Raw genomic sequence first — 530,813 nt, forward strand, 5'->3', positions numbered from 1 at the left:
TGGAATACTCTATTTCTGATTTGAAATCTAATAATTCGTCAAGAGCTTTTCAAAACACTATAATAAAATTATTTTTCATTAAGTACTTTCCAAGCCATGAGGATTAAAAATTATAGGACCGATGAATTACTCAAAATATATTGCATGAAGGTTACCCGATCGGATTTCTATATAATGCATGCGTATGTGATATGTATATGTACGTACATTGACGCACTTCAGCAAAGCACCTCTTTTTTATGTGCACTCTCCATCTATATTCCTTCCAACTCTCAACGATTTCCACCTGAATTTACTGCATGAAACTCCCCGCGTGTGTTGCGAATATTATAACATGATTTATCACTAATTTTAATATGATTTATTTTAAGTTTTCAAAGAACGACATTATAACAAATGCTCATGTGTTTCCCATAATCTGACAATATGCTCACGATTATGAAGACCTAAAACTGCGTCTTTACAAAATTCATTATTTTTCCTTTAAAATATCACAATGAAGCTTGTTAATTAAAATTTGATATGATTAAACTTATAATACTGAAACCATATAAATATAATAAATGTAACTGTCCATAGAAATAGTATTGTTAAATGATAATAGAATATTATTATTAATTTTGTATTACTATAATGAATATAGTTTACTATTAACAGGTATGATATCTTTCGTTCTCTTAATTATGTTTGTTGTTAAAATATTTTATAATTAAATTTATTATATGCAAAATTTGGTTCAAGTATAAGATATAATAACCATACCATATAGTTGCATGAATGTATATTATAGTTGTAATAATAATAATGCATTGTTGAAATGGTTATAATTTGTATGGTTAAAACAATTATAAATTTATAGTTATTACCAAAAATAATTTATTGTTAAATTATGGTTGTTGTAATTATTTTCTTCTGTCAGTATACGAATTGCGAAATGTTTATAAAGTATACAATTTTCTTTAAGTATTGTGTGACACTAATGAAAATATGGTAATGTTGTTTGTTACTACATTTAAATATTTTAAATTATTATTATAAACAACTTTTTTAATTTTAAAAATCAGTATTTATTAATATTAAAAAAATATTTGCAAATAACAAGTCTAGTAATAAATAACAATGTCAGTTTTATTATTTTTTCTTAATTTGAAACTGGTATTATTATGTTGAAAATGGTAATGCCGAAAACTCGTTACGCAACTCTTCTCTACTTTATTTTAAGATAGAGAATCATTTTAAATATAAACAGCTTGTAAGTTTTTATAGATGCGTTTGTTTCAAAGCTTTGGATATTCTGCTAACTTACTTTTTACTACAACAATTTATTTTACTTATCTGTGTCATTTTCGTTGAAATAAAAAATGTTGTCATTGAAATTCTATTCAATATGCGACGCTTCGCTATCATTTTTTTTTTTAACTTATAATTGCGTGAGTCCGGATCATCGCAATCGATCGTATCAACTACCCCGCATCGTCCTTTGAGGTGGAAAAATCAGTGTTAGCGGGAAGGTTTGAAAGTGGCGGTTACGCTTACATCAAAGAGTACGGCTTGCTCCTCGCTTCATGGAAACTAACGCCGGGGGAATTCATTTCCATTCGATAGCCAGCCACGACCGAATGCGAAAGCAGCTGCCGGCCATGTGGTGTGCAAACGAGGTGGATTAATCGCTTTCCCCCTCCCCCTTGCCCCGTTCTCCGCCAACGTTGCGATATATCGCGACGCCTCATTCGCAGGAAAAGAGTGGCAGTTACCTCTCGCGAAATTTCATTTTAGCAAGACTTTTTGCGTCCCTTTTTTTTTTTTTTTTTTTTTGTTTACCTTTCGAGGTCGCGCCGGCCACCGCATATATTACAAATGCATTTTTTCCAGTGATAAAACGAAATGCGACGCGCTGAGAACAGAAACGTTGAAAATCTCGATATTGGTCGCTCTGTCCTTTCTATTAATTTGCCGGTGTGTCGACATAACATTGGCAATAAGTAACACCCCATTTTTCCTTTTCCGCTTGTCGAGCACAACACCGAACGTCATTTTTATCATTCAGCCGACTTTGACTTCCGCCCCGTGATTGGGGAAAAGCGGAGCGAGAGGGGACGAGAAATGTAATTTGCTTCGTTCTCTCAGCGGGGCGTAACGATGCGACGATCGTTAAACCGTTATCATCAGTCGAGGGCTTCACCGGCGACGGGGCTAGCTGTATTGCGTTTCGCGATCCGGTATCGCGAGCCGGTTACCGCTTAAGGTTACGTCGTCCGCACCGTTGAACCGCGTCTCCGCCGCGTGTCCCGCGCGCGCGGATTTCCGCCGACATGATTTATGGTGGAAAAGGCGCCTCTCTCATCCCCGCTCGCGTCAGCCTCGCGCTGCTACGCGCTCGGCTCGGCCTCCCCGGAGACGGCGGATTCTGCGGGCACGACCTGTTTTCGTTAGCCAGGGGGTTTAATTATTAACTACGTCGTAAACTCCCGCGCGACGTGCGCTTTTCCGCTCGGATGAACGTCCATTTAATCCATTTTTATTGAAGATTCATAGATTGTTTCACGCGCCTCTCACCGTTTCAATTTAATTTGCGTACCAAATACGTGAGAAATTATTGTTTAACTCTCTAAAGACCGGATCGTCTTACTGTCATTACGAAAAAAATTTAATGATTTTACTAATAAAATACCTTAGACGGAGATGTTATAGCTACTGCGAACAACACGGTCACTCCTATTTTCATCGTTATTGCGTGACGAATTCTAATAATTATTAATGGAATTATGTGTTTAGAAACACGCCGTTTTTTAGTGGCACTAATATGCCAATATACAATAGATGACAATTGTTATAATATATTTTTATTTTTGAGCACTTCGAAATTTTTTTAAGGCACACTTTAGCATTTAATTTAGAGTTGTAACGAATATTTGGCGAGTTGCACCGAATATTTAGCAATTATTCGATATTTTTTATCTTTTTTTTTTTTTGATAATCCGTTTTTTTCGACATTCTTTTTTATTATTCGATATTTTTTTATATTTACATGCTTTTATCCGTGTATAGAAAATTTGCTGAATATTCTGCTGAATGTTACTATTTCCTGCATCTCAATCTCCTAGTTTTACTTTTAAAATTATTATTATTTTTATTATTATTATTATTATTGTTGTTATTTTGTTTCTTTTTTAAAACATTGCCGAATAGGAGGATATCGAACAGTTGCCGAATAATCGTTGCAACTCTAATTTAATTACATATACGCATCTCATTGTTGTTAAACTTGAGCATATTTTTAAATGTGTTTTCATATATGTACACTATTTTTTGTTATTTAACTTTGTATTCACAACCAGTGGTTCCAAATCAGCCTGGAAAAACCGTTTTTACATTTTCCATTATAGTTCAACACAAGTGAGAGATACATCAAAATGGTTTGAAGCAAAAATGAAGAGAATTAAATTATCTTTCCAACAGTACCTTCAATTTTACGATCAGATTATATTATTTGCGCCTTATAGAGATCAAAACTGCGAATAGGTGCAATTTATTCCATCTTCCTCTATATAAAATTCAATAAAAATAATAAAAATAACTGTAACGAATTAATAATAATTGAATACCTTAAGTACGAATATCTGACTAAAACTTCTTATCTGAATGACAACTTATCATTAACTGCATATAATTTGTTGTTACATCTTTACAGGATTCTAAACAGTACTTTATAAACGTAAAACGTTACCGTTACTGTTACTTTTTGTAAAAAGTAACTCATTACCATTACTGATTTTTCAAAATAACGCATTACTCTTAAAAAGTAATGATTAATACTTTTTCATAAAATTTTTATGTTCCTTTTAAATTGATATTTAGTTATCTATGTCACCATTTAATCAATGTAAATACGAAAACTCTAATGGTTCTAATTAATCACAACGTTTTAGTTAATTCAACATCCCACTGATAAAAGAATCCTGTTACATTAATTAGAAATCTTTTAAATTCAATCACTACATGTTTGTTAAATAAATAGACGAATCAGAAATCTTGTAGGAATTATCGGATTATAATAAAGTGTATCAAATGTTTTAAAATTATAAAGTCTCGAGTCCTACGATAACCAGAAATTCTGTTTGGTTTTATCAAAGTGCATTCAATCATCTATGTCTTATTGTACAATAAAATTATTTTTCTCACAAAAGTTAGGCGCAACCCAAAAATTCAGAAAGTTTGGAAAGTTCTGGTTTTTGGGATAAGAATATAAATTTTTCAATGCTTAAGTGTTATATAACGCAGTTTATATACAACAAAGTTTTGCAGAAATAAAAAAAGAGTTGCACCATTTGGCAGTTATTTCGCAAAAAACCTACATTTTTTTCAAAGAGCGGTTTTACCTCTTCAAACTGTAATTTGGCACAAATGAAAAATAGTTTTGCGTTATGGATGAACTATTTTACTTGCACCCAATGTTTCAATTTTTGAATTTATTGGTTATCTAATCCTAGTGTAAGTATGTATTATATATTATATTTATTATATTATATATCATAGTAACAATATACTTTGTTACAGTTAGTGTGAAAGTATAACGTCCTAACTATTACTATTACAGACAGAAAAAATAATGATTGTTACCAAAAATGTAACGATAATGATAATGACGTTACAAGTAACGTGTTACCTTTCAACCTTGCATTCTCACGCGTGAAAAGTCAATGTTGCAAATAGATATGCAATACTGTCTCCTGGGGGATTAAATGTCATTTGAATCATCCCAGAGATGCACTATCGTACATACGCTATCAGAGATATAATCCAAAGTAAATTTCTCACCAACACATACACGCAAGTGGACGATATTGAAGATACATTCAACTTAAATTAATTAGTTGGCGCTCTAAATGAAAAGATGAATGTTACAGATTAATTCCTTCTCGAGCATATTAATATTCATGAGTCTGACGTTAATCTTTGATAATTTTTTTTCCATCTCTTATAGTTTCTAAGATCTTTGAATGGGTCACGTTCTACGTGAAATATCCTATGTTCTCTAGACTTTATCCGCAGTAATCAAATTTTCCTAAAACGTTAAGCGAGGCACTACGAAGGCCGGCATTAAGATAATTAATCTGCAACGGACACATTCAAGCGTATTAGAGCACATTAAGGTAATAGATATTTCTCCGTAAGCTAAATGTTGCGCTCTGCAGACTGCTGACCACCCTTCCTCTCGTCATCTTTCGCTCGTATTAATTTGCAAATCCTTACATGAACTCTCCTCCTCTTGCAAGAGTGCTCTTCAGAATTATTCCTCAGCAATTTTCTCTTCAAACAGAGAACTCGGAATTTTCCCTAAACAATTTTTTAATTGTTTATTAATGTCAGAAACATTTTCGAAATTCTTTCCGAGCGAATCGCCCTAAGATTTCGGATTATACACAAAAAAGTATCAATTCTACTACTAAGTAAAACGATTATTTAATTTACTCTTTTAAGTAACGGATATTTTCAAGAGAAAAAGAGAGACAAAATATATTTTCTTGATGATAGTTTTAAGATATTGTAGACATTACAAGTTTTAGGAAAATTTCATTACTATATGTATATTTAAAGAAAGGAATTTATAGTCCTACAAAAAATATAAAATTTTATTGAAAAGAAGTAAAAATAATAAGCAGATCAAATTTTTGTTTTAACTTAATATTCTTAGTTGAAGTATTAAATTATTTATAAGATTTGAAAAATGTTTTGAATAAATTTGATGAACTTCTGACAGATGTACGAGTATATAATTGAATAAAATATTAAAAATGAGTAGTATTTACTTATATATATGTAATTTAAGTAATTTACAATATGTATTCTTTTGTGTAGAATTATGCAAGAAGCATCGTATGTAGAAAAAAAAAAGTTCGGAAGAATTTGCTCGTGGACAGAGCAGGCGATCCTTAATTTCTCCGATAGCGATTTGGTCCTTTATCCCAGCCTGCTGAGCTTACACCGTTATAGTTAAACCAAAGTTGCGGGATTCATTGTGCAACTTCGCTCGGAAGCGTTACAATGACGGCGGCGGGGGGCGATCGATTGTCATCGCGGACCGTCGGGTCCTTGCAAGCTCTCCGGGCGTGCTTATTAAAGTCAGCGATTAACGGCATGTCGGACACGACGCTCTACACGAAAGCCGGGGGCTTTGTCCGTTTTCACGTTAATCGGGCATAACATTGTGACGGTGGTAGTAGTACCGCTGCCGCGTCCGTACGATAACACGCGGACGAGTACAGCCCGTTACGCTTAGGCAGGAGGCTGTGATGTCAGGCCGGAAACGTCGCTGCGCAATACGTAGACGTACGCACATCTGCAATATTCCCTTGCTCGAAATACGGTATTAACTGGAGATATTGTCCAGTTCGGGATTTCAGTGCGTGCAAATAAATGATTTAGTAATATCAGTTGAATATCAGTAGCTAAAATTCTTCTGTCGTTGCTACAAATTGGTAATTAAAGATAGAATGCATTTGCTGCACGAAATAAATTTATATAAATAGCTAAGAAAGTGGTATCTATTCCTCAATATCTTAAGCCCAAATCACACCTAGCGATTGACGATTGCGATTGGCGATTACTTTTCAAGCAATCAGAGCGAAGCAGCCACCGACTGCTTTGCTCTGATTGGTTTAAAAAATAATCGCGAATCGTCAATTGCAATCGTCAATCGCTAGTGTGATTTGGGCTTTACACATATAGAACCAAGCATTCGATTCGCAATAATACGCAGTAACACCAACAAGTGGAGGCGATAAAAAATTCCTGTATTCTTGCAGGTAAAGAATCATACAAAAGAGAATAAAAAACGCTCACTTTTGTCTTATTGCAAGAGAGGAATTTTATAATTTTTTATAAGATTTCTCAATATTATTTTTAAACAAGAAAATTCCATTTTATGAAAGAATCTCTCAAAGTTGAGTCACCAAAATTGTACTCCAAAGCAGAGAAAATCAATTTTTTTAATAAATAATAATGAATAACGATTAAAGTTTTATGTATGAATAACGAATAATTTTTTATTCAAATAAAAATGTATTTGTTTATCTTGAATAAAAATATTTTTAAATAGAATTTTATTTATGGATAACAAATAAGTTTTTATTCAAATAAAAATTTATTCGTCTATCTGAAATAAAAATATTTTTGAATAAACTTTTATTTATGATTAGAAGATAATTTTTTTATTCGAATAAAAATTTATTTGTCTATCTCGAATAAAATATTTTCGAATAAAATTTTTAGTCAAATAAAAATGTATTTATTATTTATAAATAAAATCCTATTTATTGTTTATTTACATAATACAAATGAAAGTTATAAATAAAATTTTATAAACAAAATTTTATTTGAATTAGCAATTCAAATTATTGTTTTCCATTTATCTTATTACTTATTTTATTTACTATTTAATTTTATTACTTAACTTATTTTTTATTTATTTTATTATTTTATTTATTTACTTTTAATATTTAATTTTATTTTCAATAATTATTTTATAATGTTTTAATAACTATAACTATTAAATGTATCTCTAAATTAAAAATGAAAATAAACGAGACTTTTGTGGCGTTTCTATAAATTTAATCGCACTCTTCAAATTGGCCGTATAAAGTCGGTAAAAACAAGATAAAAATATGGAGCTATTATCAAAGTTTTATTTTTTTAGTCTTTTATTAGATATAACAATAAGAAAAGAAATTATTATGTAGATAATGATAAAAGAAAGAATAATGCGAATAAAGAAAATAATGTAAATAGATATAAAGCAAATAAAAAATAATGCAAATAATGAATAAGACAAATAGTAAATAATAGTCAATAATATGAATAATGAATAATGAAAATAATAAATAATAATGCGAATAATGAATAATGCAAATAACAAATAAAGTTTAATTTAATAATCATCTAAATAAAAAATTATTTGAAAAATAATAAATAATGCACAACCCTACTCCAAGGTGAAAGTAAATAATACGTATTTTTACAACACAATTGCGTTTATTTCTGCTAAAGATTAATTTGGAAATTCAGTACTTTCCTTAAGAAAGATTCAAAGCATTAGCATCGAAACGTATATAATCGCAATAGCTAAGATTCTAAGGTTAATATTCGTAATTAGCTCATGTTTAAGATTATTTTAACCCTCAGTTGATACACTGAATGTCGTACACTCGGGCTGTTTATAAAAATGTTTAGCATTCATAAATCGTTCCCTCCTTCTCTTCTGAATATTTTGAATATGTTCAACTTCTTGATTTTCACACCTATAGTCTTTATAGTCCATTTAGTCTTTTTCTTGACCTTCTAGCGTATCGATTAAAAAAATTGTTTAAATTCTATGCATTACGTACCGAGATATACGCAATTGAAAATGGTCGGGTGATGTACACCCGTGCGTGACAAAATATCGAATCCAATATAATTAGTTGAAGGTAATTATAGTCAACTGAAGTATAGTTTTATCATTAACCAATTACAGAGCTATATTAACATGTCAAGCTGTTACTTAAAATGGTTTTGAAACAAGACGAGATTATGTATACGATCTTAATCTCATTACAATTATTAGTTTCTATTGCGGAAAGTATATAGCATAATTTAGCTAAATATTATTTGGTTTTAGCAGTGAATACTTTTTTGTACAGTATTTTATTATAACATCTAATAAAATGAGCTTTAGTAGCAAAATTATTAACTATTCCTAGTTTAAAGACACATTTTAGCTGTCACGATTATACTTCAATTTTGTTAGCTAATTTTTTTCTGCCGATGTTGTGATTTGTTTTATTAACTCATATTTAATACCATATAAAATAACATTTTTAATATTAATCTTTTGGATTATGCCTTTTTATTTTGTAAACTACGCTTATGATTTTTATAAAACTTAATCTATGGGCTAATTTGATGTGTTGTTTGAATCTGATGTCAAAAATAAAAAAGTTCAAAATGATGAATCCTTTTGGCAAATAGAATTTTAAAAATATAATCAATATTCACAAATCTTAATTTTAGGAAACTTTTAATATTCCTAAGTAACACTTAGTTTCCCGTTTTTTCGTTTTATTTGAAACTCGTGCTAACCAAATAGGGTGAACGTCTATAAGTACATCAAACTCTGATCATGAACCCTAAGATATTAATTTCTCTCTTATTGAAGGTTACTATCTTTTCAAATTTTAATATTTTCAGGTTATATTAAAATTTGGCGATCCAATAAATTTTCAAAATTGTGTTTTATGATAATTATTTATTTTTTCTGAAACTATCATTTAATATACAATCGATTGTCTAAAAATCTGTGTGAATATGAAAGATATTCATAGATATTTCAAAAGGATGCTGGACCGGTCTCTAAACACGAATATTTTTGCATATACAGATCTTTTTATTGAAAACACAGATTTAAAAATTCTTCTCTAGAATTAAAGTATAAACAATAACGGAGAGCGGAAGCAACAATTTATGTAAAAACCGAAAAAGATTATAATTATTGGTTTCTGCAGGTAACAACATTTGCTGCACATTGAGTAAATGTTTCGATTAGGGGACCAATCCTCCAACGAACTTGACCTTGATATATGTTGCTATTCATTATTTGTTAAAAAGTTATTAACCAAAAAAGTTGATAATGTAAATATGTATTTCTTAACAAAGTAACGGTTCTCACCTTGTTACTGGTCTAAGTCTAAAATGACGAACTGGTTAATAAAAACAGGAATTTTCTGCTATACAAATAAATTTTTATTAGTTATACCTTTCGGATTTTGCCCTCTCATAAGAAAGTCAAGGAACCACCAGAGCCTTACTTGACTAAAAAATACATCTTTACATTATCAATGTTTTTTGCTAGTGTAGTCAATATCAATGTAAGCATTTATAAATTAGATTGGGCTGGATTATAATAATTATACTTGAATTGAAGTATGACACACACACACACACACACACGCGCGCGCGCGCGCGCACGCACGCACGCACGCACGCACACACGCACGCACGCACACACACAGTTACTGCTATCGGAAGATCAAAAACATCCTATTGTGTTGCCAGCTAAACATTATACCATTCAATTAATCATACGAGAGTAACACCATATGCAACATTATCCGCTGCAGGGCAGCTTTTACACGTTATCAGATAAAGGTTTTGACCTGTCAACAGTCGCAGAAAAGCACAAAACTTTGTGAAAAAGTGCCTCAAATCCTTTCGGTTTAATCCAGTTATTTCGGATATGTTAATGGAAGATCTACTGAAAAAAAAAACAATTAAGATATTTGCCCGTTTAAAGTAAATTACGCCGGCCTTTTACAGATCCAAAAAAGTTGACGACGAGGAAAAATCCCGTATCAAAGGGATATGTTGCCGTATTCACTTGTTTTAGTTTTAAAACAGTACATTTGGAACTTGTTTCAAATTTTACTACCGGGGCCTTTTTGCCTCGCTGAGGCGCTTTACCGCAAATCGAGGGATTTGTTATAAGATTTTTTTAAACGTGGCAGTTGTGTTAGCATTTCAAGAAACTTGTAAGAAATTTAGGAATTTCTGAAGAAAACAACGTCAAAACTCGCCTCTTTCTTGTCTAAGCAGCAAACCGTTTGGCAATTTATTCCTCCTCGATCACGACATACACGAGACTTCTGGAAAGCCTCGGTAAAAATTATGAAACCGCACTTGTACTCAGAAATTCAAAGCAAAATGTTCTTATACAAAGAGTACCACACATTGTTGTGCAATATCGATTTTCAATTCCCGTCTTTTAACTCTATTAACAAATAATTCTTCTGCTCTCAAAGTTTTAGCTCCTGCTCATTTCCTAGTAGCGATTCTCTAATACAACCCTCCAAACACTCCTATCATCTCACTCCTGATGATCGTTTGTCAAAAGTAACATCTGCAAAGGATCGCGATTCGTCAACAACTCTGGCTACGATGACAGCGAGCATATCTTCAAGAATTAAAAGAAAAGAACAATTGGAACACTTGTTGGCAAACGTACTAACAATAAGCTAAATACGCTTGTATTATTTATGGAGGACAATGTTTTACTGTTAAGATGGCCTTTGGGAAGAATTGCTCAAGTTTATTCCGGATCAGATAGAGAGATCAAAGTTGTAATGATTAAGATACTATACAGTCTAGCATATACAAGCAATCTTTTGGACTGATTCCAAAAGATGTGTCCATTACCGATGAGTACCTTTGACGAAACTTGATAGTACGGGGATAACAATTTACATCCTTTGCGTACTCTTGTTCTTTTCTTTATTATTATACTCAATCATGTTACAATGTTATTTCTGTTTGTCTTAATTCCGTATTGAGCCTCTGTCCTCAAGCCCATTTTTATTTTTAGCTTTATTTAATATTTGAAAGGAGATCTTTCAAGAGGCTTAAAATATGTTGACTAACAATAAGTAGTAAGATAGCACCATGACAGAGATTTCGCGTTCGACACCATGTGTTAAAATTGAAGAAGATTGTTCCTGAGAACATTCTTATTTTTAAAATGCGTAGTTCTCCATGTATGTACATACTTGTTCATAATTATATACCTACAATTTTACACGATTAAACGAAATTATATACAATCATGTATTACATATAACCATGCTTGAACAGATGCGATCATACTGAGATAAATTCAATGCATAATCGGTTCATACATGATTATATACAATAATGTATGAAATTATTCTCGTGAAGAGAACGTATATTGTTGTAAAAAGGGAAATAAACCGTTTAAGCATATGCAATTGTAATCATTCACATTATTAACAGACAGCCTTGAAACAAGATACGACTATGAATGTCGGTCTATGTGCACTTGTCACGATCGTTGCGATTAGGGATGAATAATAAAATAAAAATAATCGATATTTTTACTATACCGTTATTCTCTACAAAATGTGAAAACAGCGTCGTCAAATTAGGTTGGCGATAGAAATAGCGATATTTCTTATTGCCTATTCCTAGTCACGAGTGTCAGTCTCGAAACATAAAAGATAGCAGGCTAAAAAAATCGCAAAAAAGCGCAAGATAAATCAGCTTTAGAAGAACGTCTAACTCAGAACTGTCTAGGATTTGTACTTTCGGGCTTGAAATTGAAATGTGTAGATCTTCATTCTTCTGTCTATTGCCGTTCCTATTCCTTATAGATGTTCATATCTATTGCCGTTCCTATTTCTCACTTTGATGCTGTTTTGTCATAGCGCACGACTATATTATAGGATACTATGCATAAGATATTATACATATTTTATTTAACTTTAGAAAATATTGTTTATGAATTATATATTTGTAACAAAACGGAATACATAATTAATATTATTATCTTTCTCAGTAGTTTTCCGCGTCGCAGGTATATTTAATTCATGAATACATGCTACCTCAGAGGTGACGTGGAAAACTTTGTACTTGTATAATACACATATATATAATTCATGGATGCTACTTTTTAAAGTTAAATATATTATGAATAGTCGCTTATGAACAATATTAGTTGGAATATGTTTTTGAGACACATTTTATAATAAATTCTAATTATTCAATTATACATTCGATAGATATCGATTAACATGTAATACAAATCGATGTTTGTTTATCCCTCTGTTGTTATCTTCTTTCTTGCTGTATTCTTTGAAACAAAATACAATTAATAATTTCAAATTTCTGCGTTTATTTCGACATGTAAAGCGCGAATAATTATTAGCTAACAGTATCTTATAATATAATCGCTACGACAAAACAGCAACGAAATAAGGAATAGGAACGGCAATAAATATGAACTGCATCTACACATTTCAATTTCAAGTCCAAAACTAAATCTTGCCAGCCTTGTTCTAGCTAGAAAACGCGTTTCTGTATTTTATACTTACAAGTAAATTTCATATTAAATTTCAAATTTAAGAATTCCAAAACCAGAATCAAATTCAACGACATCAAAAATCCTTAAAACAAAGTTTTCCAGTTACTTGGTTAAAAAGCTTCCGTTTTCAAAGGATTAATGGTAATCATGTGCTTAATTAATTATTGAAAAAGTAGGAGAGAGAAAGAAAACGAGAGAAAGGCAACAATTAAGATGTATTAATAAGAAGTAAACAATAAATAATTTAAACAAACATAATTATAAAGTTTCAGAAGAAAACAACAATTCTCACAATATTGTCTGTCGTTTTCTCCGAGAAGGATTGTTATTAAAGGTTACTTCTGGTAATTGAAGAAACCGGCGAATAGCGCCGTTTACGACCATGTCACATTTAACGTGAATGTCAACAGAAACTATTGAAGCAGCAGCAGTAGCGGCTTCTTACAGCGGGACTCGGCGCGTCGTTTAAAACTGACTTGCGAGATGCAGCGACGACAAGAACGCTGTCGTTAAGTCGCTAGTGAATTCCGTCTTGTCACGGCTCATCGACATTCACGTCGCATTCCACCGGGAAGTGCAAGCGAGTTCAACTGCGGGAACGAGAGAGTGAGAGAGCGAGGAAGGGGGAGAAAGGAAGAAAGAGCTAGAAAAAAAAAGTAAAAAACGGAGCAGAAAAAAGAAAGGACTAGAAGTCGTGCATTTGGTGATGGATCGACACGGTTAACGGCGTCGTAGTGGTGACGATTTGCGCTCTTTATTTCCGTTTTCGCCAAGTTAGAGCTCGCCGCGATCTCTCTATGACAGCCTTGCCAATAGCATTTCCGTGACGTGAAATAAAACGCCGTCCCGACGTGAAAAACTTGCGCGAGATGCATCCCTGCGAGAGTGTGTGTCGGTTATTACGTAAAGAACCATTTACGGAAAACTTAAGGCTGTGGGAGAGCCGAAGACTAATGGTTTCTGTCGCCGTAAATTAATTTTTATCAGCTTCTTCTTGGATTTCCCCACTTATTGTTAGTCGTATACTATAGTATAGTTTATCGTACATAGGCCTTCTCCTTTTTTTTGTAACGTATTTACGTAACGTATATGTTACATATATTATTAAATTCATGCAGTTATAAGGAGAGCTCGGAATGTCACGTATAATGCGTTCTAATGCGCCCCGAAGTCTATTTCGTTCTCCCTCTCTTGTTTGCTCCTACGTTCCCTGGCGTATTTACAAGTAATGAAGCCGCCGCAGTCGGAGGCATGCGAATTTTCCATCATCCGCTGCCGCACTTCCGTTCTGCGGTAGCGATGAGTAAATCAGGCAAGCTCGTTGCGGCGAGCTCGGGGCCGGTAGTGAGGCGAAGTGCCATTTGACCTTCCACCTGCGTATACCTCCGAGTACCGATCTTGTAATCTCGGGTGACATGACCCTGCGGAATATTTCATCGGGCTGCACGAATGCACCTGCTGCCCCTTCGGAATACGCTGGCTTCGCTCGCTTGTAAACTCGCCAGCCTGTATCCCGCTTACCTGCGGCAAGCTCCCGTTGTTGCCGTCCTTTCGACATCATCGCCGTTGCCGCTTTCGCGTCTGCGACGGTTCGCTGTTTGTCTTTCGCTTTGACGGATGGTGGTTAATGGGCCGATTTATTTCAGCCGCGATTAGCGGCCCATGACGAAGAGGGTCGTTGCGGAAAATTTGCTCGCCTCTCCATTCTCTCTCTCTCTCTCTCTCTTTCTCTGCGTCTCTCTATCCTTTTCTACCTTTTTTTTATTTATTTATCTTCTACATTCCCGAGTTGTTATAACACTTCATCCCTCTCACCCGCCTCCCTCGAAAGACACCTTTTAATTATTTGATTGAGCGATCCCATTGGGCTTTTCGACGCGGCGAGAGAACTGCGTGTCCGGCACCGAATAGGACTCGCACACAGGAATGTCGCTATTATTATTTATAAGCCAACTGTATCGCGTCGGTGATCGATCACGGGTAAGTAATTCGAAGTTTCCAGTCGCCGCGCGGCATGACGTCAATCACTCACGGGAACTTCTTACTGTTTCATACCGCGGCAATAATACACCCGTCGCCTTATCGCTTCGCCGCATCGATCATCCACCTTCGCCGAGCCACTCCGCCCGCCGGTGCACATCGAATTTCAGAATTGTTCGGTACACATCGTTACAATAACGACCCGGCATCGCTTCCACCCCGTTTCCCCCGGCTGTCGTTTCTCGTTTCCGTCGCGCCGAACTGCACACCGGTGTGCCATCACCTTTATTACGTTGCGTTGCAGTTCGCGCAGCAGTTACGATATGGATAGAGATAGATATTTACCGAGTAACAAGCGCGCTTTTCTCCTAATTGTATAATTTCGTCAATCTGCATCGTGCACGTGCTTTAAATTTTAGGCATTATTGCTTGTAAGCAACGTTATTTATATTAAATTGCAGTGGTTGCAAAATATACCCTTTGTAACGTAACTAAGCAGCAATTGTAGATAAACCTTTTACAACATAAGTAGAGCAGCAAAAAATTGTTGTAATTGAAAAAACTTAATTAAACAATTTCATTAACTCTGACCTTTTATTCAAATTGATCTAATTCATATTTGATTTGATTCGAAAGTTTAAATGTTTTTGGATACCTATTAGTAAAAACGTTCGAATTTATTAGCGAAAAAGTAGTCATTTTTGAGAAAGCTTGTAGACGTTTGAATGGATCAACATTTTAAATAATGGATAAAATTCTAAAATAGTTTGCTGCACTGCATTATTTAATTCTTAGAAACACGATATCACTCCTTTTAAAAATTAAAACAGAATTATTTCTTCAACTCTGATTTCTTTGTAACTTCATACCAAGTATAATTTTGAATCGCCAAGTTTAAATTTAAAGTCAAAATTTTAAAATTTACAACAGTTTATTTATATTATAACTCAAAGTCCCGACATTTTGGTTCTGTATAAAATGTACTGTAATAAAAATTTTTTTTAAACATGATATATTAAATAAAACTTAATAATCAAAACCTTTGAGAGCCGCCAATTTCGAATTTAAAATCAAAATTTTAAAAAATTTTTAAATTATAAGGTAGCGCGCGGTGCGGATCAAAATCATAAAAATAAAACAAAATTATTAATCTTTGATTTTTATGTTTTATTCTTGCGACGTTGTATGTATTTGCTGGTTTCTTACAATGTCGTAAGAAAGAAAAATAAATCTTTTTGCAAAAAAACAATAATTGCTGATCAAGATAAAAATTTTTTATTACAGACCTTCAGAAAGACACAACTAAAAAATTCCTCGACCGTACAATTCTATTGCACAACGTTAGAAAAGAAGTTCCATTCAATATCAAAAGATGAATTATGAATTGTTTCTTGATACAATATGTGCGCAACAAATCCATATCTAATGTAGGACAGTCAGAAATAAGTATGTAAGTACCTTTAAATAACAAAAAATTAACAGAGAGAGCAAAAGTGAACATTATTGGTCTTGGGCAGCTAAGCAAAGCTTGGGTAGAAAAACAATAGAGGATTGTTGCTTTCATTTTACACAAATCAAATTTTTTACATTTTGAGTTAGCACATATTGGGCCGGTCATTTTAAATTTTGAAAATTTTTAAAATATGTGCAATTGCATATATGTAATTAATGATCTTAAAGACTCCTGTTTTTTGCATTTTCAGTGCGCCATGTCAAATCCACCATTTTAAATTAAAATTTTTTTTTTTAATGACTCCATATAAGTAATCAACGATGAAAACCCCTACGTATCAGTTTCAAGAAATTTGTATATAAGGAAAAATGTATGCTTCAAGGAGATGTTAAAAAAGAAATGAAAAAAGAACGGCTTTTGACAATAATAAAACTTCACGAAGTGTCCAATTCTAATATTTCTCTGTGCGTGCGTGCGTATGTATGTGTGTGTGTGTGTGTGTGTGCGCGTGTGTGCGTGCGTGAGTGCGTGCGTGCGTGCGTGCGTGCGTGTGTGTGTGTGTGTGTGTAATAAGTAGCTCAATTATTATATTGCAGTATGCCAAATATTGAAAATTTGATTTAATAAATGCTTTTTTATGTATATAAATTATATTGTTATATTTAATTTTACTCGAACTTTTTACGAAGTCTCCTTATTGTTATATTTTATTAAAAATAAAACTCCAGTTTTACAATTAAAAGAAGTATTTAAAGTCGGATTCCTACAATTTCCAGGAACACTATCAATAATTGGGTCATTCACCCTACTTAAATAGATAAATTTAGAAAACGTCAATTGTGACCAATAAACGGTTGTAAGGAGTAAATCACTCCTTATATGTAAAAGTTACCATTTTCAGCTTTTTTGGTTGAATCCCAAAAATATGAATAAGTTATACAGAAGCTTTATAATAAAATTACTTTTATTTATGTCAAAAACATTTTTAAAAATATTTTTAAGAAAAAATTTGAAATTTTTTCGAAAGAATTATTTTTTATATAAAAATGAATGAATACAATTTCAATTTTATTATAAAATGTTTGTATAAAACATTTTCTGATATACTAAATGCACTCTAAAAGGAAGCATTTAATTTTAAAATATTAAAATGTTTTATTTTTGTTTCTACTTTTAATACTTAAAAATGTTTTAATTTTTAACGGTATTTAGGTATAAAACGCTGAAACATTTAAAATTGTTAAAGGTTTCAATTTCAAACATTTTAGTATTTTCAATCTAAATACCATTTAAAATTCAAACATTTTTAAATATTATAAAAATGAAGACAGAAGTAAAACATTTTAACATTTAAAAATTAAATGTTTTTTTAGTATAGCCTTTGGGATGTAACAAAAGGAAACTGAAAATTATTTTATATTATGTGACGGACGATAATATGAGAATAAGAATTATTTTTTAAAGACAGCCTTATATTCAGGTAATTAATTGAAAGTTGTTGCAACACATGCTATAAAGAATAATGAACCTTGTGCGATAATGACTTTCTTACATATTACTTTTATTCCTCCTGGAGATATCATAATATTGTTCTTATAAGCGCAAAGTAAATTATTTATTGTGTATATTCCAAGCACTTTAAATAATGATGTAAATAATATTATGTTGCTTAGAATTTTTAATTTTTTTATTGATACGGGAGGATTTTGTTTGCTATATCAAGACGTGCACCTAACATAAAATATTTTGAGGGTAGTAAATATGGAATAAATATAATATTCGTATACAATAATATTTCTTATTTTTTATAATAGTATAATTGTGTTCACAAATTGTCCATATTTTATATTTATTTCTTATGTGCAATGATTTTTATTTTATATAATAACAGTTTTATATAATAATTTAATAATCTTTGAATATTATTTTATTTTTTATACGTCATCGTAAATATACAGTTAATATAGAAATTATATTTAGTTATATTTTGGTTAATTTACATAATCAATTTCCATATAAGTTTATATAAGTAAATAAACTTGCACTTTATCTTTGCGTTATTTATTACTATCCTTGAAATTTGATTCCATATCATATTCTATTTTTAGAGACTTTTGTTTTTTTACTTTTACTTTTTTATTAATTCTAAAATTACATTTAAATTTTAAAGATTTTTATTAATTGGTTAACTAACATGTTTCTCAAGAGAGTCTAAACCAGAAGTCTTATTGTCAATATTGTATTTATACCGGAGTAATGTGTTTAATGGGTTTTTTATATTATAATACCTGCTTTTATTTTATAAAGGGTGATTTCATCCCTTAAAACTGTTTATTGGCCGCAACTAATGTTTTCTTTTATCCGTTATGTACCAAGTTTTATTAACATTAGAGTTTGACACTTCGCGAGGCTTACTAGACACGGACAGGTGTGTCTGAATCCAGTTAAGCACAAACTTAAATTCCTTCTTCTAAAATTGTTATATAATTTGTCAATTGCATACCTTCTCAAGCAGTCTGCACAAAAAATAATTCTTCTATGAATAAAAATAATTTTGAAACGAAAATATTAGCAAACGTTGTCGCAACTGATCCAGCAGTATTTTCTTTAGCGAATCATCCTTACGCGTTTGCCTTTCTCTCACTTTTGTACGTAGAACGGATGAGAACGGGTCGTTCCTAGGGGACTCGTACAGCATAATAAATGTCCGTCTATCTGGCCATCTCTTATTGCGTTCCAGCGATATGGTGTAAAGAAATAAAGTGAGGAAGGGACCAAAGCGAGGGATGGCGCGCAAAAAGGAACAAGATGCGCGCGAGATAAGACGGTGGAAGGACGCACGAAGACAAGCGCTTATATGCAGCGCGTGACGTAGATTGCGAGGATAAAGGGAAGAAAAGGTCATTGAAAAAAGCGACGGCGGGGAAACCTATTTTACGTCAAAGTCGTGTGTGTTCATCTTCTTGGAAAAGAAATTCTTGGCGCCGTCGCACGAAAGATCGTGACGCGCGTGATTTTTGTCGCGCGATCAGCTTAACCCTGAATTCTCGTGTTACATAAAACGTACACGAGCCGTCATTTTTTAAGCGACATTTCTCGAGACCGCTACGACAGCGCGCTGCAGTATGGCGCAGTAAATCGAATAAGACAATGATCAACGAAGGCGCATCGAACCAGAGGTTGGCTGAAGAAAATTGTTAAAAAGTGAACGACTGGTACATGTCGAGGAACGGAATAAACGTACTCCGTAAAGCATGTAGTTGTAAACGAATAAATCGGTACACACACTCTAAGTAGAGACCGAAGTAACTTGACGGCACACTCTTTGTTCGCAAGTAGTTGTAAAAGCGAACGATGCTTACGGCGCGCCGGAGGAAAAGGTCGGCAGTATCAATAAGGCGCAAGATGGCACGAGGGCACAGAAGGAGAGATAAAAGCGCCGTACTTATTGCTAAATCATGAACGAGCGGAGAGGTAAGGCGACAGGGCAGTCTTTTTACGGCGACGCAAAAAGGCGTAGAAAATGGTCACGTAGGTCCGGGAGGGACACGGGTAAATATAAAGAGAGAATGAAAGGCGGCGAGAGAGATAAAAGCGGAAAAATAACGAGGGTGATCCGGCGCTCGTTAAATGTCCGCGCTTGCGAACGAATTAGCAAAGGCGCGCAAAGTTAATGAAAATATAGTTACTAGTAGAAAATAAAAAGTGGAGAGGAAAAGAGGAAAAGAGAGAAGGAAGGGAGAGAAATTTCCCATGGGCTAGGATGAATATTATTATAACCGAAAATAATATACGACAGAGAAAGTATAATTAGATAGAAGTAGCAATAAAGATTGGTTACACGTGTGCTACATGAAAAAGGAAAAAGATAGGTTGAGTACAATAAAAAGAGTGCAGGGAGCGCGATGTATCGTTTTACACTTTTTGTTAGCACAGTTGGGAAAGTTATGTTAAATTAACCGTAAATTTTACGACCGCTCAAAATTTGTATTAATTTAATATAAAATAGATATTTTAAAAATTAATACAAATATTAACGTAAAAAATTAATGCAATGGTTATTAACGTAACATTGACACAATTTCGAAACAAATTGTGAAGGTATATTTCTTTAGTAAAATTAATATTTATGATACGATAAGTCTGGCACTCTTATGCCGCACAATGATTTAGTTACGTCTCAGAAGTCGAAAAAATAGGAGAAAAAGTAATTTGCTTTCATATAATCTGTTATAAGCTTTATGTTACATAGTATTGTGTTGTGATTTCAGTTTTTTACTATCAAGAGACACGACAGTGTCTCAAATTAATAAATGCACAGCAGCGTGAAACTGTCCCATCTATTCCGCGAGCTAATTTGAGAGCACCCGAGAGTGTCGAATAGCGGCTGAACCAATCAAGCTCTAAGTAAACTCAATCGATAGCCTGGGTATGAATTATATTACATATGATAATAAAAGTGTTCTTATTTTTCTTTTATGTCCTTTCTGAACGGAGACATCACGATGCAAAGTCCGAAATGTAAATCGTCATCGCTTTCAAACAATGTGTGTTACATACGTTTCGACGCCAGATGACACTGCCTATCTATAATTTTGCTAGCACTGTACCGATAATGAAAATAAGTGATTCGCAGGATAATAATATTAATATTAACAAAATTGTATTTCGTGAGTTGAATGTTGTAAGTACAAGATAACAAGTTATTAATAAATAGTGCAGCAATGTATTACAGTCTACGTAAAAAATGATTACTCTGTAAGGTGTATAAAAGATTTATATACCTTAGTACAGTTAATCCAATTAGTATAGTTAGTACTTAGTTTCTGAGTTCTTTATTCAGCTTGATTGTCCCGCTCATCTATCTTACTCCTTTTAATATAAACGGTAAAAATGTAAGTCTTTCTAAAAGTTTTATTTTTATAAATATAAGAAAATAAATATTCTATTTAAAAAAATTTTTTTATAATAGTAAACAGTGCAAAGTTTTTATTGGTATAGCCTATTTATTTCAAACAAAATAAATAATTTGATGAATTAAGTTTTTGATAGCGTATATACCACAGTTGCCTTATTAAAACAAAATATATTTTATTAATTTGTTTTAAAATTTAAGTTTCAAAACTACATTATTGCACTGAAAGAAAAAATTATAGTGATGACAACTATAAGAGGACAACTATTACAAATGCAAATTTTGTTAATAAAATTATAATATATAGTAGCAAGCTATATTATAATTATTGCAACTGAGTTGATAGTTAAGAGAACTAATAAAAATAGTTATAATTACAATATTATATAATATATTATTGCTATATTATATAATTATTATATTATATAGTATATTACAACTATTTTTGTTAGTTCTCTTAACCATTAATTTAGTTGCAATAACTATAATATAGTTTACTTAACTATATATTATAATTTTATTAACAAAATTTGTATGGTTGTCCCCTTATAGTTACCATTACTACAATTTCTTTTTCAATGTGTATGTTATTGCTAATCTATTCACAACGAGGGTTATTTTAACACTAAAAAATGTCGAAAATGAATTTAATATAAAATATTCAAATAACACACTCGCATTATATTAAATTAACGTTATATCAAAAATTTAACGCAAAAGTTTTAACAGGAATTGGTTTTAACACAAATATTTGCTACTGTGAAGTATAATACTCAAGATATCTTGAAAATAGTTACTGATTCAGCCTCGACAATTTTAACGGGTAACGAGATTCAGAAATATCATGGAAAAACAGCAGCGAGGCGGAGAATAAACGCGAGAAAATGCAAGGATCTCAGTAATGTTACAAGGTACATCGGTAAAGCCGGCATTCGAATGTCGTTAACTGCAGCAAAGGATCGCGCAGACGTGCATTCGTGCATACGGGGGTTGGGCATGAAAGAGAGAGGCCAAGGAATGGAAAATCACGTAAACGGATTCAGACAAATCGCAGGGAATGCGAGGAAAATACGGAGTGAATCGGAACAGCGAACTAAGGGGATGATGATAATACTTGTAAGCTTGTATAAAATGGTGCGCGTGGTAGTCGGATTGCTGAGCGAAGGGCCACTTTTATTGCAGTTAAAAATCGATGGTGTTCGTACGTAGCGGATAAGAGAGAAGCGAAAGATAAACGCGGCCAACGAGTGGAGGCGTACTAAAAGTAAAAGACAGTGTAAGTTAAAGGGAAAGGAGATAGATAAAGGAACAAAAGCTTGACTTGAAAACCCCGCAATGGCTGTCATATTTTGTTTTGTTAGCATTGTTATTGCGGTTCAAGCGGAACTGCGGTAAAATTGTATGCAAATGTAGATTTTGACCGATTGCTGAGTTATCTTCAAGTTGGAGTATTTCGGAATGTTTTATATATGAAATACAAATTAAAAGTTATCAAAATTTTAAAACTGTAAGTTTCTTAGGTTTATACATATATTTTTCGTACTCAATTATAAAAAATTTTGATAGCAGATCTTCGAATTTTAATCTTGAAATCAGTTGCGAAGAATAGAGGAGAAGAGGGTAATATGGCACTCATTTTTATTTTATTGAATAACTTTGTTTATAATTAATATTTTCTATTAAAACTTGAACAATTACATTCGTCAAAATGTTGTTTGACAGATTCTAGACTCAAAGAAATCAAATATTTATTATTTAGGACGTGATTTATAAAAATCTAATGCACTGCATAATCGGTGAAAGAAAAAAAGTAGTTGTAATATGGCTGTCCATAAAAATAATTTTAAAAAATTAGTTTAGTTTAAAAAACACAGTACCTTGTTACAAAATTATATATTTTTAATTTTCCATTGTTTAAAATTTTCCTAATTAAAAATTTTCCTGCGTTCAAAAGCTTTAGAAATATTATTAAAAACATTAAAAATATCATTAGAAACATTAAAAATATCCCTATTTAACATTAAACAACAAGCATAAAATGATGTCTCTAATATTTTTAAACATCGCTCTTTAGAAAGACAATTGATTTATCAAAGAAATATTTCGATAAAAAAATTTTGCTTAAAAAACCATATTAACAAAATTCCATGTTATTGTTTTAATTTTGTATAACTTGAAATGTATACAAATAAAAAGTTAAATAACAAAAAAACACTCGAGTGTATGTACCTTCGTATGATAATACACTCAAGTTTAAGAATAATGAGGAAGTGTATGTAATTAAAGATTAAAAGTGTACCTTGAAAAAGTTTAGAAGTGCTCGAAAGTAAAAATGTCTTATAACAATTGTCAGTCATTATGTATTGGCATATTAGTATCACTAAAAAACGACGGATTACTAAACGAATAACTTCATAAACAATTGTTAGAATACATCACCTAATAACGGAAATAATAGGGGCAGCCATATTGTCGATAGTAGCCATAATACCTTTTCTTCTAATATAATAAATAATTTGACTTATGTCATATAAATGATCGTATCTTCCTGCAGTTTTAGACAAATAACTTTTAAACGAATAAATAAATCCAAGTAAACTATTGCACAAATATTTAAGAGTATTCTACTGTATTGTGCTGTCTTTTGTCGATCTTTAGGAACTTTTTTTTAGAAAACGAGTAAATACTTCTAAAAATTTCTTTTTGCCTTTTATTTTTTGAATTTTGTAGATAACACTTATTATTTTTTAAACAAAAAAATGTTAATAATAATGAAGTAATAATATGTCAAATTTACTTTTGCATCTGCACGTTTCGAAGTCCATTATTCTAAATCTCCCAGTAGACTAAAGTCAAAAAATCAAACCTCATTTTAATTAGTACACTTGCGGCTACCATCGATACTGAGATTATTAATTTTTTTGAATAAATAAATAAATGGCACTTAGTGAGAGAACAAGTTCAATTTTTCCCGATTTTTGTTTACGTTTTGAGCCTATAAGAAATATACAAAAATAAAGTTATGAACATTATTTTAATGATCATTAATGAAGTTATCAACATAATTTCAGCGGTCATTAATGTCTTCCCCGTGCATATCCATATGTGCGTTTGTGCATAGGATACGTTACATGCATTTTATGTAAAGGTAAGGGAAAAGAACTGCATGGAGACAGCATTAACGATCGCTAATGTACAGACAATAAAAGGATGTTTATCTAATAAGTCCGTAAAATTGAAAGAAAATTGATTCAGTGATTTTTTTCTTAATCGTGGATATTAGTTCCAAAAAACGCCTTTAAAAAAAATCACGCATTTAATGTTTACATGAAGTTTTTACATAGAAAATGTGCAGCGTTCGGTTCTTGCTGCTGTATCTCCGTAAATATTTGAGATTTTTATAAAATACTTTACAGGGATATTCTGCAGACTATAAAGATTAAAAATGCAAAAAAATTTTTTTTTAGATTTTGATCCGACACAGAATACCCCCTTACGGGGTTGAATATTCTCTCACTATACTAAAATCGTGAGTTTACCAACTGAATAACAACTTACATATACATATGTACGGTTTACGAAACCGTATCAATATGTCACTGTGTACTGCTGCGTCAATATCGTACGCATACATACAAATAAATTTTCGTATATATTTTTGTATCGAATGAGGTGTCTAATCTAATTCTAAAAATTCCAATGTCATTTCTTCGTGTAATCTACATATCTGGAGACGATTTCGTAAGTAGAGACTGCAGAGATTATATATCAAACAAATATTGTCAGTTTGATTTGATAACTCTAGATAGCTCATATTGGTCTAAGAAATGATAGAAAAGATGTAAATTAAAAAACTCTTTTTTAATTTTTTGCATAAAATCTATACTGCAAACGTGTATTAATGCGTATACTTTGTTTCTGAAATAGAATTTCCAAATCTGTAAAAGTAATATATGTACCTATACAAAAAGTTTTCACAAAGTTATTACATTTAATCGGTAAAATAAGACGACTTTAAAATTCTCTTGTTAGTATATTTTTATTAGCATATGCAAAAAGTTTAATTCGTAACGCTTCCTCATATTTATAAATAAATACAAAACAAGTTTTTACACAAGAATTAAGAGCAAATAAAGAATTAAGTAACTTTTAAATCAGAAAACTGCACTCCAATTTTATAACGTAATTACGTTATTTCATACGTAATAATAGAACTGTAAAATTTTTATATTTTTAGTAACTTTGAGACAATTACATCCATATAACAAATTGACGAAAAAAAAAGATTGGGTATAGAAATAATAAGCAGAGGTATTAGTCATTCAGACAAATTAGCATGAGAAAAACGCAATGAAAAGTATGTATATGTGCGATGATGGAAAAAAATAGTACCATGACAAAATAATAAAAATCGATGGGGTTTTTTGTATAAGAATAAAAAATAAAAATAACGTTGTAATCGTTAACGTTGATGTGAAACATGAGATGGCAGTCGATATTGTTAAAGTATTAAAAAGGGGACAGAGATAAAGGATGATATACAAGATATAAAGGATCTCCTTCGAGACTGAAAGAAGAGCCCTAAGGTAAGAAGTTGAGATAAAATAATGCGAAGAAAAAAGGTACGGCGTGAAAACTGAAGTAAGAGAAGAAAATAAACGGAAACGCGATGAGACGCTTTGATTTTCTAAGAAACGGCTCATATACAGGGTGTTCGTTAATGATTGTCCCCACGTTTTACCATAGGAGCACGCATTTGTAATTTCTAATATAATATGTTAGAAATACATATCCGTCGGTAAATCATACTCCTATGGTAAAACGTGGGGACAACCATTAACGAGCACCTTGTATAAATACTTTTAATTTCGAATAGCTAATTGAATGCATAAACATATATTTTATGTCTTATCGACAAATCGATAATATATAAAATGTATGTGTTTTCATCAGTTCTTTTATTGGTGAGTTTCTTTCATTTGCTGCGTCTTTTTTTTTCCTAGCGGCAAAAAATCAAAGATGTTAAGAATAATCTCCAGCAATGTCGAACAGAGATAATCTTGGAACAAAAGATAATTATGATACACCCGTGAGAGTGTAACGTGAATACTTTGTAGAAGAATGTCCTGAAATTAATTCCTCCACAATTCAAATGCGAAAAGTTAATCTGTTGCCTCGCGGAGCGCATCTAAAACAATAAGCGGGAGAATGTAGAGAAAGTTGAAAAGCGAATAAAGGTAGGGTAGAGAGAATATATAAAGTCGCGAAAGGGGGAGGGGGAGGAACAACCGCAAAGATGAATAAGTTGGCGAAAAATAAAATGGCCGAGGCAGCGCATCGTCCGCCGCAAGCAGGGCGAGTCATCCTCTCGGAGAAGGAAAGACGGTGTTCCGCTTTAAAGATAACGAAGCGAGTTCTTCGCGGAACAAAGCTTAGTAACCGCCGCCTCAGCAACCGTCGCAACGGTCGCAGAGTGTTTGCCGAGACTGTCTCCAGCAGTGCGACAGGAGCGACAGGTGGCTCCGTGTGCCTGCTTTTTCATCCCTTTTCACCTAGCCCCTCTCTCTCTCTCTCTCTCTCTCTCTCTCTCTCTCTCTCTATCTCTCTTTCTCTTTGCCATTTCTCCATCCGTCATCCCCTCATGATTCCGCCCCCGGGCTCGCTCGCACCGTTGGCACTCGCTCGGGGGTGTGATTTAAAGTGTAAACTTAAATATTCCAGTTGGTACCTTCGTGCAAATAGATTCGATATTAATGGAGCTTCAGCACCTCGACGGGAAAGAGAAAGAGAGGGATATCCAAATCTACCGCAGGAAATCCTAATGGCGAATCTAGCTACTTCATACGCCTAATGCATTTCGTATATTTGACAAAAGAAAAAATTAATAAGAAAGAACGTTACTAAACCATCACAACATTTTTTTTTATTAAATTTATCAAAAGTTTAAAAAGTAATACTTTGAACAAATAAATTGAAACTAAAAAATATCTTCTGTCAGATGATACAGACAATTTTTATAATACTATTTCGTATTTATTGCAATAATTAATGTTTTCGTAAAAGAACTAGCGTTTGAAAAATTGAGTCGCAAAGCTGACCTACTTGGCAAAATTCAAACGTATTCCCATACAGTAAAAGTAAATTATGAAGTAAATTGATAAATAATAAGATATATTTTTATATTAGACATGACAAATTTTGTAAAATTAAAAAAGAGTTGAACATTTTGAAAATAAAAGCACTTGATAGGCTAGAAAATAAAACTAAATATTTATTTAAAAAATTGACAATTGACTAGAAATGGAATCACTTGCCAAATGTGCAAAACTTTTATAGTAGATCCAATAGAGAAATGTACTGGTTTATACCTCACGGCAATTTGGAAATAAAATCTTATGATAAAAGAATAAAAAACAGAAAGATATAAACAATTTTAAGGAGCTACAAACATATAAAATGCTGTAATATTAATATGTTGTACTCATTATTATTCAAATTATGATTAGAAACGTTACATTATGAAAGTAACGCATTACTGTTGCTGTACGTCATTTAGAAAGTAATGATTCGTAACTCTTTTCTTTATATTTTTTTTGTGAAATTTTGATGAACTTTCTTTTAGAATGGTATATCCTTAGAAAAAAACTTTAAAGTGATGACAACTATAAAAGTAATATTTACACAAGTTTTCTAGAATTAATGTACTATTAATGTAGTTTGTTTTAGTTGCAGTAACTATAAAATAGTTTACATTATCATGGCAACAATATTTGTTTATTAGCTTATTAATGGAATAACACCTTAATTATAATTACATAGTTATATAGACTTTACTGTGACTAAAGTTTCAGATGCAATAACTATAAAATAGTTTACATCATCATGACAGCAATATTTATTTATTAGCTTATTAGTGAAATAGCATCTCAATTATAATTATATAGTTATATAAGACTTTAGTACATATAAACTATGGCAATTACATACTTCTAATTTACATACGTACAGCCGATTAAGTACGGCCGTTCGTAAATTAGGCCAGAATAACTATAGTAGCAATGGAGCAGTGATACAGGGCCTAAGTGTTAGGCGTGAGAACGAGAAATCCTGAGTTTGAATTTAAGTTGGTCAATTTTTCTATCACTTACATTTGCGTCAGAAAAAAATTGCCTGACGCCTTATTTTGTTTTTGGCTAATATTTTTTATACAAAAGCTAAAAATTAAACTTTAAAAACATAAATACTTTCTACAAACTAGAAAGAATTTTGTACCAGATGGTATAAGCATTTTTGTACTACTATTTCGTATTTTGTAATAATTAACTTTTTGCAATTTAATCCAAAAAGAGCGTTCGATAAATTGAGCTCAAAACTAATACTCTAAGGCAGTATAGTAATAGTAAACCGTAAAAGAGTTGACAATAAAATAAATTTATAAACTAAATATTGAAATATATATTTATTAAACAACAATGTTTATAAAATTAAGATGTTGGAATTAAATATTCCTACTTTATATGTATTTTTTGCACATTATAAGTAAATCTGTTGCGCCCAATGCTTTTTCCTATCTTAAGATATTAAAGAAAACATGAAAAAATTCATAAAACATCTGTCAATATTGCGGTTGAAGTTTTCATAGTAATTGTCTATTCTCACGAAGAGCTAATTCGCTTTGCGTTGCTCAGCAATTGTATGTTTCAAACCACATTGCGAGGGAAATATGAAAGATAAACAAAACAGTTTTAGGAAGTTACAAACATGTAAAATGGTCTAACATTATCAATAATGTACTCACTATTGTTTCAACTATTCAATTTGCAAGAGAAATTCATGCCAATTTTATTTTTGTATTTGTAAATTTGAAAAAGTATATAAAATCGCACGATAAATTTCAGCACTAAGATCTCGCTATGATCGTTAAGAGGATGCTATAGTGACGGGAATTATCGACACATTACAGTGTTCATTAATTTTTGAATTGGCTCTACAGATCACAAAATCCTTTACAGAATAAAAGTACGCACCAAAACAAAGTGTGGGCTGGTAAATTTTACGAGAAAATCGAACAAAAAGTTAAAAATTTATTTATTTTTGGCTCGTGGATCTGTCAACCGAGGTTAACTTTTGTCATTTACTAACGTTCTGTAGCTCGTATGTATGAAATGAGACCAGGCCGCACTTTAGAAAACTCTAATGAACAACACTGACTGTGTGTCATTTCAGTCAAAAGCCTAACAAAAAAGTTTAACATGTAAACAGCTGTACGTGTACAAATTTTGCTTAGCGCACGTAAACAATGGCAAGCAGAGTAGTGACTGTAGTTGTAGTTGATAGGTCTTTTCGGAGATGGCGAAATAATCGAAAAACAAAGACAGATCTATGCGTTGGACAAAGAGCGATAGCCTGGTCTCCCTCGAAAAATAATCTGCAATGCCGACGTCGAGGAAGTTCTTCGGTCACTATAGCATCCTCTTAAGGCACTTCGTTTATATTGTATTTTCACTTTATCAATAGAATAATTTTTCAATTTTATTTTTGTTTTTCAAGAATTCGTTTTCAACAGATTTTACATAGAAAAAGCCGCGAGTGTATGAACTATGGGTTTTTATTTCTTTAATTATCTAGCAGATTATGTTTTTATCAGAATTAATACAGTGCAATGTTTAATTTCCGAGAAATGCGGGGGAGCCGCTTTAGAAGGGGTGAGCGACTTTTCTTTACTTTTTTTATAGTTAATGCAATAATTTTACTATGAATTACTGTATTTTCTTAGTTCACATTACTCATAGTTAATATTTTTATTTCAATTTTTAATTGAGGTGCTATTTGTTCATAAATTTATAGTTACTGATACTTTTTTTCTCCAAGTGTACACAATTATATATGTTGATATTTAACCAATAAAGTATTTAGTGATTTTTCAATTAATCGCAACATGATTCTTGCATAAGTATTTGTATGTTTATAAAGTATATTAATAAAGTAAACGACAAAAATAATGATAAGATTCATTATCGTTACATTTTTACTATTTCTGTAAAAATGTAATGACGTTATTATTCTATGCAATACCTCAGGCGAAAGAAAGTAACGTTGTTACCAAAGAAAAGTGGTGACATCATAAGTAACGTGTTACTTCCTAACTCTGATTTAAACTTTACAATTTACAAAAGAATATCATATCAACATTTGATTCTAATATTTGACAAATTTGTTTTTCGTTGTTGTTATATAAAAACAAATCATGGATTTTGCTTCTTTAATTATCTAAACAAGTCATACTTTTATAAATATTAATATAGTGTAATGTTTATTTTTTGAGATTACTTTATGAAATCTATATCTATATCGACGATCTAATAATAATAAAAAATAAAATAATAATAATAAACTCTGTAATAATAAAAAAATTTGTTAACTAAAATTCAAAGATTACAAGCATAACAACAAATGGATTATTTCGAAATAACCAGCAAGAATATCCAGCGTTAAAATACAGTGTGAAAATGACATTTAAAACGAAATAGTTCTTTTCGCTGCAGAATTCCTGCAGTTATCTCATCCAGAGCTCCATCAAAGAAATCGCAAGTAATCCCCTTGAACGACGCGCAAAACGTTTCGATCTGACTTTTTCGTCTTCTTTTTCCATTTTGAGACGATTGATTTATAGATGAGAAAGTGACGGCACAGCGGAGCTGAGAGTCTCGACTCAAATAATTATCGATCTACTCTTATCAAATCTACGTTGAACTTACCTGCTTTGTGTATACATAAGAGAAGAAAGATATCTTGCGTTAAGACAAATTTGAAGAAATCCATTAACAAGAATCAGTGCATAGCTCAATCTTCATTTAATTCACCATAATCCACTTTTCATTCTTCGATCGAAGGATAAAGGATTCAATATTTTAGGATTCAATATTTCTTATACCTATAATACATTGGGATTTCTGTGTATTTGAAAAAAATATTTTAAATATCTCTTCTGTATCGGCGAAATCTGTGTAAGGAGTAATTTGATAATCGGTTTATTCGCTTTACTCATCTGTAGAAGGGAAGAGGATTCGCATCAATAAAATATACTCTCGTGTATTAGAGAAAAATAAAGGAAGCTTTATTCTTTACATACCATAGCAGGCGATACGAGTCGGCCGCGCGTCATTGACGCGAACGACAAACGCGCGCGTCACCGACGACGCAGAGATATAAACGAATATCGGTAGGAAGATCGGGCCGATAGGGGGTCTCGGGATACACGGTAAGATCGGTAAGATGGGATCCTCCTCGCCGCGCGGGGTCGTATGATACACAACGTCGTCTCTCTCATCACGTCTCACTTTCTCATCGTCTCTCCGTCCTCGCTTTCTTTCACCGTCATCGCCGTCACCTTCGGCTTCTTCAGGTCACGCCAAGATCGCCGCCAGTTTGTGCAGATTTGTTATGGTCGTCGCGTCGCCTGGCTGCAACCTGAGAGCCTCCTTGTAAGCCGCGGCTGCTTGCTTGTACTTGCCGTTCAGGTGTAGGATCGCGCCGAGGTTCGTGTGGCTGCGGGCCTCGTGCGGCCTCAGGCTGGCCGCGTGTCGGTACCAGACTTCGGCCTCATCGCGACGATCGGCCTGCCTCAGCGCCGAGGCCGCCGCGACCGACAGCTCGTAATCGGACCGCGACAGTTCGGCTGCTCGCAGCTGCTCCTCGGCAGCCTCCACCAACCGGCCCTGCGACGTCAGGAACAGCCCTGGAAATTTTGCAAACAGACATCATTGTGCGTGTCGCGAGGCCGCCTTCGATCAATTTACACATCGTGAGTGCGTGTTGCTAAAGTTAGTCACGTCGCTCGTTCGATAAATCGCCTTCATCGATGTACCAATTATTTATTCAATATACAAAGCTACAAATTTAGTACTATTGCAAATTTATTTTGTAATTCCTTATTTTGCAGTCGAACAGATCGATTTCGTTTAGGGTAAGGTAGTACAGTTTTGAACATGTTGCAATTCTGTACGAAATCAATTTTTCGAGATTCATGTTTGATAATTCTGATCTCATTGTGTCAATCATTTCCCTTTTAGTCTCACTGTGCGAGAGTTATATGGAAAGCTCTTTTTTTATATTGCATGGAAAGGGTAAATAAATCTCTGAACATAGTTTAATTTCGAATATTAATTTATGATGTTATTCCTTTTTTGTCAATTTCTCTTTCGTCATCACGAAATATAGATGCTAAAAAGCAGTTTATTTACGGGAAATAAGAGGGATGTAATTGTATCAAACTACATTCAGAATATATATATTCTATTTATTGCGGTAAATTTTTGAATATTTTTCATGAATAATATCAATGGCCTAGATCACATCAACAATATTATTTTTATATTCATGTATTAATCTAGCCGTGTTTAAAATTGGGACGTTAGATATCTCAAAAATGACTTAATATTATTATTAAGATGTCTGTGAGTCATCTTATATTTTGGACGTACGCGTGCTATCTGACAACTAATTCAGATTACGAACTTTCTAATTACATAAGAATTAATAAATGATGATTTGATTGTATTCTGCATTCGAAATATAAAAATATATGTTAAGAGTTTGAGATTGTACCATCTTACCCTATATATATGACTGATAGATAAAAAAAATGCTTTTTTTTTTAAATGTGACATCAAAAAATGTAAAAACAATGAAAGAATATCTTTGCATAACAGATTTTAATTTGAAAGAAATTCAGAAAAAATTTAACACGTATATACTTAATGAGTCTTTGCACTCAAAGAAGAAATTAATTTTAAGATATTAAAATGTTTTATCTTTATCTCCGTTTACTAAATATTTAGATACGTTTTAATTTTAAATGTTGTTCAGATGTTGTTTAAAACGTTTAAAACTGAAATTTTTAACAGCTTTGAATGTTTTAGCGTTTTAAATTTAAACATGATTTAAAAATAAAACTAATTAAAACATTTCTAGCTACCAAAATAAAGAAAATAATCAAACGTTTAGAATCTCAAAATTAATAATTTCTTTATTGAATGTGACTTACAATTAGACGCTTATTTTTAACTAATTAAGAACGCCATCTAAGCTTATAATTATGTGAATGATTTGTATGTATTAATAATGAATGTCCTATGGAGTGAATGGAAAAAGGATGTGCGACAAATTGCACGTGGCAAAAGGTCGTTTCCGAATCTCGACGCAATTTAACCCTCCATTGCTCTCGTTCGACAAATGAACATTAGTGCTCTCGTATGAACACCGCTGCTACATGCGTATTAGTACAATGTTGCCACATAGTTTTCTCAAATCACATGGAGATGATTGTTGAGAAAAAAAAAAGAAATTGGTGATAGAAATTAAAATAGTAAACATGAACACAATCTTACAAAAAGGATGAGACATTGATTCGATTTATCACAGTAAATCAGCAAGGTTTGACAATAGCTCGAGTTGTATCAAATGTATTTGCTTTTGTCACGAGTGCCGCGTTTATGTACCACACATTAACATTTTCAAAATCTTCATCTTCAATCAAAAACAAAAATTATACGAAACGAACCTGAGAAAATAACCGTACGAATATAATATCTGGAGGGTTGTAAGAGTGAAGAGTCAGAAAGTTTAAGAGTCAACTTTTATGCCAGATCTATGCAATTAAAAAAATATCAATATGAACTGAGCGTTCGCCTTGCTTGAGAGCAATGGAGGGATAACGCAGCTGACGTTTTGAAGCTTCGCTGCGTTTCCTCGGAATTTTAATAGCTACAGATCCCCCTCCCCCCCCCTTCGACATCTCGACTCGTCCTTGTACCCTCTGGTGTCTGTCCTTCTTTTCGATTAGCTCGTCCACCCTCCTCGTCAGATCGACTATCATCCCGCAGGAATATTACGGTATTTATAGCGGCTCGACGAATCGGCAATCCTCTTATCTCCCCCTCCTATTAAGCGACTCTTCGAATCTTGGTTCTCTGATTCTTTCCCGTCGCGATTCCCCCCTTCGCAATCGATGAGAACTTCGAGGACTCCTTTTCAGAACGGATTCGGGGATCGGGAATCAATTATACCATTGTTACAATGGAATCTCAGCTGCGGCGACCGACGGCGATGGCGGAGGGGTGGGAAAGGGAAAATTCTCTCGGGGGCACGTGGGTGCAAAAGCGAGATGCTTAAAAGAGCGTATTTCATTGCTTTAATAATGAACGAGGATTTTCCCTTATCACCGTCGAAGACGACTACAAATACGGGAATTAGACATTTAAATTGCGATGCGGTTCAGAGGAAGGCAAAGCTCGGCCATAAGGAACAGGAGGACGATGGAAGAAGGAGACGGAAACGGTAACTGGAGACGCCTACTGACGAATTCCGGGGGCAACGTCGATGAGGCACGACGACGACGACGACGACGACGACGGACGACGACGACGATGATGATGCTTTCCTGCGGTCGCAATTAAAGGAGCTCTCGGTCGCGCCTTACCGTAATGATGGTGCACGCTGGGGTCGTCCGGCGCCAACCTGCGGGCCCTCAGGAACCATCTCTCCGCTTCCAGGACGCGGCTCGACTAAAGAGAGAGAAAGCAGAGGCGACTCGTGAGCCACCGCGAACTCGATAGCCCTGTCTGTCCCCCCTCCCCCTGGCGGTTGCTACCGGTTCAGGAGCTTGTTCTATTGTGTTAGACAAGATTTTTGAATATATTATATCCGTTAAATTATAGATATATACTTATATATCCATATGTCAATCAAGCTGAATATAAATTTATTTCCAAAGATGAGAGAGTGGTCTTCAAGTACTTGAAAAAATTTTAATAAGGTGATTCTTTACATTGTAGTTTAGGACAGGAACTTTATGTGTGTGAAACTCTTTAATTTCAAAGGTATAGGCCATCAAAGTGAAAGAAAAAAATCTTTCTTTTAAATAGCTTATTTTGTTGATAATAATAAAGAAACTTTCAGTGCTGATTTATCTCATTTATCATGAAAAATTTCAAACTTGTGAAAAAAATCAATAGCATATCAGTTTTTTCCTTTTTCGTAGAAAAGGGTTCGTCGCTTAACTTTGAATCTCACACTGATCGTATAAAAAATAATGTATGGTAAAAAATGAGTCGTGAAAATACAAAGTTTCATCAAGGTAATCTGGTTTTTAATTTATGGAAAAAAAAATTTTTAACTCTCACACCCTACATCTTTGAAACTGATCGTTTCGAACATGTACTATGATTACACGAAGGTTTCTTCTTGAATTAATGTGAGTAATAACTCTTTAAGGTATTTCAGAATATTTTAGGATCACCTTGTATAATGAGAAAACGTATAGACATTGAAGAAAATTGAAATTTTCAAAGTTACAGTAAACAATGACTTCGAATTTTTTCTTTCGCCACGCAATTTTCGTTGACAACTTCAATACAATACGCAGCGTCCACTCGCAAAATTGAGTGTCGCAGAAAAAAACAATGTCTAACGTGAGAAATAGAAAAATAGATTTACATTCAGCGCTGAAATCCCCCAAAAAAGAGGTCCTTTGGTTTCCTTAAAAAAAAAAAATTTGTTGTAAAAATTTTGTCATCCATTGTTATTCCTTAACATCATTGGATTATAGTGACGTAAAATAAATCCACTTTCAGAGACGTAAGAACCGGGAGGAGCGGGGACTTCGTATTGACCCAAATATGTTTATATCGCGCATTATATTGCGTATCTCGCGGCAGAGAAGTTTCTCAAGTGGTAACGGTCGATATAGCCAGACTTGGAAAGTAGATCGCGATAAGGTGAAATAGAGCGGCAATGGCAGGCGATGGCGATCTAAAAGCAAAACGACGATGGCTACTTACGTTCCGTGCCAAAAGTTTCCCGTAAGTGATGTGGGCCGGCACGTGGTCAGGCTGGCTGGCCAAACTCGCCTGAAACCACCTCTCTGCTTCCGCGTACTGTTGCAGCCTCGACAGCGTCTCGCCTAGCAGATTGTACACGCTCTGAGGAAGAAGAAAAAGAAAATAAAATAGACGCTCCCTTTGGTGTCATCTAATTTCTTTTCTCCGTTACGTTGTAGAAACTTGAGAATTTTTACGCCGTACATTTTATGGAAGCAGTTATTTTGCTTCACCTCTCATTTAAATTGTTTCGTCAATTCGAAGTTGATAATGTCGATATTTCTTTTGATAAAAATTTAACTTATTATACTACGTATTTTCGTATTCGCAACTCTTTAGCGTACGAGATTAGATGTCGTTTTAATTAAGACCACAATTAGATCTCTTCGCAAATAATGACTATTTATACTTTAATGTATAAAATTGGATTTTACTATTCGTGTACGCTGACAAAGCTTAATTCGGCAAAATCCGCCGAAAAAGATTTCTAGGCAATTTATATTAGTAGAATTTAGGTTATCTCAGGTTTTTTTTGCAGCTTTTTGCAGAGAACCGCATATTTGAGACTTAATCTCCATTTTATTTCATGCCACTTAAATATGCAAACATCGGTTAAAGAAATCCGGCAGGTGCGAAAACAACGTGTTTGAAAAACATGAGCGCGAGGCGCAACTAAAGGCTATGTTTACGAGAAAATCACGTGTGAATCGAAACGAGAGAAGGTTCGTTAGCGTGCTGGAGGAAAATTATGCTAATAAATTCAACAACTAATAAATTTGCTGGCAACTAATTCACAAAGCGTAACAAATTGCTACGATATACGCGAACGCATGTACGCGTTTTAATACGCGTTACAATATAATAATAAGCTCTTAATTACCTTCAATCTAGAAAATGCGATTGCGAATGACTGAACGCTGAAGCGTCACTTCTGCATTAATTAATTACGCTTCAATATGAGGGATCATACCCAAAATTTTCATCGACGAATAAACTTGTGCGATGTGGCTTTTCGACGCGTACGATAAATAAAGGAGGCAAAGAGAGAATAATTTGACTTTAAAAGCAACTTTGCTTTGAAAAGTTTCCTGATTTTCGGAACTGACGGTTGCTACTGATAGTTTTTCTGAAAAGGTAAATATTCGTGTGTGTAAGCAAGCTTGTTGGGGAAAGAATTTCAAGTTGGCGAGCATATACGTATATGATGAAGAGAACAGTATAAAAAGCGGCTACATGAATTGTATTATTCCTTAAAAAGTTTAGATTCAGTTTTTTGCCAATAAAAACTGTGGCTGATTATTGTTTAACCATTATTTATCACAAATTAATATTCTATTAAGATACAATTTAGTTTGTAAATTGAGCCATAGACAATGTTTGAAGATGATTAAAATCCCATTATAGAATCGATTTATAAGGTGTCTGTTTTTCAATACGTGAATGATGATTATTGTGTATTTTTAGTTAATAAAAAAGAATGTAAAGTTAAAAAAATTCTACAACCAACAAATTTTGAGAAATTGAGGACTTATTTTTAAAAAAACTTTTATAAATTTAAACAATTTAAAACTTCTTTCTTTTAGTTTACGAAGGATACAGTCTTAACTGATGAACAAAGTTTCAGCTGATCGTTATATTTTTGATTTTTTCCTTCATAAAAACTTTCTACAAAATTTTGATACTAATTTTTTTACGTTAAACATTCGTAATAAAAGACAACGGGTAAAATGGGTAATTTTTATTCAGAATAATAAATAAAAACAGTACTTACGTTACTTTTGTTCTTTTTTTTTTTAATTTTTGAAACTCTGGATTTGTGATTCTGACTTTCAAAAAATGTCAATTTATCGCAAAAGTGTTATATTAAAATCAGTTATGAAACGCGCACGATAATAAACATATAAGAAGCTATCATGAAAATGGTATGTTAATGAAAGTATAAAACTGTAGTAACACACATAAACAATATTAAATAAAAGTTTACTGATGTGTTATACAAATAAATAAGTCAAAAAGATCTTATTCCTTCAAAGCAGATCTAAATGCTGAAAATATTTGTTGCGCAAATATCTTACAATTTCCACAGTAGTAAAATACTACAATAGAATATAAAATATTCTAGAAGAGTCTTTGAAAGACGTAAGGGAAAATAATGCTCTCAAGTATTATAGTTAAGTTTAAAATAGTTTCCATCGATAATGTCTTTAGATATTAATAACTTTGATCTTTTTTAACAAGCGGAACCTCTTATTAGCATAAAAAATGAAATTACATTCGTACACATTTGTAATATGTTAATTAAATTTAACACGTATCGCGTGTCAGAAACAGTCCACTAAAATTTGTGAGTTAATTTAACACAAAATAAATATGCTATAAAGCAACAAAAATATTATATAATAAAGTAACATTAAACGTATAACACTTTAACGCAATTTGGAAACAGTCTGTGGAAACACATTTCTTCAGCAAAATTAACATTTACAATATGACACGTTTATTTAACTTAGAATTTATATTTTATAATTTTATTTCATATTTTATTATTTTTATGTTATTTGTATGTTATTCATTTATTCACTCATATATTGTGTTATTTAACTAAGGAACGTTAAATATCAATTTAACACAAAAGATTGAAATAACATAATCGTATTATGTAAAATTAACACTTGAAAATGTTAAAAACTCAAAAAAATTTTTTATGACCAGTTTTAACCTAAATATAAAATGTTTAATGTGTAAATTAACAGTAATAATTTTTAGTAGATGTATTTAATGTTATAATAGTGTCGTATGCTAATTTTACATTTCCTAATAAATTGAATTTTTTTGAAAATCAGAATCATATTTAACAACTAAAAAAACAACTAAAAAACTTATCATTTTTATTAGTCATTCCGAATCCCATTTTATTCATCGACCTTTGCTATTTCAATACAATATATTTTTTTAAAAGACTTTATACCGTCACATTTACTGTAAAAAAATATTTTAATTTCTTATAACTATATATTATAACATTATGAATGTGTATTATTGCGTTAATAATTTAAAGCAGAATTTTTAAAAATTGAATAGTAATGGAATTTTTGAAATGTGTATCTATCCTTTTCCAATAGTTAACAGTTTTACAAGGAACTCATTATTTGTTGAAAAACAGAAAGTTAATCATAATTTGTTATTCAATGTTATATTATTATAATGGAAAAAATTAATTTTAAATTTTGCCAGAAACAAAATTATGACATTATTTTATAAATTCTTTTTTAGACAGAATCCTTCTTTAATAAAGAGTATCTATGTACATTCTAGGAAAGTAGTAACAAAGCGATCGAATGCGCCACGAGGCGGCTATAACGTAAAAAACCTTCAGGCACACACGAGAGACCATATTTCGTATCTCGAAGTTGCAGTAGGCAAAACTTTTATGATTTTGTTCGAAACGAGTCCGTGAGTCGTCTCGGGATCGGCGGCGCAGCGTTGGGACGAAGTCTTTCACGGGCTGGGAAGACAAATGGCGGGGCGCGAACGAGAGACAGGAGAAGAACGACCTCAAATATCCCCGACTCAGTCGTCAGACTCGATTGCATCGTGATTCAATGGATCCCGCAGTTTTCTCAACGCCGCCGCCGTAGAGATGTCTCGTGGGGAAATTGCCGTCATACGATTTCAATTGCCGAACGTGACAATCGCTAGATTGTCTTATAAGAGAGGAATGTTAATTGATGTCCCTATTTAAAGCGCATCTGCGAGCTATCGAAATTATTGAGAATTTAGCATTCGTAAAATAAATAGCCTCATTACTGACAATGTTCTAAGTGTTGGAAATCCGTTCTGAAATTCTTTTCTTTTTAATTCAGAGATATTTTAATGAAATGTTGTGTAATAATAAGAATTCTTTAGAATTCAAATAAAATTAATTCTCTCTCAGAGAGTGGATAAGATACTTTTGTTTGTGGATAAGATCTTTTGTATGAGAATGGGTATACTTTGGTATGTATCACGATCATCAAAATGACATTAAAGTGAATTGTGATTGATCAAACAGTGACTTTTACATTTTATCATTTTTTTATGTCATTTTGATGTGATGACAGCTTGGGACAGATGTGTAGTGTCGACAGTAGGAAAATTATGTGTGAATATAAGCATTTTCAAATATTTCTTTTTTTATTATTAAAAGTTTGTTTTGTAAAACACTGTCCTTTTGGCAGTTTGTCTGTGTTCGAGCTTATAAAAGTCAACATATTTACCTACCTTAAAACTTTGCAGTTTTATTGTAGGTCTTCCTAACGATTTATTTTAACAAAATATATAATTTTGTAACAAAATACTATGTGTTTCTCACACAAAACTAATTTTTTAAATTTATTATGGTGATGGCTAGTATTATCATCCCCGTTCCATCCATTATGCAGTGTCATCACATTTTTATAAATTATGTCCTAAGTAAATATTTCATAATTTTAAGTCTAGAATCTGTTAAACAACACTTTGACAAATATAATTATTTGAACTTTAATATAAAATATTAATTGTTAACAAACTTATTGAGTAAAATGTCAATGAGTGCCCATAATACTCTCTCCTACCCTAAAAATGCTTTAAACATATTATCACTCATTGTCAGTATATTTCGCCGTGGTATTATAATTTGTCCATCAGTGCTAAATAATCGTTTAATTGGTACTAATAAATATAAAATTATGTAAAGTTTTAAAAGTAGAATTTTATACAAGGAAAATATACAAGAAAAATAAGATGCAGTATCTTTTTACTTATGTGATAAAAAGGAATCTCTATATTGATAGCACTGTCAAATGTTATTTCTACGTGACCTAAATTTTTTCAAATTTTAAGAATTGATCATCTTCTATGGAGATCGCAAAGAGACATCAGAAAATATTTTGGTTTTATCTTTCAAATTCGTTTTATTTACTGTATTTGCGACAATCTATGTCGCGACACTAACGATAGTAATAGACAAATCAAAAATATTCGTCAAAAATAAACATGCTTTTTTTCATCAAATACAAAAATTACATGAAAATACATGTGAAAATATATCTGAAAATGTATTTGAAAAGCATTTCATTGTTTTACATCCAAATACAGATACTTCAATTCAAATGCAACTTGAACAGGTTTAGATACACAAAATGTATTTCCTTACTTATATCTAGATATTAGATGGATGCAAAAATAATGTCGGTTTTTATTTTAAACTTTTGCGCTTTATTTTAAGTACAATAAGGTTCAATTGTGTTAATGTTGCATCATTTTCAAGTCCAGATTCCACTTTGTTAATTGTGTTAGTAATTTTGTTCTCGGTTAATTTTGATATCAATTATTGTTATTATTAAAAATAAAAAGGAGCAATTTTGAGCAATTTTTTCTATCAGTCCAAACTAGGCTTTAAAGCAGCGAAAACGAGATTCGAAAAATTAATAAAACAATGGACCAGGGAATTACAAACGAACGGATAATGGAACAACAATGGTTTTAAAAATTTCATAACGAAGAGTCTTGAAAATGAAAAAAAATCGGGATCGGCCTGCAGTCGTTGACAACGATCAATTAAATGCAAAAATCCATTAAAAATCACTCGAGAAGTTGTACAGGAACTAAATGTCGATCAATCAACAATTGTTCGTCATTTGATTCAAATCAGTTGAAGTTTAAGACTAAAAACCGACATTATTTTTTAACCTAATATTATCCAACACTACAACAACAATATCCTGTTTTACACTGTTTACTTGAATTATTGTTAAAAAAAGTGATATGTACCAAAGAGTTTTCGGATTAAAAAATCTAAACAATTTTAGTATACTCTTTTAATACCTAGAAATATAATTGTACAACTGTATGATTCGTAATATTTTTTTGTATTTTTTTTTTTTTTTTATATATGTATTTGTGTTTTGTATGTGTTTTTGTAAATTTCAGGCAAAATCGGCAAAATGGAAAAAATCATCTGGCTCAATATAACCCAGGTTAATAATTTACATTTGCGAAAAGTATTTAAGATCAAATTTCCAATATTTAAAACACTGTCAGCAATTGGACCATTTATCCTCGATGAAAAAAACGTCACTGAAATGCAAGAGAGAACCTTGCTCACTGGATTAATTTAGCAAAATGATGTATCATAATCATACGCATTGCCTTATCACGAAAAACGTTGTCACGCTGTCATGAATCGCGAGATGGAATAACAATTACATTAGCTGCTGCAGTTAATAACGGTGTGCGTAATGAGTAAACATGAGTCAAAATAAAAACTTGAGATATATATATATATATCAGTTTTTGCGTAATTATTTCAACATAACAGAATTTTATTTTCCTGCCTGAGCGTGTTATTCGGAGTTGCTCTATTTCCAGACCTGAGCGCAACGTTTGCGTATACTTTTTGCGTACGACGCGCACCTCACGTACTTCGATGATTACGCTCGCGACGAATATTACCGCTTTGTGATCACAATCGTTATTTTCTCGCTTGTGCGATAAAAATATCGTGTCGACTTCTGAATAGGAAACGTGACAAGTCGCGCAAAGTGCTACTGCATCGCGTCAAAGAATGCACCACGGCAAAATCGTGAGCACAAGGTAGCGCTAACCCCCCCCCCCCCTATATATCCACATTGTTCCGAGTCATTATTCACTTGGTCTACTTTTCAAGGATGCTGCGCGCACTTGCTTAGATGCAATAATGCTCACTCGAGCTCGCGGTTCACAAAGCGTCGCCTCTACCGATAGCCACGACTTTTATGCACCCGAGAAGGTTCTCACACGCTTCTGCACTGAGCTGAAAAATAATGATCTCAGATAGCATCCTATACAACACAATACATGTGACAAACATGCGTTATAACGTACGCAGTAACAACGAGTGTTTCGAACAAGAATACAAAGTATAGGATTATATGAAAAATGTGTTGAATATTAGACTATGTGTCTACAGAGAAAAAGAAACATTCTTATTTTAAGAATGTCTATATTTTGGAAACACGTTAAATATTGAAACCACATATCGTTACCATAACTTGTTTACATAAAGAAATTTTGTATGGTTTTATCACGAAAAATATTGTACATTCTCATTGTTCAATAATAATTTTTACGAATTAAGAGGAAAAAACATCAGATAGAAAAAACAATATTTTTAAAAAATAAGAGTTTTTCAATATTATTATTATCAAAACAATCACATTGTTCTGTTAAATGTTTAATATTATTATATATTGAAATAAAATTGTAATACCTTGTTGTTATTTACACTACCAAATTCTTTAAAGATGATTAAATTTTATGTGAGCAAGATTAGCATTGTTTCATACATCAGCAATATAATTTCTTTCTTAAGGATGTATGAGTCATATGTCAAAATATAAGATATAAAACCAAAAATATGAAAATTTTATAGAATATTCTAGTATTATATTTGAATATCTGTGTCATATTTAAGCACAATTCTTATTAGTTTAAAAGTTATTTAATTTGTTGTTTACTCTTCATTCTTATGTAAAATCGCATTTCGAAGTATTTAGTTACAAATTTAGGAAAGTAGCATTACCAATTAAATCAAAATTTTTACATACTCTAATAAAACTCTAATAAATATTTGTGCAAAATTCATTTAGATCCACTTATTCGTTTGAAAGTTATTTAAAACTGCAACAAAAGTAGGAATTTCGCTGCAAAACTATTATAAATCAAATTTTTCATTGTTTTCTTCTTTGCAGCTAAATTCTTTGTATGCTAAAACATCCTTAAGTATAAATCAATAAGTTTGTTCGTGTCGCATGATCAAATATTCTCTTATTCACCCCAACGCGCTTCAATATATTTGAATAGCAGTATGTTGAAGTATACGACGCGAACAAATCTGAAAGAGAAAGGGAAAAAGAAAGAAATTATTAAATAGAATATATATTAGTATTTTCATTTTATATTAATGTTTGATACTATTTTTCCTAGGAATCTTATATGGATTCTCTTATGAATTTTAAATCGATCTTTATCCATGGATATGTCAAGATAATTTTCGAGAAAATTTTCAATATTAAATTTCTTGCCAAATGCAATTCAGTAAATATATTTTTATTTGATTATTATGATAATCATTTAAAACTATTACTTTGATAATTAAAAATTTCTAATTCTAGGAAAATATTGTTATTTTCTATACAATATTATAGCCGTAAAAATCGACAAAGAACCAAAATTTTTGCAACAAGATAAAAAACGCATCAATTATGCAGAACGTCAACTCTTCTTTAAGGCACGAAAGGCTAGATCAGCAAGTTGCAGAAAACGATTGATCTTTGAAAAACTTTTGAGGAGAAGAAAAAATATTTTATGCAGTTCTGCAGGGATAGCAGATTAATCGTAAGTTTAAAGAATTTGTTGCTATCTATATGGAAAGTACACATAAAACTTGAAACGTAATTTTCTCGGAACTACATTTTCTTAACTTGTCGACATGATTATGCAAAAACTACTGAACCAAATGAAATTTTGACACAAAATATACAGTAGAGATGTAGTTTTCACCTTTATCTCAAATAAATTTATTTATCTATTTTTATTAATTTTTATTAATTTTTTAAGTATTATTAAGTTTGTTTTATTGATTTTTTAACATCATTAAAAATCGAATAAAGTTTAATTTTTGATACTTTTCTATATCATTTTTTTCAAAAACTAAATATATATTTTAAAAAGTTTTTTATTTTTTATTTCAGAGCAATGGGAGACCTAAAATTGACAGCGGACATAAATAGTGCGAAACTTGAGAAGATGACTGCTCTTTCTTTAATAATTATAAATTAAATTTGCCAAATTTGACAAAAAATTTGTACTTTTTAAATAGTTAAACAAACCATGTAAATTTTAAATCAATTTGTCTTGCTTTTTCTTTGAAAAAAATTGTTAAAAACGACTTTCAATAAACAATTCCTTCTCCTTGAATAATGAAAATAAATTTTTCTTAATGAAATTATACAAACTGTATATAAATAAATTATAATCGTCCTTTAACGTAATATAATCTAATTTCAAGTAAGTTACTCTGACTCGTGCATACGTAACAGGTAAAGAAAGATACAAGTTAATATTTTTCAATGATCGAGGAACGCATAATGATAACGAGTAGATTGTCAAAAGTGATTATTCCAACCTTGGCCTTACCGTGAGTATGGAAAGCTCTAATATTATATCAAATTAGAAAAAAGTATTAAAATGTAATGAGTAACGAGCGGCGTTACTCTTTACATTATTGTAACTCGTTACTTTCCATCCCTGATGTATAAGTATTTGTAAATATTTTTCAAATTCTTTGATTGTAAGTTTTCTTAAAACAACTGTCTAAAATAATAATGTCTTATGGGAAGTAAAATTTGAAGTGATTTGAAAGCAAAAAATATAAAATAATTTTGATAAACTGTATCTACAAGAAAGAATGAGGTTTAAAGATCATTTCAGAATTAAAAATTAAATTTTATTATATAATTTTCGTGTAAAAGTATAAAATATTTATGAATTATACAATTCATCGTTAAATATGACATCACCCTAGAGTGAAAATGTGGTTTATAATCATTATTATAAACAATTTTTATTTTCAATATTTTCTATATCAATATTCATCAGTATTATAAAAAAACATTTTCAAACAACAAATTATACTTTTCATTGATTAAATTTTATTATTTATTTATTATCCTGAAGATGGAAATACCGAAAGCTCAAGTATTAAAAAATATACAAATGCAAAAATTAAGTAATAGGCCGTCTACTTTTTTAAGCTGGAGATCTTCCTCAATTGCAATCATTGCAAGTTAGGACTTTTTAAATTCAGAGCTCAAATTTGCATACATGCGATTTTCTAATTATGTGTCTCATCAATCGATAAACCTCCATATTTCCCACAATTACAAAGTATCCAGTTACTATGCGTTCATCGCGTAATTACTCTGGCGCTCTCCCCCAACATCCATGTTTACATTTATGTCGCACAGTCGAGTATTCGACAATTTTCAGCGATTGGTCGGAATGTCTGCTTTATGGCGCGGTTTGATGAATGTTTAATCAAGCCTTGTATAGCGGCGCGGCTGGGCCAACGGTATGTCGAACGTTTTGACTTTTCAAAAAATAATAAAGTACTTTTTTTCCATCGTAACGGCCGGTTTCGTCCGCTGTGTACATTTCCCCCCGGTCACGTGAATTAATATTGCCGGATGGATGAATAGTTAAGTGGGTGTCCGACATTGTCCCGACTGATATTAAACCGATCGGAAATGCGGCGCGCATTAGCGGGACACATTTAAAATCACGTTACTATTAATTCCGTTCTAAATAATTACGCATGCATATCGTTATGTATCCCATCTCTATGCAATCAAACGTGCGACGTTGATTATCGACGTCAGTTTTTGGATACCACGCGGAAATGGGCAACTGCGTAGGATAAATTGGTGAACGTAATATCATGGCATCTGTTCTAACATTTTACGTTCGACCGAGAAGATATTTTTCGAAATTTGCAACAATTGTAAGCAAATTAACATTTTGCACATTTTTTCTTAAATTAATTTAAATATTTAAAGAAGTTCTGCAGTTTAAAAAAGATGAAAGACTTTTGAGAAACACATGACTTTTCATTGATGCGTATATACAATGTTTTCACAAAGGAGCTTTTAGCACTGCAATTTTCAAAATAATAAATAATGATAGAAATTTAAGCAATAGAAACGATACATCGTTATTTAAAAATATCTTATTTATTTTGACAAATATTGATGTATAAAGAAGAGGAAAAGAATTGTTTATACTTTCAAAAAGTTTGTGTAATGGAATCTATTGACAACTTAGATACAAGTTATATATACATACAGTTATTATAAATTGTTCAATAAACTGTTTTATAGTTACCGCAATTAAAGTTTTAGTTGCAATAATTGTAAAATAGTTTGTATCACCACAACAACAGTATTTATGTATCAAAAGCATTCACAGAAAGTCTAATAAAAGTCAAGGCTCAGTACACAGTTAGAGATGCGCAAATACTAGTTGAATGTATTTTACTTTATTATATCAATCCAACGTCATATGTTTGAATTCTCTTTGGAGTCATCTTCAGCGAAAAAGTTAAAAAAATTCCATTAAATGTATTTCAGTTTTATAAGATAAAATCACATTGATAGAATCATTTGTGCAACTATTAGTTTGTAATAAAACAGCGCCTCAATCATGAAAAAATACATAATCATATAGATTTTACTACAAATAAGATATGACAATTATTTCCAGTTTACGTATGGTCGATTAAGCTCACGACCGAAATAATTATCACAACAATGGATAGCAGTAGTGTAAGACCCCAAGTGCTAGAAATGAGAACGAGAGAGAAATCTCGAGTTCGAATCTCAGTCAGTTTAATTTTTCTGTCATTTACATTTGCATTACTATTTCTCTACAGTTTATCCAAAAATTTTACTACAAATGGTTAATACTGTATTGTTTTAGTCTAACTTATTATTGTTTTATTATAACTTTGCAATACATAATTAGAAATACTATTTGTTCACAAAAATTACTTATACGATTTTTTATCTGTAAATAAAAATGCTTTAAGAGGATGCTATAATGACGGGAATTACCGACACATTACAGTGTTCATTAATTTTTGAATTGGCTCTACAAATCACAAAATCCTTTTACAGAATAAAAGTACGCACCAAAACAAAGTGCGGGCTGGTAAATTTTACGAGAAAATCGAACAAAAAGTTAAAAATTTATTTATTTTTGGCTCGTGGATCTGTCAACCGAGGTTAACTTTTGTCATTTACTAACGTTCTGTAGCTCGTATGTATGAAATGAGACCAGGCCGCACTTTAGAAAACTCTAATGAACAACACTGACTGTGTGTCATTCCAGTCAAAAGCCTAACAAAAAAGTTTAACATATAAACAGCTGTACGTGTACAAATTTTGCTTAGCGCACGTAAACAATGGCAAGCAGAGTAGTGACTGTAGTTGATAGGTCTTTTCGGAGATGGCGAAATAATCGAAAAACAAAGACAGATCTATGCGTTGGACAAAGAGCGATAGCCTGGTCTCCCTCGAAAAATAATCTGCAATGCCGACGTCGAGGAAGTTCTTCGGTCACTATAGCATCCTCTTAAGTATAAGTAATAGCATGTTATTGCATTTTCATTAATGCGATGTTCCAAGAAAATGATATAATTCATGAACATTTCATACTTTTTCACAAAATTGATACAGTAAAACTTTGTTCTTTTAATTTCAAAATGTTCGTAAACGTTGTTCTTTTATATGAATACAAGTTTTCCAAAATGCTTAATTTTTTGTTTACGATTAAATTACTTAAAACTCTCCTTCCTACGAGACTCAATGTTATTTTATAAAGCCACATTTTAATTTTAAAGAAATTTATATGAAAAAAAAATTTAACGAATCAAAAATGCTTACATTAATCATAAATTTCAAAATTTCGTCAAGGTGAAAGATTGAATAATCTTCTTAAGCAGTTCTCCGCAGTTTATAAAATAAAAAAATGTTGTGCGTTGAGTGTATTATACTTCACATCTGGTGCACAATTTTTAATTGTTTATAAAAAATTCCATTGTTTCAAAAATATAAATCAAAATACGTATATAAAAAAAATCAATACGAGAGATTGCTCTGCGAACATGTACGCATTTGCAAAACTCAACAATAAACTTGCAAAATTGCGAAAATGAGAAATTATTCATCAATATCGCACACAAAATAAAATTCTCGCGTTAGGTGGAATAATTACAGAGTTCTCACAGATTTGATAGAATTAATAGGAAAATGATTGGTACGAAGAATTTCCACGACGCAGTACGTTTAATCGTTTCGATAATTACGTCGAATGGTATGCCGACGCAAAGTCATCTCTGCTGCTAATGCAGCACATTCAAGATTCAGCCGACTGTTTGTGTAGATAAAGAGGGGCAGGGGAACAGAGGAAGAAAGAGAATATACATAGGATGCAGATCGCCGAAGATGTCGCAATGCCGCTTGACGTCCGTCGTCGTCGTCGTCGTCGTCGTCGTCGTTGCCGTCAACGTTGCCGTCAACATCTGCATACCGTCTCTCGCGACGGAACAAACAATTAGGACGGCACAAACCGAACGGGGCAATTAGACGGACTGACTACGTTCGAAAGCCGGGTAAAAGGAAGGATATACGTGCGATAGACAAGAGAATTAATCGCCGGGAATAATCGGATTAAAGCGACGTATTGCACGCTCTCGGCGCTTTCGAACGGTTTCCATCTGCGAAATGCAGAGAGAGACCTCTCCTCCTCCTCCTCCTGCTCCTCCTCCTCACGCTACCTCGCTCTAGCCGCAAATCGGAAGTAAGTTCGCGGCACGATCACGTATGGCGTTGGAAAATTGGAGATAGATTGCGCGGATATATATATATATATATATATATATATATATATATATATATATATATTGTGAGGCATTGAGTTTTCAGTCGCATGGAGTGGAATAGAGCTGCGATATGGTAAAAAGAGAAAATTTGATAGATTCTACCCCTCGTGCGAAATTATTATATAACATACGCTAAATTATCGATTCACAAAAGAGTAAAGTGGATAAAGTGGAGCTGAATTTCGTATCAAGCAGTCTCTTTAGTTTTCGTTTGTGAGGACGTCGTCCTGCACACGCGAAAAACGCTCATGCGCGCGAGCGTATGCAGTTCTGTATACAACACACGTGTGTTGGATTCGGAACACGCGCGTGAGTATAAGATCTCATAAATTAATCTCATCTAAAGCGAATTCCCCGTCATAGTCGGGAAACAGAAAAGTTCTACGCGATATCAAACTTTCACAAATCCCGCGTCTCTGTTCGGTAATTCAATAACAAACGCGTGTTTGATGCTAGAGAACTGTTCCCTGGAATAGGGATTATTCGTCCCGGGGAGAAGATTTGCCAAAGTCTTTGAATGGGAACAATCAGACGGCTGATTACGCACATCGAGCAAACGGATTAATTCTTCGTCGTAATCTCATTGTCATTGCGGGACAACTTTGAAGTCGCGCAGTAGAAACCAGTACAATCGAACGAGGCTAAAGGTATATTTGGAATAAGGAATTCTCATTGCATTCGCAAATATCAGTCCACTTTCATCTCTTGTAGTTATCATTTGTTATTAAAAACTATAAATGAAGCAATTGAAAACCTAATTTTAATATTGACTCAATCTTGATGGGAACACTGATTGTGAGTTGGATGGATTTTCATATACTAATTCCAGTTTAGAAAAATTTTTGTTATTAAAATTTTAAGGGGATATTTTAATTTGAAAGACGATTGAAAGCTATTTTACAAATTTTTATAAACTTTTTGTTCTGAACTGAAAACATCTAGGGTATTGAAGTTTAAGTTACGTATTTATCACTTGGTTAACTTTATAAAAATTTAATTTTTAGTCCTTATTATTAATATAAAACAGAAAAATTAAATATAATAAGAGTTGAAAAAAAAATTGATGAACTTGTTTCAATAAATTGATTATATTTTGTCAGTTAACTGATAAGATATCATCAGTTACTGATCAGTAATTAGTTTATTGAAACAAGTTTATCAACTTTTTTTTAAGGGCGGGATTTAAAAAATACCAGTAATATTAATATACGAAAAAATACTTAAATGGATTTAAGCAACCAAATACGCAATATGGTATCTTTGTTACTGTCCAGAATGTTCTCTATTGAAAGAGAGACGCTTCGAAACGGCCTTTTATACTGAATGTGCAAGGATCAGCAACGTGATGTGATGGTCCAGTAATTTGATCGATTGCAACTGGTGGGTTTTACCTAACCGATGTTGGGCGGATTATGGTTTGATGTCATTTCAAGCTTTCACTCAATGTGGAAGCCTATCTCATTATACTATTAATGATTTTCCGGTGATTTCGCAAGGGATAATGATATTCGTCGTATTTATACTATTGAGCCACAGGTTTGATATCGAGACTCTTGAGTGAACACACTGGAATAGTTTTAGTCCTTTCGATCATTAAATTCGTGATTGGTAACGTTTCGTAGGTACTTTGATTTTAATATAAAAGAACGCTCAGATTTCGACATAAGGACTCGATATTAAAACACCTCATCAAGTTGACAATTTTTATTACTTGTATTTTTGTATTTTTATTATTTGTATTATTGAATCTGTGTAACTCTCGTGAAAAAAAAATCAGTAAAGAGAATAATTGCAAGTAATATAAAGAAAAATTCTTAAAAAAGTTCTGGAACTTAGAAAAGAATGTCACGTAATTTTTCATTCACATTTGTCTTTTAATACAATAATTTCGGCCATCTCCAAAATAATAAATAATGAACGAAATTTAAGTTACACAAACGATAATCCATTATTTAAAACTATTTGTAACATTGATAAATATTAATTTCTACAAAAGTGAAAAAATATCGTTTATATAACAAAAGTAAACAAATAATGATTTAAATATAATAATAAACAACGTTATTACATTTTTATTGATGTGACATCATATTTAAAGGAAATTGTAAATAATTTATAAATATTTCATACATAACTCTTATACGAAAATGATACGATGAAACTTTATCTCTTAATTCTAAATGTTCTTTAAACATTCATTCTCATTCTTTCTCATAAATATAGATTTTCAACATTCTTATATTTTAATAGTGATTTAATTATAATACTTAAGACTCTTTCTTTTTCTCATAAAACTCAACTTACTTTGGAAAGTTATTTAAAGAAAACTATACGGTCAAAGAATTTGAAAAGAATTCATGAATATTAATCATAAATTTATTCTCAAATATTGAATATCAAGTTCTTATATAACATGAAAAGACTGGAGAATCTTCTTAAAGATGTTTTGCTCTGCAATACCAGCTAAAAGTTATTAAAATTTAAAAACTGAAGGCTTCTTAATTAGGTTTACTTTTCCTAATCAAGAACAAAAAAATTTTAATTGGAAATATTCGAATTTTGGCCTAAAACCAGCTGCAAAAAAGAAAACAACAAAAAATTTGTCAGCAAAAACGACTAATTTATTTTGCAAAGTTTTAGTAGCTTTTAAAGAAGTAAGTAAATCCAAATAAATTTTTGTACAAATATATTATTAAAATTTTATTACTAATATATTTTATACGAATACAAAATTTGATTTAACTCGTTGCTATTCCCCCATCAAATTTACAAATAAATACTACAAAATGCGGTTTTAAATAAGTACCAAAAATAAATGAAAAAATTAAATAACTGTTAAATCGATTAAAGAATTGTGTTCAAATTTTTCCCAGGCACCCAAAAATGTAATTATTGATCAATCTATGAAAAATTTAAATTATTGATAATACTTTGTGAAATGTGACACAAACATCCATAAATGACCGGAACAACGCATTATATCTTCTTCTTTCTTAAATGTTGTCATTATATAATCGTGTTTACCCGTTTATCATTCCATCACGCAGATATCGCCAAATTCATGGAAACAAAAGCCAAGAAGCTAATCCGCATTGTGCTCTCTGGGTGAAAGATTCTCGTTAAAAGAAGATAGGAAATAAAGGAATCTTGATGCCGATTTCTGCGGCGAATTTTCGGAGGATTACGATTAGGAGATCCTCGTTCCTTCTCGAGGCGAGATTCACGGGGGGGCGCCGCCGCCGCCGCCGCGCCGTTCGTAGAGTTTCATCCAACTTTCTACGGGACAACGTCGCCAGCCGTGCAGCAGTCGAGAAGGGAAGAGGAAGAGGTGGCGGATGGCGAGAGGAGAACCGAGGGCCATCGTGATAAAACATCGGGAACTGGCGAAACTCCGGTGTAATCTTGCTAGCGATGTTTTACCGTGCGGGCTGGCACGTAGGGGGCCTCGGGCTGCACCTATCCACATACACCACGTCCACACAAACGTCATACATGTACGTCACACATGCACGCAATCGTGAGTGTGTGTGTGTGTGTGTGTGCAAGGCCGCGCGGCATCGTAAAGTCCTGAGAGATATCGCGTCGGCGATTAGACCCTCGTTTTGGGAACTAAATTTCTGTGGGTCCCGACTCCGTTCCCCTTCCCCGTCTCCTTTGTCGACCCTAAAGCTTGGACCAGTACGAGCCAAGGATCGAGCCCTTTTGACGCGAGATCTCCGACGCTTCTTCTCGCCGCTTCTTGCCGCGATCCCCTGCATCTCCTTGGTGACTATTACTGGCCAATCGCGAGCGCGAGTGATTTATGAATCTGTCATTTACCCGCCGCTGAAACACCACGGTGACTCGGGCAATCTTGCCTCGTTGAAAAGAGCCAGATACGTCGCAGTCCTGCCTATTCGGTTTATAGAGCTCCGCCCGATTCAGCTTCATCGACGGAAACATAATGCACTCCGTTAGCTTTCATCATCTTCATTTTCGCGTAGCTTTCGTCGTATACAGTGTATACTTATGGTATAGTATGAGATTATTTCTCTAGAGCAGTGCAGAGAGTTAAATTTATAAAAACAGCGTGTATAATTTAATTTATTGATTATACGGAGAAGTTTTTAAGTATTCCAACAAGTTTTAAAGAATAATATGATCATATAATGCCTCATATTAATTCAAGACGAAAATTGCATATGCCCATTGCACGTACTATGGAACTGTTCGAAACCAATTGGAATTGAAAGTTATTTCAATTTCCCTAGAAAGCACAATAGAAATTTAGAGATTAATCGAATAATTCCGAATTCACTCCGAACAATTTACTAATACCACATGTCAAAATTGCCTTTTACAAAATATTCCTTTTACAAAAAAATTTCTAAAACTACTCGGATTATCAAATATTTTCATGCTGATTTATGTCAAATTTCCAAGTTCAAAAATTACAAAATTGCAAAAATCAATGGCCACCAATTTTTGCGTAAAAAGAAGATATCCGGTTTATCTTTTGGTCCACCTATGTATGATTCAATAAAAAAAATAAGGCCCCAAAAAGTGAGTCCTCATGTCCTTGAAACATACATAAAGTTTCACCAAATAGTTTGAATGGTTTTGGAAATTTTTAGAAAAGATGATAATTTTGAAAAATGTTTTATTCGACCTTGACACACTGTATTTTTAAAACTTGAAAGCCGTTTCGGGCATACAGTCATAAGAAGTTTTCATCTTGAATTAATGTGAGGAATGTTTACGTGAGAAATCACTCTTTAAAATCCCTTAGAAAACTTAAGGATCACACTGAATAGGAATTAATCGCGCCACTGTTTTTCTTAGTCGAACACGTCTTTTCATTCGAGCATATTCTTCGAAAAGAATGTCGCCGTAATCGACTGAATCGTAAGTCATATACGAATTTATTTTCGCAAATCCGTCCTCTAGCGAGAGTACGAAATACGGGTGCACGAGCATTGGAACACGATGGAACCCCACAAGATGGTGCAGCCACCATCCTGGTCCCGGTGTTCTCGCTTTACTTCTTTCGACTTTCTTGTTTGTTCGACTACGTACTACTATCCGGACCCCCGGATCCCTTCGATAGCACATGGCGCAAACTTTCGCTGACTTTCCGTTGTAGATAGGCAAGAATGGAGTTTCCAGCCCTGGGATGGCTGATGGGTGTGAGTAAGTAAGTTTCTCGTCGTCTACCGGAGAACGGCTGTCGGATGGATTTGCGACACCAGTCGGCGGACCGTCTTAATCAGCCCGACTCTGATCGATAAGTCACCTAGACGCTCCGTTGTGTAATGCCCGAATTTAATTTCGCAACTTGAGCAGCTTGTGATCTACTTCGGATGCAAATAGACGGACGGATTAATACGATCCTCGATCGTAAAGAAATTGCACTCTGAATTAATGAAACATTTTTTATACCTAAAAGTAAGATAGTATAATTTTATATAAACTCTTAATTATATATATTTTTTATATTTATTTTTGAAATAGGGGAGAGTGGGGTAAAAATCGGACCCTGTCCCAAACAGGATCTCTTTAATTTAAATAAATACAGTTATAATAAATTAGGTGGATTTGCGTGTCAATTTATAATGTGTAGTTCTTATCAAACATCAAATATGTGACAGTAGTTTGACAGTTTATTGTCATGACATTCATAAAATAGAATAGATTCAAATGTATATTGTCAGTCATCGTGCAAAAACTTTTTAAAAATGAAAAATGCTTCTAAATCGTTATTTAAAAAGTGTTGAAATTTTGAAAGATAATTGATTTAAGATAATTAAAGATTGTAGAATTCAAAAAATGTTTTATGATCAGTTTTGCGATTTATTGTAAAATTTGTTCCAAAGTTTGAAGATACCCGTGGGATAAATCTACATTGGAATTGCGATCGCAGCACTGGTGATCGGCAGACCAGATTTGGTCCTAGAAATTTTAAATCAGTAAAATATCATGAGTCACCGGACTCGGAATAATTAAATTTTATTGATTTCAATTCTAATTATATAAACTGTCGCCAATTTCTTTTCCTAAAAAAATTTTTATTTTTGACTGTCAAATTATTCTTATTCCTATATAAATATATATAGTTTTTACTCAATACTAAAAAAAAATACATTAAAATCTTTTAAAATTCTATCTTAAAAAATGACAAAAATAAAGGAATTCAATTTGAGAATAGTTCGATTTGGCAGTGGTTCCAAATCAGACTGAAAAAAGCGTTTTTATATTTTTCATTATAGTTCAATACAGGTGACAGATGCGTCAAAATAGTCTGAAGCAAAAATAAAGAGAATTAAATTATTTTTCCAACGGCATTTTCGGTTTTACGATTAGACTTTATTTCCACTTTACAGAAAGCAAAAACTATAAATAGGTCGAATTTACCCCACTCTATTTTGCAATATATAATTAAATATTTACACTCTCTTATAATTTAGAAAGTTGATAATTTGAATTAGTTAATACATAAATATGAAAAAGAAATTAAGTGATCAAAGTGGTTTATTTTATTTCAAAGAATCGTTTGAAAATGTATCGCAATAAGTACAATTCTAAACATAGCTTGGTACAATTTGTATCACTAACATTTCCCACAAACCATTTCTGTAAGCACCTATATTTTGATGTGATACCAAACAGAAAGGAAAATAATCTCATAACTAAATGCTATATTTAAAATTAATAGGGTTGTACTTGTGTTCAAATGCCTGCATTGTTTAATATTGTACCTTCAAACAAAAGAAGAAGTTTCCACACAACTTTTACGCAGTGAGACTAACAAGCAAATAATTATTAACATACTAGTAAACGTACATAACGTATACGGAGAGAAAAATTTTATTCTAGCATCTGAAAATTCAGCTAGATATAGATCAAAAAATAATTTCATGTTGGATAATCAAAATAATTGTGCATGTAAAACGCTTAAGCGTAATAATGTTTCTGCAAACAGTTTTTACGATCTACCAAGTTAAACATCCGAAAGAATTTTTTTCATATTTCAGCATAATTATTTTCAGATCTTTATTTCAGCAAAATTGTTCTTTCCGTGTAACATCAATGTTTTAATTTCACGTTCAACAATATACATGTAATATAATAGATGTTGTATGTAACAGTTATATTGAGTACAAAATAAACACCAGTTTATTGGGAATACACTATGCACTAAGAAAAGAGTTTTAAAAAACGAAGCCTAAATAACAATTACTAACAATAAGATTAAGTAAAATAATTTCAATTAAATATTAGATTAATGTGATTAAATATTTAGGACATTTAGTAACCGTTTGATTACTATTATTATATATGCAATAATATTGCTATTAATATATTAAAGTTGATGACTGTTCGATGAAATTATTTCGTCAAAGTTTCATTATTACAAAACTTTTTTCAGTGAGGTCAGAATTACTAAACATGAATCTCAAGAACTTTATTCAGAATTGCACCTTGTTAGAAATTGCATTATCTTAAATATGACAAAAAAATACAATACTTTTCTGTTATTTATTACCTTGAAGGAGTTAACCTGAACTAAAAGTATGTTTAAATATTCGTAGACACTGTCGCGTTCTTAGCTGTCGTGACGAAATGAAATCGCGACTCATCTCTAAATCTTTTCGATTCAAAAGTCCCCGTCGCGAGTCCGTAATATCGTTTACGAATGGCCGCAGGTTTCAAGAGAAAAAAAAGATAAAAAGAAGAAGAATGACAGCATGTCGCAACATCAATGACGATATCGGGAACAAAGGGTGACGGCGAGGTGCTTAATTCGCGCGAGTGGCACGAGGTGGTGTACGCTCGCGGAATTCCTTCCGCCTCTTCCCTTTTTTCTCTTCTGCTTTCTTTTTATTGCGAAGGTGCTCTCGAAAGACCGGCGAGGAAAGAGAGCAAGGAGGTGTGATCGGGTGGGAGCGGATGGAGGAAGAACGATGCGCACAATGGGCGTTCTTCTGGAAGATTAAAGTGCAGCGGCGGCACCGCGTTGCGGAGCTGTGTCGGGCAGCGGCTCTCTCGCGTTAAAATTAAAATTGCTCGCAAAAACGTACGGAGAGCAAAGTGCGGACGGTGGACGGTGGGTGGAGAAGAATAGTCCGGGGGGAAGAGAGAGGGAAGGTCGGGAGTGTTGGCTTGTAATTTAAAAGCTTCTCGCTGTTTTTCGCATGGCCCTAAGGAAGCCATTAGGATCCCCGTGGGCGACCAGTAAGTAGAATAACCCGCAAAGTACATTGCCGGGGGCACGTCTCGCGATCGAGGAAGTCCCTCTGGTGACTTTGGAAATATTTTCGTTACTTCTTACGTTTACGGTGACGTTCTCGATTGTGGATCGATTTGCCACTTTGCCGGGATGTAAAGGCGCCAGGGAATTGGAATCGTATTGAAAAAAGTCGCGGTTATTTTTTGTTCCATTTCTGAGTCTAGCTTTACGTTTTGAGGGAACAAGTGGCTGAAGCTAATAAGCTGTATAACAAAACGTTTATCATACTTTAAAATGATTTTAAGAAGTAGATTTGTTGTATGTACATAAGTGTGAGTGTGTTTATTAATGTATTATTATTATATATTTGAAATTAAAGCTACATCTTTTTCTTCAAGATTAATTATGACTTCTCTTTATTTTCTACAAAAAAAGAACTGGACTGCTCGAACTTATCCTTAAACAGTATTCTACACGTTATTGTAATTAGGGGAGAATATGTATAGAAGTTTTTTTCATGATACTAAATACGAATCCGATATCAACATTGACAAATTCAAATGATGTTGAAATGAATGTTAATGAAAGTTGGTTGGTAAATTGTTAATGATCGAATTCGCAGTTTTCCAAAATTTACTCCATGTTTAACCATGAATATCTTATTAACCTTAGCCAACACCATAAATTTCTTTTGAGGGTTGAAAGTCCCAACTATAAAATTAATTTTGATTGCAATTAAACTTCTCGAGCATATCACATTTTGTAGTTGTAATATGACAAAATACGTAAAAATAGCTCTTTGTTGCTACTTTAATTACTTTCTCAAAATTGTGACAATAGAGCAATTTGAACATCAAATTCATATTCAGCAGTCAAAAAACTGTTGGTTTCGTTCCGGGGTTCAAAAAAGAATCATTTCATGTGCCATAGTGTATAATAACAAATCTCAGATTATCTAGATTAATAAAATGTTATATTATTTATTGAAAACAACTTAGACATCGTTCGAGCAAAGACAACGTAACTAGATCGCAATGAGAGTATAGAAATAACGGATATATTCCATGATACTGCTATTTACATAAAGATCAGTAAGATCTAATTAGCAAAATCAAGTAAATTGCGTCTTCAGCTCATAAAGTGGAAAATTTTGGAATACATATCTCCTTCTACTTATAAGAAGGTATATTGCAGTAATCTTATACTGTAACGATGAAGTTCTCGCTGTTGAAAATGTGGGCTTTCAAAAAGTTTATAAACTTAGCTATCTATTCAAATTGAAAATTTCTTCCATTAATAATCCTCTTTATTTACTAACTTCCTTTTTTGCATGAATTGATTTCCGTCAAATGTCTCAAATACAACCATCTTGACAATAACTTTCAATTTATATTGAAGGATATTCAATAAGAAAGATATTTGAATTGACGAAACCCACGTTTTCGCTCATCTCGTTTCATGTTATTTCTCTTTTCATAAATATCTCTTGATTAAGCCATTGACAGCATATTAAGACAGTGGAATTTCATTTTTGATAGTCATAACATGCAAAAAATATTTATTAAAGCCTTACAAATGGTTTTAATTCAACTTTTTTTTTTTAAACATTATCATCTCTTTCTACCCAAAAGTTGAACTCCACAATTTACTTTAGAATTCGACGGAGTTAAATTTAAATTTTTCGACGTGACGGTTCTTAAAAAAGGCAACGTATTCCCAAACCCACCTTTTCTGGAAGATATTTAATTTTTGTCTCAACACTTCCAAAACAGAGAAATAATTATATACATGATAGATAGAACTGCTACATACTCAAAATTCTATCGAGAGAATTTAATTTTTGTAATTAACATCTTTTTTATGATTACGCTTTACTTTCATTTTTAATACTGTTAACTCACAGTTTGATTATCTATTTTACATAAATTTATTTAAAAGTAAAAATACTTTTAATGATACAACGAATAATACTCGCTGCTTTACGATTCCATATATCTAATCGATTTCACAAAAATTCAAAAATATTCCTAAAGATTTCGACACTATAAATTATCTTACTTTAGTTTCAACGAAATGAGATCCATTATTTAGGTATACAAAGACAATCTTTCAAATTTGTCGCAAAAGACCACAATTATAAGATTTTATGCAAGGGATGCAGCGCATCTTATGTAGGATAAACTTGCAAATAACGTTGTGACGCGATAGCCAACTTTGGGCAACAAATTCGTATTCAGTTGCTGAAAATACGTTAGAAATAACTGTTCACGCTCTTGCAACAAACTTTTGTAGGCTTGTGTTTTTGAAAAATTTAAATCACTTGACTGAGAGGAATAAGCTATTTGACAAAAAGATTTATTGAACATGATTTGTTGAAAATTTCTTCCTCTACAAGTGATTAGATATTTTAAAAGTCGAACAGACTTAAATATTAAGCTTCTTCACTCAATTTTTATCTTAATTCAACATCGAGGTCGCAAACACTTATTAATATGAACTCTCTAAAAATATTACGCTGTTATCCCTAAGGTAATTAAGTACTACAATTGATAAAGATATTTTTGTCAAGTTTATCAACAGATACGTTTGGAACGATATATGTACAAAAAAGTGATTTTTTTTCCAATTTTCGAAGCATTTCTTTAACACCTGTACAGAAGTACACATTCTGTAACACCGGCACAGAAGCGTTAATTTTTAGTGGCAAAATATAAATTTGTAATAAAGGCATCAAATTATATAACTGTACTGAATATCAAAACTTTCTCGAGATTTTCCAAATAAATCTCTTTCTAGTCTATCATGTGAAATCCTCGCTCTTTGTTTCGGACGGTAAGTAAACTTATTCTATATTAACGTACTTCACAATTATATACTGATAAAAAAAAATTATTTGATTTAAATAAATATGTTATTAATACTATTCAAATAACTTATTTACAGTACACAAGTAAATATTACTTGTTTGTAATAAATATTACTTCTTTGAAATAAATATGACTGTTTTAAAATAAAATAGTTATTTGAACAATATTGATAACAAATTTATTTAAATCAAGTAATTTTTTCTCTCAATGAACAAACTGACTTTTTGTCGTCATTTTTCAGTCCATTAATTATTCGGCCTGCTATCCGATTGTGCCTGACACACTTTGGATTGTTGCTTCCATAATATGCAGAGAGCGTGAACGGTCCATTAAGGTTTGCAATTTATTGAAGATGGCTCGAATTTGAGCCGAAACATTCATCATATTATCTTTTGTTTTAGAATAAAATTAATTGTTATTATAATTAATTGTTATATACAAAGGCTATTTTTTTAATTAACCTCCGACAACATTATAAAAAATTCTTAATTGCAATACAGAACCTGTTCTTGCGCAGTTAAATTGGTAGCACTGTTACCTGTTTTCCCATCATTGGTCGGAATTCCATCGTTAGTGAAAATAAAGCAGCGAGCGTGTAAACATGTCGACGATCGAGTCTCTCGCCAAGTGCGTTCTGTTATTCTCTTTTTGCAGGCCGAAACAAATAATGCAGCTGATATTCATTGGAGTATGTATTATGTGTACGGTAACAAATTCATGAGTGACGGCGTGGTGCGTGATTGGTGTAGGCAATTTCGAGAAGGACGTACCGACATTCACGACGAAACCGGCAGGGAAAGAAAATCTGTAGCGACTGAAGCAATCGTTCACACGACACATTCTTTGATAAATTTTAGCTGCATTATTTCCTTCGGTCTGTAAAAAGCGAATAACAAAACGCACTTTGCACTTGGCGGGAGACTCGGTCGACATGTTTACACGCTCGTTGCTTCACTCTCACTAACAATGGAATTCCGACCAATGGTGGGAAAACAGGTAACAGTGCTACCAACTTAACTGCGCAAGAACAGGTTCTATATTGCAACTAGGAATTTTGTACAATGTTATCGGAGGTTAATTAAAAAATAGTTTTCGTATTGGTATGCACTGTAAACCGCTTTGACTCTCATTGGTCTTTTTAGTCATCAATTCATTGATAAGTCTTATTACATTATTTAGAAAGCTGATAAATTCAATCAGTATATTTATTCAATAACGGGCGAATCGGAAATCTTGTAGGAATTATTCGATTATATTAAAGTCTATCAAACATTCTTATAAAATCTTTTATAATAACCAGAAATTTTATTTGGTTTTACCTCAAAACGCACTCAATCATACATGTTTTATTGGTGTAATAAAATTATTTTGCTAAATGTTATTGTTATTATTATCAGTTATATAAATATAAACTAACTCTCTTTCTTTTTCTCTCTGTGGAAAGTATAAAAGGTTTAGTGATTAATTTGCGATACATATAATAAGCGTAGAGATATAGCAAAGGGCTTAGTATATCAAAATACAAGTGCTCTTGTATTCCTTTTTCAGCTTGATTGTCATACTCATACATCTCATCTTTTTCGATGTAAGGCAGAAATGCAAGAGTTTCTAAGTTTAAAATATATTCTCCTAAAAACTTTTTTTAAATATAAGAAATGAATATTTCTTTAAATTATATCGTATTTCTTTAATATTTTTATAATAATAAATATAATATAATAATATAATAATAAATATAATATAATAATATAATAATAAATATAATAATAAATAGTATAAAATTATTAATGCTATAGTTAATGATAAATAATAATAAATTAAGTTTTTGATAGGTGCAACACATATAGTGAAGTTACCCTATACAATAAAAAAATTATTACTAAAATAATAAATTAAAAATATAGAATTTTTTTATTGTTAGTACAGTAGCGCGCACTACGTTCCTAAATAAATTTACTTTCAGTTCGAGATCGTAAGTCAAGCCGTAAATTTGCTCGCGATAGCCTTTTAGCCGTTTCAAACTGTTACTCGCAAATAATTGTCGAGACGGCTCTTTTATAGGTCTTTTAATTCTCGTTTCTGATAAGGTTAAAAGTTTTTCTTTACCTTTGACTTCCCGCTATATCGATCTCGCCGTCGATCGATGGTACGCGAGAGCGTTAAAGTGAAGGAATAGCTTCGCCGCTTCGTCGAAATTATGAAGTATTATGTGAAAAAAGTAGAAAAAAAGTAGAATAAAAAGAAAATAGAAATTCATTACTCGTGTAAGACTGTAACTATTGAAATGCTGCGTGAAGGAGATTGACGAGTGTACAACTGTATAATATATTTGCGGGAGTGTAATGGAATAGGAGGAAAAAAGGAGTAGGGACACTTTAAACGGCTACCAAGGAGCGAGAGTGAAAAGACGAAAGAGAGGGTGGAAGCATAGAAAAGGTTGCGAAGTTACCTCGAGCAGCATTGTGCGCCTGCTGGAGGGCTGCAAGCATCTAATTAGCCACTCAAACACTGCCGCATAAAGCGACCCTCTGTTATTAAAACGATGTGTAAAACGAGAATGTCTCCGTAGCGCTCCGTTTTATTCACACGGCTAGGCTTACCGATGCAACACAAACCTCTAAATATAGCACAGACATTTTTTTCGGAAAATTCATCGCTGTGCACAGCTTTTTATTGAACCTGTCATATCGTTATCATGACACTATTATCTCGGACGCAAAATTATTATATGTCACGGAACAATGGTAGCCAAATCTAAATGATGTCCGTTACACTCAGATAAGTTACAATTTAGTGCGTCCTATATATTTCATTTATATTTAGGAACAAATTAAATCGCTCATGATAATGACAATACTTATAGAAGAGGAAGGTCGCCAATATCGACATGCTGCTTTATTTTTTAATTGTATTTCTTAAACAAAAATTAAAAATGAAACTTTGAAAACATAAAAGCAAACTAGAAAGTGTCTTCTATCAGATGATATTGCAGTTTTTATAATACCGTTTCGTATTTGGCAATAATTATGTTTTTTATGACAGAAGCAAAAATGAGTACCAAACTGGCATAAAAGCAGTTCTTTTATTCTTTTCCTCCAACATGAGTTATCTGTACAAAATATAAGTTAACAGTATATGAGGATTCCTAAAAGTTTTTTATCTTATTGTAAACGTTTTTCGCCATACAAAAACTTTATTCGCAAAACGCAACATGGCAATATATATATATGAATTAGATTAAGTTACTAGCTTAATAGATCTATTTTCTAATGCTGTATCTTCATTCTATCCTATATGCAGATAGAATAATTTTATTCTGTCTTTTTTTACAATCTTATGATTTGTCATATCGACAGGTATGTCAATTTACACTGTATGGTATTTCAACTTTATATTTAAAACTTATATACATATTATGAGAATAAAAAGGAGAAAAATATGAAACAGTAAGAAGCTACAAATATGTAAAATGATCTAATACATATCACAATTTCATTATTGTTTAACGCAATTTGCAAAAAAATTCGTAAGTATATTATTTTCGCATTTGAAATATTTTTTTAGATGACTTCGTATAAACACAAGTCAAAAATATATAATTTATAAATTTTTAATTAACTTTTTTAATTATTTAAACAGGTCGCGTTTTTTTATGAGTACTATTAAAGTGCAACGTTTAATTTCCGAGAAATAAGGGGATGCTACTTTAAAAGATCTACGTTAGCGACTTTCCTCTAACATCAATATTAATATTTTTTAATAATTTAAGTAAAACTTTATTAAAGTTTTCTATGAGGTCTCATAATAAATTTATTACAAAAGTGTTAATATTTATTATTGTAACTGCAATTTCAATAGATAAGGAGAGAGGACCTGAATATCTGAAAGAGCAACATACAAAAAACGATAAAACAAATAAAGTTTCAATAAAATAAGAGACTGTCCAATAAATCTCCAATATACTTAATTTAAAAGAAAATTTAGAAAGAGTAATTTAGAGTTCTGTAATAAAGAAAGAAGTAGTTGTGAGATTATAAAATGGAACATAGAAATCGTAACAGACATCTTCGTAAAATATTTACGTATAATTCACAGTTGTCACTTCTTTGTGAACTAAGCGTACCAAACCTATCTACTGCATCTGATAAAAATCGCGTAATAATGTACTGAAAAACAAGACATTGAAACGTTCGCTTTAAAATAATGACAATGTTGCTAAATTATAAAAAGTATTTATACAATTAATCATTTGGCTAATTTAACGGCTTAATTGCCAATCGATTGACAGGTTGGACTGATTGATCGCGCGATTTTAATGCAAAGCGTGTACGTTGCACGACAACGTTGCCAAGAGCGATTAGGTACTGTGTCTTCTTTTCAATAAGGAATCGAGCATATTGACTATTTAATGCAGTAAAGCCATAAATTTCTAAAGTTGCCAATCAACATTAAATATTTAATCCCAAGAGTTTTTTAATAGAATCAGCTTGTTATAGAATTTCTATAATTAGATTTGCTTATATACATATATAATTTGTATGCATAAAGCTAATTAACTTTGATAATGTCTCTGTAAAATTTAATTTATTTATGTTAGGATTTCTTACAGGAAATAAGAAGAACGTAAGTAGTATAGTTTATATAATTTGTTTTTATTTAACATAAATGGTTTTTTACCTACATTCATCACAAGCGCTAAAAATTTTGCCGGTGTCTTTTATGAGGTACAAATTGACGTTAAATACTCACATATTCTCTCTCTCTCTCTCTCCTTCTCTTTCGACATGCGGTCATATCGACAGGACTAAATGGTGCGGTAAGGGGAAAAGTTTCTGGTTATTAATTTTTCGTTACGCGCCACGACAGTCCAACCAACCAGCCGGCACCGGCGATTTTCCTCCGAAACTTTCTTCGTCCCACTACTTATCCCATAGGGATGAACGCGAAGTCGCAAAGTTTGTCGGTCATAATTGATGTCTCGTAAGAGGGGCTGAGATGGGTAGCACAGGGAGATTCAAGGGAGGAGGAAGGGGTGGGAGGTCGACTAAAACCGCTGTGGAAAAGTTTCGACAGGATTCCGCGCCCGCATCGACGAAATCAATTGCGGCTAGATCGCTGAGCGACGTACGAACGGATGGAAATCCCGTGTTAGGAAATAAATAAATGACACGTATCGCGCATTTTATTCCCATTGGGAAGTATTTTTAGTATCGAGGTATCTGGAACGTCTGGAAGAAACAGTAGAGACGTGCTAAAAATTTAACAGCGGCAAGTTAAGCCGTGCGATTTGAATATTAACTGCGTTCTTTTTTTCTGCCGAACGACAGATATTAATTCTGTGAAATATTTATGAACATGTTCTAATTTATTCTCATTTATTTCCATCAATGTTGTTAATCTTCAATGATACGTGCACTATTTTTTAAATAATAATTCAGCACCACCGAATGCAATAAAATTCAAGGTATGTACAAATGATAATTCTGAATAGCATAAATGTGCAAATTATTGGAAGATATTTTGCGGGAGGTATTTCGCGATTTAAAGTATTAGTTTCGTTTTTCCGGATTGTACGTGATATTTAGCGTGTAATTTAAAATTGAATTTATTCACATTGCAGATCAAATTGTTGGGAGATACTTTTGTTCGTTATGCACGGGCAATAAGTATGTACAATCTATTGATGTGATATTTCACGTGAAAAAGAAATATATATATAGTGTACAACATTCTTTCGCTTAGCCTGAAAATGATTATATATAATACAAAAATGATGAATTACGTAAACTATAAAGCAACGCATTACGAACTAATTGCTGAGTAATTAATGCGGTTTTAAGCAAAGATATAGTAATAAATTATGCTACGTGAAGACTATTTGCAATGAGAACAAAAGGGAGCGGTACAGACCGTTCGCGTTTTTATCATCATCGTCCGGGATGAAATTTGCGTTTATTTCCCGCGCGATCAAAAAGTAAAGCGCTTTGAGAATAATAATTATTCGTTAATCGTTAACACATTGTGAGAATAATGAATCCTGCTTATACATGTATATTATATAAACGTGATAAAATCACTCCTCCTTGCATATGAAATTCATTATTTGTAAGTATATTACATTTTACAGCTTGTTTTATCTTAAAACCTATTAAATATGTAATGAGCATTTCCACACGTTAATATATTAAAAGGAGAAATTACCGTAGTGTGTTTATTAAGTGTAAAATTTATCTTCTATGTTTTTTAATCTGCAAAGAGAAGAAATTTTTTAACTTTGAGAAACGATAGTAATTGGACACAATGACTCCTACATTAAATAAACATTCCATCGGCTTGTCCAACGGACGCTTCGAAAATTTTGCTATCTAATTCCCGAAGGCACTTCTCGGGTAAGGGCTTCGCGGAAGGAAGCTCTGCCACGGTCTTATCTCTGGTTAGAAGACGTTGGAAGTTCATCGGAAATACCGAACGGGGATATTATAACTCGATGTGCGAGCGAGAGAGCACGCGCGAGCGGGATGTCGGCGAACTTTCCGAAAATCGCGGAGAGGCAATAACTCGGGATGGAAAAACGACGGGATCGTTTCGTTTCGGATAGAAGTCCTTCTCCCAGTCGATGCCGCTCCACGTGAGCCATCCGATATCACTCGGACGGCCAATTTAAAGTTACGATTCGCCGGCCATTTTCGTGTCCCCGAGGGACGACAACGGCACTGGCGGTACCCGGATTTCGGCTACCAGAAATGCGGTTTGACGGCTATTACCGTATCGACTGGCTATTTCTATCGATGGAAGACCTGACTTGCGAATTTTTTAAGACACGCCCTCTCTCGCTGTCGGATCTTGAGAAGTGTTCTAAATATGGAATGCCGTATTGGGCGAATCTGTTTCTGAAAGAAAGGAATTCTAAATTTGAAACGGATTTCCTTCTATCCGTTAAGTCAGCCAAGTCCCGAGCATGTTATAAAAAAAAGGTCAATCAATTATTTCTCTTAAAATCGTTCCCACGAATTAACTGTGAAAATAATGACGCGATATTTTAAGCTTTATTTGTCTCGAAGATATACTAAAAGTAAAATAAAAGGAAATGTTTTAGTATTTCAGCAAAGAACTTGATAACGAGTATCTTTAAGCGAGAATATTGCAAACGTAATTATTTTTACTTCTTGTAACTGATTAAGAAAAGTACAATCGTTTGAAAGAATCGTTGAAGTATAATACAGTGTGATTACAATCGCTTGAGCAAGTTTTCAGATAAGAGGGGGAAAAGAAAGAGATACAAGAAAATAAATTCTTCAAAAAAATTATTGTTAATAATTGTACCCAGTAGAAAAACATTTGTATTTATGTTAAAAACAATCGCGTTGAAATTTTTCTCTTTAATTTTTAACTTGTTTGAGTGTTAATTTAACATAGGGTTATTCAAATATTTTCTGTTGAATTGGTATTCAACATTTCTTAGTGTCAAAGTAATACAATTTACAGGTAAATGAATAAATAAAAATAAATATAGAAATAATGGAATATTTTAGATATACATAATTCTAAAATAAATGAATAAAACCTACTTGTCAAAATATAAATGTTAACTTTACTAAAGAAATTTTATTGAAGAAATTGCTTTTACAATTTCCAAATTGTACCAAAATGTTACATTTGTGTAAAATCTGTACAAATATTAATATGTATTATTGTCTAACATTTTGTGTTAAATTGACAAGAAAATTTGAGTAAACAGTTTGGGATGAAATAATATGTCAAATTTAATATAAATTTTCGAACTGCGTGCATATTTAAAAACTTTGAAAATATTAATGTTACTGATACACTAAATTGTATCTTGGGAAGGGAGGTTAGAGGGAGGAGGGTGGTTGAGGAGTTTAAAATCGCTCCCCAAAATTTTCATTCATTTTATCATTTTTAATTATAAAATTTAACTTTATTTTCAAACACATGTTCCAATAAATACTGTCTTTCCAATTTCTCCTTTATTTTTTATTTAAGTTAATTACATTTTTAATAATACTTAATTTGTAAACAATGTAATTTTGTATATAAGAGGCCTTCCTGTTTTCTCTAAATATTTGTTTAAATTTCTTTTCCTAGGAAAAAATAATCATGTTTTGGATGTATTAATTTGTATGTAATACTTATATAACAATAAAAATATTAAAATCTATATATTTCGTTTTTAATTACTGTATCTTGCCTAAACTTTCTTTTTTTTTCAGGAAAAAATGAAAGTTATAATTTGCAAAACCTAATAATTTTCTAATTTAAAATTAGAAACAAAGAAATATTTTCAGTTCCAAATTTTCTAAAAATATCGAAAAAGCTGTTTATTCATCTAAACAATCTTGTAGCAGCTTGTATGTTAACAGAATGATAAACCTACCTCCTCCGCTCCACCCGAAAAAATCCTGAATACATACTAGATTATACAATTTTTAATACACCGACATTCATTATTCACATGCCTGAAATAAAATTTCCTCATTTTGAATAGAGCTGGATTATTGATTCTTGAAACTTTCGGGCATCTGCGACTTCAGAATCACGGGGCAGCGCTTATGAACCATCTCGTTATTCACATATACGCGAGAGACGGTGAGAATGTGCTCGAAACTTTCGCGGGATAAACGACTTGCGGTGTATTTTTATAGCGATTTCCTTTTTAGCCTTCTGTCGCTTCAACTTCGATTCCGGAAATAGTCATTCCGGAAGCGAGAGAGCCCATCTGGGTGGAGGAAAGGTCCTTGCGACTTACGTCCGACAATCGAATGAAATCGTGCCGTCGCCGACGACGAGCACGAGGACGGAATGTAAAAAGTTTCAAAGAGAGGAATTTCAATTTGTGTAATATCAGATATTTCGAATTCTCTGCTGTCCAGCGTGAAAGAGAAAAGAAGAGTGGGAGAAACGGTGTGAAGGAGAAAGAGATAAACGAGGGGGGACAGGATTTAATCAATTAGATGAACGCGGGGCGCGACGGCGCGAATAACTGCACGGCGGGGAAAAGTTTGGCGTGGAAACGTGCCAATGCCGGGCGATCTTTCTCGTTCCCATTTTATAGCGATTGCCAATCATGAGGCTCGAATGGGAAATTATGTCGGGCGAATAAAGCGAAATATTAAGATGAACGATCCTAATTTTGCGCGCGCGCGGATGGAACTATTTCTCTAACAGAGGAGCACGGTGCCGTTTCTCGTTTCGCGGCCACTCTATAAGGCGCATTATTCAACGACGTCGCGACGAAGAAAACGTTTCCTTCAAGTTAAATACGCGTTTTAATCGCGCGGCTACTTCCTCTTCTCGTTCCTTCTGCATTTTCGCGGTCGTGTACGTACGCGCGCGCGACTCGTTCAAGCGCCCGGCGATTATAGGTGCGTTTTGCATTTGACACGTGCATAGAATACACACTTGGACATTGCGACTGTTACGTCACTCACGGTCGACAAACGCCGCTTTCACGTCAAATCGGTTAGTAACGGGAGTGTCGAGGCCGGTTATTATTTCGCGCCCTTATTTTAATAGCGGTACAACAATCGTTTCATGCAGTGTATACACTTCAATGGATTCAATCTCAAAAATGCTAGAAAATACAAGAATAAAAATTCTGACATGATATTCAGTAACGTTAAATTAAAATTAACTCACGAGGGAGAAACTTAAAAAACGCACTTTTAGTGTGTTTTTTTTTTTTTTTTTTTAATAAGCAATTTTTCCTCCTATGTTCCAAGAATTTTTAACTTTTACTCTTGAGTTTTTTTCAAAAATTAATAATAAAGATGAAATTTTTGAAGTCATCAAATCAATTTCAAGCATTTGGCAACATCTCAAAAAAAAAAGAAAAAAAGTTATGTATTATATTTTACAATCTTTTACAATCGATTTTTTTATACATGTACAACTCTCATAATACAATATCAAAACAATACAAAGGGATTATAGGATCCTAGCGAATTAAAAAGTACGATATTTTTCAACGCCATTTTTATTTAAAGTGATAGAGAAATAATGTTTCTGCTTTGAAAATATTTATTTTTATTAAAAAATTAAATATTTTTTTATTTAGAAAGGTAAAATGCAAAATTAAAATAAATATGAAAATAAATCGATAATAATAGACTACTTGCATGGTAGCCATGATTTGATCTTAATAAATTATTGGAAATTAAAAAATAAGCATTTTTTTTATTTACACTTGTCACTTTCGGATTACGCGGAAAATTTTTTTTTATTTTATTTTTCACAAAATTGCACAATACAAATTTAAAAATTGCGTTTTTCAAAAAATTTCTTGCTTCCTTTTATCATATAGACTTTGACTTAGGAACAAAAGTAAATATCGAAGAAAGCGTTCGTAATGCGATGCCGAATATAATTAAAAATATTGCTTTACAATTTTTTATTGATTGGAATAAACTATGTTTAAGTTATCGATCGCGGTTAATGCTTTGAAACATGACATTTTGAAAAAAATGCGTTTAATATTTAACAACTTGGTATATATAATCATCTCATTCTTTAATAAATACAAATATTATCAAAACGGAAATACATTACAAATCTATCCTTTAAAACAAAAGTTTTACATGACGAGAAAAAATACCTTATTTTTCGATTCGACAAGTTTCTAAAATCCCTTAATACCTAGAAACAAAAATACTACAAAGTTTGTATGGAATATATTTCTCGGTATTGCGTCAAAGATTATATTTGTTAATACAATAACTTGAAACTCGTTCCTACGTCTGAGAGTTCTGAAAACGGATTTTACGTTTATGACATCTCCATCGTTGAAATCTGCCGGACGCGTTATTCGTATTAGTTAATGCTGAACATAAAGTTTTGCGTTTACGGCTCTTGGGCGAGGGGGAGAAAGAGAGAGAGAAAGAAAGAGAAAAAAAAAGAGAAAGAGGCAGACGAAGACTTAGACAATTTTATCTCGACACGTAACGAGGTTCATGGCGCGCGGATAGTCAGCGTATATTCGCGGAAATATCGTGAATTCTCGTACGTCCAAGGTCTCACGGTTTCTTGGCGCATCCGCTGCACATGCTCCCGCATATGTACGTGCACACGCACACACGTGCACGCGCTCATGTGTACCCGCCGCGGCGCGAATTCTACGAAAAGGCGAAAAATACTTTTCGAATAAATTGTCGCGCAGGAATTCCACGGCGATGCGCCGAACAAAACGCTGCCTCGATGTGCAGCACGTATAAGCAAAGGGAGAACGGAAGAGGAAGGTCGGTTGGTGGGTTGGCTCGCCGGTCGGTCGGTCGGTCTGTAGGAACGTCAGAGGGTAAGGAGCGTCTCGTAAAAATGCAAACTTCTCGCTTCGCGCGTCGATGCCGGGCGCGAGAGGAGTCGGAGTCCGGTCGTTGCGCGATCCGATGTTGTCGCTTCGTCTGCGCCACGTCCAAAAAGTTGGACGTGGATTGTGAAAACGAAAAAGAAGGAAAAAGACGGCAACCGGGCGCGAGAGCGAGCATGCGAGGGATGGAGGAAGGAAGGGAAAGAGAGGCGAGAGGGAGAAGTCGGACGACGGCGGTAAAGCCACCCTATAAGAGAAACTCGCGGGAAGTTCGCAATGTACGTCGCAACGCGGGTAGTCGGGGGTTCCTTCGGAAATGGAGGAGAGAAAAAAAAGAGAAAGTGAGAGAACAAGAGAGAGAGAGAGAGAGAGAGGGAGGAAAAGAGCGAGTAAGTGGTTCGCGAAGGGCGTTTTCCTGATTTTTCAAGGAGGGATGAGGAACCGGAAAAGCAGCTCTAGTTACTGAGGACAGTTACCGAAAATGCAATATCGCTCACGTACTAGGTGGTTTGGAAATATCGATACTTCTTTTGTCTCAATCCTTCTATCTTATCGTCTCTTTCTTCCTTTGTTGTTTATTTTTTAAATAACAGAGGAAAATCATCGATATCTACGTAGGTTTCCTTACGCGACATCCCCTTATTTCTTGAAAAATAAATATTGCATTTTATTAATGTAAATAAAAACGTGATATGCTTTAGATAATTGAAAAAGTAAAAATCTATAATTTACATATTCACAACTCTTTTTATACAAAATCTGGTAAAAACAAATTCTTCAAAAACGGGAATAAATTTTATATAATTTTCTTTATAAGATTGCAATTCAAACAATAATGAGTATATTATTAATAACACTAAATAATTTTACATATTCGCAATTCTAAAACTGTATAATTTGTTTTTTTTCCATTTTTCTTATAATGCGGTTTTAAACATAAAATCCAAGTAAAAACTGATAAAATAGTAAAAATCATACAGGAAATAGAATATAAGACACAACATTGTAAGATATACCTCTAAATTAGTAACTTAATCTAATCTTGATATATTATTACGACTACATGTTGCGTTTTGCGGAACAGCATAATGAATCGACAGAAAATGTTTTACATAGCACTGAAAGGCTTTCAGGACTTCTCATTAACTTGTAAGTATTTTTACAGATGATTCATGTTAAAGAAAAAGAAAAATGTAACATTACACGTCCCACTATGTCGGTTTTGGGGTTTATTTTGTCAAACGTTTGTTTTTACTTGTCTTACGAAAAACTCAATTATCGTATCGACATACTACTTTGTTTGTAAATTATGTCCTCAATAAAATTAAAAATAACATTTTTTTAAACATAAATTCAAACTAGGAAATGTCTTTTATCAAATGATATAGAAATTTTTATAATGTCAACAATAAGTTTAAAATTCGGATCAATGTAACGAAAATATCAAACATAAAGATGAGAAGGTCTATGTCGAGCGTAGATATCTTAGTAATAAATAATAATTTTTATAATTTTCAGCCTATACAAATTGAACTTTGCATGTTAGTAGGATTTGAAACACAGTCATTGTATGAAGTCGGATCACGTAATATCACATATAAAATTGACGAGCAATCTAATAATATTAATGCTAAGAAGCATTTGTAAGATTTCCCCCTTCTTGTTAAAAAAAAATCATCAAATATTTATTGCAAAAAAATAACATTTTAGTTTAGGTTTGAACCTTTACGTATAGATATCCTATCAATTCGATGAAATGTGATAATATTCTTCGCAATAACTAATTTATGCTAGATGAACGTTTTTTTTTTTCAGGCGACGTAGCATCAATAATAAATAAAATTCGGATCGACAAAAATGTTATATCTTAATTTTCGCGATAATTAAAAATGAACATCTGAGTTAATAAGCCTCAAAATCCTTCATAGTAGAGAATAATGTTACAATCGTCTTAAGTATTGTCATAGAAACGTATTAGTATCTTGTAGAGACCCTACTGATAACATTACTGATCGTGGTTAATATATCGAATTGACATAGATTGACATAGAATACTGACGGTCCAGATTTTTTTATTCTTGAGCATCAATTGCTGTGTGTTGGTACATAAATATAAATACAGGATTATACATAAGTCTGAAGAATTCTTGAAACAAAGGATAACTATCTAAATAGAAAATGAGACAGGTAAAAGAATTTTAGAAAAATGAAAATATATAAGTGTCTAATATTTTTCGTTTTCTGAAATTGCTAAATTGCTAGTGACTTTAGTTTCAATTAATGTATGCGTGTAAAAATTAAATATAGGATTGGCTCTTTTAATTAATTCTCTAGCATCTTTTAATTAATTTGTGTACAACATAAAAATACATTTTCCGTTGTATTGTCTTCTGATCATTATACGGGACAAAAGGACGAACGAGCCAAAGGGGATGCGTATCGTCCTGCGTGGAATGAACGATGATTGAATGGAGGATGCCAAATTGCCTTGGGCGGACTGAAGGTATCAATAATCTTGGAAAGCAATTAGCAGTCGAAGGGGTCGCCGAAAACAGTCAGAAATCTGTTTCGAGTTGATTACTTTCTTACGGATCGTTCCCGGTGTATCATTTGGTGTGGTTTACCGCGTTCTCGGTTCGTTAATCGACTGATTGCAATCAGTCGATGAAAAGCAGAACGATCCACGGTAATCGTTTTTATAGTTAACTGCCTTGTCCGCAAGAGAACAATTCGCATAACGGATATTTCTTATCGAAGGACGAGATGAATTTGTACTTTGAAATCCCATCCTTCAATTAGTTTCGGTCAAATGAAGTAATTGTTATTTAAGTTCAATTCCATTTGCTAATATCCTCGAAAAGTGTCTCTGGCACAAAGTTATCCGCGTAAAACAAACATTAGCGGTACGCAAGTAGCATCGATACAGGTGTGATCGATAACCGCGCGTGCAAAATGAATTTCATTGTTCGTAATTTCCAAAGAGATAGATAACAGAATGAAGAAAGGACAAATTCTATTGAAAAGAGAAGGAAATGCATAAATCGCTCGAAGCCAAACGGAGACGCGCCCTCGAAGGCACTTACTCTTAACGCCCTCCAAGTATTCATAGTTCCCTCGCGCGCGCATCAAGTTATAACGCCTTTAGTAGTGTAATGAAGAGGAAGCGGCGCGTACTACTAACCTGAGGTGGATAGTGATCCGGTAGGGCACGCAGGGCTTCCCTATACGCCGACAGGGCTCTTTGTAATCTACCCTGATCGGCGTACAGCGCGCCTAATTGAAGGAGGGCCTGCACTCTGGCTGCCTCGTGAGCCCTTTTGTCCTTCAGACCGGAACCGTCCAAGGATGCACCGGCGCGCAAAACCGCAGCTGCTTCGGTGCCCCGTCCGACCGAAATCAACGCGGCTCCCAGATTCACGTAAGCCTCTGCAAAGACAAATGATAAGGATTGTGAGCATGCGGTAGATTTAGAGAAAGATCGTCGATATGCCGAGAATTTAGTCGGATTTAGTCTACGGATATATAGACTAAATCCCACAAGAGGCATCATGTTTACTCGCTCTCTATATATTCTTGTATATTCTCTCTCGTTACATATCCTGTAATGCACATAATTTATATTTACATGTAACAAGGGAAAGTCTCCAACTCGAAATTCAATTATGAAACTTTGGTAATACACAGAGAATATTCTAATATGTAATAAACTATTTCTTTTGTTATCCGAATTCATCCTGACGGGGTAGAATCAATCAAATTATAGGTTGGTTTATTTTTGTTTATATACATTGTACAATTTTTTAAACAATTTATACGTTTTAGTAGATAAATCCGATTTAGTAGATAAATCCGATTTATTGATTAATGAAAACGAAAAATAGATCGGTTTTCAGGGGTTGATTGTACCCCTTCAAAGTGAATTCGGACAGTAAAATAAAAAATATTTTATTACATATCGAGATATACAATATATTGCTAAAATTTCATAATCTTTAAATTTTCAAGTTGGCGCATTTCTTTTGTAAGTAAACGTTTATTCTTTATATATGTTGTATTTTAGAGAAAAAATGTAATTACAAACGAAGAGCGTTCAAGCATTTCACACATATGAACTCTTTTAACTCCAAAACAATTAAACCGTTTTAAACCAAGCTCTGATATATCGCTGTGCGATTTACGGTAATATATGCAAAAAAATTTTGAAATCTACAAAAGCGTCTAATGAAAAGTCGTATCACTGGCGCTTAGCTGGATTGGACAATGATTTCATGAGCCCAAAAAGATTACGGGCCAAGTCTTACTCTGGCGAAAACTTTAGATGTGCATTTCGTTTCCTCGCGACACTTTTATTTCTAACTTTAATTAAAAAAGTCCTTTCAAGGGGACTAACTTTTCTAGGCCTTGGGATTGGTATAAGCGCTTTGTCGCTCAAGCAAAATTGCCATAAGCTCTCGCGAGTCGCAAGGATGATAAGGGAGATTATGTACTGGGGAAACTTTCAGTCTAAAACAATGAACGGCCAAGTTTTTTTTACAGATTTCACCTCTAAATTCACACAATTATCTTTTAGTTTTCTTAAAACGCTAAGTGATAAAAATTTTATAAAATCGGAAAAATTAAAAACGTTATATTAAAAATGAAACTATCCAAAAGAATTTTATAATGAGAATGTACTCGTCGAAAGTCTGCAAATTTATATCATAGATTTCTAACGAAAAGGAAAACAGTGACAAATACGAAGTGCAGGATAAAATGAAGGAACGCGTGTAATTTAACGGGAATAAGAAAGGAAACAATAATCCACGTCGCATTGTACTTCGAGACTTCGAGGCGAACGAGAGGAAAAGCGGCAATGAAAAATAGTGAGCCGTAAAAGCCGGACCGTACCTATAGGTTCGCATTTAGTCTATGTGAAAACTTATTACACTCGGTACGCTCGGATACCACCTGTTACCATTTATCTCCCGAACACGCTCGCGCGTTCTTACTTCTTCTTCGCTGATGAATTTCGATCTCCCCGCGAACGCGGTCTCTCATCGATTTTAACGGCTATAATTATCACACCGTTCGGCGTCTTTACGTATTTGATCGATAAAAACTGTGCCGATCGTGGTTGAAAATCGGGAAGACCGTGCTTCGGAATGGCGATCTCCCGGAGAGACTCACGTTTCGTGAACGTTATACCTGTGCCTCGTATTATTTTGAATAAGGAACGAGGCGGCTGCGGACCGGCGCGGCGGTGTCGGGTAATCTATTTTCCTCGCCACGCCGCTCCCCGGGGATACTCTATGGAATTAGAGTGCCGACCGAGCTTCCTGTATCCCCGGATCAGGATGAATGTGTACGCGACGAAGCTCGCAACGAGCACACACGCGCGCGCGCATACTCTCGAGCACGTCGCTGTTGCGCTGTTACCCTCGCGTTACTACACAGAATATACTTTTGACAACACATTTTTATCTGTGGATTATTACTAGACACCACGTATCTTATTTTTTTCAAAACAAAACTATAACATTACAACAATTTTTTAGTCAAACCTACACTGTTAAAATCAAATTTGACTCAAGTTGAGTTATTTTTCACCGTATTTAGAAGTCGCCACTGCTCCTACTAAATATGTAGTTAATTTAACTAAAAATGTGTGTTAAATTTGATTAAAATTAAGTTTATTTTTGACTTGTGGCACTGGGTTGAAAATTGAAATAACCATAGGTGTGGTTGTTATTTTAAACACATGTTTTGTTAATGGTTACACTGAGAGAAGAGAATGCAAATTATAACTACCTGAATAATAATATTCTATCTTTTACAGTTACTATGGTTTCAATACTAAAAATTTAAAAAGGATAATTTAATTATAGTAAATTGTTAAAATACATTTTCCACTTGAATTTATTTTCGAAGGAATTCATCGGAAAAATTATTAATGTAATAGAACATCATTAAAAAATCTCATACTGCTCCGCCTTTTATACTATTTTATGTGTTTCCTTTCTTACGAGAAATAGAACGCCATCGCAGCCATCTAGTGACGATTTTATGTACTACTATATACAGAGAAAAAGGTACGTGACTATAATTCAATCATAGATAGGGTTGAAAGAAATAACCATAGATGTGGTTGTTTTTTTAAACACATGTTTTGTGTTAAAATTTCTATAATAAAGTCAATTTTGACACATATGTAGTTAAAAATAACTAAATACTATTTGACTCAAGAAATTGGTTCAAATTTAATCCATTAACATTTAACAGTGTATTGTCAAACCTATTCACAATTAATAGAAAAAATAGTCGTACGTGAAAAGTTATACATATTATAAGACAGACAATGAAAGAAGAATGGTTGCAATTACCATAATTTAATTGTAATTTATACTCATTTCCATTCGTACTCATGTAGTACTATATATTTATAACTGTTTTATCTATGCAAATTATAGCTTTAGTTATTATTACTATGTAAATAGTAAGTGAATGTTGAAAAAAATTACTTGTATCCACTGTAATTGCGATTGCATTTACTTAGAAATGTTTATTTTATTTCTACCATTCATATCTTCATATTTTATTATATCAATATTTGAAATTATCATCATTTAAAATAAAACTTTTTTAATTGATAGAACTATAAACAAAATTATTATTATTATTGACATTAGTTAAAATAATGACAATAATAATTACATAGATATAAAAAGGTAGGACCTTCTAACTATAATTATTTCTTTTTTACAAAACATAAATGCAAATGCTAAATCTTTTCCTCTGCGTATCGAAAAGAGAAAAATATTGACTAAAAGAATTAAATTAACCCACTAATTTTTTCTTTTTCTTTTTAAAACCTTAAAAAAGTATTAGAAAATATTAAGTACACATGAAGAAAAAAATTGGGAAAACGTCCTATAAATAACACAGTGGAAAAGAATGGGTTACGATAATTGGAGTGCGATTTCTTCTTACCATTAAAAGTCGAGAAAATATTCTGAGATTACGGTTATCACAACTTATTTTTTATATCTAATATTTCTCTTTCTTTCTCTGTCTTATCGCTGCATGCGTCAATAAAATTATCAAATTCTCGATTAGTCTGGGTCATCAAGATGATAAAACTATGAACTCCAATTCGGCTCTAGCATTCCGAAAATATCCAGCGTTTAAGGGGCAGCGGCGATCGACACGTGCGAGATAATTACATCGTAAAAAGTTCAAAGATCGTGCACCTTGCGAAACGGCGGCTATAAAACGTTCTTACTCTCAATCTTTCGCATCGGATTTATTCTCTCTTTCTCTCTATCACGAAAGGATATTGCGGCGCGTCGTAAAAAGAACGGAAGACAGGAAAAGAAGGCGAAATAACGCGTGGTTGCGATGTCCTGCATTTGGCAGTGAATTATACTGTCCGCCTTTTGCGGCCCGCTCTTTCCACATAATCGTACCAAATCGAAGAAGAGAGTCAGGTGGCCCCCGTCGACACACCGGAAAATGTGATGGCGGATTTGGGGAGGACTATGTGCAGAGAAGGGGGGAAGGGGGAAGGAGGACAGGAAAGGTATAGGTATGGTAGAGAACGTAGGGCGAAGGAGGTAAGAGGGATTGTAGACTCCCGTGGGGGTCTACGGCGCAGGCGGAAGAAGGATGGGCGGACGGAAACTGCTGTTTCATCTCCGACTCCGCCAACTTGGCAAGACCGCCGCTCTGTTTGCTTCCTAATTACGAAAGAGAGAGAATAAGACGCGACCCGAGAGAAAGAGAGAGAGGAAGGGAAATGACGTGGCGCAGGGAGAGGGGTGGGAGGTGGGTTTCGAAGTGAATTCAACTCCACTGCTCTCGCGGAATTAAGATTCCATTGTGCAGCCGAGTTTTGTGTGTGCCTTGCAATTTTCTGGTTAACCTGGCCGACTCCTGGCACGCCCGCCTTCCTCGCGCTGCATCACGCGCTGCATGGGCGCTGCGCCGCGTCGCGCCACGCCGCGCCATGCCGCGCCGCGCGTCGTTCTGACGAAGATCGATGGCGCACGACCGACGCCCCCTTCGATTTATCGTTTGCGACACGCGCTGGTTTTCCGCGATAATTCGTTGCGGGATGTTCGGCCGCGCGGATAGCGTCGTTGATCTTGCGAGACAAAAGCGCAGGGGAAAGGGAAGGGGGGACGCATCGGCAGCCCCTGTTATTCATAGAAGTCGCGGCTCGATTTATGCGCCGCCGCTCGGCGAGAAAAATTAATTGCGCCGACGAATGTGAAAGCGAAGCGTTTCAATTCGATAGCTACACCGTCGCGCGCGATGATCGATTGGACGATAGATTTTAACCGCTTTTCATAAGCTGTTGCTGAAAGTGATAATTTAAGTAACAGTGACAACATAATAATGATAGAGGAGGAGACCCACCCCCCTCCCGCCGCCGTTTATATTTTGTATAATAATTTTGTATAATAATTTTGTTAACCGCTGGTTAACCATTGGACCTCAAATTGTTTTATGTCAAAACTTGTGAGAACGAGTTACCAATGGCACCTCTTTCACTCATACGTATATGTGAGTCATTATTGGTGAAATGATCAATGAGCGATATTTTAAATTTAACAGTTATATTCGACAATATGTTGTTCAATTGAGTTTAGATTTAAAGTTATGAAATCCTATTACTTAGGATAATTATTTATAAAAAGTGTAACGATGGCCTTTTATAGTTTTTAAACAAAATCAATTTTTTAAATCTAATTTTGTTACAAAACGTTATGTATTTATTCAAAATAAAGAGAAAATATTAAAACTAAATATATAAAATTATATGTACACATTGAAAAAAATATTGTCAACATGATTAAATTTTTCAATTTGATTAAATTTCTTCAGCTCAACTATTTACGTATTTAACTTAACTATTGAACTGGAAAAATTTAATCAAGTCGAAAATTTTAGTCAAGTTAATAATTTTTTTCTTTACGAAAAATGCTTATAGCCTTTCCATTATATATATATATATATAGATATACTTATAGCCTTTCCATTATATATATATATAGACTGCACTATGAAAACCTGTAATATATGTAAATTATAAATTAGTAAAAAAATAAAGTTACCAATTAATTATTTTGATATAAAAACTTTGAAAAAAAAGCCTGTTGAGTTTGTTGAGGTGTCAGTATGTTTAATGACTACGTTAACAAAATTCATATTCTATTGTTTAACTTTATATAACTCAAAATGTATACAGTTGAAGAAAATGTTAAATAACAAAAAGAATGTACATACATATACTCGTTTGATAATGAATTAAAAAGAATAAAAAAGTCTATGTAATTAAATACTAAAATAAAAGGATTGAAATAAGAGGGGAATGTTAAAATATCAAAATGTCTTGTAATAAATATTTATTATACTATTGTATATTGGCATATTAACGTCACTACATAACGAAGAGCTATTAAACAAATAATTCCATAAATAATGATAAAATTTGTCACCTAGTAATATCTAGATACTACGATACGGCCATCATATTTACAAGGACCAAAATACTGCCTTCTCCTCTACTTTATTGCTTTATTAAGACTCATAAAATCTTGTTTCAGAGACACGTGACGTACTCGTATACAGGCGTATAAGGCGTATTATGAAATTTACCAGCGACAAGAAGTAATGAATTACGAGTAACTCTGTAACCGTCACTGATACTTTCTTTATAATAACGATTTCCGTAATGCATTCACAGAAAATATTCTGGATTCAATGCTATTATCCTTCTACATATCACAAAGCAAGATAAATATATATAGGAACAATCATAATCACTATTCGGGAAACAATCTTTTATTCTTCGAAATGAGAAGATTCTTAAATCTAGAATAAAATGATCTTAGTGCTGTCTTTTTCATTGATTTTCTCAGACAAATTTAGACAATGGAAATTTGTGATGAATATCATAATAATCTTGATTTAACAACAAATTAATCTGAAGAAAATTGAGAAAAACTTTTCTTTTTAATAAATTATCTTAAAAGGCCACAAGAAACTTACACAGAAAAAAATTTAGTATCAAATATCATTAGTATATCATTATTTAGTATCATTGTTTCATATATAAGCAACAATATAAAATCTTCTTGGAAAAATTTATAATGCTAAACAGACATAATTTGCTTACATGAAGAGAAAAATTTTCTTCATGTAAGTATATTATGTCTGTTGAAGATTATAAATCCTTCCAAGAAGATTTTATATTCTTGCTTATATATGAAACAATAAATTGTTGATTTGACATTAATTTTTTTCTGTGTAGCTTCATAAGTATCAAACCTACCTCATTCCACAGCTAAAAAATCTTATAATGATTCACAATACGCGTAAGCAAAACTGATGCGTTTTCCGCGGATGCATTGATTATAATGAATTTTTTTGACAAAAGAATGCTTGTTTGCATGGTTCCCTATTTTAAACTGTGTAACGATTAATCATCGTGCGTTAAATATCAAGTAAATTTTTATTCTAAATGTAAGAATACATAAACTGAAATTTATATATATAACTTTTGTCTCAAGATAATAGGCCAATCGTATTTAATTTGATGAAGGAGAATTATAGGAATTATCACTTTTAATATTACTTTAATTTTATATCGCATAAATGTTTAAGTACAATAAGTTTAAGCACGTCAAGAATATATTTAGTCTTTTTATTAGAAATCTTTTCTAAGAGAGTGATATAATGATTTTCTATAACAGTAATGGTAAGACCAAAGTTAGAATAGTTACTTCCGTCCCCAATTAATTCATTACCGTTACGCGGTACTGATTAAAAAAAGTAATTTTTAATTCCCATTAGTAACTTTTACTAGTTGTGTAATGGATGAACTAACTAGTTACGTTTCTGAAATAAGTAACGAAATACTTTTTAAAAACGACTGTTCCAACCCTCGGATTATTACTACTATTATAAAAAATTTTATCATTTCTAAATCGTTATTATAAAAAAAAATGAAGGATAGCGATAACTCGTTGTAACGCGTTACTTCACATCCCTGAATTTTATATATGTAAAAATAAAATATTTTATTGTAATGTGCTTACAATTAGTTTAATACTTGAGCTTTTTAATTACTTATTTTAAAAAATCCAAATATGTTAAAAATTATAATCCTAAAACGTTATACTATCATATATATTCCTGACAATGCACAGATTCGTCTTGCACGAATCTCGGCGCTAACAACGGCGACAAAGCGTAGAGGCAAACTTTCGCGGAATGACTCGGCCGAGTCCCGTTAGTTATTAAACACAGCCGTTAAGTGCTAGCTGGCGGTGCAAGCTGTTGACCGTTGAAACGTTAGTTTCAAGATTATGGGACAATTTAGCGCGCGCGGCATGGCGATGTAATTTCGCACGCATCCGACTGTGACTCATTGCCGGAAGTGCTCATTGCAGTTGCATGGAGAGAGAGAGACAGAAAAAGAGGTAAGAGAGTATGTATGTGTGAGGGAGAGAGAGAGAGAGAGAGAGAGAGAGAGAAAAGAAAAGAAATAGGAGAGAGTAGTATAAGAAGAAAGTAAGGTCATTGCACCAGTCGCTGAAGAATCAGCAGTAAACAACTTTTTAAGAAATATTGTACATTAAAACAATAAAGTTTCAAAATAACAAATCGTAACTGGTTGATATATAATCTTTTAATAATATTTTAATAAAAATTAGTTCCAAAAATGTTATGTAATTAGTTTAAGTTGCTTTATTTATTCATAATTTCATAAATTTAACCTTTTATTTATTCATTAATTGAAGTGATCCTATATCTCTCAGTGTACGTAATATTAGACCGTTTTTTTTTTCGGCGTGTGTATATACCGTTTAACGACCGTTTTTCCGGACGAAAACTTTCTGAACAAGTTAAACATTAGCAAACAATTAAATTACGACGAGCCAATGGCTGCTATCTGAACTCTTCGTCCCATCTAAAACCTCGCTTCGTTTCGGTCTGACCACCAATAGTGGCTTATCTACTTAACCGTCTACACATACCGTGCTTTATCTACTAGAAATGTGAAGTAATCTCGCAAGAGTAGATTCGTTTTTTTTAACGGAGTCTCCAAGCTTTTAGTCCCTAAAATAATTACTCAAATTGTAAATGGTCTTTTATATGTAACTTTTTGTGTATATAACTTTTTAGAAGTATTTATATAATTTTTTTTATTTACAAAAACTCTTAATTATTATAAAGTCCAAGTATTTAAAGAAGTTTTTATTTAAATTATATTAAACAGAAAACATTGACCGAAATATGTAAAAACACAATATTAAACGAAAAATCCTTAGAAATTATAATTAGATCTTAGTGCTGATATTTATTGTGTGATTTTATTTATCTTTTCAAGTTCACAAAACTGCGCGTCGAAAGAATTCTAAGGGACATGTCACGGGTGTTCGGCATCGATTTGATTTTTCTTGAAATATGTCGTTAAACACGAAAATCTAAGACGAAAATCGCCCGTATTTTTTATATGTGCGGAATCTCATCTTTAAAGGGTAAAACACCCCTTTGAAAAAAAACGGTATTTTCCTTTCGGAGCGAATATCGTCGAAAATATAAAAGATAGAAGACAATTTTTTTAACAAAAATTGTACGGTTTAAAGAGTACTTTAAAGTTGTAAAAGAAACACTTTTTTTATTTTTTTGTTTAACAAAATACCCCCACCATTAAAGTTTTTTATGAATTTCTTAAATTTTATTATACATATTGAATTTGGAAAAAAATAATCTTTAATTTGACAGAAAAAAATTATTAAAAATTTTAAAAATTAGATCATGGCCGTATTTTGTTAAACAAAAAAAATTAAAAAATTTTTTTTCTTTACAACTTTTGTTAAAAAAATTTTATTTTATCTATACAAATTGAACAAAAATGCCTTCAACGGTCGCAGCTAGATTTTCGTGCTTATATTATTTGTGTGATTTCATATACTTTCCTCAAATTCAATGAACTGCGTTTTCTGGCAAAGTAAGTAACAATAAACATCTGACAATACAAACCTCAGAACTGACATAGTAATAATGCTACATTTTTCTATCTTTTGCTTTAACATAAATCTATACAGAATACAAGATGTGACGTACATGAAGATTCCTAAAAGCGTTTTACTTCAATGTGGGCGTGCGCGCGCGCGCGCGCGTGTGTGTGTGTGTAAGACGATTTTTATTCTATATTTATTCTATACAAATATGCTTTAGTTTCTAGATGGAGTAGAAGTAGTGAATCAACTGTATGTTGTTACGCGGTTCGTACAAATCTCGCAATTTATTCTCTTGTTGCAAGGAAAGACGCGTTCACTGCCGTTGCTCTATGTCGAGTCATCGTTTTCAAAATTGTCTCTGAGAAGTCACCTCCCTTTCTCCATTAGAGCAAATTCTTTCCGAAACATCGCTTAACATTTAATTTTCAATTGTTCGGCGTATTATTTCTATCGTGTACGTAAATATTCATACGGCTTACCGATCAATTAATTTGTACGCTGCATGATCCTTCGTGTTTCATCGGTTTTAATATTGTTAGCTTGCGCAGCCGTTTTTATCAAAAAGAAAGCTGAATATGTAACAATCGTTTTAAAGCTGAAACAAGATACTACCGCTTTGTTTCCAGGCATTGCTCTGGCCTCAAGCACCGCCGTTGTGTATACTGCATGCTCTCTAAATTGGAATGAGTGTATTATTCACTGAAAGACAGTGAACAGTCTGTTTTCAGTGATATACTTATAATTATTTCATTCAGTGACATATATGCACTGTTTTTCAGTGACAACACACTGATTCGCTCAATGAGAGTACCTCCTTCTTAATCAGAATTACTGAAAAATAGTCACTGATGACACAGTTATAAATATAGCACTGCAAATCGGTAAAATTCCACTGATTCAGATTTAGAGAGTGTTTTTTCTACTCGACCTAACTACACGCGTGCTTTAACATATTTAATAATTCTTGCCTCCTCACCAAAGCCGAATATTTAATACCACAAATTCTTCTTTTATTTCTCTATGCAATTTTTACGCTTGCTGCAAGAAAACAGTTATGGCGATGCAATTGTTACAATACTATTTCGTAAGGCGCATGAGTGAAAATATATGAAGATTACAAATTAAATAAATTCATCTCCAATGCAGTATCTTTCTATTCAATCATACATGATTTTTATCGGGGTTGTGCCGTAAATTTAGAGATTACGACTACATGGATTATTTACGTATTGCTTACGTTATATTCATACGAATCTTTTTATGTAAACAATACGTGCAATGTAGTAAATTACTATAAATTGGATAACACAATAGAAAGAGGAAATTATAAGTTGTTAATATAATATATTGTAACGTTAAGATTGTTAATATATTTGATTTTAGTTATTGATCAAATAAATAATAATGTAACGAAATAGAACAACGGACAGACATGTACTAGATTTTGAACTTATTAATCGCGTTTTCTTTTGCGGGTTTTTGTATATGGATTCGGTTATCATGCAGATATATATATATATATATATATATATATATATATATATATATGTATATATATGTATGTATGTATGTATGTATGTATGTATGTATGTATGTATGTATGTATATATATATATATATATAGTTTTATAGGTAGAATTGTGTGTGTGTGTGTGTGTGTGTGTGTGCGCACGCACGGTCGCACGCATGCACGCACACACACGCGCGCGCACACACACACACACACACACACACACACACACACACACACAGAGTTCTAGAACTAGAATTATTAGATTTAAAGCCTTTTTTATTTTCTGTTCTCAGTCAGTTCAGGTGAATCACATTTAGACAATTTGTCTATTTAATATCTGATATACATTTATAATAGGAATATTTCATCTCCTCTGATTTCACATTACATTTGAAAGATGCTATTTCAGATGTGGTAACCGTTATTGGATTGAGCACAAATTAATGTTTACATGAAATTCAAAATTATTGTTATGATGGGGACGACTCCAAGGTGACTCGAAACATTCGTATTTAAATTAATTATTTTTTATGTATAATAAATCTGAAAAGAGAGTTTATAATTGGAATTGCGCATTAATTAACCGCTTGTCTCTCATTAACTCTGCTTGACTTTTATATTTAATAAAATAAAAATATATATAATGTTAAAAATAAAAAATGGAGCTGGAAATTTTCACTATTTTCAATAAAATCTGTATTTTCTATGATTCATGGATTATTCTTTACATAAATGACAGGTGAAATGTAGTTTACATTGTACATACGGACGTAATGTAGATTATTTATAGTTTATGCATAAATGCTCAACCCTGGTTTTTACTATTTTATATCTTATTGACAAATATGTCAGTTTATCCCGATTTTATGCTTAAAATCACAATGTGAAAAAAATAAGAAAGAGAAATACATAAATAAAATGATTGTTAGGACGTTGCAAACGTGTAAAATAATTTATTATCAAAAATGCAATGTTGTTTAAACTATTACAATTTGCAAAAGAGAAAAGTATAAATTTTACTTTTTATTGTAAAGAAGTTTTTAGCAGACTTTATGTAAATAAATTTCATAAATGTTTGAACTGTACATTTTTATTTCTTTAATTACCTAAGCAAAAGATAAGACATAAAATCATGTTTTTATCACTATTAATAAAATGCAATGATTAATTTCCTAAAAATAAGGGAATATTACTTCAGGACCTATATCGGCATTGGCAATTTTTCTCCGTCAATTTTATTCAGTTTAAAACTATTTTGAAACCAAAAATTTATTCGAAGTTGGATAACCTTGGAAATGAATATAAAATCACACAAAAAATATTAAGCACTTAATATCCAGCTTTGGCCAAATGAGATTTATCTTTCATTAGTTGCGTATTCATTTATCGTTTAATGCTTTATTATTGTTTAAATTTCAAAAATGACCAACTCACAGAATTGATACAGTCAGCTTCATCCTTTGCTTTTTTTTAATATTAAAACTTTCATACACATACACATCAGCTATAACACATTCGTATATTCGCAGTCGAAATCACACGCGTGACCACTATGCTGAAACATGAATGGACGATTAGACGAATGGACCATTCGGCGGTGATCCGTGCCGGATTGCGAGAGGAGACCGTACATCCGCAAATCCCAGCTTTCTTTCTGCCTCGGGCAGTCCCGTAAATCGGTCGTAACCGTCCAGCTTTTAAAACACGTCCGGTCCGAGTAATTAGTGGCTCGATCGGTCACCAATTTGTGGATAGAGCTGCCACAGGCTGCACTCGCACCTTGCAATACGTATCTCCAGTCTGACGTGCATCTGCCTGTGTGTGCACGTGCACGAGCGGAACGCAGATGTAATGCGTGCACATGTGCGAGTGAGAAAGCGACCTTTATCGATCGGCGACAGTGAAGAGATTGCGAATGTGTATGTCGATGAGCGCATACACGAGTAGAGATAGTCGATTCGCGGATGTGCATACGCTCGTGAAACCGCACCGATTTTCTGAGGCGTAGACGCTGGACCTGATCTAAGAAGACCATGGTTGCTTCCATCGCGACTGTCACCGATAGTTCCTCGATTACATAATTGAAAATTAAAGGAGCCAGGAATTATAACGTTGATCAAAAGAATTAAACCTATATCTTTTTATTTATCTGGAATTCTATTACGTGTATCATTTCCTATTGTTAAATATTAAAAAAGAAAATTTAAACAAATTTCTTAAGCTAAATAACAATTTGTTTTCAATTTCTACGCGCGTGTCGAAATTTATTATTTTAACATAAAGTATGTAGTTAAAAGAACAATCTCATTTAATCATTTGTATGATTAAATTGCTTTGTTAGTTTCAAAGTAAATAATGTCCGTATTAATGTATACCTAATAAACAATAAATTAAATTTGAATCAAATTTAATATTTTTATAGTTAATTTATTTAACTTTATTGTTTTAGTTTGAATTGACAACGCAATAAGTACGAGTAATGGTGACCTACAAAAATGATTAAAAATAACTCAAATCACGAGTAGAATCCGATACTATCAAAATTAGCTATGCGATATATTAATGGTATTACATATATGTTTAAAGGAAACAAAGAATGATTATCTACACTAAGCAAAATTGTTTTAAGTTTAATAAATACATTGATTAAATTTAAATTTATTTAACTTCAATAAATAATGTTTAAAGTATAAAGTTTCTTCTCTTAATTATAATAAACAAAAACATTAAAAACAAAAAGTGATATTTTGTTAAAAAATTCATTTGAATCAAATTCGGATTTATTATATTATAATATAATACTTGTTGAATTCTAAATGAATTTTCAAATTATTGTGAATCTAAATTTTTTAATTTTAAAAACAATATTTTGTAAATATTTATTTAAATTCTTGTTTCCAAATAAAGTAATAAGCCATTTATAAAAGATATATAAATATTTTTTAAAACAATTTATTATATTTGAAAAACCGTATATTCAAATAGAGATATATTTGACAGAAACAAAAAAGTCCTCTATTTGTAGTAACAGATCGCTGTTTATATCACATAAATAAATAAATAAATAAATATATATATATATATATATATATATATATATATATACATACATGTATACGTATATACATATATACATATATGTAACATATCTCTCACAGTTGCGGAAATGTGTGGTGTAACACACATTTGCAGGAAACTCATGATCCAGAGATCTCAAGTTCGAATACTATTAAGGTAAGCGTGTTATTCCGAGACGATATACATGTATGTATATATAACATTAAATCAATTAAATTATCTAATTTGAAGTAAGATCTTCGTACGCTAACGCCTTGTATTGTGATGCAAAGTTTATAATCTTTAACACATAATAATTCTAAGACTTTTAGTAGATATCTTTTTTCTAATTTTATGTTCAAATTCATTATTTATTAAAAATTATTATGTAATATATATATATATATATATATATATATATATATTTATTTATTTATTTATTTATTTATTTATAGTCATTTAATCAACGAGAAACGGCAAACTGGTTGAAAGAAATTCTTAGTGCTCAGCATTTTTTTCTGTGAATTTACAAACATTTATATGATGCCTCAAACTGCGCATCAAATTACTTTTCCGGAGTTAAAATACAAATTTGAAGAACCTCTAATGTAATATCACAAAATTAAATTGCTAATCAATTTAATTATTTTTTTATTCTTTTACACATCTCTACTATCCCTCCTAATCTCAAAAAACTGTAAAGAAATTATTGCAAAAAATATTTTTTAATTATATATTATCTAACTACTAGTTATATATTATATATTATCTATCATCTCTTACTACTAATTATATATTATCTATTATCTAATTATATATTATCTATAGTTACATCTAAATATATCTATAGATATTTAAATAGAAAGTAATAATTAATTTAAATCTTAAATTATACAAAAAATATCGTCGCTCTTTCTGGTAAATATAAAAATTGCTTGACAACAATCATTTCAAAAGAATTATCTAACGTCTTGTTCGCAGGGCGAACTAGAAAACCTTTGATTTTTACTTCGCGTGACAATCGTTTTTGCCTCGATGACATTGTAAAGCATTGCTTTACGCAATCTGTGAATTTAAAACCGCTTCAACCGCTACATGATATTAATTAAGTAAATGATTAAATTCGGATGAAACAATTAATTTGCGTATTTAATACAGATTATCGCGACACACGGTATGTCTAAATGAAAAGCGCCGGCCGTCGCCCATCCGGCTTTCCTGAAAATGCAATTACAATTCGCCGATTAGCGAGACGGAAAAATATGTAATTCCTGACAATTGCCATACAGCATCGGCACACGCCGGTATCAAATATGAAAATTAATTAATACGCTCGAATTCAATAGTTTATTCGATTCGCGTTACGTACTGATGAAACCCCGCGCCAATCTCCGCCCGCCATGCCATGCCACTTGCGCTAAAAGCAATTACAAAACCAATAACAATACATACGTCCGCGGAAAATATTCAAACATATGAGTTCACCGTTCTGACTGTATTTGTCCGTAATAACCATAAGTTTGATTGATCAAAATGTTAGATGAGTTTAAACATTAGTTAAAAGCACTTTTGACAGTCATCCGCATGAGTGTTATTAACTTTTAATTATCGGAAAATATGATTCAGTTTATCGTTCTTCTAATATCCTCATAATTGTCTGCATTATTATCTTTTTCTGTGTGTTATTACAAATATACTGACGATAAAAGTAATAATGTGTTTCTTTTAATATGAATTATATCGCCGTTTACTTTTTAAGATCAAATTAACCTTATCATAATTAAGTTATCTGAATTTAATTACAGCAAAAAGAGAGAGAGAAAAAAAGAAAGAAAAAGTTATTATATAAAATAAAAAATAAGTTAAAATCTATCATATACGATGCTTATATCAGCTAAATATGATCAATCTCTCTATCTATCTATCTATCTATCTATCTCTCAGAATAATAATTAGATTTAGTAAGAAATAATTAAACTTTTGTTTGCAATACGTATACTAGAATAAATATAAAATGATCGTAAAACGGTTTTGATGCTTTAGGTTCTAATACGACATCCAATTAGCACGGCCCGATTGAACGTAAAGCCGATTCAAATTATCATCTTGTTATGATTTCGAGAACGTTTCGAATAGAACAGACAACAAACGGATACATATATATATGTATACCATGTATATACGCGAACACGTGCAAATGCATACCTATGTATACACTCTCCCGCGTATAAACTCTCTTCGTATACTGTCTTCGAGTGATCGCACCAGGGATGGAAGGGATGAGAGGGCGCGGCTACGAAAGGGGTAAGGCCGCCTTTACAGAAATTGCCGTATTCAAGGGAATCAATCGTGTTAAGTGCTCATACAACCGATCCAGCTAATTTCTCGCGATTTCGAGTTCTGAGACGACACTTAACCGCGCGTGATACGGAAATCCTGTAGCGGTAGCCTTAGTAATCTTGGTCTTCTTGCCCCCTCCCCCCCCACTCCTCTCCCATGATACTAACAAGATCGCGTTTCTATCGTGAACGATTGCATGCAATTATAGTTCTGGTAAAGACATATTTCATCCTAGATTTAGTGGAATACGCCACTCCAAAGCCTGGATATTTCAGGACGCAAGCGCGTCTCTACGTTTCTATAAAATATTAAAATTCATACGTCGTAGAAGTACATAAAACTGTTTACATAAGTATAATATCACATATATAATAAGTCTCGCATCAGGTGGTATAAGCGGGAGGTAATTCTACATGGACAGAAATAAATTAAAAGTTTAGAATTAAACTTTCTTATACAAACGGGGAGTGACTGTAAATTACTTGAAATAAGTATATATTGTTTTTCTCACAAATATTTTATTAGTTTATATCGCAAATCTATTATGAGATGTCACAAACGTCAAATTTATTCCAGACAGTCTCTAATTCCTATAATAAGAGATAATAACTTACTACTTCAATTAAGAATATTAAAGGTTTGTTCTACAGTCCAGGACTTGCACGATTCACCTTTCTCCTTTTCTTTTTGCAGAAAAAAAAGAAAGAAAAAGTAAATCGTAAAGTTCTTAGGTTGAAAAAAGGACAAATCTTAATTTGAAACAAAAATTCAGTTTGCTCAGTCTGACCTTTTTCTCTTAGAATTTTATAATATTATTTGGAAAACAAATTCTTTTCTTGTGTTCATGATAATGAGTTTTTCAAACAGCGAGTTTAATTGAACGCATTAATGCGTATTGATGGGCATAAAAACCGTACACAAAGATTTAAAGATGTGTATTTAATATAAATATATAAATGGATTAAATTGCAAAATCCTCAATATACTTTATTGTGCTATTTGATAAAATATATATTTCATTCGAGATATTTGCATTTCACTTTTATATTTATAGCGCTTTTGATTAATGACGTCACATTTTGCTCACTTTGTCCATCGATCTCAATGCTGCATTAACTTGTTTTGTACCCACGGGCTGAAATATATTGAATGCTTTTTCATGAGATGTGATGTCATCTAGGTAAATTTTCTCGGGAGTATATTAAAATATTAGATTATCAAAAATTGCTAAAATTAGTATTACAACCTCCACAATCTCTTTAAAAGTATATAGTCCCGTAAAATAATTAAACGCGTATTTCGTGATTTTTTACAATTTTCAAAATATAGGGGAGATCGGGGCTATTTGGAACACTTTTTTCTTCTTTTACATCTCCTGAGTTCTATATTTATATAAAAAATTGTATTGGACGATTTGAAAGGTTGGACCTTATCCTTCATAATGCCGTTACAGATAGAACACGGAATTGTACTTATTTTTAACTACATATAAAAATGTCAATCAATGTTAAGTGTTTCGAATAGCCCGGGGAAATTCTAAACTAGTCTGAGATTATTTGAGAAAATTTGTGTTTTATGATCAAAAAATAAAAAAAAAACTGTTTTTAATGCTTTGTTTTATTAAGAAAAAGATGCATAGTATTATTAAGAAATTTACATATAATAAAGAAAAACACACATAGACACTAAAGAATTTTATTGCTTCAACGTTTTCGGAAGTCAGGAACTATTTGTGTTTTGTGTAATTACATCTGCTGAGTATTAAAAATTGTATATTTTGGTACACAGGCCGAGAATATGAAAAAAAAATCATCTGAACGACGATTTGACGTTCGGTGTTTCGAGTAGCCCCGGCGTCAATCCTGCGTATGGTCTACAATAATAGACATCACTTAGCTAAAAGTAGATACAAATTGTTTCAAATATATCCAATGTTTTCAAAAAGAATTTTTTTGCTTAAATTTCGAAAAAATACTGACTATCAAAAATTATTTTGACTGTTGCAAAACACATTTTTCACTGCCACGATTTCAATACAAGGTGCGTTCCAATATAAACGGAACTTTTTAAGAGGATGCTATAGTGACCGAAGAACTTCCTCGACGTCGGCATTGCAGATTATTTTTCGAGGGAGACCAGGCTATCGCTCTTTGTCCAACGCATAGATCTGTCTTTGTTTTTCGATTATTTCGCCATCTCCGAAAAGACCTATCAACTACAGTCACTACTCTGCTTGCCATTGTTTACGTGCGCTAAGCAAAATTTGTATACGTACAGCTGTTTACATGTTAAACTTTTTTGTTAGGCTTTTGACTGGAATGACACACAGTCAGTGTTGTTCATTAGAGTTTTCTAAAGTGCGGCCTGGTCTCATTTCATACATACAAGCTGCAGAACGTTAGTAAATGACAAAAGTTAACCTCCGTTGACAGATCCACGAGCCAAAAATAAATAAATTTTTAACTTTTTGTTCGATTTTCTTGTAAAATTTACCAGCCCGCACTTTGTTTTGGTGCGTACTTTTATTCTGTAAAAGGATTTTGTGATCTGTAGAGCCAATTCGAAAATTAATGAACACTGTAATGTGTCGATAATTCCCATCACTATAGCATCCTCTTAAATAGCTAATTTTCTGGTGGCGACACCTATTAGTGAGTAGATGCGTTAGAAAGGTACATTCTTCCCGAGTATTCTCGTCCAACCTTCATGACATTTGGTACATTGGAAAGTGACAGTAGGCATAAAGTGAGTGTACGTTTGTATGATCGATCGCAATATGAGCTTCGAACAAAGAGCCAATATTAAGTTTTGTCTTAAACTTGGTAAAACTTTTACCGAAACGTTTCCATTGCTGCAACAAGCTTATGGTGATGATTGTTTATCTCGTACCAGAATTTATGAGTGGTATACGCGATTCAAAAACGGTCGTTTTGACATAAATGATGACCATCGTATTGATCTGCCAAAAACCGTGATCATCGAAGAATTCATTCAAATTGTACGTGAATTCATCAAAAATCATCCAAAATCATCATTGAAATTCATGGAAAATGAATTGGAAATCTCCAAAACATCAAATTATCACATTTTGACCGAACATTTGACCGAACATACGTTTTCCATGAATGTTGTTTTATCTTAATTATCAGAGTCAGTTTTACTCTCTGATTGATGAAACTTCTGTCTCTGAATAATAAAAATGCACTACTGATATGAATGAAAATTATGTTTCTGAAAATGAGTCACATAGTAAACAAAAATTAATAATAATCAATACGCAAAGATTCAGGCTTGTGTATTACAAATTAAAATTTTACAAAAAAGTCAAAATAAACGAGCGAATAAAAGATGACATGTATATTAAATTATTATGCAAAAACTAAAGCTTCTAGTTCTTAATAACCATTTAATTATTGTCAGCGTAATGTATTAAAATATCAAATTTAAACGAGTTGTTACTTGTTTAAATTTGACACGATTGAGGAAGGCTAAAGTATAACCGAAACGTTCCGTAAAATAATGTAAGACTTCATTTTTGTATAATAATTTAATATACATGTCATTTTTTTGCTCATTTATTTTGATCTTTTTGTGAAATTTTAAAAATTAATAATTCTTAATATTTTAAAATTTAACTATTTGTTTTATTACTTAAAATTATTCTGTATTTTTCCTGCGGTAAAAAAGTGTAATCACAGAAAATTTATTCTGTTTTCTTTATAAAATTATAAATTTAAGTGTTATTTTTTGTTCATTATATTAAAATTTTAATTACATATTACAGTTGAAATGTTAAGGTAATAAATGAAGATACGTTAAGCCTCTAAAATGATAGTACAAAAAAAATGAAAGTTAAGATTGCATTTATCACATCTTCTGTTTTAAAAATCCTAATAAAAAATTTTATTTAAAGTTTTACAGTATACTACTTAATTACCATATATCTAGTTTTTTAATTATTTTATGTTACATGTAGCATACAAATATACGATATTAAAATATTTTATAAAAAAATATGAGTTAAAATATGTGTATAAATAAAACGTTTTATTTATATGTATATTAAAATCTAGATGATTTGTTTAAACTTTATATTAAATTTTTTTTCTAAGTTACCATTTGATCAGCTTTTTAAAATTATAGAGTAATTTACCATAATTTACCGAATAAATTACCGTCAGATTGAATTATTTTCATTTCTAGTTATAATAATCAAACTAAAAAATGAAACAAGCATATAATATTATTATTCTTTAAATCTCAAGTAAAAAATTACTCGAAAAATTGTAAAAGCTCAATTTTCACTCTGTAAGAGTAAATTTTCACTCTACAAAAATGTATCTTTATTCTTATTAGACAGATAAATAACTCAAAAAGTTGCGCAGGCTCCATTCTCCCTTTTCTAAAATGACGTTTCACTGTATGAGATTTACGAAATACAAAACTGTAACTTTTTTAATAGTTCAACATTTTTCACCATACGATTTGATTTTCGTTAAAGTCAGATATCGTGACGCGATAAAGCCGCTTTTACGTCGGTAGCAAGAATCTTGCAGCTAATGGAAATCCAGAGATGTAGTTTTCGCAGTGAGTAATCGCGCCGCGAACACTAACCTCGCTATACATGTATCTGTTGAAATTACCCCGAGATTTATAGACAAAGGCGCGCGTCCCGGAGGCTTTTCTAATAATACACCAACTAAAATTGCAGCCGTCCGGTTAACCTACTTGCCGAGTATTTCCGATGCGCCCGCTCGGCTCATATACTTCGCCTGTAATGAATCGTTACGTTAGCTTTCGGTTGCCGGTTGCCGTCGATTCGGGGACGCGAATAGCGGCCTAGTCGATGAGACCTGCCCCACATAACCCGATGTGCCTATTTGCGAGCCCACCCGATAGATTACGCGGACAGCCATTGCAGCAACTTCTGATAATAACGCGCGATTTATGGGCAATTCCGCTTACGAAATACGAGTGCTCCAACACGACATTTGTCGTTTATCGCCGGTATCGAAAGACGTTCCCCCCTTTCGACGATCGATGATCACAAATGAAGCTGATATATTTGTGATCATCGGCGAACATATATTTATAGATTTAACGCAAAATGTAAATGAGTCTCTGAATTCCTACCGCCTGAACTGAAATTTTTCGTCTAATTTCTAGTTGATCTTTAGCTAACAAAAATTCAATTGCTACTTTATAAAATTGAGTAACAGCTATTGAAATTACACAAACGCTCTGATTTTACATAAACGAATTTGATCGATGTACACACTGCGTATAATCGTCGAGTTGGAAAAATAAGCCGTTTCTGTAGTACATACTATACAAAGAGCAATTATTAATTTGTTATTTGATTTGACAAAGTTTGAAACGCTGCGTATCATTGTTGTGCTGTAAAATCATTATTATTATCTCTCGCATAAACATAATTAGGAAACGTAATGCAAAGCGTAATAACGTTGCAGAAGCCAATGACTAATATTAATTGGAGCGATTATTATTTCGCGGTTTGTACGACTTCATAACCTGATGAGATTGTGTCGGATTTATTTTACTGTAAAATCGTTAACCTGATTAACCAAAGTTAATCAATTATTTAAGATCCGATAGTGTAAAATTAATTTTACTAAAACTGATCAGCGCGCGGGCGCGTTGATTAACTGATGATTCGGTTAATAGACATTCGCCGCTATCGAATTAAAATGATTAAAAGTGATTAGCGATGAAAAGCTAATAATTTGTTATGAAAGTTCATCATGCGGCGTTGTTAAATTAAAATCAGCAGCCGCGCAAGTTAAACCTATTCCGCGAATCTCCGAGAGCCCGGGCGGATGTATCATTTAACGTTGCGGGGAAGTGCTTTGCGCGTCCGAGAGTTAATTGTGAAAGTAAAGCACAGGATGTCTAACTACACCTCTCCGCCTTCTGTCTACGCAGTTCTTGCATTGTGATTCTCTCTCTCTCTCTCTCTCTCTTTCTCTCTCGGCGGAGAACTTGGCCGCTTTAATTGAGTCGCCCGCATTTCGCGAGCGAGCGTTCCGCACACGTGCTGTAGACAAGGGGACATTTCCGGAAGTTCACCTTCGCGAAAAGTCTTTCACACGTGACGCACTCGCTCGTGATAAACCGGATTAACAGGAGTAATATGTTTCTCTCTCTCTCTCTCTCTCTCTTTCTCTCTTTGGTTTTCTCTACTTTCCTCTTTTCTTCCTCCTCTTTTTATCTCAATAATTTCGCCCTTCTCCGGCCAAACCAACTATAAGTGAGCGAAGATACTTCCGCGAGATTTACGAGCGCGGCCGCGCATTTGTTTTTGTGTGTGGATTATAGATAGACTATATTCTGAACTTGTGCCGCCGCACGTTGCGCACAAGCCATATAAGTCGCGGTTGCTCGTAAAATCTCGGCGAAAAGAGGCACGCGTCATTCGTTACTTGAAAACAGCCGTAAAAGTTGCGCGTCGCGTAACCATCTGTTGTGTGCCCCTCTGTAAATGCAATCTGTAAAATAGCAACCCTCCATCTTTCTATGCTGCTCCCTTTTCTCTCTCTCTCTCTCTCTCTCTCTCTCTCTCTCTCTCTCTCTCTCTCTCTCTCTCTCTCTCTCGCTTTCTTGTTATATTCGTCGGTGTACGAGAGATTGCGAAAAAAGCATGATCGATAATTCTCTATTGTAGATTAAAAAAGAATTAAATTAGCTGCCGCCGCGCCGTTAATTAGTCAACATTAAATAGAGCGGCGGCTATTAAGTAAATTCTATTCATTCTTGAGCGACGAAGTCCCCGAAGTATTTTGCATGACGCCGCCATCGTGGACGAATGTTAAAAGGGAAGGACTTCTTAAACATTCCTTGTGCTCTTTCGCTTCCGGCTCGCGCCGTCGTCGGGATCGAGTTTAACTTCGCTAATATACTTTTGCGCCCCGCTGCATAGAAGCGAGATGTATCCGCGTTCCAGTAATCGGCTGAACTTCCACGACAAGCGAGTGAACTTCGAATGAATAAAGTTTGCGGACCGAGGGAAAAAGTAGACCGCGCGCCGCGCTTCTTTCTCTTTGTTTTCGCGGAGCCGTTGATTAATCGATGATAATACGTCGACTTTAGCGTCGACTAACTTTAAGAAATAGCCCTTAAGTGGCGGCGTGGCGGCGGTGTGCTAGCGGCATGAAACTTATCTTTCGGAAAATGTCGAATTAATTGGCATTTTGCTTGTAGCAGCTTATATGAGAATAATAAGATGCTGACACATAAGATTTATACAGGTTTGTTAAAATTACCGAATGTTATTTTAAGAGAGGATTCTTTGAAATATTCTAAGACAAAGATACGAAAATGTCGAGGCTATAATGGTTTATAAATTATTAGCGAAATTTACGAATCAAGAGGCAGCTGATATTTCGAACACTCAGGCAAGATGTTATGACACGTAAAAGTGCTACCATGGGCTCCTTTAACATTTAAAAAATAGTTGCAGTTATCATAACCATTTAACTACAATTCATAGTTTTTGTCACTTTTGATATCAACTATGTACTTATAATTATTTTAACCACATGCAAAATTATAGCTATTAATAATTATCACTGTGTAAATAATAAATGAATGTTTAAAAAATAGTTATATTTATTATAACTGTGATTGCATTTACTATATGTTTATTTTACTTTTATTATCCGTATCGTGATATTTTACAATGTCACCAGTTGAAATTATCACAGCTAAAATGTTTTCATAGTTACAACTGTAAACATAAGATTATTATTAGCAACATTATAGCAAGAGTAACTATTAAAATAGAGCTCCTAATTAGTTCAGGATGCAATTATAGTCACAAATACCAATTACTTTCCTCTTTGTATATAAATGTGCAAATAATATTTTTATTAAGAAATTATTGCTGCTATATGGAACCTATTTGTACATCACATAATTGATATCGAAGCATATTACAAAATACCAATTCATAATCGAAACATTATGATATGTATAAACTGTCAAAATAAATTCATAATCATATTCATTTGCCTCGTACATGACAAATGTGTTTAGGATAATATTGATAAATAAACTATTCTTTATGCGAAAAGAATTTAATTTATATCGTCTTCAATAGGTCACACACAGCTGAATAAGCATAATACACATAACAAAATAAATCATAATTTATCCAAGAATAAGTTTTTATTAACTTATTAATTAAAATCTAATAAATTAATAAATTAAGATTTCTCTTAATTTCTAATTTTAATTCTTAATTTTTAGTTTCAATTCTTGTTTCTTTCTTCACAAAATGTTACAAAATACTATATAAATTAATAAATATTAAATTAATGAATACATAATAAAAAGTTTTCAAATATAAAATAACATTGCCATTTTTAATACAATAATCTCTAATATATAATTTATGCTTCAGACAAGCAGATTACGATCAAAATTTATACCAATACCGGAATTCATTAAAGTTTCAAAATTTGTTTTTATATGAAACAAATAAAGATGATTATAATATTTATTTTGATAGCTCACATATAATAATCGTAATATTTTGCTACTAAATTAATATTTTATTATATTGTTTTTGAAAAAAGGAAGGGACTGACATATATTTGTTTACAATCTTTTACGAATAATTTCACCAGACATATAATTTAATTTAGGATTTTTTGTTATATCAGTTTTTATCCAAATTTTCACCACTTTTCTTGGTCTGATATGGATCAAATCCCTTTTTGTTCTAATTATTTTGAAATTACTTTGGATTTTACTCGTAATTGATTCGATATGAGACCTCAAGTCTGCAATAAAATTTTACAAGATCAATTGTATCGCTGATGATTTGAAACGAAAGTATTCGATGTGACTATAAAAATAATAAAAGTTTTTTTTTATAAGTCATGTGCGCCTTGTTACTTTCAGTAGCCTGTATTATCGTTTGATATTATTATGTGATATTTATTTTACGTTTGTAAAATGTACAAATAGATTCCGATATAAAATCTAAAATAATTTTTTAATAAAAATATTATTGCATATTTATATATAAAATCTCAACATTGTTAAAAAAGCCCGATTTATCATATCAGTTTTAATGTGATAACATTTGTCATATCACATGACTAAGCGCGCGAATGTGCCAGCTGTACGAATTGTGAACTTTAAATTATTTATTCGAGTAATTTGAAAACTATTATAATCTTTTCTCGTATTAGATTTTTCGTTTTAGAATATTCCAAAAAATCCATTATAAGGATATCCGGTCAATATTGGAATATCCTGTATGAATAATTATTTGCTTGTTTAAATAATTTATTTTATTAAATTAACTCGAATAACACGTATGTCCAAAATCGGGATATAAAACGTAGAGAAAATGTCTTGAAAATATTTTTAAGAGATTTTATGTCTAAATATTAGACGTAGTGCTATCTGGATAATGTGTATATAGAAGAAACCGGGATAAATCGTTAGACGGGGTAATTCGATAATTAGAAATATCTTTTTATGGGTACATATTAAAAATTTACTTTAAACACTGTAAACATGTCCTAATGTAACGATGTTGCTAACAAAGTTTTGTTGGCAACAGCGTCATATTGAAGTCGTAGTAGTGAAAAATGTGTTTTGCGACAGTCGAAGTAATTTCTGATAGTCAGCATTTCTTTGAAATTTAAGTAAGATAATAAGGTTTTTTTGAAAACTTTGAATGTATCGTGTCCAGTTGAATGTATTTGAAACATTTCATGTTTACTTTTTGCTGTGATGTCTATTTTTGTCGATCATACGCAATAATGCGCACAGTTGATTTTGGGGCTATTCGTAATATCGAGCACCGGGGCGATTTGTTAATACTGATTACAGTGCCTAGGGGTAACTCTAACCTTACGTTGATTGCGTTACAAACGTCTACGCAGAGTTAAGTATTGAGGTAAACTGAAGTTCTTCATTGATTTAGTTCAAACTTGATAATATTGTGTATTTTAGTAGAACATGAATATGAATATAAAATCGTTGCTTTTAAGCAGGTAAAAGGTTATAAAGCGATAAAGTGACACTTGTGAGGTTAGGAAATCTGTCACATCGATGGCATAAAAAGACATGCAAACGTGTATGCTTGTATTTGTTTTTTTTATACCTATATCCTTTTTTAAATAAAAGAAAGTCTTAACGACAGTTTTTTTATAGTCTTTCAACTTAAAACACAAATTTTGGGATATTCCCGCACTAGTTACGAATTACCCCAGGCTTGAGGTTATTCGTAATTCTTGGCATTGGTCGACATTTTTATATGTATTTCAAAGCAAGTACACTTTCATGTTTTATCTATACCGGCAATTTATTGAAGGGAAAGATTCAACCTTTCAAACCGTCCTATGTTTTCTTTTTTTTAATGAATATAGAACTCAGGAGACACAAAAGAAAAACAGGTCTAACGAATAGCCCCGGTCTCCCCTAATTAATAAATACATATATTATATCATGTCAATGTCTGATATATCGTCAAATTAAAATTTATTAAAAGTAAATAACTTTTTCTATTAATGTATCATTTTGAGAATTACTTTTCGTAGATATTGATATTATTATCTGTTTCACAACGTATGAAAATCTGTGCTTATCTTCTTTGATGAAACAATTAATGAACACTAATAATAAAAAGTTTTAGGAATATCAAATAATATTATCATTGCAAAACACCATTTAATATTACGTAAGACGTAAGCTGTTCTGCGATTAAGATAATTATACTTCTAATTTATTTAACGAGATTTTGCTAGCTTTTTATTCCCAACGGCAAAATTAGCCAGCGGCCTTATAAAATTAAACATTCTAATGCATGTAGATGCAATTGCGGTCGTTTCCCTGGAGGAGCTTTACATGTGAGCAAGCTTTTTAGTTTTCTCGTGCAATAATCGTCAAAAATTTCTAGTACAATGACCTTTCCATTTTCATTCTCGCACACCAGGTTGCATAACCACACACGGGATTCATTTTTCATGATAAATTTAAGCCGCGTGTTTATTTAATTGCTTCTTGCGGTTTAATTAAATTTCAGCGCTCAATAAAAAATCTTAGATAATCCCTACGCAAAAAGAGGTAGATTTCCATCCATATTTTTCAGCCGTTCTTATCTTTATTCATGAAAAAAGAAAATGATGGCTCGTGTAATTAGAGTAATCGGATTTCGTAACATTTTTTAATGATAAAATTAATAATCTTCACTTCTTAATGACACTACTAAATATTTAAAAGTCAGTAATCTGATTAGTTCCATAAATTATGCGCGAGTTTCGATACAACCCTAAAACGAATCTTAAAAATATTGTTTATTTGATTACGCGACCGCTTTTTACGCAAGCATAATCTTCAAAGCCAAATAATTCCGGATATTTTACTGTATCGAGACCAAAGACTACATCATCAAATTTTGTTCTAAATATTCATCCTGAAGAAATAAAAGTTCTTTAAAAAATTTATAAAGACATTTACACAATATGTCTGTTTTAAGTTCCCAATAAGAAGATCCAAGCTTTTTACAAATAACAAGTATGTATACGAATAAGCTTCGATTTTTAGATTATTTCAGAATATTTCTCTAATTGTAGTAAAAAAAGTCTATTTTAATATTTTTTAGAATATTAATTGATTTTGAATTTCTTATAATCTTATGTAAATTGTTTTGTTACTAAGAACTTTAATTTAGTATATAATACAGCCATTGACAAAATTATTAGGCACCCTATTTATTTTACAATTTTTTTAAATAATGGAAATAAAAAACATTGTTATTTTTATAAATTTTTATAAATCTTTATAAATGTTATCAAAAAGCAAGGGTGCCTAATAATTTTGTCAATAGCTGTACTTTTTAAAGTAAAAGATTTTTTACAATTACGTGAAGATCTTTCCAAATGCTTATTTCTCAACTGAGTGATCGTCTGCGTGCTTTCGCGAGCTCGCATGTACTTTGTAATAAATTCCGATCTTGCGGTATAAGTGCTGCGTTTTGAGTCGACGATATAGTCGGATCGATGCGTTAGTAAACTTCTCCGGCAACTTTTAAGCTTGTTTAAAGTACCAACTTTTATCGGCCATTACTCACATCGAGTGGGCGGATTTTAACCGATTAGTTCGCTATCAGAATCGATAGACTATAGATATCAGCAGTGTATAACGTGAAATGAAAGTACGGGACCTGATAAGTAAAATCTTCTACAGCGCAAGCAGCACTATTAGCAGGTAGAAATTTGTATTTAATAGCTTTGAGTGCACAGTAAGACTAGCGTTTGCGTAAAGTTTCAATTATTTTTGTTGATCAGCAGTGTTATTTGGTATAAATTTTTCTTCTTTATTGCGTACCAAGCAATGATCAGTAATAGAATATTTTAAATGCGCTAGAAAATTGTGCATTTAAAAAAATTTATGGGCATTTAAAGATCTACATAGAGAGAGTAAAGACAAAAAGAAGCACTCTTTTGCATCATAACAATGCAGGATCATATTGTACATGAAAATAATAAAGTTAATGACGATCTTCAAATACATGATTTACATGATTGTTTCCCTTATCACCTGGCTTTTTTGTATATTTTAAAACTTGGTATTGCTGATAATGGCTCAGTGCATCCAAAATGTTCCAATTTAATGTGTGAAATTTAATTTTATAGTAATAAATGTTTTTCGAAGATTTCTTTAAACTAACAAATTTCTAAATAAATGTTTTTTCAAACGCAAGATCTTATTTAAGCTCGTTACTTAGCCTTAACTACTTATTATTTTTGTTGCGTATTACCATTATGAGTTTAATATTTTATTAATATTCATGATTGTGTGTGTGTGTGTGTGTGTGTGTGTGTGTGTGTGTGTTTTCACCCTTTATATAATCCGGATTTGGTAAAGTTTTGTTTCACCAAAGAGATGAGAAAGATATTGACAAGTTAACATCTTTCGTCAAACATCAAAGTTCAAGTTGTTGTACGCAATTAAATCAAAAATAAATCAGACCAGTTTCTGTGTGGAAAGTTTTTGAATGAAAGATGAATAAAGCATTTGAAAAATGTATTATATACTGTATGACAATATAGAATAATAAAAATGTAAGTTTGAAGAAAAACAAATTTACTTTATTCTAAAGTCGGTTTAACTGTTTTTTTTATTTTTTTGTCTTAAACGTTTTATAAAAATAGATACCTTGCTTATTAATTCACTTTTGTAATGTCGCGTTTATTTTCTATATGTATTGTATACATAAGTTTATACATCGAACAAAAACATGATTGAGACAATATTTATTTGACACTAATGTCGCGTTCAAAGATGTTGAAGAAAAATACAAACGGAAGGAAAAGGACGGAAAATTAATTAAATTCGAATTAATTTTACAAAGGAGGATAAGGAAAATAGAAGGAGAGATGAAGAAAGATAAAGATAGATATCTTTAATTTCTAGAACGTTCTAAGGTATCCTCTCAAACGCTATAACAGTGTGCATATAAAATAAACAAAAAAAAAATAGTTACAAGATTGAAACTAAATAAACTGACATATTAAAGAATAATACAAATATAAAAGAATAGATACAAATATGAAAAACCAGAAAAAAGAATAATAAAATACAAAATAAAAGAAAATACAAATACATACAGCAATTTATATTACAAACAAATGTAGATTGAAAAGAATTGAATTTACAAGAAAGGAAAAGAAAGAAACAATAATGAATCCTACACGAAAAATAGTCAAGCGCAAGCGTAAATACATGCGCAAATACACGCGAGAAAAGGCAAAAAAGCAAGACTACATTCATTCAAATTTGACTCAAAAGGTGTTCATAAAATTCTGCTTTAAAGTCTGTAAGAGATTTGGCTTGACGGAAAGAGAGAGAAAGAAGTAGGGAGAAGAGAGAGAGAGAAAGAGAGAAAGAGTCAATATTGTCAACCAGTAATTTAGTCAACATTTGTTTATTGTTTGCATTGGTTATTTTTGTTCAGTCAACATAGAAACCGCAAATGCAAGCGATGTATAGGAAACTTTGCAAACACTGTTGCAACTTTCATTTTCATATGCAAGAACACATCGAGCGTGACAAACAATTTAGGAAAACTTGTTAATATTTAGCTAGGATGTTGACATGAGAAATCGGCAACGTACTAAATACAACTTGTACATAGAGTATATTTATTTGTCTATTCTAATATTTGCTTCTGTCAATTTCTGTTTTAAAAATTGTACATGTCACAAACATATTAAATCAAAGTAAAAATATTTTAATGTACTGTCGAATAAATACATGGAAGGAACTTTTGAATTATCTAAAAATTGAACTAGATACATGTCTGAAAATAATTTTGTTGGACCATTCAAATTACGTACTACGAAGAATTAGAGCATGATGAGCAATGTTGCAAAAAATATTTAGTTTTTATGAACTAGCTTGAAGATCCCTTTATAATAGTCCAATAAAGTTTTTAGATTTGTATCTAACTAAATTTTTAGATAATTTAGCAAAATTTTTTTCTGTGTAAATATCAGAAATTAATTGAAAAAAATCTATAAAGTTCTCTCACAGAAAATATGAATAATCCAAGTTTGATTTATATTTTCACTTAAATGTTATTTAAATATTATGAAAAAGCTTCTTTTCAAAAGGTACAGTTTTTGCTTTTTGAAATAACGTAGCGCATATCCTCACATAAAAGATACTACAAATTTTATGGAGGCAATTAGTTATTTATAAAGAGAGACGACCGTCTCTCGCAAGATACCTTTCGTTTTAAAAATGAAACATGTTAATATAGAGGAACGACATCCGAAATTGCGCACATTTCACGTTTGCTTCCGTTTTCTTTTCCGGTTACGAAGTATAAGCTTCGCGAATTCGATCGCGCTCATATACAGACCGTTTCACGTCGTTCCGGATAGGAAACGCTTTCAGGTCAGGAAACAGGTACATGCGTCGTATAGAAGCAATATAATCGATATTGTACGTTACGGAAAGGCGTCCCTTTCGTAACGAACCGCGTCGTTTAAAGTAAATTGTCGTACGCGGATCGTGTGCACGGTATCGCGTAATACGAACTCACCACCGTTTCGCGCTCGCATATCCCCGCGATAAATATTCGTTTTCCCGGCATTTGCCGAAACTCATTGCGCATGCAAACCGTCCGCGTATAAATTTATACAAAATTATATCTCTCTTTGAACGTGTCGTTTGGATTTCCGCAGCGTGTGTGTGTGTGTGTGTGTGTGTGTGTGTTTGCGCGTTATTCTTTGTTTGCAACGCCAATACTTTTCTCGATGTGCATCTGATAAATCCGACGTGACATTAATCTGTCGCACGGTTCGTACGCCGTATGTTAAAATTTTACTGGGCAAGATTTTTCAGATATTTTTATGAATTCAAAATTGCCTTTTTTATTGAAAAAATACAAGCGCCAACGTATTTCATTATTAATAAGCTCGTTCGGAATACAATTAAATAAAGCTTTATTATCCGCTCAAATTTCAGTAAATATTATTAAAAATTTGCAAATAAAGAGAGAGAGAGAGAGAGAGAGAGAGAGAGAGAAAAGTCACTCCACCAACGCAGGTTTTCTAAAACAATACCTTATTTTGCAAAAATTAAACATTGCACTTTATTAATACTGATAAAAACATGATCTGCTTAGAATTAAAGTGCAACCTTGCCAATGACTTGTTTCTATATAAAATCTGCTAAAAATGAATTCCATAAAATAAAAAAAATATATATATAATTTTTATGCAAAATGCATAGTTTAAACAAGAATGATTATATTATTGATAATATTAGATCATTTTACATGTTTTTAGACTCTTAAAACAATTATATTTCTTAAAATTGGGGTGCAGCGTAAACTGGCACATATGTCGATAAAATAAGCTAGTTAATACCGTATAAAATGGTATAAAAGGCACAATACTATAAGATTTATTTATTGAGTTAGAAATCTAATCATCTATATTGTCGCGTTACATGTTGCCTCTTGCTGAACAGCATATAAGATATTATATTTGTACACAAATTGATAGAAAATTGTTTATATCAAAGAGAAGACTCCCAAGAATCTTCATATACATTAATTTCTAATTACATTTACAAATAACTCAAACAAAAAAGCAAAAAAAAATGTAAAATTACCTATATCGATTATATCGGGACTCATTTTATCAAGTGCTCTCTTTTGTTTATCTTACGGAAAATTTAATTATTGCAAAATTTGAAAGATATTGTAAAAATTGCAATATTATCTGACAGAAGACAATTTCCAATTTGTATTTGTTTTCAAAGCAAATTTTTTACTTTTAGTTTTTGTTTACGAAATATATTTCAAGCAAAGTAATACTTATATCGATATCGTGGCCTTCCTCTTTTTAAAATAAGCTGAAAAGCATTTAGCGTACTAAGAGAAAAGTGTTTGGTATTTGTAACTACAATTGCATGACAAAATAATTATAAATAAAATAATTCCTAAACAAAATAATTATTAATAAAATAATTATATAAAAGCTTTATTTTTATAATTATTACTGCTATAATGTTAGTAATAATAACCTTGTACTTAATTCATAGTCCTATGATTTATAAAACATTTTATAATATTTTATAAATTACAATAACTTCAAATATTAATTAGAGTTTGGAAACATTACTTTTTCATTATCTTTTTGCTGTAGTAAGTCATTAAATTTTGAAGCTACATTATTTCATAATCAATGTTAAATGTAATAATAAATATTAAAACTTGAAACTCTTTAATCTTATACGTACAGCGAGTTTTTCTTTATATTAAACTTATCTAATAATTTTGTTTTTTTATTATTAACTCATTTTCACAAGACTTCAGATTAAACATCTTTTTTTTCAAATATCAATGTCATTATTAATGCGTTACGATAATTACTGCCAGTACTGAAAGTAAAAATCTATAGTATATTTATACATATGTATATGTATAATGTATAAAACATAAGTTATTCAATATTGACAGTGGCTATTGGAATGCAGCCCAGAATACAAAGTACTATATCAGAATATTATCTAATAGATCGGGTGATTAGCGCGCGATCTATTAGATGGATATAACAATAATAAAAACTAACGATAAAAGTAACGATTAAATTCGTTACTGTAAAAGTATAATGACTGTTACCATGATAGACAACAAAAAGTAGCGAAAATAATAACGGCGTTACAAGTAATGTGTTACATGTCATATAATAAATAATAAAATATCAAGATATATAGATAATAAAAATGAAATAAACATTTTTATACATTATAGAAAATGCAATCGCCATTACACTGAATATAATTATTTTTTAACATTTGCTTAATATTCACGTAGTAATAATAATAAAAAACTATGATTTGCTTGATTAAAACAAGTATAAACATTGGGTGGGACAATTGGATAAAACAAAAATGCGTAGTGTTTGTTAGTAGACTTGCAGTCATCGACGACGACCAAATCGTTTAATTGAAAATAGTCCACGTCACACGATATGGAACATTGCAAAGACACTCCACATATTTCCACAATATGTACATTTGCACATAAATCTAAATGCAAATATCTAAACATTGTCTTCGAATTTTACTTTAAAAAGACTTCCAACTTTTGTTCGAATCCGATATACAATAACTAGCGTCAAAAATAACTATAAATGATGCAATAGTTGCAATCATTTTTTCTGTCAATGCACGTTTAGTACCGAAACGTTGAGTCCAAAATTTCCCTCACGAAAAAAGATATAGATTTCAAACACGTTCAAGTCTCCGCCATTAAAATTAATGTTCCCGAGACACCCCTCGTGCGCGCAAGCTAGGCGTCGAAATCTAATCTGCATTCTGTGCTCCACTTCACGCTGCAGATGTGCCCGCAGAGTACCAATTGCGTTTTCGGGTTAGCGGCGATATCGGCCTTTACGGAGGAAAAACATCTGGGGACGCGGAAATCCCGAAATGGCACGTGAAGGAGCCATAAAATCGATATTGTAACGCGACGAACTATCTCGCACGGTAACGAACCGCTCCCACATCGGTTGGAGTAAATCGGGGATCGTACATACTGTATCGGGGATATACGTGTAACAAACGAGCCGCTCATCTTTCTTTTTCCCCGCTTTCTCCTTTTTTCCGCCTCCTGCGGGTCCTCTTCGACGCGCGCCCTTAAGTCTAAGGCCATAAAGACTGGAGTCTCATGGGTAAAAGGCGGCTCGTTAAGGACCGCGAGCCGATCTCTCAGCTTCCAGCGGTAAGCACGGTTGTATACATGGACCCCAGGGGGGCTTACTACACAAGAAGAGTAAAGCAAGCCGGAGAAATAGTGGCGGGATAATATGTGTGTCTATAGTACCTCCAAGGATTATTATATTGATCATAGAGAGAGATATGGCGAAAATACGCGACGATGAAGCGAGAAGAGTTCGAGGAAACGAGCGTCTTATTGGCTAAAAATAGAACGTTAAGAGATCGATAAATATATCGGATAAAATGGATGAGTTCGCGACGGTTTGTCTTCATTTCCCACAAAGACGCTACCGAGGCGCGTGAAGGGGCAGTAGTGTATTTTTTCGTGATCTTTGAAGGATTCTTCAATGACCAATCAAACGACAGTAACGCGAATCCATCAAATAAATGTTAATGGCGCTCAAATATATTAAGTTGTCCGGATGACCATAGACTCGAGAGCTTGGTTAACGAAGCCGACGACGTTGCGCGCGGTCTCTAAAGTCGGAAAAGGAGATGTAATTAAAGGACTTACGGACTAACGAAGGTCGGAAATGAATGGCCCGTTGATAACTCAAAATCGCCTCGTCGTAATTCTTTCTACCCTGCTGCAAGATGCCCCTGTAACAGAGAAACAAAGTTTCTTGTGAATGCACATTCTAACGTTCTCAATTATAGGATAAGGTAGTGCAATTTTAAACTCTTAACGTATATTTTTATTTTTTTTGAAACAAAATACCAACTAACATTTTAACTTTAGCGAAAGTTTGCTGTCTCAACTAGTTAAAATATGAATATACGTGGAAAGATCAATTTTGCTGAAGTATTTAAAAATTTTGCTAGATACAGATGTAAAGATAATTTTGTTGAACCATCAAAATAATTATGAAAGACGTTCAAGTATGATAATCTATCTCAGAAAAGTGTTTGAAAATATTTCAATAAATATTTCAATTTTGAATATGACACACAAATTGTGTATTTTCTCATAAATAAACCGTTTTTTAGCGGCTACACTCAGAGACAAAAAACAATAACAACTATAAATTTGTGAACAAATAGCACTTCAACTATGTATTACAAAATTGTAATAAACGCAATAATAAATTATATGAACTAAGAAAGTACAGCAATATGAACCATTTGTATTAAAACTGTTGGATATTGTTGAAAGATACTAATGCAAATTTAAGTGGCGGAAAAATTGAATCGAATTAGATTTAAACTCGGGAACCATCGATCGTACTTATTCCTGGCAGTTAGGGCCCTGCATCACTGCTATCACAGTTATTCCGATCGCACACTTAATCGATCGTATTGAAAGCAAATAATTGTTATTTGAATTATTTGTAATAAAGTCTATATAACTATTATGTAATTATAGTAAAGATAATATTTCACTGTAAACCAATAATTAATAGACAAATATTGCCATATATCGCAATAATTATATGAATAGTTTATTGAACTGTGTATCGTACATTGATTCTGCGTATAAAATTTGTCACCACTATACATTTTTCTTTGAGTGTACACGTTTTGTAGTGATAGAAGAGAAATTAACACAAAGAGAAATGTTATTACTAAACATTACTGTATTGCGTTTAGATCTACAGGGTGATTATTAATAGTTGGAACAACTATTTACCATAAGAGATGACTTACCGACTGCACCGCATGTAATTTATATGGAGTGAAGTTAGTAAGTCATCTCTTATGGTAAATAGTTGTTCCAACCATTAATAATCACCCTGTATATGTATACATATGTAATATCACATCCACAATTATATTCACCATCAAAAAAAGCTTATTAATTAAAGAAAAGAGCTTTCCACGACTTTTACGCAGTGAAACTAGCAAGTAAATGATTTTAGTAAGAATAGGTATCAAGTTTGTACGGATAAAATGCAATCAACATAATAAGCAAACAGGCCGAAAAACAAGCATCCAAATAAAATGTTGATTTTTAAAATCACGTTTATTTTAACATTCATTAGCTTAAAAACACGCAAAAATACTTTAATCACTAAATTGAACAAATTGAACTCTCGGACGTTTCGACACACAGCCTTCATCGGCGAAGTAAAAATTATTATTAAAAATGCAACGATAATGTTAGTTGATAGAACTTCCACATCAATTAAGTCGAAAAATATACATATGTCAATAAATCAGAGTCCACATTCAAGTGAAACGACACGTCAAAATTAAAAATATCGGATAAACAAAAATAAATAGATTAAAAGCAGTATAAACAATGCGAATTACGGCCAATAAAGTTAACGCGAATAAAAATAATATAACGAGGTACAGTGCGTTGCATTGATGCCTGGGGTACCGATTTTAAGGATCACGTTTCTTTCTTGATTAATTTTATGTTCATGACTGAATGCTGCGGTGATCGTTGACAGCAGCATTTGGTCATGAACGTAAAAATAACTAAGAAAGAAACGTGGTCCTTAAAATTGGTACCCCAGGCATCAATGCAACGCACTGTACGTGTACAATCATCATAATATTATACATAAGAGCAAAATACTGTGATAAGTTTCGATTTCCGAGGTGTCATTTTCTGAAATCAGATCCTCGATGATAGACAAGGATGTTTTAACATCACAACTTTCCTTAAGTAATTGCATAAAGTTAATAGTTTTAAACAGTCAAATAGGAAGTAGTCCATAAGTAAAATCCAACCAATCGTGAGTACACAAATGTATCAAAACCGCTGAATTTTATAAACAAATAATATGCTAGTCTTCTTAAACCAGGTGTAAAGATCCAAGACGATGTGTCGTATTTAAAGTAAGTCTCTAAACAGATAATTGTTAACAAAACGAGATCAGTATTACCAAACTTGAACCTCGAAAATCTCATTTCATTCGGAACTGTGCCATATTCGAAATTGCACTATTTTATCCTGACATTTTACATTATTGTAATTTTCATTTCAACAAGGAAAAAGCAGTTAGTCAAAGGATCGATAAATGTGTCGAATTAAGTAAGCAATGTCATACTATCTGACATTGAGAAGAGCAAGCATTAACAAAGCAAATTAATTGTACAGTACAGTTTGCTTTTATTACGGTATATTTCAAGCTTCGAAAGAGCAAAGGGGGAGGGTGTATCTCTCCGATATAATATCAAAATGTCAAACGTCATGTGAAGAAAGGAAAAGTTTTCCGTCTCTTAGACAGTGAGCGATTAATCTTCTCTCGAAGGACGTCACTTTCAGAAACGATATAAAAATATTACTTGTCAAGGCGATGACTTATCGCACGTGTGGTCGCCCACGTTCTACGCGGTGGGATTAAATTGCGAGCGCAATAAGCGCGATTCGTAATACCCGTACACCCCCGGGCGGGAAAGGGAGAGGGCGGGGAAACTCTTTCGCGAAGCTACATATTTTAGAAAGGACCCACCCGGCTTCGGGGCGTCGCGGCGATTAATCTTCCGGCGTAAGTTGTCACTCGAAAAACGATGAAAATATCACTTGTCGACAGGTGAAGTATAGTCCGAGCGGCCGGTAGTCGACTTGCGCAAGCACTGTCGCTGATATATATTTTTCTCGTCGCGCGTTATCGAAATCGAACCGGACAGTATAGCGCGCAGTTATTTTTCTTACCTCGCGTGTGTTGCATTATTTTTCTTATCCCTCCCCCGCCGCTTTCCTCCCCTACACAGATCAAAGTCGAGCGGAATATTACACGGGAATCCATATCGGAGATTTGAAAAATATTTGCGCTGCGCGTATCGTGTCTCCTCGCATTTTTCAAATTGCCACTCGAAAAATGGAATTACAATCTACATATGTTATTTAGGTAGTGTTTTCAGATGAGGAAAAAAAAAGAGAGAAGATAAACGCGCCCGTGCACACACGCGTCCATGATGATTTATTATGGAGATTGTTCATAAAGATTCGCGCGCCTCAAAATCTCGACCACGCGAACTTTTCTAACGAAGCGCGTTACGTTTACAATTTGAATTGGCTCGTAAATTACTGAGCGAACAAAGTTTGCTGTGCATTCCGCTCCGGTGCGTTTCTGCGCCTCACGCGAGAGACTGTATGCCGCTGCCTTTTTCGCCAGCCTCGTTAATGTCGAGATATAAATTAACGTCGGCAAATTCTCCGACGGAGTTGCCTTTTACGGGTTAGTAATCACTGAAAATCTTCGTCTATTCCAAGACATTTGTGAGACTCCCACCTCTCTTTCCTCGGAAACAACTAATTTGTTATCAAAATTATGGATGCATTTTGCGCGCAACCAAACCTTCGCGTCGGCGACGTAGCGTCGAAAAAATTATACTAATGAGGCGCTTTGTGAGCCTCTGCGACGAGCGATGAACTTGTGAAAAAAAAAAAGTGAAAATGACGAAGGAATAGGAGCCGAGGACGGGATATTTCCTTTCCTGGCGCGCTAACCCGGCAGGATGAAGAGAATCCCTGTTCGTTAACGAGCCGCTACTCTGCGTTCGTTAACTTTCAACAAGACGAAGACTCTCGCATATACATATATACATCCGTCACTCTGCCGGCACCTTCTCTTGTAACAATCTCCAATTTGCTCCAATTTGCAATTATACCCATATTCTGCTTAATTTGTTATTCAGTTCTCAGTCTACCGACCGTTTACCGACCGCGCACTGCAGCGATTTAATAAACCTTTCTCAAGTGATACAGACCTGTAAATCATATCGTAAACGTGCAGCGGTGAATCGCGAGAGACTGCAAGGTTGAAAGATTTACGTTAACACATTTCACGTATTCCAGACAATCCTAAATTTTTGTATTAATTTAATGCAAGATAAATGTGTTACTAAAAGAAATATTATGTAAAAAATTACCGCAAAGAAGCAACTTGTAAGCACATTGTGAAAGCATTTTTCTTCAATAATATTTACATTTATAATACTATTTTATATTTCGATTGTATTTCTTAAACAAAACTGAAACTAAAACTTGAAAATATAAATACAGACTAGTCGTGTATCAGATGACATAGGATTCTAAATATTTACGAATTTTACAGTACTTGAATTTTTCGCAAAATAAGCAAAATGAGCATTAGTAATAATCATATAAAGCGAGTCCCAAAACCGACATTGAGAGAGCTACAGTTTTCTTTTCTTGTCCTTTAACATGAATCATCTGTATAATTACAAATTAATATACGTATATATGAGAATGTGTATTCCTAGAAGTATTTTATTTCGATGTAAAACGTTTTACGTCGATTTATACAAATACAGCATAATTTTGTATTTATGTTAAAACCAGTCCTTGTTAAAACTGTTTGTGTTGAATACTTAACATATCTCGAAATGTTAATTTAAATTAAAGTGATTGTATTATTTGAATATTTTGTGTTGATATTCAACTTTCTTACATTGAAATAACAACTTAAAAACGAAAAAAATAACAAAAATTATGTAGTTGTAAAACATAAAGTCTAAGATAATTTAAATAATAACATAATCTAACTAACATAAATGAAAAAATGTATGTGTGAAGAATAGTTGAATATATTATAAATGTTAATGTGCTAAAGAAATATTTTCACACTATTTTTAAATTGTGTCGAAGAGTTGCATTTTTTGTGTTAAGTTTTACACAATATTTAAGTTTCTTTCTAACATATTCATCTTAAATTAACATAAAAATTTGAATGGTGCAGACGTTTGGGACATGCGGTATATATTAAATTTAATACAAATTTCTCAATTGTGTACTGTTTCTCAAAAGACGCAACATCTAATTATATAAAATTCTTATCTCTAATAGAATGGCTTTTATCTTATTTTTAAAACCGTATTAAGAGAAAAAAGGAAGAGAAAAATATAAATAAAATGATTTTAAGACACAACAAACGTGATTTAATATTACCAATAATATCACTATTGTTTAAACTCTGCAATTTTCAAATAGTGTTAGTAAAACAAGTGTAATGTATAAAAATTAATATAAGAATGTAACACTGACACAACTTGAAGCAAAATGTAAAAATATATTTCTTCAAAGTAAAATTAACATTTATAATATATGTATAAAATTAGCGCATACATTTTATTCAGTTATTTTAGAATTTACACTTTAAAATACATTACTTTTACGTTATTCATTCACTTACTCATAAATTGTGTATACTTTAACATTAAGAAATGTTGAATATTATATAATAAAATATTCAAATAATACAGTTACATTATGTTAACGCTTGGATATGTTAAAAACTCAACACAAAAATTTTAAGAAAGATTTGTTTTAACAAATACAAAATGCTTTTTATTGCGTATGAGTAAAAGTGACAGTTTGGATAATTATACAAGAGAATAATTTTCGATAGAACGAATTATATATTGACAAATAACATACAAAACTTTTTAATACTTTTAAAACTGGTCTGTATGAAAAATAACTTTTCTCTTTTATCTTTTAACGTTCCTTGAGCAATAATTTAGTTTTGTTTCCCACCAATCCAGTGAAAATATTTCACGATCACGCAGAAAGATATAACATTTTCTGTCTAATTCCTGTCACTATTGTTCGATCGAGAATTACTAGCTGGATGTGAAATTGAAGAACAGACGGTTGTGCCGGGGAACGAAAGACAAATCGCGCGCGTAATTCCCCGCTGTCGTTCGTTTAAAACGCGAAACTTAATAAAGCGACGTGGCGTGTCAAATGCTGTTACTGTCAAACTCGGCGCACACGGCAGCTTCGTGGCAGTTCAAACAGGTACACGTGTGCGGTTCATCGACAAAATAAACCGCAATCGTTTGTTGGAATCACACGAATATAATTATTCGAATTACCCTGGTTTCTAACAAGCAATCACTTTTACGAGAGTCTCCTGTAACGCGACAGTTATGCTTTGTGTTAGCCAATTTTGATAGCAAAGCAAGGAAAATTTCCTCGTCGGAAAATTTCATTTACATTTTCCATGACGAAACGAGAGAAATAAAAGACGGAAGAAAGCAAGGCGGCACGGATAACGCCAAATATGCAGGAACAGCTGCCGAATATATCTGACCGTTTACGCGGCGGACCAATAAAACAGAAACGTCGGTAAAACGTTTGGCATAACGCGAACATGACAATAAAAGCTCGGCAAGGAACATCGAAACCATTGCTTCGGTTACCGCGATTCACGACGCGCGTATCTAACGCGTATCTCACGAGACTGAAAATGCAAGCGCAATAGCGTTCCCTTTCTTGAGGCTAGTATTTTGAAACAAATAAAGGAAAGAAAAATAAAATGATGAAGTGAAAATAACGAATTACTAATTTTTTTAAGCTAATAATACATAACGAGCTGATGCTCAACTCGTTAGAAAATTCAACTAATAATAAATAATCTCTTATAATTTAATTTCACTCTGTCCACGAAAGTAGATAAAATAATAAGAAATATGCTCCGGATGCACTCATCTTAATTTATAAAAAAATAACAATTTTTTTCATTTTCTTTATAAATTTTTTTTATAATCACCCTGTAATAAATAATATAACTAAAAACATACAATGACGTACTATTTTATTTCAATATTTTTTTGTTTTTCGCATCGTGTAACATATTTATTAAATAAATAAATAAATAAATACAATGACTTTGGGTAAAAGATGACGAATGTCGCGCTTGAAAAAGATAATCCATTTGTGTATGCCGGTTATATATTGTTCGTTATTATGCATTTTAAACGTAACTGTATTAAATAATTATTAAATTTTTTAACGAAAAAAATAGGACTATTGCATACAGTAAGATTTATTTATATAGATTACCCTTATAAATAAATATCACTATATGCAACATTTCTATTTTTTATTTTTTAAATAAAAAAATAATCATGTTATTTTATAAAATATAAGAAATATATATCAGATTATTAGATCAACCAAAGACTAAAATTCTCTAAATATTGTATATCAAAATTTTTCATTACGTATAATATGTTTAACTTTATTTCTGACTTTGTAACACTTAATTGTGTTTAAAATGTATGTAAATAGTTAATAATTATTTTCGTGTTATCTTTAATTTTTTATTTTCAATTATATACTATAAGTAATTTCAAATTGTACCAGGTGTCCGGAAAGATCCGGATCAAGTTTATATTGTACAACGTATCAATAAAGTCAAGTAAAGTGAAAAAAGTTTATTTGATTTGTTAACGCTGAAACACACCGATCCTGTAAAATATGGAAACACATTTTCGGGTCTGGGAGACATTTTCAACTTTGAGAAGCTATAGCTTTGATTACAATCAATATTTTTCAACAATTTTTTTTCAATGAAAATTCAGAATCTCAGAAATGTGACCTCACAGATCCTAACAAAACTTTGCTGCCGTGCCGTTCAAATTCTAGTTGATCAAAAAAGTTAATCAACCATATCAATCAAGAGAGAAGATTTTAAACTTTTTTTACGTCCTGGTCCGAAGCTCCTATCTCATGCCGTCTTCACACAGCAAGCGTTCGAAACTTTATATAGGGTCTCTCACATCCATATGTGTGTTTAAATTTATATTTGAAGGCGTTTTATTGGCAAGTTATAAACATTCCAAAATTTTTATTAATTGATAAAACAATTATAATAAATGGTCGAGGTATATTCGAAAGAGTTTGGCAGTTCACTAAGTCGGTGAATAGAAGCCTCCATTCTTGCAGACAAAAAAATTTCCGAATATTCATTATAAGATATACTCGTATTTATTATATGATATAAAATACTCGTTTTTAAATTAATACATTACTCCAATATAAATATTTATTAAGACTTCCAATTTATGCATAAAGATGTTAGCTATAACGTCCAATTAATGAAAGTCTCTAAAATTTAAATCTAATTTCAATAAAAACAAAAAAATGTGTAAAAATATGGGTATCTAAAAAACGAGATAAAATACTGATCAAATTTCAGAAATAGTAAACAATACAAAATAAAGTGTAAACTAGCTTATTTATTTTCAAAATTATAATATTTATGTTTAAAACAAACTAATTAAAATATAGTTAAACATAATCACATCCTTATTGTCAACAATGCTACATAAAAAATTAAATACCATTATTGCACATGGGTAATAAGAAGCATAAAATTATATCAAATTATTAGATTATTATAAAATACAAACATTATCATCTAAATAAATATTATTCGTAACAAGAATAAAGAAACGTTTATATTTTTGTACTTGAGTAATTTAAAATTAAATAATCTAAATATTTTAAGAAAATAAAACGGTATTTCACCACCCCCTTCTCTCTTTTATTTACATCAAAGAAATTCGTTGTCGCACAAAGTAATCTGTTTGTTGCGCATATTTTGCAACATCTGCAACAATTTCCAAAGATTGCCACTTGAATGCCACTTCCTTTTAGAAAAATAAACCCTTATTCTATATTAGTAGCCTATTTCATATGACTTGTCTTTACCTTAGTTATTATTAGAATTAATAAATTTATATAAACTTTTTTCATAAATTTTACCTTATTAAAACATTGTGTAACTTTAATCTTAGGATCCTATATTAATAAAATTTTTTTAAATTATATTTTCCTTTATTGCGTTAAAACATTTTAATACCAAAATATAGTCAGAAGTTTATTACAAAACAAAAAATCTTTTTGTTTATAAAAAATTACATTTTTAACATAACTTAACTCCCCGTCTCATTTTATTTATTACAGATCAATTTTGATATCTTATCCGTATATAAAGATAAAAACGACAAAATTAACAAGTTCTTATGAACAAAACTTAAATTTTCTTTTTAATTTTAATTTATTCTTAGTGAAGTTAAATGAAAAAAGTAGATCAATAACGTCCTCGTAGAAATCAGTAAAAATTAGGCAAAAATATCGGCATTTTACCCCTTTTCTTCTACACAGACGTTGATGACGAACATCGATTGCTAATATCACCGACGATGACGTAAGCCTGCATGAAGTATAAAAATAAAATGATTAATATAACACCGAAGGCTATATCGGTCGAAAACAGATTTTCGTACTGAATAATTTTCTAGGTAAATTTACAAACATTTACAAGGTTCTCCAAACCTCATGCCGCATACTTGTCGAACTTAAAACACCGCTTTTTAGGAAGAACCAAGAAACGAAAATTAAATTAAGATTCAATTTAATTTTGTGATATTACATTTCTTGGTTTTAATTTAGATGTTCTACATAATAAATTATGTAAAAATAATCTGAATAAGTCGCTATTGTTGCTGTTTATATAAACATTTTCTGTCTGTGACACAGTTTGACTAAATTGAGTAATTTAATTAAGTTGTTACTAATAGTGTGAGATATAACAATTTGACATTTACGCTTCTCTCTCTCTCTCTCTCTCTCTCTCTCTGCTTTCACATCTTAAGGTCTTAAGTGATCCATATTTACCCGTCTAAAAGTCATTTTTCTAGATGTAACCTAAATTGATGTCTGTTTATATCAGAGAAAGGAAGTCGCTTTATAAAATCTATTCTTATACGATGTCTCTGTCATCCTCTGATTTATTATTAGAAGCATGTTAATGCTCCCTGAATGTTTCCATCAAGTGATATTGGAGAATCTTTGAACCCGCCCTTTGAACCCGCGGCGTTCCAGTTGTTTATTTAAAACTTTACCTTCAGTTCTATACAATTATATGAAATGCAATTTTCTGCAATTTATTATACTAGAAAATAGCGGTGTTCTGAAAGATGATAATTATTATAAATTAAGCAAGTTGCATAGCGTTGCGTAGAAACAAATATCCATTATTAAAATAACGGACTGAGTAATGCGAAATAAATCAAAGGATAAGCAAATAGACGAGTGAGCGAGTTCGTAATTTCATTAAAGTATTTAGATGTTTACACACTACTGGACGTTTCATCGATCGGACTATGTATGTCCCAGCTAACTAAATTTAACCAAACTTAACTCATACAACTTTATCTCAATGATAGCGATCGCGCTTGTTCCCCGTAGACCGCTTAATAATGGCATACGAAAAATTCGCAAACCTGGCCTGATTTAAGTCCGGCATAAAAATCCAGGCTCGTATAAAACGTATACGTAATTACACGTAAATGTGTGGATTAATGGGGAGAAAAAGAAAGAAAGAAATTCTCATTAGTATTAAATTGTGTTTCAGATTGTCCTTGCGTAATTAAACGTATAATTACAAGTAAAAATCGATGGAGAGGCGAAAGCTTTTATCATAATAACGAAGAATGCGTTACGATAACGATACGTACGGCATCATTATAATTACGCGCGGCGAGAAAAAGCGGAACCATAATCTCTTCCCCGGTATAATGTAAATATCGAAGTGACGAGTGAAAAAAATTGCTGAAAATAAAAAAATATACGTCGCCTCTGGTTTCCATATTTCGGCATATACGCACGCACATTCGAAAAATGTCCGATATTAAATTTTCAACGGGATGTCTCGTTGACTGCTGTCGATATTTAAAAAAATCATTGGTATTTGCGCACAGCAGTTACGCACTTTAATGTCCCGCTGATTTCTTGCGTGCGTTTCGCGGCAGCGCAAAACTGCGGTAACATAAATCACGCCGCTTCATCTCGCGCGTTTCCGCGTTTAATTATGCATCTCGTCGCAATGTGATAACGTGTATGATGCACGTACGCCTAAAAAGTTGATTGCACGCGTAAGCGCATGAAAAACATGGCGCGTAACATATAAAAACTTAATAATCTCATAAATAAATTGTCCGCGTCATTTTTATGCATAATGATGATTTATACTTAAAACGTTATATTAACGGCTACGCCATAGTAATAATTACGTCAGGCAATAGAGTTTGGTCTCTTTGTCACAAATACCTAGTCATTTCCGATTGTATTTTTACCTTTTATTGAATACCAATCACGCGTTTAAATGGAGCTAGCAATTTTGAGAAAAGTGGCATTAAAAAGGCTAAAAAAATAACAAGTTTTGAAGGTTTTTTCATAACGTTATAACACTTTTTTCCGACAGCAATTTTTTTCTGTATCCCGTTAATACCGCGCGAAATTATCAACTTTTAGCTATAAAATGGATTTTTTTTCGTTTCGATATGATTTATCGTATTCGAGGCATAGCGATTTAAAAATAACTTTTTTAAATATGCATATTTTTTTTATTGAAATGAATTTTTAAACTGAACTTTTGAACTAAAGTTAAGTAATATTTTTCATAATTATATGCGGTCTATTTGCTATGTAAATAGGAAATAAATGGAAAAATTTAAAAGTAAAGCAGGATACAAATTTTTATGTCAAAATTATTGTCAGAGCATTTATTGATAGTGTATCGTAACTACATGTGTTCTCTTATTTACCCTCAAAATCACAGCAATCATGGGACTCGAAAACATGGACACGTGGCAGATGGACAACGTGAACAATAGGCATTTCAAAGAATTTCACTGTAAATTTCCTGAAACTTAATAAAACTATTTTATTGCAGTGTTGTTAAATTTTACTAAAATCGTATTAAAAGTAAATAGTAAAATTCTTTGAAGCCCATATGGTTCCATGACTACGATGATTTTGAAAATAAGCTCTAAAAAAAGTTCTCCCCGTGTAGAGCAAGATTCGATTTTTGTTGACAATTTGTTAGCACCACATAATTTGGAATGGACCGTTTGGTACAGGATACATTTTCATTGTTGGCCAGAGTTATTCGTCACAATTTTTCAGAGTTTAACGTTCTCCCTATATAATAGTGTATCGTTCTCTAAATTCAGCGTTCGCGACGTTTTTTTATTTTTTTTTTATCCAGGCGCCATTTGTCGTGCCGCGTTGTGGAAATGTCGAAAATTTCACTTAAAGCACCATCGGCGCTTTAATGCCGTCCGTTTCGAGAGACAGATTGCGGAAATAGATCATAAGTCATACCATCTCGTGATTGTCAATCTAATCTGAAAGTCCACCTTGAAACATCATCAACGTCGCGTACCGCGCACTTTCGCCCTCGTCACCCAACTTCAATTTCCGCGTAAAAACTTTCGCGACGAAACGGTCATCTGGCGAAAGCGGCGAAAGGGCGAAAAAAAGGGAGGGAAAAAGGAACACAAAACATCTGCAACACGACTTATCGGGCGCGATGCCGGAACGAGGGCGGATGTCGTCGCGGCGTCGATAGCGCCGGGGTGTTAATCGCCGATCGCAAAACGCCGGGCCGAGCGAGGGTGGTACTAGGCGGCCGGGAGAAAGAGAGAGAGAGAGTGAGAGAGGGGTGGAGAGAAGGTGCGATAAACCGCGCGGTCGGCTTATGGATTTCGCGAATGGCGACGATCGATAATGCCTGAATTGCACACAGTCGGAATAAAAACGGCAATAAAGGCACGAACGCGCGGCGGCGGGCGGTGTGCGGCTGTCGCGATGGTGACGATCTGCGATCGACGCAGCCGGCCGAAAGTGCAGCTGATATCGATCGCGTGTTATCGTGTTACGCCGCATTATCCTTACGATTATTAAATTTAGCTGTAATCCCGCACGCTATCGGATGTACAGCGGTCGTTTGTCGCGTCATTGCGTCAATGCGGTAGTGGGTTTCATTGCCGATGGTATTCATTGTCTCGTCCCGTTATCTCACGCACGCATACTCGCACCTATGCGTTTACATTGAGGAAAACGGTCGTCTTTGCCGTCCGTTGGAATTTCCGCTCCCGCGCAAATTTCGCGTATCAAATTATTGCGGGAAACGCGCGTGCTACGCGCCGGTACGCTCGGACATACCGGGCCCGAGCGAGGTATACGCGCCCGCCGAATTACATCGCCGAATTTACATCGCACCCTCCCGGAATTCCGGTGACAATAGGGAATCTCGGTTTCGGCGTCGATATCGCGCCATGTATCGCCCGAAAAGTCGCCCGGGAAATCATGCGGCTGCCAGTGTAGAAATTTTTGTAAGCCTCTAATAAGCGCCCGATGATTTACATCAGGACAATGTGAAGCGAAATGATAAGGCTCTCGTATATATAACAAGGTGTTCAGAAGGACCTTGTAAAGAAAATTTTTCGCGTCCATGGAAAAAATATAGTAGATTGGGTAATATTTAGCAAAGCATAGCTTGCTGCATGCATTCAACATCTGTAACTGAGGAGATTTAATAGTTCGACGAAAAAATTATGGAAAGCAGTTATCATTGAATAAATTTTTTGCAACAATAAAAATGGCTAATAGCGAGTTTTTTTCGTTACAGCAGCAAAGATACACAATAAGAAACATTTTAATTTATGCTGAAATCGGTTTTTGTTAAAATTGTGATTGTGTTATTTAAATATTTTGTATTAACAATTCAATATTATTTTAATATTAAAGCAATATAATTTATAAGTGAACAATTAACATAAAAATAACATAGTTTTAAAACGTAACTTGTAAGATAAACGATTAAATGTACATGTTTAACATATTATAAATGTTAATTTTACTGCAGAAGCATGTTTTTACAACTTTTTTCCAAACTATGTCAGAGTGACATATTTGTGTGTTAATTTTTTATATGATATTTGGGTTACTTTCTAATATATTCGTCTTGTGTTAAAAAGTAACATAAAAATTTGAGTGGACGTTTGGGTCAACCAATGTTAAATTAAGCACAAAATTTCTAATTGTATATGCGCGCTAGTATGTTCAGTTAAAAATTTTAATTCACATATTCGACTAATTTTTGCAGAAAATTATTTTGTTGTATTAACAAATATTACTATACTATTATTACAAATATAATTAGTTATACTCGTTAATTTTATTCAACTATAAAACTACTTTTTTAATAGAACGTAGAAAACTAATGTATTATGGCTATGGATCTGCCGAATCAATATAGAGTTCTTGTTTATTTTAACAAATCCTTTTCTTCATGTCCTGATTAAAATCTTGAAACTTAATATTCATCTTTATATATTATCCTGCGCATTTTTTTTCTTTTAAATATTTTGTCAGTTATAATTAGCTATAACATTTATGTATTTTTTGAAAAATGGCAAATATACAAATACTTTCTAAAGCTATGTAGTGACTTAATAATTTTTTATACTTGTGAAAAGGTGTTGAGTATTAACAATGAGTACGAAAATTAACCTATAACCTATGATGTTTAATAAAAGTTCAGAAAGAAAGATGTGTATTAAGTATTAAGATCTTTTAGAGGAAATTTTATTAAATGCATATTAAAATTTTAATGAATATGACTAAAATTATGATTAACTAATATTAAAATATTTATGTTCTGAAAATGTTATTTAAAAGTTTATATAATTACTACAAAATTATTAAGGTTACACAAAAGTAAAACTAAATATTACGTTACGTATCATAAATTATATAAATAAAAATAAAATATGCTATAATTGTGAGTAACACGTAAATGTATAAAAAAATAATGGATTGTTAAAGTGTTCTGAACATTAAACAGCTCAACATTGAAAATGAGATAGCAATGACAGCACGACACTGCTTTTGATGAGCATAATTACTTTGTATATTTAGTTACGTCAGTTCAACGAAAGATTGGCATTTATTCAATCGTTATAGCTTCTCTTCAAGTCATCATCAGTAATTAAACCATGATTAAAAATGTTTGCACTGTTTATTAACATAAGATCAATTGAGTAATATCTGGCAAAAGAAACGTGTATATTCGTATCAGTGTGGCTGATAAATTTCATGCATTTAGAAGAGCAATCAAAATTGAACGTCAATGAAAAAAACATTTGTCAAATGATTAAATAAAATAAACCAAACCGTCATTATACTACAGTAAACTAATCAAACGGGATGATAAAGTTAAAATAAACAGATACAATCATGTTGAATTGAGGTAACCTCAAATAAACACATTTCATTGTCCTTCGGCTCATTTTTATTATTATTTAAAAAAGGTTTGTAAGTTATTTAAAAGAAACTTTATTATTTCAAATGCTTCTAACATTTGTCAAAGACATCAGACGCGTCTTACATTTGTACTATCTGGAAATGGTATGAGATAAATTCAAGATTTATAAATAAAAAGATTTCATAAAATTATACAAAATAGACCTTATTAAATCCATATTTGTTTTATATAATATGCTTTATATAATATCCTTTACATATTCTTTCTTTATCCTTATAAACAAACCCTAATAAATATTTATAAAACTAAAACAATCTTATCTAATTCTGATGAAAGCTCCATCAGAGAAAGGGAGATACTGAAAAGAAATTTTCTTATGACATTCGTAATAAATATATAATGAAGGGGATCTTAAGTTAGGCCATCTATAAAAAATTTCTACACGGGTGCTTATTCGCGCGATCGCCGTCCGCTTTTCGTCAGTCGTGTTTCCTAGCCTGGCATCAATGCCGCCACTATTCGCCACTGATCGTCCGCTAGAACGCATTTATCGCGAATGGCGCCGCAACGACGATGAAGACGACGACGCGACGACCGTCACCGCCATTGTCACCATCGTCACTGTCATCATCGACGTTGCCCGTACCGAATTGCTCGATCGACTGCCACCATTGTCACGCAAAGAGCCGTGTGTGTATATATGTGTGTGTGTGTGTGCGTGTGTGTGCGTGTGTGTGCGTGTGTGTGCGTGTGTGTGCGTGCACGCTGCATATTCGTATCCGTCCGATGGCCGTCCGTGGTTATCTCCGGTGGTCATACGCGCACGGACTTTTCCAAGTCGAAATCAGAGCCACGGATTTTCAGCCGTGCACGGCGACCCTAAAATCCGCAAGTGCAAATACGAGAGAAATCGCCGTAAAACAAACATTGCGAAGCATCGATAGCGACCGAACGTGCGTTTTATCCCTCGCTTTCCCGTGGAAAATCCTAACGGAAAAAAAAATGAATACGGAAAGTGTAAATATATGTATTCTATATGTCGAAAAGAAGGGAATATGATTGCAAAAAAATGTTCGGAAATCCATCGGAATACGTCTGCGACTATGTACGGAATAAAGTTTCGTTGTATTAAAAAGGGAACTAAGTTTCTGAGCGAACAAATAAATTCTTTTAAGTAAGTTTTCCTGTCTTTTTACATAGTATAATAGCTTGATAAAATGTTGAAAGTTTATGATTAATATACAGACATTCGGAATTTTTTTAAACATTGTGTTGAAAATCGTATAATATACTTTTAATAATTTTCTAAAATAATGTTGAGTTTACAGAAAAAAAAGTTTTAATTAATTTAACCACAAACAAAGTATAAGATTATAGAACAATATTGACTGTCTCATTTTTATGTTTGATATTATCGTTGGTCCTAATCAAACTTGTTATTGTTGATAAATACTGTAAATACACCGTCTAAAAAATGACGCTGCCCTAATATGTATTGGTTATTGCGATAAATATTAGCACACGCCTCGAATATAGTTGAATCACATAGTGAAATTGATAAAATGTAAGAAGATCCGTACAAAATGTAAGAAGATCCTATTTCAAATTTCTATATAGCTGAGGTATTATTTTTTGCAATAAATTCTTTACAGTGTTTAAGATGCTCATGAGAATCGGTATTTATAAGTCAATTTTATTTGTAATATTTTATTATGTCTTTCTACTTCGGACTGTATTTAGACCGTCAAATATGGGACGCGCAGTTTTGTAAGCTGGAAAGAGAATGTAATAAAAAGTTCACATAAAAATTATTATTATTATAATCGCCGAGATTCTTTATAGACTAATATTGGCTCTCATGTTTATGTTTGATATTTTCATTTTAATCTTACTTATTAGTGTTTAAAGTATAAGAATTTTGAAAAATTGTATTCACAATGAGAAATGGAGTTTAAAGAAACATTATAAAATTAAAAAAAAATAAAGTTTTGTCATAAGTAAAAGTAGTGTACCTTCGATTAATTTTGACATTTTTCGTTGTGTTATGTTTTACTTTAATATCTAAAAAAAGACAGAATTCTAAAATATTTTTGCAAGTATTTTTTGTATATTTAAATTGTTATTTTCAATGTATTTGATCAACATTAGAAAAAAATTAAATTCTCAAAGTAACAACACTTATGACGTATCTCTAATTAATATACTCAAAAGATATATATGAAAAGAAGTTAAGACATTTTCATATTTTTCTATTTATATTTTTAACATTTATTTATATATTTTATATTTTATAAAGTTATACATATCATATACAAAAATTAACTTGAACAAACTAATATAAGGACAATGGAACAATTCGATATTACAAACTCAATCTTATAAGAAATAAAATTTTTCTATACCTTTTTGAAATCTTTATCTTTTGATCTTCACTTTACTTTTATCTTTATTTTCCTTTTTTCAAAGTACAATATCTATTACTGATTAGAAGTGCAACATTTGCTCAATTTTTATTTATTGTTATTTTTTTAAACAATAGGTTAATATTATCATATAATGATGATTTATAAACAACTTTTTAGATAACAATTTAAAAAATCTATTTAAATATTACTATTTGTTTAGATGTAAACATTATACACATGTCTTTATAAGATTAAGAAAACTTTGAAAACTTATTTTGTGCATACTTTAATTTTTTAGTTAAATAGTTCTCTTTATTGTAAGAATCAAACCGCCAATACTAACCTCAGAATTTTATCTCTGATCAGTATAAAGTTTCCTCTCCCACGCTCCTTGTTCAACTTGCTACACGTCTATTTCCTAAGCTCCAATCTTGAATCTATTCTGGGACATTCATAATATCTTCCCTTATATTATTATTAAAGTCAAACTATAATTTATCAAACGATACGATAACATTCGCGACGTAAATATACAAAAAAATTTATAAAATAAGTAAAAAAATATTGTTAAGTGAATCATTAAATACTTTGTAATTGCGTCACTGGCATTGCCAAGACGCTACTGAGTAAAGCATTTTTTGATCAAATTGTATATTGTTACAAATATTCAATAGAAAGTTTTGCAAGATAACATAGTCAAAGATATAACGGGTTAAAAGAACATTAACTCTTCCTCATACATATTGTTCATGAATCGCACTATTCTGTTTAAATATGATATACCAGTAAAAATAAAACGTCGTTTGTTACTATATTTAAGTCATCATAAAAATTGTTTTTCCACATCAATATATTTATCAATATTATGAAGAAGATATTTTCAAATAACAAAGTATCGTTTTAGATATTTATTGTTTATTTTATTTTATTTATTATTTTAAAGATGGCACAATACCAAAAACTGGATTTTTTCTCTTCAGATTCTAGCTTTACCCGTTTTCATAAATCATTACATCAGTTACCAAATATTCTTCTCAATTCTGTCAATACACAATTTCTCCTTACAATTTCAACTTGTGATATTTGAGAATTATATATTTTTGAGGAATAATTTTCTCACTCTGCCGTTTGTCATTATGACAAAACGAGGAATATTCGTTATCGGCAAAATGAGCAATTGTGTTGTCTATTGGACGTAACAATGGCAGTATCACGATATTTATATTCTGGTCGCAGAATCTTGAACGCGAGTACGTTTTCGTGATCGCGGCCACCTGCCGTTTCGTGTGGTAACTATTTAGTATGGCTGCGGAATCTTACGTGCGAGTGACTACTTGCGCACGGGCGTTCGTGGCCACGTTTACCGCCGGGCGCGATAACTCGCTCTCGCGCTTGCCGGGATACTGCTCGCGAGACGCGTTAACATTTGACGGGCAACCGTTTGAGGGGCGTGTGTGAACCGCCACATTAAACAAAGTTTTATTTTTAATAAAAAAAAAGTTTTGGTCAATTGTGATGTGTAAAGTGTGTGATTAAAAAAAAAATTTATTGCTATTTTACAGAATCCTGAAAATAATACTAGAACTGTAAGTCTTACAAATCAAAGAGAGAAAAACAACGATACGACGAGAAACAGAGAGTTTAGTCCAAATATTAGAGAGAACGAAAAAGAAAAGAACACTACTTGAGACGCTCAACAAGAGCAATAAGGTTGAACAAGCACGATAAGAAAAGAAAACCGATAGTACAGAAATTTTAATTAATATAGGTGTTAAACTTAATTTCTGCCGCTTGCTACTAGAGGGTGCTGGTTCCAAAGCTGGCAAGTTTCGACGATGAAGTCATGTCTTTTGTAGTTTAGACATCGCTGAAAGTGATTCAATCCTCATAAATTAGATTTTTCGACGCCAAAGACATTTTCTAATTGACTGAAAATAAATCGCAATAAGCTGTTTTTCCGACATGTGTTTCTTCACTACTTCGACCTCAAGAAAACCGCAGCTGAAACGCATCGCTTATTATCCGAAGTGTATGGTGATGAAACTCCATCGGAAAGAACATGTAGAGTTTGGTTTGAATGCTTCCAGAACGGTGATTTTGATGTGAGAGACAAAGAACGTCCAGGACAGCCCAAAAAAATTTGAAGATGTCGAGCTGCAAAAATTGCTCGATGAGAATCCAGCCCAAATACTTTTAGAGTTGTTAAATGTTACTCCAATGGCCGCCTCAAAACGCTTGCATACCATAGAAAAGATTCATAAGGAAGGGAAATGGCTACCACATGAGTTGTCAAAAAATGCCATTTTGAATCGTTTGACTATTGTGACTTCTTTGCTTGCCAGACAAAGAAAAAAGAATTTTTTGTGGCACATCGTAACTAGCAATAAAAAATGGATTTATTTTGATAATCCCAAGCGGAAAAAATTATAGGTGGGCCCCGGCCAACCATCCGCTTCCACGCTGAAGAGGAATTTTTTACAGGCATAAGACCTTGCTGTGCGTTTGGTGGAACCAGAAAGGTATGCTGTATTACGAACTCTTGGGTCCAAATAAAACCGTTACAGCTGATCGCTATCAACAGCAATTATACCGATTGAGTGACGTATTGATGCAAAATAGATCATCCATAGTTAACAATCGATGCAAAGTCATTTTGTTTCATGATAACGCTCGACCGCATGTCGTGAAAGGCGTAAAGCAGGTACTTCGCGAGCTTGAATGGGAAGTTCTGCCGCACCCAGCGTACTCTTCAGACTTAGCACCATCTAATTACCATCTCTTTCGATCGATGCAACACGCACTTACGGACACACACTTCTCCAGTTACAACAAAAATGAATAGATGATTGGTTCGCCTCGAAAAACACCGCGTTCTACCGTCGCGGGATCGCCCTGTTGCCGGAGAGATGGAAAAAAGTAGTAGAAAATGAAGGAAATTACTTTGATTAAGGTATTCATTCATCTTCCCTTCGAAACAAATCGATTTTATAGACGAAAAAACGGCAGAAATTAAGTTTAACACCTAATAATGCTTCTTACGAAAATAATACTTTTAAGGAAATTTTTTAGGCGTAAAATGTCATTTCAAATATTCTTACAATATTTTTAAAAATTTAAGAAAAATATCGAAAAAGAGATTCGCGAAGTAAGTTACATTATTTAACTTTTGGTTTTTTGCTATAAAAAATGCTATAAATATTACGAAGAACAAAATGCTTAATAATCGTGTGATCGCGAGTGTACAGCGTTGACGCGAGAGCCTTTTTTAGGTGCGAAAACATGAGGGAAAAGTATGTACATGCTTATCTTTTCACTCGCCGCGCGCTGCTCACCGTCGCCTACTGCCGACGCGGTGGCGAGTGATCGCTTGTCTCTCCGCGCGTTTTTATTCGTCTGATTTTAATATTTTATAACTAAAAAATTATTGCGAATATCGCAAAGTGGTATAAGACTTTTTGGTTTATCTTGATCCCTTTTACCTCCTCGTGGCAAGGTTTTCCTTTTGTTCTGAGACACCCTGTGTATGAATAAAATGTCACGAGACTTCTCTTCACTTCGTTAAAATTTCCTGGAAAATTTCCTTCATAATAATTTTCCACAGTTACAGTTTTCTTTTCGTAGAAACTCTACCCCTTTGCAATTTCTACATATATTTGCGTATTTCTTAAAGATTTATATCTTTATAGAAAGCCGCTATAAAGCAATCGTTGATGTGATGATCGAAGGCTTAGAAAATTGGGCCACTTCGCGTTCTTCCGACCTTTATACATCTCGGACGCATTTACTCTTATTACTCCGTGGGAGATTGGCTGTAGCGTGAAACGAGAGGACGGCCTGTTGCGACCGCATCACCGGTAATTGAAGCCTTCCTACTCTTCTCTCGTCGAAGTACCGCACACGATTCCGTAACGATCGACGATTTACGACACTCTCACCGTATTTTAACGATCGTCTTTTAAGGGCTGGAAATAGAGAAAGAAAGGGAGACCGTACCAGAGGCGAGCCCTAGCTCTCGAGCAAGGCGTCGCGTCGCGCGCAAACAGAGGACGACGCCTGGCATCGAGATATAAATCGCAAGGGACTCGGCGCAATTTTATGTACTCTGCCTCGTAAAAAAGAATTTATAACGATTTTATGCGGCGCAAGCGAGCGAACTGGCATGCGCCGGTGCTGTCCTATTGGCGATTTCAAGAGAATTTATGTTTATTAATTGTTTATCGGATCGCGGAGCCGAGAAAACGGCCGGCCTCTATGTACAGAATGTCACGGGGGAAAATACGGTTGCTTCGCTAGTGCCGATATTGCCGTTATAACAGGATGATTTATGTTACAATTTGCTCGAAGATCGAGAGTCTTAATATGATTTAAATATATTTAGTGCGATGGATAGCGTTTGATTATTAAAGTCAGCTCTTCGTTATCTGCTAAATGAAATATTCAGAGGCAGACAGACTTACCTAATGTGCTTTTTTATCAAATTTAAAAGATATTGAAAGATTTATTACGTATAATTATATTTTCCTCCGCCATACGCTGTACGTGTTATGCCCGGAAAACACTGCGGTAAAACGTTAAGTTAATTTTTATGACCATCCGTTCTTGGATAAAGTGTTACTTCAGGAGCTTCCGAAAGCCAGGAATAACTTGCCAATGGTGCGACGCGCTCGTTACAGTCTTTGAGCAAGAATACGGTCGAATGGAAGTTCGTATCGAACGCTTCTCCTTATGCGAGTTACAAAGTTGTCCGATACCGATCGGGAATTTTCTGCGGAAGTTCTAAGTGCAGTCGTACTTTTTGTTTTACGCCATTGAAAGAGTAATTATCACCGTGTAATAGCGATAAGTAACCTAACATAATCAGGAAAAGTAAATAATTAATTGCTGTTCAATAAATGTATTATAAATGTACATACTATAAACAATAATATTATTGTTACTATAGTATGTAAAAGCGTAAAATGCAATTTTAAACTGTTTAAGAAACCACTCGAGTTTCTTGGAAAAAAAAAAAGAAAAAATAATTAAAAAATGAACATGAAGCATTTAAATGAAGACACTTGAAAAAAATATCTTGAAAAAACTTTTTTTAAAACATTTCAGACAAAAATTTTGTTATAAAGGAAAATAAATAAAATCAATTTTCGAAAAAAACCGGTTTTTTAATAATCACATGAACTTTATGTATGTATATATTCCCGCGATATTTTTATTCCTACAATAACAAAACAAAATGAATCAACTAGTGTAAAGAAAATATATAATTATTTTTTTTTTAATTATGCAATTTACAATTTAAAATTACATATCATTTGTATAAAGCGACTATGTGTTTTCTTTACACCAATTGATTTATTTCATTATTCTGTACCTAAAAATATTAACGGAAGAGTTATTGAAAAATCAATAGCTTGCGATATACTTTATACTTTCAAAATATGCCAATAAAATATAGAAACTGTGATTTAAAAATAACTCTACCTTAATTTTTTGTGTGCAAAATAATTAGAAGAATTATAATATGTAAAAAAGATAATACAATTTTCTTTTTTAACATGGCGATAATCTTTATATAATCTTAAAAAATTGATTTTTTCAAAATTTGTATTACTATTATTTCCTCTTTCAGACCATACAATTTTCATCTGAACTTTCCTCTTCAAATGTCTCGATTGAAATGTCCCATTCTGTATATGATTACGCACAAATGATTTAACGTTCTTTTTATTTTTATATACCATAAAGTTCACGTTTAATTTGCGGCAAAAGATAATGAATTTGATTGACAAACAATTTCCTGTGGTTTTCTTACATAAAAAGAATGATTTTGCTAAAATGTTGACAAGTTTAGCTAGATACAAATATCGAAAAATTTAATTCAACACATAGCTAAAAATAAATATGTTAGACTATCAAAATAATTATGAAGAATGTTCAAGCGTGATAATCTATTAAACAATCTTGCATGTGCTGTAAAATGTTTTGACATTTTAACAACTTAAATTTACTAAATTTTTAGATATTCTAGCAAAACTTTTTTCCGTATAGTTAGTGTAGTAAAACAATTCGTAATATTAGTTTAATGTATCATCAATGTTTTATCAATGTATAACCAACGAATAACGCTCCTACGTTTTTATCTAAAATAAATAAATAAGCTAAAGTGTTCTGTAATAATCTTATCAAATCATACATTTTCTAATCATATATTATATATTCTATATATTTGTTAAGAAAAACGATTTTCTCGCTTTTAAATAATAAAAAAAAAGAGAATACCTCATAGTTTTCACATAAACTTGCCGATCGATTTTCTGTCTTCTATTTTATTTCAAACAAAACCTGTACGATGCCTACATACATACCTAACAAAATAAATTCCAACATCGATATAATGCTCCTCAGTTTCCTCAGTGAAAATAGCTAAATGTCAAAAGTCCGATAGGATCGATCTTGGGTTAGTGAAAAAAATTGCTGAGATATTCCTGTAGACAGCAATCGGTAGTAAAAGAAGTAGCTCTGTCAATAAGATACGATAGTCCTTGACGAATATGGCCAAGGAAGCAGCAGGTTTTTCGTAAAGTCGGGTCTGCCGTTCCTCGTCGCTATTTGGCAACGTTCCCAGAAAAAAAAGGCGCTCAAACTTTCAACTCTCGATAGAGTAAACCACGACAAAAATCGGTCGCATATGCGGCAGGACTTTGAACCAAAAATACTAAAAGAATTTTTTTTACATTTAATACACAATTTTCAAATAAAGCATTCAGAAAGCTTTGGAATATAAAATGTGACAAAAATAACGAGATGGTTAGCAGATAGCAAATTTTGTAGTGTTATACAATTAGCCAGCGTCAGATAAAATGACAATTTCATCTTCCACATTTTTGTATATAAACATATATATTTTGTAAGCAATAATGAATGTATTTTAAACGACAGCGATTTAATCTTGCTTTCTTATCATCTTTCAGTCGAAAGTCTCGAAAGAAATTTCTAACAAAAAGCGATTCGCTTAATTGAAAATAAATCAGATAAAAAAAAAGCTACAAACATTGAAGCGATAACAAATAGACTATTGTATCCCTTAGAAGAAATTAAATTCCTTAGAAATAGGTTTTCGATAAGAATGGTGCCGTAATTAATTAAAAGATAATAAGGGGGAAATAAGAGATTCCTGTTATAAGATTGTACCAACTATTTTTAAATTAAATGTATGATGTATACGTCGACATGCGATGATGCGGAAGATAACGGCTGATTGAACGTATCGATTATTGACATATTTCCTCATACTTCCAATTTTACTGAACATGTTCGACATAGAGTTTATGGCTATAACGGCGAAGTTGTGATTCGTAGTAGCAATATATCGTACACGTAATCTCGGTAAATCTAAAACTCGCGTTCTGGTATTGGAATTCTATTTAAGCGTCCCGTAGCATATCTCCAACTATGTAATTAACAGTATTATGAGTAAAAACTGCACGAACTTCCACAGTAGTTTTAATCTGCAGAAAATATTAATTATAAAATTCCTTATTAATTCGCAGATCGCTGAAATTTTTTTACATGGAATTCATTGAAAGTAATGTGGAGTGTCTGAAGTGTAGAATAACAATATTAATATTACGTAAAATTAATATTTGACATCAAAATAAATTCCTCTTGCGTTTTTTTCTCACGCTTTGAAATCGGAATTATTATTGCAATGATGCATCGTAAAAAAGTACGTCGAAATTACATCAAAGTATATGTATATTTTGTAAAAATTACAAATTGTAGTAGAAGTATATTAATTGTGCGGTTTTTCAAAAATAAGTACTTTGATTTCTGCTTGTGTCGCATCTTAATATTAAATGAAAAATTCTAACAACATTATAATATAATTTTATAGTTTATGCAAAATGTACAAATTTTATAAACTTTAATTGCAAGTTTACTTTCTGCAAAGAAAATTTAGTAAAGAAGAATTTTATTTGTAAGTTATAACTTTACTCTTACATGTGTAAACATACACTTTTAGTAGTGGGTATTAAAATTGCCCAGCGTAATGGTTGTCATTCGATATGTAACTTTTCGACAGTAAACATCATGAATATTCGAGAATATGTAATTCATGTTTTCCTTTCTGGTTTCTCTCTCTAAACAGCAGCACAACACAGCTATGCTTGTCCTGATTCAGAAGTATCGATTTAACGCACGTCATCCCCCCCCCTCTCTCTCTCTCTCTCTCTCTCTCTTCTTGATAAGTTCCACCGATAAAGTTCTGTCGAATCGATCATCATTCCTGAACGAATTAGTATCGTATCATGCGTTATACCTGTCATTTGCACCCCTTGCATTGAACGTGGCCAGTCGAAGCACTCTCGAGGCCCACTCGGGGATTCACCGCACCGTGTCGAAGTTGAAAAAGTGTTAAATCCGCAAACATCAAAGGGACGAGCCAGCGCGAAATGTTTCACGCGACGTCGATGTTTCAATCGGCGCATCTCTCGACGCGGTGATACATCGGTGGCGATTTCTATCGGCACTCTCGTTCTCGCGAGGTCAAGCTCGAAAGCATTAAATCCATCAAGTTTAACAAAATCATTTCGCACGTGTTATTACAAACGCGTGTTATTACAAACATAAAAAATTTGACGAATTTGAAGCAATTAATACAATCAAATTTAAGAAAAAATTTATAAAAAATATATGGATTTAATAACATACATTGTTTACATTAACTTTCTATAAACATGATTCGATGATTTTGCCCGAATTTCTTTTCTTTGAACGATTAAAAGCATGACAATTAGTTATAAAGTAAGTTAAGAAAAAATGTCATACTTTAGCCTTTCTTCTAAGGAATAACTTTATCATGTTATGGATTTAAATATAAAATATTACTATAAAAAATTATTATAATATTTTTAAAATTTTTATTTATTTGTATATGAAGTGATTAAAGTTTCGATATTCTGGAGTCTTTGGGTAAAATATAATTAGATAAGCCTTTCAAAACTGGCACCTCCCTCAACATTAATATATGGGTAAAATTGTTTTATTAGTCTGCCGCCATTATACGCATTGTGATATACCTCATATTCTTATTCAGTGATTTCAGCAGATAATCAAATTTAAATTATAAAACTACAAAAATGAATAATAAATAGTTAATTTAAGAAGAAACTTTTTATATTTTCATATTTTTATAGCTCTACAAGTTCGGAATTAAATACTAAATTAATATAGAATTAAAAACTCAAAATTTTAATAAGCTAAAATTTTAATAAAATTCATAAGCTATTTTAATGAAGGTGTTAATCTCAAAAATTATATTTTGTTTATACCGCCTTTTTATCCTGTTCGGAGAAAGTGTCACTGCAGTTTGTACACGTACAATGAATTCACAAATATATAATCTATAACAGCTACATGTGACTGCCACAAAAACTACGCAACAAAAGTTTTACCTAGTTTTAAAGTAAACATCAAACAAAACTTACAAAAGGAAACTTAGAAATATATTTCACATATTTTGATCAATTTTTGCATGTTATTCTAAAGCATTAAAAAAAAATTCCTGTAAAGCTGTAGATTGCAGTTTTGCGTTTTTTCTTTGCACGAAAATATTGTGATTTTAGATTATGACGTCGAATCGTTTTTAAACCTTATACACACAAATATTATTATTTTTTTTTTTTTTTTTTAATATCTATCAATTTCCCAAAGTTTGAAAGTGATCCATTATTATGATTTAAAATCAGAATTTTTTTTTTTTTTGAAAAAAATATAAAAATGTAATTTACAGCTTTATAGAAATTATTCCTAGTATTTCAAAATAACTATGCAAAAATTGACTAAAATCCGTGAAATACGTTTTTGAGCCTCACCTTGTTAATTATTACATTATACATTATTATAAAAAGCACATTTCACGATTTACTATTCTTTTGTATTTTTATAAATTTTTGTCAACTCTTAGTATCGAAAGTCCTCTTAATATAATAAACAGTTTTTCAACACAACAGTTTTAGCGCACACTTACGCGCAATTAAAATAGCTAACTTTTGATATATAAAGAAACTATTATATAATCAAAGTGATTTCTTCTCCCAACTAACATTTCCCCACAATTACTTTAATATTCACATACAATTTTTTTAAATAAATAATACAAAATATTGTGTAAAAATGTTTATATATATATATCGTAAAACATGTTGTAAGATATATATGCAAAAAAGGGAGTCGATCATGTAACTTTATGTGAAACTTCCACTTGCACATTTAATAATCTTTCTTTTTTCAATATTAACAATGCATTAATGCTTGTTAGTATTGCATTGACAAAAGACAGGTTATACATAAAACGTGAAAAGTTTGACATGAAATTATATAATTGACTGCCAGGTTAAACATTTACGCGTAAAATATAAATAACCTACATCACGTATTTACAATGTAAACTGTGCAAACTTTGTTTACGTGCACTCAAAGAAAAATTTATAGTAGTGGCAACTATATAAAAGTAACAACTATAAAAAATATATATATAAAATTCTTATCTTATTAATAAATTTATAGTTGCAAAAATATAGTTGTCGTTGTAATACTAATTATTATATAATTATAGTAACTAAAACACAAGCTGCAATAACTGTATAACGGTATAATAATACCTCAACTATAATTACATAATTATGTAGACTTTACTAGAAATAAATTATGATTACATACTTCTAGTTTGTGTGCAACCGATTAAATCTACGGAATAACCACAGTAGCAGTAGCACAATGGTGCAGAACTCTAAATTCTAAGAATAAAAACAAGGGATTCCTTGAATTCAAATCTCAGTCGGTTCAATTTTTCCGTTATCTACATTTGCATTATCATTTTTCTATAATTAATCCAACAATTTTACTACAAATAGTTAGTATATATTTTCTTAGTTCATATAACTTATTAATACTTTATTATACCTTAGTCATATATAGTTAAGGAATTAGTTGAGGTATTGTTAACAAATTTATAGTTGCCGATATAATTTTTTTCTTTGAATATGTCATTTATGTAAATAATATTCTGTGAATTATCGAAAATCAGATTTTAGAAATAGTGAAAACTATATTCCGCTTTTTAATTTTTAATATTAGGTATATATTTTTATCTCATTAATACTAAAATTGGATATATTAACAATTTTTTAGCTCAATTATTCGTTTTTAAGGACTGTTATAACAATTCACATTGTACAGTCTACATAAGAAAGAACATAGTGTAAATAAATAATCTATGTAATTTAAAAATGTAAGGTATAACTCTTTGTAAAATTTGTTATACCCACAAAAATAACAAACTCAAAAATAAATGACCCCTCGCATATAGAAGATGTTGAAAAAGGACGCGTGTAGATAGAATCAAAATCATGAAAAAAAAAATATGCCATTTATACATTGCAAAACATATCCGCTTTAAATATGACGAAAAAAAAGTGACTTTTTTCCATTTTGTAAGTGTGAAATTAAAGTAGAATTATCGACGATCGACGATCGGCGAGTCGAGTCGAGTCGCCATATTGCGAGTTGCTATGATTAAGTTAGGTTGACGGCTTTAACCAAATGATCATTTGTTTAAAGCGGACAACCTAACTTAATACCATCATATTTAAAGCAGATATGTTTTGCAGTGCATAAATAACAAAATGCACGTTAAGAGCTTTGACAATTGAAATTTCTATACTGTAAGTAGTTTAACCTATTTTAAGTCAGACCACTCCGAATCCCTTCAACTTTAAACGATCATTTGTCCGACTGTTTTCGCGTGATGCAGTAAAATAGGCAAACAAGAAACTTAATTCAACATATATGTATAAACGCAACACGGCGGTTTGCGATCTACTTGTTAGGTACACAGTATGTTTAAGCGTGGGGAGGGGAAGGGGATATGCGCCGGTATCGGTACCCTTACCGGGGAATCTGCATCGGTGAACGCGACTTTAACGAGAGCTCGTCACGCTCACGCGGTCCGTCCATTAATGAGTCGTTCGTATGTAATTTGCGGTTTCGAACTGTTTTTCTCCCGTCCGTTGGTGTCCGCTGAATTATGCAGCTCGGCGATGCGGAGAAAGCGGAGTAGTGCGCGCGCGCGCGTTTCTCTCTCCGTCAATGTTTTACGCGGCGGAGAATCGAAGATAAATATTTTCGATTTGTAAAAGTGGAGCGCGTTCGCGTAGCGTTCGTTGAAACATTCCCACGATTATTTAGCCCGCCCGGACGCGAAACGAATGTAATATTCGATAGGCAGACGCCTAATTCATCGTTGTTCGTCCCGCATGTGCGCGTGTGTGCGTGCGCGCTCGCGGATGTGCGCGTGTGCGTGCGCGCTCGCGGGTGTGCGCCTCTGTGTGTTTGCTCACTCAATAATGCGTGCCCAAGTTACGTCATACACGTACACACGCACGTGCGCATGCAAGCTTCCACGTGCACACAGAGAAGATCGCTGTCACGCAACGTTCAATAAAGCCCGGGGCAACACGGAGAAAGCTCGCCGTACATTGTTCCTAACAATATAATATGTCACTTCAATCGCGATGCGTTATTCGGATGCACCGGACGCTGTACTCGGCGCCGAGGAAAATCCACGCGCGGGAGAAGATAATTTACGAAGAGCGTACAGGTGCAATCACGCGGTAAGCCTACTCTCGTAACGGCGATTACGTGAAACCCGCAAAATGACGACGGTACTATGTAAGATAGTGCTGGATTACATCCAACGCAGGAACAGCCTTGCGATGTGCGAACGCTATGGCGACACACGCTATTCGACGCGTAGTGCACTTTATGTTTTTATACTCGTGTATCGTAAGGTAAATCTCAAAAGAAGTTAAATAACAGCAAACGCTAACGTACACTAAAAGAAAAAAAAATAGTTGCAATTACCATAATATAACCATTACTTATACTCATTTTGCGATGTCAACTATATATTTAAAGTTGTTTTAACCACGCAAATTATAGTTTTTAGTTATTATTATTACGTAAATGTACTAAGTGAATGTTGAAGAAATAGTTGTATGTGCTATAATTGCATTTACTACATATAATAGAAACGTTTATTTTATTTTTAACGCCTATATTTTAATATTTTACTACTCGTATATTAATAATTAAAATTATCATAATTTATAGTAAATTTTTTTTATAGTTGACATCATAAGCATAAAATTATTATTATGTTTATTAACTTGTTGCAGTAATAACTATACAAATAGAGTTTCTAATTATAATTATTTTATCATGCAATTATAGTCACACATACTAAACACTTTTTTCTCAATCTAATAATAATAAATAACAGTTTATAAATTTTACATTAATTTCAGTCCAGAAAAAGAAAACAACGTTTGTAAAGTATCTTCGGACGCAGAATTCGAATCTGCAATTAAAAAAATTCCGTCAAGTTAAATTTTTAAAATGTAACATAGAACTATTTGACTGATAGTAATATTATGCCGCAAAAGTATCACACGAAGTAGTTATTTTATTGTTATAAGCGATAAATTTGTGTAAAACTAGTTCAAACTTCAATAATTGTATAAGACTGATCCAGAAACTATTTCTGCTACGTTTGTAAATAATACATTATTGAAAAGAAGGGTTGTATAATCATAGAAGAGCTGAAATTAACCTATTTACATTGCTTTTTCATATAAAAACTTAAATTAAATACTCAACATTTTTATGTGATGTGTTCTCTAATTTTAATAAAGCTTAACTATATATTGGACAAAATTTCTACTTATATTCATATCTCAAAAACCAGATTTAATGGAAATATTTTGATGACAGATTCGGGCTCAGCGTCGAAAATTATCCTAGAAATAGTTTTTTTGTATGTCTTTGAACATACCTTGTAAACTTAATATAATACATAATAAATAATAAACAATAATAAATAAAAATATGTTTAACAGACTTATGCTTAAAATCATATATTTGCAAACAATACGATAGCTACATTGTAAAAATGTATGTAAAATTATATAAATAACATATTTGGAAATTATACAATTTATATTGGAAATAAATATAAAATTTTGATATAAAAATTGAAACTTTTATCTCTAATTTTGTTAATATATCTTCATTTTAAGCCACGATAATTTGCAAATAGAATTCAAAACATAATTTATTTTTAATTTTATATACTAAATTATAAATATAATTATCAATAAAAAAAAATTATATTATACGAAACATAATTTGATTTAAAATTATGTAGAATATTTAATTTTTTTCTTTCTTTCTTTGACAGACTTCGTCAGATTATTAAAAAATATGACATATCTCGAATTCTGTATCAAATTATAGAATACCTAGAGTGGACTTTAGATAAAAATTATAATAATAACATATTTTGTAGTTTTTATGTAAATGTATAATTTTTAATAATATTATATAATTTAATAGCAATATAGTATATATTATATGTATATTTCTTACATACACATAGTTTAAGAAAATTATACGTTATTTGTTGGTAAATTATTAAATAAATATTTCTATGAATTCAATTGTAAACTTACTTTTGCAAATTGTTTAATTACTATAAAAATATTTTATTTTTGTAAGTTGTAACTAAATTCTTACGTGTGTATTATGTATTTTTAAGATTGGGTTCCAAAGTTATCCACTATAACAGCTGCAATCTGACGTGCAACTTTTTACAGTAATATGAACAATATCAATTTTGATATCCGATATTTGACTTGTTCACATTTCTACGTACTAATATTTGCAAATGATATCGTTATTTATAAGTATGAATCTTACGATTCGTTTCCGTTTCGTTTATATCGAATTATTCCACTTGCTTTTGTAACACCACTCATCTAATACACTGTCAATTTTGGAATCGACATTTAAGTATCACTTCTTAAAACGGCACATCTTAATATAATGTAATAAACAACAGGGGAAATAGATTGATAGTATCATATCTCTTGTCACGTTAATTTCATTCCCTTCTGACATTTCATTTTCATGTTATTTATATTAGAAGAAAACTGTTATGTGAGTGGAAATCAATATTCATTGCGCAACACACATATCCATTAATAAAGACTAGAAATAGCGAATATAGTCACGATGTACTCATTATTTTATACCTATCGATATAAATGATCGAAATTTTTAAATAGTACCAATTAAACCATTTAAAGCTTTCAGCAGGGATTAAAAGAACGAATGGGATATTAATGGATCTTTTAGCGGTAAAATATAAATACCAGCTCGATATTTCGCTTTTCATATTGCATTTCGATTTATAATCTTTCCGCACTAATGAAGCCCGTGAAAATCCCAACAAGTATCTATTTATTCCCAAACTGAATACATCGACAGAGTAAAAGAGAGAGAGAGAGAGAGAGAGAGAGAGAGAGAGAGAGAGAGAGAGAGAGGAGAGGAGAGAAAGGGAAAAGGGACAAAGCTTGTAGTTTCACAGCAATGAAAGCCCGACCTGTTTCGCTCTGTTTCCTGCGGTCTATTCTGTTTCCCATTACATGCTCTGTCCTTTACAATCCGTAAAGCCAAATATTTGCAAAATACAGTGTCCGGTGTAGAAAAGCCGGTACTTCGAGAACGTATTGTCTAACATTGTTAAAGCCGGCCTTTTCTCAGCAAAGCCTTGATTAAACATTAGCTTTTTCTACAAAACATGAATTTCTTGTATCAATTATTTTGTTAAAAGTAATCTTTAAATTAACATTCTGTTCGAGTATTTTTAAGACTCCTAATGATTTTAATATTTATATTTATAAAAATATTAACTTTTAATTAATAAATCAGTGCACTAATCAAATTAATCAATACAATGTAATATAATATTATACAAACAATATTTAAATAATATTTTATTTAGAAATAATTCTAAATTAGAAAAAAGTCACCAAACTGGCATTTTATTTTTGAATAATTTTTTAAACAATTCTAAAAATAAAACTTTAAAAACATAAATACAAACTAAAAAATAACTTCTATCAGCAGTTTTTATAATACTATTCTGTATTTGTAACAATTAACGTTTTTGCAACATAATCCAGTAGAGCGTCTGAGAAATTGAGCTGCAAAGTTGGTGCAGCTCGACTAGTGCAGCTCCAGTTACTAATTGTAAGCAATAATGGCAAATTTTAGTCACGGTCTTCTGTGGAAACGTTAATTATGAAATAAATTGATAAATAAAATGTGTGTAAATTGATAAATAAAACGTTTTTATGTATTAAACAACTAAGTTTATAAAATAAAAAGACTAGAATTGGAACACAAATTCGCTGTGCATCGTAAACGGAGAAGAGTGCACTTCTTTATGAGAACAAAGTATATATGTGATAACCTCACCTATGATTATGGTAGTCTTAAACTTCAATATTCACGGCGTGGCGATCCACGTATACAATCGAAGAGTTAGTGCTTTTTAATTAATTTTGACAACTTATCTTGATTATATTGCTGTAAAATAACAACTATTATTGACAAGTGAGCTTTTTTCCAGTTGTCAAGTTAACGACGCGACGTCAACCTAAACACGGCGTAACCAAATCCATTGTCTGTTCTCACGGAGAAATGTACCGATTTAGGTTGCACAGAGATTTCATGTTTCAAATCGTACGAGGAAAATACGAAAGAGAAAAATATAAGCAAAACAATATTAATAAACTACAAACATGTGTAAAAAGATCTATCAATAATATTATCAATAATATATTCACTGTTGTTTCAATTAGGTATGCAATTCGCAAGAGAAGTGTTTTAACTCTCGTTTGTTTTTAACAGCTTTTATATAAAAAAAAACCATGAATGTATCAGCTATAGATTTTTATTTCTTTCATTATTCGAGTTCACAAGTTAATAAAAAAAATTGGTGAATATCATATTGGAATGAAATTAAGATCATATGTAATTAATCAATAACCAATTTTATTTCAAAGATTTCATCATAATAATCTGGAAAATATCATGTAAATGTCAATGATCTAGACGTCATTCAACTTATATTGCACTGAAATAGAATCAACGTCTGCGTCTATTCACTTGATTAGAATATAATATCTATATAAACTAAATATCAATCAATCATCACTAATTATTCAACACTTATACGATATTTGTTATAGATATATAAAATGTATATATATATATATATATACAGATGTCAATATTGAAACAACGTCGACAAATGTCGATTTTCTTCCGAATATCAATAAAAAGTTTAATCGTTATTAAATCAAACAATCCAAAAAATCACTATTGATATTTAATTGATCATCAACTTATCCTAAACCACTTTTGTATTTAGTATTAACACAGTGCATTGTTTAGTTTAAACGAGGATAATATAAAAAGAATAAGAAAGTGGCACTTCAGGAGGGCTGGCTATACCAATATTGGTACTTTCCTCTAAATAGTACTTTCAGAAAAACTGTTAAATATAATTAGAAAGGCCTTTATAAATTAAATGCCTTAATAACGCTAATTCTACTGTAATTATTTCTCGATATTCGCGAGCAGTTTTGCGGTGGCTCAATTTCACCGGACATCTCGGATATTTTCCGCGTCGAAATCAAAAATCATCGGTGAAATCGTGCGGCAAGGCCGCGCTCGTGATTTCATGGAACATATGTTAAATCGCGGAAGGACTCGCGCGATCGGAACGCGGTGGAACATTCATTTTTCCGCTTGGTTTTGTCGATCGTTAGGTTTGAGCGAATTCGAATCGTTCAGTTTTCTCTGAGTATTACAGTTAGGAATGAAATCGTCCTGCATACCCCTCTCTTGTTCCGCCACCCCTTGTCTTTGTCTCTTTGCCAAACTATTTTTTTGCCGTTGGTTTTGCAAATATTTCCCCGGTTTTCTCTATTCCTCGCTTTTTCGGTTATTTCCTTCGTTCTCGTTTTTACACCGCGTATGGCTTAACGCGAATCTGCGCCAGTTTTCGATATACACAATATTATTGCGTGAAAAAATATATATAGGTTGGTCAAATGTCACCTCGCAAATGTGTTTCTATACACTCGACTATTTCCTATTATGTCGATTAAATTCAAGAAAATCGATGGGTGTTAACGACGTGTTTCCATCACATTTTCAAATGCTCGAGATATTTTAAGTTTTAATTTTACCTTTGTATCTCTCGAAATATTCTTCCGGGGCTTTTGCAAAAATAACAGGGAATGAATTGTAGAACACGACAAAAGTTGAACTTATCCCAAGTTTGACATCCGAACTCGAACGCATCGTTAATATTGTAACATAATTAACAAACGTATAAATCTGCATGCCCCCGTAAAATCGCGATTATTATTAATCCCAAGGAAATAGTTAAAAATATCAACGCCATCGAACAATCAAATACGCAGACTCCGTATAATTCAATAATCGTATTATGCGAATTTGCGCGATAATTCGTAAAAAATGGTGAGTCACATAATATTCGCGCCGCGTCAAAATCGCGTTAATATAATAATTATCTCGCGATGCATATTCCCGCGTTCTTTTCGCCATTGAAAATAAATTCTTTCGCGCGCGAACATTTATTTCATTTAAATATCGCAAGCACGGCGGAAACGAGATACGCGAAACGCATTTCCAACGTCACGGTTCGTCGCGTTTTAGCCGTTCGCGCAGTAGAGTACGTGAGCAAAATTGCGCCCGGCAAAATCATGACGCCAGCAACAACCTCGCCGCCGGTGTCGTCGGCGACGGCCTGATTTTCTCGAGACGTCACCGGCACCGGCACCGGCACCGACGCGCTCATCCGCGTTCCTTCGCAGAAGGAACTTTCATTCTCTCTTTCCGCCCGCCTTCTCCTTCCCGTCCAGAAGCCCCGCGGAACCTGACGAATAATTAATTTTCGTCGACGCCATTGTTCTCGCCTCCGCGTAACAAGTGGACGCGTGCTCCTTTCAGAGACATCACCAGGTTTTTCTTCGCGTTCACCTTTACCCTACGCGTTTCCGCAGCTTTTGGTCTATTGTCTCCCTATCGCGCGCATGTACGCACGCGGGAAAAACGGTTTTGCTCAAGTATCTAGAAATTTAGCCAACGGATCTGAAAATAATTTGTTCGAACCTTAAAATAATTATGAAGAGCGTTCAAGATATAATTAGCCGTGCTACAAAATATTTTGGCATTCTGGCAACCAGTTTGAGAGATCGTGAGACAGTGTCTCTGAAACCTTTACGAAATCTTCATGTAATCATTTTGCAATCAGATGTAATCAAGCCAGATGAAATTATCAGATATCATATGTAAATCAGAAAAAATTTAAATTTCTGTGTAATCATTGGAAATTATGTATGATCATCATGAAACTTGATGAAATTAATGAAAGCTTTTGTTTTTTTGCAATCAATTTTTCATACAATCTTTAAAAAAGAGGTTATCAAAAATTTTTGATCTTTTTTAGAAAAATCTTTTATCAATCAGATAAATTTCAATAAAGTCTTAAAGTAGGCGGTCAGGTGTACACCTATTTAATTTTATTTGAAAGAAATTAGCAAGCAATAATGGTGTTTCTAATCAAGTAAAATCATTTTTAATCACAAGAAATCTGATAATTACATAATTACAAAAAATGATATAATTAGATGAAATCAAATAAAATATCGTGTAATCCGCGGGACAACATTTTAGCTGGTGATTACCGCCCTTGAGTTTGAGCGTGCCACTTAATTATTTCGACGTTTATCAAAATTTTCAGATCTGTAGCCAGATCTGAATTTTTACATACTTTAGCAAAACCTTTTCGCGCGCGAAAAGTTGCAGTCACCTGCGTCCGCTACGCAGTGCGATATGTTCTTTGCGTCATAAAGAGCCAAGTCACGCAAGCTGCATATATTATTCACGCTGCGGCCACACCGCCGGCAGCTCCGCATTCGCGATCGCGCATCCTCTCGCCCTTTTTGTTCGCTCGCCTTTATTCCACCTTCTCCCTTCTCTCTTTTTTTTTCCCTCTTCCGCATATTCTACTCCGCGCTTAATATCTCACGAGTGAAGGGCGCGCGATTCACAAACATCCTCGTCGCACGCCACGTACGAACATGCACCGGCCGCGGCAATTTCATCGCAGCTGCCTTACAAGATCTGCTTGCGCAATATTCACCACCGTCATCGCGCCAGCCACTCTCGCAATTGTTTCCCGTCAAGTGTTATAAAGGTAAATTTCTCCCGTGGTCACGTGGTCTTGCTGAGGGTACCTCGACCGGGTGAGCTTCCACCTCTTAACGTCGACGAACTTTAATAATTAAAGCTGCGGAAATGATATAGATCTAAAGCTCACATTTGCACCCTTCTAGTAAAATTTAATGCGGACCAAATTAGTTCTTATTATAAAGCCAAATGTATTCAAATTTTATTATTACTTTGAACTGCAGACGACCTCTAATAGCTCAAATATCAAAGAAGTACGAAGATCAGGAAGGAGTTTTCCTGAGGAGCTATAAAATGGACGGAAATTGATAATATGGTTATCAGTTTATTAGATGCCATTATTTCAAATCTCTACGCTTGTAATAATCTCTAACGTTAAAGCTCAATGTTACTTTTTTAAATTATTGGTTTATATGTATATAAATATTATATTCTAATCAAGTGAATAGACGCAGACGTTGACTCGATTTCAGTGCAAATCAAGTTAAATGATATCTAGATCATTGACATTTACATGATATTTTCCAGGTTATTATGATGAAATCTTTGAAATAAAATTGGTTATTGATTAATTACATATGATCTTAATTTCGTTCCAATATGATATTCATCAAATTTTTTTATCAACTTGTGAACTCGAATAATGAAAGAAATAAAAATCTATATTTGATACATTCATGGCTTTTTTTATATAAAAGTTGTTAAAAACAAACGAGAGATAAAACACTTCTCTTGCAAATTGCATAATTGAAACAATAGTGAATATATTATTGATAATATTATTGATAGATCTTTTTACACATGTTTGTAGTTTATTAATACTGTTTTGCTTATATTTTTTTCTTTCGTAGTCATTTACATTATTAATTACGAAGAGATACATCGGGAGATACAGATCTCCCAGGGACGTCCGTGGAATGTCCGAAGGACGTCCGTACATCCTAGGGATATCCCTGGGATATCTCATGGATAAAATATGCTGTTAGGGATTATTTTATATATTTAATTTTAAAATATAAATGTATAAATATACAAATAAGTTATATTTATAGTTTTGTTATTAGAAATCCTTTCTGAGAGGCGCTAATCCCATGTAACAAGCACCTCACTAGCATTTTGCAATGCATTTCCTAAGGCGTTTATAATTGATCCAAAATGACGAAAACGATACGGAAAACGTATTGACCTCTTTAAAGCAAAACTGGATGGATCGCTTCGGAATTTCCTCAGTGAGAGCACTCTCAGCGTCATCGAGTCTACGGCTCGTAGATCGCGCGACTTCTGACTTCACGACCGCGCGGACAAGTGCGGCTTGTGCAATATTTACGGCGGTACCGGCACTCTACGGCGATTGCCTCGCCTTCTCCTTCAGAACGTCGAGATGCATTTTATCTCGCTAGTTCCAGGCTTGTGCCGTGTGTAGCCGGCCTGTCGTCCCGAGGCGCGAGAATGGAAACATGGGACGGCGTTTAGCGGAACGGAAAATATGATCGGGCGGCCATGTCGATCCTTGAAATATATTCGATTGTTTTGATGCCGCTAACGCGCCCGCTTACGTTTACGCAATCCCTCGTCTTTGGGGGGTTCGCCTCTTTCTTGTTTTCCCCGCTTATTGGCCAAGTTTTCAGACGGCAGAGCCGTATCGAGGGCGCCTCCGAGTTCGCCGAGTTCGTCGCCGTCGTCGTTTGCAAAGTAAATCGCGCGCGCGTTTGAGAGATCTTCTTGGCTGCATTGTGCGCTCGTTCTCCTCTCCTTTCCCTTATCCTCGCTTTACTTCATCCTCTTTCGCGATTTCTCATAAGAATCTCGCATATCGCGACAGGCAAAATAGGATCTCCTAGATAGCGAAAACTTTTTGCGCAACTAAGCAAAAGAGTTCTTTCCGGTCTTCTAGTATCTAAGAAAGTAATTGAGAAGTGCTCCGGAGGAACTACTCACCTTCAATCAAATTTTTTCCCCTTACTGACGAGAGACTGGTTACAACTGTCCGGAACCGATTCGATTCTTCTTGAAATATATTGTTAAACGCAAAAATCTTAGAGACGCGTATTTTCTTTACATCAGCCCAAGATGAAAAAGAAATTAAAAATTCCTTAAAGGTAAAGCTTATTGTTAGATCTAAGATTTTTTTAACAGTTATCAATGAAATAACGATATGGAAAAATATTTTAGACAAAACTTTTATGGTTTCCTATGTACTTTATAACTGAGAGTATTTAGATTTTTTAAAAATTTAATACTTTTCAAAATACTTGTATCCCACTATTGACTTTGAGGGGTTGTTTCACCCCTTAAATTTCAAATTGGGCTAATAGAAAAAAAAATATGTGTCTCTTAAATTTATGTGCTTAAAGATATACTTCATGAAAATTCGAACCAATTTCTGACAATTGTAATCAGTTCCTTGTAAGTGATTCTGATTTATTGTGTCGCGCGTCGTTAGATCAAAATTTTATTTCTTAAAAATACCCTGCTTCTTAAAACTTGCAGAGGTGTAACATGCTCCTCAGTGTCCCTAGATCATTTCTGGTAATCTGCACTTGGAGGGAAATTAGATGACAAGGAGGGGATAAAGAAGATGAAGATACCTTTTAAATCAGAGAGAAGATATTTATGGACTTAAAAGCTCTTACTTCGAAAGATTTGTATTTTTCTGGAATATATAGGGAATCTAAAATTCAGATAAAGAATGCAATCGCGGCATTACGCCATGTAAAATTTCATGCGATGAATAATTTAGACACACGTGGACCGCGCGATATAAATTTTCGGGCAGAGTAAAGAGAGGGAATAGACATTTATGATGTTTTTCAAACAAATAAATACAAATGTGGATTTGACAGATATTGGCTATCGTTTGCGTATCGCCTCGGAACCATTGGCCGAAGTACGTCAATATATGGGTCGATCGTGATACTTTATGACTTACACCGAATCGTTGCTATCCTTCACGGGGATGAATCGTCATAAGTAACCGGCGAACAAGACACAAAGCGCAATACGAGTATGCGACATGATGCACGGCTGCGTCTGTTCTCTCTCTCTCTCTCTCTCTCTCGCTCTTTCTTCCTTGATCGGGATGCGAACGAGATGCGACCGAGTTACATGCAACCGATGCTCCGCATTCGCGATCAGTGATTCCGCTCACGTCGCTTACATCACTTACATCACTCTCGTCGCCGGGGACGAGCGTCGCGGAGTCAAACCCAATTTCATTCGCGTGTTCGAAGTCGAATTACCTTCCAGCCAACTTTGTCCCCCCCCCCCTTCTCTCCTTTTCTCTGTCTCTTTCTCTTCCCCTCTTTCTTCAGTGCCCCGGTTAATAACGAGTTCGGTAGACAGCAACGGGCAATAAACGAGAGATGGTTTGACTTCGGGTTTAGCTTTGGGTTGGCCAGTCGATTGCTTGGTTGGTTGGTTGGTCGGTCGGTTGGATCGGCTCGATGAATAAGGAGCCGTCATTGCGAGAGCGAGCCGACCCGGACTAACGTCGAAACCTATTATTCCGCGGAGTTTAAGGGAAGATTCAGGCTTGCGGGAACGGTGGGGAGTGCGGGGTGCACGCGGCCATCGATGGGTAGACGGGGGGAGTGAAGAGGAACGAATGAGGACCACCTACCTACCATTGAGTTCGCGCTAATTTTACATCGCTTAAAATTTATAGACGGGATGTTAAGGCGCTTATTAAGGCCGCGCCCGCGCGCCCGACTCGAGTGCCCTCCAGGATCCGTAAGTTTTCCGGAGCGGCCTCGTGGACGTAATGACCCCTCCCCGCGCTCCTCCGCGCCGTGCCGCGCCATACACCGCATCGGCGAATTCTCAACCCTCCTTTGCCCCGCGCTTTGCCGTCCGCCGGTCTCTTTTCTCCCTTTACGTCGCGAGCCCTTATACCTTCTTCGCCTTCGTCATGTTTTCGGCTAATTCGCTGGGCAACTTTCCTAATAAAATACGAGTTCCGACGGAACGGCCAAGTTCTCATGTCCGCCGCCATGCCCGCCTCGTACTTTTGAAGCGCAGATGCTTTCAGAAGTACGAGAGCGTTCTCACGCGCTGCCCCGATTACGTTTTCGATGGCACAAAGGTGTTTCTGGCTTTCACGCGAATTGAGAGATATGATTTTGCAAACGTGAGGTCAAAGCAAATAAGATAAGAATAAGGTTAATAAAATACAAGAGAATTGGAAGAATTGAAAGAATAACTATTATATTAATTTAGTCTCGATCTGTTGAAAAATGAGATATCTGATAATATTATGTAAACGTCGTTCCTTGATCCTTTTAAACTCTTCGGCATAAATATCTAATGTTAAAAAGAAATAATAATCGCAAAGATAAAACAGTACCGAACATTAGTATCAAAGTAAAACTAATATATTCTATTTATTAATCATTATTTCATATACATATAAGTAAGAATATATATTGTATATATATAATAATGATTTAATTTCGCCGTGGCGTAAGAGTTACTTATGTGCGCGTCTGCTTTCTTCGTCAAAAATTTAGTTTCAAGTCCATGAAAAACATACCAGATATTTTGCCACTATTGCAAACAAACAAATTACCAAAAATACCTTTACTAAAACAGTCATCACGAAGCATGTATAATATAAAAACATGCATCAAGTATACACAATCTTTATACGAGTAGAATCGATTTGAGAGAAAGAATTTAATAATTTTTTTTATCAAAATAGTATATTTTTAGTTCAATGAAGGAAATTCTTCAATATTAACTACTTCATGAATTACCTTTTTTTATAACAAAAGCTGAAAATAAACTAAAACGTGTTTTCTATTAAATGGCATAGCAATTTTTATAATACTATTTTATATTTTTCAATAATTAATGAATTCGTAACACAAACCAAAAAAGATTTGAAAAAAAAGGTCCCGAAAACTAACATAGTAGACATTAATAGAATATAAACGGTTAATGGAGGCCTGTTAATGGAGGAGTTAATTATAAAAAAAATTAATAAACTATGTAATAAAATACATTCTCTAATAGAACATAATTTTGTATGAACATTTTTAGAATATTCTAAAATATTCGTACGATGTCATACGCAACGAAAGTTTCTATACAATAAAACCACTTATAAAAAATTTTATAAAATTAAAACATATAAGATGAACGTTATATAATAAAATAAAAGCAGTTTAGAGATTAGAAGAAAATAAACAGTTTATTTAGAAAATAGATAATTTGTTAGAAATCAAATACATAGAAATCATTTGTCGACTATTATTATTCAACATATTAATATTATTTAATTTTCAGTAGCAAAAAAGTGTATCTTCTTATGTTACACATTGATTTTATGTTTTACTTGTTTTATTGTAAAACCACGCTAAAAACAAAATAAGAAAGAAAAAATAAAAGCAAAACAATTTTAGAAAGCAATAAACATGTCAAATCTAATATTATTGATAATATATTGCTTAAACTATGCAATTTGCAAAGAAAAATTGTGCAAATTTTATTTTTGTTTTTGAAGAATTCGTTTTTAGCGGTTTTTGTTAGGAACAAGCCATACAAGCATAAAGTATGAATTACTACCTCTAATTGTACGCAGATCAAATTTTTATCAATATTAATATAACGCAATGTTTAATTCCCGAGTAATAAAGGAGTGAGTCACTTCAGCAGATCTATTTATTATTAGCAACTTTCCTCTATAAAATTCAGCAAAAATTCTCCTTTAACAAATTGAGCAAAGTATTTAAAAAAAAAGATTCTCTAAATTGGCTTTTATATTAAGTAATAAATCCGTTTAAATAATTAAACAAGCTCGATATGAAAATATATTTCAGGAAATATCGAGAGAAATACAGAGAAAATTTTACAGAGTAATATAAAATAATAGAATGTATACGAAATACGCGTATCCAGTTCGGAAACTTCAAAGATATCGGAGTGATATACGGTATGGGTACGTCGTAAAGGATCAAAGTAATATGTCGCGAGTTAATAGCGTATAACGGGCAAGTGTCAAATTAGACGCGATTACACATTCCTTTCCCGTTTTCACCGACCCAATATGGTTACCCTCCTCGTGAATCGCGCTTAATCCTTGGTGTAACTTTTCTAATAAAATACAAGTTCCGACACGCGGACTAACAAGTTCTTGTGTCCGCTACTCGCGCCTAGGCTGAAAGTTGGAACGCTTCTAGAGTTCGTGATCGCGCCGCACATACCTTTTATGAATCTTATTTTCGACTCTCCGGTCCGGCGACTCGAGATATTATTTGTGTTTAAAGTCGCCGTAATGTTTGATTATGTTCCATGAGAGGCAAGGGAATTAAATTGGAAAATTCGATTCGGCATTTATTGTCCCGCTGTATTAATTCGCTGGCCCGAAATTTATTTTTAAACGATTTAACTTGTTTCACACATTTAGCTCCATTTATAACATTAACCCACTTTGAAACGGAAATAATTTTAAGTAGCGATAATGAAGAGCTATTTGCAAATTAATTTGATTGCTTTTATCGACGTTCTGTTGATGTATTATTTAATTTCGTGACCCGCTTCTCCCGTAAATTATTTCATACAGTTTAAAAATTATCCTACGGCGCATATATATTTGTAATTCATTACCTCTGTGTTATTCAAAAATAAAATATAACGTAACTGCGAAGGTATGCAAATAATATTGTTCTAACTGCATTTGTTGTAACTGCAGCTTTCATGCGGGCAAAAAATACTGTTCAACGACACACCATGCGTACAAAAGAATGAATAGAATATTCAGCGTGAAATGAATTTTTGTTTTACTTCTTTCTTTTCTTTACTCTTTTCTTTTACTTCTTTTACTTTCTTTCTTCTTACCCTTTCCACAACATACCCCGCACAAAACATACAGAACACACACACACACACACACAACCACAACGTTTAATTTCCCGTTTCTATTTTAAAAATGTTTATCTATTAAGACGCAGGAAATTATAAACATTTTATTCAGCAATGATGAATGTCGCAAGTGTAAGTAAAGCACTAGTAGAAACTTACTGCTCCAATAAACAGAAAATGTAGTGTTAGTCGAAGTTAACGCAAGTGCATTATAGAATATAAGCGCTAGTAGTCATCTCACACATACTGTTTAAAAAAAAATAATTTTATTACGGTTATCAAAATTTATTATGGTTATCACGTATTTGTGTGTTTTATACTGTCTACATTTGTATGTTATATAGTTGTAGTTTTGACATATCGGAGATATAAGTACTAATTGTGCAGTATAAACCGGTTTTTCGTTCAAGTTTGGCTAAAAACAGCGATTTTCTAAGAATAATTGTGGCTACAGAAATCTTGTAACCAGCTTCAAGATTTCAATCTTAATTTTTTCACATGTCATCTTTATTTTATTAAAATTGAACTCATTAACGAGCGATGAATATATTTTTAAATTTGTAGCACAGCAACACACTGACCAATGTAAAGGTTGAAATGTTTTGTGTATTAATGCTATGTATTGGCAATTTATAAATAATATCAGGACGTGCATTTGACCTGGCTTTTATGCTCCATTTTCATTTGTTTTTAAAAACTACAGTACAAAAATGAATATTTTTCTATGCTATTTTATGTAATTTACATGATAAAAAAAATAAAAAAAAATTAAATATTTATGAATCAGATTTATACTGTAACTGTTTAAAACTTACTTATTTTGACATTATCGGATTGTGAGATTTAAGCAATTTACACGGTAAAAGTATATAGTACTATAATTATAAAGTATCCTGCACAAAATAAGGTTATCACATCAATAGTCGAGCTGCGTACTAATGCATATTAAGAAGAGAATCCGGAATGGTGGAATCAAATTAGTAGAAGGAAAAATAGCCTTGGAAAAGCTCGATCAAGCGGGCAGAATAGATGAGTCAAGCAATTAGATCTGTCGTAGTGAGCCGATTTAAATTCTACCGGAATTCCGCTTGCCATTAGCGATCGCACTTTTAAGGCCCTTATTTATAGTCAGTATAAATTCCGTATCAAAAAGCGTCTCTTACGAAATACAGAATAAAATTCGGTCCCTTAAAGAATTAAAACATTGTCGGTCACTTATTTAAATTCGAGCAATGTAAAGTTAACAATAAATAAAGATGAATAACTTGTGAAGAATTAATATAATATTAATATATATATAATTTAAAATAAGCCTATGATACAAAATTAGTTTAATCAAATTATTAATATATTTTTAGTCTTGCGAATTAAGTTTCTTATTCATACGTAATAATTTTTGTGTAAAATGTTAAATAAATTGATAATTTATACCAATTCTAAAATCATTTGTATTAACAATTGTAAATTATCTTAGTTCATTCATTTCAAAATAATAGATCACTATAGGAAAGTTATTGTGCAAAATTATAATTACATTTCTAAACGTATGTTATTTCATTTCTTAATTCAATAGTTATAATACTTCAAACTCGGTTATTCTACTTCTTTGTTCCTAACGAATATCATTGTAAAACGTTTCATAAATATAAAAGACGAAAATTACAGTTGAATTGTTTATGAAACAAACAATTTTTATTTGTCATTTATAGTTAGCGAAATCACTTTATAAATTATTATTGGTTGACCTGTAAGATTTATTTTTAGTAATTAAGATTTCTAATTGTAGATCGATTACTGCAGGAACTGAAATATTCGAAAAACTTTGGTTTTAAAAGATCGGACTTCCCGAGTTTTTCTCCCCCTAAATGCAATCTCGTCTTTCGAAGATCTTTGATTATTTCAGCTTCGTTTATTCGCAACCAAAGAAGTCTTCAAATTCCGCGATAAAAGTTCTGGTTTCACAGTTCTGCATTCCGCGCGTCTAACAGCATGAACTGCAGACAGCTTATTTACAGTCATCATTTTTTCATATATGTACACGTAATTGCTTTCAAAATATATTTTTATACATACATATATGTAAATATTCGTTGTTTTGTGATATATTTTTCATATTAAAAACCCTCGTTAACTTTTTACTTAACTCCTTACCGCATTACCCCTGGCACATAGTTATTTATTTGTATACTTTTGCTTTTTAATTTGATATTAACGAATAAATTTACCTATACATATATTATAAATATCAATATAATTTTCACACAGATCTATTATCTTAATAAAATAAAGCATAATACATCGTCCACCGATACGGCGGAGTTGCGACTATATAGAGTCTACGAACTGTAAAACAGGAATATAAATGTAAATTGTAGCGATGTCCAGAATAATTAATATACAGAGGAGTGATTATTACCCGCATATAAAATAATTATCAACAATTAAATCTGTGGTTAAACATTAAAATAAAATATAGCAATTTACCATGCGTCCTATGGTTGTTTCGCTATCGCTCGAACCTTTCAAGCCTCCTCCTCCTCTCGCATTCATTTATTGTTCTAGTACAACAAAATATGACATTATAAAATTTTCGCGAAAACAGAATTAATCACGATCACGCGTATTAATCGTCGGAATAAAATAATCGCACGATACTTTGCATGGCACTCTCGGTGTTAATTGAACGCTAAGTGCACTTTATTGTTACACATAGCGACGAAATATCCAATCGAAACGCGTTTGTCAATACGACGAAACAATAATCTATAATTCCCATTCGTTTCGATTTTTACTCTAAATGAATTAATTGCGTGAGATATTTGCTTCAATATGTTTGCAACAAATTTTTATACGCGAGTTAATAATCGTTTAACGTAACTGTATTTTCTAATACGTTTTGTTCCAACCGCGGGATAATGCGATGAGACACGAAGCGGCTATCCGCCAGCTCTCAAGTCCTACCGCGCAAATGACAACATAGTGGCCTTACGTATGCATGACGGCCTTCGAGCGTTACGAAAACAAACATCGAGGTCATAGGGCAGCCAGCTTCGCTGTTATGAAATATTTAACGTATTATAAGATAAATGTTTGTTGAATATATTCTATTTTTTGCATTTTGAAATTAATTTCGATAAATGAGCTGTTATCAATTGTCGCGTAATTTTGTGGACTCATTAGCGACCCCTAAGATAACGATTAATTGCGTTCGACTGAGTGAGCATTTTATAGTGCAAATTTCTTACAGTTTTTTCAGGGGGGAATGGGCATATAGATGCAAATCAGCATCAATTATTATATTAAATTAATTAATTTAATATAAATAGTGATATTATTAATTCTTATTCGACATGCTGTGTTACGACCGGAATTAATTCGGCGCACATTCTGGGTGAATTTGGAGAAGTATATAAAATCACACGAATAAACATACGCACTAAGATCTAGCTGCGACTGAAGAAGGCTTTCTTACTATTCATTGTGTTGTTACACTATCGGTCCAATAACATATTTGTAATTTGCAAATATTATTATTTGGATCATAATTAACAAGAAAATATATTTTAATTTATTTAACGTGTATAAATGTATAATATTAATAGTAAATTTTTAATGGCAATTTGTAACTGTAAACAAATATAATATTATTTAAATTTATGTTTCCTAATAAATAAAAAATAATGATATTGCAAAATTGCGCCGACTAAAATAAAATTTACATACATGTAATTCCTTCATTGATGCTTTTATATTAAAAATGTAGTATCTAATAAAGTGTAATATATGAATCTGTAACAAGACAAATATCTCAAGGGAAAAATAGTACATAGGAGCTACTCTTTTAAGGAGGTTGAATTTTATTTTATATAAAAAGTATATAAAAATCACACAAGAAATAACAGCACGAAGATCCAGCTCTGACCGAATAAGGCCAGTTATTATAGATGTTATATTTCCAGTAGCGCCAAGTTTTTTCGTTAGATATCTTTTTATTTTAATAATAAATTTGTTACTGTTGTTTTCTTCAGTTAAGCCATTTTGCTCTACGACAGTAAATTTACTGACATTTTTAAAAATTTCTTATAAAAATACATCCTGAAATAAGGATGTCGTGTAGCTCCGTGAGAAAGCGACGGACTTGTAAGTGATAGATTGCGAGTTTGAACCCACACATTCCGTATATACGGATTTCTTAATTTGTAATCTTCAGCAAGAAAGGCAAAGAACCTCTTCAGATTTAAATGAAGTATAAGAACTAATTAGTTTCATCTACCTCCATTATTACTACTATTTCTATTATACCCCGAAATATCACATTTTTTTGAGATACTTGTCTTTACAGTTTGTTACAGAATCAGAATACATTTTATAGAGTACAATTTTTAATATCAAAATATGGCAATAAAAAAAATATATATTGTAATATTAGGAAATAGGATAGCCTTTTCTATTTTAATTTTAATTACATGCTGCCTGAAATAATGCGTTGCCACTCACAGCTTTCTTTCTTTAATTTTACCGAGGAAGATCCAAGCCAGAGAATCGAAACGCCTGTAATAACAATTGCTTGTTAATTATACTAACTCTCACACAAACATCTTGTGTTGGCTCTCACGGAATTAATTCATATTTTAATTTACTTCTTCAGAGCCTTTTTTATTTTAATTTTAAAATACATAATGTCTAAATTTTATTTCAGTTGGCGCGCAATTTTGTTAAACCATTACCTTTTTAAGAAAATAAATGTGGATCGTTAATCCAATACATGTTACACAATCTTTCGATTCACAAGCTTCACTTTGCTTTTAAAATAACTAATAGCGATAGCGCAAAAATGTTCGATTTTATTTATCATGCACGAGTCAATATCGTAGTAAATCTACATGACGGCCTTATTTGCCGTGTTAACTATGCAAAATTCTGTTTCTGAATTTTAAATCTCGCGTTAATTCTCGTGTTGAGCATGATGAGAGAAGAACACGTTCCATTATACGAGATTGTAATCTAATTCAATATGTGAAATATATAATGGTGGTCTGAAAAATGTGTTTGTGGATAGAACACGTGCGAGATAGTGATTGATGACAATGTTTGTTGCTTTAGTTTTTTTTTTATCTCGCCATACAGAGAATAAATATTTCTGTGTTATGCTCGACGTCAGCGATGCAATTTTGCACCTTTTGTGCGTGTGCTTGGCACGACGAGATAATAGTTGCGAATAGGAGAAACAATATCGTCGAAAATTCTGGAAATTCGTACCAACAGTTGATAGAGTGGTGTCAGATCGTGAAAGCAAACCTTTCCAATGTTCCGACATGGTGACATCGCGATCGATGCTATTGCGGATATACAATATCCACATATCAAGTACTAAACGTAATGCATTTTATCCGATATCCGTTCATTAATGATGATTTCGCGATACCAGAAACAGAGATTTTTATTATGATAATCCTGTCGTTATTCTACAATATCAATGTCGCAGCGCTGGCATAGCTTAATCAGTTACACTGATTGGTTTAATTCAGTCCATGGATCAAAAAGCTTCAATTAGTGTCGCTTTATGTTTATTTAATGTAACGTAGTGGAAAGGGAAAATAGATTCGTCATACTCTCTTTTTTTAATTTTTTTTTTATTTTTTTTTTTAAATAATACACGAGTGACATGTTTTCAAAGCGCTACGTTAACTTTCCTAATTCAAGGTATTCCTAAATCGCTGATAGCTTCCGTTCAAATATGTATATATATATAATTTCATCTCGTAGTCATGACGAATACGTGCATTTTGTTTTATGCATCGCGGCACGTATGAGATGAGTCAGCTCCATCGCGATGAGAAATATAATGCAAATCTTGTCATGCGAGAAACATACGTACGTCGATAGTAAGATGTAACAAGGATACACTTTTTTGTTCTTTCTCTGCAACAGTACGCGACAAAATTATCCCTATTCGCGATATTTTCAGAGCTCTTAAGTGTCAATCTTTTTCATTTAATGTTTCCTTTTTCAACTTACAAATTCAACTTGTCCGTATAGAAATCAGAGCACGTATTAGATCAGCATTCTGTCAAAATTCTGAGATATATCCTCAGGAAATGTCAAGTTTTTTTTTTGTTTAGCACGTCTGCTATTTTATTCTATCTAATTTTCATTAACAATGTTCATTGTACTACGCAGCAAATTCTGATAAATTCACATTATTACAATTCTGATAAACATTTCATAGATTTAAGTTACTTATTATTACTACATGTAATCTTTACCATAAAAACGTATTTTAAGAAATGCATATTTTATAGCAAAATACATAAAATTAACTGTAAAATATACCAGAAATACGAAAATCTCGACAGTCGCTGGTCAGCTATGTGCTGCTCTTCGCTCTTTTTCGCAATTTCTCTCTCTCTCTCTCTCTCTCTCTCTCTCTTAACCATTTTTACAGTAAAAAAAATAACATTTACAGTTTCAACGTAGATTTCATTGGACCCCACAAAATTCTCTCACCGCGCATCGTACGGTTTATACGTAAAAATATGCTGCGTACGTAACGTAAACATGCCGGTATTTACATTGACATGTACGTTAGAACTTTTTCTATCACTTCAGCGTTTCCACCGTTGAAAAAAAAAATCCAATTTTTCCATACGTCATAAGCTGGAACGCCATTCGCTTAAGTGCCGAGCCACGTTTGCGCGCAATCTCGTTCTGTTGCTAACTCTTCCCTAACTCGATAACAGACAGCGACATATCACTCCGGCGTCCTAGGACTCACCGCCATTAATAATTAACATTGACGTGGACGCATCGCCTTTGAGCGCGGCAGCCGTGGCAACAAAGCTACCGAATATTCGGTCGCGACGACCGAGACGTTCGGTCGCCAGGCATCGGAACAGGCGTCGATTCCACGTTTGCTAGCGGTCGTATGTTTAGCATACATCTGTATACACACACGCTCGTATCGTACATGTATATATAGATATACAGATATATATATATATATATATATATATATGCATATATGCAGCACATTGCGGAGGCTGGTCGATGCTTCGCAAATGCCTCTAGTGGAGAGGATGGCGTATACAGAGAGAGAGAGAGAGAGAGAGACTGCTGCCTCTCGCGGGATGGATATGGAAGGGTCCGGTCCGCTGGACGCATTATCCTGGTAATATCTGATGCGGCGAGACAAAGCTGTAAAGGCCGACACCGAACGGGTAGCCAACGGGCCGTACCGGGCCGCGAGCGGACCCAGGCCGGACGGTAATATCGTATGCGGGTCAGAATCGGCATTGCACCGCGCGCCGGCTTTCGCTGCAATGTTGCGCCGCGTTGCGCGGATATTACGCGCGAATGGTAGCCGATACGTGCCCCGGCTCTGGTGCGTATTCGATGGCGAGACGGCGAAACGAAGTGATATGCGAGCGATGTAATAAAGGACGGCGCGCGCGGCGCGGGGCGAGAGGACGCTGGGGATTATATGCGGGTGTGCAAGAAGAGATTGATCGCGATGATGTGGCGCGAGGGTGGACAGTGTAATGCGCCGAATGCGCATGGGCGGGGGGAGGGAAAGGGGGATGTGAAAGACAGATCCGGCACGGTTCCGCGGACGCGGATAACTTGTTGGCGAATAAATCTACGCGCTACGCGGTGTGCGCTTTAAGTAGATTACCGTGTAAAGTACGCGGTGATCGCGCTCACTCTCGAGGGATGTTCGTGAGATGACTAGCTGATATTTCGTTAAAAATAATCGTGCGCCTTTATCGGTCCGATCTGTCAATTTTCCATCTATCATCGGAGCTCCGAGGAAACTTAAATTGCAAAAAACTTTCGTATCTCCACGGCGGTTCGTAATTTCGAAATACGCCGTGCAGCCTCGTCATTTTTAATCTTCAAACGAGCATCGGCTCGCAAACAGGTTCCGAGAATCCGCGGCCTTTGAGACATCTTGTACGGAGGTGATTTATCACGGGTGATATCGAACGGCAGGAAATAGAGACAGACTGGTTAGCTGCGGGAGCCGCATAATAGCGATGAGTAAAGAAGAGGAGGATGTGGAAATAGAAAGAGAGGGATTCAGATGACGGCGAGGCGGGAGAGGAAGGGGGGAGGGGCGCGGTATAGCCGATGTGGGTGCTGTGGGGTGGATAACGGCTGCATTGCCATCGCGTGCATTATTGAACGCCATAGTGGCGAACGAGAGCAGCGCGCGTATTCCGTACGTGAGATTGGCCATAGGCGATGCCTCATGGTGATCCGCAGGGAGCACGGAAAGGGTACATGCGCGAAGGCTCGATTTAGAGGGCAGCCGGGAATTATAATCGTACTTTAATCGGATGTATCTGTTGCAAAACGGGCGTGGATGCGCGATTGCGATCGACGGCCGGCCAGTTCGCTGCAAAGTGCGCTCCACTCTCGTATCGAATGATTCGTTGTGGTTTATCACGGAATACCGACGCGCGCCGCGTTTAATATAGTTATGATATAATTAGAATATGCATTGAGATACCGAAACAATATCGTTGCCACAACGCGAATAATTAGCTCGACTGCATTGTGCGACGTGAAACTATCGTTAACTCGAGGGTTCAACGGAAAAATTGGATTGCGGAATTCGTACTCGACTAAAGAGCGTATCGTTTAACGCGATAATTATTTAAATAAGGCAAACTTGAGCTGAATATAAGTGGCCGCTTGATTCATCTTTTCTTTTTCTAGTTCTTAAAGAAAAACTCTAATAATATTTTTTTAAAAATCAAGTAAACCCCTTTCAGCCCGGGTATCTTACGATTAGTTAAAATTGCGTCGATGTACGTATCGACTCATCAAGAGTTCTACTGCAAAGCGCTCTATGCCCTATCGGTAGATATTACAAATACCAACTCCGTTTGATCCAGCGTAAGCGTGCGGGTCTTTTACGGAGAACGCACGCAGGATTGCGCAATTTAGCGAGCAAAAGGAAATTACAGGCGCGTTCTAGGTTGGCGATAGCCGAGGGAAGGTAACGCAGAGATATTATAGGGAACACAGGAAAAGCGGTTACCGCTCGGTTGACGTTAATTGCACGTGAGAGAAAGAGAGAGAGGAGAGGAAGAGCTGTGAAAAAGAGAGGCTGCGAGCAACGCGATCGCCTATACATATATGTGTATGTCCGATAAGAGGTATGCGCGTTATTTGATATATCCATTATTCCGTCGGTAGATCATTCGATTGTCTTGTAGAATGAGTTGCGCACAGTGTATACGAGATAATATTGTTCATCCGCCAAATTGCCGCTGATGTTTGCCGTGCGGCGTTATTTCGGCCGCGAGTCGAACGAGCCGGTTGACGAGTATCGGAGAATGCATTAAGTTCTATCTCACCCAACTTGATTTTCCGTTGGTGTGACCGTTCGCCCGTATCAACACGATCTCGCCCTATCTTGAAATTCTCGTGTGTTTTTTTCTGTTTTTTTTTTTTTCCATTGACAGACTTGAGAAAGACATTTGCCGTCTTCGACGTGATGTTAACCGAATTAAATTACATTAATCGGTCGATTTCGTAATTCACTTTGACAATAAAAGAGCAGTTAACTGAATTTAAAGGAAATTTGATACGACAACTGCTAACTACGGATTTTTAAATCATGTCTCTTTTAATTTATATATTTTGTACTTTGAGAAAAATATAAAATAATAGTTTTGAAAAAGTAATTCGTAACACAGCCATACAAAAAGGAAAAAGTGTCACGTCCGAGAGATTAGATCCATTTATTCCTATATATTTTGAGAGTCTGAAACCGAATATGACCTCAGAATTGTGCTATTAAATCAGGATTTTTTTTACCGGGTTGAATAGAGTAATTTTAAAAAATGTTTGGCAATTTTTTGAGGGTAAAAAAAATCCTGATCCGATGGCGCAATTCTGAGATTATATTCGGTTTCGCAGCCTCAAAATACATAGGGATACATGGGGTCTAATTTCTCAGACATGACATTTTTTGTGTAGCTGTGTAATTTTTCTTTTCCTTCCCGAAATAAAAGAATAATTACTTTTCTGCAAAAATTCTCTCATATTATGCGAGAATAATAAATCTACTTATATATTATCAGTTCAGTGATGTTGTGCCGAAACTGCAAACAATTTTTCAAGTTTTCTACTGTCGCTACTTATTTTAAAGCTTAACAGTGCTTGCGCAAATCTTCCAAAGCTCACTATCTCGCGAGGGATCTGTATCAAACGGTCGTATTGCCGCGCCGCAAGTTCCGCTGAATCCCGCCGTAACGGGTAATCAGCTTTCTCTTGATTATGATCCAATTGCGAGGACTCGAGGAAGAAGACGTCGAACTCGCGATCTGGCTGTCGTAAATTTTCGCCGCCGTTGGAAACTCGTTACACAGACGAGCGCGCACGACGGCGCGGAGAAATCTTTCCTGCAGAAATTTGAAGGGTTTCAAGAAATATTATGAGGATCTTCCGGAGGGATCGCGTCCTGTGCGTGCGTGATTCCCCGGAGTGCCATCAGACCAGCTCTCTCGAAAAGTTTCGTGCTGGGATCTGGCAGGAGGTCCTTACGCGCGCGGCACTATCTCTTGCTCTTACGCGTGCCCCAGTCCTTTCGTATCCAGACCTATACCTCCCTCGTCGCTTCCCTACCCTTACTACCTCCCCGGATTTATTTTTATGTATCTTCTTTTCTGCATCTTTCTCCCTCTCTTTCCTCAAGGTAGCGCCGAGGGATCGGATACTATCAGCACGACTGCGAACAGTGGATACGTATCGCTCTGTATTATTCACTACTCAGTCGATCCTGAGGGATGTCGGAGGAGTTCCAATAAGTGCTGTCTCTGCGTTATTCTACTCTCTTTTCGCCGTCCCATGTTTGCGAATTCACATACTCCCATCGTGCTTTATGCGTCTCTCGTCTCTTTATATCCACTCCCGTTGTTTTCCTCTGTTATCCCGACTAGACGTCGTTATCGTGCCGGATTATTGTCAAAAATTCAGCGATTTCTTTTTTTTTCACAATACAGTAAATCGAAACAAAATCAATAGAAAGTGCCCGTTCACGAGAGATATATCTCTTCAGATTTTTGATGCAAATATTTATGAAACTTTTTTGTTTCGCTCACTTGAAAAGAACCTAAATCTGAGATCGAAACGTTGTGGAGTCATTTGATTAGTAAACGCATTTCGCCAGTTGATTAAATTTTAAATTGTTTATTTATTGTTTACCCTTCTTAATTGAGAATTATTTTAAACGACTTTAAGCGATTTAACTGAGGCCGATTTTCAAGAAGAAAAGTTAATTTTATCGTAATTGTTTTATTGTGAAGAATTTCGGGCTCGAAATTTTATCATCTATAATCGTTTTGTTCCGTACATTTAATTATATATTGAAATACACGGAAGATATGAACGTAGAGCTGATATCATAAGAAAAATATCATGTACACTGATTCCTATGTTTCGTTCCACTGTGCAACGTCTCGTTTTTATAACATTTACACGAGTTGTACTTCTTTTACTCTTTCTTCGAATTTAATGGTGTTTTTTAATATAACACAATGTTGATGTTGATGATATATTAGTAGAAAAAAGCTACGTAAAATTGGAAAGAAGATATTTTTAACTAGCTTAAAAGCTAAAGATTTTAATCTTTATACAAAAATGTATTAAAATTTGAGATAATTTATACAATTTATATTTATGCACACGTGACACCTTCCTAAACAAGATAATGTGATTAAATTGCAGCCTGCGCGGGTATTATAACTGACATCATCAAATCTCATTCGATTAGTTAATATTACCGTTATCATGCATTATCGCGACGAAACATATTCCTGGAATTATCGAAATTTATCAACTCAGCGATAGATTATGTCAAATGCGTCGTGAGATCGTGACAGCCGGCAGGTTTAAAATCTTGTTATCGCGCTTTGTTCCCATAATTACTGATTAACTGTTAATAATTCATTAGCCGATATCCTGCGAAATGCAAACTACCCGATAAGAACTTATTAACTCCACGCGAGTGAAGTGAAATCACACCTTTTTTTTTCCCCCAGCATCGCGCCCAAGAGCCCTTATTACACCTTCGCCCACTCGAGCCCGTGTGTGTACTCACCGAGTAAGAGCTCCCGACCCTTTTCTGCCCTGAAGTAGCCTCCGTTACGGCCAACAAGCGCGCTGTCGTTTGCCGACTAATTAATTCATGGACTTGGTTTACCCTGACGAACCTACAGCTTCGCTCCAAGACGGTGGAGATAACTCCAGGACAGTTCGTGCCTTGTCGCTTTTAAGGTCTCTTAAACGATCCTCTCCCTTCCGCCCCTCCGTCTGTCCCTCTCACTCTCTTTACCTTCTCTCTCTCTCTTTCCCCCTGTGTCGCGATCCCGCTGCTGTCCTTTCCTTGCCGTAGCTCAACTCCACTTCCGTCGTCTTCGCTACCTCGCTTCGCCTCCGGCGGTGTATCTGTCTCGGTGTACATTACAGCAAGCACGGGCGCGAGTGTCTTGCGTTTACATTGGACCGAGATTAAACCAAGTTTCAGCTCGATAAATTCTCCAACTTAACGGATTAATGTATCAAACTATCGCGAACGGACTGTACGATGATTCAGAGAATGAGCAAGTTCGTTCGCGAATATTTCTATAATAATTGATCTATCTCGTCGAGTTTTTTTTTTTTTAATAAGAAAAATTAATGTCACTACTGTATTAATTATAACGAAGACTACAGCAATGCAATTATAACGCTAAATACAATAGAAAATGATCTATAGGTTCTTAATATATACGTTCTCTCTCCCTTAGTAACAGTAGTAGTTCAGGATCTTTTTTACTAAATTATCATTATGTGTCCTATCTATCTTGTTCAGAATTAATCGATCGAATTTGCCGAGGCACGCTGCCAGTGTATCTTTGAAATTTCATCGGTCCCACAAACTGATCCCTAGTCCAATCGATAATCCGCTTCATCGACTCGTAAGTTGCATTGTTTCCTGATCTTCCTGGACGCTCCCGGGAGTGGCTTTCGTTTCTGCGGTCGAAGTCGAGATCCCCCTATAGAGAAGGGCTCTTTCGACGATGTCTTCTTACTCTTACCTTCTTCGCCAATCTCTCGACGTCGATACTTGTTCCGAAGTTGAAACGCCGAGTGACCTCGGCGGTCGCTTAATCGGTCAAAGACGCAACGTGAACGCGCCCGGCTGTGTGCTCTTCCGCGCTGCAGTCACGAAGAAAAATCGCCCGGTCCGCTCCGACGATCTTTCCTGCCCGTTTCGAAGTCAATAAAGCCGACAGAAGTGCGGAACTTTCCTGATCAAAGATATCGGAACGCGGCCGCGCCTTCGAAGATACGCGTTTTCTCTCAATTTGTACTAACAGGCGAACCTTTCTGTTCGCTATTTTGACGGCTCTTCGGTACGATGGGATCGGAGAGATTTTGAGAAAAGTCGTTGCGTAACGTAATATATATTTATAGAAAGGCCTTACATGTCGTAGAGCTGTCTCTCTTTGAATATTTTTTTTTTTTCACGCGACTTACAATTTATCTAAAGACGACATTTTTTTATTATTAACCCTTTGTGGACTGACTACCCCTCTTTGAAGACTTATCTCTTTATATTTCGTAAGTTGCTCACTCGATTTTTATAAAACATTGTCTATGAGACAATTTGACAGTTTGATAATTTGATAATATTTTATGCGAATTTAAGATGGAAAATAAAAATAACAATGAATTAAATTAGACATAAATGAATCCACACGAATAAATAAAGAAATGTTAATATGCATCTTGGATCTTAATATTGTACGTAAATCTTAAATACGTTTTCAGCGTTATAACCTGCTCGTCGAACATAGTTGATTATACAATCATGAACTAAAACTCGAAGTAATATCACAAATTAAATTGATCGTCAATTTTAATAATAATAATGGACGCTACAAGCACTTTGTGATACTGTAAGGCCCGTTTGCATTGTAGATTAACTTACTTCTCACTTTTTTTAATTCTTAGAACTAAAAAAAGATACAACATAAGTTAAACCAAGATCAAAGTTACTAGATAAAAGTAATTAGTAAAAATGCGCATAAATGATTTATTGCAAAAAATATAACTTTAGTCATGGTTGAAACTGAAACTCCCTCATTTAACTCCTAGTAACAGGCGTTATATCACTTTACTACTGCTACATTCGACTATCGATACACGTGACAACATTCATCGATAAGTAAATATCATTATAACCAATTATTAAGGAAGAATGTCTTGAAAAATGAACGTGTAATAAACATCAATAAACTAAGCCACTTATAAGAGAATCACACAAATAAGAAGTGTCAACTGCAGTCAAGACTGGATCTTAATGCCTAATACTATTTTATTTTAAAGTAGTAGAAAAATATTTTGACCGTTACTATATCAATATAAATTGAACAAAAACGATCGCAGCTAGATCTTCGTGCTTGTATTGTTTGTGTGATTTTATATACTTTATTCAAATTCAATGAACGTGCCGAATTAATTTTCAATCATAACACAGTTCTAAATTGAACAAGATTAAGAATTTGAGTAAAGTATATAAATTCAATCAGTTCAATTACTATTTTATTTATTTGCAAAAATAAAAGATTCAAAACGGTGAAGTCAGTATAACAGGATTTTCAAAAAATTTGATTATTGTAAAACTTGATTTTCGGAAATTTTCTAAGTAATAACGAGTTTCCAGTTTTGTTTTATTTAAAGCTCGTGCTGGCGAAGTGGAATGGACGCCTGAAAGCGCACCAACTTTCAAACTCCGATTATGAGCCCTGATTACGAGCATCAGATTCTACTTTATTGGAGCTTTTCAAAATTTTTTCAGGTTACATTCAAATCCAGCGATTCTATGAACTTTCTGAAATCAAGTTTTATTATAATCAGATTATTTGTTTACATTCTGTTCGTCATACTAAATTATAGAAATTCTGAGGCCAGATTCGAATTTAACGATTCCAAAAACCTTTCAGAAAACAAGGTTTTCCATGAGTTATTTTATTAAAAAACTTCGGTTAGGTTAGCTTCAAAGAAGCTTTTTATTAATCAATGTTATACAAAAATACAGAGAAAAATCGTCAATCGTCACTAGGTATAGCACTTTTAAAGCGGCACCCCCTGATTTCTCGGATATAATCTGTTCTTTCTGCATAAAATCCGCTATAAACGAATTTTTGAAAAGCGAGAATAAAATTTGCATGACCTTCTGTTACAAATTACAAAGTTTAAACAATAACGAGTACGTTATTAATAATATTAAATTATTTTGCATATTTATAACGTCCTAAAACTGTTTTATTTATATATTCCTCTTTCATATTTTCCTCATAATGCAGTTTGAATCATGAAACCACTATCCAACGCAAACACTTCCTTTCCTTAAGAACAAACCATAGATCTAATAATTTCCCCTGTGGCAACCTTAACTTTCAATGTCGCGCCGTGTTAAGGTTGACGACTGAAAATAAAGCTTGCCTGCTAAAAACAAGAAACTGTTATTAGCCTGCTAAACAACATAGTCAAGGTAAAAAGTATAAATCGCTAAAAAGCGCATTAAATCTCAGTGTGCCAGCTTCAGGGTCTAAACACACTTTATTAGTTTGTATTTATAATTTCAAAGTTCCAATTTTCAACTAATGTTTAAAGAATATTATCCAAAAACAAAGTAGTACCGGTATTGATGACTGCATTCGTATCCATCACTTATCACTCGCGAGACAAAAATCACTTCTTTTTTTATTAAAATTATTGTATTGCAGTATACTTTCACGATTCAAATGACATTTATTCAAGATTGATTGACCTTGCTGTCTATTGCGTGCAGCGAAAGATTTTTAAATCCATCTTTTTTCTACGAGATTGTATTTCAAGCTCATCGATATTCCCGGCAGTTCTGAACATTTTCTTCAGCCTCGAAGCTCCGAGATGACGTGAACATCGCCTTCATCGCTACTTCTAAAGCAAGGCGCAACTTGATATTCGCGTATAACTGTCGCTGGTACGCGATCCGTCTGGCGCGCGATAATTGCCCGCGTGGCAGTAAGTTTATGCGACTTTGATGTGCCTCTAATACGTGTCTCTTCGTCGTATTCAACAGCGTAGAATCGGACTGACGGGTAAATGGGTTTTGCCTGTACTCGCACATTCAGCCGGTGTTTATGAGAGACAAACGTAAATGTGCCGGTAAAACCGGTGCGGCGCGGCGCGCGCCTCTATAATCCGCAAGAAAATATGTCAGCCGGAAAAGCTGAAAGCCCGCTAGGTTAACCACAGCTATCTCGGTTAAGCTTCAACTAACAGAGGAGAGAACGTCGGGGTGGTTGACGTCATAGATTCTCTCTGAAAAATAACAGACAGATCTCCAAGTTAAAACAAGCTGAGAGCCGTCCGAAACTCGTCCATAAAACTCCCGGTCGTTCGCAGATCTTTTAGATTTCTTCCAAACATCTCGGATTTTTTGGCGTTCGAGTAAGCTCCACTTGATAGCCTTTCTTTCGTCGTGTTTCCGTGAAACGATGGGAAAGGGGGATAGTCCGGTTACAGCGCGGCGGCACCGCCAACGAGATGGTATCTGATAACACAGACGGGGAAGCCTGAGATAATACCTCTGTACCAACCGCCGGCACGAGCGGTTAAAGTTCAGGCAGGTAGTTCAAAACGGTAAAGGTATGGTCCCCCGCATGCATGCGAGAACGGAGACAGGAGCGCGTGATGCGTCTCAGGCATGATGCGCCTTCCCTCTCGCCATTTTCTGGGAAACGTACGAGAGAATGCGGACATATGGTGCGAGATTGCGTCCTTCGATTTTCCTACCTAACGAGCTCGCGTGCGATGGTTGCTTTAAGAGTTCGGATAAGAAAAACGTTCCCTGAGAACGTTAGAGGGTTGTAAGTTTACGAAACGTTTGCAACTATTAAATTACGCTATTAAGTACGATTAAATATTCTATTGTGATTTAATAATGCTATTACGCGTGCTAAATTATGCTATTAAATGTGAATAATATTTAAATCGCGAATAATTAAAGAATCTCCTCGCTCCGCTTCGAAATCTTCAATTAAGGATCCGCATCACAAAGCGTGATGAACGTCTCCCTTCTTTTTTCATGCCTCCCGTATAATTACATCAATTTGTAACATTTGCGCTGACAATGGAACTGAGTTAAAAAAATAACTATAAATATTTCAATACAATGAAATCGTCAAAGCAGAATTCTACTAGGTTTTTTTTCGCGAGAGAACGTGAGCTCACGGCGATTCTGTTTTACAATTCCAGCCACCACTTTTCTAGACAGTCGAGCCGGCAGAACTGGCATCCACATTTTTCAGCGAATAGATCGTGGATTCTTTTGTACATTTTCAACGACAGTTTCTTTGACAGTCAAACTGGCGGGGCGAACGTCCCCTCCCCCCCTTCCCCCCTCCTTTCTCTTTTCAAACGAACCGGTCATAATTCCGGGTACTTGAACTCACCCTTCCCCCGCTCGTTTCTCGCTCGCGCGTAATTCTCGTCTCGCTCGAGAGCCGGATTAAATTCCCCTTCGTTACGGCTAAGCCACGCGGTAAAGGTCGTAACTTGCGAAAAGCTCACGGGGAGAGAAACGGACGTGCGATACCACCGCACGCCGGACACCCGTCAGCGCATAAATGGCCGCGGGGCGACGACGATGCTCGGCTGTGCCTTCGTGAGCGGCACGCTGTTGCGTCTTCTGACCGAGGTCGGCACGGACACCGGCCCGCATGCAAATGCGGTGAGGGTGCACAATCAAAGCACCGTCGGGACGATACATATTCAAGCGGCCGGCCGGCGCGGACAAACATCGTACCGGATACAGGCATAACGGTTTAAGGCCGATTCGCACTTAGCGCCACGAATCAACGTCAATGTTTCCTTTGATGGGAATCTAATGTCGGAGCTCACCGTATGAATTATCGCCGCTACGTGTATCGTAGAAAAAGTATTTCGTCGTCGCTGAATAATATTGTTAGAGTTTCTTTTCTCTCTTTCTTTTCGAAAAGGTATAATTGAAAAATATTTTACACGGAGGGAATTTTCTTGCGGAATTTAAAATCTCTCTCAAAATCATGACAGTGCCGCGGTATGAACTTTGAAGAATTGTCCTGAAAGTATAATAAAATTTGTCGAAATCCATGTTGTCCCACGACTTCCATAATTTTAAAGGTAAACTCTCTCTTTCTAATATAAAAACAATACCTTTAAATAAAAATAAAATGGAAATTAAGTTTTATTATCGCGTTCTCGATTGTTAGTGTTCTTTCAACCGAAGAGAAGAGAGGAGGACAAAATGTAAAAAAATATTTACGATCTACACGAAGAGAACAATGTTTGATATTTGTGATTACGATTGCACGGTAAAATAAATATGGTTAAAAGCTGTTTACAGTTATAAGAAAACTCGTACATATTGCTATAATGTTAATAATAACAACTTTATAGTTCCATCATTTAAAAAATCGCACCATAAAATATAATAATTTCAAATATAATACAGTAAAATACAAAATATCACGATATGTGGATGGTATAAATAAAAAAAAACACTTTTTTATAGCAAATGCAATCACAATTACACTATTATTTTACATTCACTGTCGTAAATAGTTACGCAGAGTAATGATAAGTAATGTAGTAATAACTGTAATTTGCGTGGTTAAAACAGTTATAAATATATAGTTGGTACCGAACGTGACTATGAATTACAGTTAAATTATGGTAATCGCAACCATTTCTTTCTCTCTTGTGTACTCAAAGAAACTTGAAAAGACCAAATTGTTGACCTACGCTTATACTTTCATGACTCATCCTACAGATGGTCAGTACGAACGGCACTAATATATTTCCGTCAGAGCGTGAGTCAGCCTTTATATCACTCATACGCAGCGGGAGATGCGACGTATGCGCGCGAGAAACACACATAGTAGCGAAGCCGAAAGCCGGGCGAAGCGGAGGGTGAGGAGGACGAGGATGAGGAGGAGAAGGAGGTGGAGGAACGGAGATCGCGAGAATGGTCGGTTGCAGGTACAGCCTGTATACATTGCCAGGACAACGGATTCCAGGAGGTCTATGGCGGATATGCGCGCGCGCTCGCTGTACACGACCGACAGGGTGAAGCCCATCAATTTCCCATTCAATTCACCAGGCCCGTCTTCCGCACCCTCGCGTCTACCTAGCTAACCACCTACCTACTCGTCTTGCAGCTCGAACAGCGACTCGCGAGGATCGGTTTCGCGTAAGGTAGGTATTCCGTTAGCGGAATCCTCCGGCTTACGCTCCGCATTCTCGCGCTCAGCGTTAGACGGCTGCGCGCCGCTCGAATTCTCGCCTCGCGTTTGCGTCGCTTGCAAACGCGAGCTTCGTGGATTCAATAGACAACGTAGCATTAAATGGTCATGCTTCGAATTACACGGAGCGATGCACTAGAGCGGCCACGCGTGCGGCATCTCAAGTTTTTCCTATGTCAACGGGAGAACAAAGCAGTTAATGATATTTTTAGAAAAATCATCTTTGAAAGGAAAAAAAGGCAGGCGAAAAGAGAAGCGAAAATCGATTAGAAAATTCTCTTTCGAATGCCTGACCGTTTTTCCGAGAACTTATTTCGAGAAAACATTTCCTCGCGTTCCTCTTATTTTTTTATACGATACGAAAGTATAAGACGGCAATTTAAAGAAGATAACAGATACATTATTCATTGCGAGGTAACTCTGTTACTCTATATATATATAATAAACCTTAGACGTCAATTTTACGCCAATTTTATGCAAATAAAAATTAGATGCATTCTGTGTATTTTCAACAATCTGCGTATTTCAAGAAGTTGTCAGTTAAAAATTAAGCTCTTCTGCTCGCAATATAATAATAGCCTGAGAAACTATTTCCAATTGGTCTGAATGTAGCATAAAATGCTTTATCGATTTTTACTTCAATTTCAAACAGTGCTCGCAACACAAAGCTGCTGCGTATGCCTTTACGTCATAACAGTTGTGTTGCGGTTTCAGTTTCTTTACTTAATATAAACAAAAGTTTATATTAAGTGAGTGGAATCAATATGACGATGTTGTGAGTAGCGCAGCTATGTATACTACAACTTATGTAAAGCGATTCCCCTCTTCATAGGGAGTGTAAAAGGCTGATTACTTCGTGATACATGAGTGTAGAGGGACAGTAATTAAAGGATGCAGTAATAAATGAAAAGTGTGTAGCTCTTGTATTCTTTGCTGAGCTTAATTGTTCCAGATATAGCCACTCATGAGTGGCTATATCCTACCCCTTTTGATACACGGCAAAAACGCAAGGGTTTCTAAAAGTTATTTTCAAATATAAAAGGAATTAATATTTCGTTTTCTCAACTGTTTTATAGTAGTAGAGAGTACAAAGTTTTTATTGATATAGTTTATTTGATCTTAATCAAAGTAGATGACGTCTGATAAATTAAGTTATCCATGTACATGCATATGCATATACCTCCTACGCATAAATTGTTCCGAATATTCATATAAATTCTGCGCGTGTAGTATAATTTCAAAGATCCTTAAATCGTTTAACAGCTGCACTTGTTTAGCAATCGCACAACGCTCTGTTCTCGGAAAATGCACCAATAAAATTCGAATCGACGCGATTCTCTTTTTAATTTTACACGATTCCATTGGGAGCCGACCTAGAAATCGGTCCATTACCAAAATGATGCATCGATTCTGTATATCCACTGCAGCAGAGTGCAACGTTACGTGTGAAGAAATTTAATGCATATCCGTGGTCTTGCTGGACGGCTAAATGACGCGTCCTAATTTTGTATCCCGTCTATTTATTTTTGTACAGCTTTATTAAATAATAATAATAACAATAACTCTGTTGAGTGCGATAGATGGCAATATTATATACGAATACAATGTAGAACGAACACAGATTATTCCGTGGCACACAATAGCTGAGCGATTGACATGATACGTAATTTAATTATTAATATAACGAAAAAAAAGAATGCAAACATAATTACCGCGTTGTATTAATATATTATCTAAGGAGTTCCAAAATTGCAATATATATTTTGTAGTATCACAATTGTGGCAACGAGATAAAATTGCATTCATTACAATTTATTCGTGCAAGTGATGAAAAGTCATGAAAGATACACGTTTCACGACGGCGATCATTGTGAAATATTTACTCTTAACCCGGCAACCTGTATTAATTATGAATTTCATACTTTTTTCACGAGTCGAGATTTCGCGATTGTTATTTCATATTTTGGGATGAAAAAGTCAACCCCGGCGAAATAATTGATTCGTCGCGCAAAACAGTGATACAAGTCAGCGATTAGTCGGCCATATGTATATGCATCGCAGACGGCATAATACGCGATTATCTCTGGACAACGTAAAATTTCCAACCTTTCTTTTTAAAGCGTAGAAAAACGTATTACGATAAAGTAGCCGTATTTTCCAGCGAGTGCTTTCACAAACCGTTTCATTCCTGAAAACGAGGAGAATATGATTTATACCGGCCAACGGGCGCAGTTACGACCGCGGCATCAAAAAACAGACTCCGACTGTAACCACGCTATGAAAGCTGTATGAAAACATGGTCGGGACACGAATATCTCGCCAACAGCGTTCATCGTGTTCGTTCGAAGTGCCGCGCGACGCGCGGCGCAATTAGCGTGCGCCTTCGGCGCGAGTCTTTGACTGTTATTAAAATAATCACTTAATTAGTTAATTTTCTTCACCGCAATTTTCTGCATGCGGCAAGCCTACTCGGCTACGCAATGACGCATTTGTCGGGGGGTCTTTGACGTAGCTCTGCCTTCCTCCTCCCTCCCCCTTCTCTCCCTCTCTCTTTCTCCAATGCATCTACATCCTCATGCCATTTCGCGCGTCAATGCGTCGTATAACAGAGCGTACCTGCCTACTGCTTTACGGCGACGAGGCGCCCCAGGCGTCGCGACGACAATTAAGCGTCGAGCAAGAGAGAGGGAAAGAGGGAGGGAGGGAGGAAGGAGAGGAGAGAGGCGGGGAGAGATAACGAGCGGGGGACCGCCTTTGACATGGATGTCAATTCTCACCTCGAATCAACCGATTCCATTTTCCGCTGAACGACCGCCGGGAATCAACTTCCGCCTCTCGGCGAAACGCGTTGTGAGGTAATTTGGTTAACTATTTTAGTGGCACGGAGTATCGTAGGTAATTATCGAGTAGGATTATTGCCGCGATTAATTTCAACGATCTTTGCTACATAATATCATAAGCATACACATTTGATATAATCCGTTTTACGATTTAAGACTCAAATGCCTGAGAAAAACATTTCGCCTGTCGCGTGGTCAGCGCGGTTATATTATATTTATGTCACATTGCACATTATCTGTAATGCTCGCCACACAAACGCTGTTTCATTATACATTTGCGCGATTAAGGGAAACTGTGTGTGGCTTCGCTACAATTATTAATTATCTCGCCCACCCCGTTCGCCCGTTGTTTTGTGACGCGCTTTTTTTTTCCCCCTCGGTCGTTTTTCGCGCGCCGAGTCTTCGTCAGAGAGAATTATCAAACCATCACGTTGTTGTAACAATGAGAGGGCGAGGGGAGGGCGCGACTAATTAAGTATCGACCTGCCGACAGGGGTAACAGAGTAATACATAATTACGATGTATTCTTTGGATACCCACACGCGGAGAGCTTTTTGCCCCCTCACGGTTTTCCTAACACGCGGCGAAGACTAATCAATTTTCCATTCACCGGCAGCTGCTGATGGATGACTTACGATCACGCCGGGGTTTTAATAAATCAACATCCGTCGCCGCTACCCGGCCCTGTCATCAGTCTCCTTAGGGGTTGACCTCGGCAGAAGAGAGGCAGTAGACGCAAAATCGCCGATCGCTGTCCCGTCGACACGGCGCGAACAAGCGAGATCGTTGAACGTATCGCATAAAACCCGTGACACACTATAATATTGCGGATGGGTATTGGATTCAGATTGCGAGCTGCGAATTGTTAATTAGCCAATTAAATGAAAGTAGACGAGGATCACGATTGTGAATCGTAAAATTGGTTCTATGTTTTGCCATCTGTGATACGGAATTCATGAATACCGAGATTCCATCGTTTATCGTAACTGTATGTCATTCGCGAACCTATATCTTTCGCTTAGACCTACGCAATTCGTACTCTGTCACAATTAGGAGCAAGAGACATATTACAATTTTATGTGAATTCGCAGTGTAAATAAAAGATTTACTTTTAACGATTCGCGATCCGGGTCTGAAATGCAACTGCGTCTGCAATGTGTAGTGTGCAACGGGCTTAAATCGATCTATTGTCGGAACTGAGACAAACATTTGTTCTATGATTTTCTTCGAAAGAAACGAGATTACACCACAACTCGAAAACGGATTGTGCTGTGTAGGGAACCCGAGGCATAATGACGTCATGGGGTATAATGGGGCATAGTTGATAATTTTTCACAGAGATGTTAATGCGTAATAAAATGTTATGCAATAAATACTATTACATGTATCTTACCATATGCTGTTTTCAGTTTTTATATTATTTTCAGCTTACAGTTGTTAGAAATTATTTAATATATTTGCTGTGCTCTCCGCAACTGTGTTAGAATTTTTGCGTACATTTGCGTAAGGTAAGCAATAATAAAATTCTATTTTTTTATTACCGCAAGTACATTTGTTGTTGTACAGTGTTATTAAATAACTTTTTTTATCACGTTAATAAAATATTTATGCAAACGTATTTATTCCCTGTGATGTTCCATATTGTTAAAGTAAATTTATACACTTTGGGGCATAATGGGGCACTAGAACACGGGGCAAAATAGTGTTCCGTGGTACTATGCGCTGGCAACATACATTAATCGCGAGTAAAAATGTTTATATACCTTATGTTTTGCATTAAATTTTATATAATATATAATCACAGATATTACGAAATTTTTATTTTTATTAATTTTTTAATAACATTAATGTAATGTATCACAAAAATTATTAATAAAATATATATATATTATTAATTGGAAGTGCAATAATATATTCCTACTTATACTAGGTGTTCTAAGTTACTTTTAAGAAATTTTCAACATTATTTTTAAAAAATAAACAAGTTTTATAAAACCCCGCATAACGAGGCATAATGGGATTAGTGCACGTTTTCAATAAAGCAATAATTTTGTTCTTTTAATTTATTTCTTTGCAATAAAACTTGTTTTTTCTTAAAATAGATATTCCAAGAAATATTTTAGTAAACATGTCAATGTGATTTATTTATTTTTAATATGTTTAAATCTAGTTTAAAATAACTATGCCCGTTATACCCCGAATTCCCCTATATGTATAAAAAATAAAATTTTAGCAAATAACGGTTTATTAAAACTATATTTGCTGTCGTAATTATAAATTTATTAACTACAGCAAAACGGCTTCTAATACATAAAGTAGCAAAATATGTATGTTCTCGGAATTGACCGATATGTCAGATACATACAATCAATACACTTAAATAATTAATATAGCTACCTAAATATATTTTTAGTGACAGAATGTATTTTGGGTATAGCAAATACATACATTCTGTAATTAAACTCGTGTATCAGGTAGCTGAACTCTTTCAATTAATAATTATAATATTTAATAATTAAACCTAGACCGCGTTTTGTATATAACATAATTAAAAACAAAATTGGCCTATATATGAACGTAACAGGATCCTGGCGTTGAAATAACATTTCATGTGTGTAATTTTACATACAGTTTCTAATTCTTTTAAACTGTATGTCGTTACTTTTAGTTTCACAGATTTTAGATTGAATCAAATAAGTAATATTACAAAATCAAACTGACAAGTCAATTTTTTAGATTGCTTTTAGATATTAATATGACGTCTTTAAAGATCCCTCCACCTTGGAAAAAGTAAAAAATTTGTTGCGCGAAAAGTATTATCTCGCCAGAGTTTGAATAAATCCTTACGTTCCTAGCCGGTTCGACCTAACCTAACCTAACCTAACCTATAGAGACATTTGATAATACTTTTTACAACAACACGTGATATTTCAGCGCCAAGTTCTAACTATCCTGCTAAGTCCTAACTATGAGCGTAGAGAGACCTATATCGTCTTTAATCATGTTATGTACAAAACTCGATCTAAATTCAATTATGTAGGATAATATGATTTTAAGAAGGATAAAATAGAAATAAATATAATGATTAAAGGTAGTTGTTATTAATAATGTCGCAATTTAATCAAATACGCGATTTAAATAGTTACATATACGTATAGAGCGAATCTTGTCGCTTCAGTCGAATTAATAATATCAATCGTCTCTTGCAAAAGTTCACGTAAAAGGAAAAACGAACTCGTGGCTAACTCTGAATTTCCGCACTCTGTCTCTGTTTATCTCTTACTCTGTCCTTATACACTCTGTCTCTGACACGGAGCACTGTCTCGGCTCGCGACTCACAGCGGACTCCCGCTCGCTCGCGCTCTTCCAAATTCCGACAACATATAAGGTCATTACGATTATCGACCGATAACAATCGATCTTCGATCCCTCGATCCTTGTCCGATATCTATTCTCCTACAGCTCGGCCATTCCTGCTGCTACATTCGCCCTCGAATGTACATCTTCGACCTGCGTCATTCGGAAACCTCGTCATCATCTTCAGAATAATCATGATCGTCCTCGCTAACCCATGGCTTCATGTAGTCAGCCGACGTCGTTGTCCGACTTGGACCCTCACTCTCACCAATTTTTTGCACCACATATCTATGGTTGCGTAGGACTCTGATAATCTCGTATGGTCCTAAGAACTTGCCAGAAAGCTTCATCCCTGGGCCTCGCTGAGTGCGCTTGATAGCGACCATCTCTCCTTCGCGATAATCTCTAGGCTTCTTTCTTCTCCTGTCGAAACTCCGCTTGTTCTCCTGCTGCATTTTGACGATGTTTTTCCTCGCCTCAGCTCGCAATTCTTCTCGGGCGTCTTGAAAAGACTCCAGTCGCTCCTTCTCCAATATCTCCTTAATTTCTGGACAGTCCTTCAACCTCGGGTGTGTCCCTAAAAGCACTTGGAACGGAGATAAACATAAGCTTCGATGAGGTGCAGCATTCAGATACTGCTGTGCTGTATCAAGGTGCCGATACCATTCATGCGGTTTTGGAGCAGCCAACTTGGTCAGTAGCGGTATGAGCGTTCTGTTGACTCGCTCAACCTGTCCATTCGCTCTCGGTACACCTGTTGTTATTAAAATGTGCTCGATGTTTTGTACCTTACAGTACTCCTCAAACTCGCTCGATGTAAAAGCAGTTCCTCGGTCAGTGACAATCCGTCGTGGATTGCAAAAAACTGCCGCTTGTTTCCTCAGGCGCGTTAAAACCTCATGCGTACTCGTAGACTTTGTAGCGTAGAGCCACACAAACTTGGAGAAAGCGTCGATAACTACGAGAATGTGATGATAAGTCTTCTTCGTCGACGGCAACGGTCCCAGATGATCCATATGCAGGGTATCCAACGGAACCTTCCCCTTCTCAATGGGATGCAAAAAACATTCCTGCTTTCCTTGCTTTCTCTCGGCTAGAATGCACGCAACACAATTGCGCACAATTTCCTCGACTCTTCGTCGTAAATTTGGAATCCAGTAGTCATTCTTTACTAAACTTTCAGTCTTGTTCACCGAAAAATGGCCTTGCTCATGTGCTCGACGAATAATCTGCGCCTGCATTCTTCTTGGTACCACAAGCTGTAGATCACCATCGGATTCTCTAAACAGTAGGTTACCTCGTAACGTGTACTCCTGTGCTTGTCCGCGAGAAACTAATTCGCGAAGCCTCTTCACACCATCGTCTTCCTCTTGAGCTCTCCTGAGCCTAGCTGTCAACCCAGCGTCTGTCTCGTCGATAACCAAACACGCCGGTAACGGATTACGACTGAGCGCATCAACATGCACCATGCTCTTTCCAGGACGATGCTCTATGGTATAGTGGAACTCTTCCAGAAGCAATGCCCATCTGGCAACCCGTACGCACAGGTCCTTTTTATTCATTGTCAACGTGAAAGCACGACAGTCGGTCACGATTTTGAATGTGATGCCCAGCAAATAAACGCGAAATTTCTTCAACGCCTTTATTATAGCCAAGACCTCCAACTCGTAGCTCGGGTATTTAGCTTCAGCCGATGTCGTTTTCCCGCTTGAATAATAAACAGGATGAAAAAGGTTGTCCTCGTTGCCTCTCTGAAGTAATATTGCACCATATCCAAGCGCCGAAGCGTCCGTATGCAACTCAGTCTCTGCTCCCGCCCGGTACAGACTTAATACTGGTCCTTCGCTCAGCATCTTCTTCAACCTCTCGAAGGCATTCTTCTCTGCCGCGCCAAAATTGAATTTTACGCCTGTTTTCAGCAGACTCGACAATGGATGTGCTATTGCAGCATAACCTGGAATAAATTTTCTAAAGTAGCCGCTCAAGCCCAGAAAACTTTGTACCTGCTTAACATTAGTCGGCTCCGGAAAACGTCGAACTGCCTCAGTCTTTTTATTGGATGGGCGCACTTGTCCCGCCTCAATAACGTGCCCCAAAAACTCCACTCTCGTCTGTAGAAAGCAGCATTTCTTCCAGTTGATGTCAAGGCCAGCCTCACTGGCAACCTTGAGCACTCTCTCGAGCCTCTTCAGTCCGATATCAACATCATTTGAAGGAATGATCAAATCGTCCATGTACGCCATCACTATCCCTTCTCGTATCAGGTCTCTAAAAATTAAATTAACAAATCTTTGAAATACGGCCGGCGAATTACACAAGCCAAACGGAACCTTCAAGAATTCGTAGTGTCCGTCAGGGACAACAAAAGCCGTATATTTTCGACTTGACTCCTCTACTGCTACGTGGAAGAAACCATTTCTCAGGTCAAGCGTGGTAAACAACAGAGCGCCTTGCAATAGGTCTATCTCGTCCTCTATTAACGGTAACGGATACCGATCCTTGAGAATCTTTTTATTTAGATGACGATAATCCACACACAACCTGGCCGCCCCGTCCTTCTTCCGGACCAATACCACAGGACTGGCATACTCCGATATCGATGGCTGAATAATTCCCTCCGCAAGCCATTCGTCGATTTGTGCGTTGACCTCCTCTCTTTCCGACGGAGATAATCGCCTGGCAGACTGGTAGACTGGTTCTTCGTCCTTTAGTATAAGTTTCATTTTAATATTAGTTTCGCGCGCTTTATTCGGCTTATAATTTTCAATAAGGTTTTGTAACGATGCTCTTTGCTCCGCATTTCCCGCGCCGGTCACGTCCACGTGATTTATCTCAAAATCCGCGTGTGTCAAATTTATATTAAATATTTCCGGTATCGAATGCTTATTCTCGCATGTTGACTCTTGTAACGGACTAATGGAAATTTTTCCTGCTTTGAAATTGACCTCGACAGCATCCAAGAAGTTGGTTCCCAATAACATTTGATGTCGCATTAACGTGTCCGAGACTACTTGTATACACACGGAATAGTTGTGTTCGTCAACACGAATTTCGGCCTCGAATTCTCCTAGGGTCGTGTTATTATCTGATCCCACTCCACGGAATCGCATTCCGCATAATTTCAATCGCGGTGAGCCTAATTTTACGTATTCATCCGCGCGCATCAGTGTAAGATCGCTTCCGGAATCTATTAATGCCTTTATTTGATGACCTTGGATCGAAACGTCTTTGACATATTTTTGGTTCCTAGATCGCGTTGCGGTAAGACAGCTTTTCGAGGTTCCCGCTTTTTTCGGGCATTTAGACGCAATATGTCCGCGTTCGTTACATGCAAAGCATTTCGCGCCTTGATCTTTAGTCGGACAGTTTGCCCCCAGATGATCTCGCATACCACAATTATGGCAATGTCTAACTGTATCTGTCGGCCTTCTTTTCGCGTCACCTTTCTCAGTCTTCTCCTCTCTATTCGCGACACCGTTTCTTTTTTCAAATTTTGCCGAGTTAAACGCACCTCGCTCTCGCAGGGTTACCTTTTCAAATGCATTCAGAAGCGCCTCCACTGTGTCAAACCTTTGGATACGTGCCTGGTTTCGAAGCGCATCGTCTGGTATGCCCTCGACAATATATTCCAGCATCTCGTCGTTGTTGATAGGAACACGGTTTCCGGTAATGATCTTCTCGTGGACATACTCATGGAACGTCTCTTCTTTTTTCCACATCCGGTCCTCGAATTTTTTCCTTAGTGCCATCTTGGACTGACGGTGCTGAAACATGCTCCGCAATTCACCGAGAAGAGCGTCGAACGACATCGCAACATATTCCGGTTTCGAATGTATCCATTCCAGCGCTTTGCCCTTCAGTCGCATAGCGATTATTAGTCTAGCCGTATCATCTTCTAGTTTATACGTTGTCTTCAATAAACGGATCTGATTTTCCCATGTCTCGTAATGCACTGATTTACCATCAAAATAACCGAGTAAATCCGCGATAGCAGTTACATTTATTTTTGATTGTGCAGATTGAGTTCGTACGATATCATTGTTAGTGTTTTGATTTTCGTTAATTGCCACGCGTTCCATCCGCTGATTTTGTCGCAACATCTCTATTTCGCGCCGCGCTAATTCTAACTCGCGTCGCGCTATTTCTCTCTCTCTTTCGTAAAGCTCAATTTCCGATAGTCGTGCGCTTGTACCTTGCTGCGTCCTTGAAACGCTAGCCTGTGAGACATCCTCCGCATCGCCACGCCGATCGCGAGACTCTTCGTTATCCTCGCGTAGCCACTCGCCATTCGGATCAGCCTCCATCAGACGACAGATCAATTCGTTCTTCGTTCCCGCCGTCGATAGATTATGTCTTTTTAGCATCTCCTTAAGTGCCTCTACTTTGTACTTAGTCGGATCCTTCATTATTGCATGCTGAATATTGTCCATTGCGACTTGCACGCAACTCACTTATAAGTCTCACAATATATTACACAATAACAGGTGTCTTTGTCTCTCGCGAAATTTCCTTGTGAGTCACTTATGTACACAACACTCTGTTTTCGTGTTTGTCTCTTTGTCCGATATCACTGTGTAACGACGCGCGTTGAACTGTTCTCGCATTCCAACGGTTTTCGCATGTAATATGTAATATAATATAATATGCGTTACGGCACTTATCGCTGGACGATCTTTATCGCTGGACGAGCCCCCAGATTGTAGGATAATATGATTTTAAGAAGGATAAAATAGAAATAAATATAATGATTAAAGGTAGTTGTTATTAATAATGTCGCAATTTAATCAAATACGCGATTTAAATAGTTACATATACGTATAGAGCGAATCTTGTCGCTTCAGTCGAATTAATAATATCAATCGTCTCTTGCAAAAGTTCACGTAAAAGGAAAAACGAACTCGTGGCTAACTCTGAATTTCCGCACTCTGTCTCTGTTTATCTCTTACTCTGTCCTTATACACTCTGTCTCTGACACGGAGCACTGTCTCGGCTCGCGACTCACAGCGGACTCCCGCTCGCTCGCGCTCTTCCAAATTCCGACAACATATAAGGTCATTACGATTATCGACCGATAACAATCGATCTTCGATCCCTCGATCCTTGTCCGATATCTATTCTCCTACAATTATTATAATAATTATTGCATATATATATCGGCTATAAGATGTTCTCCGAATATCATGTGTTTCTAGAGTCGAACTGGCTAAGACGCTCACATAAAAAGCAGGAAAATCCAGGTTCCAACCCTAGCCAAGATAATATTTTTTGCAATAAATTTTTCACTTTTCCACGGTAAGCAAATTTTAAAAATTAACAAATCAATTTAATTTTATGATATTGCTCTTCCGATTCAATCTAAGAGCTGTGTTTAAAATCGAAAGTAACGGTACACAGTTCGAAAGAATCAGAAACTCTATGTAAAATCACACAAGAAACATTAATTCAGCGTCAAGATCTTGCTATGGCCGTATATAGACTTATCTCGTCTTTAGGGGATCCTATTTCAATAGTTACGATTGATATGAAAGATTCGCAAAGCACCACTGATCCCAATCTAGCGGGTAAAAATGTTAAAGTTGCAAATAAATACTTTTGAATGTTTTGTAATATTTCATTTTATCAATATATTTGCGTTCATATGTGTAATTTTTATTATTGATAGAGATATTTGCTTTCTATGTTATTATTGAAATGTTGCTTCATCGTGTATGTCAGTTTATATGTGTAGTTTAAACAAATATAAAAGCATAAAGATGTAATTTTTTTCTACACTAAATTTCCATTAAAATTCATTAAAATTATTGAAGTTATATTAAAGCTTTATTGAAAATTTCAAATTTTCCGCTAATTTTATATCATAAAAATAGACACATTTATGTTGCAAAATTAAATTATGAATTTAAATAAATGGAATATTTTTTTTCATAAAAATATGATCCTTTAACTTCGTCTTCTTTAATTTCTTTAATTTTTTCTTGGAATCATTATTGATGATCTTTAAGATAGTTACAATTTTTTTTTAATTACCCTGCATTTTCCGCGACTTTGTTTACATATTTGCCAAAATTGCATAATCGTACATAGTATCCAATACATAATACACCAATTGTTATTGCCATTTTGCTTTTTAATCGTATACTTACTAAAAGAAAAAGCTTGAAACTAATTGTAAGTAAAATTGCGGTTAAAAATCATTTCATTATGATGTAACCATTTAATAAAAGCGTAAAATGCTAATGATCCTACGAAAGCAAGTGAAAAGTAAAAAATGACGGGAGAGAGTAAGTGTTAATATAATATCACTTTTAAACAAAAACGACATATTTATACTTTTATTGAATTTTTATTTCGTATAAAGACTTTGATTGGATTGCATTAAAACACACTAGTGTATATTAAAGCCGCTGTACACTTAAATGTAATCTAAAAGTGTAATGAAAGTATCTTGAATGATAAAATATTTTAACAAACAACACAGTAAAGTATGTGCATTAACCTATTCATATATAATATTTCATATATTTATATAAAAAATACTTTAATACTTCTTTACGTCGATTTGTGTACGACGACTTTAATATGCACTAGTGCACACTAATTTTCAATCGAAGAGAATCGCTTTCATAAACAAAATTTTTTCAAGTGTTTTGTCTGACAATGCATTTCTGGCATATATCCATGGTCTATAATTTAAAAAAAAAAACGTTTTGAAAATGGCAATAATGTATTACAAATAAATAAAATCTGTTTCACTTGTGCCTAAAAAAGAAGAAGATCCAATTATTTAGATTTAAACTTTTTCTAAGCGTGAAAGTACTTCAATATTGCTGCTGATTACTTTCCAATAATGCATAGGACTTGAATCTATTTATCTTGGTTATAACTTCTTAGAATTTTCTACATTTGAAATAAAAACAACACGGAAATACAGAAAATGTGATAAATAACCGAAAAATACAGGAAGAGAAAATAAAAGTTCGAATACAAAAATGCAAGCGAAATGAATAAACTTATTACAGAAAATACAGAAAATGTGATAAATAACCGAAAAATACAGGAAGAGAAAATAAAAGTTCGAATACAAAAATGCAAGCGAAATGAATAAACTTATTAACTGCAATCACGGTTCATTAGCAAAGGAGAATCAAAATCGTATATCAATGTTATACACTTGCTACACTTTAACGTAGATAATTTTAAAAATATAACACTTCTACTAAAATAAAGATAGTGGTAATATATATTCCATAATGTGTTGTACATATATGTATATATATTCAAATAGTATGAACAAACATATATTTATCTGTAATAAAACCATTTATTTAGATTATTATTTAAATAATTTGATATGGATAACTACCATTGATGACACAATAAGTAAAAACAAAAGAGGATTTAATATATATCTGAGAAAATCATGAAGCACGAAGTGAACTTTATATTTTCTTCATAGCATCCAGGCTGTAATATCCTGCGATATATCTGATCTGCTCGTAAATTTCCGCGAAAGAAAGTAAAACGGCCGGAGGGAAGGCCTGGGAGACGAGAACGTGGCGGGCGAGTGAACGAACGATATATACGTCGCTTTCTTATTAACCGCTTCTTTCTTCCACGGATGATGACGGAAGGGCGTAACGGAAATTTCCAGGGTTATTGATTCATACGATATATCGATATAACGTACGTCGGGTGATAATTGCGCGCTGTGTATCATCGGAAGGGATAATAACCGGAAGGTGATCAAATGGTCCGTTATTTTTCAGAGAAGTTCTCTTCGTAAAATAATACACACATGGGAGGAAAAACGCAGAGTAAAGGACGCATACGATTTACGATCCTGATTTTACTTCCGATAACATTGGAAAATGTCACGCGCGTTTTTTAATTAATCTGCGAAGTATTTTAGAATTCCTTTCACATCGTTTTCAACTTCAGTACCTATAGTTCCAAATCATAGATGTGGCATAATATCAGCGAAATTCTGATGATACCTGCAAACTTTTTCGACCTTTGTTAAGAGATTAGTGATAGGTAATTACATCGCGCTTCATTTCACTCTAAAAGCTGATTCTGTGAAGGCCTGGGAGATATTACCGTCAGTGCCACGAAGGGACAAACGTCGGGTGTGGCTTATCTGAATGGACGAGCGGTTTCACCGGAATTTGCTTGTAACCGCTTGTAGCCGCAGCGCACGCTGGTTCAGCATGTTGAAGTAGCGTGTATAGTAATTACTTAACGAAGTAAATATGATTTCACACACTCGTATGTATGCCACGGTAATATTTTTCAAACTGCTCAAGTTAAGATTACGTAAATGTTATATAACTATATTAAACTAAATTTAAAATATCACACGTCACGAGAAAAATAGATTATTGAAAAAAAAATTATCTAAAATTTTTTCGTTTTTCAAATTACAAATTTGATAGTGTTATGCAAGATATAATTATTTTTTGAACGTTATTACAAAAATGAGAAATAAAAAAATAGAATGCTACGTTAAAAATCAAGACAATACAGAGAGAAACAATATTAGCGTCAAATTGATAACACGATTGTGAACGATTTTTTTCGACACAACCGACTTAATTCTGTTTGTCGTGTTCTGCTGACCATTTGGGTGTCTTAAAATATTTAACATATACATTTACGAACTTACATATACGATCCGTATCGTCATAGCAATTAATTACATATTAAATTGGGTTAGAACAAAAGTTTATAGTGACTTTTAAATAAAATTTAAATATAATTGTTTAATGCATACGCGATAAGAACAATTTTAACTGTAGTATCTAAAAATTTGGCTATAAATGCAGATAAAAAATAATTTTATTTAAATATTATATAATTTTATATATAATGTTGAATTTTTAAAATAATTATATGACATTCTAAATGATTTTGCTGCTGAAGTTTTGACATTTTAGCAAGTAGCATAACGTTCAATATAAATTTTTTAATAGTTTAACGTAATCATTTTTAGATCTGTATTTCAGCAAAATTGTTACTTACGTGTAGATTTAGTCATCTACATGTGTAACGTTACGAACTTTTGCTCCAACCTAATATTGAACTTTGTGACAATTAATAACTGGTAACTAAACGACCGATTTGAAAACACTTAAATTTCTAATAGATATAATAAATAATTTTTTTAATATTTTCAGCGTGTTTTTAGCATATTTCACTATCAGAAAATTTAATTACAAATATTCTTCACGTACTAAACACGTAAAATATATCTCCATTTTAAAATATACTTGATTATAGTTATTTTATTTTTGTTTCTTTGTCTTTATTACCTTAATTAACTATCTTTATTTTTATGTCACGCATTTGGGTACAGATTAAGTAGTTTCGACTTAATTAAACAAATATTTAATTAAATTTATTCTTTTCTAAAATTATCTTATAGTATTCTGAATTATTTGATCTGTAATATAATCAATCTGACTCTCATTTATCATGTTTTATACAAATGATGCAGTCTATTACCAATAGTGAAATTCGAGGGATTAAAGATGAAATGATTTCGGTACGGAACTGAGAGAGAATAATTTTGTCGTAATATTAATATGTAATAATTTCCTAGTAATTTATTATTGATTTTGTGTACACGGCAGGCATCGAGCAGGAAGCTAAAGCTTTCTAAAGAAGCTTTCACATCCGTATCAAAATCAATAATAAATTACTACGAAATTATTACATGTCAATAATATGATAAAATTATTTTCTATCGATCAGCGCCGAAATCACTTCTCCAATCTCCACAATTTCACTATCGATTAATATGCCGCTTTCCATCGATCGTTCAATTTAACCGGCAGGGGTGCCACACTAAGACGTCTATGGTGGATATATAATGGGGCAAGTACGTGGCACACGTACTACGCGCCACGTAGCCGGCTTATCAGAAGCGTGCAGAGGGTAGGCAGGCTTATCGACTCAACGGCTTGACAGGCTTCCACGTCCTTTCCCACCTTCGGTAGGTGGAGCGTCGAAAGATGATGAGCGCCGATCGAAGGACCTCGGGGGACTTTCAGCAGCTCCCCGGAGAGCGACCTCAGTAAGCCTCGGTGTACGAAGTCGTTGATGCGTCGTGAGGAAGGAGATAGCATGATTGTGGACCACGCTGACCGATATTACGTGCTTAAGAAACTCATGGCCATTCCCCGACTACAACGGTAAACAGAGTTTCTCCACCAGGCACCCCCTTCCCCTTTCCAGATCGGCTTAGCGCGAGCAAATATATTCCACGCCACGGCGGCAGATCGGAAAAATCGGGACGGAATTAGTCGGTCAAATATGGGGATCGCCTGGTAATCTTCTTACCGGCATCCATGCCTCATCGAGTCGTACTTAGTGGGCTAAGTAAGACGACTGTGCTGCTTATAAAAAGAGATTTAAGACCCTCAGAGAATACATTGAGGCTGATATAGCTTTCCCTTTAGTCTCCGAATAACGCGGAAACAAATCTTGCAGAATAATTTCAAAATTATCTTGCAATATTTTGAAAACGTATTTCGCACAAAATATAAAAAATACGTCTTCTTCTTTTGTTAAACAGACATAAAAAAAATGTTAACTGCAAAACTTGAAAATTGTAATTCAATAGACTCGACTGAAATAAATCAAAATACGTAAATGCGAATAAAGAGCTAAACATAAAGTATTCGCGTGTACATTAATGTATTCGTCAATAAAACATTACATATAATGTAAACGTTTCGGTCCCATGACTTAGACCATCCTCAACGTAATGCTAATAAAATATTTATCGGCGGTATTAACTGTGAATCGAGTTACATACAAGCAAAGATTTAGACTATCTCCCACGTAACAAATTAATTCAGTAAAATGAGTGGATCGCATTACATACAATCTAACTATTGCCAATTTGGACGTCGAAACATAATAGTAATTTCGCTTATTCGCTTATTAGAGGTCCGTTAATTGAATGGTTCAAAATAGCATTTATCCAGCGTTTGTCGAACACATTGTAAAGCACGGCTTTGAGCGTTCAAAGTGTGACGGTATTAGTATAGCAAACAAAGTAGCTAAACTTGAGTTTTCCTAATTTATTGTACCCACGTATTTGATTCGGGGTTTTACTTTAAGAAAGTAACTCATTATCGTTACTGATTTTAAAAAGTAACGCGTTACTGTTGTTATTATTATTTAGAAGGTAATAGTTCGTTAATTTTTCGTATTTTTTTAAATGTTAAAATAATGCTAAAAAGTTGAATTTTAAAGCAACATTATTTAAAAATTGATATTAAAATTAAAAACTGCATATTAGCAAACTTTTCTTTATATTAAATTTATCAAATAATTCTTCTAATTCTTTATATTACAAAGAAAATAAGGATCCTAAGATATCATTTCGTATAATTCGCGTTGAATTCGAAGAGTAACCATTAAAATTACTTTATCACAGTCTATTGACATTGTAAGATGGTTACTGATCATTAGTATTCACTGCGTTTTTATAAAAGCTAAAAGCATTTTAGATTTGCGATTTTAGCTAGCGATTTTTACAAGTATACGCTCTCTATGTATACGCTCTCTATGTAATTTTGAGAAGTATATTAGATATATTAATTTTTAACCTTCGTTTAGCTCAAAGGCTCAAAATGTGACTTTCAAATAATACAATTAAAATTAATGTGTCATAATATGTATATGATTTGGGTATATAAACTTCTATCATGTAAATAGTAAGAGGGATCGTGAGCTATTTCCATTACAAACATAAGATCGCTCTCGCAACTTTACAACTTCATAGTAAACGTTGCATAATGCTTACTAGAAGCAAAGAAATTACTTTAAAAATTTATCTTTTGTTTCAAATAAAATACATTTTACGAAATTTTCATAAAAATTGTTTTGTGGCACGTATTTGCAAAAACTACGAAAGATCATTAATTTGTGTTTCTTTTTAATTTGTGTTTCTTTTATAAATAAAGATTTCTTTCATAACATTAATTGTTAGTATTCCACGATACTCCTGCTGTTTCACAAACGCATCCTTTTTTTCCCTCTTGAGTAAATTGTAAATTACGTTCGTTCTATATGTATATCAGATGAACTTCAATCTATAGAGTGATTAATAGAATACTATAGCTAACAAGCTGACATTGATAAGAATTGTGTTGTGTTAATATTTACCAAGTTACATTAAAAAAATAAATTGGTATTCCACCACCCCCTTGCTTGCTCTAACAACTTCATTTTTTATACTTATTTTTATGGAAATTTTGATTGCAATTCACAAACGCACAAATTTTATTAAAAATTGTTTTTTCTTTAATATTTTTAAACGTTACTGTTATTATTAATGCTTTCTAATATTCACTAATAGTACTGAAAATCTGTAATTCACGTTACTATAGACTTTCAGTGTTGACAACAATACCAACAACAATTGGAATATAACTTAAAATATAGAGTGTACAAAATATTTCTCAATATTTAAAAAATATAAAATATAAAAATAAATAAAATTTAGTTGCATTTATTGCATGTAACCATTGATTTGACACACACCGGTTTTATTTGCGCATTGAAGAGGTGCTCAAATTTATTGAACAGACACAAAGATAATAAAGAACTTATTAAATAGCGATAAAAATAACGGCTGAATTTGTTATAAAAATGTAATAACGTTACCGTTCATGTTACAAACGGAAAAAATAATAAATAATGAACGTTATGAGTAACATGTTACTTCTTATTGTACCATTTGATATGCAGTATTGTTCACACATATTACGTGTGTTGATGTAAACAGACAAGAAGAATATGAATTGGGATATGGCACTTACAGGTTGTAGTGCACGTCTGCCATGTTCGGTCGATAGCGAAGGGCTTGAACAAACGCTTCTTCCGCTTCGGCCACTCGCCCTTGCTCGCTGAGAATGCTGCCCAAGTTTCCATAAGCTAGAAGCAGCGTAAACAATATTTGATTTAACGTCTCGTTGAGTATCGTTAGCGAAATGTTAAATACCAAAAGATTTTAAACTGATTATTGATTTAAAGCGCAATAAACATAAAAAATGTATAGACTGAAGGTTATGAAAAATAGAGCGCTGAGAAGTATAATAACGGAATATGGCGTCTGTGTGCAGGAAACAGCAAGCTAATTATTAACGGATGGCGCGATGTACAGGTGCGAAATACATCTTACGCTTTCGGTGTTAATTATTATCCTAGCGGCAATTACTTGAGAATTATCACGATCAAGATACGCCCGCCCATCATTTCTCTGCTTACGTGCTTGCTTGTAGTTGAATATTCAACTCGTTAAATGATCAGCAGGAAGTGCCCCGGGAACATAGTTACATGCTGCGCGCACGCATACCGCGCCTATATATGTATATAGTACATCACCTCCCAGACATAAAGGTTAATATTTTCGTAGTTATTACACTTCCTGCGCTATTATGTGATATTTGAAGTGCAGTTTGCATAGAACACTTTACTGTTTGAGTGATATTAATTCCAAAGTGAAATAAGATTACTTCAAAGCAAAATTCAGTATCGAAATAATACATATCAAATATCATCCTCGCTAAATTAAATTTATAATTTTATTAGATGTGTTCATATATTTTTTCAATTATTAAATATTTACACCCCCTCCTCTCCTTTTTTGTTTTCAATTATTTTAAATAGATTGCTAAATTTAGCTTAAAAATACAAATTTTGCTTAATGCATTTGAAAATAATTTTGTTGGTAGGAGTCAGTAAAATAACTGATACGATTTATTTAAAATAAAAAATATAAAATTGAACATACTCCAAGTATTTTCACATATTTAGCTATAATTGTATCTATATATATATATATATATATATATATATATATATATATATATATATATATATATCTGAAACTCTTCAACAGAATCTTTCATTGGCTTTGAATTAAAAACCAATCTCTCAAAGCGTCCTTTATGCTCCTTTATTTCGGTTTCATAATGTTCCATAAGGTTCCAAGAAAAATAATCTCTTTTACACTTAATAAACATTCGTCATACGGTTGGATAGCGCTCCAAACATTGCACTGTTACATTTCAGTTTGAAAGTATTGCATGCCTTTTAGATACGTAACGTTTGTATTCAATTCGTTAGAATTCTTGCCGTCTTCGGCAGCAATAAAAACATATTTAAAATACATATTCAGAATTAAATGGTTTTTTCCGCTCTCCTATTTAAAATGAAAAAAAAGAAATAGAAGTTACTTAAAATAATAGATACTGAATAACAATATTATTTTATTTTATTTTAAAAATGTATTTTAAATAATGCTAGTATTTTAAATATAACCTAACCCCCTTTGTTTGTTGGGTCATTAAAAATAATCATGTTCGTTTGAACTGGTCGAACTAAAATATCAAAATTTCTAGCAGCATTGCTTGAGTGCTCTGTATATATGTACTAATATTTTTATAGTTCAACTTTATTTTCAAATCCATGTCTAGCTAAATTTTTAGTTCAGCAAAAAAACCGCCGCTTTCATAAGAAATTATTTCTTGGAATGCTAAAAATATTTAAAAACGAAAAGGAAAGAAAATAGAAACGTTTAATTATTGAAAAACGTGTATCTAATAAAATTATAATTTGGTGAGAACGGTGTTCGATGTGTATTATGTAGATTCTTAATTCTGTTTTGAATTGATCTTATTTCATGTGCTTTGGATTTGCCGAAATTAATATCACAGCAAAAGAACAATTCTTTCTGTGTAGAAATCTTAATGGAAGTAACACGCACAAGTATCCAGATAACTTTTTCTTAATTTTATCGGGACGCTTTTTACACGTGTATCAAATTGCAATTGATACGTTATCGTATACAATCAATGGAAATCGCCGAGGAAAAGGGTGCCTGAGCTACATGCGCGCGTGTTAAAATCAACGAGTAGACGTCAACCCGACGCGACGGTAGAATTACTCCGCGGTCTCGACGCAAAGAGCAGAATGTACGCAGCTGTGAGGTGCAGGCTGTTGAACAGGAAGGGAGGTGGGTCTACGGAAGAGGGTGAGAATGGGCATGGATGCGTCGTCGTCCGACGAATACGCGAGCGAGCGAGCGCGCGCGCGCGCGCGGCCGCGTCGGCGCGACCTCTGAACCAACAGAATGTAAATTTATTTCTCGTAGCGGACCAGCCTGTTAACACGGTAACACGCAATTTCTGTCGGCGCAATTAAAACGCGCTGCGACGTCGTTGCTGACGCCGCGCCGCGCCGCGACGCCGGTAGTAGCGCATTGTGTCGGCGTCAGCTCGCGTGACCGTTCGCTCTACGCCGCCTCTATTCGCCGCGCTCCGCTCTCGTTCTCGCACGATCTTTGTTCATCCCGTTCGCATTTGCGAGGACATAAAAATAAATGGATGAAGATTGGGTGGGAATGAGAAGCATCCTCGGAGTGGAGACGAGATTGTCTAGCGAGAGCGGCGGGCAAATGCCAGACCGCGAAATTAAGATGAGCAGCTCTGGCGTTGTTAATTTAAACAAAATGGGGAAGCGAGGCTTTCTCTCTATTGTTGATCAAAATGTGATAAGCGCAATCATTCGTTCGTCAAGCCGGATGGATGGTTTACTTGAACGAATACTGTAACAATGTAATACAGAGTTGTAACGATTGTAATAAGATACAGCAGTAAATTATATCGATTGTAATAAAGAATCTAATACTCTTTTCAATATTTATACACATTAATATAAATGATTTTTGCTTATTTGCTACGACATAATTCAGAAAACAGAATTTCTCAGTTAAAATGCTTTAAATCATTACAACTTTGTAATATTTTTTTTTTAATATGATTTTCTTGTAACGACTTAATCTACTGATTTCAAGAAACAAAGAAAAACACCAAAATAAAACTAGTCGATTTATGTAGTTTTTTCTTTTTCTGAGCACTGAATATAAATCCGATTCCCATCTCGTCACAATTTTAAGAAATTTGCAGATAAAGTTGCAAAAAAGTTTTCACGTACATTGTCGTTAATTATAATTACGATATGTAATGTGCTGGAGAAGTTAAATTAAAAAAAAATAGCCAAAATCAACTTAGACTATGTATTCTAGTTCAAGCGATAACAAAAAATGTTTGTTGAATATAACTGTAAAAACAGAAGCCAATCGGATAAGTAGTTTTTTCGGAATCATGCAAAATATATGTTCGAAACACGGTTTCGAAAAAAAACGCGTTTAAAAATGAAACATTTTTCGTGATAACAGGTCGAAATTTTTAGATTTATCATCAGACTTCAATTAGCTATCTCAATGAAGACTATAAGCGTTTGAAAAATGCAATAAAAAAATCGAATTTTTGAAGCCGCAAGTCCAAAAAACCCCCCTTGATTCTTTATTCAGTGCATTAAATTCTCATCAGGTTTCTTTCCTTCTTTTTTTTATAAACAACTTTTAAATTATGTTGTAGCAAATAAATTAGCGTTTTAATAATCGTTAGAAATATCTATATGTTAATGTTATTGTAAAATCGTTTTATCTCATTTCGATATAACATGTAAGCTCATATGTCTTTAGAATGTTCAGGATTAACCGAGCGAGAATACATAAATAATAAAGGCTTGTGAGATAATCTTTAAAATAACGTAATGCGGTCGATGACGTGGAACAGATGCGCAGCGCTGATGTGCGCGGCACAATTAATACGAACTACACTGTCCGGTAGATTAAATCGTGCAATCAATCGTTAGATTATCACGAAGGTAAATGGGGCGAATAGAATGTAAAAAGTGGCAAAGACGGATGGCGCGCCTAGGGTAGTACGCATGTGAGGGAAGAATCGAGTAACTTATATGGCCGTGCTGCATCGCGTATCGAGTTTAAAAACCAAATATCCAACAGTTTTTACCTTGTAAATTTATTCGTAAAAAGATCGTACCGTTTGTACTTTGAAGGCACTTTTTAATATACGAAATAGGAAAACGTTGCAAAATTGCTTTCAATATACTGGGTATACATATAACAGCGAGAATATAGGTGGCAACAGTCGTGGAAGAGGTCAAATTAATACGGCCAGCAGCTCGTTGCGTCTCTCTGGCAATATACTCGCGTATACTCGCGTTGTATCGCGCGGATGAAACGCGTTACAGAAACGAAGCAAAAATTCTCGCCGACGAATATGAGAGAGAGAGAGAGAGAGAGAGAGAGAGAGAGAGAGAGAGAGAGAAAAGCTGGCCGGACGGAGCAGTTACGTTCACGGGACTGTAAGTTAAAATAATTACGAAAAAGTACACCGTAGAGGATAAGCGCCGTATGAAAGTGGATAAAAGGTGAAAAAAGGTCGGGACGGATTAGAAGGGTGCATTAAAGGGAGAACCCGACGGATGAGAAGAAACGAGAAACTCGCGTATGCTCTTAACGCGCGTATATGATGGCGCGTATAAGACGTTTCCGTCAGATAGATTAAAAATATGAGATATGCAGAGCTAGGAGGGAAGCGCGCGAAAGAAAGGAATGGTTAATCTTTCAATGCGTTTAGCAATCGCGAATAAAAAACGATCCAAGAGATATAATAAATTATTAGTGTTCTACAGCAGAAAAAATTGATGCACAGAGAAAAATTAGTGTCAAAACAAAATTAATATATCCTATTTAATAATCGCTATCTTATTCTACGTGTGTAAAAATATGAAATCTACTTTAAAGAATTTAATAATTTGAAACAAATATAACTTGCTTTTAACACGAAAATTTTGTATAGTTTATAAAAAAAAAATATATTCATTTTTATTTCATAATATTTTTTTTATGAATTGAGAAGAAAAAATATCAGAAATAATGCCTTCAAATTAAAATTTAAAATTCTTTAATATTCTTATTATTAGAACAATCATATTGTGCTTTAGATGATAGATTATGATGTATTGAAATAAAAGTATATTTTGCTAGAATATAAAATTATCAAATGTTTAAGGAAATTTTATATTCTTGCTTATATCTATACGAGACAGTAATTAAACACGTTTTAGTGACCTGACATATATTTATATAATATACTCGAGCACTTATATAAAAACTTATTATTAACGCTTTGATCGCACTGATGCAAATTTGTACCGTTGATTTTTTAATTTTTGTTGCCTTTTTCAATGGGCCCAATAAATATTGCTGTTTGTCGATAAAAACAGTTCATGCTCTCAGAGACTTTTTGATAATAAAAGATTGTTAGTTCCAAATCAATTGTCACGAGAGACGATATTTTCGTTTAAATTCCGTACCTTGGCAAATTTTGAAGTTTTTGAACACAACAAAATAGTACCTTTTCTTTTATATTTAAAATATTTTTCACGTATTTTTTTTTACGATCAAACATAAATAAATTTTTCACTTTTTTATCACTTCTTTATTGGTTTCTATATCATCAGATGTTTTATATTATTTTTTTATGTATTAAAAAAAAACTAGTTTGAAAATAATCAATTTGAGTTATTAGATGAAGTTCGATCGAAATACAAATTTGAACCTTGTATTCTTGATCTTGTCTTTCGCCAAATGTGTGCGCACAAAGAGTTAATCTCAAATCTGCTTTCTTATTAAAATATTAAAATTTAATTATAATCTTTAAATGTTCAAAATCTTTTCTAAAAAATATTGAAGTTATTGTCGCTTTTCCGCGATGCCCATTGATTCTCTCGCTGCGCTAACTTCGTGAGCGACTGTCATCGCGGAGATCATATATTGAGTGTAATAAATTTGTAACAACAAAGTGCTTCTCGCTCGTGTTATAAAAAAATTACAATTTATTCTAATATTGAAACATACTTTTAACGGGACGTTTTGACCTCACTTGGTCTTCATCATTCGTCTATCTAATTACAAAAAATTTGTCTTACGTACTGTATTACTCGTAACTAAACAAATTATTTTTTTATGGTCACGCAAAAAATAATAAATAAGATAATATATTATAAGTCAAAGTAATTTTGATATTCTTATTTATTATTTTTTCAAAGTTTGTATTTTTTGCGTGACTATGAATGAGTACGATTAAAAGAATAATTTGTTATTCACGAGTGATACAGAATGTAGGACAAATTTTTTGTAATTAGATAGACGTCTGATGAAGAACAAGTGAGGTCGAAACGTTCCGTTAAAAATACGTTTCAATATTAGAATAAATTATTGTAATTTTAAAAAACAATTCAGCTCGTTTTGACCTTTGCTCATTTATTATTTAAATTTGTAATTTGTAATATCAAAAGCTCTGTAGCGCGCGCCTGTTTTGTCTAGTTATTATTAAATTTCAATATTATAAAAAAACCTTTCCAGAGTAATAATAATAGTTCTTGGGTCACTGTCTAGATAAAGATATAATACATATACGGTTACGGGGACATTTATCTTATTATTAAACAGAATATATTAGAATACATTAGTTTTAATTTAATAACAACTTTTTTGTGCGTGAAGAATTATCAAAAATAACAATTATATATAAAGAATTATACATATATATAACTAGCTTCTATTAAAAGCTCCACTTAACTTGCTTTGATGAAAAAACGTATATATTATATATAATATATTATGTTACATATGTATGTATATGTATCAAAATATGTGTGTGTGTGTGTGTGTGTGTGCGCGTGCGCGCGCGTGTACGCGCGTGTATGTGCGTGTGTGTGCGTATGTGTATGTACAGAGTAAACAGGAACAAAAAAAGATGATAAAGGAAAAAAATTAAAATGTATCTTACAATTTTCATCAAGTAGTTACTTAAAAACTACGTTTTACTCTATACTGAATAATAAGTTTTTTTAACAACCGCATACGATCATGCATCGCGCATGAGTGGCTAGACGTCGCGTTGTCTCAATATATCATGAAGTATCATCATCGCCATCGATGACATTTTTATCAGCTGCGACCGTTCCGTCGTCGATTACGAGCCCTTGCTGCAAATGCATACGTTATCCATGAGAACGTTACTCTTTATACACGGAGAGTCATAAAAAGAGTGAGGAGAACAACCGGTGTCCCGTGCGTTACCGCCTCGCCGGACGTATTAAAGACATAAAGATAGTAAACGTTGCCGCGCGCGTTAATAATAAAAAGCCATTGCGAGTTGATCGAAGCCCGATATGCGCGTCACCGCGACGAAATATACGACCATGTCAAAGTGAAATTCCCCCTACTAGCCGACGGAGCCAACGAGTATCGCGCGCGCCGCGCGCCGCCTGTTTTCTCGTTACAACGTCAGAGCCATTGTGGTACCCGACGGGCATGTGTTATCCCGTCTGTTCATCTTGCACCTCGGCGCAAGCAACTATGCACCTACCGTGTCTATAAAATCATCGGAAAGATGAATACACGACGTACAGGGAGAAAAAACCCTCTGACCCATGTTTTTATGTTTCCACTTTGCTTTGTCTTCTTCTTTTCTTCTTTTTCACGAATTTCTTGGGTTTTATACATGTATCCCGATGAGACTTAACACGTATTCACCTTGCAGATACTTGCGTATGCAAAAAATGTTGATTTTACATGTAGAGGTAGAGATAAAAAGGAAGTTTTATTGAATCTTCTTTTCTAAAATAATTTTTTAACATAAGAACGTGATTCTTAACAAAGTGATTTCGTTCAAGGTATTGTAATTGTAAAGAAATAAATATTGAAATCTCCACTTTCTAATTCGAAATCAGTATCTTGTTTACTGATTTGCAGTACTATAGTCGTAATTATCAGTGATTATTCATTATTAATTACAATTAAGAAGAGAAAAGAGGTACTCTCACTGATCGAGATCAGTGTATTATCATTCAAAGACGATGCATAAATCGCAGATTAATGTAGTTATAAGTACAGTACAGGTACTGAAATAAGATTTCACTGATTCGGATTTAGAGAATGCTTTATGCACTGAAACCTCTTAATAGCGTACCTTAAAATAGCACGAAAACTTCTCTCCATATACACGTGAGTTACAGTAAATAGTGTGAGTAAGGATGACGATACAAAACCACGCTTGGCGCGTTTCATGGCTTTCATGGTTTGAGAGTGAACTGAGAGTTACCTCGTTGTAAGGCACAGAATTCCGTACCGTACCTTATTACAAAGTTCCAGTATATATAAACTATATATATAAACTATATATATATATATATATAAACTATATATATATATATATATTATATACACACTTATGTACACATACGAGTACATACTCCCCTATATTTCAGAAACGGTTCAAAATTATGAAAAATCGCGAAGTACGTATTCGATCATTTTGAACGGCTACTCTTTTAAGGAAATGAGAAAGGCACTCTCCCTTCTCTAAAAATAAAGATTACTTTAAGGATGTTAATATGTTATATCCTACTCAAAAATTTCAAATGAAACTCTCATGTTGTAACATATCGTTTGAAACAATAAAAAATTTGATTCGAAGCGGAGGTACGTTGATTCGTTTGACAGTTATTTAGGATAAAACTTTGAAAAAAATCAATTTAAAAATATATATATATACATAGACTTGGTCTATTCTAAATATTAATAGGTGATTACACCTTGATGATCACGAGTAATCTTAAATATCCTTGGTTTTGTTACTACAAATGAAATTTTTTTAAATGGAGATACTTTTAAGAGACATTTTCAAGTCATTTTCTATTGATAATACTCATTGTCAGTGTGCTCAATATATTTGTATTAGAATTTTTTTTTTCAAAAATTCAAGCTGCCTTGTAATTATTTAAACATTAGCATATTCTATACACAAGTGAAAGATACATAAGTGAAATCATTCAGCAATTTCATTAAATTATTAATATATTTTACCATATCCCTTCCACTTATTTATGATAAACCAATTCGTTACCATGCACGATAAATTGTGTAAGTTTTTCGTAAGATGTATTTAATTTATAAGATTAAGTGGCGAGTAATAAACTTTTTATTATTATTAAAGTTACTTATATACCTTTAAATCTACAATTTTAAAAAGTAAAAAAAAATACTAATTTTTCATTAAATTAAAAAATAAACAATTATTTTGATTGTACACCAAATTTTATTTATAACATGACATACAATACAATAAAATTTACATTACAATTACACTAATTCAGATGTGTTAAAGAAATTCTACGCAATTGTTGCTGACTCAATAGATAAATTATTGCGTATATTTCAATAGAAAACAAACAGTTATTTTAAAATAATACATCAAAGTTTATTTATATAAACTTTCGGGTTTAGCTGCTAGAATTTATTGTTATAACATTTAATTTTTTTACATCTCAAAATCAATAACGATTTTTAACAACCTGAATTCGGACTTTAATTTATATTATTTAATTTATATTATTTAATAATTTATTGCATTGTTAATTTTAATATAATAATAAATACTCTAAAGAACTCAAATCGGGGTTGAAACATTTGCGAATTATTGTAATATATAAATTACTGTAAATAAAATCACACAATAAGTTACACTGAAATCTGTGTCGACAATAATTACTTCCTTTTTAATATATGAATTAATATAATTGTATTACAATTTTAAAATTAAAACAAAAACTGAGGCTCCAAAGACACAAGTCAATGAGATAAAAAAAAAACTGCTAATACAAGTTCTTAGTGTGTAATAATACAATTAATATTTATTAATTAATAACAAGCGTTTCGACCGTTTTTCCAGTGAAAGTCAGAAAGACAAGAAACTGTAGGTAGATATAGAAATTGAGATTTAGAACAGGAACGTCCTAATCGAGTAAATTAAAAAACTTAGTGATGTTGTAAACGCTTGAAACAAATGATAACTTATCAAAATCGGTCAACAATTAAATGTATTAGCTGCGACAGACGACGGCCTATACTATTAAATCGATTTTGACCAATAATATACTTAGGTTATCATTTGTCTCAAACGTTTTTGACATCTTGTCAAATTTTTTTTAATTTACTTAACTGCGACGATCTTTCCCTTAATCTCAATCTCTATATATTTGTATATCTACGCTTTTCTGTCTTTCACAGAAATGACCCAAATCAAGAGTCGAAGCATTCGAGGCTTGTTATTAATTATTAAAAAACTGTTACACACTAAGAACATGTGCTAGCTCTTATCGGCTTTTTCATTTCACTAACTAATGTAATTATATTGTAATATATATTATTAGATGATAAATTTAATTTCCACAGCTCAAAAGTGTATAATAGCTCCAACTGCAAAAGTAGTAAGTTCTGGCAGCTAAAGTTGATTGTCTTTTAAAGGTTAAACAGTTGTATCAATACAATTCAGTGCGCAAACGTTAATTACTGTAAAAGTAAAAATATTTTTTTTACTCGATTTAAAATGAATAGTGATAAGTGATTTTTTCGACATATACTTCTTCGCTACGTTGATCTGAAGAAAACTACAACTGAAACGCATTGATTGATTTCTGAAACTTATGACAAACAAACTTTATTAGAGAGAACATATAGAGACTGATATACCATAAACAATTCAGAAATGATGATTTCAGTGTGGAAGGCGAAGAACGTTCAAGACAGCCGAAAAAGTTTGAAGAATTGCAATCATTGATGAATAAAAATCTAACTCAAACACTCGAAAAATTATCAAAAATGTTAAAAAATGAATAATAAATTGATACAAAAAAAAACCATCAGTAATCGACGCAAAGTGATTCTTTTGCATGACAATTTTCGATCACATGTTACAAGAATTATAAAAGCTACTATTGGAGCTCGAATGGATTATTCGCAGATTATAAAGACTTGGCCCTATCGGATTACTTTTTCCAATCAATGCGACACACGTTCGCCGATTTTCTAATTACAAACAAGTCCGAAAAATAAGTGGCTAAATGACTTGCTTCGAAAAACAACTCATTCTATCGTCGCAACTCGCAAAATCCAACTTTTGCCAGAAAGATGGGAAAAGTAACAGAAAACGATGGAAAATATTTTTATTAATATATTAATTCATATTCTTATTGAAATAAATTTATTTTCCAAGCAAAAAAACGACGAAAACTAAGTTTGACACGTAATATTTTACATAAATAAAATTTGGTGTACAATTAAAATAATTGTTTACTTTTAATTTAATCATAAATCAGTATTTTTTACTTTTTGTAACTATAGTTTTAAAACTTAAGAAAATAACTTTAATAATAATGAAAATTTTGTAATTATATTAATTACATTTTTGACCTAATAATTATATTTTTAGTTTAATTAATTAATTAAATTTATTTGTCTACATTTATTTATACATTACTTAATTTATAACATTAATCAATTTTTGATTATCAATCTAAAAAATTAGAAAAAGCAAGATTTGAACACGCTTGATACGTTCGACATTGTAGCCTAACCACGCGTACTGACTCGGTTTAATGAATTGTATATACAACTATAGCACACGGAAAACTTTAATTATTTCTCATTAACTACTGCGTATGGTAACAAATTGGTTTACTGTAAAATAAAAGGGACATAATGTAATCATTTTTTTCTAAAAAAAAGGCTTGTAAAGAATATATCGAATATATCAAAGTTATTGTTGTCGCTTTTCCGCGATACCGATTTATTCTCTCCCTGCGCTAACTTCGTGAACGGCTGTTATCACAGAAATCGCGTATTTTGACTACGTGTATTGAGGGATTAATAGTGTAATATTAAATTTCTAATTTGTGTGTGTATGTAATTATGTAATATTAGAAGTTTTATAACGCGCGTGTAGCGCGCGCCTGTTTTGTCTAGTATGTTAAAAATTCAATGAAATCGGTGACCTCACTTGTATATCTCCTCGTTGTGAGTAAGAGGAAGAGGCCTGAAGTTTGCCTTCGCTCCTAAAACTTTCTCCTCCAGCCGATCTCAACTATTAAATGCTGCAGCATGCTGGCGAATTTTTATTAAAGAGGACACTAGACAGCTAACAATATCGCTGCGAGCATCCGTTCATTTTGCTCTAAATTATATCATTTTGTTTGTTCGTACATAGTGCACGCAGTATAATATTTGTTAGTTTTTCAAGTCAAATTTCAACGTCTAGGATTTGTGATTTTATCACTTGTTTATGCTTAAAAGTAATAAAAGGAATATATGTTTCTATTTTAAGATTCTTAAGATATTTTAATTTTATCTCTTTAAGATATTTTAAGATTTAACATGCAACAATCTTCTCTGTCATATGTTGTAAAAAAGTATCGGCTATTACATAAGAGAAAGTGGCTTTGCTCCCAATTTCTATTTCCTCATGTAGTTCCGAATTTTGTCCCTGGGACAACATCCTCTTTTTCATGTGAAAACCATCAAAGTTACTTCAAATTATTTTTTTCCACATTTTAAATGGAAATTGAGTGCTTCAATTGGTGTTACGAAGCGTTTACCTCAGACAAAAAAGTTTTTGTGCAATTTTTTCACATGGATCCATGACTGAACCTTCTAATATTTATATTTTTCGCATAGATTGAGGAATGTATTTTTATGAAATTGTCATGAATAAATATCACATTCTGGTATTTACATGAATAAATATTATCTAAATCTGTATAAAAATTTATTTATAAATTTTTTCAATCTTTTTTTTGTTTAAAATTGAGAGGAAAAATTTGGAAACACTTTTTCAGAAAATGAAAAAAATAAATGCTTTATATTTCAATTTTATAATCGTTTGTATGAACTTTTATGAAATTTTAATCACCAAGTTTTTGAACTTACAAGGCAAGTATAATATATGAATTTTTACAAGTTAGTTTATTAATTTTTAAATACGAGCCAAACTTTGAAAGGCAAATTTGGGCTCCTTCGTTTAATTACAGTTAAAATGGGCAAAAAATTGAGCACAATAAAAATAATCACTTAATTATTTGAGTGTATTCATAAATTCAATTAGTCATGCTTTGGTTATTTTGTCGCACTTTTTCTTTTTTGATATTTCCCAATTTAATGTTTCTTCATTCTACAATGTGGAGAAATAAACGCCATAGACACACTTATTCTTATGTCAAAGTTTATATGTTTGCACTGATCAGTTTAAAAGAGTCCGATTCTAAATATAAAGCAAGTTGTTACAAAAACTTTTGTTTTCTTTTTAAAACAACGTCACTGAACATTGATATCTGTCAGTATAATATGATTATGTCGTATTCTGGATATAAATTTTGTCTTATACCTCAAATTCAATTAAAAATTATTTACAATACAAATAATTCTAATTAGGACTGGAAAGTGCAACAACAATTTAATTAACGAGAAATGGCATGCCAGTCGAAAGCAGTTCTTAGTGCTCAACATTTTTCTATAAAAATTAACAAACATTTACAAGTTTCCTCAAACTGCGCGCCGAATTGTTCTTTCGGATTTAAAACACAGATTTTTAAGAAGAATCTCGAACGTAATATCACAAAATTAAATTGCTAATCAATTTAATTACTTTTTTTTATGTTTATACGTATATGTATCGTCCCCCTTAATCCCGAAAAACTGTAAAGAAATTATTGCGAAAAATATTACCACGATCAGTGGTAATTTTAAATTAACGTAAAAAATGTTTGTAAATTAATACCAAAAAATGTTGAACACTGAGAATTGGTTTCGACCGATATACCGTTGAAATTATTTAAGTCTCTCGCTGTAAACACTTACAATTAATTAGTAACTTGACCTAGCTTTTTAATGCCCCGACTTAATACAAGTCGCCTAGAACTTCGGTGTAAATGCATGTTACCCTTTAACTATTAAATTGTCAACATAATCTCTAGATTTGCAATAAAATAAACAGCTAAAAGCGTAAACCTGGAAACGGCGCTGAGACCGCGAAAATCCCTTAAATCGATTACCGTGTAAACGGTCGGTGATTAAAGCTATCTTGGTCACAGTACAGGTCAGACCGCGCATAAGACTCTAGATAAATCTAGACAATACACGTTACTAGAAATACACAAGTACGAACAAATGTATATTTTTTGGAAAATATTAGAAAGACTGAGTCTTTACAGAAAAAAATGATTAGTGATCTTCGACAGCCCCAAATATACATTATATGCGAATGAAATTGAAAATTAGAAACATAAATGTGAGTGGAAACTCGAATGATAATAATTCTCCGAAAGAATGTACTATATTTCTTATTAATTATTATTTAGTCATAATACGTCTATGTAGAAAAATATTTCGATCGAAGAATAACCAGGACACGTGTCTACTGACACGTGTTGAAAAATTCACATGCCTATTCCAGGGATAAGGTTGGATCAATCGATCGCCTTACCTTTCGGAGGATTGACGTGCAGCGCGGATCTGTACAGGCTCTCTTCGTCTCTCCAGTCGGCATTCCTCACCAGCGTCTTCGCCGACATAACGCCGATGAGAATTGCCGCCCCGAGCAGCACCGCTCTGCCGCGTGTTCTGGACCCGTTTCTTCTCGCTATCCGGTAGCATCCGGACACCGCGGCGCCGATCACGAGACAAGCGCCCACGCTGGGCAGGTACAGTATCCTCTCGGCTATGACGAAGCCCACGTAAAAGAACAGATTGCTCGCCGGTAGGAACGGGAACACAAGGAAGCCCAGGGAGACGGCGACGGCGGTGGCCGCCGTTTGTCGGCCGCCGACGTTAACGCCGTTCGCGCCGCCGTTACCGTTCGGCCTCTTGGCACAGTGACAATCGCCGAGCGGACTGTTGTTATTGTTGTTGGCCGCCCGACAGCCGTCCGTGTGGCAGCCGCCGGTGCGTCTGCCGGCGCACACGGGACACCTGGACGACGCCGATCGTGAATACGTCTGCTGGAGCAGCAGGCCCCCGGTCGTCGACTCCCGGCGAGGTCGTCGCAAACCCCTGACGGCCCAGAAGGCCGCGCCGATCAGGACGACGTAGAGGCATAGGGACTCGAGATTCCGCGGATCCTTCGGGCTCGTTATGCGCGGCACGGCGTCCATCGACCAGTCGAAGCTCAGCGTGCTCGGGCAGAGCAGCATTCTCGCGCTGGCCGCCGGCAGATAGAGGAACGTCAGGCCGCGCGTCAGTCGCGACGGATGCCTCGCCGTCGGATTGTCCGCGCTCGCGAACTCCGGCCTGCTGCCCGCGAGCCTGAGCCGGCCCAGCGCGAGCAACGCGAGACCGCCCGACAGAATGCCGACACTGCGACCCCGGGTGAATCCGCAGTTGCCCTGAAATTCAACGGTTGACGGGTATGGCATTACTCGTATAGTTCGTTGTGCCGCGTCGTGCTTGGCGTTTGCTTAAACTAGGTCAAACATTGCGCACGCAACAGACATGTGTCGGTGTGATACACGTTACAAGAAACTGTTTAGTCTCTTGGGATTTGCAACTGCTAAAATCAAACGTTCGGGTTCTATTGCCTTGTTATAGATTTTGAATCAAGGGTAGAGGCAGGTGATATGGTAAACCTATCTTTAAATTAGTATTAATTTGATGTAAATGTATATTAAGACTTGTAATTGATGCAGAAATTTGAAGAAACACGTTAGCTGTATCATCTAATTAATGAAAGTCTTCTAAAGAGTGAGGCCAAGTTTAGCCCCTTTTTTTAGCCCTCGAGAGTGAACTCGGTGTTTGGATGGATCGATAGAGTTTTTCACGCTGATTCCGAATATGTAGGTCTCTAGCTGATGCCGTGCACTGTTCCAGATCTATAATAGGCCCCAAAAAGTTTAAATTCCGTGAGAACTGTAATTTTCAATTCTCATAATTCGAAAAGTACTTAAGGAAAAATAGCTTTCTTACAGTGTTTTGAAAAGTTCTCGAGATCGACTACAAGAAAATGCAATAAAAAAATAGAAGTTTCTACTTGACTTGAAAATGTTTTTAATGATTTCCGAAATATTAAGGGGCATCGATACTTCCCAACACCCTATATTTTTTATTGCATTTTCTTGTAGTCTATCTCGAGAACTTTTCAAAACACTGTAAGAAAGTTATTTTTCCTTAAGTACTTTTCGAATTATGAGGATTGAAAGTTACAGTTCTCACGGAATTGAAACTTTTTTGGGGTCCATTTTCTCTGGAACGATGCATGGCATCAATTAAAGACCTACATATTTGAAAAACTCTATCAATCCATCCAAACACCGAGTTCACTTTCACGGGGCTACTTCCTATAGAAAGGCCTTACTCTTCAAATTCAACTATTAGCAAGAAAGTAAAAAGTGGAAAAAGGGGGAAAGGGGGATCTAAAAAATGGAATGGAATAATATATATGGAATATGGATTAATTTCAGAAACAATGATGAATGAGAACACAAAGAATAAAATGCAATCTTGTATACGTAAACTAATCAAAATATAGTTCAATATAGTTCATACTGTGCAATATAAAAAATAAAACAAATTTTAAAAATGTTTAAAAAATATGGTAATAAAAAACATCAATTAAATATTAAATCACTAAATTATTATGTGTAATAAATATTATCATCTAAATTAAATACTGTTATTCACAATAAAAACAAAAGCATTCATATTTTTGTATTTGAACGATTTAAACAATTTACGTAAAATAAAAATCCTTGCATATGTATATAAGGATAAATATAAAATATCGAAAATTTAAATAGAAATATAATTATAATTTTAAGAAATAAAAAATGTCATATAAACATTGAATATAATATTCGATACTCTCTATCCTTAAAATATTTCAAATTACCTGCACGTTTTGATAAACAAAATCTTTCCGTATCAATAAAGAAATTAAGAAGTACAATTAATAGCAATTATTATTTACACACAAATAAGATTATTGAAAATATTTTTAAATTGTATGCATTAAAGGATTCAGTTTGAGCTTATAGGAACCCGGTTAAGACGATGCTATAAATTCTCCAGCAATGTACATAAATAAGTACTTGTATAGAAGAAAGTCTCGTAGCACAAGGTTCGTTATTCACTACAGCAAATTTTGCAACTGCAACAACTTCCAGCAATTACGAATTGAATGCAGTGCTTTCTTTAAAAAATATATCATTATTCTATATTAATATCGTAGCTTGTTCCATATTACCTGCCTTTACTTTATGCATACAATGTCTATTTTGTCTTTCATAATTAAATGATGGAAATTTTGAATTTCACTTTCCTTATCAAATTTTCTAGATGTTGAGTTTAATAATAATCTTTATGATTTTACAAATATGTTATTGGACCGATAGTGTAACAACACAATGATAGTAAGAAAGCCTTCTTCGGTTGTAGCTAGGTCTTAGTGCTTATATTTGTTTATGTGATTTTATATACTTCTCCGAACTCAACCAGAATGTGCGCCGAATTAATTTTCGGTCATAATACAGCATGTCGAATAAGAATTAGTAATATCACTATTTATATTAAATTAATTAATTTAATATAATACTTGATGCTGATTTGCATCTATATTCCCCCCTGAAAAAACTGTAAGAAATTTACTGTAAGAAATTTATTGCGAAAAATAACTTTATGATTTTATTTTTCAAATTTTACATTATATATATTTATATATATACATTGTATAAAGAATTAAAACGATGTTTAAGTATATAAAAGAGATAGCAGATACATAAAAAAATCGAAGTGGACAAATATTTTTGGTAAACCTTCGGAAAAGCGGCTTCCTCGCAAAAATGAGTAAAAATATTCAATTCCTATGTATTTTTGCCTCCTGAATACGAATATGAAACTTAAAAATGGCGGTCGAAACCGGAAGTACCGCAAAATCACAAAAAACTCTGAAAAACTCACATTTTCACAGTGTATCTCCGAAAATATAGATTTTAGAAACAAAAGTTTCAGACAAAAAATGAAGAACTTAAAAAACTCTACAAAAAAGGTTATATACATTAATTACGTAAACTCCTTTATTTTATCGTTATGTAAAAAAAAAGATTTTTAACACATTTAATACAATTCAATACACTGTACAAGGTATGTTGTGTGTGTGTGTGTGTGTGTGTGTGTGTGTGTGCGTGCGTGCGTATGTGTGTGTGCGTGCGTATGTGTGTGCGCGCGCACACACGCACACACATACACACACACGCGCAGATAGAGAGGGTTTGGAGTCTTAAAATACTGTGGAAGTGACGAACCACGGAGTCCTGATCTCTATTTGCAACATACACAACACACATACAGACGCACGCACACACACATACGCACGCACACACACATACGCACGCACGCACACACACACACACACACACACACACACAACATACCTTGTACAGTGTATTGAATTGTATTAAATGTGTTAAAAATCTTTTTTTTTACATAACGATAAAATAAAGGAGTTTACGTAATTAATGTATATAACCTTTTTTGTAGAGTTTTTTAAGTTCTTCATTTTTTGTCTGAAACTTTTGTTTCTAAAATCTATATTTTCGGAGATACACTGTGAAAATGTGAGTTTTTCAGAGTTTTTTGTGATTTTGCGGTACTTCCGGTTTCGACCGCCATTTTTAAGTTTCATATTCGTATTCAGGAGGCAAAAGTACATAGGAATTGAATATTTTTACTCATTTTTGCGAGGAAGCCGCTTTTCCGAAGGTTTACCATATTTTTGAGTGTGAACAGTTTTTAGATGGATTGCTGATTTTTATAGGCGCTTGATTCGACTCGTAACATTTTTTTTGTCGTAATAATAGGAACGGCGTCATAGATTTAAAACACGTAACTACAAGACGGCATGCGAGCGCGTACTCTGTGTGGTGACGTACATACATGCAGGCGCATAATATATGTGTTGCTCGCTAGTATATGTGTACAAAAATAATAAAAGTACCGTAGAAATGCATTACGAGGTATCTCGGGAAATATGATACTGTAATAACGTGACGCGACGGTATTCCCGTCAGTTCATCGGCTATACGTTGTTTTCCACATTGTTATGATGCGTTCGTGCTCTTTTTTTCTCATGAATAAGCAGAAAGGGGAAAAGGGGCGAATTGGAAGTATAAAAGTCTTCACAGTTGTCGGGGCGATGTTTGCCTCGGCGAATGTGCGGCATTGCATCCGACCGGAAGGTAGTTTCGGTCGGATGGAAAGGAGAAAATCGTTTGTCCGACGAATCGGCGAACAAGACGGGTCTCGCTATACAATGCTCATGTTGACGAAACGCGGACGGGGAAACGGACGCTTTGCCGCGTCCTTCATCGTTCGCGATAGACAAACAAAGCGTTGTCGAAGAACAACAGAACGGATTTCTTATGTTACGATAAGTCCGTTTTTAGCGAAATCATAAAGCAAAAATAATTTCTAATTTAAGGATATGTGATACTTATCAAAGCATTACTAAAAATATAAAAATTTTTTACATTGTTCTATTATTAATGTTAGAGTATCTGTGTAAAATTTGAGCACAATTCTCTTATTGGTTTAAAAGATATTTAAGTTTTTGGTTTGTTTTTAATTCTTACGTAAAATGACATTTATTTGCAAATTTGACGGGTAGGTCATATTACGAATTAAATTAAACTTTTACGAATAATTATGTACGTAAATGTATGTATGAAGTCAATAAAACTTAATAAAAATATTCGTGCAAAAGTTTATATGGATTCTTAATTTGTTAAAAGCTGTTCACCTAAAAATGCAACAAGAAAGATCATTTACGCTGCATAAGCAAAATTACTGTTTTATTCTTTGCAGCTGGTATCACGGCCAATATTCGTGTATTCACCAGCAAAACTTTTGTTATTGATTAGGAAGAAAAAAATAAACCTAAAAGTCTGTAGTTTTCAAATTTCAATAACTTTTAGCTGATGTAATGTAGCCAAACATTCTTAATTACCTGATTGTACTACTGAACAATGAAACACAGCTAAAAAATAAAGATAAACAAAAAATCCATAGTAAAATTATAGCAGCTAACACTGAATCCTTTTTGATTCGGGCAGAATTTTATTCTCCCTTTTCTCCGAAATAAAAGGAGACTGGAGTTTGGTTTCCCCTTCTAAAAAATCTTATTAGTAGTAGAATCTTACTCTCCAAGCAACATCACCGCTCGTCAGTTTGTTTTCGACTAACGCGAAGCGAAAGTTACGACTGTGCCAGAAAAGATTCAGTGTGTCTACAGCGTTAGTGTTTTCTGAAGTAGGTAAGTAAATCAAGGAGGACCTCGATATGATAGACAGAAAGTTCTTCAAAGTAGACGCGATAGAAAGCGCAAAAAGGGTGCCGTATATTTTTGGAATGAAGACAAAAAAGAACTTGTGCGATTTGCGGGAAACCAGTGTGCAATGAACGTTACACTCATTATTTGTTATAATTGCACTCTATAATATACATAAAATATCGTACTTCTCCTTATATTTATTGCATTCATAAAACCCTACAAAATTGCTCCACTTTCAGGTATTAAAATAATTATACTTTTTGTAACCGTCGCAAATATATCTGTATTTTTTTAACGTCACAATTTGAAGTATAAAAGTCTGAAATAATTTTTTTTTAATATTTATTTAATGCTGAGTTAAACATTTTTTAACAAATTTCCATTTTTTCCTCATCTTGGCACAAATTAAATGGTTTTAACACTTGAGTTAAACAATTATTTGGTAATACAAAGAAAAAATTGAAAAGTAACTTTAAACTTTTAAAAATTTGTAAAGCTTAGACCAATAAAAAAGTTGGGCTGGACAAAAAATCCAGCGTGTCTACAGCAGGATTAAAAAAGGTGAGCATAATTAAACGAACAGTCACACACTAGTCATTTAATAATCGACGTACATATTCGATATTTTTGTGGCATGTCAGATAATGGAAATTCATCATAAACTTTCACGAAATAGAAAGTGTTAGAGGGGACGTTTTCTCAATTATATTATTAGATTATATTGAACTATACGAAATTCGTGCGAAGAGTCTTAATGAAATTTCCGTCCGCAGTAACCGCGGCTGGAAACGCGATTCGAAAGTTACACAGACAGTCGGATCAGGCTGAAATAATAGTTTGCGGTGAATTTATAATTCACGTTAAGCACGATTACTCTCCTCGCCGAGTGCAGCGAGACACTCGTCTCGTATCTCCGACTAAAATGGGAACTGGCGCAAAGTGTGCCACAAAGTTCGTTAAAAAAGTTAGCTGACGCGAAATTGAATGCCACGTCGTCGTTGTGTTTAAGGACGGTGTCGCGCGCGCATTTTACCGCACGTTGCTTCCGGTACGCCTTATTACTTCGCATTACCCTTTCCCCGTTGGACTGCGCTCTACCCTTTCTCTATTCCAATTTTGTATTATTCCGAAGTTTCTTGCGCACAGCGAGTTCGAGCAAAAGAGAAGAGACACTCTACACGGGGGAAGATTTGTCGAGGCACGGCCGTGAATAGTTTAAAGCTCGCCTTAATAAACGAACGATACGTCGCGCTTCGTGCAAACTTCCGCCAAGTTCGTTACAACCGTAAGATGTAATTTTCCGGACGACGCGAGCGGCTGGAGGGACGGCTGCATTCGCGCGGCGTCGCGCCGCCAGTGGCTCCGTAACCGCTAATTCCGGACCGAAACTTTTGCTATAAAGACTTTCTGTGACAGCGACAATTATCCGTATTACATACAATAAGGCACTCTGGATGTATCGCAATGCAGCGTTAAAGCGGTTAAATGTTAATTCATTCGTGGACTGTGTTATTCTGAGAAAGAGATCGTTGATGGATGTTTGCGCTGTACAATACCAGCAAAAAATCGAAATTTAAATACCGCAGGCTTTTCAGATTTATTCTTTCATTTATTAGTCAACAAATTTTAGAGAAAAAAATACGCGAGTAAAAAATTGTAGTAGTGAATCCCTGAATTTTGCCTTGAAACCTAATGTAAGGAACAAAAGAATGAATAATTTCACTTATGTGGTAAATCGGTAAATACCTTAGTAACTAGACATGTATATTTATTCAAATAGTTATTATTAATTTCAAATGCTTTTTTGTATAATATTAAAATTTAATTTTTAACAATTTAAGATTGTAATGATATTTTAATGTTATAATAAAAAAAGTCTCTAAAATTAATAATAATGAGTTTTCCTAATTAATAATTGTGAGTGTTCGGATGTAAATATATGTCGGGTTACCTAGATTTACCTTAATAAATTGATAGGGTAAATTACCTTTCTTGTTGTATTTTTAAATAAATAATTCTTAAGGAAGTATGTTTTATTAGGTTTTATAAGTACTGTTTTCAACAGTTATTTGATAGAAAAGTATTCAAGCAATCGAAACGTAACTTTTGCAGTAATATTCATTGATTCTTACAACGTTATTTGCTGTTTCTACAATGTTATACCTTATTATCTGAGGCTATTCATTGGATGTCATTAAATTGACGACTTTAGATTTCTTTTGCGGACGTAATTAAACCACTAATTGACGTGAAACATAAGAATAAAATATTTCTTAACCCTCGTTCTTTTTCCTGCTGTTTCCAACTAGGCTACTGGTAGTGTTTTTTAAAAAGATTTTAAAATTTTCTAAAAAATTTGAAAAGGTTCTATTACATTTCCCAACATTTCAAAGTACGATTTCAATTGTTTGACGTACTCGAAACGTTTTTCACTTTTTTGTACGTGTTCAAATTTGAAGCAGAATAATTTAAAATGGAAAATTTACCTCAGCCTTCAAATGTCTAAACCGTCATGTTCTTTCAAAAATCAGATTAAAGTGTTTAAAATTAGCTTTGAAAAATCAGCATTTTGTCAATATTTAATATTAATTCTGAATCAGATTGATCAATGACTTTCAATTACTTCCACAGACGAAATCTATAGTCATTAATAATATAACGCCATCGATACATTATTTATTCAGATAATCTGCAATAAGAAAAAATATCTTCATAACCTATAATAATCAATCAATATTTCTCCACAAGTTGCATTAATTGTTATAATACTTTTCTATAAAAAATTTTTGAAAGCAGGCCTTTCTTCAGACTCAACAAAGTAAATATTCCCTTCAACAGGTCCGACAACTATAGTGTGGAATCGTAAAGCACTCCGTACCCAAAATTTAGCTTGGTGTGGAAATCCACATCTGAGAAATCCAAGAATTGAATTAAAAATTAATTGTGAATTTTTTGAAACGTTTTGGGCGGACACCGACCGCTGGGATGCAAGCATGGCGCACAAGAGACTGAACAATGTGGCTGTACTATATATTCATAAGGATGCAGCGAAAGACTGAAACTTGGACGAAACAGTAAATGAATTCGTCAGCAGGAACCAGCGCAGAGTGTCGCAATTCGCAATGGTAAAAAAAAGAACGGCAACAAAGAGCACAAAGTAAATAAAAAATAAAAAATGGTCGTCACCCTTTGTACTCTCCCCCTCTTCCTTCGACAGCCAAAAATTCCACGTTAAATGGCGAGGTAAGCTGCTGGGCCCAATCCTCTTAAATGAATAAGTAGATCCAAAGAAACTTTTGCACAAGTATTTATTAGAATTTTAGTAATATATGTAAAAAGTTTCATTTAATTCGTAATGCTACTTTTTCATCAAATTTGCAAATAAATATTACAAAACGATTTTATAAGAATTAAAGAGCAAATAAAAATAAAATAGCATTTAAAGCAATAAGAGGATTGTGAAACAAAAAAATTTGATACAGATACTAAATCGTAATAATGCTGATAATAAACGTAATAAAATAGACTGTGAAATTTTTATATTTTTGGTAATGCTCTGAAATGTGAAATATAAATATTTTTTTAAATATCTGGAAAATTTCCGGTGACTTTTCGTTATTCTACAAATAAATCATGCTTACCATTTCAAAAATTAGCATTAATCATTTAAATATATAATTCAACAAATAGTAAAAGAGGACATCCGTTTAATTCATGTATAAAACGTATCGAATGACAGTAAACTGGCCATTGGCTTGTATTAAATTTAAATGTCACTGCTAAAACTTTTATTTTCCTTTATAAAAAAGACGCGATTGTCGCGCATTTAAATTCCAAATGTTTCGATAATTCGAATACGTTCCTGCAGCCGGATACACCGGAATTAACTTAGATTACCGAGGTTGCGCCATAATTGCCGTAATTCCATCACTTATCGCGGATTTTCTCTTCCGCGACGATATTGTTTTATCTCCGATAAAACGGACAACGAAGCATCCAAAAAAGAAACAAACGTCACAGAGGCGGATTTAACATCGCGGCGATATTTCACGGGGAGATATCCAGCCGGCTGTTCGATACTCTCGCTGAATCGATAATCTGAAAACCAGATTTTTCCAATTACTTCGCGATCGTTCCGGACAGTTCGATCGTAACTTAATAAATTTCCGCTCTCCGCCCTTCGCGCGCGCTTTCCGCGTCCATCCCGCTTCTAGTTCTCATCTGCCGAACGTCACGTCTCGTTTGTCTCTCCGGATCTCGCTGCGCAGCTTCCGTCGTGCTTCCACGCATATTTCCGCACAGCCGGACAAAGCGAGCAGAAAATGAGAAAGAGTAAGTACCATTGCTGACGCCGCTGTGACGTTTCCGCTTTCAAATAGCGAGACATTTTCGTTTTGGATCTTGTCGTTTGCACGAAAAACTCTGTAACTTTTCATAAATATTGCATGATATTAAGTTTCGCGACGAACTGTGAACGACAATTTTAGGAAATTATAACGAATGTAATAGAAATTTTTATTGGACATACAAGAGATGTATAGATTTGAAATTTCCGGTTTGAAAAAATATAATCTCCCCCCACCCCCACCCCCCTCTCTCTCTCTCTCTCTCTCTCTCTCTCTCAACACTTTAATCCGCCATTGAAGCGTATCGCACTCGACTGCAGGTCGATGGTGGGAAACGATGTGCGAACGGTTTATACTCGACGGTGAATGCCTTGAGCTGAACGAGAGAGAGAGAGAAAGAGTGGAGAAAGCCACAGAGGGATGCGACCGACGACGACGCGAGCGCGAGGATAGACGAGAGGGAAATATAATAAGAAGAGAAGTATAAATGGGAAGAGGGGAGCAAAGGAAAAGAACGAAAAAGACATATAGAGGCCTTAGAGGAGCTCGGAGGGGCGTCGGAAAATGCGAACGATCCTCTTGGCACCCCTCCAACCGCGCGGCGTAGAGATAGAGGGGAAGAGACGGCGGGCGTATGTACGTCATGCATCACGCGAGGCGTCCGGTGCATCCAGCGCATCCGGATGCAACGTGCGCGAAAGGAGATGGCGAACGGAGAGGGGTTTTGGAGATTGCGAGACGCGGAGGGTATGAGTGACGATAGTAGGCGCCTAAATCTGGTGGAGGCTGGAGAAGGGCGGCGCGCGGTTTTACCGTGTGTGTGCATCAGTTCGCTGTCTTCGCCAGAATGCAGGCAAGATGCAGCGCATTGCAACGGCACTGCGTTATCGGTTACACGCTTCCCCGAGTCCGTACGTGCGCACGCAGGGCTCCGCCTGTCTTCCGCCTTGTTTCCCTGTCGAAACTTTCACGCTCCACGAAACGAGACGCGCGGATAAACGATGAGACGCGCCGCGTCGCACCGCGGCGGCGTTCTCGCGCGTGGCAATCGCGGAAATCGTGCGGCGCGTTCGCAAACTGATATCGATTCGCTAAATCCTGTTCCGATAGTTTTATCGAGGCGAAGATGTCAGGTTCCCAGTCTCGTATGGTTAAAGATATCTTTAGCTACATTGCTTCCCGCCGCCTAAATCTGCTTACTTAAAGGGATTTTCAGCTTAAAAGAGTGGAGCGAAGTTATGCGACTCTTCATTCGTATATATTTCGACAAAGAATCTTTTAGCATTGCTGTCTTCAAAATAACAAAATACTAAACAAAATTCAAGTAATAAAAGTAATTTGTTATTTAAAAATATTATTAAAACTATTAATTTAAATAATGTAACCAGCGAAACTTAATTTTTTATTAGTGTGACATCATATTTAAAAAGAATTGCATAATTCATGAACATACTCTTACACGAAAATGATACAATAAAATTTCATTTTTTTTTTTAATTAAAAAAACGTTCTTTAAACTCCATAATTTCTTATGAACATAGTTTTCTAAAAATCTTCTGTTTTAAATATTTAAATATTTAACGGCTCAAAAACAAGCGAATCTAAGGACATTAAATAATAGTTTTAAAATAAAGATATGCTGATCTTAATAATTATATTATAAAACGAATAGTCGCCCGTCCTAAATATTTACTTATTGATTTCAGTAAAGAGCAGAATAATCAGAATTATGTATAATACGTTTCTTATATTTTGTTTACGATTAAATTATTTCAAACTCTCCTTCTTATAAGATTCAACGTTATTTTTAAAAAGTATTTAAAGAAAAACTGTAAGGTAAACGACTTAATAACAGACAGTGACTTCAATCTTAAATAACTTTTTAAACATGTAACTTTTATTTATATTTATATTTAATTTTACTTAAATTCTTAAAAAATTTACTTTTATTGTTACATTTCATTAAAACTTTAGTCTTCTAAATAAAAAATGGTATTTAAGATAGAATTTTCAGTATTTGGGACTGTCCACCTGTCAATAAACGAGCCATTTATTCTACAGTCAAATTTGAAAAAATTTATAAATACTTATATATTAATTATAAACTTCTTTTTTATGAAAATTTGATCAAATTCTTAAGTTATATAAAATAACCGGAGAACTTTTTTAAATTAACATCTCATAAATATCATGTGCTTGTGTTGATATTATTATTATTCTTCTCTCTGCGGTTATTATTCTTGCGAGCAAAGTGTATGAAACTTTACTGATCTTCATTTTGATATGTCATTCTCGCACATGTAGCATAGCGATAATCTGCGATTGTATACGTAATAAATAAAAAGCACAGAATAATCCATTAAGAATTGGAGAAATTCAGAACGAGGAAGACACGATTCATAATTTTTGAGTTTTAATTATGGAGTTCACAATATTATCATATTTAAAACAGGTCTCTGCATCTCTCGTTCCGAATGTTTGATTTAGTTGTTGCAAATCCAGCTCTTCGCAATGGAAATACTTGCTATTGCACTAGAGATAACATCGTGCCACTTACCTTTCGACTTGGCTCACCACGACAGAGTTCCCACAAAAGGCAGAGAGCCAGGGACGATATGCCCGTTTCCTTGGCGAGGGTGGCCAACGTCGACGACACCAGAGCCAGCAGCAGTGGAACCGGCGATCTCGTGCGATTACAATGGGCCGAGTATGTCAGGAAAGATGTCAAGGTCAGGAAACAGGCAAGAAGGTCGGCACGTCCGACTATACCGGCCACAGCTTCACTGTGAATGGGATGGACCGCAAACAGGAAACCCGTGATCGCGTGCGCGAGATTACTCCTTCCTGGCAGGACCTGCGGAGTGTAATTGCGGATATCTCGTAAGGTACACATGTAAACGTCTCGCGTGGCGATCCTTCGAGTGACGGGGGTGGGGCAAATTAACTCCAACGTTAATTGGCTCCACTCCGCCGCGAGGATTGCCTGATTCGAGTTTCGATTTAATTGTATCTATCAGACGCAAATGGCCAGCAATGATAATAACGACCTAGCTGAAATGCTATATTAGAATTTGGACTGTGTAACATGAATTCCTCTAAAGCTTTAGATCGAGATCTTTTTTTATTGGAGATTTCTTAATTACCTACAATTTATTTTGTTGTAATAATAACATCTATTGATGTGTCAAGTAACGATACAAAAGTCAAGGACAAAGACAGTTACGTTCATTCACTAAAACTTATATGTTTATCCAATAAAAAAAAAGAGTCGCAAAATATGAGGAAAGAAGAAACGTCAAATATGTAAAGATGTAGGGAAATACAATTCGCAGTTTTATGCGCAACGCTTGGTAATCGTCGGCAGCACGGTCACTGACGAGGGTTATACGAAAATTATACGATCCGATGCACATTTGCAATAAGGGGATAGAGGATACGGCGAGACGAGCGGAATTTCGAGCAGGGAAATTGTATAAATGTCGTATATTTTTTCAACGCACCAGCGGAAAATCGAAGGTGGCGGCGACGAAATGGCTCGGAAGGAAAACCGATCGGAATCGAGAAACGAGGTAACTCACCGTATGCGCGGCGAGACGACTTATCGGAGATATTAACAGCATGCATAACTCAAAACGCCGTTCTCGAAGTACGAGAAGTACTTTCATTAATACACTTAGACGTAGTTAATTAGCGCGACAGTTTCATTACACGGGAAAGTGCTGTGTGTATTAAATTAACGCGTCTCTCGTACTTGCCACTTCTCCACGCTCATAATAACGCGCTAAAACGATTTGAGTTGCTAATGAACTTATAAAACGGTGTGCAACTTGGATACTGCTTATTTTCACGATTTCAAGAAATGCACTAAGTGCCTTCACCACTCGATCACTCCCGGTACCCACATCCACGTAATGTTCGTTCTCGACTAAGAGAAACACTTCACGCGGATGATAACAATAATAGTAATAATAATAATAGTAATAATAATAATTTCTCCTACATTAACTACTTCTCCACATCCTTCTCCTACAACAACCCATTCTGCGAACAAACTTCAGGAGCAGCTATGGGCTCTCCCATTTCTCCTATAATTGCTAATATCTTCATGCAGCACTTCAAGAAAGAAGTCCTTCGTAAGGCGTCTAAAACGTCAAAAATTTGATTGCCTTATGCGGGCGGATTAGTCGTGATCTGATACAGTAGAATTGAACTCTGTAAATTCCTAATTTTCCTCAACAAACCAACATCTGTTTTGCTATAGACATGGATGAAGATAGAAAGCTCTTTTTCCTGGATCTCCTTGTCACTAAGAAGACTGACGGTATCTTAAACCATTAAGGGTAACAAAAATCGATACGTATGAATAAATAACAATGCAGAATCATCTTACCACCCATAAATAATAAAAAAACAATCAACAATCAACTCATTTATGCATACAGCATTCATTTCTGTTAAAGAACGTTTATAGACGGAATTCAACCGTCTGAAATAAAATAATCAACAACTACACAGCCATCACAGGACAAGACGAACAAGATAATCTTTTCCATTCTTCTATTTGTAAAAGGAACAATAGATTATATCGATAGGATGGTGAATAAACATAAAATGTAAATCATCCACTCTCTCCTCCTTTCTTCATAAGAAAAACTTTGAGAAATCCTAAAGCCTCCCACATATTGTTAGTTCTGTAAGAATTCCTAAATACTTTATTTTTGCAAAAAAGTATACACTGAGAAAAACAGGAGAATAACATCCACGTGATGTCAAATTAAAACATGTCACACAATCACCATCGAAATACAACCTCGTGACAGGTCGACCAAAAGTTGGGAACCATATAGAGGAGAAGAGGGTAATATAGCACCCATTTTCATTTTGTTGAATAATTTTGTTTATAATTAATATTTTCTATCGAAATTTGAACGATTACTTTCGTCAAAGTGTTGTTTGGCAGATTCTAGGCTCAAAGTAATGACATATTTATTATTTAGGACGTGATTTATAAAAATCTAATGCACTGCATAATCGGTGGCAGAAAAAAAGTGGTTGTAATATGGCTATCTATAAAAATAATTTAAAAAAATTAGTTTAGTTTAAAAAACACACAGTATCTTGTTTTAAAATTATGTATTTTAATTTTTCATTGTTTAGAATTTTCTTGATTTAAAATTTTCCTCCCTTCAAAAACTTTAGAAATACCATTAGAAATTTCGTTAGAAATATTATTTTATCTGTGTTTAACATGAAACAACAAACATAAAATGATGTCTTTAATGTTTCTAGACATCGCTCTCTAGAATGACAATCGATTTATCGAAGAAATATTTCGATATAAAAATTTCGCTTGAAAAACCATATTAATAAAATTCCATGTTATTGTTTTAACTTTGTATAACTCGAAATGTGTATAACTGAAAGGTAAATAACAAAAAAACACTCAAGTGTATGTACATTCGTGTGATAATATATACACTCTAGTTTAAGAATAATGAGAAAGTATGAGTAATTAAATGTTAAAGGAGTACCTTGCAAAAGTTTAGAAGTGCTCAAAAATAAAAATGCCTTATAACAATTGTCACTTATTATGTATTGTTATATTAGCATCACTAAAAAACGGCGGGCTACTAAATGAATAACTCCAGAAGCAATTGTTAGAATACGTCACCTAATAACGAAGATAAACGGGGGTAACCATATTGTCGACAATAGCCACAATACCCTCTTCTCCTCTACTTTTTGACAGAACGACTTCAATAGCCCATATTAACTGCATCGTATTTACCAAGAAAGTATAGGAAAACTGCAGATACAGAAACGATATCCCGATAATTTAAACAGAAATAATAGCTAAATATAACACAAGTAGAAAATCATTCTTCCGGTTATCGGGAAACTGATCAGCCGGTCAACTCTTAAAAAAGTCATCACCTACATCACTGTGCTAGCAACTCCCTTCTCTTCACGTATCTTTGCTCTATTTTCTTCAGCCCTCTTCCTCTTACCTCCGAATAGCATAAAGAAAATCTTTTACAAAAGCAACTCAGTGTCAGGCCTGATGAAGTAAATTGTAATGTTCACGAAATGTTAACGTTAGATTAAAACACGAGAATACTTGTGAAAGCTTTAAAAATATAACAACGTTATTGTTTGCAGTGATTAACAAAAATATAGAGAATAAACAGTGTATGTGATAATGAGAAAGTACCAGTTGCATGTACCAAATAAGCGAGACTGCTTATTTAAAGGTGCTGATTCATTTAAAACCTTATTCGAATAAGTAAGACATAAATGTACATAAATAAATAGTTACCAATGCAATACAGATTACAAGAAAGAAAAGCAATATGCAATAAATATTTAATATATACATATAATGTGACAAAAACTACAAAACTCATTATGTGCGTACTAAACTTCGCGTGTAGCAAATTTGAAAATAGATTAATATTAATAATAAATTGCGATTAAATATTACTAATAAAGTTGGAAAGTTTTGGGAGAAGAGTGAGAGGGGGAAGATTAGTTAGTAAAGTTGGAAGACTTTAAGGAGAGAGAGAAAGAAGGAGTTATATAGGGAGAGAAAGAAGGCGATTGAAAAAGAGAAAAAAAGGAGAGGAGACAAAGAGAGAGGGCGAAGACAAGTAGAAGATTACCGGAGAAGATAGAGAGCACACAATTGTGACAAAAACGGAGGTCCGATGCGATGTGAAAGGAGAGAGAGGCATTAAATCAAGTCCAGATTAAATTTAGGTTAAGGCTCTAGCCTTAACCTATTAAATTTTTGGACAAGACATTATATGTATTATGATTATTTGTAAATTGACCAATAAAGTATCTAACTATTACTAATACATTACGTTTGCCATTAACTGATTTACCTAACCTAATCTAACCTAACCAAAATTTGGAATTTGTCAATTTTCTTGTGATCAAAATTAAAACGACAGACTTTAAGTGAATACTGATGTACACAACATATTCAGTTTTCGCAAATGTTCGAGAACTGCTCGTGAACTTTCTACACGGAGTAGAATAAATGGTCCAATTACTGAGAGTGTTCCAAATACTAGAAAACCGATTTAAAAAAAATTTTTTTTATTGTAAGCTTAAAGTTTTACTTTTAATAAAATGTTGTGACAATAAGTAAACTCCTTAAGAATTCAAGTAAAATTAAAAACACACAATTGCTTCAATAATATAATTAATATATTCAAAAAACAATATTTGATTGAATTTTCAATATTTAGGATACTGTCAATGATCATGAACCATTTGGGTTGTTGCACACACTTTCCGTAACCGTAATTATAAGACGAACCGTAAGAATCACCCAATCAGAGCTAAGCTCGACTGTTATTGACAAATTCTTATGTGTTACGGTTACGGTTATGCAAAGTACGGCAGTCCTTTATCCTATTAACGAACAAATAAGGTGAGTGCGAATATTTCCCTAACACAGTTTGAATTGTTTTCTGAAGAACGCGCATCTTAATAATAAGGCATTAATAATAATAAGTATAAGGTACGTGCATTTTACATTTGCACATGTAAATATTATCAAATAAAAATCTGAAAATACCGCCTTGTTAATGGGAATATTTTTCAGAACTGCGACGAATATTATTATTGAATATTTTATCTACATAAAAAATTAGATGACGTAATATTTTAACTTAATTTCACATATTTAAATGACCCAATTGTTCATCTTTCTTTCCCTTCTCCCTCTCTTCCTCCCTCTCCCTCGAGAGTGAGCGCGAGTGAACAGTACGAAAAACACTCAATAAACAAGTTATTTCCAGAAACGACGATTCGTAGGAAAATGACTGCGTCGTTTATTACAAGTGTTACGAGAACAAGCCTAATTCTGGTGTGGAATATTTTCATTTCTACGTTACGTTTCGCTGCTGTTTCACACTTGATGTGATAATCGATATAAAAACTGCCTGCCTGAGTGTGAGACTGTTAAGTATCACGGCAAATGTCACCACCGAATATTTTGGCCACGCAGAAAATTAGGTCATTAATGCAATACGTTCCAATAATCTAGTTATCTCCGAACGGCAGGTTGCAGAAAAACAATCGCACATCGTTTATTGCATTCGACTGTTACGAATGTAGAGTGTCGAAAAATAAGCCTGATCCTGATAGAATCTGCCTATTTCCTGCATCATATTTCTCTGATGCTTCACGCAAATTATTGATGCGAAAACTGCCTGCCGATACAAATAGCCTTAAATATTGTAGGAAATGGAATTACCATGAAATTTGTACACTGAAAATTAGGTCACGTAATATTAACTTAACCCTCCTATTCTGTTCGAATTTTCCACACATACATTTTCCACACACATGATCATATTATTTTGATCGATGCGGTAAAAAGTATCTAAAAAATAATAACTATGAAATTATTAATTGATATGATTAATTCATGTACGAGAAGAAATACCCCCGTTCTTATTTTCGGTCAAAGTCGATCTTAATGCTTAATAATATTCCTAATATAAATAACTCATTATCAGTAAGTATTAACGCGCACACAATTTTAATCAACACCAGTTTGTTAACCATTGAGTTCTACCAATCATCCTGTAAGTAAAAGTTTATCATTAACGACTGCAATCAAATTAATTGTAAACTTTCAATTTAAAATATTGAAAATAAACAAAATTATTGTACGAAATGTAAATGCGGGAGGGGTGGGAAAGGGGATGGGAGGAGCGTAATCACTTCCTCCTCTAATGTCACAAATTAGATAAGACTGAAAAATGTATTTAAAAATTCATACCAGAAATACTATTAAGCATAAAAATCCACTTTGACAGAAAACAACATTTTCTTCTCTAGTTTAAAAAAGATTAGAGACTGTCACAAAAAAGAGATCTTACATTAATAAACAAAGTCATGAAATGCCAGAGAAAAAAGTTTTTAATAAAATATTAGTAAGAAAATAGAACATATTTTAGACCAAATAAACTCAAATAAAATGTTAAAATTAATTTCATGTGCAGTCCGAGTGAATGTGTCTTCGCAAACAGGTTATTTTCGGAAATAGCAGCTTGCAGAAAAGGGATCAAATATGTACAATTTATGAATATTGAAGAATAATTCTACTATAATCCGTTCATTATTTGTATAGCACAAAAGCTCCCAAAAATATTGTTGTAATATTACTGTAATATTGTAACATTGCTGCAACGTTGCAACAATGCTACTGCAAACTCTGTGTTATATGGATATTATCCTCAGCACCAACGAGTTTGCTTTACTCGTTTAATATTTTCAATCTTACATGAGATTTTCTTGCCTATATTTTTTTCCTTATTCAAAACGTCAACGAAACTATACATACACGCAAACATACATAAATACTGAGTAAACCAGTAAAATATTTTCTATGTAATTCAATAAAAATGATTAAGTTTGATGTACTTTAAAGATCACACATATAGCTAAACCTGATTTAAATTAGTATACAAATGATTAAATTTGATTTGGGTTGATTAAACATTAGATAATTGTTATAATTGAACTTGACGTAATTTATTGCACGTATAATTAGATTGCACTTTACGTGACTTCTTCGAACGTCATTAAAACACGCCGAAGTTAAATACTAGCCAAGTTAAACACAGTGACCGAAAGAGGTGATGTAAAATTAAAGTCTCATTAGGATGATAGGACCTCGTCGCGGCTCTTTTGATCCTCCGACGTATTCGGAAGTTCTATTTGAGATGTTCGCGTGCAGTTACGCCGAATCGCCATTACAGTTCCCTTTCACGACCGCCCCATCGGCCTCCCCCTCGGAATAAGAGGAATCCCAAGCTAACTAAAACGAAGTGACGTCGTAAAATTAAAACCGCGCGGCAGGCTTATGGCAAAGTTAAACGGGGCTCTCCCACGTTATTTGAATTCTGCCGCCGACGATTCTCCGAAGATGTGCTCCGGCACAGATAAAATAGGAAGGATCTCCGCGGCTTTACTTCGGATATAAAACAAACCTAGGATTCCTTAATAATTAAATGGATTCATAGCGCGACTTTTACTGCGAAACGAATTGCGTTCCAATTTCTCCCAACAAAACCGCGCGAATTAACGTCGTACAATAAGGACTACAGTGTATAATTGATGGAAGGAGAATTAAGTCTACCGACAGGAGATGTTTAAATCTTGATTAATTGTTCGTATCGCTTTCTTAGACAGCAAGCAACGAGGACAATTTACACGAAATAAAAACAAAAGCAGAGATAAAATTAGTTGATGATTTATTTTTTTGTTTGGTATTGACGAAATCCCAGATAGATTCCAGACTTTATATTAATTCTTCTTGACACGTTGATAACCTTCCTTACAAGAGAAACACAGTCCGAGCGTTAACGATAATATTTCACCATTGTGGACAGACTTTTAAAATTTTATTTCCGACACTATATCGTGGAATATTATAAAACTCCTGTGTGATATGCACTTTATAAATGTTACCTCCTTTCTGTTGTCTTGACATAAAATTTACTGCTGATTCGTCACAACACAACCATTTTTTTTTTTTATTTGTTTGTAAGAACATTTAATCTTTAACGTTTAAAAAAGACACCATTGGTAAAAAGAGATCTGACAGACCGCTATTATGTTTCTATTAATTTTATATTGAAAACTATATATTTTCTGAGTACTTGTAAATAGAGGAGATGAAGAGACGTTTTAATATGAGAATTAGCAAAAAATCTCGTAGATATCTCTAAAATCAACAAGATCCCTAAAGTCTGTAGAACTTCAAGTTCTATATTTCGGAAACGGTTAAAAATTATGAAAAATAACAAAATACATATTTGATCACTTCGAGGGACTACTGCTTTGGCGTTGTGGAGATTGCTCTCCCGGAAGTCCCCTAGAAGAAGCCAAACTCAAATATTTCAAATAAAAATCTCCATATTGTAATATAATAAATCATTTAAAAGATCATAAAACAGAAATTTTTTGGTACAAAATGGAGTTTGATACATTGACCCTTTTGAGAGTTATATAGGGTCAAAGTTCGAAAAAATCAATTTTCAAAAAATTTATTACTCCCACTTAGAAAATTTAAAAACTCTAAAAAATTTGACCCATAAAAATTTTTCTAACTTTAAAATATAACTTCACATTAGTAAATAAGAATTAAAATATGTTGTTGTAAATAAAACGTGGATGAAGATATCGATCTGTGGAACCGCTACAACTTTTCAACCGTCCCAGATTACACATTTCTCGCAAATGACAACTGCAGTGTTCATGGTGGCAACAGATGACATAAGAAGGTATTATAAGTTTAGAGGGCTTCATGTGGATGTCAATGAAATTATTGGCAAGTAAAGTTTCAATAACGGTCTGTAAGACCGGAATTATAGTTTAAAGATGAACTCTGTTATGACGCAACCGTAACTTGTTTGTTTTGCTGTATAAAATGATATCTTAAATATTGAGGAAATAGTCTCTCACCTTTCTGGCGACTTTGACGACGAGAACGGTACAGGCGGCGTGCAAAGCCACGTTCACCATATGATAGCCCCAGGGTTCGAGACCACCTAGAAAATGATTCAGACGAAAGGTGGCCACGCAGAGCGGTCGATAGCTTCCGTGCGAGCCACGCTCCGTCAGCGGTGTTCCCCAGAAGTCATTCTCGAACAACCGGTACCAAGGTGTGCTCGCCAGCAGGTCAGGGTTCGTCAGGATGGCTCTTCTGCAACAAAGAAATAATAGTCCAAATTATACACTAGAGTCATGGAACGCGAATGTTACATCACACAATTTGCAATTAAATATCAACTACATGCCTTCTTTACACCAATTAATTCTTGTTGTTCAGTGCAAATATTAAGGTACAGTTGGCAAAAAATGGAAAACCCAGAAAATCATGAATACAAAACTACCATAATATAAAACATAAATATAAAACCATTACATTTACATATATTCTATAGCAGTTATATTTGTGTTTGCTGGCCAGTTTACGAGATATTTTATATTTCTCTTTCTCTCATATCAAAATAAAATATCATTCCAGAATAAAATATGAAATATCTCGTAAACGATTGATTTTTTAGTAATTGTACTTTAATGCTTTTATATGTTGAATAATACTTCATACTATGCAAAAAAGAATTATATCAATTTAATTTTAAAAAATGGTGATAACTTTCACGTAATATTAAAATATATATTTTTTAAATTAATTTTATCATTATTTATCTTCCTTTCGTCTGTATAATTTTTATCTAAAACATTTTTCTCGAAACTGTTTTGTTTTTTTTTTCTTTTTTAAGATAATTGATTGTATCTTAAAATAGAACCTTCTGTACATACATACATATGAATTAAAAAATTAAAAATACGTTTGTTTATATATTTAAACAAAATAATTAAATAAAATGAAATAAAATAAAAATTTTATTTACGAATATTTAATTAAAATTGTAGCTATAAATTATAATTTAATAAATCATTATATAACTATTATGATTTAATAAATGATTAAATAACGAAATTATTGAATTATGATAAAACCGTGATGATTAAATGTGCTTTAATATTAAATGATAACGCAATAATAAAAATTCACCGAACTTAATGGAATCTCGGTTCGGATTTGCGCAAATTATAATTCGGTTAGTACTGCAAAAATGAAACTAGCTATGGAAATAGTAAAAATTGGCAAAATTGTTTTTTATACCGTCGAAATTTGCATGCAACTGAATCAGTGCATTGTAATAATGTAATCCGTATTAGATTACCAGTGCGGGTCGTGTTAAAAACTGCGAGATAGGTATTATTGTACCTAACGCAATTCGACCCGCGGTTAAAATAAAATAAGCCGTTTCTCTCTCAATTTGCCTATTCTCCCGCCGTGCCGCGCAATTTAATACGGAACTTGCAACATTTCGGTCAGTTCATCGCGTTAACCGCATCAACCGAAGTTCTCGGGCCGAATGCCAGCGACAAATCATTCGGGGTGGCGTTTAATAAACCATTTTTATCTCACGTCCGTGAATTAATTACTTGGGCCGCGGACACACCATCTCATATATGCATGTATTAGTTGGCAGAAACAATTTTCGCGTTCGTTATCGATCGGTCGTATTTCCTATCAGCATGTAAATATCACAATGCATCAATGTATTCAGACCTCGTTCGAGTGTTTTGCTTTCAGGGAGTAAAATTGAAAATTAATAAAGAGTATTATTTGTTTGACGGAATATTTAATAAAATAGCTATTACGTCGGATAATATTTTGATATAAACCGTTACTTTTAAAGGGGGCAATGCAGGAAAAATAATATTGAAATAATACTAAAAGCACATACGGAGATTGCCGATTGTTAACTGTAACAATTCAGAATTATACATCAATCTATTAAGATTTACAGTTAAACCAGGAAGGTTAATAAACAAACAATGTTTAGAAATGAGTACGGGACATGGAAAAACAATTCGGACCTAATTAACGCGTTACAAATATTAATTTTGCAACAAATTGTTATAAACAAATTTTTTTGCATAAACAATGAACGATTTAATAAAAAGTTATTCATATTTCTTTCATAATTTTTCTCGTAAAATCTATTGGTTAAATTAGTTTCCCTTTATAATCAATATTTAATAATTTGTTTATAACATATTGTTATAAAATTGACTTTTGTAATGTCCTTTTTATGTCGAAAATGTATTTTCATGCTCCGGTCCAATTTTCAATTTTTGTTTTGTTTTGTTAACCTTGCTGATTAACTTTATTGAAATGGGTTAATACATTCTACTTTTCCTTATTTTCAAAAATCAAGTAACAATCGGAAAATTGGATTCTCGAATAAATTTGATCAAATCTTAAGGTTTGGACTCGTATCAAATGAACGGGGAGACAAATAAGTGGCGATAATGCAATTAGTTAATATTACCGCTTATATAGGGTGCTCGTTATTATCGCCTACTTCGCCGGCGGAGCAATCGTACGTGAAGATCACTTGCACAGGTCGTCGTGTGTGCTAGCCTACGAAAATGGTTACGACGGCGATAGCACTGCAGTGAAACGGTCTTATCGCCCGGCCTTATATCGTCGGCCGCACACTCACGTGTGTACATACGTACATATATTTCCACGTGTAAGAACTGCAAAGTGTATTTCGAGCACTTCATGAATCTAAGAGCCGTTGGCCGTTCTTGGAGAGGGTGGTGGAACGACAACGACCCAGTCGCGCAACGAGAATCGCAACGGCGCCCAGCGCACTTTTGTCCCTTTACAGCGGCCTTAAATTGCAGAAACTATCGGTAGAGTGCTCTTCGGGATTATTCAATAATTTGGAAATGCTCATTTCTCATTAACGGTCCTGGCGGTTGAACAAGTATGGATTTGGCATGCGGAATGCACGCAGCAGCTTAAGCGAGAAATAATGCATATGAGTGAAGAGGAAAGAGAGGAATAATTTCAACGAAACGTGTGCACGTAAAAGCCGTTTGTTTCGAAGTACTAATATAAAGTACAGACTTTAATATTTTTAATCCTGCTCTACGTAGTGTTATACAAAAGTAGGAGACGATTTATCAGTGAAGTTGTTCAAAACGCAACTTTTCACAATAATACGTGCATACGCATAACGTTTGATAATAAAGCACAGTTATGTCTAAAATTATTAGGCATAGCGAATGAATTTTGCACACAAAGAGGTTGGAAGACACTTTGCTCCGTCTTCCGTAGAAAAAAATATTTGTCAATCAATGTCAAAATAAATTTTACTAACAGAATGCTTCGTATGTCACAGAACCAAAGTTGTGGTTTAAGCAAGACAAACATTAATTAGATTTGAGAGTCCTGACTTCAATCTTATTCAACATTTGTATCTTGTTGATAAAAAAAAGTCCAATATCCATATGATAAAGTATGTGTGTCTTATACCGTAGAAAATTGATGAAAAAAGTTTATATATTCTTTAAAAGTTTTGAGTGACAACAAAATATTAGTAAATTACAAAGATTTTTATTTACAATTTTAGTCTCATTTGTTTTTATTATAGATGTTAAGGTACAGAAAAAATATTAAACTGTTTAATAATTTTGCACGTAGCTGTATATTTTATAAACCGATGAAAATATCGAACTGACGGCAGTTATCGAGTGCACAATATAAGGCAAGCAATGCACGACGTGAATTTTGTTATCTTTCCCAGGTTACACTTTCAATTACCATACCGCAGCAAATAACTGACGTAAAGAAATAATAACGCAATGTAAAATAATAATATTGAAATAAAGTATACACTGACTTGTATAAATGTTTTGATAATTTTAATATAATATTTCTCAAATATAAATCTCTTTGAGATAAATTTGTGGTCTCAAGGTAAAATCATGGAAGACGATACGCACAGAAAGCCCGTAATTACGATCGTGCCTTTATGTTAAAAAAATCTTCCCTGCTTCTGTGGAGGGACATAATTGAACCCTTACACGGAGCGAAATCCGTTTGTTCCCGCAAAGAAAGAAGGAGATTACCGCAACGGCGATGTACAAGTGTCGCTTTTGCGAAATGAATCAGGCTAAACGATAACGTTTTACGCGGCTAAGTCTATTTATATCTTCAAAGTCGCGCGCCGGAGGAAACGCTCCCGTTTATCCCGAATCATCTCAAATGCCTCTTGGCGTTTCGTTTCGCCTACATTTCGCGAAATTATGCACCCGACGCGCTCAATAATTCGTTATTTTCACCGTCGCTTTCGTCCAATTAACGCGCTGGGGTTCCCGCTGGACGCGCAGGTAAAAAGATTTGCAAGAAACGCACCACCATCGCTCGTTTAGCTCGCGTCGAAGTTTTTCTTCCTCGGATCGCATAGACGATCCCTCGCCTCGGGCGAGGAGGCGTTCTAATCGACGGCCGATCAATATTCATGGGTATCGATGAACTCGATGTTTCGGTTCGTCTCCGGGTCCCGATACCAAAGGTTACACTCTAGATTGCACCGCCGAGTTGGCTTCGTCAATTTTGCGCCGCGTAATTTTTAGCACCATAGTTTAACGAGCGGCATGTTGTCGAATACTATTCTTCTCGCTTAAAATAATATTTACGCATGATACTTTCAACTTACGCCATGAGCAGCTTTTCATTTGATAAGTTTCTCAAGATAATATTATCTCTGGAAAATAACACAATCATCATTTCATAAATTTTAAACAAGCACTTGTAAGCGTGACATTATTTTAAAAAGAACTTATATAAATATAACGTTGTCGAAATATTTAATACCATTGTTACTTTCAGATAATTGATTCTCCTTTAATTCTTCGTTGTTTGTGAAATATTTTTCTGCTCTCAGACACTTCCCGATTTAAAACAACTGTTTTAATTTTGAAATTAGTGTGATATTAATTAAACTAATGTAATTTTCAAAGAAATTCACATGGAAATATTAAATACGCATACATTTAGATTTCATATTCTACATTTTCATTTTACCTGTAAAGAACTCATTTGAAGTCTGGTATAATATTTATTCGCAATCAGAGACAGTATTCGCAATAATCAACAAAATTACATTGAATTATCGAAGCGCGATGTGACGGAGTTTAATGAATACAAATTATCGAAATAGAGTTTCTAATTATCGCAAGTAAATTACCTGAATTTAAATATTTAAGCGTTATGGCTGACAGGTATATACATATATATTTAAAAGCACATATTCCCTTTATTAATCCGCGAGTAAATTTCGCGCCGGGCTCGCACGGAAATCTCCGCAGAATTCGGGACGTCGCATAAAACGAGTGACACCAAATTACTTTCTTGTTAGTCGCTTCTGCACAATTCCCGCCGTTTCCCCGAATAATTTGTTATGCCGGAATGAGTTTGTCCGTAAAGCTGCGCCCGTCCTCGGGCGCGAGTAATCGAGATTGCGCGTCCTCGATGCTTTTTCCGCTCGCGGAGCTTTCGGCCTCTATTCTCGTTCGCCAACCCGTACCGGCTTGCTTGTATGTAATGAAAATTTGTAAAATCTCTCCCGACGAGAAGCACGAACGACGTTGGGGACGAGAGGAAAGGACCATCAATTAATCCCCATTCATGCCGATTGCAGCATTCTGAAAATTCACGTCGTCGAATTCGCCTCGTTTAGGAGTTATTTTTCTGACGCGCGGCGCGGCGCTCCCGATTTTCCGCTTCGCCTGAACCGTGGCGTGGGCACCCAAGAGTAAGTCGCTCCTCACCGCCTACACGTCCCTACAATTGAATTCACGCGGGTAATCTCCGCTGCGGACCCTGAATTTTGACGTGACAGTCGCTCTGACTGAGTGACGCACGCTACGGGAGATGGAAATGAAATAGAAATTTTCAAATGCTCTTATTAAAAAGAAAAGAAAAGAGGAAGAGGACATTTATATGGTATCATTTATCACTCCTGTTACTCCTTATAATAAACTTAAATTTATGATGAAGGAAAGTATATTAAAACACATTTTTTTATAACTTATGATCTAAAATTTTATATGCTATTAGGTAATATGGAATACTGTCTTTAAATTAACGTTAATCCGATATAAATGTACATTAAAACTTCTTATTTATTCAAAATTCTTGAAACAAAGCTCAGAAACATGTTAGCTATAACATCCGAATAATAAAGTTTCCAAAATTTAAATCCAATTTCAGTGCTTATTAATATAAAAGTAAAAAGTGAAAAATTGAGATCGAATTTTTCAAGAACAAAAACGAATAACATAAGAAATACGGCGCAAACTTGTTTCTTGTTTCTTATGTAAATAAGAACTAATCAAAAAACAGGTAAATGTAGTTGATATCTTTACTATGCAATGCGATACATAAAAATAAATTAACATAAACAATAAAAAAACAAAATAAAATTTTAAATTATTAAATTATTGTTTATATTTTATATGTTTATATAAAATATAAACATTATCATTTAAAACAAATAAATATTATTATTGATAACAAAAACAAACACAAATATTCATATTTTTATATTTGAATAACCTATTATAACAATATTTATATAAAACATTTATATAAAACAAAGGTATGAGAAGTATATGTAAAATAAAAAACATTTACAAAATATAATTTTTTTTTGTAAAAATAAAAAAACGTTATGACATATTCTATATTCTCTGCTCTTGAAGTATTTCATATTACCTTTAATATAGCAAACAAAATCTTATTAATTAAAAAGTTAAGAATTAAAATTAAACAATGTAATATTATTTATATATCATTAAAAACGTTTATAAAATATTCACATGAAAGAATTTTTTTAAGATTGTGAGAACGCGATTAAAACAATTCTGTGATATTTTCAGAAACAATGTAAAAATAAATATTTGTATGGAGAGAAGCTGTTATTGAACAAGGTTCATTATAACATTTTTGCCATAACTGCAGCAACATGCAGCGATTGTCAGCTAAAGCAAGAAACAGGCCTAAGAACGGGTTAAAACGCCACAGCCATTTTTAAGGCTGAGTACAAAAAAAATTTCAAAACGTGAAACAAAAAGATAAAAATTGTTTTGTACTAACAATAAATCCTGAATTGGTGTAATTATTTGTGCTAAAATAACTGCGTTTAATTCTCAAAGTCTAATTTCTCAATATTTTATTAATTATTTTATGTAAGAGTTAAACATTTTAAATTTTGTTAAAGATAAATAACTTGCTTATATGAAGAAATGTCGTATAGTTCAAAAAATATATTTATTTATTTTAATAATAAATTTTACATCAAAGATAAGAAGAAGAGTATATATATATTTAGAAAAAAACAACAGTATTGTCAAATTAAGAAATGCGAATTTTTTAATGCCATTGTTATCAAAATAAAATTATATTGTATTCTTCAGATGACAGTTACTATATTAAAATAAAAGTATATTATACTTCTTCCCTCATAAAAAAAATTTATCGCTTCTTCTACCTTATATACCAGAAAAATCCAGGCATCAATCGCCCACATTAGAAGCTAAAGGACACAAATAAATAAAATTCTAAATTTAAAGGTATATATATTGATTTATAGATATTAAAACTAAGAAAAATTACTTTATTATCAAAAAGAGCTTTTATTACTATCAAATATTTTAGGTTAATAATAAAGGCTCTTTTTCATAATAGAATAATTTTTCATTGTTTTAATATTTATAAATTAACATATACTGTGGCGTCTACGCGAACGGATGTACATACGCGCTTGACGGCGCGCCCGCTCGCCACTATACGCACTCGCGCGCGTTAGACAATCGCCACCAATAGATGACGCGTTTATTCGTAAGCCAAATGCATACACAAGGCCTACATAATGCGGTTCACCTTCAAAGAGTAATCAGTAAGAGATTATAGTTTAACCATTTTTAAGATAGATAATCGGCTCGCAGGTCGTCTTATATCCGCTTTACGGATGCATTTGACTACTGAGTTAGCACGTCATCTATTGGTGGCGCTTACCTAGCGCGCGCAAGCGCGTGTAAAGATGGCTGAACGAGTGCTCCGTCTAGGCGCGTACTCATTCGCGTGGTATATATTAATTTAGATATATTAGAACTATTAAAAATTATTTCATTTACATTTATCAAAAAGAGCCTTTGTTATTAATAAAGATATTTGATAATAATAAGGTTTTTTTTTTGATGAGAATAATTTTTCATAATTTCAATATCTATAAATCACTATGTATCTTTGAATTTAGAATTTTATTTATTTGTGCCCTTTATCTTTTAATGTAGGCGATTGACGTCTGAGTTTTTCTTCCATATAAAGTAGAAGCAATGAATTCTTTTTATGAGGGAAGAAATGTAAAATCTTCATTAAAGAGTTTAATAATTTTCAATTTCAGTATAATATTATACTTTTATTTTAATATGATGATGATATTTAATAATGAAACTGTCATTTGAAGAACACAATATAAATTTATTTTGATAACAATAGTATTAAAAAATTCGCAATCCTTTATTTGACGATACTGTTATTTTAAATATGTACTCTTCTTAACTCCGATATGAAATTTATTATTGAATAGAGATGAATACATTTTTTAAACTATACAACATTTTTTCATATAAGCATATCTTTCTTTACCAAACCTTAAAATGTTTTTACGAACTTTCTTATATAAAATAATCAATAAAATGTTAATAAATTAAACCTTGAGAATCAAACGCAGTTATTTTTGCAGGAATAATTATACCAATTCAAGACTTATTGATAGTACAATACAATTTTTATCCGTAACTTTTGTTTCACGTTTATAAAAACTTTTTTGTAGCCTTCAAAATGGCTTGAACTATAGCCGAAACTTTAGCATTGTAATTGCAGGATCTTTGGAAGAATGCAATAAAATGCATACAAAAGTACATGATATGATTATTCGCGCAAAAATAACAGGGTTTGATTCTCAATATTTTTTAATATTTTAATGATTATTTTATATAGGAGAGTTTATAGAACTTGTAGAACATTTTTTATTTTGTTAAAGAAAGATAATTTGCCTATATAAAGAAACGTTGTATAGTATAAAAAATATATATTTATCTTTATTCAAAATGACATCTCAAAGACTAATTTCTTAATATTTTATTTATTTTATGTTTGTTTAAAACTATCAATTTTTTTTAAAGATTTTATATTTCTGCTTAAGGAAAATAAACAGTATCAAACATTAATATTAAATTAAAATTAATATATTTTATTTAACAATTATTGTTTCATAAACAAACAAGAATATATTTCTTTTATAATATGTACATAAAATTATAATAATTTTTCTTATACATAATTAACTTCTCTTATAAAGTTTAATAACTTTAAATTTCAGCAAAATATTGTATTTTTATTTTAATATTAATAATTTAAACAATACAATATAATTGTTTTGATAATAATATTGAAAAAGAAATATTATGACCATTTATTTACATTTTATGCACTTTTATAACAATCAATATTTTAAACCTTAATTAATCCTTAATTAAAAACATAACAATTATATTTATCAAACTGTTCTTTAATAGATTATAGACTCAAAATTATGACATATTTATTATATTGAATATTGTCTATAAAAATGTAGTGACACTGCATAATCGATCGAAGAAAAACGAGGCTAGAAATACGTCGCCACAAGAATAAATTTTAAAAATCATTTAATTAAAAAAATACAGTGTTTTGTTCTAAAATTATTATATACATTTAGTTGAGATAAAAACAAAATATTGTTGAATACGTTCAAAGTATATACGTACATACACATAAGCTTTCCGTATATAAGCTACAGTATTAAAAATGTTTTTTCTGTGTATATATGTATATAATATACATGTCTCACAACTCGTAATCAAAAGTTTAATAACGTATTCCTTACTTAAAAATAAGACGAAAATCGTAATACGAAAATGTCGAGGCTATAATACTTTTTAAATGACAAATATTTACAGTAGGCGAATCTGGTGTAGTCTAAAGATCGCGCGCTGCTCACAAGTGACGGTATAATGACAGTGAGTGTTCTTGCACTTTTGTAAGCTTGTTATTACATTGAAATAATTACAATGATATTAAAATGCTTTATTGATTGAATCATATTTAAATATAAATTTAAATATAAATTAGTATATGCATTGTACATGTCATAATCATGTAAAAATATTACAAGATATTAAAAATAATTATAATGAGTTGTCAATGATTCACAAGATAACCAATTAGAGAAGAGATATATGTATGTATTGTATGTAATACAACTCGGCAATACTTAATAAAAAATGAGTTGATAAGAACGCAAAAAAAATAGATGTAGGAGTATTGACTTTTTGTAATATATTGATAATTGTTTACTCAATTAACTTAAACCTAAAGTTTATGAGCAAACTCTGAGCAAATAATCAAATATTGTACTAAATCAAATGTAAAAATACAAAATAATCCGTACAGAAAATTAATTGGAAACCTTAATTGATTTTTAATCATAGTTTCAAGTTTTTGTTATAAGACTTAACTTTTTTGTACCAAATGTTATAAAAAAAATGTTATTAATAATTTGCAATGCATTGTTACTCGATTTGATCCAATTTTGAACTAATTTCCAAATTATTGAAGCATAATTGACGATTTCAAGACGATGCGAATAATAATTTATTCACTTTATTTTAATATAGCAATTTTTTCTTAAGTGTGGCGTTATTCTGACGATTGTCGGTTTCTATGAAGAAAAATACACAAGAAAATGTAGAAATAAAACGATCACCGAATGGTGACAAAATCCTTGAAAATATATGCTCCTTTATTTGATTTTTGACAAATATTATTTAAAAACTTTATGTCGACAAAACTGCTGCGTTATAACGTATCATCTTAGCGCAATTAATCAAAATTTTCATCAATTTGTGATGCCATTATACAATAATATTCACACAATGTACCTATTGAGGAATATAAATATAGTATGATGTAATGATGATATAAAATATTATTAAATTAGTGGAAGTTATGTCACAATTTTAAATCTATAATCTATTAAAGAATAATTTTAAGAATATAACTGTTAGGTTTTCAATTTAAAACATTCACTATTATAAAGTTATTGTATAAAATGTAAATGAGTGGCCAATATTAATAATTTAAACAATTATATTGTATTGTTTAAATTATTAATATTAAAATAAAAATACAATATTTTGTAGAAATTTAAAATTATTAAATCTTATAAAGTTAATTATGTATAAAAAAGATTATCATAATTTTATGTACATATTATAAAAAAATATATTTTTGTTTGTTTATGAAACAATAATTGTTAAATAAAATATATTAGTTTTAATTTAATATTAATGTTTGATATTGTTTATTTTCCTTATGCAGAAATATAAAATCTTTAAAAAAAAATTGATAACCTTAAATTAATACGAAAATTTGAGTGGAACTTTATATGTAAAATTTAACACAAATTTTCCAACTGTGCATCAATATCATATTTATCAATATTATAAAGAAAATGTATTTAAATAAGAAGTTACTACTTTTATTTCTTAAATTATATTTGTTATTTTAAAAAGATTGCAGTATCAAATCTCCTATAAATAAAAAATCACGTAATTTTTCTTTATTTTTTGTAGTTGGCGAATGTTCTTAACATACATTTCCAACAGTTTGAAAACAGTCATATTTTTGCGTGAAATACAAGATTATTTGTAAATATTATGAGAGCATCCGCTTATAATAAATGTCTATTGACAACTACTTTAGGTAAAAACATCAGCTCTTTACAACCGTATCTAAGAAATTCTTGTTGTTATCTACTTGCGGCTGAACACTTACTTTATTTTGGTCACGTTTGAAATATAATGTTTACCCTCAATTCCAACGTTTTATTTTCAAATTATTTTCAAAAATTAATCGACAGAAGTCTAAACTTTGCTTAGAAGTGACAAAAAATGAAGGTGGTCATTTTGATGATACAAAAATTTAATTTAAAATTGTAATCGTCTGAGTGTTTTATTTTTGTTTAATACATATTTATGTATTATTTGTCAAGTTTTAGATTGTAATAAGTAAGTTTACTATATAAATTTTGCAATTTTTATCTGAAATTTCTTACTGCTTCCGAACTTTTGAACGGTAGTGTACTTTTTTTCATTCTTCTTATAAAATTTGCGTAACGCCGCAGCAAAGTTATTATAATTCATTGTATGCCGGAGAGCGAAACATGAAAGTCAAAATTTAATCTCGATAATGATCGCCGCGGTTGCACCGAGACGGTGCGAATGACGCGCGTGTAGATTCGCGAGACATATTCGACGAGTTAAAGATCGATGACTCTATTGTCGCAGCTTCGCGCACGATTTCAAACGACGAGGAGATATTCGTAAGGTGCAAAAATTATTTTCTTGAAATCCGCGAAAAATAAAGACGTCGTAAAACGAAATGCGGACGTGTATAAAGTAACAGAATATTTGTAGAAAGTTGTGTTTGAAACAATTCACGCTGACGCGCGTGATGTTAATGAAGCTCGTCTCGGCCGCACGAAGGGATACAACATTTTCTGTCATGAAGTTAAACGAAACACGTGCATGAAACACGTGATTCAAGAATATCCGCTCTCTTTACACCGTACACTTTACACCTTACTTCTGCGAACGCTCGTACATTTTTCACGGAGCTCAAATCGCAAATTATTGTTATATCCCTGTCAAAAATGGTGAGGTAGATAATTATAAGACTGACGTTTGCTCGTTTTTACATGAGGGACGTCGAAAAAGCAGCACATTATGCTTACACAAGCGAGTTTCACGGACCGAATGGCTACGCTTCATGCAAAAAAAGAAGCGGAAAAAGGAAACGATCTTCTTTCTAAAAGGCAGAAAACGTCACCGAAATGTCTCGTCCTGATAATCTCCGAAAAAAACGATGCGGAGTCGTAGCGTGTTCTCCACGTGTCGCGTATGACAAATGTAAACCTTCGCGGGTCGACGAAGCCATTAGGGAGGCAAGTGTATTCTTGTTGACGCACGTATACTCATCTAGACACGCACGCGCGCGCGCGCACACACACACACACACACGCACGCACACGCACACACACGCACACACACGCACACACACGCACACGCACGCATACACATCCGTGCACTTATGACAACGTGCGCGTGACGTTAATGAAGCTCGTCCTGGGACTCGCGAAGAAATGGCGCGACGTCACGTAAATGGATTCGGAAGCGGGATGGGTATAGCTCGCGTTCTTTCGACTCTTTCCTCCTCCCGTCTCTACAGTTTGAGTCACTTAATACTCGTCCGACCCCTTTAAGCCTCATCGACTTACGTAAGACGACGCCGATTCAATTTTCTGCCCTCCTTCCTTTTCGCGAGGGAGGGCGCGGGCCGAATCGGAAAGCTCTTAACGACAGCGCGGTCAAATTAGAATTATTGGGCACCCTCAAGCGCACTGAAATGAATTAATAAATTACGAGAAAGAGGCTTCTCCTGTTCTTTTCTCTCTCTCTCTCTCTCTCTCTCCTTCTCGTCCTATTTTACCATAGGCCCTGTAGATACCACGTGCGACCACGATATTAAAATCGACCGATGATTAATCTACGTCCGTAGTTTCATCCGGTTCGCCTATAGTGTCGAAGAATCTGAAAGAGTAGGAGGATAGTGGAAGTGCGATAGAACAGGGAAACGAGGGGGTGCGAGACGGAGAAAGGGCCGGCCGTGGAACTGTTTGTAGGAGGAGAAACGAAGTAGGAGAAGATGTCCTATCGATTACATCTAGTTTCTATGGCAAGTCGATGTAGAAGCACGAGGATGGCAGGATAAAATGCGGTGTTGATCGAGTACGAGGTTGTTGCATTAGGCTCTGCGACGACATTACGTAACGCATCTCTTATACATGTATATATTGTATTATTTTCTATTGTCTTTCTGCCTTTCAGATTTGCTATTATAGTCCCTAATCTACAGGCTATTTCCTCTGTCTTGAGCATCTAAAATACTCCTGTTGCTTTTATATTTTAATGATAAAAGAATATTAATAGAAAGATTGTTTTGAAAAACACAAATATGATGAACAAAAAATCTTAGCACCATATTTTTAAGGTCTCGAAATCATCGACACTTTTTTAAATGGAATTATAAACCTTTTTAACGTAACATGATTTTTCTAATTATTCTGCAAATAAAAGTATTAATGTAAAAAAAATTAATAGTTTACGAGATATTTTATTCTGACGTGTTATGATATAAGATGTAAAATATCAAAGTTATCTATTTGTCAATAACACTCTACTTGAATACTTTTCTAACCAGGAAAATCGTATGTAAAGGAATCATATTATTCTATTTTAAAAAATTACGACAATCTTAAAATTTCATGGAATATGATTTTGCGAAAAATTTGTACCTTATTAAAATATTTATGTATTTTCCAAACCAAACAACCTTTTCTTTTCACACTTCTTCGCGTCATTAAAAATAACAGAGACGTTCCAAATGCTCATGTTAGAGAAAACACCCTGTAATTCCACACATTAATAAAATTTATTTTCTAGGTTCACACTCTTGTGCTTTTTAATCAAGTAACAAGTCTTATCGCGAAAATTCTCCAGAAAAGAATTCGAAAAAGATATCAAATTCGTTTTGGTTTTCTGAAGCGTGCAGGATTAAAATACATGTTCGCGCATCGTTGCCAAGATCATAAAAGTATATAAGATGGGATATTTTCCGGCGCATTATCTCCTGGCAAAAATTGCAAAATGTAAAATGCGAGATTTTCACAGAAATTTCTGAGAAAGAAGCAAGGTACTGTTGACCAATTAGCGTGAGATATCACAATTTAGTGACAGCGGTGGAAGGAAATATGTCGGCCAGAGAATCAAGCAAGAAACAAAAGTGGATTGGAGAAAAAGGGGAGAGATAGAGATCCTTGTTTCATAACACGCGGATGGTGTAACGGTTATTACGGGATTTTACGTTCCTATCTTTTTACATTACGACGAGCAGTGAGAAAATCGGTTATGCGCCATCGCGCGAGACCGGGGGTATTATCACAAATGGAAATTTTTTGCAACGTGGTGGAAACCTTTCCCGGCCCGCGCGATCTCATAAACTTCTGACCCGCGATCATTTCCATTTCCCGGCTATAGGGCGCGCATTTCGATTCGCGCGAACTCGAATGAGACTCGTTAATCCTCCGATAAATAAAAATTCGTATCGATTAAGCGTACCGCGCGGTGGAAGTGGAACGACGCTCGTTCGCTCGTTAAGAGCTTCAAACAGTCGACTCGTTAGATAAATCTGTGTTAATTTAAGGAACGAAATTACTTCTTTTTAGAACGTATTCATTGTGTTCGAAAGATTTCCGTTTTACTCGGATATTTCATGTTTTAAATTGCAGATATTGGTTTTTCCTACGTGAAAAAGTTGTAATGCGTTTTCTACTTTGCATACACAGTTAGAAAACTTATGGTATATTCAATTTACTGCTTGTTGTATGTCCCAAACGGTCCACCTTAATTGTTTTATTGATTTAACACAAGATAAAATATTAACACAAAAATGTGAAACGCTCAGAATTTGAAGCAGACTACAAAAGCGAATTGTAAAAGCATTTCTTTAGTAAAATTGACACTTGTAATGTGACGATAATATAGCTTATTCGTTTATCTTGGAATACGTTTCTAAACTACATTACTCTTATATCATTTATTTGCGTTATTTACCAATGAGTTGTACTATTTTAACAGTGAGGAATCTTGAATGTTAATTTAGCACAAGGTATTCAAATAACATAATCACATTATGTTAAATTAGCACTCGAGTATGTTCAAAAGAATGTTGGCCGTAAAAATTGTAGCAAGGGCCAGTTTTAATATAAATATGAAATGTTTTCGACTGTGCGTGCACCTCCATTTTTTTTCCCTCGTCGACTGACGCTGTATCTCACATTCGCGTCAAATTTATAATCGCCAGAGTCTAAATTTCCCCCGTGATTTTTTTGTAATGCGATATTACCTACGGGAATCACTTTTCGTAGGTGAAACGCGTCACCGGAGTACTAAGTATTCGTCGGTTAACGTTTTACAGCAACTGCACATCGACCTGCGACTCGATACTCGACAAGCTTCAGATTTCACAGGGGGAACTGCAGTGAGTTTCACACGGGAACGCAGAAATAGCTATCGAATTGTCAAATCAATCTTACAAACTTTAATTAAGCTTCACAATAAATCATTATCGCAGGTTCTCGGTTGGCAGCGCAAAAAAGTTCAATTTTAATCTACGAAGAATTTTTATTTCTCCTCTTACAAGAAAATAGAAGACATTCTTACTTAATAAAAAGAATAGAAAGGTATAAAGAAACTTCACCCCTTATTTTGCAAGAAAATTTAGTGACTTTGTAATAAAATGTAATTTTACGCAAGCATGGGAGGAGGAAGATGAAAGAGGAACGTCAAAGTCATATCCAGGGAATATGCCGTTATACGCAAAGTTGGTTGACGCAATAACTTGCGACATTAGCGGAGAGATATGTTCGATACGGTCGACCGTGATCGTGTTTCGTAGCGCGAATCCTTATTGCGCGATAAGGCGGTCTCGCACCGCTATCGCGACTGATTGAAATTCACACCGATGAACGCGATGCGATACGATGCCGCTTCTTCAGCGAGAGCTCTGCACGATCCCAGAGGATGTTGCGGCGCGTGGCAATTTGCTAGTTTCCCGTCCCCTCTCTCTCTCTCTCTCTCTCTCTCTCTATCTATTTCCCCCTTATTCGGGGTTCTCTGTAAACCCTCCCTAACTATCGAGTTCTCGTTCTTTCTCCATTTCCTATTAAAGATCTTAACGGAGGAACGTGCGGGCAAATAGGAATGCGAACGCGATGAAAAAAGATGGTAGATACTACGGAAAAAATATGCTCTTTTTTTTAGAAGAAACTGTATAAGTAATTAATGACGGGAATTAATAATTTAATTCAATTGGAATAGAATAGCTGTGCAGCGAAGCACAGCGAAATACAATAAAAGAATAAACAAATGTCAACAGCTCAGAAAGGGCAATCGATATTTTCCACTAATTTGAAGATACGTGGATCAACATGTCTGTATTTGTATTACGTATCACATTCGCTGCTTGCTTCAGAGACAGACATAGAATGACATTAGCGATTCGTGTTTCGAAGTATCGATAGATCCGCAGGAGAATAAGAAAGAAGATAACTAATATTTCCTTTAAAAATAACTCGTGCGACTCCGTCTCAAAGATCTGTATAGAGGAGATCGGTAGAGGAGAAAGGAGACGAAAGGGTGGGGGAGAGAAAAGGAAAGAGAAATTGACGTTACCGTGGAGAGAAAGATGGAGAGGCGGAAAACGAGGGAAACCGGTAAAACGGCAGAGGGATGAGCGAGCGGAGTGAAGGGGGAAAGTAAAGCGCGCAAGAGAGGGTAGAAGCGCATAGCTCGACGACGCTACATTATGTCAGGCATTTCCCGGAAGATAGTCTCGGGAGCGAGAACCGCGAAGATGTCGGTAAGAGAGGCGAGGGTGAGAGCGCGCGGGAGACGCGCGGAGGTGGCCAAATAAATACCTGACTAAATCGTCCGGAAAACTCATTCCATCCCTCGGGCGTCTCTTACGGGGCATACCTTCAGCCGCAGCGCCCATCGACGAGCGAACGACGCGCCCGAATGAGCCCGTGCCGTTCTATTCCGTGCGATTTTGCGACTGCTGGGATCGGTGCAGGGTGCAGGGAATCACGCCCCGGCGAGAAACGCTGAGAGACGAGCGTTGAAAATACTGGAACGTTATCGGAGCCCGGGATTCATCCTTTAGTGTCATCCGTTCGTCTTGTGGCATTAACGCTTCCCGCCTGGATTTCAATCGACGTCGCATACGTTACGTCTTACTCAAACGAGGAGACGCGCGATCCGGAGATAGATCGTAAGATCGTTTGAAATTTTTCTTTACCGATTAATCGTTTTTTCCGTACGTTTACTGAGGAAAAGGGAAGTTTTCTCTTTAGAAAGAAAATCTCTCGTGTCTTTCCCCTTTTTAGCTAGTCAAAATATTACATGGAATTTTTTTAAGCCATTAATTTTTTGCCATGCGACCGTTAAAGGAAAAATGTTCTCTTGTTTAGGAGAAAAATGTTTTCTTGTTTGCTTCCGGGCGTTGCCCGAAGGCATCGTTATAAATAAGATATGATGTAGTATCAGCTGACACACTATTGGTAACAACACGTTATTAATATTATTAACTACGGCCAAATAAGCTCGTATAAATGCAAGATGTAGATGTGTGATATATTTCATTAAAGAGAACATGTTATCATTATGTCACAACGAACAAACCTTCTTGTTCATTATACTTTGATTATTGAAAAGTCTCCAACAAAAATCAAAGTCGATTTCTTTTTTTTATTTGGGTTGTGGCATCGTATCGTTTTCTATCGGCAATATCACCACTGCGAAAAATTATGTTCCGATAAGAAACAAACAGAAAACGAAAAATATAAATATAAATAGACAATAATTAAGTTTCCGTAAAAACGGGTTATTTATTTTCTTATATAACGGAACCTCACAACATTATCTAAGTGTAAAATTTTTTATTTTTATACTTATTATATGACCGAAGAAAAATTACAGTATTTATTTAAAGAGAAATTAATGTAAACGAAAATTTTTAAATGCGATTTATAAAAATAGGTAAATAAAAATTTTATTTTATACTTTAAATAATATATATTTTTTATTATTATTATTATTGTTATTGTGGAAAAAAAATACATATAACATTATGAGATAAATAGATAATAAATACAAAATTCTCGCAAGAAACAAACAAGCCCAGAGATTTTTATTTATTTATTTTCCTAAATGAGGATACTTGAAATATTAATTAAAATTTGCAATTTTATGATTACAACTATTACATGTCCAAAGAAAAGTTACCATGTTTATTTAATGTTTGAAAATGAGAAGCTTTTTTCTTAAAAATTTAACGTTTTGGACTTGTTTAACCTTTGTGAGAAACCCTTCAGTTAATCAATAACGTAACGTTATTGAAATTCAGTAACAGCCACAATAATGCCATCATAGCACGGTGTTAATTTAGATTCCAATCTCGTTGGACATTTATCAATGATAAACGACGGTCGTGGGTTCGTCAAAATTATTCGTGTAGATTTTCGACATGAGCAGCACGATAGCAATTCTCTCTCTCCTTTTCTCTCTCTCTCTCTCTCTCGATTCAGAATCGCGCGTATCCGGTAATAGAAATTCAGCACCGCGGCTCTGTTATACACCGGCTATAATCGATTTCAGGAAAGCAATTTGGGTTAAGTCGCGCCGTCGAAACAGATGCGGCAAAGTGTCGCACCCGCAAATGGCACCCCTCGGGGAGAGGGCCGCAATAATTATTAAGCAAAGCGGATCGATTAATCTCGTCAAATCACCTTGAAAGCTCATTACACTTTTGGTTACGTCGTGGGTATTTCGCTCCCCAGTCGTCCCCGGCGGTAATTACGTCAGCGTGACTTCCGTCCGGGTTTCGTCGCGTAAAAGAGTTATCGGGATCGCGCCGACGATGGCCGCAGATATAACGAAGCGGTGAAAAGTAGCCTTACCGGCGCGGCGTGTGCACACATCGATAATCTATCAGCGCTATACTATGTATGCATAGCGCGATAATGAGATTTTAATATATGTGCTATTAATAGCTGCAAGAAAATTTAGCGTGATATATTATATTATACACCAACGCAAAATGAAAGATTGAATTGTAAGAAATAGACGAATTTTCTACATTGGTAAATTGAATGATACATTTTCTTTGTACGTTGTTTATTACGATATCTCTCTTGCTCTTATTAGATTAAACATAGCGCTAATAATGTACATTGATAAAAGATGGTGCATTTGATATTTGTAACTATAATTGAATGTTAAAATAATTCTATAATTATATAATCGTTTCTGCTACAACATTAGCAATAATAACATGCACAAATAACGTTGCACAAATATGTTAATTGACAAAAAGAATGGTTTCAATTATTTAAACATAGTTGGTAGCGAAAATGATAACTTATTATATAGAGTCAACTATGTTTTTAAATTATGATAATTGCAACCATTACTTTTTTTTAAGATAACACATTGCATGTTATTATTATTAACATTACAGCAGAAATAACCATTTCAAATGGAACTTCTAACCATAAGATAAATCTCAGTAACCGGACATGTGCAGCAATGCAAAATCAAGATTGTTGAATTTCTGTAAGGATTTAAGATATAAAATGATTTAATTATCTAATTAACTAAAACATAAAACAAAAATGTTATTATTAATATACGATGATACAAAAAATTTTTTAATTATTTTGAAAACAAAATAAAATTTATTAAGCCGAATAAATGAATTAGTATTCTTAATATATTATCTATAAAATAAATACAAAAAATATTATCTTAACAAACACACAATTTTAAAAAAGAATATATCAAATATGTCAAAATATTAACTCTAATCTAATAGTGTAAAAAATTTATTTTTTTATGTTAATTTTTATAATATTTAAAACAATCTCTCTTATAAATATCCTACAGTGTTTAAAAGTTACAATTAAATTTTAATATAAAAGAACATATTTAAGATTAATAAGTGTAAGTGTCCGGACGATATAGGGACATGTTCGATCATTGTGTGAGACATTTACCTTAATAATTTAAAATTCAATTATAGTCACAATAAGAAGTCTTTCCTCTCGGTGTAATATCACGATATTGTATGTCGCAATGCAGTTTAAAATTAAAACGTGTGTGCAAAGGTATCCATTCAGCAATCGCTCCATCTGAAATGCTCGTTTCGTCTCCCTCTTTTTTTTTTCTCTCTCTCTCTCTCTCTCTCTCTCTCGTTCTCCTTCTTTCTCGTGTGCTCTAGTTCATGCGATCGAGCGAGAAACCCGCGTCGGCTATTATTCGCTATGCATCGCCGGGCACGATAAGATCCACGGACTTTCGTGTACTCTCGGAACAACGAGTTATCCAATCTCCCGGAAGCGGCTCTTTCGAATTGATCATGGAAAATATATGTAGCGGTTGTATATCGAGAATGCGACGGTATCGAGAACGCGACGATAAATATTTTGTCCGCCGGCAGTTTGGAGCACGCCGCGAGCCAAATCGGAAGACGTGGCGCTCTCGTTTAGATGAGCCCCGTGATGTACGATCCGCGGAGCATTCTGTAAGTACGTAAGCAGCAGATTTGTATCTCTCCGAGGATTTCGCAACAGCAATTTAATCCGACCGATTACTTGTTAATATTAGATGCTAAATGATCTCGAATAATTTATAGCGGAATTGAATTTGGATTTTGTAATTCCATCGAATATTAATTAACAATGAAATTACAATTAGGATTCTTTAATTTTACCTAGGCTTTTGTTTAAATAAAGTTTAAGTGAAACTTTTAAATCTCTCGTTTCAGTAAAACCAGTTAATCTTTTATAGTAACTTTGTGCAGATTATAGATTATATCTTCACAAATTGTTTCATTAATATTAAAACGTATGCATTTACAATTCATAAAACTTCTCAAAATTAACTTCTAACATAATAATTATTAGGCACTTTTATATAATAAGATAGAAATGTGTTAAAAATATATTTACTTCCGCTTACTTGTTATAAAAAGACTTGATTTAAAATATAAAACTTTGCCATTTATTTATTCCTTTAATTTATTGATTAACTATAATGTAGCCGAGTTGGTAAAGGTCATATTTCTTTTTAACAAAATAAAACATTGTAATGTTTTTGTTTGAAATGTGTTTTTAATGTTTTAAATGGTATTTAAAAGACGTATTTAAAACAAAAAGTAAATGATTTAAACACATAATATGTAAAATAAATGTGTCATGTATTTATGTTAAAATTTCATATTACATTTTATGTAAAAATTCAATAAATTATAATTATGATACGTATATAATAATATAAAAGAATATTGATTTTTTAATTAAAATTTTAGTTGTCAATAAAAACAAATGAATGTTAAAAGATAAATTTAACATATAAATTAATCTTCATATTTCAATATAATAATAATATATAATTTGATTGCTACAAATTATTTATATCTGAGGACTGAATAAAAATATGAATATGAATATTAAAATCTGAATTATGAAACCAAAGGTACAATTTTTATGTCATCTTATATATTTTTTGAACATTGTTAAAACTTATATTTTATAAATAAGAAAATTCTTTTTATAATATTTACGCGAAACGTAAACATTATATAAAAATATAAGTAAGTCCAAATATAAATACCTAAAATGTTTAACACAAGTGTTTGGTTAAACAACATGTTTACAAAATATTTTTAACACATTTGTTTTAAACAAAAACGTTTTAAACACAACTTTGTAATGTAGTGGCGTCATAATTCTTTATCGCTTATACTGTCTTCTCTTATTTTTAAATCTCTCTTACGCAGCCTTTTGATGACTAGACCTATAATTTTATATTTATACACCCATACGTACATACAGGTTTCTCTCTTACACTTTAAACGGACGAGTCAATTTTCATGGGATAATGTTCTTTAATTTAATAGTGTACTTTGAATATATTACAAATGACTTAAGAGAAATTAATATAATTAATAACATTCTTTGATAAGGATTTAGGCACTTTGAGAAGCAATGTCCTGGAAAATAGTGTCCTTCTCCTTTTTCTTCTTCAAGTCTTTATATATTATATTGTAATATACTTAAGTAATAAAATTAAAGATTAACCCGTAAAAAAACGTGCATTGAAAGAGTATCGCCTATAATTTTATTCGTAATACATCTGACTCGATCATTGCCAAGTCATTGCCGTATTTTTTAACACGATCCATTTATCTCTCCCCGCCTTCTCTTCCAGCATCGACGCGTCCATTTGAAGCGACGACGACGTCGGCAAGAAACCCAATCCTCACAAGTCTCACAAATCCGCGGATAAAGGAACACGCGTGAGACTCCGCCTTTACGAACTCCGTCCTTTTCAGTTAGCTCGTGCCGTCAAATTTTTTTTGCGCGCATAATATATATCGAGGGAATCCGATTGACGGGGAGCGGGCGTGAAAATCGGCGGGCGTAAATCGAGACGGGCCGTACGGCGCGGAGGGCGAGAGAGGGATGCGAGAGGGAGGCGAGGCTTTCCCGCAGAAAGCTGTGCGGATTCGCGTGGGGAGAGCACGACCCTCGTTCCTTCGTACGCCGCAGGACTCGAGGACGTCGTAATAGAAACCCCTGACAGAGGTCAATCTCCTAACGGTCGATCCCGGTGAAGCCAATCCACCCACCATCCATCGATCACCGTCCCCAATCCGGGCGCGCGCGCGGCTGCAATCTATACGTATTCCATTTGCGAATAACCTAGCCGTGCCGTTCGGCACGAAGTCATCCTCTCCTTTCCGCGATTTTACATACCGTCCGCCCGTTCTCCGCTCGCTTCACGGCTCCGTTCCGCTCGATCTCGTTTCCGAAGCCTCGCCGTCCCGTTGTGTCCCGCCTCGCACCGCGCCGCGCTGCTTCGATCATTATTCGAATTTCGAGACACGGTCGGAGTTTCGGTCGCCTCACGGCATGTACAAATGTCTTCCTCTCGTTGATGCACCCGCGACCAAAGTGTCTCGTTGCAATTCCACGAAATGCATCTATATGTATATGACGTACAATAAATGGCAATACAGTTTTCTAATTTAATTTAAGTTCCAATTTTATATTCTAGGAAACGAAATTTTAAATCGCAAAATTGACGAACAATGCGAAACCTCTACCTTCCTTGTCAAATGATATCTAGTGTTAATTAATATTTACCAATTAGTGCTGTACAATACGCAAGTATCTTATTAATTCTAATTGGTATTCGCGCGCGGGTCCAGTGAACCTGGATTTTTTTTTTTTTTTTTTAATTACACGCGCCAAATCTCCAGCGTTCTGAAAAATTGTTTATAACAAATGTTTCTCGTAGATTTATACAAAAATTTCAAGTTACACCTCTCTTTCGATTTTGACCTTCAAAATAAAAGAAAGGTATTTTATGTTTATTTGAAACAAAGATACTTTAATTTACAGTGGACTTGCGAATCCCAGTTAAGAAAATTTTGGAGCGAGTACCAATTAGGGTTAGTAACTAACGAGAGAAATACGTTTCATATCCAATTGTAAGAGCAAGTGTTCCATATGAACGATGCTCGCGAACTTCTCGCGCTCGGTGTAATTGAACAATAAAATCTTCGTTCTCGCTTGATCGTTCCAGTCCAACACGCGTCGTTTTACAGACGATCGTTTCCCCATTCACGTCTAAATCGGTCATTATCCGATCAATGGTGCGTTCACGTGTGCGCGCAGCCGAAAATCCTGATAGCACGAGACGCGGTATTTCGGGAGCCCATGGCCACAAGGAGGGAAATCAGAGTTCGTAAACTGTCGAAATAATGCCCGAGCAATGGCGTGCTATCGTTCTGCTTGCCGGCGATTATGTCTTTGAATGGATTGTGGAAACGAACGGCGGATTATATTGCCGACCTGGGCAGGCTGCTAACGATAACTGACACCCGGCGGCTGAGATGAATTGCATTTATGCTACCAAGAATGCGGAATGTCAGGTGTAGTGCGTTCGTATTATTCAATTGCGTTTTATTTAATTTTCCGTGACGCATTTTCAGTTTATCTACAAATCACACGTTAATAGACGCAAGGATAATTAGTTTGTTACACAAAAAGTAGTACAAAGTCAACAATTATTGTACCACCAGCAAAAATATAAAACCTTTAAAGAATTCAATAATCTTAAACAGACGTAACTTACTTCTTTTTTTACATGAACAAATGTTGAATAATTTCATCAAGAAAAGTTTACACAGTTGGAATATTTGTGTTAATTTAACACAAGATAAATTTGCCAGAAAATAATACAAATATTATGTAAAAAATTAACATGAGAAATGTAACACTTAACACAATTAGGAAACAAATTGTGCGAGCATATTTCTTCATTCTTATAAAATTAACTTTTATAATATGTTGACACTATTCATTATTTTTATTAATTTTAGAATGTACGTTTATAACTATTATTTTTGTGTTTTTTTCTTATTAACTCGTAATCATTTTAACATTAAAGCCCATGTTCATAATATATGGTAATCAAAAAAATTAAATTATAACTTGAAAGTTAACAACCTTTCATAAATTTAGGGTTAAATAAACGAAAGATTATATGTATATGCACGCGTAAATTTTGATTTATTTAATCGTAAGCTTATGAAAGTACATAGTAATTAATTTTTAAGTTATAATCAACCTAACTTTTCTGATTAACCAGATATTGTAAAAATGGGCCTAAGAAATATTAAATTCAACCCAAAATATTGAAATAAAACAGAAATTAACATTTAAATACGTTAAAAATTTAACACAAAAGTTTGAACAAAAGGATCGAATTTAACATCAATAATTTTCACGAATTGAGAAGAAAAATATCGGATGGGAAATAGTAATATGTTCAACATTTTCAAAAGAAATAATTATTATTTTTTTAATATTACTATTGTTAATAATAAGAAACGTATCGAGATCTTAGGTGACTGTTATAATAATAGAATAAAAACACAAAACTTTGTCAAAATATGAGATTATTAAACTCATCAAAAAAGATTTTATATTTTTGTTTATATATAAGACAATAATTATTGATTTGATATTAATTTCGTTGCATGTGTGCAACATAGTGCAGATTAAGAAATTAAATACTTTCCCTCGATAAGTTTACATGTCCTAAATTGCACAAAGTTTTTGCCGCGAAACCACGAAATTTTCAGCAGTCCTGCCTAATTTGTTCCATTCTGTCCGCTATTAATTATACGCTCAGACAAAATAAGTGTGATTATTAATGTGTAACTTGGAGGTGTTCGCCCTTCCACGTAAAACGACGTATTAATCATCGTGATTAATGCACGCTTCGATCTTTAACCCTTCCGTGCTCTCGTGTGTCGCCTCTACACGACGACATAGATGTGCGATTACGATTTTGCATAAATTTAGAAAGCGCCATTAATCACACGGTCAAGTATCACAATGAATCGCATCTCTCCTCTCGAGGAACGCATCTTTCGAGGGGAATTTATTTCAGCTCAAATTGCATGCATATTCCTTTAATACGCAGTGAGTCCATATCCTCTTATCGAAAATTTTACAAAGCGTCCGATCGCAGAGCCGTTAAACGATGCGGACTAAGTTTTTCAAGTGCGAATGGCTAACAAAAGCTTATTTCACAATCAATCCCGAGGGACTTTATTTTCAACGAAGTTTTAATCCCACGCTTAATTACCAAGTTGAAAATTAAAAAGTTGTGCCCAAGCGATGGGCTTCGATCGAATTTCCCGTAAAGATGAATCGACTTTGAATTCAGCGAGAAACTCCCGGAACGAGAGAGATGGATAGATAGGGCGGCCACGGGAAGTGAGAAAGACGAACTTCCGGCACGCTCTGTATATTTTAAAACCACCGTTGGTGACCGATTGGGTAATCCGGAATCCTCCGAAACAGCGGCGGAAATAGGCGGGAATACGTATGGCGGTGGTGCGCCCCCAGGGAAATATCAAATTCACGATATCGAATGTTTCAACGTCTGCGCACGTGTGTTCCTCGCTACTTCGACTTCGCAAAGGATCGACTTGGCGGCATTCTCCCTGTCCAAAGAAAAAAAAGAAGAGAAAAGAAGAAACCAAGTCCCCCCCCCCCCCCCTCCCCTCTCTCTTTCTCTATCTCCCTCTACCTTTTCATCCGTACGTGCACGTCCTGCACGTGTGCAATGTGACCGCTTCCGTCGTATTTGCAATATTTTATTTTGCATAGAAAATGATCTCGAGGCAATACCGCGATGCGCGTGTCCCCTGGACCGTATGCTGCACCATCCTTCCCGCGCGCGCGACGCGCGAGTTCCATTCGTGCAACCGAGAGTCCTTTCGCGAGAGTCTCCCCCCGCGAGGCTCCTGGCAGGCTGCCACGGGCGAAGACGACCTGTCTCTCTATTTTCCCGGTCGCTCTTCGTCGAGTAATAAAGGTATCTCCTTTTTCTCTTTCCCTTTTCGCTCTGCCGTCCTCGCGCCTCCTTCCCCATCTCGCCGCCGTCTTCATCCATCTGGCCTGGTCTCTCTTGTTCTCTCTGCCTCTTTCTCTCACCGTATTCCTTCTCAACGACCGTCCATTTACGGCCGTTAGCGACGACGTTGTCGGTGCGCGTCGTTTTCCACGAGAGAGCCGAGATTCTCTCGCTCTCGCTTCTTCTTTTCCTCCCTCCCGCCCTCTCTCTCTCTTTTCTTCATCTCTCCGTTTCGAGCTTCCTCTGCCATTGGCTTTCCCTTCCGCCGTTATCGACTCCGGTAACGTCGCCGTCGTAGGTCGAGTCACGCGTTTCGTCTTATAAATGCGCGTGATCTCTGGAGTTTCTCTCCGGCCGTCTCTGCTTTGTAGCGTGGGAGTATCGCCGCTGCACTCCGCACCCATTAAACAGCACTACCTTCGAGTAATAAACGTGCAAATAATCGTGATGGCTTGCTGAAATAATGCCCCTCTGTATTTTCAGATACTGCGCTCGCTGGAACATTTAGCGTTTAACATGACCGTTTCGAGTCCCCCGTTTTTATTTACCTGACATCGGGATCAACATTGACATCAATCAGAAATAAAACCACATTCAGCATTACTTAAGTTTGGAAGCTGCTGCTTAGATCTGTACAGCATGACAATGTTGAATTTAAGATTTAGAAATAGAAAGAATTTACATCTCAAGAAGTGGAGAGGGAAAGAAGTGATATTATCGCCTTCCATTTACATTTTGTGATTTTATTAATATTCGATACTTTAAATTGAAAGCTTAACGATTACATTCGTCAACGTGATATTCAATTGATTCCAGACTCAAGCTTATAAAATATCTGTTACCTACGATGTTATTTATAAAAATATGACGTTACATAATGCGTCGAAGAAAACTTGCAGGCTCATCCATAAGAAAAATTTATAAAACTACTTTTGTTTAAAAAAAGCTGTGTTTTGTTACAAAATTATATTCATTCCAAATAAAGTGAAAGTATTGTAGACATATGCAAATGTATGTACGTACACATAACTTCCGTAATATATAGGACAGCAGTATGAAAAAATCTATAATACATATAATGTAAATTATCAAGAGACGCGGTCGCGACTCACGCCAAGTGACCAAGCCTCTTTTACGCGAGTCAGTGACTTCCAAGCATACGAAAGATCTCTATCAGATCTCAGTAACGGCTGAACCGATAAAGTTCTGAGTAGTCTCAAACGATAGTTATAAATTAACAGTAGAACTACACAATCAACTTATCGAATAACTACTTCGTGTGAAAACTTTGGAAAAAGCCGCGTTAGGTTTGTCGGGGCTCAACATACTTAAAGACATTTTAGTATCCATTTTTTAAATATCAGAAATTTAATAAAAATTTTACAGATTGTTTTCACATATGTTCGGAGATTTATAAAATGAATCGGAGTCGATTCATTGAAACTATCAAAAGTTATAAGGATATCAGTTTGCAACGAATTTACCCGCGACTTTATGAAACGTGTGATCGCGTTGATTCAAATGGCTAAAATAGACGTAAAAAAAATGATAATATGAGTATAATAATTAGTTCAAAATTTGAAAATATAATTTAGATATAGAAGAATCAAAAGATATTAAAGATGTACTAGAGTAAAATAGGATTATTTTTGTTGTAAAAACCATTATGAATCCCAGGAAAACAAAAGAATAAACCTAAAGAGTCTATCAATTTTTAAATTGTGACAACTTTTAATTCATATTGTATAGCTCATATTGTATTGTCAAAACATTCTTAAGGGGCTGAATTAACAAAATCCCATGGTATTGTTTAATTTTGCATATAACTGTATATTAGACCCATATATCCCTATGTATTTTGAGGCTCTGAAACCGAATATGATTTCAGAATTGCGCCATCAAATCAAGATTTTTTTTACCGGGCTAAATAGTGTGTAATTTTAAGAAATGTTTAGCAATTTTTTGAGGGTAAAAAAAATCTTGATCTGATGGCGCCATTCTGAGATCATATTCGGTTTCACAGCCTCAAAATACATAGGGATACATAGGTCAAATCTCTCGAACATGACACTTTTTTTGTGTGGCTGTGTAATCGTTAGAATTTATATCTAATGACGAAATTATTACATTCATTTACAGGAATCGTAAAATAGCACCTCAATTATTACGCCGCATTTTCGACTACTGCTCAGTAGAACACTTAGCGTTTAATGCATCCGTTTCAAATCTTTAATGTTCATTTATCTGACATCAAAATTAAATTTGAAACTAATTAATAACTGACTCAGAAATAAACATCAAGAAGCATATTCAGCATTAATTAAATTATAAATTAGTGTTTAAATCTGGCAATAACAATATTAAATTTGAGATATAAAAGTGTAAAAATTGGTATTTCATGAAATATTAATTCTCTTGTAATAATTTTATTTAATTTGAAATTTAAACTTTATTTACCAAAAAAAAAAGTTATTTATCCGGAAAATTGATTTCTAATAAAATTAATCTGTATCAATATAAACGTATCTCTCATATGAAATTGCAATAGATTGTATAGCGAATTTTGTTGGTTAATACTTGTTAGCTCTTAATTTACGAGATTTGCTGCAGCAAGGCCGAGATGGTGAATCAATGCTTGGGGAGTTTGAAAGGGGGGAGGGGGAGGGAGGGTGAGGTTGAAGTCGATACTGGGTCACCCAGAGACCACTTCAAGGATCCTCTTTGCATTGTTGCTTCAGCTCTACACCAAGACCCACCAAGGACCTTGTACTGACAGGACAGTCGCGCGCTTAACCTAGATAGCACAAATAGCATAGCTGACAATAATAAGAACATCATAGATGGACTCGAGATTCGTGCCATTCGATTACAAACGATGGAACTAATGGATTTTCGACACCAGCGGACGCGAAAATGAGAGAAAAGTAAATCGCGGAGCGACTTTAAAAGCACGTGTTTTATTCGTAAAAATAAAAGTTTTATATATTGTATATAATACTGTAAATAAAAGTTTTGCATATAGTATACGATATAATGGCGTACAATATAATAGTTTACTTGCTGGTAAATACGGGATGCAATTAATGCTAGAATAAAACCATTAAACGTAGCAATTTCTGGTTAATCTCGTTTAAATAAAGGATCAACACATTAATTTCTATGCGCGCTCGATTAATGTAACTGATATTTATACGTTTTCGTAATTAATTATAATGGAAGCGCGAACGTAATTGCAGCGGATGGAAAATCAGTTCAATTAATTTTGTTAATGTCACCCGTGTACCATCGGAAACTGATTCGATAAACGTTCCCAACGAATTTTAATATTAGCTTTTCAAATTTTCTCGAGAAGAACAGCGTAAATATTTGACTCGGTGTAAGTTGGTCTAGTATCTTATTGGCTCTTTCATTTATCGCAGGAATTTATTCTGGTGACTGCGTGTACAGAGGAATAACGGTAGATCTCTTTTAAAATTTATGAAGCTAAAGTCAATTTATCGTATTTTTCTGCTTTATATACGAATTACAACAATAAAGAAAATGGATATAGCGTAAAGTTTAAAATATAAAATATGAAAGACAAACTTTTATGCTTTTATTAATTTAAAAAAGGAAAAAGCATAGGTAGCAAATTACTTTTAACTCACATTGTGCAAAACATTTACTCAATACCCACGTATCGAGCGCATTAATTTCACGTTGGCAGTAGTTATCATTTTACAATAATTACAGCACGATTATAAATCTCGTGCGCCATTTGGCGCATACGATATCCCAGAGCGGAGAGCGGATCGCGCAGCGAATTAAAGCGGAATAAAAAGAGGATTCCCGGCTCGAAATCCGGATATCCATCGAGGATCCTCGCTGCCGGGCCGAATTTCGCTCGTCCGACATCGGAAATGTAATTCCGACTCTCTCTCTCTCTCTCTCTCTCCCTCTCTCTCCCTTTCGCTTTCCTTTCTCTTTCTCGCGCGCGTTTTATAATAAAATTCATGGCCTCGTCCGGAAATCGCACTCTGTACGTTCCCGATCGGCGAACGCGGGAGCAAGCACGTTTCTTTCTCGCGCTCGATGTGCCGCGAGAGAAAAGTTGCTCCCTCCTCTGTCCTACGGGTCCCATTCACGCACACCGGATCGCTCGTGCAGAGAGTCGGGGAACTCGTTATTCCGATCACGAGAGGATTCTGCTCGCGCCCGGTACAAGAGAATCTTTTACGACTCGTGCTCGCGTCGCCAATATCGACGAGGCTTCTCAGTTTGCCTGTATAATACGGCCAAGCGCCCCCTCCGACGCAGGAAGTGGCGCCGAAGGAATTAGACTGGCAGCGATATTCGCGCCTCCTCTTCGCTACGTAAGTCGATCCACGGAGCAGGATATAAAGCCAACTTATATTTTTAATCCCTCAGTGTAATTCAGAGCGATTCCATTCCGAGCGCCGCGCGAGCTGAATACCACGCGGAAAGAATGGCTTTGCCCCAAGTCTTATTCTAAAGAGTCATCGAAAAATGTGAGCTAAGCACAGATTTGCAAATAATTTTGTTAAATTCATTGAAATAATTATGTAGAATGTTCAATTGCGATATGAACAATGCTGCAAAAAAATTTGGATATCCGAGCAAGCCAGCTTGAGCGCTTCGATATAATTATTTTGATAATTAAACAAAAATTATTTTCAGATCTGTATTTAATGAATTTTTAAATATTTTAGCACGAAACTGTTCTTTCCGTGTAACAACTAGAGATACTTCATGATACTACGAGACTAGATTTTAGAAAATTTCTGCACACGCAGCGTTGACAAAGCAGCGACAGCGTGCTCATCTCCGTCCGCGTGCGCATCGCGTTTCAAGTACAGAAAAGACGTAAGACCTAAGAACAGAGCTTTTGCGGATGCAGTCATCTCGTATTATTATGAGGATACGGAAAATCCAGAGGATTTTAGGAATCTTGAGACGTTATAATTTGGGAATTGAAGGCGGTCCGCGTACTCTGAGATTTTTGAAATCCCCGAGTTCGCGATAGAACCGGAATCATGAAGATTAAGAGATAAATCCCCTTTTATAAAATCATAGAAACTGAATAATCTATGAACTTTACAATTTTCGTATTTGAATATTCGGAAATTCGAGAGTCGAAGGTCGAACGCGGAAATGTGAGTCTTGCACGTGGAGAACGTAATTCTCTCTCGTATGAGATATACTTCTCTACTGCGAGAATTACAATATGGAATTTTGTACCATGATTTTCCGGAAACGAGATACCTGTCTTCTGTAAACTCTCGCGATAACGCTTGAAGCTTACAAGGGTTTCTCGCGACCGTAAGAAGCGAGGGAAAATTTATTGCTCTCTCAAGCTGACGTTTTCAATGTACATTATTATGCCAACTTTATAAATTATCGTCTGTTTTTCTCTTGTCCTTTTTATTTCGTGTATTCACCTCGTGAACTTTAATCTGTCACGTCTCAAACATTAATTTTTTCCCAAATTAAAAGTAGAGGGCGAGAATAATCTATCCGTGACGAACAGCCCGCCGGATTCGGCTTGATACTTTTTATCACGATCAATTAATTCGATTAGGTATTATCTTGGAAATTTTGTGAATTTTCTGAAAATATTATCACATCATACCAGCTTATTTCCTTCAGCCCTATCAGCAATCTCCTAGCAATCTTCTTTACGGAGAGAATTTTCTCTTACAATTTCAAAGAATTTTTGTGATTTTTTCGGATTTTAAGAATATCCAGCAGCAATAAAATATAAAGTTTATTCGATTAAAGTTTTGATGGCAAATTCTAAAAAGCAATTCTCTCGTCGTTTCACTTTCTAACGATGTGAATGTTAATTTTATACCAATCTCCACAAGTACGATTTACTTTATAGCAGATTTGCAAACCTCACAATTAGCATGGCTTCATTTTTCATGAAGTGCCACACCGCTCAATAAATTTACAACCCTCTCGACATACCGCCGGCAATTATCAGCCTCTCGCGTACGTGCATATGTGCCTTCCGTACACACACACACACACACACACACACACACACACACACACACACACACACACACACATGCGGCTGTCTGCCTTGTCGCGAGCCCCTATCGCTTAATCGACGGCGATTCGAGGGTAGGTAATCCCATTCATCGGGCCGAAGACAAATTCCACGTGGCACAATGCGTTTCGAAGTAGGAGACTCGGAGGGTGGCGGTGCTCGTTCGACTGCGGTTACATCGGGAAACTATGGCACCGGTGGATTTGTGTACGCGCGCGTATACGTGTGCACAGGGAGATGTAGCCCCGCTTCGCCCTCCCATCCTCTTCTCGAACTGTGTACATTGGAGATGGCTGGGCGCAGGAAATTCCTTGCAACTCGAATAGTTTGAATAGCTATGTCGTCCGGCTCTTCCCCACGGTTGTACCCCGTAGTGTTCACCTCGTCCTTCCATCTACGTGTCTCTTCCCCGTCTTCCACGTCAACCGCGTCTCGATCTTAAGCAGGATGCATCCCGCATCCGTCTACTGCAGTTTCGTTCGAACCAGCTTATAACGGATGCGTCCGCATCAAAATTATAGTCGTATCTCCCGTCTGCGCGGATCGCTTTACCTCTCTACTTGATTAAAATATATTTGCCATACATCTAGCAATATTCGTGTGTACAATGAAAGTGGTAGCTGTTAAATAATACATTGAAACTCTCATATTTCAGTGCGTAAACTTGAATTAAAATCGAATAAAATAATTTTGATAGTTTAAATGCAGATCAAATTTTCGTATAAAATACGATTATGGTACAAAGGTATTCTGTTGATTTAAATAATATTAAGTAATTTTTAATTAACAAGGTACATTCTCTCTTAGAGCTTGAATTTTTATCTCTTAATTTTGTTTGTAAAGTGAAAAATGAGTAAAATGAGTAAAAAAATGACATAATTACAGGCATTAATTTCAATGCAATAATTAACACTCTTTCTCTTTAAACTTTTTGTGTTTCTAAATGTCGCAAACGATACAAATAATTAATATTCATTTCAAAGGAAGAATCAAAGTAGAAAAAAGCAAAGAATTTGTCCGAGACTTCTTAATGTCAATTTGTTAATTCTTCCTCGTCGTAAATTAAAAGGATTAGGTAATAAAATTAACTCAAAATGCATTTTAAAACAAATTGCACTAAATCGAGCAGTTTCTTCTTCTTGCCTCTCCACTCTGTTGCATTTCTACCCTTATTTTCTTTTCTATCACCAGCTAAATCCGGATTAGCGGGATTAGTGGGCATCATTATGGCCACGAATTGAACAAACGAATACCGCGGACGCGAATATCGATTTTCGTCGACAAAATTTAACCCAGCAGTTTTCAACTTTTTTTTGTATAAACGCCTGGATTGATTACACTTTAGCTAAAGTCATTGTTACTAATTACACATTATATATTATATAAATTAATTGTTCTATAATTGATTAATATCAAACATTATGTACATGAAATTAATTAATATTTTTCAAAAAAGTAAAAAGGAGTCGAGAATATATTATACAAACGGAAAAAGTATATTAAGCAGTTTATTAAGATAATATTTCTTAAAAATACCATCCTTTTCAGCACCAAAAATTTATAAGAAACACCTTGTCTAATTGAAAACAATTCTCTATAAACTAGTAATAAAACACTTCTTTATTAAATGTTTTGCAAGTTGGAATTAAAATATATTAAAGGTTTGTAAAAAAAAATATGAACAAAACATGTTATACAATGTCCATTTTATAACAATTTGAAATAATACTAAGTTGCTAACACATAATTTATTTTTGTTGTACGTGCTTTTTCAAAATTATTAAAAATTATGATTTGTTTTTATTGTATTTGTTTATTTTATTTTATAAATATAAAAATTTTATATAGTATTTTTCAATAGAAATAAAAATAAACATTTTTAAAAACGTTGTATAAACTTTTGTGTTGCATAAACGAAGATATTAGTAATTTTTGTAATAATTTAAATTATTACTTCTAGCTTAATTACTGCTAGAATACTTTTTAAGATACTTATAAGACTTTTCAAACTTCATGCACACATAATTTATAATTTTAAAAATTATAATTTATAACTCTTACCTTTAATTAATTTTCTAAGACAATATCAAATGTTTTCTCCTTTCAGCTATTTTTAACAAATCGGTACAACAAATATATGAACCATACTTGTTTCTATCGTACAAATAGTGTCTCTGCGTTTTCAAATAAAAGATAAGTGGGTTTTGCATCAATATAAAAGAATTTGCTTGTGACGTCAGCTTCGTTTTTTCGTCGCTGGGATGCAGAAAACATCCCAAGTGATTATTCTCAGATTAAAAGTGCTACGCATTTCTAACCTTCATTATCCCGATCAAGCACGTTGACTCTCACGAAGACGAAGGCATGACGATAATGCCCATATACACGTCGCTTTGATGCGATTTTTCTGCCTGGCGTGGCAAGTCGGCGTACCCGCGAATGTTCTTAAAACTATGGCCGACAGCCGCCGGCGAAACTTTGTGGAATTTTCGTCGTTTCCTCTAATTGCAAAAGTTAATCGCGGGTCGAGATATAGCTTTCGGGCGTGTAATTATATTGCAGTTCGTAAGGCGGACAATGCGCGCCGTTTGGACCGCCCTTTTATTGCATTTATGTGCACATGTAGCGTGTTTTGATTAAACATACGGCGGGGTTTTTGCAGAATTACGCCAGGCGAGGAGGGCAGGTATTTATTGTGCAGCGCGTTCGTAAATTCCGTCTTATCAAATTGTGAAATTGCCGGCTTTCGTTATCTCGCATAACAGGGCGAATTCGCTTTGGGTATGAGAGGACAATGGAAGCGTAAAATGATAAAAATGGAAGATCGAGAGAACTTCCAGCTTCCCATTTAATATTGTATAGTTAGCATTATGCAAATGAATATTGGTGAGCACATATATAGTGTTAATTTGTGCATCTATAAACACGGTATATGTATAATTATGGTACAATATTTTCTAATTCTTTGCAAAAACGCTTGTTCTGTATGTAATAAATTTCATATTATCATTTTTGTCATATTCGTCATAAAATTGGATGTAACGTTATTATATTGAATTACCTTCAGATTCTGACATTACTGAAAATTCTCATAATTTTATAACATTCGTATATATAAAAATTATTGCATATCAAAACTTCTAACACAATGAATTTACATATTTTACTCGTAATAAAGGAATTAATCTTTTTTGACGTACTGTTTTTCCAATACGCAACCAATGTGCACGCAACACGAATGGTTGAATTTATAACTTATTCTCTACGCTCTCTTCGCATTTTTACGTTAAAACACATTACGCATTATTTTGTTGCAAATTCATTGTGCAAAATCGTGTATTATCGCACAAATCGCTGGCCCGCCACCGTCGTTAAAATATTGCACGATATAGAAAATATGAAACAGAATTATGCAGAAAATTAAGTTCGGCCACAGTGTACGGCGCAATAGAGAGGGCCATCGTTTCGCATAAAATAATCATTAGCATACTTCCGCCGCAGCATGATATATTTCATGTAAACTATCGCGCGGGAACGAATTTTGTCGGTTCCGTTGAATTAGATAATATTGAGTTATTAATTCGTATATACTAATTCTCGATACATTTTACTGAAAATTTCATTTCCTGTAGTTAGACATTTGATGGAAAAGCAAAATAACGGGCAGAAATGTATTTGCATGACGAATCGACCCAGTTGTAGCATATACGATTATTCTTGCAACCTGTCGAATCAAAGAGTTATGTAGGATGTGCTATCGTTTCATTCGACGGATTACACAGAGCCATGCAGATCCGTATAACAATAAAATAGGTTCCTAGCATTGTGTCTCGCGAAATCTACTGGATATTTTTGCATGTCTCTTGGCACCGCCAATTTTATCGGTTGGCTTTTTCAAAAATCTAATGCACCTGACTCGCATATTCTAAATAAATCCTAAATTATTTATTTTATAAAAAACTGTCACACACAAAAGTTGCGTAATTTCGAAGCATGTATGTACACTTTTCTGATAGAAATGTTTCGTAAATTTAAACAGCTTGTAATTTTTCAAAATAAAATGCCATATACCTACTTTGTGCTAAAATTTAAAAGAGTGTCTCTAAAACAAGATTTGGTGACACTTATTCTGAATAAAAATATTAATCTTTATTAATCTAAACCTAAACCTAATAGTTATTCAGTAAACATCAACTAACAGTAACGTAACATCAAAATTATAAATTTCCTAATCAGTATAACCGTTACATGCAACATGCGTTACATTGCATATATATCGTTGAATGGGAAATAATACTATTAATGTTGTATTACTGTTAGTTGTAATATTTATTGAGTAACAAGATATCTTGCTTTGCTTCTCGAAAATATGTTTAACGTAGCGTCAAGTTGAAAGTTCAACGCTGTGTTTAGCAGAGTTACGTGAGTAACCTTATCTTAATGTCTGTCTCCCTTTCCAAAATAGGTGTCCCTAAAATCCGTTTATACATGTATTAACATACCAATTTAATCTAGTAATTAGTGAGGAAACAATACTTTGAATTGTTTCTGATCTAATGCATGCAAGATTTAACACCATTGCACTTTTTATAAAGTATATTAAAAAATATGAGATACGCTAAGTTGTAAAAAGCTCATAATAAAATAAAGAAACTAGAAAAGATAAAACGATGAATTCTTGAAGTACGTGTAACACTTACAATTAGATAAGAAAATTCGGAGTGCAGTTTTCTCGTTAATTACTAAAATAAATTGTATCAATATTGACGGGTCTATTTATTTTAGAAAAGGGAGGTAGGAGATCGCGTTGGGATAAGATTACTCATATATATCATTGCGAAGCACCGTTGTTATTGAATCTCAAGCTTGATGTTATGTTGTGATACAAATTTTCAAGAAACAAAGCAAAATGTCTCATTCGCTATTAGAGCTGGTAAAGGCTAAAATGTTTTGACTTAGAATTTAACATTTTTCAAATTTTATCACAAAAGAATATTAAATTCTAAAAACGAGAAATTAACTTTTAAACCTTTAAAACGCTTAAATGTTAATCATAAAGAAACGTAAGGTAAACTTTCATGTACATATTTATATCCGAACAACCATTCGCAAACTTATGATATTAATCTCGGATTCTTTTTTATTATAACATGAAAGCTTCATTGTAATATTTAAATATTTAAGATTAATAAAGAAGCCATTTGAGATTAATGTAATAAGTTTCTGTATGGTTGGCTGGATATAGGTGCATGTCCGCATGTCATTGAGACGTTTACCTTATATTGAAACAATGCAATTTTATACTTAGACTCACATAACTTATTTTATGTTTTTAAAACTCCAGTATAATAATTTTTAAAAAAATAAAATAAATGAAATATAATTTATTCAATTAAGGTATTTAATAACGATTTTTTATAAAACAATTTTATGAATCATAATTTAAGAGATATTGAAAATGTATAAGTAAGAGGATACGTATTGGAAATGATTAAAAATTTCATTGCAATACAACACCGCAGTTGAATTAAAATTTGTAAAAAAATCGTCGCGCTATCGTAATGGTAAATTGTCATAAAATTTTGGTATTCACAGTAACATCACTCTACTTTGGAAACTATCTCTCAGAATAATTCTAAAGCGCAAACTCGCAGCGACATATGCACGGAAAAATTTATATTTTTCCAGCTGACAGTGACAGATCGGCGAACAAGTTGCATGCCGCGAAGATGCCGCGAGATCGCGGAGGAGTCAGATGGCAAAGTGTGTAACGGCTAAACTTCGCCACCGGTATCGCTGGCCGATGCGATGTCGGTATGCTTTATGACGACGAATAGAGAGGCCGATACCGCGCCGGATGGGGTAGCGTAAGTTGTGTGGTTCGAGCGTTGCAGAACAGCCGCCTCCCTTTTTAGCCACGTTTCGCAGTCGCGTCTTTTCAGCTCTTGCGTGCAATATAAGGAGGTTTCTCATAACGGCATACTCGATCCACTCTTTACGCGAATCCGCGTTTTCACTTTGCGAAAGCTCTCGCGCGTTTTCTTCTTTCACCCCTTTCGACTCGCTGCACCTCGATCCTCCCTCTTTCCGTTCGCCACCCACTACTCGTTTTGTATTCGCACACCCTCCGACTCTGAAGTGCTGTCGCAGCTGCAGTCGGTTCTCCTGTAACGACGCCGCTTATATTCCTCATTGACGAACCGGATTTTCTCATGCGGCGACGTTGAGAAACGATCCCCCGATCTCCAACCGAGAGATATTCACAAGCTCTCCGTTCGCATCTCGGGCTGCTAATCGATTTTATAGGATACTTTTCTCCGGAGCCGAGAGAAAGAGAGAGAGAGGGAGAGAGAATCGTCGGTCGTCGTTCGGAAGGATATATTACAGATAAAAACGGAAGTTGCGAAAAGTACTAGAAACGAACGAGCTGCGAAATTCATTGTACCATTATCGAGCATCCAACGTGATATTTGCCGGTTAAGTTGAACGCTTAAATATTTATCGTGATATTTTACTTCATTTTTAATATCGGCTTCTTTGAATAAACGTTATACCTTTAAGAAGAGATCCTTTTATTTAATCCATCTTTTAAAGTTGAATGAATAATAAAAGACACTCTTACATCTTACCATTAACGAGTTTCCGATTTTTGAAATACTCGAAATATCATTACGAAGCAATATATAATAAAATAAAATCTTGGTACACCAACGAGTAGCTTTCGACATTTAACTAATATTACTGTTTGACTTTGACGTCGCATGACTCAGATATTCGCATTGCTTTTCGTATATCTCTTTGTAACATTCCAATGGACATCGTTTCTTCGTCCTGGGGAACGCTGTAAAAGCCGTTGCTACGTTTCTTTATCGACAGACCCTATGTGTTCGAGCGTGACGTTGAAAAACGCACGGTAGATCCTTGCCAAAGCGGGCTACGTCAAAAAGAGAAATGCGAATCCTCCGTGGAAGATGCATTTGCAATCGATCTTTAAAACATCTTGCAAATCATGTCGATTTACGAATGGAGGGTTGCCGCAATAGTACGCAATGCTCCCGAGTAAGCTGATCTCTCTAAACTAATGTATTTAAAATACTTGTGCTTAATGGAAAACCGAAGTCGTTATTCGTCTTCATCCTCGCTAAGAGAAAAGTATTTGGCATCTGTAATTATAATTGAATGTTCAAATAATTATGGTCAGAAGCTTCATTTTTACAGACTTATTACTGCTACATCGTTAGTAGTAATAACAATCTGGTTACAGCTGCCATAAATATATATAGCTGGCACCGAAAATAACTATTTATAGTCATTTTTATTGGTTTAACGCTTTATGTTATTATTACTAATATTAAAGCAGTATTTACAGTAGAAATGGAGCTTCTACTAATATCAATTATATTAACATTTAATTAGGGTAAATTGGGGTAATTATGGCCATACGGAAAAAATGGCCATAGTCTGTAATTTCTCCAGTACATTGCTAAATAATGCATTTTTATAATCATTCTAAAAGATAATCAATATTTACAATATTTTATATGCGTACACTATTCAAAATATTCTTTCTGAATATTATATGATATTTTGACTACCTGCAAAGTTTTGCGTGTATCCTCTAAAAGCTGAATAACGTCGAATAAATTACTGTTAAGCTATCATAATCAACGATGCATATATAATACAGAAATCCAAACTGTAACGTGACTTATAATTTGTACTTTTATTTTTACTATTTATTTAAATACACTGTCATCATCTTTTTCTTACAATTTGGGTAAGATGGCCCACTTTGTTTTTCTTTAAAATATAGAAGTCTGTTTCTTTTCCTTACTTTTCTTTAAAAGTATTATAACTGTTATGTTATTATTGCAACATCAGATTTCAATTTTTATGTTACTATTGCAAAATTATAATTATAACTAAGTAATATATATTTATATATTTAAGATACATATGCGTATTTATACTAAATATATAAAATTGTAAATTTTATTTATCACTTTAGAAAATGTTACATTCATTTTTAACACAAAACGTGTATAGTCAACTGTGCCATAATATTATGGCCATTTTTTCCTTAAAAGTTTGATAAGATGGACAATGCATATTGTATAATATTTTGATAATATTTGATTTCTAATAAGTGTTTTCTCTTTAAATTTAATAGCATTATTATCTTTAAGATTCAGTAAAATAATATATCAAACATTAATAAAAAATAACAAAAATAAAATGTTTTTTGCATTTCACAAAACTATGGCCATCTCTTACCTGAGTTTACACTATAGTCACAAATACCAAACATTTTTCTCTCGTTTCATACTCATTTAATAAATATTAATATAATATTTATCTGTGTTTGTGTAATATTGCGGTGATTCAGTAGTGATAAATTACTAAACACATTGAAAATTGTTTTCTTAACTTTACAGCTATCTCAGTGTAACTTTGCAATTAAATATTCTCACGACAACATGCGTATCGTGTGCGTATGCCTCCGCGCGCAGAACTCCAATTTCATTTAGCGGGCGACATGGCCAACGATGCGAAAATTCTTGAAATTATGCGTAGATGACGCCCGCGTTTCATGGGATTTAATGTTTCAACGTCAGCCAGGCAACGCGCAAAGAACAGTCAACTGTTTACTCAGGGGAGCCCAAGTTTGTAATATTACAGTCGTCGGAAAGAAAAACAGAGGATTTCCCGTAGGTACCCGTCCGACTACGCTAATAAAAGAGACGGTCTCATCACGGCCCCGTCGTCTGAATATAAATCGCCCAGACGCATCTACATAAAGCTAACGTTATTCCGAGCCGATCCGTCTCGAGAAGCGACCGTATAATTTTGTTTCATTCAACGTCGAAGCAACGATTATCCCTTTCAAATCCAAATTATTTCCAGCTTCGATACAAAGCACAAATTGAAGTGCGTCCTGGGTACACTCGATGAATATCAAAAGTAACGTGATATCTAAAAAAAAAAAACGTCACTGCGTCAAAAGATAATTGGAAAGACGAAACACGGTTAAAATTTGATTAACAAATCGTCAACATCTAGTCATTATTTTATCTCCCAAAGCAATTACATAAAACGTAAATGAATAGCTGTATTACAAACTTCATTTACAATCGAAATTTATTTTTACAGAATTTTAATTCAGGTCTCTGTCTCACTTTTCCATTTTACACGTTATCAAAACGATTTGCTGAACTGAAAATTAAAAGATTCTGAAAAATATGGTTTTCATTCAGATTTTTTCTACGGAAAAAAATCGATTATCCAAATATGAGCAGTCTATAAAAATTATTCGTTAGTACACTGGGACATTTCGAACAGTGACATGTGTGCGCGATGTTAGTTTCCGAAGTTAAACAAATTAATAATATCGAGACGTTTGCACAACTACAGATCGTCGCAATTTACACACGCGGTATAGATTTAATCAAACAGCCTCGATAATTCGTGGGACGAACATACAATTTAGCGAATATCCGAGATACGATACGAAATTGCCGCGAGCGTCGTAATGCAGCCGTGCACGAATCGTCACGATGAGTAAATAGGGGATTCCCCATGGAAGAGCCAGGGTACCAGGTCGGTCTGACAAATGAAAGGGCGGCCACAGCAATCTTCCGTGGTCCGAGTAATTGTACCGAGACGAGAGCGTCGTGCAATCTCATTGAAGTCATCCGGACCATAGAGAGATGGTCTTCAGTGCCGCTTTATCGTCTAGGCCTGTGAGAGTACAATGCTACATACCCGGTATTAATAAAGATCCGAGTTCCAAAGATTCCCAAACGTCCCATTAATTACAGTTAAAAGTATTAACTAAATTGCAAAAGTACGAAGCGGGAACCTAACAAATCTATTTTTACACTCTGTACAGCCTTATATTTTGAAAAAAAAAAACGTAACCAGAAGATCTAATATTCTATAGAATCAATAATGCATCGATTACAGCCACGAGCACAGACGCACGAGAATAGCTATAAGTTAGTTTCGTGTATTAGGTGTTGAGGGAGAGAGAGAGAGAGAGAGAGAGATGTTCTTTTAATGTAGCTTAAGATCTATGGGTAAGCGAAAGGGGATCCCTGCTTTCTCGTTTAGAGAAGTAGGAATAAATCGGACGAATCCCACTTCTGTGGTGGCGAGACCTCAAATTACGGTCGGATCTGCGCCGGGGATGGGTAACGGGATGAGTATCGCATATGATTGTTCAAAGCTTCTTGCCCTTCCCGCGCCTTCGCGTTCCTCACCGATGACTCTCTTTCCCTGCCCTCTCTCTCTCTCTCTCTCTTTCTCTCTCTCTCCCGGTTCCCTGATCCAATTCGCCGCCACGCCGCAGGGAGTCTAAACGTGGCTGTTGGTGGAATCAGCGATGATACCGTCTTTTCTATGGCGCGCACATAAGACCTCCGCGGGGAGGCATAATGTATATATTCCCGGCCTCCCCCCGGGAGGATCGCGGAGAGGTATTGTTGATTGAGGGTTGATGCCGGCTCTCTCTCCATTCGACGTTCTATTGTTAAGTAGAACGTTTCACTCGGGAGCTGGCGGCGGGCGGTAGGTGGGCGGAAGAAAGTGAGCAGGAAACCCCGTATGATGGAGGAGAGACCGCAGGAACGAAGGCTGGCGTAAGAAGCTACTTGGTCGTGTCGATGCCGGCTTACGGAAAGAGCAAGAGATCGCGAGAAAGGGAGAGATAGAGCGGAAGGAAGAGAGGGCAGGCTGGAACGGCGTTTATCGCTCTAGAAGGAGAGTATACGCGAAGAGAGTCCTCCCTCTCGACATCTAACGACGAGTGATCGTGTGATGTGCGAGTGCGAGGGCGCAGGCGAAGGCGTCGAAGGTCCGGATCAACTTGATGAAATGAAACGGGAAACCCGATAGATGTGGCGGTGTGGGCTAAAAAGAGATCGATCGGCCAGGACGGTGAGAGGGCCTTATGGAGGGAATGGCGAAGGGGCGCGAAGATGGAGGAGGCAGCGCCTGCGGCACGTAGATAAGATTCATGCGGTCGGCCGCCGTGAACTTCGACGGGCTGCAAACGAGGCCTAACTTCGCGGGCTTTCGCGAAAAATCTCGATGAGATGGCGCATGCTCTCTTTTCTATGCGATATTGCCTGCCCGTGCGATATATTTGCCGCGCGAAAGCCAGGAGAGGTGAGAGGTGTAGCGCCAATTTACATTTTAACATGTATCGTACATATTTCATATTATTGCCAAGTGATAAATAGGATAATATATGTATGTTATAGATCGTTTTTCAAATCGTTCTTTCTTTGGAAAATTATTTAAAAAATTATAAGCACATATTTATCTAATTTTTCTTATATAAAAATTGGTAAAAATTGGTAAAATGGGAAATTATTCGATATTATTTAATAATTCATTTATTACATTAAACGCACGCTACACTGTATTGATTTATTCAAAGGTTTTTCTAAATTTATTGCAAGCAATTTAACGGACGAAGATACGAACACGCAGCTGAGTAATTTGTGGTTTCCTCGGTCACTCTAGAATTAAATTTATTTGATCCAGCCAAGTGATTCGTTATCGATTGACCGCGGAGATGCTTTTCAGATTAACCTCGTGCCACATTCATTATTGTTGTAACTTACATTTCGGCGTTACGTATAAATAAACCACTAATGAATACACGACAGATCGTATCTTCGATCGGAAATTCGCGACAATTTGTTTAAGCGATAACCGCGTCAGGTGGAATTGTTTTCGGAAAAGAGAAAGGGAGAGAGTGAGAGAGAGAGAGAGAGAGAGAGAGGCAGATTTGGTTATCGTACTCGTTAATCGATTTTTCGATGATTGACGCGATGTAATCGTGGAGAGCGCTTTATCGAAGGACATTATGGGGAATTTGGAGAATGTCGAGAGAATGCAGGGCGCGCGTACAGCACGGCATATACGCTATTGCCGTGACAATATTCAATTACTTAATATAATCCCTTTGCTGTTGCTAGGCGAGGTTTTACGTTACACGGATGAGTGCTGTAACCATTTTCGATGATGGCGCATTACGCGTATGGCTCCTCGTTAGCTAAAATATGGAAAACCAGTGAGTGCGAACGAACGAACCATGTATAGATTTTCCGAAATATCAATAGAGAGCCCATATATTATGCCCTTTCGTAGCAGGAAGTACTTCCCGTCGATAGAATATGCAATGGCCAATGAATGCCGAAAAGCCATCGAGTAAAATATTTCGGATGGCGCTTTGAAAGTGCTCTACATTTTCATGTTTAAATCGAAGCCACGCTAAAACAGTGCCAATATTATATTTTAGGATACAAATATCCATAAACATGGGATGGATACGCCAAGATAACGTTCAAAGTGGATATTTAGGATCGTATCGCCGGGACGATCGAAAAATCACGCTATTCTCTCCATGCGTCAATGTTATCGCCGCAAAGTCACATTATATCGCGATCATCAATAATAATTTTAACATGAGCAACGAGTTTCTTTATCTTCCTGCGGGGCATGTACCTGACAGATTCTGACAAATGTTGGGGAATAATCGCCTAGTCATTGCACAGTATCAGAAATATTGTCATAACGATGAGCGTTTACCTCATTGTGAGCCTACACACACATTAAGAGATAAACAATATAGCGTTTATAAAATTCATTTATAACAATGTTTCCTGCAAATATTCCGAAAACAATGAATTCTCTCTCTCTCTCTTTCTCTCTCCTGTAAACTATTATCTCTTATTTTTTCTAAAAAATAAAATATTCATTATTACTTCCTTCAATGTATTCAGTAATTGTAAAATTGTTTACAATATTGAAATAAAAACAATGGGGCATTTGTTATCGAAATAATTTCTCAAAATTATTTTAAATAAAAATAGTTATTTTTCAAGAAAATATATGGATGATTCACGTAACGTGAGCATTGTAAATAATTGAAAAAATAAGTCATGTACAAAACATGTTTCAAATAAAAATTATGCAATTTTGTAAGGAAAATAAAATGTGTGTAGCACATTTCATCTTTGAAAATTATTTAAGGTCAAATTTTCCTTTTTAAATGGCAACTACTTTTTTTTATAAATTCTTAAAGCTGAGTTTACGACATTTTGAAAACATTAATTTAGAATTGATTTTGACGAAGTTATTGTTTATGAATAAATTCTATTTTTGTAAATGCTAATCATAAAACTCTCTTTAAATCCAGAGTATCGATAAAATATGTTTTATCGATTATTTAATAGGTTAATAGATACGTTAATAAACAACTTTTACGTAACAATAAATTCTGCCCTTCTAAACTATTCTTTATTTCATTAAATAAAACAATTAACATAACACTTCCTTTGTTAGTAATTATGAAATAATTGTTTATGATATTAAAATAAAAATAATAAAGAATTTATGGTTAATTTTTCTCCAAGTAATTTTAAATAAAAATTGTTGTACACAATTATATCAAATAATTGTTAACTTATTTTTGTTAAAAAGAAAGAAAAAGTATATATATAATACTCTTTCTAACTAGCGCAATTTAAAGATTTCATACATTTTATTTAAATATATGTTATTTGATTAAATACAAAAACTATATAATATTGTTTTTTTTTAAGAAGAGAGAATTAAAGGTACTACCACTTAAAGAATACAAAGATTTACACTTGGCATATTATTTCTAACAATATTATCACACAAATAAATGTTCACCTTGTGATTCTATTATAAAATATATTATATAACAATTTATAAAAACCATTTATAAAAATGTTTTCTGCAAATATTTGAAATAATAAATTTTCTCCTTCGCTGTTGTCTTATTTTTCCTAATAAGTGTTTTATTTTTCTTAAATGTGGAGCATCCAATTATTACTTCCTTCAACGCCAGTGATTGTAAAATAATTGTTCATAATATAAAAATAAAAATAATATGCCATTTATTATCAAAATTATTTCTCAAGATTATTTTTAACTGCAAAATACTGCAGATCAACCGTTTTATCAGTATCGTATTATTCGATATAATTGCGACATTATTTTTCGGCTAAAGTCTCATCGATCCAGACATACAAGAGATGGCCTCTTACACAACGTGTCGCGCAAATCATTGTCATTTGCTGTCTTTCCTCTGCGGAGAAGCTTTATTTCAAGGACAGGTCGAGGTCCGATGGACAATTCCCCTCGCTTTGACATGGGTACGGATAAGAAGGATGCGAGCGAGCGAAGGAGAGGGCGAGAGAGCCTAAGCGTGTCTCCGGGCTAAACGTGAAATTGTTTATCGGAACCGGGAGCTTCTCGAGGGATTTTGGAAACGCTCCATCTTCCGTCACACGGCAGGACAGAACCCTACCATTAACGCAGCACTCCCTTCGAAACAAGAAACCGCCACGCGCTCGATCCTCCGCGGGGGATAAAAATTCGTACGTCAACGCCAGATCCGGCAGGTATCTACTTTATTTTTAATTTCGCGAAAGCGATCGAAGCGTAGACATCGCGCAGCACAGGGCGGTAAGGCCGGTTACGGGGGTGCGAAAAGACCCCGTAAAAGAAAGATCCAGAGATCGAGTAAAAGGCTCGGAAGAGGCCGTGACTGTGCGAGGGGGTTGTACCCCAGGAGCCGGCGATATCGCGGGGGCACAGACAAGGGCGAGCTCGGGCGCGCACGTTCGCTCGCTCGCTCGTGCACATCGGGCCAGGAGGGAAAGACTACGGTTACGATGGATTTCACGTGTCAGAAACCCTCGATAAACGGCCCGGCTGGCTGCTCGACCATGGTTGAAAAATATTAGCCGGGCGTCAGTGTTGCCCGGGCAGAAGTAAAATATTGCACTCGGCGGCGCGCGGCACGGTGGCACGGGCTCGTTATTGTTTCGCGGCGATCTGTAATTATCGGATCGCACGAATATAACCGGGCACACGGCGAATGCGCGGAACGATTAATTCTCGCCATCGATTCTTTTTTCTCTCTTCCTTTTTTTCTTTTTCTTTTTTTATTCTACTTCTCTCAGCCTCGGCGCCAAACTCCGCTCCGTATCAATGATTTGCGCGTACTAGCCACTCGACTCGGAAGCTGGCCAAAAATTCGCCACTTAACCAAGTTAAATTAACATAAATCAATTAGCTAGTACATGGCATTTGAGACTCTCAATATACTCTCGTAAAGAATCTAGTGCGATCATACTGCAACATTAAAATTGTAGGATTTTTTGTAAAGCGACGAAAACTTTTAAGATCATATTTTAGAAATTATTCACGGTGCAAAATCTTTACTTAGGAATGTCACATTTGCAAATAATCTTTGCGTTATGAACAAGTCAGTCAATCGCAGGGCGTAGAATTTACGAGTTCAAATAACCAATACTTGTATTAATTTATCCTCTGTTCTTAGCTTAGTTATTTAGAAAATTCAAAATTAATCAACCTTTGCTTCACATATAAGCGTAAGATGTAAGATCTTTAAAAAAATTTTATAATCTTAAATAAACGTATAACTTCCTCATATAATAAAATTTCGTACAGTTTATCATTAAAAAAAAAAAGATATTTGTCTTTATTCAATAATAACTTTTATAAATTCCCTGCAAATCCAAGTGCGTAAAATGTGTAGTCACTTTTACACATTTGCATTAAATAAGAATTGCGCGTGTAATTTTTGTACTGGTTGAATGCTTAGACGTGTATTCACTGTTAAATTACACGTACGTAAAAATGACTACACCATTTTATACACAAAAATACACACTTGGATTTGCAATGTAGCGTCGTACCTGAGACCAAGTCCTACGTTACGGCAAAAAGGTTATGCAGGAAACGACAGTGGGCTCGATACATTTCAATTACAAGTCCGCACATCTTGGCCGGTATTCATATTCTTATATTTAAGATCGTCTTAAGTATCACCTTAAGATGCTATCAACCAATTAGAGAGTCGTATTAGCATAAGACGTTACTTAAGACGATCTTGAAATAAGAATCGACTATGAATACCGGCCCTTGTACACCCAAGAATTTTGATTCTGTCCATGGGGAAATTTTCCAAACTTAGAAGTCGGTATCTTTCTACATACTTACAATTCATGAGTAACGACCAATAAGCTCTAGTCGTTTCATTAATCATGAACTGCGAGTATGTAGAAAGTGGTGACTTCTCAGTTTGGAAAATGTCCCCATGGACAGAATCAAAGTCCTTGGGTGTACAGCGGTGATGTAAAACGATCGACGAGACGCGAGTGCGTTTAATAACGTACGAAGAACTAACAAGTAAATAATAGATTACTCACCCCTCTCCCCGGTGCGCTGACTCAACCTCTGCTGATCCTTCTCTCGGAATCCCTCGCAGCGCTGCTTCTCCATAGCACTTAAACACGATCTCACACGCGCGCATTTATTACCGAAACGCAACGAATATATGCAGGCTCAATTACGCAGGCCGTACGTAATTTCTAATTAAACGCGATTCGAGAGCGCTTCGCTACGCTGCGTCTCCGTGGCGTTCCGTTGGCGGCGCGTGACGTCAGCGTCACGTCGGCAACTTCACTCCGATTCACCGCCGCGACACGGCGCGAGTCAAGCTGGAGTTAAGATGCCGAATCGACGCGATCGACCTTCACTTTCTATATATGCATGCGTTAGTGCGCGTTGCAACACGCGTAAAACACCTTGCGCGTGCACAGAAGGCGTCTCGATTAGCCATCTCGATTTCGGTCCCTTAACCCTTGCTTGACTCGCGCGGTAAATCGGAGTGAAGTTGACGTCGTTCACCATCGGCGCTCTTTCTCGCCAACGCAGCGTAGCAAAGCGCTCTCGAATCGAGTTTAATTGGGAATTACGTAGACTTGCGCAATTGATCCTGTATTCATTGCGTGTTGATAATAAGAGCGCGCGTGCGAGAGCGTGCGCAAGTGCTGTGGAGAAGCAGCGATGAGGAGAATTTCGAGAGGAGCAACAGAAGCTTGATCGGCGTCGTACAGCGCGACCGGGAAAAGAGATGAGTAACCTATCTATCATTTATTTTGTTGTTATTTACTCGCGCGGTACTAATTGCTCGCAACGCACTCGCGTGTCTCGTCGATCGTTTTGCATCACCGCTGTCCAAGATTTGTGGTTTTGGGCTTGCAATTGAAATGTGTCGATGTTCATGCCTACTGCATACCTTGACGTTAGCTCATTGAATTTATTGATGAAATCTTGGTTTCGCGTGTCTAAACGTTGACACGGACCACTGGATAGTTGCAAGCTTGCTTACCTGTAATCAAAAAAATAAAGAAATTTATGTTAAAATGATGTAAATTTTAATTTCAATTTATAAATCTGCTTGTTTATCTAATTTCTTTACTAAACAAGCAACTTTAATTATTATTATATCTTGATCTTAAATTCGCAACTATATCCGATTAGCAACAGATTTATTATATGATAACGTATCACGCATGTCGCATCATAAGTTAATGGATTTCTGCGAGGTCGTTTCTTAAACACATGTAACCACTGTCTCGTAACGCGCGACTCGATTTTGGGGACTCATACTACATTGCAAATCCAAGTGTTTATTTTTATGTATAAAATTATGTTGTCACTATTTACGCACTTATGTGCGTGTAATATTTTTATATTATTACATGTGTTATTTAATATTGATACACGCCTAAATGTGTAAAAAGTACAAAAAGTTACACATATAAATTTAATGCATAAAAGTAACTACATGTTTTACACACTTAGATTTGTAGTGTTGAAACAGATAAAAGATATCAGTTAAGAAATAGCGAATCTTCAAATAAAAAATTAAATTCTTTTAATACTATTATTATTTAAACAGTATTATGTTGTGCTCTTTAAATGATTATTATATTGAAACAAAAAAGAAAAAAAAAAATATATATATATATATATATAACAATCAATATCTCGTATATAAGAATATGAAATATTCTTGAAAAGTTTGATAATCTCAACTTGCAAAAAAATATAATATTTTTGTTATATATATGTTATATGTTATATATATATATATATAACTTGATATTAATTTTCATCTATATAATTTAATTTTCAGTTTACATAATTATCTTAATGGTATTATCATTAAATGAAAAAGTAATTTATAACACAATTAAATTAGTAATATACAATATACATATATCAAAGAATATTCTTTACGCGTGGGGATTAATATTCAAATAACAATATCTCCATTAAACTTCTCGGAATTATTATTATTTCAGTGAACGCTAATGAGTTTACGAAACAAATCGTAATACATGCGACAATAACTGTTTATCGTAATCAATTTGATAATTTGAGGAACAAGAATATTCGACATATAAACGTACATTTCAAAGTACATTAATTACTTTCCAGCGTTGAAAACTTGGTTCGCGCTTGGCGCTCGCTACAGTAAACATGCACCATTGTGCACACAATATCGCTGTGCTATCATTTACACAAGAATGCTCGATCGAGCAAATAGCGGCAGAAGTTGCTTCTTATGTCGTGTAATTATTTCTTGAGATGTGAATGTGACAATTCTAGTTGAGGACGCACTTGTTTTTATAAACAAGTAGCAATTGTTAGTTCGTGCAGCTTTATAATTACCCTGCATCTCGATACAGTATTGTATTTATTGTATTATTTATGTCGATAGACATTTTGAGTGGCGCGTTTTCATTCGATTTAAATAAAAGAAATGAAAAATGTAGCCTCTTGCGATTCTAAACTATAATTATTATTTTTTTTAATGATACATGAGTATTCGAATCTGGCTTTTAATTTTTTATCCATTTAAACGTAATTTGTCTATTACTATTTCTGGATTGAAACCGGGAGAACATATATAAAGCGAATAATTCTAATATCAAAAATTTAAGGATTTATAAAATAATTAATTTGCATTACAAATAGTATATCTGATGTACATTTACCTCACAGTATACATTAAACATTTTATAACGGCAGAGAATTAGTTACTAAGAATTGGCGCTAAATATTGCCGTAATATTGATATACCATGCTGCTATGTATACAAAATCATCACGCTATTATATTGCCATAAGAATGCTGGACTATATACTAATATATATACGTTTCATAGTCATAATTTATTTCATCTATTTACTATTTATTTTTAAAATCCAATCTTATTTTAAATCACAGTCTTATTTTATTTCTCATACTTTCTAAATCGGAATTAGTGAGATCTTATTTCATTTGCAATGCTATACTGATAACCCAGATTGGGGATCTCACTTTATAAAAGTAACATGTTATCATTATTTATTACTGATTTTAAAAAGTAATGCGTTAGCGTTACCATTGCACAGAAAATAATTCACGAAATTTTAATGACCTTTTTCAATCTAACTGTTTATGTCGCTATTTGACCAATTCAATACGAAATCTGTAATGATTTTGGTTAATCGTAATATCCCAAGTCATTTTACTTGTATTTGAGATCTCCATTAGATCTTTTGAGTTCTTACTTTGTATCTTACAATGGTAATTATGGGAAAATTTTCCACTCTGAGGTTAAAATTCTCTACAAACCTTGTTATAATTAATAGTTTAAATATAATATCAGAACAGATCTATTTGAGTGTTTGAAAGTGTAAAAAGTCCTAATTGAAGTCGGAAATTGGAATAAAGTTTCGACTCAGAATGGCCCATGTGCATGCATTATATTATACATTTATAAAGTAACGATAAAATTCGTTTTCATTGTTGTAAAAGTATAATGACGTTGCGAATTACGAACAGAAAAAAGTAATAATCGTTAAATCAAAAAACAATAATGATAATGGTATTAAAGTGACACGTTACTTGACAATCCTGCTTATAACTACATACATGTAATCACCAAAGATTCACTGTTTTTCCAATTAAATGATTCATATTAATATCCATTTCCATTAATGTACTTCAATTTACTTTTGATCTCTTTTTTTCAATTTTTAGAAAAAAGATAAAGAAGAAATTAAATCAAATTTAATTTTGAAATCAAAGTTAATTTATGTACATTGGTCGAAATAGACATAAGAGAAGGATATATTTCTCATTGATCGCAAACAGTGTATTATCACTGAAAGTCAGTATATATATTACTGATATAATTACATCTGTAATAAGTACACTATCTTTTAATGATAATAATTATCATTGATATAGTTATATGTATATGTACAACACTAAAACCAGATTATTTTTTTCTCTTTCAATGGACAGTGAATTGTTGGCACTGATTCTTATTTAAGAAGTAGCGTATTTGTCCATATTTGTTTATAACTTTATATCGTTAGGGAATATAAAATGTAACAAAAGTTTAATATAATAAATTACAGGTTCGAATTACAAATTTGCACGAATATTATATTAATGCCATTAGCTGATTTCGATCGTTTATAACTTGGAAAATATTTGTAACCTGGATCTTTCCATAGGAATGTCTACTCGAATTAATTTACAAAACCTATCTTTAAAAAAACTGGTACAATTGATGTGCATATGTATTTCGTCTGAAAATTTTCTTTCGCTTGCTACACCGAATAATGCGATTAGGAGTCTAATATCCGAAATTGGCATTATTAGCATCCTCGGACAGGCTAGATAATCATGCACGGTGCAGCACAGTCGAATATCGAAATGCATATCGCGCCGCATTGACAAATCCAGTGGAACAACAGCTACTGTTGTATCTATTATTTCGGCAAAATAACGTTGACCTGGATTACGAAACGCGTCGATTTAATGATGCTTACACTTCGGGATGGGGACTCCGGCGGCCTCGAAATGCCGGCGTCATTAGGATCATTGACGATTCATTTCCGGCATATGACAGAGAGGGGCCGTCCGGACAGGACAGAATCGGGTCAAGTTTTGCGTGTCACGTCACACATCGTTCTGTCATCGCATAGGGGGGTGGGGGAGGGAGGGAGAGTGGGTGAGTGGAGGACAAAACGATCGATCGCGGTCGGACTGGCATTTTACGCAGCCAGAAAAACATCACTCTTGGGGACAATTTAGGCGTGAAATTAATAAAGAAAGTACGTTTCGCGGAAGAACATGATTTAGCGCCACACGAATTATCTTATATATTATTTCACATTATAAATGCCTTTGATTTAATTGCTGAACAACTGACGTATGATATTAAATCGCAACCCCTGTAATCTCATTAACTTTAACTTTGAAATACTACAAGCGTGATGATATAGCTTATTTATTATCTCCCCCGTTATTTTATTGTGCACCGTAATGTTATAAAGAGTCGCCAATTCGCCAGAATAGCTGAACGCGACACGAGTATCGCTATTAATTATTGCTATTTTGCGCAGCTTCAGCAACGTGCGGTTAATTCGCAATTACTCGGAGGGTCGATGAAACCGAGGCGAGTAGGGCATAACGTGTTCACAGTTAGGCATCAATTTGCGCTTAAAAGCCTTGACGATCAATGTCGGTCACTCTGTGTACCCCGATGTCTGCCGATCAAGGGGACATTGCAAACCTGGATAGACTCGTATAAGGGGAAACGGAACGCGCCTTTGTCGTCTTAATGAAACGTCACAATTTAACTACTCTTGGTATTCCTCGTGAGGAAGCAACCTGGTATTCCGACTATGCCGGCTTGACCGATGGGGAAACCAAGTGACAAGGATCAGGGTTTCATTCGAGTCCAGCTGAGACTAATGAAGAATTCGGAGCTCGCCGAAGTCGACGAAAATGAGATAGGATCTCGTTTACATATACCACGGATTACTTACAAGCCAAACTACTAAATGATGGTACACATGTGAGAAATAAAGCGTTGTTTCCGATATGCAAAATTGAAGTATCTAGCTTAGATCAGGACCATTTAATTTCTTTGTTATTTTTCAAAATTTCATTTAATAATATTTCTTTACAGTTTTTTGGGGGGAAAATGGGTATATAGATGCAAATTAGCGTCAATTATTATATTAAATTAATTAATTTAGTAAAACTCGTGATATTACTAATTCTTATTCGACATGCTGTGTTACAACCGGAAGAACAATTCGACACACATTCTGGTTGAACTTGAAAAAGTATATAAAATCACACAAATAAACATAGGCATTAAGATCCAGCTACAAAGAAGGCTTTCTTATTATCATTCAATTTTTTTAAATAAAATTTTTATGACACTCTGATAGAGTTTTTAAAAAGTTACTCAAGTAAGCTACATTCAATCCAGATATCTTACTAGTAAAAGAATTGAGATTTAGAACTTATAAAAATAAATAAAAGTTTGCAAAATATCTAAGCATAGATTTATAAGATTTTTTGGAACATTATTCTAAACTGTTCTATAAATTGTTTCCGCTTTTATCGATAACGTTTCAATATTCTAATAACTCATTGTTAAAAGGGCGCTCGCGTACGTGAACGTAGCACACTGAAAGATTGAGAACATTGCCAGTTAAGTGAATTCCTAACTGCAACAAGCGAGTCTGATTAATATTTCAGATCACGCTTCCGCTTAAGGACGTTTTTCATGACTAATTAATTTGTCGTTACCCGCGGGAAAGGTAAGGATAAAATTCGCAACAGATGAGAAAACTTTACAAAGCGAGGCTTAACTTTTCCTTTGCTTTCACTCAGACCAAGCTAACTTTAAGCCTGAGTGCAGGCCTGTAGGTCAACACGTTCTAATGTAAATCCAGAATTTCCATCTGCTTTTAGTATCAGACTGAAGCTAATCCAGATTTTAGAAACTACCTCCTCGTATAGCTCTCGGCGGCCATTTTGACAGCTTTAGAAGGCAATAGAAATTTAAAGCAAAGTGATTTTAATTCTACTGCCCGCGCGACTTCGATTTCTAATAGACGTAACACGCGTACGACGAGGTGTAGCGACGTATTAACATGGAGATAGCTATTATCAATTTTCATTATGTTTCGCTTGAAAGATAAAAATCGAATAGAGAATGGGATATAAATGAAATATGAACAGTTCAAAGTAATGGGCTTAACATGATTTAATATAATGATATAACAGTGCCAATACATATGTGCGTGTACACAAATACACAGGCTCGAGCAATATATATTTGTAGAAATTATGAGAAATTTGTATTCACGAGATATTACGATCAAATGCAATAATCTGGGCCAAACGTGTTATCATGTGTCATTGTCCATTAATTTGCTCGTGTTAGGAGAACATATAACACTTTGCTGGCAAAATAACATTTCTAAACATATCTTTCGCAAGAAGTGCCGACTTAATTTATGCGCTAATAAAATAATAAAATACGAGAGGCTTATATTAAAAATATGAACATAAAAATGGAATAATAAAATACAAAGATAGATGAATCTGAAGTATTTATTTGTATGAGCTAAAAGTATATTTTTTACATTAAAAAATTATAACTTTAAATTTATATTTAAAAAATACTAATCGAACTTACAGCTTTATATTTGGCTTATAGCAAGAAAACTTTTCTCTCCCTGTAAGTTCTGATTATTGTTTAAATATTTCAATTTCTTATTTCAAACATTTAGAAAGATTTTAAATTAACAATATACACTCCAATATAAATGTATATTAAGAATTTAGATTTATGAAGATATGATTTATAATGAAACTTTCAAGAAACATGTTCAGTAGTCCAATAACTGATAATTAATGGAAATCTTCTCATTTGAGCTTAATTTTAGTTTTAACAAAGAAATAAAGTGTAGAATAAAAATAAGGGAGTCTAAAAATGAGATGAAATATGAGTTAAATTTTAGAAATTGTAATAAGTAACATAGTAAATTAAGTATAATAAACCTGTTTATTTATGTAAATTAATCGAAGTGCAGTTGAACGTTTTTCAAGTCTACTGTACAATGACACGTAAAAAATAAAACAGCATTAATACATCGACAATAAAGAACGTAAAATTAAATCTTAAATTATTAAACTGTTGCGTAAAATGAACATTATCATCTAAAAGAAATATTATTAGTCAGAGCAAAAATAAAAGCACTCATATTTTTGTATTCGAGTAATATAAAATAATAATTTATATAAAATGAAAAGCATTGCATATGAGAAATAAATTGAAAATATGGAAAATTTATGAAGCATAATATTTTTTATAAGAAAATAAAAACGTTATAATAAATAAACGTTATACTACAGTTCTAACGTATTCCATATTTTCTACTCTTCAATTATTTCAAATTACCTGCACATCTTGATATGACAAAAAATTTTTCCGTTCTAAACTACAAAGTAGTTCAGAATTCCAATTAATAGCATAATTTTATATTGGAAACATTTACGAGATACAATAGAATTTACTTTGAACTTAGGAACACAGTTAAGATAATGTTGCGAAATCTTCACGAACATTAAAAGTAATTAGATAATATTTGTATAAAAGAAAACCGTTGTGCATAAATTCACTATACATTAATTTACATTATAATATATTTTGTAACAATTGCAACAAGCGATTGCTACATGAATGCGGTGCTTTCTTTAAAAAATAAGATTCTATTCCATATTAGTATTCTAACAGCATACTCTAACAGCACAGTGATGTCGAACGAATACTGTGATATTTTAGAAATATACGCACGATATTATACGAATGTTCGTACGATATCTAGAATATTCCAGAATATTCATACGATCTTGTGCTGTTAGAGTTGCATAGTTTATATTACCTGCTTTTACCTTACATATTAAATTCAGTACAACGTTAGCTTAATGTAAAGTACTTGAGCTGAATAAACTCAATTCAACACCACTTAATTTTGCTGAATAGAGTTTCGAAAAAATTAAACAAATTAAGTAGGCCTTTTTCAACCCAAATATCTTTCATCGAAACCGCGGAAGATGGAAAAGCACGTAACATAAATAAGTTATGGGAAATAATGTTGAATCTACAAGATAAAACGCGGTACTCTCACAAATCCGTCTCACAGGTGCGCGGCGCTTATTTCGCGAGGGACGTGACTAGATATTCCGTCACTCAAAGCTGACGTTAATAAGCCACTTGCGCATTCGGTCCGAGCTTAGCTTGCGTTTCTGCAGAGCAGACCGACTAGATCCCTTAAGAGAAGCGCAGAGCTATTACCACTCGGACACCATCCGAGAAACGGGACGTCGTCGGCCAAGAGATACAAGTCAACCGGGATTAAATAGAGGTGTCGCCTGGTAAATAGAACGCGGCGGGATGCGGCGATTTCACGTCACCTACCTATCCGCCAATGGCGAAGCGTGGAAAAAGAGGATACACGGTTACCGCTCGGCGAGAGAGCGTGAGATCGATCGCGACGAGCGAAAAAATTGGGCTGTCGACGTGACGATGACGACGTCGACGGCACGGCGCGGCGCGGCAACGAGCAGCGGGTGAGATAAGCCCAGAAGGAAAGAGAGAAGGACCCACATGGAGGCGAGTCGCCGTTTCAGCAAGCCCGCCGGCATTTTCTTCCGACCCTCGCTCTCCTTCGCTCTCTCCCTCTTGCTCTCTCTCTCTCCCCGCGCTCTCCCGCGTTTTCTCGTCCCCTCTCCGCCCTTTTTCCGTCCCGTCGAGACTTTCCTCGAAGATTAATAACGCTATGGCGCAGCTCGCATAAAACTCTCTTTAATCTGAACCAACGCGAACGCGTATATTACACCTGCTGATGCGGATCGTCTACGAACGCGTTTTCTTTTTGTTTCTCTGTCTCTCTTTCTCTTTTCCCCTCCCCCCCCCCCCTCCTTCTCCTTATCACTACCTTTTTTACTCTTTTGAGTTTGGTGAGGTTACAGCAGGTTGAAAGACGCCGTGACGGGACTCGACGCTGGAGTTTCTTTTGATTTTGTGCGACGCGACGCTGATTAACTCCCGTAGATGTTCCGACGTCCGTGCTACGGGGATAAGACGCAGCCCGTGGTAATTTGTATCTCGCTCTAAAGGGATTCGCGCGTCTTATTAATAATGAACATCGAGGGTAGCTGTTACAGAGGAAAAGGGCGAGGGAAAGAGAGGGGAAGAGAAAGAGAGCGAGCGAAAGAGAAGAAGGGCGAAAGGGAGAGAGCCAAGCTGTGGTATATTAAAGCTGTCACATGCAGGCACGTGTACGTGTACACAAAGGCTTTCCGGCTGGTACTAAGGGATTGATAGCGAGCTTTTTCTTATCACATCGGTAGACAATGTCCGGCCTGAAATATTTCATTCGTCCATACACACTTGCCTTTCATTGTACTCGCCTTTTGACGAGAGCTTCAAGGAAGAACTTTGAATTCTCCGGAATTTCCGGCAATGATTTAATAAAATATTCCGTAACCACCCTCTTCATACAGTATATTACTTACTGTTGGATTTTTTATTCGGAACACACAACCAGTCATAACTCTTTCGATCAAAGAGAAACATATATGGAACACCTTTTTTATCTTCTTTCATTAATTATTTTATGTAGTATTTATCAGTATTATTGGGCTTTTCGTTATTTTCGATTATCTGAAGATCCAATTTTGATTGTCCAATTGTCATTCAATATTCTTAACATTTTTGTTAGAAACAAGTTAATAATCGAACAATGCGATTTTTTTATTATATTAAATTTATATTAAATTTATTTCCCCGGAACTATTTTAGATTAAAGTATACTTCTCTTATAAAGCAAGGTATACTTACTTTAATAAAGCAGATATCTTATGGAACAAAATGTGATTTTTTGCATACTTTTTGCGGTTCAATTTTTATCTCACACCAAAAGTTGAAAAGTATAAGTTTCTACGAATAAACGGTAAAATAAAAGATTTAGGTTTTATATAATTCGCGAAGGTTTTATGGGGGTTCTGCTACATAATTTCAAACCTTCTATTAAAATTTTATATTTAAAATGGCGGATCTAATATAGATCGAATATGACGAATCCAGCAGGGTAGAACTTTGTAATATCATTATTTTATGTAGTACAGAAAACTTCAGTATATTCCAAGATTAAAATATAATTATTATATGATTATTACATAAAAGAGCTCCAATAAAGCATTTCTTAATATTTAAACGCATTCGTGCAATTTTAATTTTCAAGTATTTCGTCCGTCATATTAGATCCGTCATTTTTAGTTTTATAAATCCGAGAGCGAGTTAAAATTATCGAAAAAATTTATAATTTTAAAATAACTATAATATCCAAAAACCTATAATAGATGTATGACGCAAAGATCCGTCTGCTCCCCTGCATGATTGAAAGGGTCAAGTGAGGTAACGCAAATTCAGAAAGCGCACGTTAAAATAGGAAAGAATCTCGCTTTAGCGCGAATGCAGCGACATCGCCTGACGGTCCGTAATATGCCTTATATACACGCTCCTCATACGTCTAGTTAATTTACTAGCGCGCCAAAATGCAACAGTAGTTGCCTTTCAACGCTTGTTAAAAAGAACAGCAATAATTTCCGAGTTATATAAATACATCATTGAAGATAAAGAGCTTTTAGTTCGCGGAAAATTCCAGCTCACATAAAATTGACCGCGACATACCAGCGGGCAATGAGTAGCCTGACCTGTTGATAACTCGATTATGATGCTCACGCGACTTTATTCCGTGAGAAGAATAAAGGAATAATGCCTCGGAAAGTCAGAAGTGAATCGGTCACATGGAATTTAGTTCAGCAGATTAAAGAGCGTGAACGTGAAAGTACCACGAAGTGTGTAATTGTGTACGAGTCTTGAACGCACGCTAGAAGATCGTTAATTACAGAGCGGATGATTCCCACACACTTCCCTGCCCTGTAAAATTGCGTCGTATTTCTTCCCCCGAAGTCTTGTTTGTTATTTCGTTTTCCCAAATTCTGCACGAGCTTCTGCTCCGCGCGGTCAACCAGCTAGACGTCTCGAGTTATGTAAGAAATCCTCAAGTCGCATCCGTTAAGTTTGTAAACTGAGAGCAATTTCTTCAGTCTCGAAGCTATGCAGCGCATCTTTACATCTCTACGTCGTCCATGTAATTCGGAAAACGCGTTTTTTAAAACGGTGACTTATTAAATTTCTCTTAGTTTTGTACGTAAAAAAAGAAATAAACAAATTATCTACAATTCTTACAATTCCACGCGTCAGCCGGTGACGTTTAATTTTCTGGCTCCTTGCATTAAGGTAGAAGAATCAGCTTCCAGGTGGACAATTTAATTTCACCTCGACTCGGCCGCAGCGGCAATTATCTGACTGGACACTTTGGTTAGCCATTCACGTCGATTATGAATATACATGAGGCCTTTATCGATTACGTTCGCCGTAATTTCTGCGAGGTCTGCCTTTGGCCGAAGGGCATATAAAATTAGTCGAATCGCCCTCCCACGTGCGATAAGGGTGGGTTACCTGTTTGACTTCCAAAAGCTAACTTTCAACATTTAGGCGAGTCACGATCGGCATTTTGTGGAAGTATGTAATCGACCAACGTGCCGAACGCTAGAGATAAGGAACGTGGAACTGACCAATCGATGTTAGTTGCCTAATTCTGACGAAAATCGTTAAAGCGATCCAGTTATTAGTACGGTATATATATTTGTAGTCAGTTTGAAGCACAGACTTTTGAATGTGAGTGTAAGTACAGCCGCAAGCAAAAATAAATGGATGTAAAAGTAAATTACTCTGTCCTAAAAGTTAAAATTGCAAAAATGTCTTCAAATATATGCAACAATGTTAACTTATTGTTGATAAAGAACAATTATTTATTTTCGCACACGCATTTTTTTACAAAAAATACATATACTTGGAGCGCGAGACGCTATCGCGTCTCTTGATTCTCTAAGAAGATTAAAAATATTTACTTTATCGCATAAAAGAAATTGATTGATTTATATTAATAAATTTATAAATTTAAAACATGTTGCAGAGACTTTCCTTGAAAATGTAAGTAAATAATTTTTTTAATCGAAAAATAATTGTAATATTCTGTACAGTCCATCTATATTATGAACCGACGGATACTGAATTTCGAAAGATTCTACGATACTGAAACATGAACGATCAAAGTTTCTTGTGCCATCAAGATAGACGACGATGGTGAGGAGGAAAAATTGTGAACCCGAAAGGTTAGATTTGCGGAGTACTCCCATCGGGTTCTTCTGGGGTGAAGTCGTTGTCGAAAACTATTTCCACCTTCTTGCCTCTGTACGATCGCTATCAGAACCGGGGCAGTTAAGGGCGACGATGTTCTTGCTAACGACGTTTGAAGAGAGAAGGCGAGAGGGTTATCGTTATATAGATATTTACAATATTGCGCGAACGATCGAAGGCGCGTGATCCTTAAATTCTTTCTTCGCGTCGTTATAGAAGCGGTAAGAACTCCTAATGTGACCAGCTCTAATCTCTCAATATAATGGGCATTGAGTGTAACCTAGTGCCTAGTAATGATCGTAACCTCTTGTGACGATTAATGTTCGCATGAAAGATGAATTAGGTCACATAAGAGTATCAGAAAAAAAAAATCGTACAGTTAATCTCCACGGTTATTACATAACAGAAATGGCGATCGTTACAATATTGAAACAGTGATAGCTTTGGTTAGAAACGCAATTCAATTGTTTAATACCAAAAATGGGAGTCGCATGTAAATAAAAAAAAAAAAGTATTGAGGGCGATTGCGTTTAGATTTTATGATTGAAAAAAACCGCGCTACCTCCATCGCAACGCTATTTCAATGCGCGAAATGCGCCGAGGAGTCGTTAAGATAAACGTAAAATCGTTGCGAAGACGGGAAAAAGAAATATCGGGCGATATTGCAATACGAAAACTATTTAAGAGGTTCAGACATTTGCCGGGAGATTTACGGCGGTCGTAATGGAACTTCGTCAAGCTGAGAATCGAACAGCGCGAGCGCAAAAAAAAAGACGCAACCTTTCGACATGTCGCGGCGAAGCTATTATATCAATCAGCCCCGGAAGTCTGCGGTACGTCTTCTTCCCTCTCGCTCTTTTTTGATCGACCGACGACGAGGCGTCGCGTCTCGTGCTCGTGCTCGTCGGATTCGTGCTTGCCGGAAGAAACGTCTCAATTTTTCGCTCTCCTGACACGCGACAATGCGAGGAGTACTTTCTCTCTAAGTCGAGTTGCCTAATATGACAGCGATCTACCTTGACGTGATTGTGAAATACAAGCTGTGACAAATTGGAATTTGTACGTAAAATGATCTCCATTACCGATTTGGAGCTGACATCTATTATAATAAAGTTACTTATACAAGGAACGATACTCAACCCGAAAATTTAAAAAGTTATGAAGAGATTAAGTCAATCGTTGAAAATGTATTGCGGTTAATATTTTATTTTTGTTTTATTATTAATCAACAAAAAGAGGTAGAATAAAATCTTACAGTCTTTCATCTGTAAAATTTTATAGAGAACATTTATTTCTTTTAACGATTCTTTTATCGATTAAAAGAACTTGTCAAAATTAATTGTAGAATAATTAAGCGAAAACAAAATAAGTATGGAACACAATTATCAGATATTTTTCTTTCGGGATAAATTTAAACAACAAGAAAGAAGTTTATTACAAATCGAGATATTCCGTACAATCAAAGTTTCGTAATTTTTTGAATTTTCTAGTTGGAGATCTCCTCTTGTTAGTGCTGCAGATTGAAAAGTTCTGAAGAATTAGGAAGTTAATTTTCAGAGACAAGCAGGCTTTTCTAGCTTAATTTTAAGCAAAGCGACACGAATAAAACCTTCGCTCTTTGAAAAGAGCAACCTGCATAAGTTGCGACCGTGCGCTTTTACGGTAATCCGCTACCGGCGGACGAACGACGATAAAAAGCGTCATTAAGGTCGTTCGTTCGTGCGTAATTAAAAATTACGACAATTTTCTCGCGTAGCTTCCGCGCGCCGCGCGCGCGCGCGCGTACGCGAGGCGCGTGAGAAACGGTACTTTACGATACTCTCGCGCGGTCGCGGAAACGATTCCCGTATAACGAGGCAACGTTAATACGGCCGCCTACGACGATGCCCGTTTTATGTTTCACGCAAACTCACGGCGATTAGCACTCGTGCTCCTGTTTCGCTCCTTCTATTACGGCCGTTGTTTATGCCACCCTCGTCACGCACGTCTGCACCGAGTCAAGTCTGTGTACGCACGTATCCGCGCGCAATTCGTGCACAGGGAGACGTGCGTATCTCGTACGCACGAGTTTTATCGATGATATCGGATTTTGCCAACAATACTGACTATTCGCTATGCAACTATAATCAGGTAGGGTAAATGGCAATTATTGACGGTGCCCCAAATACTGAAAATCCGATATTGAGCATCGTCTTTCATTCAGGAAATTAAAGTTTCATTCTTAATGGCATATTATAACATTAAGTGGACTCCTTGAATAGAATAAGTTAATAAGTAAAATTGAAGAAAATTAATGTATAAATATAATACGCGGAAAAAAACGATTTTGATAAAATATCTGAAAATTTAGTTGGATACAAATCTGAAAATAATTTTGTTAAACTTTCAAAATAATTATGTAGGACGCTCAGGTTGATTGGTAAAATATCAAAACTTTTACTGTAGCTTTTCTCATTATGCTTGATAATTCCTTCATATTTGCGACGTGCCAATAAATTTTTAGAATTTTTAATATTTAAAAATCTGTTAATAATTGGGTCATTTACGCCATATGCGCGTTGAGAAAAGTTAGACTTTAATTAAATAAATTTTTATATTGATATGTATTATAATGTAATTAAATTCAATGTAAGTACTTAAACTGAAGAAATTTAATCAAGATACAAATGTTAGCCAATTTATGTAGCTAACTTTTTAAACATATAAATATAGTTGAGCCGAATTTAAGTTCAAGTATGTTTTCAATTTAAATTCGTGAACTGAAAAAATTTAATCAAGTTAACCTTTTTCCTTAACGCATAGATTGCTTTCAACGGATCAATCGCCATAGCTCGACACAGTCAATTTACACGATACACCGTAGAAAAAAGAAAGAGAGAAAAGAAAAGGAAGATCCACTTTCTTCTCGTGAGCGATTCTGCTCCGTCGCCATCGATGATCACGCCATAAGCGAAAGAATGGAAATTATTTCATCGTCGCTATCAATGAAAACGTTATCGACCAGGCTGCACTCGAAAAATTCTGCACGACACAATATTCCTCTTATCGGATTAACTGCGACAACTCACGACTCGAGGCCATTATCCTCCGTTACGTGTTGTTTGATCATACACCCAACTCGAAGCTTATGCAACTTGTTTCATATAGGTGCTTTTATTCCGTTATTTGATTTTTCGCCTAACGAGCTCCATAGGAGCGGACGCAAAAGGTCAATCCGCCGTTCAATTAGCCTCCCGATATTTTCGGACACTATGTATAATCAGTGTAAATTAAATGATCGTTAACCTCAATTTCCTGTGACTCGTAATGTTAAAGCTTATGGTCAATTACGGGGCATTAGGCGCGTTTGATCGCTCACGTTTGATAACTATACGCGGAAATTTATGGTACGACTCTCGGACATTCGTACGCTTTTGTATATTTGTACGATTATAGAGCGAAACTGAAGAACAGCCCATAAAAAACAATCCATGGCGATTCGGTAATATTTTGTGAATCGATAATTTAGAAACTCTTTTTTACGATAAATATATGTACCGTTAATGTTTTTTTTTAATTGAAAAAAGATCAGACCAATATCATCCTAAAATAAAATTAAGATACGATAGATATATTAAGATTACTATTTAATAATACGAAAAAGTTATTTAGTAGTCAATCTGGAGAGTATCAAGAACACTTCCTATTTTGAGGATGTCTCAATAAACAGACGCGAATAGATAAAACCGGTTTTATTTTTCAAAACTTTTTATTCAACAAATGTTTTTCATTGTAAAGTTTAGAGATACAATTTATATATTTTTTAAATATAAAATAGCTAAATGTTGTTAATCGCACATACAATCCGCTTCTGTTAAATTTATTATAAAATGAATTTATTGTTAATAGATTTTTTGCAAAAATATCGAGACACCAATAATATTGTCAAACTTTTATAAATCAAAAGAGAATACATATAAACGTTTCACAGGAAAATATAAATAATTATTTAATTATTGTTGCTCTAACAGCTACTAATCCATTATTGTTGTACAGTTTAAAAAAAAATTGTAATTAAAGTTCGAGATGCTCAAAATTCGACGCGAAGGAAAAAGAAGTCATCTCTCAATTAATCATGGAATTTTTCCGTCAGACGGGCAAATATAAATTTCAAAATACTTTGTGGCGGAACATGAAGAGAAACATTTTTCAAATAATACATTATGACAGAGGGGGCGCGGTGTGCATATAAATACCACCAATCTGCCCTCGAGCGAAATTTCTTGCTGAGGTCTGTTGCTGGCTCAACGGCCAGAAAATTTTTGCGCACGCGGTCGTACCGCGAGCTTGTACTCGCGAGTTGTGTGTGGACAAACGTGCGCCGTTCGCACACCCTCCACTCGGCCCTGCGTCCCCGTGAAAAATTGCAGATGCGACACAGTAATTTCTACGAGGAATATTCTCTCGTCGCGGTATTACTCCTATTTTCTGAGTGCGCCGCGCAATGCCTCTCGCGTTTCCATTTTCTTTCGCCTCTTTCTCTCGCGGCCGCGGGAAACGGAAGAGGGAAAGAGCAGAGGACAAACTCGCGAAAATACGAAAATGCCACGAGGTACGCGTTGGAATTTACCGACGACGATACACACGTATGACGCACATTTTCTCTACGCCTTTCGCATTTCTTTCCCTCCTTTTTTCTCCTCTCCCTTTCGTCAAATCACAGACTACCGCGTCGTTGCCAGGTGCACCGCTTTATGTTACGTATATGTGCAACCGCGTGCGCTGCGACCGCGACAGCGCGCAGTTTTGCGAGGAAATATCGCCGGGCCGCCCGCGCGCTCGCCGGCGTATTTACAGTAGGCTATAATTTCGCGGTGGTGTACAATTTGCAACCCAAGGGAGAGCCGATGCTTATCCGCGCGGTTCGTTCACTTTTGCGGAGCGGAGTATTTGCTAATCGTCATCGATATCGGTCGGGCCGCATCGGCGCCGCGCGGCGCGGCTCGGTTACCGATATCCAGAGCAATATAGAGAGCCGGCCACAAAAGGAACAGCGGAAACCTCATTTAAATATGCTTACCGTATCCGGGATAGCTTTATTGAAAAATGTACCGGTGGGGAGGAAAACCGTACGCCCGGCGGCGACAGCGGTAGCGGCAGGAAAGCCGACTGCGCGACTCTTAGCGCAAGCTGCTCTTGACAAAGGATGATAATAGGGAATTTGTATTTTAATGAACGGGCACAACGACTATGCAGCCGCGCGACGCTATATATATATATACATATATATATATATACGTTATTTCTCCGATGCAGTTCAGCCGAGAAATTTAATAATACGGCTTGAGGCTTCCTTCTCGCGCGCGCACGCTGCACTTTCTCCCGGCGTTGCCAGCCCGGCAAAAAGAGGAGGCTCTCCTTCGCATAAAGAGAATCGCGAGTGCGCGCAATAAATTGAACATGAGAGGGGACCGTCGTACGAGTGGAAAGAAACTAGTGAATACGTAATAAGACGTAGGCGTACCGCGCGCGCTGCACACGCTTCATACGCCGCAATAAGGCGCCGCGTCGCGCCGCGCCGCGCCGTACCGAGTATCGCGGAGAGAGGCGTTTAACGCAACAAAGGAATATATAAAGTGCGGCAGCGGTGGCGCGCATAATATGCGCGGAGGAGGAAAAAAAAAAGGCGACGGCAGTAGTATGATATGTCGGTATGCGGTGCCGAGAATGGTGCGTGCGTGGAATGGCTAGCGCGTCCGTAGCGTTTCTATTCTCGAAACGTTTCGCGATGCCGCATCTCTCTCTCTCTCTCTCTCTCTCGCTCTTGCGAAAATGCATCCCCCGCTGTGCCGTCGTCGCGCCACGAAAAGCCGAAAATGTCGAAAAGACCCCCGCGGATTTCGGTGCGCGGTCGACAGCCGACTCTCTGACGATCCTCGTCGGAAAGGGTCGACCGTAACGGAGGGTGGCGTTAAAACGTGATTCGTTGTTCGTCCAGAAACATCGATACGAGTCCATTCGTCCTCGATCGACGATAAAATCAGCGACGGATTAAATCATCGATATTCCCGGGATGAAAAAATAATCCAGCGTGTTTTTAACTTATTCGGAAACACCGATATCGTTTCGTTATTCGATTAATTTAGAAACACGAGTATTGATTCATCCCGCTCATTTCATACGGAGAGATATAATAATATAATAAATATCAATTGATAGATTTAATCTACGTATAGCGAAAAGGTGACGGTGAAACAATATCGCTCGGTTTCTCGACTAAAATGCATTTTATATTGAAGAAAATATTATAATTGTTAACTCAAAAAATGGAGAAAATATTAATTAGTTTATTATGACAGTATTTCTAGAAAATGTAAATTCAGTAATAAAACAGTTTTTTAGGTTTTTGTTGTTATTGCACATTTAATGGTTTATAAACGTTATTAAAAAAAAACGGAATATATAATGTTTATTTTATAACAATTCGGGAAAAGAAAGTTTATATATAATCATATATAATTATATAAAAATATATATAATTATATATGGAATTTGGTCATTTATATATAATCATATATGACATCATATATAATTATACATGATCATATGTATCCCATACATGGATATATATAACATTATACAATGACGCTATATATGATTACAGATCTTTATATATGCTTATACATGATTGTATACGATTTTATATGATTATATATAAATATATATGTAATCATATATAGTTATATATAGTTATATATGTCATCATATACGATCATCTATGTAAATGGCCAAATTCTATATATAATTATATATATTTTTATATAATTATACATGATTATATATAAACTTTTTTACTTTTTTTAACATTTTTTTAACATTATGTTTATTATACTCTTTTAGAATTATTAAAAATATTTTATTTTGATTATATTCATGTGTTTTATCGTTTACATTACATAAATATAAATAATTATATGAAGTGTTTTCAATAAAAGTAAAAATTTACGTTTGTAATAACATGATATAATACTTCTATATTGTGTAAATATGAAGATATTAAAGCTCATAATACTTTATAACTCAAATCTCATTCGAAAGCTCATGTATTATTACTTCGAACTTGTAATATACACTTTTACCTTTATACTTGAGTAGACTATACTTTATATTACGTAAACGATCACTTCGGGTAATTTCTACAATTCAGTAAGTTTCAACAGATCAATACTATGATTATATAAGTCATAACTCACTTCTGCTGTACAAATTGTTCTCGGAATCTTCGAACGAAAGGTAGATTTTGGATGAGTAAAACAATTTGGCGGGATAAAAAAAAACATGCCAGATTATTCTCGGATTAAATACATAAAATGTTCAAGTATTTTATGTACTTAAACTTTTTCATTTTACGCTGTTAATCCTTTAATCTTTGTGATTAAATCTTATATTCCAATGAAGTATATACGTACTACTTGGGTTAAAATAGTAAGACCTTCAAATAGAAATACGTACAAAGATACGTACCACTTGGATTTTATTTTTAAAAATAGTACAACAGTTATTTCCCGAGAAAAAAGATATACGTTCTCATTCCAACTGGCTCAACATGAAAATTTTATACGCTTTCCTTTAAAAAAATATAGCATATCACTTCAATTAAATTAGATAACACAATTTTGTGATAACATTTACTTTATACTCTTTTAACAAACATTAAAGTTATTTGAGTTGAAATAAAAGGACAGAGATTTACATTCGGCGCCTTTTTCTATCTTTTTATTTTTTTCAAAGTGATTTTACATAATATACACTTGAACTGAAGAGGTTTAGTCAAGTTGGAAAATTTATTAAAGTTAACAACTTCTTTTTCTCAGTGCAGTAGCAAGATCAGTAGTGGCAATCGGAAAGTTGGTCCGCCGTATACCCTATAAAATATGCAGGGGCACGAGAAATAGATGGCGGAAACGAATGGATGGGATCCGTGCGCACAGACGGGGCGTATAGAATCCTCAGCCGACTCTTTATTCGGCACGTCGCAACGGTGTCGTACAAAGCGCATCCTGCGTCGCGGCACTATAAGGCCACGCGGACGGCGGCGCGGCGCGGCGTCTCGGGGCGGAAAGCCATTTCCTCGAGAAAAGTGAGACCCATTTCGCGCTCGTATTCTCGGGATAGCGCCCGCCGACGCGAGCGGACGGCGCGGCGGGGAGTTAACGCGGAGGCGTAAATTTTGGTAAATGCGACCACGTAAAGCACGTTCGTTCGCGAGGGGCGCGCAAGAGCTAGCGACTGCGTTCGCGGCTAAGACACGACAACGACGGCGACGACGACACGGGCGTCCTCGTCCGCCACATAATGCCTTATGCATAGCGAGCAAATTGAACCGCGAGAGTGCGGTGCGCGAGACGCGGAATGCTAACGAGAAAACTTGTCGCGCGCGCGCGCGCGCGCGCAAAAAAAGAAAGAGAAAGGAAGAAAAAGGAAAGAGAAGAAGCGAGCGTAGAATTCGAAGACGGAGGGGGTTTCGTAGGAGGGAGGAAGGGAAAGAGAAGCAGAGAGCAAGATATTGTTGCGCGCTGCTTGCGGTTGCGACGCGAATGCATCCCGCGTGGCGCGATTATGCCCGCGGAATATCAACGAGAACGCGCGCTGCCGATCAATCGATTCGCGAAATTTATGGTACCGATGACGGCGCGAGGACGTGACGCCGTCCCGGTCCGCGAATCATCCCTCCCTCTCGCCCTCCTTCCTTCGGCGGCGCCGCGACGACGGGTGTCGAGAGATATCAGCAGATTAGATAGCTACGTATGCGCCGAGTCTGCACGGCCGCGAGAGCCTAGCGTGTGAGAAGCTCCCGACTTTGGACGAGAGGAAACGAGATGTACGAAGATTAATTATCGCGCCACACTTTGCTAAATATTAATTTTCATTATAACCCCCTCCTTAATAAGCGCGACGGTGAAGAAAATATCGTTCTTCATTTCGTTGAAATAAGGATGGTAACTAGCGTCGGGGAGTCCCCCCGTAGGTGCGAGAGGGACGAAGGAGAGCGTATCGTCGTAAATTCGCGCGGGCGTCATCGGAAAAATGGAGTCGGACGGGGCGGGGGGGGAGAGGCTCGTAATAAAGCTCGCTTAATTAGCATGCGAAAAGATGTAGCCTCGCGATAAGGCCGCGGCGGGGACGTTTTATTTTGCGATCCTCGGGCGCGACGACGGATATGAGCGCAAATGCGCCCGGCTTAATGAAATCCGGGATGGGGCATTAAGCGCTAAAACGCGATAGCGCTTAATGCTCCATCGTAGTGAATGATGCTTTCGATAAAGTGTTTCTTGCGCCGTCTCCGCGATTACCATTTTTAGCGGCGCGGTAATAACGATTGTGTGTAACCACAAGCGGAGAAAAGTAGTGGGAGGGGGAGGGGCATAAAGGTCCGCTGTTTAAGTTGAATAACATTCAGCGTTCCTTTTAATCTAGTTTTGTAATTTTCTGGAAAAATGGCATCGTTAATTCCGCAAAATCATACGCATTTGGTATAGCGGTATTATAAAAATTTCAAAAGATAAAGCACACGTCAAATACATTGCGTATATCCAGCATCCGAAACACAATTACGTTTTTACAGTTGTTCACAGTTTTTCAAAGCGCATTGTGTTGCTACCTAGGAGAGTAATGAAAGTTGGATATAAACGTAGAGCGTTCGGAATCGCTTTTTGAATTTATAATAGAGTTGAGCAAAACAGTTCCTATCCAGATTAAACACATCAGGATTAAACTAACTGTACACTATGTTTTGGGCGAATATGCGGTGGCATGCTTGTTCAAAAGTTCTTCCGATTCAAAGAGGATTAAGAGGTAAAAGCGTCGATTCGATGTCAAAGGGTCGATTTCGCCCGATTAAATCCTCTCGCTGGAAATATCCCAAATATGCCCTCGCGAGTGTGCCGCGCGGGGCAAAGGAATATAAATTATTCATACTTTAATCGGCCGGCCGCATAAAGAGCGATAACGTGCGTCGGACGACGACAACGACGACGAGGACGGGGCCGGCTTCTCTCATCGCGCCGGGCTTCCTGAATATTTTCGCGATGCGGACAATGAAGTCGCCGGACAAAGGCACCGCCTTTCTAATACCGCGGCTTTTTCGGCTCGCTCGACGAGAGGAGCGCGCCGCGCCGCTCTCTTCCTTGTCAAGCTGGCGATATTGTTCGTATAGCATACCAGAGCTCTTGCGAAGATTCCACCGCGGTTAAAAGATCGACTCTGCAGAGTCGCGGTCAGGATCGAGTAATATATGGATACAAGTAGAATACGGAAGCAACAACGCGATGAAAGGAGGTGGCGAGGCAAAATAGCGATAACGTTACTTGGACACACGCTAACGAGCAATTTTTGTGCATTTTTATACTTGATACTTAACGTAAAACGCCGGCTTCTTTATAGTTGCAAGAGCACGAAGCTATGAAATCCTTCCGTCACTAGCAAAAAGAGCAAATTCCAGGTTATGACCGCGACGATTGTTCGCCGGGTCAGGATGATTCCCTTTCCAATCCTTCTGGGGGAGATTTAACGATACCCTGTGGTCTTTAACTCCAATCGTGCTTGGAAAAGCTGACGTAACTCACGGCCCTTACTTGCAGGTCCTGGCGATATTTTGCTGTTCCTCCCGTCCAGGGAAACTATTATTAAGAATTTAACGGATTAACGTAAGAATAACGTGTAACGTAGCGTTTTCTAAGGCAAATTCCCGCTATTTCTCTTTCTCGCTCCTTCCCGAGCCCAATAAATTCAAGTCCCGCCATTATTCCGGAATCCTTCTAAACTTTTTTCCCTTGCCGCACGGGCGACGTCGCAATTCGCTTTTGTCCTTCCTCGCCCTTTCCATCTTGCAAAGTACCGCGCGATGCCCGGCGGCGCCTTCGCTTTGTACGCAGTTAGAATTCGCGCGAGACTTCGTCGCGGAATGTCGTTATGAGAATGCAAATTTTATTTCCGTCGAGAAAGCGACCCGGACTCGCAATAATGTTACCAGGTATAGGATCGATATCTAAAATCGTAGCGACGTGCAATCAATAATAGCGCTCTACCTCGCTGCTTGCTTCAATTTGTCTCAAACTTTATTTGATTTTGCACATGAGACTCGTACAATAATCATTTGCAACTGATACAGATTTCCTTTCAAATGTTCTCTTAAATTGAACCAATTAATACCAGAAATACACTTCAATGTTGAAAGGCACTTTACTGAGAATCAGTGAGTATATCTGAACGATCTTTAAATATTCGCACTTTGCCACCTCGAATTTTCCTTTTTTATCTCACTATTACTATTTTTTTCAAGCAAATTACTGATTTACTATTTTATACTCGCAGGGACAAATTAAGACTCATGCCGCCCTAGACATCTCTATTAAAACTTTGCTGTCCTTATTTAAACCTCAAGTGTAACGTAAATTAATCCAATTTTATATTCTGCAAATTTTGCTTTCTTCTTATATTATTTTATGCAAAAGATTTTAGTTGATTGCGTCAGCCACTACAAGATAAGTTTAAAAAAAGCTGTTTTACAAAATGCCGTCGTTCTAAATTTGCCGCCCCTAGACAATAGCCTAAATTCGGCTTGGGAGCTAATCGGCCCTGCATACTCGTAATGAATCATCAATTTGTCTCAAACTTTATTTGATTTTGCACATGAGACTTGTACAATAATCATTTGCAGCCGATACAGATTTCCTCTCAGATGTTCTCTTTAATTGAATCAATTAATACTAGGAACTTTACTGAAAATTAGTGAGTATATCTGAATGATCTTTAAATATTCGCATTTTGCCACCTACTCAAATTTTCCTTCTTTATTTCATCATTACTATTTCTTTTAATGAAATTACTGATTTACTGTTCTATACTTGTTATGAATCATCAACGACTCTTTGGTAGCACATTCAATTCATTTTAAAAAATATACTCAAAAGTTAAATATTAAAAATTAACGAATTAGTAACGCTCACCTCAGTTGCAATGTAAAATGAGGCAGAGAAAACGACCAAAATACGAGCAATAATAGATGGTATAATATTATAACGTATGAAATTTATTCTCTTTCATTATTTTTCATGCGATTTCGTAATAGTACTTTTCGACTATATTTAGTTTTTATCAGCTTCGTGACACTAATTATATTTTATAACGCATATAACATAATAGAAATAAAAACACAACCACGTCAAATCTTAAATTAGCAAAAGCCAATGTCAACGCAAAATAACACTTAAAATTAAAAGTAAAAATGGACATCAATATGTGTACACGTAATTTATCCAATATTTGTCCAAGTAGAAATGTATTGATAACTATTTCGGTCAAGGCGAGAATCTCGTTAAGTCCAAAATAAAATTCGTATGAAAGAAAGTTAAAAAATTAAAACTATGTAAATCGATCTATGAATAAAACCAAATAAGTTAACAGTTACAGAACAGAACGAAATTTACGGTAAAAGAAGAAATTGTAAACTTACAAAGATAATGGAATAATAATTAGCCTCTGATGTAATTAAGTTCAAAGTTAAATTAATGATTAAAGTTTGTGTAATTAGAAATAAAGTTTGTGTTATCCAATCGTTCGTCATTAAACGTCATTAAACGTTCAAAACGTGTATGAGAAGAATTGTATGAGTTTACAAATTTGTAGGTCATTAAATAATATGTCGGACTAAAGTCTGTTCGGAAAACGCCGATATTTCAAAATGTTTTATAAGTTTGTCCGGAATATTGAAATAAAAACCATCAGGTAATTCGGTATCTTCAATTACAATTACAATTTAAATTATTTTTCTTTTGTTTTTTTTTATGTCAACCATTTTCTTTTATGTCAATCACTTTTGATACGTCTTTTATGATAATTAATTTCATGGTTTCACAGTTAAATATTAATTCCATAATTAAATTATATCTTATACATACTGAAAAACAAAATAGAATCTTTAAGGATACTTTCAAAAATTCTTATAAAATCTGTAGTTGAACATGACGTGATTGCTTTTATCCGTATAATTCAATTAATAATAGTATATGATGAAAATATGAGAGAAAAATAGTCAAGATTATCGTCTGACTCGAAAAGACGGATTGTCTCATGACAGCACTAAAACTTCCACTAGCCCGCCCGCAATCTTTCGTAACTTTTTTATTTTATTGGATTCGTAGCAACGTTTCACTACCCTTGCCCGTCTCTTTCTTCAGATTCTCTCTTTGTCGGAGACGGAGAGTGTGGCCGTGGTGGCCCGCGGCGTTTAAAGCGGCTGCGTTTCTGGGCCGCGCCGCGGTTTCTAATTGCGGCCGCAGTCTGGGTTTCGTGAGTTCGGAAGGGCACAGGGCGCGCGAGAACGGGAGAGAGATAGACGTGGATGTGGGTGTGTGTGTGTGTGTTTAAAGGGTTGCTGGTGGAATGTAACGGGTGCGGCGGAGAACTAAGCTCGAAGATCGCCCCTGGGGCGGCGACGACGATGGCGAGGACGCGCGGGGATAGAAATGGTCGGGAGTGAGTTGGATTATTTTAAAACGAGATCAAGATAACTTTGGGAGAGCTAAAGGTAACGGTTGAACCTGAGGCAGAACCGAGAAAACGGGAGGGAACGAGATAAAGTAATAAGGAGCGAATAGCGAAGAGAAAGAGAGAAACAAAGAGATAGGACGAGAAACTGAGAACAGTAATGTGTACGAAGAAGAGAGAACAAACCGAAAAGCTAAGAGACGCTAGTGGGTATGGAAGGAGGAGGGTAAACATACGACGGCGAGAAAGACAGGATGCAAAGAGCGCGGGAGGAAAAAATATGAGGGTGAAGGTGGAGAATGGTGACGAGCGCTGAGAAAGAAAGAGATAGAGAGAGAAAGAAAGAGAGATGAAGATGAATAGGACGAAGGGTTGGGCAAGAGAACCGAAGATTTGGGGAACGCACACCGTTAACTCGAGATTGGAAAGTTACCCGATCGTGTGATTGCGTTTAGACGGCTAAGTTCGAAGGGAAGGAAGCCAAGGGCGGGGCGATCCCGCCGAGTTTCTTCGTCGTCGATTTATTCTATTTGGCGTGTGATCGTTCTCGCGAAAATAATAAACCGACGTGTATCGATTGGCGTCGCATCGTTCTGAAATGACGACAAGCATGAAGAATTCCAGAATGAGGTTTTATTACATCTACATCGATAGAGAGCAATAAAATCTTATGAGAGTGGACGGGGGCGATGGGCGGGGCGGGGGCGGGGGCGGGGGCGGGGGCGGAGAGAGGGTTGAGACATTTCAATATGATTGACTATTTATTGAAAACGGGAAAATGAAGTCCTTCAGAAATCCGAGGATTGTTCAGTTACGGTTTATGAGAACGCCAGTCGTATTTATTATCTACTTCATTCCAAAGAACGTCAGCCTATTGAGCCATGCCTCGTGACTGCGTTTTGTTTCCTACAATATCATTTGTTTCCCTTATTTCGAGAGCTGCATTTAATCCCGCGCGCGCTTTCAAATATTTCATAAATCTCGCGCGCGCGCACACACACACACACACACATCGTACATCTCTCGTTTGTGTGTCTCGTATATGTAATCTAACGTTTGCGCGTAAAATCGATTCGGGTACGTCGTTAAACAACAGTCGCAAAACCCGCTTTTAATGGAATTTTCAGAATTTACGTCAGACGCTTCTCCGTTTAAGAGGGGACGGTGTAATGAACGGCGTAATGAAAAGCAACTAAGGCTTTTATCAAGAGACAGAACACAAAGACTAAGCACCCTTAACGCCCACGGACGGACATGCGGCGCGGCTCCTTTACGAGGAAGTCGGGAGCGTCGCTAAAATTAAACAAGTGGTAAAGCGTTCTGCGCTTTGTGCGGGATACGCATAGTTGCTCACTGTAAATATAAACGTGATACTAAATTCGTGGATAAAACTCAAAATCTCAATTATACTCGGATTTTTACTCTGTTTCCGCACGTTTCCTGTAATTTTGCTAACTATATCTTTCGTTTTTATAAATTACACTTTTCACACATTAATTTCGTTATTTTGTCTCGTACTAAATTCGTCAATAGGGTAACTGTCCCAACAACTGCTTTTTTTTCAATTTTAGTATTGCAGTAGAAAGTATGAGAGTGTAATGTGTTAAAAATGTGTTCATATTAAGATTATCATATAAACATAAATAAGTAGGTGACAGTATTAAGTATATTAACCGTGAATATGAAGACAACATTATGTATTCAAGTAATGCTCAGGACGTTGACTGACAGGACCAATACTTGGGTACTTTATTTATTTTTTTTTATTTTTTTATTATATTTTCAATCAACTTGTTACTTGTATTTTGTCTGTGTAAGATATCTCACAAGTAACGCAATTCAACTTTTATGATATATAAGGAATATCCTAAAAATAGCTGGAGAATTTTTCAACGCATGGAATGGCAAAATTGGAGTCTCTACTTTGTAATCATAGCGTTTCGCGGCACTCTGTGCTCGTGTGTGTATTCGTGATAACAGTTGTTATGTATCAAAGTCAAAAATGCGTTATGAACAAAAGCATCGTGCCTTTATTTTATTTTATAGCATTATTTTCGGACAAATTCGTACGCAGAAACAAGACAGATATTTCAGAAAGAATTCCCGGATGCTTCAAAACCTAATGGTTCCACAATCAAAAAACGATTAGCTAATAAATTTCGGACAGAGTTGAAAACGGGAAGCGTAACGGTAGACAGATGCGTTTCTTATAGAACATACTGTATTAAAGTTATTACAGTAGTCTCGTTTGGCTCCCTCTGTAATCTTTGCATTCTTTTACACATATGTACTTTCACAAATATTAACATCGAGCTCCTTCCGTACCATAACTGGACGGAACTTAATTCGTTATGCAGCGCGTGCATTTGCACTTAATTGTACTTAAGTGTTGCATAATGCAAATACACATGTGCAGTTACGCATATGGCTATTGCACATACGTAAATATGCATAGCTTAAGCATAGGTAGCATAAGATTGCTGGACCAATGAGCACCAAGCGCAAAGTATTGATTCATATAAGATGCTCATTAGTTCACGTGCTTATGCTAGACTTATGCTATACTATGCATTTTGTGTGCAACAGCCCATAGTGCATATAAATATCGTATGCGACTGCATGTGCGCAAATGCACAGTGATTGGTAGGCCCGTGTTGTGGTGAGAGAATTTCATAATTTTAGTATTAGGAAGACTTGAATAATGATGAAAATTAATGTTTATTGTATATTTGAAAAGTCACAAAACAATCATATCAATTGTTACGTGCTTAGAGCATAATTGAAAGCAGCAGTAATGGGGACGGTATTTCCTTATTTTCTTAACAAAAATTCCGATGTCAAAGTTAAGTCCGACTTCAAAGTGAGTGGACAGAAAAATCTATCCTATTACTAGGATAAAAATTAGAATTTTACTTTTGAAATTAATTTCGCAGGTCTTTAGCTACCGAATAAATTTCATTCTCGTCGCGCCATGCATTCTCAACTTACATTACGTTTCCCTTTAGGATTTTTTGCCGCACATTATGCGAAGCTGCTCAATACATTCCACATAGTACGCATCATCGGAACTCAGGGTGATACACCTCGCAGTTCCCGCACAATGCCGCTGGAACAATAGCCGGGAAGTTTGTTCCTGAATGACGGCGGAGCGCGAACTGCCGGCCGATGCTCAAGGGAGGAATACGATTTTATAATATAGAGGGAGAGAGAATACTGGTCGTTATATTGGAATGAGAGGCGAATGCCTCCGGAATAGACTCTCGTTCCCGTTCGCGATGGGGGATATTCGCGAAACGAGCGGGCGAGTACATCGGTCGAATAGGGCACTCCGGTATTTCCCTCCTGCGGTCGGCGGGATCCGTTTAAATCCCGTCGGCAGCGCCGTACGGCTAGTCCACTGGCTTCTCGACAAATTACTCGGCCCCGATAGCGCAGCAATTCCCAGGATTCCGGCTCGGTGGTCCATAGCCCCGGACCACGGCTCGTGCCGGCTCGTACATGCTCGATCCGATCGGCTGAGCAGGGTCTAATAGATGCCGCGCCTATATCTTTCAACAAACTATCGCCAGCTCGCAGGCGTCGTACTGTCTAACAATCCGTTTGCGACTGCCCAATGTCCGAGAGACGTCGATTTTCAAACCATAAACTTGCTTCGACGAGCACGGAACTTGATTGTTCCAGAGAATTTGTAGTCTTTGGGCTAAACGTACGAGCACACTTAGTACGTCGTTAAATCTTCGCATAAACAATCATTGACATTTTCACAATAGCATTGAGTAATTATTTAACAGAAGATATAAGTAATTTAATTTTATTAAACATCTTTCTCGTGTTTAACCCCTCGTAGTCCAACGGAGAATCTAAAAGCCTAGGAGAATTTTCAATTTTTAATTTGAATTATTCTAACCCGAATTCGGACATGTGTAAAAAAAAATAAAAAACCATTTCGAGACAAACAATTGTGAAATCGTATTCAAATATACCAGATTTTTTTAGAACACAAAAATCCATTTAAAAACACTATCAGACACCAGTGACGCGATTGAATCCGCTAGGAAAACAACGAAAAAAAAAACGTTGAACAGAAGGTTAAGATTAATTTGAAAAAAAAACCACAAGTCAATTTTTGCTCAAATTGATATCAAATTGATATCAGAAGAAGGGGAAACAGATACACAATGGAGTTTCATTCAACAATCACATTAGTTAAACGTTCCCTTCCTAGATACTAGCTCTACAAAACTATCTTTCACATGAGAAACACTATAAGTTAGGTAATGTGTTTTAAAAAATACTTAATAACAAATTATCTTAACATTCTGGAATTTAATATTATAAATTTTCTTTTTTTTATTAATTGTGTATTTTTCCACAGTAAGGTTAAATATATTTTTCTTAAAATACAAACTACTAATTTATAATATTCCTGGAAGAGTATGTCATTATTTTTACAAAATGTTAATTAAAACACCGTATTTAGTATACACGAAAATACTCATTACGTTGAAAAATAACGCAAGTAAAAGTTTCAAAATTAATTTTCTTTTTAGAAATAAATTTCAAGAGTGACATTACGTTCATTTAACATATGAGATAGCGAGTCTACTTTTTTTAATACTTTTAATTATTCTTAGCGCTGCAGTGAAACTTGAGTAGTTTTTCCAATGCTTTAAAAATGATATTTTTTTGACTGACGTTTTTCACAAATTACTGATTTAATTAAATTTGAAAAATCTAGAAAGACTTTAATCCAACAAACCGTATTACAACATATAATTCCATTATCAATACTCATTAATTAATAATACCTTTCGCTCCCCTTTCGAAGACGCAGAAGTAGACCCTAACGGCACGATCAATTATGATTTAACCCGACTTTGCAGATGTGTAATGGTGAGACCAGTCATCGCCCTTATCATACTCGCTCGAAGAACATTTTCGAGGGAGAGAGAGCCGGAGGAGAACAGACATTTCCCATTTCGCGAAGGGCCACGCCGCTCGCTCGATCTTATCAAGAAAGATTTCCGGGTTTGAGAGTGTTCCCCGCGCTATTTTAAGAATGATCCGCCTCTTTGTTAGAAACTCGCAGCTGAGATCCGCGCGCCATTATGCCGAGAGCAATATCCGTGCGAAGAGAGGGCATCCGCACGAAAAATGTAAAGGCCGCGCGCGACGCTAAAAGTCGCGTATACCTTCGTGTTTCTGTATAAAAATAGAAACAGCGCTTTTATACCGTGGATCTATTTTCCATTTCCCGACTATTGTGGGACGATAACAATAAACCGCAAGCACGCGGATTTAATAAGCGATAGTATTTTTATAGCGTTTTTCAAATTAAGAAAAGGGCGTTCTACACGTCCGTCGTGCTTTCAGATATTCCAGCTTTTTCCGATTAAGCTTCGATATTGCCTTGCATATTTAGCTGTAATTACCCAGTTTACTTTGGTACATAATATTCTTTTCATGTATATAGATGAAAAAATATATATATATATAAAATATAATATAATATATAATATATTTATCTGCTCTTTCCCTTTACACGCGTTTCGTATAAAACAAAAGTAAATACAGAATATTCGTATTTTCCCTTGATTGAGAGCTAATTAAAAAGGAAAATTAGATTTACATATTGCACATTACGGCAACGCAATATCAATTACATATTAAATACTTCTACAAACAACATTTCATTACGAAAATGATTGCGGTTGCGTGAGATTCGCGAAATACCGCCGGTTTATTCATTATCGCGATATTTTGCGCATACAATTTTCGTACACCGGGCAGCAACCGCGCGTGCCTAAAAAAATATCGATGACAGGTAACCGTTGGTGGCCCGGTCATGACCGCGATTGATCTATCTCCAAAGTGGAAGTCTCTCTCTCTCTCTCTCTCAAAGAAGCTAGGCAGGAAGAACGATAACTCAAAGACGGATAACGAACACCTATTTTGACAGGAGATGAGCGCTGGTACGACGGTGGTAGAGACGGTGCGGGACGAGATGTGCAGTAGCTACCATCTTCCCCGCTCCCCCGTGAGCGACGGCTGGAGCGGGGCGAAGAGGGAGGATTGGCGGCCCAGCCCGGCCCGAGGCATACATTATGCTAAGCCGGCCATTAGTGGGTGAAATATGTTTCGCGTGCCCCAGTCAGTTACCGGACGAGCAGTAGGAAGGCATCTCCCGGCGCCGCGTTCTCCGACTGCTGCGGCCTCCCGAACAAACGGCGCGCGCCACTTCCAAGGCGTTGCATTACGCGGCTACACGCGGCTCCCAGTTATTTGCAACTCTAACGATCGTTAATTGGCTCGCGTCCGCTCCTCGTCTCGCGGCTCCACGTGGTTCCTAAGACGAACCGATACGCCGCGCCGCTTTATCCGCTTTCGTTACCTCTCTCGTCCTTGTACGCGAGTACGAATACATTTGCGAGTGCACTTCTTACTGATTTTCATCAACTTCCGCATCCAGTTTCTTTAGTAACGCTCAAAATGTTACACGAAAAAGAATAGATTGGTTAATTAGGACAGAACTATTTGCTGCGTGAGTTCAACGTTTATAATTAATAAGAAAAGAAAAATTGATAATTCAATAAAGAATGATATCTGGATGACATAATTCCTTGCAGCAATAAAAGTTGATAGTGTGACGAGTTTACTTCGTTATAGGAGCAAAAGCGTGTGTTATTTTAGTTAATATGTTTGATTAAAAATGTTGAGCCGTATATTCGATTAATATTTGTAGAAAGTTGTCTTGCTGAGAGTATTTGCCGTTAACTACATGAATATATAATCTTTATCTAGATTATGAGAATATGCATTACCACTATCTTAAAATTAAATAAAAGGATTGTTATCATTTTCGAATTACCTAAGTTAATGTGAACGGTAACGAGTATTATTCTTAGTTCCCATCTTCAAGTTACAATTTATTCATTTATTAGTTACAATTTATTCAAACAAAAGAATTTGTTGAAATGGTGGATGGTTACAGATTTCACAGATCAGAAAATAGTAGCGCAATGTAAAAATTGTCCTAAAACTATAGATGATTTCGAAACATTTGCAAAGATTTGTCAGAGTCATTATGATGCGAGTTATATATTCTTCAATTTCAATTTTTATTTGCTTATTAATCAAAATAAAAAAAAAGAAACATTTTTGTCAAATTGAATTATTTGACAAACTCTTGTTTTTAAGAAATAAAAATTTACAAATACAAATGAGAATGTACTGTTTCTATAGCTAATTTTATTCAACTGTAAAACATTGTTACTTTAACATGGAAAACTGGCTTCGTATATCGGAGCTGTAGATCTATGGAATTAGTAAAGTTCTTAGGTGCTTTGACAAATTTATTTTCGTACGTCTCCCTCGACGTCACAGTGCGCGCAATGTTTTTATTGACTGATAGTTTGCCCTGGTGAATTTAATTTTTCACTCGCATTCAAATCTTAATGAAAATATTCCCATTTACCATTGCCCGACTATCTATTCATTTGCATGCTATCGAACTAAACAAAATACACAGCCCGTTAGTTAAACGTCCAATAGCCGTCGCTCGTTAGTTCCCCCTTGTTTATTTACCTCTATTTGCACAAATGCGACCTATTTTTATATATATAGACACAAATGTGCGCTGCGTGACTGTGCGCCTATTTCAATTAATAGAACACGGTTACGATCCAGCAGTAAAAAGAAATAGCTTTCGAATCCCGATCGAACCGATGGGATCGGGGATGGTATACTCGACGAAATCTCATTACAGTAAATGTATGCTGGCTTTCCTGATGCACGGATAATACCCGCCGTCGAGGGGATGTCAGCCAGATCGTACGAATTTCATGGCGTCGTAAGGCACCGATTCAGCTGCCGGAGCGACTCCCTTTATCGATATCTCGAATGAGTGATACGTCTGAAACCGTAATCAAATCGGAGAAAGCTATGTATAGTGCGCCTCGAATGACAAAATTATATACCGATTTTTCTCGACTGTAATCATAAAAATCAAATTAAAAAGCGACATGGCAATTACACAGCTGTTTTAAGAAGTGCACAAGAATAAAAATAATCGTTTCTTGTAGTTTCCAGGAGGAGAATATAATTCATCAAATTGCTCTAGTGTGTTACAATTTTTAAGAATTGACAGTTAAAGTTGCAAAAAGACCCAACGCTTTAATGCATTTTACTATATTATATCAACAATGTGTAACGTTGGAGAAGCTGTACAATCAAAATTAAATTTGTCAAGACTTTTATCCCATAAAAGGAATTTATTTTATATCGGTTACAATTATTAAATATTTATGATTAATATGGAAACCGTCAATCAATATCAAAGACGCAATTTTGACGAGATAGACTTAATTTAAATTTTTATAGATTTTAACGTAATGTTCAATTATCAAAACTTTCAATTAACAGCTTTTAACAAAGCTGGAAATCAAAATTTGCTGCTGTTGCAAAAATTGTAAATTGATGTCTTGGGTAGTCTCGAAAACGTTCGTTGCAGTTTTTATGCTATCAAATAGATAAAGGCGCGTTTCATTATTCACTTACAATCAGAGTACTGAGGGTCTTTTGCATATACACAAGTTGAGTGAAAATTACAAAAGTGAGCAAATTCACCAGAGCTTGACCAATAAAATTATAAATATTCTAGTAAATTTATTCACTTTTGTAATTTTCATCAAGTTGTACAATACACAATCGACCCCCTGAAAATGTATAGCATATGTAACGTTAGCAATAAATTTGTACTAGTCACAGCGCATTTCGGAACGCAGCCAAAGTCAGTACTTGAACTACGTAAAAATAGCGCTTTCTGCATATACATGATGCGGAATTTAATTTCAGCTCAGGGTTTATTCCCAATAACCGAGATACCCCCCCCCCGCCGAGGTAGAATTAATTCTATTCGAGAAAATATTTTTATCGCATCCGTGGCGATACGCATCGTAGAAAAACGCGCGACTTAATTAAGAATTTCCGATTGGCCGTACGAAGGGTCGGGGGTAATTCGGCCGTTATTACAAGATGTGCTAGTACGGCTTAGGAAAAACGGGATTTAAGCGATGCCACGTGTACGTTTCTATTTCCTACATTACCAATTAAACGTAAATTCTAAAAAAAATTCTAATAAAAAAATCTCGAATTACGAATTCAAACTCTTAAATAGATAACAAGGGTCTATAAATTCTGTACGGAATTTTTTAATCTTCTCTCAATTTTAGTTCTTTACGTTTATATACAATCCACTTGAATGAAAAAAAAAAGTAATACTTCGATATATCAAAATTGATTTCAAATTGAAGAATTCATCTTTAATTTCAAGATAGGCGACAAAGATTTAGATTTATTTTCACAACATCCTGCTCAGTATTACGGTATTGATATAAATGGCCATAAAAACTTTTTTATTAGAAGATTAACTGAAGCTGATTCAGCTGGGAAAGTGTCGGATGTGCAAGAAGTACGGGCAGGTGAAAAGATTTAGAATAATCGATGGCGCTTCATCAATTATCAGTAATAAAGCGCTCGACAATAGAGAATATCACCGAGACAGATTACCTCGCGCGAAAATATTTTTCTTTTCGTGGTCTCTCTCACACACAAAAACACACACGCACACACACACACACACACCCTCGCGCCGGTGAGGATACTTTTGTCACCATTACTTACGTCACACTCGAGAGGTTCTGCGCTTAATATCGCATTGCTCTTATACACAGCCTGCCGTTGGGAGATAATAAAGTGATCCTCTTTTTCCCGGTTCCCTTTATCCGGTTTTTGGCATCGTCGAGGTCAAACGGAAATTACCGTCTGTGATTTTTTATAAAACAATTTTTCCTCGACGCAAAGGCGCGCAATGCGATGATTTTAATACAGCGCGGCGTCCAATCAAGGTTTCAATCAGAAAAAAATTGTCATATAAATATAACAGCGGTTTCGATTGTGCGTTTTCATTACTTTATCAATTTAGTTCGCGGTGACTTCCATCGTATCGCCATAGTTGCGCGCCGTTTAATGCACAGCTGCGAATTATATAGCGGAAATTAAAATCAAGTTTTATTTAAATCCGTTTCGACGTAACGTAGCGCACGTTACGTTTCGTCAAACGATAATACGCTTTTCCGAGCGACGACGAATCCGCCGAGGGAGGGCATGTTATTCTAAGAGCGTTTAACTTCTTACATTAGCAGAAATACGCGCATTACCGGGCACACACGGGGAACGTCATTAGTATCCATTAGGAAATTATGCGTTGCGAGGCGGAACGTGGTCAAGATAACAAGAACCGTATGCATATCCTTTAAGCGCTGTCCGCTCCCCGAATGACAAAGCGTTCTCTCTCCACGCGCTCGCTTCCTGTTTTCCCAGCGACTTATTCTCCATTTTCTATTTTCGTTACGGCGAACTGGATTTCCTCCCAAAATCCTTTGCCTAATGCCGGATCTCTGTTCCCGGATCTCACCACTCTCGTGCTATTTATGGATAAAGTCCGACACAGTACTTTAAATACGTTCATTTAACTTGAATGTTTCAAAGAGACACTTATTTGCTTTTGCGCCCCGCTTGTCGTTATATTGATTCAATATAATTAATTTATTTCCTTTTATTCGTACATGTATATGACTTTATTGCGAAATATTTCGTCATATATTTCTGTATTTGTGTACGAGGGGAAATTTTTCCCGGAGTACAATAAATTTTTTTCTTCCTCCCTCTCTCTCTCTCTCGTTCAATCTCCTTCGGTCCAGGTTTCAGCCATTCGACAGCCGCAACTCCGAGTAATAACCGCAACGGCGAGCATTATGAAAATCTATAGTTAGCGAAAGAGAACGGAATACTCGTCTCTTTCTCTCTCCATCGTCCCCAGACATTTTCCCCTCTCTCCTAAGCCTCGCGCGAGTGCCATCCTGTCTTCGGCCGGCCAAATTATTTCCTGCGGTGCGAAACTCTCCAGGGTGCGATAAACGTCTACGTCGCGGGAACGACGGTATATGGAGAGAAGCAAATATTGCCGACTGCGCGATAATTATGGCTGCGCAATTCGATACGATGTCGCGGCCTCAATTGTCCATTACTGTCGCGTGTAAAACATTGTGAATGTGTTTCGCGGTTTGCGCGCATATCTCGATTCATTTCGCCAATGTCGGCGAAATCAATTATTATAATTAGTGAAAAATCGGTCGGTGCATGCCGATTGGATCGCGTAATATGCGGTTTGCGGTAACTGCGGAGGCCCGTTACGCGATTCTGAATAATATCGCATTAACTCCAAAGTATCAGCTTCGCTCTCTCTCTCTCTCTCTCTCTCTCCGATACTTTGGTAAACGAACTTTTGTACTCTTTTCGTGATTCATCGTTACGCGAATATCGTGTAATCGTAAGTTGAACTCTCGACGTATAATGTAGGAGCATTGAATTAATTTTAACACTTCACGTTTTACGGCGTAGCGAGTAACGAGAGATCTCGAGAGAAGTAGCCGTCTCTCTCTCTCTCTTTCTCTCTCCCCCTTCCTACCACTGACTGATATTCTACGTTAAAGTAAAGCAATAACTTCTCGAGTACAACCGGAAAACTTTGAGCCTTCTTCCGATCCAATAAATTAGCCGCCACTTATTTCCCCGCAATTCCCCGCAATTAATATTCTTCAAGGATGCCACGGGAACGCGCCGAGCAAATCGACGATCGATCAAATACAATTCCGTCCGCAGTCGATGTAGTCTCCATTTATAGGAGGCAACGGTGAAATATCTGCCCGGCGTAATCCTTCCCCTCCAGTCAAATAATGTAAAAGATGTACATCCTTCAAAGCGCGCTACCAATAGAAACGGGGGAGAGAAAATAAATGGCGGCTTCGCGGAGAGAGATCGATTCCACCTCGAACTCGCACAGGAAACGAGAATAAGGGGTGACGGGGGAGGAGAGGAGGGGAGAGGTGGCGGAGGAATGCGCGAGACGTGTTTCCCTTATTTCCACTTTCAGCCCTTGTCGTCGATTCGACGACGATAAGAGGAACGAGCGGTAAACATCGAGTCCCGTTTAATTGGGCAAACTTTCTCTCGGGGCTCGGAAAAATTGCACCCTCTTTCACTACCCCTCCGTTCTCCGCGCGCCATTTTGGCGGCCCGGCTGGATATCCGAGAGGTTTCCTTGAATAGCAACGAGACATCTCGCGCGCGCTCCGCGCTTGATTTTAGATTCCGTCCAGAACCCGTCGCATAATTCGCCTCCAATTCCGCTCGGCCCTCGCAAGAGTTTCACCCCGAGGAATCTGTTCTTCGCTCGTCTTGAATTATCGTACGATAAGGTCTGATATGCAAACCCTACTACCAAAAAAAAATCGGCTTGTACGATATATGGCGCGATGATGTATGATCGTTCGATCGTTGAAAGTTATCTCGAAGAAACTTCTTTCATCTAAAAACCGCTGTATGTATATACACACCCACCCACACACACACACACACACACACACACGCGCGCGCGCGCGCGCATCGCGACTATCGCAAAGCATAAAAATTTTTTATAACGTGGGTTATATAAATTTCAAAGATATTAAATATTAAATTTATGTAAATGTTACCGTATACAAATTTACGCAAGTTTTATTGTTTATATTTAAAAGGCATTGAAATTCCATACAAAAATTTGCATAAATGAAAGGAGCCGCTGAAAGTAGTTTTAGTATATGCAACTGTAATTGAATTTTGAAATAATTATGGTGAGCAGCTCTATTTTTACAGTTATTATTGCTGGTAATAATAACAACACGTAATGTATTGCACTGGCAAACAATAGTTGCAATTATCACAATTTAAGGTCAAAAATAATTATTAATTATAGCCAACTGTTACAGTGCCAACTATTGTGGCAGTAATCACTTTTTGTCAGACACTTATACACTTTTTCGTAACACTCCACATAATAGTATTCTTAACAATGTGACAGTGATAACTATAAAAGTGAAAGTTTTAACTTATAATCGTTCTAAAATTCAGTTACAGACACAAATATCAAATACTTTTCTCGCGGCGAACGTGATGGATCTAAAACGATTATGGAATATGGAGTTATTGGAGATGTTCATTTATATCTCGTTAGACTGCGTGACTGCGATAGTGATGTAAAAGGACTGTGACACATTGGTAACAAATAGGCATAACCGGCGGATGCTGCGTCGTGTGATAATAGCCTGCTAGACGATAATTAGCTGCATACCGCATCAAGTCGTAATAGGTTCACAGTATCGAGTGTCCAATAGCAGGTGCGATAATCGTCGTGCAACAATTCTGTTAGCAATAGAGTTACCTTGATAACATTGATCGATGCGTCGCTCCTGTCCGATGTTGATCGAACGTTCGTAATAATTATCCAAGACTGACTAGCGGGACGCACAGGTGACACGTACGTAATGTATGTAGCAGTTACGTTAATATCCATGCTGTACAGTGATCTTGTGATCGATCATAACATACTCCCACGCGTGTCGCAAATCCATTCGCGTAATAACTCTGGCGCGGCTCGTTTGACAGTTTTTTTTCACAATTGTCGGCAGGACAAGACGAAATACCGTCAAAATATCTTTTAAATTTGAAGTATGATTGAAAATACCGTGAAAAATATTGACTCTTAAATATGAAATGTATAAGGACTTTGAACCTTTCAATCGTGTTCGTGGTCTTTTTCGACTCCCCCTTTAAAAAAATACTCGAAAATATTAGAATATTGTCAACGTAATTCCCGCATAGCACGATATTCAAAGGTTTTACAGTATTCTAATAAAAAATTTTATATTATTTTGTTCGTTCCTTTGTGCAATTACAAAATACAAGCAAAAGGTACATGTGTTTTAATAAATTTTTAATATTGCGCCTATTTTGTTCCCGAACACGGTCGATATGCACACATGAAGTGAACACGATTAAAGCGTTAAAAAGCAAAAATGGAAAAAAAAAGGTTAAAATGGCAAATGGAAAATAATGCGTTTTGTACTAAAATAGTTGCGTATTGTTATATAAATTTAATGTGTCAAATTCCCATGTAGCTATTAAAATATTGAATTTTAGGATTTTAAATTTTTACATTGAGTATGTAATATATACATATGTATGCGATCGTTTTGGGACTATTATATAAAATATAAGAAATAAGGAAATAAAACTTGATAAATATCATGAAGAAAGGAGCATCGCCAAAGCTTCCTTAATCGTCATACTCTTCCTAATTTTATACAATTCTAAAAGCTAAAGATGATGTACATTACATATTTCATTGAAAGAACACGCAGCAGTGTGCAAAGTATGGCTACAAGAATCTGGATCAGACGACTAATGGAACTGGAATATAAAGATCCGGGAAATTACGAATCCCCTGAAGAAAAAGCAATTATGTTCCGCATTTTGCGATCCGCATATAAACCGCTGGGATTACCATGCTTTTACCGCCGCGTTCGAAAATATCACGTGAAATTTAATTGAATAATAAAGGAAATGCGATCGATTCAGTTTTTATCGCTCGAACAATTAAATAGAAATTCAGCTGCGTCACTATTTGCAAAAAGGCCGTTTTCGATCGTCGTAAATCTGGTGACCGTGCACTAACATTTCATTTCCCGAGAGACGTGAAAAGCGAGATCCAGTATGCCAATTTGCTCGCTGTATGTTCAAGCTCTATACTTCACAAATGCACATAACAAATGTGCGCGGTTTGCGATATAATCAAACACGCCAAATTATATCGGAAGGTAAAATAAAAAATTGCAATTTATGGTTACAACATGAAATGCATATTTTTGCTTTAATTCCTTATAGACAATCTTATAGACAAATAGATGAATAGACTGAAGAGTTTGATATTCTAGTAGTATACGTACATTGAAATACCAACGTTTAAAGCAAGTAAATAATGAAAATACACTTCTCACATTTGGAAAATAAAATAAAATAAAATAATTATTTTCAAGTGTTTTTATATTGAAAACGCATAATTGAGAAAAGATTTGTTTTTTTAAGATTCGCATATAGGGAAAAGTGTTTTCTTTATGTCAACAAGACATATGTAGTAGAATGTATTTTAATGAGATATTTTATACCTAGAATTTAAACGTTTGATAAACATTAACTGTAAGAACTTATCAGCATTTCTCGCTTGGATCTAAAACTTCTAGCTACATTAATTTGGCGTATTTTTCTTAAAAGGTTGTGCTGCATCAAAAAAATCTCGATTAAAAAATTCCTTTTTTATCTTTATATAATAACAATTTCTTCTAAAGTAGGCATTAAAAGAATTTTCTTGACCTTAGAAGAAATTCTTTTAAAAAATAGATTAGTGGATATTCTCAATTTTTATATTTACAAGATAAAATTTCTTTATAAGGTTTACTCTAGGACTGATTTTCTACAAATATAAAAGAAAATATTATTTTGAATCTTATTGGATCACACTATTTTCCACCATTTATAAAGATCAAAAAGAAATTAATAAAAGTTATAAATACTGATCTTTAAAGCATGCATATTACCTGAAACCCTTTAAACCATTTTTTCTTTTTGTCTTATCCATTAATTAAATCGCGATTAAAACTTTATTGGAGGTGTTGAGCACTAAATACACTGCAATAACTATGATAAATGTACAAAGGTATTTGTATCAAATATTTTTTAAAGCTTTATTTTTAAAATGAATTAATTAGTAATTTATTAATGTAATAGATTTTACAAATGTAATAGATTGTATATATGATTATATACATGGATTTGTTGTTAATAAATTGTTAATTAATGTTTACTTTCTAAAAATAAGGTTTTAAAAAATAACTTAAATGCGAATACTTTTTAAACTCACTGTATAAACTATATTAAATAATAATTTTCAATATAATTCCGATATAATTTTTAAATTTAAATGAAATATAGTTTGCCTAGAATATCATTACCCGAAAGTTCATTATAAAAAGTATATTCTTAGACCGGTATTCATAGTCGATTTTTATAATTAAGACCGTCTTAAATAGCATCTTAAGGTGCCATCCATCAATCAGAGAACCGTATTACCATCTTAAAACAAATACTCTTAAAATAAAAATCAACTATGAATACCGGTCGTGATTTTCTTATAAAAATTGTAATTTTTATAACGAAATATATAAGCACGATGAAATTACAAAAATTAATTGTAATTTAGAACAATACACAATCACATTTCAAAAATATGAAAGAAAATGTAATTTTAAAATATCGAACCTAACATATTGAACACACATTGTTTTCCGCCGATTATGAAGGTGAAAAACAAAGTACTAAAAATGATAAAATATTGATAATCTATAAAACATGCATGTTGTTTGAGACGATTGGGTTAGCTTTTCAAGCCATTTTTTTATTACTGTCTCGTCCATTACTTAATATCACGATGTTCAAGATTTTGAGCATTAAACACACACTACACTGCAATGATTATATTAAATTTATAACGATATAATTGTTTCAAATATCAAATAAAATACATTATCCGCATAAAATATCATTGGCCATTTGTTAGAAAAAAAATATACTGTCAATTAAAAAGATATTTTAGAAAAAAAATTATTCATTGAAAGGCCTTGCAGTGTAGTTATACAGTCCTGTTATTTCAAGAATGCAATTTTTTTTCGATGCAGATTTCTTTTTCAGTGCAGAGTACATATATAAATGTTGTTAAAATGTTTTATGGGTAATATTTTAAGAGTAAAAGTCCGTTTATTTTGTGTCGCGTTACACGGGACGCAGTCACTCCATCGCATCGCCGATACAGCGTAACCATCATGCAATAGCGGCAGTCGTTTGCCGCTCGCGTTTGTTTAACGCGACGCGGCGGGTTTATCGTCAAATGAAACGGAAAAATTCAATTTAGATTCCCGCCGCAACCTGCCCGACGCTTCGTACAGGGACACCCGCCTCCCAAAGCACTCCGAGAAGAATCCCGTGACGACCGGCACGGGGAAAATGTTTCTTCCGTCTTCGTCCCCGGGACGAGGGTACATAAATCCCGCACGGGATAAGAATTCCGGGACGGGCGTGACTCCGGATAGGATTTCATGCTCTCGCGCGCCACCGGCCGCGGATCGTTAACGTCCGAACGCCCTCGTTAATGGAATTAGATCCAATCTACATGGATGGGGTGCAAAGGTGGAGATGGGTACGAAAGGGGTGTAGAGGTGGAGATAGGTACGCGAGGGGCGAGAGGGGCGGGCGGGAGGGAGAGACGGGAAAATCCGCGTGCGCTTATACTCGGTGTCACCGCGTAATGATAGCTGACTCTATGATGGATTGGCTCGTTCGGTCGGTGGTTTCATCATACGCGCGAAACCCGCTGACGCTGGCGCACGCGATACGTCGTGCAATGCGAACCACCTGAATTGCCCCAGTGTGATAAAAGCTTTTTTATTTTGAATATTCATTAACCGTCAAGATGCATGTTGGCACGGATTTAATGAAAGAAAAACAAGATTGTCGATTGCACGGTTAAATTAATTTGAAGATCATCTTCTGCCGCCGCGCGTATTTCAGTTATATTTTCCTACAAATCGGCGTAGATGTTTTAATTGAAAATCGAAGTACAAATAAGAATTATCTTTATTTTTAAAAGGTTATAATATCGCTTAATTAAACTGCATTTACACATTTACACACCAGTGCAGATAACTTCATTCTTAAGTTGAAACATTAATTAATCTGCCAATCGCTCTAAATTCGAGATTAGTGCCGTAATTGCTATCCAATTACCGAAAGAGAGTTTAATACTATCAACGAAACGTCACGTACCATCCAAATACGCGTTATCGAGTCGCTTATGTGTTGCAAAACTACTCCGATTCAACAATGCTGAATTTAATTTGATTTTGCCGATAAACAGCGCATTAATTTTGTCACACATTTTTCGCAATTATATGAAAAACGGAACTACACGTCCAATTCTTTATATTCATTTTAATTTTATCGTAACCTACTTTATTTTTAATTTTCTTTCTCTTTTAAATTATTTTATAACCTTGTAACTCTTTCATAACACTCCTTTCGTGCATATCCGTTTCAAATATGTCAGTTCTCCGAAGCTACTCTTCGACAACTAAATCTATATTTGTAATAACTCAGGATTTATTTGAATTTATGTTTTAAAATATCTTGATCCGATGCTGAATTTTATGCACGTAAATGTAACAACAATTTAATTTTGCTGTACAACTTATTTTTGCCGTCATACGAAAAATGGAACTTCCAATACCTGACCGTTTAATTTTATCATAACCTATTTTAATTTGCATTTGGTTATTTTATAATTTTACATATGTTCTCCGTTTTATAATACTCCTTTTGTACACTATCAAAGTTCTCCAAAGCTACTTTTTGCCAACTAGAATTATTTGTAATAGCTTATAATTTAATTTCAAAAACTACTCCGATTCAACAATGCTGAATTTCATGCATACAGATAAACAGCAGTTTAATTTTGCTACATAATTGTTTGCAGTAGTATGAAATGCGGAACTTCTCTCCGAATCGAAATCGATATATTATTCACTGAGAGACAGGGAACAATCTGATTTCAGTGCTATACTTATAACTACATTAATTAGTGATGTATACATTGTTTTTCCGATAATACGCTAATTTTGGTCAGTGAAAGTATCTATTCCGTCTTCTCAATCAGAATGATCGAAGGACAGTGATTATATAGTCACCGATGATCACAGTTATAATTTCACTAATTCAGATTTGGAGAGTGCAAGAGTCCAATTGTTAACTCTATGATTTTATCATGGTCTATTTCGATTTATCTTTTCGTTTCTTTCAAATTTATTTTACGATAATAGATTATTTTATAATTCTGTGTTTTATAATAATGCTTTTGTACGTAGCGGCTTCAAATACGCCAGTTCTCCAAAGCTACTTCTCGAGGACTGGAATTATTTGTAATAACTCATAATTTATTTTCATTACGCGCGCAAGATTTATACCGTTCCATTTCTCATGCATTCAAGCTCTGCCAGAGCCACAAAAGGCTACATTCACCATCTATATTCACACCGCGAGCGGATAAAAAGCCGCTCGCGTGCGCGAGAATAGGCGCTGGCGCGCGTCTAATTTACCTTCGTAGCCACCGGTGAAGTTCCGCGGATACCAAACAAGTCTAATCGACCTCCCGACATGCTCGCGCCAAGTCAATGCGAACTCGATATTCGCCGTTGTGGTGTCTGTGCTTGGAAATTCTCCCTCCTACCCCCGGTCGTGAACGGTTGAAAGAGAGCAAGCGGACACATGTGCAATGCACGCGTGTGTGTAGATAGGTAGGTCGTCGATAGACGGTAACCGCAAACTCGGCGCTTGCGACGAAGAGGAGAAAGGTTGTTGCATCCCTGTGTGAGTGCGCGTGCGTGCGTTTGTGTGCGTGCATGTGTGTGTGTGTGCGTGTGTGTGCGTGCGTGTGCGTGTGTGTGCGTGCGTGTGCGTGTGTGTGCGTGTGTCTTTGTATGTATATACATATATATATGCTGAAAAGCGGAAAGCGGATAGCGGCGGCGTGGCACACACGGAATCGCAGCCGCACAATGGTGGACCCCTTCAACTATCCCCGGGATAGCACTCGACGTCGCAAACAAGCCCCTTCGCGGACTGGTGCGGTGCGCCGCGTAACGTACGGACCGAATGACAATAAATCCCGCAAATATAAGCAGTCGAACGAATTACCTCGACGCAGCGACTGAGCGAAACTGAGCGAAAGTCTGCCTTTGTGAAGAGACAAAAAGACGAACGCGAGATAAAGACACAAAAAATAGGAGACTGAAGATTCGAAACGACGATAATCGAACGTAATCGGTCGTTAAGAGGATGCTGAAGTAACAGAAGAACTTCCTCGACGTCGGTCCTACAGATCACTGCAGAATATTTTTCGAGCGAGATCAGGGGGGTCATTACGGTTCCTGAAACGAGGTGAAAATTACGAAAGTGAGCAAATTCACTAGTTGTTGACCAACGAAGTTATAAATATTCTAATAAATTTGCTCACTTTGGTAAGTTTCACCTCGTTTTAAGAACCGTAATAGCCCCTCCAGGCTATCGCTTTGTCCATCGCACAGATCTGTTTTTGTTTTTTGATTATTTCGCCATCTGCGAAAAGTCCTATCAACTACTGTTGAGAACCATATTGCTCTGTTTATAACAGTTCAGCTTCGCTGAGCAAAATATGCATGTGGTAAAAGCACATTAGGATATCTTTTTGGTAGGTGTTTAATCGTAATTTCACGCGGTCAGTGTTATTCGTGCATGTTTTCTGAAGTGCGCTCTACTATCATTTTGTACGTACGAGCTACACAACTTCTATATTAAAATAAAGTTAATCTCAGGTGACGGCTATACGAGTGAATTTTTAATGATTTATAAATTTTTGTTCGATTTTCTTGTAAAATTGACTTTAGCGCACTTTCTTTTTACGCGTATTTTAACTCTAAAAAAATTTTTGTGATTCTGTAACGCCAATTCGAAGATATCTAGTGCACTGTAAATGTCGGTAATTCGCGGTACTTTAACATCCTCTTAACACTAAAATTGCCGATGGTGACACTTGGCTCCATTAATCACTTCAATTTTTTCCAGTTTTTGTTGCATTGTACAGAATATTGAAAATATATGAATGCAATATAGATAACTTCAATGTTTACGTGATACAAATAATATCAAGATGACTAGTGTTAAGAAAGAAATAATTTCTACTGCGAATGCAGTTCTTTATAAAAGCTGTTATCGATAGAAATAAATTATAACTCTGGAGAGATATTATTGAATAAATTCCTGAAGAGTAAAGGAAAAAGTATAACAATATCGTAGTCACAGTAGCGTCAACTGCAACATGATAATAACACAGACGTATTACTAATAAGTTAAAGGGAAAGGTAGAACTGAAATGGAATCGATGAGTCGTCCTACGCGCGCATTTATAACTTTCGCAGCCACTGTACCAATCCGACCGCATTGCTTTGACAATCGACCTGTAGCGCGCAGCAGCAGCCGCCGCGCCGCGCCGCGCCGCCGTTCAAGCTCGCGACGAATGGGAAAAATGGACGGTGAGAATAATCGCAAAAAGTCGACGTCGATGCTGTTGCCTTTAGGTTTAATTAATTCTGTCAGTCACGCCGGACGCCGGGCTCGGTTTATCTCGACGCGGCGCGGGAGGGAAAGTGTCGCTGTCGGTTGCGCCTGCAGTCGTCATCCGCCATTGTCACCCGATTCCGCGAACGCGCGGGACGAATAAATGGCGCGGCTATGAGAGACATCAAAAGACCCGTCCCGCGGCCGTTTCGGAAAACAGATATCCCCGCTGCCGGTTTTAATTGATGAGAACTCACGCTTCTCGCAAATGCGAGACGGAGATCGATTTCCCAACTGAATCCACGCCAGCGTATCTATTTCCCCGGGATCTCTTTGAGCCACATTTCGGCGAGAGAGATTTTCGAGTTTATTTCTGCTTACAGAAAATTACACGTCGCGCAAAATTGCACCTATTGCATTTTCCTAGTAATTGATATTAAGTATCTGGCTTTTGAGTTTTGAATTCAAACTTTGCAAACATAAAGTTCTCCCTCGCAAACTTAATCAAACAATTAAAGGGCTCCGTTATGTTTAATTACATTCTGGAAGCCCCGCTCGCGCGATAATAATTTCATTTTAATCGCTTGGAATCCAAAAATCATTGATGCTTCGATGTTTTATTTGATAATGAAGATCAACGTGATCCATTAAATTCAACTGCGAGATAAACGTACTCGATTTAATGAGACTTTTTTTTAAATAATTTATACGACTTTCAATATAGAAAGCTTGCACACAACGTAGGATATAAACCTACTTACTGAAACTGAAAATAACAGATTTGTTACGAGAATGGATTACGATCGCCTCACTTTTGTCTCGCAATCGCCTTGTCATTCATTCTTAGCTTCTCAGACATTTGAATAAATCTTGTTAACAGTCTAGGTTAAAATAGACCGCGATGGAAGACAATTGCCGAAGTTGTCACTCAAGTTTTATTTTTTTATTACATTTCCCATATTTGGGAAACCACTTTATTTAATCTTTTACCAGTAACAAATTAATTTATTAAAAATCCTTTCGCAATATATTGCAAAAACCTTCTTTTATAAAAATATAAAAATTCAGTGAATACATGATTGTCACAGCTTCATAAATTAATAAAAAATTAACATCGGTCATATTTAATTTTTTTAAGTGTCGTTAACACGCGCAAAACAAGGTCAGCATTCGTTTAATTTTTGTGTATATATTATCCATTTCTGATTTATTTCACATTTTTACTACTAAATGTTACTTATACTAATTGTAAGTAAAAAAATATAAAATAAAAACTATCGATAATTACTGACTGATCGCGCATTTGACGTAAGTAGGAAGACTGGATCTGTTACAACTGGATTTTAAAAAGCACACGTTGAAACGTGGGTTGTGTATCCGATTTCATAGTGTGCAATAGTAAAAGTGTTAATTGAACAAGTGTCGCACTTAGCGATTCAAAAAGACGGCGTCGGTTCAACCAATCTGATCCTTAAAAAATATTGAGTACGATTTAGGTGTGACAGGTGCGCGTTCAGCAATTCACCCCTATGAGATTTGTTTCAAGATAGACAACGATGAGGCGCGCGCGTCGCTCTTTCGTCTTCACCTCGCTTAATTTTGCATCGCGTTATTGATACAACATAATGTGTTCCGCGTTATTCAGTAGAGCGAAAAGAAATAAAACGCAGGCGCATCTAGCATTCTTCGCTACATTGCACCAGCGCGCAGCGGGTGATACTCACCGTCACGTTATACGTACACGTTTTTGCGCGAGAAGACCATGAAAAACACCGCGACGAGCGACCGAGCAAAACTGCACGTTCGTTTGCTTTTTCAACAATCGCGTAGTTGCTCGTGCGGTCCGACGACGGAAATGCAGACCGGTGCAATGTTAGGGAGAGGTAAAAACGCGATGGGGCTTGCGAGCAGATGCAGCACTCCTCTCATTCCCACATACGTGCACTTCCCAGAAATTTATCCAACCGGCTCCATTTGACTTGAGCATCGGGAAATGAAGCTTGTTTAACCCTTTTGCGATCATGTACACGTAAATGTACGTTAGCCAGGTTTATAACAGCTCTATTTTACGATCGTTATCGTCCGGGCGCAAATGCGACGATGCGACACTCCGGAATTGCATTCTACAGCAAAAGAAATTGTTTACATTAATCTTTGGGAATAGCAGTTGCGGGGTCGAGATTGCGGGCGTTCCGGCGGGTGTAGCTTGAACGGCAATAATGATAAGCATCGCAATTAAAATCGTGTAATCTCTCACTCATCTGGCCGACTCAATTTCGAAAAGGATGTCGCGAGGATGGTAGAAATAGCGCACGAGCCGCGCGCTATTTTTCACTTATGTGCGCGCGCGCGCGCGCTCGCGCGCTTATTTACCCTCTTGCCAGTTTTATGTAAATTTCCCGTACGTTTATGTACGTGTATATAGGACAATGCGGCTGTGCAACTTATCGATCTCGGCGTTCGTTGGCCAATGTGCATAATTAAGGAAATAACGAGAATTTATATGCACACGAATAGCAACAAGTAATAGAGTTTTACGCCGTGGCACCTAAATTTTGGCGGGTTTTTTTTTCTTTTTTTTTTTTCCTAAGTAAATATCAATATTCACACCGCAAGCGGAGAGCATCTCAGCCTTACAATTTTCATCCGGAGCGACTTTACGTCGCGCGCGAAAATAGAGGCTCTTCTAATTTTAAGTTACAAAGAGCGTCGTTAGCCCAAGCTGCTCTCCTAATTATCTACTATAACTTGGAACATAAGACAAGGAGAGAGAGGGAGGGAGAGAGAGAGAGAACCATTTTTTGGCCAGAACGGATTTTGACGGCTAATAATAATTTCGCGTGAATTTTACAATTTCCAGTTCAAACTGCACGCTAAATATTTGTTCGATCTCGAAACACGGTTCTAAATTAAAAATTTCGAGTCGAAATTGCAACGGACGACGACGGCGCGGCGCTTTTCGTTAATCCGGCACGGGCGCGGGGCGGGCAGGCTGTGTTTGCCTCGAGTAGCTTAACATGTTATTGGCCCACGTACGAACGTTGTACCCTGATCGATCTCTCACGGGCTCTCTCGGCATTCGGCTGCTGTACCTGCAGGCCGTATGAATGCGACGCACGGAGCGATACGAGGACGAGGGCCGAAGGCGGACGGTCGGCCGCGTACGGAGAAGGAAAATTCCGGTAATAAACGAGGCTGGATACGGGCCAAGTATTTTTATTGCCGAAAGGCCGTCCACCCCGCGTTGCAACCCGCGGGGCGAGGTCGCCGCCTACGAAATAATGCGAGTTGGACCGTAATACTTGCTTGCTGCGCCGCGCGACTTACGGCTCGATGCGCAGCCATTCTTGCGAACATTTTCATCGTTACCGACGCGGAAGTATCCCTGAATTACGCCGCCGCGAATAAATCAGCGGACGCACTGTAGTAAGCTATTTTTAAGCGGAACGTTGCGAGCACACCCGCGCCCTGTGCGAGATCGCACGATAAATAAACCGATCTTAAAGTACGGAACTACTTCGCCCGACTTCCAATAGCGAAACGCGAGAGATTTATGTATTGCGATTGCAGGGTGATGCGAATCTGAAGAAAGCGGCTTGCGAAACTTTCGCGCCGGGTTTTCTTCCTACCTCGATGCCTGCAATTAATGCTTAATTACACCCTCTTACATTTATCTTGACAGATTGTCTTTTTATTTCGCGGTTTTTAATATTTTATCAAACAGAGAAGAGATACCAGCGAAGGAAAAAGTTGTTGACTCGATTAAATTTCCTCAGTTTTAATATTTATATTTGACTCAAACGCGTAAAGTACTTGAGCTTCAGCTAAGATATTTATGACTCCGGTATATATTTAACTCAAATGCGTAATACTCGAAATAAAGAAATTGAATCAAATTTAAAAAATTTAGTCAAGTTAACAACTTTTCTTTTTCTCAGCGTACAAACAAGAGCATCCAAAGGAGCGAAAGAATTATAAATGGATCTTTGTGAAATTGACGGAAAATTAAAATCGTTCGGGTTGGATTTTTTTCCGCGAATAAGATCAATTTTTTTCCCCTCGGACAGACGTCGTCTAATCGTTTCGGCTTAATCGCATCCGTTTGACTTACAGACCCGAATAGGATCGGGGCGATAAAGGAGGGAGGCTGACGATCTGGCTTCGGGGGGTTCGCTCTAATTGCGTAAAGTCGGGTCGGAAGTTTCAGCATTGGAGAGATACCCATGCTTCGAATAACGTCATCCTATCAGGCTCGATTCCGATATATGCCGACGCCGCATCGGAGTAGAACGCGAGGCTGAACTATATCTCGATACAGCGCCTCGAGGGGACTACCCGCCGCTTCGTCGATCCTCCTTTCCTCGGGTTATCGCGTTACTAATGGTCGGCGTGGTAATAGCCGCAGACACCCGATAGCTTCTCCACGCCAAGTGTGACGTCAAATCCAGTGGGTGAATGCACGCGCGCCACGGTGACATTGTGGATGCGAGCGTCTACACGAATTGTCTATACATCTAACCGAGGCTACGTGACGAATCGTAGCTTACCCTCCTGTCTTTTCAAACTGACGGGAAGAAATTAAGCGCGCAAGAATGTATGTGGAGCAGACCTGTCTAAAACTTCGCTCGCGACCTAAAACGCTTCCACCTGTCCGTCATCTTGATAGAGCGAGTAAACAAAAAGGAATAGATGCTAGAGCTCCCGGGTCATCGCAAGTCGATGATCAAATCGATATCGGTCACGATTTTCCAGACTGTTTGAGCTGGTAACGACTAGATTCTTTATTGATGCTCGAAAGATCGACACTTTATCGACGCTGTATCGATATCGACATCTGTAGATGTATCGATTTGACACGGAGATGATATCATGTATCGACTAATTATTGGTAATTAATTGATACCTGATAGACGTCATATTCAAGTGGAGTCGATATATGGAGATGCTGATTTGACTTCTGTATAAGTTGAATGTTGATTAAATTTATGTAGTATTCTTCAGATAGCGTGATGAAATCTTCAAAACATGAAATCGATTATTGATTTGCATATGATGTCAACTTGGTTTCAATATATTCTTCATCGATTTGTGAACCACTAGAAGTTCCTTATTCCTGCATCGTTGCATAGTTATATTTCGCCCATCATCGTCTACTTTATAGACTTTGCGAAGCCCATAACAATGCTATACCGATCTTTTTAATAGCGCTTTCAACTTCAATGAGTTTGCACCCAACCCCGTCGCATGCTCTACTTCAAGTGTACAGTTCCAGCATGTAATGTCATTAACCCACCTTGGGTTCAAACTCATTATACTCGTTATGAAACTTAACATATCGCGTATCATTGTGGAATCAATACAATAATATTAAACATTCTACTGAAATTGAAAATATATATCAAACGCATTTGTATTTCGTATAATGAAAGAGTCAAAATTTTGACACGTCAAAAATTTTGACACTGTTATGAATTTCAGGTAGAGGATGACTGGTAAACTATTGTACATCTACGCAACGACTATAAATGTAAGGAACCTTTAAATACCTTCGCTCCATCAACTTTAACAGGCCTAAATTTAAACAGAGTTCTAGCGTCTCTCTCTCTCTCTCTCTCTCTCTCTCTCTATCTCTTTTTATTTATTTTCTCATTACGGTCTGCTACAGACACTTGAAAACATTCTTTAATTGATCAATTAGTAAAATTCTTTATTCCGATAGGTTAATCATACGCTTTGAAGCATCAAGTGGATCGCAGCCTCTGTCTCGTTACATCGAGATGATGGAGAGGTGAAAGCTTGCGAGCGAAGTTTTACAGGCTCGATGTACAGAGCAAGGGGAGAAATCATCTACAATTTTTCACATAAATTTAATAGTCCTGCATTAACCTTTACGGCACGATGTGAAAAAGTGTGCCTTATTGGCCCAGTTATAGATATCTCGCTTTCGATCACTTTTTCATCAATCTAAAAATTTTTAAAAACTCATAAACGTACTTTCAAGTTTCTAGAATGAATATCTGAACAAACTTCCTCTTGGAAAAAAATAAAATGTAGTATAATTTAATTGCCTTTGAATTTTTGCAAAACTTCCATGCATAGAAATCACTTGAATATGGAATACTCGTGACTGGACTTTAAGAACTAATGATTTATGATGTGATCTCATTAACGGAAAACTAATAAACATGGTCAACATAGTCAAACAAATAAAAGAAAAGAAAAAGAACTGCTGACTTAAAAGTCCTTATTTTTCTCTCATTTAAATTATGCAATTATATCGGAGAGAGTTAATAGAATGACGCAGCATTTAGTTGTTAAACAACTAAAACAATGTATAATTTCTCTCGTCTACGAAAAGAACCACTTTGCTAAAGTATCTAAAAATTTACCTGGATACAGATCCGAAAAATAATTTTGTTGGACCATTAAAATAATTGTGCAGGACGCTCTCAAGCTGGTTGCTAAAATGTCAAAACTTTTTGCAGCATTGCTCATTATGCTCGAGCGTGAATTATAAATTCTACATAATTATTTGGATGGTCCAACAAACAATTATTTTCAGACCTACATCTAGCTAAATTTTTAGATACTTTTGGCGAAATCATTCTTTCCGTGTAGATACTTTAGTGAAACGTATTGTCCATCCAAAACATTAAGAATTATCTTTCTTTGTAAAAAAAAAAAATAATAATCGTCTTACAGGCGATTTAACTCAGTATAAGGATGCATAATTTTTATCGAGTCTATAATAAAAAATCTGTTCATGCTCACGCTTTAGAGAATCCCGTAGACGCTCGTCACCATACAAGTGCATTCGTTTTATATGTCCCTCACGCCTCGTGTGTATATCGCTGTCACAATCGCGAGTGCGGCGTTCCAACGTCGTTGCATTTTTTTCCACGCACGTCGCAGATACCCGCTCGCGATGTGACACGCCGAGCGGAAGAAACGGGTTAATGGAAAGATAGGCCGAGCTTTTTTAACGGCCGCGCACCGGCGCGGCGTCGATCGACGTTGCTGGAAACGGAGCGGGAATGATAGTGGCGATCATTTTGTCGCGGCTCGCTGGCTCGTTCAAAACTTAGCTGATACGTGACTGGTACTCATTGTTAAAGCTAAATTTACGCGTTCAAAGTACGTACAAATCCGAGTAACTCGCTGCTGATTCCCGTGAATCAGTCTCGCGTGACAGATATATGAATGTTATTTATACGAAATATACTCGTATTTATGTCACTATAGACGATTATAAAATTCGCTCGGAGCGGATAGAAATAAATGACGGACGAGTTTATTATTGCTCTGAAAAGATGAATTTCACACAAGTGTGGAGGGAGGCCTCTATAAACGAATCTTTTATTAATGCAATTTCAATATAGCAATCTAAAATAACTTTGGCATTTTGCTACAATACCATTCGCCAATGTATCGTTAATGAAAGATCAATATTCCGCTGGAAATCTGGTATTAATCGGTAAAAGCATATACCGAAATATCCACGACCTTGGTCAATTACGCTCTTTCCACCTGTTGTGCAGTGCACGATTCCAACTAATTTTGGATTTAAATTATATAATATAATTATAGAAAGAGAGAGAGAGTGAGACGCGAAAGAGAGCTAGACTAGATTAATGCATGCAGAGCTGTCAAGGAATTAATAAATAATTAATGATTAACGCCACGGGACGGACACGAAACGTGTTGTCGACTCGTCGAATCGATATACACCGACCGAAACACGCGGCGGTATAATATCGGGGATAATTGAGGTCTCGACGGAATAATCTGAGATTCGGCTTAAATTGGAGCAGGAACGACGACTCGACGAGCGATCGCGGATACTCCCGTAAATTGACTCGAGCCGCTTCCCGAAGAAGATTCGCGCGGACTCTCGTAACGAATATATGCCCGGAAGAAACGTCGACCTCGAAAGCTCCGATCGAGGAAAGGTTCCGCGGATGACGCAACTGTGCGCTGGCTGCAACCGTTCCGTTGCACCGAAGCTGCCGTCGCCGTCGCCGCCGCCGGCGGCGAGAAGGAGAGTGAGAGGGTGAGAAAGAAGCGGAGAGAGCGGGCTGGAATCTCGCAGCCGCGAAAGATAAATCGCGTGGGCGGGCCACGGCGAAGAAGCTAACGGGGTAACAGCTACTCGGGAATATAGTCCCCGTGGCACCCCATTCGTAACGCGATATATCACGGGTAGAAAAGTTTTGTCGGGGGGCATCGAATGAAGGAGGAAGGCGAAAACAAAGAAGAATGGAGAGGAAAGAAGAGGATAAGGGCGGGGGTGGAACTTCGATCCCGCTTGGAACAAATGACGCTGTCGTTGGGAAGCTCATGAACGGGAATGCGCGGCGGGAAGTAATACGCGTGAGATTGAATTAAATCATTTCTATCCTCTATAACAAAATTTATGCACGGTGCGAAAAATAATAGATGTCGGACTCGAGTAGGTGTAACACGAGTGGAATTCTCTTAAGCCTGCTGTCCTGTTCAAATTTATAGATTGCATCGTCTGCTGGTCGATACGATAAAAAGTAACAATGAAACTTTTTCAGAAAAAAAAGAAGTCCTACATTAACGAAAAGTTAGAAAGAAACAGTTTTTTTAAAATAAAATATTAGTAAACAAATGAAATGCATTTTGAAGCCGAGTAGAACGTAGCAGATTAAAATAAAAATAATGTTAAAAAGGACCGATGTAGTTATAGACAGCTAATACAATAATTAAACGACGCTTATTAACGTAATTAAAAATGCCATAAAAATTAAAAAGTAAATAATTTTCACAGAAAAGAAATTTTACGTTAAAAGAGAGAAGTTGAAGTAGAAAAGGGGCCGATATAGTCAGACAGGTAACATAATACAATAAAGAATGGACGTTAATAATTATTACGACACGCTTGAGTATAAAATTATCACAATTCCATTCATAGTAAAATAACATAGCAATATAACTTAAAGGAAAGAAAAATGTAATAAATTTCCGAGAATGAACCGAAGTAGAAACTGATCGCTACAGTCAGACATTTGGTACATGGAGATCGTTACACTCGATCGTGCACGAGACGCAGGATTCAAATTGAACTTCCCCGCGCATTTATTTGCCAGTCGACCGAAGCGGGGAAACGTTCCGTTATCTTCGATATCGATGGCTTCGCATGCGACGACCGCTCCGCGACATTAATCTTTATGACCGATCGCTTCGGGAGCATCGCCGTTAACCATCAATCGTCCAAACGTCTTGATCCATCGGCTTCCAATTGCTCGTAATCGCGCGCGACATTTACATTCTGATCTTCCCTTACAGATTTCATTTCAACTCGGCACTCCATTCGTTCGTCTCGTTGCAGGTATCCCGGATGGAGATACAGTCAAACGAGTGGGCTCTCGTCGAAGAACAAAAGGACGAGAGTCTCGTTGAAGAGTCGCGTCGCGTTTCGTCGCATCGCGTCTCATCGGCTTGTTATTTCACCGTTAATTCGCGCAACTCGCGTTCGTTACCCCTTGCGCTTCTCGAACCTCGGCTTCCTTTTTGCCTCGGCTAACACGCCCTATTGTTCTTTTTACGTGGGTCTTCCTGCTTGTGCGCTACAGCAGATATTCTATAGCCATTGACCGATTGTGAGCCATTGTGTACCTGCCCATTATGCCTCTGTGTTCATTCATTCTGTGATCTGCGACGCGATGACGAAGACGAACGCGCTTTCATTAGCGTTTGTAATGTATATATATTCTTTGCTGCTGCCGCTGCTTTCTCGTACAATCACAAATGATAATCAATGTCAGCATGGCGTCTACAAGATTTATTCCCCGTAACACGGCGAATAGCCATCGGCGATGGTATATCGACTTTTACGAAATATTTCGTATCAATTAGACGCAGTTGTACGAAATAACGTTATCGACAAAACACACATGTTAGACTAGTGTTAAAAATTGATTTTGTTAAAATTTTTGTATTGAACTTTAACAAGCCAAATGTTAATTTAACGTAATGTAATTGTGCTACTGGAATATTTTTTGTAAGTGTCAAATTAACGTTCAACATTTCATAGTGTTAAAATAACACAATTTAATTTGAATAAATAAACAAATAATGTAGTTTTGAAACGTAAATTCCAAAATAAATGAAACTGTACATGTCAATATATTACAAATGTTTTTTTTTGCTATAGAGACTTGCTTTAGCAATTTGTTTCTAAATTGTGTAAAAATGTCTTTTTTTGTATTAATCTTGTAACATTTAATATTTGTGTTACCTTCTGACATATTTATCTTGTGTTAAATTAACACAAAAGTTTGGGTGGGCCACAAAATTGGACACCAAATTTTTTATTGCAAAGTGGAAAACATTTTATATTTCTATTACTTAAATTTTCAACATACTCAAGTGTTAATTCAATATAACGTAATTGTATTACTGGAGTATCTTGTGTTAAATTGATATTCAATATTTCTTAGAAACCAGTTGTTTCATCTTCGGATAAACTATGTCGTAAATTACTTTAATAGATAGATGTCTACACGCAGACGTATAATGGATGTGTAGACATAGTTATCTAACCATTAGATAACTTACGACATAATTTACGCGCAGATAGAACAACTGGCCCTTAGTGTTGAAACACAATTTGTGAGCAAATAAATGAATAATACAAAAATAATGTAGTTTTGAAACGTAAATTTTAAAATAATTAAATAAAATTAATGTACGTGTTAACGTATTATAAACATTAATTGTATCAAAAAGATATACTTTTACAATTTAGTGTTATATACTTTTTGTATAAATTTTACATAATAATCGTATTAATTTTTAACAAATTTATCTTGTGATAAAATAATACAAAAATTTCGGTAGACCGTTTGGAACAACACAATTTTTTATTATGTGCGCTCAAGTTTACACGATTTAAACGCGTAGCCGTTGACAGAGCATAAAAAAAAGAATTTATAATAAATGTTAATTAAGTTTGCGAAACGGAGCGCGAGATGTGGAGCACGATTGGGACTTGTAAGACGCGAGTTTCCACATTCCGTGAATCTTGAAATTTGCGCCATAACCATCTCGGAGCTTGCATCCCTTCTTTGGGCTAACAATCCGTCCCAACGAGATTTCGACGCAAATCCCTTTACAAACGCACTCGGATCGCTCGGGCCAAATAAAATTGCCGAGCGAACGACGCAGACCCGGCATCAAAGTGCCTCAGCCTGGCAACATTATGGCACGTTTGTGTCTCTTTCATATACGAAACGGTCGAATCTAGGCGAGATTACTTTGTTTGCCGTGAGCGTCTCTCCGTCCTCGTCCTAGAACGTGACTGTCGTTACGCTGGCTGCGACGAAATTGCCCCGATTCGCGAACATCCCTCTGCCAGTTACAAAGCTGCGCCATTTTTCCCTCGGAGCTTCGTAAAGCGAAGATAAATAGCTCTTCGCCATACCGGACGAAGGTGGAGAGAGAAAGAGAGAGAGAGTATCTCTGCCATCATGGTTCATCCGACACGTATACGCGTCTATATGTACGTATATACAGATATATACAACGGCGTGTACACGGGTATACCTAATTCCTGCACGCCTCCACGTTCCCGCGAGATACTCGACGTCGTTTTTCACGAAACGACTTCAATGGTTCATAGTTAGCGAACAGTTTTTATTAAACTCCCTCACTCCCGACTGCCTGGGGCCGGAACGTGAATCTCATATGAAGGCGCGTTACTCGTCTTCGAATCAACCGCCCGCGCCCGACGAATATTATTAGCGGACATTATCGTGCAGAGAGTTCGGTATGAATCGGGAATATGAATATCAATGATCACCGAAACGAATCGGCGGGCGCGGCGCGCGCGCGATCGTTCGACATTAGCGACGATGCTCCCGACTTTGAGGTTCCGCGTCGCGAGAGCCGTTATAAAATTCGTCGCGAATAAAGAAAGTTTTACAATCGCGATTCTTTCGTAAACTTTCCGCGAGACCCCGCTGGAAAATATACCTCCTTCCGGCTGAAGGGACAAGTCGTTTTGCCGAAGAGAATTATAAAAATGCAATCTTTGCCGACTCTCGCTTACGATCGGGGGGGGAGGGGGGAGGAATAGGAAATTAAGGTCGCTGCTTCTGTTTTCTTGCGTTTCGCATTCGGACTTTTCGCGTTTACCGAAAGATCTATCTCCGAACGCGCGTCGGCCGATTAATTATGCAAACGTTAAACACGCATTAAACGTCGAAGCTGGAAAAGCAGTTTGAATTAATTAATGCCGAGGCGATGCGCTTCTTCTGCCGGCACTTATCTCCCCCTCCTCCCCCCCTCCTCCTCCCCCGCCGCCCGCTCGTTGGCGAAAACGGATCCTTGTTTCCGCGGTTCTTATGCACCGACCCTAGAATTATAGTGAGAGTCGGCGTGGGCAGCCGGCAGAGGGTCGAAGAGCGGAGATGTAAGGATACCGCGATTCTTCACGAAAAGAGCAGGACACGGCTCGCCCTCTACCCACCCTACACCGAGAAAGTTTTTCCCACGCCTCGGGGGGCTTTCGACGACGATGGCGGTTGGTGGCGACGACGGAGAGGGAGGTGGAAGCGAGAGGGGGTTGATTTAAGCTGCCAGACATTAGCACCTCACCGGGAGGGGGTGGGTTGCCCCTTCGCTTCCACCACGACTACCGACGCGCACCCCAAGGTGTCCAATCGAGATAGCGGGTTTTGGGGTAGTTTGCCCCTTTGCCCTCCCCCCTCCGTCTTTCCTCCCTCCCTCCCCTCTCCATTCGGCGCAACCCTCCTCGTACTTCGACCCTTCACCCTAGCTCTCCTCTCGCTCTCCACTTTGTCCACCGTCCTCGCGAATCTCGCCGGCGACGATGTTACGCTTCACCCTTGCACGTTTTCGCACCCTCGGGGGGTGGTACTCGAAACTCAGTTTCGAAACTTGCACATTTGTCGCCCTGACGCTCTCGCTCGCGGGCGTCGGCCGGGTCCTTACATTTTAACGATATTCTCGGAGAGACGCGAACGTGGGAGGAGGACTTTCCGCGCGAGTTGGAATTCGTTTTCTCGGACGGACCTCCGGACGATCGCGCGACCCGCGCGCGTAATCCATCCGCAGGTAAACCAACTCTCGATGGGGCCGTCACTCTCGGTTCCCGTTCCGTTCGCTCGCTCCCGCATCCCCTAACTCGCTTTAGCCTATTTCGCGAGAGCGCGGAAAGTTATTTTATGTCGCGCGAGTTACGCCGTGCTTGTGTTCCGTAAACTGAATTATAACGACGACGACGACGACGACGACGACGACGACGACGACGACGACGGCGACGACGACGATAACGGCGATGTCGATGACGCTTTTCGACGTCGAATGTGCTCAAGGAGTTTCTCACGAGCGGTTACCGAAATACGCCGCTCGCGGATACAATATTTCACGGCCGAAAGATTACTGAAACGCGTTCGAACAGCAGCGCTTGAAATTTTCACCGAAATATCTCGATAAGTTCAACCTGAATAAATAGTGTCAATAATATATTATTCGATTATCAAGCTCAACTCCGCGGAAAAACCGCAAGAACGGTTAGCTTGAAACTGACTTGCCCTGAACATATCAATTACATATCACAGAAATAATTGAAGATAAGAGAAATCTGGAACTCTGTAATGTCTTGAATGTTACCGCAAGTTATCCACGAGATTTAATTACTTGAATAAATCAGATCGTATTTTCTAATTATAGAGTAACTGTCTCAATTATAGCCAGTATTCTAATTACTGCCGTTTTTGTCAATTATAACATTAAAATAAAAAGTATGAGAGAATTATGTATAAAAATGTTTTAATATTTAACTAAGACTCATATAATAAATGTATAGCATAAGTAAATGCGTGGCAATAAATAGGGAGGCAATATTAGATACGTACGGTAATAATCGCAAAGAAGAAAATTTAGAACTTTGATAAGACTAGCTTCAATAAATTTATAACTACATCTTTGTTTCTTTTATTATACAATATATTTAAATAATACATTTCTGATCTTTTCGCTTTTATTTTGTCTGCATTAAAGTTTTTGAATAATGATGAAAAAATGTTTATTGTTATATATTTGAAAAATTACAAAGTAATCATATCAACTACCACTGTGTGCTTAAAGCGAGAGAATAATTGAGACTGTTAAACTAGTAGAAAACTTTGTATTTGTGTTGCTTCTTGTTATTTTAGATTAAATTTTTAATACACTCGAGTGTTAATTTAACACTATTTATATACATAATACATAGTGTTAAATTATTTTTTAATATTAAAACAACATAATTTGTGATTAAATGAACAATATGAAAATAATATACTTTTAAAACGTAAATTCTAAAATAAATAATTAAAATGTACGTGTAAACATACTGTTGTGTCAATTTAATAAATGCTAATTTCATTGATGAAATATATTTTCACAATTTGTTCCCAAATTGCATTTACGTGTTACATTTTGGATTAACTTTTTACGCAACATTTGTGTGTTATTTTCTAACTTATTTATCTTGTGTTAAATTAACACAAAAATTTGAGTAAATCATTCGTAATACATACGTTAAATTTAACACAAAATTATTAATTATGTACAATTTTATTTCTATCGTCGACATCGCGCGAACTCTCCGTTAATGACCCGCTTTGTTTTATGATTGTGAATCTACACTGCCGATGGAAACATTATATTATCAACGCATGCTTTTTATCCCGCGACTAGCAATGTTAAATCTCATCGTTATAAATCGGCAGCGCGGGCCCGAACGTTCTGTTCCGCGCCGCTCATCGGAAAATCGTCCGTGCGGTTGATTAACCGGTCGGCCTTGTGTATCGGAGCATAGAAAATTTCAATGTTTACATCGCGTCACGCGAGCTCGCGAACGGCGTGCGGGGTAGCGGCGGAAGGGTGGCGACTACTATCGCCACTAAATTTTCCGACAAAACGAATTTGCGTGGGCGAAGGAAATTAAACGTTGCCGCGAGAGTGTAAAATAAAATACCGAGATATCAGAGCGGAAAAGAGGAGCAGCAGAGGGAGGGGAGCGGTGGATATCACTATTGCGATATTTAACTTTCTCGCCTATTATCGAACATTTTGCTTTTCTCTAGTGTTTAATAAAGAGAAATCATTAAAGTCGTATCGAACATGGCCATTTCTAGGCAAAAATTTATCATTTTTCGCCGTCGAGTATCAAAGCAATCGAAATTTCGCTCTTTTTTTTTTTTTGTTTTCAGTGCGTTACAGTTGCGAAAACTAAACGCCACATACATCGGGTATGAAATTGAAATTCTCGATATTTAATTACTTCCACACGGTTGATTGACGTTAGAAAACGCGCGTTTCGCTGCGCGCAATGTTTTATGGTACTTTCCATTTTCTGCTCGTATTTCATCTATTCTTCTATTTGTAGATCGTTACGCACGTATTAAATATCGAACTATAAATAGGCAAGCGCGTTAACCCTTACCCAGGCAACCTATTTATAACGCAAACGGGCAAGCGGGGTCCATCAGACCCCTAACTGGTCATAATGTTTTATAAACGTACGTAATATCTGAACTAAAGCATTATAAATAAATTATTAAAATTCCAATAAATAAATTAACGCACATTTTATTTAAATTTAAAATCTACCCGAGTATAGTCTGCTTACTCGGATAAAAATTAATTAATTCATAATAATACGGCAATCGGTTTCCAGCTCGACACGGTATAAAAAGAAAAGTGTAATATTCGAATGATTCCTCTTTCAGTATATAACACCCGATATCAAAGAGAAAGAATTTTCATCGTGGCGTGAAGAAATCGCGCCGTATTAGATTACGTATCTCGAATTGATCGGCCGCGCGCTCCGCGCCTGATATTTCCCGGGAACACGAGACAACCTCGTCAGATTACAGGTGGTAGTCACGATCGCGCGATGCATTCAGCCGTCATCGAGATATATCGAAATCGCGAGTAAGTCACGAAATCCCGCGACAGAACCCCGTTCTCCTCCTCCTCCTCCTCCTTCTCCTTCTCTTCCTTTCTCGCCCTTCCTCTCCTCCTATTACGCGCTCCGTCATTCTTCGAGCGACGGAAGTGGAAGTCTCTTCTGCGGACTTGGGTTGAATGCTGCCAGAGAAAGGGACTCGACGTCTGTTTGTTCTTCGCGGGCGTAAAACGATAGAAAACGATGGCAACGCGGCGCAAATTATTCACGAATACTCCCGGAATGAATTCTCGGCGCATAGAGAGCGGAGTCCGGCGACTTGTTTCTATCAAACTACCAAGTTAATTACTAAGTTGCGAGCGAGGGAGAAATATTAATCCTGCACGTCGTTATTGAGAGAGTTTAGCCATTTCTTATAAATATCACAGGTTTCTTTCTCCAATTATTCGCACGCTTAATCATTTTCAGGCCAATATGGTGAAATGTATGTATATATATGATAGTAGTAGTTCGTTACTTATTCTTCTTAAACTGTGAATCTCGAACCCGTCGATAAATATGTCACAGGTGTCAAGCGGGACATTTTTACTTGCTCATTACTATTGAGATTATACTGCTGCATATTTGATATCTTCCTCTAGCAAAACGATTGAGAAGAATCGCGAAAGAGCTCTGGACGCGCGTTATCCGTCCATCTGTCTACGATGCACATATATACCTAGGAAGAGTCGAAGGCAGTTCGGCAAGAATAACGAACAAGAGAAATAGAATCCTCTGCATCTTTTAAGATCTAAAGTTTTCGTTCGGTCGTACGAGAACTTTATCTCCTCCCTGAATAAGTAATGTGCTTACGACTCGACATAACGACAGGGTCGTCATTAATCCGATATTATAAAAAAAAAAGTACGCTTGCTTTTATAAATAACTAGCAGCGATATTAATAGAAGACGCGAACATTCTAATAATACATGTAGTTTTTCTTCACAAATTTGAGGACGAAAAGGAAAAAATTGTAAAACAATAAATTTTTCTTGTAAAAAAATAAGATTCTCCGTTTTCTTTTCTGCATCATTGACTCGTATAAATATCATCCTGCAGTCACATAATTTATGTTACGAGAAACCTTTTGCTGTATTAATGACGTCTCGCGGAATTCCGCTGCATCCTCGTGCGCAAAGCGCTCTTCTTGTTTGTGGATTTTATATACCCTCTCTTCCTCCTTTCTCCCTCTCCCCCTCCCCCCTCTCTCACACTCGCTCTCACCGCAAAAAGCATCCTTGGGGCCAAAGGAATCCTATATCTTGCTCGTAATGCATACGCGAATTTAACAGCTGTAAGATGATAAGACAGCATAGACAGGATTTTAAATCAACAGGTACCGCTTTGCTGACACAAATAAAAATACTAGTAATTACATAATTAGTTGACGTTTTTTTCCATGTCTATATATAGCATTTAAAAGTATAGAAAAAGGAATAGGTCATGTATAAAGCATTATAAAAAAACACAATTATATGTTTAGACTCACATTTTGACCGTCATCAGTAATGCGAGGCACAAATGTGACTCAAAATGTCTAATTCTTTTTTATGTAATCATTTAAACAAGATTTATATTCATTAAAAAAAATTGCGCATTAATTACAACTTCCGTAAACCTGTTTCCTTTTTTATATAATCTTAATTATTCGGATTACTTTTATCACGTTTTTATCTTTTAAAACAATTCGAGATAAACGTAGATTAGGATCAAGCAGTTACAGAGGATGATTCTTTCTAATTGAGTCTTGACTGTGACACAATTACAATATATCAATTTTAACATTGTATTTATTCTTTAACGATTTAATGCTGCTTTTGGGAGAACTTTGACATTAATGTTGCGTTTAGTTTCAAAAGAAATCGGTCGATATTGGTGCATTAAAATTGCAAAATAAAAGAAAACGACAAAATTACAAACTGTCGGAAAAACGGAGATGCGGAAATCTGTGGATCGTAAAGGCCAGAAGAACGCACTCTGTGGGATTTAAAATTTTGCTAGAGAAGGATTGTAATTGCAAAGCAGTTTCGTGACTGGCGCGGTATTAAGCAGTCAGTAAGGATGCTATAGGGCTTCCTTTTCCCCTGTCGCGGAAATGTATCAAGAAAATAAGCCACGTAAACGTTTGAAGAAAGGCTTCGTATGCCATTGATGAAATCTTAATACATTTCTCATTAATATAACAGCTATATGGCTGCATACATAAGCTTATTCGCTGCAACTCTTTGAAAATCTTTCTGTTCATCTTTGACATTTTCATAATCCTCTTTAGTAGACATCTCATTGAATCCTTTCTCTATTCCTTTTCCCAACATTCACGCCAGATTAAAATTCTATTCCCTTAAACAAAGAATATTTTTAATGAAACAGAAAGTAAGCATCTTGATATATCTAAATGCTCGTCTGATAAATAAAAATCTTGGAACTCACTATAGTTTATAATTCAGAAACTGTCAATGTGATTATACGTTGCTTTAAAGGGAAAGAGGATATTACAGTTTGTTAGGTCTATTCAGGATTGCCGAAATTGTTTGAAAGGCGTGGCGCATCACGTAATACGATGAGGTCAGATACGTCGAATTCGGTCTTATCGAAACCCTAATTCGCAAGTTCGAAACGGTTCCAGGAATTTCGGGAAGCGCCATTCGGTATTCCCGCAGGTTTACCGTGATTATTCAAACGCGGAGCTCCTGCTATCAGCAGTCCCTTTAAATGCCCGGCGCTTTCGCGAAGCGTACGGGAGCGGAACTGTCTGTAACTTGTCCCACGGGAAGCTTTCCACCGGCTGTCGTGTGCGAGAGCGCGTAGTGGTAGTCCACCTCGTCTACGCTCGCCAGGCAGCGCCATATATCACGGACTTAATAAACGCGGAAAGTAGTCCAATGCCAAGAACGGCAGCTGCAAGATGTTGCCGTGCGCCACTCTGACAGGGAGAATAGCGAAAAGTAACGAGAACCGAGGACATGGCGTTAGACGGGCAATCATGCTCGAGCGTGACTCCGGAGTCGTGACAACGATCACGTTCGCCATCCCCTTATTAATCATTAAAGACTCTAGTCTATAAAATACAATCACGTCAATAATCTGAATTGGGTAAGGCTCATTCTTATCAGTGCAAACTGCATTGTTAAAAAAGACGCTGTGAAATTTAATATAACTGAAGCAAATTTCAAGCAAGTGCACTAATAACATTTAATAGTGACAAAAGTACACTAAATTTCATACACGTGTACACAACGTACCTTTCAATTATAGATACATTAAATTTAATGTACTTGTATAACTTGAAAGTACGTTCACTGTTAAAAATCGGCAGCAGAATTTAATGAAACGTAACGGGAGCAAATTTCAAGAAGGTGCACTAAAAAACATTTAATATACATTTAATGTAAATTTAATGTTGTCAAAGAGTGCGCTAAAAATCCATTAATTTCATGCACAAAACTTTCATTTATTGATATATTAAATTTAATGTGCAACTTAAAAATACATTAAATTCATGACATTTTTAACGGTGTAGTTATTCTCTTTTAAATTGTAATTTCATATAATAATATGCGCTACGTATTTTTTAAATCGTAGAGAAGAAATGGAGCTAGCGCAATTATTTACACCATTCTATGTATAAAAATTAAAATTCTTTTCTTTAAGATTAAATAGAATTCCTGTGAAAGTGATTTTTATTACTTTTATTTATTCTACGGAACTTAGAAAGTAAAAGAGCAAATTTATTTAAACAATGTTAACTCTAGCACAACAAAGTTTATTTAAATTTTGTTACATGAGTCATTTCTTTAACTATTTATTTTCATTGAAAAGTTTACAATCGTTAGAACATGAGTGTCAGTAATAAATGATTCTTTGCTTTAATTTCTGTTTCCAAAATTCTGCTACCTTGAGGAGAAGGAAGTTTCTCAAATAGAGTTATCTATATGTCCCCTGGAGGTCTATTTCCGCGCCTGCCCTCCGTTGGTTCTTCTTGAACCACAAAGATGGGCCGTTATTGCCGGCAGGTACATCCCGTGGATTACTCGCTCGGATTCGCGGCCGACTTTAACATTCAGGCAACTCTCCTCGAGGTCGGGAATTAACTCACGAGACTGAGCACGGCAATTCCGCGAATAGCCGTTTCGTACATTCAAATGTCTTAACAGCGAAAACGAAACTAAATAGTACAGTCGTAATAAGTCGCCGAATTAAATTATTCAGAAGAGAGCTTCCCATTTTAATTTGATCAAAAGTAGTCTAAGGCCGGCAATATATGTTCAAGCAAACTCGTTGAATCTATTGTGTACATGACAAAATTGCACAGTTATTTTGACTTGCGCAAGCGACTTGAGAAAATATGAAAAAGCACTCGGTTTATTGAAACTGGCTCGTTCAAATAATCTTGAGCGTACGTAACGGCTTGGCAAGTTTAATTCAGACCAATCGAAAGCTGGCGAATAAAAGTAATTATGTTGAAACATAAAAAAAATTGCTATTTAATTGCTTCTTTTATATCGATAATTACTCAACGTAAATAATACTGCTTTACATAAAAACAATCACAAATTTTTACTTGGTAAACAAATTTATTTACACTTATTTTCCTTAAAATCTGTTTTCATAAAACAATTAAACTTAACCTCTAAATCGCCTTTGTTTATTCTCATTGTTGGATTTTTAATTTCAGTTAAAGAGCAATTCTCTGGTGTATGTTTCACATTGTAATTATTTTTAAGCTGCACATGTATGCTTGCACAAGCATGCTTGTCAATTCTATCGGAACGTCGATAGGTGACAAAATTGCACAGTTATCGCAAATATAATACATACGTTTCGATGGCCGGCTTTAAACAGACAGCAGGAGAGAAAGAGAGAGCAAATTCGAGAGGCACACTAGGATAATGCAAATAAGGAATTTGCCTTTTATAAAAAATTGAAGAAACGGAAAAATGGCAATATAAATTATTCTGATAACAATAGTTTCATCTAAAAAGTTCTAATAAATTAAAGTTAATAAAAAATTCAAGACCGTCGCTAAGTCATGAAAAATTACCAAGTACGGAAATTCTCTCAATCGAAAATAAAACGAGTAAGGATATTTTTGATAAAACAATTGATTGAATTGTGCGCGCGTGCAGACAAACATTTTACTGTGATTTTAGTTTCGTTTGTTTGTAACATACATGCGTGTATATTACATGTTTTCCTATTAAATTAATATTAATACATTATCACAAATACCGCTATATTATTTTTTATTATATTTTACATATTACAAAAGAAATACTGTTTGTTACTAATTTTTTTCTTTCGCCTCGCCGAATTGCGAGCGCCGAAATGTCTAGTCCCTGCAGCTTTGCGGAGAAAGAGAAGAAGTAGAGGAACAGAAAAAAATTGAACAGCCAGACTGGGAATTTAAGGTTTCGAGTAATATTTGAAAAGTGCAACGTATAAAATCTTCGAGGGGAAAACAATGGAACCTCGCACAATTCGCATAATCTATTGATGACAATTCACGGAAACGAAAATGCTAGCGGAGCGATTGATGAAGCACGGTAAAAGAATGTATTCGGTTGCGTTAGCGATCGTTAGTGCGGGCGTTAATGGTAACGGGCGGAACGCGCAGCGCGCAGCGCGCGGGTTAGGGATGTAAATCGCGAAGTTTTAATCACCGTTGGCGGTGTGGCCGGTAGCGGCGCGGCGGCGCGGCGCGTTAAAGCGAAATTGCGCCGTACTAACAATGAAATACGTAAATTCTGTGCATCCGCGCGATTCAGGGCTAATGGCACGCGGCGTATCGTTATTTACGGCCACGCCAAGGATAAATATTCCCGCGTAAGAAAAAGTACGACGCAGCCCCAAATGAACCCGACGCGACTACCATTTTTCGCATCCCCTCGTCGTCGATCTCGCGACACGTATTATCAAACAGAGAATTATTAATAACCTCGCGACGATTAATTAAATTTATTATGGATAAACGAGAGATGCAGCATCGCATTTTCTTACGCGGGAAAAAACATTGATGTATCATACTTTGATTTATCTTCAGAGATATATCAAACTGGTTTCATATAACTCTTTTCAGTCTGTCGAATAAATAGTCGCTACACATTCGCGGATTAAAATATAACGAGCGATAGACGCTCTCTCGATTCGACTCTCTCAGCTAGTCAGCGCTCAGTCGCGAGCAACTTTATCTCGCAGGATTATAAATTTCGGTGGCTTCGGGGACGATTAAATGTCCCCACGAGGGAGAAGATGATTCGCATCTTTCTTCCCGTTACCACGGGACCGAAAAAAATCACTCGGGTGGTGAAAATACAGTCGGAACATATCGCGCGCCGCGGAACATGGACAAAGCCATCGAGCCGCGTTCCGTCTCGTTCCAATTCCCCGGGGCACCATCCTCAATGGGTTCTAGCCCATCCCTTCTCGCCCTACCATCCTCCGCCTTCGACGACATTCCAATTTATTCTCAGCTGCTGGCTGGCACGCTTTACGACCAAATTCCCTCTCGCAAGACGCTCTTCTCTCCATACCCTATATCTTCCCCTTCCATTACTCCGTCTCTCTCTCTCTTTCTCATTCCCTCTCTCTGCATCTTCTTTTTTGGCCTGCCCACGATATTTGATCTTACGTCCTAGTATCTTTATTAATTTTTATTTTTATTTTATATATCGCTATTTATTTTGATAATCATTTGTAGTCCAGCTTTCATAAAATATTGACATTAAGTGCTTAAACAAAAACAATTTTGTATTAAATTTAACGTTTATATATACGTCAAATATGGTCCAACAAAACTTTGTGTTTTTCAATTTAACAAGAACATGGTAGAAAGCAACACAAACATTATGTAAAAAGTTAACTTGAAAATGTAATATTTTTTAATAATTTGGTAACAAATTGTGGAAGCATATTTCTTCGATAAAATTAACCTTTAAAATACTTTGACTTACGTTCTATTTATTTGTCTTTGAATTTCCGTTTCAAAAATACGTTACTCTTAGTTATTCGTTCATTCGTAAATCGTGTTATTTTAATATCAAGAAATTATTTAAATATAAATTTAATGCAACTATTCAAATAACACAAACACATTATATTAATTTAAATATATTAAAAATTCGTTCAAATATGTAAACATTTTACTTTTGCAAACTTGTATTACTAATTCATCCAGTATAAGTGTAACTCATTTATAAACTGTCTTCTCTAATTGGAATGCGTGTCGAGCTCAACCTTTAAGCGTTCTCCCCATCGGGATCGTGACCATTATCTGTGTACTTATCCTGTTTCCTTTATTGACGCTTGCGATTCCCTGATTCCCGCTCCTTTCTCCACCTGTATTTATCCTCGCGTTCTTTTGCTCCATTACCGGGCTCGATTTTCGTCTCTTTGACTCTGAGCTTTATTATCGAGCTTTATCCGCGAACTTGCGAACGATTCGACCGGCAGGGAATAAAAGCTCCGTAGACTCGAAACTTGTGCTGCGCACACACACACACACACACACACACACACACACACACACACACACACACATACGTGAGTGCAAATGGTCAAAGCGAAAGAAAGGTGAGGCGTTAGAGAGAGGAATGGGGGGAAAGAGGAGAAAAAGACGAACGAGGGCGGACAAGCAAAGGAGACAGATGGTGGAAGGTGCTGCTCAGTAGAGAAGGCCCGAAGGGAAAGAGAGTGGGCCGGCTCGTACAGCCGACACTGGCAACATCAAAGAGCCATTCAGAAGTTCCCCGTGCCTTTGAGATTTTTCCGTTAAACGAGCTCCAGGCGGTTGCCGACTCTTCGCCCCGGCGGGATAAAACGACGGGAATGAAGACGACGAACGGCGAGACCGCTGGATATCGATAGGATCTCATAAAGATCCAGTCGGACCAGCCGGTCCTGCACCACGCATTTTCACCGCATGCGAATGACGATAGAGATTGGAAATTGCGGAGAAGCGAATCTCGCCGTGATCGAACCTTTAGGATCGAGCGGAACGCGTTGAATTGTGCGAACGCTGTTCTCAAATTTTTTTTATTCAAGCACGGAACCGATAATTCGGCTTTCGCATTTTTTTTTCTTTTTTTTTTTTAACAGAATTTATAATATTTTTTTAATTATTACATTTTATAAAGTGACTCGGACATAACTCGTTGTCACAGATATTATTCTCCTCATTTAACAATATGATTTCAACAAGAGATCATTGTAGGGATCATTTTAATTAACGATCGTCGTTAATGGATCAACTGTCTCTAGGATCCTCGCTCGCGATATCTGACACCGTTGCAGGCACAATGCATTACTTTATAGCATTCCGCATTCACATTGTTACTGTAACAATGGAGCGTAGTTTGCGCGACGCACGCGTCGTCCCCGGTATTGCCATGACATTTGCGAGCGTGACGGCATCGAGCATCAAAGCAATTTGCGTAATGAATTTTGCCGCGGGCATGGTGAAAAAAAACCGCCACCGGTGCGACGGGAAACGAAACGTGATTAAGGCCGCTATTGAGTTTCGCTCTCGCTGTGTGCCTCGCCTAGCGTGGCTTACCTGGCCTCCACACCGTTAAGATTTCGTGCGTCAAGCGCGACTGAATTATTCAGTCGCAAAACAAACGATCTTAGGAAGCGCGGCGATATATTGCTCCAGCCCTGACGACGAGGACGAGAACGAGAACGGGGAGAGAGATGAGTCTTGTGTACATGTCGCAGCTGCCTGCATTGTGCAGGAAAGTAATCATGCTAATGTATTCTCGCTCGGATGTCGCGCCCGAGAGGCGGGGGAGGACGAGGGTGGCGAGGTGGATTGCGAAGTTTATTCTTAAACACGATTAGCGATCCCGAAGGCGTCTCGCTCTGCCCTACCGCACCGGATGAGCCCGGCAGTGCCACGCCACGCCAAGCCACGCCACGCCACGCCGGGAGAAAGTGAGAGGAGTCCTGCGAGGCCTCCTTTAATCTCAGCTGCCGCTGTACCGCGCAAACATCGGATTAACGATTCCGGAGAGACCGAGACTCTCTGCCGTTCATCTTTCTTCCCCCTCCCCCCCCCCCCCCGACACGGCTCGTCTCCTCCTCGAAAGAAAGGAAAAAGGGATGATTGCGCGCTTTAACTCCCTCGATGCCGAATACGCGCTTTCGAGAAGCCAAGTAAAATTGACACCTCCCCCAACTCTCCACCTCTCCGTGTATCGGGAACGGCATGGCAGCCCGGATTTCCATTCGTGCAGTCGCGATTTATACCTGCGTTCGCGCGATGGTAGGTAGACATGTAAAGAAGAGCAACGCAGATAAAACGGAAAATTAAAGTGTGACGAATGTCGATACTGCGTGATCGCGCAAATGTTGGAGATACGCGGTACACCCGACGTTTCATCGATGGATCGTATCGTCACATTATCAGATTTTTAATCCCGTTTGTATGTCACGTATTTATTTTTGTGTACCGGCACAGTTGATAATTGACACAAACAGAGAGACAATTCCTCTTAATAAATGTAATAATTGAAGCGCAACCAAAGCAAAATGTTGTAAACATAATTTTTCTTTTATTTTTCAAGAAAAAGGGAAAACTCATTTTCTTGAAAATTATGGCTTTAAAAATTAACATATTTAACATGTGAATATAACTCACCGTTTACAAACCATTCAAATAATGAAACATACTCGCATAATTTTGTTGCCAACGCGCAACATTATCACTTAATTATATAAACGTGTTATTATATGTATCACGGATATGCGATTGTAATGTAATAATTAAATTAAAGAGTTTCGTATGAAAACCAAACAAGTCTATAAAGTTAAATTTTCAGGAAACAAAAACTTTTCACTTTGGAACCATGTCGTTTTATAAATATAGTAATTTTTTTCTGAATACGCAATGGATAATAAAAATAAAGTTGAAGGGGCTTTGATAAATATTTTAAATAATTATTTCAAACAGTCGAAAGCCTAGAATTGTTTGGTTCTTGTGGAAATGTTCCTTTTTCTACCTATTTATGCCATAATATTTTACATTTACATTACACCCTTTTTTAAAACATTATTAATAATAAAAGTGAAAAAAGAGATAATAAAGTATAAAACAATACTTTTTATTTACCTTTTATTTATAAAATTTTACAAAGTGTTCTTAACAAAATATCATTCTATATTTCTCTTTGTAAATATAATAATTTTTCTGCGGATATATAATAGATATAAGAACAAAAATTTAGGCTTTGATTCATGTTTTGAGGACCTATTTTCAAAACAATTAAAATTAGTTTTTTTTCATTGATTCCTTTAGAAATATTTACTATTATATATATTTATCTATTTATATTTATAATTCCTATTACCTATTTTATTCTTGTTGAAACAAAATTGTCAACGATGTGATGCTGTTGATAAGGAATGATTTGACTCAGATTTTTTTTTTTAATGGAATTTAATTAATTTTAGTAGAAAACGTTTAACTCTTATAAAAAATTCTTCAATTATAATATAATTTAATAATATCGAAATAAAAAGTCAAAAATGACAATCCATCAAAAAGTTTGATATATTTTCATCCATATTAAAGTGACACTCGCGCAATATGCAGCTAGCAAAAATAATTGGATAAAAATTTCGAACGTATGAAATTGATGCTATATCCCGTCGCGCAGTAACGCGTGCAACGAAGGTGAATGTTTAACGTGATCCTTGCGTAAATATATTTTGAATTTGTCTACTATTTTATCAAATAAATAAACAGTGGAGTGTACATGGGACTTTCGAGTCAAATTCAACCTGCGGTAAATGTGAAGAGTCATGTTTACACGCAGCGAGATTTTATCAAAAAATAGCGCTGTAAAATTCACCCGACTCAGAGTTAGATCAAATGCGCGGCCGCGTCTGGAGCACCTTCTTTCCTCGCAGAGAACTTTGTCTGTACATCTCGAGAGAAACTTCTTAGTATCACCTTATGGCCATTAGCAAAGAACTCGGGATAGTCCGGGAGGTAGAAAGGAGGGTAGTGCCTTCTTAAATGCAACGCGTCCAGGCGTCTCTCTCTCTCTCTCTCTCTCTCTCTTCAGTTCCGCGCAGGGATCAAGTAGAAAATGGGACGAAAGTAAGATAGAATGGGAGAAAGGGAGGAAACATGACGACGAGAGAGAACGGGGTAGAAAGAAAGAGATGAATCCCGACGTTTTAATTCGAGATGGAAAGGCTGGATGGACGAAGAAGACGAGGGGAGGAGAGTGGCGGCCGAGCCGGGCGTGCGTTCCAGATTTCTGGAGCCGTTCAATGATATTCCCGAAGAGAACGAATGAAGGCGGAGGGCTCCGGATGGCCGCAATCGAGTTGGATTTAGCTGGAGGGCGGATGGCAAACCGGGTCGCACGGAGCTGGAAGATGCGGCTGTGTGTTCTCGAGTCTCATTCTCTTCCCCGCGCTCGTTCCTCCGTCTCTCTCTCTCTCTCTTCCACTGTCCGCTGCCCGTAAGTACGTGTCTACATACGCGCGCACGATCATGCTATATCATGCGACCGAATGGTATCCGGGTGCACCGGTCGATCTTTATCTGACTCCCCGAGATGCGATTGACAGGTCCGTGTGGGTTTGCGCGAGCCATTCGGAAAAATATAGCTCGCGAGGAACGAAGCTGCATTCTCCCCTCTTTGGCTGATATCAATGCGATTTCGGCGCTGATCGACAGTATCTGTCGCGAAACGGAAGAACGATAGGCACGACTGATAAACGAAACATTTAATCGTACGAGTAGATATGCGTGCTTGCGAATAGCTGTCACTTTCGTATCGTTTCGTAACTACAAAATTTAATATATTAACGTAGATTGAGTCTAGTTAATAACAAAGGGATTATTCGTGGTAATTTTGTGATTTGCCCTAAAACTACGCAACCAAATGTCCCCTTCCGATTTTAATTAGCTTTGAATATGTTATAATATTAAGAAAAATAAGAGTCGCGCGTTAAGAAAGTGAAACACCCCTTTGAATAAAAATGGTTTTTCTTTCAAAGCGACTTTTGTTAAAACAAGGGAAAAAGTTTTTAAATAAAAATTCAATGGCTTCAAGAGTATTTTATAAAAACAACAAAAGATTTTTTTTAATCTCCATTGAAAAAAAATTTGTTTAATTCTTATAATAATTTATTTTTAAAAATTATTATGAAGTACCTTTGAAACCATACAACTTTTATTCAGAACCTCTCTTTCTATATTTCTCTTATAGTGTCGACGGTATTTACTCCGAAAGGAAATAGATAACTTGATAGAGTTTTTTACCCTCTCGATATATAATATTTTTTTCAAAATTCAAGAGAACTTTGAAATTACTTAGAAAGAATTTACCATTGATATTAAAATCGGTAGTTTCGAGGCATTCCAGTATATTTTAGAATATATACATATTTCGAAGACACATTAATCCAACATTTTGTTATTCAACTTGATTTAATATCGTTGTTAAGCGATGCAATTTCTAGCGGTTCACATTTCTCGCGAGGGAAGCGTTTATTTCGTACGAAAAAGAGTCCAGATAGATCGTCTTCTAGAAAATCTAATTCCGATTACGCGCAAGGAACCGCGCGCTACCGTACCGTACAACTTGGCCGGAGGAATGATTTGTATCTCCTTTCCTCGTGGGTCTCATTCAAGCTGGGCCGCAATCAACGATTATAATGATCGATCTAAATTCAACGACGATCTCATGGCGCGGGCGACAATTTATTAACGATCGATTTGCAATGTAAATTTACGGGGAAGCCTCGGCGAGCGTCGCGTTACGACGATCGATATCGACTTGGCAGACGCGCGCGTGATCATTCCGCCCGTGACAACTATGACTCGCGAGAGTCGCCGATTGGCTGGTCACGTAGTACGGACGTTAATTACGCTTCGGTCCTGACTAAGAGGGAACTTTGTTCCCGCGGGGATTAGAACCCTCGCCGGATTCCGGAATCGTGCGGCGGCGGTTCCGCCCGGTGTTAACACCAGCGACGCCGGATACATACAGAATAGGATGACGCGCTGCTTCGTTACTGCTCTCGTGACATCCCTTCTTTCGGGGTCAGTTAGGGACCGACCCCATCGGGGGAGGGCGTTATGAACGATAATCCGCTAGATTCGCCAGTCATTGAATTGCGCCGTTGAGATAATCTTTCCTCGCTATGTATCGCAAATGTGCCGCTATTTTGCCGAATAAATTATTCAGGCATGCTTTTAAGACCTCTATGCCACTTGCTCCTCTTTACCCATTTACGGCTTGCACTATTTTCCATATAACTTCCTTTACCATCTTGCGTGTATATTATTTGCATTTTCCTCTATATCGCAAATAACGGGCACAATGCGGGCTGTAATTAAAAATTGAGTAATCCGGGAGATGCACTCGATCGCACGATAAATCAGCTGAAAGGTATAATACGGTATATTTTTCGATTTCGATTTATATTGCGATACGGATCTGACGAGAATTCGGAAAATCGATCAATTGTAAAATGGAATAGCACGCGCCGGTAAATCAAGGGTCATGAATAAATTTCATGTGTCTTAGCCCTTAAGAGCCTTAGGCTCGCCGCTGATGCAGCCTCCGGCAATGCCGTGTAATTGCATAATTTATCGTGGACGCAGTGAACCGCGCGCTAATGGATTTCCGAAATAAATTTTGATAATCGCCCGAGGCGAGCTATGCCGTATCTATGGTGATTAATTTTCAAGTCGGTCTTAGCGTACCGTATTTGCGGTTTTATATCGATAAATAATGAGTACCCTCTTCACCTGGCAACAGCTAGAAAATGTTAGAACGTGAATATGAACGGCCTTATAATTACAGCCGTATTACGGCGGTAATAACAGCTATCGTATTTGAAGATGTAAATTTGATTGGCGTAATTTAGAAAGTATGCTCGAAATTAACCAATCAATCGGTTTCAAATTAAATAACTTCTTTACATTTTGAATTCCGTAATGATACACGCAGCGCATTAATAATTCATATAATGTATTATCTGTAAAATTGCATCAATATACATATATCAACGCGTGATGAGTGTTTTAGATGTTTTACAATTAAATATTGTACCTTCATTTTCAACGAAATAGCTGTAAATAATAGAAGCTAATTTCGTCATTCATCAAACATGGCACGTTTACTTGATTACTCTCAAAATAAATGCAGATATTTATACAGCGGAGATAAATTATGGTTGGCACAGTTACCGTGAGATTTAATTAATTCATTGTAGTTCATTTATCGACAACGTCGACCGAGAGTAACGTCCGTTATCGAGCAGGTTTCGAGCATAGATAGCCAAATTTATTCTTATCTCGACCTATAAATATGAAACGACGACGATATAAGTTTGTGCAGTGCGCACGCACAATCCGATTCCTTCAAGTGCTTAATGCACAAATTGCATTAACGCGAGGAAACGTACCCCGCCACCGGCAACGCCCCCGCTCAATTGCATAATTTATTCAGAGTAACATACTCCCTAATGGATTTCCAAAACACATTTCGACAGTCCGACGAAAGCAACTCCGCGCTATGGATGCGAGTGGCAGAGTGGCGAGATCCCGGCGCGTGTTACCGTTGGAAGTGCAGCGGAAGAGACATGTGCGAGCGCGGCGCATAAATGGGTATTAACCCTTAAGTGATACAGCGGTGTGGCCTGGGCGTAAAGCGGGTCGATTGACGTCTGAGAACGTGTCGCTACCTCGATCGGCGGAATATACGCGCGCCCGGCCCCTCCGCAGCCGATCTCGCCGGTGAAACTTGATACGTTGATACCGCGCGCGCAACGAACGTAACGAACGTAACGAACTGCACACCCATCGGGCGCGTCGCGTCGCGTCGCGTCGCGTCCCGTCGTCCTGAAATAAAACAACCCTTCATCGCCGCTAATTTACCGTGAAAAACGAGGCGTTTAACGAGCCAAGATTAATGAATCTCCAAGACCGCGTTCGATCGACCGCGTCTAACTAATCCCCTCGACGTACCGCACGCAACGTCCCAAAAATGGAGCTATCGAGCCACGCCGCTCGCCTGTGTTCAAGGATCAATTTCTCAAACGAGGAGGGGTAGAGGATCCGTTCGGAATTGTGACCCGTATACACTCGTTCGACGCGAGTGTGAGCAGCCGCACACGTCTTCCTCTCTATCACGGTGCATTGGTCGGGATAAACGCAAGTACGATCCTACGTAAGACTCTCCCCGACTCTCGCCTATCTGTTCCGTAACGTATGCGCCGAACGGGTATGCAAAGAAGGCCCGCCTTACGATCGGAGAGGAATGGATGGCGAGGGAGAGGATCGAAGGAGATGCGGTTGAAGAGGAACGAAGCAACGGCGAAACGCGGAGTGAGGACGAGCGGCGACGGCGTGTTACAGGTGCCGAGGTGCGAGAGCTTGCACGAGATAGTAATAGTAGTGGTGGTAGTAGGGGTAACGGTAACGCTCGAGTCGAGCGGAATATAGAGTAGGTCTAGCCCGCGTGGGGCGACTGGGGTACATACGTAGGTTCGAGGGCCAGGGTTTGCACGAGCGACCCACAAGTGGCGCGCCACGGACGGAGCCCGTGTGTGCACAGGCGACCCTCTCCTCGCCTGGATTCCTCGCCATCATCCATTCCCGACCGCCCCCATTCTCCGACTAAGCATCGCGCTGCCGTCCGCCCTCTTCGAGCGACACGCCGATATCTCTTTAAAAATACTCCTCGACCGTCTCGAGTACCGCGCGCGGCGCGGTGGCTCTCGAGGGCGCGGGCTCGACGCAAAAAGGGCCGTAAGTGCTGAAAATGAAGCTTTTAGGAATGCTGTTTTTCTAAATATGACGGTATATAAACGCACTCCTCCCGCGTCTTCTCGTACATTCGCTCTGTGTCGCTCATAAATGCTTATATCGCGAGTAGCGTCCTACTATGCGCCTTCAAACGCACGGACGTAGAGTGCAGCCTGACACGAATACAAGCGAGATTAAAGTTAGATTGAAACGTTTCTAAACGTGGGCGCTCGTTATGAGATTAAATTTAGCTCGATGTGAATAAAGTAGGTCTAAGTTTACACTCATAATCGCGCATTCTACGTGTGCACACGAACACGAGGGAATGTCTGTGTTCTACTTCGCGTAAAAGAGAAAACGTCTTCTTTTTATATCTCTGCACGAGTTTAAATATAAATCCGTGGTATCCGCGTGCTTCGCACAAGGTGCAACGCGATTCGAGAAACAGAGTGGAAATTCACACTCGGTTCGCGCTAATGCAAAATCACGCGTTGAATTCCTCGCGCGGCGAGGTTAAGTCTACGTTCGTTTCGTTTTTATCGGAAAAGGAGAGTGTCGACGTGTCGCGCCGTCGGATCTTCGCCGATCGGTTCTCTCCAGATTTCGAGTGCACTGGAGGAGCGGTGCCATCGATCGGATGATGAACGTACTCGCGACTCGGAGGGGGTGGTTTACTTCGCCGCTTTTCGACTCAGCCCGACCTATTTTTAGTAAACCGATATTGGTGTTTACGCGTCACGGATGTTATTTTGTCGGAGGTGTTTCATCATTCACGTTGTGCCTATTGTGTCAAGTCGAGCAAACAGTTTTGCGCGTACATGGGGTAAATAAATTTATGTGACTAAACGTTTCACGGAATAACAGGTCCGTAAACGAACGCGCGCGCGCGTCAAATCTTCAGGACGTGTGCTCGCGTGTAGTTATTTCTATCTAGCTACAAATAGCTCGAACACCTTCCCGTTCGCAAAGGTAAATTCATCTGCCGTTCTTTGAAATGCGCTCCACGGCGATATTCCTTTACAGACGTCTTCACGTCCGTTCGAGTTCTTCCGCTTATTAGATCTTCGTGCTGTCGGTACTTATAACATCTTCACTCCCACTGTTTGCCTCCGATAAAAACCATTCCGATACGGCTTTGTGCAACGCTCGACTCATCGTCAACGCGTTTTATTTAATGCCACACTTTTATAAATTTAAAACGTGATTCTTGAAATATCCGCGATGCAATGTGACCTGGGTGTATTATTACCGCTCTGTCTTTATCACTTTTAATCAACGTAATGTCGTATGACATTTCTCTCATTTTTATAAAAGTATAGTGGTGCAAGTAATTGTTTTCTTATTATCCTTATGTATTAAAATCTCACAAATAAAATATATATAAGGAAACTCCGACATTTATACTATAGGAATTAAAAAAATAAACCGAATGGAAAATTCAACCACATTACTTGTACACTCTTTGTGGAATTATTTGGGAACTACGTAACATACCATCATCCTTCATTGAACTCAACATGTTAATAACAATAGAAATTTTGTTATTAATATTTATAGGAAAATCGTAACCTCGCTACTATAATTTTTCAACATATTTTGTTAGCTCAATTGCAAAAAATGTAAAATAAATAATCCAGATTTTGATAATTTGTAATGATCACAGTGTTATTAAAATTAGATTAACAAAGTTCAAATAACTTTGTGTTTTTATTTGTAAATTAAATAAATAGAGTTTCACAAAATACTTTAATCTTCTGAATCGCACTATTGCTTTGATCGTGGTTATACACGTGAAATCAAATATAATAATTATACAGAGCGTACATTGTAACAATATTACTGTAATGATAGCAATGTTATTGCAATATTATTGAAAAGTTATCGAAATAATGACATTAATAGAAATTATATTTAATTTATGGTATTTACCTCCAATATTAATAAAATTATGCTTAACGCATTTTTGCTCGAGAAGAATTTAGCAGAAAAAGTGTCGTTTTACCTCAGGAAGAGTAATATTAATCTGTGGTAAGATTAAGAAGACCGATTGTCTAAATCGCACTATTTAAAGGCTTCTTAAAAATCGTCATTTAAAAATTTATGACAATATATAAAATTCTGAAAAGAATAAATATGAAAAGAGAAATGCTGCACTTTATTATAACCGTAAGAAAATTAAAAGTATTCCCCATAATTTTTTAGTTACAAGTCTCTATGACAAAAGTAGTGCGATTTTGACAACCTTTTTATGCAGCGCACATTAGCGGGATTAATGCCGCGGTACAGAGACGCTATGTGATTAGGAGGCAGCACTTGCACCTGCGCAGAGCACACAAAGTGACCATATCTGCACTTTACTATTATTGTATTCGTATGTATTAGCCTCTTCAACATTACATTATTATTTCTTCCTATATATATTTATCATTCTTATCACCTAGTAACTTCTTTCACAAGCTGTGTCATTTTATATCTCTTATTTATAAGCATTTTGTGTGAATTATTTACGTGTTCTACATCCCACTGCTGTAGAATGTAGAACACGTAGCAAAATGCAAGAATACTTTAAAGACTTTTTTCAATTCTAAAAAAATAAACATTTTGTATTTCTATTTTTTACTCTTTTAATGACAGTAGACAGTATAAATTTTTTTATTAGTATAGTTTACTTTCCTAAAACATAATAAATAATACTTTATAAACAAAGTTTCAGATAGATGCAGAGCACATATATTGAAGTCACCCCCACCTCTGAATGATTTAATTTTATCGGTGTCAGGAAAAAGATCTATAAATGTCGTTCCTGATATAAAAATTTGCCGTGTCGAGATAATTTAGCCGTTCAATAAAAAAAAAGCGAGGTAATGTTGCGAAGTAATCCGCTATCGGAAGAGGTAACGCTATCGATTCGAGCCACACGCTGAAACGAGACGCGCCCGTGGAGCATTCGTAATCGTGAGAGAGCGTCGATATAATGATAGGACATAACGCCAACACATCAGTCTGGATTTCCGAGGTTTCGCCCTCGTGCATACGCGTTTATTGCGTCGTTTCCTGACACCTACCGATACGTAATTACCACTTTCCAGCGTGGCGTAAGTCCTCTCGGCTAGAAAGTATGGGCGCCACCTTGCTATAACGTTTTAACCGTTCGTGCTGCACACTCTTAGGACGCTCCTCCCTCCAGTCGCGGTGAGAGAGTAACGACGGACCGAGACGCCATTTGGTACGGGCATTAAACCGATATCGCGTTAGATTTTCCATTTTTCCGAGGATCGTTCGGACGATCTTCCAGCGAGTCGTTATCGCCGCGCGCGCGATTCTGATCCACTAATACCCTCTCTGCAAGCGGGAAGAGACGTTCGGTAATGGCGAATGCCCGCCGCTCGCGAGAGAGAGAGAGACGCGGAGTAAATTCCTCAAGATTATGGATTATGGAATTTGAACACCAGCCTGGCTCCGGATTCGGGAATAGAGTTACGGTAACGAAGGAAAACACGCCGTGCGAGAACATCGGGCGCGGCCGCGCTAAATAATTCCGCCGCGCCCGCAAACGAGCAACGCGGACTGCCGACCAGCCTTACGGTGCACGCTGCAGGAACGATTTGCGTATCCCCGCTCTCGAGACCGTTGTTTACTTAATGTTTGATGATATGTATGCGTCCGCGCGCTCACGGTGCCGTGGTTGTCCGATTAATATGGAGAATTAGACACCTCTGAACCAGAACGAAATCCGAATAAATGGGCCAATAAGTGTTACTGCGGCATGATAAAAATAATACGACTTCTTTTTGTCATCTCATGAAAGCCTAATCGATGTTAACAATCGATACAAGAAAGTGTGAAAAGTAAAAAATACACGTATATGTCTGATATTTTAATCAAGATATATTGTAATATAATTGTAATATATCGTACAATCATTGAAATGTAATATTTATTATTTTCTATTATTGGTAATAATTAATCCTCATCTAATATGATTAAAATGTGGTTAAATTTGGGTTATGTAACTATTATATTATATCTAATGCGGTCAGCTCGCCTGTAGTAAACAAATGAAGTAATTATTTATGTTAACAGATTGGAAAGTAATTCTATTTACTTCAATTAAACATTACTACTATTTTAATTTCCTATTATCTTCTTAAATATACTTTTACACATAATTATAATCTTTTTTTTTAAATTTGAACATTGAGTTTATGTGCTCGCGCAGTGTAATTTAAGCACATCAAATACAAATTCCACGTTTTCCCCAAATTGCGGATTTTCATAAAATTCCACCGCAATCAATCGCGCCAGCCAGTTCATTATCAATAATTTCCCAAATTAATTCCCAAGTCTAACAAAGCCGATAAGCCCCGAAATATCGTGCCGCATTATTATAACCGAAAATGAAATTCTCCCGCTGCAAGGCTACTATCTTACGCCGTTAGGTGTCTCGTCGTTAACACTAATCTCTGCCTCGTAAACCGACGCGTCTTCTGCTTCTTCCGTCCTGCTGGCAGACATCATCACGCGCGGTATCTTCTCAGCCCCTTCGCGCACCCCGTCCCGACGACGCTGCGTAAATATTTGCCGTGCGCGTTAAGGGATGAAAATAATAAGTCGACAGCCCCTTGAGAGAGGGTTTCCTCACTTGAGAGTTTAGAAGCGCTCATAAAGTGGGCGAGGTTGCTTTTGAGCGAACGCCGTTAAGTAACGCGCTACCAGCAGCCGCGACTCTCAGATATCGAGCGGCACTCATTGTTTCAATTACCCGGTGGAACTCGAATAAGAGTGTGATCGTCGAATTACGAGAGACACTCGCCTGGTCTCGCGTGTGCTTTCTTCCGGTTTCTTTGTCAGTACGCTGTACACGCGCCTTCACATTATTTAATTTCAAGTCCATGCGTAAGATTGACTTCTAACAGATTTATTAACAAAAAAAATAATAATAATAAAATATATAACAACACAAATATATTCAACAGTTGCGATTAGTATTTAGAGATAAAAAGAGTTGTTCTTGTTAAAATCTGGTCGGAGATGAGATCGGATAACTAAAAAAACAAAATTTTTAAGTTGAAGGTAGAGGTAAAAGAAGCAAGAAAATATTTCCTTTTTACTGACTATATTCAACAAGCAAATAATTTTTTGTTTATACTTTAATAGAATAATTCAAAGTAATTTTTATTTGAATAATTTCTAAATTATGATATATCAAAGTTCTTCTTAAGAACTGAATGGGTTAATTTTTTTATACCTAATTTATTTATACAGATTAGGACATACAAATTCCAAATATTTTTCGCGAATTTCATTAGGATTAAATCAAATTGCATCCCGAGAAAATTTTCAAGACTCATATATGTCGATTATTTATTCCGGTATTCGGTGACCCAGTCTGATTGCAATCGCGCGTGATACTTGGAAATTATGTTTCATATCAAGTGTCTGTTTTAAACTCTTCGTGACACGCGGCACTTTCTTCCGTGAGAAATTACACGTGCGCCGCGTAACACCGTGACCGTGTCAAATCGCGAATTTAAATATACGAGCGGCCGAGGTGCACCAAACCGGCCATTAAATGCAAAACGTCAGTGTCGGATGCAGGTTACGGAATTTCCTTAATGAAAAGTTGACGGTAACGTGATTATATAATTGAGGCGCCGAGAATGACGCATGGCTATCCTCGAAATCGCGATCCTAATTTTAGTAAAATCTTTAGAGATTGCGGTTTATTTTTCCTTAACTAAAACGAGTCCATTTCTAAAGCGTCAATAATTTTCTCTTTGGTTAGTAGTTAGGATATTGAAATACTATTTTCGGTTGTTCGATTTGTATGAATTGAGGAATCTGTTGATCACATTTCGATCACAAAAGTAGATTTTGTTGCAGCAAGGTTTCGTCAAACAGGTTTCCGTATCTCAGGTTTCGATACCAACAGCATTTACGTACCACGCATATAGTCCCGTTGCAACGGGATACTTGTATATTGCGAAATAGTTCACTAGAGCGGAAAATGTATAGCAACGTTTTCGTTGAATCACGCGGATACAATACGAAAAAAAAAGAAAAGAGGATGAAGATGTGTTTTTCCAACTACTAAACTCGATTGTTAAAAATATTTGTTTCCCAAACATTCCTGAATCGCACAACTTTGATCATAAAATTGCAAAATATAGGTATACTTAAAAAAAAAATATGAAGAGAAGGAAAAGAGAAATTCATACGTTACTTATTATTTATAAGTTGTACGATTTATTATTTACGAGTTCAATATATATAAAACATAACACAGGTATATTCAAAATATATTTATATTTTCAACAGTTACAATTATTTAAACGAGTTCATCATTTTGATGTATATACGTTGAGAGTGAGAGAGACAGAAGTTAAACGCAATTTATATAATAATAAATTTCTGAAACATAATCAGCAACTTCCAAAATAGTAATTACATGTGAAGTAATAATGGACCGAGAGTAGCCTCGACTTCTCGGAGGGAGAATTTTTCTCGCCGCCCGAATGGCATCATTATTCCTGAAATGCCGGCCACGGCTCGGCGGGATCTTCATTTTACTGTTTTCGTCCTGCCTCGCTGTCCTAAGCCACCCAATTTACGGTGCAAACATTAAGGTCGTCATAAAGTACTGGCAGTCTTAAGACGCCATAAATCGCGCGGCCACCCTTCCGCGCGCCGCAACGAGGCGTCCCTTCGCCACCCTCTCTCTCCCCCGCGTCCGTCGTGGGATCCTTTCGCTCCACTTTTGAGGACGAATCTGCGAAAGCCCGCGCGCGCAGCACGGCAGGTGTATTTCACTTTCGTGGCCGTAGTTCTCTCGAGCACGCGTGCCAAAGCAGCTTACCGGGAATTTCGTTGCCGTCTTTTGCCTGCCTGAGAGGGAAGATTGCGGACTGAAGTTGCGCACCGCCACCGTCGACGAAACAAAAGCACCCTCCCCCGCCACTTAAATATTAAATTTGCCGCGGAGTAGAGAGAAGATGAAAAAATTAATTAATAATACGGCCGAATACCAAAGGCCTCCGTTTCACACGCCTTTTATAGGATTTACGACGTTCTACGGCGCTCATGCTCCGTCTCAATCAACGGCGAATTAGGAATGCGATGACAAAATAATGAGCTTGACACAACATTGCATTTATTGTCCGGAAATTTTCTTTCGTTTGAAAAATGTTTACGTAATGGGAGACACGCGTGCACACGCACGAATAGGAGAAGACACGTACCATTTCTATGAAACTCACGATGCGTAACCGTAGACGTGCTTTACAAATCTTTACCTTTATTGAAATTACCGATCGATTCAAGAAGGATTTTTTTATGCATTTTGTTTCGCGTCTTTCACTCATTCACTAATTTTCTAAGGCACTTTGAAATTTACGTTACGATGAAACGAGGAATACGATAGAATTTAAAAGAAACGAAGCAGAAAAGTCAGACAGAAAATTATATTTAACGTATATTAAATAAATGATCGTAATCTCGCCTCGCTTCTTTTAATTTTTCACGCAAACTTGAAAGAAGACACGGAAGCTACTAGATAAACGTGATAGTTAAAAATGATAATTATTCTTCCAAGCTCGTGTTATAACATATCCATAAAATATGAAAGTTTTTACAGATTAAGTCAAGTAAATTATACAAACTAAATATGACAGAAATGTCACCGTGGAAATAGCGTTCGGATTACGCGATCAAGAAATAGATGGAGAGCTCCGCGAACCTCTTTATATGCGACAAGATACCCGTAATCAAAATCTATCGGCTCCATTCACCAGCCGCATATCCGAACGGTATATCTATATCTAGGCACGGCGCCGTATCTAAAACGAAATAAATCTTCCGGGAGGAAAGCGGATTAAAAGAAACTGGAAAATCTATCCGGCGATAATAAGGACGAACGTTATATTGGCGAAGATTGAAGTCGCGGAATAATCCGGCGCGGTAATTCGAGGCGCAAATAAATCGATATCCCCGCCCCGTTCACCGGTTGTTATTATTAATGACTTTAGCGCTCGTCGTTGCGGCGATAACGGGATATTAGGTGGACTCTCTCCACTAAAATGTAAAATTATAGAACAGTTTGGCGAGGGGGAGGGGGGGAAACAGACGCATTTCCGCATAAGCGACGTCATTATCATTTTAGCGTAATTAGCGTTAGGTAATTACTGAACATATTCATCATGGAATGTCTGGAATATCATTCCTGGATAGTATTTACATCGTCACGCGGCACGTATTCATAGTCATCGCATGCACGAGCACATGCACAGCATACTGTAACCCGCAATAACGTCGCAGTGTAATGCGCAAGACTTTTTTCATCAAGCTTGTAATTTGCCCAAAATTATTCTGTAAATAAAATTTCGTAGGCACGTATAAGACGAATTCAAATAGTTTATCTTTTTTTTGTTTTAAGAAAGAACTCTCCAAGTCTTTTTACTTTAAATAACTTTATGATAACATTGAATCTTATGAGAAGAAGAATTTTGAGTAATTTAGTTATAAACTAAACACAAGAATTTTGTAAAACTATGTAAAAAAAAGAATCGGATTTAAAGAACATTTTGAAATTAAAAGAATAAAATTTTACTGTATCATTTTCGCTTAAGATAAATAAAACATCTACTAATTATACAATTCTTTGACGTCACAGTAGTGAAAATACAGCAACACAGTTTATTACTATAATATATTCAAATCATTATTAGTGTAAACAATCTTTTTTCCAACGAGGATATATGGGAATAAAGCTGAAGAACTTCTTTAAGCAAACTAAAATAATCAATTTGATTGAAATTAGACAATTTAATGACACTCGATAAAGATGTAACTTATAAGTAATAAGAACGTGATTTTAATACGATTGAATTATATTACTGTCTTCAACAGTCTTGGAAACCGTTGAAGTTCCACGCAATTATTCAAACGTAACTTGACATAGTTCGGTAACTATCGTTAGAATTATATAACGCAGATGAATGCCAAAGCCAGACAAGCAATGGAAGACAAAACGAGTCTACGCAGATGAGAATACTGAATTGTGGCAGCTGCATCGTCGCGCCGAGCCGGCGGAGCTGCCACTATCGCGGCTGTTCGTGCGTATGCACACACGTGCACGCGGATGCGTTTTCGCGTGACATCCGCCTAAACCGCCGCGCCGTTTTGCAGCGCCCGGCTGATACACCGGGAACGCGAGTGTCGCGAGTGAAAAGCAGCTCGCGAGACAGACGCGCGGCGGGTGGGTGGTGTTAATAATGCCCAACGATGCTTTTTACAAGACGCCTTACGTCGAGAACGCGGCATCGCTGTTTGCCGATGTGACACACCGCATGCAATTTAAGTGGCGCGCGTTCCGTCGCGTTGCGAATATACGCGAGAGACGTGTTCCATCATGTGCCTCGTGTGCATCCAATCTACCGAAACGCATCTCGTGGTTGACATCTCTTCGTAAAAAAGAAGAGATTACGCGGCGATATTAGACAATAGGTAAATTAGATGTGCTATTCGTCTGTGTGATATTCACAACTTTGCGAAAATTCTACCGAGTCAGAGTATTACTGCGAAATTATGAAAAAAATATGTGTGAGGGAAGAAACAAAGAACAATTTTTATATGTTTAATATAAAAAGATCGATCCTTTGTGGACGGGCGATCTTGTTTACCCTTTTATACCTTGTAAACTTCTCTATCAATTTCCGTGAAACGTATAAAATTATTTGAAAACGCTTTATTTGAATCTGAAATCAAAAATAAATTCAAAATGATAGAGCCAATGAATTTGAAAAAAAAAAAATAATTTATTTCTCGTGAAACTTGGTTTTGAGGAGTTTACGGGATCATTAAATGCAATCTGAAAATTAAAAAATTTAAAAAGGTAGTAGCCATATTGAATTTTAAAATTTGAGAAGAAAATCGAACTCGGAGCCCTGTGGGAACCCTTAGGGAAAAAGATCTTCCGCAAGTTATACTTTGTTAGAAAGCTCCCGTCCTCAAAGAGTTAAGCAACGCTACTTTATTCCGAGATGATAAACTCGAGAGCGACAGGTACGTAGTTGTCCGAGATCCACTGTAATATCTTCTCCAATCATCGTCTTTTGCATGGAAAGTTTCCTTATCTACAAATATAGAAACGGACATGCTAACTTCGTTTAACCATTCGACGAAACAGTTTCGGAGAAGCCGTTTTTGATTACCCGGCGCGGTGCGCTACGTGAGTCGTAAATGTCGATTATTGTGAATTATCGGGCCCGGCATAGATGCAAGTTGGAAGTTTCCAACTCGTAAGTCACAGAGTCGTATCCCTGCAGCGAGCGGGGATGGCGCGCGGTATGCATGTACGAAAGTACACTTCCCCCGCGCGCGCGCGCGCGCTCCGCTTGGTATATCTGGAAATTATACCCCATAATGCAGCCGCGGGACTCGAAGAAATTTACCGCCGCAACGTACCACGTAACAAATGTACGAGTGTTAAAAATGTGAAGGTCTAAATTTCATAAGAAAACGTCCGGGGAAAATACGCCTGTGCGCGCACAGGTGTTCCATTACAACGCCCGGATACAAAACCCAGCCGCAGCGAGCGGCGTTTAAAAGCTTTAGTATTTCGTAAGTGTCCGCTCGATAAATTTGAATTCCGCTACGCTAATAAACGCGATGTGTTTCCTATTAATACCAAACGTGAGCGCGCGCCACTTGGCTTCGGATATTACTTTGAGAAAAAGATGTATATATAATTTCATCTTAATTACAATAATACAATACAGTTTAAGTTTTATCGCGCTAATAAATGCGAAAAGTGTTTTATTAATATTATTATATTAATATCGTCGGAAGTTCGTTATGAAATTCCTACATACTGTCTCGCAGTCTCTATATTACGAGGTCCCTTTCTGATAATACTATATACACAAGTTGTAAAATGAGATGATAATAATTGTTACATAAATGAGCACTTTGCGATGAACGCCAGCAATCATGGTAAAACCTTAATGATAATGGTATCATTTCCTCCAAATTACCGTGCGTCTCGCGCGCGCGCGCGCGCGCGCTGCGACGTATTACGTATAACATAAAACTTAATGTCGATTTACTTCATAAAAACTTATGTTATGGTCGTCTACTGTGTATATTTTGCATAAAGTCATTTTACGTAATATGATTAAATTAACGCGTGCTACATGAAAACCGTTCAAGATTTTCTTGTACTTATCCTGCAGAGATAAAGAGAGAGAGAGAGAGAGAGAGAGAGAGAGAGATTAAAAATTTTGCAAAATTTTGGAGAATTAAATATCATACCTTCACTTTACTCTGTAATTAGCTGAAGAGAAAATGTGTAATATGATTAAATCGGCGCGCGCAACGTTAAAATCGTCCAGAATTTCCCTCGTACATATTTTACAAGGGAGAGATTAAAAATTTTGCAAAATTTAAGAATTAAATATCACTCCTTCACTTTTTATGTTACTCCGTAATGAACTAAAAAGAAAACAACCACATGTACCTACAATTGAAAACGTAAAACAAGATAAAATGAGAGAGAAAGAACAGCTCTACTTCCCGACCATAAGTCTGAAAAAAATAATCCCGTCGAGAAATGATTAAGATGTTAATGTCTGCTATATTAAAACTCAATTTTATTTTCAGACATTTCCACGGCGATTTATTAGGGACAGTTAATCGGCGTCTGAGATAAGTTGCTGCGCGGCAGGTAGATCCGATCGCGCAATTGTGGACGTCAAATGCACTCTCCGGCGTGAAACTTCCACGACAGTGTATCGATTATATTGGCCTCGACGTTGTCTCAGGCACTGCGCTCGCAATGCAAACGCCTTCGGCGTTATTAACGCCGTCGCAGCGACCTCGGCCCTCATGCTCGCAACTCGCAACAACCCCTTTCCATTTAAGATTCTCATTCCGGGCACGATAACGCTCAGGTAACCGAGACGACGACGACGACGACGACGACGACGATGGCGATGGCGATGACGACGGCACCCTCGTCGCAAGGAACGTCGTGGGGTCGTGGTTTAATTATCTTTGCCTCCACGGGTCGACGGGGCGCCGCCGCCGCCGTCGACTTACCAGTCTGCGGTGCCCTACCTACGTACCTACCTTGCGACGACGTGACATCGTTCCTAATTCTCAACCCCCGCCGATTACATTATTAATACCCAACGCCAGAGCAAGCCGACGCGCGCGCGACGCCGCCCGCGCCGGGGTGTTCTCAAGGCGAGAAGTTTTTGCCCAAGATTGCCGGAGGTCGGCATACATATGGATGCGGGGACGCGCCAGAGCCCGGCCAGAGCCGGAATCAGCCGTGTTATTAGCGATCCTGGCGATCGTGCGGACGGACGTTTCCATTTGCTTCCCCTGCCCTGCGCCTCGAGAATTCTAGATGCGCGTGGCGATCGTTTGCGTCACGATTTCGCTTATCTTACGAGATTGAGATCGATTCGCTTAACCGCCCCACATGTCACGATTGCCTCTACTGACATCGGCTACTCCAACTCGGTTAGCCATTGATTATATTAATGAATATCCAGGGATCTGCAAGCACCTTTGAATATCCGACAATAATCATTGGATATTCATGTTTACATGCATATGCACGCGTGCCTTCGTCTGCGTATATCCCATCTACTACCGTAATTGTGATTGCAGCGGAACTAATATAACGTCTCATTTCACGTAATGTAAAGTGACTTTCATCGATTTCTTGGAATGTATATGCGAAATATTTCGAATATACAGATAAAGGTGTAATATAAGTAATAGATATAAATTCTTTAACTCTTTGTTGCACAAATTTTTCTATTTAACATACTTTGGCAAATTTTAATACACGGAGATTTTTGAGAATCACATGATTGCATCGCACATTGATTGTAAATCTAAAGACGACATTTAAGAAAGATAAGTGTAAAGTTTTATTAAAACAGATTTCAATGTTTTTCTTGAGTAGTACCCATTTCGGCCGCCATACCGAATAAAAATTTCCCAATTATGAGTTTAAATTTGAAATCAGCGATTTTTAACATATTAATTTAAATAATGATAAAAGAATATAGACCGATATGTAAATACTCAACTAATTGAAGATGAACCTTCCGAAGTTAGCATAGAGATTTTCAAGACACGTTTATTATCATTTTCATTTGTGCATAAATTTAAAAAAAGTGTCAATTTTAACTTTTGCTAATAACTTATTGTGAATAAAAAATAATTACATATTTATGTTATACATGTTTACATACAAATCTTACGAATATGTTACACAAACTAGTTATAGAATAAGTACATAAGAACATGAAAAAACTGCAAAGAGATAGGTGTGATGCGTGGTACCTTACGCAACAAAGGGTTAGAAAATGGGGAAAAGAATACAATGTAAAGAATAGAATTTGTAATCCGAATAACAAAATTAAGCACCCGTCGTTATCTCCCTTTTCGAACGTTGCTAGCGGTATCTTTTATCCCAAGTTGTTTTATCATTCTGTTTCTTGCTTCGGAAACATTTCGCTTCGTTCTGGCAAGCCAAACGTTTTCTATAACAGTATGCCATTCAGTGATCAGATCAAAAAAGGGGGAAAGAGTAGTGACTGCCCTTCCAAAAATATTTCACCATTTTCGCACATCATATGGACCGTTTTTAGCCCATTTTATAATTTTTATGCCTGCTTCTTGCACTCGTAGTTTATTACGAAGAAAGATGACGAGTATACACGAGTATGCTTACGAGTATTTTTGAGTAGATTATCCGTTTTCAATCCTCATTTTTCAGCTGATGAGTGACAATACGTTAATACGTTCCTTTTTTACTCACGAGAGGCAAGACTAAGTGGATTGTCCGTTTTCATTACTCATTTCCTAGTCAATGAGTGACAACACGTTATTTATACATTCTTTTGCTCAAGAGGAGGCTAAAATAATACATTCGCTGATTTCTCTTAACTCATACTCTTTGATAGAAAAAATAACAAAAAATAACCTTTCAATTCTTAAAATAATAAGCAAGTGATTAGTGACGTTTTTATAAATGAACTTTTCAGATGAATTGAGGTCATTTGAGCAAATAAAAATTAGTTTTATTTTCTTCCAATCTATCTTTGGATAGCCCAACATATAGCAAATTCTTTTCCTGACATAGTTTAAAAGTTTAAGAGCAGAAACATGAGTAGTATGTTACAAAATAGATCAGAAATTAAATAAAGTTGCACTTGAAGATATTTTGACGTAAAAAGCCAGCACAAATATTCTTGTATATATTTAACAACTTTATTATCATCTTTACATTCTTATTCTAGCAGCGAGATAGATTTTACATCAACTGCACTACTTGTTTAGTAGCCGTGTGTGATTCGCGGTGTAAAATAATCAGATATACTGAGAGCAAGTAACAATTGCTGTATAAGACGAGGCATGAAGATATGAATAGATTTCTTTTACAAAGTTCAAAGGTCATTTAAAAAAAAAAAGTGACTGTAATGACTGAATCTGGACGACAGTGACTTTTCAGCGACTCAAGAAAAAAAAACACCGAGAAAAAAAATTTGTAGTAGTGGCAACTATAAGAGAACAACCGTACAACTTTTGTTAATAGAATTATAATATATAGTTAAGTGAATTATATTATAATTATTGCAACCAAGTTAATGGTTAAGAGAACTAATAAAAAATAGCTGCAATAACTATATAATATATTACAACTATTTCTTATTAGTTCTCTTAACCATTAACTCAATTGCAATCACTATAATATAGTTTATTTAACTATATGTACCATATTATAATATACTATACTATATAGTTGTTACAACTGTTTTTTTTAGTTCTCTTAACCATTAACTTAGTTGCAATCACTATAGTTTATTTAACAATATATACTATATTATAATATAGTATACTATATAGTTGTTACAACTGTTTTTTATTAGTTCTCTTAATCATTAACTCAAATACAATCACTATAATATAGTTTATTTAACTATATGTACCATATTATAATATACTATACTATATAGTTGTTACAACTGTTTTTTATTAGTTCTCTTAACCAATTAGTTGCAATAACTATAATATAACTATAATTCATCTAACTATATATTATAATTTTATTAATAAAACTTGTATGGTTGTCCCCTTATAGTTGCCACCACTACAAGTTTTTCTCTCACAATCAGTGAAGATGACAAAATGTGACTACAGTAACTGAATAGCAGCTCCGGTACGAGCGATAACGGTACGAGCGATAATAAGCGATATTCGAAGTAACCGCCGGGCATAATGCCGCGCGCACGCTCAACTGATCTGATTTCCACAATTTCCGCCTTGGAGGATTGTCATGCGAAACGCGAATGAAGCCGTAATTTAACGCGCGCGCGCCCGACGAGGAAAGCGCGGGCCATCAGCACGGGAGAAAGAGAGCCGCGGCGCGGCGGTTAGAGCGGGCACGAGTTGACAGCGCGCGCGAGGGGCGGCGAGCGGGAAAGCGGTAGAGCGGAAAATAATGCAGCGTGCGGAATTACAAATTACACGCTACTGGAATGGTAGGTGGGTCCCACCCTCGCACGGCGTGGCAGAGGGGCTCTGTTCGTTCCGTTGATTACACAAACAACATTCGTCGCAACGTGGCCGAAAGAGAGAGACAAAGACAGAGAGAGAGGGGGTGGAAGAGGGAGGAAAAGGGGAGGGAGGGACGTGCTGATAGAGCGAGCAAAACAGGGAAGGGAGAAAGAGAGAGAGAGAGAGAGAGACAAAGGCGCGGCGATATGGGAGCCGCGAGTATCAAACGCGGTCGTTACAAAGCCCACTATTAATCTTTATTACAAACAATCCTCTGTGTTAATTCCGTGTAATTTCCCGCCAGTCATGCTCTAAACGCGCTCGCGCGTACACTCAAAGTGTCACGGGCGTATTGCTTTTGCACGCGGCGCTAGGGTTCCACCAGCCTTTAATCGCGTTACTTTAAAGGACGACACACGTAAGAAACGGGATGTCTCCAGATTGAGACACACAGATGCAGTTGTGGAGGATTCGTCACTATTACCTCAGTAGAATTGGCAAGCAATTGTTGGTAATAACTGTTAAACGACCTTCCCAAGCCTTTTGGCGCAAACGGACGGGCGAAGGTGCAAGTGTGCGTAAATAAGTTTTTTAATCTCGACGCCTCCCGTTGGCCCAATTAGCCCAACGTAATCGCTCGAGTGGACGAACATCGCGTCCGTCTCGATGCGAATTTTTTAATTAATCGCAAATTGGGATCTTTTGAACGCGACCGTCAAAACAATCGTTGAAAATCCGGATGTATTTTCAAGGAGATTCTCCTTTTTATTTTTTTTTTATTTTTTTTTTTTTTTGTTCCACGAGAGCCGCAATCCGCACGGCAATGAAAAGCAGCGCTCGCGATGTTTCTCGTGTAAGTGGCGCGTGAAATTGCGTGCGAATTGCGCATGGGTAACGCGTGCCGTAGTCGTAAACAATGATACCATGCAAATATTATACGAAACGAGACCCGTGGCAGCGTCGCGGATTTATTGGAAAACTCGATACTCCCCGCGAAGTCTCGGGGTCTCTCGAGAACACGCGACGAGGACGTGTACACATGCGTACGTAAAACAAGATAATTCCAGATCTCCGCGGATTTCATACGAAGCACGCTTTTGCCCTCATAAACAAACTACGGAAAAAGCTATGGCCGGGGTGCAACGCTGTGCACCTTTGCGCAAACTTTGCAAAGCACTTGATACCTTCCGGATTGAAACTTGTGTAACAGAAAATCATGTAAATCTAAACCGCGTGTAATGATAAAAGTGTATTGAAACGGCAATATTAAGCAGTGCGTTCTATCTGATCTTATTGTTCCACAACATGGTACAGTTTCCCTATATTTGTTATCAATAACGTGGAGCAAGATACTGTTACTCGAGAAGCTCGCAGAAAGCTTTTCGAATCACATTACATTTCCACAAAATCAAAGTTCTACAGGTTAGAAATCATTGTATTTTATTTACCAGTACTTACTTTCACAAATGTGTGCAGTGGAAACGTACCGTCGTATCATAAACCAATATTTACGTTATAATAATATTAATCAAACGCACATTGCTTATGATAACTAATGCAAAGCTAACTAATGCGATCGACTGTTAATTGATTAAGTTTATCATAATGAGAATTTCCACCAAAAGACGATTCAACGCAGCGGGGAACAACGTATTAAAGGAGGGATTAATGAGCATGGGGAAGATCTCTTAGATCATTACCCTTTACGAAGTTTGGGATGGTAAACCCCAGCGAGAGATTGTTAACGTAGTATTCCGATCATGTAACGAGCAAGTTGGTACAACTTGCGGGCGCGATTAGAGTACAATGAAATGAAGCATAATCAAATCGTGATAATGAAATATAAGAAATTAGCAATAAATATATATCTTACTTATAATAAACACGCTATTACAGGACATAATTACAAAAGCATTTAACATTGCATGTATCTATTTTTTAACGCGATAGCAAACTTAAACTAAAAATTTTTAGAAATATAGCAGCGAATCAAGCATTTGTGAGATCGGATCGAATCAAAACTTTGATAGCATGTTCGAAATCAAATCGAATCGCATTTGAAATTTTCACGTTGCATGAATCAAATCGAATCTCTTTGATTCGAATACGAATCAAATTCAAATCAGATTTACATGCCAGCCTAGTAAACGTAAAATATTTTCGACAACATTGCAAATTCTTTTCCATTAAACGAGTAAATCGTAAGTTTTAAAAAAAATAATAATAATTATATAAAAATAACGTGCTAAATAAAAATTATATTTATAGATACTAGGCAATAAGTGTGAAAATAAATAAACATTAATACTTAACGTACAATGTTATTATCGAAGTGTACTTTAATTTTATCGTTCCTTAACTTTATAGGAAAATATAACGGAGCAATTTAAAATTTTATTCTGAATTTTGCAAGATTATTTAAACCTATGAGATGTTAGAATAAATTTACAAAGACAATTGTCTAACGTATGCAAATTTTTGAATAATTTATAAGATTTAAAACGGCAGTAAAGTTTTGGAACTCGACAAATAATCAGACAAAAATATTGGTACGTATTAATATAAGATTGGTCACGCAGGAAATACAAGACATTCAAAATAAACAATCGATTCGAATTCCATTCACCGACAATTCGAAATTCTTGGACTGCTTGAATTCAAATCTTTCAAATTCGAATACGAATTGAATTGAATTCATTGTGATGAATTCGATTCGAATTCTAACCGCTAATTCGCAAACCCCTAGAATATAATTGTATTAAATAAGTAATTAATTTTGGAAAATGTATTGCTAGCATATGAAAAGGACAAAATATCTTAAAACACAAACAGAGTTTGCTAATTTAATTTAATATTTCTCATATACAGATTTGTTTTAGAATTTACCTTCAAAGTCAAACTATTTTACTGTAATTTTAATAAAATTTAATCAAATCATTTTATACTATAAACTATGTATTATATGATATAAAATAGTTTGAATTTCACTAAAATTATAGTAAAATTCCTGGAAATATACTGTTCTACGATTATAATGACGTTGAGAGTGTAAAGAAAATTCTCTCCCTGTATCGTTACATCGTCCAATCGCGCGCTACTAAAGTCACGTTTTAATACTTTAGTTACGGCAACTATAACGCCAATCGTATCTCGCGAAACACTTATTTGCACTCGAAGGGACCTACTCATCAGCTCATATATAATTCGCGAACGTGCGAATGTAAGCGCATGATACGCGCCGGTAAGAGTAATGAAGGTCTGGCACAGAGGGATCTTATCTGTCGATAAGAAGCAGCTCGTCCGCGTCATCCCGTATATATCTCTTTTTTGGTAATCCCCGAAGATCGTCGCTTAGCGGTCGAATGAGGGCTTTGGCGTCCCAGGACGTCCCGTTGCCACTAATAGCCTGTATTAAACATCCTACCAGAGAGCATTAGCGATACACGACAGCGAGCTGCTATTTTAATCCGCTCTCGATTTAAACGGGAAATTATTTACGTCAACTGATTATTTTTAAGTGACATCGTGCTGGAACGGAATGCGTTTTTTTTTCCGCCTTTGACACTTTGATATTCGTGCAAATGACCGGCTCGTCGTTGGAAGGAACGTTCGGTCGATGGTTCGTTAATTATAATCCATCACAAGCCACAAGCGTCGTCCGATCGAGCGGCGCGTCCTCGTCGCGCTTGCGAACCACTGCTCCGCAAACACCTGCTATGTCGCCTGTAATGTTCTTCCCGACTGCAGTCTCACTTGGACGACACCGGGAGTCCCGGGTTATAACGTGGCCCGGGAACGTTTTTTGCGCGGACACGTCCCGGCACCGGCATCGATTTCGCATCTACCGGGTGTCTCGGTCATGAAAGGACCTCCGCGCGGGAGCGAGAGGAGGGAGGGATGGAGAAAAGGACCTCCATTATCGGGCGTCCCACTTTTGTCCCACGGTTTTGTAGCCCGATATGCCGGGGTGAGAAGAGAGGGAGGGGGGAGGGGGGAGAAGGGAGGTGCCGCGGGTGAGAGCGCCGCGAGTTGCGACTGCTAATGCCATGAAATCACCACGTAACGCTGTATAACGTTCACGTGCTATTCTCCGTGCTTTTACTCCTAGTCGTTTTCTAATCCAAGGAATTCCAAGAGCGCTTGTTCCCCGTTGTACTTCCGCCATGGCATGAATGGCACTCTAATTTTACCGCAAACATTCCGCGCTTCCCGCCCCGTCCGAGAGAGGCATCTTAAAAATCTCTCCGAGCAGAGCTTTGCCGAGAGTTCTTCCAGTGTGCCACGGGAAATTATTAGATGGCCCGTGCGATATAATCGAGAGGCTGTATACATTTATCTCTCGCCCGCCCCGCTTCGCTGCCGGCGCGCGGCTGCCCGGGATAGCGAAGCACTGAAATTCGCGCCCGTAAAGGTTTAATACGAGCCCGCTTAGAAAAAGTCCATTTTTCGAGCAAAGCGTAAAGCGTAAAGCGCACACCGCCCTAGCCCGTGCACGGGGCGGTTCTACACCCCCTCCGGGGGAGGGACTTAAATCTGCTAAATCTGGCCGAATCATTAATTTCAAGGCAAATTATTTCGCTATACCGTATTAGCATCTTATACGGGAGTTTGCGCCGGATTTAGTATGACGGAGATGAATTATTAATATTCTTGCATATTCAATTAGGATGGCTTACGTTATTATTAATCACGACGGTGTGTCGCCATCTAACAAACAATTTAATTACACGTCGTTGAATTTTGTGTGATAATTAATCGAACGACATCCTTTATGGATCGTCGATAAGCTGTCTTCTGTTTTTTTCTTTTTTAATCCATCGCATTCGACTGCGCTGTGCATCGCTTTAATATTTTGCGTTTAACGTTATTTTTACGACCTGCATCATAATTTCACGAATAACCGTCCAACTGTCATTGCATTATTAGCAATTTACCGAAGCGACATTGTCGCCGCGCAGTTTGAGTTTTCCTCTGTCGAATTTCGCGTTCGGCAGTAATTAACCGGGGAATGGGGAATCGCCGCGCGCGCGTTGTGCGTTTATCGGATTTTAACAATAACCCGGACGTTTCGCGTCGGCATAAAAACGTGACAAAAACTGCGCGGCCATGGAAAAGATGCCGTTTGTCCGAACAAAACGACATTATTCGCAATCGTCGGTGTGCAATCGATTGCGCTGCGAAACTCTCATGTAAAACAAATCATTCACCGTTGTAGGCGATATCGTATTCAGACACAATGCATTTCCATAGCGCGCCGTCGTAATTTTCGGATGCTCCGCTTCGCAACTTGTCCCGATTCAACGGGATTAATTTGATTACAACAACGACGGACATTGCCAACAACGGAATTGCACGACTAGCGCGCGAGGCCGCAGGTTGCATTTCTCTTCCCTTCTCTATTAATGGCTATCGATCCGGTCATTTCACTTTCGATACGATCGTTCGCGAAATTAAAATTAAAAAGTCAGACGCTGTGCTGCGTTCCCGATTATTATCTTGCAATCTTGACTTTCTCTAATATTATATTATACACGGAAAAACAAATTCTTGTTTCGAGACTATCTTTATTTTCAGAATGTATTAGAAATATATTAAAATAATATTACATGGCGTTAAACAGATATATATATATATAATTTCTATATATATATATATATATATATATATATATAATTTGCTTATATGAAGAAATTTTATACGATTTTATCGAAGAAATTACATTCTTATTATTCGGTAATAATTTTCACGAGTTAAGAGAAAATATCGGATAGGAAATACAAAATAGCTTCGAACCAAGAATTAGAATTTTTTAATACTACTGTTAGTATCAAAACGATCATGCTGTGCTCTTTGGATAAGCTGTTATAATATTTTGAAATAAAAATGTAATATTGAAATATTATCAAATCCTTTAAAGAAGATTTTATATTTAACGCAATCATGGTTTCATATATTTATTGCTTAAATAATATACGAACCATTACATAATACATGGATCGCATTAAATATGATTTACTAGTTTAATTTAATGCTAATTCTTTTGCGTGTTAAAAATGGAACGTATTACATATATCTTGATTGTTTTATGCGATTACAGTCAAATTAAAATTTAAAATGCGACATCGATGGTCAACTGCAATAACGAAATCATTTAATCAGCGCAAATTATTTACAAACATTTTCGGTTGCACTCTAAATCCGCTTAGGGTCCATAATAGCCGGGGTTCGCTTCGATTTTTCCAGCAGCAAACCAGGAATACGACTCAGCGTCGATCGCGACAGCATTTTCTCTCGACGAAGACAGTAGCGTCGCATAAACCATCAGGAAGCATGGTTTTGGACTCTTACGGGTACACGCTATCCAGCATCCGGGCGAAGTTCACTTCACTGTCGCCTTTCCCTCTCTCTCTCTCTCTCTCTCTCTCTGCTTTCTCCGTTTCTCTACGTCGAGCTATATATACACACGCCGAAGATAATCCACTGCTAAGTTCGCTCGATTCGCAAAGACTGCGCGCCGTTTGTTTCGGGATTTGCCATTCCGCTTGACTCCCTTCGAGCTCCCTTGCCACCGCTCCTCGACGCGACGCTTCCGTCCTATCCGCGAATTCCCTATCTCTTTCCGACTATCGCGACTACGGCGATAGCTCGACGAGGCAGCCAGTTTCTGGAGAGAACTACGTCAGGGAGTTCGTGAGACTTTGGCAGCGAGGCGAAGAGACAAAGAGAAACGGAGGGAAATCCGGGAGGGGAAATGACGGAAAAGCGGCGGAAGAGCGGGCGGATGAACGAGAGGGAGGGAGGGAAGACTGACGTTTCTCTACCGGCTGAACATTGTTGTCTCGCGCAAAGGGTCCCTCTGCCGCTAGGCGATAAGAAAGAATCCGCTGTTTATCTACGCTAGTTGCCGCCGGCACTACGGCCGCCATCATAGCGAGAAACGTGGTTCATCGCGGATAGGAATGAAGAGTGTTTGCACAGTGTAAAACGCTGAGGGAGAAAGCGAGAGAACGTCGCGACGAGATGATTAGCATGAGCTCTCCTATTGGATAGAGTGAGCACCGCTGTGAAGATAAATACCGTCTCGAGGAAACGCTCAATGTATCTCTTTGAATTAATTTCAAAGCACAGACTTCCGCCCCAATCTCCCCCCCCTCCCCCCTCCACCCCTACCACAGTTTTTAATCGAAGAACTAGCGCAAAAACTTTTATTCGGAACATCCGACCTTAATTTTAATAATAGATTCTTTGAGCAATTTCAAGTTAGTTTTTGCTTAACTATAAACTAATAACGGAGCGAATTGAGCTTCTTTTTACTATCGAGTAACGAATCCATATTACCTATTTAAATTCAGCCTTACAGAACTTACAGCAGTTTAATTCGAGATCTAACAATCGCGCGCTATCATTTACAAATCCGCAAGCATTAGTAACATTTGCATAGAGAGAACTCTTTTTCTCAGAATTTACTTTCAAAAGCGCGTGGTTATCGTAAAGCTGTCGACCGTTGGGCTAATTAGCACCGCTACTAGAAACTCCAGTTTTTAGTGAGGAGAGGATGTTGCTGTGATGGAAATGGTTACTTACAAGCCAGAATTGGCAACTTTGGGTGACCGTGGCGTAGAGAGTTGCGCGTCTGCTCTCTGTGCCAAAGATCCAAGTTCAAATCCACCCAGAACATATCGGACTTTTTAATTGATCGCCATCTGTCGCGCGCGCGCCGAAAGGCAACAAACTGAAAATACCCTTGCCAAGCTCATCCTATATATATTTTCCGAAAGACTAAGAAAACCTGAGACTATGTATGCGTGTGCGTATGCGTGTGCGTGTCAGGTCCAAGAGATTAAAGTTCTATTGAGAGTTAAAAAATCTGAGACTTTATCGAGCCTAAAAAAAAACTTGAAAATTGTTTCAAGACTTGTTTTAGAGACCTGCGTGTATATTAAGCCCAAGGAAAAAGAAAGAATAAATGAACAAAGGCCAAAACGAGCTAAATTGTTTTTTAATTGCAATAATTTATTCTAGCACTGAAACGTACTTTTAACGGGACGTTTCGACCCCACTTGGTTTTCATCAGCCATCTCTATAATCACAAAAAATTTTCCCTACATGCTGTATTACTCGTGATTGAACAATTACTCTTTTAATCGTACCTATTCATGATCACGCAATACAAACTTGAAAAGAATAATAAATAAGATAACGAAGTCAAAATTTAAATATACTCGTTGTATGTCGTCTTTTAATATAAATTTATACATAGCTGGTTTATCGTTGCCGCGCGAACTGCCCAAATCCATGCTGTTAACAAGATTGTCAAATGGTTTGAAAAATAGTCGAAATAACATTGGATGTGGGTCTTTGAAATGACTGTACATCCTTCTTTGATCTACTGTGCTTTCTATTGTTTAAGTAATATAAAACTTTTTGTTGTGAGTAAAAGCGTATCCTCTGACGTAAATTCATGCAAATTTTTATTTTGAATTAAAAAAGAATTATCATAGAGGAATCGATGAACTCTATATCTGAGTGACAGGAACTGATATAGCTCATCCGTTTCCATTACTACATGCGCTCAAAAAATGCGACTCTCACAAATAACATTTCAATTGTCGATTTAATAATTGTCGATTTAATAATTGTCGATTAAATAAAATGGGTGGGGACAAAGTAAAATTAGATTAATACACCAATATTTACTGTTTTAAAACATTTATTCGATATGATTTCTTTCAGCTGCAACCAGTGTGTTACTATGTCAAACCAAAGAGAGTCGCGTTTTTTGACGCATTATATTACGTACGGTTGGAAAATTTATACAAAATGTTAAATATTAATTTAACGCAAAATACTTAAATAACATAATCATGTTATCTAAATTAATATTCGGGTATGTTAAACATTAAATACAAATATTTTAACAAGGATCGTTTTTAACATAAATGCAAAATGTTTTCTACTGTGTACTATCATCAGAATCGTGGTACTCTTGAAACAACATGGTACATATATATTTCGAAGAATTTTACTATAATTTTAGTAAAATTTAATGAAACTGTTTTATATTTTAAGACTTTTAACTTTTAGTAAAATTTAGTGAAACGTTAGTAAAAGTTATTCAAACTATTTTACGCAATAAAATTCTTCGAAGCAGCATTTTGTTTGTTCCATGACTATCGTTTTGAAGGTAAAGTCTAAGAGAAATTCTCTCCGTGTAGAAATACAAGAAAGATTATCATTGTAGAACGTTATTTAGCAACGCCGAGTTTACACAAACGTATATTACAAACAAACATCGTCCCTAGATATTTCAACAGGGAATACCTACGATAAGATTTAAATTAGCTGTATGATTAATCCCCCTATTTTAATACTCGCGCCGGTTTAGACAGAGCTAGAGCTGTTAACGGGAGCGTCTCGCGTAAAACAGATTTCTCTGCATTATACGTATTTATCGTGCAAAATACTCGCGAAATGCACAAATCGTCGCGCGCGTTATCGCGACCCATAGAGCCAGAAATCCGTTTCATCTCGCGTCACTTTTTGCGACGATGCGGCGGACGATTCGGCAAACGAGCATAAAAATGGCCGTGCGTGCCACTCGTTGATCCGCTCCAATTCACGGACGAGCGCTGATGTGCCGCGAAAAAAAAGAGGGGTGAAAAAAAGCTAGATGCAGATACCACCTGGCGTCGAATCATTGCCACGATTATTATCGGTAGCCTCGCACAGAATCGCGCCAAATATCGCGTTCATTTGCAAATCACCTCGGCGATATGATATTTTTCATCGGGCTCTTTTTCGCTACAATCGGATATTTCGATCAAGCCATTGGAAATGCGTCGCGTAAGCTTCTTATGAACATAAAACGTGACGTGGAATTATGCCTGCGGAATGACGGAAGATATTTGAGGATAAAGACGGGACCTCTTAACGGGAATATTGAACGCGCTCCATTTCGCCGACTAAGTTTCTCTCTATAGCAACCGAAAATAATAATTTTTTATGGCTACTAAATCGTTATTAAAAGATTTCAAGAATGATTTTCAACGATATTCTCTACATTGAGGAATAAAGGTCAAAATATTCCGAAGCGAATGTCACTTTTCTGACGTTTTCTTCCTTCGTATTTACTGATTATAAAAAGAAACGGCTCTGATAAAACAAACGGAATTAATACACATTTCTGCGAGATATCTCATTTTTTTTCTTAATTGGCGTATTTGCTAGAAATACAATTTTATTTCGTCATATTTAAATAAGATTTTATTTCAGTAAAATAAACATTATATCACTCTACGAGCTTTTAGAGAATAATATTGTTGAGTTACGATATGAGTTATCGATTTAAAAAATAAAAAAAAAACTGTTTTCGACGACTGCGTAACCAGCGCGCAGGCATATCTGATCTCCTCATTCCTCTCTGCACACAATTTCACTGCTCAAAAATTGTAAAATCAATTATGCTGCATAAATCGATAGACAGGAATTGACTCGGATAACTTTGCGATTTGCCAAGTGCGGCGAACGAGTAAAACTTGCTCAATTACATCTATTGAAAAAAGGACGGCCATCTTTTTTTTTTTTTAAGACTCCAACCCCCGGTGACTGCGGGTGTTAACGTCAACGTCACGAGCCGTTTGCGCATCTCGCATGACGCGAAAGTATTATGACTGTGCACGCGTAGAATGTTCAGCGCGATTACAACTGTGTAACTCCGCACGGACAATTAAACGTACTTTTGCGCGGTCGATGCCGTCGCGTTGCGAGTATATCGCGTATACACGGCGCTCGCTCGCTAGCGGGCTAATTCGAGGTGCATCGACGGCGGTGGCGTACGACGCGCATACACGCAGCGTGCAACAATAATCGCGTAGTTAGAATTTTGCACTCGCGCGAGCGGCGTGCCGCTACGGTTTACCTGACTTCGGGATGCAGGTAATGAGCCGATTAAACGTACAAGTGCACACCCCTCCGCAAACATTTCCTCCCTTTTCATCCTCATCCCGCTCACCCTTCCACTCCTCCTCCCCGCCCCGCTCCTCTCCTACAGGATTCTCCGCGCCTTTGTAACAGATTACAGCGCATTTCCTGTAGCACTCGAACACGACGAACTCTGCCTTCAATAGAAACGCATAGGGCTTTAATAATCGTTATAGTCGCTTGCCGTATTCTCGGTAAAAGCTGTGTTATTCATACTTTGTTTTCCGCCACAGAGAGAGAGAGAGAGAGAAAGAGAGGGGGGGAGAAGGGGGAAGGCAGAAAGCCGTATTACATTCTAAGAATTCTTTTGATATAATCGATCGACGTAGCATCGGATACAATTTGAATTGAACGCTTGTAATATCTCTGTTTCTTGAGAGAAAAATCTGAATCTCTTACGAATTGCTCCTATTATAATAGAAATGTTATTAATCGTATAATTGAATACTTTTTATGCTTGTGTAGAGAGCTTTCTTATTATTCTCGAATTAATACGTTAACACGTTAATTCATTTGTATGCTCATATATCGTATCATTCCCCATTTTTCTTGTTTGAAGCAATAGAAAATAACGAGAACCATTTTAAAATATCTTATTTCTCTGAAGTAACGTTTTTGAAAATATTCTCCTTTTTAATGCATATAAACGGAGTATATACTGCGCATGCCACTCACTCGTGAAACTCGACAATGCACACGAGGAAACTCACTCCGCTAAAACTCGAGCTTGCGAATGTCTTCCCCCTTCGCCCTCGCGATGCGCGAGAAGACTTGGCACATATTCGTCTCAAGTGAAACAAATTTTGCATCTTGGGATATATCCTTCTCCGTATAAACAGTCAAAAGATATTGTGTAGCAAAATTAGCAAAGATTGTTTGTGTCTAGGAAGTATTTTTAACGTTTTTCCAAAAAAATTATCATTCCGTGATTTAATCGGATTGAAAACCGCAAAGTACAATTCAAGTGAGGGAGGAATCATTTAAATATATAGCTATGTATTGAAAGGTTAATCAGCTTTTTCAAATATAAAAAGTCCAAATTTTAAAAGTATAACAATTTGTTATTAATATATACGTATTCTTGAATGTTTCAAATTTTTTGACCAATGGATTGTGTAGTTTTCTTTAAATAAATTTTCTTAATAACTAACAAACAGCTTTGCGTTTTATAGGATATAGAGTTTTAAATATTTGAATCATAAACAAATTGTAAAACTGTTTTAAAAAACTATTTTTAAAAACTGAATTTAACTTTTTCAAGTCTAGTACTACATATATATTAGTAAAAAGATTATATGATGTGATAAATATTAAATTATTTAGTTCACAACTAGGACTTGTTTTAAAAAGAATTGTCTAAACTTTAATTGAAAAATGTGACAAATGCAATTATAAGATTTAAACAAATGTGTACACAATAAAACCGAAAGTTTTCATATTATTATGGATGATTTGACATGATGCTCAGTATTATTTTCACAGTTATTCAAATATAACTGATAGTATAAATTTCGAATGATATTTATACTGTACATAATGTACAAACTCGCGTAATTTTCAACGTTTTGTTTTAACGTTTGGAAAATTAATTGGATGGAGAATGTTATTGATACTTACAGATGCAAGGAAAATCGCATATAATAAATAACTTCTTTACATTTATGCCAAATAGATCACAAAATATATCCAATTACGCTCATTACTAAACAGTTTTATTACAATTTAGTATTTTTTTTCGCCATTTTGAATTTTTATGTTTAGGCTATATTTCTTTAATCAGCGATCCCTCAAACTTAAAAAAAAGCATTATATTTCTTATCGCTCAAAAAAATTTAAACTTGAAAAAGATAATAAGCATTTTTGAATTAAGAAAATAAAGTTTTGTCTCATTTTTGTGTAAGAGTATAAAGTGTTTATAAATTATACAATTCTCTTTAAATGTGACATTATACTAGAGAGAATATGACAAAGTCATTTTTGTTACTGCAGTTAAATAATTGAAACTAATTCTTTTTCCATTTTTTTCCTCATCAATATTATAAGGAAAAGGTGTTTTTAAATAAATAATTATCGTTTTTATTCCCTAAACTTTATTTGTTGTTTCTTATTTTAAGGATGGCAGTGACAAAAGCTCCTGTATTAAAAGATGTATATGAATAAAAAGTCACGAGATTTCTCTTCACTTTTTTAAAGCTGAAGAACCTTGTTAAAAGAATTTAATTCATTAAAACTATATTTTCAGCTACTTTCTGATTAGGAATATACATTTTAATTCCTCCATTATAACACAAGCATAGTACAATAAATTTGACGTAATTAAAGGCATTTCTATTGTTACGCGTTTATTGTGACGCTTTCGTCCCTCCCATTTTGTCCCTCCTTTACGTCGCTAATAAAAATCGCTAATTAATTTTCGCGCCATGTACACGCTCGCAAAGCTCCTCAACTTCTCGCTCCACCGTCTAGTATATATTCGGTCCATCCGTGCGACGATATTTACTGCATCGTGTCGCCATTACAGTGCACCCTTATTCACCGACGGCCAGGCGTCGCGCGTCTCCCCGCCCCCGCCCGCGCGACCAGGGTGATATACTACCCCCTTTAACTGTGCTTCGAACGGGATACGCGTTGGTACGTACGTCGCTCTCGTTTTTAACCGTTTTCCAATCTTTACAGCAGGCGACCGTGGTGTCAGTCGCGCATTGTATCTCGTTTCTGCGGTAAAGTCCTATCAAGATCGAGAGAATCTAGCCGTAAATTATCTCCCGCACTATCCTCTTTCTCTCCTCCATCCCTGCGCAGTTGCAGTCTTTCTGGCGCGATAAAGCGCATCGATCCTGCGCCATCCGGTCCCGCAGGATAAATGCTCGACGCGGGCCGGGCATCCCCGAATTCGGCGTGCACCATCGCGCGAAGACCCGGTGCGACGACGTCCCGGTGCACGCGCGCACACAAACGTACACGCACATACACACACGCGCACGCACGCACGACACACACACACACACACACACACACAAGCATACGCACGTTTTCGCGTCACGTGGGCAGAATATCCCGGTTGCGAGCGAAATTGCAAGAATTTCCACAGCCTGGATCGTCCAACGAGCGACGCGACGATGCAGCGTTCGTACCCGGCGCGACAGGCGCCCCGGTAAAACCCCGGTGGTACGGGCGCTCCGCTGCCCGGCGCGCGGGCGTCCATCTCATTGTTCGAGCCCTCCTGCCATTCAGGGAAGGACATGCGCTGCCCGCTCGTCATTTTTATCCCGGCAGCTGGCCGTGCGGTTCCGTGACTGACGCGGATTCCGGATTTATAATGTTCCATCCTCTATATCCGCACTGAGGGACTGCATGGCATCGCCGCGCGCGCGGATCGATACGCGTTCGTATATTTCAAGAGTCCATCGTTCTCCAGATTAGAGATTTCAATGTTATTGCAAACGGTACATTTTAAACTGCAGCGAACTCACGGTAAAACAACAAACTCCAAAATTGTGCCCGGTATTAATGTCTCGCGATCCCGCGCGTTTTACCAGGGCAAGAAAAATGACGCGAATGCGACGTGACGCATCAAAGTGAAGCATCGACGATCAAAAACAATAGCGCCATTTTTCATTGATCCATCCTTGTTATCTTCTTTTCTCACTTGTCAGTTCTGCGGAAGCAATCCTTTTGGAGGTTGCAGCATTTTCCACTGTGTACGTTTTATCCGTTTAGAATCTACCTGGCAACGGTTTAATTCCACCTCTAATCCAAACCTCTCCCCCGCCTGAGCGGCTATCGTACAGCCCGTTCGTCACGAATCTGTCCTGGGAGAAGCGTAGTCAGTCGCAGCTGGCAGCGCGAACAAGGGGAATTTCCGCGTGCGAGAGGTTTGTTCTGTTTAAATTAAAATGCGTGCGAGTACGTGGGACGGAGCGCGTTAGAATTGTTGGCGGACATTTCCATCGACTTTCCCTCGAAATAAAAACTGTACTTGCGAGCGAGCTTACGCGCTTTAAAACGCACTTAAAAGTCGACCGTGCCCTCCTCCGCCTTTCCCCTCCTGTTTCTTTCTCTTTCTCTCTCTCTCTTTCTTTCGCACTCTCTCAATCTCTGTCTTTTCTTCTCGATGCAATTTATTGAGAAATACAATTTGAAATGTATTAGATGTCGATGAATACGTAGACGTTGGAGAGATATGAGCGAAGATGTAAAAAAGGAATTTGCGTAAAACGGAAACGTAATAAATTTAGAGAGCCTTTATTTTGATTCGTTGCGAATCGCGCCGTCAACGCGAGAGCTGGCTTTAATAAAATCTCTCCCGCGCCGCCGAACCCATTTCAATCATATTAACCCGTTTTACGTTCGGCTGTTTTACGTGACAATAATCATAAATTATTGTGTCTCACTAACCGCATTTGTTTTGTAAATTATATCTGGAGAATAGATTTATTGCATAAAACGAATATGTCGATGGTAGTTTCGATGGAATATAAATTTTTTGCGATGCCGTTCGGATGCTGTGCCCGAATTGCGTTTGGCACGATTGCATATTCCGGCTGCGAAATACGTAATAAATTGATGTACAGATTAATAGATGTCTGTCAAACTCTTCAATATAATTTGCAAATAATGCAAAACTTCTTATTACCGATAGCAGTATTAATAAAAAAAATAACATTACTTGCCTAAAGTAAGAATTTTATTGTCAAATAAAATAGAGATATTCTCTCTTGATTGTAGTGTTATTAGCATAAAATAATATCGCAATTATAACACTTTGATCAAAAAAGTATGTATGAAATAAATGATAAATGCAATAGCGAAGAAAATAAAACAGACGCGTTATATGCACACACAAACACACACATATATGCAAAACTTATACTTCATCATTAATTAACGTCAAAGAGGCAGATTTATAATGAAGGTTTGGAAAAAGTGAAAAGCGAGAAAACGCGCAATTCCTGGCATATATACGCAATAATTATAACGTTAATAAGCTCGCCAAATGTTCGCCAGATCAATCACTTGACGTTCGCGTTGATCGATCACTTTGGCTCCGCTAGTTTCCATAATGAAGATGCTCCACGTAGTCTCGCACGTAGTTTCTTCCGGCGTTGGCGCAATTTTTCTTTTATCATCGTAGCCCCGTGCTCCGGAGCGCGTCCATTATTTACGCACGCTCTGAGAAACCGTGCATCGTAGTAAGTCCGAATGCACCGCACCGACTGAAATAGTAATGCCGTGCTTTACATTTCATGCGACCGAAGGCGCGCCTCCGCCGAATACCGCGATATTATTCACCGGCGGAAACGGAACAAGCTAAGCCTCGACCGCCAACTTTTCTTATTCCGAACTCGTCCTCGATGCAACCGCATCGAGGCGCTACGGCTGCATCTACGTGCAAACATACACGTGCGAGATTAGCTGGCTAACGCGCGAAGACAGGCAGAGAAAGAAGACGTTTCTCCTCTTCTGGAAATTATATCTCCCAAAAGAAATATGCGAATATAAGAGAGAAATTACGAAACAAGTAAGAAAAATAGATAGATATAAAAATGAATTGAATGTGTGCGACTGCAAAGTGTAAATGCGCGAATAAGACAGTTTCGCGAGAAAGATGATAAAATAGACAGTAGAACAATTAGAGCAAAACAGATTTTTCAAGTGAAAGTACTCCCCGAGCAAATAAGATATTACAAGTAATAAGGAGTTCTGAAATGTAGAATCGTTATGTGTCTGGATAAAATACGAGGTAACGGAAAATTGCTACCTAATATTTCCATCAAAAGTAGGTTATGGAGATGCGAAGGTTTGCAATGCATAACGGTAGTGTATTCCAAATTTCCGCATCTGCATACCGAAATATGTCTTTGAAAGTCTCCAATTTGCATCTCAGTAGTAAAAGATTCCTTTTGCCTCTCGCAAGCTATGTAACGAGATTTTCTAGTGGCGCGTACGTACACACTTGGAAATTAGATATTTGGAAACGCAATTAGAAAAATTAAGAAACGTATGGGATGTCAAGGTGTCATGAGTAAATAATTGTCATAAATGACAAATGATAAAGAGCAGAGATGCATACACGTAGATTCGCGCATGCATACATGTATTAACAAAGATATTTTCCCTTCGCAATTTGTTAGAGCGACAAGATGCCAGAGGATGCTATCCAACTTCGTCGCGCGTTTCGGCTTTTCTTCCTTCGCCTTGGCTCTGTCTATCCTCGGCACTGTCCTCGTTTCTCACGTTTGCTTCCGACTACAGTTCCCGGCGCCGCCGCCGCCAGTAAAAAACTAGCCGAATAAATATGTCCCGTATTCTTTGCACGGCCATTGTGGTCGAGGCGTCGCGGTAAAATACGGGGCCTTTATTATCCTATGAGTCTCAGGCGCGGCAGCGCGGCCGGAATAAACTCACGACAACGGTAAACTCTGCGCGCAAGACCTACGGTCAGAATAAAATAGCCGGAATCTTCCAGAAGACGTTTCTCTCGTGCGTGTCCGCGCTCGCGCCTTTTTATTTTCGCTCAGACAGCGAGAGGCGACGTAAGTATTCAAAGTCTCCTGAAGCATTAGACTAATTGTCATTCGAGGATAGTTCAAATTAAAATCACATAAAACAAGTTACGTTAACGATTAGGTAGAACAAGTAGAAGGAATGAAGATGGTTTGCTCACAACCGCTCTGTTATGTGCCTTTATGCTATATTAGTATTGTGTTGTGATTTCAGTTCTTCAATTGTTGTTAATATTAACGAAAATATCGTGAGTTGAATTGATTTTTTTCATGTACATAAGTAGCGCGATCGATTACGAAAATAATTACTGTAGGAAATGTAAAAGGCAGAATAATTATTTCACGATATGTAAATGTAGAGCTATAGTAAAGGATGGAATACAAGCAAGATGCAAGTGTATAGCTCTTGTACTCTTTATTCAGTTTGATAACTTGTATATCCCACTTGTTTGGGATACACGGCATTTTCAGCGAGCGGGATTTATGCCGTAATACAGACGCTGCGTGATTGGAAAGCAGCACTTGCCCCTATGGTGAGAACACAATGCGCACATATCTGCACTCTGTTGATATTTGTGCACATTAATTTCTTCAATATTACATTATTATTACTTTGTATAGATATTTACTGCTCTTATTCCCTAATAAACTTTGTAAACACATTTTGTAAATCGTTATGCTATTTTGTATTCATATTTGTAAATGTTATTTGCGAATTATCGATGCGCCGTACATCTTACACATGAGTAGTTGTAAATCCCACGACTTTTTCTATACGACAAAAGTGCAAGGGTTTTTCTTTTCAATTTCTTCTTCAAGTATAAGAAAAAAAATATTTCATATTTAAAACCTTTTTATAATAATAAACAGAACGAAGTTTTCATTGGCATAATTTATTTTCATTAAACATAGTAAATAGTACTTGATAAATTAAGTTTCCGATAGCTGCGGCGTATATGTCGACTTTAACAATACTAGGGGCTATTTGGATCAATTCCGATTAACTTTAATCGGCGATTAACTCGATCGCCCAGGTGGCGTTATTTGACATTTTCACGCCAAAACAACGATAAACGATCGATTAAAATTAATCGGGGTTGATCAAAGTACCCTTATAAATGCTAAACATGAGGAAATACAAGACAAAAAGATAGGCATATCAGCACATCGTTGCACAGTAGAGCTGTGAAAGCGTTCAATTTTCAAATTGATGCGTAAAATCGATTCGAGTAATCTAATGATTATCCTGAAACAACTGACCTCGACATCGATACTTAATCAATTTGGATAAACGAGCAAGTCATAAAAGACTGAAAAGTGAACCGAGAATGATATGATTGCCTCTATAGTTGGCAAGTGAGTATTTTGCTAGGTCACGTCAAAAGAGGGAGATGAGAAAAGAAGTATAAGTGAAAAAGAGAGAGACAGAGATAGAGACAGAGAGCAAAGGGAAACGAGAAAGAGAATGGCCGGCAAAAAGGACGGGGATGGAAGAGAGTCGGCCGCGGGGGCTCTCGTTAATAACCGGACTCGACTTGATTATGGTCGCCACCGGCGCGGCGGGCGCATCGGCCGCTTTAGCCTCGGCGGCGGTCGCATCGAACGAGGTAGCCGCTAATGGGCCGGATATGGATGAAAAATTATCTCGGCTTAATGCGCGCGCTCGCGCGAGCTAGCGCACGCCCGTTTTTCGTTATTACGCGAGCTTTAAGGCTCTGCCGGGAGCCAACGCGATATCCGAGCCCTTTGCTTCGGCGCTCTCTCTCTCTCTCTCTCTCTCTCTCTCCTCCCCTCTTCCCTTTCTCCTCTTTCTATTTATCCGTCTCTCTGGCTGTCCAAATTCGTTCCATAATTAAGCGCTTGATTATCAGACTAATCGTACTGGGCGTTTCCAACGGAACGGTCGGCACAGTTAGTTGATTTCCGACCCTCAGACCGGAATAATTTAATTTATGGCGAGCACATTCTTCCCCGCGCGCGCCGCTCCTACCGCGTACAGCTCTGTGCCTAAATGTTTATAACGAACGATATCGGTTCGTGCGGCCGATAACGTAAACAGGATGATTGATTAACTGCGCCAAATCAGTGCCCGCGCGGATGCTCCTTATGCGAAGAAGGCGCGACGGTCACGCGATATGCTTGGACATTATCGCTTCGAAACTTATGGAATCGCTTTAGACAGGCGTCTCATTTTAATTTAATTTCTATGCAAATTGTCCTGCAAGGCTTTGCGTACGTCTAAATTATTTCGTGTAAAATTGACGGGAAGAGTGATAGCAAAACCGGCAGAAGCAATTTTCACTGTACCAATTTCTACATTACGTGACTTACATAGGTTAGGTTGCCGAAATCGCATCCACTTTTGACATAAGGGGCTTGCAACAAAGAAATTATAAGGAATATTGTTAATTTTCTTACGTCATAATAAAGTACAACATTTCTCCGTTCATATTTATTTTTTTCACAATTTTATGTATTGTCATAAATTTCTGAATGATGATTTTTAAGAAGCCTTCAAATAGTGCGATTTAGGCAACCGGTCTCTTAAAATCGCATCACAGGTTGATATTTCCCTTCCCGGGGTAAAGCGACACTTTTTCTGCTAGATTCTTTCTTCTCGAGCCAAAATGCGTTAGATAAGCACAGTTTCATTAATATTAGAGATAAATACCATAAATTGAATATAATTTCCGTCAATGTCATCATTTCGATAACCTTTCAATAATATTGTAATAACATTACTACATTACGACAATTTTGTTACAATGTAATTTGATTTTATATTTATCTTAATTATCAAAGCAACAGTGCGAAAACTAAAGCATTTTATAAAACTCTATTTAATTTACAAACAAGAACACAAAGTTATTTAAACTTTGTTAATATAATTTTAATAATATTGTGATCATTACAAATTATCAAAATTGAGATTATTTATTTTACATTTTTTGCAATCAAGCTACGAAATTTATTGAAAAAAGCAGCAAAATTACAATTTTTCTATAAATATTAATAACAAAATTTCTATTGTTCTTAACATGTTGAGTTCAATGAAGGTGATAATGTTATGCAGTTTCCAAATAATCCCACAAAGAGTGTACAAGTACTGTAGTTGAATTTATACGCGAGGTGGTGCGATTTAAGAGCCACTGCGATATTGGCAACCTTACTCTAAATAAAGAAATATTGCAGTTGATAAGCAATACATCTAGTTTTGAAACGAATTAAAATTTTTCTCTCTTCTCATCTGGTATATGCTGAGTACCTTGCACTTCCATTTATAATTCGTCGGAAGCAATTGAAATGCAATTTTCTCAACGTTGATTGGAGGTAAGTAGTTAAAAATGAATTAATGAGGAATAGATAAATTTTTTTCTAATAGACGAAATTAACGAGGAAAAACTAATCTCCCTTTCCTGAAATAACCAACTCGAGCTCCTACGAAATTAAAGCTTAAACTAACAATCCGTGCAAAATTGGAGAAAAATCACGAACGTGTCGTGTTAATTGGTTACGAAGAATAAATGTTCCCGAGCGAGCCTACGGAGGCTCTCTTTGCAAACTATCGAACTCGGGAGAGGTGTTTCGGACTAGCGCCTCACGATCCCGCGGGAGACACGTGCACCGGGCAAGATTACACCCGCGTAACGCGACTAATCCTTTATAGCTAGTTACACCAGGAACTTACGCCTTCGCGCAAAAGTTTTGCGGTAGCAAATAATTCGGCGATAGGTAACTTTTGCAAGTGCTGTACGTGTCGAGCGGCGCGCTTTTAACGGCACGAGTTTGCGACGAAGAGGGAGAGGGAGGGAGAGAGAGACAGAGAGACAGACAGAGAGAGAGAGAGTTCACGCCGTACCCTGTCTGAGAAACAAAGGTAATTATTTGCGGAACGCTTCCGATAACCGTAAACGAATCGACTGGGCGCGCGGCGGAAGTGATCGGCGGAAGCACAGCCGGGTTTTTCAAATACACCAGTCGTGTAAATAACGTCGACTTGTTTTCAATTCATCGAGCGGCTCTCGCATGCAGCGTATATCGCCTTCTAATAACAGTAGGGGTCGCCAATTACGAGCTATCGAAGTGCAAAGTAAACATAAAGGCAAAATAGAAATGGAGTTGCACGCGCGTACGCGGTAGAAAATATGATTATAAAATACAATCCAACTGGATCGCGCATATAAATATTGCTGATATACAAGGGAAAAAAGGGAAACGTTGCCGAAGCGAGATAAAAAATGGCAGTTGATCGCTGATGATCACATTTCAAACGGGAGAATCACTTCAATTTACATTCCTCCGTGAATATTGACACCGCGGCAACTTCAAGGCGGTTACTTCTTAGGTCAATTATTGATGCAACATTGTTTGCTCGGGCACAGAACATAATTATCCCTTCTGGTGCAACCCGATTCCGTCTTACGGTATCTCATCGCAGGAGTCTCCGTTAGGCTGGAGCGCGGGGCGCGCGGCGCGATCGAGTTCCGACCGTGCGATGTTCGGGAGATTACGGGATACTCAATTAGGGGATTCAGTGTCATAGAATTCGAGAGCCCCGGATCAAGAGCTCTTATCGTGCGAGTAACTTTGGATTATACGGCCGCGCGCGCCAATTCCGCTCTCCGAGCATTTCAGCCACCGCGCTATCCACGGCTCGCAAACGACTTGGAAAGATGTCGCGAACTGTTGACGACGTCGTCGGCGAGGATATCGGCCTTTCACTCCGCGTGTATCAACTGCGCGCGTTAACCCTTTTCGTAATGCGATCGCACGTATACGCGCGTTCGTTTAAAGATTTCCCCCTAATGATTTTATTTTGCGCAATAAGTCTGCTCTTTATTCAGCGGAACGTGATTAAATGCGTGCAGCGGGGAGAAAAGGCAACGTCTCTCACCGTCTGAAGATTAATTAATTCTTAGTTCCGTGTGTGAAATGGAAAGCTTTTACGAAATTAAATTCTTTTAACGCAACAGTGCTTTATACACACGAATAGCAGTTACTTTTCCGATAATTTAAACAATTATCATTTCGATGTGAAATTAAAATTCATTATTTCGCAGTACTTTCGAACAAAGGTTGCGCTCGCATTGCTCCGCGCAACATCCATTTTCATTCGACGCGTCGGTCGGTTTGAACTTAGCCTTATACGCGAGCGATGAAATGAACGGGTGCCGTAATGCCCGAGATTGGGCAAAACTGCGAAACATCTGTTCAAGGAGCGTGTGACGCTGGCGAGAGATGAAAATCGTTTTCGGATCGGCGATCGCGAGAATTTCACGAGCCGATTGGCGAGAGTGCACCGTGCAAATCCTGACGCAGTCTTATTGATCCGAGAGGAGAGGCGAAATAACGAACGAACGATACGGTGCACAGTTTGTTGCGATTACTCCGGCTCGTGGCTATTTGTTTTCCATAGCGGTGCGGTGGTAGGTATCGGGGCCGGTGGCAGCGCAGAAACAATTTTGCGCGGCGCGGGAGTGACGGGCTGAAATATCGCTAGGAATGTCATCTATCGTATATCACCCCGGGTATGAGTAATATTCACGGGAAACTCGAGTCCTTACGAGCGACATTCATCGCCCTTCGAAAACGTGCCGACAAGAATTTTTCCTCGTTCCTTTGGATGACGGATGACGGGGCCCGTCGCGGCATAATTAACGATATTCGATCGAGCGAGCCCGGCTCGGACACGTGTCGACTTTCAAACAGATGTATAATACATATTTGAAATTGGTCACGCGAGAAACGGTGCAAGTCAACTTTTGTCGAAATTAAAATATAATATATTTGGGAATTCGGAATCGGGGGAGGTAGATGCATAATTTCTTTCAAATACCGCATTAATCTTGAGCATTCCTTTCTTAGATACCAGGTCTGCAAAACTGCAATTCACCTGAGAAACACCATGAATCAGTGATTGTGTTTTAAATAATACACTTAATAATTAATCATTTTCGTATACTGGAATTCACTGTTACGAGAGTGCTTTCCTTTACGTATTCTTCGATAAAATTAAATATCTTTCTTAGGATAATGTTATTTTATAACATTATTCTCCTAAGGAGAAGGATGCTGTTTACAAAATTTTCCAATAAAGAAGTTCTATTTTATGTGTACGAAAATGCTCGTTTAGAGAGATTAAGAAACACCATTAGTCAAAATTTTCAAAAGGTATTAGAAGAGATACGTTCCACTCACTTAATGACACAATAAAATATTTTCTACCTATTTTTTATTATTCTCAGTGTACTGCAATTACAAAAACTATTCTTTTCAATTCTTCGAAAGTGAAACCTTTTAACTTGTATAGTTTTTTTAACGACCGTTTCATTTGCAGAGAAAAAAATTGTGTGTATAAAAGAATTTCTAGTTTCCTCAATGTCTCTTGTCCCGAAACTATTGCTTGAGATTGTGAATGTTAGCTCAAGTTAAATAACGTTTAATTTATTTTGCGCCTCTTGATAGATATTGTCTTTCGAAGGCAACAGAGAGCGAAAAAATGAGAGAACGGGGAAAAAGGATGGAGGGATGGAGAGAGATTAAATTCTAATTAATTTTAATTAACGTCGACAAGAAATGCTCTTATAGACAGCATGCAGTTGTTCGATCCTTTACGGATTAAATGAACTCGAGCGACAGATCGTGTTATGTGCAAACGAATTGAATCCACTTGTGCTTTAAGTCGCCTTTGTCCAACACGAGACGATAAGCCTCGATAAGCTATCAACAACTCTGTGAGTATCGCGCTGACCGGACTTCCCTCAAATCAAATCAAAGCTCTCTACGCTATCACTACGACGGAGAATTATCGTTCACGAGTATCGCCCCTCGAAACTTTCGCGGCAACGTGTTCTAATCCGACGAATCTCGTCACGCGACCTCACCAAGTGTGTCACCGGTTGCCTTTCGACCTAGTCTTAAAGCAACTCCCGTCAGGAAAAGCCCTGGATCGAAACCCTCCTGGTAGCTTTCGAACTGGGACCCGGTAATCAAGACCCCGTACGATTTATGATTTCAATGAGTATAATTTTCTTCGTTATAGATACGTGAGAAGAAACGTATCTCATATATAGCTGAAACGATCGTGGCGTTTTTATCGTCCACGGATGAATAATGAGATGTCATATTTGCGTGCCGACGGCGGTTGGGGTTTTAGTTCACCGAGCTAACTTACATCAATTTCAAGTCCCCCTCTTTTCCCTACCCTTCTCGTTTTACAGCAGAGCACGTTGCAAATCCGAAAGTGCTAGCGTAGGCATTCATTTATGCTCGCATTGAGGGGCTTCAATGCCGGCGGAAAAGAGGGAAGAATCCTCACTCACCGGTCATCGTAGACGAAACCCGCTTGCAGGGTGTTGCAGTAGAGTGCCGTCGCGACGAGGGCGCAGGCTACGGCGAGGATATCCATGTCACATCGTGCCGAGGAGGCTGGCGGCGACAGCGACGTCGACGGCGGCGGCCTCTTAACTTGTTGCACGTCCGCGGGCCTTCCTCCTGCACCACCGCCGCCACCACCAGCAGCACCAGCACCACCACCACCTCCTCTACCTCCTGCGCCTCCTCCTCCTCCTCCTCTCCTCTTCCGCCGCCCCTACGCCTCCGCCTGACGCCGCCGGTTCTTCGCGCGGCGGCCGAGACGTCCGCCGGACGATCGAACGACCGCCGATCTGACGCCGCCTGCCCGGATGACGGGTCCCGCGCGGGATGAATGTCGGTGACGCGTCCCCAGATACGATCCAGCAACGAAGCGGCTCCCGGCGCCGAACTCTCCGGGGCCCCCGATCTCTCCCGGCGGCGCGACCGCGAAACTCGCCGCTTCACTTCGAACTCTCACATCGGACGTTTGCGAAAAGCCTCGCGAATCCAGGAGGCCGCCATAAAGTATCAAAGACAGGGGGGACTCGAGGACGACTCGCGTCGACCGAGGGGGTAGGAAGATCACGCAGCCTGACCGAGGTAGCGCGATTGAGATCTTGGCTCTGGAGCAGTAATTACTCTAGTGATCCACACGGCGACGAATCTCGAGGAGTCGCTGATCGCAGTCGACGGCGCTTTTCTTCCGTCGCTTCTGACGGCGGCGTCGCTCGCGCCAGACTCGCTCCAGTCATTCACCGACGCGCTGCGGACTTGACACTCCGTCGCACCGAGATCGAGAAGAATCGCATCGGAGGGAAGACTTTAAGGAGAGGAGGAAGTCTTCGCCGCGAGACGAAGCGACCTTGTCTTCCGTGCGATCCGACGCTGCCTTCCTTATCGCTGTCCTAAGGGACGAGGAATTCGCGTTCCTGCGACGATCTAGCGATCGAGCAAGTTTGAGAAGAACACGTCGCTCTTCGGCGATCCTCAAGACCGGCGCGCTCGATTCATGTTCGATCGGAGTCGAGCGACGACGATTGTACTCGCGATGAATAACGCTGTTGACACGGATCGCACTAACGATGGTAACGACAACGACGACGACGACGACGACGATGACTGCACGAACGAGAGGTTCCCGGCGCGATCGGCACGCGCGGCGCGACGCATGTTCCGGATGCGGAACGCCAACTGTCGCGCGCCCCCCGAGGACGAGAGCTTTATACGCGGGAGACGGGCATCGATCGGACAGGCGCTTGCGCTCGCCCGCTCTCCTGGTCCTCCTTCTCCACCTCCTCATCCTCCTCCTCCTCCTCCTCCTTCCTCCTTCTCCTCTTCCTCCTCGTTCTCCTCGTCCCCCACATCGCCGTTGCTGCCTCCCGCGACCCTTCTTCGCCTCCTCCTGGTCCTCGTCCTCCCTCGCGCAACGCATCCGCGACCGCTCGCAACGACCACGACCGCGACCGCGGCCAACGGACCGGATTAACCGCAACCCCGGGGACAATGCTGACCGATGGACGTCCTTTTAGAAAATGACACACCGTAAGGACCGCGCCGCACCGTACCACGGTGCAGAATGCACGTGGCATGCGGCGGTGTACCGAGAGGATCCGGCGAATTCGACTACGAATTCGTACTTCAGACGTTTTGCGCCGGGCGAGCAGACGAACCGTGAGGGAATTGTGTCCGTTCTCCATTTTCCGCGGGATCGTCAACGGAGAGAAAACGGAGTTCGTGTGGTCGAGGAAACGTTTAGCTTGGGAACGTAGCCGGGTGCATCCGACGGCGATTGTCGTCTCCCACCCAAGTGGCGATTAAGCCGTCCACGATGCCACGAGGGACAATCGCGGGACAATGGCCACGCCATCGTGGAAACGTTTACTCTCGGAGATATTTTAAAAGGAATCGGTAATTTTGAGAATAGGATCGATTCGAAAAATACAGATCGGCGCCTTGTCATCCATTCCGAAAGGTGCATCTAATTTTACGAGCGCCTCGCGCACTACTTCCGAAAGAATTCAACGCAGATTCTAGATCTTGCTTAAGGCCGCTGATTTTCTGAAAGTAGGGCGAGAGTAAAATTCAGAAAGCGAGAAAAGTTGGGTAATAAGATGCGCGTTTGATGTTCCCTGCTTTAGGAAAATTTTCTAAATTTGAGTTACGTTACTTTTAAACAGGGTGCCCATATACCTAGATTCCGTGCTAGATCGTACAAGTGGTAAGCCTCGTAATACCGCCCCGTGCAAACTTGCCTACCCACCTACCTACCTCGCAGTCTTCCCCGCGCTAATGCAAAATTTATTCTCGTTGTAGCGCTTATAAACGTACGACGCGGCGGGTGTGCGCTCGCGCAAATACTCGCGCGCGTAATGCTCGTCGAGAATATCGTCACTCCTGGTAGTTTAATCCGCCCGCCGGTGTAACGGCGATTCGTCACTGAGTACCTACGCGTAATTAATCGCCGGGACCGCGCCACCGCCGTGAAACGCGCGTGCATTTATCACGCGTATTATAGCGCACGAGGGGGAGGGGAGGAGGGGGAGGGGGTGAGGAGAGGGGAGAGGGACTCTCGTTATTGTGTTAACGTTGGACTTAGACGTTTCTGGCCCGCCATTGTATCGCAAACAAGAGTTCGCGCCGCCACCCGTAAATGCTTCAATTATTCCGAGCGCGCGTGCAAAACAAAAGTAATTCGCACTCCGATGGGCCGCGATTAAAGATCCCGCGCGATATCGCGGGTTACTCCTAATGCGGTAATTAAGCATTTAAACGCTTAACTCACTCCTACGCAGCAAACTACAATACCGGTTAGCGCTGTGTACAAACGAGGTGAAACGGCCGACAGTAACGCTGAGTCGAGAGCGAAGCTACAATAATGTATGAACACAGACGATGCCAGCGTCTCTACTTAACTTTATGAATGCACGTTTTTATACCTGCCGTCGTACGTACTCTCTAATATCACGATTGTTTCAACTAATTGTTTTATTTATAGGATAAACGTCTTTTTTATATATCATACATACATATATCTGTAACACGACCATCGTTCAAGACTATAAAACCCTTGACTTCTATTGTTTACGACGAATCTAATTCCTTCTGGAAGCAATAAGAATTAAGGTTGCAATTCATCGGACTCCAATAAAGCTCGGACTGTCCATCCAGATAGCAATTCATCTACGAGTAACGACGCCGTAGAAATACAAATTAATCGCGCTCGTAACACTCGGCAATTACGTCCCGGCGCTTAACTCCCCTAAAGCTGGTCATACGGCTCCGTTAGACTGACAAGGACCGGTTGAGGTGCGGGGTATAGCATCGCAGTCCCCAAAACGACAGGTTGACAATAGACATTGCTGGCTCACGAGAAGGGGAGCAAAGTCGATTGCGCAGGGTACTCCTCGGGGAACAGGAAACTTTCCTGCGTTCTGCAATTGTAGAGCACATTAACTATCCCCCTTTTTCAACATAGTACGCTCGATGCTTTTCCGCCTCTAACATCGGCACTTTAGATCGGTACAAAAATTTCAATCTCGTAGTATTTACGATTATCTTTAAATGTCAGTGTTCTTTCTTTCACAATCAGTATTCTTAATTCTGCATTTGTGTCCCGATTAATTGTTTTCATTAATTATTATTTTAATATTAATCAAAGGTTCTTACTTGAGGCAGCGAGCACGCGTTATTGTTAAACGATAAACGTTGAGTGTATACTTTGACAAATGAAATTTATTTCCTATGGACGAAAATTTATTCAAGGCTTCATTAGTTATCATCAGTTCAAATGGGTGAGTCACGAAAACACCTAATTAAGTCCTAATTAAGAAAATTCTTCGCTATTTAAAACAAAACATACGACAGTTATACAGAGAAGTGTCATTTCCTGCAACACTGCCACTACGGATTTGGCAAATCGTTGGTGACTCGACTGCTTCCGGTTTTTGGTGATTGATGACGACTAGAATTTTCTTATATTTAAAACGCTGAAGATGACTCCAAAACGAGTCAAAACGTTCGTTCATTTCTAATTTAAAGATGAATAAATAATTTGTATAATATTAATACGATTGCGCAATTTTACCCGCGCTGACTCTCATTAGCCTAATTTCCAATTACTAACTGTTATTAAACAAAGGTGTTATATATTTTATTTTTTAAATCGTACATCTTATTGCTTTTCAAATTTTGTTAGTTTTAGTTCTAACACCAACAAGTATCTTTTAACAAAAGTCTTGGGCTATTGGCATCTCTTCTAAATAATAAATAATGAACAATTTGAGTCACGCGTGTTTTTACTAGCCACGTTTTCACTAGTGCGACGTATTATTTATATTTAAAAAGATTCGCATATTTAAAATTTTTTATACTCTTACACAAAAGTAAAACAATAAAACTTTGTTTTTATTCTAAAATTTTTTTAAACCCCATTTCTTCATATGACTACAGTTTATATATTTTGTTTGCGTTTAAATTACTTTAAACTTTTTTTCATAAAACTCAATACTCTTTTAGAGAGTTACTTCAAGTTATTTGAAAAAAACTGCGGTTAGATATTTTAAAGATATCCGGAAATGCTTACATATTAATCATAAACTTGTTCTCAAAATTCGATTAAAACTTTTCATTGCGTTAAAAGACTGGACAACCTCTTCAATTTTAGACTATTACACATATTTTTTCCTACATTAACTCTAAGTAAAAACTCACCCATCTAATTAAAAATCTTTTTTTAAGAATTTGTTACACCTTTTTCTACTTTTGTAGATGCAAGCTGTTGGAATGATTCAACAAATACTATTTTAACGTGAAACAAAATCTCGTTAGATGTTATTTTATGCTATCGAAATTTTAATGCCAAAAACTGTACTTGAATCAGCACTTGAATGTAAATTCGCTTACAGTAGCACTCCAGAGTTAATCGGATAATTTCCACATTAAAGCCTCGAAATATCAAAACGTCGATAACTATCAAGAAGATATCGCGGCATTGCCAGCTGACAAGACGGGAAGAACGATACCCTATTATTTGTCCCGTTGGCAGATTAAGATAATGAGTTAACACGTAGCCGTCGGATAGTGCACCATGCCGCGCCGTCGCCGGTTATCCATCCGGCAAAAGGCGATCTAGGAAGGGTGAGGGTCCGGAGAGTACGGATACAATGACCGGCGACCATGCGGTCCCGCCGGACGAGCCGCGGGAGGCTTACGCGGGAGAGAGGCTCGATGTGAGAATTATCGTGCGAACCTATCGTCGAGCATGCGCCAGCAATCATCTCGTTCCGGGATGACGCGTGCACCGTATGTCGCGAGAAACAACGAACATCTCCCCTGATGCATAAAACTGCCACGAAAGAGATGGATAAATCAACAAATCGGTAAATATTTTTACAAAAGAATAACAAAAAATGTATCCCGCTAATTTTTGTTTTACTGCCTTTTTCTGCGATATTTATCGATACTATATTTAATCCTTTGTGGACCGGCACACAATGGATCGAAACAATAAAATCAGTTAACATGGGCTAAAAAATCAAGATCGCGATTTTTTTTTATTTAAACTACGAAAAATGTATTGCAAAACAATCAAATCAAAACCCTTTCGATTAATACATTTTTATTGATACTTTGTTCGTTATCATCACTTAACTATTAATAATGCCCATAATTCCAAAAACGCTGATAAAACATTGCTACTGTTTGTCTTGAAACTACACAATAAAAGTCGTATCTGTAACATATTCTACTTATATACATTTAATCTGACGTATTTAATAGTAATTTTTCGTGTACAGGTATAACATTTCACTATATGTATATATGCATATCACGGAACACACTCTAGTAGCGTAACAGTTATAGATATGTTCACAACTTTCTTTAAAACTTTTCTTACAACCGTATTACAACTCAAAAGTGCAGGTAACAACGCTAAAATGTTTATGCAAGACATCCAACATAAATCGTGCAAACAAAACAAATATAACAACTAACGACTAATTATTATTGTCGTACAGACGTTGTACAAACTACAAATAGTCGTATAATCGACATTAACTTTATAGTCGTATAATTTTCCAGTATGTAAAATGCACAAATATTTCACGGAGTTGTATAAACATTTTTATAACCTTGTGCTCCTTATACATAATAATTTATGTGCTCGATCTATTTTTAAAGATGTAGAGAAATGCTAAAGACGTAGGGATACGTCTTATAAATGTAATCTTTTTAACTCTATAAAAAACTGACCGCATTTGACCGAATGATCCAAGCATGGACATTCTTATATGACACTTCTACTTTAAATACCTGTGAAGATTAAACCGTCTGAAAGGGCTCGTTCACGAGATAATTTCATATTTATAGTACAATGATTTACGGAGTATTTATTGTCATTCCTAAATAAAAATTATATTAAACTCAATGGTTTTAGAAAAGAAAGTAATTATTGTAATTTCTTTATTCGGAAGAATAAAATTTAGAAATCTAAGTTTTCGAATTATATCATTCAGCATCGTTCATTTGATACTTAATTATATTTTAAAACACATATAAGATATAAATAAAGAGCTGCTATTATAAAAAAAAAAATAACACGTCCACTGATTCCAATGTTTCGATCCACTGAACAATACGACGTGTCCATGTGCAGTTTTGTTTTGTAAACTGCTCGCTCGATTTTCATGAAACAGTCTACGAACTATTTAATAACGCTTTATTCAACTCTGAGGTGAAAAAAAGTTAAAAATTCAAAATGGTAGATCCAATGACGGACAGAATTTTAAAAAAATAATTGGGTTATTATAAAATTAGATTTCAAGGCATTATTAACATCACTAATAATAAACTCCTAGTTTCGTTTCATTTGAAACTTGAGTTAGCCGAGTAGCACGAATCTATAAACGCATCAACTTTCCAATTCTGATTATGAGTTATATGACATAAGTTCCTCCTTCAATGGAAGTTGCTATCGTTTTAAGTTTTGATATTTTCAAATTACATTCATCCTACGATCTTAAAACTTTCTAAAATCGAATTTTGATGATAATCAGATTATTTCCCTTTTCAATTTGATTCACTGAACTTTGAATTTTAGAATTTTGAAGTCAGAATCAAATTTAATGACTCTGGAAACCTTTAGAAAATAAGAGTTCGTTCTATAAATTACTTTGTTAGAAAACTCCGATCCTCAAAGAGTTAACATTTATATCGTACAAATATTATTATTAATTACACTAACTTTTGTATTTAAAAAAAAAATAATGAATAAAATTTGATATGATTTCTACAATTATCACTTTTTCTGCGCTCCAGGCCCAACATACGTCAAGTCCACAATTGCAATGTGTACGTGCTGTACGTACGTGCGAGCTCACAGTTTATTCGTAATCATTTCTGCGCATGGTGACGTGTGCTATTATCCTCTCGAACTCGTTGCTCGCAACATGCAGGAGAGGTCAGCGCTTCCGCTCTGTCGATTTATCGCGCTCTAACAACGTAGGTTCGACCGCACTTCCTGAGAATATTTCAAGACTCGATTCGATTTGCATCCTAATGAAATTTTTTTAGCTATAAATGTCGCTCTGCAATTATTCGTTATAATTGGAGTGCGTTATTGTTGGAAAAGATAATCTGTGAATGCACAGTGGATGCATCGCGCCGCAGGGGGAATGTCTTCGTTCGTACTTCACCAATTCGCCGGTGGAGCACATTACGAAATTTTGATCTGTCTCCTGTTTCATAACATTATGTTAATTATGTTGCGTCACTTCAACGTTATTATCGCAAACAGCATTAGCTTAAATAATTAATTTGATAATGTTAATTTGGCATGAAATAGCGTTTGGTATAGCAATTCGCATGGCGAAATTATTAGCGTTATGTAACGACAATAAATTAATTCGGGTAGAATATCAGTAAATAATTCAAGAATTGAATACGATAGTCTATACAGATATAAGATAAACTCCTATACTTTATATCTTCTTAATTCAAGTTTGTCGCTTTCCAATTAGAAATTTAATACAGCCAGGATTAAATAACTATAAGGATAACCACGTTACAAGTACCGTAATGAAAATTATGTCACAAACAGGTTCGAAAATATATAAAAAGTAGCGATAAAAATAACTGTTACATTATCGTTATTATTACAGTTGCAGGAAAAGAAAAATTGAGCCGTTATCAGTTCGTTACTAAAAAAAAGAAAAAGTATATGTAACGAAAACCACGTTACATCGCGAATTTAACGGTTATTTTAATCGTTACATTTTACAATTTAAACTTATTTGTGACATAATTTCCATTATGTACATGCCTTCGTACGTGTGCGTGCGTGTACGTGCGTGTGTGCGTGCGTGCGTGCGTGCGTGCGTGTGTAATTATGCACTCTTCAGTCTTCGACTGGTATATAATTTATAATTTGTTATTTCATTTTGTAAATAAATCATGTTGCTGCATACATCAAGAACAATTTTATGTTTAAAATTATCAAGTTAAAATGTTTAAGCACAAGATCGAAGATACAAAAAAGAAGTATAAACTTTGCTGCACTTATAAATTTAATAAAAAGTTTTTTTTATTTTAAGCATTTTTAAATTTGTTATGATCTTATATGAATTTGAGATAATATAAAATAATACCGTTTTCATTAATATTTCAATCAGAATTATTAGAAAATTTAACTTTTCGTTTACTTTGATCTTGTTTTAGCATTAAAAGAGTAACGCATCGTTAAACTAAGTAACGATAATGTAATGAGATACTGTACTTGAAAAAAGTAACTCTCCTACAAGAAAGACGAGAGAGAGAGAGAGAGAGAGAGAGAGAGAGAGAAGAGAGAGGGAGAGAGCCTGGTAAATATAATTTATATAAATCTCTGCGAGAAGAGAACGAAAAGCGCGCTATTTTACCTCGACATAAGAAATTGTGAGTCGGATGTATTACACTTAGAGTGAAATTACTCGTAGATGGAAGGGCGAACGTGCGATGTCCGTCAGCAGGAATTCGCACTCAGGCCACGTGAGCGCAGTCAGAAAGTCGTTAATTCGCGGACACGACGGCGACGTATCGCGCTCTCGGCGTACGTTCCACGCACGCGGGCCCGCGCTATTGTCTCCGAAAATACGTGCCGAGATGGAATTGCAGTGAATTTAAATACAAACGGCGCGGTGGCGGCCGACGTGGCTGCGCGAGATGTTACGCCAGATGAGACATCGTGTTACAACCGGATTACATCGTAACGGAAGCGCAATAACGATACTCCTGCGCCGCGATCTCCTCTCAGAGAAGTGACGCGCACGGCGCACGCGTTTCCCGGCGAAATCTTTTTATATCGCGAAATGTTATTGTCGCGGATCGCGAGGAGAAAGTTCTAGTTTCGTTAGGGAGAGATTAACTGCGATTTAGTAGAAACAATTTATCGACGAGAGACGCGGAGAGTCAGTGAGTTGTCAATTTTGCCGAGAACGTCGGATAAACGAAGACGAATTGTGCTGCAATTGATAAGCTAATACTGTGACACGCGAGTCCGCCGCCGGCGGGAACTTTTCATTTTCGACGTCAAACGCGCGGGGCGAAACCCGAAACGCCAATCAAATCCGCGCGTTTGACGTTCTGTGTTGAAGCTATTATACCCCTGTAACAACACATACCCCTCCGCCTTCGGGCCGAATACGTTTTAATCATCGAATTGCCCCGGCAAACGAAAAAGATTGGCTCGTAACTGGCGCGAAGAGCCCGCTGATTGTCGGGCTCCATCCGCGTATTTTCGCCGTGGAAAACGACCGTGGCGAGAATGCTTCGTGGCTCGTTCATCGCCATCGAAACTACCGCGTTACCCTGGGACTGGAGAACCCGCCTGATACCGCCTGGCGTTGGAGGCCGCACGCAAAAAAAAAAAAAAAAAAAATATTCCGCCCCGTTACTCTCGTTGTACGTGCATGAGCTCGCGTATCGTCGTTCCAACTATACAGCGCCGCGTCGGTCCGTCTCTTTCTCCCTCGACACATGGTCCTTGATACAATCGGAGCGCCCAATAATTTGTGCTATTTCTCGAGCACGGTACGCACGGTCGAGAGTTATGTGTACGCACGATTTTCACAAGCGACGATGGGACAACTTTTTAATTTAAAATGGCGCTTACTGCGATGCTGAAAAAAAAAAGCAAACGCGCTTTTTTTTTCAACACCTCCTCTTTCCCGCTCTTTTAATTTAAAGCGTCGATTATCGCGGTGTGCCGTATATATTCATCGAGCCGCGCATTTTCCGTTTTTCATGAGGCAGTTTGGAAACGTCACGCGCTTATCTCGGGGAAACAACATTGTGTGCCGCTCAGCCCTCAGACGCGCGCAGACGCTGGGGGAGGGGGTGGAGCGATGTTTCATGACGCGCGACACTCGCGGGTTAACAATCGGTATCGCGAGCAGATTCCACGCATTAGTCTGTCTACGCGTTTTTGTTATTGACGCGGTGGCGAGCGCGTTTCGCAAGAGTGATTTGTGGCGATTGTAGTCTGCCCTGCAATCGAATCGATAAGCAAATACGATTTCTGGTTTAGCGGCGTACGCCGTTGGTTTCGAGAATGCGTGTCGCGAAACGAGCGGTCGCGCGGAATTCTCGAGCGACGGTGGTTTCCAAATGGGACGCTTCCGGGGATTTCCTAAATTGCGCCGACGGGCGGAATTGGTAGGAAGAATGAACGGGAGAGAGCATTAAATTCCCTCTGTATTGTATCGCGTACCAGCGCACTTGATCATTGTTGCATTATTTTATGTAAACCCGTAGAAAGCGCGCGGAAAAACTATTAAATTTCTCTCTTTCCTCTTTCTTTTTGTAATTTCATTTATATAATTGTTTTTTATTTGTTATCTAAAGAATATAAAATTTTTATGTTAAACAGCATTTTTATGTTAACAGATTCGTCCGCGCAAAGTGTAGGTGCGCCCCGTATGTACGGCGAAACGTAATATTATTTTTTTGCTCGAAAGTTAAAAAGTTGTTATTATAAAAATGCAAAAATATCGTACTTTTAAACATTAAACAGCAGATTTGTCAACACAAAGTGTATGCCAACAGCAAAGTCGAGCAGCGTGTTTTGCTTGAAAGTTAAAAACTATTATTATTAAAATATAAAAATATCGTGCTCGTGTGTACCTTCCACCTGTGGAGAACGTAGAAACTCACTGTCGAAAGGCATTAAGCGTCAGGTACGAGCTGCCAACTTGAGGATTAAAACAATTCTTTTTTCAATCGTTATTCTATTTCTGATGGATTTACACGGCAACTTTCAGCAAATATTGTAAGGTATTACTTGGGGATTGACGGGATTTCTCTCGGCAGCCGACACAACGGGCGCAATCGAGCATTAAAGCGTTAAGAGTCGCATTAACATACATAAAGATACTAGCACTACTCCCCGTTTCCGGGCGGACCCCGGCAATTCATCGCACGACTTTTCGCGCACTCATCGGCCAGGGAGGGTCGTCGTCCTGCGACATTCCCTGAACGAACACCTTTCCGTCATTCTTCCAGCATCGATCGTGAGTCGACAACGTCGGCGTCGACGATCGGGCATGTAGGTCTGACGCGAACGAATGAACGAACGAGCACTCCAAGTCGGTGCAAATCGTCGTAAACGAGGCGACTCCCCGGCACTTTCACCTCACGTTTCCAATTTGCGTTCGCGCGTCTCGTGCCCGCGCGATTACCTTGACGGATGGACGCGCCGCACGGACGACGATATGCCGACCGCATACTCTACTCGCAATGCTGCTAAGAAACGTGAAAAACCGCGGCAAAACGCACGTGCACTCGACTCAATAACGTAAAAGATATTTTATCGTGTCAACATCTAGCTACATAAAAGAAAATTAATATCAAAGCATGGTAATAAAAGAGTTGTGTCGGGTATAAATTTTATTTTAATGTGCAACTTGATGATATCATTATGATTATTTTTTTTTTTTAAGAACAGTAGACTTACACAATATTGCATAATATATTTCTCACATTAATATGGATTTTTGCTTAAGATTATTACATGTTTTCAAACGTTTTCAAATCTATTTTTTTATGTAAAAGCACTTTTACAATATTCGTATCTAACTGTTCTTGTTTCAACTGATACGTGAACTCTATTTACCTATTTTTGAAAGGGTAATTTGTGGATACTATCAGAATCTGAATACACATGAAGAAATATATAAGATAAATTGAATTGCTATATTTAAGCGTTTCTTTTGGAATAATTCCATAACTTTATCATGTTATGGAAATAAGCTACGAAAACTCAATACAATATTCTTGCGACCTTTACTTATTCAAAAAAATTAGATAATTAAAATTTCGATATTTCAGATTTTTGGGGGAAAATAATTAATTGTGCCTTGCAAAACTGGCATTCTTTCAATGTACATGGTCAAAATGTCTATTACTATAAGAGAAGGCGCCACAAGTATTTAAATAATATAACGTAATAGAAAATTTGGTGTCTTGCTTATCTACGCTTGACAATCGAATTTAAAATTCAAATTATAAAAACATAAAAGTGAGCGATAAAATAAGCGAGCAACTTTTTATACTTTCGTACTCTTACAGCTTTAAACATTTCACAAATTTAGAATTATAAAGCACCCAAAATTTCAATTTATAAAACTATCTTAATGAAGGTGTCCAAGCTTGGAAAATCATGTTTTATTATATACTTGCATCTTATTCTCAAGTGTTAGGAAATGTCACTGCAGCTTGTACATGTGCAATGATTTCACACAATATAATTTATACCAATCATGTCACTATTATAAAATATAGCTCGAAACAATTACTTACAATTAGTTAATGCAAATGTTTAAATTCTTATCATGTTCTAATGTCATAATGACTTATTAATTGATCATATCTAATAGAATATTCCAAAATCTACATCATTATTACTAATTATAATTAAATTTTACGAAATTAGTTCAATTCAGTTAAAACACTTTATGTTGAAGAAAAAGTAAGTCCGAAACGTCCATTAATTAAGTCGTCACGTATCATCTAATTCAAATCTAAATTAATTTTTACTTAGTAACCTTTCGCCTGCATCTTCTTTTATTTTTTTTATTTTTTTGCTTTTGCATATAACGATCCTTACACGTGGATCTAATAATTTTTTCGATCAAGAAAATTTCTTCACGTAAGCAAGTTACGTCTGTTTAAAGTTACCTTCTTTAAAATTTTTATATTCTTGCTCATGTATAGACAATGAGACAATGATTGTTAAATGGAATATATTAGTTTTGATTTGATTCCTTTTCTATGTACAGACGCCCGCTAAATAATTTATCCTCTTTATATTGTTATCCTCTTTGTATTGTTCTAAACCTAAACATATTAAAATTGCTCTCAGTTATTCTGCCTTCAGTTATTCTGCCTTCGTTCCTTTTAAATTTCTTTTCTGTAAATAGCTGAGAGGAAATGAAGCTAGATAAATTAACATTAATTGTGAACTGAAATACGTTCGGTCGTTAATACCGCTCGGCTAGCTCGTGTCCAACAGGTAGCTTGCTCCGCAGGTTGTGACAGTTCGCGACCTTCGATACTTTACGAGAAATTAGACGGTGCAGGAGACCGCAAGGAATGGGTGCTCTCAGCGTGGAAGTGACAACTTTCCGCGAGACGGACGAAACTCCGGAGATAGTTCGGCAATTATTCGCTCGCCCTAAGGCGAGACGAATTTGTGCCCGCGGCGACGACGAGAAACACTGGGCCGTCACCGTGAGAATTTGACGCAGTTCGACCATAGTTTCAACCGGTAACGTTATAACGCCGTGACGCAACGGAGTTTTCCAGTGCAATCACAAGGGCGGGAGAGAGGGAAATTGTAAACTCTGTTAATGCCTGGAACGCGCGCGTGACAACGGCAAAAATATTAATTAAGTAAAAATGATGTTATCGGAATTAAAGCGAGAGCTTAATACTCACGGCGCGTCGCGAATAAAATTCCGTTATAAATGGATTCACAATTCGGTCGCTGTTGCCTCGCGAATGCATCTATTACAATAAATAAATCGATCAATCTATCTCCCTGTAAAAAAAAAAGAGATGCGCACGCTCTATATCGTTAATGCTGGAACTGTCAGCGGACGGACGAGAAATCTCGCCGCGAGGCTATTTTTGAAATTCTTCTAAAATTGACATTCGCCGATGGAAAATTCATTCGCAGGTGCTACCGTGTGTCAAAACGCACGACAGTTGAAGGCACGCGCGCACCCGCGCGTAACCTTGCGGACGGCTGATACTCGATAGTTGAAAATTAATTCATGAGAGCCGTGCTACATCGATACGTTTGACGTTCTCGAGTGCTGTCGCTCCGATAAAGTTATGACGTACCAAGCGGCTTACATACATACATATATATATATATATATATATAAGAGAATATTAGATAATCTATTGCTCTTCTTTTCCACTCCTCCGGAGAATCGAACTTCAAGTTATCGCTCGTATAATCCCTGCAAAGTAAATTGAATTTGAATCTATACTTTAAACTCTACATATGAAACTTGTGTGGATAACATTATATTTTTAGTCAACAGCGTATTTGTTACATTTATTTACTTTGTAGTATTACTAAAAATTAAGTTATTTTGAAACACAATAACGAAAATCTCGATTTTTTTGTACAAGTAAGTTTTTCTATTTACCTAATTTAAAATAGATAAGTGAATTTATTTATTTGTTTAAACTGAAACATTTGGAAAAATCACACTATTTTGATAAACAGCAGTCTGACAGACCGTTATCATGTCATCCGCTAATTTTATAAGTTTTTTATAATAAAAAATGCATATTTTCAATTATTCTGAATACTTGAAAATAAGGGAAGCAAAGAACAATATTTTAATGTGAGAATCAGCAAAAAAATCTTATATACAAAGTGTCTTTGAAGTTTGTTATCACCTTTTATATTTCGGAAACGATTCAAAATTATGAAAAACCGCAAAATATATGTTTGATTATTCTGAAGCTACTTTTTTAAAGAGAAAGTTGCCCTTCTCAAGGGGTGCTTTCAAAAACTAGGATGATTTCAAAAATTTCAAATGAAATCCTCCATATTGTATTATTTGAAAGAGCATAAGAAAAAAGAAAATTTTTGATACAAAGCGGATGTTGATAGTCTTTTTCGAACGTTGACCCTAAATAACCTTGACCTTCAGGTCAAGGTTATTTAAGGTCAACGTTCGAAAAAGACTAATTTGCAAAAGATCGTTACTACCATTCAAAAAATAGTAAAAATTTTAAAAAAATCCTAAAAAAGGTGCACCATAAACATTTTCCTAACTTTAAAGTATAACAGCGTGTCAGTAAGTAAGAGTTAAAATGTGTAAGACGTAAATGAAGACATACCTAAATGCTTAATACTGCGATAAAAGTAACGCAAACGGTAAATCCCGATCTGTAGGACCGCTACAATTTTTCAACCATCTTATATTACACGTTCCCAGCAAATAACCGCTTGGTGAGGACAGATGGTATACGATGATATTATGACTTTAGAGCGCTTCTTGTAGATGTCAACGAAGTTATTGACAAGCAAAGTTTCAATAGCGGTCCGTGAGACCGACATTACAATATAAAGGTCAATTTAACTTTTTAAACTTTTACTTTAAATATTGTAGATTTATGGTAAGTTTCTTTGCAACTCAAAGATTAGTTTGTTTCGCAAATAAACAAATTTTAAACAACTAAACTCTGCACAATGAAATTTTGTATAAATGGTTTTGGATGTTTAAAGTGATTAAATTAAAAACTTCAGAGTTTTGTCATTATTTCTTAATTATCATTTCCATTAGAACACGTTTCCATTTTTCATTAAAATAAATCTATGATCCCGGTACAAAATCACAGTCAAATTTGTCGTTTGTCACTTTTACCTGCGATATAGAATAATCTGAAAGTTTTTCATGCATTTTAAAAATATACTTAATATACATTTTTAGGGCATTATTATTTCCTCTAAACTATCGATTCGTGTGTATGACTTGACGAATCTAATTGAATTAGGTTCTTATATATTTTCAACGTATTTCATTGAATTAACGCATTTCGTAACGTGTTACGTAATTACAAGTAACGGTTAGGTTATTAAAATAACGACGCAATAATTAATGTATCATTTTATTACAGTTGAGAAATAGTCGCGCGGACTAAACGAGGGCGTTATTTCACGCGTTTTCAACAGCGTTTGCGAGGTGTCAGTACGATATACTGCCTTACGCGCGCGATTTTCGCGCCCGAAGGTGTGCGAGAGAATAATGTGTCTCAAAATTAATTCGGTTATCGTCCGGCACAACGTGCGCGCACACCGCGCGAGCACAGCGGGCGATATAGTCCTCATTACGGTTAAAAGGTTAATTAATTTCCTGCCGAAATTTAATTAATCGAAAGACCGAAATTTATTTGCCGCTCGCCGCGGCCACCGAACGCCGCCGTTATTGGATCGATCGGTTAGTTCGGCAACCTAAACGCCTTATTAGATTTAAAGCGACACCACGCCCGAGGCTGAGGGTGAATTGCTCGCCCGCGGCAGCGAAAGGGCGCGGCATCAGGTTTATAACAATTAAAGTATCGCGGCGACCCCATTGCCGCGTCGCTCGCTACACCACCGCGTCGCCGCGGTTCTGTGACTGTCAGCCGATCACGGAGATAATGAGGAGACAATGGTGTGGAGTGTTCCCGTGGAAGAGAAACAATTCCGCGCGATGGCGATTTCCTTAACGAGAGCAACTCTCCGAGGTTTAGTTCCATTAATCGTGCGGTCGAAAATTCCGCGCAAGGCCACGAGAACCTTTCTCTCTCTCTCTCTCTCTCTCTCTCGTTCTCGCTCTCTCCCACCCCTCTCTTATCCGTAGCATCCGCGGCTTCGTAACAGCCGGGCCGTCGAAACTCCAACGGGAAAGTGAAGCTCCAACTGGGGAGGAAAGCTGTGGCCACGCTGTTGCGGATAGATGCGAAAAGTGATGAGAGGATGAGAGATAGAGAGAAAAACAAGATTTGCAGCAAAGTAGAACGGAATTGATCCCGTGTTGCAGGGGTTCTCGGAAAACACAATGAACGTGATACACGATTAGGCACGTTAATGATCCCAGGATATACTAAGAATGATATAAATTAAGAGAAGACATACATTTAAAGAAAGTAAAGAGAAAAATTGATAAAAATGAATTTATGAAAATTTACTTTTACTTGTGTTTCTTCATGTAGCTGTATTGCCATAATTACGCGATTAGCGATCAAATTACATGTAAATATATTCAGAAGAATTCAAGTGAGTTCTTTTATTTTTTTATATAAAATATTCAGAACTTAAATGTCAAAACTTCAGTAATGTGTGAATCGATAAACTAAGAAAAAAAGTCTTTTACAGATTTCGCTTTGTTTTAAAGAAAATCGCAAAAAAATACAAAAAGAGTTTTCATTTTTTACTTATTTATTTTATAAGTGAATGATAATTTCTTCGATTAACAATTCTTCTTCTTGTAAATGTAGTTTTGTCCACATTATGTTTAATCCAAATTAATTGTTACTGTGAAATAATTCAATAAACCAACTGCTAATGTTCAATCTCTTAATATAATCTTTAATAATAAAATTTGTACCTTTTGAAAATGGTACGAGCAATGTTTGGATAGAATACAAGCGTTTAGTGCTAGATGCAATGCTTGCAATGCTACAAGAGATCAACATTTTGAGCAACTCGTTCATTATATAAGTGACAACACGAATAAATAAGTGTAACTAATAACTAAATAAGTAAAAAATAAGTAAAAAAAAATTAAAAACTTCTTTTACTTTTTATTCTTGCAAATTAGTTTTTTTCAATAACTAGCATATATTAAGACTCTTTTCCTTAGTGCGGTATTGATCCCTTACACGCCACATACATTTACCGCGAAGAATCCCCTTTTTCTCAATGACTTCCATCTACTTTCCGCCAAATCAATGTAATTGACTGTCTGAGATTCTCATGAAATCCCTCGAAGTTGTTTCGAACGTTTCGCGAAAATCCTGGAGTTATTTAAATGCTGTATCGATTGTGTAAACTGTAACTCGAGTTAGCTTTTGTGCCCCTCATGTTGTAAGAGGATATCGCGGTTTAATTTTCCTCATTAAGCAAGTTAATAAATTTCTCACGTAGGTACTGCCGTTGGTGTTAAGTATAAGAGTACATGAGAAGAATGTGGATTTAATTTAAGAAAATTTAGGTTATATTACATTACCTAATATGTTCTCTTGGAATATGTGGTAGAGTGCAATTGTTAATTAAGAGTAATGAAAATAACAACTTGTATTAAATTTAAAGATTATGCCTGAATACTTGATCTACTTTATTATAATACGCAAAGAGTATGAAATATTATGACTTACCGCTTTATAAAGTTACTTAATTTAATAGTGGAAAATATAGAAAATATAAAAAATTTTAAAAGCAGAAATTTCACGAAGGGTAAAAGAAAAGTATAAAAAAAGCAAATCTAAATAGAACAATACGGATAATCACAAGAACAATCAGGAAGGTATTAGGGAGATATAAAAGTATACAAAATAACATTCTGCCAACATTTTCCCTCTCCATCACGACACATTCACCAGCGATTAAATTCAACGATTGTGAAGAAGGATGTTCGAAATTACGGCACGAGATACACATCGAATCATGATCACGATTCTAGCGGGGCGATTAATTTGGCGAAACGGCGAATTATACAGAGTGAAAATTGTAAATTACGATGGCGGTTAAGTACCGCGTTATTAGGCGCTTGGAAATGCGAGCGACAAGAGGGTCGGAAGAAAGGAGCGACGACATTAACGAAGGTGGAGGAAGCCGGGCGAGCGAAAGCTGCATCGAAGGGTTGAACGAAGAGAAGACGAGGGGGCAAGAGAACGACGGGTGCAACGAAAAGAGGGAGACAGGAGATCAGGGCAAGAGCCCGGGGAGAGAAAAGCCCGGGGCAATGGCGCGACTTGTTGAGCACTATCTGTCGCCGTGTCTCTCTCCTTCCCCCCTCTCTCTCTCTCTCTCTCTCTCTCTTGCTGCCACCCGTAAAAACCCGTATCTTCTACTCTGACGTACTTGCAGCGCGCTGCGTGTCACCGTAGCAGCAGTCAACGAAGATGCTGCGATAAAATGCTGCTGCGGAACTGAAATAGCTGGGCGGCAAAAAGGGATGAGCGCGCTCATCCGCGCACGAGTCTCGGTCGGAAAATGCATTTCGTCTTTTTTTTTTTTTTTTACGCTCGCGCTCCGACGTCGTCGGTTTCTGCGCTGTTATCGTTAACGAATTGGCGCACCATCGAGTCCGTGTGGAGCGTGTTATCACGCGGCGCACAACGTCAAAGATTTTGTTATCTCTTGACAACATGCACGCGTGCGGAGGAATACAAATGAAGTGTGGAGCAACAATATATCCAGCAGGATCAAACGCTAATCTCTGGCAGAACGGATCGCGAAGATACGTTCATTATTATTTAATCACTGAAATGTATTTTATTATTTAACGGCGCACTGCGAGGTAGATCAATATTACTTGACTGCACGTGGAAAAATTTAAACATTGCGCATCGGTTTTATTTGCCGATAAAACAGCAGAAATTTTTCATAGCGGTATTTCTCAAAGGGATGAAAAATGTCAATATTGTTGCCGGAATCGACAGAAATATTTTTATTGCTTAAAGTTAAAGGGCTAAATAAACTCGCGTTTTTGTTTAAAAAAATCTCATTACAAAAATGTGTCATTCATCCGCAGTGAACGTAGGTCGGATTATATTTTCCGAACCGTCACTCAAATTGGGAGAATACAACATTACGTTGTCACATAAAAATAAAAATATGTGTCTAATGTGTTTGTATAATGCTTAGTTTTGTAGGATCAAATTGGAAAAATGCGACATTACGATGTTACGTAGAAATAAAAATAAGTATCTATTGATATAATGCTAAATTTTGTATGCAAGTTTTTTGAAAAATGAGAAATTCAATAAAAGCTGATTCATGTGACACACAGTGAACAAAGAGTTTTACTAATAGCCATAGTTGAATAAAATAATACTAATTAAATATTTTTAGTATAATATAACAAAAAATAGTTTTACTTCCCTAAATATTTAGTGAATAATATATTTTATAATATATATTAAATATTTAGAAAAGTAAAATTATTTTTGGTTATATTCAAATATTTAATTAGCATTATTTCATTCGATATTTGATAGCTATTACCAAACTCATGCACATGGATTGTAAACGCTAATAATAAGAGCTGCGAAAACAATTACAACGGCGCGTATTATATTTCTACATATATTATCCTGTCTCTTCATTTATCATTAGCGTCACGTGTGTCGGAGCGAGGTCCCAACGACGAATCCGCAAAGCTCTCATTCACCCAAGGTATATTGCAAGTAACAAACAGAACGGCACGATTTCCGTACAATTCGTCACTGCGTCTTAACGTCCTTTTCCATTATCCGCGGCTTTGTTTCTCATTCCTTTCCCGGACGAATGTTCTCGACGCGATAGACCAGCCAGCAGAGATAATCCGAGCGAAATGTGCTCGGAGCTATTTTCAGTTCCAGTAGCGCTTTGATAGCAGCTGCTCGGAATATGGATAAGGGGCAGAACTGGCCGCCGCCGCGCGTTGGCCTTAACTACTGACCACCTTGTACCATCCTGGCTTCTATCCTGCCGCCTAATGTTACGCGAGGTAGAAACGGTTGTTACATGCTCAAGTATCATGGCTGTGTTTGCACATCGTACGCTACCACTTTGTGTAGCACGTTTGAATGTCATTAGCGCGCCTAAACTTTAGGGATAAAAATAGCGTTTACAGGATTCGTTATTATTATTATCGAAGATACAAGAAGAATATTATGCTTCTGCAAAGTATTTAAATATTATTACATTTTGTAACATAAAATATAAATGACAGTTCATTTAAATACACTAAAAAATGTTGTTTGCTTTGCTTAGATACATAAATATTTAAACTGAAGAAACTTAATCAAGTTAAAAATCATTCACATAAATAATTTTTCCAGTGTAGGTATTATTTATACATAAAGTAGGCCGGGGCAAATCGGGTTAATTTTTCTTCATAGATAAAAAAATCTTTAGAAAGTAATTTTGTTATTAATTTTGTTTTAATATAAATTCTTAGTTTTTGCATTTTTGGCTCAAGTTTCATATAATAAAATAATATATAAATATATTATTTCTTATTGCATAATAAAAAAATCAAGAAAAAGAAATTGTCCGATTTGCCCCAACATTGGGGATAAAGCGGATTACTAGTTTGAAAAAAATAATATCTAAAAGAAATAAAAATAAATGAATAAACTCTTTGAAAAAACCTATTAAGTCTTTTTGTTACAAACTCACAAAATTAGGATTTATAAGAGACAAAATTTCTTCTCGCATTCATGATCTCTGATGTGTGTCATGAATTAAATTACAGAATTATTCTCTACTGTTTTTGCTACAAAGTAAGCACATAACTAGCATGATAAAATAGATTGTATAAAATAAAAAAACCAATGATAACTGTTTCAAAACTTATAATGATCCGATCCGTCCTGTAATCCGATTTATCTCGGTCTACCCTATATTCCGCAAGAAAAATGACATAATACAAAAATATAAAATTGTTTAAAAAAGAAAAAAGAAAATTGACTATTTTTAAATTAATTCATTTATTATTAAATTAATTTAACTGCGGCAATATTAAATATAAATTAACTTACAGCTAATCAAATACTGTTTCAAATGCTCTAAAAATAGTGTAGATATTAATTTTATTGAGTTATGATATAGTTTCATCTGTAACTATCTCTATTTTCATTTTTCCTATTTTAATTTTTCTCTTTTTTTTATTTGCATGCAACTTGTACCACTTTTCTTTATTAAAAGCCATTTTAGAATACAATTCGCAAATAATATAAAATACTAAAAATTTTTACTCGTGTCGTTTTTCTTTTCAGGAATGCGAACGTAGCTTCATATAATTTGCTTTATATAACATAGCTATAAATTAATAACAGTTGAGAAGTATTTTTAGAAGGTATTTCATTATCCATTTTAATTTCATAGTCACATTTTAAGTAGCCCGTGTTCTCTCCAGAAATTCTCATAATAATATGTAAAAGTTACATACTTGATTGAAACAAAACAGCATCACGAAATGTGACACTGTATTACAAATTTCTAGTGTATCGGAAAAACCGATTTTGTTCGAAGATCGGATGAGGAGGATTTACCGACGTCGCTTCGTTTCGTGCTGCCGGTGGCTCTCTCCAATGCCAGGCTGAACAATTTATAAACTATTCAGAGACAGCCGTGATAGCCGCGAGATAAAGCGCAACGTAGTCGGCCGCAACATCCGCGGTAATATATTATTGCTTAGACAGCGCGGATACTTTCTACAACACGCTAGCAGGTTGATAGCTTATACAGAACGAATGAATCATTATGTTACAGACTATCATTCACATTACATCATCACTAATAAAAAAAAGAAAATAACTTTGATTTAAATAAAATTACAATCACGTAATAATTAAAAGCTAATAATATTTACTCTTTATACATAAAGGTAAATAATTAAGATATAATTAATTCGTAAGCACTCGTGTGACATTTTAAACATTAATAAATGCTTTTACTTTTATATATAAGTAATGATAAACTAAAACATGTTTTAAATATAAAATAATAATTTTCAAAATGTTAAAAATTAAAAAAAATCCATATTTTTGAAAATGTACCTACTTACATAACATATTTTACGTAATATAAACTCAAAAATTGATATTGTACGGTAATAAATTTTTGTGTCCACGAAATCAGTATGGCTGTCTCTCTTTCTTTCTCTCTCTTCTTCTCAGTCTCTTTTTCTCATCTCTAGTCTCGGGATGGTCCTACATAAAAAAAATTAGTATCAACAGTTCATGAAAAGGTACTTCGCTGTCGTTCGACGTTACACGTTCTCCTTACCCTGGAGCTTGGTCGCGAGATCGGTGATGAGTTGCTTGTAGATTAGCGGATCGATGTTCTTACCGAGCTGATACAGGACAAACCAATCGCCAAATTGACACTTGTCACTGATGATCTTGATTTGGTAGTGCGGCGAGAGACGCGAGCGTACTCGCAGCAGCACCATACGCAGCTTTGGGGCAAATATCACTGCTACACGATAGAGCAGGCTGAAACCGCTCAGGATCGATAGGATGATGAACCAGAACCAAAGAAACACATAGATCTTCTCATTGACGATGTTGAGTGGCAACACGCAAAGTCCGTCAAACTTCTCCACCGAGCCAGACGTACCGTATTTATGGAACGTGCACTTAGTCAACTTCGGGAATACCCTAGACATGGGATCGATACGTTTCTCGGGTTCCATCTCTGTAAACCTGATAACATCGGACCCGTACGTGGTAAACTCGCCGTCCAGGAAGAAATCTATGAAAAAGATCTGGCCGACCACGTTTACAAAGTTGAGAATTTCACAGAAAAAGAAGCGGTTCGCATACAAATTCTGCAAGTGCAGGTTCAGGATGAAGTAGTCGACCAACAATTTACGCCGATCGCTCTTACAGTCCTCGCTGGTCATCGGAAAATTGAGGTCCAGCACCAGCATCTTGATTCTGCCACCCTCCCACGTCTTCCACAGGTAGCGGGGAATGTAAAAAAGGATCGCTTGAAAGAAGAGGCAGAAGCAGACCCACTGATAGTATTTGTGATACTTGATCTCCTCGTGGCCCTTGACGTGCGTGGCAACCCCTGGATTCACCAGGTCCTTACCAATGGTGCCGGTTTGGTCCGGAATCGTAAAAGTTGAATAGATCCAGCAGTAGGTGTTCATCACGTGCGGTGGTATGTCGTCGACGATACAAACGATCGGATCGCCGATGTACTGCCGGGAGGTCACCAGCAGGGAAAAAATGATAAGTCCGACCATGGTGACCTTGTAGTGTAACCGGAACACATTGTTGTCGATACATATAGAATCAAGCTTGAGCAGCCCTTTTACAGAGCCGAACACGTTAAACATGGTGGCGAATGATATGTCGCGTTACCCTCTTTCCTTTCTCGATCGACTTTTCTCACCTTACGTACACGCGCACACACTCGTGTACTGATGCGTCCAATCGCCGTGACCAGTCGGCGATTGCAAATCGAATTCTTCGTTTTGTGCAACTTCTACCAATGCACGATGCACGACACTCGTCGTGCGCATTTGAGTCACGTTCGGTAGCTTCCGCGCTTCCTTCTTCTCACTCTCCAACCCTACGGTGGCAGCAGCGCCGGTACCGACGGCAGCCGACGACACAACGGTTGGTTGGCGGCGTACGGTTTAATTCGTTCTGTCTCGCGTGCGCACACGTGCACTCACGCTGCGTTACGCCTGGACGGCGGCGTCGAGGTGATCTAGCGTTGCAGCAACAGCAGCAGCAGCAGCAACAGCAGTAACAACAACGAATCACGCTATTGTTGCGCTCGCGTTACCACACAACAACGTCACCAAGTGTCACCGAGCGACTCTCTGTCGTAATGGCTGCGCTCGAGACGCTGTACGCGACACAAGCACGCAAGGACATGGACACGGTGCGTTCCACAAGCTGCCTCTTTCTCTCTCTCTCTCACTCTCTCTCTCTACTCCTCCTCCTTTAGCGTCTTCTCCGTCTTATTCGCGCTTTCTTTTTCTCTACCTTATGTGATTTACGGACCAATCAGGGGGTCAATTCTGTATTATTCACCTAGGTAAATATTACAAAACTGAGTAAATTTACTAGAATATTTGTAATTTTATTGGTCAAAAGCTAGTGAATTTACTCACTATTGTAATTTTCATTCAACTTTTGTGATATAGAATCAATCCCCAAAGATCGAGAACTGTTCGTTGCTTCTGCGGCGCGGCAGGAATGGAGGGAGGCTCATCGACATATAGACCAGGGTAAATGTGTAGAACAACGCCACCACCTTAATTTTGATGAAATTAGGCTCATTCAACGCGTTTTTGGCTGAAATGAACGAATCTGGCAGAAAAAAGTGTCGGACTGCTCCGCAAACCGAGATATCAATCATCAAAGTTAACGATTATTGAGGTTAAGATACCTGTCATACCAAAAAAGTAAGAAAATCAAGAAAGAGCATTTGGCGAGAATCCTATGGTTACGCTTGAAACGGAAAAAGCCTTCTAGTAACTTCAGTAAATATGGAGATTTTTTTGTTTGTAGATTGCCGATTGCCTTTGCAATAGTCATTTATAACCTCATTTCTATAGCCTATACTTATATTATAAAGTTCATTAACAATAAATCAACTGTTAGTATAGTTTTATTGAAACATACTTCAATATATTTTACAAAAATTGTATATTTTTTGGTTTTTTTATTATTATATTTTATAATTATATTATTATATATTTTATTTACAATATGAAATAATTGCTATTTAGTAATTATCTCAGAAGTAAAAGAGCCTTAAATATTATGAATTGCAAAAGTATTTATGTATAAATTAATTATCTAAAAAAATGCAATATTAAACTTTACACGTTAAATATTACTACATAAATCTCTAGAGGTCACGAGAATAGAGGTTCAAAGTATGGCGCTTAACAATTTGAAAGCCATCTTTGGAGGCTACTTCCGTTTCACAGGTTACTAGAAAGCCTCCTTCCTGGGGATCAATCACGTAACTTTTTTCCTAGGGTGGAATAGAGACCCTATAATAAAAGACTACTTACTGCTCTATATTTAGCATGCACACACACACACCATACACGCGCGCGCGCGCGCGCACGTACGCACGCACGCACACTCACATCCATACTCACACCCACATCTTCGTCTATGTGTGTGTGTGTGTGTGTGTGTGTGTGTGTATGCGCATGCTAACGTGACCACAGCGCATTCCCAATTCGTTACATTACGCCGAGATGACAGATTTTCTAACCTGTACAATCACCAACTTTAACGATTGATATTTCGGTTCACGGATTAGTCCAACACTTTTTTCTGCCAGATTCGTTTATTTTATGCAAAAACGCATCGATTGATCTTAATTTCATCAAAATCGGATGTGGTGGAGGTGTTTTACACATTTACCTAGACCCGTATTCATAATCGATTCTTATTTCAAGATTATCTTAAGTAATGTCTTAAGATACCGGTTTTCTGATTGGTTGATAGCGTCTTAAGATGATACTTAAGACGATCTTAAATATATAAGAACGGACTATGAATACCGGACATAGAATTCTGGGGTGAGACACAGTTGCGCACAGTAGGCATTCTCTAACTTCATAACGACAATTCGGTATCGTTACAGTGTCGTTGCGCACATATTATACATGGTAAAAAAGCTGCGCAACGACACGATATCCTTAGCTATCGTTAAGAGTTACAGAATACGCGACCCTACAGACCCGATTGGACGCCACCAATCACGTAATCTAATAGCGTTTTTGACTGCAGTGGGTTTTAATCCAGGTTCGTCGGCATTTGCCGGAATTATCCAATTAGAACGGACGATTGACCGTTCTAATTGGACAATTCCAGCTAATGGCGACAAACCTGGATTAAAACCCACTGCAGTCAAAAACGCTATAATCTAACCCAACCAATTGAAATAGTCTAATCATTGGCCGCTATGATTGATGGTGTCCAATCGGGTCTGTGCGCAACTGGGACACTCCCGAATTTCTGTCGATGGTGGCGGCTACGTCACGCGCATCACCGTTTCCCTAGGAAAAAGTTCCCGCGCATTACTTGAATGGCGTTCATGTATAACACACAGTCTATGGCCGGTATTACACGTGTCGTACGACAAATTTTTTAAGTGTGTTGATTGGCTGCACGATAGAAAATTTCTAGAGACTCAAGAAATTTTCTTTTTTGCAGCCAATCAACACGTTTAAAACATTTGTCGTACGACATGTGTAATATCGGCCTATGACTGTGTTCCGATATAACTGCCAGTATTGGCAGTGGTAAAAAATCCGTTCCGTTATTGGTACCCAGCACGCTGCGACAGCATCTAGTAACATCAATGACGTCATGAATGGTAGCCATATTGCCACTGTGACTACTGCAGCTTCCAAGGTGAGGTAGCTACAGTGCAATATGGCTACTGCAATGCTGTTCCGAAATACGATGTTATAGCAGTGCTGGCAGTAATGCAGTAATATTGGAACAGTTGTGACAGTGTACTGTCATGATGTCACATTTACTGCACTGCCAGTAAAAACGGAACACAGCCTATGTTAGGGCCTCTTTCACCAATCTCAGTTAAAGCTAACCGAAAGATTAAGCCATTGGAATTCACCAATCGCATTTGTTATTTCACACAACACGCAATGCGATTGGTCTATTCCAATGGACTAACCGATCAGTTATATTGGTGAAAGAGGCCTTTAATCAGTTATTCGATTCAGTATTATTACCGTTTCTATTTTGTAAAGTCGAGCTTCAAAAAAATATATAGTAAAGCGTAACGTGCTGCTGTCCTTAGATATCCCCGTCATTTTCTCGCATATATCCAATCTCATCAACTTGCATTCCTTCAATAGTGGAAAATGGGTAAAAGTAGAGTAGTGCCATTTAGCCGGAAGTCGCCATTTAACGACTGACAGCGTAACTAAAACGCGTAAATTTAAACTACCTAAATGGACGATTTCTTTAATCCGCTTGGAACGGGATCCGATAGCGTACGGTGCGATAGTCCACCAACCAATCATCTTGACTTATCTAACTCAACCAATATAAAAAATATAGGCATCGGCCGCTGTGAGTGGTGATGTTCTATCGGTCCGTGTGCTATCGGAATCCATCCATCCGCTTGACATTGTCAAATTTAATATCCTTAAATATGAATAAATAAAGAATTTATTGTGCATTGGGATTGAAACCTATATTAAGAGTATTTTTTTCAACTAAGCGTTTTGAATCTCCTTTACAGATTTAGATTATGAGAAGCGGTAAGCACACACACACGCACGCACGCACGCACACACGCACGCACGCGCGCGCGCACGTGTGTATACACACACACACACACACACACACACACACACACACACACACACACACACATACACACGTGCGTGCGTGTGTTTAAGCGTTTTAAATTCATTTTAAATTTATCTTTATAATTATGACGTAAAAACAATAACTTACTACTTGATTTTACAAATGTCATGAACATACAAAAGTAAGGTTACGCCTAGATACTCAAGCACTCAGTGGCGCTATTCTGTAAGTCTTAACGACAGTTAGGGATATCGTTACGTGTCGTTGCGCAGCTTTTCTACCATGTATAATATCTGCGCAACGACGCTGTAACGAATTATCGTTAAAGTTACAGAATTCCGCTACAGGCAGCCTGGCTATCGTGGAGAAGTCTCCCACCAACCTTGCTACCAGAAATTGATCGTGAAATGGCGGAACCAATCAGAATGACCGACCTGCAATGGCACTATTCTACTTTTATCCACTCTACAATAGTGTAGTAGCGAGCGTCACTCTGTGTCAAAAAGATGTACCGAACAAAATTCGCTTGGCGACGATGATAACGTTTCTTAAATGTAAAACGTCGAGATTTGAACTTTGCGTCGCGATATCTCCACACGTAGGGCACGGAGAGAAAACATAAAAACACTTTTATTATGCCATTTTATTCAAGCTATCATTTGAGACTACTCAGAACATGATCAGTTCAGCCGTTACTGAGATCTGATAATCTCGTTTGTTTGGAACTCGCCGACTCGCGTAAAAGAGGATCGGTCTCTCTCGCTTTACGTTCACTTTGGCACGAGACGCAACCGCGCCTCTTAATAGTAAATTTAGAGCTTACGTCTTGGTCAGTTTGACTTTCAGGCAAGTACTTACGATTTAATTTAGATAGATTAACAGGAAAAATCAAAATTATATTTACATTATTTTACACATGAATACAGAAATACCGTATATTGTAAGCAGGGTTATACTTAGATAACTTAAAAATATCTGAATAAAAGTAAGATGAATTACACGTAAATGTAATTTTACAAGGAAAGGTCTCGGAGGTGTTCTCCTCCGATTTAAACGAGCTTTTAATATGTTGTAATACAGATAAAAATAAGGGACACTTATTTTTTTATACGTGCCCATTTTCACTTTTAGAGTGAAACACCCTTTGAAGGAAATCGGTTTTCTACTTTCGAAACGTACATCGTCAAAACTATAAGAGATTTAAAAAAAAAGTTTCCATTAAAAGTTAAATGGTTTGAAGAGCACTTTATAACAGTGATAAACAAATTTAAAAAAATTTTTTTTAATACTTTTTCTCATTATCTACTTCTTTTTTCAAAATTTTTATTTCTTTTTATAAGCAAAATGAAGCTTATTTTATTACAAATTCAATGGTATATGATAAAATTATGTTGCGACATTTCCATTTTCCAAAAATCATTAAAAACTATTTTATAACGACCGCACGAGTGCGCGTAACATGCATATAGAGACGTTTTCAATTATTTTTGGATAATGGGACTGTTACAACATAACTTTATTATACATCGTTAAATTTGTAATAAAATAAATTTTATTTTACTTATAAAAAGAAATAAAAATTTTGAAGAAAATAAGTAAGTGGTGGGAGAAAGTATAAAAAAGAATTTAAGAAAAAAATTTTTTATCACTGTTAGAGAAAAATGTTCTAATTGGAAGTTAAATGATTTAAAGAGTATTTTATAACATCTCTTATAGTTTCGACGATATACGCTTCGAAAGTAGAAAACCGATTTTCATTAAACGAGAGGGTTTTATCCCTTAAAAGTGAAATTGGGCACGTATAAAAAATATGTGTCCCTTATTTTTATCTGTACTACAACATATTAAAAGCTCGTCTAAATCGGAGAACATTTCCGTAGCGCACGGACGGGTGCACGTACCATGCGTATGGAATGATTTTTAATTATTTTCGGAAAATGGAAATGTCGCAACATAACTTTATCATATACCATTGAATTCGTAATAAAATGAGCTTTATTGTGCTTATAAAAAGAAATAAAAATTTTGAAAAAAATAGGTAGATGATGTTGGAAAGTATTACCATAAAAAATTAAAAAAAAATCTTTTTTAACACTGTTACAAATATAAAGTACTTTTTAAGCTATTTAACTCTAAATTACAGCAGTTTTTCTATGTTTTATAGTTTCGACATTTCGATATATGCTTCAAAAGAAAAAAACCGATTTTCTTCAAAGGGGTGTTTTACCTTCTAAGTGAAAACGAGCACGTATAAAAAAATATGTGTTCCTGATTTTTATCTGTACTACAGTATATTAAAGGCTCGTCAAATCGGAGGGGGACACTTCGAGACCTTTTCTTGTTAGATAAAAATAATTTTCTTTGAATTTATCTAAATAAAAGATAAATTTATATCATTTTGGATTTATCTACATAATTTCAAAATAATATCGCTGTTAAGCAAAGCGACTTATGAAAACAATGTATTCATATTTTTTATTAATAACTTTCATTTCTTAAAAAAATTTTGTAAATTATTCTATTTGATAAAGAAATATTTCTCTTTCAATTTGAATCAATACAAATATAAATAAAAATCGAAGTTGAAAAACGTAGAGAAAATATATAACTCATATTATAAAGATTGACAAAAGTCCTTGTAAAAATTTTTGAGTCACTTACAGTTTTGGAACTACTATTTTCTCATTTGTGCAATCCGTTGTTATCATTTTAAAAAATTCTCCTGTTAGAATAAATGGTAACTTGCAGATTGAAGCTAAGAACAATACTCGTTGTTGTTCGCATTAACAATAAGTTAAATAATTCGAAAAAGATGATAACACTTCTTTTAATTCATTCTACTAATCTATTGTAGATAAAAAATAAGATAAAGCCGTTTTTTAGTTAGACAATTATCTAGGTAATTTTATATAAATAATAGCAAACACTGACATTACACGAAAAATAGAATTTTCGCTGCCGTAGCTAAATATGACTTACTAAAGCTATGTTTGCTGCCATAACTGTAAATTCATAAACTGCAGCAATACGGTTTACTATTACTCCTAAATAAAGTAGCAAAACGTGTATGTTTGTTAGGATCACATCGTATAGCAACATAAAAGTAATTACCGAAACTATCAGAGGTATATCTCTGATATATCTGATACAATATACTTGGTAACTAATTAATGTAGCTACCTTGAAATACACTTTTAGCTACAGGATATATTTTAGATATAGGAGATATGCTCTGTAACTAAACTCGTGTATCAGGTAACTAAACTCGACTAAATAATTTAGGTATTACAGGTAAGATATCAGCTATCCATATATTGCAACCGTAATTTAGTTATCACACACAGTTTTTAGCTACTTTTTTTGCCCGTGTGAGTATAGCTTCAACGATCATCCCATAAATGCTCGTTGATCGATGCGGCTATTTCAAGTATAATGGAAGAGAAGCCATTTCGCCATAATAGGGAAAATAAGAAGCAAGTTAAACTAACAAAAGTGCGGGGGAAGTCTACCCACGTACGTAGATAGGAGATATATATGTGAGCTCCTTTTACTTGGCGGAGATTCGATATGGCCCGCGCACTAAAGTCATTTCTTACGTGCAATGTTCGCCGATAATGGTCAACGTGCAGCGCGCGGGTGCTGTCTAGAGCGTGTAGGCGCGCAGCACGTTACTACACGCTCTAGATAGAGCGTGTAGCCCTGAGCCACTCAGCCTGACGGCACTTGAGGTCTCGTCGAGTTACCCGTGAGTGGCGGATGTCATTTCAATCCGCTATTCGATTACGCCCGGGCTCGCCTTACCTTACCCTCGTTAACTAGTTGCTCTTTCCGGCGAAACACACTGCGCCACGCCGACTTACACGTTACGCGTGTCTCGCGCGCTGGCGAATATAAGTTTCGCGCGAGGCGACTCGAATAGAATAGTAATACAGTTTCTTCGGAAGAAGGAGAACGCGGTCCGCGTTGTACGTGATATCGGTACGAAGCGTCGAGATATAACGTAGACCTAAATCGGAAAGACTAATTTTATAGAGGAACGGAAGTAGGACGTTCTCCGAATTCTCTCGGAATCGAATTAAATAATTTCTGCAAATCTTAAATTAGATTGGTAAGTCTTTCGTAATTATCAAGGAAACGTAACGACAAATACGTTCGTTCTGTAGTTGAGTGCCTTGGAGACGATTCGCTTCTGCATTCGACTTCCCTTTGTTTATCCGTTTACGTATTTACTTAATGAGAGCGTGCATAAACAGCCGCAAACGGCGTGTGCGCCGCCCGGGTAGAGATCTCGAGCGAGCAAACGAGCGGGCGAGCCACGTCATCCGAAATTCTCTAATATCAAGCTTAATTAGTGGATGTTTCCCTTTCTACCCTCGCTACGGCGCGTCCACGCACGTGACTGACGTCAAGGGTACCCTAACCACATCCACTCGACTCCGTTCAATGCTCCTTCCTGTCTCTCCGTCTCGCACCCCCTCTCGCCCTCTCTCACTCTCTCTCTCTCCCTCTCTCTCTCGCTCTCTTTGCCCGTCCGTCTGAACCTGGCAGGCCCCACCAACGAGTACGTGTCAGGGACTATAGGATCCTTCGACCCATTAGTGTCCATGCATACCGATCCGGGGATCGAGTGCCACCGTACAGAGCCACTCGGCTCCACAAATGAGCCTGTCGTGTTCCAGATAATACGAAGCGCAATATTCGTCCTGTCGCGATAGATCATGCCGGGGTTGCGCACGCGGCTGGAACCCTTAGACTGTGCCGCGCCGCGCCGCGCTGGACCGCGTGTTTCCGTTTATCTTCCATAGTATCTCGTGTTTCCGACATTACAAAAGAAGATAGATCTATCTCGTACGAGTAACACGTACGCATTTCCTCTAGGAATTATACACCGTGACTCCCTCTCTTTTATGCTAGACACCCGAGCGGAATAGAGCGTCCGCGAAAGACGCGAACGATGGAAGGTCCTTTGTTCATTAACGCGACTTTATCCACGGTAACGGTGGCGAATATCGAGCCCGTTAATCGATACCAGGCAAAACCGCGAATTTACCTACACACGTCCGAACCCGTACACGGCACGTCCCGCGAATCCATTAAAACTTGGCGAACTGTTTCTGAACGCCGCATCAAACGAAGGCGTATCATAGTATTCGCGGTAGCTATTGGAATAGAATAACATACACTCGCTTTTATACTCTGCAAATATATTTTTTTTTCTACTATAGATGTAGCTTATTTTAGTTACGTGATATAAGTGACATGTATCATTTTAGTAAAAATATGTTATTTTAAATATTTCACAAAGATGAAAAGATAAACATGCCGTGTAATTAATGGAAAACGTTAAGGAGGAGGTTGTCCAGCTTAAAAAAGTAAAAGAAAATCATGTGAATTTTCATTTATACATGTATATCAGAGTTGGGAATTATTCGTTATTTTTCCATTAATTCTTTATTCTTTATTGATTATTTAAATAAAATTGTATTCGTCATTCGCATTATTCATTATTTGCACTATTTATTATTTACATTATTCGTTATTTATATCATTGGTTATTATTCGTTATTCGCGTTATTCGAATTATAAATATTATTTATTATTTGCATTTCCATTATTCATATTATTGACTATTATTTATGATTCGCGTTATTAATTATTCGCATTACTTATTATTCACATTATCCATTATTCATATTCTTGACTATTATTTATTATTTGCGTTATTCATTATTCGCATTATTCGTTATTCGCATTATTCTTTATTCGCATTATTTTTATTTGTATTATTTTTTATTCGCACTATTTTTTCTTTTATCATTATTTGCATATTAATTTCTTTTCTCATTGTTACTTTTATATTCAATAAAAGATTTAAAAAAATAAAACTTTGATAATAGCTCCACATATAATAGATGACACACACACACACAAACACGCGCGCGCGCGCAATCACCATAATACAGTATACATTGATACTCGTATACAGACATACACGCGGTGTAAATCCAATCGTACAATTTCTTGGTAACGTCTTAAGTAATGCTAATAACGCTGATATTGTAATTAAATCTTATAAGTATTTTTCTAATTATTAGAAAAATACTTAATAAAAAATACTTTTATAGTCTTGAACATGTCTCAACTTAAGTTGGAAAACAATAGTTTGAATTGCTAATTCAAATAAAACTTTATTTACAAAATTTTATTTATAATTTTTATTTGTATTATGTAAATAACAAACAATAAATAAAATATTTTATTCACGAATAATAAATTTTTATTCGAATAAAAATTTTATTCGAGATAGACGAATAAATTTTTATTCGAATCGAAAATTATCTTTTAATCATAAATAAAATTTTATTTGTTATTCATTATTCTTTATTCGAAAAATTGCCCATCTCTGATGTACGAGTACATACACTTTTTAACACAGAAGCTTCTGGCATTCTTCAAACTAATAAATAATGAATAATATTTAAGCTATAAAAAAGATAATTTATTATTTAAACGTATTTTTTATAATATAAATAGACATTTATGTGAAAAATTTTTAAAAGAAGTTGTTAATAATAATAATTTGCAGAAACAAACAACTTTGTCATATTTTCACTAGTATTACCTCACATTTAAAGAGATTAATGTAATATATAAACATTTTATACACTTTCACATAAATAATACAATAAAACTTTTCTTTTTTAATTCCAAATCTTCTTGGAACTTTATATTTTTCTTATGAAGAATATAATTTCAGTATACCTATATTTCCAAATTCTTATACTTTGATAGGAAATTTTGGGACATTTTTCATTCTAAATACTCCCAATAAATTTTGTTATTTTCTAAGATATAGTATTATTAATAAAATTGATGATCAATTTAATTGGAGATGTTTCTAACTTTGTGTCCCGTAATTAATATCAACAAGCAATTAATAAGTATTAAAAAATAAAAATATTTAATATTAAATTAATACAATAATGTTAAGTACCAAAATTCACTTTGATTGATGGAGTTGTCTTATATTTTGTTTGCAATTAAATTACTCAAAATTCTTTTCCCTAAAACTCAATGATAGTTTAGAAAGTTATTTAAAGAAAACTGCATGGCCAAAATGTGAAAAAATTTAAGAATGACTAAATATTTCTTACAAACTTAAAACTTCATTTTTTTTTTTATTTACAAAATTTAATCAAGTTCTTATATTATGCAAAAAGACTGAAGAATCTCCTTAAAAATAAGGCAATATCGTTTGTATAAATTTTCCTTCCTGTTTAAAAATAGCGAATCCATTCCCTGAGATGCACAGACTCCACCTGTTACTGCCTCGCTAAGTATTAAAAATTTTCATAATTATTTAATACCATCCGCGAAGCAAATACACTTCCATCCCGCTATTTCCTACTCTATCTCATATATTTCTAGCTTTTTACCATGTTCCGTGTATCTAAAGAAGAAAATGAGAGTCGTAACCGCGCGGCCGCATCGTAAAAGCCCACGGAGTTCATCCGCGGAGATCGTATCAGCGGGGCATATTTGGTTCGCGGACTGCATTGCACTGTATGTACGTACGCGTCAGCCATCCGTGCGCATTCTTCGACCTTACGGCCGGCCGGAAGCTGCGGCCCACCGAAGGTCCGGAAGCAGCGGAGTACGGTTTAAGTAACATTCGGTCCGTGCCGCTTCGGGGCCGTGCACGTCTCTAGATCGGATCGCGAGCGGCCCACCACGCGTCCCCCGCTCAACCCCCTCCCGGAATGCGATTCTCCGACCGTTTACGACTAACATATCCGACGCACGTACCGCGTACGTGACGCGCGTATCCTCGCCATCCCCTTTCGTCCAGTACTGGCTTTAGGGGTGAAATCGAGAGGGCTCGTTCCGATATTATTAAAAATGTTTAATGAATATTTAACTGCCGCACACTGTGAGCGATAAATATTAATGTGGAAGAAGACTGTTAGTTGACGAGTACGAAGGCAATTAATGTTGACAAGTGCAGGTGCATAAATTAGTGAAACTAGGACTTGGCACCCGAACGTTGATCCATTTTCTTACAAATTATAATAGGATGCGCCAGCTGCGTTAACACAAATATACTTACGATAGTCATTGCGTCAGCATTGTGTCTTCTTCGGGGCGCTGATATACCTAAAGCCGGGGGTGACTTTTTCCCCTGGGTTTTCCAAAGCGGCTGCAATGTGCACGAGTCATTTGCTACGTTCGGCGAGATACGAGATTCGGAGGGAGGAAGGGAGGAGGGAAAAAAGAGAAAGAAAACGCGACATCCCGACCAGCCGGTGCGTGAAAAATCGCGTCCTTTTATAAGGATACGCAGATTCCTCCTGGACGTTTCGTCATTCTTGTGAGATGACATGGGGCAGCATATGGGGGAAATCGGATATGCTGTCGTCGCGGTCGTCGTCGCTCTCGCGTGTCGATGCTCTTTCATAATGGTGGCTTTTCTTATATCCTAAATTTAATCTTGACGTGAAAAATTTCTCAGAAACGTCAAATTTTGCTTTTGGTAAAGCAATTTAAATCATGCGTGAGAAAAAAGCGCTTCATTAAATTCATGCTAAAAAAAACTGACTCTAATAACTGCCCGCAGCCAATTTGTCTCTGCATGAAATATGTTATTAAACACAAAAATCCAAGAAACTTGTTTAGAAGTTTCTGTTCTCCGAAGAACAATATAGTTGCACGATTTTTAATTAACTGGATTTTAAAAACATATTTTGATATTTTGTTTTTATTACAATGTCATATTTTTTGCATTGAAAAATATTTGTATAATACCAGAGTATTGGTTAAGAATTATCGAAATTTAAAAACTGCAGGTTTTTTTAGGTTTATTTCTTTTTTTAAATCAACAACAAAAGATTTTAATAATAAATAACTTTAGCTCTGAAGCCAACTGCAAAAAAACAAAATAACAAATAATTTGGCTCATGCAGAGTAGACAATTATTTTTTGCTGTAGTTTTAGGTAAACATTTTTAACGAATAAATGAATTCAAATGAACATAGATATTTATTAGAGTTTTAATATACGAGTACATAAAAAATTTAATTTAATTTGTAATGCTACTTTCTCATTAAATTTATAAATCAAGATTACAAAAAGCGATTTTACACAAAAATAAAAATTAAACAAAAAATTAAATACTTTTAAATAATAAGATAATTATACTCAAATTAATAAATTTACATAAATATTTATAACGCGTAAGAAAAGAACAATTTACATAAAATCTGAAATGTCTATATTTTTGGATATTGGATATTTAATATTTTAAGATATGACACATACATCTATGAACAAAACAGTTTTATCGATTGCTTTAACCTAAGAAATTTTAACCAGATACAAATCTGAAAATAATTTTATCAGATCAAAATAATTTTGGACTTTTAAATTGATTGTTGAAAATCAAAATTGTTTGCAACCTTGGTCATCATTGCTTAAAAATCTTTCATAAAAATCATAAATATTTTGTGTTTTGATGCTACAAAATTATTTAAAAAACTGTAACTAATTTTTTAATATTTTTATTTAAAAATTTAGTTGGTAACAAAATTAAATTTATAAATATTTTTAAATCAGCAAAATCAGTCTTTCCGTATCTTTAAAATGTCTATAATATCGTTCATGTGAGATGGAACAAAATCGGGAATCGATACTAAATGATCACTTATCAAGTAATTGTTTTAGCGATTTAATATGCCATAAGAAATATAATTTCACAAAAATATTAAGCAATGGATGATATTTTAAAGGATATAATATTTTTAGAAAATGTAAATACACAATTAAGAATTAAATAAAAAGCATAAAGGTTTGATTTGAAACATTTTTTTTATATATATCTTACTGTTCCGCAAATAGTTGCTTAGAATCAAACATTAACCTAAAAAGATTATTTCATCTCTTAAAATAAAGACTCATAAAAAATATGTGTAGCTCTCTTTCTCTCTCTATCTCTGATTTTTGCGTTTAATATTTTAACATATTTTAAAGAAAATCAAATCAAAAAGTTGTCTCTTGAAATAGTCATAAGTAATAACAGAACATATACTATACATGATATCTCGTAAATCACTATTTTATACCGGTTTATTCCGTGAAAATTTCATTATTCAATTAGTTGTTAAATGAAAGGTATAAACTTTCGTAGAGACGTGAAATGAAACGTGATAGAAAACGTCATGTTTCTAATTCAGATTCAATCTAAAGTGAGACTTGATATATGGAGTATTAGATACCGATTCGACATGAAAGTTCAAAGCATTTATATACACTGCGGAGCTGTGAATAATGCGCCTTTCGAGAGAGTTTAAATAACTGATACAGCAGAATGTGTGAGGCTGTAATTTTGATCGAATAACACGAGAACAACAACGACTGCATAATTCAAAGGTTATCTGCTCCTGAAGCTTGCAGCCCCGGAGCTTTGGAGCTAATTCAATTTTGCGCTGTTGTAGACGTAACTTTTCGGCGTGCACTAAAACGTGCCCCGGGGCAACAATTTTCCTGCTGAATTCCGCCGCTATCGATACGGCGAAAGACAGCGTATGCATATCGAAATTAACTGACAGATATCGACGCGACGGCATTACTGCACCCTCGCATTTATGAAACTTTGATCTACGTAATTTTAGAAGTGGCAGGCGCGATCGATCATACGTGCCAAGCAATGTAAACGACTCGAAGACAGTTTGCTTGAAATATCGAATAATATAAATAGATTGTTGTTCCTTTTTTTATCTGTATCGCCCTTATTGCTTTCCAGTTCACTCGCGATGGATGACAAACGTAAAATATTTCAAACTTCAAATAAAATAAGTTTCTGATCAACGTAGAATTATTCTTTTATAATTAAAATTGATTTCGTAATATCTCGAACAACTTACATTTTCTCTCTAATAAAAAAATTGTTTCGGTAATATTTACATTCGCGTTTACCTTCATTAATTTTATGCATATTTGCCTTGACGTAATTAATCCTTTTTTTAATATTTTGTTTTATTTCTTAACGAAATGAATCTTGAAACGATGATCTGTGTAAGCAGGTGCAGTTTATATCTGGATCAAAATCCATCTTTAAATTTAAAAGTTTCGAGAGCGTCCGGGCAGCTCTTCACGGAGCTTGCGACAGGTGGGAAGCCACCGAGAATCCTCTTCGCGCGGCGTAACATGACACCGACTTCGTTACGCCGATAATCCCCAGGGGTATCGGTACAGGCGGTAACGTCGGTACGTCGGAGACGGCGGACCCTTCCGTTGAGAAAATTACACTCTGAGCTAATATACCACGATGTTCCTCTCTTAAACGCGCACTGAGCGAGAAGGAACTGTTAATAATTCTAATCGGACGTGCCTACGTGTAACGCGATGGCTCCGTAATTGCTCTGTTATGGCAAGGCGGAGGTAATCGGTCCCAACGATATCCTGGGTACACGGACTTTTGGCATGCGATGAGGCATGGCGCCGCGATGTAATTCGCCATGGGATCGGAAGAGGCCGGAAGTTCGATCCTCGGCGCAGCTTTCGGGGAAGTTCTCGTCGCGAGCAAGACAGGGGAACGGCAATCTATACGCGATTCCGTAGACCAGGCCGAGACGGGACGTAGCAGCGGCGGCATCGCGATGCGTCGCGACGCTCTCTTGCTCGCGAGGATGTTTCGTATCAACGACACACGCTCGGTCAAGAGAGATAGGGCGTAAGCCGTGAAATATTGAAATGAGATTTTTCCATCCACGTAGACAGAGAAAAAGACGAAAAACCACCTCCCTTCCTCTTTCTCTCTCTTTCTTTGCGCGTCGATAGCGACGACGACTGTGTCATCGGCACGTACGTGGAAAATGGGAATATAATGCGGATCGGATGAACTGAAAGCTCATTGACCGCGTGACATGATTGGAATTTTCCCAAGACACCCACACACACACGAACACGTATCAACAGTCGTATCAATCCCCTACGCCGACACTGGCAGTTTCGCAATCTTATTGTTCAATCAATTGGCTCCTGCCAACATTTAACACAATCTATGCTTTTTATCAAATATCCATGAAATAAGCGGTGTTGAAAAAGTAACTAGTTACAGTTACAAGTTACTGACTTCGAAGAATAACTCGTCACAGTTACTGAAAAAGTCGAGCAGTCACTTTTCACTTGCTCTTCTGTTAATTTCTTGTGATATTTTAATGCATAGCTATTTTAAATATTATACTAAACTCTTATATTTGCAACATTAGTAAAATTATTTTATTTGTATTAAAACATATTTTCAAATTTAAGGACGCTGAACGTACATAGTTTTGACTTCTTTAAGCGCGCATTCCACTTAATGTTTGCAAGCATTACTTGTCCTTGTTTAATATTCGATGAACAAGGATGAAATAATTCCAAGAATGTTGCGAGCGTAAAGTGGAACGCACCCTATGTGGCTTCTCTTAGAGAATAATGTTGCAAAGGCCGATTTCTAACAACTTTGCATAGAGGATGCATTTAATACACGGTAATGTACTATACTTGCTCACCAATAAGCGGTTAGCAGTCGATTATGATTTGTTCCTGAGATTTAATCAATTACATTAAATTGATAATAAGTTTGAAATATATAAAGTAACTATAAAAGTAACTATTACTTTAGTTACTAGTTACTAAAAAAAAATTTAACTGAGTTAAGTTACAGTTATAGATGGAAAAAAGTAACGAAGTTAAAGTAACACTAACTTCGTTACAAGTTTCTTTCCATCCTTGGAAATAAGGGACAATAATTTTATATATATATATATATATATATATATATATATACACACATTATATTTTTATAAAAACATAACTATTCAATGATTGAGATAATTGATGTAAACGTATCATCGAGTTGAAACAAGAGCAAAAGAAAGAGATATGATTGCAATAATAAAGATGAAATAGGTGGATAGGGGATGGAGAAAGATTAGAAAGATTAACCAACTGCGTGAATTAACTGCGAACGCCCAAATACGCAAAGTGCGGTCAAGTAATTAATTTCTGATGACGATCGGAACGACTGACATACCTTTGACTGTGTAACGTACATTCTGAGTAAATTACACATGTTCGACTGTTACAAAGAACCGATGTTTGAACTGGCATAATTAATGCTGATACATCACTGTGAGAGACTGCGGTTTTGGCGATGCGACATTGTTTATTTGGGAACAAGTGCCGTTTGGAAATGCGTATGCAATAAAACAAATATGGCATACCATGTGCGCCGAGTAATATCAAACGCGAATATTTCAGAGATTGATCGATGTTTCCGTAGTGTTTGAATAAGCGCTAAAAATTTACCTACTTTGAGATATACCGGTTAAATATAAAATTGTCAATAGTAATTTAATATCGCTAGTGGTTCAAAATAAATTTTCGAAATAAAAACGGAATTAAAAAATCAAAATAAAAAATTTTGTTCAAATGCTGCAATAATTTTTAATAGCAGATAACTATTTTTAGTATATCTTTAAACTATCTTTAGTATATCTTTAAACTCATCAGTAACGAGATAGCGAGAAAATGTTATAATTGTTATATGACGGCGGCGAATTAATTCAACTAATAGTTCAATAGTTAATTTAATAAATAATTCTATAAATTTAATAATTTGGCATTTGAATCTGCATTGAATCCCTCGTTTGTTCCGCTGCGCGAGATTCACGCGTAATGAATGTCTTTATTTATCTGCCACCATCAAAGAAGCGATCGATATTTTTCACGCCATTATTGTGGCTCGCGCGGATCCTATGGCTCCGCTTATCACCGCTACGCATCGTCGCGTCATAGACGAGGCGCCCTATCGGATCGGCAAGCGGCAGGCCGTATCTGAACGATCATCAGAATTGCCAGCTCGCGTAATTCGCGTAATTGCGGTTCGCGGCCGCAACGAGCGGCACGACGAATAATTCACGCGCGAACGGGTCAAGTTTTATCCCGGGTCGGGTCGACCGAATCCTCCCGACATACCGCGTCGTTCTCGATAATAGACCAGACTTGATTTAACATACCGTCCAATGCGGTCACGAGGTCCCATTCTTGACGAGATGTGACATTAAACGATAATACGAAACACTTTCAATAAATGGCAAAAGCTTGAAATAGACCGCGGTAATAAATCAAATGGCGCAGTAAACTTTCTCCTCGATTGTTAATAATGCAATACGATTTCTAAATCTCCACCTGATCTTGCAGTCTATGAAAATTGCTCCGAATTTCTGTAATAACTGTATTTTCAAAAGATTATAAACGCTAAAAAAGATACACTAAGAGAAATGATTAAATTATGCCGACAACTGGGACATACATGATCAATGCATTTCAAAATAAAATTTCTGATTCTCATGATTGAACTCGATATTTCAAAATTGTTTAATTCGCAAAAAAAATACTCTTTGTATTAGCTAAATCCTCTAAATTTTTGAGAATTTTGTTTTTATACGTGGTCTCAAAAGGAATTCTTTAAAACTAAATGGAAAATAATCTGACAATGAGCACAATATTTTTAAAGTTAGAGTAATCTCGTCTCGCATCTGTGGTACAAATTTTGTTCTTAATATCAATTACAACTTAATACCAATACAAAAAGAAGGGAAAGGAAGAAAATTGCTATTCAGATAGTGTTGTTTTTTGTAATTGATATTACAAGAAATATCATTTAAGTAGCAATTTCCTTCCTTTTCTCTCCTTTGATTTGCTCATCCACAAAGAGGTTACTGCGCCTATCTTCTCGTACGGCAATCATAGTTTATACCGAGCACCGTGATACGCGAACTAAGTACTATATCAGTACCAAGTCGCTTGATACGCTCGGTATAAACGAGAATCAAAGTGCTCAGTGGAAACTAGATAATACACGGCAGAACGTAATGACACACTGTTTTTCGTGTTACTCATATCGCATGTAAAAGGATATTCCGTAAACAAAGTCCCCTTAATACAAGAGGAAAACCGTTAGAATAATATCTGATACATTTTTCGTGAATAGTCTACTTTAATGGAAGAGGAATACTCATTCTGTAAAAATTTTCGCTTAGAATATGGGATTACAGGAAATTTCACTTTACAACTAGAATACTTTTTTGAGGATGATTGATAGACTCAATTATAAAAATTTTGGTTAGCCTTTACCGGTTGGATTTATAAAACTTCCCGTTACATTCGCAAGATGTTTCTTTCAATAAAAAAATGATACTGACTTTGTTAAATACTGACTTGTTAAATTGATATCGTTCTCACTCTTTGGTATATTTTACAGAAAAAAATTAATCATGCTCGTCTAGTAGAACTCGACTTTTAGAATTTTAATTTGTCCATTTTTCAAGAGGCATACTGGTTAAATCTACTATATTTCCAATTTTTGTATAGAAATAATGGTTTTGTTAGAGTGTCTAAAGGTATTTCTAGAAATTTATACAGATCTGAAAATAATTTTGCTAGATTATCAAAAAATAACGTAGAATACATAAGCTGATTGTTAAAACGTCAAAACTTTTTATAACATTGTTCAACATGCTTGGAAAGTCCTTCATAATTATTTTGATGATCCAACATAATTAGTTTCAGATCTACATTCAGCTATATTTTTAGATACTTTAACAAAATCGATGATAAAAAGTTATTCTGACTCAACTAAATATAAATATATATAATAATATCAAAAATTTTGTTAAATATTTATAACAGGAAAGAATTAATCATGCTCATCTAGTAATTTTTAGAATTTTGTTCACATTTTCCAATAGAGATAAAATAAAGCAGATTTCCAATTTGCGCAAAAAAATAATGCTTTTATTAGAGTATTTAAAAGTTTCTCCAGATACACAAGTCTGAAAACAATTTTGCTAAACCATCGAAAAATTATGCAGATGCTCAAACTGATTGCTAAAATGTCAAAACTTTTTATAGCATTGCTCAACATACTTGAAAGTCCTTCATAATTATTTTGATGGTTCAACAAAACTATTGTCAGATCTATATTCATCTAAGTTTTCAGATACTTGAACAAAATTATGTCTTTCATATACAACCAGTTTTTTTACAATATGAATCTTTATATACAATAAATGCAGACATATCCAAGTGTAACCATTTATACGTGTCATTTATGCGAGATAGCTTCTCTGAAAGAAGCACTGCTACCTCTTGTACTTCGTTATCAAATTGTAATATTATTATTCATTTATCAAAGAACTGTCTACTCTCTTTTGACACTGGAAATTTGACACTGGAAATCTTTACCATTAATAGAGCTGTGCAATCATTCCGAAAACGAGTTTGCTATTTCCTAACACGAGTATAAATGCTTGAGTATAAATCCTTACCATTATTCATTTTTATTAACAATTATATTGAGAAAAATGTTTTGATTATGCTACTAATTGTAAGTATACAAAATGCATTCTGATATCACCTATCTGACCATCGTAATCAAATTTTTTATTTCTATAGCTAAAATGTTTGACAAATTTAACAATAAGTGTCCAATTTGTGTCCATCTAATTGAATCTACCAAATTTAATTATAAATTTTTAATTTGTGTCAATCAAATTCTATTTCCCGTATACATAAATTTTGCAGAAATCATCAAACTAACGCGAATTTTTTTAATATCAAGAGTTAGAACTTCACTATTATAAATAGAGAGGTGTAAGATGAGAAAGAGAAAAATTAAAAGTTTAGAGTTATATAAAAAAAATTATATGTTTTGGGTTAGAACAAAAGTTCGTAGCAGCACAAATTATATATGATTGAATCAATCAATGTACAAACGTACACAGTTGAAAAAATTGTGTTAAATTTAACATAAATCACATGTCCCAAACGGTCAACTAAAAACTTTGTATTAATAATTTAACGTAATCTGGATGTGTTAAATGATAACATTAATACTGCGTTAATATTTCAACAGGAAAAAATATAATCTTGATCGTAATTATAAGTTACTTGTGTGTACAATTAACATAATTTTTATGATAAAATTAACAGAAGAATAGTAAAAAAAAAGTATGACACAGTTGTCCCCACTCCTGTTATGATGTAACATCAACACTCTTTTTCTGTCAATTTTAACAGATACAAAATGCAAAGTTATAAAAATGATAAAAAAAGAATATGTAAAATTATTTAACAAATACGTGCAAATTGTGTTACTTTAACATATTTTTTTAAATCACTTTCACAATTCTACATCTTATATCTGTTAAGTTCAGTTAACATAGCAGACATCTGTTAAATTTACACATGAATATGTTCATTACTTAACACGAAAACTTTAACCAACAGATTGTTTCACAAAAATACACAAATTTTCCAACGGTGTATCCACCGTCTTTAAATTTCATTTAAAAACCCCGCTGCAAACTTTTATCCCAATTCAATAATTCAAGAGAGCAAAATATATATTTTGAGCTTTATGGTGCTTTGCCGAGAATAGAGCGGCTGTTATTAGAGCCCGTTTTGAAATAAACCACCTCAGCCCTTAAATCTGACCCCGTACTAAACCGAGCCGTCGTGCGTCGTAACTCGCCGGCGTTGGCGCGGCTCTCTCGCGCTTGATTCGTGGCGGCGCGGCACGGCGCGGGGTGGTCGCGAGAGTAAAACGCAAAGTTATTCCGCCGCCTTGCCAAATAGGCGATCTAAATGCGCTCAACCGACCAGAAGAGGTAATACGTTACCGGTTATTGCCGGCGGCAGCATCTTGCCGAGAGCAACCCGCCTCTCTCGAAATCGCCCGGTCGGTCGGTGCCGCGGGCGTTAGTCGGGCGCGCGGTACCGTGCGGGGATGGTAATGCACGCAGCCAGTCGCGGTCCTCGATATCGCGTCGATTTCGCGGTTGGGGAACGCGTGTGTAAAATTAACCGTGCGACTTTCGGCACGATATCGGGGCGGAGATTGGGCGGAATGGGAAATCTTTCGGTCTCGAGAGCGCGATCGCCCCCTCTTCCCCTCCGCCTCTCGATCGATAAATCGCCCGGAGGTCACGAGAGCCGAATTGGCAACGATCTTGAGATTGTTAACCCCTCCCGGCATTAAATCTGCCCGATCGATGAGCATCGATGGCATATAACGACGCTTTCTGCTCGAAGATAGGGTGGAAAGGCGCGCATTTGAATGCCAATAGAACCGGAGCTTCATTTTATTCTTCTGGAGTATGCGTCCGTATTTATTATCGTATCGGTCGTACTGTTTATCTTCGAATGAAATATGCAAAAGAGCCATTTCATTCGAAATTATATGAAATGATTGGATCTACAATTTAGAAGGCGCACTTAAGCGAATCAAATCACGTATGGGATCAACTGGTTAGAAAATGACGGTATTATTGATCACCATACAGTATTTCGGTATTGTTGCATTTGTCGGGCAAGTTTGACGCTTCGAAAATGAGATTTCGATATCGGTTTTGTCCAACTTAGAGTTCGCATGCTTTTCTATCACGTCAACGAGGATCGTCTCGAACTGAAGCGACAAAGAGTCACCGATTTTTTTTTCCTCCCCGCGTCGCCGCGCTGCTCAACTGCGATAGCATACCGCGAAGTTCGCTCGTCGATACGCGAGAAGTTTGCCGATCGTCGACGGAAGTCAAAAAGCATCGTCGCGTTGAAACTCGGAACGGAATGGAAGCCGTTTTCCGAACTTTCTGACAAAAACGATTAAGCGTTGTAAACAACGGGTCGATGGCGGGTGGCGCGAGAGTGGGTGGATGCAACCGATGCGACCGACCGCGATGTACCGGCAATGATATTTCTCAGCCAGCGCGCGGTTCGCTATTTGTCAGGAGATGGATGTTAATAGATACCGCGGCCCCGGCGAGAAATATCGAAACTTGGTAGAAAACTTACGGGGGCGACCGTAAATTCTCAAATAACCGGGGGAGAAAACTACGCCGCGAACTGCGCTCGGCGGCGTCGTCGTCGTCCCGCGTCTCGAAAATGTCAACGCGCGGAAAATTCTAGCCGTTTCCCAGCGATAACTGGCTGAAGGAGCCAGAAGACGTTCCTGCGTAGCTATTAATAAAAACTTTGCGATTGCGATATAAACTTTACGTTACACGACGTGGAGGAGCGTTTACCTTCTTCCGTTGTTTGCTGTCGGTAAGTTAAACGAATCGAATGAGAAAAACGAACAATACCGCGGCTCGAGTAATTGAGGATTGAAATCGCCTCGCGATCGATAATGCGATAATCGTGAGAGGTATTAGAAATTCCACTGTTCCGTTCTCTCGAAATACTATAGCCTAACAGCACAAGATATTATATGAATATTCTAGAATATTCTAGAATATCATACGAACATTCGTACAATATCGTGCGTATATTTGTAGAATGTCACAATATTTCTTTGATATCATGTGCTGTTAGGGTATATATCGGAGGGTTTCGAAGCGTGCAACGAGAGTAGGCCGCGCGAAAACTTAATTTATCAAAACTCAGCAGACTATCCTATTTTTCACTGCTTAATCAAACTACCTGACTCACTGGTAAACGGTATGCTTTTCAAAGAGTTTCCTGAAAAATCTGCAAAGTTTCAAATAGGGTAAAGACAGATAATATCCGTTTTTAAATTAATACACATTACTCCGATATAAATGCACATTAAAACTCAATTCATTCAGAACTCTTAAAAAATGTGTTAGCACTATTACAATGTTCAATTAATAAAAATCTTCAAAATTTATAATAGTAATTGATCTCCAACAGGACAATCATCAATTTCCAGCGAGACACTAATCAAAATCTGGCAACACCGTATTTGTAGTACACAATTGCATTACCGACTACATTGATAAATCGATTCAATTCACTCAATGCTTTCGTTGATATTGTAACAATAAAAATTAAAATCATAAGCCAATACTGGTATAACATAAGGACACATAAGACTGTGATTGCGTGAAAATTATATGCCTTTTATTTTTTTTTGACTTCTGCGGCGTAAATATCGGAATTGCCCTATAAGAAAAAAATACAAAACCTCGAAACACTCTTGTTTTCTCCCTTAATTAAATCGTTATTGGCGAAATAAAGATTGAGAGCCTCGTTACGTCGCAATGTCGTTGCAAAGCACCTTCTGCGGTCCGGTCACGTCGGCGGTAACGCGGTTTTAGGGCCACATTGTGCACCGCTGAGATCAGCTGCGATTTCTATCGGTCGCGCACATCTGTCGCTTGTAAAGGAAGTGTACGTGTGTCGACGATAGTTCACGTCGCACAATAGAAGCTAAGGCACACACGTAACGTGGTGCTACAAAAACGCTACAACTACCGATAACAAGAACGAATTGCATCGCGGTAGTGGCAAGGACAGCGATAGGTGTTTAATTAATTTCCCCGTAAAGTGTTCGCCAAATCGAGTAACCGTAAGTGCATTTGTTCTTCATGTTGTCACTTAAAGTGCAATCTGCAATTTCGATCGACCCCATGAAAAGCCAGTTGCTAAAAAACACAAATAAAGAAATATCTCCCTTACGAAAATAATTCATCGCTCTTACACCTCATATAGATCACTTTTGGCCAGTTTTTAATCCGTTCTCTCTCACTTTTATGCCCGTTTCTTACACTTTCAGGCACGCGCAATCTATTTTAAAGGAACAGGACGATACATACGAGTATGCGTATGAGTATTTTTGAGTAGGTTTAATACTACATTTTTAATACTCATTTTCCAGTTGCTGAGTGACAATACGTTAATAGATTCCTTTCTTACTCACAAGAGGAAGATCAAGTAAGGTTTCATCTAACTTTAAATATAATATATTTTACTTATCCTCCACTAATTCATGTATGAATAGCACGATGTAATGTTGAAGTATTCGCGACAAATTTTAATCGAAAGTTTCTAGCGACGTCTTTTTTTATGTCTTTCGTTTTTTTACTATATAATAAAAATTACAATCTTTGCTCAATCGTACAGTTTTAAAATATGCGAGTGCTTGTGAGTGCTAAACGCTTATTTTATACTCGTAGCTAAATGTAATTTTTATATGAACACAGCGTGTTTTTACCACACAAAAGTACTTACAATTATATATTATTATATATTATATATTATATATTATATATTATATATTATATATTATATATTATATATTATATATTATATATTATATATTATATATTATATATTATATATTATATATTATATATTATATATTATATATTATATATTATATATTATATATTATATTTATATATTATATATTAGATATATATATTATATATTATTATTATATATTATATATTATATATTATATATTATATATTATATATTATATATTATATATTATATATTATATATTATATATTATATATTATATATACTATACACAATTTATATATCTTCTATATACTCAGATGCAACATACTAATCACTTAAATTATTTTCCAGAAAACTCCCCGTTTGCGATTTAAAAACGGAATCATTGAGTCAAATGTATGTTTTCATTACACAAACTAATCCTTTTCGCGGACTCAAACGATGAAATATTTTTGTAAGAGCTATGTTCAAAGTTGATGGAAAGTGACATTAATAAATCATCTTAAAACAGTACAAACAATATAGTAGAAAAATATCTAATCATTTTTTGCAAGTAAATATTTGTAAATCGTACAAGAAAACTTAAAAAACAGTTTTCAGTCTATCAACAAAACATATGTTTCAAAATTGAACCGATTAAGAACAATAAACTCACAAATTGCGTTTCGATTTCTCGTTTCAAATTTCAATGACGTTTCAAATTCATATTCATTGAACACTATTATCAAAACGAGAGTACGGAAATAATTTTCGAACATACAAGAAAATTTGCACAATTTTTCTGCGTAAATTTCTGGGATATGCACAATTGTATATTACTAATAATTTCCGTTAGTAATACATAATTAATTAGATAATCCTGATTGATTTACATACAGAAGCGCTTTTAGCTATTATTATAACTATTGATATTAACATTCGTTGAATGCTATTAGCAAAAAAAGAATGCGAAGGTAGATTTCAAATGTGTGATAAAATTTGTATGATTTCTCTATGAATTTCTCATGTATAGCGAATAACTTATATATTCCTAACAATTCCTATTTAATACGCCACGTTTAATTAATTAATCCTTAAATTGGATAATGCATCTGTAGCTTTTAACATTGTTTAAATTATTAATAATGCACCAATAAATTTTATAACTTTTCTTATCGTGTTAAAACAGTTTAACATCAGGAGAGATTTATTTCTTTCATATTTTTAATTTTGTATAATGTTTCATTACAATTATGTTTCATTAAAATTTTTATATTCTAATATACTAGAGTAATCCGCGAGGAAATTAAAACCAAAATTCTGGAATGTATTCTGAAAGTCATTTTAAGCAAAAAAGTTTTAAATACGAAATCAAAGTTTAAATATAATTCGATTTATTCGGTTATTAATCTACAGGCAATTTTATTAAAAATAAATTATAAAGTAATAGACGAGAAACATCAAACATTTTTATTAAATAAATTTTATAATTTTATTAGGCGTACAAATAATATTCCTTTAATAACATTGTTTGTCCGAAATGTCTATTTTCTGCTTGCAAACACTCTACTGCACATATATTAATAAGATTATCCATTTCGATAATTGAACCAAATTGACCAATGATGTATCTAAATGTTTTTGTTAAGAATGATCTATATAGAAGACGTTCTAGAAGTTGGTCGATTGTCTCGTGAAACACCCAGCGTAACAAAATCACAATAAAATCTCATTCGTCTCAATAACAGTAGAACCTCGGCTGAGACTTGTGCACAGTAATTTACAGGAGAGAGAACTTTTCGTAATAACTTTGCGTAAAGTCACACATTGCGACGGATCTAAGGCGTCCGTAACTGTACGAAGTCATAAGTTAGACTCGTCGAATGTAATACTCTCGCTGCACTTGGCGAAGCGAAGCGCGACAATCCCCAAGTCGGGATTCGGTCAGGAAAGTCAGTCTTCAGTTTCATCCGCGGGATGCGGGACGAGCTGCCGCATAGTGAAAGACGAGGGTGGCAAAAGCGGACATCGATCGCCCGCCGCGTCGGCCCGGCTCGGCAGAGCTGTCTTCGTCGGCGGGCGCGATTCGGCGAGGCGTTCACAGCCGCCCGTATTCATATTCATATTTCAAAACTCGCACCCCACGGCCCATTGTGCCGCTGAATACGCTATGCAGAATGCGTCGTCTGGCGTATAACGTTGTGGCGTTGCGACCGCCTCCTGAATTAGTAATGGCACGTTGACAACGGCCGTCCGCGAGGCGAGCGACGACGCTCGACGTCGCGCGAGCGCGTGAGCGCCTCGCAGCTCGACTCGCGCAGATGCGTATCGCGCGAGAGCCGCAATTTGCTCCAGATATTAATTCAGGTAATGGATTGCTCGTTAACGCGTGGGGCTAACCCTGAGCGTATCCGCGCAGACGTGTATCCACGCTTGAATAGATATACCTCATAAAAAATCCATTTGTTCGAGCTCCATAAACCGGCAGAGAATCCACGTAATCCCATATACACTTTTCATTTAGATGAGTAGTACAGCTGTACGTCTGGTCATTCGTCATGGATTGTCATTTGTCCCCCTCAATTTCCGATCTACAATAACCGCGCTAGAGATTCCAATTTAATCTTAGAACGTCACTCATAATTTTTTCTACATTAACACTTGTATACATACTTATTGTTAGTCTGTGTGTAGGTAAAAATTCACACACAAAATTGAGAATTACTTTTTAAAAATCATTTTAAGTACTTTTTTTCTACTTTATTTGATTGCAAAATGTTAACAATAATTAACATTTTTTTAACGTAAACAAACTTTTTAATGTTACTTAAGCTATCAAAATTTTAATAACAAGAACTGCTGAACTTGAATCAATATTGGCATAAAGATTCATCCACAATAGCACTCCAGAGTTAAATAATAAGCAGAATAACTTTTATAAATTACGTAAAAGGATAACGACAAACTGCAAGTGTGCTCTAAACATATTTTAAGAAATAAAGGCAATTAAATTTTTATTTTTATATCTTATATCAAATATGTTAATACGGTATGAGACCGCTCAACATAGATGCGAAAATCGAAAACTCCACTTTAATGATTTTCTAATCAATTCATGAGGTAATAAGGATACTGCTGCGGTATCAAAACGCGGTCTATTAGTTTCCTTAATCGAGTCATTAATCATTGATTAGCCGTATACTCTGCGCGGTATATTCCCGGATCTTTATTATCTCACTACAAACACATTCTCTACACACGCACGCAGGGAAAAAAAGATACTTGGATAGATGACGGCAACTATTCCGGATGAAAGAGAGTTCACGGAGAACAAGCGTAGCGAGCGGAACAGGGTTGCCGGAAAGTTCGCGTTACATAATTAAATCGGGCAGACCGAAATCGTGTGCGAAACTTGAAGTGGTTACACATACGTGTACATCTTCTCTCGCGAGCGTAACCGAGAAGCGCAGAGAAACGAGAGAGAAGAGGAATAGAAAGAGAGGATGAGAGGGAGGGGGGGGGGATATACGGCGGTGCTAACGAGGCTCGGAGGATCGAATCAAGACCGAATCTCCGCCGCTGATTGACCAGGGCGGAACCCGGAGAACGGTAGAAGGCTAATTAGCTACCCGGATCTCCGTACGTGACCCGACAACGGGATCCCGAGACGCGGCGATTATGGTTACCTTGAGCGTCTTAATTTCGACCCGGCGCTCCGCAAGAGAGAGAAAGAGAAAAGAGAGAGAGAGAGAGAGAGAGAGAGGAGACGTTATATCCGACTACGACGTCAAAATTCTCTTTGAATGCGCCGATCCGCATTCCCACTTTCGTATCTGCGCTTGCAAATTCAGAGCCGCTCGGTGGCTGCCCGAAATGATAATTAGGCTGAAACTTGGCGACGGCAATTAGCGCGCTCTCACGCGACTTATGTAGACGAATGTACCAGGGTATACCGAAAGAGCCGAGACCTTCGCGTCGAAAACTTGATGTTTTAATGGTAAAACTCAAAGTTATCTCTTCCGCAGTTAACGCAAAAATCAATAGCTTTGGAATTATGGCCGAGTGAAACCGAGTATGACTTTCCGCGAGCTCATTGTTCGCTTAAATTCGGACTATACTACTGCGGAATTTCAACTCGAGTTTTCGTTTACCGAGATTATATATAATGGTCGGTCAAAAATTGCAACAAGTGATAAGTTCTCTTGAAATGTTTCCTAAAAAAAAAAAACTGGTTCAACATTAGAAAAAAAATGTGTTTTTCTTTTTAAAGAGATAACTCGAATAAATATTTATTTTTTGTCAAAAGTTATATCTTCGTAAGAACAATAAAAATACAGAATAAATCAGCAAAATATATAAAAACACTAAAAACGAAGAATTAGCAATATTCAAGTCACACTTCGAACTGATTGATGGGTACGTTTATTAGAAAAAAAGAGTATATTAAAGTCTGAATATGCGTAGAAATAATTATCATGAAGATAATGTTGATGTGCGGAATTTGATCGCGTGGTGGTTTATTAGTTTATTAACTCTACGCGAGCGAAACGTATTTCAGAAAGGAATTTATATGGAGTAACCGGCGAAGCTATTAAACATTTAATAACGTTTGACGTTATACGCGAACGTGATTTAATAATAGTTATCCTGTGCGTACAATAAAAATTGACTTGAAATTGATCAAAGAAGGGAAACGGACGAAAGGAACAATGTTCTCTTGCGCAACTCTTTTAATGACATCAAAAGATTCAATTATATGCAAACGTCGTGTTTTTATATTGCGAGACACTGAATCGCTTTGTTGTAGCCGGGGTATTCGCGTCGTCTCGCGGACGCGATTATTAATTATGCGAGGACGACTTTTCGCGAGGACGCTAATTGCCGTGGGATTAACAAATGACAAAAGTGCGGGGTCAGCAGTAACGTTATAAGCGCGTGTGGCCGCGAACGCAGAGCAAGGACAAGAAACATCTGATGTCGAAAAGTTGGCTGTTGTCATCGCCGCGTCGCTTTCGAGCCGCGCGGGTCATTCGTCACTCATTCGAGGGGCCATGCGACACGCGCCAAATAATTACGTTAATTGAAACGCGAATACACGCCAGCGTAATCGTCCGCAGTAATTAGTGGAGTAATTTCACGGTATTATCTCATTTATGATCGGACGCGCGCGGTAATCGCGCGAGCGCGTACCGCGTAATGCAAAACGTGCTATCAGAGCCTGCGTCGCGTTAGACATCCTTCGTTTAATCCCAAGCCGGCGGCTAATTACAGGCAGCCTTACCGATTAAATTACAGAGCGTCTATCACACGACCGTCTCCCGCGGCTCTGAAAGACATAGAATGCCGATAATCTTTCTGCCGCAACAAAAGGAAAGGCACCAACGATACGATCAATCGGGGCAGTGGCAACGAATGCTAAGCGCAATTTCGAAACATCTTTTTAATACGCGCGACAATAAGTAGTAATAAAGTATTTATAACAAAAAAGTCGTTAGGAATAAAAAGTAATTGCTTAATGAATGTCATGTAATTATTAAAGAAGGTAATCGATTAAAACCTTTAAAGAGAACATTTATTCACTTTTTATTTAAATATATATCTGTCCAAAGAACTCAACTTTTATTTATTTTATTTATTTATTTTTATTTTTCCATCAATACAGATTAACTTTGATTTAAGTTTCTATTCTTTATTTTTTCCAGTTCTAAAAGTTAAAAGAAGATAAGCTGCAGTATTAAATATATAATTTCGAAATATATTCAATTTGAGTTGAGAAGTAGATGCAATGGCGACTTATTAAAATGTATTATTGCATCTATTTCTATCGTTAATTGAATTGAAACAATGGAGTTGAACAGTTCGTAAAAGACTCTTTTATTACGTGCATACATTAAGACAAATTTATTTTTTACATTAAAACTAAGCAGTTCAACTACAGAAATAAGTTGATTAGACAAAATTATTCTTTTAACTTTCTTTTATCTGATTTGCGTTAAAATAATAAATTTCGATGCACGTGCAAATTGAAATAACAAAACGTCGTTTAACTCAAAGGATTGGTTTAAATTTGATACCTTAATGTTTAACAGCGCAAGTTAAACCAAGATTAAAGTTAATCTACATCGGCGGAAATGAACAATGTTCTATTAAATTCAAGTTCATTCATTCGGAGCACTAAAATGTCTTGAGAGAGATCTGTGCCGTGCTTCTTCGGCCGAAAGAACGAAATTTCACGTTTCCTCTCGGAGCCGCGGTCGCCACACATGAAACTCGAAACGCTTAATTAACCCATTTATCATCATCCGCAGCGCGGGACTAGGACGACCACGAAATAAGCCTGGCGGATGGAACCGCTTGCTTGCTTGCTTGCGTGCGTGCTTGCATGCATGCGTGTGGTTACGGCGGGCGTGCGCACGCATCAACGCACGCACGCGCTTGCTCGGCATCGGATGGACACGCTCAACGCACGCACACGCGTTCGCGCGGCCAACTTTGGCCCGGTCGACGAAAGTGGTATAATTACTGGGGGAGTGTAGCTTGTGTGTGCAAATTTGACTGCGTACGACTCGTTGAATCCAATTCAACTGAAATATAACGGCTGAAATATAACGCTCGTCGATTATTGCCTGTCGTATCGTGCATATATCTACGCCATTACGTTGTACTTTATTAAGAGAGATGTTGGAGAACGAAAGAGAGACAGAGAAAGAGAAAGAAAAAACAGAGAGCGGCATTTTACTATTCGCAGGCCACCACAAATTCTATAATTAACTAACAAACGTAGCAACAAATTCGTTGTGTAAATTACATACATTTATACATCTGTTCTAATTTGTTACTGTAATTATTTTTTGTTTCATAAATAACGATAGAGTAGAGGAAAGGTAAAGCTTCAAAATGTTTCGCCATGTATTTCATTACATTTTATTTCTGTTTCTCAAAATCATTACCCGTATATTAATTTTTATTGTGCAATTTATATAAATTTATTCCCTCCCTAGTTTGGTGAGTTTAGGATTAACCGGTCGCTCTGATTTCTCTCGTATCGAAAATCAATTCTCGCGCATTTGCGACGTCGCGTGGAGAAATGATAAAGATAATGAAGCGAGTTTCGATACCGGGAGACCTGAGTGTACACGGAGACGGATCAACGTGGACAGTGTTTGACTGCAGGGAAATTAACGACCTGACCCGTATATACCCATTCGGTAGTTTGAATCGACGATGGAGTGGAGCTTGGCTAATTACCTCCGCACTCCATACAGAAAGAGATTGCTTGAACGTCACCGACATACAACGTGTGACGTTCATGTCTTTCCAATTTTGAACAATTTTTATGCTTGATGATGCTTAACCTAAAATAGCCACGTGTGATATTTCTTTATACTTCAACGTCGGAAAAATGAAGCTCACGACACAATTATTTTTTGTATTTTTATCCAAAATCCATATCTACCTTTTATTCCAAGATTCTGAAACTCGGTATAACAGAAACAAGTTATTGTCCGTATACTCACAGTTAGATCTGTTGAAACTAGGAGGGATGGGAAAATCACTCCAAATAATCATTTACGTGATACGCAGATTCAAGTACTATTACGATAAGAGTGTATACTATAAATTCGAAATAATAATACGAGTTTACATTATGAGGTTTGAGTTAAAAAAGTATTGTACCGTATTATCTTTATGTTAACTCTTTGTTACTCGACATATTTTCATTAACGTAATTACCCGGCCAGGGTCTGCCATGCCCTTTTCTCTTCTCTGGTTTATATTTTGGAGACAAACGCATCAATTTGAAAAATTTCTTTTGATCGATAGCTCTAACAGAAATCTACAAGACTAAACTAGTTAGATGATTGAATACAAAAAGTTAAGAAAGTTATGTAACAAAATATAAAGCTTTTTAATGGCGCAAGCTTGAAAAACAATCGAGGTCTGTTCCAGTCACTAGTCAGATCTCACAGAGGTTTAATGTAGTGTGAAAAGTTTGTATCATGTGTTTTTAAATATTAATTAAACGTTAATTTTTATTTTTATAAAAAAAATAAACAAATGTAACAAAAACAAAATTTGTAATAATTCTGGAAGAGCAATCACAATATAAACTTATGTAATAGCGACTCAGTTTTGTTTCCTTAGTTTCTCCCTTTGTTTAGAAATAATTTTGACTAAATCTGTATATAAAATGTTCTTAAATATTAATAAATTATAGAACAATCACTACTGTACAACATGTAATTAGTAACAATGACTTTAACTAAGATATAAAAATCACCCTAGGTGATCACGTTTACGCAAAAAAAAAAATATATATATGGAATAACTGATCCCGATAAATTTTAAACAATTCGGTATAAGAAATCGGTAGGTCCGTATCACTAAATTGCAAAAGATACAATTCAATTAACTAAGAAAGAAAAGTTCCAGAGCTTTCTTCGAGAGAATAATTTTTCTTAAATGGTAAATTTTAATTCGCGACCGTAATTTACAGTTAGTATCTGCGAAAAAGTTTAGACTTTGAGAGCTTAAACTTGAGTTTCTTTTCGTTAGTCTTTATTAAGAGGATTAGATCGTTCCCCGAGAAGCTCTCGAGACAGGCGATGCATCGATAGCCGAAGCGAAAAGAAGGACCGCCACGCTATTCACTTCCCAAATTCCACGAAACTTTTCCGCGGGAGCAATTCTTCTTGAGCGGCGGCACACGGCAAAAAGTAGAGAACCCTCGAGTGCCCCAGTGATCAATCGGTTTGCCGCGTCGCCGTGTGCCCACGTACTCCCCGAATGTTTGCAAAATAGACGCGCCGTTCTCTCGGCGTGCGGGAGAGAAAGAGAAGGGGAGAGACTCGAACCGGCGCAATAATTCGATTGCCGCTGGGTTAAAAAAATACCACGTACGACGGGAATGATCGACATTCACTGGGGTTTGCGCGGGGGTCGGAAACGAACTCTCCCTCGATTTAACGAGATAATTTGATCGATCTCTCGTCGTGCACACCGATGCATTTACGTTTCTGCCGCCTGCAGGCATCCCATGAACAAACTGTACCCTACGCCGCCGCCATTCATACTTAAACGCGATATTATGCGTTTAAGCAATGCATTACTCGTTTTGATTTGAGCGTTTTAACGTTACGAAATAATGATTATTTCGATATTTCATTAACGTGATTCTTATGCCTCAGTCAAAAACGAAATTAAGTGGTCTTTTATAATCATATACTTATATTGTATATACAAAGAATTTTTTCTTAGAATTTATTCTCAAAATCAGACAATATATTTCGAAAAATTCTACTGTAATCTCGGTTTTACGAATTTTCTTTCCACTAAAATTTAATCAATTAAAAATCAATCATATAAAAAAAAAATCTTCGAAATATTGTGTTGTCATGATTTTAAGAGCAAATTCTAAGAGAAAATTCTCTCCGTGCATGATACGCTTTATCCTTTACAGACATAATTTTAGATCACACAACTAGTAATTTCACGTACATGTTGAAATTTCAACTGAATTTGATTGCGAGTAAGCTTTATGCGAACGATCTTTAGTCGACCTAACAGGCAAAGCGCGTTTACGAGAATCTCTTCCAAATCTACACATTCGAGCGCTGTCCGCAACGTTCCGCCCCGGTGTATACCGGCCGGCATTGGGAAATGCAACCAATGGAACACGCACGCTCTATATTATCGAGATCGTCGTACGGTTGCGCGACCAATTCCGATCGGCCGACTCGACCTGACCCGACGTGACGGCCGCGAAATAATTTACGGATAATGAGGACGCTACGTGGTGCCCGGTCAGACTTCCCGCCAGCGTGGTACCCAGTTAACCGACTGATTGCGAACGGCCGGACGCAGACGTGATCGACCGCAAAACATGCTGAAAAATTACCCCGAAGTGATGCCACCGATAATATCGTGGTTTGCGAGTGCTATTTGAGTCGTTTCGTTTCATTAAGTTTCTAATGAAAACAAACAAATCGGATCGATATCTATTAGCCATCTATTATTTCTTATTTCTCCCTAAGTTAGACAATTTATTGTGGCAATCATATTTCTTGCAATTAATTATTAGATATACACATTGCATGTTTGTATAATGCGTAAATGTTTTCATGTTTCTTTTCTCAAACGACAAGAAAATGCGAGCGTATGTTTAAAAATGCCGCCGTTACGTGTTATAAGCCTTTTTCTACTTACGGAAATTTCGCAGTAGTAAAAAAGACACTCGTGCCCGACTTCAGTAGAAGAAGCGGACGCGTCACCGACTTCTTGTATTACAATTATTAAAAAATTATAAAAATATAATTTGAAGTATTTTTAGAATTATGAAAGTATAATTATAAAAGTATTTGTTACAATTGTACGATAAATATATTGTTATAAAAAAATTGTAATACGTGGTGTATACATTGTCCTCAATTTCATCCATTGCTCTAACAAAGAAAGGACTTTATGAATAAGTTAGTAGCAATTTTCAAATGCTTGTACTATTATGACTTTCAAAATATTTGATTTTCAGATATCTTCTCTTAAAAAAATATGTTTTAATAAATTGATTATCATGTTAATAACTGATGACTACTATTTAGTTAACTGATGAAAATCATTAGTTACTGATATAGTAATCAGTATCATTAAAAGTTATCAGTTTTTTTTCAAGGGTTTAAGCCTCGTAATAATATAGGAAAATCTAAATAATTACTTTCACTGCTACAAGAGCATATAAAATGATAATAATGATATAAAGGAAACACGTTACTGCAGTTAAACCAGAAGCTAAGCTATCCAGAGTGCAGAAAGTGACAATAACCGCGTAAGATGCAAACGTTTACTGCTATCCTCAAGAGCGGTTCGGATGCTGTAAAACGTTTATGCATACTGTCTATATCTCATATTTCTCCGCGAACATCCGGCCACCGGAATCTGATATGGCCTGAGATAAAAGGTTATTATCGAAAAAACATACAAGTACACAATATTCACGTAGACGATTTACCTCACTTATAAAAGGCAAATATGTCGCTTATTTAGCCATCATAAATTACACACGTGTCCTTTTAACTCGCTGGAAGATTTTTATTTTAAAGAAACTTATTTGAGGAACTAAACCATATAATTTTATTAAAAAAACACTAAATTATTTATTTTGTTATTTTACACAGAAAAAAATTATTATTAAATCAACAAATCATTGTTTCATATATAAGCGAGAATATAAAATCTTCTTGGAAGAATTTATAATCTTAAACAGACATAATTTTGTTTACATAAAGAAAATTCTTTTCTTCGTGTAAGTAAATTATGTCTGTTTAAAAGATTATAAATTCTACCAGGAAAATTTTATATTCTTGCTTATATATGAAACAATGAATTGTTAACTTGATACTCTTTTTTTTCTGTGTATGCGCTTAATTTGCACACCTTGAAATGTAAAAAAAGTAATTACAAATTAAAGAAAAAAATATATATAATACAAAGCAAAAATTGTAATGCATAGTTTTAATAATGAGCTTTTAAAATACAGCAAACACTATTAATCAGAAACCATTCTACAATGAATTGTACTAACAGGATGTAATGTAACGAATTAATTTTAACGGTTACCCTTCAGTTCAAATTATACGAGATATTATAGTATCTTACTATCTCACGTCTATCTCACAACCTTCCTCCTCTAATTATATATAGTAATAAACTAGAAAAGGAATATTTTCTAAATTAGTATTATAATTAGTTGAAAATAAATTTTGATTAATGTATAATATAAAATAAAGTATTGTTAAAAAGTAATTCAAAAATAATTTTAATAATAGCCAGTTCTCTCTCTCTCTCTCTTTCTTTCTCTACAATATATGCTGCAGATTCCGTAGCCAATACGATCGAAGCTATATATAGCGGAGGCATCGCGCGGCAAGAGAATCTTATTAGAAACTCTAGGCAGCTTGATATCGATTCCGCATCAATTTGCATTCATGATGATCCGAGAGAAACTATTCGACCGCTTGTTACCTGCGAGGAGGTGGGAAGATGGGGGGAAAAGGGGGGGGGAGGTGCATCGAAGTGCATAGATGCCGGTCGCGGGGAAAATTGTCAATAACTGTCATGACGTCTTTATTACTGTCACCATTTTCTCACCTACTTCATCGAGACGAGCTTTTACTATAAGAATAGTTTTGATGTATAAAATAACTTCTTTTTCCCAAGATATCTCCAAACATGCTCAATACGCTTCTTATTGCTATCTACACTTTAATATAATATAATAATATCGATTCACGTGGTAGAGTTTACGAATTCAGATTCTGCAGTGCAATTTACAAGATTTTACTGTAAAAACATTTACTTGAAGAACTTTTATGTAAAAGACAAAAACGTACTAAGGTATTGCGTAAATAGAAGATTGAATGTACCGAATGAGTAGCAAAGAGCCATGTTTAATTTAAATAGATTTAATAAGATTTTAATAACAAAAACTTATATAAATGAAGGATTATTTCTTCCTTAACTTCTACTAAATTTTTATTAGAATAGTATTCTTTTTTTATAAACATGTGGTTAATTCTATAACCTTCATATCATTTATTTTATTAATTTGTTTTCACCAGTCAAATCCCGATTGTGTTACTAACAATTTGCCAGAAGTGGCATTTTTCGAATTCTTGGAAATGAAAAATTCTCCCTCAAACGTACACATTAATTTAATTAAAATAATTGCTAAATTTTTTAATAAATTATACACGTAACTCACGTAGAAAGACTGATGGAACGTAATGAAATTTAGATATACGAATGTATTATGTTTCAAACTTCCGCATATTTAATTACAGAAACATTAATAAAGAAAACAGTTACTACTCCTGAGCTAATATAAGATTTACAATATACATTAATGCTAATTTCTACCAATGTAAATTAATTTCATCTCAGTTTAACTTACTCTTTATTTTTTTCCAATTTTTACAACTGGAAAAAGATAAACTGGAGTAAATTAAACTGGAATCAAAGTTAATCTGCGTTGGTAGAAATAGACATAAGCCGAGCCAGTAAACAAGATATAATAGAATATCAAACGGTCAAAATAAAAATAAATACATAAGAATACAAATAGAAATAAAATGTGTCAAACAATGGAAATATATAAATACATATAAAGTCAAATGTATTGTGTAAAGTAAAAAATATATTTGTAACACATAAAATCAAATAATATATTTAAAAAATATCGATCAGCAAGAATATTGGTCAGCAACAAACTGTTGTGCTTAATAATAATCTTTGTGCACATTTTTACAATCTCCAATTCACGTACACTACTCTGCAATTTCAAGAGTGTAAAACGTGTAATCAACTTTTTACGCATTTGCATTTTTTATGCATTAAATTAAATTTATGCATGTAATTTTTGTACTTGTTAAACGCTTAGACGTATATTAAATGACACCTCTAAACATACAAAAAAAAAATTACATGCACATATGTAAATGCATATAAAGTGACTACATAATTTTATACAAAAATACTTGGATTTATAGTGTCGTTCCCGAGACCGAGTCGCGCGCTATGAGAAAATGGTTACGATGTGTAGGAAACGACAGTAGGCATGAATATCGATACATTTCAATCGCTCCAAACCACAAATCTTGGACAGCGGTAATGCACATAAAACGATCGACGAGACGCGCGACGCGATTAGTATCGCGCGGATAAATAAACAAACAATAGGTTACTTACCTCTCTCCCCGGTCGCTCTGCCCGGCACCGACCGACGCCGATCAAGCCTCTGCTGCTCCTCGCGCACTACGAAACAATCATTACGATATGGTTAGGAAACGGCAGTAGGCACGAGCTTCGATACATTTCAATTGCAAGCCCAAAACCTCGAATCTCGGGCAGCGATGATACAAAACGATTGACGAGACACGCGACGCAAGTATGTATGTACATCGCGAGCGAGTAAGTAAACAAATGAGAGGTTACCTTTCTCCCCGGCGCCGACCGACGCGACGCACAACACCGTCCAAGCCTCTGTTGCTCCTTCTTTCGGAATCCTTCGCGGCATTGCTCCTCCATGACACTCACGCGCGCGCGCTCATTACCAAAACGCAATGAATATGACGGAACTAATTGCGCAGGCCGTATGCGCTTCCCGATTAAACGTGATTTTGAGAAAGCTGCGCTGCGCTGCGCCCGCTCCGTGGCGTCCCATTGACGTAAAGATAGCGGCGGATGACGTCAGCGCCACATCGGCAACTTCACTCCGAATCACCGCCGCGACACGACGCGAGTCGAGCTGGGGTTAAGATGCCGCGAATCGGTGCGATGAACCTTCACTTCCTACACATGTATATTAGCTTCGCATCACAGCACGCGTCAAACATCCTACCGTGCGCAAAAAGCCGTTTTAATTAGCCGTCTCGATACTCGCGATTTCGGCCTCTCAACCCTCGCTTGACTCGCGCGGTAACTTGGAGCGAAGTTGACGCCGTCCGCTAACGAAGCCCTTTCCCGCCAACGGAACGCCACGGAGCGGACGCAGCGCAGAGGAGCGCTCTCAAATCGCGTTTAATCGGGAATTACGCACGGCCTGCGTGATCGATTCTGTATTCGTTGCGTTTGGTAATAAGCACGCGCGTGTGAGAGCGTGTGTGAGTGCTATGGAGGCGGTGCTGGGCAACGCGACTGGGGAGAGAGGTAAGTAACCTATCATTTGTTTATTCACTTTCGCGCGGTATTAATTGTTCGCGACGCACTCGCGTCGATCGTTTTACGTCACCGCTGTCCAAGATTTGTCGTTTGGAGCTTGCAAATCCAAATATTTTTGCATATAAAATTATGTAGTTACTTTTTTACGCATTTATGTACGGGTAGTTTTTTTATATGCTTAGACGTGTAATATTGATATTTAATATTGATATATCTAAGTGTTTAACAAATGCAAAAATTACAAGCATAAATTTAATTTCATGCAAATGCGTAAAAAGTGACTACACGTTTTACGCACTTGGATTTGCAGTGTATGCGCCGCATATTCGTCGATCCTGAAACTGAGTCCTTAACTAAAGTCGGAAGACATTACATCATAAGTAATATTGAGGAGCAATTTATAATATTGATGCTTATGAGCGTTTTCAAACGCTGTAAAGAATTTGAAATTAAAATTGAGAAAAGCTGACAACGGTCAGGATCTTAGTGTTTAAATTCTTATGTAATTTTGTTGTACATTTACTAATGTACATTTACTAATCCTTTGAACCGCACATCGTTACTTTCGGTCTTGAAATGCAGCTCTTAAATTGAATTAGAATATCACAATATTAAATTGATAATCTCTTTAATTCTAATTGTTTTAATATACGTTGGCCCTTCGAACATGCCTTTCTCTTAACATCATCCATAATTGCGATGAATGTTCCAGATTCAAGTCTTGGTCGATGTAATATTTTTTACAAATTCTTCAGGGTCTTTTTAGAGAGGCAGGGATCTTATATAGCTGCTTATTAGCACCTATATTATTATTAAATTGATTAAATCAATTATCAATTTAATATTATGATATAACTATTCTAGTTCAATTCAACAACTGCGCAAAATACCGATGCGCAGTGTATAACAAAATCATACAAGAATTATTATTTGAATACTGAGATTCTGCTGTGCCGTTATCGACCTTCCGCGATTTTAATTGTATTACACACATCGCGGTCTTATTCCAATTATTATTGTAAAGAATTTATTGCAAAAAAAAATACCTTGGTCAGGGTTCTAAATCTACAACTCCCTACATACCGTACGAGTGTCTAATTTAATTTATCGTTGTTTAAAGAATACAATTTTGTCTGAACTGTCCGATAAAATCGAGAGAACATCGCGAATTCTATCGTTTTGTGACGAGTGTGAAAGATTTCTTTCCTCGAAAACTTGCACGTGTCGACGAAATTTCTCGTGGTTTCACGGTGGCGTAGGCGAGGATGCAGGAGTACGTATATTATGTATAGTATTCGCACGTTCGCGCGCGCATACGAAAATGATCTAGGTCGACGTTATCGGCCGCCTTTTCAGCTCCGGGCGATGGCCGCGTTGAGAGCATGGTATACGAGAGCCGCGTGCCGCTGAGTTATCGCGCGTTTGTCGAGAGTATACGCGTGTACTGTAACGTTTCGGGACGAATCTCGCGTGACGTTCGGCGGAACGTATCTCGGGGAAAATATTGCATTCCACTGGCAATTGTCTACTTTTCGGTATGCGTTTACAATCTCTCCCGCGTGTACGGAGAAATTCGCGATATTGAACAGAGGCCTGCAGCGGTTTGCCGAGCGTATACCAACTCACGGTTGCGTAATGTTTTTGTATCCAAATAAATGCTGCTCTCATGACTATCGATCACGGTTGCAAAACTAAAGTGAATGTTAAAAGAATGCGTGGTGTATTCCATGTTTCAATTGGAAAAAAATATTTTTCTCATATTTTATTTCTGCCATTATTTTATGTTCCTAGAGCTTCTACTTAAACAAATTGTCAATAAACGCTATACTTCTATATATATATATATATATGTGTCGTAGACAAATAGCAATTTTAGGAAAATAGTATCTGACTAGGCAAATAGCATTTGCCTGGTCAAATAGCTTAGAATTAAAACACAAAATGCCTGCTTTAAAAACCCAATAATTACAGAATTTTTGTGTTTTTCAAGCAAGCATGTTGTGTATTTAAAGTAGAGAATTAAAAACACAATATGCCTGCTTTAAAAAAACAAAAATTATGTAATTTATTCTAACCTAACCTAACCTGGCAAATGCTATTTGCCTAGTCAGATACTATTTTCCTAAAATATGTGTGTGTGTGTAATTTTTTAAATTTATTATTATATTATTATTATTAGAAGAAGGGGAGATGGTATTATGACTACTATAGATATTACGGCCACTCCTATTATCTCCGTTATTAGATGACAAATTGCTAATAATTACTTATGGAATCATTGGATAGAGTTATATTCTCCGAAAGAGTAAATATTCTGATTTTGCTCAGTTAGTATACTATTGTATATTGTGTTTTGTTCTGTTCTGTGTGGATCCTCGATTCTGTGTTGTTTCTCTGTTCCACATGGAAAGTATCTTTTCTATTATTTCACAATTTTTTTATTTGTTCCATGTAAAAAATGCACAAGATGTATTTTAAATGATGTATTTTTTTATGAGTTATAACTTTTATTTGAAACACTTTTTACTATATTAATATTTATCAAAATAATATTAAAAAATTTGAGTTTTTAATTAAAAAAATTTTTTTATTTTAACCTTGAAATAATTGTTAGTAATTTTCATGATCATATTCGTAATCAGCGCATTAAAATATAGTAGTATCTATACCAAATCGACAGCAAAATTGATGAATTTACTCTTTTGAAACTTTATCCGAATCATTTGTTTAAGGTGCGTTTCACTTAACGTTCGCAGTATTCGTCATTTATCCTTGTTTAAGATTTGATAAAAAAACAAGAACGAAATGATTCCAGAAGCATTGCGAGCGTTAAATGAAACTCATTCTTAGTAGCCTGTCGTTATGTAATGGCGCTAATATGACATGCACAATAGTTGACAATTGTTACAACGCATTTTTACTTTTAAGAATTTCAAAACGCTCAAGGTACATTTTAATATTTAACTACACAAACTTTCTCATTGTTTCTAAACTTGAGCATATCACGTGACTGTATGTACACTCAATTGTTTTTTTTATTTAACTTTTTATTCGGCTATACACATTTCGAGCTATGCAAAATTATTCAATAGCATAGCATTTCGTTAATATAACTACCTAAGCGTGGTCTTAATATGGCTTCGAAATTTTCATATCAAAATATTTCTTCGATAAATAAATTGTCGTACTAAAGGGCTATGTACAGAAACGTTCGAAATATTATTTTATCTTTGTGTTAACCAAATATTAAACAAGAACAAAATGTACTAGAATGCACAAGAAGCACAAGATGCGCCTGCGTGATGTTTCTGCATGCAGCTGTAACTATGCGGCTTTCTCTAACTTATAATTCATATGATACGTACCATACTGAAGCAAAACAACGAGTCGTAAAAACGTCAAAATGACATTAAAATAAATTGTAGTTGACTAAAAAATGACTTTTACTTATCATTTTACAGTCATTTTGATGTCATGATAAACTTTCTACTTGGGATAGATTTGTAATGTCAACACTAGGGAGATTATGTACTCGTATAAATATATGCATTTTGCAATATTTCATTTTTTTTCTATTATTAAAAAAGTCTAAATATTTATTTTATAAAATCTGTCTCGTTTTAGTAATTTATGTATCTTGTAATTGAAGTAAGTCAACATTTATTTATCAAACTTAAAACCACTTTATGGTTACATTGTAGGTTTGTCTAACAATTTATTTTAACAAAATATATAATTTTGTAACAAAATATTATGTATTGTTTAAACAAAAACAATTTTTTTAATTTCTTTTTAAAGTAGCCATATTACCAGCCCCATTCTTTTCCGATTTATTATGCAGTGCCATTATATTTCTATGAATTATCACATCCTGAGTAATAAATATTTCATAAAATTGAATTCAGAATCTATTAAATAACACTTTAACGAATATAATCTTCAAGTATAAAATATTAATTAACAAAATTATTGAATAAAATATAAATGAGTGGCCATTATTATCACCTACTCCTCTATATTATTATTACTAATGATTTCTTTCATCAGAAACCCTAAACAAAATTAAATTTTAATATTACAATATTTACAGCTAATTAAATAAATAAAAAATAGTGATATTTTTAAGAAAAAATTGTGGCATTGTCATTCCTTATAAAATTATAATTATCAAGAAAAATATGCTGGCAAGAAACTTTACTTCCATGCCGTTTAAATTCTAGTTGAACTCTGAAGTTGATCAACGTTGCGATCGATAGAAACTTCAAACTTTTTCCTCTCTAACCCGAGTCTTCTATCTCAGTCCCTCTTTACACAGTAAGCGATCGAAATTTCTTACGTTTCTTCTAGACCCAGTGCTGTGTTTAATGGTTAAACAAAACTTACAGTTTTATTATTTATGAACTATAAGAATTTTATTTTAATCATGTGAGCTTCGTTTAATACATAGAAAAGGCTTTTGAAGTGAGCGGATTCTTTCTGCTCGGATAAGGGTTAAACCTGCATTAGTATTGTTTATCATTTCAATTAACTTGTAAAATTAGCTATAAATATCAGATAAAGAAAATTGTGTGCAATAATATTTGAGGGATTATTACAAACGTATTCATCGCAATATTTGCGGTTATCTTTATAAAATTATTTAGATAATCATCTAGATAAAGGAATAACTTTATCAAGATTATTATTATGTATTATATATTATCTATCTATATCTTAGATAGAAAAAGTGTTATTTTTTTAAATTATCTAAGATAAAATGAACAATAACAATAAGGGAGAATAAAGTATTTTCCTCATATCCTCAACCTCCAAGTTATTATTTATCCTAACAAGAAAATTTTTCAAAGTGACAACAGGGTTGCGTTCAGAAACACTGCAGGTACAGAAAATTTATAATATACGTAACGTAAACTATAGATTTTCAGTACTAACAGTGTATCGATACGCAACACAGATTACACGAATACAGTAATAGTGCAATATAAAAACTGCTCCAAAACTGTATTTTCTTTCTATTTTTTAAATTTTGATTTTGATTTTTATTGTATTGATTTTAAAGAGAAATATTTTTATCATGTTAGCTTATTTAAAGAACTTTTGTTTTAAAAAAATAAAAGATATATACGTTGTTTCCATATTCTAAATTGTTTTTCTCAATAGCAATATTATCTATAAATTTATCTAGATAAATCCATATATAATTTTGTCTTTTATCTATATAAATTAAAATTAAATCATCTTTATCTTATCTAAAATACATATGTGTCTCATCTTTATCTAGATAACTTTAAGTTATCTAAACGCAACATCGTCGACGTGGCATGTGGCATATCCTAACTTCTCAGACCCGAATTGAACTCTCATTTCCCGGCAAAGATTACAGATCGACTCGACCATTGTCAACGGACAATAATTGATCAAAATAAGGTATAAGAAAGCACGCCGTCAACTTGTACATCGTGACGAGCGTATTTATTGTCGATTATAGTGGGTTACGCCTGCGACGATCTTCAGACGAATAGTGGCGGAAGGGTCGAGGGAGACCCGGCCACAGTGCCATGAGGGGGCGCGATATATATTTTCGGCGGCGCGGCGCGGCGGAGGGCCACGGCCTATCTCGCGGAAATGGTATTTTCGAGGCCCGACGTTCCCGGAAAGCAATAATACCGAAAGCAGTTTTAATAAAGGCTCAGCCACGATATATCGCGGCCATGCCTCACACTCCCATCTGTCTACCTCCACCGCGTACATCGCCATCGTACCCCCGCCGTCGTTCTATCGTCCATTCTTCCGCAACCCCCGTGCCCAGCAACCCCTTTCATTCCGGGACGATCGTGTATCGGGACACACCCTCCCTCCCTCCTGCCTCTCCCCGGTTGCCCCTGTTCTCTTTCTCTCTATACCGCTCGTCGCTATACGAATATTTTTTCCTTTCTCCCTCCTTTCTCTCTCTTTCATCTATCTCTCTCTCTCTCTCTCTCTCTCCCTTCACGCGCTCATACAATCGTATCAGATTGCGGGTGCGTTTGCGTTAAGGGGGCGATATTTCTCAACGGACCTGCTTCATTATTTTAACGAACGCGATCTATTTCGATCCTTCGCGTCTCCACCTGAGATGACTTTGCTGCAACGATAACGCATAAAATACATGAGCCGAATAAGACTTACTTAATTTATTTTTTTAAAAACTCTATTTATGAGAATATTGAAACAAAATGAGAATAAAATCATTATTTCATAAGCCACAAAATAAAATGCAACTTTCATCTAAAATATTCGTAAATAAACAAAAATAATTTTTTTTTTAATTTTGACATTGGGCCTTATTATATGCTTATAAACGTAATAAGACCTGAATCAAAAATAAATTGAAAAAATAGCTAAAAAACTAAATATTATCCTTTAAATTAGTTTTAAAATAATTACAAATGAGAAAAATAAAATCTCATAGTAGAGTTTAGTCTACTGTTAAACGTCACAATAATTTTTAATTTTTTTAAAATTAATTTAGAAGATAATATTTAATTCCTTTGTCATTTTCAATTTATTTTTTATTTGAGCCTTATTATGTTCAGCATATAATAAGACCTTAATTAAGGCCTTATTTTTTTAATCTTAGAAGATTTCTAGCCGTTTGTGTATAATTTTAGTTTCTCAACAATTAGCAATATAAAAAATTGTCCTATTTGTGTAAGCCTTACTAATGACAAACAATGGTCATAACCATAAGTGCTGACTTGGACAAAATCTTAGGGGAGCAAGATGAAAAAATTTCAAATGACTTTTTTTAAGGTCTTTATATTATCAGAGGGGTTGAAGTGTACGGAAATATGTAGGTTATATACTTTTATATATAAGACAAAATGTACAGAATATTTAGTTCACAAAACCGAAAAAAAAGTTTAACAAATTTTCTATATAAAAAGTTTGAACACCGAATTTTATTTTGATCGATAAATTCGTTAACAATAGCATTTAAATCTAATTTTATCGCTTTTTTAAAATGAACGTGTAAAATGCTTAAAAAATGTAAACAACATCGCGTCATAATATTTCATAAATAAGTTAGTAGCGTAAATAAATTAATCTCCTTGAAGAAGAAAGTAAACGTTCGGCTGTACGTAGGAGAATTGTTAACATTAATTTTATAAACTTGACTGACTTTGGTAGCAAATTCGCTATATCGTTCCTGCTGTAGTAAACGAACTACATCAACAAAACTCATAATGGTCATTGATGTCAAACTTAATTTTCTCTCTTGTAGAATGTCATTCAACGTATTGCGATGCAGAATTAGTCATTCACTGTCAATGTTCGAACCAAATTATTCCACGATTTCATGTTGAAATGCATCAGAAACGAACTTCTTTGCTTTCGTTAAAAATGTATTACAGAAATTATTTGCAATTGTTAAAAAACAAAATTGTAAAAATTATTAGGAGGGGGGGGAGCTTTGCATCCCCTATAATATTATTGGGGAGAGGGACGAAAAATACTCTGCTCCCCTTAAGTCAACGCCTATGGTCATAACAACGATAGGTCTTATTTATTGAGTATATTGTTTCTAAAAAAAATATATACTTATTTCAAAAAATTAATACATACATATATACATACATATACATATCTATAATATATATATGTCATTTTACAGCTAATAAGTTGAATAATATTTTAATGCATTAAACCATAAAATAATGTATGATAATGTAAATAAAATAGAGTTATTCCAGTATGTGTCGCACTTACTAAAAACTCAATTTGTCAAGTCTTATTTATTATGTTTAAGTGAAATGAACAATACCAATAAAAACTACATACTGTCCATTAAAAAAATTACGAAATACAAAATATTTATTATTTTATATATGAAAAAAGAATTTTTAATCTTGTCATTATCTTTTTTCTCACTCGGCATAGTTAAACAACTTTATTTTTAAATCTATATCATCTTCATAATTGTTAATATTTGACACCGATGTAATTGTCAGTCTGCTTCAATTGGTTTCAATACTCGTATGACATCCAATTCAATAAAATTAGATATTCTCAATTTGCTTTTTATTAAATTAATGAAGCAAAATTATACGAGAGAATAAGTATAAAGATTCAAATTGACTTATTAACACTTTAAATCCACTTTAAATTAATTGAAAATTATATTTCGCCATTTATACATACGTACCATTCGCTAAAATTATTTAATTAATTACGAAAAACACTTTCATTGGAAATTGTTAATGTCATGACATTTTGATAATCACCATTCTGCTCAATTTAATTCTCTAGTATCTGTGCAATCCAATTGCACAATTGGTTTCAATCCGCGCGTTTTCGCTCCTAGCGCCGAAGTAATAACGCGAGACTAGCTGTACGGAGGCTCCAACGGAATAAAGGATTAGTTCTGTGTCTCTCGCCGTGAGAGCGAGGATCTGCATTAAGTGCTTTAAAAAAAAAGAAAGGAAGAAAAAATTAATCCCCGTAAAGTCAGTCCGGAGAAAAAAGGGCCACACGCAGGAAAACCGTGGGATTAAACTGGCGGAAGATATACTGCGTAGTCGTCGTTACAGACGTAATAGCAAGGCTCGAGAGTTCCGTGGAACCGCGTAATAACTTTTTTACAGTAAACGGAAACGTTACGACTTCGTGTGACGACGCGAGCATCGTCCCGCATTATAAGGACGATACAGACACAGATGCAGAACGAAAATTCTAAGTCCATATGTAGAAAATTTATAGAAAATATTTTCGTAGCAAATAATTTTTCCTAAAAGAAATTCAATTACATTTTGTATTGTAATAAAACCACTTTTTTCAGCATAAAAATAAATTTATTTTATAAGATACTTGAGCCGAATAAGACCCAATACTAAATAAGGCTTATTTTTAAATTTACCATTTAAAAATGCGCTTTATGTTTAAAATATATGCTTAAAAGACATAGGAAGTAGATAAAGAGTGACTGGGAAATTAATACTGGTAGCAACAAGTTTATTCAGTGCAACAAAAACTTGTAACAAACTGGATAAATCAGCCATTTTTAAAAAATTTGTTGTAAATTTATTAAGTAAACATTATTTTATGGTTTATTACGACACATTATAATACTATTCAACTTTCTAACTATAGAAAAAAACAAAAAAATATCTATTTTTTTGGAATAAGTATACCTTTTTATAAATAATGTATTATTAAATAAGGCCCATTTATACATTTAATGTTATAGCAATTGTCATTTGTTTATTATGTATGTGGCTTGCAACAAAGAATAATGATTTCCAATGACGCTAACTTTCCACAAGCTAAAATTGCATTCAAATGGCCAGAATTTCTTAAAATTAAAATATTAATTATAGACAAAATTAAAACTAATTGTGATGTGTTACAGTAAAGTAGATTCTAAAGGATTTCGTATTTGCGATTAATAATCATTTTAACAGTGAGTTGGAAAATAATGTTTAATTCCATTTTTATTTTCAATATATTTTTAATTTGGGCCTTATTAAAAACACAAAAAAATAATAAAACCCAATGTAAGAGTTTAAAAACATTTCTTCATTGTTTATTTAAAATTGCTTTATATAGAAGATGATTTTATTTTGGTGAGTATATAATTGAAATAAATATTTTATTTTCATTTAGTTTATTTCAATATCTTTGTAAATAAAATTTTTGAAAATTAAAGCAAATTAAATGGGCCCTATTCGGCTCAGGTACCTTATTCAAAATAAAAAAGAAGAAAAACAAACTAAGAAATTACGGAGTTCACACACAGTCTCTCTATTTCGTTATAATAAAGGTATGAAGGCATTCCAATTGCCAATTAGCGGTTCGCCGCTAAATACCACTACTCCCAAGTGCTGAATAAGTATCGCTAATCGTCTTAAGGGGAAGGAGGACACTATCGTCGCAACGGGGCGGCATCACAAATTACACTGCGACGAGATTCTCCCTTTCCCCATCCCCCTCCCGCCGCTCCTCCTCACTTTCGCCAGCGAACCCCTTCGGCCACGCTCCTTAATTTCCTGTTTGCCTGCATATTTGTATACAAACGACTCCGACCGTAGTCTATACTAGAGAGCGAGGAACGTCTCCGCGCCGTCGACCCGCACCGATAACGACGCCGATGCTTGTTCGCCATCACGGCCGGCACCGACGCCCTCGGATCTAAATTGGAATCTGTCCGACTCCGCAACGGCAGTGCAACTCTTCTCTCGGCAGGAAGAACGCCTCGAAAGTCCGCGCGATTGCTACGTTGGACCATCTTATGACGAAAGAAGCGGCCAACGGCGATGGCGATCCAACGTAATACTCTGCAAGGGATAACTCTATAAAAAAAGCTTTAAAAATGATAAAAGAGATACTAACGAGAAATTGACTGCTTAGAAGTAGTACGGTTAAAAATAGACTTCTTGGGGACATAAAGTTTTCCAGATACCACAGAAAAAAATATATATGGAAAAATTACTAAAAAATCTATAGTAAAAAATAGTTCTTGAAGAGAGACAAAAATGAAGCAGTTATATGTAATTGGCTTTGTGCTTCTGAGAGATAAAAATATACCTTTCTTTTAAAAAAATCTCTATATGCCAAATATACAGTGGGTTTCTTAAGTACTGCTCTGCATTTTAGATAATTTTTTTAATTTTAAAGAGATAATTTTAAAAGAAGTTTCATATCAAAATATATCTCCATCCCGCCCCCTCCTTCTGTTTTCAAGATGCAAAGTGTTAAAAATTTTTTAAAATTGTCGTCTCTTCCTAAAAGTTCTTAAAAGAAAAAGAGATTTAAAAATGAATTGTTTATAACCAATTTTTTTTTTCAAACTCTTCATATTGAATTTATTACAAATTTATCTCTGAGACGTGACTATTTGCTTATACGAGCATTCTTCATAAAATAACTTCAATAATATAATCAATTCCCAAAATAAACGGTACACTTAACTTCTGCGCTCTCTTAATCAGGTATTTATTGGAGTTCGTTAGCTTTATTGAATTTCACGAAACACGAATTATTGCTTCGGGAATATTTTTAATTGTGCGCAAGGAAATCGCAATCGTATCTCTTTGTGTGTCTATTTGATAAGAGCTCAGTGACTATACATACACAGTGTACGAGCGCGAAATATTGAGCGAATCGTTCCCGTATCGCCGTCCGCGTGACGGGCAACGATGTTTCGACTATTGATACCAAGTGCGATGCGACGCTGCAGTCAGTCGACGCTCAGTTGCGTCGCAAAACTCGGTCCCTACCGGGAGCTTTTTTACGATGTAGCAGGATGGAGACGTAAAACGCTGATATTTCCACGATCGTGACGGCAGCTAGCGTGGCTCACGGCCGGGAATTTGGTTGATTTATCGAGGTGACAACGCGGTACATGGTCCTGAAAACATCGACTTTTCGATGCGCGCGCACCATATCGTTGGTTCATGATTGGAAAAGATTGCGGCGTTATTTCATTCGTTATCCTCGTATCGAACGCAAGCGACGCTGCCCGATTTAATTCGCTTTTGCTTTCTAATTATTTTAAGCGCCTTTCTGATTTCACCGCGTTGTCACTACGCGGAGAGAATTTTCTTTTAGAATTTACCCTCAAAACCATGGCAGCGTCACTGCATCAGTCAATGAACAAATAAAAGCAATTTAATGTAATTACATTTTTTAATAAAAACAAAATAAGATTTTAATCAAGTTTATATGAAAATCTAAAAGATATCTATTATAATTTTTTATTTTGAAATCTTATTATATATTTTTTAATATTTTTTTTAAACAGTCATTTACTGTAATTTTTGAACGACTTGCGGCTCTAATCGTGAGACAAAATGGTATGACAAAGAAAATTTTATGTGATTTTCTTCGAATTTATTAATACCTTTCACAATAAATTATAAAATAATTTGGTTAAATTTTACTATAATTTTATTAGTATTATAATAAAATTCTTCGAAACATTTTATTTTACAATGACTTTTAAAATAATTTTATAGATTATTATTTGTACAAAAACTTTTATGTTGCATCACTAATTTAAAAAAAAAACAAAGCATCCATTTCCAGCCATTCATATTTGATGAATAAGACAATATTTCTTATAAAATACAAAATACGTCTTGCATGTTTGAGCTGCAAGAGCATTAACCTGTTGCAATGGTATTGCTTTAAAAAGTTAATAAGTTAGTAAGTTGCAGCAAAGCTTCATTTTCCAGGCGCAAAAAATGTAAAGTATGCGCTTGTGTAATCCGCCTAAAATTCAATTTTCCACGAGGCGCTTTTCCCTTAGAATTGCGGCAGCGTAACGGAGTAAAAATCCAGATGGTAACTGTTTCCCTATCTCGTCGTATGTTTCTTCAGGTAACGCATAAAATACGCAACATCAGAAGATTTTAGAGAAGAAAACAATCCGTTTAGTAGTAACATATCGTCGAAAATTGCGTAGTGCTGTTTTCCTTCATTTACCAAAAGATTTTCTAATAAAAATTCCAGAATAACAAAGCACGGTTGTACGGTCGGTTGCTGCACACATTTTCACATCTTTCTTCGCATCGCGGTGCGAAATTTCGCGTTTTCCTCACAGAAAAAAAATTATATTCTACCCAACAATTGTTATCTCACCCATATAAACAAGAATATAAAATTTTCTTTAAAGAATCCTAATCCTAAATTTCAATAAAATATTACATGTATATACATTTTCTTCAATATTAATTTCAATATTATAGCAGTCATTTAAAAAATACACTATGATTAATTTCATAATAACAGTATTAAAAAATAGTAATTCTTGAAGATATTGCTATTTCCTCTCCGATATTTTTTTCCTTCTCACCTTATCAAAATTGTTATTGAATAAAGATGAATATATTCTTTTTGATAAAACTACATACAATTTCTTTATGTAAACAAATTATGTCTATTTAAGACACGATTTTTATCTGGTTAACTTGTGGTTGTGAATTTCACCCAATGAACTTCATCCGTGATGATGCCATAGATAAAGCACATTGGATCATAAATCATCAGGTTAAGTTTAACCCATAAGTTAACCAGATAATGAAAAACCAGACCTGAGATTATTAAATTCTTTAAAAAAAGATTTTATATTTTTGCTCATATATGAAACAATAGTTGTTGAATAAAAAAAAATCTTTTTTTCTGTGCTCCGTGAAATTGTCACAATTACGAAAGCGCCGGTTCCGCTAAAATACGATGGAACCAATCGGCATCAGAAATGACATTTTGCAACGCGGTCGTTTTTCCCCAAACCTCAAACCCCTCGGAGCAGCGCGAATGAACCAAGTGCCCGAATGGTGAATATAAGCTACAAACCGTGTTTAAGTTTCACGGGCAGCTGCGTCGTTGACGAATTTGCCGCGACAGTTTTATAATGCAGATTACGGCGAGAGCATCTCGTGCGCTTCCGTTATGCGACCCTGGATGGCTATTTTGCCTGGGACCGAGGCGGCTGCTGTAATTAACTCGACTTACTCGTGGCTCTAATGTTATTTTATCGGCATGGAAAGAAAAAAGGCAGCGGTTCCTCTTCTTTATACGGGCGCATTCTCGACTTGGATGTGCCATGGTTTCTTTCCTTGCCTTTCACATTCTTCGGCTTCCCTTTCCTTCATCGGCTTCCCACTTGGTAGCGTCGGCAAATCTTTCTCAATTTCTTCGGAATCCTTTACCCGGCAGAACGAGATTGGAGCGAGGAGGAAGAGGGAGGCGGAAAATGAGGAGCGCGCGGTAAATCACGCGGGCAAGGTGGAGGCCGTCGAGAGGGCAAAGGACGAGATGGATAGACAGGTAACAAAAGGAAAAACGAAAGAGTAAGGCAGAGAGAATAGTCGGTTGAAATCAGTGATGGATTTCTCAATTTCTTAGTAGACGCGCGAAGTGCGTAATTTTTAATCCCGAGTTTGGCACGAAAAAGGTAATAAGAGTACTTGTTTACAAGAAAACAATGATAATAACTATTAATTTTACAAAAGTTTTCAATTAATATCAATGTTTTATATACAAATTTCCTTTCATATTTGTCATATTATTAATTGTACGTAAATATAATTTATATTTTGTTATTGCATTACAACAATTATAATTAAAATAAAAAAATATTACAGATCATATCTCTCTCTCTCTCTTTTTCTCTTTCACTCTAATTGAGACCTAAAATAATTTTCTCCTGCCGCATTTACCGACATTGAGCAAAGTGTCAGGAAGTCGTGAGTTGCCCGCTATCCCGGTTTTTCTGGTATCTATAATCCCACCGCCGCGCCGGAATCCTTCAAGACGTCGTAATGGACTCGTCGCGACTATTATCGACCATATGCTCCGCACTTAGGCTATATCCCGCGATGTTCGAAATCGAACGGAGAGGGACAGATTAAAGATCGAGGTTGAAACGAAGAGACTATGAGGAAGACTGGTTGGATGAGAAAAAGAGGTCGCCGCGGGGGGTGTATCCTCGTAGTCGAACTCGAGCGGTACGATTTACTCGCGATTCAAGGAGTGCACGAGAGAGCAATAAGTGCTCTTCAGTGTCGAATTCACGAGCAAGCTGCTGCGATGTACAGGGTATCCTGAGATATTAAAAGATACTGAGAGAATTGAATTAAAAAATGCTGCTTGCGATGTTTAAGATCTTGATAACCTTGCTGGAGTTGCTGAAGTAATTAAATAAGTAAAGTACGTTTTATTGTTTTATATTTCAAATTATATTCTTAATTTCGATGTAACAACAATTTTATGTCTCGTCACTTATCTACAGATTGCAAGTTATTACCATTAAAGACGTAAAATTGTTGTTAGAGCAAAATTAAATGTATAATTAAAAATGTAAAATAATAAAACGAATTTTGCTTATTTAATTATTTAAACTTAGAGGTTGTTAGCCTTTAAATTGCAACATTCGAAAAAAATCACATTATTGGTAAACAGTAATTTAATAGACAAACTATAATGATTCCTAGCTAATTTCGTAAACTTTTTATAATGAAAAATATAGTTTTCAATTATTCTGAATACTGGTAAGTATGGGAGGCGGAAAAAGATGTTTTAATATTAGGATTAGCAAAAGAATTTCAAAGTGTACAAAGTGTCTTTAAAATCTGTTACCACTCCTTATATTTCGGAAACAGTTCAAAATTATGAAAAACGTGGTATTATTTCAAGAAGCTAATCTTTTAAAGGGGTTGTAAGGGTTGTACTCTCTTTCTTAAGGGATTAAGCCTTAAAAAGACTCAAACTCAGAAATTTTAAAGGAATCTTCATTATTATAAATATATCATTTAAAAGAGTATAAAAAAGAAAATTTTTAGTATAAAGTGGAGGTTAATATTGTACATTGACTCCTTCGGGAATTATTTATGTTTAATAAAGGCTAATTTTCAAAGAATCATTACTCCCATTCAAAAAATTCTAAAAATTCTGAAAAATTCTAAGAAAATTGAACCATAAAAATTTTTGTAACTTCAAAATATAACAACACATCAATAAAAAAGAATTAAAATGTGTGAATAAAACGTAGATAAATAAATACACAAATACTCAATTGCAGTAAAAGTAACGTAATCGGCAAACCCAATAGCGCAACCAGTTTTCAACCGTCCTATATTGCAAATTCCCAGCGAATGACAAGGACCACCACAGTGCTTAGGGAAGATGGCATACGAAAATACTATGAATTTAGAGCGCTTCTAGATGTCAAGAAATTTATTAATAAAGTAACTATTAATATATTAAAGTTTCTATAGCAGTCTTTGAGCCCGACATTACAGTGAGGAAAGATTTAAAGTTTAAGAACACAAATATAATAATTGCTATTTTTAGAATTTAGAGAGAGAAGAGAGAAGAGAGAAAGAAAGAGAGTTCTTAGTACTCTTATTGAATTTCTTAATAAATTCAAAATTACTTTTTCTGTAAACGGAGTTACTAAAAAAAACCGATTAATGCAAATGTCTAATAATTTCTCGAAAATATCTTATAATTAAAGTATAAATTATTGTTATTGAAGTCAAAATCATTGTTAAAGCAAGATTAAATACATAACTTGAAATACGAAACGACAAAACGTATTTTATTTATTATTTAAAAATTTATCAAGACCATTAATCTGAAAAACACTCTTTCTAATAATTTGCTTTTAAAATCTGTATTCATAATTGAATCTTATTTTAAATTATCTTAAATAATTTCTTGAAATGCTAATATAGATCTGTAATTGATTGATAATATCTTTAAATTTACGATGGTCTTAAACATCAGAATCGATTATGAACACGGACCTTAATAATTTTTTATAAAAATTGTTGATAAATTTGATTTTTAATTAATTATGAGATATTTTCTAGAAAAGTCAGAATCACTAGACATTTGCATTAATTTTTCCTCTCTCTTTTATAGAAAAATTAATTCAGAATTCACCAGAAAATTAAATTAAAAAATACTAAGAACTGAATTAGAAAAATGGTATTTGTAATGTCGGTCTCAACAAATCGTAAATAAAGTTTCAGTAGTAAAATAAGTAAAAGTCGTTTTATTGTGTTTATATTTGAAATTATAAATTCAGTTTTCTCTTAACAATAATTTTATGTATTTAATAATACTGAAATTTAATTATAAGATATGTTCTAAAAAAATTGGAATTACCAAACATTCTCATTAGTTTTTTAAAATCTTTTTTACAAAAAAATTAATTTTAAATTTGCCAAGAAATTTAGAGTAAATTACGTAATGCGTAGCCTTCTACAAATAAAAGAGGTAGAATATGAACAAGTTAATATTTGCTGATAAGCGTTATAATAGTTCGTTGGTCAAGAAACGTTTTCCTCATCCTGTTATTGATTCGCGATTCGAAGAATACTTTCACGTTTGGAGAATACTTTCGAGCCTGCAGTAAAACTCTTGTCTGAAAATCGCAACATATATTGCCATTATTATGAGCGGAAAAGTCAGGGGAATATTTGCGAGCACAATTAACTGCTTCAGAAATATGCAAAAGATCCAATGATAAATTTACTGATTCTCGCAAAAAACGAGACTTTAATATAATAGATTATATTACATTAGAAATTAATATTGGAGTAAAATAGACGAACAGCTCGATTACTGTTCGATGAGAACGGAATAAATATAAAATGCTAAACTTAAAGCTTTATACTCCAGATTTGACGAAGAAATGATTTTATTACGATTTCTTCAATTATCTTGGGAATCGAATTAATTAACATCTCGGCGGTTAATATTCTCAGGTAGAACTATTTAATAATAGAACGAAGTGAGACGCAAACGACAAACGTTTCTGGAGCGTAAAGAAAGATCTGTTATCGTTTGCGGAACGCCAACGTTCATCGCGGTGCGCTATAAATGTTCGATATTCGTTTCCAATCTTCGACGCATCGAAAACAAACACGGCGGCGGTGCTGTCTATCCAAAGACAAACTACAAATACTTACGCTTCTTCGTAAAGCGAGAAAAGAGAGGTGTACTTCGTTGTCGCGCCGTTACGAAGTCGCGTGTATTCAGCGGGATGTACTTTCCGGTATTACGCGGCTCGATCGGGAAAAACAATAATTCTTCGACTAGAGTTGCAATGTCATTCCCGAGTTCGAGTACATTTCCATGAGAGAGCGACATTGTCGCGTGCGGTACAACACACTTTTACTTATGCGCGATGTATACGGCGAAATGGCATAGCGACACGTCGACGAGAGACACGCTAATGGTACACGCTGTGGCGGTAAGAGCTGTGGATGGAATTGAAGAACTAAAAAAGGTCTCCTTTGATACCACTGACTATCCGTACAAGAGAACATAGCTGTCGAGTCAGCTAAAAATGTCGTGTTCACGCGTGTTCACGCGTGTTGCTTCAGTTGGATATATATATCTAATTGAATTTATATATTATAAATTCACACTAACCATATTCACATAAAATGCTCTTTATTTGTAATTTCACCATTTTTTCCGTATTTTTTAATTAGCTATCTATTATTTTAGTGTGTCATTTGTACATGTGTACTGTTGTGTTTATTATTATATTAGGTTTAGACTTCATGACAACATTACATTAATGCTTATGTCTCACTTTTTGAAATAAATTTCTTTTTCTACTTTATTTCATTCCGCATACTAAATGAAGACGATAAAAATTGTAGTATTAATCGTTAGAGGCACGCAATAGCTGACAATTGCTATAAGTCATATTTACTTTTGAGCACTTTTAAACTGTTTTAAGGTACATTTTAGCACTTAATTACTTCCTCATTATTTTTAAACTTTAGCATATTATCACTCAAATGTATTTCTGTTATTTAACTTTTTATTCAGCTCTACAAATTTCGAATTATGTAAAGTTAAACAATAATATAGGATTGTGTCATTGTGTAATATGGTTTTTCAAGCAATTTTCATATCGAAATTGAAATATTCCTTTGATAAGTCAAATAATATTCTAGAGGGCGGGATTCAAAAACATCAGAGACATCATTTATTTGCTTATTATTTAATATTAAACAGAAATAGAATTATATTTCTAATAATATCTCTAAAGTTTCTAAACGCAGAAAAATTCTAAACGATGGAAAATTTTAAATATATAATTTTATAACATAATGATGTGTGTTTTTTAAGCTAAACTAATTGTTTTAAATTATTTTCGAACTAGCCGTATTACCACCACTTTTTTTCTTTCACCGATTATGCAGTGCATTACCTATTTATAAAACACCTGTGTAATAAATAATTCATTACTTTGAGTCTAGAACCCGTTAAATAACTCTTGGATGGATATAATCGTTCAAGTTGCAATATAAAATATTGATTATAAACAAAGTTATTCAACAAAATAAAAAAGTATGTCAGATTACGTCTCTTCCTCTAATATTCATTAATATTTAATAGTAATATTTAATAGCATTCCACAAGACAAAGAATATAATCTTGATTTAATATATACGCTATGTGTGTGTGCGTGAAGGAGAAAAATTAAAATAAACTAAAGAGCAAGTTTCATTCGCAGATAGTCTGCGAAATGTCAAATAATTCAGCTGACATTCTTCTTAGCCTTTGACTTTCGGCAACTCCGGTAACTCTTGATTCCAAGTCAGACGGAGAGTTGTATGATACCTTGTATGTGGATATGTATATTACCCCTATATATTCCTAAGTAGATATACGAAAAGAGAGAGTGAGAGAAAGAGAGAGAGAGAGAGAGAGAGAAAGAGGAAGGAGAAGGTAACAGAGAGATGCAGCGCGTTTACATGTATGTACGAGGTACAGGCGGATACGAGCGAGAGCGAGCGTAGGTACGAGTTACCCAAACTCCCATTCGATTCGAGCGACAAACTTTGCAAGCAGTTTGATCGCAAGAGTTACAGATTCGCCGTAGAACTCTGAACTCCAAATGGGGAATCTATTATCGGAGCTAGCATTTACACGTACACGTTCGTTTGCGCGCGCTGCCAGCCTCGCTCGTGTCATAAACGACGAGCTGTGTCCCTTACGTCGCGGGTCGTGTCGTCGAGTTATCGCGATATGTCGCGGCGGGTTTTAAAGTTAGAACTCGAATCGCTATATTTAGAGAAGATCGTATCAACTGCAATACAAATAACTTTATACGATTTCGATAAGAAGTAAAATAGAGCACACGAATTGATTTTCTTTATTTAAAAATGAAAATCCACGTAACTCGAGAGAAGCACACGTGAGAAAAGTTAAAATAGCTAATAAATGAAAATTCCGAAAATTATACAGATCATATTGAATCGTTAGTAAGTTTGAGATACGTCTTTTAGATCCGTTTAGATAAAGTTCCAAAAATTAGAAAAAAATGAAAAGCAAGTTAAACCGAGATTGAAGTTAATTTACGTTGGCGCAAACGAGTCCTAATCAGTTGCAATAATCTGTCTTTATATATGAAATTTACTCGATTATTTATTACTCGCATTACTTTTCTACAATGGCTGTGGTTCAGCTTGCGCGCTCCATAATTCTCACGGCTAGTTTTCTACGTCTAGATATTTTGAACGATGCGGAAAGTATGCCAACCATTTCCGTCGTTAAAACGATACGAAGATATGCGTGCCAGATACAACTTATGAGGTCATAAATAACCTAAGCAAAGAGAGAGAGGGAACGAAATAATACTTAGTCAGACACAGGCCATTTACCCGGAAAAAGCAAAAATGCTTGGAATGCTCTCCTTTAATTTCTCCCGACTCTCTCTCTCTCTCTCTCTCTAATCAATTTTTAAAAACACAAGATGTTTCGCAAAGTTCGGTATCAATCTTCAGGAACGTATTTACTAACAAATTCGAGATAGAAAATTTAAAGCGAGGCAACACAACATCCTGCACTCTCCAAGTCATTTGTTTCTTTCCACCGAAAGAATCAATTAATTGGAGTCAGAACATAATGGAATTTCAAAGAAAACGTGTTGTTCGCAATCGAGCCAGCTGTAGCTACTACCGTACCAGTATTTATCTAGTAGCTCGTTGTTCACACTAATACCAGCGAGTGTTCGATTATTCGATCCGCCGTGCCGCCGGTGGAGACTCGCGCGCGCGGCTCGTGTCGTCGTCTTTTCCCGGCCACAAAAATAGTCGGGGGAGGAGCACGAGCCCCTTAATTTCACGGCAATCCCCCGGATAAACGGGGTAAGCTTGAAAGGTGGATGCGGGCATCCTGGCAGATTCACGACGTAAATACATTTGTCTCCCCGCCTAAGTGGGCCAGCTGTCTCTTCGTTGCCGAATAAATGCCAGCCAAATAAAACTTCCTGGCTACACACAAACGCAATTACCCTCGAGCGAGGGCGAGGGCTGCCGACTGGCCGAAAGACACATTGCGATGCCACGGCCCCGTCTCATGTTCGCCCAGTTTTCCACGATGGCGCCGCATCGCGCGGCTCAACGCCGCGCGAAATTAACTCCCTTTCGTCTTCCGCGCTTTAATTCGCAATACGGTCGATCCACGTCCTGGGACGTGGATCCCCCCGGCATCCACGCTGTCCTGCGGGAGAAAGAGCAAACCGAAACGAAAGCCCGTGAGAGAAAAGGTTCGCTGAATTAATTACGTCACTTGATACGTAGCAAAATAAAAAGAAGGAGAAAGAGAGAAATGCTTCCGAATTAATCACGATAATATTGACCTTCCATTTGTCTGTAACCGATGAAACGATGTTTGTTAACGGCCCTGATACCCAACACTTATGCATATCCTTCGTTGTTGCGTGTTTACGTTGCATCGATGTAGACGTTACGCCAAATTGGTAAACTCTGCGGGCTTTAATTAAAGCATACAACCTTAATTTTCCCTCTCGCAACTTTGCACACCATACAATAATTTATATAACTATAATTTATGCGTCGGCGGGGTGAATAACAGCGTTTGCCGAACGCGCGAATTCTTCCATTGTACGAGTGTCCCTAATCAAGAATTGTTAACAGAAAATGAAGGAAATCGAGATCACGGCGAGCTAATATTATCAGAGGACCGTCGACGGACCGTAATGAGACATGGACGGCGACGGCAGGTATATCTAGATCAGATGCAGACAGCGTCATGCGAGAAATTGCGTTCGGGGTAATTGAAGAGGAGAGAGGCGAACGTGTACATACTGTAAACTATGTTAGAGGACAGGCAGAGTCAAGATGTGATAAATGTATTCTTACGTTATTAGATTGACTATCTAATGCAACCCCGAAATGTTAGCGCGTTAATGAATTTTGCCAACATAAATTTTGTTGATACAGTTTTATCGCAAATCACTTTGTATTACTTAATTACTGTTTAATGTGTCAAATATTAAGATTGTGAATTAAAAGTATTTTTACTTGTACACAAAGAAAGAACATTCTTGTTTTGAGATTACCTCTACATTTTTGAAATGTTACATATTAAAATGAGATTGTATATGGCGTTAAACAAACATAATTTGTTTATATTATTTGTATAAAAATTGGCGCAGCTTTATTAGAAGAAAAATATATTCTTATTATTTAATTTTCACAAGTTGAGAGGAAAAATATCAAATAAAAAATATAGTAATATTTTCGAATCAAGAATTAAAACACTTTATTATTATCGAAACAACCATAATGTGCTCTTTAGATAATATACGTATAATAAGATACTATTATATAATAAAAAAATAAAAATAAATTTTGAAATTTAAGATTGTTACATTCTTTTAGTGAGATTAAATTATGTACAAGCATTATCAATGTTTTATATATAAGTATGAATATAATTTCTTGCTTATACATGAAATTCACGTAATGATTATTGAAAAATCATATTAGTCTTATTTTGATTCCAATTTCTTTTTCTGTGTATACAACAATTTCAATTATCGATTATTTGAAACATTTATTACTCCTTTACAAAGAAGTATTATTACTATCTGTTGCAATAACTTTCGAGAAGTCAGTACTGATTGGATATTATATATGCCGTCACGAAAAAGATAAAATTTCAACGTAACACGACTCGCCTCCAACACGTTACCCGTTCACGCAATAATCGAGGAGCTTTCTCGAGCTTTCATTCTTAATCCGGTATCCAAAGACGCTAACGAATGCTGAAATGTGGATGTCGATGTGGTGCCGGTAGAGAAGGAGCTCACGTAAGTAATAGAGAGACGACAGGAGAGAAAAAAAAGGATGAGAGCATCGGACCGGATGGCGCGGCTCACGTGCTCACATTTTCCGATTTCACGTGGCAGGATGCAGCGAGGGGGGCGAACGACGGAGGCAATAGCCGATATCGCACCTGCCCGCTGGCGGATGTATAACTGTATACGTACTGCCGTTTTATCCCGATATTCCGGATAGGCGAGCGCGTAGCGCGAGCACGTAATTAAAATTGACGCTTTCGTTTTGACGCGCGGCGCACAGGTCGCATATTAGTATCTCGGCCTTTTACTTCCGCCGCGATTGTAACTGCACCGCACGAGACGGCCAAAAGGTGCAAAATCGATCGAACATTGCGCAGAAAATGACAACGTCAACCCCCGACAATTCAAGCGTATTTTTTTTGCGGTACCTAAAGACTTTTGCAAACAACTTTATTTAATCCTGCACGATGAAAATCATCATGTCGCGTTCATTTTTAACGTCCATGACGACACGAGGATAATGAAGTAGGGCAGTTTTTTCCTGTCAGTGGAAAAAAGAACATTTTGCAAAGGCAAAACATACTGATTGCAAAGTTACTTATTAACTCTCTGTTCGAAAATAAGTTTGGTTATTACCAGTAAAAATAATACAGTTGGCAGAAGTGAAAATTACTGGCGTTGCGTTTTGTTTCTTTCACCAGTAAAACCAGTAGACGATCCCAAATAGTCCGAAACGTCATAAAGATTTTCAGGTTTAAAACTGCGGACATTTCAACGTTACCGCGAGCTTATAGTAATATTGCAGAAATCTTTTATTACTTCAATACTACAATGTTTCAATGTAAGGTTTATGTTTCTTTGATCTTTTAATGCTATAATTATATATGATTCGAACCTTTACTTTTTATAGTAAATGTTATAGTAATAAGTAATATTATTAAAATATGGATTTTTATTTTAAACTCTTTCCCTTCTTTTTTTCTTTTTTCTCTTCATCTTCATCTTTTTTCTGTATTTAAATACTGCTTTCTTTCTTCTCTTTCCATTTTTCATTATTTTATTTCTTTTCTTTTTTATATCCAACATTTTATAATATCTAATCGTTTATTACACGTGATTTTTTCCGAAAGACAAAAAAAATAATATTTTATCAAATAAATTTTTATTTATGTATAAAAATTTCAAAATATTACACCTAATCTAGCAGTTATTAAAAATGTATATAATTCTTTTGTGTATATTTGCTCTCCTAATGTTTATTTTATTCCTCATTTTAAACTCTTTTCTTTGTTTATCCTTTGTTTAATTTTTTTCTTTTATAACCTATTTTATACAAATAAATTTTCAACTTTGGTAAAAAGTTAATAAATTAAAGTTTATGCGTTTCAAAAATAACTAATTAAAGTTAAAAATTAAATCATTGAAAATTAACTAACAAGTTAAGTTAAAAGTTATTAACTTTATTATTAAACTTTTAATTTTTTAATTACCCAATCCTACAAATGAATTACGAGAATTACGTTTGTAATGCAGTGTGATCCAAGAAGATCTCCCTAAAAGTTGTTGATCAAGAAATGTGGTAGTCTCGCGCAGTGAGAAAGACTCCGCATTGTCGTCGCACGCCGTCTATTAATGCCCCAGATGTTAACCGCGCACAGTCCCGTAAGATAGGCACCACGCCGCGCGTCGTCTGGGCCGCCTCCCCACTCTTCTCCGTTGCTCGATCATTCACAGTACCCGAGGTGCACGTGCGTGTCGGCTGACGGGTTGTTGACCGCGGAAGGTCAGGCACCATATCGTCTCGGCCGCCTCCCCACTCTACTCCGTTGCTCGGTCATTCACAGTACCGTCTCGGTCGCTTTCCCACTCTACTCGTAAAACTGGGGCCGCTCGGCAACGATCGCCACAGCTACCACTATAGTATACTGCTGGTGCTACACATTACAAACTCTCGTAACTTATTTGCAGAGGTGGGTAATTAAAAAATTAAGAGTTAAATAATAAAGTTAATAACTTTCTATTTAACTTATATTTAATTTTTAATAATTTAATTTTTAACTTTAAACTGCTATTTCTTAAACGCATAAACTTTAATTTATTAACTTTTTACTTAAGTTACAAATTTATTTGTATAAAAAAGGAATAAAAAAACGTGAAAAGAAAGAAAAACAATAAAACGAGAAAATAAAAAATAAAAGAAAAAGAAAATAGGAGATTAAATACACAAAAGAATAACGTAAATTTTTAACAACTGCTGAATTAAATGTAATATTTTGAAATTTTGATATAAAAATAAAACTTTATTTCATAAAATATTTTCTGTTCTGTGTTTCAAAAAAAAATTACATGTAATAGACATTATAAAACGTTGAATATAAAAAGAAAGAAATAAAATAATTATAAATAAAAGAAGAAAAAAGAAAGGAATTTTTAAATATCTTTAAAAAGATGAAGATGAAGAGAAGAAAGAAAAAACAGAAGGAAAAGAGTTTAAAATTAAAAAATCTATATTTTAATAATGTTAATCATTAATATAACACTTGTTATAAAAAGTGAAGGTTAGAATCATAACCAGCATTAAAAGATTAAAGAAACATTGTATAAACATTGCCTTACATTGAAACGTTGTAATATTGTATGAAAGTTACAAAACATTTCTGCAATGTTTACTACAAGCTTGCGATAACGTTGAAATGTCCGCAGTTTTAAACCTGAAAATCTTTATGACGTTTCGGACTATTTGGGATCGTCTACTGATTTTACAGATAGAAGAAATGGAACGTAACGCCAGTAATTTTCACTTCTGCCAACTACATTATTTTTACTAGTAATAACCAAACCCATTTTCAAACAGACTATAATTGATACATTTTATTGGACAAGTGATAAACTCCATCGTATTGTACAGGAGAAAAACATTAATATCAAACTAAATGTGACATATTCTATTTAACACAATCATCGTTTCATGCATGAACAAAATATTACATTTTTGTTTATAAATAAAACAATAATAATCTTGTTTATATATAATTTAAACTTGCTAAAAGTATTTAATAATCTTAAATTTCAGCAAAATATTATATTTATATTTTCTTATTATATAATAATCATCTAAAAGAGCACAGGATAATGTTATATTCATAATAAGTGTTAACAAATTCCAATCCTTGATTCAAAGGTATTGCATTTTCTGTCCAATATTTTTTTCTCTCAACTTATGCAAATTATTATTATTAAATAATAAAAATGTGTTTTTCTTGGCACAACTATATAAAATTTCTTCATGTAATCAAATAATGTATGTTTATAATCCCATTTCAACATTTATCGAAACAAAAGAGTCTCTTTTCAATGCCGAATGATTCCTTTCACACTAATTACACTTTCATAATTTATAAATTGAAATGACAACCCGGTCGCGTTGGGTTTACATGGCAGAAAAAGGTACGTAAGAACGCCTCGGGCGCGTAAAAAATACGCAGATGCGTAAATGAAATTGCCGACGACTTCTGAGAGACGCGAGACACACGTCAGACGCGCGCGTATACGATGCGAGATGCGTTTCAACGGCGGGAAATAAATTTATCACGTCGTTCTCGTCCGGTACTTACGCTTGTGCCGCGCTACGGCGCGGCGGCGCTGTCACGGCCGGGGTGGATTACAGGCGGCGCGCGGTGTAAATGTAGGTGTAACGCGCGTACAACATGCGGGTCGCGCGCTGCTCTCCGCGTGACTCCTCTCTCTGTCTCCCGCCGACGACGAGTTATATCGAGCACAATGCTACCCGGGCCGAACCTCTATTTTTCGTGTACACGTAAAATCCATTTGGTCGTTCGACATACCGGGTTGTCGCTCGGCACAATCGCATCGTCCCCTTGTCACGCAGCTACGGCTCGGGCTTTATTGTCCGGGGCTCCCCGCTAGAAATCCTCGCTTTCGCATCGAAACGAAGAGCAATTATCCCTCGCGCACTGTTCCGAGCTTTTAATTGTCCATCCAAGAGAAGGAGAGAGTTAGGAAAGAGGGGGGGATAAAGGAGAAAGAGAGAGAAGAGAAACGAGCGGGGGAAGAGAGGGGGGGGGTGCGAGTGCACTCCCGATGTCCCCTCTTATACGACGCGGAAAATATTGTATTACTTTTCTCTTACGGAGCAAGCGCGAACTTGTTAAAAGCGCGTAGGTAGTCCGATACGGGCTGGAAATTTTGTCATTAACGAGAATGCACCGGAAGAGGATTACTCGCGCTTATAATTTTTATTTTATTCTCCCCAATCCGTCCACGTTAATGTCTATCGATCCTCTTGTCCCTCTTTCGCCCTCTCTCCCTCCTACCGCCGATGCCTGCCACTCCGCTCTGGGGACTTGTGCGTTCTTTCTTTCGAATTGAATTTTCGTTACGACAGAAATGCCTTTCCATCGCGTCAACTTTTCCAGTGATAAAAAGTAATTGATATCATAAATAAACGTAACATTTGTAACATCTGCGTATCTTATTTTTCTCGTTATAAAATATATTGAGTATTTATCGTATTTAAATATCATTTATATATAGAGAGAGAGATACTGCTGATTATAAAACATTTTATAAGCGAGGATTACAGAGATCAAACCATTTATTTTTTTTTTTTAGGCAAATCTCTTGGAAACGATTTATGAGAGAATTTTTTAAAAAATACATCGAAGTGAACCAATATTCATTCCAATCATATGTAAAATATAAATTCCATTTGCAATTTTTTTAACTTCACAACATTATATTTCCTCCTGAAATATTTTACATCATAATAAATTCCGTACGTTTCATTTAATTGAAACAAAAATATACCGTTCGTCATTTACTCGACAATATGTTTTACATTAAATTGATGAAATTGTTTTTACAACTTTTATTATTTATCGCGTGCTAATTACTAATGTAATAATTAATTGTTATTAAATTATTATTAATTATTGATGTTTCCAATCTTATTAAGCCAACGGCATGAAAGATATCATGTATAAGTGATAAATGTCAGCGATAAAAGAGCATTCTACGTGACAGTCGGATAATACCTGAATTATTTATAGCAGCATCGTATAAAGAGCCATCTTCTCCAGGCTATTCGCGATCGTTCGTAACCGAACAAAGATATGCGCGCGACCGTTCGTTTTTATCAGGATCCTCTCGTTTGTTTCCGCGACACATATTCCCATGGCTGGGCGCGGCTTATTTCCACCAGTGGCGGCGGGAGCTCGAGTATTCCCGGCGCATCGCGTAATGCCGTGGCATTACACCGCGGAGACGTCTGAGCTCGCTAACCGGTAAATATGAGTTTTCACTTGGCGCGACCGCGTCGTGCCGCCGCGGCTCCATTTTTGCCTCGTTAATTACGATTACGCGCCGGTCCCAAGGCGCGACATTGCCCGGCCGCCGCTGTCGCCGCGCCGACAAGGTACGTCTAGAAATCCGGAAAAGGGAGAATGCGAGAGAGACTCTCTGAAAAAGAGAGAGAGAACTTTCTCGCGGAGACTCATTTGGAGCTGCGAGAGTCATGACTAAACTCGAGGTAACAAACTACGAAGTCGAGAACTAGAATCGAAATTCAATGTCGTTGAAAAATTATCATGTAAATAATTGAATAGATTAATTCCTTATGACAATGTTAATTTTATTATGAAGGATCTATATATGTGGAAGTAAAACTAAATCCTTTGAGGAACTATTGCTTTCGTTACAATGACAAAAAAAGTTTCTATACGTAAAGAATGGTTTTTTGTTCAGGTATGAAAAGAAATTTAACTAGATCTGAATATAATGTTTTTTATTGGACTGTGAAAATAATTACGCAGGATACTCAAGCTAGTGGCTAGAATGTCAAAACTTTTTGCAACATTGCTCATTATATTTGAGCGTCCTTTATAATTGTTTTGATGGTCCAACAAAAAATTATTTTCAAATCTGCATATTCTGTATATTTTTAGATATTTCGAAAAGAACCGTTCTTCTCGTCTGAAAAAGATTCCTGTACAAGTAATAATCCCTTCTGCAACCGCTTAAACTTTAACGGAAAAAGACGTCATGCATCCCACAAAAAGAAGTCGATGTTCGTGGTGTCGCTTTTTTTCTTTGAAAATTTTCGGCGAACAGTAGAACGCTATGTTTCTTTTCCCACTAGGATTGGCGGTCATCGTAGTATACCAAAAAGTAAAAACCGAACTCGCAAGGGGAATTAAAAACCGAGACCTCGGACAACGTCACGCTTCACGTTCGTAATTAATTAATGCGAAAGGGGAGAACGAGCCTTATGCGATCTTGATGAGGCTTTGATACGTTGCGGGGCAAGTCGTAATGAGAAAAACGTGTCAGGTCGCATCTAACGGAAAATTACCCTGAGCTGTTGAATTAATTTCTCAAGAGGAAACTATGAATTCAGTCTGATATCAATGCTACTGTGGTTAGTGGAGCTCAGAATACGTTTCGAATAAGTATTTTTACTTATTTAATATTAAAATAGCCAGGACTTGTAAATGGAAAAAACGACAAAATATTATCAAATATGTAAAATGTATAATTATATAACTACGTAGTTCACTAAATAATGTAACAATATATATTTTTATATTTCAAATGTATTAAAACGAAAATATAATTATATATGTGTAATGTAGTAAATTAAAAAAAATATATTGAAAATTCTTTTTTTAACATATCGTTACATTATTTATCAAAATACTCTTCTAATTTTCAAGTTTGCGGAACAACTTGACCTGTTCTTTAATACCTATATACTGAGATAAACGTTTAGTAAAATTAACTAACGTTTGGTTGCATAGCGATCAAATGAGTTTTTTAGTTGTAATTATCAAATATATAGTTGTTATAACCAAACAATTTATAGCCTTAACCAAATAATTATTTTTATACAAGAAATTACAAAAAGTTTTGTTAAATGTAACTAAGTTTTTGATAGCAGTAACTATAAAATTCATTTGATCACTATTCAACCAAACATTAGTTGATCTTTTACCAAATAATTTTTCTCAGTGTACTAACTCGAGGAGCGGCACGCCAAAGGGGAGAAGTTAATTTTCGCGTTGACATTTTTACTACGAACGTCTTATCGTAGTGCCGCGACTGAGCATATGTTCCTTCGGTAATCGCTAATTAAACATGGGAATTTAGTATGTCGGCGACGTTGTTTTAAGGCACTCAGATCTTAAGCAGCTCGTGCACGAGTATGTTGGTTGGTGAGTGTGTACACTCGAGAAATGTATTCGAGAGAATCTACGAGGTCGGTTCCGCGCTATGGGATAGGCTCGAGACTTCCCGTGGTTTGTCTTCGGTGCTTCGACCCGCGGAAGCTATATTTCCACGGGACTTCCGGGAAACAGCGAACCCGCCGGCAATTAGTCAGGAAGTGCTCTACAAGCCCACTACTGCTCACAGAGTGAGAGCTTTTGCCGAATAGGACGCACTCGCGTACTTGGCCGCCCTTTGCGGAGGATTCGTCTGTGCTCGAGCAATTTTGAACACGAGTGAAATATTCATACACACTGGCCAACGGAGTATCCCAGACCCAGGTCATTTAATTTGCGGATTCTTTGATCAAATTTCTATCAAATCCTCGCTAAGAAGGAGGTAAACTCTGAACTGCAGTATCATTTCACCTATTTCGTTGAACTTAATTTAATCCTGGAATATTTAATATCGTTTTCTACCAAAAGCAGAAAAAGAAGATATTTATAATTCTTGAGAAGATCGTCCTTCTATATCTTCATAACTGATATAACTATATCGCAACATACACGTAGAGAACGTAAATAGAAAAGAAACTAAACTTTCTTTTCACAAAATATATTTTATGTATTTTTAAGTTATTTAAATTAAAGTATATGCATAAGTTAAATTAAATGTCTTTTCAGTTCAAGCATCTATATATTTAACTTAAATATTTGAATAGAAGAAATTTAATTAAATTGAATAATTTAATCGAGTTAACAATTTTTTTCCCCTCAGTGGATAAACAAACGCGAACTATTGTTTGCAAGTTTTTCATTTCAAAAAATTATATTTAAGAAATATTTTTCCACTACTTTGAATATACAATTAACTTTTACAAGCTTACGCCCCGAAATTTCAAGCATCAAGTATTTTGTGATAAAAGGCCAGTTTTTTAATTCATTATTGATCAATTACATTATGCGCAACTTTATTTTGTAAAATAATTAATTAATCGATAAATTGGAGAGAAATATATTGGAATACATTCGCTTATATTGGAGAACACACTACTCAAAATATTCAAAAGTATCAAAAAAATTGCAGATTAGATAACTTTGCTCACGCTATGGCGGACGTCGATCCTCGATCCCCATTCAAAATAGTTCAAAATTGTTTACGTGATTCGTGACTCATGCCATCATGCTACTGTATTCACTAGAAAAAAAAATCAAGTTTGTGTTTCTTCAGTAAAAAAAGAAACACGCTTTTTTAATCAAGAAAACCTATTTTTTTACACATTGATATATTTTATAACAACTCGAAGCCAACGATACGTCTTATCATAAGTAGCCCATCGATTGACTAAAATGACGATTTTTTAGATCTAACGTTCAATTTCTGTATAACACTTTTTCACCCTTCGAACCTTCCATTGTGTGCGCGAGTGTCGTAGAAGCATCATAAAACGCTTACGCACAGTATGCAGCTTTTTCAGAATAGCCGGACCGATAATCTCCGCGCACATTCGTACACACCTCGTGAATTTCGCCGACGTTCGTTGCGCGCGCGAAATTCCCGCCCACCCTATGTTGGACGAGTGCCATTAATTATTGCTCGATTACCGATGTCGCGTAGTGTTAACCAATAACTTAGATAAGCATCGAGCAGAAACTTTGCAAAGCGGACGATCTCTCGGTGCGCGAGCAAACCTTCGTGGGATCACGATTGACTGACGTAATAAATTATTTCCCTTTTCTCATGTTCGAGGGTAATTATCGGCCCGCCCTAATGGATATCGTTGTGAATAGGTACACATGCGGTGTCATGTACGATAGTTACGATCAGTCACATGGAATCTCATCTCAAACAGATCTTTTCACAGAGCAAAATCTCCGTTTCTCCCTTCTACAATCTTTAATATGAAAATGTACGACCTTCAACTTCTTAATTCAAAAACTTTTTTGTATAATATATTAATCATCAAATCAATAAAATCTTATCAAAATAGAATTTATTTGAAATTACATAAAAATAAGATTTTTTAATTGTTGAATATTTTTTTAATCATTTAATTTCTCAAATTTTTAGTTTTTTTTCATTTAGAAACCATTTCTCTTCAAGATATAATCACCAGTCAATAAACAAATAAAAACTTAAACTAGTCAATGAGCATATAAATCAAATTTTAATATAATTACATTTTTAAATAAAAAATGATATTTTAACAAAATCTTTGTGAAAATTAAATCATAAAAAATATAATTAATATGTCAATTTATAACTTTAAAATTATATTATTTAATGCTTTTCTGAAATGGTCATTTACCGATTGTTCAGCGACTGGGAGGTGCAGTGGTCCTATTAAGATATTTCAAATTAGTTCAAGAATCACGTATGATAGTTACGATCAATTGCACAAGATTTTTCAAACACGTCTCTCTTGTCGCCAAGCAAAATCTCTTTTTTCTTTTCTCCAATGTCGAAATTTATTCTAATTTTCAACTCCTTATTTAAAAGATATTGCATACTTTATTAATCATCAAATTAAAATTTGATAAAAAGTACAATTTATTTCAAATTACATGAAATAATACTTTTTAATTTATATCATTAAATATTTTTATCATTTAAAATTCTTCTCAGATTTTTAATCTCTTAATTGTAATTTAAAAACAGTTGATGTTTTTACGACTAACACAATATATCAAATTAATTCAAGAATCCTAGAAAGAAAAGCCGAAACACTCTGTGTACCTACAGAAGACGATGATTTCTTCTGTTCTTTTATTCCGAATGTCGCAAAGTCGTAGACCGCGGGATCGATCTGCTTCGAGAAAAGAAAGAGCAGAGCGCGATGCGGTGAAGGGATGAAAAGAATGGGAAGAGGGAGAGGGGGGGGGGCGCCTTCCGAAGAAGGCGGAAGAAAAGAAACCGGGATATTACTTTTGCTCGTTATCGGTTAATTGGAATCACAAGATTCTCAATCGTTTCCGAGAGCGTTCCTCCGTTCTAGTCGACTCCTGCGTCTCCCGTTCGCGATCAACCGTCTCTTTGTAGATTCGCTTACCCCGCGATTTGACTGGTTACAGTTGGCCAAAGTGGGATGTAATTACCATCTCTCTGTAACGAACTCGACTCACATGGTAACTATCTGAAACTTATTCACGCATCGTGCGATAAATTCTACAAGTGCTCTCTCACGTTTCTAATCTGACAAAATTGTTTTCCCCATGTTAAAACGATGCTGGAGTCAGTTTTATCGACGAATTCGACTTACACATGTACGATTTACGAAACATCAACAGATCCTTACATACAACTACATCGAAATCTCACGTACGCATACACACAATTTGTCAAGCATTCTGTTCTCTTAAATTGGGCTTTCCGGCTTAATTTTAACGATTCAACATTATTCATTCATTTATTCTACACCTAACTCTGCCTTTATTTCATATACATAACCTGCATAACGTTTCCACGAAGTAAGTGTTTCGGTGAACTGACGGTTTCGGTCGCCATATTAAAGTAAAAATCGATAAGAAAATCTGTAATTTTTTTTTACTTTTTCCTGTTTTCGATCAAAAATGGACCAGAGCTATATATATTAAAATATACATTTTAATTCTGTCAAAGAAATTATATTTCCGTAAAACCAACACGAAGTATAACTTGTTTAACAAAATAGTAGTTTTTGTCGGTAATACAGACAACTCCAGCATCTTTTTTATCTCCTTATTCCGTCTTGCTCTCGTTTTCCTTTCATCATTCGTTTATCATAAATGGCAAAAAAGCAATCTCGTATCATCAAAACGTAATAGTAAATCTTTTCCTGTGTAGGCAAAAAAAGTTCTGTAATTAAGAATCATAATTTCAGAATTATACGCGTGTGTGTGCGCGCGCATGTATGTGTGGCACAGGGGAGAACGAGGAAGAAGCAACATCGACAAGGAACCAACGATGGTCTGTGTTGACCATCTTCAATAGAAAAGAAAAAAAGAGAGATCGGAAATAATGAACCCGTTGATATCTCCGCCATCACAATGACGACGACTAATACGTCTAGACGATCTATCACTAGAAGCGTGAGGAAATTTCATTTTTACGCAGCCTATGATTCTTTTCCGTTACGATTTTGCTTTTGGCCACTGTGCTATTATTTCTCATTCTCTCACTCCCCCCCCCCCTTCTCTCTCCCTCCCCTTTGTTTTCCTCATTACAAACTACCGCATCGATTGTGTCGAGGAGTGTGTGCATTCACTTATAGCCGATCGTTCTGTTTGACGTGACAACCATCGAATTTCGTCACGCAATGCCAATAAAGTTACGCTACTCTATATGCATTAACACTTTGCGGTCCGCTAGCAGCACAATGCCATCACAATATAAGAGATTATTAAGCTTACCCAAAAAGAAAGAAACGATATTTTAATAATTAAAATTAAAAACAGGCCAACAACGGCAATAGTAGATATTATTAGTGCTCAAATTATAGAATCATATGTGATTTTATATTTATAATACAGTTTCTAATCACTTGAACTGTGCGTTATTATTATTCGTCTTGACACACAGTTTTTAAATTAGGACAGTAATATCATAATATTAAATTGATAATTAATTTAACACTTATTCTTCGTCGTGAAATCATCGCATCCGAGCAAAATTTCGCATACGCTGTGAAGTACGTGCTACACGCGCCTATGCCACGAGTACTCCGTTTAAAAAAACATCGTTGATAGCAGAATACGACGTCGCAATGACGCTTCTTAACGGCAGTTATTTCAATAGCTACGATCAGTACCCAATTGCTAAAATCAGTTAAATTAATTTTTTTGAATAAGAAAAAATTGAAATCTCGTTGTTTAAATTACAGAAACTCTATAACATTAAAGTTGTATACTATTGTTTGCAGTTATTGGATCGAAAGTAAATAATTATATTCAAAAATGTCTGAATATATATCAATACCGAATACATTTAAGGTCAAAATTAACGGAAAAAAATTAGTTTTTATTTTTTTTTTGTCACGTACCACCAAATTGAAAAATCTGAAAAAATATCGAATTTATTCATATGACTTACCGCTGAATTTTTTTAGAAATGACCAATTTTTTAGATCAAGAAAAAATACGATTTAAAAAGTTCTAGATTTTTTTAAAAACAGAATTTTCAACAAAGAGCGACAACAAAATTCAAACTTATGCACGTACATATGGATACCCTTCGTAATCATAAACTTTTTTTATAAAAGTTAATTTAAATTTAGCGGAGAAAAAAAATATTAACGAAATATCATATTTCTTGCGATATTTCAAAATTGTGTGGGTTTTTTGAAATAAAACTCGGCAAAAAATTTTCTTTTATTTGTGTGTACATTTTGCCCAATATAACAATCGATTACGCACAAAGCTCGAAATTTCCTCTTTAATTCCGGCTAAACTTAGATCCTTTGTATTAATATTCGTTAAAATCATAGAAATGAAACTACATTTATTGAAAATCTCATGTTATTCGTTGATTTTATATCATAAAAATAAACATATTCATGTTGCAAAATTAACATTAAATTATAAATCCAAACCAATAGAATCTTCTTTCATAAAAATCCTTTAACTTCAATACTTTTTGGAATTGGATTTCTTCTTGGTCATCAGTTATTTATGACAATTTTTTAAAATTGTTATGAGTTTTCAAAAATTACCCTGCATTTGTTGTGACTTTGCTGACATATTTGTCAAAATTACATTATTTCACCAATTGTTATTGCCATTTTATTTGTTAATCCTATACTAAAAGGTTGAAATTAAGTAAAATTGCGTAAAATTGAAAAATAAAATAAGTAAGATTGAAATAATCTTATTACAGCGTAGCTTTTTAATAGAGGTATAAAACAAATAACCCACAAGTGAAGAATAAAAAATGACGAAGGGAAGTAAATGTTAATAATACTAATGCTAACAAGCATTTATAAAACCCTCTTAATACGAAAACTAAAGAATTTGTAGCGAAAAACATTAGCTTAGCCAACATTTAAATCTAAACCTCCCTACATTACGTGTGAGCATCTTAACCAGTTCAACCACCAAAATAAATAGTAATATTTGTCGCAACACCGATAATGTTAAAAAATTGAAAAATAAACGTGTAAAAACAATAATTTTATATATATATACACACACACACACACACACACACATAATTAAAATCGAGGAAATCAATGCTATTATCGTGGTTGGTTTTTTTTCGATTTTAATTGTGTTATTCACAGTCTTTTATATATACATTAATTATAAAATATTTTAAAACTTTAATAACTACTTTTTTTAACGGCATTTATTTACGATAAAAAATGTGCGGCTCAATTCGTATCACACAATTTTATAATTTGTTACAGTCAGATGATGCAACAATGAATAAATACGCAGCAAAACGTTAATTTTTGCTGTCATCGAAAATTGGTATAAGGCATAAAAAAGAAATTGCTTTTAGTACTCAAACATATTTAGATAATTTATATAACAGATGTAGAATAACATAATTTTCTGATTATTTTTTAAATGTCAGGTGATGAAGTTACGTGTTGTACTAATATTTATCATTTACAAAAGTTTCATTTTGTGATTATTTACATATGGCATTACACAACAACGTAAAATGTTTAAAAAATTTGATTGCAAGAACTTCTTTTATCCTCAATTAATTACATAAATCGTTCCTGCACCTTATTATAACAATTCATAGGAAAGAGTATAACCAATTGAAAATTTAAGGACTATTCTTCTCTAATATTTTTCTACCTATTTTATTTAACAATGGTAATAAGTCATCGAACTGACAAAATTAAAACATAAAATTAGAAAGCCTGTGTCAGTCACGGCGGTTCTCAATACCGAATAATAATTTTTAATTTTTACAATCTCCAACCTATTGGAGACATACGATTCCAACTGCGCGTGATATATTCGTCGGACTTGAAACACAATCATAAAGCCAAGCTATTTTGTTCAGATTTTACGTAAATTATAATATTTAATTTATGATAATTTTTTTTTACATGTAATATTACTATTTTTATATGTTACGTTATATTACATTAACAATAAAGTTTGTAAATGCAATTTGACAAAAAGCACCATCGATTTCTGTCACTGAAAAAGTTTTTATTAATATAATTTCATTTCCTGTAAATTAATAAAAGATTTCCTCTGTATGTTTAGAGCTCAACTAGATATTCATGAATATAGATGTTCTGTATCCATCAAATAAAAATAGCATTGCTTTTTTTTGTAGCGCTACAAAGATCTGTACGATTCTCGTTCAGAGAATACCTCCGAGCATCGCGCGACGCTGAAGACCAATTAGGAAGAAAAGTAAGCGGAACAGCTCGTTTCAGCGTCTATTACATGCAAGGAAACACTCGACGCATTGTTGCATCATCCGCCATTGTTGCGAGCAATTATTACAGTTATATCATTATCGTTATCGTTTCGCAGCAAAGCACGTTTTTCTTCGTGTCTCTCGTCTTTAATCCAACTTCGTAAAGGATTCTGAATACGTCGATCGAAAGAAAAGAAAGAAAAAACAAATCTATCAAGTCACATCAAAGAACGATTTTGGGCTCGGAATTGATACGTCACGAATTTCTGCGATATTTGCGTAATTCAACAGTTAAAGAAAAAAACGAAGGAAAAGATCTGTCGCCAAACGGGAGAAGGAAGAAGAGTGCCTTAAGCAGAGAGAACTTTGCTCCTCTTATATTATAATCGCGCCGCCAACGAGCACTCCGCTCCCGTTAACTTTTTAACTAGTTGCAAATTAAAATTTAACTCCAGTGTATCCACTCTCGCCTCTTACTCACCACCATTCGGCAGTTTCTGGCACCATAACTCGGTAAAACACTTCTCGATTGTTCGGAGAGATCGCGAGAGACGAGAAACTCTTAAGTTATTTTAATATTTCCTTTAATAATTATTATAATACCATTTGTTTAAGGTCTCGCGTTGAGTAAAAAAAGTATTTCAATTTTAATCGAACTGGATGCGGTTCTTTTTATCGCGTTGTAAAATTATGTTGCGCATGTAAATAAATTACGAATATACAAGAATAAATTACGAATTAAATTACATTTAATAACATTTCATTACATTTAATATAAATACTTTAAATCAATTCAATTTTATATATATTGGATTTTTAATTAAGGGAATTTTCTACTTTGCCGCGCTGTTTTAATAGAAGATTTTTAGGAATCTTTTTTTAAAAAAATAAACACGTATTTTTCAAATTACGTTCTGTACTTTATTTATTTTTGTTAGACAATTGATTTCCTATTTTTGTTTTATAGAAAATGTAAATAATAATTAATTAATAATAACTCCATTTGAATTCTGCACGGTCCATCAATGAACGTGATTTCAGATCTTACAGTGAAACTGAAATTAAATAGCTCAAACGTCGTTAAAATGCATTACACATTATCTCCGGGTTTCAATGTCGAAATAATTATAAAATAATTTTGAAATTTTCCAAATCTTTATCTGCGCTAATCCATTACTACTTTGAGGAAACTCGATTATTTTTTATTAATTTTGTTAAAACTTGTAGATACAGAAAAATGACGCTACAGACATTCCGCCTACTTAATTTACCAAATTCCATGCATAAGAAAAACAAATGCTATTCTTCTACGTCACGTATAAATATAAGAGTTTATAAAAATTTCCACCAAAGAAATGCATTGCTTCATGGGTAGTAAAAATGCCGGCAGAGATTGCATTTTTTTCAATTTTTCCGAGAGGAAGGTGTACCAGAGAGACGAAAGTAGACAGGGTTTCTCTCGGGACGGAGATATTCTTATAATACGCTACATTCCAAGGTCGCAGCTAATCCGCCGAGGGAATTCGTCAACGAAGACGAGATGACGGCTTAGAGGTTTCACGAATGTCCGAGGGACCTTAAATTAAACGGGTTTCACCCGACAAGGTATCTTTGGAATTTTTATTCGCTGCAATCCGTAGTACGAAAAACTCTTGGCAAGCAGAATATATTACGCGCAGCGCTTCTTTAAAGAATTAGCCGACTTTTTATCAAAAATTGTATTCACAAATTGTTAATTTTTCCAATAATTCTTTATTTTCTTTATAGAAGGTACTTGAACCGAATAAGGCGCAGTACTGAATAAAACCCACTTTTAAATTTATTATTTAAAAATGCACTTCATGTTTGAAATCTATGCTTAAAAGATATGCCATAGATAAAGAGGGACTGGAGAATTAATACTGGTAGCAACACGTTTATTCAGTACAATAAAGACTTATAACAAAGTGGGTAAATCAGTCGTTTTTATAAAAATTTGTTGTAAATTTAATAAATATACATTATTTTATGGTTTATTACAACATATTAAAATATTATTCAACTTTCTAACTATAAAAAGAAAACACGTACATATATATATAAATTTTTTTAATAAGTATACTTTTTTATAAATAATGTATTATTAAATAAAACCCATTTATACATTTATTGCTATAGCCATTGTTTATTATGTATATGACTTGCAACAGAGAATAACGATTTTGAAAGACGCTAACTTTCCTTAAGCTAAAATTGCACTCAAATAGCCAGAATTTCTTAAAGTTAAAATATTAATTATAGACAAAGTTAAAAATATTTGTAATGTTTTACAGTAAAATAGATCCTAAAAGATTTCGTGCTTGTGGTTAATAATATTAATAATTATTTTAAAAGTGAATTGGAAAATATTTAATTCTTTTGTTATTTTTATTTTATTTTTAATTCGGGCCTTATTAAAAGCACAAGAATTTAATAAGGTCCAATGTCAGAGTTTAAAAAAAATTTCTTTTTTGTTTATTTAAAAATGTTTTATATAAATGATAATTTTATTTTGATGAATGATTGAAATAAACATTTTATTCTCATTTAGTTTATTTCAATAACTTTATCAATAGAATATATAAAATGAAATAAGTTAAGTGGACCTTATTTGGCTCAGGTACCTTATACATAGGGTAAGGTTCCCGAAATCACACCACTTTTGACATAAAGGCTCATAACTAAGAAATTATGATAAATATTTTTAATTTTCTTACGTCATAATAAAGTACATTTCTCCTTTCAAATTAATTTTTTTCAAAATTTTTTGTATTATCATTAATTTTTTAATAACAATTTTTTAAGAAGCCTTAAATTTGCGCAACCGATCTCCTAAATCGCACCACAGATTAATATTGCTCTTTCTGGGGTAAAGCGACACTTTTTCTGCTAGATTCTTTCTTCTCGAGCAAAAATGCTTTAGAGCATAACATTTTATTAATGTTGAAGATAAATACCATAAACTAAATATAATTTCCAGCAATGTCATCATTTTGATAATTTTTTAATATTATTGCTATAACATTGCTATCATTACAGTAATATTGTTACAATGTATGCTCTGTATAATTATTATATTTGATTTTATAACCAAATCAAAGTAATAGAGCAATTTAGGAGACTAAAGTATTTTGTAAAATTCTATTTATTTAATTTACAAATAAAAACACAAAGTTATTTAAACTTTGTTATTCTAATTTTAATAATATTGTAATCATTACAAATTATCAAAATCTAGATTATTTATTTTACATTTTTTGCAATTAAGCTAACAAAATGTGTTGAAAAATAGTAGGAAAGTTACGATTTTTCTATAAATATTAATAACAAAATTTCTATTGTTCTTAACATGTTGAGTTCAATGAAGGACGATGATAATGTTACGTAGTTCCCAAATAATTTCACAAAGAGTGTACAAGTACTACGGTTGAATTTGTACGCGAGGTAGTGCGATTTAGGAGCCGGTGCGATATCGACAGCCTATAATATAACAATTGCACAAGAGATGCAAGCTCTGCCGCAAAAATAACTTGCCCACCTGCACATTTTCCGAACGTTGAAACGCGTCTACTAAAATACGTGATTGCGAGAGAACTGAATAATGAAATTTCACGGCCAACTTCGCATATCCGCGATTGTAATTGCATGATTTTTGCGACGGTGATGAAGTTTTGCCGCCACGGAATGCGCATGACTTCACCGAGATGAATGGTAACCGCGCGCGGGTCTCTCTTTTTTTTTCTCTCGCTACCAAGGCTTTGCGGTAACAGAAATATACATAAACTGCGCGAGATACATTATGATAAATAATGCATAAATATACATAAGTATCAGAAGCGGCAGAAAAGTTCGAAACCTTTACAAGAAATCTTATAAAGACTTTTACGAGAAAAGTTCCGCTGCGTTCTTGCAATATTGGAAGATAGACGCGCGCGCAGGAACGCCAAACACGCATACACACGCACGCGCGCAACCCTCGCCGATATACAGTGCGTAAAAAGGAGGGATGCGTCGACATTGTGATCAATGTTCAAGCACATTTACATCACAATGTAAAATCGACGCGCGTAGCTTAATTTTGTACAGTCGGAGAATTTCGCAGCGTCGATACTCTTCATAATTTGGTTGAATTATTCATCGGCTGCTTTAATCTGTGTCCCGGATTTTAATAATGAACGTGGCAGTTGTACGGCGCGAGAGGTATTCCCAACGCATTAATGAAGCGCGGATTATATTTGACAAATGAAGCGAGCGCCACTTACCTCGATATAATGTACGAATCGAGGATTGTGTGAGATATCATTTTCATTCATAGACAAAATTTTATTTGCTTATGGATCGCGTCCGACGAAAGATCGCAGAGATTGAGTGTAAAATTTTCGGAAAGATAATATTCTTAAAACTGCGTAAAAAGTACGTGTATAACATACGGAAAGAACGGTTTTGCTAAAGTGTCTGAAAATTTAACTGAATATCTCGATTTGAAATTATTTTTGTCATTTCGTCAAAGTAATTATGAAAGACAAAAAATCATAAACGTAATAAAACAATGGATTCTTGAAATTTAAAAATACGAAAATTAGACGGGATGAGAGTACGGCGCGGTTATTGGTACGCAAATTAAATTGTAAATACTGTCAAAATTTCAAAGTATACCACTTTGGATTCGGAAACTCGTTAGTGATTCAATCGTTATCGGAAGGACGAATAATTCGACTATACCTATGGAATTTTGTAATATAATACGCCAAGGATGACTCCAACGAGAATCTAATCGCATTTGCTTTTACTTAATCTATATCTAATAAATAATTTATATAAAATACATTTTAAAAGTATTTATAATTTATTTATAATTCAAATTGTGCATTAATAACCGTACTCTCATTAATTCTGCTTAATTTTCGTATTGTTGAATTATGAAAGACGTGCAAGCATGCTGAGCTACGCTGCAACAAGTTTTAACATTCTAGCAATCAACTTAAACATCCTGCGTAATTATTTTCAGAGTTTAATCAAATTATTTTCAGACCTGTATCCAACTAAATTTTTAGATACTTCAGCAAACTCATCCTTTTCGTATACAAAACTAGTTGTCCGATATTGGGAATTTATTTTACGCTACAACTCACCAAATATTATAATTTTAGAAAAAATTTAAAAATTATTGAAAGTGAAAACTTTTGCTAGTAACACATTTCCATCAAAAGTATTGGTCAAACTGACTTCTAAATATACGAAATTATTCAATAAAAATACAAAAATAATCGCGGACTAATTGACCGGACGAACAGCATTCTGCATCCGGGAATTAATTTCGTGACCGTACATGTTTCCATTCATGGTACAGTTACGTCAAAATAAAATCTATAAATGTCTCTTTATTTAGTTTACATTATTTTATACGCATTAAAATAGGTGATAACACTTGGAAATTTCGACCACCCTTACTTTGCGAAATAAAAGTGTACATACTCGGCGCATCAAGGGAACTGTGCGCTGCGATGTACGTACGAATAATAATATAATTTTTCTGTGTTTTTCTCATCCTCGATGAGGTCGCGCCGTGATGCAACGACACTAACGAAGCGGCGTCCAAACTGAACCGTAATTTTATTCGCAATTTCGCGGCCAGCGCGTCAAGAGACTCATAACAAGTGCAACGGCGCAGCGCGAGTTTTCAAAAAGAAAGAAAAAAAAAAGAGAATTATTTCACGCCGGGACGGCACTCCATGGGACGAGGCGCGACAGAGGCGATGCGCCAGTGCTGATGCACGCGCGTAAGAGCGCATCGTGTTGCGAACAAGTAGGGCGGGTTTTGTGGGAGTGTGGCACAGGAGAACCGAGAACGAGAGAGAGAGAGAGAGAGGGAGAGGGAGAGGGAGTGTGCATGGCAAAGTATAGCGGCCGAACGCAGCAGCTCTCTCACCACGGACTGGGCGCGGGACGGACAAATTGCACGTTCCCAGTCTCGTTAAAACAATGTCGCCGTGTAAAAGGTGCGGGAGGAAGCGGGGAACGGGACGAGCGAGAAGGTGGGGAAACGACACGAAGAGTATACGGGGTACAAATGCGAAGAGGGTAAAGAGGGGCAGGAGGGCGAGTAGAACGGGCTAGGTGACTGCTGCAGCTTCCAGCGAGGCAGTATTCAGGTGGAAAGAGCTCTTCGCTCGTTAGCATTTAATTGAGAACCTACTCGCGGGGCGTAGGGGACGGGAGAATACACCTCGCCTTCCCCAACAGATCTGCCATCCCGTAACGACCGGTCGACGGGCTCGTTTAAATATTTTAATAATCTCTTGTATCGCGAATGGCGATTCGAATATTTAGCGGTGCCGCGATACCCCAGGGCGGCGGAATACTCCCTTTGCTACCGTCGCTCGAAATATGTATGAAACGCGGGATCGCGGGACCGTCCAAGCTCGCTTGAGATCGGACCAGACAGTCGTTGAAAGAGAGAGAGAGAGAGAGAGAGAGAGAGAGAGAGAGAGAGAGGTCTTTTTCGCGCGCGCGCGAGACGACAGAGAATTTTGCCGGACAATTAAGTTGGTATTAATTGAGGCTCTCTCGCGTGCGAGACTTGGTTACGAGTCGAATCGAGAGAACGCGTAAAAGCGCTCCTATCTTTATATTTTAATATTCATATTTGAGGCGTATCTAAGAGAAACAAGGAAATTCTGCGCGATTGATAAACTGTCTAGAATACTGTTCCCTGAAACCCAAACGATATCTTTTATCATTTTTAATTCTTAACTGACATGCTGCAATTTCACAGAATCGCCGCTCTCAAATTATCTTTTTTCTTTATAGAATGTTTTATCCATAAAGGATAACTAAAAAGTTAATATCTTTTTATTAAAAATTCTTCATTAGAGGATGAGTTTTGTTTAAAATCTTATAGCTTTTTTTCTTTATGTAAGATTCATTACAAATTACAAATAGACATTGTATACCTTATCTCAAAACATGATATTACATCAATATAATATCCTTACACTCATCGTTTAACAGTATACCTATTATAAATTTTAAGCACATCGTTTGTTAAATTATTTTTTTAAATTTATTTTCTTGTCTATCAACAAAAAAAAAAAAAAAATCTGCAACGTGATTAAAAATACTTTATTACATTATTTAAATTAGCACGTAACATAAATCCGGGAAAATTTAATTCGAATTCGATTCGTATTTGAATCAAAGAAAATCGATTCGACTTGACAAATGTTTGATTCGCACACCTCTAATATCTAAGTTTGTAAATAGCAAAGCCATTCTTTTCGTTGTAAAAATTATATCAGATTAAAAAATTGCATACTTATGGATCCCATATAAACTGGGGCTCTCTTTTTGCAAGAGAAATATTATTTACGCGAATTTATCGATTATGCTTACTAAAAGCATGGCATGTTAACGATAGCTCATGGTAGTAGTTTTTCATAAAAGCATCGAAGCATCGTCTCTATCGCGGCGGCGCTATTACCCAGTTTGCCTGTACACGTCGCGCTAAGACTGACAGACACGAGAAGAGAAAAAAATAAGATTTTTTCCGATTAGTCGCATCGTTGACTCAATCGACCTGACTTTCATCCCACCGCGAAGTAGGCCGTTGTGTACGAGCGACTTATATCGACCTGCATCGGCCTTCGAATTTTCCGCTCTGCTGGAATGTGCGATTTATCCTACCGCTTTGAAGTCTAAAACTTTTTTTGTACAATTACACCAACTCACCTACATCTGTATATCACCGTGTGTAATTGGAATGACCCGTGAATCACATAATAAAATTCTTTAATTAACTGCGATTCAATTTTTAATCAATTTTTAAACGTTAAATATTATGGTGACGGTTGAAATTAAAATCGCTACGCGAAGTAAAATCTGTGAAAACAGTAACAGCCTATGATGAAACAAAATTAATTACTATCGATGACAATAATTTCAATTTCTGTTCTTTAAAAGTGTTATATCGATTATTCTTTTCACAATTTTTTTTTATTCTTCGATATAAATATTCTTTTTATCTATATAAATATTTTCGCTGTTGGAGAGAAGGTAACTGAAACTCATAAAGAATCGTATTGGTAATAGTGCAGTCGCAATATATGAAAAAATATTTGTATGAAAGATTATCAATGAAAAAATATATTATTTGACACCCCAACGTAAAGTTCGATTTTATATAAATGTGTTACAAGTATGACACAAATTTAATAACCTGTTATAAAAGCTTTTAATGAAAATACTAGTTTTGTAATAAAATATAGAACAATATATAACGCACTTTACATTTTATTAGTTATGCTTACACAAGTGGAAGGTTTTTTTTTACAGAATGGGTGTTTGCGTAATTTTATCATCCATAAAATTAATGAACTGCAATCCAATAAACATTTGATAATGGCTATTAAAAAAGCCATTTCGTTTTTAAGGCCGTTTTCAACTCATTTTTTAGGAATTTTTTCTAACAAAAGATCAATTAACTTTACATTATTTATTCTTCTACTTGAAAAGTATAAAAAAATATTTTTTGCTACGTTTGCTGCTGCTCCAATTAATAATTAATATACCAGCAACAGTCTTCCGTTTGAATATTATACTTGGACGATCTACATGATTCCGACTTTCTCATTACTCTGAAACTATTATAAAAAATCAAAAAGTTTCTTTTTACCATAAAAATGCAGTCATCATCCAAATTAAGAAAGTAAAATCTTTGAAGAAATAATGACTGTAAAAATAAATGGATGTGTTAAAAAATGATGTGTTTTTTTACCCTTAATCATGTTTAAAAAATAGATAAAATAAATATACAACTTTGATTCTAGTTTGGACGAAAGTGATTTGTGTACTGAGTGTTGTATAAATTTCACGTTATTCGGCCCAGTAATTTTTGTGAGTCGTGTGAACAAATTAAGAAAATGCAGTTTCGAAAAAATCGCGCCTTTGAAGTTTTGCGTATACTTTCTACAGATGCTAACAAGTTTTTTAAACTTACAATTAATCTGCCATTCCATCAGCTGCATAAAATACGACATCCTATTCAATACGTCATTCCTTCCAATAACAATACGATAAAGGACAACGGAACAGACTCAGTAACGACATTTCAGGCTACGAGCTTTTATATTCAAGCCATTCCTTCTCCATAAATTTCTTTAATGCCTTCTTAAAAGTTCACAGGACCATTCTTAAATATGTATATTTTATAAAAATTACAAACGTATGATTGGCAGGCCTACGTCAGTCACAGCATGCAGTTCTTAGCGCTGAATAATAATTTTTAATTTTTACAATTTCCGGCTTATTCGAACAGCATATTCCGCATATTCAATCGGACTAGAAACACGGTCATGAAAACAAAATAAGTATATAATGTTAATACTTCAGAGGTATTTATAAAATCCTCCTTTCCCAGAAAAACTGTAAATTATTTTATTGCAAAAAAAAACCACCTCAGTATGGATTTTTCTACACTCCATGAGGGAATCTTCCTACCAATTCGACTACCGATGCATGACTGTGTTTTAAGTTTGACGAATATACGGCACGCAGTTCGAATAAAGTGAAGATTATAAAAATTAAAAATTATTATTTAACATTAAGAACCGCTGTGATTGACATAGACCTGCTAATTTTATATTTGACATTTTCGTCAGTCCGGTTTTAATTTATTATTGTTTAAGAAAATGAATTAAATAAAAATAGCCAAATGATTAAAAATGAGGCGGCCCCCTTAATTGTTAAACCTGTCTGTCTTTTTAAAAAAATAACACTAGTTTACGAAACATCCTTTTTCAATTATTTTAAATCAAAGTTTCTTATAGATTCTTGGACGCAGAAAAAGATGCCAATTTTCATCAACACATTAGGTTTGCGAAATAATTGAGGTTTAATATGTAAGAAATGGCTTTTTTGTAATGTTTAAAATTTTTTTGTAAGAAAGGTCAACGTTATCTTGAAATTTGAATCAGAAGTTAGTATAAATGTGTTATTCATCGCTTACAAAATGCATTTTTTGTGTTTTAATATCTAACTTCTTAGCTATGATATAAAAGATTTAAGTATAGAGTTTTGCTAAGTTAGTAAATATTCCACTTATGATAATGAAGTCATATATACTTATTGTATTTCTAGTTTAGGGTTATTGATACACACACAATTTATCTTGATAGATTCCATTAAATATATATTTATACGTCTCATTTTACTTGCCCACTTCAAATTTTTCAAAACAAATGCATTTAAAAAAAAAAAAAATGTTTCTGATAAAAGTTGTGTAATCTAAACGAGGACAAATAATAATAAAATCATTCTCTTTCCACTGCCGCTCGATGGTTGAGCTGCCAATCATGCGTGCAACGCTATCTCAGAAGTAATTCTCAGCTTTAAGCTTTCATGGCTAAAAAAATAAAATATACAAAAACGAAATAAAAAAACATTTTATAGAGGATGAAAAATACATTCATAACTTCTCATCAGAATTTCCAGATAAAGTTGATCTTTTCTACAAGAAAATCTTAAAAATATCGGAAAAAAGCCATTTTTTACACATTAAATCTCAATTATTTTAGAAACATGACGCGTTTGTGAAATTTGGTTTGCGGCATCCATTCTTAGCACCCAAAAATCTATAAGAAGCACTTTTGTCTGATTTAAAATAATTTTTGGCTATAAATTAGTGTAATTTTTCCAAAGAACCTAGTTTTCAATAAAAGCATTGCAATTAGGAACCAGATAAAAATAATCATCATAATTCACTGATTTTTACCTGATTCACCTTATTGGTAAACCTCCTTCGTTCAATCGAAATATTCCAATAATCCACGTCTCCGAGCTATGCGAGGAAAGTTAGTTGCAGTTTCCGTTACTTCATGAGTAAATAACATCAGTTATTAAACGGATATTTACATACACGTCACGGAGAGAAGCGAACTCCTCAAACGATCCTGGAGAGTACCCTATAAAAATGTCCTTATGCGATACCGACTGCCGTCGGAAATATACCCTTTGACCTTTGATGGAGCAAGCCGACCTGCAGGCAACGTTAGCAAGACGACTTTGTAATCTTGTCTCTATCCTTTTCTCTCCCCCTCTCTCTCTCTCTCTCTCACACACACACACACACACACACACATCTCTCCCTTTTTGTTAAACCATCTCTCCTCTCCGAGAAACCCTTTACACCCTGTGCTCTAGCAGATCAACCAATCCTAAGGTATCCAGGTTCATTAGCGCGTCGAGTGTATAAAGTTTCCACACACTCTTAGAGCCACGAAAACCCACCGAGAGCTCGTAACTCATAGCTGATTAAGCTCGTCTTCGCGGATACGTAACGATGATCGGCAAATATCGACGCACGACGTTAACCGGTCCTCTTGCTTAGGGATTTCATTCGCGATGTGCGGCTCGCTTTCCAACCTGTGTATATATACACATGCGAATGGACCGGGAACGCATGCCGGTACCTGGCAGTATTTGCTGTTTGCAGTTACTCTACCCTCCTATGTTTCCCTTGCCTCTCGCTTGCGCTGCACCCTCGATCTTGTATTCTCTCCCGGCTGCCCTTCTCTTCCGCGGTCAAAGAGTACCGCTACCGTCGTGTTGCCTTGTACGCGACGACATATCCCCACGTGCCTTCACAATACCGGAGATTGGCGAGCAAACGGGGGAGAGAACGAGAGAGAAAGAGACAGGAAGAGATTTTATTGTACGGTACAACGGAAACTCCGAGGACAGTGTAACCGCGAAAATGCGCAAATAATACGAGCCCCGCAGAATAGACGGCGGCGACAACATCGCGAACACAGCAACGAGAAACATCGCTTGCTCTGATAACAAAACTGTAAGAGGACGACTACTATCCGCCAAGTTGTCAATCGGCAAAGTACCAAATTGTTAATATGCATAAAATTAAAATCTGATCTAAATATCTATAGACTATATATATGTAACTATATTTTGATAAATCTTTCTCATCGAGAAAATTAGTCAAGTTTAAGGAACTTCTCCGATCTTTTCAAGTAATATAAGAATTTGATTTTTTATGAAAAAGTTTATAATTAATACACGGGATGCCCCAAAATTACTCGAATGTCTTTTTAAGAGCGGATTCTTTGCAATATTCTAAAACAAAAGTCCTAATATGAAAATGTCAAGACGCTACAATAATATTTAAATTGTTAGCGATCAAAGTTCACAAATCTTAGAGCTGGCATTCCGCGCACAGGCATGATGTTATGACAAGTAGTTAAAGTGGCTACCATGAATCGGGCTGCTTTAATATCATTGAGATTTTCAAGCAAATATGATGTTTTTGTTAAAAAATTATTCCTGCTTTTATATGGAACTATTTGTACATTATACATATATGCATAATTAATATCGAAAAATATCACAAAATATATCAATTTAATAGTAAGAGCGTTTACGTGTAAACTTAAAATAAACTCATAACCATATTTATTTGCTTCGTATATAGTAAACATTTTTGTAATAATATCGAGAAATAAATTATTTTTTATTTGGAAAAAATTAATAATTATTCTAATACATATATGTATAAAAAAATATAAAAATCAATATAGATTACATCAAAACACATATGTACGTCAAAATTCATCGAAAACATAAATTAATATACACAATTTTTACATATAACAAAAATACAAGTTTATCCGTAATAAATTATTTATAAATACCAAATTGTAATTATTAAATACTATTAAAAACCTTATACTTTTTAATTTAATGTATATCATTTTCGAATTTAATGTATATCATTTTCGATACGTTATGTAAAATGCACACAGTATATATAACAAAATTATTAGAATTAATCCAATATTTTTTTATTAATTTAGTAATAATGTTTATATCTTTAATAAAATAATATTTAATATACAATTTATGCCTTAGGCACATAGATTATGCATTACAGTTTGCCGGAATCCATTAAAATTTCAAAATTTACAATCATCCTTATAGAAGGCAAATAAACATGGTTATAATATTTCGATACTGAATTAATACTTCGATGTGTTTTAATATTATATATATTATTATATTATATATGTATAATGTATAAATGGATACCGTATGGAAATAATTTTTTAATAAATATATCACTGTGTTTTCTATGAAATCTGAGTGATGTCGAAAGGCCCGATTCGTTTGACTTCTCATTATTTGTCATAACACTATGTTTTTCAAGAGCGCAAAATGTCATCTATACGGCTCGTAAATTTTAACCGTTTATATTATCATACTTTAAAAACTGTTATAATTTAACTTACTATCATTTAAAAACTATTGTAGCCTCAACATTTCGTATTAAAATAGTGTTGGAATATTCCAAAGAATCTGCTCTTATATGGACATCCGGTAATTTTAGGATACTGTATAGACATTCCTGAAATTTTTCAAATTTGTTAATCACAATTTCCTTTAAATAACTTTATAAAATAACATTAAATCTTATGGATTGAAAAGTTTTAAATAATCTAATCACAAACAAAATATAAGGATTATTAAGCACCAAAATCCATTTCGACCGAGAAATGATACTTTCTCCTTATTTCTTATGTTATTCACACGCTGTAATAATTTTTCATTGTAAGATATAAGAATTTAAAAAAATTATATTTGCAAAAAAATTACAGATTAAAAAACATTTTAGAATTACAAAATAAAGTTTTATCATATCATTTTTGTATAAAAGTATCAAATTATTACAAATTATGTAATCTCTTTAAGCTCTCAAGTATGTCACGATACTAATAATATCGCAATGTAACAATATCGCTTGTTACTACATTTAAATAATTACTTGATCCAAAAAATTTTATTTCAATTTTTTTACATCAATATTTATTATTTATAAAAAAATATTGTTAAATACAATAACAAATTGTTGCTTTTATTACTTAAATTTTGTTCATTATTTATTATTTTAAAGATGATAATATCAAAAGCTTCTGTGTTAAAAGATATATATGAATAATAAATTACGAATAAATTTAATTTTTTAACTATTAAACTATAATACCGCCATTAGAGACCGCTATTGAAAACTTGTTTAATAATTTCCTTGACATCCACAAGAAATGCTCTAACCTCATAGTACCTTCGTGTTCCATCTGTTCCCACACTGCAGTGGTCACATTATCACTTGTTAGAAACGTGTAATGTGAAACGTTGAAAAATTGTAGCGGTCCCACAAACTAGGGTTTACCGTTTACATTACCTTTTCACAGTACTGGGCATGTATGTATGTATTTCTTCATCTACGTCTTATTTACACATTTTAACTCTTATTTACTGTGATGTTATATATTAATGTGAGAAAAACTTTTATGGTTCAACTTTCTCAGAATTTTTTAAAATTTTCCAAATAAAAGTAACAATTTTTTGAAAATTTGTCTTTTCCGAACTTTGACCCTAAATAAGTCCCGAACGGATTAAATTAACGTATCAACCTTTGGTTTTGTACCAAAACTTTTCTTTTTTTTTGTGCTCTTTCAAATGATATATTATGGAAAGTTACATTTGAAATATTTGAGTTAAAGTTCTGCAGGAACACTCCTTGAAGAAGGCAATTTGTGTATAACCCCCTTAAGAAATAATCTCTCAAACATGTATTTCGCGGTTTTTCATAATTTTGAACCGTTTCCGAAATATATTGGCTAAAATTCTATAGACTTGAAAGACATCTTGTATACAAATTTCTTTTGCTAATCCTTACATTAAAACATCTTTCTCCACTTCTCTTATTTACAAGTGTTCAGAACAATTGAACATATACATTTTTCATTGTAAAGAACTTATAAAATTAGCGAAAACGTGATAGCGATCTATCAGGCCGCTATTTACTAATAGTATGATTTTTTTCGAGCGTTACAGTTTAAGGATTAAACTCGAAAACCTCCTTAAAACACACAGGCGTCTACGTTTTATTATAATTAAAATGGATTGAAACCCTTGACAGTTGCTACCATAAAACTAAAATTGTGGGTTCAATTTCCAAAGAAAGGAGAACTCCGCATGATTGGACGCGCGCAATGCATTCGCATGCATCCGTTTTCCAAGGAGCGCTTTCCGCTTAATCTCCTCGATGCGACACCGTACAATGTAGGAAGTCGGTTTGCCAGGAAAGTCGTTGGTGTCGGAACGTTTTTCTCGGCGGCCGTATCGGCACTACGAGCAAATTCAACGGCGGATAATATATCTTTACAACGGCCGTTGTATGTTATGTACCGTCGTCGTGTAACATCGATCTGCCGCACTTAACGTCCCCGAACGCGTAAAACGCAGTGCACGAAAATTCGATTCCCCGCGATACAAACCTTCCGGAAACGCAACTCCTCGTTCAACACGAACAGATAAACCATTCGGCGCCGGCTAGCAGAACGGCGTCCTTTTCGATGGACGGACACACACACACGCACACACATGCATGTACATGTATGTATTGTACACGTACCGATGGCTTTAACGAATCCGACACGAGAATCGCCTCTAGGGACGGAACTAAATCATTCGCGAACAGCTTCGCAACAATAGGTTTTTGAACATGTACGGGTATTTCTGTGAGAGAACAAATGAACGATACGCTACGGTATCGAAAAATAATGAAATATATTCGAAGCCGTCATAAGCGGTCTTTATATAAAGTATTTCATTTATTATTCATTCATTGAACAATTTCGACGTTCCGATTGGAAAATGGACACCTCCGCTGGCTCTTAAACTCGCTACTCCGAATCGGAGGATTCGTGCTCCAGGGATCATGCCGCGAAAGAGGTACGAGACACTTGGACTTTTTTTCGATCGCGCGCGATCACAGGAGAACCGTGTGAATCCCCTCCCTGTCACATCGACCTACGTTTCTCGGAGCGTTCGCACGGTGGCGGATAGCCGGCTACACGGTTTCACCATTATCGGGTGTTTACGAGGACGACGACGAGGGGTATAGCACGAGGCACACACGAGGACGACGACGGGGGTCGCATCGCCGCCGGTGGAGATCGCATCGGTCGCTCCGCATAATAACTAGCTACCCCGCATTTACATTTTAATACGACCGCTCTGCATAGCGGATAAAAGGTATACACCTATCGCGGATGAAATCACCCACTGTTATCCCTACGTCGTCATCGACGACACCGTCACGCACACATACATATACATACCCTCCAATTCGACTTTCGTCGAAACAATTCAACCGCGATGGATCGTACACACGTCCTTCCTAGACTGCGTTTGGAAATATTAGTTTCCGTTGCTTTCCAATCTTTTCCGAAACATTTTCAGACGGCGGAATATTCGGCAGAGCGTAAACACGTATGCATATATTTATTCTAAACTAATTAATTCATCGCCAATATTAGTAATTATTGTATGAATTAATATAAATTCATTAAAGCGTACATCGAATGAAAATAACTAAATAAACTGCTCGATAGATTTATTAATCCTCGCTGATTAATTTATTCCAAATGCCCGTGTGTACTAATTTTAAAAATACACGGCAAGAAATCTAAAAACAAAGAACCTTTATTCCTGTTACTGTCAACGGCGTGCCAATTTTGTCACTTTAGAACGAATGTATCAGCTTTTAAACGAAGTTACAGTTCTTAATTCGCAAATCTATCGAATGTATTACATCTGACACGCGGCACACTCCAATTTTTTTTTATAGATACATTTTTTTTCCGTTAGCGGGAATTTAATATCGAAATCGTAACATCCGAGCCGATATCGGAAATTTTGACCGCGCGGAAATGGATGGAAAATGGATAATATTAACAGCACACGCGCACACGCGCACGTCGGGGTGAGTGTTTAAAATCCAAATGATTTCAGAGGAAACTGTGACGATCAGTTAGTCGGCGAAACCGATGACGCATTATCTAATCTCGAAGCAACGTAAATCTTATAAATTTTCCGAATCCATTATTTCGGTGTAATTTATTGCCCGAAACGGGTTCAGTCTAAGAAATTTTCAGTCGTCGGTGACAATTGGAAACATCGAAGGGGAAGTTTCGAAGGGTGCCGCGTATGTCATGGCGCGGATACGGGAAGCTGGCTAGATATCCATTAAGATAGCGCCGGGCCATCTTTAACGGCAAATCAGAATGTCGACAACAACGGCTGAAAGGGGGTTGGTGTCGAGGGAATGACGAAGCAAGAAACACGGCCGTGGTTTACGAGTTTCTCTCCGGAGTGTCCCAAACGCGATTTTGCGAATGGATAGGCTTTGAAAAACGTTCCGGAATCCAGGCGTTATTTATTGTGGTATTACTTCGAAACACAACATGCATTTAATCCACGCAAGAAAGAGCAAAATTATATTATCTTAAATATTAAAATGTACCTATCTATCCTCAATTCTATCCTTTCCCACCTCGATTTTATATAAATTCATCCACGATAATATTTACATTTCAATTGCTTTATTCTTCGGGAATTTATATAAATCGTTAATTTATATTTAAATTTATATATTGATTATATTTAAACGTGTACAATTTAGAAAATTGAATTATTAAAAAGAAATTAAATACAATTCGACTTGCAGGCTATTCAGTAGCGCACAAGCGCAATTGACGAGCGGATGAAGCTAATTGACAGTTAATTTATTAAATGCCGAAAAAGTGCAATGATGGAGGCGGAGTAGCTAAAGTCGCGCGTCATAATTGCGAATGCACTCAACTTTTTTACGCTTCCACAAAATTCACTGCCGATTTAATGTAACCCAATTTTCAAACTCAATTCCATTGATTCAACATTAATTAAATTAATTTTCCTTCCTAGCAAAAAAAAATCTGTCCTTTTACTCGCTATACCTTTTTTTATATTCGATGCTCTAGAAATGATTAATTTGTGAGTTTATATATGCCTCATCCTATGCATCCCAGTGCGAAACAGTGTTCGCTTTCTCGGCGAGTCTATAACTAGACGTGGCTCATGTCGAGCAATGAATATCGGGATACGGAAATGGCGAGAGCTCCGTGAATACATCGTCGTCGTGTTCGCACATATATAACGGTGATTTATTAGGTGGGGAATTCCAATTCGCGGCCTGGCTCGGTCGCGCGTCGCGTCGCTATCGAATCCCGTAAACATCTTCGATCCGTTCCTCGGCACAGTTTCTATTTAATCTCCCCGAGAGAACTTAATAAATTACTACTCATTTACCATCACGATTTTTCCGGGATCTCGAAACGATCGCGAAAACGCTGCCATAAAAGCTGTGCATTCGAGCAACGCGAATGTCTCAGTCGCGAATGTGAAACGAGTGCGCTTGAAGGGATAATTTCTTCAAGTATATTTAAGAGCTCTTGAATAAAATTAAAGGTTAGAGATTACTTGAAAATCTTGAATAAGGCCCAAAACCGTTGCATCTCTTTGTAAAGTCAGATAATGTTCTCCTTACTTTCAAAAAATAATACAAAAAATAATTAGATTTTCTATTTAACGATCACTGTCTCATATACACGCAAAAATATAAAATTCTTTTTAAAGAGTTTGATAAAAATAAAGTTTGATATAAAATTCTTTTTAAAGAGTTTGATAAAAGAAAACAGACACAATTTTGCTAATATGATGAAATTTTGTATGTAATTCTTTTCATCAAAGGAAATATATTCATCTTTATTCAATAATAAATGAAGAGGAAAAGATATCGGAAAATAACAATATTTTTAAATTGAGAATTAGAATTTTTTAATATTGTTATTATGAAAATAATCACCCCGCGCTCTTAGATAATTATTATAATATTGAACTTTTATACATATAGTTTGCTAAAATTTAAGATTATTAAATCCTTTAAATGTAAGATTTCTTGCTTACACAACATACGATACAATAACTGTTAGGAATATATTGGCTTTAACTTGACACTAATCTTTCTATAATTTGTTGTTATAATACAAGTGCGCAACACACCTCCCCATTTTTCATCGTTAATAATATTAATTGACAAGATATCAAGCATTAAAGAATAAAAAGGAATAAAAGTCTAAAGAAATATTCCAGCATACAACAAAGAGTCTATTCAATATTCGTCAAAGAATTTGCTGTCGATAGAGGAAAGATGCGGACAGCTCGTACCTAGAATAAGGAAATAGATCACGTTATTTAATCTGAATGTCAGGAAAAGCGAATGCGGTGGATATCGACAGGGAATCAATTCTGTATGTACAATTCAATCAAGACCAATCGTTTCCGACTCGCGGTATTATAGGCAAGAGATTGTCGGACTCATTTTTCCTCCACTGACATTTCACCTAACTCGCAGAGGTACGATATCGCTTCGTTATCTCCGCGTATGAATCGCGACCGTTCCCCGTTTCGTGCTGATCTTAATTTCATTTACGGCGGAATGCCCGAAACGCGAAGTTGCGCTTCGCCGCGCAGCGGAAATAAATTGGCGCTGTGCAATTACATTACATCCACTAATTTGTTTTGGTCTTTTGCAATGTGACAGAAGACTGGCACCCTCGGCCTGGCGCAGCAAAATACATAATACGCCAAGTTGAGGAAGAAAGGCGGAAGCGAAGCAACAGCCATTTTCATTACCAGCTTCCCGTGCTTGTTAACATTTTACGAGGCGCAACTTAACTCTAAATATTTAAGCGCGCCCATCGAAACGTTGGAGCGCTTTGTCGAAGAGGCGCATCTAATAATAAAGTGACAAACTTTAAAAATTTGGTAAAACGGCTACATTCACTTTTCTATCTTGCTGCCATTGTGTGTGCCACTTTCAGAATTAAATTATAAGCACGTCTTTTCATTGTAAAACTATACAAATACAAAAGTAATTGTGTTTTCTTTTAAAATAAAAGAAGACTAGTATAAAAATTTGATTCGTGCATATATTAATGAGGTTCTCCAATAAAAAAAAAAAAAAATGAGGGTGAGGGACATTTTATCCATACATATCTTTGAATCTCGATGCTCTTGATACTGCCATCTTCAAATTAATAAATAATAAACAAAATTAAACAATGAAAACGATAATTTGTTATTTAAAAATATTTTGTTATAATATTAATAAATGTTAATGTGGAAAAAAATTGAAAGAGCATTGTTTATAAGAACGATTTAAATGTAGTAACATCGAACGTTGCTGCATTTCCATTAGTAACGTCTTATTTCAAGAGAATTATAATTCATGAACATTTTATACTTTTACACAAAAATGATACAATTTCATTCATTTAATTCCAAAATGTTCTTTATAAACTCCAGCTTTTCTTAAGAATATAATTTTTAAAAATTCTTATATCTTGATTGCGATTAAATTACTTAAAACTCTTCTTTCCCTAAAACTTAATATTTAAATAAGAATTATTAAAAGAAAACTGTACTAAAAATTTAAAAAAATTATTATTCAAAATTTTATTTGAACGTATTCCTTAATATGTGTCAATATATGATGTTAATTTAAAATTATAGGTAAAAAGAAAAAAAACAAGCGACTCATCTTAAATCAAAATCGAAGCGTTCGATTTAAGTACGATGTTTATTATCGGATGCTTTCGAATAGAAAAAACGTTTATAAATGCTTAAGTCATTATGATGATATGCGCTGTTCATAATTATATTACACTGTTCACACTAATTTGTTTCAAATTACACATAACCATGAAATAACTCTTAACGAAAAAATACATCCAACTAGACATTAGCGATACGAAATGACACTCAAATTGAGAGCTAAGTCCCGAATAAACCTCCCATTTGAGGATTAATTTGAGTGTTATTTCAGACTGCTAACGCCTAATTGGGTAATAACAGTAAAACGGTTGGGTAAAACAGTATATATGACCTGAATTTTTTTCATGAGAGAAGATTTGAGATGGAGCGTACGGTTCTATTAAGTCAATTCATCACTGAACATTGAACAGCATACATATATTGCTATCATTGCAATCTTAAAAAGAATTTGAAAATGAAGCAATAAAAGTCAAAATTAGACTGCCAACAAAGATATTCACCGACAAAAGATATAAAGTTCGTCACAAGTAGCAGCGCAGCGCTCACTACAGGCGACAAAAGAAGCCAGAATATCAAAAATATTTGAAAAATAAATATTAATTAAAAAAATACAGGGTTTTTATATGACCTGAAATTGTTAATTAGCTGCAAGGAATAAGAATAACATGCAATGTATAAAGAGATTACTGAAAACTTTGAAACTATTTTTCTCAAAACCATATTTTACTGTGGGACAAATTTCTTGAAAATGATTAGAAATATCGACATAAATTATTTACAAGTATACATTTTTTGTCCTTTCGTTGAAACTAGAATCATTACTACTTATTATTTTTATAAAAAAAAGAAACAATTGCAAGATTTTCACGGCAAGTAAAAAAATTTGGTCTTTGAAAATTTTATTTAATATAGTTCTAACGATAGCCACGCATCTCTTTTGAATAAAAAAAGTTTTGGCTTTTTATTTTAAATTCAGAAGAGAGAGAAAGCTACCATTTATTCCACCGCCTTTATGCACTTTTCGTCAAGCTGTCAATGATTAGTGTATTAGATACGAAAGAAATACTTTTTTTAATTTAAAAGATATTAAAGTATTATTGAAATTGTAGTAAAATAATATACAAAGTTTGATATTGATTCATTTTTGCATCTTCCTTAAAAATGTTCCTGAAATGCACCTTTTTTCGACCTTTCAAACGAGAATACCCCTCCCCACTCTTTAATCATAAACTTATTCTCAAAATTTAATCAAGTTTTTACATTATGTGAAAAGACTGGAGGACCTCCTTAGACCTCGAAAATTCGTCCATCGGCAATGCGGCGAACAGCAGGCGCAAGTAGAAAAGCAGAGAACTGCAGCAGACGCGTCCGACACCGTGCGTGGCTCTCGGACAAAAATATCGGTTCGCTGGTAGTGAGTTATACGACGGTAAGGTATTATTCCGCGGTAAGGTATGGCGCGACGGCGAAATCTGGTTCCGTTATCTATGCGCCATATCCGTGAATTTCGCCGTGAAAATAACAGTCCGAAGAAATAACGTATTCGCAGATCCGAGACCTACGCGCTCGCACGGCGCGTGGTTTTCCATCGTTTTCGATACTCTCCGCGCTTTCGTCGAGCGGAGACGAGCGGACGCGACGAATAACGCGAACAACGCGGGAAACGCGGGGAAAGGGCGAAAAAGAAACCCGGTGACTCATACATATGCAAGAAGTTCCGGAGTTTAAAATGCAGCCTGAAAGCCGTCCACGATCGAGCGGAACGACAAGAAACGAATAATTATTATAATCGTATCGTGCACGTTCGATTTTCCAACTATTCAAATGTCGGCTCCAAAGCAAATGGACCATGTAACATTGTTTCTATTTCTGAATGCGACTGAACATATTTTAAATTTGTAATCTGCCATGTATTTGAAATGCTATAAAAACATGGAAAATGTGTTGCATATTAATTTATTAAATAATATGCAAAACTTTTTAATACCACGCGTGTACGAGCAAGGCCAGATCATGGTTTTTTTACAATAATTTGTAATGACTACAATTATTAATTATTATTTATCATAAGACATAATTGTTTCTCATAAAGAAAACTGTAAAATATCAGTGTACATACTGTAATAACATAATAACGAGAGTATTTAACCAAGCAAGCAAGGTCTGGTAAAGGCAGTTTCTAAAATTAAATAAAATATGCATTAATTGTATTAATTCATATATTTAAATATAATTAACAATTTAAATGTTATTAATAATTTAAATGTTATTAACAATTTAAATGTTATTAATAATTTATTTAATACAACAATTTAAATATTATATGCAATATTAGATTAGTTAGAAATCTGATGGATACTAGCTACTTGCCTGTTTACATTGATAAATTACTCGGATAAAAGTTAATAAATAATCGACTGTACAAAATTGATAAACTAATGTATTATTAAAAAGATGAAATTTTCTTTCTACATCGTGACACTTGATATAAATCCCGTTCTAAAGACGACATCATATTTATGAAAAACAGACAAGGCGAAGAAGAGCGATGAGAATGGACGAAGAAAGATAGGGCCGAGGGAGTAAATGCCATACACAAAGATACAAGCTCGACTATTAATACCCGCATAATTATAAATAATGTCCGGTGGCGCTACCACAAATCAACGTTTGCGGTAATACCATCGGGGTTTTCGACTCGTTGGAGGATTAAGCGCTTTGCCGAGAGACGCCAACCTGCTGCCAGAGGGAAAACGATAAAAGGTAGGGTAGGATAAAGGCGGAGGAGAACTCTCACGATCGAAAACCGAAGCCCACGGGGGTGGATCTGTGCATTAAGCTCCATTGAAAGAAAGGTAATGTTTCGCGGGAATGTTTCATCGAATCGATGCAGGCCGTGCAGGCGATACCGATATCGCCTCACTTACCGCTCTCGCCGTAAATGTACACGCGACTACAGAGGCAAAAAATATTTATTTCCGATAAACTTTCCAGCCATTAGATGGCAACCCGAGAACGTCCTAGTTGCACGCATTTCGAAAAGTCTCCCCGCCGATCGCAATTTCGTTCGCAAGATCGAATTTTACGGTCTCACGATCGGGTAATAATAACCTGCTGCGATAGTGCAGTATACACCCACCTCTGAAATATTTTCCCAGTTATAATCACGTGCCATTATTTTGCGATACGATGGTATCGATTTCAGATACGTTAAAAAGACAATATCTGTAAATGATACTTCTAACTTGTAGCCGAAATTAATTAAACAATGTCGTGCATTCCATCTCACGTTTTACGCTTTTTATATAAATAGCTTGCAAATAAAATTAAGGTGTCGTAACAACTTGTTGTTAATCTAAAACTGATAAACAAATTTTCGACATAATTAATATTTTTAGGACCCACATTTTGTTTTTATACGTTTAACGAAATCTAGTTATTACGTCTACACGTCGGATATTTCATTTAAATAATTTCCAAATAAAATAACATTAGCACGTTGCTTTACTCCCATCTCCCGCTCTTTCTCTCTCGCGAAAGAAATATAACAATATTTGACGATATATGCAAATTATTTATGTTTGATGAAATCTCCTTTGATTACGAGTCAGAAATACGACTGACTCGAATTACTACATATTTGTATGACAAATTTCTTGTAAATAGATACAAGATCAAGTGATAAGATTGGCAGTCCACTCGAAGGAAATTAGAGATCGAGATCGCGAAGATTTCCCGGAATAGAAAACCCGATAGATAGATCGTCCAGCCAGGAGGTAACATGAGTGATTTTTGCAATTACGTCTGGACGACCTTCGAGGAGTCTTCCGAAGGTACCAGTAAGTCTGGAGGACTCGGCCTCGAACGCGGGGAGAAAATAGGATGAAGCCGGGATGTTCGAGCGATGCCGCAATTCGATAACGTACGTCTCTCTCTCCCTCTCTCTCTCTCTCTCTGCGTCATGGAGCTTGTCTCGTTGTCTTCTTGGGACAGAGACGCCGTCGTCGCCACACGCTAAGAGCAGCTATGGTACGAGAGGGGTAGATGGTATACCGTCAAACAGATTGAAATCAAAAAGAGAGAGAAAGGAGAAAATAGAGGGGAAAACAGAGTGAGAGAGGGAGAGGACTTCTATTTTCTCCGCAGAGTCCGCGGAGAGAGTACCGCAGCCAAATCTGAAATGAAAATCTGTGGGCGGCGGGCCCGCGGGATAATTCGGCGGAACGAAGAAGCGGAGAGAGAAGGCGAGCATGAACGCCGACAAGCTGATTAAAAAGTCGCCCCGCGAACCCGGGGTATGAATATAATCTCCGACAAATATTTAAGTTGCCAGCATTTAAGTTGCCAGCGTTGCGCCGCGCCGTGGAGGTCGCCGTTGTTGACTGCGCGCGTTACCCGATAACGAAGTGACCCTCCCCGCAGCGTGGCTATCTCGCCGGAAATAATGCCACTTCACGAATTAACTCATTCGAAAGCGCCTACTCGCGCTTTCCCGTGATTATCTCCCGCGGTACGTTGCGCGATGAATCAAAGAGAGAGACAGAGTACAAGTTTCCGTATGTCCGCAAAGCGAAATGCGTAATCTATAAAATAAATCCGAATTTCGAAGTCATTTGAATATTCGGATATTTGGACGCGGTGGCGCAGTTCTACTCTGAAATTCAAATATTTGCACACTCCGATATAGAAACCTTAATTATTTGTATTATGCAATTATTGGATTATTTACGATCCAATATTGAGATAACTAGGTTGCAATTTGGATGCAATGATCCAAATCAACGTTTCTCCTGTTGCGAAAATAACGCGAAGAATTTACTTTGCCTAATGAATTAAATGAAATTTGAATTTCAATATTTTATCAACTTTTTTTTCTACGCATAAACGCAAACTTTCGTTTGCGATGGCCGGGGTTGAAAATCCGAAACACAGTTAATCGCAAAAATATATAGAGACTCGAATTCACATCGATATTTATTGCCTCGGCTTTCTGCTGTGACAACAAAAGATCGTGTATCACCTTCCGCGGTCGAGGCCGAAAAATATTTTTGCCGTTATCAGATAAAACTCAAGCGACGAAAAAATACGAGAGAAAGGAGGGCTTTAGCCCAGCGCGCGCGAATCTGCCGAGTAAGCGCTTTTCCCCGACACCCCGCCAAAGCGGAGAAAGAGTTCCCGGTTATGTAGAAACATTTTATATAATCCCGTGCCGCATCGGTGAAGAGAATCTCTAAAAATACCGCCGCGTTTCCAAGACTTGTATTCTTATTCTGGCCGATCGGAAACGTCAGCGATTTCTTCCTCCATCGCTGTCTCTCTGTCACTCACTGACTTAGGAAAAAAAAAAATCGCTTTATAAATCCGTGATTTCTATCGTATACAAGAGAAACCTGGTGACGTAGGAATGTTGAACTGTAGGATTCTAGAATATTATGTTGAACGCTTATTCCCTTGAAAATATTTATAATTGCACTGTGGATTATAGATATATTTTATTTCTTGCTCAATGTGTAATCCGATCTGTATTAACAAAAAAAAAAAAAAATATATATATATAGAGGAAAATATAAAATTTACATAATTTTGTATTACTAATAGCATTTGAATAATATTAAATTCTGTCTATTGTACATTCGTAACAAGTCGTTTAAGACATATATATGCACATAAGCCCTGATTATAAAAAATTTATTTAGTAACATACAAATGTATAATATATAGAATACATTTCGATTCAAATTATTACACATTTAGGAAAATTTGAACTAAATGTCATTCCTAAAGAACGACATACGTAATTCTCTATATGTAATACGATCAATATATAATTTCTCTCCATCGATATAACAATCGTAAATATAATTACGGTCATTTGCCTCCTAAACACGAATAGCCCAAGGGACTGGGAATATTTAATTATTTGCAATGTTCCATCGCATTAATTAATCAACCTTGGCTTTCACTTGCCAAAAGCGTTCCGCGATCTGGTTTAGCAATCGCGATTCCCTAATTGAATCCTACAAAGGATGTTGTATATCACAAACAACTCGACTTGCTGAACTATCGAACTACGTATCTCAAATGCAAATCGAAATCGAACGACGAAAGAAACAAATAAATAGAGAGTCATATTTATTTTATACTAGCATTGTTAATTCGTTAGCTAATCTTTTCTAGCAAATCTCTAAAGCAAATCTCTCAGAAATATTGACACGAGAATATCGCGCGCGCGTAACGTATTAAGATTAAAATTTTACGAGTATTACTTACATCTGTAACAATTACGTCTATTTCGTAACGGCTTTTAAAATTAGTAAGAAGCAATTTATTATTGTATAATCAATCATTTGAGAAACAATCTCGCTTTTTTGAAAAAGTAAACAATTGTGTCGTTTTTACGAAACCTAATTGCTAAAAGTAATTAAAAATCAAATGTTTCATTACGTAAATTATATGGTGGAACATATCACTCTTAAAATTTATTTCCAAAATGAAAATTAATTTCGAAAATTTTGGCTTACATAATATTATATGTTTCTTAATAAAATGAGTATTTTCGTACATTGAGAAAAGAAGGGATTAGTGGAATTTTGTCTTTTTAAAATAACTCATTAAATATTAATCGCGACACATTTCTTACCAACGCCAGTTTGTTAGCCAAGACTAGTCTATAGTTCTATCAATCACCCTACAGAAGTTCATCGAGTATATAAAACGAATATAATTTACAATTTACTGAAATAAAGAAAAAGAATGCGTTTGTGAGAGAGCAGGGAGGAAATGCTAATGCAACAAAAGGCATTTTTAATTATAAAAAATCACAAATTAATGACTCTTTGTAGATCTTATTAATAAGTATCGTAAAACAGTGTTGCAAAACAAGATTTTAAGAACATTTATAAAACATACATATTTTTTTTTAATTAAAAATAATTTTTAAAAATTTCTTTGGTTTAAAATAATTAATTTGCTGCTAGCAAGCATTACGCAACGTTCATTATGAGGTTACAGAGTCGCAAGAGCGGTCTTACATTTGTAATGCAAATGGCTCACGATCATCTCATAATCCCGTTTACTACATCAAGAATCGACAAAACGCTAAAATTGGGTGCGGACATCCGCGAACGTCCGCGAATGCCCGACTGAGCATATCTCTAAAGTCAACTTCATCCACAATTCAGAAGTCTATTTTGTTTTTATTGCTCCTTGGAATAAAATGTTACATTTTACACTTATTATAAAAATAATGTCATAAGTATATAAATAGACATTAACAAGGCGACAATAACAATAAAATGTTCCAAGTGATTTAGCTTAGACTTGTCATGCGATTTCCTAATTTAATTTAAGTTTTTTTAATGGAGAATCAAAACGAAAAGAACTTCAAGTATCCACAAGTTCTGAGAGTCAATGAGAAGAGAAATAATTCACACTCGAACTTAACAATCAAGCACAATGTTTGATCTGTGGAATGTACATAATTCCAAAAATATAAAATATCGAAAGACATAACGCAAAATAGGAAACCATTCCTTTACAATTATTTTCTATTATAAAAATAAACAAATCGCGATTACATGAACAAAGCAATTCTTCATATAAATTGTGCCAGGACAATACCTGATATTTTGCACATAATATATTTGAATTGAGAATAATATAATTAAGTCTGTGTTATGTATCAGAGAGTGCAGTAAATTATTCGTACAATGGAATATGTCTTTGATACTTCTGAACAGCACGATGCCCTTTTGCTATATTCTCCTCACTTCACTTACTGCTCAGCGCGCTTAGCTATCGCCCGCGGGTAGTTGGGCGCTCACGAGTAGTGCCCACTTGCCGACCTCTGTACTACCTGGTATAACGTTATATGCCGCATTCATACACACATTACGGCACACATTAAATTCAATTGCATTATTTGAAAGCTACATTCAAGGCCTTCAAGCTAGACTAAAGTTAAAGAATTAATATATGATATAATTTCTTAAAATTACGTAGAGAGAGTAAAAAATCGTTACATTTGAAATTCAATAAAACTGATTTCAGCTTTTATAAAAAAAAGCAGTAAACACTAATACCAGTAAATGACCATCCTACGATATTTAAGACTGTGAACAAACTAAAATGTTTGCTCTTAGAATTCAACGCGAATTATATGAGATCTCCGTACCGCACGTATCTCATGACCCCCATCTTTCCTTTATAAAATAATGTTTTAATAAGAAAATTTTGTAAATAACACACTCTTCTATGGATGTTATAAAATAATGTAAAAAACATGTTTAACTTTATTGTTGAAATATAATTCAAAATAAAGCAAACTAAAGCGTAACATTAAATTTCAGTGTGATCAAATGACTCATTACAGCGAGTATTTTTACAGAATATAATGTAAGAAAAACACTAACATTAGCTTGTAATTCTTCTCATGTGAATGATCGACTTATAAATCTGATATCTACATAAGGAATGCTTAACTAATGTAATTATTGCATATCTCCTTTGATGAATTCTTTATAATATCGAATTTTACTCTATATTTTAGTTATTATTAATCATTTCTATAAACCGCCATTGCTCTTACTCAATAAAAACGTTAATTCGTCTGAAATTAATTTAACTAAAACAATTGAAATTGGACAACTTAATTTGAGAAATGTTAAATTGAGAAATGTTTGACATAAATTTAGTTTATAAATACCAAAGTAAAAAAAATCAGGCAATTAGGAGTCAGCACGATAAACGGTGCGTATCTAAATTGATTGATTTTTATTATTTGATACGTCAAAATTTCTTTGTCTTGTACAATTATCAGAGTCAACGATCTTAAGATGCGAAATAAAGTCAACCAAATAATGTCAAAAGCAAAAATAATGATTGTTTATTAGTAATAAGAGACAAATATGAACTAGATTTAATAATTCCATGTCTGTTTGTAGATTAAGGCCATTGTCTTGTTGTTTGATATGTAACATTTCTGAGATCAATCTTTTATTCCAATTGTTTTCCATATCTAATACTTCAACGTCTTCCCAATCGAATTGATGATTGTGACGCATGCTCAAATTTAGTTTATGATTAACTAAACGCATATGTTAATATGGACGCTCCTTACTTTGAAACTAAGCAATTCAACCATAGAAATAAGCTGATTAGATAAGATTGTTCTATTAATTAAATGTTTTATGTTAAAATTCCAACACGTAGGAATGTTAAAAATAATAAAATATTATTGAACTGAAGGAATAAATTTAAATTTAATTATTCAATATTTAATAGTACAATATCTGAATTTGAAGAAAAATTAACTCCCGTTGTTTCTCGAATGAGCAATTCAATTATCCGAACTGTGCCGTTCGAAGACAACGCAGTATGCAGCGGGGAATTATCATTTTTGGTATTCGCACTAATTAGTCGCTGATCGTAATGAGAGGAACGCACGCGCGAACGGCGATTAGGCGCGCGGCTAATCCACGCGCTGGACGCCGGATCGCCGTCGGCCTGCCGGAGCGTCGCGACGCGGCTCGACGGCGCGCACAGACGGGCCGTGCGATATTGCGCTAAACCGAGCAATTACCGGCCGTAATCCCGGTAATAGAATTCCAATATGCGTGCCAATTGGACCGAGTCCTCCCCGAGTGCGGGTGTGCAGGCGCGAACCGGCACAGGCCCGAACCTGCACGCCCCGACGAAAACCGTGACACGGTTCGCCCATTTAGCCACGGCTCTCGATTATCCGTGGCTTGTTTGGGTGGTGCGCGCACGTGCATGCATACGCATCTCCACATACCCGCATATCGCACATATATGTATATGTGTGTGCAATAAGGGGGCCCAGGAAAAGGACATACACGGCGCGGATCTACCTCTCGGACCGCCGATCTTTCGGATCGCACGTTCGACAACGTGATGTGGTCACGGTCACTGTTAGCACAATTTCGAAATCTGCTGACCTGCTGTTCGACGTGATTACCGCACGCGTATCGAGTGCGGCCCGCACTGAATATAGCATCGATATAGAACGATACAAGAGAGAAGATATCTGTCCGAAATCTCTCGGCCGGTGTACAGAGCGAGTATTTGAAATCGACACAATTTCGGCACTGTTCAATTCTCGACGCGAAATTCGATGCTGTAGTATGGCACAGATACGTAAAAATGTAA

The 530,813-nt window shown here is 35.5% G+C and overlaps 2 protein-coding genes across 4 annotated transcripts; both read right to left on the reverse strand.

Moving 5' to 3' along the window:
* Positions 1-31,345: 31,345 nt before the first annotated feature.
* On the reverse strand, positions 31,346-400,272 carry LOC105203142 (protein O-mannosyl-transferase TMTC2). Of its 3 annotated transcripts, none has more exons than XM_039453793.1 (10): positions 399,040-400,272; positions 229,946-230,186; positions 221,016-221,312; positions 208,281-209,178; positions 193,842-193,956; positions 110,730-110,815; positions 75,204-75,448; positions 36,093-36,233; positions 34,733-34,817; positions 31,346-31,990 (listed from the first exon to the last, which is right to left on the reverse strand). In XM_039453793.1, exons 1-10 carry the CDS (start codon positions 399,123-399,125, stop codon positions 31,659-31,661), a joined length of 2,526 nt encoding a protein of 841 aa, XP_039309727.1. In that variant the 5' UTR covers positions 399,126-400,272; the 3' UTR covers positions 31,346-31,658. The 3 variants fall into 3 exon arrangements, 2 of the variants coding, with proteins under 2 accessions (XP_039309727.1, XP_039309728.1); XR_005575593.1 differs by having other exon boundaries at positions 31,956-31,990; positions 34,733-34,920; positions 399,040-399,239; XM_039453794.1 differs by lacking the exon at positions 34,733-34,817 and having other exon boundaries at positions 31,732-31,990; positions 399,040-399,239.
* Positions 400,273-421,799: 21,527 nt separating this feature from the next.
* Positions 421,800-423,926, reverse strand: LOC105203141 (innexin inx2). The gene is made up of 2 exons (XM_011171907.3): positions 422,109-423,926; positions 421,800-422,032 (listed from the first exon to the last, which is right to left on the reverse strand). The coding sequence occupies exons 1-2, from the start codon at positions 423,166-423,168 to the stop codon at positions 422,016-422,018; spliced, it is 1,077 nt and encodes a 358-aa protein (XP_011170209.1). The 5' UTR covers positions 423,169-423,926; the 3' UTR covers positions 421,800-422,015.
* Between the last annotated feature and the right edge of the window lie 106,887 nt (positions 423,927-530,813).

This window comes from Solenopsis invicta, chromosome 9 (assembly GCF_016802725.1).
Source record: "Solenopsis invicta isolate M01_SB chromosome 9, UNIL_Sinv_3.0, whole genome shotgun sequence".
In the NCBI taxonomy this organism is placed as follows: Eukaryota; Metazoa; Arthropoda; class Insecta; order Hymenoptera; family Formicidae; genus Solenopsis; species Solenopsis invicta.

Coding starts and splice junctions, on each gene's coding strand:
- LOC105203142 (XM_039453793.1), bottom strand. CDS start 399,125: ATGGATATCCTCGCCGTAGCCTGCGCCCTCGTCGCGACGGCACTCTAC. Junction 75,449..110,729: donor TTTCCGACCTTCGTTAGTCC/GTAAGTCCTTTA, acceptor TTGTCTTTGCAG/AGGCTTACGTGAATCTGGGA. Junction 34,818..36,092: donor GGAAACTTTTGGCACGGAAC/GTAAGTAGCCAT, acceptor CTCTCTCTTTAG/TCGAGCCGCGTCCTGGAAGC.
- LOC105203141 (XM_011171907.3), bottom strand. CDS start 423,168: ATGTTTAACGTGTTCGGCTCTGTAAAAGGGCTGCTCAAGCTTGATTCT.